At 41.7% G+C, this 487191-nt stretch overlaps 4 protein-coding genes across 20 annotated transcripts; all 4 read left to right on the top strand.

The window, feature by feature from the left end:
- The first annotated feature begins 10758 nt into the window (after nt 1-10758).
- On the top strand, nt 10759-66693 carry LOC140741149 (GTP-binding protein Rheb-like). 4 transcript variants are annotated; one of them, XM_073070976.1, is made up of 10 exons: nt 19340-19615; nt 39820-40108; nt 43401-43472; nt 45786-45853; nt 46097-46179; nt 47633-47689; nt 50321-50383; nt 53721-53768; nt 56212-56293; nt 59033-66693. In XM_073070976.1, exons 3-10 carry the CDS (start codon nt 43442-43444, stop codon nt 59117-59119), a joined length of 519 nt encoding a protein of 172 aa, XP_072927077.1. In that variant the 5' UTR covers nt 19340-19615; nt 39820-40108; nt 43401-43441; the 3' UTR covers nt 59120-66693. The 4 variants fall into 4 exon arrangements, with proteins under 4 accessions (XP_072927079.1, XP_072927077.1, XP_072927076.1 ...); XM_073070978.1 differs by lacking the exons at nt 19340-19615; nt 39820-40108 and adding an exon at nt 10759-10781; XM_073070975.1 differs by lacking the exon at nt 39820-40108.
- Nucleotides 66694-74143: 7450 nt separating this feature from the next.
- On the top strand, nt 74144-309482 carry kmt2d (lysine (K)-specific methyltransferase 2D). 14 transcript variants are annotated; one of them, XM_073070982.1, is made up of 58 exons: nt 74144-74333; nt 76142-76226; nt 81727-81809; nt 109236-109326; nt 122613-122748; nt 123474-123715; nt 127754-127863; nt 128838-129000; nt 141645-141816; nt 142134-142248; nt 146691-146878; nt 147495-147646; nt 153560-153667; nt 154461-155545; nt 158633-158743; nt 159021-159128; nt 161746-161850; nt 162874-163055; nt 164668-164832; nt 165430-165539; nt 166455-166505; nt 166593-166805; nt 168560-168703; nt 169236-169355; nt 170200-170333; nt 176482-176653; nt 179010-179108; nt 198278-198415; nt 200401-200589; nt 204371-204482; nt 206128-206378; nt 206724-206797; nt 216469-216519; nt 217096-219036; nt 220682-220861; nt 221364-221521; nt 227774-230139; nt 245472-245595; nt 245795-245882; nt 248635-248701; nt 253469-253701; nt 254597-258943; nt 261014-261166; nt 261568-261732; nt 262727-262868; nt 266900-266981; nt 268087-268265; nt 269374-269516; nt 269738-269879; nt 272368-272498; nt 276712-277807; nt 278630-278766; nt 287438-287568; nt 288330-288498; nt 293323-293439; nt 301983-302056; nt 302640-302748; nt 306679-309482. In XM_073070982.1, exons 4-58 carry the CDS (start codon nt 109278-109280, stop codon nt 306769-306771), a joined length of 17616 nt encoding a protein of 5871 aa, XP_072927083.1. In that variant the 5' UTR covers nt 74144-74333; nt 76142-76226; nt 81727-81809; nt 109236-109277; the 3' UTR covers nt 306772-309482. The 14 variants fall into 14 exon arrangements, with proteins under 14 accessions (XP_072927083.1, XP_072927094.1, XP_072927096.1 ...); XM_073070986.1 differs by lacking the exon at nt 74144-74333 and adding an exon at nt 74602-74693; XM_073070988.1 differs by lacking the exon at nt 74144-74333 and adding an exon at nt 74746-75002.
- Nucleotides 309483-334695: 25213 nt separating this feature from the next.
- LOC140741144 (5'-AMP-activated protein kinase subunit gamma-1-like) lies at nt 334696-407472 on the top strand. The gene is made up of 13 exons (XM_073070967.1): nt 334696-334882; nt 354926-354974; nt 364541-364647; nt 371733-371814; nt 374770-374828; nt 375784-375829; nt 379868-379922; nt 382920-383046; nt 384039-384204; nt 395083-395120; nt 395201-395347; nt 397737-397830; nt 398116-407472. The coding sequence occupies exons 1-13, from the start codon at nt 334874-334876 to the stop codon at nt 398142-398144; spliced, it is 1008 nt and encodes a 335-aa protein (XP_072927068.1). The 5' UTR covers nt 334696-334873; the 3' UTR covers nt 398145-407472.
- An 8075-nt stretch (nt 407473-415547) lies between these two features.
- On the top strand, nt 415548-430360 carry LOC140741143 (uncharacterized). The gene is made up of 3 exons (XM_073070966.1): nt 415548-415668; nt 418016-418098; nt 425982-430360. Exons 2-3 carry the CDS (start codon nt 418031-418033, stop codon nt 429121-429123), a joined length of 3210 nt encoding a protein of 1069 aa, XP_072927067.1. The 5' UTR covers nt 415548-415668; nt 418016-418030; the 3' UTR covers nt 429124-430360.
- Nucleotides 430361-487191: the final 56831 nt, after the last annotated feature.

The raw sequence follows: 487191 nt of genomic DNA, 5'->3' as shown, positions 1-487191 counted from the left end.
TTTGAGGTGAACACATGAGATCAGATTGATTTGAATTCTGACCATTTAATCATCTATTTCATTGGAAGCATTGGTTCTATGCAAAATGTATCAATCCATTTTCCAGGAATAGCAGGAATAATATCTAACTTGTAAGTTAATAACATTTTAGTGAATTCAGTAGACCCAAACACAATTTTTCTTGTACAAATTTGATTGTTTTATTGACTTATAAAATTGCAATTTGAAGGAATCATGAAATAATTCGGAAGAACTATACTTTACTTGAATGCTATCATTGTACTGTCAACTAATATCTATAAACCAAATCCTTCAAGTGCATAAAGTGCAAGTGTTCCCTGCTGGGGCCTCTTTGAATCACAAAGTTCAAACAAATGTCTATCTTTTCTGAATCACCAAACCATCCGTCCTCTGATTTCCCTCTAAAATGGTTACAAACTCAAACAAGATTTTCCTTTCATAAATCTATTATTTTCTAAGTGCCCTGTTAGGACTTTCTTAACAATAGTTTCCAACATTTATTTACTAATGTCAGCCTTACTGGCCTGTGGCTCCCTGTATTCTCTCCCTCCCGACTTAAATAGTGCAGTTACAGTTGTTGCCTCCCAAGCCTGGAGATTTATAAAATCCCTTGAAGTTTGGAAGTTGACTATCTCCTTTGGCACTCCATTCACCCTTGAGACATGGATCATCAGACCCTGAAGATTTATCATATTTTAATCCTATTAATCATTCTAATGTTTATTATTTACTAAGGCTAATTTCTTTCACTCTGGACCTGTTGTTTTCCTTGATTTCCAGGAGGTGTTTTGTACCATCCTCCAGGCACACAGTATTTGTTAAATTTCTCTGTCATTTCCTATTCCCCAAAATACGTTCTCTCCTTTCAGTTATCCAAATTAACTATTGCTAATATTTTACTTTTAACCCATCTTATAGATAGTATATATATATATATATAGTTTGTTTCTTGCTAAGTTACTCTTATATTGCTTTTCTTATCAGTTTCATAATCCTCCTTCTAAATGTTCACAGTCCTCAGGTTTCACTGTCACTTTTAGCAACATTACAAGCCTTTTTCTTTTATCTAACAAACCTGATGCCAGATTCAGTTTCTCAATAACCTCGTTTGCACCACTATAATGGTTAGGGTACTTTAATTGGCTTTGATATCCTTATAACGAGGGGGGGCAAACTAGTCAGTTTGAGATGACCTAATTTTCTTAGACCACTCCTTTGATTCCACTGGTCAACTTTTCACAGTGTACGAAGGCCCACAGTGTTGCCAACAGATTGCCAAGTGTAACATTTGGTGCAATATTCACACTAAATATTCTGGATGAGGGTTGACTTTACATCGAAATTCCAGTGCAAACAAATGGTTATCCTGATGACTTTGCAACAGGGCACAGATGGCCTGCTTAAAAATGTTATTAGCAATCAAGGGCCAAGACATTGGATGTCCAAAAGGAGAGTCACTTTGGGAAGGGCTTGACCAAATTTTGGGAGTGTCACAAAGCAACCTGATCATGGTCATTATTGTATTTAATTCTGGGTAAAGTCCACTTTCAATCAGAATCCTGGGGGGAAAAAGCAGCATTTTATAATTAAAATTCTGTGAAATTCAAGTTTCAATATGAGGGATGATTGATAAGTTCGTGGCCTAAGGTAGGAGGAGTCGATTTTAGAAAACCTAGCACATTTATTTTTCAACATAGTCCCTTCCTACATTTACACCCTTAGTCCAGCAGTCATGGAGCATACAGATCTTGGACCTCCAGAAAGTGTCCACAGCAGGGGTAATTGATAAGTTTGTGGCCTAAGGTAGAAGGAGATGAGTTATACAGCTCTCGTTACATGCACATGTAGTTCAACTCTTTGAGTGATCATGCAGAAAGTTTGAAGTTAATAACTCATCTCCTTCTACCTTAGTTTCTAGAAGATAAAACATACATCCACAGCTTACAAGCATAGGAAATGCTTTTTTACATTACATTGTGCAATCTCATCCTTATTATAAAAACACCACATAAGCTGTGTCCCCTGACACATCTTGTCTGATGGGAGAGGCATTACACAGTGGCATCTGCCATAGATGATCTTCATGTAGGTTCTACCTTGCTTGAGTGCATCTGAGACAAATATCAAAGCATCTCTCTCTGTACCTTCCATATAAAGGGGGACCCGGAAGAAGAGGGAGAATGATCTTTTTTTCTTGCCATAACCTCAGAAGTTGCTCATGGTGACAGAAAGGAATGCCTAGAAGGGTTTTCTCACTGCCTTACAAGCTGCATTCTGTTGCCTGTCAGTCAGTCCCTGGTGAAGCATTTTTTGCCAAACTGACATCTACTGTGTGGTGAGACCTAATTGGGAATTAGAATTCTAAGCACATTCCAGGCTGAGTATCATCTAATAAAATGGATCACAAACTCTGCCACCTGGGAGAGATCACTGAAGCGTCCTGTGTCTGCTCAGTCACTGTGATCACACCCAAACTTCACAGAGCAGAAAACAGGCAGAATCACCTGGTGATTGGACACGGAGGCTCTATAAACTTTTGCTGCACACAAGATTAGTGGGTGCTGGGAATGCTCTTCCACTCTCTTTTCATGGGACATTAAGCATTGGTCTCACTGGTGGTTCTAGCCCAAAATGTTGAGAGAAAAAAAAATTTTTCTTTCCAATCTGCTATTTGTATGAGAGAAATTTGGACAATCTCATATGTTAATTAAAATTACTAAAATGGAAAAACACAGGCTGGGCATATGCTATTTTAATCTATATATGCCTGGCACATACCAAATGAAAATGAAGATGTTAAGCTCTAGTTCCTGGTAATCACAGAATCCCAGCAATGCCCAAATTTAACTTTTTGGTTCAGCAATGAAAAATGTCAGATTGAAAACTAAGCCCCTTTGAGGCTGGGGCTGAGGTGTAATAACAACAGAGAATAGAGGAGCTTTACTCTATGTCTAATCTACACATCACCTGACCTGGGAATAAAGGAGTTCTCTTTGGTACTGCTGCCTTTCACCTTGATGAGTGTAAAATTAAATTTATATTTTTATATATCTGATTTGTAGGAAATAATTGGCCTTTTGGGATGATGTATGGAGTCTTTAGTGCTGAAATGATGCAAAATTATGCCTGATAAACAGCTTGACTAGTGCTTACCCATCTGTTATTTCTAATGAGCATGCTCTCAATCAATCCGATGCTTGTAGTTCATTTTCCCCTTAGATTGGTCTGAACTGAATTAATCACCATGGTCCAGTGCCCTGTTGCAAGGTGGGTAGGTCTGAGAATTGTAGCTACAATGTCGCAACCTACAATAACATTGTTCTCTTGAGTGCTATTTAATCGTGGGATTAAATAGCACTCAATATTACTCATGAATATTTAATTTACTCTTAAAACTCAAAGAACGTGCAGTGTATTTTTCACTTCTGGTCCCATATTTAGAACTGTAGAACCATAGAACATTACAGCACAGAAACAGGCCTTTTGGCCCTTCTTGGCTGTGCCGAACCATTTTTCTGCCTAGTCCCGCTGATCTGTATGGACCATATCCCTCCATACACCTCTCATCCATGTACCTGTCCAAGTTTTTCTTAAACATTAAAAGTGAGCCTGCATTTAGCACTTCATCTGGCAGCTCATTCCACACTCCCACAACTCTCTGTGTGAAGAAACACCCCCCAATGTTCCCTTTAAACTTTTCCCCCTTCACCCTTAACCCATGACCTCTAGTTTTTTTCTCCCCTAGCCTCAGTGGAAAAAGCCTGCTTGCATTCACTCTATCTATACCCATCATAATTTTATATACCTCTATCAAATCACCCCTCATTCTCCAAAGCTCCAGGGAATAAAGTCCTAACCTATTCAACCTTTCTCTGTAACTCAGTTTCTCAAGTCCCGGCAACATCCTTGTAAACCTTCTCTGCACTCTTTCAACCTTATTAATATCCTTCCTGTAATTAGGTGACCAAAACTGCACACAATACTCCAAATTCGGTCTCACCAATGCCTTATACAACCTCACCATTACATTCCAACTCTTATACTCAATACTTTGATTTATAAAGGCCAATGTACCAAAAGCTCTCTTTACGACCCTATCCACCTGTGACGCCACTTATAGGGAATTATGTACCTGTACTCCCAGATCCCTCTGTTCTTCTGCACTCCTCAGTGTCCTACCATTTACCTTGTATGTTCTACCTTCCGAAGTGCAATACCTCACACTTGTCTGCATTAAACTCCATCTGCCATTTTTCTGCCCATTCCCCAACTGGTCCAAATCCCTCTGCAAGCTTTGAAAACCTTCCTCACTGTCCACTACACCTCCAATCTTCATATCATCAGCAAATTTGCTGATCCAATTTGCCACATTATCATCCAGATCATTGATATAGATGACAAATGACAATGGATCCAGCACTGATCCCTGTGGCACACCACTAGTCACAGGCCTCCACTCAGAGTAGTAATCCTCCACTACCACTCTCTGGCTTCTTCCATTGAGCCAATGTCTAATCCAATTTACTACCTCTCCATATATACCTAGTGACTGAATCTTCCTAACTAACCTCCCATGCGGGCCCTTGTCAAAGGCCTTACTGAAGTCCATGTAGACAACATCCACTACCTTCCCTTCATCCACTTTCCTGGTAACCTCCTCGAAAAACTCTAATAGATTGGTTAAACATGAACTACCACGCACAGAGCCGTGTTGATTCTCCCTGATAAGTCCTTGTCCATCCAAATACTTGTAGATCCTACCTCTTAGTACTCCTTCGAATAATTTACCTACTACAGAAGTCAAACTTACCGGCCTACAATTTCCTGGTTTACTTTTTGAGCTTTTTTTAAACAACGGAACTACATGAGCTATCCTCCAATCCTCCGGCACCTGACCCGTGGATATCGACATTTTAAATATTTCTGCCAGGGCCCCTGCAATTTCAACACTAGTCTCCCTCAAGGTCCGAGGGAATACCCTGTCAGGTCCTGGGGATTTATCTACTCTGATTTGCCTCAAGACAGCAAGCACCTCCTCCTCTTTAATCTGTATAAGTTCCATGACCTCCCTACTTGTTTGCCTTGTTTCCATAGACTCCATTCCAGTTTCCTTAATAAATACAGATGCAAACAACCCATTTAATATCTCTCCCATTTCTTTTGGTTCCATACATAGCCGACCACTCTGATCTTCAAGAGGACCAATTTTATCCCTTACTATCCTTTTGCTCTTAACATTTGTTCTGGATGTGCATGGCATGCGGTAGATGTCTTACCTAATCTAGCCTTTCTTCATGGCATGGTAGCATAGTGGTTAATAAGACACTTTACAGTGCCAGTGATCGTGGTTTAATTCCCACCACTGTCTATAAGGAGTTTGTACATTCACCCCTTGACCTCAGGGGTTTTGTCTGGGTGCTCTGGTTTCCTGCCAAAGACATACAGTTAGTTGTGGGCATGCTGTGTTGGCACTGGAAGCATGACGACAATTGCGGGCTGCCCCAGCACATCCCCAGACTGTGTTGATCATTGATGCAAAAGAACACATTTCACTGTATGTTTCAATGTACAGGTAACAAATAAAGTTAACCTCTGTAAAAGTGCTCTCTCTCTATAGGAGTAGAAAGTCCAATGGCAATTTGCTACTCTTTGGCAGGTGCTCTTTGCCATATGGCACGTTGAGCTGGGTCATGATATGGGCCTCCATCTTTGCCAGCCAATCAGTCAGCTGGCTGTGCTGTTTACCCGCTACTTCTTTCACCTTCTGACGGGCAGCTGGGCTGTGTGCATGTGAAATGGACCTCATCCTTCTAGTCCTTGGATGCCTAGCATTCTACAGATGAACTGGGAGTTAACAAATTGTGCCTGATTTAGTTTGAAGTCTACCATCCAGTCTCATTTAAGCTGAGCTCCTAGTTTCTCAGAGTGAGAGACTCTGTAAGATGGAGCCTTAAGCTTCAGTAGTATTCAACATCTGTGTTGCTCTGTTTTGGACCAGGGTCTGCAAGGATCCCACTTTTAGAAGACAGACCTGGAAACACCAGTGGCTATGCTGGAATACTCTTGACTATTTCCTTTTCTGTGCCTCAGTACAGCCTAAAAAAGGAAATAGTCAAGAGTACTTGACTATTTCTATGTTGTTCTCACATTCTCAGCATCTCAAAGGAATTTTTTTCCCAGTTCATTAATAGAAACATACAAAACCTACAGCACAATACAGGCCCTTCAGCCCACAAAGCTGTGCCAAACATGTCCCAACCTTAGAAATTACCTGTAAATTTGATTTTGCCTGGCCATACTTCCACTGATATTTACCTTCGGGTCCAATCCTTCACTTACTGACCTGGTGTTCCAATTCCCAGCCCCCTGCAAAACTAATTTAAACCCTCTGAGTAGCATTTACAAAACTCCCTTTATGGGCAATCCTGATAAGGTAAGAATTCCTGCAGCAGAGAAACATCTAAACTTGGGCCTTCAGGGTCTTCTGCCAATTCCACTTTCATCTCCTGGTGTCTCCCCAGGATCTTTCTTCTGGTCCTCTCTGTCTCACCTCTCAAGATCTGCCCTGTCCAGTTGGCTTTCTGCAACGGAAAGTGCTGTGGTGCTGTCCAGAGCCTTCCTTAACATGAGAAACATTGTCCAAAAAGTTTTGTTGCTCTGAGGTGATCTAATACCATGGGTGTGCAGTAGCAGGCTGTTGGGGAAGGCAGTAGGGAATACCTGGTGGGGCTGAGAAGTAGAGATTAGATGAATATTCCAGAGCCTTAGAACCAGAAAGGCAAAGGATGGATTAATTTAGGCAACCTTCTGAAAAAGGGAACCAACCCTCAATGCATGAATAGTCTGAGCAATCCTTATATTAACATTGACACCACTTTTACATTGAAAAGCAAAAATCTGCAGGTGCTGGAAATCCACAACTAAAGTATTGATTATATAGTCCCATGTACCAAGAAACAGTGAAAAGCTTGGCTTGCATACTGTTCATACAGATCGAATCATTACTCAGTGAATTGAGGTTTTGTATCTTCTGCCTGATGGAAGAGGGGAGAAGGGAGAATGTCTGGGATGGGTGGCATCTTTGAAAATGTTGGCTGCTTTACTGGGGCAGTGAGAAGAATAGACAGAGTCCATGGATAGGAGCCTGGTTTCAGTGATGTGCTGGGCTGTGTTCCAGGAACCAGTCTCCCCTCTTTGAACTCTGTCTATACTTCTTGCTGCCTCAGAAAAGGTAAAGAAAGCAGAGAATGCTAGAAATCCTCAGCAGGCCAGGCAGCAGCTGCAGTGAGAGAAATATGGTTAATGTTTCAGATCAATAAGAAGTGAGAAATTTTATGTCAATGGCTAATATGCCATACAAACTCATGGATCAGTTCTGTGTGATCACGGTCTCATTGTCCACCCAAACACAATCATTAAAGAACTTCTGCTCATTTTGCTCATTTCAGTGAAATGCTTCCCTGAAACTTAGACAGACATGGTCATAGGCTGACATAGATCATGTTTGGACCCTCCAACCAGTGACCCCGGGAGCTTGAAGTCCTGAGGTCCTGACTCAGCTGTTGTTGGAACTATTTGTCCCAACCAGCCAGCTTTCAGGTATGCCTTTCAATCATTTTAATGAGGTCCAACTATTACAATTAGCTGCCGATAGCTTAACCACACTACATACCCTCTGCACTCTCTACCCCAGTTGTGGGGATCTCTTAAAAATTCCCTCTACTATTGTAGTAACAAATCTTGGTCATGAACCTTTAGTGCCCTTGCAAATTCTAAACTTACTTCTGCATATGTGACAACCATCTGCCAAAATATCAGATGACAATCAATATTTAAGTTAAATGAATTATATCTAACTATTTAGACAATGTTATTTAAGAGATCAGATTATAATTTCTTGTCGGTATTGAAGATACTTAATACTAACGCCAAGTGCCAAAGGCAGGACATGACAATGTGAATGTCATTAGTAGAAAATAATGTCAAGAGTTCATTCCCCTCCACAGATGCTGCCTGGCTTGTTCAGTTCCTCCAGATTTCCAGCATCGCTAGTCTCTTGTGTTTAGATTATAGAATATATCACTTTATGTCAAACTAGGAGGTCTTCAGCCACTTCAAAAATTGGAGGGGCAATTGTTATTCTGAGTATTATTTAGATGGGTGGGTCGTACGTACATGGTGGTTGCCTTAAGGGCAAAGTGTAGGTGGCGGTTCGTCATTGTAAAGTTCCTGCCAACTGTGCCCTCCAATAAACAGCTCAGGGAATGCCAAAGTGTTAAACTCAAAGAAGAGTTACTCTCACTGTGAGGTCAGATATCTTTTAGTGTTGGCAAATGGGCTTGTGACTGTGTCTTTAAAATAAATGTAAAATCACATGGAATGAAGTAAAACAGCAATTGAGAGCAGGAAGGAATGTTTGCGGAGACATTTTTTAATTAATTATTGGAATATGAGTGTTGCCAGCAAGGCTTCTGTCCCTAACTCTGGTTGCCAATTCTTATTTAGTGCAAAGGTTCCATCGATAGGTTCATGAGGTTATAGAGTCACACTGTAAAGAAACAGACCCTTTGGCCCATCAAATCCAGGCTGGCCATCGAGCCACATTTTTTACAACAATCCTATTTCTTTTATTCTTCCCACATTCCTATCAACTCCCCCTCCACACATTCTACTGCTCAGCCACAAACCCGGGCAACTTACAGTGGCCAATCAACTTACCAACCAATCAACATGTCTTTAAGATGTGGGAGGAGACCTGAGCACCAGATGAAACCCATGCAGTTCACAGGGAGAATGTGCAAACTCCACACTGACAGCACTGGAGCTTTGTGCTGGAGAGTCTTCCACTTCATTGGCTGCTGTAAATTACTCCTAGGGAAGGTGGGTGGCCAAAGAAACTGGTTGGGGTAGATGGGCATGTGAGAGAGTGAACCAGTTACAGGGAAATGTGTGGAAAGGGGAGAGCCAGCGTAAACTCAGTGAGCTGAATGGCCTCCTTCAGTGTCATAAGAAAAGTACATTATATGAGGAAATGCACAGTACACATGAGCAGCTAGCAGTGACTGGTGGAGCTCTTTCTCTGAGTTCTACATAATAGGAAAGGGATATAGATCCCCAAAGCAGTCATGAAACACATAAACCAAACAGCATATAAAACGATAGCAACAATAAAATGGGAAGTTGGCCTTTCAAAGATCTTTAAAACCATTTCTGAGAAATGGAGGAGTCCCTTTCATTGAGTGTTGGAATCTCTGTTCTGGGAGCTACTTTGAACCAAGTGGCCATCTCAAGTTTTTTGTTCCCAATGGGCTCAACGCTGCAAATACACTGAACAAAGAACCTTTGCAATTCAAAGACCATAATCAGCTGTCATTGCAGAATGTCTCCCAGCTTTCACCAGCTGCTCTTAAGGACTTATATTTGTAAACTTTATCCTTGAGGTATGGGCATTATTGGCAAGGTTGATGTTTATTCCCTTCAGGTGTTTTGGATGGTGTGAGAGATGGAGGCAATGATGTTCCCATGAGACTGGTGCGCTTTGGAATGGAACACATGGTTTTGTGAGCGTTATCTGTGAAGCATAGGTGAGTAATAGTAGTGAACATTTGTTGGCGGCAATATTAAAGAGCTGCTTTGAAAATCCTTTTAACTATTGCTGGAAATGGTCACCTCCTGATTTATACCGCCTGTGGTTGGTTGGTGAAGTGACCATTGAGGTACATATGTTCAGTTCGAGCTCAGGTCACCAGAGCGAAGATGTGCTCAGAAATTAGAATGAATGGCAATATCATGGTGAGTTAATATTTTCACCTTTTGTGCAGTCTTACTCCTGATATAATGCTGGCTGAACGTGGAGACGAGTAAGGACTGAACCAAACTAATTCTTATTTTTTTTGCTGAGTAATCTTTTAAAATATTTCAATTCAGCCAGCCAAAATAATTTGCATATTTTTATCAAAGCATTTCCATTGACATTTGACCTGTGTTGAATATGCCACACAGTGTGCTTCCTGCTTGTTAAATAAATTGATCCACTAAGGGAAGGGTTAAAAAGGTCATGTTCCTCATTTGTTGAACCAGTAACTTGATATAATAAAAAATAAATTGAGGTTGCTACTTATGTAACTTCATAATTCTCATTTGTTTGTCACTACAAAATGTCAAAGTAACATCAAGATGTAAATTAAATTAGTAAAGGATTGATGTACTGCTTCAGAGAAGCATTTGTTTTACCAAGAGGTATCAAATGTCTCGTTCTCTCTCTACTGATTTCAGATTAAATACAATTGTAGCTCTAACATCTTGAATCAATGCAGAGGCTTCCCTCTGCTGGTTGAACTATGAATTACCAATACTTGGTAACCTATCCCAATCTGATTTTAAAGTACGTACTAATGTATAGGGCACAATTTTTCCAGTTACCATACAACCTATGATGTTGCACTACCTTCTCTGAGGGTTCCAGCTGTAAAAAAAAGGGAAGGTAGAAAGCTGACATGATTGACCCTTGGACTCCAAAGAGACTACAGAATGTCGACCATGACACACTTTGTCCAGCCCAGTGGAAACAAAGGGCTCAAAACTAATCTGCCAACACAGTATTTCATTGAACAAGTGACCATTCTCGTCAGACCACCCTGGGGAGACAGTGGACACAGAATGTGTTGGGGAGTCATACAACTGCAAACTTGGATGATTTCTTCCTGAAATAATTTCTTTCAGCACTTAAGAGACTTAGGAGGAGACACAAGAAGGCCTCGGTGAGTAAAATTAAAAACCCCAAAGTGTTCTACACATATGTGGAGACAGGAGGATGACTAGAGTGAGGGTAGGATAGAACAGAGGTAAAAGAGGAAACATGTATCTGGGGTTGAAAAAGGTAGGGAGTTTAATGACAAACTCAAGACAGTCTGCAGATGCTGGAAATCCAAGGCAACACACAAAATGCTGGAGGAACTCAGCAGGCCAGGCAGTGTCTATGGAAATGAATAAACAGTTGATGTTTTGGGTTGAGACCCTTCATCAGGATCTCACGTTAGTGAGGACAGCGTAAAACATGATGATATGCTAGAACATGTTGCTGTTAAAAAAGAGAATGTGCTCGAACTTTTGAAAAACATTCGGATAGATAATCTCCAAGGCCTGTTGTGACTGACCAAAACTGAGCCACACAGAAGTAGTAACTGGGAAACATAAAAGTCTTTAATCATCCAGTGAACCTTCAGGAGAGAGACCAAGAGAAACCAAGAGAATCTCACTCTCCTGACCCAATGTTTTAAATTTCAAGTTTCTAGATTCAGATTTATTCATCATGTACATGTCATTGCATTATCATGTCAGGATGCTGTTCATCGACTATAGCTCAGCATTTAATACCATCATTCTCACAATCCTGATTGAGAAGTTGCAGAATCTAGGCCTCTGTACCTCCCTCTGCAATTGGATCCTCAACTTCCTAACCGGAAGACCACAGTCTGTGTGGATTGGTGATAACATCTCCTCCTCGCTGACGATCAACACTGGCGCACCTCAGGGGTGTGTGCTTACCCCACTGCTCTACTCTCTCTATACCCATGACTGCGTGGCTAGGCATAGCTCAAATACCATCTATAAATTTGCTGATGATACAACCATTGTTGGTAGAATCTCAGGTAATGATGAAGGGGCGTGAGATATGCCAACTAGTGGAGTGGTGTCGCAGAAACAACTTGGCACTCAACGTCAGTAAGATGAAAGAGCTGATTGTGGACTTCAGGAAGGGTAAGACGAAGGAGCACATACCAATCCTCATAGAGGGATCAGAAGTGGAGAGAGTGAGCAGTTTCAAGTTCCTGGGTGTCAAGATCTCTGAGGATCTAACCTGGTCCCAACATATCGATGTACTTATAAAGAAGGCAAGACGGCGACTATACTTCATTAGGAGTTTGAAAAGATTTGGTATTTCAACGAATATACTCAAAAACTTTTATAGTTGTACCATAGAGAGCATTCTGACAGGCTGTATCACTGTCTGGTATGGAGGGACTACTGCACAGGACCAAAAGAAGCTGTAAATCTAGTCAGCTCCATCTTGGACACTAGCCTACAAAGTACCCAAGACATCTTTAGAGAGTGGTGTCTCAGAAAGGCAGCGTCCATTATTAAGGACCCCCAGCACCCAGGACATGCCCTTTTCTCACTGTTACCATCAGGTAGGAGGTACAGAAGCCTGAAGGCACACACTCAGCGATTCAGGAACAGCTTCTTCCTCTCTGCCATCCGATCCCTAAATGGACATTGAATCCGTGGACACTACCTCACTTTTTTTAATATACAGTATTTCTGTTTTTTGCACATTTTTAAAAATCTATTCAATATATGTATACGGTAATTTATTTATTTTCTGCTAGATTATGTATTGCCTTGAACTGCTGCTGCTAAGTTAACAAATTTCACGTCACGTGCCGGTGATAATAAACCTGATTCTTTCCATCAAAACATACAGTGAAATGCGTCATTTGCATTAACAACCAAGGAGGTATAAGGAGGTGTTGGAGGCAGCCTGCAAGTGTCACCACACATTCCAGTGCTGACACAACATACCCACAATGCTCAGCAGAACAACACAATACACAAGGAACAAAACAACAACAGCAAAAACAAGCCTTGTACTTCCCTCCTAACCATGCACACACCATCTTCTTCTGCTTCCAGCGGACTCGGACACTTTGACTACCTCAGTGGACTCACAGAGATTCGCAAGCCCAGCTCTGGCAGCCAGCCTCGATGACTGAACTTCAAACTTGACCCTTGGGCCCGAACACTAGCTCTTAAGCTCCAGTCTTACTGATTCGCAAACCCAAGAGGGTCATCAGGCCTCATTCCTCCTGCCCACATGGAACTCCAGCTCCGGTACCCACCAGCAACTTGCTAAACCTGGGGAGCCACTAGCCTTTACCCACACTGGTCTGCCAGCCTGACATCCAGCCAATGTCCATGTCACTGGACTTTGAACATGGAATAGAGACTTAAGACTCCAGTCTGTCCTCTAATTCCCCCACATTAAATCATAGGTGAAGCCTTTTTAACCATTGAGCACATCTACATGGAACACTGTCACAGGAAAGCAGCATCATCCATCATCAGGGACTCCCACCACCCAGGCGATGCTCTCTTCTCACTGCTGCCATCAGGAAGAAGGTAAAGAAGCCTCAGGACTCACACCACCAGGTTCAGGAACAGTTATTACCCCTCAACCATCAGGGTCTTGAAACAAAGGGGATAACTTCATACAACCTCACTTGCCCCATCATTGAAATATTCCCACAACCCATGGACTCACTTTCAAGGACTTGTTATCTCATGTTTTCAATATTTATTGCTTATTGATTGATTATTATTTCTTATTTTTGTACTTGCACAGTTTTGTTGTCTTCTGCACTCTGGCTGAATGTACGTTTGTACTAGTTGTGCAGTCTTTCATTGATTCTATATTGGTTATTATTCCACAGATTTGTTGAGTATGCCCACAAGAAAATTAATCTCAGGGTTGTATATGCTGACATATATGTACTTTCATAATAATATTTACTTTGAACTTTTTAAGACCATACAACATAGGAGCAGAATTAAGCCATTTGGCCCTCCAAATGGCTTCATCACTCCATCATGGCTGATTTATTATCCCCCCTCAACCCCATTCACCTTCTCCCTATAACCTTTGACACCCTTACTAATAAAGAACCTATCAACCTCTTTAAATATGCCTAATGACTTTACCTCCACAGCCGTCTGTGGGAATGAATTCCACAGATTCACCACCCTCTGACTAAAGAAATTCCTCCTCATGTCTGTTCTGAAGGGACACCCCTCTATTCTGAGATTGTGCCCTTTGGATTTAGATTCCCCCTCTATAAGAAACATCAGCTCCACATCTGCTCTATCTAGGCCTTTGAATATTTGATAATGATATTCCCCTTATTCTTTTAAAGTCCAGTGAGTACAGGCCCACAGCCATCAAACACTTCTTATAAGTTATGCCTTTCACTCCCTGAATCAATCTTGTGAACCTTCTCTGGACTCTCTCCAATGCCAGCACATCTTTTCTTAGATAAGGCACCCAAGCTGCTCACAATACTCTAAGTGCAGTCTGATCAATACCTTATAAAGCCCCAGCGTCATATGCTTGCTATAATATTATAGTCCTCTTGAAATGAAGGCTAACATTGCATTTGACTCAACCTGCAAAGTGCCTCCAAGGACCTCAAAACTTTATCCATAATAATGGCCTCCAACAACTGAAGTCAGGCTAACTTCCTGCCTTTTGTCTCCCTCCTTTCTTCAAGAGTGGAGTGGGTCCTTAAACCCTGACCTGATCCCTAACTCTCCTCTCTGTCCCCAAGCATACCCACTAAACAACTAAAGCAGGAGCACAACCTCAATGGAGTCCACAGCTTGGTGCCATCTTCAACCTTTCAATGATGCCAAGTCCATGGGTATATTTAAGACGGATGTTGATTGTTTCCTGATTGGTCAGGGCATTAAAGGATATGGTGAGAAGGCAGGTGTATGAGGCTGAGTGGGATCTGGGGTCAGCCATGCGGGAATGGCGGACTAGACTTGATTGGCTGAATGGCCTAATTCTGCTCCTATGTCTTCTGGCCTAATACAAAGATAAGAATAAAAAATTAAATACCATTTCAATTGCTATAATCACCTACTTAACTTTAACAATCTGACTATAGTTGCATTCACAGATTTACAGTGGCAGCACATTCCATCTAGCAGAACCACTTTGAATATTCAACACTGGTTTCTGCTCCAAAAGCTTCTGTGTACAAAGTCCAGACACCCTTTTGTTACACTGTTGAGCAATGGCACCATGAATATACAACTAACCAGAAGGATAAGAGGCAAAACAGATCTGTCCTTAAAGCAGCAGGAATTCACCTTTAACAATGTGCTAATAGCAAGAACATTCACCTTTTGTCTTTCAATGGGACAGAATCAGAATCCACTCACTGGGCACAAAATACCAGTTGGAAGTTAAATTGTTTACATGTTTTACTTCCTGAAGACTGGTCCTCATTTTAGTTAATTTATTATTATGCTATCCATAACTCCAGAATGATACCAAACAGGGCCAAACGGGATATGCACTGGGTCCTATGGGTAACTAAATCAGAATCAGGTTTAACATCGCTGGCACATGTTATGAACTTTGTTGTTATGCACCAGCAGTACATTGCAATACATAATAATAAAAACTGTAAATTACAGTAAAAAGTATGTATATATTAAAAAAGATAAATTAAATAAGTAGTTCAAAAAGAAAGAAAAAATGTAGTGAGGTTCATGGGTTCAATGTTGATTCAGAAATCATATGGCAGAGGGAAATAAGCTATTCCTGAATCACTGAGTGTGTTCCTTCAGGCTCCAGGAAATAGGGAAATACAGCCACTATTGTGTCTTCTTTGTAACTGCATTGATGTGTTAGGCCCAGCATTGATCCTTAGTGATATTGACACCCTAGAACTTGAAACTAGTCACACTTTCCACTTCTGATCCCTGATGAAATTCCCTTGGGCTTTTCCTTCCTGACAGTCAAAATCAATTCTTTGGTCTTACTGTAGTTGAGCTAACATAGAAACATAGAAAACCTACAGCACAATACAGGCCCTTCGGCCCACAAAGTTGTGCCGAACATGTCTCTACCTTAGAAATTACTAGGCTTACCCATAGCCCTCTATTTTTCTAAGCTCCATGTACCTATCCAAAAGTCTCTTAAAAGACCCTATCGTATCCGCCTCCACCACCGTTGTCGGCAGCCATTCCACGCCCATCACAGCTGATCTATCTTGCTCTTGTACACCCTCTCATCACCATTGATATTCTGCCAACAATAGTTGTATCATTAGCAAATTTATAGATGGTATTTGAGCTGTGCCTAGCCACACGATCATGGGTATAGAGAGAGTAGAGCAGTGGGCTAAGCACACACCCCTGAGGTGCGCCAATGCTGATTATCAGTGAGGTAGAGATATTATTTCCAATAACAATGTTATTTTCAATGAATGAAAGAAGAGATTGTTCTGCAATTCTGAATCTGAATCTGCTCCTTTGGCAACCTCACTGGCCACAGGTCTAGTACCGGATGATGTTATTCCTTTGTCCAAGGTGGCAGATGGAGTTTCATCTGGAAAAGTGTGAAGTGATTCACTTTGGAAGTTCGAACTTGAAGGCAGAGTACAGGGTTAATGGCAGGACCCTTAACAGTGTGGAGGATCAGAGGGATCTTGGGGTCCACATCCATAGAATCAGAATCAGGTTTATTATCACCGGCATGTGATGTGAGATTTGTTAACTTAGCAGCAGCAGTTCAATGCAATACATAATCTAGCAGAGAGAAAAATTAATAACAATAAATAAAATAAAACATAATAAACAAGTAAATCAATTATGTATATTGAATAGATTTAAATTTTTTTTTGCATTTTCTACAACACTACAAATTTTTAAAAACCCAAACCAGAATAAAAAAATACAGTACAAAAATAAACATACAATAATAATATAATACAAAAAAGATAATTGAGAAAGCACCCAAATTGAAGTCATGTAAAGTTAGTATCCTCCCCAAGCCCCACAACAAAAAAAACTCCAGACCAACCACGACACAATATAGAGAATATAAATCAGGACATTCAAACCCCCAAAACTGTAAATACACTTGAAAACAGAAGATAATAATGCCTACTACCAAAAAAAAGAGCTGAAAGTAAGGGACTGGAAAAAAAACCTTAATTAAGAGGAAGGTTATGAAAGTACTCAATAAAAGGTCCCCAGACCTTATGAAACTTTATATCCGAATTAAGAATTGAATAATGAATTTTTTCAAGGTCTAAACAGGACATAATATCATTAAGCCATTGAGCATGCGTGGGCGGGGCAACATCTCTCCATCTAAGGAGGATTAGACATCTAGCCAGGAAAGAAGCAAAAGATAATATTCGACACTTAGTCGAACTCAAACATATATCTGTCTCACCCAAAAAACCAAACAGAGCAATTAAAGGGTTAGGTTCTAAGTGGTGATTCAGAATACAGGATAAAGTTATAAAAGCATCTTTCCAAAATTTCTCTAAGCTAGGACAGGACCAATACATATGAATAAGAGAAGCCTCGCCCCTTTTGCATTTATCACAAAGAGGACTAATATTAGGGTAAAATCGAGATAATTTAGATTTAGACATATGGGCTCTGTGAACAATCTTAAACTGTAAAAGGCAATGGCGAGCACAAAGAGAGGTTGAATTAACCGATTTGAGAATCGAGTCCCAAATCCCATCAGATAAAGAGATATTTAAATCATGCTCCCAAGCCATTCTAATTTTATCCACAGGGGCACGCCGTAAGAATGCTAATTTATCACAAATAAGTGATATTAAACCTTTACCCAGTGGATTAATAGAAAGAAAGAAATTTTTTAAATAGATTTTTAAAATGTTGAAAAACAAAAATACTGTATATTAAAAAAAAGTGAGGTAGTGTCCAAGGGTTCAATGTCCATTTAGGAATTGGATGGCAGAGGGGAAGAAGCTGTTCCTGAATCGCTGAGTGTGTGCCTTCAGGCTTCTGTACCTCCTACTTGATGGTAACAGTGAGAAAAGGGCATGCTCTGGGTGCTGGGGGTCCTTAATAATGGACACTGCCTTTCTGAGACACCACTCCCTGAAGATGGAACACACACAAAATGCTGGTGGAACGCAGCAGGCCAGGCAGCATCTATAGGGAGAAGCGCCGTCGACGTTTCGGGCCGAGACCCTTCGTCAGGACTAACTGAAAGAAAAGATAGTAAGAGATTTGAAAGTAGGAGGGGGACGGGGAAATGCGAAATGATAGGGGAAGACCAGAGGGGATGGGGTGAAGCTGAGAGCTGGAAAAGTGATTGGCAAAAGTGATACGGAGCTGGAGAAGGGAAAGGATCATGGGACGGGAGGCCGAGGGAGAAAGAAAGGGGGAGGGGAGCTCCAGAGGAAGATAGAGAACAGGCAAAGAGTGATGGGCAGAGAGAGGGGAAAAAAAGGAGGGGGAAAATAAATAAATCAGGATGGGGTAAGAAGGGGAGGAGGGGCATTAACGGAAGTTAGAGAAGTCAATGTTCATGCCATCAGTTTGGAGGCTACCCAGATGGTATATAAGGTGTTGTTCCTCCAACCTGAGTGTGTATAAGGTGTTATTCCTTCAACCTGAGTGTGCTGCGTTCCACCAGCATTTTGTGTGTGTTGCTTGAGTTTCCAGCATCTGCAGATTTGCTCGTGTTTGCTCCCTAAAGATGTCCTGGGTACTTTGTAGGCTAGTACCCAAGATGGAGCTGACTAGATTTACAATCCTCTGCAGCTTCTTTCAGTCCTGTGTAGTAACCCCTCCATACCAGACAGTGATGCAGCCTGTCAGAATGCTCTCCACGGTACAACTATAGAAGTTCCCTGTGCAAGTTGATAGCATGGGTAAGAAGACGTATAGTGTGTTGGCCTTCATTTTTTGGGGGGATTGAGTTCAATAGCCGTAGTTCAATATAAAACTCTGGCCAGACCACACTTGGGAGTATTGTGTTCTGTTCCGGTGGTCACCTCATTATAGGAAGGGTGTGGAAGCTTTAGAGAGGGTGCACAGGAGATTTACCAGAATGCTGCCTGGAATAGAGAGCATGCCTTGTGAGGATAGGTTGAGCAAGCTAGGGCTTTTCTCTTTGGAGTGAAGGAGGATAAGAGATGACTTCATCAAAGTGTATAAGATGATAAGAGGCATCGATAGAGTGGACAGCCAGTGCCTTTTTCCCAGGGCAGAAATGGCTAATATGAAAGTAATGGGTGTGTAAAGCATATTGTCAATGGTAGTGATAAAGGTAGATACATTAAGGACACTTAAGAGACTGTTAGAGAGGCACGTAGATGGCAGAAAAATTGAAAGCTATGCATGAAAGGTTAAATTGATCTCAGAGAAGGATAAAAGGTTGGTAAACATCATGGGCTGGAGAGCCTGTACTTTGCTGTATTGTTCTATGTTCTATAATTTCCTGGGACACAGTCTGTGATGAGTTTAATTTGTGACGTGATAAATGCAAAATTTTAAAAAGGTTTGAAAAGAGCAGGTGACTTGGATCTGTGATTTCCTGAGGTGTCCATCTCTCGGTGTTTGCCTTTGTCAAATGTGCTTTAGTTGCAGATGAACGGAGAAAGACAGATTGCAATGATTAGTCAACAGCTCAATTAATGTTAGACCGTGTGACCTCAGGAGGAGAACTGGACGGACTTTGATCTTTTTCTGTCTGCTGATCTTTATGTTCCTATTTCTCTGACTGGACATTACTAAGAGCTTATTTTTTGCTCTTATTCAAGACCAGATATCTCAACAGTTCACTTTCTGACATGGGTCATTACTACACAACCTTAAGCAACAAGGTTTTCCTTTCCTTCCTCACCAAGTGACACAAAAGATAACTCTGGCTGTGATAACAAACTTGTACAGACCAGATATCGAACCTGTGATCTCCCTGGTTTGTGTTTGTCAACCGGATCATCAGATCTGCTTTTCAAAGGCTTCCTTTTTTAAGGTAATGTGAAATTTATAAGCTTTCTTGCATTTAAGACCAGCAAGTTCAGATTTATTCATTTATTTAGAGATACAGTGTGGAGCAGGCCCTTCCACCCATTAACCAACCGATTTAACCCTAGTGCAATTACAGGACAATTTACAATGGCAAAATAACCTATTAACCAGTAAGTCTTTGGACAGTTGGAGGAAACACACAAATGGGAAGGAACGTACAATCTTGCTTACAGAGGATGCCAGAATTGAACTCCAATGCCTGAGTTGAGATAGCGTTGCACTAACCACTACACTATCATGGTGGCCATGATGGTTTGTACTGTGACCTCTGGCCTTAGCATACCCAGACTCAGAACCCTCTAGATGTGAGTTATCTTGTCATCATGTTAGATATTATTTGAGGACAGGAGAACATATGGTGGAGATATAAATACTGTCCCTGGAGACAAAGACAGAGCCTTCTATTTATTGTGGACTGAGTATTCTTCCCACCATTGTGCATCCCTCCCTATTACCAACAAGGGCTGGTAACTAGCAAACAAAGTTGAGAGCAGAAGCTTTAACAATTGTTTGCCTGTTGTCCTGGAATTTGCCCTGTAACGTAAACAGGGCAGATTCCATAGTAGTGGGACCCTTGGGGTGTATTACAGCAATATAAAAGCAGCATTAGGAACCGTGACCTTGTCCTGACCTCAACCTCACCCAGTCATTTTTGACTGAGATATTACTAAAGTTGCCACTTTCATGCTTTGAGGGTGATTTTCATGGTAAAATTGTTACATTGCATAGAAATAATGAGTCATTTGTAAATGTTTAAAGTGAATTTTGAGAATTCCATTGACTATGTGAATTGAACTCCCCACAAACACAGAAAATGATTGTGACTTTCCTCTCTAAAGTCCTGTGAAGTATTTTCTGTAAGTCTGTAAAATATTCTTGTTTTGATGGTAGTAGCGCTGAGAGCAATGTCTGAGGAACTGGTTTAAGGGAGCTACTGACCTCCAGAGTGCGATGAATTTATTTCACAATTACAAATTAACTGATAAAACCATTAATATCCTTTGAGTACCTCTGCTTTTTCTCCTCTTGGCTTGCCCCTCAACTGTCCTTTCTGATTCAGTTTTTTTTATTTATCACATGCACATTGAAACATACAGTGAAATGTATTGTTTGCATTAACAACCAGCACACCCAAGTGGCAGCCCACAAGTGTCGCCAAATATTCTGGCACCAACATAGCATGCCCACAATAAAATCACTTCTGACTATGGTACACCCTCATAAGGTGCTTTCCCTGAGAACTCATCAGTTCCATACAGACAGTCAGTAACAATAGACTAGTTGGCATCAAAAGTTTAAAAAATCCAATGGTTATAATGCAGACAGTGTTGGCATGGCCAGCGTGCATTGCCCATCCCTAATTACCCTTGACAATGAGGTGGTGAATTGTCTTCTTGAACATCCTTCTGGTGAAGTATTGTTGGGAAGGAAGTTCTAGGAATTAGACAATGAAGGATTAGCAACATATTTCCAATTCAGAATTATGTGAAAGTGGTGGCAGTCCTTGTCCTTGGTGAGAGACATTGTAGTAGGCTTGGGAGGCGTTGCTGGAGTAGCCGCAATCTAACTGAGCGGTCAAATCTGTTCAGGGACATATTAATGAATCCTCCTCCTCGTCCTAAACTTAGTTGAGTAATAGCATTGAATTCTGTGAATTCTGCAGCCACGGAGCGACCACTCTCCACTGAACATCGACGGCTCCTCAGTAGAGATTGTTAAGAGCACCAAATTTCTTGGTGTTCACCTGGCGGAGAATCTCACCTGATCCCTCAACACCAGCCCCGTAGCAAAGAAAGCCCAGCAGCGTCTCTATTTTCTGCGAAGGCTGCGGAAAGTCCGTCTCCCACCCCCCATCCTCATCACATTCTACAGGGGTTGTATTGAGAGCATCCCGAGCAGCTGCATCACTGCCTGGTTCGGAAATTGCACCATCTCAGATCGCAAGACCCTGCAGCGGATAGTGAGGTCAGCTGAGAAGATCATCGGGGTCTCTCTTCCCACCATCATGGACATTTACACTACACGCTGCATCCGCAAAGGAAATAGCATTATGAAGGACCACATGCACCCCTCATAAAACTCTTATCCCTCCTGCCATCTGGGAAAAGGCTCCGAAGCATTCGGGCTCTCACCACCAGACTATGTAACAGTTTCTTCCCCCAAGCTATCAGACTCCTCAATACCCGAAGCCTGGACTGACACCTTGCCCTATTGACCTGTTTATTACTTATTGTAATGCCTGCACTGTTTTTGTGCACTTTACGCAGTCCTGGGTAGGTCTGTAGTCTAGTGTAGTTTTTTCTGTGTTTTTTTTTACGTAGTTCTGTCTAGTTTTTGTACTGTGTCATGTAGCACCATGGTCCTGAAAAACATCTCGTTTTTACTGTGTACTGTACCAGCAGTTATGGTTGAAATGACAATAAAAGTGACTTGACTTGACTTGACATTCCATCCACCCTGCTGGGGAGGGGATGAACATTAAAATGGTGAGTGGGTGCCAATCAAGCAGCTGCTTTGTCCTGGTTGGTGTTGAGCCTCTTGCTGCACTCACCCAGGTACGTGGAGAGAAAGTGCTCCACTGCACGCCTTTCATCCTTTGTACATGGAGGGAAGGCAGTTGTGAATGGAATTGAACATGGTGCAGTCATTAACAAACCTCCTCAGACTATAGATCAAGCAGCTGAAGATGGTTGGACTCAGGACATTACCCTGTGGCATTTCTTGGGGCTGAAACGAGAAATCCTCTCAATCTTCACACTCTTGCTCTCTGCAACGGTCAGTGAAAATACTGTATGTTATCGAAAAAGGGGATTAAGAATGAAACAAGATTGCAACACACACAGAACGCTGGAGAAACTCAGCAACATCTATGGAAAAGAGTGCACAGTCCTGATGAAGGGTCTCGGCCTGAAACATTGACTGCTTACACTTTTCCATAGACACTGCCTGACCTGCTGAGTGTGTGTTGCTTCGATTTCCAGCATATGCAAATTTTCTCTTGTTCAAAATTGCAATTGGCTGCTTCAATAACATTCCTTGATTATCAATAAAAATATCAGCAAAGTAGAATTTAAGAGAACTGTAGTCTCCTTTTGGCATCTACCTTATTCGCTTTCCAGCCTCAGTTCCATCTAGCCCAATGGGAAAGCAAGGGCTAATAATTCTGTTTAAAAACACTAGAATCTTCCTTCTAAGCAAGCTTCATTTATAGATTGAGATGTAAGAGCAGTTTGCATGATGCATATAAATGTAATTTTACAATTTGCTGTCAGATCTCTGGAGGTTGAGTCATTTACTCAACAAGTGGCTAACAACAGTAATTGTACTATGTACTTGCTGTCAAAAGGACTTCATGGGTTCACCAGCTTTGAGGACAAATTCAAAAGGCAATGCCTCAAAAAGGCTGCATCCATCATTAGGGACCCCCACCCCTCCTATTAACTAGGACATGCCCTCTTCTCATTGCTATTATCAAGGAGGAGATGCAGGAGCCTGAAGACACACACTCAACATTTCAGGAAAAGCATCTTCCCCTCCGCTATCAGATTTATGATGGACAATGAACCCATGTACACAACCTCACATTCCCCCCCCCTTTTTTGTACTATTTATTTATTTAATTTACATACAGTATTGTGCAAAAGTCTTAGGCACATACAGTATATATAGCTAGAGTGCCTTTGAGTTTTGCACAATACTGTATTTGTCAACATGAAGCAGAGACCGAGTTTGTAAATCTGGCAGGAGCAAAGGATGTTGGGAATGGCGAGGACTGAGTATCACGGGAGGGGTGTGAGACAGGTAGCCGAGGAGTGCTAGGCAGGGGATGGCGTGGGTACAGACACATCCCAGCCCTGAGACACCAGGGAAATTCATTTGATTCCAAACAATTGGTTTATTGATCATTACAGAATGTCTCTCTGGTGCTTTCTGCTCCCTCCCCTCTCCCTTCCCCTTTTCCTAACCACGATTCCTTCTCCCTGCCCCCTTCCCACTCTCGGTCCACAATAGAGACCCGGATCAGAATCAGGTTTATCACCTCTCACATGTGTCATGAAATCTGTTTTTTGTTGCGGTAGCAGTACATAAAATTACTACAGTACTATGCACAAGTCTTAGGTACCCTAGGTTTAAGTGCCTAAAATTTTTGCACAGTAGTGTATGCATTTTCATTATGTGCTTATTTAATTTAATTATATATACTTACTGTAATTCAGTTTTCTCTCTTTTATTATATATTTCAATGTACTGCTGCCACAAAGCAACAAATCTCACGACATATGCCAGTGATATTAAACCTGAGCAACACACACAAAATGCTGCAGGAACTCAGCAGGACATGCAGCATCTATGAAAAGAGTAAACAGTCGATGTTTCGGGCCGAAACCCCTTGGGCAGGACTGGAGAAAAAAAGCTGAGGAGTAGAATTAAAAGGTTGGGGGGGGGGGGGGGGAGTGGAGAGAGAAACACAAGGTGATAGGTGAACAGAAAATACTCTGCAGATGCTGGGGTCAAAGCAACACGCACAACATGCTGGATGAACTCAGCAGGTCGGGCAGCATCTGTGGAAACGAGCAGTCAACGTTTCGGGCGTCTCCAGCCCCTTGGCATGAACATTGAATACTCCAACTTCCGGTAATTCCCTCCCTGTCCCTTCCACCATCCCACTTTCACTCTGCCTCCTCCTCCAGCTGCCTATCACCTCCCTCATGGACATAGGTGAAACCTGAAGGGGAGGAGATGAAGTTCAGAGATGGGAAGTAAATTGGTGAAATAGACAGAAGGCTATGGAAGAAAGAAAAAGGGGCGGAGAAGCACCAGAAGGAGGCAATGGGTAGGCAGGAGATAAAGTGACAGAGGGAAAAGGGGATTTAAAATGGGGAAGGGGGGCATTACCAGAAGTTTGAGAAATCAATGTTCATGCCATCGGGTTGGAGGCTACCCAAACGGAATATAAGGTGTTGTTCCTCCAGTCTAAGTGTGGCCTCATCACGACAGTGGAGGAGGTCATGGATAGACGTGTCGGAATGGGAATGGGAAGTGGAATTAAAATGGGTGGCCACTGGGAGATCCCATTTCTTCTGGTGGACATGCTTGGCGAAGCGGTCTCCCAATCTACGATGGGTCTCACCAATATACAGGAGGCCACACTGGGAGCACCAAACACAGTATAAACCTGATTCTGATTTAGCTTTCAATGATCACGGATGCCTCATTCTGTAATAGCAGATCAAGCATCACACACTGTCTCTTGTTGGGACTTCTATGTATTAAATAAACTTTCCTGAGCACATTTGATAAACTCTATCCCACCTAGTCCTTTCATAGTATGAGAGTCACAGCCAATATGTGAAAAGTTAATATCACCTACCATCACAACCTGATGTTTCTTGCAACACTCTGCGATCTCTCCGCAAATTATTTCTTCTAAATCCTGTGGACTGCTGGGTGGTCTATAATATAATCCCATTAATGTGGTCATACCTTTCTTATTCCTCAGTTTCCCCAATAGAGCTTCACTAGATGAGCTCTCCAGTCTGTCCTGACTGAGCACTATCATGACATTTTCCCTGACTAGTAATGCCATCCCTCCCCCTTTAATGCCTCCCACTCTATCATGCCTAAAACAACAAAACCCCGGAATATTGAGCTGCCAGTGCTGCTCCTCCTGCAACCAAGTTTTGCTAATGGCTACAACATCATAATTCCATGTGCTGATCCATGTCTGAGCTCATCTGCCTTTCCTATGATATTTAATCAAATATAGGCAGCTCAGGACACTCGCCACACCGTGTTCAACCTTTTGATTCCTGACTTTGTCTGAGGTCTTAACAATATCTATCTCCACAACCTCTTCTCCATCTGTTCTGGCATTCTGGTTCCCATCCCCCTGCAACTCTAGATTAAACACCTCCCCCCCCCCCCCCCCAACCCATGCAGTACTAGCAAACCTTCCCACTAGGATATTAGTATATTAGTTCCCTTCCAGTTTAGGCTGAAACCATCACTTCTGTACAGGTCCCACCTTCCCTGAAAGAGAGTCCAATGATCCAAAACTCTGACACCCTCCCTCCAAAACCAACTCCTTTGACATGTGTTAAACTGTATGATCTTCCTATTTCTGGGCTCACTAGCACGTGGCACGGGTAGAAATCCTGAGATCACAACTCTGGAAATCCTGCCCTTTAACTTAGCAGCTAACTCCCTGAACTCAGTTTGCAGAACCTCATCCATCTTCCAGCCTAAGTCATTGTTACCGATGTGGACCATGACCTTTGGCTGTTTACCCTCCTGCTTAAGAATGCTGAGGACTCGATCCGAGATGTTCCTGACCCTGGCACCTGGAAGGCAACATTCCATCTGGGAACCTCGTTCTTGTCCACAGAACCTCCTTTCTGTTCCCCTAACTAACGAATGCCCTGTTACCACAGTGTGCCTCTTCTCCCCCCTTCTGTTCTGAGTCACAGAGCCAGACTCAGTGGCAGACCTGACCTCTGTGACTTTACCTGCTTGGTCATCCCTAAAACAGTATCCCATACCTGTTGCTGAGGGGGGGTACTCTGCACTAGCTGTTTAACCCCTTTCCCCTTCTAGTCTGTCATCCAACTTCCTGTGTCCTGCATCTTGGGTGTAACTACAGTACCTCTCCTTATATCCTATCTATCAACCTCTCAGTCTCTGGAATGATCCAAAGTTCATCCAGTTCTAGCTCCGACTCTTTAACCTGGCGTGTTAGAAGCTGCAGCTGAATGCACTTCTTGCAGATGTAGTCGTCAGGGACACTGGATGTTTCACTGTCTTCCCAAATCCCACAAGGTGAGCATTCAAAATCCTTCCTGGCATCCCTACTGCTTTAACCATACAATTATAAAGAAAGAAACAATAAATAAACTGGAAAAAAAAACTCCTGACAGCTCTTCACTTTTTCTCACTCAAGCTTTTCCTTGCTGAAGTCTTGAAGAGGAAAACTATCAAAACCCCACTCTAACACTGTCCATTCTAACAAAGGCCACTCCGCTTGCACCTGTCTTGTTTTTATTTGCCCTTGCTAATTAACCCCAATCTCTGATTGGCTGCTGTTCAAACACCAAAACTCCCGCAAAGTGCTGCTTTTTGAAGTACACTTGCAGACTTGTATGAGTCACCGCTTCTCTCGCTCACGATCTTTGATTAGATGCTGTTCAAATAGATGTAGTTTAAGTTTTAAGATTAAACATAAAGTTTAATTAATTGGATGATGGAATGCAGAATTTTTAATTTCAAACATAAACTTCATTCTTAAAAATATACACATGAAGTACAATACAATCACCACATGTATTTATTTAGATTCATTGTACAAAGCACCAATGGCAATTATGTAGCCTCTGAACAAGACACCCTATAAATGTTAGCAGGGCTGTTATGCAGTTACAACCACTCAGTGTCCACTTACAGCAGGACCGTAGAAACATAGAAAACCTACAGCACAATACAGGCCCTAGACCCACAATGCTGTGCCAAACATGTACTTACTTTAGAAATTACCCAGGGTTACCCATAGCCCTCTATTTTTCTAGGCTCCATGTACCTATCCAGGAGTCTCTTAAAAGACCCTATCGTATCTGCCTCCACCATTCCATGCACTCGCCACTCTCTGCATAAAAAACTTACCTGACATCTCTGTATCTAGATCCAAGCACCTTAAAACTGTGTCCTTTCATATTAGCCATAAACTTTATTCAGACTGTAGCCTGCAGTCCTTCCCATTGAAGACTCTGCATTGGCTTCATGGAGCTTCAGTGTATCCCTCAGCATGTTCTCCTGCATCTTGGAATATGCCACTTGGTAGCATTCCATTATGGACACTTACTTATATGGGAAGAGCAACAAGCTTCGGGCAGACTAAAGTGTGTCTTTCACTAAGTTGACGACCTTCCAGCAGTACCTGATGTCTGTCTCTGCGTGTAACCCCAGGAACAGCCCAGGATCAGAGAGCTGCTCTGGATGAAACCTGATGAAAACCTTTGCTTTATTTTCCAGACCTTCTTTGCAAATGAACAGTCCACAAATAGATGGGCAATTTTTTTAACAAAATATACTTCATTCAAAAATAAAATTATGTACAATAAACCATTCAATGATTCTCAATCCTATACAGACATTTCCACTATATTTTATACATTTCCACACTTTCAGCCACTCAGGTGGTACTCTGTTGTTTCATCTTTACACACCATTGTTGAGGGGTATACTCCCCACCACCCGACCCCTCCCACTCCCATGGGAGAAGAACCCTAGAGTGTGGTCCTTCCCCACCGGGCCCTTGCGGTGACTGCACCAAGTTTCAGTGTGTCCCTCAGCACGTACTCCTGCAGCTGAGAGTGTGCCAGTCGGCAGCGTTCCCCCACGGACATCTCCATGTGCTGGTAGACCATCAAGTTTTGGGCCGACCAAAGAGCGTCTTTGACCGAGTTGATGATCTGCCAGCAGTCCCCGGGAACAGCCCGTAGATCAGAGAGTCCTCTGTTACGCAGATGCTGGGGATGAATCTCGACACAGCCCCTTCCATCCTCCTCCACACCTTCTCCGCGAACCCGCAGGGTGCAAAGAGGTGGGTCACCGACTCTGCCTCATTGCAGTCCTCCCGTGGGCAGAGGGGTGTGGAGACGACGTTCCGGGCGTACAGGAGGGATCGGACTGGGAGGGCCCCTCTCACCGCCAGCCAGGCGAGGTCTTGATGCCTGTTGGTGAGGTCTAGCAATGAGGCATTCTGCCAGATGAACTGGACAGTCTGCTCAGGCAACCACCCCACTGTGTCCATCACGTCCTTCTCCTGCAGTGCCTGCAGGACCTTATGTGCTGACCACTGCCTGATGGCCCTGTGGTCAAAGGCGTTGACCTGGAAGAACTTTCCTACGAAGGACAAGTATGGCGGCAACGACCCGCTGACAGGGGTGTTGCGCGGGAAAGGGGCCAGACCCATCCTTCGTAGCCAGGGCAACAGGTAGAACCTGGGCACATAGTGGTACTTGGTGCCCACGTACCTGGGATCCACACACAACCTGATGCAGCCACACACAAAGCTGGCCATCAGGGTGAGGGATCAATGGGCAATTGTTTCAGATCAATTAATTCACGGGTTCTTTGAGGTCGTTCCACTCAACAAGCTGGGTGGTTAGGAGCAACTGCAGCACTTTGAGGCGAGCCCAGATAGGGAAATTAGAAGCAATGAATTTTGCTGACAAGAAGTGGAAAGGTTCTGCAATGCATTTTGCACTACTCATTAATTTTGGTCCAAAATCAACATCAAATGGAAATTGGGCATTGCCAATTCATGCTCATTCTTTTTTTGAATTAGCAAATGGACAAAAACTGGCCTCTCGAGAGTACTGAGTGTGATGGAATCAATAAATTAACTTAATGAGTGAGATATTTAGCCACAGAAGATCAATGTTAGCTGGTTCGAAGGTGGTAAACAACAGCAACAGCAGAACATCGAAAAGAATGACTTCTATTATCTACAGCACTTTTCACAGTCTCAGGAGATAGCAAGCATTTACAGTTTATGATGTACTTTGGAATTGTGGTCACTGATGTTCATGTACTTTCAATAGATTGCAAAATGAAAAATATGACATAAAGAAAAAGAAGAGGGAGAAATCAGAGTAGTCAGGTCGAACTTAAACTTGGTTTTCAGCAAAGTCAGGATTCATGGAGCTCCAATAAATGTGCCTAAAACCAAGAAACTGGTGAATAGGATAACTAACAAGAGAAAATCTGCAGATGCTGGAAATCTGAGCAACACACACAAAATGCTGGAGGAACTGCTGAAGGGTTTTGGCCCGAAGCATCGATTGTACTCTTTTCCTAGATGCTGCCTGGTCTGCTGAGTTCCTCCAGCATTTTGTGTGTGCTGGTTGAATAGGATAACTGCAAAAATTGGAAAATGTGTAGATCACGTTAAGTTGTGATTCTTTTATATTCCTTCTGATACTGAGGGAGAGAGGAATATATAAGGCACTCTCACATTTAACTGCAGTTATCGTTATACAATCATGATTAGGCAGTGCAGCCATGTTAGGATTTTCACATGCAAGTCATAAAGCATTAAGCTTTATGGGCAAGAGTGCAGAGCAGATTTATGAGGATGTTGCTGGAACTTGGGGGGGACTGAGATATTGAGAAAGGTTAAGCAGGTTGGCTTTATTCACTGGAGCGTGAGAGAAAGAGGAGTGATCTGAAAGAGGTGTATAAGATTATGAGGAGCATAGCTAGGGTAAATGCTTGGTCATTTTCCCTGGATTAGGGAATCAAGAACTAGAGGGGGAGACAGGAGAGACTTAATAACAACCTGAGGGGCAAAACTTTTACCCAGAGGGTAGTCAGTATAAGGAATGACCTGCCAGAAGGAGTGGTTGAGGTGGGTACATTAGCAACATTTAAAAAGTACTTTGACAGGTATATGGAAAGAAAATGCAGGCAAACTAGTCTAGATGGGAACCTTGGTCAGCATGGACCAGTTGAGTGAAAATGCCTGTTTCCATGGCATATGACTCCATGACTTAGGCTACATCCACACTAGACTGGATAATTTTGAAAACGCCAGTTTCATGTAAAAACGATAGGCATCCACACCAAGCGTTTTTGAAAATACCTCTGTCCACATTAAAACGGGTATTTGGGTGAATCTCCTCCTACTGGGCATGCGCAGGACACATCTACAGAAAACAAGCGACATGTTTGGTGTCGAATCTCACTGTGAAAGTGCGCGTTTGTGCAGTTACAGACTAGAAAAGCTTAAAAGGAAATTGCCAAACAACGGACAGCTGTTGGCTCTCATGTAGGAGGACTTAAAACTGAAAAAAACAAATACTGGAGCGTATGGAGGTAACCGACAGGGAATTCACAGACAGTATGACCCGGCTGACGACGAACATTGAAAAACTGACTAACTCTGTTGCATTAATAAAGCCCCTTGTTAAATGTATAAAACATGTCTGCATCAGTGTTATCTTGTATTTCCATACAATGTTACATTAGGCTGTTACACATCTATTGTCAGAGAAGTACTTGCATAAATAGGTAAACCACCTTCATACGAGCAAGGACAGAAAACAGAGCAAAGTGAGTATACTTATTTATTCAGTAAGTTATGGGTCAAAGTATTTTTTGAGTACTTTTCTAACTTTTCTGATTTCAGTCTCATTGCCGTCTGTTCTGAAATTGTTAGGTTGTGTGTGTGTGTGTGTGTGGGGGGGGGGGGGGTTGTGTTCAAGAAAACAATGAAATGCCGCCATCTGTTCCGGCACATCATGACAGCCTTTTTAGATTTCTCCGGTTACCCCGTCCACACTGCTCTGCCCAAGCAGCGTTTCCAAGAGGGACGCCTCACGTCTTAATAAGCTGGTAAGGAAGGCAGGCTCTGTCGTGGGCAAAGTACTGGAGAGTTTAACATCGGTAGCTGAGCGAAGGGCGCTGAGTAGGCTACGGTCAATTATGGATAACTCTGAACATCCTCTACATAGCACCATCCAGAGACAGAGAAGCAGTTTCAGCGACAGGTTACTATCGATGCAATGCTCCTCAGACAGGATGAAGAGGTCAATACTCCCCAATGCCATTAGGCTTTACAATTCTACCGCCAGGACTTAAGAACTTTTTAAAAGCTATTATTAATGCTTTTTGAGACGGTGATTTAGATGCATATCATATTTTTTTACTGAGTTAAGTATTGTATGTAATTAGTTTTGCTACAACAAGTGTATGGGACATTGGAAAAAAAGTTGAATTTCCCCATGGGGATGAATAAAGTATCTATCTATCTATCTATCACTCGAGGGTGTTTTAGAAAAGCTCCATTTTCAGGGGAGGAAAATGCCATTTCAGTGTGGACAGAGGGTCAAAACGAAGAGAAAAGGCTTCGGTTACGGATTCATCCGGTCTAGTGTGGACGTAGCATTAATGATATTTCAATATTGTATGGAGAATAGTGAGACAATGCTGTCTGATGGTTTGATAAGTTAATTCAATGAGCATAAGAGAGGAGAAACTTTTCAAATTCAATACACAGACAGGATAACTGGGCTATTGCTCCTTCTCTCAATTCAGCACTCCTGATGAGGAAAAAAATTGCATATAGTTAACACGTTTTAAATTTCTTTCAGAATGCCCAAAAGTAGTTTGCAGTGAATTAAGTACATTATGTAGATAAATGCTAGGCAAAGACAGAATCTGGTTTGGCTTTCACACCACTGGTGGTTGCTCATTTTGCTCCCAAATTTGCAGATATTTGCACACTGTAGTGGGCCATATTACATATAGTGAGTTGGAGTACGGGAAGGAGATAAGAGAGCCTAGTAACATGACAACAATCTTTCCTTCAGTGTCATCAAATGAGTTAGTCATTGATTTCAGGAAAGGGGAGGCAGTGCAAATGTTCCTGTTTATGTCAACAGTGCTGAGGTCAAAAAGGTTGAGAGTTTCAAGTTCTTTGGAGTGAACATCATCGATAGCCTGCCCTGTTGCAACTCATCGACCAAGAAAGCTCACCAATGCCTCTACTAAAGACTAAGGGAGGCTAAAGACATTTGGCATGTACCCTTTGACCTCACCAATTTTAATCGATGTACCATAGAAAGCATCTTATCCGAATGCATCACAGCTTGGTATGGCATCTGCTCTGCCTATGACCACAGGAAACTGCAGTGAGTTGTAGACACAGAAACTAGCCTCCCCTCTATGGACTGTTTCTACCTCTCACTGCCTTGGTAAACCAGCCAGCATAATCAAAGGTCCCACCCACCTGGCAAAAGCTTGAAAGCATGTACCACTGGGCTCAAGGGCAGCTTCTACCCCACTGTCATAAGACTATTTAATATTTCCCTAGTATGATAAGATGGACTCTTGACCTCACAATCTACCTTGCACCTTACTGTTTGCCTGTCTTGCACCTTCTCTATAACTGATCTGCATTGTTATTGTCCTCAATGCACCATTGTAATGAATCGATATGTATAAACAGTATGCAAGACCGGTTTTTCACTCTATCTTGATACACATGACAATAATAAAGCAATTTACCACTGTCAAAGCTCATAAGTGAAAAGTGGACACTTGGCAATCTATTGGAGGACTAGTTCCCAAAATAATACTGATTAGATTTTATTATTTTGCAAGCGCAACTATTGTTGAAATACAAAGAAAGTGTAACTCTTAAGTCCAAACCCAACATCCACAATCTACAAAAACATGTCTGATATCCTCATCAGATTCAACACTTTCTCGCTTTATAACTGTATTCAACCAACTCCATGTCATGTTTGACTTAATTATGGCTGAGAGGCCTTTTGTTCAAGATTCACAATTCAGAGATCCAAAGTGCATTTATTACACTGGACAACAAATTTTTTCAAAAGTGTTGCTTCCTCAGAATTTTTTTTGTTTATGATAGACTGCTTGAAGATGAACACAAATATAATTTCAGACTACTTGTATCACGTAGGAATTTGGAGAAACAACAAATTAACTTTTATTGAATATAATGTGCTTAATTGCATAATGGTGCTGATGCTTTGCAATTGTTCAACTAAGTTAAAAATATTTTGTTAATGGATTTTCATTTGTACTCAGTGTCTGAGACTTCTCACTTAAGTGTCCAACAATAATTCGCCAGCATTGATGGATTCCAGTTGCCCTAGTATCTTTTCTCCATGACTGCAATATCCTGCTAAAACCTTTCACCATGCTTGTCACTAACAGCACCAAGATTTGCAGGGAAGAAGTCTAAATGGGAATGCAGAAAATGAATCTTTAGTGGCATAAAAAACACAAAATGCTGGCAGAACTCAGCAGGCCAGACAGCATCTATGGGAGGAGGTAGTGATGACGTTTCAGGCCGAAACCCTTCATCAGGAGTTGTCGGAGAGAAGATCTGAACTTCTTCAGTGTAGGCATCACTGGAAGAGGCTTCGCAGTAGTGAATTCAAAGGCAACACGAGTGAATCTGCAGATGCTAGAAATAAATAAAAAACACAAAATGCTGGCAGAACTCAGCAGGCCAGACAGCAACTATGGGAGGAGGTAGTGACGATGTTTCGGGCATTATTTCCAGCATCTGCAGGTTCACTCGTGTTGCCTTTAGTGGCATACTGCATTTCATGGTTTTATATGCTTAAAGCATGCTTTCAATCAGCTGCATGTAGCTTAGTGCTCTGTAGATGCCGAGAAAAATTTCAACAACTTCCTTGAATGCCTTCCATGTGATTTTCTCCGGTCCCACTAGAAATTCTTCAAATTGTCTGTCATTGATGACCTGTTTGATTTGTGGACCAACAAAAATGCTTTCCTTAATCTTGGCATCAGTTATTCTGGGAAGCATCTGTCTCAGATATCAAAATCCTTCATAGAAATTCCATCCTTACAGTCCTGAACCCAGTAATTATTACCAAATCCTGCCCTGCCATGCAGCAGTCGCGCCGCCTAAGCATGCCCAAGCATTCCTGGACAAGATAGGAAATTTTCCAGCTTACATTGCAGGCAACATTTTAACTGACTTGAATTATAAATTGAAATAATAAACATAAGTTTATTTTAAAAATGGTGCGTGATAGGGAAATTTCATGGTGATTTTCATGATCAGTAGCCCAAAATTCATAAGATACACCTAAAAGTATTCAGGAAGCAAAATCTTTGTTGTCCAGTGTATGTATCCCATATACAACCCTGAGTATACAACCACAGACAGCCAGGAAACAAAGGAAACCATTTGTTCAAGAACAACGTCAAACACCTCCCCACGTGCAGAAAAAACAATTTGTGCAAACCCCAACAAAAAAGAGAGCGAAAAACACAATATAAAACACAAAATTGAAAGGTATATTTCAGTTTAGCTCACCCCAATTCAAAGTCACCCAAAATAGCAACAAAAAAAGGAGAAACCAGATACACATCATAACGTGAACTACAAAGTCTAATCCACAAACCACGTCAATTAAACCTTGCCCAAGACCCAGAAATAAAACTCCGGCACCATTCTCTAACAGCATTGTGGGAGAGAGAGACAGACCATCACACAGAGACACCTTCCTCCACCAGCAGTAAGCAAGAGGCTGGTAGATGGTGCTGGACACCCACTCACCTTCCGCTCTCGCCTCTATGATTTCAATTTTTCACGATTGCTTTGATTGGTGAGATTGGCGAGAAATGGAGTTAATCATGGGCTTACGCCCCATCTCCAGACTTCTTAGCCTCAAGGCCGCACATTTCACTCAAAGCCTCACGCAACCCTCTTGGAGACAGTAAAGTGCCAGATTGCTCAATTGGCCCAAAAATACACCACCAAAATGGAAATCACAGGTTCCAACAGTAGCAGAACTACTTTTAAAAGATAAAGAAGAAGGAAAAGAAGTGAATTAAATAGTTTTGTGAACTGTCTGGAGGTAAACAAAGATGCTGCTAGTGAACAATGCAAGCAAGGGTGACATCTTTGACATCCTCCTCCTCCAGATTCAAGATTCAAAGCACATTATTATCAATTACCAGTTTTTCTCAAAATTTTATAATGCAATGATAAACTCTTTTCAACACAATGGACTGGAAATTTCCCAGGATCTTAAAGAAGCATACATTTGACTCCAGGTTATAGCAGATCATTTGCAGAGTTAAGGAAGTGATATTTTTATGAGTTTATGTGATGAGTAGGAAAGTGAGTACTGCTGAGGACAAAAGGAGCCTACAAAAGTTAAATGAGTGGGTGAAGACCTGGTAAATAAATTGGAAAAATATGAAGTTGTTCATTTTACAAGAAGAAAAACATGATCTAAATGGTGAGAGGTTACTGAGTTCTAAGACACAGATGGGATTTGTGTGTACTAGTGCATGATCTGTGCAAGGCTGGCATACAGGTGATTAGGAAAGCTAACAGAATGTTATTTATTCTTGTAACGGAAATGAATACAAAGGTAATGAGGCAATCACTGTTTAATCCACTCTAGTATCTCCATCAACAAGGCCCAAAGATATCAGTGTCAGCAGAAACATTACCAACAGATCAATGTTGAAATTATTAACGATTGCACAAAGTATAATTTTCTCAGACAGTACCTGATGGACTAAGGCTTTATCCACACTACACTGGATAAATCTGTAACCGAAGCTTTTCTCTTCGTTTTTACCCTCCATCCACACTAAAACGGTGTTTTCGTCCCCCGAAACCGGAGATTTTCAGAACACTCTTCAGGGTGTGTAATTTTGAAAACGCCGTTTGGCCGGAGCAGTGTGGACGGGGTAACCGGAGAAATCTGAAAACACTGTCATGACGTGCCAGAACAGAATGTGACGGCAGCGTGCCACCTCATTGTTTTCTTGAACGCAACCTAACAATTTCAGAACAGACGGCAATGAGACTGAAGCCAGAAGAATTAGTAATGTGCTCACCAAATACTTTGACCCATAACTTACTGAATAAATAAGTATACTCACTTTGCCCTGTTTTCTGTCCTTGCTCGTATGAAGGTGGTTTACCTACTTATGCAAGTACTTCTCTGACAATAGACGTGTAACAGCCTAATGTAACATTGTATGGAAGTACAAGATAATACTGATGTAGACATGTTTTATACATTTAACAAGGGGCTTTATTAATGCAACAGAGTTCATCAGTTTTTCAATGTTTGCCGTCAGCCGGGTCATACTGTCCGTGAACTCCCTGTCGTTTGCCTCCATATGCTCCAATTTTTTTTACTTTTAAGTCCTCCTGCGCGAGACCCAACAGCTGTCTGTCGTTTACGTTTTTCTAGTCTGTAACTGCACAAATGCGCACTTTCACAGTGAGATTCGACACCAAACATGTCGCTTGTTTTCTGTAGATGTGTCCTGCGCATGCCCAGTAGGAGGAGATTCACCCAAATACCCGTTTTAATGTGGACAGAGGTATTTTCAAAAACGCTTGGTGTGGATGCCTATCGTTTTTACATGAAACCGGCGTTTTCAAAATTATCCAGTCTAGTGTGGATGTAGCCTAAGTCATGGAGTCATATGCCATGGAAACAGGCATTTTCACTCAACTGGTCTCTTCATCTGTCCTCAGTTCAAAATTTCGACTGTTTATTCTCGTCTACAGATGCTACGTGCCTTGCTGAATTCCTCCAGCATGTTGTGTGCATTGCTCAAAATTTCCAACATCTGCAGAATCTCTTGTGTTTGTGATACAGTCATTACCTGCTCAACTGGTTTCTTATCTAAAAACCAGCCCAAACCATTTTGAACGAAGAAAAGCAAACCGTGTGCTCACGTACCCTTGTTACAGTCAGTTATCAGCAGATCAGGATTGAAGCCAGTCACATTACAGCCAGGTGCAGCCACCTACAGTTTATTTTTTTTATTTAGACAGACAGTGCAGAATAGGTCCTTCCGGCCCTTTGAGCCACACTGCCCAGCAACTCCTGATTTAACCCTAGCCTAATACGGGACAATTTACAATGACCAATTAACCTACTGACCAATACGTCTTTGGACTGTGGGGAAAAAACTGGAGCACCTGGAGGAAACCCACTGGTTCTCTGGGAGAACGTACAAACTTTTTACAGACAGCACCTGAATTGAACTCTGAACTCTGAAACACCCCAAGTTGTTATCATGACATTGACAATTTATTTCCCTCCATAGATGATTGCCTGGTCTGCTGAGTCCCTCTGCATTTTGTGCGTGTTGAGCAGCATCAGGGTCCTTCCTCAAGGCAACACCCTCAGCACTGATGTCCTGGCTACACACTATCAGCTCTGTTGGGCACGCCACATTGTTTAAGTATCCAACATCAGACTCCCAAACCAGACACTCTATTCTGGACTTCTATCACATGTCGAGATCACCAGTGGACAGAGGAAAACATTTAAGGATGTGTTCAAAATCTCTGTGAAGAAATGCAATGTTCCTTAGTCTCCAGGTAGATAGGTGGATTTGAGATAGTATTGAGAATCTCGAGTCCATGCATTGGGAGCACACAGCAGCCCTGGATAAATGTTGGAAGGAGCGCATCACTTCACAAACTACCTACCTACTTATCCCAGTAGGTACTTCCTGACCCACACTTTGGAGGAGTGTGTGTTTCCTGCATTAGTTACCTCAGAGCCCACAAAAACAGCGTAGAGGCAAGCCTTCATCAGTCCCAAAGGGCAGCACAAGAAGAGAAAATTACTTATTGTTAAGGGAAATTAATGTAAAACATTATGGTTCAGTTATATAAGGCATTGATGAGATCACATCTGGACCACTGTGTAACATTATTGGCTTCCTTATATATGACCATAGTTCAGAGGAGGTTTACTAAGCTAATACCTGAAATAGACAGGTTGTCCTTTGAGGAAAAGTTGGAAGGTTAGGCTTGTATTCACTGTAGGATTAGAAACGTAAGACTTGATTGAGACATATAAAATCCCAGAGGTCTTGAAGGACTCTTGTGGGAATTTAATACAGAGATGAAATGATTTTTTTTCTCCCAAAGGTTCATTGAAGCTTTCTTTCTTAAAGGGTGGTGGAAACACTGTCTTTGAGCATGTTTAAGGCAGATTTAGAAAGATATTTGATAAGCCAGCAAGTGTAAAGGCTACCATGGGTGGATAGTCACATCAGCCATGATATTATTAAACGGTGGAGCAGATTTGAAGGGTACAAAGGCCAACTTCTGTTGCAGATTTGTATGTCCTATTATGAATGAGATAGAAAGAACAAAGGAGTATGACTTAGAAGGGATGTTTAACAATATGGAGGAGTGTGTAGTCTGATAGAATCTATAGAATGAATTGCTTTCACTGATAAATGGGTCTGATTCTGGAACAAGAGATTTAGGACAGAGACACAAAACTTCCTTTTGAAAGGATGCACTTAACTCCGACTAAGCGTCGTACACTGTCTTTCGCCTGTCCTTTGGCCAGACGTGCAGTCCTTCTTAGGTGGAGAGATGCTGCCCCACCCACTCATGCTCACTGGCTCAGAGACATTATGTCCTGCTTAGACCTAGAAAAAATTCATTATTCACTTCTTAATTCAGATATAAAGTTCCAAAAGGTGTAGGGACCCTTTTGAATATTTTCATAATTCCCATTTAGATTAAGGGTTCATCCCTCATTTTGTTCTTTTGTATTTAAATCCCTTACTTTCAGCTTCTTACTGTTAAGCTTTATGGTTTTTTTATGTGTAAACATATTATTGTTCAGGTAGTAGGCAATATACCTTTTTATAAATACAGCTCTGTGGTGATATAGTTCTGATTAACTTTTTTATACATCGTGAGGTTGGCTTGGAGTTGTGTAGTGGGAGGGTTGGGTGGTAATTAACTTTATACAATTCTACTATGTGTGCTTTTTCTTAACTGTTATGAACTGTACATTGGTATTTTGTTTTGCACTGTATAAACTCTTTTATTGGTTTTGTACGTTTTGTTGCATTGTAAAAACTCATAAAAAATTTAAAAAAGAAAGGATATGGAATGTGGAAACAGTGATAGGGCAGTGCATCAAATTAGGGATACTGCTCGTGCCTGTGGCCATCAAACTTTACAACTCCTCCCTCGGAGTGTCAGGCAGTCTGAGCCAATAGGCTGGTCCTGGACTTATTTCCACTTGGCATGATTAATTTATTATTATTTAATTATTTATGGTTTTATATTGCTATATTTCTTCACTATTCTTGGTTTGGTATGGCTGTAACGAAACTCAATTTCCCTCGGATCAATAAAGTATGTCCGTCGGTCTGTCAACAACAACACACACAAAATGCTGGTGGAACACAGCAGGTCAGGCAGCATCCGTGGAGGGAAATGGACAGTCAATGTTACAGTGGATGTTTTTAGTGGAGAACTTTCAGGGATCTGAACCTGAAAGTCAACTGTCCATTTCACAAGTTCTTTTTACTCTCAAAAAAGTCAAGAACTGTATTTTCTGAAAATCTGAACTAAAACCTGCCAATGCTGGGCCTGAAACATTGACTCTGTTCCCCTTTCCACAGTTGCTACTACTTAGGGTTTTTTTTTTTGCGCATTTTCTGTTTTTTATTTCACATTTCCACCATTTGCAGTTACTTCATAAATTTTCACTTGCGGGAGTATTACAATATCCTGTTTTTGTATCAACGTTCACATTATTTTGGCAATATCATCATTCTCATTCACAGCATCCCACCTCCACATGTCCAAATGGCAGATCAACAGACGCTATACGGTCCGGTGCACATTAACAGTTTAAATCTCGGGATGAACTCGCTGAACTGCTCTTGACCCAGTTGGAAGGGGGTCGGATTAGATTCTAACCATTAGAGCCTTCACCGTGATTCCGCTGTCTCCAACGCCACGCCCGCTACTTCCACAGGTGCGGGGCGGACTGTTACCAAGGCACACTCACTGTGATCAGCCCAAGAGGTGGCGCGCAAGAAGGAGGTGGGACTTGATGTTGAGCGACTGCAGGTACTTCTTTGCGTCTTGCTCCGCCCCAACCATTTTGCCGTAAATGGTGTGAACCATTTGTTGTTCTGTGTTGAGAGGAAAACAAATAATATACTAATAAAAAATGACACCTTCGTTGGCGAATAAGGGGTAGTGGGTGGTTTCATAGCTTGGAGTAGAAAAGGGGGACCACAGTAAGAGCATCTCACTTATATTCGTGGTCTCCCGGGTGTAAACACGCGTTTTAAAGCATTGCGGTCACGTGGCTGGGTGCAAGCCCGGGTTGTTCAAATTTACACATCCTCCTGCTCAGCAAACCTTCATTAGATGGCTCCAGTAAAGTTTCGGAAGATTGCAGTGTTGGGGTATAGATCAGTTGGTGAGTGGCTTTACTTTCCGTACATTTGTCTTCACAGTCAACGCCACACGGTTAAATCTCACCTCATTCTCTTTGCTGGTTTTCCCGTTCTTTTGAGATGGTTTGTGTGAAGTCTTGTAAATCCTCACATGGGGATTAGTATCAGCTCAGTTATCCGCTATAATATTCAAACCTTTCCTATGTGTTCTTGATACCTTCTTATTTGCTTTTCCCCCCACCCCCAGGTAAGGGAAGAGAAGTCGAAGTTGTTTTTAGCAGAGGAATGTCTTTCATTTGGTTTTATTAGGATTGATTTGTTTCCTCTTATTCCTGTTAGTGAGAGCTTATAGAGGGTAGATTGACTGCTCTAATTTCCTATAATAACACTTCGAAGTGTACCATTTACACGAAAACGTTTTATGATATCGCGAAAGGGGCGTGAGATGTAACACATAAGCGCAGTTAATTCTGTTAGGTGGCTTTTCCTTCCCCGTTAACCCGCTGCTTGATTATATATGTAGCCTCAGTGAGTCGGGTTTTCTTCAGAGTTTAAACTAAAACTAGCCCCTGCCTCTTCTTCCTCCCCCCCCCCCCGAAGGGTGTTGGGGTGACGGAAATAATGGGACATGACGATCTCCTTGTTTTTAAATGATAGCGAGTTGTTTGCAAACATAGCCTTATTTGTTTTATATTAGCCATACTATGTCCTGATAGATTTGCTATGTTGGTTCCTATTGCTTATCTCTTGCTGGAGTAACTTTTAAAGGGAGTCCATTTTAACTAGCTGATATTTTGCTGGCCAAAAAAATTTTGTACGTCAATCGAGCTAAAAATTCTCGGTAATTTGAACGTAAGTGGTCTTTTGGGTTTCGGTGTTTGATGGAGGGGGAGGAGTTATTACAAAAAGTAATTGGACTTTTAAAGCTTTACAATGCAAGCAGAAGCCTATTTGCTTTCCTTTTTTGGAAAGCGTTATTATGTGATGCAAGGAATAACTCAGATATTCACGTGTTACATTTGCCTAAAATGATTGGATTGGTCAGTTACTGCAGTCATTGTGGAGAGCGATAGCCCACGATAGTGATACTAGTTCATTACTTTGGGTCGGCATACTGCTTTTCTTCCAGCAATGATCTGAATTCAGCATTGTAAATCAGTGGTGTAGGCAGACAAAATCTTCATTTTTAACATCACGCTCCTCGGTACTGTACTGGAGGGTTAGTATAGATGATTGCTGTCACTCTGGAAACGGCCATAGGTTCAAAGCTTTCTGACCCAAAGTGAGAATGGTATCAACTTTATTGCAGCTGGTACTTGGAATTTTTTAAAGCCACTGGTATCCATTAAGAAAAATCTTGGTTTTGGTCACGTGAGAATTATGTATGTAATTGTTTAAAGTGAGAGAACAAAAGTTGAGCCATTATTTTGTTTTTAGTTAGTGATTGTCAATCTTCTCAGTTGGTACTTTCTGTGAATATTGTATTCCTGACTTTATTTTGGTAAGTTGACAAATGGGTTATCACTACCTTTTGGGAGTTCATTATTAACCTCAAGGCTCTGTGCATTTTATAAAACTCTAGATATAAAATCCATAAGTAATGTGGTTTATCTTTTTAAATCCAATGATCAGATAGGTCTGAATTTGTTCCTGTTTCTTGAATACTGAACCACTGATAGTGGTTTGGGTAACAATGTGCAAGGGGTTCTGAATAGTTCTGGATCTTTTGTTTATATTTGAATGACTTTTTTTTTGTGGTACTCTGTCCTTCAGAACTGGAGTTCTGGATCCCATCCATCGGTTCTGGAAGGTCAGCAGCATTCTGGTTGGATCAAGATTCCCAAGATGGGAAAAGTGAGAGGAGAGCAAAAGTGGAGCCTTTGTTTTGCCCTTTTGATCATTTCTGCTAGCTCTGGGGGTTTTACATTTTGCTTCCTGCTGACTTTTGCAAGTTACCATTATTAAAAGTAAATATCACTTTTCTGCAACTTTGTCTGTCTTGTCTCCAACTGGGATGCAAATTTTTGAAGATAACAGTTAATTAGATTAAAAGCAGACAATGTTGGAAATTCATAAGCCAGGTGGCACCTGTTTAGATGGAAACCAAGATGGATATTAACCAATTTGGGTTAATATTTTTTCAATATTGGGAAAGATCAGTAAACTGCCATGTTTTAAATTGCAGGAATGGAAAGGTGTGATGGGGTAGAAACCAAGAGTGATGCAAATAGACAATAAGACACAGGAGCAGAATTAGGTCTTCTGGCCCATCGAGTCTGCTCCGCCATTCAATCATGACAGATCTTTTTTTTAAATCTCCTCTCCTCCTCAACCCCAGTTCCTGGCCTCTCCCTGTCACCTTTGATGCCATGTCCCAATCAAGAACCAATCAATCTCTGCCTTAAATACACCCAATGACCTGACCTCCACAGCTACATGTGGCAATAAATTCACCACCCTTTGGCTAAAGAAATTTCTCTGCATCTGTTTTTGAAAGGGCGCCCCCTCTATATCCTGAGGTTGTGCCCTTTTATCCTCGACTCTACAACCATGGGAAAACATCCTTTCCACATTGACTCTGTCTAGGCCTTCCAACATTCAAAAGGTTTCAATGAGATCCCCCCCCCCCCCCCCCCCCCATCCTTCTGAATTCCTTCCAGTCCTGGAATCATCATTGTGGAATAAATAGCAGTGGTGAAAGCTTAAAAATCTTGAGATTTAAAAATAATGAGATGAAGGAGTGCAAGGGATGGGTAGGGGCCTAAAGAGCTAGAGCTTCAAGCAGGGCAGGTGCTGCAAATCCAAGGTTAAATGAAAAAAATGCTGCAAGTGCTTTGGTGATATTGATTTTAATATTTTAGCAGAAATAATTAAGGCAAGTACAGTTTGCCTTCAGTTGCTGAAAAAACAAAATTCTTCAATAATGACTTGTTCTGGCTTTGAATTTGCTTTTGTAGGAAAGTCATCACTGGCGGTCCAGTTTGTGGATGGACACTTCATGGAATGCTATGACCCTACAATTGAGAATAGTGAGTATGGTCTTTAAGATGTAGTTATCATAAGCCCATAAACACATGGGAGCAGAATTGGGTCATTTGGCCCATTGATTCTGCTCCACCATTCCATCATGGCTAGTTTATTATGCCACTCAACCTATTCTCCTGTCCTCTCCCCATAATCTTTGACACCCTAACTAATCAGAACCTATCAACCTCCACTTTAAATATACCGAATGACTTGACCTCCCCAGCTGTCCGTGGCAGTGAATTCCACAGATACACCTGTCTTGTATCATCCATAGTGTCCCAACTGAGCAGATTTGAAGTCAACTCCAGGAGTGAATCAACAGGTTTTTGAACATTCTTCACTCTTTGTGATCATGATATGCTGGGCACCAGATTTATTCTCACGGGTAAATTAAAGTTTTGCGGATTTGGGTTTTTGTGTCTCGGGGAACTGAATGATAGTTTACTGCACGTGGAAAGCGTCTCAACCATTCCTTCTGGGAACTGCTTCCATATACCTACCACCTGCTGTGTGCCCCTCAGGTTCTTATCTAGCCTTGCAGCTCCTAATCTTAAACTACTTATTTAGTTTAATTTTCCAACCCTGGAAGAAAAACTGCTCACTAGCTTTGTCCCTCATGTTTATGTAATGTTTACTTGTTTTTAAAAAAAAGTGTGTAAGTGGAGCTTAATTTGTTTTTCTTGTTAATGCTGCTTATTTGAAGCTGTGCCTGTGATGCAGCTGCAAGTTTTTCTTTACGCCTGTGTGTACGTGTATTTGTGCACATGACAATAAACTGTTTCATTTAGTAAGGGAGCAGTTGGTTCAACCTCTCCCTATAAGTAAGCCCCTTGAGTCTTGACAACATCCTTGTAAATCTTTATTGCACTCTTTCCAGTTCAATCACATCCTTTCTTTAATAGGGTGACCAAAGCTGAGCACAATACTTATCAATGTCTTGTGTCATGGCAATATAACTCAACTTTTGTATTGTATGCACTTACTGAAGGCCAGATGTTAAAAGGTGTCTTCACTGCCCTGTCTACCTGTGAACCCATTTTAAGGAACTATGTGCCTGCAACAGTGCCCAGGGACCTTTGTTCAATGTAAAATGTCCTACCTTGATTTGTCCTTCCAAAATGTGACACTTTGCATTTATCTGAATTAAATTCCATTTGCCCTTCTGCAGCCCACCTACTCAACCAATCAAGATTCTGCTGCAATTCTTCATTATTTGACATCACCTATTTTAGTATAAGTGCAAACTTGCCATTTCTGCTATACAGTATTTGTGATCTAGTCATCAACTTGTGGCCCTTTGTTATTGCTAGGATATTATGGGACTGAGTTTTTTCCAAAATACTCTTGAGAGCGGAGGTAGAGGATGCAGAAATAACAATTTTGTTTAACCGTTCACTGTGTGGTAGGAAAGTATCCAGTACCCCTAAGAACAAAGGGATGTTTCAAAGGTGTTCAATGGCTGTGAAGTTCTTTTGAAATTAATTTGCTTTTGTTGGACTTGGTGCCCTGTGCCCATTTTGTGTACAAAAATTGCTAATGACCAGGTGATTTGCTTTACATTATGACTAAGGAATGAGCATTAGCAGCAGTGTAACAGCAAAATTCCTTATTCCAGCTCTGTGGTCTTTGCAATTTGAGAAGCATATTGCCTGTGATTTGATTTTTTTTTTCTTCTTCTTCCAAAAGATGGCATCCCTCACAGTGCAGCGCACACTTTGTATTGTAATGGAAACTGATCAGAGTTTATGCTTGACTTCTGAGTAAGGCTGCATTTGATTTGGGTGAGAGTGCTACCAGTTGATATCTAGTGAACAATGACACCAAATGATGGGTTCATAATTCACTCTGGTAAATACTTGTGGACATGGCAAAGGATGTGGTGTTGCAAGTCTATGACATCCTAACCTAATATCAGGCAATTTTCAAACAGATCAGATAAATGTGTACTGTACTTGGCTTCCTTCACTCTTAAGTTGATGTATGCTGGTTTCCCTAGAAACAGCTGCTTCTGATTTTGCTTGTGCATTTGATTGCTTCTTGAGGTAAAACACTACACATTATAAGATTATTGAGATTTTTAGTTTGGTAGTTATTTGCTGTAGGGCTATTGATGGAACAATTTGTAGCTTAAATACTGTATCTTAGGATTCTTTTGGCGGTTGAGGGTGAAATGTGCAGGTAGAACATAGCACCTGTAGAACTGAGATTGCATCAGCTGAAATACTGCACCTTGGGTTATTGATTAGATTGTGCAGAAATCACCTGCAATATTGAATGCATGCTGTTCATGTGAATTTTTTTTTTTTTTTTTGCAGCATTTAATAAAACCGTAAACTTCAATGGACAAGATTTCTACCTCCAGCTGGTGGATACTGCTGGGCAGGTGAGAGTTTTGGGTGTATAACCTTGTAGAAGGGAGGTTTACAATCTGATGGGCAGCACAAATTTTGGAAAATGCAATGTGATTTACTGTGAATATTTTTTGTTTATTTATATATATATATATGAAATAAAATCCTACCTAGCAAAAACTTACTTGTTTATAGCCTTCAGTTTCTAGCTTGGTGATTATTAATCACTTTCCTACTTTTGTAACACTTTTTTTATCCCCCTACTCAACCTTTAGGACGAGTATTCAATTTTCAGCCTTTCCCACACAGTGAACATTCATGGGTATATTTTGGTTTACTCAGTAACATCAATGAAGAGGTGAGTAATCCATGGTAAATAATTCAGAACAAGATACAATAACTTTAATATCAGATGTAACTGGCAGCAACTATAAGCTGAAATGCATAAAGGTTTATCTTTATGGTGGGATCCTTGGGAATATTGATGTTGGGATTCAAATCCATTGCACTCAAAGTGGCAACATGAGCCAATAAGGTGGTATACTTAATCAGTCAGGGTGTTGAGCATAATAATCAGTCATGTTTGGGTATTTGATCCTCCACAATATTCCGCGTGGGAATTTAAACTGGAGGTGGGTATTTTTTTTTTTTTTTTACGAGGTTGCGAGCTTGACATCAACCCAGCACGGATAGAGAGCGAGTTCGGGAGCGGTCCGTCACTGGATTGAACTTGGGAACCTCCGTTCTCGAGCCCAGCACTGATCTCACTGCCACCAGCCCAACATGATTTTGTAGTTGTATGTAACTATTGTTACATGGTGATCAGAACTGGAGGCTTTGGCAAGAGTGCAGAAGAGGTTGGAAGATGGAAGCCTACAGCACATTACAGGCCCTTTGGCCCACAATGTTGTGCCGACCATGTAACCTACTCTAGAAACTGCCTAGAATTTCCCTACAGCATAGCCCTCTATTTTACTGGAGAGTTGACTGGATTAGAGTATTTATAAAGGAATGATTGGATAACTAGATTTTCTCGAGCATTGGTGGCTGAAGTGAAACCAGATAGTGTATAAAATTCAGAAGCATAGATGGGGTCACTTTTATTTCCCCAGAGTTGGAATGTTAAATAGTAGTGGGTTTAGCTTTGGGTTAAGAGTAAAGTTTAAAGGAGATTTATGAAGCTTTTTTTTTGTGGTAGTTGCCTGGAATGCATTGTAAAGTGATAGAGGTGGATATGATTAGAATGGAATGGGAGGTATCATTTACCAGTAGATGGGATTAATTTGGATAGACATGGTTGCCATGGACATGAACTGAAGAGCTGGAAATGCTATTCTATTCTATGCACTTGCTGCTTTGAACTGGGAGCAAGTGATTTCCGGTCATGTATCCAAAAGCAAAAATTTGTTGCTTTTAAGTCTTAGTATGCATGCCTCTTCACCTAAAATTGGGTGCATAATGAGGCTTTTCTACCATTTGAGATTTAGCTAGACATCTTCAGAGCCAGAGACACGGGCTTATGACATTAATTCAGGCTTTCAATGCATTGGGCTGCTTTCTTTGAAATTGATGGAAGACATTATGGCTTGGAACCACATGTGGATGAGTTGAATCACTGCACCAGAATAGGATCGCTTCTACCACCATCACTTGTCTGTCACTGGTGTTTTGATGCAAGTTGGTAACTTGCTGTGGAAGATGTTTTTATATAGTCAGAGGGTTGTGTGTCTTAGTCAGAAAGGACAGAAGTTTTTGCAGATAAGAGTAACTGTTTTAACTTTGTTGATGTCTGTCCTTTGGTGTTCTTGCAGTTTTGAAATGATTAAGACCATTCGCAGTAAACTACTGGATGTGGTGGGAAAAGTACAGTAAGTATTAACTTGGTGGGGGGGGGGGGAAGCATTGTTTATTTTCCTAGTTGATTTGAATAGTGTTTAATCATGACACTACCAAACCTATGTTGGAATACATGCATGACTCTTGATCTGTTAGTACTATAGTGACTAGTGCACAGCTAGTGGAATTGGCAATGGATGTGGTGGAAGTTTTGAATTGTACTTGCTTTCCTCCTTGCAGCCTAGAGGTTTGAGCTCTCCTAATAAACCTAACAAAATAAAGTTTTGGATGTTAACAATACACTTACTGAAATTTGTTCTGATGATTGTTTCTATCCCACCAAACTCAATGTCATAGTTACAATTTGGCAAAATTTAACCTTGTTTGGGCTAAGTTAATAACTTTAATAAAAGTAACAAAAAATTAAAAATTGTACCCTCTAAGTAGGTCAAACAGCAATGACTAAAACCAGGTTGAAACCCCTTCATTAGAACTGGGAAACATTAGTTCTAAATTGCAGAAATTGAGGGATGGATAGGATAAAGGAAATGCCTCTAGGGCATATATGTCAAACTCAAGGTCCGCGGGCCAAATCCGGCCCGCGGTGGGATTATCTTTGGCCCGCGAGATAATATCTAATTACTATTAAAGCTGGCCCCAGTAATCGAAGCGCCTATGGCGTATGATATGGCTAATGCTGAGTTTATTCAGGTACCAGGTTTTCAGGGTTTTTAGTGTTTATTCGGCAGTCTTCTTCATAAGAAACGGAATTTGTAAAGTGAAACACTTTGTAGTTATAGCAGAGACTGAGACACGTGAGAGCAGGCTGAAAAAACGGAGGCAACGAAAGCTGCGTTTGCACGCGTCCGACTGATCCGGCCCGCATGAAGCTGCATTTTGCTCAATCCGGCCCGTGACCTAAAATGAGTTTGACACCCCTGCTCTATGGCAAGGCAGGGATGCTGAGATAATCCCATTGACAGCTAATTCTCAAATTGGTAGTTAGTGAACAAAGACGACAAACTCTGACATGCAAGTTAGGCTCTGAGATCTGAAACCACTGGTGCCCTTGTCCACCTTCCATCTTTGCCCATTGCCCTTTTCTTGCTATACTTTCTCATGAGACTGCAGGAGATGTAACATCATTTTTCATTCAAATCCTGATCTAACCTCAATCTTCGGCCTCTTGCATTATTCTAAATAAACCAATGCAAGGTTTGAGGAATAGCATCTAATCTATCTGGGCACATTGCAGCCTTCAGGACTTAATGAAAATAGTTGAATGTAACTAACATCAAGTTCGTCAGAACTTCTGTTGTCCTCTTCTAACAAGTAAATATTGTTTCACTGAAAAGAAAATGGTTAACTTTCAATAAATGTTAAGGAAGTATCTAATAAAGGTGAGGAAATGATGCTAGAGAAATTAATGACACTCATTAAATCTCCATGGCTTTTTAATTTGCATCCAGAGTACTAAAGGAGGCAGCTTGGAAATAGATGTTTTGAGAATTCTATAGATCATGGAATAGTTCCCAATGATTGGAGAGTGGCAAATATAACTTTGTAAATAAAAGCAGGGATAGAAAATGAAAACCTGTGGGCCAGTTAACATCAGTTGTAGGGCAAATACTTGAAGCTATTTTAAAGGATACTGAATATCAATGTGCATTGCTAAAAGGGAAATTTGACAACCTTGCTACAATTTGAGCACGTAACTGGTAGAGTAGATGCGGTGTATTTAGACTTGAAGGTTTTCTGAAACTCCCACAAAGTTGGTGTTAAATTAAAATGCATGGTATTGGGCTAAAAGTTGGTAGATTTTGAGGGGTGGTGTTCTAGAAAGAGTAGGATTAAATAGTTTGGAAGTAAATTTGTTATCAAAGTACACGTACTACCCCAAGATTCATTTTCTTGAGCATTCACAGTAAATACAAAGAAACAAATTGGAATGCATGAAAAACACAACAAAAGGACAGACAAACAACCAATGTGTAAAATGCAACAAATAGTGTGCACATACAAGAGTGAATAAATAATACTGAGAACATCCTTAAAGTCCAAAAAAGGTCCATAAGTTGTGGAATCACAGTTCAGTGTTGGAGTGAGTGAGATTATCCCCCTCCAGTTCAAGAGCTTGATGCCTGAGTGATAATTCTTCCTGAACCTGATGGTGAGAGTCCTGAGGTTCCTGTACTTCCTGATGGCAGTAGCGAGAGGAGAGCATGGCCTGGTTGGTGGGAATCCCTGATGATGGGATGCTGCTTTCCTGTGACAGTGCTCCTTGTAGCTGTGCTCAATGATGGTGTGGTGAACTACATATACCTGTCTGGACACACCCCTCCTGCTGACTGCTCCTGTGGCTCCTCCCACAGACCCCGGTATAAAGGCGATTGGAGCCACAGACCCTTCCTCAGTCTCCAGGATGTTGTGTGATGGTCACTTGCTGCTTGTGCTTTCTTCCAGCCAATAAAAGCCTACCTTAACCTACGTCTCAGAGTTATTGATGGTGTATCAATGGGGAGGGTTTTACCCATGGACAAATGATTTCCCTGATTGGCAAGATTTGGTTACAGCTTGGACAAATCTGAATTGCTTGCAGCACAGGCAACTGCTGGTTAAACCCTTCTAACAGTTAAATCTTTCATATTTATTTAACCCCACAGCCGACCATCTTCTCCACATTATGCTCCACCTTTTGAACCTCCATGTTTTTGCCAAATGTGCAGGTGAGTAGCAAGCGCATACATGCAGGTATTTTCTCATGTTCACTACCTTTTGTGCATGGAAATACTTAGAAGATTTGATTGCTGTTGACTAATGTTCAGTTGTCACTACTGAATCAAACCCTTCACTCCCATTGGATGATTTTGGGGTAGTGATGGTGGATTAGATATGTGGGAAGATGTGTAATTTTCAGTAGTTAATCGATCTTTGTGATCCAACCAAGTCCACTTTGCAACTTCAGATTTTTTGATGAGCTATTTATACTGTTCTTTAGACTGTAATGGTGCAAAGATGCTGACTGTTAACTCTTCTTCCATGGATGCTTCCTGATGGTGTTGCAGTTTGATTTTTTTGCTGAGAGTCTTGAACTCTAAACAGACATAGAAACTTGAGGCTGAAAACATTCTTGGGTTTGTCACAGCTTCTATTAAGTGCACTTTTCAGTATGCTGTTTAAATTATAATATGTAAAGCTATCAGTGACTCCTGGTGTTCCTTTGGGGTTAATGATAGTGTTTTCTAGTTGGTGTACATCTTGCCAGCAGTTTAAAATAAATGAATAATCAATGCTGAATAAATAATTTAAACACTTGTAGTTTCTGTTTTGCACTGGAGTTCAGAAATTTGAAGGATTGCTTTATTGACACAAAGCCTGGACCGTAATACTGGACCATTACTTCGTGTTTTGATTTTTTTTTTAAATGTATAACTTCTGTATTACAACACAGCATGGTCATTGTTGAAAGCTTAACTGCTACACACAATAGTCTCAGATTGAACTCATGGCACGAAAATAGTAAATGCCATATTGCTACAAATATCTTAATGTTAATGTCTTTTTGTGTTGGCGTGTGGCTGAGTGGTTAAGGCGTTGGTCTGGTGATCTGAAGGTCACTAGTTGGAGCCTCAGCTAAGGCAGCATGTGTCCTTGAGCAAGGAACTTAACCACATATTGTTCTGTGACGACACCAGTGCCAAGCTGTATCGGTCCTTGGAGTGGAGAGGGGAAACTTGCAGCATGGGCAACTGCCGATCTCCCATACAACCCTGCCCAGGTCTGCGCCCTGGAAACTTTCCAAGGCGCAAATCCATGGTCTCTCGAGACTAACGGATGCCTTATATAATGTCCTTCTGAGTAGAGTTCTAGATTGCTTCTACATTTGCCAAATGTGGATGATTGCAAAGTTGTTACTGGTCCAGTAAGCCATAGGATTCAAATCTCATCATGGTAACTGTGAATTCTTTAAAGTATGGTTCATTGAATAAATTTGGAGTAAAGTATCCAGTAATGGTGATTGGGGGAAATCTACTAGATTGCCATTAAAATACTATATTGATTACTTGAGATGAAACCCAATTCCCCCCAAAACTCTTAGCAAATCAGAGCAGTTGTGGGAAGAAGTGATTAGTGTTTTGGGTTGAATCTGCCTTCAATGTTAAGTTTCTTCTATAGATATTGCACACTTGGCTAAATCCAATATCACCTACATTAGAAGATTGGCATGAAATTATTTTGGAAATATTTAAAATGGAAAAGATGACCTACTCTTTGAGAATTCAAAAAGAAAAATTTAATCAAATTTGGAATAAATGGATTGAATTTATAACCCCAAAGCGAGCAGACTCTGATTGACTCTCCTAATGATTTATACTGCTTTTCTCATCAACACAGTAATATCGCTAATGTAAGCACCCTTGGTTCAATTGTTTACTGTTTTTTTTGAAAATAGGGAATTAATACAAGTAAAGGAAAAGATTTGGGAAAGGGAAAAAATATGGAAAAATTAAGTAAATAAGTACATAGGGATTGGATAATTATGTTTGGGGGTGGAGCAAACATGAACGAGTTAGGACATAAAATCCTACAATGGTAGTTACGTAGGATTACATATAATATTTTGGACCAGAAGTAATGGTTCAGAAGAGATACATGGAAATTATTATTAATTCACTATTATTACTATTTTTCTTAACAATTATTGTCATTGCTTAGTCTAATAGGGTGGAATTACAACTGCACATAATTCTCTATTTAAGTGCCTTATTACTTATATTATCTCAATGTGTACTTGTGAATGTATAACAAAAATTATAGATTAAAATCTTTTTTTAAAAAAAGATTGCGCACTTGGTATTTCCAACATTTTGTGTTCCTTAAAGAATAATTCTCAGTATCTACAGCATTTGATTTGAAACCCACTGAGCTTACCTAGTCTAATTTAAATGACCTACAGCCCTGCTTAATTGCCACCTGCTTGTCAAAAGGCCGCTCTGCTAGAGCAAGCCATTGCAGCTATCCTTGGCACTGAATCTAACATAACAGCAATATGTTCCCAGCTGTCCACCATGCAAAGCCACCTTGAAGTTGTCATATAAACCGAATGATCCCAGTGCCCTACCAATTTCCAAATGTAACATTCCACTCATTTTGGCAACCCACCCCTGTAGCAGACATAGTGGTATACATTAAAGAGAAAGTGGTCCTGGGACTTTTCTGCACCCCATGAGGATGGGTAATATCAAGACACAAATGCACATGAAGTCTCCTGTTTTCCATCCCTCAGCTGATGAATTGGCAATCTTCAAAGCTGAACACCAGTGTGTAGATAGCAAGAACACAGAATGTAACCTCTGTTCATTACATTTGGATCCATAGTACTGATAGAGCTGAGTTCTAAAATGAGAAAGTAATGAGGAAAAACAAATCAGAAAAATTTTCTTAGTCCATTTACCCACTGTGCAGAATGCTAACTACGAAAGCCAAATCCCATTGGTGTTGCCCCACTATTAGGCTGTGTGGTACTACCATTCTGCTAAATGAGAAGTCTAGAACTATACATTGTGGAGATAATGGTCTAGATTTGAAGTATAATTGCATTTGCCCTCCCCAACCCCCAAAACCTTTGAGTAGTCTGGGGACTGCAGAAAAATGTGCAGAAGGTAGAGCAAAGTCTCTAAACACAAGTGTTTGTGACGCTAAAAAATGGTTGAGCATGCTGAATACAGTAAAGATCATGTACTAAGTCCATATGGTACAGACTAGTACGTTTGGCCAAGGCCACAATATTGAAAGTTGCCCAAGTATATCTTATCCACACAAGTCAAGCCAATTCAGACAAGTGCTGCTTCTTGAATCATAATGAATCCCAGTGAAATAACACTTGTCAGTACCCTGCTGACTAGTGATGCTGTCTGGTTACTTCAGGACTAGTAGACACTAAGGCTTAATTTAAAGCTGTGCTCTGAATGTGAACAGAAGCTGAACTGCTAGGGTGAGGTGTCAATTTCTGGCCTTGACAGTTGTAACTAATGTGACTTTTTTTTCCACTCAATCATTTAGAATACCAACAGTCCTGGTTGCAAATAAGAGAGACCTTTCTAAACAAAGGTATGTAGTTATTAGCGAAGTTAATTATAAATGTATGAAGTAAGGCTATAACAAAAGGTGATTGTATATTTTTTAAAAAACCTTTTACTTCTGAGTGAAGTGGCAGGAAAGGGGATTGGTTTCTACACTTCAGAAATTGGGGATTTAAGTCTAACAAATTCTCTGGATTTAATGCAAATGAATGGGGAGTGGTATGTGAGGAAACTTTAGGGAAATTCTGGAATCTTCATGAGGACCTAAAACAGCTTGAATAGAAGAGAATGCAATAGTCATGGCTCTACACACAGTCCTTGCACATCTGGAGAAGAGGGATGCTTATGGGGGAATGCTGTTCTTGGACTACAGTTCAGCATTCAACACCGTAGTTCCATCCAGGCTCGACAGGAAGCTCAGAGACCTCGGCCTTGACCCTGCCTTGTGTAGCTGGATCCCGAACTTCCTGTCAGATTTCAGGCAGGTGGTAAGAGTGGACTCCCTCACCTCTGCCCCTCAACATGGGTGCCCCTTGGCTGTGTCCTAAATCCCCTCCTTTACTCGATGTATACCCATGACTGTGTTGCCACCCACAGCTCCAATTTCCTAATTAAATTTATTGATGATACATTGATTGGCCTTATCTCAAATAATTAGTCAGCCTACAGAGGAAAAAGTCATCACCCTGACACAGTGGTGTCAAAAAAAAACCTTTCCCTCAATGTAGCAAAAACAAAGGAGCTGGTTGTGGATTACAGGAGGAATGGAGATGGGCTAACCCCTATTGACATCAATGGATCTGGGGTTGAGATGGTGAACAGCTTTAAGTTCCTCGGCATCCACATCACCGAGGATCTCACGCGGTCTGTACACACCAGCTATGTGGTGAAAAAGACACAACAGCACCTCTTTCACCTCAGACAGTTGAAGTTTGGTATTCCACCCCCCCCCCCCCCCACCCCCCAACCAATTCTAAGAAATTTCTAGAGGGGCAGATTGAGAGCATCCTGACTGGCTGCATCACTGCCTGGTATGGGAACTGTACCTTCCTCAATCGCAGGACTCTTAAGAGAGCGGTGTATACAGCCCAGTGCATCTGCAGGTGTGAACTTGCCACTATTCAGCACATTTACAAAGATGGGTGTAAAAAGGGCCTGAAGGATCACTGGGAGGGACCTGAGTCACCCCAACCACAAACTAATCTAGCTGCTACCAGCTGGGAAATGGTACCGCAGCATAATAGCCAGGACCAACAGGCTCCAGGACAGCTTCTTCCACCAGGCCATCAGACTGATTAATTCATGCTGATACAACTGTGTTTCTGTTATATTGACTATCCTGTTTTACATAAATTTATTATAAATTAATATAATTGCACATTTAGATAGATGTAATGTAAAGATCGTTACTCCTAGTGTATGAAGGATGTAAGTAATCAATTGAATAATAATTTTGTTAGTGTCAAGAGCCAATGGGTATCATTGTAGTATCTTCTATATTATGGAGCTACTTTGGTTCAGCCACACATGGTTGAGCAGATCAAAACTGGGGTATTCTGTGCTGAACCACTTGTGTCTTGGCTTACCAGAAAATTTTTCATGAGTGGGGGAAAATGTGTGAAGCATTCTTTTATTTTCCCAGATGAGTACAACATTAGTCCTTGAAACTTGGCCCTCACTCAGGGTAAAGCTGTTAGCTTGACAATCCATGGGGTCACCAGAGCATGGGAACAGGCATCAAATACCTCTTCATGCCAATTTGTTTTGGTGTTTTCTTTCCCATTCCTTCTCTCTTCCCCCCCCCCCCCCCACTCCCTCCCACCTCCCAGTCTAATTCATATAGTAGTTTGATAATTTGATACCCCACTGATTAGCATGTCTTTGGGGTATTGGAGGAAACTAGAGTATCTGTAAGAAAGCCACATTGTCCCAGGGAGAATGTGCAAACTCCACATAGACAATTTTGAAGGTCAGGAGTGAACATGGGTGAGGTAGCAGCTCTACTAGCTGTCATTATACTCCAATCATATTGTCTGTTTACCTATTCCAATCCCCATTAATTTTTTGCAAGATGTAGGCCAGTGTTTCTATATTACCAAACCTGCAATATCCATCATTGACAAATGAGGGTACCATTTTCCAAGCTGCAAGCAAACCTGAATTGAGCACTTATTGTGCATTGACATAAGGTCAAAATCCTGGAACACTATCTAACAGCACTCTACAATACCTCCACAACATTGAGTATTATATTGAGAAAGAGAACTTGCCCATAACTGCATGACTATGATTTGGTATTCTTGACAATAACATGCAGAAAACAAGAACTAGTAGACCATCACCAGTTTAAAAAAATAAATAAAATAAAATAAAATTTAAAAAAAAATTAAAAAAATTGTAGAATATCCAGAAATGATAGATGTTTGAAGATGCCTTCAATAGTGTGGTTTTATCTTTGCTTGTTTCCATAGAGTTGTGCAACCTGAAGAAGGGAAGAAACTTGCTGATTCTTGGGGGGCTGCATTCTTGGAATCCTCAGCTAAACAGAATGATGTAAGTGATTGGAAAGAAGTTCATTGCCTGCCAATTTTAATCTCTCAAAGGAAGCAATGTATTAAATTAGTGAGGGCTTGTGCTGCTCACACTGCCATGAGATTGTTCTTCCCATGTGTCACAAAATTTTAATCAAACATTCATGGAAGAGTGTGGCGCATGGCCAAGTGTTTAAGGTGTTGGACTAGCGATCTGAAGGTCGTGAGTTCGAGCCCCAGCCGAGGCAACGTGTTGTGTCCTTGAGCAAGGTACTTAACCACACACTGCTCCAGTCCACCCAGCTGAAAATGGGTACCGGTAAAATGCTGGGGGCTAACCTTGCGATAGACTGGGGTCCTATCCGGGGTGGGGGGAGTCTCGTACTCTCAGTTGCTTCATGCCACAAAAACAGGCATAAGCATCGGCCTGATGAGCCTATAAGTCTCGGGACAGACTTTAACTTTCAAGCTTAATTCATGGAAGAGGCCATTTTCTTCCTCTTCTTCACCCTCCCCCATGTTCTGCAAATTGTGGAAGGGTTCTGAAGATGTCCTGGCTCATCTTTCCCCTTTAATCCTGCCAATTATTTAAAGCTATTCTCTGCTCCTCACCACCCTTCCCCCTTGGCTTTTGAGTTCTCTGCTAATGGAAATTGTATTTTTTAAAATTTGCTCTTTCCTCATAACTAAGATTTTCCAGTCCTGGTGGCATCTCCCTAAATCTGTACACATTCAAGTGAAATTGCACCTTTCCCACAATCCAGAGACAAGTGTATTTGTGACCCAAGGTATGGCCTCATGTTCTATGCAGTTCGTGCAAGATGTCCTTGCTCTTGTATTATGTACCTTGCTTAATAAAGGAAAATGTCTCGTATGACTGTATATGCAATCCAAGGTCCCTCCATACTATTTAATATCCTTCCATTTATAATATGCACTCAGTGGCCACTTTATTAATAAACACCTCATTAATGTAAATATCTAATCAGCCTGTGAGGCAGCAACTCAGTGCATAAAAGCACAATACATGATCAAGAGGTTCAGTTGTTCAGGCCATGAGAATGGGAAGAAATGTGATCAGAGTGACTTTGTGGAATGATTGTTAGTGCCGGAGGGGGTGGTTTGAGTATCAGAAAAATTGATCTAGGATTTTTGAGTTTACCAAGAATGATGCAAAAAAAAAGCCAAACATCCCATGCATGCCAGTTCTGTGGGTGAAAACACCTTGTTAATGTGAGGCCAGAGGAGGATGGTCAGACTGGTTCAAGCTGACACAAAGGCAACTAACTCAAATAACCAGGAGTTACAACAATGTTGTGCAGAAGAACACATTGAACCTTGAAGTAGATGGGCTACAGCAACAGAAGACCATAAACATACAGAGTGGGCACTTTATGTACATGAGATGCCTAATAAAATTAGCCACTGAATGTATTTTCTTGCCTTGTCTGTCCATCTAATTAAACCATCTACATCTCTGAAATTGAAAGCTTTAATCCTCCCTGTCCCCGGATGGCCAATCTTTTGTCTCATTTGCAAACTTGTCATCTTATCAGACTAAATATAGATGCAACAAAAATGAGGGAGTATGGACTGAGCCTTGTGGAATCCTTTTAATCACAGCACTTGTCATTTGTTTACCCTTTGGATTCAATTTTCCATTGTCCATGGTATTCAATGGCTATTCAGGCTGAGTGATCCTTTCAAAAAGAAGTTAAGACTCCTTTGAATTTGTTTTTCTTAACCCATATAATATTTCTTGCACTTCCCTTAATTAAACATCAATATTGCCCCCTCATTTGTAAAGTCAGCAATAAGTATTCTAAGAACTATACCTAATCATTTGCCTCAATACAAAGTTACTCTTTTTGTTCCATTATACATTCTGACTTGTTTATGTCCACTAGTGTATTTTTTGTACTTATTTGCTGTTCGGGAGTAAACGGAGGACAAATGGGGAGCTGGAGTCCCTAAGGCAGTCCGACGTTGCCTTCAACCTCACTCTGGCAACTCCTGCGACGACACTGGTGCCAAGTTGTATCGGCCCTTGCCCTTCCCTTGGACAACATCAGTGTCGTGGAGAGGGGAGACTTGCTGCTTGGGCAACTGCTGGTCTTCCATACAACCTTGCCCAGGCCTGTGCCCTGGAGAGAGACATTCCAGGTTCAGATCCATGGTCTTGCAAGACTAATGAATGCCATCACATGCTGTTCCCAATTTTTTAATATGCTTACAAATAGAGAGAAATTGTGCAAAGTTCTTGATTTCTGACAAAGTTTTATTTGCCTTTTCCATCCCTGCATGGACCATGTCATTAACAGAGCACAAGATTTGGTAGCCCTACTCCTTTCCTAGGGAGCATGCTTGCCTATGACCTCTGAATATATCCCATTACTTCCAGTGAATTACTATGGAATACCAGGTTGCAGTTGTTGTTTTGCAGTGTGGCATCTCAACCCAAACTTTATTCCCATTTTTTTTTTTTGTTTTTTTTTCCCCAGAGCAACGGTTAAGTACCTTTTTCATATTGACTAGACAACACAAAATAAACTATCCCAGAACAAATGGTAGTTGTGGGTAGTTTACTGTGAAAATTCAGTACAACAGGATTAGAAACTGACCCTGACTTCCCTCTATTGTAACTGCTATCGTGTATAAGGATAGGGTGAAAGTAATTGCTATCTCTGGCATAGTACTTGCATTGTAGACATTGAGCAGGAAATATTAAAATTGTGTATGTCACTGAATTGTTCTTTTACAGAGTACAGTGCAAATATTTGAAACAATGATCCAAGAAATTGAAAAACCCGTTGGGTTTGTCCAGACCAAGAAATGTCGCATGATGTAGTGAGCTTTGTGGCCATGATACTCCTCTGTTTGCTGAAGAATGAAGGCAGTTACAAGACCTGATTGTTTTGTTACTTGTACCTAAAGTACCACAACTGCTGCATACTAGTTGACTTGATTTTCTAGATCATTGTACATGTGGTGTTTGATGTGTAAGTCTTTGCTTGGAATACAAGTTTTTAGAGAATCTCATTTAAAAATAAAGTATTCGTTAAGCAATCAGAAACCTGCCTATTTGCACCATCACTTAAAATCAATTGGTGGCCTTAGTTAATGAGCAATCTACTAAATACATTTTGGTGTCTACTAGGACTGGCACTTTATCATAGCCTTTTTAGTTTGAAGATTGTTTACATAGTGGGGATGAATGCAATTGTTTCAAATGTATTTCTTATTGTGGTAGACATTTAAGTCTGTTTATTAGAGACTATAGCAAATTGAAATTGTTCAAAGTCTTGATTGTAATAATGGAGTCCTGAACTGCTGCAATTCTTGTCCAAGCAAGAATATTTTTAAAATCTTTATTATTGAAGATCAACAAAAAATACATTACCGGTAAGTCAATGTGTCATTATGTACAATGAAGAATTAAATTAGCAAATAACTGATTAACAAAGCTAAGCAATATATCAATAAGAAAAAATAAAGTGTTAAGAATTTTTTTTGAAAGAAAAAAATCCCTACTAAGAGGAAAAAACCCTACTAACTTAAAAAAAAACACATTGGGAGCACAAACCTGGAGCTATACATCATACAAGCTTCCATAAAAGAAAAACATCAACCTGCCAACTCAAATCCATTTAAAGAAAAATCAGAAGGAAACCATATTAACTCAAATCAGATGATAGTAGTGGATGAATGAGCCCCACCTTTTCTCAAAATCATATTGAGGATCAAAAGTTCGACTTCTGATTTTCTCCAACCTAAGACATAGTATCACCTGAGAAAACCATTGTATCAAAGTAGGAGCAGAATGAATCTTTCTATTTCAACAAAGTAGCCCTTCTGTTCAATAATGTAACAGATGCAATTACACATTGGTCTGATGGAGAAATACCATGAATATTGAGAGATTATACCAAATAAAACTGTCAATTTATTAGGTTGTAAATTAATTTTTAAGACTTCAGAAATTGTAGAGAAAACAGACTTCCAAAAATGTTTCAATACAGAACACTACTAAGACACATGTGTCAATGTGGCTGTCTCGATTTTATATCTATCACACTGACTATCAACATTAGGAAACATTTTAGACAGTCTCTCCTTTGTCAAATAGTAACAATGTACAATTTTAAATTGAATTAAAGAGTGACTGGCACAGATCAAAGAAGAGTTAACCATCAAAATTTGCAACCATTCTTCTGTTATCAAGGTCATGTTAAGTGCTCTCTCTCCCAATCTTGCTTAATCTTAAGTGGTAATTGTGCTGTTGTAACAATAAATTATAAATTTTCCCAATAAAACCCTTCACTAAAGGATTCATTTTTAAAATTATATCTAACAGGTCAGAATCCTGTATATATGGAAAATTAAATATTCTTGTAAGAAGTGTCTGACCTGAAGATATTGCAGGAAATGTGAATATGAGAGAGAGTATTTAGTTACTAATTTCTCAAAAGACATTAATCGGCTATCTTCGAACAGATCCATGAAGGAATTTATTCCTCCAAAGAAGAAAGATAGGATCACTTAATGAAGGTTTAAATAAATAACTTTGATAAATTAAACTAAAAAGCTTAAATTTTTTGAGATTAAAAAAGTTACGAAACTGGAACCAAATTTGTAAAGACTGCTTAATCACAGGGTATAAATTTAAATTAGTAATTTTGGCCAGTTGTACAGCTAGAGAAGCTCCTAATAATGAGGTTAAGTGAAACTGTTTCACAGCATTCAATTCCAAATCAGCCCGATATAACAAAAGACACATATAATGTATATTAACAGCCCAATAATACATTCTTAAATTAGGCAGAGCAAGATCTTTTTTAAATTTTTGTAAACGATACTTACCAATTCCTTGTCTTTTATTATTCCAAACAAAAGATGAAATAATAGTCAACCTGATCAAAAAACTTCATAGTTAAAAAAAAAGGGATATTTTGAAATGCATATAAAAATTTTGGTAAAATCATCATTTTAACTGCATGAATAGAACCGGCTAACGAAAGTGTAAATGGATTCCATCTACAAAATAATTACTTAATAAAATCCACTAAAGGAACCAAATTAGCTTTATAAAGGTCTTATGATTTTTAGTAATAATAATACCTAAATATTTAAATGAGTCCGCAACTCTAAAAGGAATGTCATCATATATAGAAGCAGAATCATTTAGGGGAAATAATTCACATTTATGAAGGTTTAGTTTATATCCTGAAAACTTTCCAAAATTGTTTAATAGTTTCAATAAACTAGGAATGGATTTTTCAGAATTTGAAATATAAACATCAGCATAAAGAGATCTTATGAACAGTCCTATTTATGAGAATTCCATGAATATCTTTAGCTTCACAAAGTACAATAGCCAAGAGTTCCAGCACCAAATTAAATAACAAAGGACTTAACGGACATCCTTGTCTCGTGCCCTGCGAAAGCCGAAAAAAAGATCTGCAATTATTAGTAATAACAGTAGCAACAGGGCTTTTATATATCATTCTGAACCACTTATTAAAATTAATATCAAAGCATCTCTAAAACATTAAAAAAGTATTTCCATTCAACTCTGTCAAATGCCTTTTCAGCATCGTGAGAGACAACACATTGGGGAGTCTTAGAAAAGGATGAATATATAACATTTAACAGTCTCTGGACATTAGAGAAGGAATAACAGCCCTTTACAAAACCTGTTTGGTCTTGAGAGATAATTTTAGCTAGAAAGTCCATTATTTTTTGAAAGAATTTTAGCATCCACATTTAATAATGAAACAGGTCTATATGAAGCAGTCAGTAGGGTCTTTATCTTTCTTTAGAATTAAAGAAATAGAAGCTTCATTTAACGTGGGAGGTAACTCTCCTATCAAAAAAGAATCTTTAAGCATTTCCAACATATATGAAGAGAGCAATTTTTCAAATTTTTTATAAAATCCCACAGAATAACCATCTAGTCAGGAGCTTTACCAAATTGCATTGAAAAAATAGCTTTCTGAATTTTGTTTTCAGTAATCGGATCTTCAACAGAAATTTGAGGGAAAATTGATCTTTTGTAAAAAGGCATTTATTTTAGAAGAATCAACTAGAAACTGAGATTTATAAAGTTCAATGTAAAAGTCTTGAAAAATGTTATTACTATCTTCATAATTACATGCTAAACTACCATCTCCCTTACAAATTTTTAAAATTTGTCTTTTAGCTCTAGCTGCTTTTAATTGAGTTGCTAATAGCTTATTATTTTTATCTCCAAACACATAAACTTGACTTTTCAATTTAAGCAAATTTCTTTCAATAGGATAAGCTAATAATAAGTTATATTGTGATTGGAGTTCAACTCTTTGTTTGAATAAATCAGTGTTAGGAGAGATTGCATAAAAGTTATTCAAGTCTAATTTGTTTGGAAATCTTATCTAACTCTGTTTTTGTCTGTTTCTTAACCTTAGCTAAATAGCAGATTATCTGACCGCGCAAATATGCTTTAAGTGTATTCCATATAATCAATTTTGTTACATCTCCCGTATTATTAAAAAGGAAAAAATCTTTTATCTGAGTCTCAATAAATTTAACAAAGTCTGAACTTTGTAATAAATTTTCTGGAAAACGCCAAGGCAAATTTGCAATAACGACATCATTCAACAATTCAAAAGCTAAGATTAAAGGTGCATGATCCAAGAACTATAGCATCATATTCACACTTCTGGACTTTGGACAAAAATCGGGGATCAGTTATAAATAATCGATTCTCGAATATTTTTTGTGAACATGTGAAAAAAAGAATAATCTCTATCGTTAGGATGTAAATGTCTCCAAATTTCAACCAGACCAAAATTAGTTTAAAAAGAGTTAATAAGTGATGCAGAACAACTCAGAAGCCAATGATTGGTTGAACTCTTGTCAATCAAAGGATTTAAACAACAGTTGAAATCACCACCCATTAACAACATATATTCATTTAAATCTGGCAGTAAAGCAAATACATTTTAAAAAAAGGATCATCTATATTAGATCCATATAGGTTAACCAGAACAATTTTTCTATTACAAATTGTTCTTTTAGCAATTAAAAATCTACCATTAATATCTGACATAATGTCTTCTTGGATTAATGAAATATTAGATTTAATAAAAATAGATACTCCCTTTGTTTTATTTTGACAAGTAGCGTGAAATTGAAGGCCCACATTTTAAAAAATCTATTTTGATCGCCCGTTTTGATATGTTTCTTGAGCAAAAATTATTTTGGGTTGGAATCGATTAATGATTTTAAAAGTCTTTCTTTTGCTTAATAGGATGATTCCAACCACGTACATTCCAACTTATAATGTTTATCTGTTTAGTTACCATTAAAACATCTTATTTTATTTAACACATAAATACACACATACCAGTGCGGGTTAATCAAAATTGGCAGTGATAAGTATAACCATATATAAAACATGCATGCTCTGGAACTCCGTAATGGGAAAAAAATACAAAAAAGAAAACTAAAATTAATCCTATAGTTAATCCTATAACTCAAAACTAACCCCAATCCTCCCACCACCCCGAAAAGCCCGAAATTCGGCAAAAAAAGCCAAAATGCGTCCCCATAGAGTAAAAAACAGACTCCGTGAGCTGCCCATTTTATAATAGTGGTTTTAAAAAGCTTTCCTTAATCCCTACCCCCAGTTACAAAAAAAACATACAGCCCTAAAATAGAAAAGCCCTTCAGAGGGAAAAAAAATGTTATGCTAAATATAAAAAGCCAAACACTACAGAGCAACACATCACCATATCAAGTCATGTTAACAGGTTCTTCTGCCCACTTACAGGCCTTGCTTCTAACTAATATATATGCAATTTAAATATCAATTTACTTTGATGCCTTCCATTGCTTTACAGAGTATTATTGTGCTGGAACAATGGACACTGGTGAGGCTGAGTAATCATTAATACATGGAATGGATTCCCAGCAAAAATGGCTAATACAAGAGGGCACAGTTTTAAGGTGATTAGAGAAAAGTATAGGGATCTTAGAGATTTTTTTTAGTCATAGACCAGTGGGTGTGTGGAAAGATCTGCCATGGGTAGTCATAGAGGCAGACACAGTAAGGACATTTGAGAGACTCCTAGATAGGCTCATGATGAAAGACAAAGGGAATTCTCTACAGGCCGGAAGCATTAGATTGATCATGGAGTAGGTTGAAGGGTGAGCAGAACATCAAGGGCCAAAGAGCCTGTACTGTGTAGTATTTCTCTACAACATCTGGCTCCCCACATCCAGCATAAAAGTTCAGAGAAAAAAAATGTTTATACTTAATCCTTAAAAACAAGCTGGGGAATGCAGAAACAATCTCCAAAAATGCCAAAACAATAAAATTAAACAAAGAGAAGAATGCCTATGTAATCTCCAGTTAAGAAAAATCAGCACCATTTTCCATTTAACTAACACACCCAATTAAAAAAAACAGTTTTTAGAAAAAAAACTAAGTATCTATCTACTAAACACTTACAACTATGTATATATAAGAAAAAGTCCTTATGAACTATGAAAACTATCACTTAATTAATGGAAAAAAGGAGGATAGAAACAAATAATCAAACAATCTGTCCGTTGTGTTAATTCGCTCAGTAGAGCAAAACTGACCTTGGTTTATTCGGATCCTGAGATTTTGAAGTGAAAATTCTATGCACTTAAACAGATTGAAACAAGTTAGCAAAATAGTCCAATAAATCCCCACTCTCAGATCCTTCCTTCAGTCCAACAATTCGAACATTATTCCAACGAGATCTTGCTTCCAAATCAATAATCTTATTTTGAGACTTTTCCAAGCGGGATGAGATAGTCACTATCTGACGCTTCATCTCTTTAAGTTCAGAATTCAGGGAAATAATATTTTCCTGCACAAATTGAAAACTGTTTTGTAACGACTTCATCTCAGAAGAGGTAGCATCAAGTTTTACCGTGTTGTTGTCTATTTTCCTGTCGAGAACCATCAGTGAACGTTCTAGATGCTCAGCCCAAACCGGCATATCCTCTAATTTTTTTCCCTTTTCTATTGCTGGATTCAGGAAGCTGCTTTCCACTTCTTAGAGATTGTGACATAATAACATCTATTCCCTTCTAAGATCCAACAAATAAAAGTTAAAAATTCAAAGTTTAAACTGGGGAAAAGGAAGAATTAATTGCAGCCACACAAACTGTGTCACTCCATTAAACAGTAGGTGGAGTCTTCAAGAATATTGTTTGTAATGGGTTATTTAAGCTGAATAACTGGGTTTGTGAATACAAAGTGTAACTTGTTGCCAAATCTACTGGTTCAGTGACCAATCATTAGTTTACTATGATTTGGTATGATGTCAAGAATGCTTTATGGAATGGGTCTTGGCTGATTCTTAAGAAGCAACTCATGCTTAAATCCCTTTCCTATCTTTCTAGCGTGTGTGTTTTTTTTTGTTTGAATGTGACACCAAATATTGCTGATGGATAGAAAGTTGATTTGGGCTAGGCTGTGCAGCAATATGAATTTTTTTGGTAAGGGATAGCTAAGTTTTTGCAAAATCATTTTGATAGTTGACTTGGATCAACTGATTTGTTTTGTTGATAAATAACTGATTTGTTTTGTTGATAAATATTCAAATATGCTAGTTAAAAAACTCGGTCACACAGGGTATTTGTACTTTAATGACCATTGTACTGCAATGTTTGTAACTATTGATACAGAATTTTGGCTTACAAGTTGCCTGTTAAGCTTGTTTTCAATTTAATCAAATTTGTGTAATTGTTATGTAACAAAATGTCATGTTGTAGCCAGGCTTATCATGAGAGAGCCCTGCTAACTCTAAATTAAACATGTTCCTAGTGTTAATGATAGGACTTGTGCAATACTCTTTTGGGATAAAAATACTTTTGTCAAATTTGGTCAGAAAAAAAGCTGCTATTTAGTCAGAAATTGCTGCTATTTGGAGAGAACTAGTCTGAACATTTTTGCGCTCAACTGGAGTAATTAGCAGTACCTTTAAGTGATGTTTGAAGTGCACTTTCAGTCATGGAAATTTGTACTGTAAATTGAGATTAATTTTGATGTTTCTGACCATTCAAGTATTTGTATTCTGATAAAGTTGGCCTTTTCTGATTTTTCTCACACCCTTGGGATTAAAAAAGGTCAACTGTTTCCACATTGCCTTTGAAACAGTGCCTTGAATTCTTTGTTTTTTTTCTTGTGTGATCTAAAGATGTAATTGGGTCTTAACTTTAAGCTACTAAATACAACAGTTAATTGTTGGCTAATGTGTAATTATCTTGTCTGAGTAATACATTTCTGTAGTGCATTACCCACACTATTTGGGTTTTGACAACTTAATGATTTTTTGTTGTTTATTATGTGAGACTGATTTGTAGGACTTCTGCTTAATAAAATACTACAGAATTACTTGACTCTGATCTTATTTTCCTGATTGTTTATGAGCAAAGCAATGAAATTAAACTTTAGATCTCAATGCTTCAACTATTGGGATCCAGCACAGAAATAGGCCCTTAAATCCATTGGCCATCTGACTATAAACAACTCACTTGCACTAATCCCTCTTCTCACATTCTCAAAACCCAGATTATCAGTGACCCACTAAGAGCAATGTGCAGTGGCCAAATGGCCCACAAGCCTTCAAATGTTTGAAAGATGGAAGGAAACCAGAGCATCTACAGGAGATGTGTACACTAACAGGGACAACATGTAAATTCCAGACTGCATTTGTACAGACATGGGCACATGTGATTCTCTCACTGTAGGTGTTTTAGCCGCTTTTTAAAATTGCTTAACTGAGCAGTATTTTTTGAGAAATATTTGCTGCTTTGCATTCTTTTCTGACCTGTAAAGGTAATCACATTTCCCATGATGACTTCAGCTATCAACTTGTAATGAGACAGCTTAAACTTGGTTATGTGATATTTAGTCTGAGCAGAATGCATATTGATCTTTTAAACCCAATCTGATTTTTGAACTGGCATTAACCTATACAGCTATGTGCTGTACTGTACAAATTCAATAAATTATCATAATTCTGAACTTTGATATACAAACACTATTGCATTTTTTGTATTACTCCTTTCCTCTATCTGAAAATAAAAACAGTACTGGAAATGTTCATGAGCTCAAACAGCAGCTCCGGAGAGATTTCAGCTTGAGAGTTGAAATACTTCTTTCATCGATTTGAATAAACTCCCAATATTTTGAGAAACTGGTACCCTATTGACTTGAATGTTTTCCTCCCTTAAGTAATGGGATGACATTTGCAATCAAATAAGAATTTCTGAACTTTTTAAAAGGCATCTCAGAATAGAATACTGACTAGTATGTTTGAAATATTTATTTAGGAAAACAAGCCACCTGGCCTTTTTGATCGATATTTTCATAGCTATAGTGAACAAAGTGGTAATCATAGTTGATGGATATGAATGTGGCCAGTGAAGTGGCAGACACTTGGAACTAAGAATTATTACAGAGCAGTTGCTACAAAGCTCAAACAAGAGCTGAAAATATCTAGCAGATTAAGTAGTGTCTGAAAGAGAAACTGACTTGCATGTTGATTCAGTATTAGAACTGGGAAATTCAGGCTGTTATCAGAAATTGAATTGCAATGCTGAGGACTATGATGTGCCCAGGTGGAATGGCAACACATCTTGCATGAACTATTAGGAGAAAGACAAGTAGAGTTGGGAGTGGGATGGAGAATTAAAGTGATTTGTAACTGGAAGGTCAAGGCTATGCTTGCATATGGATGGGAGTGTCCTTTGGAACAGTCACTCAATTTGCATTAGTTTTGCCCAATGTAGGGGCCTAATAGTGACCATCAAGTGGTATACTAAATTGGAAGAAGTGTATTCCTGCTGCTTCTGGAGTGCTTCCATCCCTGGAGATGGGAGGATGTCAAAAGAGCAGGCAATGCATCTGTGGTTCCATGGTTGAAGATGACAAGCAATGGAAGTTGCCTTATGGCTGAGTTTATCCAATGAGCTTTATGTTCTATGAAAAGCACAAAACCTTGTTCTGAATTACCTGTTGTTGCATGTGGTGGCTTAGGCAGTAGATATGTCAATGTTGGGTGAGTGAGGTCCTGGTTCTTATTTGTCATTGAGTCATGGGTTTGATGCCAAAGATCAAAGTCTGAAGGTTGATCGGAAGTAGAGGCCAAATAACAGAACCACGAGTCTGCAGTCCACTGGATAAGTTGAAGCCCAAGTTGGAATCTGAGGCCAGGGACATCCTGTCCTGAGGTTGGAGAACTGAATGTCTGTTGGTGCTTTGTTGGTTGTGTATTGTGAGCACATTATGTTGGCCCAGCATGTGTAGTGATACTTGCAAGCTTCCTCCAGCACTTCCTTGGGTTGTGTTGGTTGTTAACACAAGTGATGCATTTCACTATTTTGATGTACATGTGAAAAATGAATGAGTCTGAATCTGACTACATTTAAGTTGTGATGTCTTTTTATTGTAAAGTAAGCTACTTAACACTAATTTAAGGATTTGCTATAGGGTGGTGAAGTTATTTTGTCTTGAAGGAAGAAACGGTAAAGAAAGTGGCCTAGCAATTTTGAATATTTTAGATTTGCTGTAGCAAATGTCACTTCCCCCATGCATATAAGTTGTAATTATTGGTTAAAATATAGTTGCCGACTGTTTTTCTGGATAATACTCATGAGAATATTTTATAAAATACACAGCATTTGTTCATCAAGCTTTTTGATAACAGCTCAGTTTCTTCACTTAGAAGGTTGAGAGCTACAGGCATTTGGATATGCTGCTACCTGAATGTTCCCCTCCAAGTCGCAGACAGTCCTGGCTTTATTTGTGTTCCTTTGCCTCTCCTGGAACTTCCTACCTAATAACTCCACTGGATGTACTACCATAAGGATTGCAGTGGTTAAAGAAATGATGAAAGATCACTGACCTTTTTAAACTATTTGTCCCTCCACAATTAAATGGCTGAGTATTGTGTCTCACCACCATTCAGCTCTAGATTCATTCATAGTTGAAATGGTCAAACCAAGTTTTTGGCTTTGTAAATGAAATGCTTAAAACATTTCCTTATTGATGCTTTATAGATTTTTAATCTTTCACCTTTTAAGAGATTCTTAGTGTAGACTATTATCTTACAATGTATTATGTACAAATCTATACCTTGATCTGCTATTATCCATTAGTAGTTGCCCTTTTACCTAATTTAAACAAGCATTTTCTGGTGTTTAGGTTTGCTATGTAATGATAAATATGCTTATGCAATGTAAGGATGTTTTGGAATTGTTGAAAGCTGTAAATTAACTAAAAAGTTGGGTTGGGGTTCAATCAATTTAGTATTTTGAAGAAATGAAAAAGCATATGGTGCTTGATTTGAAGTAACACCAAAGTAGTTCCAGCTATAGTAGATCTTCCCAGCCACCAGCTTGAAGCCAAAGTGTTCCTGCCATGGGCACTTAATGGCAGCACTAGGACAGCAGTGAAAGTCAAAAGTTTTGACCAAATGTTTTTATTGGGCTGATACTCCTGAATGTACAGCAGAAGGACTTCATTTCATGTGCAGGATCTGGGGTAAGGTAAGGTGTGTGGTCCAAAGAACAAACAGTTGAACAAGGAAGTCTCCATTGTGTGCTAATCTGTTGAGCAGTCTAAAGGGACAGGGCCTGCTTGGCATACCGCTGCTGTAATCTATTATGTGCAATCAAAGTCCTTGCTTTCAACTCTGGCATTGATATGATATCTGGGACAAACCCAATACCTCAGTTAATTCCTTTCAAACGTGAGTTGGTATTGATCTGTGGTATTTATGATTTAAAGCATTATTCACAACTAACAAAATTTAGTTATATAATAGTTTAATTATGCCTAGGCTATAAGTGCCAGTTCCTGCCAATGTGTCCTAGCTTCATCAACATTGTAACTTGCCCCCGTCCTTTGAATAATCACAAGACACTTGTTTTCTAAGCTATATTGTAAGAAACTTTTTATTGCATTGCTGCATTAACACTTATGGTTGGAACTGCTAGATTAACTGCTGATTTATGCCCCTTTGTGGTTCAACGTGCTTAAACATGGTGTTTTTGACTTTTAATTCCTATCCCCATTTCTGTTCTGACATGCCAGTTCATGGCCACCTCTTTTGCTATGATGAGACCACCCTTAGGATGGAGGAGCAAAACTTTGTATTCTGTCTGGGTACCCTCCAAACTGATGGCATGAACATCGATTTCTCGTGATGACTTTTTATTTTTGCCTCCTTTCAATCTATTCTCCACTCCGGCCTCTTACCTCTTCTCACTTCCCCAGTGCTCCTCCTCCCCTTTCTCCCATGGTCCACTCTCCTCTCCTATCAGATTCTTCCCTCTCCAGCTCTTTACCTTTCCTACCCACCTGGCTTTGGCTATCTTCCTTCCCCTCACCCCCACCTTTTGATTTTGGCATCTTCCCCCTTCCTTCCCAGTCCTGAAGAAGGGTCTCTGCCTGAAACATTGACTGTTTGTTCATTTCCATAGATGCAGTCTTGCTTGGTGAGTTCCTCCAGCATTTTGTTATTCTGCATGAATAATCAACCTGCTCATTGGAAATTTCCAAGCAAGAAAATTGGGCTTTGGTGCATAGTGTCAGTTTCCTTGAGGTTCACGGCAAAACTGAGATCTGCCCACTATTAAAAGGTGTACAATTTTGTTTTTGAACAGAAGATAAACTTTTATAAAAAAAATAATCCATCCCGATGGATTAGTGAAAGTTTTGGTTCCAATTTCAAGTGTTCAGTAAGAAATGCTGGAAAACTTTTTCTGGAGGCTAGCTATGGAAGTCCCGTTACATGCAAGTCAGGGTGATGTGCTATTTCCAAGTAGACTGCAAGGAGCAGGGCCACAAGTGAAGATGTGCACTCTCAACTGGTAAGATCACTCAATAGTACTGTCATTTCTGTGACTTGGTCGACAATAGTAATAGGTCTTTAAGATTCCCTGTGGCAGGCTCATTCAAAAGGTCAAGAGGCATGGGATCCAGTGAAACTTGGTTGTGTGAATTCAGATCTAGTTTGCTCATAAGTGTATTTTGCTTGGAGACTGGTGGTGTTCCACTGAGACCTGTTCTGGGACCTCTGCTCGGTGATTGTGAAGTTTGCAGATGACATGAAGTTTGGTTGTGTTGTGGATAGTGTAGAAGTTCATCATGGGTTACAATAAGCAATAGACAGTAGGTGCAGGGGTAGGCCATTTGGCCCTTCTAGCCAGCACCACCATTCACTGTGATCATGGCTGATCATACACAATCAGTACCCCGTTCCTGCCCTCTCGCCATATCCCTTGACCCCGCTATCTATAAGAGCTCTATCTAACTCTCTCTTGAATGCATCCAGAGACTTGGCCTCCACTGCCTTCTGGGGCAGAGCATTCCACATATCCACCACTCTGTTTTTCCGCATCTCTGTTCTAAATGGCCTACCCCTTATTCTTAAACTGTGGCCTCTAGTTCTGGACTCGCCCATTAGCGGGAACATGCTTCCTGCCTCCAGTGTGTCCAATCCCGTAATAATCTTATATGTTTCAATCAGATCCCCTCTCACCCTTCTAAATTCCAGTGTATACAAGCCCAGTCGCACCAATCTTTCAACATATGACAGTCCCCCCATTCTGGGAATTAACCTTGTGAACCTATGCTGCACTCCCTCAATAGCAAGAATGTCCTTCCTCAAATTTGGAGACCAAAACTGCACACAATACTCCAGGTGTGGTCTCACCAGGGCCCTGTACAGCTGCAGAAGGACCTCTTTACTCCTATACTCAATTCCTCTTGTTATAAAGGCCAGCATGCCATTAGCTTTCTTCACTGCCTGCTGTACCTGCATGCTTGCTTTCATTGACTGATGTACAAGAACACCTAGATCTCGTTGTTACAACAGGATGTTGATAGGATGCAGAGTTGGGCTGAGAAATAGCAGATGAAGTTCAACCTAGAATAGAAAACTGAAGTGATTGTTTTGGAATGCTGAATTTGAAGGCAGTAAAGATTGCAAGATTCTTGTGTGGAGGAACAGGGGGTCTTGGGGTCCATGTCCGTAGATCCCTCGAGTTGCTGCACAAGTTAATAGGGTGGTTAAGAAGGTGTGTTGGCCTTCATAGTCCATAGTCAGGGGATTGAGTTCAAGAGCTGCCAGTAATGTTGCAGTTCTATTAAAACCATGGTTAGACCACACTTGGAGTATTGTGCTCATTTTGGGTTGTTTCCTTTATAGGAATGATGAGGAGGCCTTATAGAGGATGCAGAGGGGATTTACCAGGTTGCTGCTTGGATTAGAGCATTTCTGAAGAAATGTTGAGCAAGCCAGGGCTTTTCTCTTAAAAATGGAAGATGTGAGGTGTATAAGATGACGAGAGGTATTGATAGTGGACAGGCAGCACCTTTTTCTCCCCCCTAGGGTGAAAAATGGTTCATGAGGTCCTAATTGTAAGGTGATCTAAGGAAAGTATAGGGGAATGTCAGAAGCAGGATTTTTTTTACACGGGCTGTGTGTGTGTGGTAGTAGAGGTTTAACAATAGGGGCATTAAGACGCTCCTAGGTAGACACATGGAGGATAGGAAAATGGACGGCTGCGTGTGTGTGTGTGTGTGTGTGGGGGGGGGGGGTTGACTTAAATTAATCTTAGTAGGTTAAAAGGTCGGTACAACATTGTGGGCCTGTATTATTCGATGTTCTAAATAGTGAGCTACATCAAGCGCGAACTCGTATATTCCTGCTATCCACTTTAAGGGTCACCAATTCTCTTTGTTGCAGGTTGGTTAGTGTTGAAGCTGAGGGAGCTGTAGTAGGACCTGTGAATCTTGGTATTGCGTTCAGAGCAAACATTGCAAGCGAATAGCTGAACTCAGAAGGGTGATGTTAACAAGATGAGCGGAGTTTGGGGGGTGGTCTGAAACTGTAGATTTCCAGATGTGGGAGAGTAAATAAGCGACAGAAGGGATGCCTCGGGTGAAAAAAGATGTAAATGGCTTTTCTAGCTATATTCAAACTACCGAAAGACATTTTTGTGGTGCATTGGCAATGAGGGGACACAACTTAGCATACGGCACGAAGTACATTTTGTGGTGTAGACTTGGGACGGTGCTGTAAACAGAATTGACGAAGTCGACTCCTATTTGTAAAATGTGATGAACTCAAAGTGAAGGGAGATCATTCAGCAAGGCAGAACAGTTAAATTGTATCCAATGACTTCTTTATCCGCTGAAACAACTGATTACATTTTGTGTGCGTGTTGCTTGGATTTCCAGCATCTACAGATTTACTCTCGGTTGTAATTTAACGACCTGGGCAATTCACAGTTGAACTATATCTTAGCGCCCAGTGACTTCCAACAGATGAAAAGAGAAATAAAGAAAATTTGCATTCAATGTTGTAATCACGTGAAATTCCTCCCACTTTTCACCATGGTGCTGGGTCCGATAGCCAAACAGTTTAGTCAGCTAAGAAAACATTCAGCACGTAATACATTACAGACTTCATTGTCCAGTCTTTTAAAGGTCTCACCATATTTAAAAGATGAAGAGCAATAACAACTTTTCCCATTAAATCTTTCAGAAAGTACTTTTAAAAATTATTGTAACACCGAACTACATGTTTTAACATAAATACTTCGCGAACGGACGGTCTGATGTTCCGCTTTAAATATGAGATTTTAAACTCTGCGGATGATTATACGTCAGAGCGCTGCTGCAAAGAGATTAGACTGCTCTCAGCCCTAAAATAATATCTTTCCGCAGAATCAAATATTAAAAAAATCAATCCAATTAAAAAGAAAAAATGCCAAAATAGTTCACATTGACTTTTTTCTGATTTAAATCCAGCTTCATGCGGAAGGAGAAGTGAAATCAAGTCCGCGGGATTATTTTCCTTTCTCAGGGCTTCCAAGATGGCCGTTCGCTTCAAGTATTTCTGCTTCCCGACAGGGATTTTATAGATTTGAAATTGTATTAGAAATTTAACCCTCTGCTTCGGAAACAAAGCAAAATAATTCCCAACAAGCTGATTGAATATTGAAGCGGAGTGAGCGAGGATGGAGTGAAAGTGAGTGTATTAGCAGTTAATTGGAAGGTTGTTTTTTTTGGAAATATTTTTAAATGGTGCCCTGAAGGAAGTAATGAGAGCTAATCGAAATGTGTTTTCGATGATGAAATAAAGTACATCTAAAGACCATTAGAAGCATTTTCGATGCGTAAAATAAATTATTTTGTCTCCTTTCTGGGCTTTGCCAGCCTTGGGGCGTGCGGGGAGGGGAGGGGGTGGTGCTGTTGTGGGGCGTTTACGGAGAACCCGATAATTTAAAATTTATAAACACATCCCGGGAGTCAGCTATCGAGCAGACATGTTTGAGAACAGCTTTGGACGGGTATAGTTTATCTGTAGAAAAACTGGATTAATTTTGAGGTAAATGACGAGTGAGCGAGTGCGCGCGCGCGCCTGTTTGAGAGTTTCTAATGGAAATGGGGGAGGGAAGTTTATCCGGTGTGAGTGCACGTTCTTCGTTCTTGGGGTAAAAGAACGCCTTAAACCACTGTATTAAGGTTGTCCGGGAGTATTTTACTCGACAAATTCCATCTCCACCCCTCTAATCCCCAAATCATGCGCGGTTTCCTTGGGATAGGGCTCTTATAAATATGAAAATTTAAATCAATGTATTGTGAAGGTGGCTGAACATCTGACTCCCGTCTTCAAGTCGTTTGGAAAAACATTTAGGTCCGTATGATGTATTTTAGCTATTTTAAAAACGTTTCTTAGAGGCGAATTTATTAACTAGATTTCTAAAGTTCCGGCACAATTTAAAAACTAGTGAACTGTTTATTAATCGCCGTTTTAAATAACGATTATTTTAATAATATGTTGAAACAATTGATAAGTATCTATTGGTTTTTAAACCTTTATTGCATTGTCTTTTTTAAGTTGCTCTATTTTATAGCATCGCGGTTAAATGTTAAAAGTGGAAAACTTGAGGATATCTGCCTCGTATGCAATTTAAATAATTCCTTTATTTGGAGTTATATTTGATCCAAAATTTGTGACGGAACTCCGTCGGTGTAAAAAAAACTAAGTAAATAACTGGTAGATAAGTTGCAACGGTGTGATTTCTAAAAGTCATGAAAGTTTCTAGTTGTATTTTGTTTCCAAGTCGGAAGTGGGTTTGGGGGTGTGTCGTTTGGCCCTGGAGTTGGAGAGGCGCTACGTGGTTCACAATTGGAGACGAACAAAAGGTTCTCTTGAATAGATTGATTTAATCCATTCGGATTAAACATAAAATAAATAATTTTAGATTGTTTATTTCAGTCATTTTGTTTCCTACTGCCTCGATAATCGAGTAAAGAACTCAGAAGCGAATGAATTTGTTCCTGACGAAAATCAGGAACTGGTTTTGAATAAAGGGGCTGGGTTTGTTAACGGGCTCCATTTAATTAAAATCTATGTAGTCCATCTCTTGACCGATTTAAATTGGGCATTGTCGATAACATCAATTTAATTAACCTTACTACTAAATTTTTTTTTGTTCCTTTTATTATAGAAACACTCCTAACTACTTAAGAAATTATCAATGGGGACCATTTTAAATGTAGAAATTGTATTTGTTAGGCCTATGAAATTTGAGAATAAAATGCCAATAGTCTGAATGTACTGTTATTGAAATGTTCTCATTTCGTCGAAAAAATGTGTACTTATTAGCTCTGTGACTTATATAAAATACTACTTTTTAAAAAATGCTTACACTAATCCTCAAATTCAAATATGTTTAGAGACGATGTTGTAGGTTTAGTATTAATTAAATGGGTTATGTATGAACTCAGTAGTTAAATAACTGCTAATTCATTGAACTTTTTCTTTCCCAGCACCCCTCCCCCTTCCTCATGCTTCCCTGTAATAAACAGTACCTGTCATGTGGTGGTGCCCTGTAAACTCAGATTGACATTCTTGGTAAGATTTGTTGCTCTTTTATTGTTATATTAGGATTGTGCATTTAAATCTAGGGTGTCTGCTGTATAATGGTCAGAAAAATAAAACAATTGTATATGTATAATTAAGTGATCTTGGAAAAATGTTTAATGAGTGGTGCCTAACTAAAAGCTGATTAATCTAGTGATGATAAATTATTCTTGGTCCACAATCAACTTTGAGTTTTACTTTTGTGGATTATTAGCTTTTAATTGTAGTTTATTGTTATATTAAAATATATTTTTGTGGAGTAAAACTTTTGTTGGTAGATGGAGTCAAAACATGCATCTCCTACCATCCAGTGTTGAAAGCATTTCATGATCTAATGAGATAAAAGATTTTGCCCTAAGCTCTAGCTGTCTTTGTATCACAAAATCTGATTTCAGCCTTATTTTTGAAATAAGCATCTTGAGAGTCAGTATTGGTAGGTAGTTGTATTACTGACCCAAATATCTATCTAATGGAGTTCATTGGGAGGCAGATTTTAAAACTGAAACACTATTAATTTATATGCTTACCTGCTAACTATACACTTGAAGTTGTTAATTGTGAAATTATTTTCTATTTTTAAGATACGAGGATGCCATTTGGCTTTTCAAGTGTTGGTTCTGAGTAAAACCAGCTTTCCCCCATTTCTCTGTAGTATTCTGTCTCTTTCATGCCCAATAACTCAATCCTGACTTTCCTACTCATAATCATTATGTACTGTGTCGTAAGACAGGGGTGATCATGGTCTTTTCATGACTATGATTGTTCTTGGCAAGTTTTCTACAGAAGTGATTTGCCATTGCCGCCTCCTGGACTGTGTCTTTACAAGATGGGTGGCCCTGGCCTTTATCAATACTCTTCAGAGATTGTCTGCCTGGCGTCAGTGGTTGCATAACCAGGACTTGTGATATGCATCAGCTGCTCATACACCTGCTCCAATGGCTTCACATGACCCTTATCGAGGGTGGAGGGTGCATAAACAGATGCTACACCTTGCCCAAGGGTGACCTGCAGGCTAGTGGAGGGAAGGAGCGCCTTGCATCTCCTTTGGTTTTCCTGATTTTCCTACTACACACTTCAAAACAAGGTTAATTTTCAGTAGCTGATTAGTCTGACAGCCAGACTTTTTCAGATGTGGGAGGATACTGGAGCACCTGTGGAACACCCACACAGTCACAGGGAGGACAAGGAAGTTAGGATCCAAACCAGGTTTCTGGATCTGTGAGATGGTGCTCTGTTTTCCACATAAAGTGCAAGATATTATGCCTCCCAAGTTTTTAAAACTCCAACGTGCAATTGTTTATGTTGAAGTGAATAGCCAGAAGTTGTTACCAATGGGACTCCATTGGTTGTGCAGACAGCAGAGCTGCTGCCTTCTAGTGACCTGGGCTAGACCCTGTTTTTATTTTCCCTGTCTAGGCTTTCTCTAGGGGTTCTGGTTTTCTCCCACAGTCCAAAGACATACTAGTTGAGTTGTTTGGTTAGTGTAAATTACACCAAGTGTAGATGAATGGCAGGAGAATCAGGGTATTTTAGAATAGGCTGTGGGGAATGGAACTGATGGGCTGTATTGCAAACTGGCTTAGACTCAATGGGTTGAGGAGAAATGTGAAATAAATATAAAAATAGTCCCAATGAGCTCCTTTGGCTTAGTTCCCAAACAAACTAATGTAGCTCTATGCTCAACCGCTTCCCATCATGTTCGTCTTCTTATAGCTTGGTCCTCATTTAATTTTTATAATTTATTCTAGTCTGTAACTCTATTAAGAAATTCTGTCCCCTTGCATTCCTCCATTCTACCATCACCCTTCCAAGTTCTGTTTTATGGGCAGCCCCCACAAATGAGCGCTCATAATATTGAATTCAAAGATCTGATGTATGTACGTGCATTTATTCTATCAACAACAGAACTCCACTTTTAGCAATTGTTCATTCATTACAGTTCTGTGGAACAATGTTACCAAATAGTATTTTCTATATATTTTCCTCCTTCCGGACAAAATTGACTTGTACAAATCTGTAAAAATGGAGGGCATTTGTTACCCAGGCTTGGCCTGTGATAGTCTTCAGGTGGTTCTTTTATAAATTATGGGAAATGGAGCTTGGTGTGTACAAATGTGATGTAATCCATGTTGGATCTATGGAAAAATAAATCAGAATATTTTCTAAATGATGAGATTAGGGAGGAATGAAAGGTTTTTAACATAAGTTTTGTGGGCTGGGAGAAAATAAAATTTAAAAAAAGGTGACCTCAGTTTGAGGAAGCTGGAATGCAAGGGGGTGGAGTTATATTTTAGTTTAGAGTGGCATGGTGGTGTAGAGGTTGGCTGAAAGCTATTACAGGTCAGCTGTGAGATCAGAGTTGGAATTCTGCTGCTGTCTGAAATGAGTTTACACGGTCCTCCTGTGACCATGTGAGTTTCCTTTGGGTGCTCCTGCTTCCTTCCACTTTTGAAAGATTTGCTGATTAGGGTGAGTGAGTTACGGGCATGTTATGTTGGCACTGGAAGCACAGTGACATTTGCGGGCAGCCCAGCTCAATCCTCAATAATTTGATTTGACACAACTGACACATTTTGCTGTGTTTTTATGTACATGTGATAAATAAAGCTAAACTAATCTTTAAGCTTTAGTTAGTCTTGGGTCAGATTTTTAAATGGAACATGAAACCTCTGGGAAGTTTGACATGAAAGAGTCAGGACATATAAGAATTTGGGACATTATTGATGAACATAATTCAATAGGGTAGATAGAACCTTCTTCCTCAGTTGGGAATGTAAAACAATAGGGCACAGTCAAAATTAAGCCATTTTTAGGAGTGAAATGGCAATTTTCTGAAATCAGGAACTTGGCCTTCAAAAGATTGTAGATATTGAGTTAATTTGAAACTTGAGACTTGATAGCAATTTGGTAGGGCAAGGTATCAAGGGACATGTATTTCTGAATAATATATTCATGATATAGTACATTTCCTAATGTATTGAATTCCCTTTTTTAAAAATCTGTCTCACTACTTGTAAAAGGACTTGTTTGACCTTTAACTCTGTTTTTATGTGTTAGCTTTCAATTTTCTTTGGGAGATTACAATTCTGTCTAGTGACTGTTGACATTTTTTCTATATTAAATACATTATATAAAGTTTATTACAGTAGAGTATCTGGTTAATTCCCATTTTATGCTGATTTGGATTGAAACTGAGGCAAAAAAAGGGTGTATCACAAGTAAAAAAAAAACTGAAAATCTGAAAAGCTCTGGAGGTCAAGCAGACCTGTGGAGGGGGAAATTGATTAACATTTCAGAACATTAACCTGTTTCTGTCTCCAGAAGCTACCTGACCTGAGAATTTCTATGATTTAGTGTTTTTTAAATCTCAGGCTTCCAATCTCTGCAGTTGCATGCTTTTTGGTTGAAGTTTTGGCTGAAGTTGCGGTTTTTAAAATAAATAAATAAATAAGTAGAATTTGGCCATACTGTTGCCTTGCTAGAAAGTTTGCAAGTATAGATTTTGGGTGAGAATACAATTAAATTCTGTTGTAGCACCCTCCATAATGGAATGATTTTTCTAGCTATTGCCTATTTTGTGCCACCACCCACTACAAATTCCATCCCAGTCGAGAGGAAAAGAATAATGCTATTAATAGAAAATCTGGGTATCCATTGAACTAGGGTGCCAGTTATTTCCATGCAGGACTGTTTGTTGTGAAGGCCCACCATAAATTTTGCAATTTGTACAAAGCATTTATTAGCAATTTGGGGGACCGCTCTGTCGAGCACTTCTGCTCCATCTGCTAAAAGCAGAACTTTCCAGTGGCCAAACATTTTAATTCCGATTCCCATTCTGACATTTCAGTTCACGTCCTCCTCGTGTGCCACGGTGAGGCCACTCTCAGGGTGGAGGAGTAACACCTTGTATTTTGTTTGGGTAGCCTCCAACCTGATAGTATGCATATCAATTTTCTTTCTGGGAAATCTCCCCCCCCCCCCCCCCCCCCCCTTCCCCTTTCCTTCCTCTCCTATTCCTACTCAGGCAGGCGAGAAGTGGTATGAGGCCAATCATCTCTCCCTGGTGATTTCCCCCCCCCCCCGCCATTTCTCCTATGGTCTTCTATCACATTTCTTCCTTTCCAGCCCTTTACCTTTCCTACGCACCTGGCTTCATCTATCACCTAGCTATCCTCCTTTCCCTCCCCAAACTATTTTATCCTGGTGTTTTACCCTTTCCTTTCCAGTCCTGATGAAGGGTCTTGGTCTGAAACATTGACTATTTCTTCATTTCTATGGATGCTGCCTGACCTGTTGAGTTCCTTCAGTATCTTGTGTGTGTTGCTTATTAGCAAATTTTTTTTTGTCAAATGGATTTTGTGCAATTTATCTTGTAAAAGGAAGCCATATTTGGGGAGCCTTAGAGCCTGTGTAAGTGGCAAGTCTGGTAAAAGTAAATTCATAATTGGGAAAATAAATCTTGTTATACGGTTTTTTAAAACTATATAGTTGCTTTTTACAGAGAAGGATGCCATTACTTAGTAATTGCTATTACTCAGAAATAAACCAAATAATACAAAGTGATGGCATGCCAAAAGGAACGAGCTTTCTACTTTTCTCCTGCAACCAATTTTAATGTTGTTACAAATAATCATTCATCGTGTTAAAGCCAGGTTGGGTTCTGAGCCTTCTGCTTCCACCTACACTTGGCAGTTATTTGGAAGTGTGGGGTCAAGCTGAATTTTTCCTCCCCTATTGTTGATACTTGGTACACCAGCAGATGTCAAGTAACGGCATACTTGGAATGATCTTGGGATCTTTTTCATTTTGAGAGCTAGAACAACTGCTGGAAGTGTATTTGCTGAAGTGCTTTTTGTGCTGTTAGTATGTAGGTTTAGTGGAAGCTTTAAGGCCCAATTATAAATAATCCCTCATTTATAGAAGCAAGTGCAGCTGATTCATCTGTCAAAAATTCAAATCTTGTTTATACTATTGAAAGTCCAAAGCTAGGTCAGTGTAACATAGCAGACTGCATGACTCTATAAACCTATGAAAAAGTGGCCACAGGACGAGACCATTTAGTGGGATGTTCACATAAGGAAGTTGACTCCATTTTTAATACTGTAACAAGATCACTTGTCTCCAGCATATTTACAGGAAGCTTTCCTTAGTGAGATTTTAAAACAAGGATAGGATGGTTTGGATATGAATAGTTTCTCTTTGTGCCTCAAGTTCATTTATCTGTTTTTGTTTCTTGGTCAGTGTCCTTGTCTAACATAAATCGAAACTGAAATCTACAGATTTTTAGTTCATCTCACATCAGCACTTTTTCTGCGGGGGGGGGGGGGGGTTCCAGATTTCCATAACTCTGTGGGGGGGGGGGAAGAGAGGTGCTTACTGGCATCACTCTTGAATAGCCTTTCTTTTAACTAAAGTTATGTCATTTGCTTTGAACATCTCTGGGAGGATTTTAAAGTATCCAATCAATTTATTTAATTCTTATTTTATTTAGAGATACAGTGCGGAACAGGCCTGTCCGGCCCACGGAGCAGCGCTGCCCAGCAACCAGTCAATTTAACCCTAGCCTATTCACAGGTAGCTTAATCACAAGACAATTTACAATGACCAATTAACCTACTAACCTTTGTCTTTGGACTGTGGGAGGAAATTGAAGTACCTGGAGGAAACCCGCACGCACATGGGAAGAGTGTGGAAGCTTTCTTAGAGGACATCGGAATTGAACTCCAAACTCCAACTCCCAGAGCTGTTATAGTGTTACACTAACTGCTATGCTACGGTGGAGTCCAGATTAATTAGATCTCTCCTTAATATTCTTAACTCAAAGGAATGTAGTAAATCATGTCTTTGAAACGAATCCTCATAAACTAACCCTTTCACCTAGAGATTTTAGCTTAAATCTGTACTGAGTCCTCAAGGCAAATACATGTTTCTCAAGATGAGATGCTACAACTATATACAGCACTCTTGTTGCATTCTAGCCAGAGCTTCAGGCAAACATAATATAGCTGCCACCCCATTGTATTCAAGTGTCCTTGAAATAAAGACTAGCGTTCATTGATAATCTTTTCTGGTGATTCTTCTATATGGACCTCTGCTTCAGTTTCTAGTTTTTATCAATTAGAAAGTACTTTTGCAATTCCCTCTAAATTTGGAACATAATTTGCCTACTTGTTTAATGTACCAATGTTTCCACATTTGTACTCTGTGACACTAATTACTTTACCACTAAACATTGGATATATGCAACACACACAAAATGCTGGTGGAACACAGCAGGCCAGGCAGCATCTATAGGGAGAAGTTCAGTCAACGTTTTGGGCTGAGACCGTTCGTCAGGACTAAGTGAAAGAAAAGATAGTAAGAGATTTGGGAGGGGGAGGGGGAAGATCTGTATTGATAGGAGAAGACAGGAGGGGGAGGGATGAAGCTAAGAGCTGGAAAGGTGATTGGCAAAAGGGATACAGAGCTGGAGAAGGGAAAGGATCATGGGACGGGAGGCCTAAGGAGAAAGAAAGGGGGAGGGGAGCACCAGAGGGATATGGAGAGCAGGCAAGGAGTGATTGAGAGGGACAGAGAGAGAGAGGGGAAAAATTATAAATTTAAAAAAAGGGATGGAGTAAGAAGGGGATGAGGGGCATTAACAGAAGTTAGAGAAATCAATGTTCATGCCATCAGGTTGGAGGCTACCCAGGTGGAATATAAGGTGTTCTTCTTCCAACTTGAGTGTGGCTTCATCTTGACAGTAGAGGAGGCCATGGATAGACATATCAGAATGGGAATGGGATGTAGAATTAAAATGTGTGGCCACTGGGAGATCCTGCTTTCTCTGGCGGACAGAGTGTAGGTGTTCAGCAAAACAGTCTCCCAGTCTGCGTCGGGTCTTACCAATATATAGAAGGCCGCACCGGGAGTACCGGACACAGTATATCACACCAGCCACCAATATATAGAAGGCCTCAGATTGGGAGACCTCCAACCTGATGGCATGAATATTGACTTCTCTAACTTCTGTCAATGCCCCTCCTCCCCTTCTTACCCCATCCCTTATTTTTTATTTATCATTTTCCCCCCTTTCTTCCCTCTCTGTCCCTCTCACAATCACTCCTTGCCTGCTCTCCATCTTCCTCTGGTGCTCCCCTCCCCCTTTCTTTCTCTCTAGGCCTCCTGTCCCATGATCCTCTCCCTTCTCCAGCTCTGTCTCCCTTTTGCCAATCAACTTTACAGCTCTTAGCTTCATCCCTCTCCCCCCCCCCCCCCCCATCTTCTCCTATCATTTCGGATCTCCCTCCCCTCTCACTTTCAAATCTCTTACTATCTCTTCTTTCAATTAGTCCTGACGAAGGGTCTTGGCCTGAAACGTCAACTGTACTTCCCATAGATGCTGCCTGCATTCCACCAGCATTTTGTGTGTGTTGCTTGAATTTCCAGCATCTGCAGATTTCCTCGTGATTGGATATATGCCTTCCTCTTCCTCATAATTTATAGATAAGTGTCAAAAAATTGAGGCAGATTCTGATTGAATTGGGTGTTAGGAAAGGTGTATGGAGTAGAGGCCGTACCAGCTACATCCTGCTTTTTGGGATAGGTACACATTAACCCGAATATGGTTTGTTTTGTCTCCCAGTCAATTAGCTATTTATGTCCAGAATATATTTTCAATTCTAGCTCTGTTTTGCTCATTGGCCCTTGTGCAAACTTTGTCAATGGTTTCTGCAAGTCCATATAGTAACGGACAGTGAATTACTTGTGTACCATGTTTGTGTTCTCTACGTAAAAGTTACTTGGAGCTGACTTGTCCTTTACAAATCCATGGTGGCTCCCTGATTAATTCTAATTTATCCAAGTACTTAGTCACTGTTTCTAATAACAGATGCTAATAAGATGTAAACATTATGATCTGAAGTAGGGCAAGAATAATAAAAGTTGATATAGTGCGGGATTATAATGAAGAACATCAAGGAATATTTCCACAAAGGCCATAAAATATAGGAGCAGAACTAGGCCATTCAGCCCATCAAGTCTGCTACACCATTTGATTCATGGCTGATCCATTTTCCCCCCTCTCCCCTATGTTGATGCCTTCTCTCCATAGCCTTGCATGCCCAGACTGATCAAGAACCTATCAACCTCCGAGTTAAGTACACCCACTGACCTGGCCTCCACAACTGTCTGTGGCAGTGAATTTCACATTCACCATCCGCTGGCTAAGTAAATTCCTCCTCATCTCCATTCTAAATAGATTGCCCTCTATTCTGAGGCCGTGTCCTCTGATCATAGACAACCCCACTATAGGAAACATCCTCTACACGTCCACTGTATCTAGGCATTTCAACATTCTATAGGTTTCAATGAGGTCACCCCTTATTATGAATTCCAGCGAATACAGGCCCAGAGCCATCAAATGCTCCTCATACAATAATCCTTTCATTTCCGGAATCATTCCTGTGAACCTCCTCTGAATTCTCTCCAATGTCAGCATATCCTTTCTTAAATAAGGGCCCCAAACCTGCTCTCAACACCAAGTGAGGCCTCACCAGTGCCTTATAAAGCCTCAACATTACTACTTCATTTTTATATTCTATATTTTTTTATTTCTGTGGTTTTGATGTTCTATTGGTGTGGGAAATATGATGATCTTGATAGATTTCACTTGATAATAAAGGCCCTGTAAAACCTGTTCATAATCTATACCAAAAGGTCAAAAGTTAATTTCTTGATTTGCTTTGTATCTAAATTGTGAACCTGAGCTGGGTAAGCAGTTAAGGTATTAAAATTGGTGTGTGAATTACACACTAGGGATAATTAGCTGTGGTTGATGTTCATCTCAAACTATTAAATCTATACATGCAACTGTCTGCAGAGGACAAGATTGGGCTTGTTTGTGTTGAATAGTTGAATCTCATATCAATGGTAATTTTTCAAGTTCAAAAAACATTAGCTTTAAAATATATAGTTTTAATGTATAAACTATTATGTTGCCAATGCATAATTGGACAAATGTTTTAAGGAATTTGAGTTTAGAGCAAGATAATTGATGACATTTTACTGGGGATGGGATAAATATAGAGAGGTGCACAACCATCTGTAGTTTTTGGAGAGTTGTGTGGCAAGACAATTTTGGATGTTTGGAGTCCTGAGACCATGAAGAGAATTGAACATGATAATAGGATGATTAGACCGTATAAGCCATCTTCATGGATTATGCATGGGCGCGAATTTGTGCTATTAAGATATGTCAGCATAAGTACAGGATGAGAGGTTGGCCAGGAGAGCATGGGAATTGTTGATTTTAAAGATGAAAAGGATGGATTAAGGTTGTGGCAGAAGGGGATCTGAAGGAGAGATGAGATTGGAATCATTAGAGATGAAAATACAGTCGGCCATCCTTATCCATGGGGGATCGGTTCTGGGACCCCTCCCCCCCGGCCCCCTGCAGATACCAAAAAACGCGGGTGCTCAAGTCCCTTATTTAACCTGTCTCAGTGTGGTGGACTTTAGGACCCGGCGGAGCTCGGGACCCGCCGCCCATGGCTGCTGCTGAATCCGCAGTGTTTCTGTTCCGTTGACGGGAAACGATCACGATTGAAAATAAAGTGGAAATAATAAAGTGATCGGAAAGAGGTGAAACACTATTAGTCATTGGAAAAGTGTTAGGCTACAGTCGGTGAATGATTGGAACAATTTTAAAGGATAAAGTGAGAATAATGGAGCATGTGAAAGGCCCTGCCCCGATGAAAGCTACAATTATTACTAAGCAATGTGGTGGTTTAATTATTGAAATACATATGTTTAAGTGTTTTATATGCATAGAAAGGTAAAATATGTACTATATACTAAGACCAATGTTTGACTAACTGATGCTAAATAATTCCGGATGTACCTGTTCCGACTTACTTATAATACCTAATATGAAGAAAATGCTGTGTAAATAGTTGTTATATTGTATTGTTTAGGGAATAATGACAAGAAAAAAAAGTCTGTACATGCTCGCAAACGAGTGCTGGAGAGAGAACTTCAGGATTTTCCCAATCCGCGGTCAGTTGCATCCACGTATGTAGAACCCGTGGATAAGGAGGGCCGACTGTAAGAGGTCTTTGTAATAGAGGGATTACTTATGTTAGAAAGTTGCCCTGGTATTAATGAGGTAGATTTCTAACAATCACTTCCCACTCCCAAGAAACATTGAACATGCTCCTGGAATCTGTGATTGACACTTACTGTATTCTGCCACTGAGTAATATCAAAGAGATGAGATTAAGTTCCACTGTCTTGCTGCCCATACTCTGGAAATAAGGGGAGCTGATTTGCAGTTGGTGTCTTTAAATGCACATGTAAAACAAGTGGATGAATATTGAGATTTTTATAACATTTTAAGTTCAAAATGCAAAGTTTAAGTTCGGAGTACCCAATTAGCAAAGCAGTGTAGAGGTTAGAACTATGGTGGCTTTTTATTTTAAGTTTCTTGTACGAAAAACTGGTGTGTAATGTAAATGACAGTTTCTTGAGTTGGCACATGGGTAATCTGGATATCCAGATTAGGTTATGGATACCACTCTTTAAGTAAAATAATAATTTGAACTCTGTCATAGTACGGTTCACAAACAAACAAATTAGGCAAATAGCAGCTCTTAATGATAATCAAATACCCGAACTCAATTGGTCTTGATTGTATTGAATGCTGTTTAAATCTAACAAGTCTAATCCAGGTCGGTCTATGGCATGGATGACTTGCATTTTGTGAGCACACACAGATTAACTTTTATAATTTTATTCTTGATGAGTTGTTGAAAGTTCTGGCAAGAAAGTTTTTATGATGGAATTCAGTTTGTTAAGGCTATCCCATTGCTTATCAAAGATCTATCTACCTTAAAGCATTCAGAGACTCTCCTTCCATTACTCTTTGAAGAATCACCCTTTATTTTTATACAGTGCTTGTTGTATATGTGTGATATCTCCCACAAAGAAATGTGGCTACCTCTGATAGTAATTTCACAATTAGGAATAGGGGGGAGCATGAAATTGAATTGTAAAAGAAATGATGTAGTTGTTTCTCCACCCCAGTTACTCTGAGCAAGATTTTATTACCATTTAATGTTTGAACAGATGAATAATTTTTCATAATTGTTCAATGCCAAAGTTAAAACATTTCACATGGAGGGTAATCAGGATTAATAACTTTTTTTTAAAAAGGGAAGAAAGCAAGCAGGTAGATATGAGGACTAATTTTACAATTAGTGGAAGAATGTTTATGCAATACCATAAGAGAAATTACTCTTGAACTACAACAAATCAGTCCTATTCATCCTTTTATTTCTTTTATACTAGTATGCTGTGTTTAATTCATTGAGCCTGGAGACTTGGAGAAGGTCATTATTAGCATTATTGCCTCATTAATACAATTTTGAATTGGAGCACTGAGTTCATTTAGTACCCTCAATTTATTATATGTGAAAATCATTGGGAAAGTGTACTTAAATTTTACTTGTGGCCTGGCTTGAGCTTTCCAAGTGCACTACTGTGGTTCAAAGGTCTGAATTGTGTGTAAATACAAGTATAATTTGGTAGTTTGGACTTGGACATTTGGGACAGCAACTTTTCCAATCTTCAATCCTGAGATGAATTGGCATGTTATGTTGCTATCTGATAATTGACCCAAGCATCTGAAATTGTATTGGGTCCTGAAATTTTATCTAATAAAAATGTCAATCTCAATTTTGAAATGTGCAATTGACTTTCACCTCCCTCCCCACCTCAACAATTAACAACTGTTTGGGGCAGAGTATACCAGATTTTCACAACTGTATCAGTGAAGAAATGCTGCTTAACGTCACCAGTGAAATGGCATAACCCCCTTGTGAGATTCCCACTAAAGGTTATTGTTTCTCTCTCACACACCTTTTAATCATTGTAAACACCAGTTAGATCATTCTGTAGACCTGAGGGAATATAGGCCATATATGTATAATCTGTACTTGTAACTTTAGTCTTTGGTCCTGGCATCGTTTGGGTGAATCTGAATTATAACCTCTCCAATCAGTTTTTCCTGAAGTATAGTCCCAGAAAACAGCAATTCAGTTGCTGTCTTTCAAATGTTTTATAACTTTAGTATAACTTAAAAACACTTAGGGCTAAATTTTATCTTCAAGGGATTAGAACCTCTATCTATCCAGTTTTTAATATCTGTGCATTAGCTTCTTAACCTCATCCTACCTATTATAAATAATACTTAACATATTCAATTTTCAGCACCTTTAACTATTACTTTGGGTATTTCTTTTTCTGTGGATCTACCGAAGTTCCATTTTGTGCAAATTTCACCAAAGCCAGCACCCTACAAACCTCATTCCTCCAATAATGCAGTATTAACTAAGTTTCATGTGCTGTTCTTTCAAATGAACTGATGAGTTGATTTTACTGATTCAAGATTCAGAAACAGATTGCCATATTTTCTTGCATATGTCATTGTATTTCAAAATAATTAATTTCTGTGGAATTCTGGGATATTTGCATAATGCACATCTTTTAATACTATTAGTAATTGCAGGATCACAAATATTACAGTACAGAGGAAGTCTACTTTGCTTATTGAGTTAGTCCTAGCTGTTGTAAGAGCAATTCAGCTAGTTCCACTCTCCCATTGGTCTGATTAATTCTTTTAAATTTTTACCGTTCTCTTTTGAACCCACATTATCTTGGTTTACTCCTGACACCCACGCTATCCCAGCCAGTTCTCAGCCAGTTTGATTCACTTAGTAATTCAGAAACGTCTGAAAGCACAGTTGGCCCTCCTTATCCGCGGATTCCATATGTGCGGATTCAACCAACTGTGGATCGGGAAAACCCGGAAGTTTTCTCTCTAGCACTCGTTGCTTGAGCATGTATAGACTATTTTTTTTCTTGCCATTATTCCCTAAACAATACAGTATAACAACTATTTACATAGCATTTACATTGTATTAGGTATTATAAGTAATCTAGAAATGACTTTAAAGTACGGGCAGTCCCCAGGTTATGAATGAGTCCCATTCCTGAGTCCGTCTTTAAGTCAGATGTGAAGTTGGAACAGGTACATCTGGTATTATTTAGCGTCAGTTAGTCAAAACGTTTTTCTTAGTATATAGTACATATTTTACCTTTCTATGCATATAAAATACTTAAACATACATATTTCAATAATTTAACCACTGCGTTGCTTTGTAATAATTGTAGCTTTCATCGGGGCAGAGCCTTTCACATTCTCCATTAAAATTGTTCCGATCGTTGACCGACTGTAGCCTAACACTTTTCCAATGACCGATGGCATTTCACCTCTTTCCGATCGCTTTATTACTTCCACATTATTTTCAATCGCGATTGTGATTATTTTCATGAACAGAAACACTGCGGATTCACAGCTGCGCTGCCAGGTCCTAATGTCCACTGCACGGAGATGTTAAATAAAGTCTGGGGTTCCGCTGGGTCCTAAAGACCACCGCTCTGATAAATGTTAAATAAGGGACTTGAGCATCCGCGAATTTTGGTATCCGTGGGGGGTCCTGGAACCAATCCCGCATGGATAAGGAGGGCCGACTGTACTACATACACCAGTGGCAATAGGACCAGACAACATACAAGCCATGGTATTGAAGACTTGTGTTCCAAAATTGGCTAATAAAAAACACAAAATGCTGGCAGAACTCAGCAGGCCAGACAGCATCTATGGGAGGAGGTAGTGATGATGTTTCAGGCCGAAACCCTTCATCCTGCTAAGTTCTGCCAGCATTTTGTGTTTTAAAAAAAAAAAATTATTTCCAGCATCTGCAGATTCACTCATGTTTCCAAAATTGACTGCATGTCTAGCTAAGCTGTTATGATGCTTTACATTTGGAATCTTCCTGATAATATGAAAAAAATTCTTGTGAATTATGTCCCATTTGCAAGAAGCAGAACAATCCAGTCTGACTAATTGTCACCCAATCAGTCCACTAAGTCAGAAGCAAAGTGATGTCATCAACAGTCCTGTCAAATATCACTTACCAATAATCTACTCATTGATGCCTGGTTTGGGTCTAGCCATGGCTACTTGGCTGTGAACCACATTAAAGCCATGGTGAAAAATGGACCAAAAGGCTTAAGTTCATAGGTGAGGTGAGAGCAACTGCCCTTGATAATGAAAGCAATATTTAACCAAATATGGCTGCAAGAAGGCCTGGTAATATTGAAGTCAATGAGCATCAAAGGGAATATATTCAATTTGTCACCCTAACGTCAGAGTATCGATGTGGGAGTTCTTCAGGACAGTCTTAGCTGAGCCACTTTTGGTTATTGCTTTACACCATGAAGTCAGAAGTGGTATTTTTTTCTAATGATTGCATAATGCTCAATTCCATTTGAGAACTTTGAGGCTTGGCTGGTAAGTAGCAAGTAAATTTGCAACATCAAAATGGCAGACAATGGTAATTTCCTAGGAGAGAGTTGAACCCCTTATCCGTAATGTTTAGTGACATTACCATTGCCATGTCCCCCACCATCAAATTCCTATGGATTATATTGCAGAAACTGAACTATGTTGGTCACATGAATATCCTGTTGGTCAGAGTATCCTACAGCAAGTGACTTGCCTTCTATTCCCTAATGTCTTTCCATTATCTACAAAGTGCAATCAGGAATGCGATGGAATACTTCCCTGGATACAAAATCAAGGCCAAATAAGCCTACTTTATTGCTTAATGAAAATAGCAAAACCGCAGGTCTGTGAAATTTGCAATAAAAAAAAACAGGAAATGCTGGAAACACTCAGCAGGTTAAGTAGTATGAGGAAAACAAAACCCCATCTGCCACCCTAAATGTTCACTCCCTCTCTATTGCAGTGAAATTGTGGCTGCACTGTGTACCTGCATGTACTTGCCCTGCATCTACTTTGCACAAAAGATTCAAAGTATATTTATTATCAAAGTATGGATGCAGTATACAACCCTAAAATTTGCATTCCCCACAGACAGTCATGAAACAAAGAACAACCATGGAACCAACTCATTCAAAAAAAACATCAGCCTCCCTCCCATGCACAAAACAAGTTGCACAAACAGCACCAAAAATTGTGAGCAAAAACACAGAATATAAAACAAAATCAAAAGGCATATTTCAGTCCAGTTTGTTAGTGTTCATTAGCTGCAGGCTGCCACAATTCAAAAATCACCCAAAAGTAGTAACAAAAAAGAGCAACTAGAACACATCATAAACCTGAATTTGAGTCCAAATCTACAATCCCTGTTATTTAAATCTTGCTGTGGCACTATCTGTGGACAGCAATGAGGGAGAGGGAGATCACTCAAATGGACCTCTGCCACCTGGGATCACCACTACTTACGGGTTTTTCTTCAAGTTGCCCATCATTCTGACCTGTGGGAATTATTAGCATCTTTTTGGCAGAGTGTACTGTAATCCATGAAGCTTTCCCCTCAACAATATTGTGTAAAATCTTCAGAAGAATTATAAGGTCACATTTTATAAAGATCGCCTGACAGCAGTAGTAAGGCAATCTGCACTAAGTGGCCACTTTATTAGGTACACCTGTACATCTTGTTAAAGCAAGTATTTAATCAACCAATCGTGTGTTAGCAGTTCAATGCTGAAATAGTCCTGCCGAAGAGTTTCAGCCCAAAACGTCGACTGTACTCTTTTCCTGGATGCTGCCTGGCTTGCTGAGTTCCTCCAGCATTTTGTGTGTGTTGTAAAAGGTTCACTTGTTCAGACCAAACATCAGAATGTGGAAGAAATATGATCTAAGTGACTTTGATTGTGGAATGATTGTTGGTGCAAGACCAGAGTGGTTTGAGCATCTGAAGAAAAAGCTGATCTGAGATTTTCACGCACAGCAGTGTCTAGAGTTTACAGAGAATTGTGCAAAAAAAATGATAGCATCCAGTAAGTGGCAGTTAATGAGTGAGACTAGAGGAGGATTAACACCTTGTTAATGAGTGAGACTAGAGGAGGATGGCCAGACTGGTTCAAGCTGACAAGAAGGCAACAGTAACTCAAGTAAGCAGGTGTTATATCAGTGGTGTGTAGAAGAGCATATCTGAATGTACTACTATGTCGAACCTTGAAGTGGATGGGCTACAGCAACAGAAGACCACAGTGGGTTCCACTCCTGTACCTGGTAAAGGTGCAGCTGAGTGTATTATTCAGAAAGTAGTAATAGGACATTTACAAAATGGCAATGGGTTTGGGCAGAGCAAGCAGCTTTATGAAAGGGAAATCATTTATAATAAATCTGCTGGAGATTTTTGAGGTTTTAACTCGCAGAAAAGGGCAAACTAGTTGACATGCATTTGGACTTTCAGAAAGAGTTCCATAAGGGACTATATAAGATTACTAAACAAAATTAGAGCATGCGATATTGAGAATAATATGCTATTGTGGATTGATTAACAGATAGAAAACCTGAGTAGGAATAAATGGGTCAATTTTAGGTTGGGAGGCTATGAGTAATTAAGTGCTGCAGTGATCTGCTCGGGCCTCTTCTGTTCACAGTTTGCACTAACGACAGTACACAGCTAAGTGGCAATGTGGATTGTAATGAGGATGCAAAGAGGTTCCAGGAGAATACTGGTTAACTGAATAGCATGACTATGGCAGATAGAATATAAGATGGAACATGTTTGGTAGCAAAAGCAGATGGCGGAGTATGTTTTTTAATGGGGAGTGATTAAATATCTTTTAATATTCAGGGGGACCTGAATCACTGGAAGTTAGAGGTACAGCAGTGGATTTAAAAGCCAATTTACACTGGCCTTTATTGCAAGAGTATTTGAGTATAAGAGTTGAGATGTCTTGCCCATTTGTGTGGGGCCCTGGTTACATTGCATCTGGAAAATTGTATACAGGTCTGGTTTCATTCAATGAAGGCTTGTCAGATTGATTTCTCAGCTTAATTAAGTAGACAGGCCTATAGTCCTGTGTTCAGAAGAATAAGGTGTGCAACTTAGAAATTTCTTGTGGGTCTTAACAGGGTAGCTACAGAGTTGACGTTTCCCCGGCTGGGAAGTTTAGATATTAAGGGAATCAAATATGGAGTTCGTACAGGAACATGAAACTGAGGTAGGTCAACTATTATCACATTGAATGGTAGAAGAGGAGTGATGGGCTGATTGGCTTTCTTCTACTTGTATTTCATAATGCCTAAAGGAAGTCTTACAACAGTGATTAGCATTAGTTCAAAGAATACTGTTAATAGGGAATAGAGGAGCTGATGGCAGGTTTCAAGATGGAATTGAGGGTGAGAAAGTTGAAATTGTGTCCTGTTGTCAGGATTGAGAATTGATAGGTTAAGATGAACAATTGTATCATCTCAGAGACTAAGGCATATGAACTTATTATTTTATTCTTCCATTCGTGAGGGTCAATGGATTCAAGGAATGGATTTTTGAACATGATCAAACAAAATTTGTTTAAGCACAGTGGCATGCAACACTGTGCTTACTGGCCATAATGATTCTAAAGTAGTAAAACTTGGCAACAGAGAAAGGCAAGTATTGGTTTTTGAGATGCTAAGGCCAGTTTAAATGATTGAAGACCAGACTAATAGTGTTCCAAGTGTCCTTTAGCCTTTGGTCTCAGTATTTGAAAACAAAAAAATCTACAGATGCTAAAAATCTGAAACAAAAATGAAGAATACTAGAAGTGCTCAGCAAGTTAAAAGCCATCAATGGGGAAAGAAACAGAGCATTGACTCTGAGAGCTTCCAGCATTTTCTGTATTATCTCATGTTTGTGGTACTAAACTGAAGAAATGGTAAGAATTGGAAGTTGAGAAATTTGATAGGAGTAAAGATTTCAAAAGTGCACACAACAAGGTATATATATAATAATTGGCAGAGGGCTGAGAAATACATGCTCTGAAACAACTCATTGTCGTTTGTGTCGCCTTTTCAGAGTATAAGAGGACCAAAGGAATAAGTGCCAAATCCATCATTTACAGATCCATCACTGATGTGATAGGGAGCTGATGAAATGTGAAGCTGGTTAGAGAAGCCTAATTGGATGTGGTAAATAATTACCCTTGGTTTCAGCCAGGTTGAATTTAATGTATTAATGTGTAAATGAGGTGAGCCTTTTTAACGTGTAAAAGTGCATAATGTGGCATGTGAACCTCGAGCAGTGGTAGGAAAAGGAGTTATTAATGTGGAGATGATGGAGAAGTGGGAGTAGAGAAAGTTGTGATGAAATAAAGTGGGAGAGAATTAGGAAGTAATCTGGTTTTTGTCACTGCCAGTGAAAAATAGTACACAACAAAAAAAATCAACTGGGTCTGGAGATAATCTTTGTATGCAGATTACCTGATTGCCTCACTATAGAAAGCTTTATAGAAGATTTACTAAGATGCTGCCTGGATTAGATAACATGTTATATGAGGAAAGGTTGAGTCAGCTCAGGCTTTTTTACTTGGAGTGAAGGAGGATGAGAGGTGATTTGATAGAGGTGTATAAGATTATGAAAGACACAGGTAGAGTGGAGAGGCAGTGCCTTTTTCCCGGGGCAGTAATGCCCAATACCAGAGGACATCTGTTTTAAGTTTGTAGAGGAAAGTTTAGGGGGGATGTCAGATGTAGGTTTTTTAAAACAGTGGTGGGTGACTGGAACACCCTACTGGGATTGGCGGCAGAGGCAGATATGATAGAGGAATTTTAAGAGACACTTAGCACATGGATGGAAAAAAAGTGAGGGTTATAGGCTGTGTAGAACGGAAGGGTTAGGTGGATTGTGGAGAAGGTTTATATAGGTTGGCACAACATCGTGGGCGTACTGTGCTGTCTATGTTTTATGTTCAGTTGAACATGAATTATGAGTTAACAAATGAGGTTTTAAAGAATAACCAAGAGTATTTACTGAGGGTCAACTGAGAGGAAATGCATTGTGGGAGGAAGGGCAAGGCTGTAGATAAACTAAGATAAGGATGTTAATTTGGGTGTTTTGGGGGAAATGAGCTATTACAGGTTGATATTGGTGGTTGACTAACATTTAATGAAAGACAAAATGTCTGGAGGGAGGAATCTGGAAGATGGATGCTTATAGATTGGATTAATCAATTCTGAAGGTGGCCAGTTTGTTTTGGTCATAGAAATTCCTATTCACCCCAGAAAAGTGATCAGAGTAGAGCCTTATAAACACAGTTAAATATCAGACTTGCATCAGTATGCAGTATTCAGTATGCTTTATAAAGAATACTGAACAATGGGTCATGGAGTTGCATTCTGAGGACAGATAACTTGCAGACAATTTATTATTTTGGAACTACTTTCTGTTACTTGGTTGAGCCTGTTCATTCAACCTCTAAAATGGCAGGTTTCAAGTCTCCTGAGCTCTGCCTTGCTAGAAAACCTTCAAATATTTTGTCAGCCATTGTTAGGTAAAATAACTGTAAAGGTTGTTTTTCAATTTTTTAAACTGCTTTCTAGGATTACTGAAGAGATATTCAAAGTTTTGCATATTTAAAATAAAGTTTTGAGTGATTTTTCCCTTGGTTCTTTCATTCCTTTCTCTCTCAGCTTTGCTTGGTGCATTCTCTAGATAAGTTGTAAAACCTGAAATGTGCAGTTTACATGAAGTGTGTTTGTAATCTACATTCAAAAAATATACAGAAATATACAGTGGATTCTGGTTAATTGGGACTAGTACATTTTGGCCCAATTAAGTGGCTGTACCAATTAGCCATAGTTTAATGGAAATAGTTAAATAGGTATAAAAAAGACAAACTATCATTTAATGGAGTAACAATTTATGTATTTGAATAAAATACAGAACAAATTAAAACACTACCAATACCTCTACAGGACTATAAAACTGCATATTAGTTCCTAATTATCGATGGAGGAATTCATCTGCCATGTTCTTGTGTAAATGGATTGCCTTCACACAATGTTTTAGATGATTGCATCCTTCAAATTTTAATTTTCATTGTAACATTCAAGATTATTATTGATACCTTAATTCTTTGTAATTCCTAACTTGTTGAAGTAGTGAAATTGTTTCACTTTCACTCCCAGGCTTCTCTGGCATCTTTAAACCTGAATGCTTGAAACCACAGTGAGCAAAACAGTTCCGAAATGTCTTGCTGCTTATTTGTCCATATTTAAAAACTGATCACTTTAAGCACAGTGAGTGTGTAATGGCCACACAAGTTCATACAAAATGATGTTAATTAGAAACTGTTCAGCAACAGTCTCCTGTCCCAATAAAACGGCGTAGTGTCCTAAATAGACAAACGGAAAATGTAGCTTTGCAGTGAGTAACCCGGTTTTAGTGCTCATGAATGTGATCAATGTTGGGAGAATTATGGTCTTGCCATTAAGTTTTTGTTGGCATTGAAAAATCTATAATATGGCAATGTATTTGGACTAATAAAGCAAACTTTGCAATCAAGTCTTCTAAATGTTCTAGCACCTACAGATAGTTACAGCTGGCTGTGGACTCAATACTGATATTGCAAATACCAAAGGATTTTAATAGTTTCAGGGATAATACATGCACTTGGGCATTGTTGGTTAGAAAATACAGTCACTCTTGTATGTTTCTAATATATTGTTTGCTTTATTTGCTTGATTTTTTTAACTTTGTATTTCTATTTTCTTTTGTTGTGAAGAAGAGTCACAAACAGCTATATACTATATTTGAAAAAGGGATTGTGGGTTTAAAAAGTTACCCTGGGGCCTTTTGTCCCCTCCAAATTCCTACATTGTCACAAAATTGTTTTTTCTTTCTTGTTTGCTATTCTTTCACTTTCTACTACTATTTCTAATAACCCACTTCCTTGCACTGCTGCTTCAAGCCTTTTAAATTGCTCATTCGAACCCTGGACCATTTGCTCTCCTGGTTTTAGTATCTTTCACCAAGAAGAACTTGCACACACTTCACATGCTCAGGGGGCCCTAAAATATTTTGCTACCAGTCAAGTAATTTGTGTTTACCAAAGTTCTACATACAGCAGTGAGATAAATGAGGGATATACTGTATGTTAGGTAGGGAACCATGCGGGAAAATTAGGTATACAGTATCTGCTTAGATTTTATAATACAAATTTAAATCACGCAAACACTTTGCCATTGAGACCTTGAGCTTTAAATTCTTACTTTTGAAATTAGAAACATTAGTTACAGAGGGGAAACTGGCAAAATATTCTTAAAATAGTTCAGTTTGCAAACAGTTACTATTTTACACACTCACCCAAAAATAAATGTGGACATGGGCATTTATAACGACATTAGTTGACACAGAGCATGCTGCCATGACTAGACGAAAACATGTCATGGAGATGAGAAGTGTGCCATATTACTGATGTTACAAACTTCATTAAAATGTTAAATTTTTTGGCATTGAGTGACTGACAATGATTGTTGAAACAAGTTTGTAGTATATTGATGTTTTGTTGCTGACAGCTGACGGTAAGTTTAATTGCATATACAGTGGATTCCAGTTAATTGGGACACATTGGGAGCAGCACATCTTGGCCTAATTAAGCCTAATTAAATAAGCAATTAGCTGCAGTTTCATGGAAATAGTTAAAAAAATATTAAAAAGACAAACTACTGTTTAACTGAGTAACAAATTATTTAAATGAAAAACAGAATAAATTAGAACATTCAATACTAATGCAGTACGATAAAACTGTATTAGTGCCTAATAGCTATCGATGGAGGAATTCATTCAGTGTATGTTGCCACGCTCTTTTGACTGTAAATCAACAAATTCAGCATAGACACCTAGTGCAGTTAATGGACTTCCTTCGTACAATGCTCTTGACAGTTGATCCTCCAAATATTCATTTCATTGTAACATGCAACATGATTGTCAATACTTTCAAATTCTTTGTAGGTCCTAACTTGTTGAAGTCGTGAAATTGTTTCATTTTCACTCCTGGCTGTTTCAGGCATCTCCAAGCCTGGATGCTTGAAATCGCAGTGAGCAAAGCGCTTCTAAATGGTCTTCCTGCCTATTTCTCACCAACAGTCAGCGTAAACAAACACTGCTTTTTGAACACAAACATATGCGACTGACACTATTTAAAAACTGTTCGCTCTGAGCACAATGTAGTGTCTAATGGCCATGCAAGTGTACGCAACTAATGCTAGTTAAAAACAGTTTGGTAACAGTCTCCTGCCCCAATTAGTATAGTGTCCCAAATAAACAAAGGGAATCCCACTTACTGTCTCGATTAGTTTCTGTTTTTTTATGTAAGAATAAGCAGCTGTCCTGATTAACCAATGGCCCAAATAACCAGAATCCACTGTAATTGTATTTACTTTTTATTTTTTTCTAGTTTTTTGAAAATGAATTATGGGACAGTCAAATACTTCTCAATTGTAATGTCCCAAATCTGCATGAAATGGGGCATACTTTTAAATACAATAATCTGTGGTATTACCTATGTCTAGGTTTGCAGCTTAGAGCACCTTCAATCTTCTAGTGCAAAAATTGCCTACCCATTTTAAGATTGCTGCTTGGGATATGCTGAAAACAGTGGGGCCATAGGGCCATAACCATAAGCCCAGTGAAGGTGAATTATCACATTCCATTTTTACACTTGGCTTAGCTTATAACTTTCAAGAACCTCCCATCCATTATTTGGTTGCCTCTTAAATTTGACTCTTCAATTGAACTTGCACCGTCTCGCTTCATTTGCTTGTAAGCATCCTCTCTTAATTTTAGAAAAACACTTCAGTTTAGCAGCCTGTATCTCATCCTCATGTTATGTTCCTCCCCCACTCCCCAGGGTGAAACTTTCAAATATTGGAGGAAATGGTTTTAGGCTCTTAAGTGAGAGGGGTTAAGCTTAAAGGAGATTCAAGTTGTTTTACACAGTGGTATGGTCTGGAATATGCTGCCAGTGGTGGTTCGAGAGCAGATATGATGGTAATGTTTGAGGTACCTGAACACGAGATATGCCACAGCCAGCACAGAAATTGTGGACTGAAAGGCTTGCCCCTGTGCTGTACTTTTCCATGTTCTGTGCTTCCCCTCTTCCCCTCACTCTGAAGTCCCCTATTTTCTTGCATTTATTGCAATAGTAGGATAGTTTTGGGCTACAAATTGTTCACCAATATATTGTGTTAGGCTTAAGAATATTTTATTTTAAGTATTAGCTTATAGTTGCTTCCCCTTTTGCCCTAGTGTGCTGATTATGGCACCACTGGCATTGGTTGTTTTCATAGCCTCACTCAGACAGTTGGGATTTGAATATTGAGCTGATGATCCAACCCTTGTGCCATGTGCACATACTATGTATAATTATCTGTTGTGGGCTTCTCATTGATGTTTGTGCTGCCCTAAATTTGGCTCGAAACTAACTTCTACCTGCTCAAGGGACAATATTAAATAAAGTCTCAGTGATGTCAGTACACGGTTCCAATGGCATAATATTTGGTAGTTCCAGTCTCCAGGAAGTTAGCTTATTATTGGTGGCTTAGGTTAAGTTTTATTCATTTCCAAGTTATGTGTTTTAAGCATTCTCTGGCATCTATTTTATTTAGCAATACAGCGTGGAGTAGGCCCGTCCAGCCCTTTGAGCCACACCACCCCAGACACCCCTGATTAACCCTAACCTCATCACAGGACAGTTTACAATGACCAGTTAATCTACCCGGTACATCTTTGGACTGTGGGAAGAAACTGGAGCACCCGGAGAAAACCCAGACATTCCACAGGGAGGACATGCAGAGACTCCTCACAGAACAGCACCAGAATTGACCTCTGAACTAAAGAATGCTTTGAACTGTAATAATGTTAGCTGTTACGCTTCCATGGTGTCACAGCATTTTAATCATGATATTTTATGAACTTTACCAAGGTTATGGGTACATTCAAATCAAAGCTGCTTTAGTTTTCAGATTAATAGTGTTGTGTTGAAATGCAGTCAGTGCCTCTGAGATAAAACTTTATTTAATTGCACCCTTCCAATTTGTGTTCTAGCCACTTGGTTTTAATATTGAAATTCCACCATGATTATCATGTTAGTTTTCTAAAAAAATCTGTTAATTTTTAGCTTGTGGGCTGATAACAGTTCCCGGTTCTTTGTTCTCATTTCTTACCCTTGTTGTTGGCTGTTTTCATCATTCTGTTAACTTGTAATGGCTGTTAACTTGTAAGTGTATGTTTTGTTAATGAAATTTTCATTCAGTTGTAAACTTGGAACTTTAGCTGTGGCTTATATGGATGATTGTTTTGAAATCTATCTGATGTTAAAAGGGAACACTAAATTTACTCCTTGATTTTAGTGTATAAGCCTTGGTTTAAATAAAATAACTTTTGCAGCTGTTGCTTCAGTTTCTGAGCAGGCATCTTTTTATGGCCAGACAAGATCTAGGCTTGGGAAGATCTGATCCAGTGAACATTTAAAAAGTATTCACCCCCCCCCCAACCGAAGTTTTAATCTTTTATTGTTTTACAAAATTGAATCACAGTGGATTTAATTTAGCTTGCTTGACACTGATCAACAGAAAAAGACTCTTTTGTGTCAAAGTGGAAAAAGATCTCTACACAGTGATCTAAGTTAATTACAAATATAAAACACAATGATAGATTGCATAAGTATTCACCCCCTTCAAGTCTGTATTTAATAGATGCACCTTTCACAGCCTGAAGTCTGTGTGGATAGGTCTCTATCAGCTTTGCACATCTGGACACTGCAATTTTCCCTCATTCTTCTTACAAAACTCCTCAAGCTCTGTCAGATTGCATGGGGTTCGTGAGTGAACAGTCCTTTTCAAGTCCAGCCACAAATTCTCAATTGGATTGAGGTCCGGACCCTGACTTGACCACTCCAGGACATTAACTTTATTACTTTTAAGCCAATCCTGTGCAGCTTTGGCTTTATGCTTGGGGTCATTGTCTTGCTGGAAAACAAATCTTCTCCAAAGTCGCAGTTCTCTTGCAGACTGCATCAGGTTTTCCTCCATGATTTCCCTGTATTTATCCTCTACCGTCACAAGCCTTCCAGTGAAGCATCCCCACAGCATTATGGTAGGGATGGTGTGTTTTTGATGATGTGCGGTACTTGGCTCTCACCAAATATAGAGATTAGTCTGATGGCTGAAAAACTCAATTTTGGTTTCATCAGACCATAGAACCTTCTTCCAGCTGACTTCACAGTCTCCCACATGCCTCTGGCAAACTCAAGCTGAGATTTCATGCGAGTTTTTTTTCAACAGTGGCTTTCTCTTTGCTACTCTCCCATAAAGCTGTGACTGGTGAAGCACCCGGGCAACAGTTGTTGTATGTGCAGTCTCTCTCATCTCAGCCACTGAAGCTTGTAACTCCTCCAGAGTTGCCATAGGTCTCTTGGTGGCCTCCCTCACTAGTCCCCTCCTTGCACGGCCACTCAGTTTTGGAGGACAGCCTGCTCGTGGCAGATTTACAGCTGTGCCATATTCTTTCCATTTCTTGATGATTGACTTAACTATACTCCAAGGGATATTCAGTGACTTGGAAATTTTCTTATATCCATCTCCTGACTTGTGCTTTTCAATAAGCTTTTTACGGAGTTGCTTAGTGTTTTTTTTGTCTCCAGACTGGCCAGTAGTTGGACCTTCCAGATACAGGTGTATTTTACTATATTCAATTGATAAACCTTGACTGCACACAGGTCTCCAAAATTTTGTAATTAATTTGGATCACTTTGTAGAGATCTGTTTTCACTTGCACACGGAAGAGTCTTTTTCTGTTGATCAGTGTCTAAAAAGCCAAATTAAATCCATTGTGATTTAATGTTGTGAAACAATAAAACATGAAAACTTCCAAGGGGGTATGAATACTTTTTATAAGCGCTGTATCTTTTTACTGGCAGTTGGAGGAATTTCCCTACAAAACCCACAATGTTGAAGAAAAGGAAGCAGCTTAGAGCAATATTTAATACCACATTAAGTCATGGTTTGAAGTGCAGCATTTTGAAAACTAACTTACGTTCATGATATTTTACAGTCCAAGTTTGAAAGAATGCAAAATTAAGTAGTAGTTTAGAGATTTTTTTCATTTTCCTTTCTGTATATACCCCTCGTCCCCCCTCGTCCCTCGTCCAATCTGACTAGCAAGGCGCTGTACTTGGGGCTTTTGCCCTCTATTGTTCTTGTAGCCCTAAATGGAAAATCATCTCAGATTAATTTTATTTTTAAACATCTGGATTTGTATAATAAAATTAAGATGTCAACAAACTCTTATTAGTTATATACATTAACTTAGAAAATATGCCAAATTGTTTGAGTTTAGCTGAACACAATTCAAAACGGAACCAGAAAGAAATACTTGGACAGATGACCAAAAGCTAGGTCAGAAAGCCCTATTTTAAGGGAGATTTTCAAAGGATGAGAGAGAAGAGAGAGAGGATCAGAGGAGGGGATTTGAGTCTGCAGTCCAGAAGGGTGAAGACTTAGTCAACATTGATGGGGCAAAAGAGGTGTGGGAAACACAAGAGGTCAGAGTTGAATATACACAGGAGATCTGAACTCTGAAGGTGTCAGACTAGAAGAGGTTATAGAAGTGGAAAGCCTCATGGAGGAACTTGAACATAAGGATGAGGTTTTTGTAGTTATGTTACTGGTCTGGACGTCAATGTATGTTGATAAGCTTGGTGATGCCAGATGAGTATACTTGGTCTGAACATTACATTCAGCAGAGGTTTGGATGAGCTTCTGTTTATGCAAAGTGGAACATGGGAGATAAACTAGAAGAACAGTGAAAAAGTAGAGTCTGGAGGTAACAAAATTAGTAGGCAAAACCGTAGGCACAGAAGAACGATTGGGTTAAATTGGAAACTGTTTATTAAAACCTGGATGCAGGGGTTGCAACATGGCATATGCATTGACTGAGCTGTGTTGGAATTTGTAGCAATTTCACATCAACACAAGTTATTTATGCTGTTGAGATGGCCTTGAGCAAACGTTTAATTTTAACAGAAGTTGCGCGCGTGTGTGTGTGTTGGGGGAGGAGACCGTTGAGGATACTGCTTGCAATGTGACCACTATTTACGCCGCGATTTTCGTGGCAGATAGAAAATATCCTTTAATTAAAAGTAAAGTGATAGTTCGATATTAAATTAGGAGTTGGTTAATATTATCGTAAGTATGATTTAGGTTTCATTGCCACTAAATCATATGTTTTTATTTGATTTTAGAAATAGATACTTTGTGTTTGAAAATGCGATTTACGGTTGAATTTCAAATTTGAGACACCGTTTCTAACCCGTCCTTTTGTTCGGCTGGTACGCGATGCTTTGTGTTGCCTGGATTTTAGTTCACTAACATGTGTTCCGCCGTTAATTTCAGTTTTTAGTAATGCAGTTTTGGTGTTGTGTGTCATCTGCTACTTTAAATATTATTGAAACAGCTCGAAGAATAGAGTTTAGTCAGATATGTTTAAATAATTTTTGAGATCCGTTTTGGAAACTGAGAACCTTCTCAGTTTTTACTTCGAAACGGATGGGATAGGGTTTTCTGTCGGAACTAAACATTTTATTGCATTGACCCGCTGCTGTTCCTGCCTGCAGTTTTTCCTACTCAGTTGCATATTTAACATACCTATCAGATACGTCCCTATTTCCTTGGTGATATTTTAAAATAATTATCTGTTTTTTTTCCCCAAAAAAATTTACCCAAGCTGGAACGAGCGTTTGGAAGCTACTGTTTCTAACCGGAACGGAAGTGATGACGTTTCCGTCGCTCCTCTGGATGTTTTTGGTTCTGTTCACTTTTCATTTTCTCGGGTTTTTTTTGTCTTTGTAGGTTTAAGTCAAGTCGGATTTTTCTTTTAATTTTGCCTTTGCTCTCGAGTTTTGTTGAATGTTTTTGATTACTTAGTGACAGGAAATAGTGAAGCCGAACCCGGAGAAAGTGAGGAGTGGCCGCGGCCCAAGCTGGAGCCTCCTGCCCGAGGCCAATGTCGATCATAAAGCTTTCTATACAAGGAATAGGATCAGCCATGCAGTGGGGAATTTCCATCAGTATTTATGGAGTGTAGGGGTATAAGAATAGGGCAAGCAATAAGGTAAATTGTTTTTCGTCGGTATCGATTACTGATTTGGCGGTTTCAAATTTGTTGAATTGAAGTGCTGCAGATTACTTTTAAAATTTCAGGAATCTAATGATGGATGGTCAAGTTTATAAAAGTAATATTCATATATTGTTATTTACATAATTATGAATTTTGTCAGAAGGGAAATGCATTAGAAATGGGTTGAAAAATTGAGTTTAATTCCTATTGGCCTTCATAAAGCCATATAAGGTCAGGTCAATTACTCAGTGTGACCTTTTGTTTTTGCTGTTTGAATTATGAACAGTCCTGAAATGTTTGCACTTGTATATTTGAAGGTGGTTTCACCTGAAATAAAAAATCCATCAAAGTGCAGGAGTTTATTGTGTGGGTGACCTATAGAGCGGACATTTTTATTTTGTGGCAGGGAAAGCCGTGTTGGAACAGTCTAAGTGTTGTTTTTACATCCCCATTGTGTTAATTTAATTTTAGAGCTGGAGTTTGACTTAATACAGGTGATAATTATAAACTTGTGTTAAGGTTCTTGAAATGTTACTTTAAGAGTTTTTTCCCCCAAAACAATATGGAGTAAAATAGTTTTCTTCTGCAGAAAATATATGCACATTTAACAGCAATTTTTAGTTTAATCTGTTTACATTCCAGCAATAAACAACTAATCTCTTGTTTTTTTTTGTTGCCTCTTTCAAAAAATTGTTATCCTATCCTTGTGTTTGGATTTCATTTTCAAAATATAATGTGATTAGATGTTCTCCAGTGTGCTTTCACTTTCTATTTAATAGACTATGTATATTTCTGAAGCTGAATACATTTTAATACATTTATATGCAAATATACAAGAGTTAGAAGTTTTGTTTTGTAATTAGGTATATTGTAGTTATTCAGTATGTGGATTTTGCTTTGATGCCCTTGATTTGCGAGTAGCTTTGATAATAATTTTGGCTGTACTTTAGCTGTATATAGTATTGCTGGTGTATTTGGGATGTTATGTTGAAATTGTGCAAGATGTCAGTGAGGTTTAATTTAGAGTATTTTGCCCAGTTTTGGTCACTTAGGGTAAATGCAAGCCGGTTTTTTCCACTGAGGTTGGGTGAGACTAGAACTAGAGGTCATGGGTTAATGGTGAAAGGTGATTTGTTTAAGGGGAACATGAGGGGAAACTTCATTCAGAGGATGGTGAGAGTGTGGAACGAGCTGCCAGAGCAAGTGGTGGATGTGGAGTTGATGTGAACATTTAAGAGAAATTTGTATAGGTACATGGATTGGAGGGGTATTGAGAGCTATGGTCTAGGTACAGGTCAATGGGAGTAGGTTAATGCTTTGACACAGACTAGATGGGCCAAAGGACCTGTTTCTGTTCTGTAGTGTTCTATGACTGTATTGTATTTCTCAGTACTTTTTCTCTGAATGTTAGATTTAAGTTGCATCAGTTTGCATTTCTTGTAGACCAATGTAAACATAATAGACATATCAAAGACAGAACTGAAATAGACATCCATATTGCCTAGGCACTGTGCATTTTTTGCTTTCTTCAGAAGTTGGAGCATGCATAGTGATGAAGGTTTACATTTGCAACAATACACTGTAATTTCATGTTTATTATTCAGTTCTAGTTCCCCACTGGACAGCATAGAGATACACTGTGTTATGAAATGAAATGCTACCTATTTTAAGATTGCATATCTTTTCAAACCTTGATTCAAGAGGAGCAAAGAAATTAAATTTACAGTCAGTTTGATCCATGTCTTTTTGAGTAAATGGTGTAGGCAAAGAATGAGAGAACAAACTAACTCAATTCTTTTTGTCCCCTCTTGCAATAATTGTTCTTAAAAGGCTTGAATATTTAGTAATTGAAATTGTTATATGTTTTGTAACGCCTCCAAAACTACTACTGTTTACTCAGTTTTAGTGGACTATTAGTGTTATTGAAGAGAATTATGTCAGTTTATACCTCATGAAAGTTTTTGTATAGCTCTGTTGGAATAGTCTCTTGCCTTCTCTTTGTGTACCTAGCATCTCTTTTAAATTAATTAAGGGTATTGAATTGATCTAGGCTATTAGCTTCAGTTACTCCATGAATGAGCATGCTTCATGTTTTAACGTTTCCATGTGCAATAAAGCTCTTTAATTTTTTTTATTGGATTTATTAGTGACTAAGAATTTTAACTGAGTCTCTACCATCAGTAGAAACATTCATATTGTGTCTCACGCTTTGTTTCAGTGAAGGACAGTTGTACAATTGGCAAGGCAGCATTTATAGCCAATAACCTATTGTCTTGAGAAGGTGGTGTGAGCAACGTTGAAGCGCTGAAGCCCGTTTTAGTGAAGGTATTTGGATAACATTGATGAGCTGAGTTTCATGATTTAGACCCAACAGTAGTGAAGGAACAGTGATTATGTTTAAGTTGGTTGGTATTTTGGTCCCAAGTGTCTGCTGCCCTTGTCGAGCTAAGAAGCATTTCCCAATAGTTTCCTTTTGGCCTTTATAAGGATTTGGAATATGATAATTTGTATGATGTTCTTGGGTCTATGTATATTGTTTGTGTGTTGGTGAGTATTGGAAGTGTGGCTTTTTTATTATTATTTCACTCTTGTGCATCTGGTGTTAGCGACATGTAATCCCACAAGTTGGTTTGTCTTAATTGTACTGATAATTCTTGTGGCCTTTGGATATGACTGAAAGTTGATATTAGATAAAAACAATTTTTGTTGCATGGACTTGTGCATTGATTAATTATGCCCAAAGAGAGTGGATTTTCATCTTGGGTTGAATTCAACTTGAGATCTGTAGTGAAAGATTTCTCCAAACTTTCTGTCCAAGCTAAGTTTCTTGGGTGCATAATACACTTGGGCAAAATATGTTTGTTATAAATATTCTTCATATTTGCTAGATATGAGATCAACAGGAGGTTGAATGGAGGAGGGTTAATAGGCTTTATAAATTTGCAACTAAGAAATAACCATTTATTAGCAGACAATTTTTAGTAATGGGCAAAGAGCAGTGTACATTTTGAACAGTTATGCTGATTTACATCAGTTTCAGAGGAAATAACATTCTGTGTTCAGAGTAGCAATTGATGTGCTTTATTTTTATCTATAATTATTGTTAAGCAGTCTGTGCATCACAATATTATCTAAATGACTTATAAGCAAGTGCAATAAGAGGATCAGTTTGTAGCTGCACTTTATGAGCATTTTAAATATGGATATACATGTATGTTTTTTATTACCTGAATTGTTTAGATGATTTTTCCAACAAATATAAACATTTCTACTTTCTTGGTCAGTGTCTGCCCATCAGAATTTGTGTTTAACAGATTTATTCTGAAGAAGGCAATTCATTTAGTGTCACAAGTGAAGATTCTGCTTGCTATTCCTCATGTATAACTTGGGCATTTAAAAAAATTTATAACCTTGACGCTTGAGGCAATGCAATGTACACAAATGCAGCTTGTATAGCATTGTTTCAAACTTATGTATCTTTTGAAGTAATCTTGATAAACTGAATATCTCTGGATCTTGGTGGGATTATTTGTACGAGTCAGCCTTGTGGAAAATACAGCTGGGAAAAATAGAAGCCTGTGGAAACTGCATCAATTTTTTGATTAGGGTGAAGTGACAATAATTTTGGTTAAAGTGTAATTATGGACCAGTGAACATGAATTAATGATTTGAAATCTGTACCAAGATCTTGAACTGTGGCATTGGTGTCAGTAATTTTTTCAGATTTTTAAAAAATCTATTTGAAATCTAATGTATTTTTAATGAGTTGTCCTTAACTTAAGTTTAATCCATCTTTCTTGGAATTCCATGTTGAATCCCTCCCTTCCCAATTATTTTTTGTACTTGCTGCAGTCCTGAAATTACAGAGTTAAATGACATCCTATGTTATGTCACAAAAGTAAACTCTGCACCCTCCTTCTCAACCTTTTGATGTTTGAACATAATATTCTCCAACACATTTCCAGTGTTGCATAACTGAATGGTTCTTCAGTTGCTTGGTTCCATTCTTATCCACCTGATCACAGCCAGTGAATCGCCTACAGTGGCTACTTTCACACATGTCTCTCCAGTATCCTTGAGGATTTATCCTTGACCTCTTCTGTTTGTCCCCTAACTACCATATCTCATTGACTCCTAAAGCAAAGAGTCCCAAAGAATCAAAAGGGAGTTGATGAGCACATGAGTGAAAGAACAAGCTGCAAGAGTAGAGGGAAAGGAAGAGAACAGGGAATGAAACTGATGGGATGCTTCCCTGAAAGCTGGCATAGCCTGTATGAGCCAAACAGTGTCACACATATGCATGGAACATTTAGCTCTCAATTATCAAAATGCTTGTCCAACATGTAGCACAAAATGAGTAGAAATTTCATCTCGTCAAATTGTTCTTTGGTCTCACTATTACCTTGCACTGTGCTTGATTTCATTCCCTGTTCAATGATTTAGTTGGGGGTAAGTTAGCTGATCACTTGGTTGGGAGTGTGTTATGTTACTGCACAAGCAAGATGGCAAAGAAATCTGTGTGTGCAATTGATGGACTTACTGCCTGACATTTATTACTGCTCATTTACTTTTAAATAATGTAGCTTATTTGTTGTTAAGTTTTTACACCCCTCACGATTGCATTAACTCTAGCCTGTGGCAGTAATTTTGTCTTGAAACTTGATGGATAGATGAGATGTATCATGATCTAATTGAATGTAGTAAGAAGATAAAGGGGCTGAATGCCTTTGTCCCTGTTCCTGTGTGCTGATGTTGAATTTGTGTAAAATTGCTGGATAAGGTTATTGTATCATAGTATTTGACAACTTCCACTTTTGTTGAAATTACTTCATGTTGAGTACTCAATTAGGAAAGCTAATATGGCATTTATACATTGAGCTCTGAATCTTCTAATACAGAAATTGCACTGCTATTCACGTTACCTTTATGTTTTTATATAATTGGGTGCAGTTTTTAAGAATACTGTTCCCAATATATTTTTCAGGTGTTTCAGCAAGTGGTGTCGGATCTGGGAAAAAGGTTCAGTATGGATGGAATGGAATCGAGCAATGAGGACAATTGCTCAAGTGCCACAGGTATGCTTCTTGGTATGTGTAGCTTGGTTTCATGGGCTTGTACTATATCTGATTTTGTTTTTAGTGTGGCCAGAAACACTAGCCTATTGCTTATTAACTGCTTGGCAAGTTAATCTAATGTCACCTATATGGATGCTTCCATCTTAAGTAATTTCTGTTGTTTGATGCTCAATACATATTCCTTGGTTGTTTACACCATATTGTCCCTTATTCAGAGATGCAGATCATGCCATTCCATCCCATCTTTCCTCCAACAATCCTATTGCTTAGAAAACTCCAACTTGGATTGTGACTTGGCTGAAATCGAAGGTGGTTTAAGGATGAAACTGAGAATCATTGTTTCATCTTACTCTGCCATTTGCATGTTGGCAAATGGGTTCAAAAGGGTTGATGAATGAAAATTCTTGAACCAGGGATTATGATATATAAGATAAGTTAGATTGATTGAACAATAACTAGAAAGGTAAACAATTGAGTATAGTGGTTAAAGACTATCCAACAAAAGCAAATAAGACTACAAGATAAAAGGAATGGAATTGGGCTACTTGCCCCATTGAGTCTGCTCTTCATCATGGCTGATCTTTTTCCTTCGCAGCCCAATCTCCTACCTTTTCCCCATAACCCTTCATACTGTGACTAATAAAAAACCTACCAACCTCTGCCTTAAATATACCCAATGACTTGGCCTCCACAGCTATCTGTGGCAATGAGTTCCACAGATTCACCACTCTGGCTAAAGAAATTTGTCTTGTTCTCCGTTCGAAATGGATGCCCCTCTTTTCTGAGGCTGTGCCCTCTGGTCCTAAACTCTCCCGCCAAAGGAATCATCCTCTCCACATCCACTCTATCGAGGCCTTTTAACATTCGATAGGTTTCAATGAGGTCACCTCTCTTTGTTCTGAATTTCGGTGAGTACGGGCCAAGAACCATCAATTGGTTTTCATGTGGTAAGTCTTTCATTCCCAAAATCATGCTTGAGCTCTCAAAACCCTCTCTGATGTCAGCATATCCTTTCTTTGATAAGGGGCCCAAACTCATAATACTCCAAGTGAGGCCTTACCAGTGCCTTGTAAAGTTCAACATTACAATCTTGCTTTTATATTCTAGTCCTCTCAAAATGAATGCTAGCATTGCATTTGCTTTCCTCACCACCGACTCAACCAGCAAATTAACATTTAAGGAGTCCTGCATGAAGAGTCCCAAGTATCTCTGCACCTTGGATTTTTGAATATTCACTCCATCTAGAAAATAATTTTAGCTTTCATTTCTTCAAAGTGCATGACCATATGCTTCCTGACACTGTATTCCATCTGCCATTTCTTTGTCCATTCTCCTAATCTGTCTAAGCCCTTCTGTAACCTCTCTGCTTCCTCATTGTTACCTGCCCCTCCACCTATCCTTGTATCATCTGCAAACTTGGCCACAAAGCTATCAATTCCATCATCCAAATCATTGACCTATCACAATTTAAAAACAAAAGTGGTCCCAACACCAACTCCTGTGGAATACCACTAGTCAATGGCAGCCAACCAGAAAAGGCTCCCTTGATTCCCACTCTTTGCCTCCTGTCAATACTCTTATCAATCCACAAACAAGAGAAAATCTGTAAATGCTGGAAATCCAAGCAACACACACACAGAATGCTGGAGAAACTCAGCAGGTCAGGCAACATCAATGGAAAAGAGTAAACAGTCAACGTTTCGGGCCAAGACCCTTCATCAGGACTGGTGAAAGGTCTCAGCCTGGAATCTTGACTGTTTACTCTTTTCTATAGATGCTGCCTGACCTGCTGAGTTCCTCCAGCATTTTGTGTGTGAATGCTCTATTTATGCTAATATTTTTCCTGTAATGCCACGGACTCTTGTTAAGCAGCCTCATGTGTGGCATCTTGTCGAAGGCCTTCTGAAAATCCAAGTACACAACATTCACCGATTCTCCTTTGTCTCTCCTGCTTGCTGATTCCTCAAACATTTACAACAGATTTATCAAGCAAGACTTTCCCTTGATGAAACTGACTTCGGCCAGTTTTATCATGTACCTCCAATAAGGTGAATGCATGACACTAAACTACTCAATAAATACAGTTTGTTACTACTATTGCATTTGGTCAGTGGAGTTTTCAGCCTGCCTAATTACTGTTCAAGTTTGTGATTACTTGACTGAGAAGAAGTCAGACATGGAAATCTGACTGCATATCTGGCAATTATAGAAACATTATGGTCAGTTGTTCATATGATTGTGTAAAGGTACTTTATGATCCCCGTTCAAGAATCACTTATAATTGGTTTCACAACTCTTTCTTAGTTTAAATTTTACTGAACTGTCAAGCTTACTAAATTGAACTGATCAACGTCTGAACAAACTTAAATAGAGCAGATATCACTTGGGATTACTGTTGAACTGATTGTTTGCATATGGGGTCATAAGTGCTCTCTGTAGTTATTGCTTGTATTTTCAGATTTGTGCATCTATAAACTATACAAACTAAATGTCTTTTAATGAGGTAATGAACTACTGTTTATTCTTACTGAAAAATGCACTGATGAAATTTACTGCTTTGCAACATAACTTATGGTAAATGTTGATCATGAGCTTTCAATTCAAATGTAAATATGTCTTGTTTTCTAATGGAACCACCTACCAACACTTGACCATTTCTATTTGAAGAATATTTCAACTTTCTACTTTATCTGCCATTTTTCCATATTACTTTCCATCTGCCATATACTTTACCATACACTTAAATCGTAAATGTTGCCTGATGTTCCTCTGTGTCTTTCTCTTAGGCTACACTGATACCTAGCTTTGATTCATCAGTAAATTTGGATATGTTACACTTGACGCCCTTATTCAAGTCCTGGATATAGATTATAAACTGTTGGGTTCAAGCACAATCCTGTGACACCTCACTTAACACAATCTACCAACCTAAGAATGACGCATTTGTTTTCTTTCCATTAACTAAATTTCAGTCCGATACTGTTGCAATGTAATCTTCTTCATAATCTCCTCTGTGCCATTTTATCAATAACCTTCCAAAAGTTCAAATTCTTGATGTTAATTAGTTCTCCCTTATTTTGCTGGTTGCAACTTCAAAAAAAAAACTTCTAACATATTATTCAAATGTAACTTTACTGTCAGTAGATCTACGTTTACTCTGTCCTGTTTTTTCAAATTCCTTTTACCACTTCCTGAATAATACATTCCAGCATTTTCCCTGTTACTGATATCAGGCCATCTGGTTTATGGTTCCTGTCATTCTTATCTGCAACACTAGGGTTATGTTTTCTACCTTTCAACCTGCAGGAACCACTTAAGAATCTATGGAATTTTGGGCAATGACAGTACATCTATTATCTCTGTAACTACCACCCTCAGAACCCCATGATGCAAATCATCATGTCCTGAGTAATCGTTGGATTTCAAGCCTATTAATTTCTCCAAAATTAGTTTTCTACTAATGCTAGTTGTAAACATTTCTTATTGTTGTTGAGGTGCCCTTGAACCACAAGTGATTGATACCACTCTCAAATTTGTACCTCAACATCACAAAGAGAATCTCTCCATTGAGCCCTCAACTATTCAAGATGCAAGATGTGCTAGTTATTGGGTCAAGATCAATAGAATTGGAGGATCACATAGGATACTGGTTGGGATGAAGGGTAGTGATTGAGGGACTTGACTAAAGTTCTTTGATCTATATATTCAAGAATGATATTAAGTAAAATCTAAAGAACTTAAGAAACATCAGCCTCATTTATTAACTTTTAAAGGTGGTCAGGTCAGTGTGTGAAAGTTATCGTAGTATTACCTTCCTTTCCACAGTAAGGAACATTCACATGTATTCTTCAAAGGTTCAAAGGTCCAATTTAATGTCAGAAATGTGTACAACATACATCCTGAAATGCTTTTTCTTCGCAAACATCTGCGAAAACAGAAGTGCCCCAAAGAACAAACGACAGTTAAATGTAAGAACCCCAAAGACCCCCCCAGCACCCCTCCCTCCCCGCACATTAGTGGCAGTGAGCAGCAATCCCCCCTCCCCCCCACCAGCAAAAAAAAAACAAGTATTGGCACTGCCAACAAGGACTCAAGCGTGAGCAAAGCAATAGCAAAGAAACAGACTTGCAGTTACCCCAAAGACTTTGCGTTTCACCCAGCATTCGACATCCCACAGGTTTTCTCTTTCTCCCTGATAAGGGAGAAGGAGGTGTCTCCATTTTCCGGCGAGTGGGGAGACATAACAAACAACTCGTTGGTTTACAATGTTAAAAGTCCGCTTTTTTCGAGCTCTGTGCCTGAAGATTGCAAAGATCCCGGGTCTTCGGGCCCACAGCAGATATCCTGATGACACACGGGTCTCATGCCTGACCCTCGATCCGCCCATCTCCAGAGCCTCAAGATCTTAGGCCTCCAAATCCGAGCTGGACTCTCAGGCCGAACCCTTGGCGTGCCAAACAACGGCCAGTCCTGAAACCCCGAGAGCGGGTCCCACTCCCGCAAAGAATCAAAGTCAGCGTGTAACTCCAGGTCAGGGTCTTCAAAAGAACCCTGAAACAGAAAAATAGAGATATTAAAGATGGAAATAGAGCTGTTTTCTTCAGACTGTTTTCTTCCAGTTGCAGCAACAAAGTGGACTTTGTTCATTTCGCTGGACATGTGACATGATTTTCATTTGTCAGTAGAGCAAGGGAAGGCTTTGGTTACTGTATCAAAGCTATGCATGGTTTTAATTGACATGAAGGCTTGTGACTAAATCACTGAGCTTTAGAGTGGGTGCTGGATAACTTCGGCTGCTGTAGAAAAAATATCAAATTTACTAGACTTCTTTTTCAGCTGAATGGTAGCATTCCCTATAGTGTTTTGAAGATGGAGTCAGCAAAGATGCAGCATTCTTGAAGCTTTCTTTACTTTTTTAATAGTCGTCCTTATCCTGACCAAAAGCCATCTTCCTGCTGGAAATGACATTGAATATATTTGAACAGAGGACTTTTTATCTTTGACGTTTTTATTAGAGACTGATTAGCTTCTCAGGCATCTGTCACTGATCTCTGATACGACATTTCTTACACACCCCAGACCTTGAGCTTGTGCTAGATCTCCTTGAAAGTTTATTGAAGCCTGGAACTTAAGTTGAAGACTATGAAGAGTTTTCAATTTGTTTGAGGTTTTGCAGTTTCCCACTATGGGGACTGCTCCAGAGACCGTCAAGCAATTTCCTCACTCTACAAATGAGGTTCATTGTCTTTTTTGCCTTGGGAAATTGTTTTAGTAAATTTTCATTGAACATAATGTGTGACACTAGATCCAGGCAGTTATTCCCTTTCCTTTTATTAGCTATTTCCAACCTATTGTGTATATGAAAGCTGGGTGGAGTTACTAAGATCACTTAATGAGCTTCACAAAGGGCCAATAATAATGCATCTCTAAAATTCTACATGTTAACTGGGAAGACCAGTGTGTTAATAGCTCTGTTCTCAGCAGTGGTAATGTCACCTGCATTTGAGACAGCTATCCTCATATACCAATTCTATTGGATTGGTCACTAAATGTCCAATTTTAGGTGACCTAAACAAATGTTATGCTCTTGGCTCAGTCTCAGCCAGAGATCATGTGGAGGTGAAAGGACAAATGTAAGGCCAATCTTGAGGAAACCGAATGTGCTGGGAAGAGAAGGGTGACAACTGGTCTTAATGGCTGAAACTTTTTTTGTGAAATGTTGTGATTTCAAAGCTGAAAAGGAAGAACAAAAAGGGAAAGAAATCTTAATCAGCTTTTCCATGTAGAAGCATTTGCAGTTTCTGTGAATTGATCTGTGGGCCTGCAGTTGGACTTCTGAATTGCTCTTGGACCTTTTGGTGAATACCATTCTTGCAATGAGGGATTAACAGTTTAAAGTATCTCTAATTGCCACATGAGCAGCCCAACTCATTGTGTCTCCACCATTGCTTGATTTCAGAAGAAACCATCTTTGATTTTGAGGTCTCTGTCATTCACAATCCCTACTGGTCCTGGGGAAAATGATTTATCTAGTTATTACTTAGTCATTATTTATACTAAGAAACTACCTTTATATTTATTGTCATGTTACTGCTGCTATTGGTCTGCCCAACGACTCCCTCTCTATCTTTGACCCTAGTTAATACCTTGCTCTTATTTTGGTCATGCCCCTGAGATGTAAACTTGTTTGTTATCTGCAGTTCAGTAGTGAAGCAGAATTGGCTTTATTATCACTGAAATATGTTGTTTTATTTTTTGTGGCAGCAGTACAGTGCAAGGCATAGAAATTGCTATGAGTTAGAAAATAAATAAATTGTTCAAAAGGATAAATCTGATGGTGGAGGGGAAGAAGCTGTTCCTAAATCATTAAGTGTGGATCTTCAGGCTCCTGTACCTTCTCCCTGCTGGTTATAATGAGAGGAAGGCATGTTGTGGAGCTGAGAGTCTTTAATGATGGATTCTGCCTTGAGGCACAACCTCTTGAAGATGTCCTCGATGGCGGGGTGGGTTGGGCCCATGATAGAACTGGCTGAGTTTACAACCCTCTACAGCAGGGTTTCCCAATCTGGGTCCACATACCCCTCAGTTAATGGTAGGGGTCCATGGCATAACAGCTTGGGAATCCTGATCTATATAGCCTGTAGCGATTCTGAGCATTAGAGCCTCCATACCATCCTGTGATGCAGCTATAGAATTTTGCAAGAGTCTTCAGTGACATGTACCAACTCTCCTCAAACTCTTAATGAAGCCCCTGGCATTCCTTCTTTGTGAATGCATCAGTATGTGGGGCCCAGGATAGATCCTCTGAGATGTTGGTGATCAGGAACTTGAAGCTGCTCACCCTTTCCACCATTGACACCTGAATGAAGACTGGTGAGTGTTCTCCCGAATTCCGATTCCTGAAGCCCACAATCAGTTGCTTGGTCTTGCTGACATTGAGTGCGAGTTTGTTGTTGTAACACCATGCAACCAGCCTATCTATCTCACTTCTCTATTTCTCTTTGTCAGCATCTGAGAGTCTGCCCACAACAGTGGTGTCATTGGCGAATTTATAGATAACATTTGAGCTGTACCTGTCCACATAGCCATGAATGTAGAGAGAGTAGAGGAATGGGCTAAGGACGCATTCTTAAGGTGCACCTATGTTGGTTATCAGTGAGGAGAAGATGTTATTAACAGCAGTCTGTTGATGGAGGAAGATAAGGATCCAGTTGGAGAGGGAGGTATAGAGGTTCAGGTTTTAATGCTCGTTATTTAGTAGTGTGCACTTTGACCTTGCTCACTACTAAAGCCGTCAGTTTCTCTGTGATGCTCTTGCAGAAGAATTATTATTAGCTGCTTTTCTTCCCTATCGACTGCATATTAAGCCTGTGTTTGCCATCTCTTTCCACGAGGAAAAAAAACGATCATTAACATCTCTATGGTTGTCATCTTCCATTCTTTTGGCATCCCTTGCCTGCTAAACCAAGCCTTTCCCTTCTCTAGCCTTGACTCTATATCGTATTCTGGTTTCCCTCTTATTTCTCCCAGTGCCTTCTACAAACTCATCTTGTCCATGGGTTGTTGACTTGAAGTCTTGATTATTTCTCTCCACAGATGCTGCATAACTTGCTGAGTACATTTGCCTCTTTTTTTTGGTTTTTGTTTATTTTAGACTTTTAGTATCTGCAGTTTATTTATTTTTTGCTTCAAAATCTACATTTTGTTGTCATGACCCTATTTGAATAATCTACTATCCACTTGAGCTCACATTGTATGTGGTGGCCTCTTCTTGTTTTGTGTGTTCCCTGTACTTTTCAGAGCCATATCACTACCCTTATCAAAAATTACATGTTTTTGTTTTACTTTGTCCTTGCTGTCAATTTTTTTTCCCTCCTAGTTTCCGTTCCCTCTCTTGCTGGCTCCCAAATCTGTACAATTTTATCTGCAAATCTCTTTACCTCTCCAGTTGGGTTTTTGCCTCACTGAAAGCTCTGGAGCATAGGAGAATGGCGGGGAGATTTGATAGAGGGTATACAAACTTATGAGGGATACAGATAGCAGGCCTTTGAGTGAGAATTGAACTAGCAGTCATGGGTTAAGGGTAAAAGGTGAACTTGAGGGGGAGTTTCTTCACTTGGCGGTGAATGTGTGGAACAAGCTATCAGCAGAAGTGAGATTTGATTTGAATACTTAAGAGAAATTTGGATAGGTACATGGATAGGAGGGGTATGGAGAGGCAATGGTCTGGGTGCAGGTCATTTGGACTAGGCAGATTAATAGTTCCGAATGGATTTGATGGGCCAAAGTGCCTGTTTGTCCTGTAGTGTTCTATGACTCTATGACTTGTCACATACTTCATCCTCTGAAAATGTGACTTTTACCCCCTCCCCTTCCTGATTCTCTGGTATTTCTGTAACCTTTGAGATGATTTACCTCACCTTCCACCTCCAAGGCTCTGCAGCATCATGTCCATAGCTGGACATTGAATTTTCTAGTTTTTATTTTCGATTCGGTTTGGGTCCAGAAACATTGGTTTGTTTAAATAAAGTTTTAGTAGGGGGCATCAGCTATGCCTGTCTTTGGTCTCTATAAGCATAATCAAACGAAAATAAAAGTCTGCATCATTATTCTGAAAGCTGCATGAAGCCTTTCTGTTATTTGAAATCTGCTTATCCTGTGGAATGCACATTTTTGATTCCTGCCATTTGTTAATCTCAGTAATAAATTTGGCCGTAACACTGTTTTAAAAGAGGAATTCTTTGTTTGTGCTGGTGGTTTATTCAGCTATGTAGGGAATTGAAGCAAGCCAATTTTGTGATCTGCCAGGAACTCAATCAAGCAGTCAGTGATTCTGTCAGTTAGTGTCTTGTTAGTTTTTGTTAACGAAATCTGTCAGTTGCTTGGTTGAATGTTGGAAGTTGATTATATTTTCATTAAGGTTCACAGTCTCAGAAGAGAAATTGGTCACATTGATTTTGACGAAGTTGTTCAATTTCCTTTGAATAATCATGTTCTTGTCTCCATTTTCAGCTATCCCTTTACTCTTGCAATTGTTTTTGTTACTACTGTATGCTATTTTAAAAATCCAGTGCAGCATTTTAAAAGTAAAGTTTAAATTCGGTATGTTTGCCATTTTTGTTGGTGCTGTTTTGTCAGTGGAACAACCCATTTCCTCCAAGTGGACTTTTTTTGCCTATTGCTTAAAATTATGAAATATTTAACCCTAATTATATTATTGGTTCTCTGTCATTGTATGAGTCCACAAAGTCCAGCTTTAATATGCCACAAGAAGGATGTTAGCCCTGGTAATGTGCTCTAAAGCCAAGAGTCACAGCCTTTGATTAGATGGAAAGCTATTTAGCACCAAGATGAGGAAAAACTCCTTCACTCAGACAGTGATGAATCTTTGGCACCCTCTACTTCAGTGGGGTATAGAGGCTCAGTCACTGAGTTCATTTTTTGGATGCTCCATCAGATTTGAATGTTAAATGCTGGGGGTTCAGAACTGCTGGCATTTACTCATTAAAATGGAAGCAGGTTGGGACTTCTGTGCATGTGTAATTAAACATGCAAGTTCTAAATGCTAAATCTGTCTGTTCTCTAGTTTTTGAAGGCTCATTCAGTGACCTTCACCTGTGTTTAGTTACATATATTGACAAAGTAATGTTTGTACAAACTATTTGTGTGCAATAGCTCATCTTTAGTGCTGCTAGGCTTCAAATTGCTTCTGCTGTAACTGCTCTTTCCTGTGTCATATTGGCACAGGATGAAGTTTATCCCCTAGGTTTTTCTTCCTCTCCTAAAGCAATGTTTAGTGAGATTCATAGTCATAGAACACTACAGCAGAGAAACAGGCCCTTCGGCTCATCCTGGCCATCACAAACCATTAATCTGCTTAGTTCCATTGACCTGCACCCTGACCATAGCCCTCAGTACCCCTCTCATCCATGTTCCTATCCAAATTTCTCTTAAATGTTGAAATTGAACCTACATCCATCACTTGTGCTGGCAGTTTGTTCCACACTCTCTCAACCCTGAGTGAAGAAGTTCCCCCTCTGTTCCCCTTACACATTTCGCCTTTTATCCTTAACCCATGACCTCGAGTTGTCGTCTCACACAACATCAGTGGAAAAAGCCTGCTTGCATTTACCCTATCTATACTCCTCATAATTTTGTATACCTCTATCAAACTTCTATGTTCTATCATTCTTCTATGTACTAGGGAATGAAGTCCTAACCTATTCAACCTTTCCCTATAACTCGGATCCTCAAGTCCCAGCTATTTTTTCTCTGTGCTCTTTCAATCTTATTTGCATCTTTCCTGTAGGTTGGTGACCAAAGCTGGGCACAATACTCAAAATTAGGCCTCACCAACACATTGTACAATTTCAACATAACATTCCAACTCCTGTATTCAATACATTGATTTATGAAGGCCATAATTTTTCTTTATGACCCTATATAACTGTGACACCATGTTCAAGGAATCATGGGCCTGTATTCCCGGGCCACTCTGTTCTAGCACACTCCGCAGTCCCCTACAATTTACCATGTAAGGCCTACCTGGTTGGTCCTCCCTTGGCTGGCTTCAGTGGAACCTTGCAAATACTCAATACCTTTAAATACTCAAGTTGGCATTCTCCATGTAATTAAATGTTAGGAGGATATTTATTTTCAGCACATTGCATTGAGAGGCTAAGGGAAGCTGAAATCTTGGGTAATTTCCCTTCCCTATTTCCTATCTTGGGTTATTGAGACATTTTGTTTCTTGTACTGCAATTGAGTCAAAGATCAACCAATTTGGGCCAGAAATTGGACGATGTTTCTTTACATTATGAATTATCTGAGCCGCTGGTTTATAGTCTATTATTATATAAAAGTGCAACACTGATAAGAATACTGAATCTATTGCCTAGTTTATGTTCATTTTCTTAGTATCTCTTGTTCACTTTCTCTCCCTACTACCACCACTGCACACAGAATTGTGTACACACGTTAGTTCTTAATTTAATCAAGGATACAGTTTTGGTTTCCTGTTTGTGTTTAAGTTGAGATTCATTATTGCGATGTTCAAGATGATATGGGGGATGATTCCAGATTTGGGCTTCCATACATAATCCTGTGGCTGTGCAGATTATAACTAGCCTAATTTAAAGAAAAAAAAGGCCATATTTTTTCTTTTTTATTCAGAGAAAGGGGAAACAAAATAATGTACATTAATTGGGCTGAGGTTTAACCTTTCAGCAAGGCACATGAATAAGTAACACACACAAAATGCTGGAGGAATTCAGCAGGTCAGGCAGCATTTATGGAAATGAATAAACAGTGGATGTTTTGGGCCAAGATCCTTTTTCAGGATTGAGAAGGAAGGGGAAAGATGCCAGAATAAAAAGGTAGAGGGAGGGGAAAGAGGTCAGGTGGGTAGGGAAGTTAAAGGGGTGGAGAAGAGAATTTTATAGGAAAGGAGAGTAGACCATAGGAGAAAGGGAAGGAGGACTGGACCCCAGGGGAATTGATGGCAGGTCAGAGTGGGGTGAGAGAGATTTATTTTCACTGGAAAGAGAAATCAATAGTCATGCCATCAAATTGGAGGCTACCCTGATAGAATATTAGGTGTTGCTTCTCCACCCTGAGGGTGGCCTCATCCTGGTACAAGAGGAAGCCATGGAACTACATATCAGAGTGGGAATTGGAATTAAAATGCTGGCCCACTGGAAAGTTCCGCTTGTGGCGGATGGAGTGGAGGTGCTTAATGAAGCAGTCCCCCAATTTACGATGGGTTTCACCAATGCAGAGGTGGCCGTATTGGGAGCATTGGACACAATAGATGACTCCAGCAGATTCACAGGTGAAGTGTTGCCTCAGCTGGAAGGACTGTTTGGGGCTCTGAATAGAGGTGAGGGAGGTGTATGGGCAGGTGTAGCACTCAGGCCACTTGCAGGGATAAGTGCCGGAAGGGAGATAAGTGGGGAGGGATGAATGGACAAGGGAATTGCAGAGGGAGCAATCCCCGTGGAAAACGGGGAGGTAAAGATATGTTTAGTGGTGGGATCCCTTTGGAGGTGGCAGATGTTGCAGAGGTTGATGTGTTGGATGCAGAGGCTGATGGGGTGGTAAGTAGGGACAAGAGAGACTCTATCACTGATAAGGTGGCGGGAAGATAGCACGGAAGTTTGGAAATAAATGGAGGAGATGCAGGTGAGGGCAGCATCAATGGTGGAGGAAGGGAAACCCCATTCTTTTAAGGAGGAGAACATCTCTGATGTCCTGGAATGGAGAGCCATGTCCTGGGAACAAATATGGTGGAGGTGAAAGGACTGAGAAAATGGAATAGCATTTTTACAGGAGATAGGGTGGGAAGAGGTGTGGTCAAGGTAACTGTGGGAATCAATGGGTTTATGAAAGATGTCAATTGACAGTTTGTCTCTGGAGATGGAGGCAAATCGAGAAAGGGGAGGGAGGTGTCAGAGATGGACCAAGTGAATTTAAGGGCAGGGTGGATGAGGCAAAGTTGATGAAATTGAGCTTAGCATGAATGTGGCAACATTGCATCTGTGATTCTTTTGGGGCCATCTATTGTGTCCGGTGCTCCTGATGCAGCCTCCTCTACATTGGTGGGACCCATCGTAAACTGGGGAACAATTTCGTTGAGCACCTCCGCCACAAATGGAACTTTCCGGTGGCCAATCATTTTAATTCCGATTCCTGTTCCAACATGTCAGTCCATGGCTGTCTCTTGTGCCAAGATGAGGCCATCCTCAGAGTGGAGGAGAAACACCTTGTATTCTATCTTGGTAGCCTCCAATCTGATGGCATGAATATCGAATTCTCTTGCCAGTTAAAAAAAAAAATTTCCCCCATTCCCCACTCTGACCTTTTACCTCTTCTCATTTGCCTATCACTTCCCCTGGGTCTCCTCCTCCTACTCTTTCTCCTATGGTCCATTCTCCTCTCCTATTAGATTCCTTCCTCACCAGCACTTTACCTTTCCCACCCACCTGGCTTCACCAATCACCTTCTAGCCATCTTCCTTCCCCTCCTCCACCTTTTTATTCTTGTGTCTTCCCCCTTCCTTACCAGTCCTGAAGAAGGGTCTTGGCCTGAAACATTGACTGTTTATTCATTTCCATAGGTGCTACCTGACCTGCTGAATTCATCCAGCATTTTGTATGCGTTGCTATGGATTTCAGCATCTGCAAAATTTCTTGTGTACATGAATAAGTTGGTGCTTTTACAAAAGATTTCTGAAACAAATACATGATGTTCATAGGAAATGGTTGGAAAAGTTTCATTTTCTATTGCAGCTATGAATGTTGACTCCACTGAAACAAGTTGTTTAGCAGAAGAAGATGAAGGTGATCCGTCTGAATCTCATGACTGTTCAAATCAAGAAGGGGCATTAGAGCCTGTCTTGAAAGAGCAACACAAGGACAAGTGCAGGTGAGAGGGGAAATGTACAGAAGCTGTTCAGAAATTGGAGATTTCTCACCGCCTTGCTGTGGATGACACAGCTGATGCAATTTTACATACAGTTTGGGAAACACGTGAATCAAAAACAGTGGTCTCTGAAATACCTCAAATTGCAGGAGCTTCAGTGATGTTTTGAATTACCTGCTGTATCTTTTGACAACACAATTCACATCTCTATCAATTTTTGTTTCATCTGCAGACTTGCTAATCAGACCACTTACACTTTCATCCAAATCTTTTGTGTGTACGTATATGTTTGCACGTGTGTGTGTGAATACCAGCTCACCATGGACACTATCTGCCTTAATTTTCTGGACCAACCTACCATGAAGGGCTTTGTCAGATAATTTCCTAAAATCCCTGTAGACAATGTCCACTGCTCTACCCTCATAAATCTTCTTGTTCATTTCCTCAAATGAGTTTCATGAGTCATGTTTTTCAGATTTTAATTAATTTTACTTCTACAGCTGTTTTGCTCAAGATTTTATTTGAGTTGTCAAGAGCTTCACACATATCAATTTAATTATGGGGAAACAGTTTAAAAAATAAAACATTTTTGTGAATTTGTTACAGGTCAAGGGACAGCTGTATTTAAATTTATTTTTTTTGTAAATAAGATAAAAGCTATTAATGTAGATAATGATTTTAAAAATACTGTCATGAGAACTAATCTGTTGAGTCTTCCTTTTGACCAGCCTGGAGCAGAAGCTGTGCGTATTTTGTAACTGTGGAGAGCAGAGCTTACACGGACAAAGAGAACTGAAGCAGTTTGATCCATCAGTTGTGTTGACGGAACTTGGAAACGGAGGGACTAACAGAACTGAGAGGGATTCGTTGAGGCATGCGAGTGTTTTGGGGGTGGAGGGGCTCTCGGATGAGCTCACACGAGTTGGCTTTGAGCAAAGTGCAACAACAGTGGCTCTCTTTGAGTCAACAGGTGAAAAATTATAACTACTTTATTGTTTAGAGTCCAGCTTTGTCCCAAGTTGTTCTCAAAGCATTTTAGTATTAATATTTCTGTATTAAATGTGTTGAATGTTGTACTTTTATAAAACTGTTCCTAATCCTCTTTTCCCCAATAAATTCATGTTGAAAGATTAGAGTTTTGATTCATTAAAACTTAGTTATTTTAATGTTGTTAATTTGTTACATCTTAATAACCTGAACAATAAGAGTCTAGGCAGCTTGGTGGTAGGAGGGTAGTGGAAGAAGGATGTATTTTGATTGAAAGTCTGTCTCTGCTGTGCCATGCAGGGATCAGTGCTGAAGCCCTTGTTGCTCATTAATGACTTAAATGTGACTGTTGGAGATGAGATTAATAGGTATGTAGATGTTTCACAAGTTGGTGGTGTTGTGGATAGCAAGAAAAATTGTCTAAGAATAGAACAGGATGCAAATCAGATGAAAAGTTTGGCAGAGTGCTGACAGATAGAATTTAATTCTGCCAACTACAAAGTGATGTATTTTGGGAAGTGAAATAGGGGTAGAACATGCACCGTAAGTGGTAGGACTCTAAGAAATATTAATGAACAAGGGACCTTGGGGCTTGAGTATGGCGTTCCCTTAAAGTAGCAACACAGGCAGGTAGTGTTGGTATAGTCAGGGCTTAGAATATAAGAATTGGGACATTGTTTTTCAGCTTTACAAAACACTGGTTGGATTGTATTTGAAATACTGTGCTGAGGTCTGGTCCCCGCACTATAGAAAGATCATGATTTTGCAGGACAGAATGCAGAGGAAATTCACCAGAATGTTGCCTGGACTGGAGGAATTAAGTTATCATGAGAGATTGGATCGAGTGGATTTGTTTTCTCTGAACTGAAGGAAGCTGAGGGATGTGCTGATTGAGGTATATAAAATTATAAGTCATAGGATAGGTATTAAGAATTTTTAACCCAAGGTGGGCTTAGCAAAAACAGGAGGGCATGGTTTTAAGGTGTGAGGAAGGAATTTTAAATGTTTTTTTTTACATGAAGCATGATTGATATCTGGAACTTACTGCCTCTAAACTGTGTAGTTAAACATTATGGAGTTAAACATTATGGAGTTAAACATTAGTTAAACATTAGTTAAACATTAGTTAAACATTATGTAGTCTTTGTGAAATATGTTGCAACAGTTCCATGAGTTAACTTTGCTGATAAGACAAGTTTATCCTCCCTTGCATTCATGTGACAATAATAAACCAATTTACACACAATTTGGGGGCATCGAGGACAATGAGATAATCAGACTGGGGGAATGAGATTAATGGAGTTGTTCCCCAAAAAACTGACATGGCCCCAAATGGGTGAATAGACTCCTTGTTCTGTGTAAGACAAGTATAAAGTAGAACTGGACTTCAAGGAGATGTAGAGGGGCGAATGAAATTTAATACTGAGCTTTGCAGTGATATATTTTAGCTTTAAGAATGAAAAGATTAGTGGGTATAAACCCAATAGAGGTGCAGCAACAGGACTGGGAAATACTGTGCATGTATTTTTTTTTTGAAAGTGGATGAGCATTTTGTCAAAGTGGTTGAATGCATGCAAGTTGCTGAATGTTATAAATAGCATAGAGTCCCAGGGCATGATGAGCATGAGTGTCAGCCACAACTGGGTATGATATGCAATCATGGGTACTATGCTTCACAAAAGATTTAGAGAAAGTGCAGAGGAGACTGACAAAATAATTCCTGGGATGATCAACTTTAATCATGTAGATAGGATGGAGAAGCTGGAACAATGGAGACTCTGATGTGACCTGACAGGTGTTTGAAGTTAAAATTGTTCATAGAATAATTAGATTTTTTTGAATGGGCAGAATGGTTACGAATTAGGGAATATAGAATAAAGGTAATTTTGTTGCTTGTTGCTTAAAAATAATATAGGGGAAAAACCTCTACATAGAGTCAGTGGAGGCATATCCATTTGTAACAAGCCAAAGCAAACTGGATGTTTATTGGAAAGGAAGGAATTTGCAGAGGTTTGTGTGTGAGGTGGGAGGATAGCAGAGGAGTGAGTCTGGCTGGTTTGCTCTTACATAGAGCCATTATGGATTTGGCAGGCCAAATAGCTGCTTCATGTGCTATAACCTTTCTGTGACTTCTATCTCAATTGCCCGATGATGATCAGGATCCAACAATCTGGTTGATTATGATTTCCTTCTTGGTCTTCTCCCTCCCCCACACCACAAATCTCTTATAAGGGATTCTTTTACACAGTATTGCTTTCTTCACATCTTTTTTTGTTATCCTGACTACTTCCACTTTGGCTGCATTTGGTTTTCATTTTTGCAGACATGCTATCAAGTCAGAGAGACTCTCTTAGTCTCCATGTGATGCATTAACCTAGTTTGGCATTGTGGCATCTTCTAGTGTGTGATGATTGAACAGTGCACTTCTGTGTAGCATATGATATTACATTTATTTTGGCTCAGTTGATAATTAATTGTTTCCTGAGTCTTAAGCTTGTTGGCTCAAAGCTCACTGCAGAACTTGAAACTCTTAGGAGTAACACATTAGAAGTGTTGCATTGTCCTTTAGACAAGATCTTGTTTGAAAGTCTGACCTGCCTGTTTGAATTGATCAGTCTAAAGATCACATGAGATAATTCGAAAAGCAGTGGACCTTTTCAGATTTTTGGCCACAGTCTTCCTTCAGCAGCACAACTAAAAGTCATTTAACTGGCCTATTCTGAGGATTTTGCTGCGCGCAAAATAGCTGTCGCATTTGCTAATGATTTGCTGCACTTCAAATAATGTAACATTAATTGAAGCACTAAGATGCTTGAGTTCAGGCGCTAAATGCATTTCTTTTTACTCTTTGTCAGGGGTGACTGCTATCAGCTGCTAAAAATAGTAATCATATAAACATTTTTTTTTGCATACAGACATCTTCCACTGTGATACTCTTGAATTCTGCTTGCTTAATTGGTTTTCTACTATTTAAATGTAACTAGTGTCACTGTGTAGGATGTGATAGTTTATATTGGGTTAATAAAATGTTTGCAAATATGTGCAGAAATGCATTTTTTAGGCATACAGCTTGGTGCTGTTTCCTACTCATTTGCTTACTAGGCCTGAGTTTTAAGTCAGCTTAGATGTGATAGAAACCTCATCTTTCCTTGAGGCCCTCATTCACTCGCCCACTGTTCTGCTGCTCATTTACACACATTGAAGGCAGATGTTGATTTTTGGGCACAAAATGATTTGAGAGACATGGGGATTTGGCAGGAAAGTAGACTTGTAATTCAAAATCCACAGGCTTAAGGGACTGTAAGGCTGACTTCTCCTCTTAGGTACTTTCTATTGGTCTGACAATAATTCCAAGTGGACATTGTTTCATAAGGTCTATCAGTCTGAGCTAGATGGAAAAATAAAATGACATGCTAACTTGAGCATGCATCTGAGAATAAACTCCTAGGGCCTAGACAAATGCTTTCCATTTGTTTTGCTGAGTATTCCACACTGTCATCAGCACTGAGTCAGGTTTCAAATCGATACCTGAAAATCACCCTTCCATCACTAGTCAAGCCTCTTGCCTCCTCCCTAGCCAAATATCCAGCTATCATAGCTGATATTGCTAACATTGAGCCAAGCTGAAAACTAACCTAGATAAAGCCCTGAGCCAGGTTGGCATTTTATAGTCTGACCCAAATCTGAATGATCTAGCAGAACGTAGGTCCAACTGACACACGTTTAGATCCTAGTGGGTTTGGTTAGGTTGCCTGGCACAAACTAGTAGTGCAGCCTATGCTTCTAACCATCTAATGTAATTGGCTGAACTAGCTTGCAATTGATTATTCTCTCTTAAACTGCAGTAGTGTCTTCAAATTAGGAGATCTCTCAAAGTGCTTTAATTCATTTAATATGTTTGAATATTAATTTAATAACTTGCCAACAAATAAATATTCTGGATATTTATTTTGTTCTTGAATAAAGGAAAGCAAGTTTGCTCTCTACTGAGTTTTTTTTAATTCTGGGCATCTTTCCACAGGGCATTTTTGGGCTCATCATTGGTGTGCAGCCTGGTCACATGATGTTGTGCAGGGTGAGGGGCAAAGACTGGTCAATGTGGATAAGGCTGTAATCTCAGGTATCTCACAGGTAAGAGGTTAAATCTTGAAGTTCTTCATGTTGAAAGATTCTAAACTTTGAGAGGACCGAATAATTGTCTTATGACTATTACAGGTTTTGTGGGTTGCAATCTCAGCTTGTAGTATCACTAAATGCAACAGTGTAGCATGGTGTGTTTCTGCTTTTACCTACTATGTTACTAACCACCATTGACTGGTGAAGGCAGAAACCAGTGCCAGTAGTTCTACTTCAATAGATGTGTGAAAACTCAGGTGACCCCATTTCTTAAAAGGGAAGAAATGCATCCTTGTAATGAAATAAATGAGGAGGGCAGTGGGAATTGTGATGATGGAGCTAAGACAAGAAGATGGGGCCAAAAGCAATTGTAGCAGTTAAGAGCATCTCTTTTTCTGTAAGATGCAAATATAGATTGGATCCTCTGACTTGGAAATTAATGAAATAACTGTTGGTGTACTTTTATTTCTAGTTGGAAAGTGGCTGATATCTCAAGTAAAATATTCTTATTTTACTTGATTGTTGAGGTGCAGTCGTGTCTACTGCTTGGTTGTATACTGCAGCAACCCACGGTTATTTGACTCATCTTTCAAGTAGCAAATGATGGATTTTTTTTTCTCATTTGGCATCTGTAATTGTGTCACAAGACAGAATGGGCCCAATGAGTCCACACTGACCATCAGGCACTCAATTTACAGTGGCCAGTACAACTACCAACTCACACATCTTTGGGATGGGCTATAAACCCATGCAGCCACAGAGAGAACATGCAAGCTCCACCTTGATAGGCTCCCAAATTCAGGATTGAACCCAGGTCATTGGAACTGTGAGGCTGTGACTATTAGTGTAAATGTTCCCAACTTGATGCTCTGTTTGTAATAGTTATCTGTTGCAATGAGTGTTTGCTTGATACTGTTTATGGCATAGTGTTGTACTACAGATAACTAATAACATTTTAAAAGTAATATTGTTTTTATTTGCTTTCATAGAAATGCGAATATTGTAAACGGTTGGGTGCTACCATTCGATGCCAGATGGAAGGATGCTTAAGATCATACCACTTTCCCTGTGCAGCAGCATCTGGATCTTTCCAGTCAATGAAAACCTTGACTCTTCTTTGTCCAGACCATGCAGATAAAGCAGTGCAAATAGGTAACAGAATATGCTTTTATAGAAACTTGTACGTTTGTGGCATTATTCACATTGTGTGAGAAGTTGAATATTGCTAAATCTAGTACAAGAGAAAAAAGAGCTATTTCATGTGAATGTAACTTGTTTGTGTATTTAAAGTGGGAATTTTTTTTAAGGTGCTTGCCTTAACCCCAGCATCAATTTTACTGATCTTGGAAGTTCATGGAAAATGGTCTGCCATTGGTTTAAGCAATCTTGGGTAAAAAGCTCTGTTGCTTTGTTCCCATTAGTGCATATTTGCAAATGGAAAGAATGGCAAAAGGTTTTGTTTTGTCTGGGTTTTCTTTCTTCTTTGCTCCTTTTAATCTCAATTGTCTCTGGTTTCTTTTCCTTGCCTTCTATGTTCAATTACCCTAGTCATTAAGTGTTAAAATCAGGCTGACTACCAGCCACAATCTTCAATAACCTCACTTGCTCAAAGGACTAAAGTTTATTGTGATCTTTTTGCCATGAATATAGCTTCACCATTTATCAGTAATTTAAAAAAAAATTATCTGGTTAGCAACAGAGAGCACAATTCAGTGAAAATTTTAAAGCTGAGAAATATATTTTTACAATGTATCATGGAGTTCCACAATTAGTTGAGTGCTACCATAGTATTACCTTTAGGACTAGCTACATCATCATTAGAATAACATGACTTATTGTTTGCCTCCATTATATTAGAGTAAATAATGATATTTATTTTGAGCTGGGTAAGAGTGAAATGATATTTGAAAATGGGTGTGGGGAGTTGGAGGGAGAAGTGAGTTCTCTTCAGTGGACATAGTATCTGCCTTGGCAATATTCTGTGCAACGGTAGGGGGTTGCTGATTTGTATTTTATTGTTTACACTTTGCATGTGATGTTACATTCAGTGTCAGTTTTTTCTTTGGGATAATCAAAGGAGCCATTGGAATTCAGATATTTCTAGGTAAGTAAGTTTTCAGACTTTAGCAGACTTAAGTATGGGATAAATACGGAGCTCCACACGGAATTCAGCAGCAGAGCTTGGTCATGCTGGAGTTCCTCAGTATATTGCTACAGATGCAACTGTCTGATCCTAAGCTAGTCAGACTTAAGTTAGTCAGGTACTATGTATGTAATTCCATGTGTTTGAATGGCAATTCCTAGCCCTGAAGATAAGTAGCTGATTTTATTTTTTAAACATGGTTTTAATTTTTGACAAAAGCACTCTTTACAGTTCTTAAATGTGTGTGTCTCTGCATAATACAGTGTCTTGAAAAAGTATTCAACCTTCAACCCTTTGTTCATATAAATGAATATTACAACCAGGGATTTTGATCAATTTAACTGAGATTTTTTTATTTGTAACTACATGCTCTTTTTTTTCCCCACAGTGGAGCTCCCCCCCCCAAAAAAAAACAGGGAAAATTATAAAGCATGAAAAACTTAAAAATTCAAAAACTGGAATGTCAGCAGTTCAAAAATATTTATACCACCCCCACCCTGTCTTTTGCTCAGCACTTGGTTGAACCACCTCTTGCAGCTATTACAGCCAGTTGTCTTTTTGGATAAGTATTAGCTTTGCACAATGTGATGAGTCTTCTAAGTGCCACTTTGCGAAGTCTTTATAGGCAAGGATATGCTTTTTTCTGCATTACATGTGGAGTAAATCTAATATTATGCATCAACCAGGTAACACAATTGCCCATCTATCGTCCAGTAGCACTTACATCCACAGTTATAAAGTGTTTTGAGAGGTTGGTGATGAAACATATCAACTCCTGCCTGAGAAGTGACTTGGATCTGCTCCAATTTGCCTACTGGAGTAACAGGTCTAAAGCAAATGGCATCTTATTAGTTCTTTTAACCCTGGAGCATCTGGACAGCAAAGATGCACACATCAGGATGCTCTTTATCGAATACAGCTCGGTATTCAACACCACTATCCCCTCAAAACTAATTAGTAAGCTTCAAGACCTTGGCCTCAATACCTGCTTGTGCAGTTGGATCCTCGATTTCTTCAGTTGCAGTCCGCAGTCAGTTCGGATTGGCAAAAACGTGCTCCACAATGTCCATCAGCACAGATGCACCCACAAGGCTGTGTGCTTAGTAACTCTGCTCTGCTCGCTTTATACTTAAGACTCTACGGCTAAACACAACTTAAATGCAATACTCAAATTTGCTGATGACATCATTGTTGTAGGCTGAATCAAAGGTGATGAATCAGCATGTAGGAGGGAGATTGAAAATCTGGCTGAATGGTGCCACAACAACAACCTCTCATTGTCAGCAAAACCAAGGAGCTGATTATTAACTTCAGGAGGAGGAAACCGGAGGTCCAAGAGTCAGTCCTCATCAGGGTATCAGAGGTGGAGAGGGTCAGCAAATCTAAATTCCTTGGTGTTATTATTTCATCCTGGGCCCAGCTTGTAAGTGCAATTATGAAGAAAGCAAGGAAGCGCCTCTACTTCCTTGGGAGTTTGGAAAGATTCGGCATGACATTTAAAACTTTGGTAAACTTATATAGATGTGTCGAGGAGAGTATATTGACTGGCTGCATCACAGTCTGGTACAGAAACACCAATGCCCTTGAACAGAAAATCCTACAAAACACAAAGTACGCTGCAGATGCTGTGGTCAAATCAACACGTACAAAAGCTGGATGAACTCATCGGGTCAGGCAGCATCCGTGGAAATGAGCAGTCAACGTTTCGGGCTGAGACCCTTCGTCAGGACTGAAGGAGGAGGGGGCAGGGGCCCTATAAAGAAGGTGGGGGAGGGTGGAAGGTGCCAGGTGAAAAACCAATCAGAGGAAAGATCAAGGGGTGGGGGAGGGGAAGCAGGGAGGGGATAGGCAGGAGATGTGAAGAAGGAATGTAAGGGGAAAGCACTATGGATAGTAGAAGAAGACAGAATCATGAGAGAGGTGATAGGCAGCTGGAAGAGGAGGCAGAGTGAAAGTGGGATGGTGGAAGGGAGAGGGAAGGAATTACCGGAAGTTGGAGAATTCGATGTTCATACCAAGGGGCTGGAGACTACCCAGACGATATGAGGTGCCAGACGATATATGAGGTGTTGCTCCTCCAACCTGAGTTTGGCCTCATCATGGCAGTAGAGGAGGCCAAGTATGGACATATCCGAATGGGAACGTGAAGCAGAGTTGAAGTGGATGGCAACTGGGAGATCCTGTCTGTTGTGGCGGACGGAACAGAGGTGCTCGACGAAGTGGTCCCCCAATCTGCGTCGGGTCTTACCGATGTAGAGGAGGCCGCACCAGATGCAATAGATTATCCCAACAGACTCACAAGTGAAGTGTTGCCTCACCTGGAAGGACTGTTTGGGGCCCTGAATGGTGGTAAGAGAAGAGGTGCAGGGACTGGTGTAGCACTTGCGCTTGCAGGGATAAGTACCAGGTGGGAGATCTGTGGGGAGGGACTTGTGGACCAGGCAGTCGCAGAGGGAACGATTCCTGCGGAAAGCGGCGAGGGGTAGAGAGGGAAAGATGTGCTTAGTGGTGGGGTCCTGTTGAAGGTGGTGGGAGTTGCGGAGGATCATATGCTGGATCCGGAGGCTGGTGGCGTGGTAGGTGAGGACAAGGGGAACACGCTCCCTGTTGTGGTGACGGGAGGATGGGGTGAGGGCCGAAGTGCGGGAAATGGAGGAGATACTTTCACTCTGCCTCATCTTCTAGCTGCCTATCACCTCTCTCATGATTCTGCCGCCTTCTACTATCCATAGTACTTTCCCCTTACATTTCTTCTTCACATCTCCTGCCTATCCCCTCTCTGCTTCCCCTCCCCCACCCCTTGATCTTTCCTCTGATTGGTTTCTCACCTGGCACCTTCCACCCTCCCCCCACCTTCTTTATAGGGCCCCTGCCCCCTCCTTCTTCAGTCCTGACGAAGGGTTTCGGCCCAAAACATTGACTGCTCAAATCCTACAAAAACTAGTAAATACAGCCCAGACTATGGTGTCATGGGTAAAGCCCTTCCCACCACTGAGCACATCTACACAGAGCAGTGTCTCAGGAAAGCAGCATCCATCATCAGGGACCCCCACCATCCAGGCCATGCTCTCTTCTCACTGCTGCTATCAGGAAGAAGGTACAGGAGCCTCAGGGCTCACACCACCAGGTTCAGGAACAGTTATTACCCCTCAGCCATCAGGCTCTTGAACCAAAGGGGATAACTTCACTTGCCCCATCATTGAACTGTTCCCACAATCTGCGGATTCACTTTAAGGACCTTTCATTAATGTTCTTGATAATTATTGCTTAATTATTATTTCCTTTTTTCCCCTCTCTTAGTATTTACATAGTTTGTCGTCCTTTGCACACTTGTTGAATGCCCAAGTTCTTTCATTGATTCTATTAAGGATTTACTAAATCCACAAGAAAATGTATCTCAGGGCTGTATATGGTGACATGTTTGTATTTTGATAATAAATTTACTTTGAACTTTGAACATCTTTGACAAGATGTCAAGATTGCTGTCCACTGCCCCTTCCCAGCTAACCTGGCACAGCTTGAACAGTTTTGGAAGGAGGAAAGGGCAATGTTGTGCGTCATGTTGTGCAAAGCTATTAGAGACTTGTCCAAAGACACTACTGGCTATAATAGTTGTGAGAGATGGTTTAACTGAGAACTGAGCAAGGGGGTGGGGGAGGGGGAGGGGGGGATGAATACTTTCTGAGCTGCTGGCATTTCAACTTCTGATTTTTTTTCATGCGTTACAATTTTCTTTGTTTTAATGGGCTATACTGTGAGAGAAAAGGAGCATGTGATTCACAAATAAAACTTATCAGTTAAATTGATCAAATTCTTTGGTTGTAATACTCATTTATGTGAACAAAGGGTTGGGGGCTGAATACTTTTTCAAAGCACTGTCGATGCAATTAAACATTGTGTCAAGCAAACTCTTTGTCTTGACAGGAAGTAAGGTTTCTCTTCCAGCTTTGCCCTTTGTTAGGATGTTCTATGATAGTGGTCGCCAATCCTTCGATTGCGATTGACTGGTTGATCTTTGAGACTTTCCCAGTAGATCCCGAAAATAATGAAAAATAAATACACAAATACTGTTGAGAGATTGTTTCCGGGTTGTGGGGTTTTAGTTCCGTTCTTTCTGCCCAGTGTGCATGTGTGTAGCTCCCCCGCCACGCAGTACACAGTGTACTTCAGTGGTCCCCAACCACTGGGCCGCGAGGAAAAGATATGATTTGGCGATATGAAAAGATATGAGTCAACTGCACCTTTTCTCATTCCCTGTCACGCCCACGGTTAAACTTGAACGCACATGAGGTCATCAGTCGCCTAAACGCAGTGACACCCTCGTGCCAGGGATCACTGGTTGGCCTCAGGTAACCGGCCGCCTCGCACGGCTGGCGGGAAGTGCTGTTGCTACTGTCCTGGAGTGCGGACAGAAGGGTGCCACCTCTGAACTTGTTTACCACACCGAAGGTTCGTGGGGAACCCGGTGCTAAAATATTCGTAGACCTAATTCGGGCTCAGGGTTTCATAAGTAACAGGGCAGCTACCTTGCTGCGATCTACTGAAAGTCATCCCTCGAGCCAAACTTTTGCCGGCCGATAGATCCTACAAGGGGGGCTGGTGCACGCCCTGTCGCACTCTCACTTGGTTGGTCACTTTCTCCGGACTGTGACCGCCGCGGCCCCGGTATGGGGACCTCCGGCCCTGACCGTGTCCTCTCACCCCACCCACAACCAGCCGCACCTGGCAAAGGTGTCTGGTGGCGAGCGGGTGGGAAGCTGGAGTTCGGGCCCGAAGTCTGTCTAATGAGGCAATGAAGCACTCAAAACTGTTTCGGTACCCCGAGTCCAAGCACCCAGCACTTAAAGACAAACCCGTTGAGTGTTTTCAGCAGAAAAAACATGAGCAAGTGGGACAGAAGCAAGTGCTGAGAGCCACGTAAACTAAATTGCGGAATAGACTGGACATAAATATGGAACCTGCTTCAAGTATTGCTGTATTCCAGTCGTGATTAACACCAACCTCCTCCCCCCCTTCCCCCCCACTCCCCCCGTCAGCCGGTCCGCAAGAATATTGTCAATATTAAACTGGTCCACGGTGCAAAAAAGGGTGGGTACCCCTGGTGTACACACATTATTTCTACTTCTGGGTTGCAGGGTTTTACTTTCGGTCTTTTCTGCCCAGTGCGCATATGTGTGACTGAATGATTTAGTAGGTCGATCTTGCCTTTCACTAAGGCCGAGGTAGGGGATCTTGAGCTTAAAAAGGTTGGTGACTATTCTAGGAGCAAGGTCTTTGTCATTTGCTGCCTGAGGTCAACTCGTGGCTTAGGCCAACTCGTTGTCCTTGCTAGTTCAGGCTTATTCTAATAGACATACATACCCAGCGTATAAATGCCATGAAAATTATTTTGGACCCGGAGAGTCTCAATGAGGAAATAAGACGATTGCGCACTATGTTCCTACAGAATGTCACAATGTGAAGGAAATCAATTAAGCCCTTAAAAGGGCCGACAGAAAAACCAGGAAGCCTAATAACAAGGAGGACCCCATCGCTACTGCCTGCTTCCCTGTATTTCCATGATTTGTGGAAGGATCACCAGAATCCTGAAAAATACCAGATTAATTCCATCCATAACCCCGTAAGGAAGCTCAAATCGCAGCAAATGCTGGTCAAAGATGACCTGGGACTCAGGTTGGCTGGCATTTACAGGATTCCCTGCGAATGCGGAGCAGCATTAATCAGCACAGTGGAAACCCATGTCAAGGAGCACAGGAGGTGTATTGTTTAGGTTGCCTGAAGAACTAGGCAGTAGCAGAACATTGCATTCGCCATGGCCATAGGATTGACTTTGGCACAAAACTACTGTGCCGTGCCAATTGTTTTTGGGACCGCCTGGTGAAGAAAAACTAGAGAAAAAGAATTTTAAGAAAGATGAAGGTCTTGCTCTAAGAACTGGAATTCTATTGTAAACAAAACGGGACAATGGAAACCTGATTGATTAGTCCTCATCCAATCAGGAAGGGGGATGGATAGCGGGTATGTATGTGTATTTATATATACACATGCACACACATACACACACACACACGCACCCCCCCCCCCCCCCCCCCACCCCATGCCTAGGTGTTACCCTGATGAAGATTGCAGTGTTTGTCGTTAAAATCGAGACCTGTACCTGGCTGGAAGCCCAAGAAGAATTTATTCATCATATATGCCGGAAAAACACAAGATCCTTCTTTGCCATGAAAATTACTTTTGTTTACAGTAGGTGTACAGTACATGACAAACATAAGTTAATGTAAATTTAAATTAACTTAAGTTACAAATAACTTGCACAACTAAATAATCATTATGACATTTGTGAGAGTTGGGAGGGGGTCTATAGTCCAACGCAGTGTTAGGGTTTATCAGGTTGGTCAAAAACCTGATGGCAGTGGAAAGCAGCTGTTGAACCTTGAGGTGTGGATGTTCAGGCTCCTGTACCTCTTGCTTCATGGCAGCATCAAGAAGAGGGTGTGGTCTGAATGGTGGCATTCCCTGATAATGGATGTCACCTTCCTGAGATGTCGCCTTTTGTTGATGAACTTGATGGTGTGGAGAGCTGTACTTGTGATGGAACTGGCTGAGTCCACCACCCTCTGATGGCTCTTGCGTTTCTGTTCATTGGAGATTCCGTATTAGGTCATGATACAATCAGTCAATGCATTTTACTTTATTCTTGGGGAAATTTGTCAGAGTCCTCTGACATTCTGAATCTCTTTCAGCTTCTAAGAAAATGGAGGTTCACCTGAACCTCTTGGGTTTGAAGGAGGTGGCTTGGCCTGGATCTGGACTGTGGGCAAATAGTCTTGTATATTATGCCTCAGTTATATTATTGATGTAATCCCATGATACTTTACTATTGTTTATGCATTACAGTAACAGTAGGGCAGATTTTGCAGTGGTTAACTTAATTGCAAAGATTGGCAATCCTCCCTGTGAGACTGCGACATTTTCCATACTGAGTTGTAGTAGTCCATTGATTCGGAAGAAGGAATTGCATTTATTCAGTGACTTTTATAATCTTGGGACATGGCAAAGTGCTATACAGCCAGTGAAGTAAATGAAGCATACAGCAGTGACAGAATGTGGACTTCAGAAAAGGGAAGTTGGGAAAACACACACCATTCCTCATTGAGGGGTCAGTGGTGGAAAGGGTGAGCAGCTTCATATCTTGGAGGTTCTATCCTGGGCACAACACATTGATGCAATCGCAGAAAAGGCAAGTTAGCTGCACTGCTTCATTAGGAGTTTAAGGAGATTTGGTATGTCACCAAAGACTCATGCAAATTCCTGTAGATGTACAGTGGAGAGTGTTCTGACTAGTTGCTTCATAGCCTGATATGGAGCCTCCAGTATACAGGGTTGCAAGAGGCTGCAGAGGATTGTAGACTTGGCCAGTTCCAACACGGGCACAACTTAATGGAGAATGTGTGGAGCAGGTTAAGACCTACAAGTATCTGGGAGTACAGTTAGACGAGAAGCTTGACTGGACTGCCAACACAGATGCCTTGTGCAGGAAGGCACAGAGTCGACTGTACTTCCTTAGAAGGTTGGCGTCTTTCAATGTCTGTAGTGAGATGCTGAAGATGTTCTATAGGTCAGTTGTGGAGAGCGCCCTCTTCTTTGTGGTGGCGTGTTGGGGAGGAAGCATTAAGAAGAGGGACGCCTCACGTCTTAATAAGCTGGTAAGGAAGGCGGGCTCTGTCGTGGGCAAAGTACTGGAGAGTTTAACATCGGTAGCTGAGCGAAGGGCGCTGAGTAGGCTACGGTCAATTATGGAAAACTCTGAACATCCTCTACATAGCACCATCCAGAGACAGAGAAGCAGTTTCAGCGACAGGTTGCTATCGATGCAGTGCTCCTCAGACAGGGTGAAGAGGTCAATACTCCCCAATGCCATTAGGCTTTACAATTCAACCGCCAGGACTTAAGAACTTTTTAAAAGCTATTATTAATGCTTTTTGAGATAGTGATTTAGATGCATATCATATTTTTTACTGAGTTAAGTATTGTATGTAATTAGTTTTGCTACAACAAGTGTATGGGACATTGGAAAAAAAAGTTGAATTTCCCCATGGGGATGAATAAAGTATCTATCTATCTATCTATCTAACTCTCCCCTCCATCAAGGACACCTTCAAAAGGCAGTGCCCCGAGAAGGTGACATTTATCATTTAAAGCCCTCACCATTGAAGACATGCCCTCTTGCTGCTACCATTATGGAGAAGGTACAGGAAACGAAAGACCCCCATTGCCATCAGATTTCTAATTGGTCCATGAACACTTTTTTATTGCTCTTTTTTTTTTGCACTCTCGTGATTTGCAACCCCATGTCTCTCACTTTCCCCTGTCCCCTTTTGGGTCCTCAGAGCCTCCATCTTCCTTCCACCCTACCTTCCCTGAACTTCCCAACCCTCCACCCTCCCCAACGCCACCACTTTCCTCCCTGGCCCGTCTGATCCCAGCTGTAATCCCTACCGTATCTTCACCATTCCTTCTGACATTCTCCTCTGTGCGTTGCAATGTTCTGTCCTCAGTGAGGGCCTCACCTTTGTCTCCGTTCACCTACACTTCAGGGAGTTCTGTGCTCGCCATGACACCAAGCTCTTTTTCCACCACCTCCATCTCCGAGCCCACTTTTTTGGTGAGAATTCCCCATCCTGCATTAATGACCCCTTCTTCCATCTCCAACCCTCCTCCTCTTCTTGGACACCCACTCTGATTCTTTGCCTGTTCTGGATCTTTTTATCTCAAATTGCTGATGAGATCCAACCAGCTCAACTTCAGCATTCCTCTCTCCTCAAACCTTACCCCTTCTGAATACACTGATCTCCACTTTCTCCACCCAAATCCCAACTTTACCATTAAACTCAAGAAAAAGAGGGGTGGTACTCTATTGCTGAGGCCAGGCAGCATCTCTCAGACTCCACCTCTTGCTTACCCCTTGAAAGGGAACCTGCTCTGGACCATCAGCGCACTATCACCTGCACCATTACTAACTCATGAACTCTAGAGAATTCCCATCCACTGCCACCAGACTCATAGTTCCCTTACCCCGCACTGCTCGTTCTACCTCCTACCCAAGATCCACAAATCTGAGTGTCTGGGTAGGCCCATTGTCTATACCTCCTCCTGCCCTGCTGAACTTGTGTCCACATACCTTGAAACCATTCTATCCCTCTTGGTTTAGTCCCTTCCCATCTATATCCGCGACACTTCACATGCTCTCGATCTCAACAACAATCAACTCCTTGGCCCTGATTGCCACATTTCCACTTTCACCATGGGTGTCCAGTCCCTGTGCACTTCTATCCCCCATCAAGAAAGCTTTAAGGCTATCAGCTTCTTTCTCAACAAAAGACCACTTATTTCCCCTCCACCACTACCCTCCTCCATCTCCCAGAACTGGTCCTCATCCTCAATGATTTCTCCTTTGGCTCCTCCCATTTTCTCCAAACTCAAGGGGTAGCCATGGGCATCTGCATGGGCTCCAGTTATGTCTACCCTTTTGTTGCCTACGTCAAACAGTCTATGTTCCAAATCTTTCTTGGTCGTGCTCCCCAACTTTTCCTGTGTCACATTGAGAACTACATTAGTGCTGCTTCGTGCACCCATGCTGAGCTCTTCAATTTCATCAACCTTACCTCTAACTTCCACACTGCCCTTAAATCCACTTAGTCCATTTCTGACACCTCTTTCCCCTTTTTCGATATTCTATCTCCATCTCTGGAGACAAACTACCTACCGACATCTTTTGTAAACCTACTGATTCCCACAGCTATCTTTCCACCCTGTCTTCTGTAAAAATGCTATTCCCTTTTAGTTCCTTCATCTCCACCACATTGGTTCCCAGGATGGAGCTTTCCTTTCCAGGACATCAGAGACGTCCACCTTCAAAGAATGGGGTTTCCTTTCCTCCCCTATTGATGCTGCCCTCACCCACATCTCCGATTCCTGAACATCTGTGCTCACTCCATCTTTATGCTGGTTTAACGAGGATAGAGTTCCTTTTGTCCTTACCTACCACACAATGAGCATTTGCATTCAGCACATCACTCTCTGCAACTTCATGGTCTCCCACTGCTCTCTGCTTTCTGCAGGGATTGCTCCCTCCTTGATGCCTTGTCCATTTGTCCCTCCTCTTTAATATCTCTCTTGGCATATATGCATGCAAGCGAGAGAACTACTACACCTGTCCATTCACCACCTCCCTCACCTTCATTCTGGGCCAAAGATGATGATGATGACATCGACTCAGGCCTGAGAGGCCAGTGTGGGGCATTTTCATGCTTTACAATGCGCAGAACGAAAGACTGTGTGACACGCCACTCCTCACACAGACATTTTGCAGTATTTTTCTTTATTTTACGAGGTCGAGTTGTGAGCTCAACACTCAACATGACACGGATGGAAAGCATACTCGGGAACAGCCCGACTGGATTCGAACCTGGGAACCTCCGTTCCAGAGTCCGGCGCTGATGTCACTGTGCCACCAGCTGACCAAAAAGACAGTCCTTTTAGATGATGCAACAATTCACCTGTAAATCTTTTTGGGTTGTCTATTGTATCCAGTGCGCCCAATGCAGCCTCCTCTACATTGGTGGGACCCAATATAAATTGTGGGACTGCTTTGTCGAGCACCTCTGATCCATCTGCCAAATGCGGAATTTCCCGGTGGCCAACTATGTTAATTCATATCCACATTCCTATTCCAATGTGTTGGTCCGTGGCCTCCTCATTTGCCACGATGAGGCCACTCTCGGGGTGGAGGAACAACACATCATATTCCGGATAGGTGGTTTCCAACCTGATTTCATGAACATCAATTTCTCCTTCTGGTAATTTTTCCCCCTTCCCTTTCCCTCTTCTGTTCCCCACTCTGGTCTCTTACCTTCTCACCTGCCTATCATCTCCCCCTGCATCCCCCACTCCTTCCCTTTCTGCCTTGGTCCATCGTCCTCTCCTATCAGATTCCTTTCCTATCCACCTGGCTTCACCTTTCACCTTCTAGCTGTCCTCCTTCTCTTTCCCCCCACCTTTTTATTCTGGCATCTTCCCTCTTCCTTTCCAGTCCTGTTGAGAGGTCTCGGCCTGAAACGTTGACGGTTTATTCATTTTCATGGATACTGCTTGATATGCTGAGTTCCTCTAGCATTTCTTGTGTGTTGCTCTGGATTTCCAGCATCTGCAGAATATCTTGTGTTTGTGTATTGCACTACATTAATTGTGTACTTTATAGCAGTTTTATGCTTTGCACTGTACTGCGATTTTTATGTCAAACAAGATGGTGGTAATAAACCCGGTTCTGATTTTGAAGTACTTTTTGAACTGCCACCACTATTGTAGAATATGATGGTGAATTTGCACACAACAAGCAATATGATGTGTGGATTGGTTTGCTTAGTGGTTAGTGTCTGTGAAAGGCTTGGGATATTTTTTTCCTTAGCAGCCAGGAAGACTTCCCAAGAGGCTAATGTAGGACTAGCTTGGTTTACAATTTAAAAAGATCAAACAATGAAATAAATGTGCTGGAAGACTATCTGTTCGAGTTCCCAATTTATGTGAATTTGGTCACTGGCAGCAAATCGTTAAAACCCCAGTCATAATGTATTTTCATTTTTTTTTAAAGCAAAAGATGAAGCAAATTGTGGTGTGTGTGATGCTCCAGGGGATCTCCTAGATCTTCTCTTCTGTACCAGTTGTGGACTGCACTATCATGGTGCATGCCTGGAAATTGTAGTGACACCAGTTAAGCGTGCTGGTTGGCAATGTCCTGAGTGCAAAGTGTGCCAGACTTGCAGGTATGTAACTGTTTCAAGTAGACACAGTTTGCATCAGTGATGCACTATTGTTAAGTAAAGATGAATGAAAATTTAAGAAAATATATTTATGCAATTAGAGTATTAAAGGCTACAAGAAGAAAAATCTGACCATATTGGATAATCAGATTTATTTATATAGTTTTACTATAGTCAGACAATTTTCTTTTGGACTGGTTTTATGTGATGATGCTCATTAAGTAGTATCATATTTTACGGTATGTCAACAAAGTGTAGTAATATTACAGATTTATGTAGATAAAGATGAGGTTGTAACATCTCCTATTGCCTCCATGTAGGCAGCCTGGTGCGGACACAATGATGCTGGTGTGTGATGCGTGTGACAAGGGCTATCATACGTTTTGTTTGAAACCAGCAATGGAGTCACTGCCTACAGATAGCTGGAAATGCAAGGTGGGTCTGTACACGTGTTCTTTTACAAGCAGATATACACTCAGTGCCACTTTATTAGGTAGAGGAGTGGAACCTGGTGTGGTCTTCTGCTGTTGTAGCCCATCCACTTCAAGGTTTGACGTGTTGTGCATTCAGAGATGTTTCTCTGCACACCAGTGTTGGTTATTTGAGTTACGTGTGATTATTTAAGTTAATGTCTCCTTTCTTTCAGCATGAACCAGTCTGGGCATTCTCCTCTGATCTCTCTTGTTAACAAGGCATTTTCGCCCACAGATCTGCCACTCAGTGGATATCTTTTTTGTTTTTTGCACCGTTCTCTTTAAACTTTTGCACGTGAAAATCCCAGGAGATCAGTAGTTTCTGAGAGAAAGCACCCCGATTAGCACCAACAATTATTCCATGGTCAAAGTCACTTGGATCACATTCCTTGCCTAATTTGATGTTGGACCTGAACCCAACATTTAATGCTCTAATCCTCATGACCATGTCTGCATACTTTTATGCATTGGGTTGCTGCCACGTGATTGGCTGATTAGATATTTGGCATTAATGAGAAGATGTACAAATGTACCTATTAAAGGGGCCACTGAATGTAGATGACAGTGCAGTCATGTACAGGAGTTGGGATGTTGTGTTGAAGCTGTACAAGATGTTGGTGAGGCTGAATTTAGAGTATCATGCATAGTTCTGGTCACCTGCCTACAGGAAAAATATGAGCGAGTGCAGAGAAAATTTACAAAGTTGTTGCTGGGACTTGACCTGAGCTATAGGGAATGATTGAATAGGTTAGGACTTTATTCACTGAATCACAGGAGAATGATGGAAAATCTTTTAGAGATATACAAAATTATGAGGGGTACAGAAAGGTGCATGCATGTAGGCTTCTTGCCCTTCAATTTGAGTAAGACTAGAACTAGAGGTTGTAGGATTAGGATGAAAAGTGAAATATTTAAGGGAATCTGAGAAGAAAGTGGTAAACATCAGTTCAGTTGTAATATTTAAGAGAATTTTGGTAGGTCGATGGATGGGAAGGATTTAGAGGAGCATAGTCAGGGTGCAGTTAGAAGGGACTAAGCAAAAGGTCAGGTTCGCATGGGCTAGTGGGGCCAAAGGACCTGTTTCAGCACTTTAGTACTCTTACTATGTGCATAGAATGGTTTGCATGGTGTTTTCTGTCTGCTCTGTTTGCATAATTCACAGCTAGGCTGGTTTTCCTTTAAAGATACATTGTCTAAATCTTTCCATGTCCAGCGAATCCCACCATGGTGTTTGAGAAATTGTAAAACACTTTGCTAAGCTCACTTGCTTTTGGTGGTCATGAATTTTGGGATATATTGCTTTACTTACTTGGGTGACAAAAATAATAAACAGAATCAGGAGTAGGCTGATTGAACCCTGTCCTACAGTTCTATTCAGTAAGTTTGTGGTTTTAACCTAACCATCACATTCCTGCACTAATGTCATTTACCTTGATTCCCACAATATTGAAACATTTATCGATTTTTGTCTAAAAATGTCAGTGACTGAACCTCTACAAACTTTGTGAGTAGGGAATTTGAAAGGTGCTGGTAAAGAAAATATCTTTCATGTTAGTTCTAAATACTCATGCTTTTATTCTGAGACCCTAACACCCTGATTTTGGATACCCCAGCCAGAGGAAATAGCATCCCTAAATGTGACTTTTCAACTCCATGATAATTTTGTACATTTTATCAATAGCACTTCTCATTCTCAGAAGTTCAAAGGCTGCACTTAATCTCTTTTCTGAGGACAAATCCAATCCCACACTCTTCCCTGCCCCAGGAACCATCAGGGAAGCCTTCCTTGAATTTTCTTTATTGAAAATATTTCCTTTCTTAGTTATACCTGTATCTGGAATATTACTGGTGCAGTGTCATTAGGGACCTATAGTTCCAGTAAGATATCTTCTCATCCTCTTGCAGGAAAGGCCATCTTACCAAATTGCTTGCTCTACCTGCAGATTTACCTACAGTGATTTGTTTACAGGTACCCAGATCATTGATTTCTCTTGTGTGGCAGTCCCTTTCAACCTGTCTCCAAAATTTGTATTTTCTATTTTTTCTAACAAAGTACATAACCCTACATTCTTCCACATTACGCTTAATTTGTCATGTCCTTGTCCAATCATTTAGACTATTCCCAAAGTCCCTCCATATCTTCCTTACAACTTACTCTGTCACTTAGTTTTATCAGTAGCAAATGCATATATTGTGCTCCTCACCCAAATCATAGCAACTATGAACAGCTAGGGCTCCAGCATTAATCCCAGTAGTCACAGTTTTCAAACCCAAAAATGACCGGTTTATTCCTATTCTGTTTTCCATTTTTTATTCCACACCTATTTATTACTTGCAATGCTGTGTACACAAATTTTTAAAAATTCTTGTATAGAACTTAGGGAAGGCCTGAAATTCCAAGTACATCACATCCACTGATTCACTTACTATTTTGCTAGTTACAATAAAAAAAAACTCATAATAAATTTGTAAAATATAATTTCTTTTTAATGGAATTCATGTTGATACTTCCCTATCATATTAATATTTTCTAAGCACCCTGTTGCTATTAATAATTTGAGCACTCTTCCTTCCACTGACTGTCTGTAGTTCCTTGTTTTCTTTCTTTGCTTCATTCATAAATGCTAAAGTTTTCTAAAAACAAATCCCAATCTGTCTGAAGTCTTCTAGAATATATGGAATTTTGCAATGTGATAACTAGTTTGTCTACAACACAACCACTTCTTTCAAAACATTTTTATAAAGGTATTATGAATGTAAAATAAAAATGAGATCTTTACCTGTTCATTTTTTTTCATCTGTTCTTCCACCTAAAAATTTTATTTGCAGTCTGTCTATTAAACTTTATTCGGAATCACCTTTGTTATTGCTGGCATATGTCATGAAATTTGCTTGTGATAGCAATACAGTGCAAGACATTAAAACAAATGTTAGAAGTTGCAATAAAAAATAAACGGTGCAAAAGACAAATAATGAGGTCATGCTTATGGATTCATTGGCTATTCAGAAATCGAATGGCAGAGGGGAAGAAGCTGTTCCTAAAGTGTTGAGTGTGGGTCTTCAGGCTCCTATATTTCTACCCTGGTGATAGGAATGAGAAGAGGGCATGTTCCAGGTGGTGTGGCTCCTTAATGATAGATGCTGTCATCTTTCCAGTATTCTTACTAGAAAATAAGCCAAAGTGCCTATTTCATACAGTATGACAGTGGGAATCTTTGAAATTTATGCTCTGAATGTCCATTCAGAGCATTGTGTCCATGCAGGCCAAAAGAGGAGGTATTTTATAAATCCTTGTGGCATTTAAAATATTATTTTAAAAAGTTTGTGTTTCCTCCTTATGGGACCCATGGGTTGCCATTATTTTCCTGTTCTTTCATTTATAAAGCATTGCTTTGATGTGGCAGCTCAAGCTGAGAAACGAGCCAGCTGACCTCAAAATTGTCTCACAACTTTGTCAGTGTTTTCTTTTGCTGTTGCATGGTTCATTAATGTGCCTAGATTGAATGTATCTCAGAGAAATTGGATTGTCTAGTTGTAGTGACTGAAACTTAGAACTTTTATATAAAAACCATACTACCTCCTTATCTGGAATTTTGATACAGCACATATGTACTATGTGCACCATTTAAATTTTGCAGCCACCTTCCATTAAAAAAATAACTAAATATGAGGGCAGAATATTTTGAGGAATCTTGTTAATGGAGGTCCCCCCCCCCACTTTGTTACTATATAGCTGGAGACTATTAAATCCAGAGAGTCACTCCAGATACTTAGTGATCCCATTAGTCCCATTTTCCCACTTAGTTCCCTGTAAATATTCTTTCTAACATGCCCATCATAGTTTTCTTTCTGCCTGTTAACACTGGGGGTTATTTACAACAGCCAGTTAATGACTAGCACATCTTTGACATGTAGGTATGCAGTCATGGGTCAAATTTGCAAACTTCATGTAGCATGCACCAAAAGTCAAGATTGAACCTGGGTTTTATTGGAACTGTGCGGCAGCAGCGCCACCTGCTGTACTACTGTGATGCCCTAGTTGCCATTAACAGGAGAAAAAACCTGTTTGGATACGAGCTCTTTAATTTAATGTCAAATAATGCACCCTTTATAGGTGGCTTGATGCGGAAGGGACTTAAAGCGATGCTCATTAATTTGAAACTTTGTCTTAGGAATCAACTCCCCTGAATTCTAAGTGACTTGCTCCATTCTGTGCATGTGGAGAGTGAGCAGGCAGTTTTGTGGCTGGGTACTTTGGGTTGATTTGTTTCCTTTTCAAAATGAGGATTGTGAGAGACTGAATGTCCTGTAATTGTAGATTGTAGAACTCTTCCAACTTTATTTTTCCTAATTAGAGAAACTGCTGTTAAGCCAAATCATTAAAAGACTTGTTCTTTTCTGCAGAACTGTCGTGTATGCAGTGATTGTGGTTCAAGATCTGCAGGGAAACATGCTAATACACAGTGGCATCTGAACTACTCAATTTGTGAGAAATGTTATTGGCAAAAGAACAGGAATAGTGCCGTGTGTACGATATGTGGTAAAACAAATGGTCAAACAGGTGACACTTTAAGCTGCCATATATGCCAAAAGTAAGTGGCTTCTGATAATGATTATTAATTTAGTCTGGAAAAACTGCAGCCATCATTGTCAATTGCTCCATAATAAATCATATCATTGTGATTTCTCTGTAACAACTTAAAAAATTCATCCTCTTATTTAGTGGTAATGTATTTGGATTCCAAGCAAATGTTGGTGGAATTTCATTTTTCAACCAAAAGCAGAGATGAAGTCTTGTATGCAATTTTCATTGCAGTAAACATTTTATTTAACCCAACTATTCGGTTGTAATGGTCATGCTCCACGTGAATCTACTTCCACTTCAAATTAACTTTTTTAATACTTGCATTAACCGCTCTTGCGCTCATTCTCTTTCAATTAGTTTTGGGGGACATCCTGCTTTCTATTATTTTCATGTCCTTCAGCTTTTAAGCTAGGATTCTTATATGGAGTGAGAGATCAGCCTGTGGTGTCAGTGATGCTTGTGCATAACTTCTCTAGTAGAAGAGTGTTTCGTATTTTTATTATTCCAATTTGATACCAAGGATTCAAATGATAATAGTGACTGTGAATAGGATTGAGTAGAATAATAATCCAACCACTATTTTATTAACGTCCACTTTAAAGTTCTATATTTTAAATTCTCAGGTGGATCCATGCAAACTGTGGCCCTTCATCTCTCAACTTGCCAGGGCACCCATACACATGTTCAGTGTGTAAAAACCCACTGCAAAATACAGGGCTTTCATCTCCTAAGCCTGTTGATGAAAGGCAATTGAAACTTGAGTCAGCGGCATCAGGTATGATTTAATAGATTTAATTGTTTGTTTTGAAAAGTTTAATTCTACTGGCATGACAACGGTGAAAATGTTTTTTTGCAAAGAATGAAGATATTTTTACTACTCTGGTTCAAAAGATTTACTTGAAATCATGACATCGGAAACCATAGGTGAACATCTTGGTCAAGAAACTGTACTTCCCACTTCCATTTACTGAATCACGACATTTGGTCTGTTGGATGGGACTGTCCAGGTTATGAACATTTACCATCCTTTTTGCCCTTAGAAGTTTCCTGTCCTATCTGTCTGCTCACTATGCTAGTTGCCCTTGCCAAAGGCTTGCCAACAATTATTGGAAATCTGCAGGACAAACCCAGTCTCTTAAAAGGATCACATTTTGGCGTCATCTGGCAGAAGCACATTTGACAAGGAGGATGTTGCGATTTGGAACCTGATGCCAGGTCTGGGAAGAGAATCATGTTGGGTTCAGTCACATCTTCTGGACCTGAACCAGGTTGGGTACCTATTTGGCTATAGATGTAGGTATACTATACTGGTAGACATGTGTCTGCCACTGTACAACATTGGGGTACAGTATGGTGGTGACAGGTCTCTTGATGGCATGAATTTCAGTTTTAGTGAACTCTTCAAAGAGCTGGTACAGACGGATGTAATTGTATGTAAGATTCCTTGAATGACCATCCATTATCGTGGTCTCCCTGCCAGATTTTACTTTTATTAGCAAGTTAATTCAAAGTACAATAATTAATGCAGGAGGACAGGGAGGAAACGTGTTTAGCTTTTTGACTTATGAGACCAAGAAATCGTTATCCTCTACCCTCTAGGAGGAAGATAAACAGCTATGTTTATTAAAATTTTTTGCTTTTTTTGTTTTTTTTTGAATGATTGTTGGGGAAGGAGTGAAATGGAAAAGAAAATTTTTTCTTATTAGTAGGCTTTGGAAGTGGTCTAGATTGAAAATCTTGTTAGAGACTCCTAGCTGAAGTGAGCTGCCACTCAGCCAAATCCTGGGATGAGCAGCCACTCCAACTGGAAATTGTGCAATATTTGGAACTCCTTGTCTTTGGCTACTTAGGTCCTTTGTCCACATGAATAATAGCAGTTCATTGCTAGAATAGTTGGTGCTGAGTTTTTCATAATTTTATTTAGGCCTTAACAAGCCAATCCTTGTTTACAGTACACTGTTCAACTGCTCCCATGTCATGATTTTGTGTAACCCTTGTACCAGCAGAAGACTTGTAAGTATCTAGATTTTGTGGTGGTAATTCAATCTATAAATGGATAGTTTTATAAGACCATAAGATATAGGAGCAGAATTAGGCCATTTGGATCATTGAGTCTGCTCCAGCATTTCATCATGACTGATCCAATTTTCCTCTCAACCCCAATCTCCTGCCTCTCCCGTATCCCTTCATGCCCTGACCATCAAGAATCTATCAACCTCTGCCTTAAATATACATAAAGACTTGGCCTCCACAGCTGCCTGTGGATTCCACAGGTTCACCACTCTCTGGCTAAAGAAATTCCTCCTCATCTTCGTTCTAAAAGGGGTGCCCTTCTATTCTGAGGCTGTGTTCTGGTGTTGGACTCTTCCACCATAGGAAACATCTTCTCTACATCCTAGGCCTTTCACCGTTTGACAGGTTTCAGTTAGGTCACCCTTCAACCTTCTGAATTCCAGTAAATATAAGTCCAGAGCTATCAAACACTCTTCATATGACAAGCCATTCAATCCTGGAATCATTTTTGTGAACCTCCTTTGAACCCTCTCCAGCTTCAGCACATCCTTTCTAAGATAGGGGGCCCAAAACTGCTCACAATACTCCAAGTGAGGCCTCATTAGTGCTTTATAAAGTCTCAACATTACATCCTTGCTTTTATATTCTAGTCCTCTTGTAATGAATGCTAACATTGTAATTGCCTTCCTTACCACAGACTTAACCTGCAAATTAACCTTTAGTGAATCCTTCACAAGCACTTCCAAGTCCCTTTGCATTTCAGTTATATGTATCTTCTCTCTGTCCAGTTGGAAAATAGTCAACCCTTTCATTTCTTCTATCAAAGTGCATGACCATACACTTCCTGACACTATTCTGCCTGCCATTTCTTTGCCCATTCTCCTAATCTGTCTGGGTCCTTCTGTAGCCTCTCTACTTCCTCAAAACTACGTGCCCCTCCAGCTATCTTCATATTGTCTGCAAACTTTGCAACAAAGTCATCAATTCCATCATCCAAATCATTGACATATGACATAAAAAGTATTGGTCCCAACACAGACCCCTGTGGAACACCACTAGTCACCAGCAGCCAACAAGAAAATGCTCCCTTTATTCCCACTCTTTGTCTCCTGCCAATCAGCCACTGCTTTATCCATGCTAGAATCTTTCCTGTAATATCATGGGCTTGTAGCTTGCTAAGTAGTTTCATGTGTGCCACCTTGTCAAAGGCCTTCTGAAAATCCAAGTACACAACATCAACCAATTCTCCTTTGTCTATATTGCTTGTTACTACTTCAAAGAATTCCAACAGATTTGTCAGGCAAGATTTTCCCTTGAGGAAACCATGCTGACTGTGGCCTATAATCATGTGCCTCCAAGTACCCTGAGACGCTCATTCTTGATAATCGATTCCACCATCTTCCCAACCACTGAAGTCAGACTAACTGGCCTATAGTTTCCTTTCTTCTTTTTCTCTCCCTTCTTGAAGAGTGGTGTGACATTTGCAATTTTCCTGTCTTCCGGAACCATTCCAGAATTTAGTGATTCTTGAAAGATCATTACAGTCTCTTCGGCTACCTCTTTCAGAACTTTGGGGTGTAGTCCATCTGGTCCAGGTGGCTTATCTACCTTCAGACCTTTTAGTTTCCCAAGAGCCTTCTCTCTAGTTATGGTAACTTCACAAAACTTCATTCCCCTGACACCTGTAACTTCCACTATGCTGCTAGTCTCTTCCACAGTGAAGACTAATGCAAAATACTTATTCAGTTCATCTGCGATTTCCAACAAGGAAAGGGTTAGAGAAGATTCATGAGAATGATTCCAGGAATAAAACGGTTACCATATGAGGAACGTCTGGCAGCTCTTGGGCTGTATTCCCTGGAGTTCAGGAGAATGAGGAGGGATCTCATAGAAGCATTCCGAATGTTAAAGGGCCTGAACAGATTAGATATGGCAAAGTTATTTCCCTTGGCAGGGGATTCTAGGACAAGAGGGCACGACTTCAGGATTGAAGGACGTCCATTTAGAATAGAGATGCAGAGAAATTAATTTAGTCAGAGGGTGGTAAATCTGTGGAATTTGTTGCCAAAAGCAGCTGTAGAGGCCAAGCCATTGGGTGCATTTAAGGCAGAGATAGATAGGTTCTTGATTAGCCAGGGCATCAAAGGGTATGGGGAGAAGGCAGGGGAGTGGGGATGACTGGAAGAATTGGAGCAGCCTATGATTGGTGGAGCAGACTTGATGGGCTGAATGGCCCTACTTCTGCTCCTATATCTTATAGTCTTATTTTTCACCATTACTAACTCTACAGCATTGTTTTCAAGTGGTCCGATATCTACTCTTGCCTCTCTTTTACACTTATGTATCTGAAGAAACTTCTGATATCCTCTAGTATTATTGGCTAGCTTACTTTCTTATTCCATCTTTACCTTAATGACTTTTTTAGTTACCGTCTGTTGTCTTTAAAAGCTTCCTGATCCTCTAATTTTCCACTAACTTTTGCCCTGTTATATATCCTCACTTTGACTTTTATGCTGGCTTTGACTTCTCTTGTTGGCCACGGTGTATATATATATATATATACACTGATCACCTCGTGGGCTCAACCATGAGCTGCTCTGAAAAGCCATCTTGTAGGCATTCTATAAATTCCCCAACCTGGAATCCAACACCAACCTGATTTTCCCAATCTACCTGCATATTGACATCCCCCATGACTATATTGCCCTTTTGCCATGTATTTACTATCTCCTGTTGTAACTTGTAGACCACATCCTTGCTGCTTTTTGGGGGTCTGTATACAACTCCCATTAGGGTCTTTTTACCCTTGCATTTCCGTAGCTCTATCCATACAGATTCAACAACTTCTGACCCTATGCCCTCTCTTTCTAATGATTTAATTTCATTTTTTACCAACAGAGCAAAGCCGCCCCTTCTGCCTTGTTGCCTATCCTTTTGATACAATGTGTATCCTTGGACGTTAAGCTCCTAGCTATAATCTTCTTTCAGCCATGATTCACTGATGCCTGCAACATCATACATGCTGATCTGTAACTGTGCTACAAGTTCATCTACCTTATTTTGTATACTGTGCGCATTCAAATTTCACACCTCCAGTACTGTATTCACGCTTTCAATTTTGCCTGCCTTTTATGTTGCAACTCATTCTGTTGACTGCAATTTTGCCCCATCATCAGCCTCTCCTCAGTACATGTTGCCTCTGTTTATAAATCTGCTACCTCATCTTCAGCACTATCGTCTGCCTTTCCTATGATATTTCTTGCATTGAAATATATGCAGTGCAAGACGTTAGTCACACCATGCACAACCTTTTGATTCCTAATTTTGCCTGAGGTTTTGCGAACATCTGCCTCCATTTCATCGCTAATTGTTCTGGCACTCTGGTACCCATCCCCATAACTCTAGTTTAAACCCCACTGTGCAGCATAACAAATCTTCCTGCTGGGATATTAGTCTCCATCCAGTTCAGGTGCAAACTGTCTCTTCTTTAGAGGTCCCACCTTCCCTGGAAGAGAGCCCCATGATCCAAAAATCTGGAGCCCTCCCTCCTATACCAACTCCTTAGCCACATATTAAACTGTATAATCTAAATAATTCTGACCTCACTAGCATGTGGCACGGGTAGCAATTCTGAGATCACAACTCTGGAGGTCACTACTTTGTTACTTGTACTACCCATGTCATTGGTACCTACGTGGAACATGACTTCTGGGTGCTTACCCTGAGGATTTGATTTGAGGTATTTTAGACCCTGGTACTCAAGAGGCCACATACCATCTGGGAGTCTTGTTCTTGCCTACAGAACCTCCTGTCCCTATCACCACAGTGTGCCTCTTCTCCCCCTTTTCCTTATGAGTCACACAGGCAGACTCAATGCCAGAGATCATAGGGGCACTTTGCACTGGCTCCTTAATCCTTTTCTCATTCCTGATGGTCATCTAGTTTCCTGTGTCTTGTAACTTGGGTGTAACTACCTCTCTGTATATCCTATCTCCTACCTCCTCAGCCTCCCAAATGATCTGGAGTTCCTCCAGTTCCTGCTCCAACTCCTTAATGTGGATTGTTAGAAGCTGCATCTGGATGCACTTCTTGCAGATGTAGTCATCAGGGACACTGGAGGTCTCCCTGCGGGATGCAGGAGTGGCATTCATCTATCTTGTCTGGCATCTCTACTGTCCTAGCTGAGCAGATATAAAGAAGGGAACTGAAAAAAACATTTAACCTAGAGCTTTTCTTTTGCTTTCTGTTCACTGAAGCTTCAGAGCTGAAGCCTCAAAATGACCACTCTGACTCTGTCTACTCAGACGATGGTCATTGTACTTACCACTGCCTTCCTTTAATTTGCTCTTGCTAATCAATCCCTAATGATGATTGGTCACTGGTCAAAGCTTTCTTTGTGAATTACTGTGAAACAATGCCTTTAAAATGTCGATCGCTGTCCTGATTGAAAGGTAGCTCTCTTACCCATGTCCTGGTATGGATTGTAAAACTATGATGTGTTCCACTTGTTCGAAGATGGCACTCCGGTATTGCTTAGATCAAGAAGCGCATATTGAACTTGTCATAGCTTGCGGTATTGGAAATTCATGCTTTTAGAAGCTGCACTATTGTTACAATAATCTTTAAATTAAAAGAGATTTTAAGCAACCTGAAATGTATTATTTCTGTTGAGCAGAGAAGATAGAAGAACAAACAGAGTTGACTGGAAAGCAGCAAATGGACTTGAAACCAGAAGAAAAATTGAGTGAATGTATTGCTGAAGACTCTTTGCATGAACAGGAGGGTGAGAAGTCTGTTTTTAAATGGTCTGTTTAATTGGTTTTGACAGGTGCTTTTGGCTTGCAACTTTAATTTTTTCATGTCCCTTTGTACACGTTAATTTATTTCCATTAGAAAAGAGGAAATACTTTCAATATGTTATTGCCCAATATATCCATTCTGTCTCTGTTTTTGACTGCTGCAATTTTTTTGGTTTCACTTTCATGGTTTTAAGTATGGAAGTCCAGAATATTGACCTTGTGCAATGAAAGAATAAGATGGCACATTAGTTATGCAAGATGTAGTCTGGTTACCCTGACCCCCTGTTGTCCCCAGTACCTTGCAGATTTTCATCATTCATACCACCTGGGATGATGTTGGAATATGACCATTGCTAGGCAAAGTAGAATGAAGTTTGTAATGAGCAAAAGCTGAAAGAATTTATTGTGCACGTGGAAGACGAATAAAATCATAATTATGGGTTAAATTTATGGTCAACAGTGGTTAAATTACCATTGTTTTGTTTTTATGTTTTTAAATTTATCTGTAAGTTTTAGCCAGATGTTCTTTTTGAAATTTATTATTAGATTATGCCACCTCATAGAAGTTGTACTAAAACTTCTGAAGACAGATATAACTACATAAAACCAAATTACTCCACTACACTAGGTACTTGGACTCCAATGAATTCAAGAACTCCTCTGATCTTTGAGCTCATTTGTGTTTTGAAAGATATGAATGGAAAATTTATCAAAAATGTTGGAACTTAAATCGGTAATAAAGAGCTAACACAAATGTGCTAATTTTTGTTTTGTTAGATTCTATCAATACGGACAGTAAGGTGGAACTGGAAATTTCAAAACAACTATCAGAAATTAATACCACGGAACAGGTGGAATCTCAATCTCTTGCTTCTTTGGAGGAAAATGGAATTAGGGGCTTAACTACAGAGAAAGAATTAGAGCATGAAAAGCTTACTGAGGAATTCGATTCTGCTCATAACACAGAGATTCATCACACTTCTGAAACTGTGATGCATGGTCCACAGTCTGACAGCATTAAAAGTGCAGTGGATTCTCCGTCTGCAGAAAAAGAATTTGCAGAATCCTTTAGCTCAGATAAGACAGATCAACGAGAAACAAAAATGGAAAGAACTGTTTCTCTTTTTGACCAGGCAGAGACTTGCATTAGTGCAGATATTGATGCTAGTTCCAGTAGTTCCATTCCACAGGAGACAAAAGTCGATCATCTTCCCACAGACTCTGACCTGATGGATTCTGTCAGTATTTCTGCTGAAACACAGTTAGATGGTGCCTCTTTTGTTTTAGTCAAGCAGGAGACTGGCAAAATCCATAAAAATAAAACTGACCCCTGTGATATTCCTGCTGATTCAACTTGTGGCTCTGAGCATAGAGGTGAAGTTTCTGACATGGTCACTGATGGAATGGAGACCAAGGAAGATCCTAATGAGATGGACGTTGATGATGTGACTCCTATGGAGGTTATATCTGCAGGGAATAGGCTGAAGACTGGGCAAGATACTCAGATGGAAATCCAGGATGTTGTAAGGGCAGATTCTGCCTGTAACACGCTGATTAAATCTGAGATTGTGGAGGAAATGTCAAATCAAAGTCAAACTGACTCAACTAGCACTGGCTTGGAACCAGATTTTGCAAATACTTTGGACCGTGATGCAGGCTTGGTTTCAATGGATATTTGTATGACAGCAACAGATGATGTTTCTCCAAGGATGGAAGATGAGGCTGAAAAATTAAGTTCAGACCTGCGGATAACGGAAACAGAAGATTCTTTGCCAGCTGACCCTGGTATGATGAAAGGTGAATCTGGCAAGCCTGCAGTTATGAAGAGGCGTTTTTCACCAGGTCGGCCACGAGTCAAACAGGTGAGGATGGGGGAATACAGTTGGTTTGCCATGTGCAGTTAAAACAGAGCAATGTTGTAAATGAAGGTGATTAAATGTAGGCTTTTCTATGTACACACACTATTTTTCTCCTCTTAAAAACTTGGGCTCATTGAAGGCAATTGTAAATCAGCTAACAAGGCATGCTCGGACATTAAGCATGCATGCATTAAGCAAGTTGGCTGTCCATTTTGTGTAGTTCACAGAAGGAAATCTATTTAACCTGCTGGAGCAATTGAAACTTAATCCCAAACTGCTTGCTTCCTCCCTCTACTTCAAGTAATATAATTTTCCTTTTTAAACATAAGCATTCTTTGCCTCTCATCGGTTTTTGTGGCATTTCTAAATTAGCTTCGGTCAGATGGGGCTTGTCAGTCATAGTTAGCAACTTATCTAGGAGAAGAAAAACTCTGATCTCAAACCTCTGTTACCTTGCGGCTATACCCACTCATGGGGAAGTCTTCGGGAGTAAATCCTGAGGGGAAAAATCCAAAGATGGAGTCCCTAAGGCAGTCCTACATTGTGTTTGATGTTGACTGGCAGCTCCTGCAACGCCACTGGTGCCAAACTGTATCAGTCTCTGCTGTTCCTTTGAATTCATCAACTGAGTGGAGAGTGGGAGCCTGCTACATGAGCAACAGCTTACTCTCCATATCGTACTACCTTGGCTTGCATATCATGTAGACAGCCAGGATGAGGCATCCATGGTCAACCCCAACCAGTGGAGGGCCTCTAAATTAGCTTCTTATTGCAGAATCAGTGAATCAAGGGACGTTGTCTTTTATTGCCCTTCACAACAAAACTTTTTATTAGCCTCTAAGCTAAATTTCAGAGCCTTATCTGTTGTAATATAAATAGTGTCTGTATCTCAAGTAGCATATTTAAATGCATCCCTGCTCTCCTAAATCAGTATCTTTCACCTTTAACTTTTCCTCACACTGTCTCCAACTCATGTTATTTCTAAGGCTACATCCACACTACGCCGGATAAATCCGTAATCGAAGCTTTTTCTCTTCGTTTTTATCCTCCGTCCACACTAAAAGGGCGTTTTTGTCCCCCGAAACCGGAGCTTTTCAGAAACGCTTTCCAGGGTGGGTATTTCTGAAAACGCTGCTCGGGCAGATCAGTGTGGACGGGGTAACTGGAGACTTTTGAAAACGCTATCAGACGACAGCGTGCTATTTCATTGTTTTCTTGAACGCAACCTAACAATTTCAGAACAGACGGCAAAGAGACTGAAGCCAGAAGAGTTAGGGAAGTAGAAGATGAAGTAGCAGTTTGTTCTTCTGTGAGTGTCAATTCTAAGTACTTCTGCTCAGATTTTTGCCTTTGCTAAATGATCTTAATCAAACATATAAGCATAAGATTTCAGATGTTAAAAATTTAAAGTAATAGAAGTGTGTAAAAAGGTCATAGATATTCGAGAGCACAGGTACTGTAGGTCAAGTGGCCCCTCAGTCTGCACAGCACCTTAGTCGGGTCCTGATTGATACTATTTTAACTTTATTTCCACTTCCATTCTGCCCACGGTACCTTTCACTCCATACTTATCAAGTAGAGGGTACTTGGTAGTGTAGTGGTTAGTGCAATGCTATTATAGCTGTTGGAGTTTGGAATTCAATTCTAGTGCAGTCTGTAAGGAGTTTGTACCTGCTCCTTGTGACTGTGTGCGTTTCCTCTGGGTGCTCTGGTTTCCTCCAAAAAGATTTACTACTGGTTAGTTGGTTAATTGGTCAATTGGTCATTGTAAATTGTTCTGTGATTAGGCTAGAGTTATATAGGTGGGTTGCTGGGCGGCATGGCTCGTTGGGCCAGAAGGGCCTGTTCCACATTGTATCTCTAAATAAAAAAAATATTATCTCTGCTTCATTGATCAAAGATTTAACTTCCGCTTCTTCTTGAGGGAAAAGTGTTTCAAAGAATCATAACCCTATAAGAAAAGCTGTTAATTCATTAATCTTGTAGTTATTTGCTGTTTTATTTTCTGTCTCATCCCTTAACCTAATTTGCCATTTCACATGTGTTCATCCTAGACCACATTGATTACACACATTACTACCTGTCCTTAATTGCTAAATTATTTTAAATAATTAGTTATTTGCAAGAAAGCTGCATCTGTATGGGAAGAGAGGGGGAGTTACTTTTTGAGGTTTGCCAGTGGCTGTAATTAAAGTTACTAATGCTAATCACAGTTACTCTTGGTTATGGAAATATAGCACTTTTTACATTTTCAATGTCCCAAAGCACTTTCATCGCTTGTTTATAGCTATTTTAAAGTATGATGGCTTTTTTAATATAAGGGTCACAGGAGGTCCAAACAGTAATACAGTGATAATTCTGACACAGTCCTGACCCGAAACATCCAGATAATTTTTTTTTGTGGTATTTGATGAAGGATGGGTGTTAGCTGAGACATCAGTGAGATCTTATACATGCCTTGTCTAATTGATTGCAACTCCTAATACTCAGCATTCTTTCAGTACTGCACTTAATTGTAACTAATTTTCTTTTTGCTACTTGAGCACAATGCTGGAGCCACCTTGCTTGCCTATATGCTGACCCTTGATGATACCATTCATAAGTGTAGGATTATTTTATGTGTGTACACTGACAAAACTCAGTTCTGTATTTCCAGCATCATCTCGCAATCCTTTTCACTGCTGCAGTTACTTATACAATACCTAGCACTAGTCATTGACACTATAAATATGATTTGTCAGTTTTCAATAGTTTACTTTCCAACCAAAACAATTTAAGCAGTTGTATACACCTGCAATAAGTAACTATATTCTACATAAATGGAAGTTTTTCATTAAATTATTTGATATTGTGTACGTTGCCCTGTGTCTGTTGATTTATATGATACTAAATGAATAATTTCTTGCCGTAGGTTTCTGGTACTCAAAGCCAGAATAGCAATACAAGGGAGAATCCTCTTCCACCTATAGCTGTTTCAGCTTGTCTTCTGATTTAGCATGAAATAAACTGTGATAATATTTATCTTTAGACTCATTAGAAATGTTTTTTATTTGAAAGGGTATTTTGCAAATAATTCTTCTTTTTCAACAGGGTCGTTGTAACAGTTTTCCAGGTAAAAAGCGACCACGTGGTGGTCACGTTGGACGAGGGCGAGGACGATCACGCTTGAAGTCTGTATCGGGAATCTTGGAGTCTTTGGGGGTAAGAAAAGAATGGTTTGCATAACAGTACAGCAATGTGTGCCTTAATACCCAAAGATACCATACTTTTAACTCTTTAGGTATATAAACCAACTTGCTCATCATTTCCTACTGTAAATTGCATCTATCCTGAAGTTGATCTTGTATGAGAGAACTATCTTGTCAAATTCAGAATGTTTTCCTCAGCAATTCAGGAATCTTTAACTGTGGAAATCATCAAAATTAAATATCATTTAATGCAGATTTTCTAGTGCTGAACTCTTTGTTTCCTGTCTTAGTCCACAGGTGTAGATACGTCTCCAAGTAAAGATGACGATGATGATGATGATACAATGCACAACACAGTGGTCCTCTTCTCCACTGAGGACAAATTTATTCTCCTGCAGGTAGGATTTCTCAGAATGTTGATTAAGTTATCTAATGTGATCCAATGAGAATAAGCCTCTGAACATTGCCCCTTGATTAAATGCACCTATGATAAAGAACAAAAAATTATTGGGAAGTTGGACTTAATTTTGAAAAATTCAACTTTTTGAATTCATTTTCAGAGTCATAGAATAATACAGCTGGGAAACAGGCCCTTTGTCCTAACTGGTCCACACAGACCACAGCACCCTCCCTGCTAGTTCCATTTTCCCACATTTGGCCCCTCCCTCCAAATGCCTCTTAAATATTGCAATTGTACCTGCCTCAACCATGTCATCTGCCAGTTTATTCCAGGTACTTACTACCTTTTGATTAAAGAAGTTACCTCTCAGGTCTCCTAAATCTCTCTCCTCTTTATCTTGTATCTGTGCCCTCTAGTTTTGGACTCCCCCAACCCTGGGCAAAAGACTATAACTGTCTACCTTATCCATACCACTCATAATTTTATAAACTTCTATGGGGTTACCTCTCATTCTCCTCAACTTAAGGATGTGATGCTGAGGCTTTATAAGGCACTGGTGAGGCCTCACCATGAGTATTGTGAATAGTTTTGGGCCCCTCATCCTAGAAAAGATCCGCTGGCATTGGAGAGGATCCAGAGGGGGTTCACAAGGAAGAATCCAGGAATGAAATACGAGGAATGTTTGCTCGCTCTGGGTCTGTATTCACTGGAATTCAGAAGGATGAGGGGGATCTTATTGAAACTTTTCAAATGTTGAAAGGCCCAGACAGAGTAGATGTGGAAAGGATGCTTCCTATGGTGGGAGAGTCTAGGACAAGAGGGCACAGCCTCAGGATAGAAGGGTGCCCTTGCAAAACAGAGATGCGGAGAAATTTCTTTAGCGAGGGTGGCGAATTTGTGGAATTTGCTGCCACGTGCAGCTGTGGAGGTCAAGCCATTGGGTGTACTTAAGGCAGAGATTGATAGGTTCTTGATTGGACATGACATCAAAGGTTACGGGGAGAAGGCTGGGAACTGGGGTTGAGGAGATAGAAAAAAGGATCAGCCATGATTAAATGGCAGAGCAGACTCGATGGGCCAGATGGCCTAATTTTGCTCCTATTTCTTATGGTCTTGTGGTCTAAGGCATAAAGGTGCAGTGTAGCTAACCTCTCCCTATAACTCAGGCAATTCCTCGTTAATCTCTCTTGGTGTGTCTTTCCTACAACAAGATGACCAAAAATGTATGCAGTATTCCAAGTATGGCTTCACCAATGACTTGTATTACTGCAACATAATGTCCCAACTCCTAAGCTCAATGTCCTGATTAATAAAGGCCAGTATGCTAAATGCCACCTTCACTATCTCTTGAATTGTTTGAAGCTGGCCGGATTCGAAATCAGGACCTCTCGCCCCAAAGTCTAGTGCTGATGCCACTGTGCCACCAGCCGAGGAATGGCAAATGGATTTTGACTTAACTCCTTAACTGAACAAAATCTCTTTGCAATTCTTGTAACCTACTTTGCTATCAACAAGATCCCCTAATTTAGTATCATCACATCTTGTTCAGGATTTTTTTTAATGCATATCCCTTTAAATGTAACATGTTTTGAAATCTTTACTGACCATTTTTCTATCCGAGTACCTGACACGATTTTTCTATCCGAATACATTTGGTTTCAGCAAGGGAATTGAGGCTTCAGGGGTTGTCTCATTCATGGGCCTTCTAAGGTCTTTGTGTGCAATTATGGTAATGGATGTTCCTGAGAGGAGCATTGGAGTGTTAGAAGAGAACTCTTAAAGGTATTAAATCAACACCGCAAACAATCTATATCATAATTTTTGATTTGGACTCTTGAGGAATTTGCTGGATACCACATCAACTAGTGCACGATGTTTTGGGAATTGTGCTGAGAAAGAACAAGGAATAAAGGTAACACACACAAAGTGCTGGAGGAATGCAGCAGCCCAGGTAGCATCTATGGAAAAGAGTACAGTCACCGTTTCGAGTGAAGGGTCTCAGCCTGAAACGTCAACTGTACTCTTTTTCCATAGATGCTGTCTGGCCTGCTGAAGTTCTTCCAGCATTTTGTGTGTGTTGCTTGGATTTCTAGCATCTGTAGTTTGTGCAGGAATCAAGTTTTTTTTAAAAACCCAATGACTATGAAGTTCCAATGCACATTAAGTAAGCCCTTCATGGTTCAGAGCTCTTGGAGATTTTGTGACATCTGTATATTTACTTATCATTCTTCCTGTATTCAATTCCAAATCATGTAATGTATATGTTAAGCAATCATGCTCCCAGCACCGATTCCTGTAGTACACCACTGGTTGAGGCCTGTCAGTCACTAAAATAACCGTCCACCATCATCCTCTTGCCTTGTATCACTAAAGCAATTTTGGATCCGATTTACCCATTCTTTTAATCTTTCAGGTATTACATTTGATAATAGTATTGGAGCTGGATGCACTGCACAGGTTGAGTTTCTGCATGTTGAATGGATGCTTACCAATCTTTCACTTGTAAATGTGCAGATATGACATGAAAATTCAATATGTTGATATTATTGTAAATGTCTATGTGCTAAGAGAAAATGAAGAATGACTTGTAATACTATATTTTTGTTATTTTTCAGGATATGTGTGTTGTATGCGGGAGCTTTGGACGAGGAATGGAAGGACAGCTGTTGGCCTGTTCACAGTGTGGGCAGTGCTATCACCCATATTGTGTTAATAGTAAGGTATGGAGGAAGAGAAAGGGAGATAAAAGTCATTTTTTGTGCACTAGATGATAGACCGGTGGTTCTCTACTGATGCCAGGTATTTCTCTGCAGTAAAGGAGAAAATATCTGGCATCAGTAGAGAACTGGCATTGTAGGAGCTTACAGCTGAAATGTGTTGATTTACAGCACAAGTGCACCCTTTTTGGCAAGACAAATTTCATATTTTAATAAGTTCCAAAGGAAATGAGCAAAATTGCATTCCTTCAACAGCAGCAATGGGAATCATTTGAGTATACTAAGAATATCACTTCATCTTTTGATTCAAAGGCTTTAGTATGGAGGGCAAATACAATACATTTGTTTACTTTTTTAAATTACTACTTGAATTTTTGTATTCATTGCCATGAATTTTTTTTTTGCATCCAGAGGTAGCACACAAGAATAGGCTGAACGTAGTTCTGAGTACGTTTGCCAAAAAGAAAGGAAATCCACTATGCATTATGTCACACAATAAAACAGTGTATGTAGATTATATTTATCTTTTTGTTGAATGTAGAGTGTGGGGTAAATTTTTCCCAGCACGTTTAATAAAATTTGAAGAGATAAATGCAGTAAATTTCTGATAATCCACTATCTGACTAATCAAGAAACCCAGTGGTGCGGCACATGGCTCACAGGGGCTCTGAGTACCATGCTTCCTTCCCAGTCACTGGGACCCCAGTTCCCATGCTTCCTTTGAACTTATCAGATTTACTGGAAAATTTTATCATTCCAACATTAGAATATGTGAGGGAAAAAAGTGAATTAAAAGTGTGTTGGAGTATTAATATGAATAACATCCAAGAGTTTAGAAAATCTGCTAGTCTGGCATCATCAATCTCCTGAGCATGCCAGGTTAACAGTTTTTTTGCTGTACCATCTACATCATCAATTTCAAATTAACATTTGTGACAGAGATTACTGATTTAGAGTTAAATCTAATTTTTATCAGAATGCTGTATAAAATCTTGTGTTATTCTGATTATGCTGCTTGTCTTGCAGATCACAAAAGTTATGTTGAGCAAAGGATGGCGTTGCTTGGAATGTATTGTGTGTGAAGCATGCGGCAAAGCTTCTGATCCTGCTCGTTTATTGTTGTGTGATGATTGTGATATAAGTTATCACACATACTGCCTGGATCCACCATTACAGACTGTGCCAAAGGGTGGTTGGAAATGCAAGTGGTAAGTGTGAACTTCAATAATCTGTGACCAGATTCAAAAACAGCATTTTTTATTTTACTTAATTATAGAGCAGCGTTTGTGACCACAAATCTTGGATGTTTCCTTCCCTTCTATCCTTCAACAGAATTAGATCAGCTTTGTTTAAAGCCATTTGAACATCCTTATCAGAGTTTGGGGTAAAATATCAAAAAAAAAGTTGACTGATGTCTGTCCAAAATCTAAATACTTGTGCATGCGGGTATATTAAGAAAAAATAATAGCTTTTTTTTCCTACTTGTAACCTTGTATATTAAGGAAATATGGAAGTCCAACTTCATACAGGCAAGACAGCGGCTATACTTTATTGGGACACAAAGTACACTGCAGATGCTGTGGTCAAATCAACACGTACAAACAAGCTGGATGAACTCAGCAGGTCGGGCAGCATCTGGTGAAATGAGCAGTCAACGTTTTGGGCCGAGGCCCTTTGACAGGACTGAAGAAGGAGGGGGCAGGGGCCCTATAGAGAAGGTGGGGAGAAGGGGAAGGTGCCAGGTGAAAAACCAATTAGAGGAAAGATCAAGGGGTGGGGGTGGGGGCAGGGAAGCAGGGAGGGGATAAGCAGGAGAGGTGAAGAAGGAATGTAAGGGGAAAGCACTATGGGTAGTAGAAGAAGGCAGAATCATGAGAGAGATGATAGGCAGCTAGAAGAGGAGGCAGAGTGAAAGTGTGATAGGGGAAGGGAGAGGGAGGGAATTACCAGAAGTTGGAGAATTCGATGTTCTTACCAAGGGGCTGGAGGCTACCCAGACGGTATATGAGATGTTGCTCCTCCAACCTGAGTTTGGTCTCATCATGGCAGTAGATGTATGGACATATCTGAATGGGAATGTGAAGGAGAGTGTGCAGATTGGGGGACCGCTTCGTCGAGCACCTCCGCTCCGTCTGCCACAGCAGACAGGATCTCCCGGTTGCTACCCACTTCAACTCTGCGGATTAATTCATCCAGCTTGTTTGTACATGTTGATACTTTATAGGGAGTTTGAAGTGATTTGGCATGTCAACAAGTACACACAAAAACTTCTATAGTTGTACCGTGGAAAACATTCTAACAGGCTGCATCACTGTCTGGTATGGAGGGGTTTCTGCTCAGGATTGAAAGAAGCTGCAGAAGGTTGTAAATCTAGTCAGCTCCATCTTGGACACTAGCCTACAAAGCACCCAGGACATCTTTAGGAAGCGGTCTCAGAAAGGCAGTGTCCATTATTAAAGACCTCCAGCAACCTTGGGGATGCCCTTTTCTCACTGTTACCATCAGGTAGGAGGTACAGAAGCCTGAAGGCACACACTCAGTGATTCAGGAACAGCTTCTTCCCCTCTGCCATCCGATTCCTAAATGGACATTGAACCTGTGAACACTAACTCACTTTTAATCTACAGTATTTCTGTTTTTGCATATTTTTAAATAATCTATTCAATATATGTAATTGATTTGTTTATTATGTTTTTATTATTTTTTTCTCTTTCTGCTAGATTATGTATTGCATTGAACTGCTGCTGCTAAGTTAACAAATTTCACGTCACGTGTCGGTGGTAATAAACCTGATTCTGATTTTGATACCTTGTCTTATAGGTGTGTATGCTGTACACAGTGTGGTGCTACAACACCTGGCTTTCACTGTGAATGGCAGAATAACTACACCCACTGTGCACCATGTGGTAGCCTTGTTACTTGTCCAAGCTGTAATGAAGACTATGAAGAAGAGGACCTTCTCATACAGTGTCACCATTGTGATAGGTAGGCCAAAGATTTGTATTTGTATCTGTACGATTAGTTTTATAAAACTTGGTTTTGTATCATCCTGAAGTAAAATACCCAGATTTCATGATTTGGAGTGTGTAATTTGCTTTTGTTTATCAAGGTTTTCACATTAATATAATTGTATTAAGTAATTTGCATTGGTTTTGTTTAATGTAGAGCGGAGTTTATGCAGATAGCTGAAGTGTTCAACTGTTTTTGTTTTATTGGTGTTTTAAAAACTGCACTGTTTTGAAGAAGAGCAAGGAACTTGAATTTGAAATGAGTGTTCCCACATGGTGCAGTGGCAGAATTCATTTGTATCTCTACACTCTATTTACATGAAATGCCAGTATGCTTATACTGAGTGAGCATAGTAGCATCTACTTATTTGTAATTTAGCTGGTAGAGCCAGCTGATGCTCAAATTTTTCCCAGCACTGAGCTCACAGTGTAGAATTGTTATGGATTTTAGAATAAGCAAAATGGCTTATCAGCCCTTTAATAAAAAGAATAACGGGAAGTTTTAAAGTGATTTACTCGTATTTTGCTTGCCTGAATCATGACTTCATAAATATAATCACTTTATTTCTTGTAGGTGGGTCCATGCAATTTGTGAAAATCTCTTCACAGAAGAAGAAGTGGAGCAAGCAGCAGATGAGGGCTTTGATTGTACTGCGTGTGAGCCATTTGTTGTTCGTCCAGTTGGTAAGTGACAGTATTAGTAGTGTCCAGTACTTTGAGGAATATGGTGACATGCTTTTACTTAATTTAGATTTAAGAACTAGATTGAAGTTCCAAAATTTTTTTAATGTATATGTGCAACTTGATTAAAAAACAGATGACTATTTTTGCAGGTGCCAAAAACCTGCATTGCGGTGCGATCTATACTATTGTATTGGCTATTATTGACGCTCTGAGAGCATTCATTTTGTGTTTTAAGAGGCCATGTGTACGAATTATTATTCCCACATTCGGCCACACAATGCCACACTTATCAGCAGGGAACAGTATCGGCAAACTGTAGCTCGAAGTTACAAGGGGCTGAATTAAGCAATCCCTCCAAAGCTGTTATAGGGAACGTGAGGCTCAGTGTGAGAGCTGACAATGTAGCCGTATGTCTGGTCGGGATGAGGTATGTTCTCTTTCTTCAGAGTGACCCAGGAAAAATTAGGAGCAGGGTAGTTGAGGGGGGCAAAGAAAATGGGAATTGTGAACTGTATGGGGACCATTTATTGACTCACAGATGGCCACAGACCAACAATCCTGATCACCTGATACAGTCCCTGCACATTCAAATCAGTAATTCACAACGGAAGGCTTGGACGATGGAGCTCCAACACCATCTTCATTGAGGTTACAGATTTCATCTGGCCAGCCCATTCTGTCAGCTGATTTTGTGGATATTGAACCACAAAATTCTTCATCACAAATGGGAAGCATTGGTTGTCCTCTCGAAGCCTCTTAATTTGAGGGGCAGTTCAATGTCGTGTCAAAGTGCTTGTTTTATTGGGCAAGTCTCCAAGCTAACTGAATTACTGGCACATCTATACTATTTCAAGATTTCAGTGTTAGCTTTTGACACTTTCGCAAAAAGGTTTCCAGTTTTGTTTCTATTTACAGTTCGAAGTGAATCCCCTGTGGCTACACCTATCATCAAAATGAAGGATCCAGGTGAGTATGTAAATTGTTTTAAGGATTCATAGTCAGAATTTTTATAGAATGCTAAATTTATCCTAGATTTAATTTATTCATTTATAGAACCGCGGTTTTATAATCAGGATGGAGTATGGCTGACAGAATCTGGAATGTCACAGTTCCGAAGTATGGTACTTTCACCACCACACAAAAAAGGACCAAAGCCAAAACTAAAGAACAAACCTTCAACTCCATGCAGCGAGCCAATGTTGGGAGGAATAGATGGTTCATCTGTAGAAATAAAGAAAGAAGAAGGTGATGGCGAGGAGGATAAAGGTGAGTAAGAGATTCAATTATACTGAAAAGCATGCTGTTTTCGATCATATTTAAACCTTTTGTAATTTTTACTTATAAAATTTGTACTATAGTACAATCAAAACAAATTGAAGGAAACAAAAACCTAGCAGATTAAATTGTAATGCACAATATTTCTGTGCAGTTTGTTATTTGCAAGTATTTGATTTTTCATGATTGTTTATATCCTTGTGTAATTAATGGGATGTCATAGTACTATTACATAACTTGTAAAGTTTTATAATATTCAGAAAAGAGTCGGTGAAAAATCATGAGGGAACTGGGAAGCATTGAAACCAAATATTTGATTGTAATTCACTCAATTTTAAATTTATTGTTACTGTCCTTTTTACTTTGGTTACAAGTTACTTCGGCCTTATTTGTAATGGAAATTTGACATTATGCACCTGGATCAAAGTAAATTTATTTTTGAAGTATACATTACCATACTGTATACTATCTTGAGTTTCATTTTCTTGCAGGCATTTAGGGGGGTGGGGAATGGAGCTACGACAGAATTTGTAAAAAACTATACATAAACAGATGTAGGAACCTTATCTTCTAGTCGGAAGAGAAGCTATGTTAATTCTACAGATCTATTATACTGTATTGTAAACACAATATAGATCTGCAGAATTAAGATGTCCATAGCTGACTGTCAATAATTTTAATGTGTTTCTCTCTTTCTCTGGTATATCAATTTTAGAAATCAATATTTTTAGCAATGAGATATTTTAATTTTCAACAGAACTCCACAGAAATGCTAATCTATCTTAAAAGTCTTAAACTTTTTAAAAACAAAAATATTGAGGTGACGTTGCATGAAGAAAGCCATGTTTTCCTTTTCCCCCATTGTCTATGGAGCACAGAGTAAAGATTACAACAGATAAGTGGTTTAAAGCATTTAATTCTGTAACACAGATCCAGAGAAATGCTGAACTTTGTCTTAAAGCTTCTGAAATTTGAAGCTGTTTTTACAGTGTTTGTTTTGAACATAGATTGTCTGGACACTAATTGAAAACCTATACATGGTACGTTTCGAGAAATTGGATTCATTGAAAGTTTTCAGATGGTAAAGTGCAGAACTCGTAGCATCACACATGTAGACAAAAGTAGCGACTATAGATCCTCCCTTTACAGACTGAGTAAAGATTTAATGAAGCTATGCACAAGCAAACGAGAAATTAAGTGGATAAATGTAACCAAATTATTGTGAAATACATATTTTAAATGATTATATCAGTTGTTATTTTGAATGTTAGACATTTGAAGGACTGAGTGGGAAGAAAAGTGGTTATGATTACATTGCAAACACGAGGAAATCTGCAGATGCTGGAAATTCAAGCAACACACACAATACAACACAACACAAAAGTCCTGATGAAGGGTCTTGGCCCGAAACGTCGACAGCGCTTCTCCTTATAGATGCTGCCTGGCCTGCTGTGTTCCATCAGCATTTCGTGTGTGTTGCTATGATTACATTGTGTTTTCTGTTATAAACTTGAACATCAAAACTTATAATTAAATTATGGCTTACAGAAGTTTATAATGGAAATAAATGTGACTTACCTCTCAAAAAATTGTGGATATAGATGAGAACTTGATAATTACAGATTGAAATATTTTGTGATACTTTTGTAGAGTAAGAAGAACAATTAAAAAGGGGTATCGGTATTTTTTAAATTTTTTGAATTACACTGAATGTGATTATTTGTTGGGTTCTAATTCTTTTAAAGTTGCCATGGAGCCAGGAGAATGTGACATAAAACCTGATGCACCTATCTGCCAGGAACATGATGTGTGTGCAATAAACAATCCTGGAAAAACAAGTGAGGAAACTGAAGAAGGGAAAAAGAGGAAAAGGAAGCCATACCGACCTGGTAAGTGATGTGTTAAGTTGCCAAATTTTTTTTAGAAGCAGTTTGATTTTTCTACCTGCTGGTTGAAAAGCTATTCAAATACATTTATATCCATTTGATAGCTTACGTTATGTTTGAGGCCTCTATTTCTATCCTGGAAGGCCCAACTTACCTTTCATAGACTTCTATTCCTTATAATTTAATTAAATTCTGCAAGCAGTTTGTATAATCCAGAATAGATTTCTTTCCCTCCTTGTAAACTCAATTTTAAAGAAGCATGCAACATTTGCCTTCGGATCAGATTGCTGCATTTGATCTGATTTTTTACCATGGTGATGGAACAGGTAATAACTCGATAGGAGAAAACTGACAGTGAATACCATGAGTGCAACTTGAATAAAGTTATGCATGTAGATTGGTTGATGTTTTTTAGAATGTCTTTAGCCTGCATTCCCATATCTTGACTAATGAGGCTGAAGAATAGAGGTGAATTGTGAAAGGGAAAGAATGTTATGAATGAGATAACAAACACACTTCTGATTTTTTTTTTAAGGAATTGGTGGATTTATGGTCCGTCAGAGGCAGTCGCGGATGAAGAATTTGAATAAAATCTCTGTGGCACAGCCTGGAATGTCCATTGACTGTCCGAATATTGAGTGCAACAAAGAAGAAGGTGAGTTTACATTTCCCTAATAATATAGGCATGAAGTCGCAACATATTTATGCTATGTTTTGGTTATTTGCAGATGAAGCCAGTGACTTAGTTCATTTTTAAAATCACTTGTTCTATTTGTTCAGCCAATGGGCCAAGACTTTAGGCTACATTGTACATTGATTTATTGTGCTTCTAAGAGAAGAATGTTTTGTTATTGTGATATATCACGAATAGGCCCTTCATCTTACTATTTTTCTCTATCTAAAATTTAATGGACAGATGACCTTCAAGGGTGGGGTGGGGCCTGTCCTAAACTATATATTTTGGGAACATCTTGACTGGACCAGTGCTGGGGTTATGCAAGTTTTCTGCGGCAAGAACTATGCTTCAATCTCAGAACTATTTCTAAGCGTCTGAGATTACTGTAGGGAACTGATGCTTTAATATATTTGCCCATGGGAAATTTAGGACAAGTCATGAAAAGAGATACATTTTGAATCCAGCTCAAGATTGCACTTAACCTTTCATCCTGGGATAGAATCGCTGCTAATTGCCAGAACAGTTAATATTCCATGTTCTAAATGAACTAGGAATCATGCATCTAAAACTGTTTAGAATTGGTATAACCAGTTTCTAATTGGTGACCTTTTACACCTATTGTCAGATATTGTTCAATCCAAAATTTGAGGCACTGAACTATTAGCATGAAGGCTGGTATTAACCAAGAATTAGTGTCCATAGTAACTCTCGCTCCTGATGCTGCTCCTTTGCACTGATTGGGTGAGCTTTCCTAATTCTTATAGCTTAAGTTATTTAAAAAGGTTCCATATCAATTGAAGTTTTTAACTTCTGATTCATGTAGGTACTCAGGTGGAACTTCCAGCTGAGAATGCCAGTGATATACCTGCGGTAGGACCAGATGTAGGTGAGAAAGCAAAGAAAAGGCAGCGCCGAAAGAAAAGCAAGTTAGAGGACTCCTTTCCAGCATATCTGCAGGTACTGGCATCTTGCTATTCACATAGATGATTGTGCAACTTTGATAGCATTTGTTAAAGAAAAAGATCTTGAGTAATTTACAGTAATGCCAAGTTTGTAGTTAAGTTGTTTGTCCCTGCAGAATTGTTAATGTGTTTGGCCACTGAAACTTTTGTGAGCCACATTAGCATTTCTGTATAAAATAAATTATTCATCAATATTTCCTTAATGTTGTGAATGCGATTTTGTTTTTTTTCAGTCTTAATCAAATGTTCACAGGTAAAGATTCAAACATGGGAGACTAGGGTAATTGCAATTGTGTTTACTTCAGTTGCTACTGATCTTCGTTACTGTTGATTTATTTTCAAAGCTGTAAAATATTTGACATACTATAATCTGGGCATCATAGCCATACTCTCAGCCACTGCATCAAATGGAATTATTCTGGTAAAAGAAAAATCTCTCAACAACTTCATATCTATGGTGGTACATCTGGCTTTTGTCAAATGGTTCATTCCAATATTTTAGTTGCAACCAAGTGTGCTTGATATTTCAAAGGACGCTTACACGATCTCTCTCAAAATAGATGACATTGGACTGCAACTTCAGTGTTTGAATGTTAGTATGTCTTCTAATGATGCAGCTTACCTGAAGATTGTTTAGACTTTTGTATTCTCTGGAAGCAGAATCTCTTTTAAATAATGTCAATTTTCACATGTTGTATAGCATACACTGAACATGTATGCACACGTAAAATCTGGAGAACAGTTGGTGACCTGTTTTAGTAATGAGAATAGCTGGAAAGCAAAAAGTCAATAATATGGTTGGATCAGTGATTTGATGCTAGGTTATGTTTGTTGTAGTCTTCTACAATTGTTTAATTTTATGTAAGTGTTAATGTGTTCAGTATTTTTTTAGACTGATTCTATACATTCTGTGTGTCACTTGTAACTTCCATTATCATTATTACAGGTTAATGAGGTAAAAACATGAAGTTGTTTCTGCTTATTTTTGAAGATTCTTAACTGAAATTCTGATATGGCTGTATTTATACTGCTTGGGTAAAGGGTCAAGGTATACACTTCCAATTTCAACTTTACCCCAGTGCCTTCCCTTTTAAATCAGTCCAATAATGTAACTGTGATAATGAGATTTAAAAGTGCCATCATCTAATCTTGTGAAGTCTTTTCTAATCGGTAACTAATGGAAGTAGAAAATACCTCTTTGCATTTCATATCTGTTTGTTTCTATTGGCATAAAAGTAGGTCAGATCATTTGCATTGGCGCAGAGGAAGTTTGACAGCTTGCGTTGGTGTAGAGCGGGTAGGACCAATTACACTCGCGCAAAATCAGCCTGGATTAAATTGCATCGATGCAATATCAGACTGGAATGGTTGCATTGGCACAGCATTTTACTGAGTGGTTGGCATTGGTGCAACAGTGGGTCAGATTGTTTGCACGGGCGCGAAATAGGGCCGGGCTGGCTCGCACGGGCGCGAAATAGGGCCATGCTGGCTCGCACGGGCGCGAAATAGGGCCATGCTGGCTCGCACGGGCGCGAAATAGGGCCGGGCCGGCTCGCACGGGCACGAAATAGGGCCGGGCCGGCTCGCACGGGCGCGAAGTAGGGCCGGGCCGGCTCGCACGGGCGCGAAATAGGGCCGGGCCGGCTCGCACGGGCGCGAAATAGGGCCGGGCCGGCTCGCACGGGCGCATAAAAATAAGCTTTGTTTAGGTGCAAAATATGGTGATGAGGTCAGCTCTATTATGACACAAAAGAATTTGGATTTGCTGCTATAATTTCAGGAGCTTTTTTACCTAAATGTTTGTTTGAATAATCTTAATTGAGGGGAATTACCATGTGTCTTTAAGTGAATCGGAAAATAATGGTGAAAGAGAGAATGCACAAATCTTTGTCATTCTTTGGTGAGAATACTGGTGGTTTTACTTTTCAGTGAAAGATTACTTTATGTTAGAGTTTGAATGCTATACTCAACTTCAACACTTGTAAACCAATATGATTCCTTGCTGTAGCCCTGCAGGTTCCATGGAACGTACTCAGCTTCATAAAAGGACACTGCTCTGATTCTGCCAGATCCTCAGTTCCATCAATTCAGTCTGTGTAGCCACTGATGTCCTAAGTGTTTTATTCATATCATAAATTGATTTGGCACTTCAGTAACTTTTGTCCCTAAAGGATAAAACTCACCAGTTAAGATGATTTGTACATTTTGAATTTAGTCATGTGTGTAGTGTGTAATCTTTGAAACTTTTTTCCCCCTTCACCTTCCAAATTCAGAGACTCTTCATACTAAAGTGTTGACTAGGTTGTTACTTTATCAAGTGTCTCAAATGTCTCGAAGTACTTCACGTACATTAAATAACTGAAATATTATGACTTGTATTGCCAAATGTATTACTTTTCTCTGTGGACCAAGATCCTACAGGCAGGTTTGAGATGACTTTGACAGTTTACAAGAATAATGATGTTGAATGAACTGTTGAATTATAATTGGTGTTTAATTGCATCTTAGCAACTTCAGTACAACTTTGTATCACTATCTGCATATCTCCTGGAAATTTTTATTATTTATGTGCAGAATTGTTCTTACCAGTGAATGTAATGATTATGAGTGGAGTGTTTATCCATTTGATGAATTTCATCAAAGCATTTATTTAATGCAATGTTTTCTTACTTTAAGTTGTTTATAGCACAAAAAAATATGCTGACTTGAGACTTCATGTTGCAGCAACCATGAGACTACAGCTGGCTTATATTAGTTTAGCCAGGTTAAAGAATTATATTTTATCTGCTGCCCCTTTATTTAGGGTCTGGGTCAGATGAGTCATTCATTAAATCTACTTACTAAACTACAATGTAAAATCAAATTCCTTTTTTAAAAAAAAAAAATTTCCTCTAAACACATCAAAATTTATTTTTGTTTCCAAGTTAAATTTAAATATGGATGAGGAAATGACAATTCTAATTTTCAGAATTTAAGATGGTTTTATGTCACCCACTTTTTAAAAAATAAAACTGAGAATTGTATCAGTAAATTTACTGGACATCTTATTTGAAGGAATTCAAATAAAGGTGCTCATAGGAATGAAGGAGGTAAATGGAGTGAATGAGTTGAGGGCAAAGAATAGGTAGGTCCCATTTACGAGGTAGGTTAGAGAGTGGTTTATTCCACCTGGAAACTTGTGTTTTTAATGAAAATTTTCTCTGCTGGGTAAAAGACTCCTGATTTATTTTTATTTATTCACGATTTGAGTGTTGCTGGCAAGACTGCAATTTATTGTCCATCAAAAATTAACCTTGAGGTACTGTTGGGCTGTTTTTGAACTGCAGCAACTCTTGTGTAAAGGTACCACCTGGTGGTTGACCCCTCAACCATCAGGGCCCTGACCTGAGGGAATAACTTCATTCAACTTCACTTGCCTCATCACTGAGCTGTTCCCACAACCTGTGGACTCACTTTCAATGACTTATTTATCTCATGTTCTCGATATTTATTGCTTATTAATTTATTATTATTTTTCCTGTTTTTGTGTTTGCACAGTTTTTTGTCTTTTGCACTCTGGTTGTCTGCCCTGTTGGTGTGGTGTTTCATTGAGTCTTTAATGGTATTGGATTTATTGAGTATGCCTGCAAAGAAATGAATCTCAGGGCTGTATATGGTGCCAGATATGTACTTCAATAATAAATTTACTTTGAACTTGATGTTGCTACAAAATGGCCTAACAATCCCTCAGTATTTTCAACAACATTAAAGCTGCTGAAAATGGTGCTGAGGAACTTCAGTTTTGACGTAGGTAGGGTGTTTAGACTATGAGATGGAGATTTCAAGTTCTGTTTTGACTCAGTTTGGGGAGGAGGAGGAATCTCTGTATCACTGAATTGATAACAGAATTGTCACTTGGCATCCTGTGTCTTCCTCAAAATTGTTTTTATTTCCTGCTGACTCATGATTCTCTGTACTAAAATTAAGGACTGTTATAAGGGAGTATTTCATTGGCAGGAAATTAATAGTCCATTTAGTTTGCCTTGAAACATGATGGAAGCTGACCATGTTCTACCTAGTTATGCTACAGCTGTATCTCAGATAATTGAACTCAATGTATAGTTTGAGGTAACCATGCTGTCAGTTATGATACTTGTTGCCTTTAAATCTGGGCCAGTGTGCATTCATTTCATGTGAAGCCATAGAAATGTTAATTGTTAAGATTCTCCAGGTTATCAAATGCCTTACAATTGTGTACTAAGTAATTTAATTAGAGCTAGACAGCAACCAACTTACATGTATAGTACCCCACTGGAAGTAATCTGGTTGACATCACCACCAGTACAATACATACAGCGTTGGCCACTGTGTCCTTAGTGTTTTCAAATGGACACGTAATTTAGTTTTCTGCAGGAGCCAGCAAATGGCTGACAGCAACATCATGTTATTACTCTGGCTTCAGAAATGCATCTGGCTCAAGTTTTCCTGTATGCTTTCCCCATTGACCCATGAGTAAAGCTTGAGTAAATGTGAGCAAGAAATTTCCAGGCTTGATTGCTGGTCTGTGTTAAGCAGGATCTTGATCAAGGTAGTCTTTCTGGTGCTGCTACATTTGACGTTGCCACCACTGGTTTATGGGGAAGTAAAAACCTCTTCTCTTGATTACTGTTCAGAATCCACATTGTCATTATGCTAAGGTAGTTGGAGTGACTTGATAGCCAATGGTTAATTAGCATTCATTGTTTTGGTTTGTCAGTGGGCCCATCCCATTTTTTTTTGCTGAATTGCTTGCGTTATCCTGAGTATTTGAACTTTTGATTACTTGTTTTCAAGGAAAGCGAAGATACTTGATGCTAAAGGTAGTTGAGTTAATTGAAAATTGGTCTTACATTAGAATGCAAAAGGTGCTTAAAGAAGAGTTCTGGTTGGAAGGTAGTGATGAGGCTTCCATTGCAAATAAACATTATAGCCACTCTGAATTTCTGATGTCTGCTAGGATAATCAAACTTAAGGTAACAATTGATGAATCTCACCCTGCAAAAGAGCATGGATTGCTTGTTGGTGGCTTCTTGTTATAAAGGTAAAGGGCAATTTGTTGGACATTAAGGAAAGAATTTGTATGTGGCAGTTTTTTTAAATTTGAGGCAATCCCTATTTTGGCTGCATTCCTTTACTATTGATATTAAAGACAGCATTTTTCTCAGGATCCACAGTGAATAACTGGGAATTGTTTGGGAACATTGCATCTTATTGGCATAAGATTTTTATTTGAGCAGATATGTTTGGATTTCTTTCAATGCTTAATTTTCTGTTGCATTGAAAGGAATTGATTCCACTCAGTGTTATTTGGTGATAAAACATTATTTAAACCCTTAAACCTAACAAAACGCTAGGTTACAAGAATGTGGATTTTCCTTATTGGATACTAGCAAGAATTTTATGAACTGATTATACTTGTGATCACATATGCCAGGAGACAGTTTACTTGTGACGTGCAATGCTTTTATGAATTCTGGATAAGGCAGCTTGTGATGACTGTCCTAACACTGTAGTGTTCTAAATTGGAGTCAATGTTCAGTCTGTAATCTCTTATCAATTGCAACTTTTATGTGTGGAGTTTGAACAATGAGGAAGAATATCACATTGGCTTCCTTTTGGTATTCTTTTCCTAGTGCTATATTCTAGCTCAGCCTCCATGTGCAAAGCTTCCTCCATCTAATACGGTGCAAAGAAGCTTCCTTTAAATCTGTATTTAACTTTGATATTCAACTCTTTAAATCTGCTGCAGCCTTCTTTCAAGCTAACTGAGGTATGCTCCCAGAATGAGGCTTATATATGCAATGGAGTGGGGAATAGTCAAGGGACTACCATGTGTGGTGCCAAACTTTTAAAGGTACACAGTCCTGGTATTTTTTAACCACCTCATTTCAGCAAGGACTTATTTGTATGTGGATTTTGAACTACCTTCACAAAATAAAAATGAGGATGATAGTACTCTTAAGGTAGGTAATTTATATTGTAAATTACATCCAGTTTTAAAATTGGAGTTTGTGATATGAGACTTAATGAAAAGTAATTTTACATGTTTACACATGGAAATTTTACTTTCTGTAATGATTTGCAGGTTAGCCGAGATTTTTTTCTTAACCTTCCATATCTGACAGGAAGCGTTCTTTGGAAAGTCACTGCTGGACAGCAGTCGGAAAGTTTGCCTCAGCTCAGAGGGTTTCTCTGACAGTGAAAATACTGAGTTCCCACAAGGCAGCTCTCGATCAGACCCAGCATCTCAGCAGAAGGACCCAACGGATGAAAAGCTTGATGGACCCCAGGAGAGGGGTGAGCACTTGACAGTTAATTGTGAATATATATATTTCAATTTTTGATGAAAAAATTGTTGATAAGATTTTCCACATAGATTATTCCTTTTTTAGTAAGTAGATGAAGTTGAGTTTCTTGAGTGCAATTGTATGAATTTGAAAGTAAGGATGAACTTGAAAGTTAAATGATCGCTTGCTGGAAGTATTCTATTGCAGGGAGGTTCCCAGGTGTAGTACCCAGCAAACTTGTTTCACTTAATACACTGGAAACAGCATTGTCTATGGTCTTGATAACATGCTAGATGAAGACTTTTGAACAAGTTATTTCCCATGTTAAGCTGTTCTTGTCCATTTAGAACAGTATCGCGAAAACAAGAAAAATCTCATTCCGAGGTTACTGTTCTGTTGACCAGTAAACTGGTCTGAATTAGTGATCTCGCCAATTAATTCTGTCTTGTCAATAAATCTAGCTGTTGTTTAGATGTTACAGCCATATGGCTGCAGATGCAAATGCAAGAGCTTGAATACTGAAGGAGAGTTTAGAGTAGCTGGTCTTGTGTAAAGGTAGTATATCAGCTTCAGCAGAACTGGGTTAAAGAAAAAGTGATCAAGTAAATCACATTGCTCCAGTCCACCCAGCTGAAAATGGGTACTGGTAAAATGATGGGGGTTAACCTATCCGTGGGGGGCAGTCTTGTACTCTCAGTCGCTTCACGCCACGGAGACCGGCACAAGCACTGTCCTGATGAGCCTATAAGGCTCGGGACAGACTTTAACTTTAACTAGAACCTCCTTCAGCAGCAACAACCTTCACCAAACATTTCTTGCAGCTACCGATCAGACTTGCACAACAGCGAAGAGGAATTTTAGACCAGTCCTCCATACAAAACCTTGCATGAACAGCCCTCCACGGATAAGGCCACAGCATCTCAATTGGGTTAAGGCCATTACAAAACACTAATTTTCTTCTTTTTAAACCATTCTGTTGTTGATTTACTCTTGTGTGTCGGATCATTGTCTTGTTGCATCATCCAACTTCTATTAAACTTCAGGTGAAGGACCACTACCCTGACATTCTCCTGCAAAATGTCTTGATACAATTTTGAATTCATTGTTGCCTCAATGATTGTAAGCTGTCCAAGCCCTGAGGCTGAAAAGCAGCCCCAAACCATGATGCTCCTTCTATCATGCGTCAGTTGGGATAACATTTTGGTGTTCAGCGCCTATTTTCCTCCAAATATAACAGCATACATTTCTACTAAAAAGATCAACTTTTGCTTATCTGACCACAGAACATTCTGCCAGAAACATCCAGGTGGTATTTTGCAAACTTGAGATGTGCAGCAATGTTTTTTTAAGAGAGCACTGGTTTCCTCTGTGGTGCGCTTCCATGAACACTATTCTTGTTCAGTGTTTTTCTTAGAGTGGACACGTGAATGGAGACCTTAGCAGGCTCTAGATTTTTGCAGGTTTTTTTTGCTGTTACCCTTGGGTTCTTTTATGCCTTCTTCACCATTGTATGTTGTGTTCTCGATGTGATCTCCACTCCTAGGGAGAGTAGCAACAGTACTGAATTTCCTCCATTTGGAGAGAATTTCTCTTACTGTAGACTGATGAACGCTCAGGTCTTTAGAAATGCTTTTGTAGGCTTTTCGAGCTTCTTGCATCTCTACAATTCTTCTAAGGTCCTCTGAAGGTAGTTTTGATTGAGGCATGGTGGACATAAAAAGATTTCTCTTGAGAAGAGCAGACTCTGTCAGTAACCTGATTTTGTGTGTCTTTTTGAAAGGGTAGGGCATTTCTACAACCCATACCTCCAACCTTCTCATTGATTTGAAAACTTGACTCCAAATAGCTTTTGTAGAAGGTATTACCTCAGAGGTTCACATACTTCTTCAACTTAGACTGTGATTGTTTAAATGGTGTACTCAGTATTTAGAAGTAGTACAATTGTTTGTTATTAATTTAGGCAGATTGTATTTGTTATTGTGACTTAGATGAAAATCAGACCATATTTTATGAGTAATTAATGTGGAAAACCAGATAATGGCAAAGGGTTCACAAACTTTTTCTTGCGACTGTTGTATAAAAAGCTAAACAAGCTAAGTGACTAATTAATTGACAGAGGACATTACAGGTCCTAGTTAGAGGAGTGGTGTAAGATGATGTGCACCCAAGTGATCAGTTCTGAGATCACTGCTGTTTTTATTCTATATAATTCGTCGAGATTCATAAAAAATAATTAGGTTTGTTTACTTTGACAATACCAATGAAAATATATCAGTGAAGTACAAAATAACACTTTATTTTCCATGTTGATTTCTATTAAAGATTAATATTCTTGTATCTCTTATTGTTTCATTTAATTTTGATAGTTCCTGATGCAAAGACAATCCAAGGCCCCCTCAAACGTAATGGAGGGCCAATCCCAGATGACCCACCTAAAATGGAGGAAGCTCAGCCAGATGGAATGGGTAAGTCAAAACACAGAGAAAATATTTAATATTGTGGTTGTAATTAATTGATTTTTTTTTTGTAAGCCCTTGCAGCTCTATTTCCTCATTCAAATTTATGTAGCAGTTTGTATTAATTCCCAAAGTATGCTTTCTTCTAATAGGATTTCAAGATTAAAAATACAAAGAATCATTGCACAATGCAAAATCTTATGAATTACATTTAAAGTTAAATCCCCCCCCCCCCCCCCCCCCCCGTCTGTTCTACTATAACAGAATCCAGTCAGAATGTAGGGTGCTTGTTGATATGGGAAGGAAATTGCATTTACTAGAAGTACGTTTCTGAAGGTCCTAGTCCATATGCATTTTTTTGTTGGGTATTGAAAGGTTTTAGAAATAACTCTGAAAAGGCCATCTATTTTGCCCCTTTAAAAAAAAGATGTATAGCACAGATAAATCTGAAGAGGTCATTGACATTATTGTAACTAAAAACTGCTCAGCTAAGCAAAAACAAAAATTCCCAAGGTTCATGTAAACTGTTCCAGCAAATGAAAAGAGTTGACTTTGCCAATTGCACTTTAATCCAAGGTAATAACTTGCAATATGAAGACAATAAAAATTTAGATGAACCAGTATTTACTTAACACTTTATATTTTATAATTTTTCAAGGAGTTCAACATAATAGCAGAATAGCATGTTGTGATTTCCCGGATGGATAAGCAATGAATATACAAGTTTGTCCTATGATCAACTACACTTTCTAATTTATAATATAGTAATTCTCTGCAGTTTATAAGGTAATAATACTCTATTTAAGTGTGCAGGTTATAACGTCTTGGATCTGCCAATTTTACCCAATTTTCTGGGCTTGGGTAATTGTGATACATCTCTTTTGGGAAGTGTGTTGAGATACTGGACAAGCAAAAACAGTACAAAGTGAATGTAGAGTTTCTGTTAATTATTAGACATCAGCAGACCAAGGAAATGTATGTATTTTTTGTCCTGTTCCTGGTGGTCTCAACTACACCCTTGTGAAGTTGAGAGCAGAAGCTCGATTTTGGAGTGGTGTGGAGGGTGCTTTGTAATGTGTTCATTGTATTTTTTTCTTATGGCAGCCTATAATGTTAACAGTGGGGTGTCTGAAATAGATGTTAGTTCCATAATACTACCATTAATTGCTCTGATCACAAGATATCACTTAAATATTTTTTCCATTTGTCTGGCTCAGTTTCATATTTTGACTAAACTTTTCATGGCTTCTCATTGGATTTTCCTTTTGATTCCCATGTTTTTAGGATGTGCTTAGCACTGGCACTTCACAAATCTGTTTTCAAAATAAGTGGCACTGTCCACAGTGTGTGTGTTGAAGTGGGGAGTACTAGTCTAGTTTGCTTTCTATATCTCAAACTCCTACAACTTCATTCATTTCTTTCAAGCTTTTGACTTTTTGAGATGTGCTCAATGGGGGGTAAAGTCTTCCCCACCATTGAGGACATCTACATGGAGCCTTGTCGCAGGAAAGCAGCATTCATCATTGGGATCTTCACCACCCAGATCATGCTCTCTTCTCGCTGCTACCACCAGGTGCCATCAGGAAGAAGTTACAGGAGTCTTGACTGGCCACCAGATTCAGGAACAGTTCTACCCCTCAACCATCAGGGCCTTGACCTGAGGGAATAACTTCACTTAACTTCATTTGCCCTATCACTGAGACTCAATTTCAATGACTATTAATCTCATGTTCTCGATATTTATTGCTTATTAATTTATTATTATTTTTCCTCTTTTTGTGTTTGCACAGTTTTTTGTCTTTTGCACTCTGGTTGTCTGCCCTGTTGGTGTGGTGCTTCATTGAGTCTTTAATGGTATTGGATTTATTGAGTATGCCTGCAAAGAAATGAATCTCAGGGCTGTATATGGTGCCAGATATGTACTTCAATAATAAATTTACTTTGAACTTGATGTTGCTACAAAGTGGCCTAACAATCCCTCAGTATTTTCAACAACATTAAAGCTGCTGAAAATGGGGTTGAGGAGCTTCAGTTTTGACGTAGGTAGGGTGTTTGGACTATGAGATGGAGATTTCAAGTTCTGTTTTGACTCAGTTTGGGGAGGAGGAGGTGCTGCTGGAGACACTGGTAATGATGTCAGGATTGGTTCTTAAACAACATGCTTGTGTGGGTCTCATAACTATTTCTACTTATCCCAGGTTCACCTTGACATTCAATGTACATGACTGCTTCCTACAGCTGCTAAATGTTTCCTATGGGTTTCCATCTCACTAAACGGAACACCTGACTTTCATAGTCAACTACTGTCTCTTTCTCCCAACCCTGTTTTTCTCCCCTACATTCCCTGCCTTTCTCTTTTTAACCTGTACCATTCCGCGTGCACTCTCCCCGCCCGTGCAGTGAGCATGAAACAGAAATGCCACTGCACTCTTGCAATTGTTCTATTTAATACCTTGATTTATTTTCTATCCTTTTGCCCTTTCTCCCCTCCCTAACAACTATCTCCATCCCACTTGCTCTTGTCTCACTTTTGCAAAAGAATGGTTCAAAGTACTGCGTCCAAATAGATCTATATTTTTTATCTTGATAAATTTTTAAATGTGATCTTATTTTTTACATAATTCCTCAGTTTTTGCAGTATCAGCAACCTAGAGGTCTCATTAAATGTATTATGTAAAACAAAGACAGCTGGTGAAAGTATGATTAATAGTATTCCACAGTGAAAACATGAAAACAATTTGGTCTAATCAAGCAATGCCAATCATTGCCACCCCCATCCCAACCACTCATTTAACATTCATCAAGTCTCTGTGAGATCCATGTGGTGTGCTAATAGCTCTCCTCTGGAGTTATAGTGGGGGTAATTCTTTTATAGGATGTAACGTCTCTGAATGGTTGAATTAAAAAGAAAGTGCTAAAAAACTGTTAACAGGTGGGGTTGGATTCTGTGGTGAGAGAACTAGAGTGAACATTTCAGGTCAATAACCCTGTTTGCTTGAAAGATAGGGTTAGAGGGGGTTCATTGTGGACTTTTTCTTTTAAAGTCCTATTTATGAACTGGAAGAGGCTACCTGCAGGGATAATGGAAACTAATTCACTATAATTTTCCAGAAGAAATCAGATGTATATTTTAAAAAGCTGTTGGGAAGGGCAGTGAGGCTAACTGAATATCTCTGTTGAAAAGTCAGCACAGGCTTCTATGTTGCACCATTAGAGACCTCAGACTGAAAAAGCTGAGAATGTACTAATCTGCATATTGTACGTGGGATGTGAAAAATCAATGCCGCTATTTTTAAAGAGGTCAGTTAAGTTGCTGAGAGTCCTTTAGGCTGGCATGTTTTTCACTCAGCTATTTGACATTTTATAAATTACAATGTATTTGTATAGATTATATAAAGATTTTATAAACCATGTATAAAGTTGAATAATTGCTAAAATTGTGTTAGAAAGTTGCTGACTTTCCTGAGGCCTAAAGTCCATTTGTGGCCCAGGATTTAATTTTTATTTTGAAGCCTGTGCCCTGAAAATTTCACTCCTGGGACATCTCTCTTTTTCATATTAGCATTGAGGAGAAATACGCACTTAGTGCCTTGTGTGCATTTGCTGATCACCTGTTTCTGGTGCATTTGCTCTGACATGTCTGCTTTTAATATCAAATTATCTATTCCCATCCCATAAAATGAACCCATCACAGTGATAAATGCTCTTTCTACAAAGTTTATAGATAGACCAAAATTAAGCCAGTGACCTTACACAAATCCCAATGATATTTTGTCTTTCCTTATTTGATATTGATTTCAATGATGGAATTAATGATTGAACATAAAAGTATAAAAATAATATGAAGGAATTTTTTTTTTTAATGTGTTAGGCAGAGATTTTTATGAATACTGGACAGAGATCGAGTTTAATTCCATTCCTCAATGCAGAACATTGAACAGTACAGCACAAGTATAGGCCCTTCAGCCCACAGTGTTGTGTCGAACCAATCAAATGCCCAAATAAACGAATCCCCTCTGCCTACATAATGCTCATATCCTCGCATTTACCTCACATTCATATGCCTATCTAAACATCTCTTAAAAATCCCTAGTGTATCTGCCTCTACCACTATCCCAGGCATGCACCGTTCTTTGTTTTAAAAAAAAGCTTGCTCCTCACATTTCCTTTGAAATTAGTCCCTCATCTTATTCAACTATGAGAAAGGGATACAGTCTGTCCACTCTACCTATACCTCTGATAATCTTTTAAATCTTTATCAGATCTCCCCTGAGCCTCCACTGCTTCAGAGAAAGCAACCCAAGTTTGTCCAACCTCTTGTGATAGCACATGCCCTCTAATGCAGACAGCATCCTGGTAAACCTCTTCTGCACCCTCTCCAAAGCCTCAACATCCTTCCTATAATGGGGCAACCAGACCGTATGCAATATTCCAGATGAGGCCTAACTCGAGTTTTATAGAGCTACAGCATTTCTTCCTGACTTTTGATCTCAGTACCTCGACTAGTAAAGGCAAGCATGCCATATACCTCCCTAACCACCCTTTCAGCCTGTGCAGCCACTTTCAAGGACCTATGAACTTGGAGCCCTCTGCTTATCAAAATTAAGGGTCTTGCCCTTAACAGTGCACTCTCTCTTTACGTTTGACATGCCAAGGTGTAACACTTCACATTTATCTGGGTTAAACTCTGTCTGCCATTTTTCTGCCCATATCTGCAACTCATTTGTATCTCGCTGTATACTTTGCCAATCTTCTGCGCATTCCACAACACCACCAATCTTTGTATCATCTACAAATTTACTAACCCACCCATCTACATTTTCATCCAAGTCATTTATATGCATCACAAACAACAGAGGTCCCAGTACAGATTCCTGTGAAACACAGACTTACAGCTAGGATAAGTCCCAATGACCACTGCCCTTTTTCTTCTATGGGCAAGCCAGTTCTGAAATCAAATTGCCAATTCACCATACATCTTAATTTTCTGGATGAGCCTCCCATGAGGGACCTTATCAAACACCTTGCATCCACAGTTCTTCTGTCATCAGTCACCCTCGTCACCTAGTCAAAAAAAAAATTCCCACGTTAGTAAGACACGCCTTGCACTGCACAAAGCTATGCTGGTTTTCTCTTATTAGGCCATGGTTTTCCAAATACTCATAAATCCTATCCCTGAGAATTCTCCCCAGTAACTTCCCACCACTGACATGAGATTCACTGGTCTGTTTCCGGGATTATCCCTGGTTCCCTTCTTGATTAATGGAATACCATTAGCTACTTGACAGTCCTCCAGGACCTTGCCTGTAGCTAGAGAGGGCACAAAGATATTGGTCAAGGCCCCAGCGATCTCATCTCTTGCCTCAATAATCTGGGGTATATCCTATCAGGCCCTGGGGACTCGAATGCTCTTTAAGAGACCCAGTACGACCTCCTCTTTTACTCAAAATACCTTAGCATATTAATACACTTGGCACTGATCACCCTATCCTCTGCATCCAAACAAATGTTCCCCCTTTATCCATGAGTGGTCCTACCCACTCCCTAGTTATCCTCTTGCTCTTGATGTATATATAGAATGCCTTCAGATTCTCTTTAATCCTGTTTGCCAAGGAGTTTTCATGGCCCCTCCTGGCTTTCATAATTTGCTTCTTGAGTTCTTTTTGGCTTTATAATCCTCAAGGGCTCTGTTTGATTGTAGCTTCTGGCTTTATATACTTTACCTTTTCTTTACTAAGTTCATTACCTCCCTTGACATCCAAAGTCATCTTACATTACCATCCTTGTCTTTCCTTCTGATTGGAACATATCTGTCCTGTATTCTGCAGTTAGTCTTTAAACACCCTCCACATGTCGGATGTGGACTTGCCCAATAACAGCTCTTCCCGATCAACTCTCCCTAGTTCCTAACTAATGTTCTTGTAATTTGCACTGCTCTAATTCAATACTCTCCCGCATTGTCCATGCATATCCTTATCTATACCTATCTTAAAACTTAAGGCGTTGTGGTCACTGTTCCCTAACTGTTCACCCACTGAAAGGTCAGTCACCTGGCGAGGCTCATTACCCAACACCAGGTCCAGTACAGCCCCTTCTCTTGTTGGACAGTCTACATACAGTCGGCCCTCCGCATGCGCAGATTCAACCAACCGCGGATCAGGAAAACCCAGAAGTGCTCTCTCCAGCCCTCGTTGTTTGAGCATGTACAGACTTTTTTTCTTGTCATTATTCCATAAATAATACAGTACAACAACTATTTGCATAGCATTTACATTGTATTAGGTATTATAAGTAATCTAGAAATGACTTAAAAGTACAGGCAGTTTTGGGTTATGAATGAGTTCCATTCCTGAGTCCGTCTTTAAGTCAGATTTGAAGTCGTAACAGGTACATCCGGTATTATTTAGCGTCAGTTAGTCAAACATTTTTCTTAGTATATAGTGCATATTTTACCTTTCTATGCATATAAAACACTTAAGAAACATACGTATTTCAATAATTAAACCACTGTGTTGCTTAGTAATAATTGTAGCTTTCATTGGGGCAGGGCCTTTCACATGCTTCATTAAAATTGTTCCGATCTTTGACCGACTGTAGCCTAACGCTTTTCCAATGACCGATGGTGTTTCACCTCTTTCCAATTGCTTTATTATTTCCAACTTATTTTTGATCGTGATTATTTTCGTGAACAGAAACACTGTGGATTCAGAGCTCCTAATGTCCACCGCACGGAGACATTAAATAAAGTCCGGTGCTCTGCTGGGTCCTAAAGACCACCGCATAGAGACAGGTTAAATAAGGGACTTGAGCATCCGCGTTTTTGGGTATCCGCGGGGGGTCTCGGAACCAATCCCCCGACTAGGAGGAGGGCCGACTGTATTGTTTTAAGAAACCCTGCTGGATGCACCTAACAAATTCTGCTCTATCTATACTCTGAGCTAAGAAGATCCCAGTTGATATTTGGGAAGCTGAAGTCCCCCATGACAACTATTGTTCTTATACCTTAATCTGCCTGCGTATCTGTTGCTCAGTGTCCTGGTGGCTATGGGGGAAGGGGTCTGTAGTACAATCCCATCAGAATAGCTGCATTTTTCCTATTTTTGATTTCTACCCATATAGATTCAGTGGATGAGCCATTCATTATGTCCCCTCTGAATGCAGCTGTGATATTGTACCTGATTTATGCAACTCTCCATGCTCCTTCACCTCCCTCTCTTTTTTTTCTAAAATGTCAAACCCCTTTCCTGGTCCTCTCTCAACCAAATCTCTGTAATGGCCAGAGCATTATAGATCCACGTTTGTTACCCATAATACTCCTAACATTATAATAAACACACTTCAAACTATCCATCCTATCATATCTATTAATTTGCTCCTGCCTGTTTTTACTGGCCCTGACATATTCCTTCCTTTCCATTCCTCCACTTTCTGACTTGTTGCTCTGGTTCCCATGCCCCTGCCAAACTAGTTTATACCTTCTCGAGTAGGACTAGCGAACTTCCTGGCCAGGATATTGGTTCCCCTCCAAATTAAGTGTAGCTCTTCCCTCTTGTATAGGTCACCCCTGCCCCAGAAGATATTCCAATGATCCAAGCACCTGAGTCCCTGCCCCCACATCAGTTCCTCAGCCACTCATTCATCTGTGCTATCATCCTATTCCTGCCCTGACTACCATGTGGCACTGGAGATTACTGCCTTGGAGGTCCTGCTCTTCAGCCTCTTTTCTTAACTCCCTATAATCACTGTGCATGACCTCTTCCCCCTGTGTCATTGATGCCACTATGCACCACAACCTTTGGCAGCTCACTCCTCACACCACACCCCCTTGCGAACATTCTGCAGTTGCTCTGACATCCTGAACCCTAGCACCTGGGAAGTAACACACCATTTTGGCATCACCTTTGAATCCACAGAATCTCCTGTCCATCCCCCAACAAGTTTCCTATCACTATTGCTCTGCCTGACTTTACCCTTCCTCGTTGAGCCCCTGAGCTGACCACAGTGCCACTGGTTTGGCTACTGATACTGTGCCCTGACAGATCATCCTCCCTGCAGTATCCAAAGGGGTATGCTGAGGAGAATGGTCACGGGAACCTTGCACTCATTGCTTACTCCTCTTCCTTCTGCTGATGGTCACCCATCTACTATCTGAAGCCTGCACTCTGTGTGTGACCACCTCAGTCAAAGTTTCATCTTTGAGGTTTTCATCCTCCCAGATGGCCCTGAGTACGTCCAGCTCCAGCTCCAGCTCCAGTTCCAGTTCCTTAACCTTGTCAGTTAACTGTACTTCCTGCAGATGTAGTCATCATGGAGACTGTTAAGAACCCTGAGCTCCCATTTCTTACAGGAGGAGCATTCCACTGCTTTAGCTACTATCCTATTTACATTGAGTTTGTGACTAAGGATTTACAGACAACATAAAAGAAAGTTTGTTCTGATTTGTTACAATGAGGTTATTCAATTCTTTATTGAAAATTTTAAAAATTACAAAAATTCATTCTAACCAACACTTCAAAATTTCTCAAGAATGGCCACCAAATCAGTAAACATTAAATCAGCCAATGAGAGTGCTTTACATCTGCTCTGAGCCACTCATGGCAATCACATATTAGTTCACACTCTGCCTCCCCCGTGTACGTAAATGTTCTTGTTCCATTGCCATTTTATTCCATTTTTTTCACTCATAATGTCTGGAAAAACACCTGCAACTTCCAATGAGGGTAGTACATCTATGATATCTAGGAAAAGCATTAGCATGGATGTGAAATTGTAAGTGATATGGCGTTTGGAAACTGATGAGCATCAGGTTAATGTTGATACCTCTTTGAAATTGGCCACATCAACATCAGAACAATGATAAAAATTGCAGGCAAGATAAAAGCTTCTGCAATGACAACCTCAGAAGTTATCATCAACCAAGGTGACTCATTCAAGGAGACTTTTGCTTGAAAAAATGGAAAAGAGACTAAATATATGGGTGAGTGACCAAACACAATGTAACATGCCCCTAAGCCAGTTGATAATAATGGAAAAGGCATCTTCAATCATACTCAAGAAGAAGATACATCGGTAACATTCACAGCGAGCAGAGGTTGGTTTGATAGATTTAAACAGTGCAGTAACCTCCATAGCATATGTACCTCTGCTGAAGAGGCTTGTGCAGACAGCAAGGCAGCCCAGGATTTTCCTACAACACTGAAGGCCACAATGGAAAAGGATAATTATCCCCCTGAACTTGTCTTCAATGTGGATGAATCAGGCCTATTTTGGAAAAGAATGTGTTTTCTTACTTTCATCTCCCAAAAAGAGAAACGTGAATCTGGGTTCAAGGTTGCAGAGGACCAGTTAACTCTCTTGCTAGGAGGCAATGCCAAAGGTGACTTTAAGTTAAAGCCAATGATTGTGTACCACTCTGAAACACCACGAGCAATGAAAGGCATTTTAAAGTCAAGTCTACCAGTGATTTGGAAATCAAACAAGAAAGCCTGGGTGACAATTGATGTTTTTCAGAATTGGCTTGTTTCACATTTTTGTCCAACAGCGAAGCAATATTGTGAGGAGCATGACCTTGAACCTAAAACATTGGTGCTTGATAATGCCCCAGGTTACCCTGAGGATCTTGACATGCTTCGGATCTGCATTCCTGTAGAAGTGGTTTACTGTACATGCACCACCACTTCATTACTCTAACCAGTGGATCATGGAGTAATATTGAATTTTAAAGCCTGTTACCTTCGCCACATATTCAACAACTTGTCGAGGAAACACAAGGTCAAGGCAAACAATCCATTAGGCAATTTTGGGAAAAACTACAATGTCATGAAAGCTGTATACAACATCAGAGCAGCCCGGGATGAAGTAACTTCAAACTGGATGAATGGAGTGTGGAAGAAGCTATGGCCAGAAGCATGCAACAATATGCTAGGATTTCAGGTGGGCCCAGTCATCCAGAAAATCATTGAACTGGCCAATGCAGTGAGATTAGAGGATGTTAATGATGGCAATGTTGAGGAGTTGCTGCATTCTCATGGTGTGAACCTTAATAATGAAGAGCTTCAAGAATAGGCAGAGCAATGTATCCTGGGTGAATCTGAGGATGTGGATGGAGAAGAGGAAACACCAGCAAGAAACCTCACCACAAAGTTTCTCAGCACTAGCATCACCACAGCCGCACAAATCATGGACCTGATTGATTGTGAAGCAATAAGGCAGAGAGGTATTCTCGACATGGTTTCCTGATACAGAGAACTGCTTCATGAGAGGAAACTTAAGAAAAGGCAGTCAAATCTTGACACCTACTTAAAGAGGAAACCAAAGTTAGAGGAGGACCCACAGCCTGGTCCCTCCTCTAAGATGTAACCACCACCCACTTTCCTCTGCTGCTACTCCGATGTGTTGCTGCTCCACTGATTTACAGGTTTGGCGTACTTGCATGTTCATTACTCCACAAATTAATGCATATACATAAAATAATATACATCTTGGGTTTGATTCTTTCTTTTAAATTCAGCCGCACATCTATTTACGTAATGTTATATTGACCCTGCATAGCGTTGATTTACATAGCACTTCACCTTCAAGCATTAAACATTGATGCAGCATTAAGTGGGGTCTGAGTGTAGTTGTATTATTTGAGAATATGGAAATTAGGTTCTAATCTAATTTTACACGATTATTTATTTTTACCAAAGCAGCCTAAAAATTGTAATAAAAATAAAATACTGAAAACAGCACAGCAGGCAGTCTTTTGGAATAAGAAATGGTTAATATTTCAGGTTAAAGATGATTTGTCAGAACTGGAATAAAAAGAAAACGAGATAAGTTGCAGAGAGGATGGGGATTAGTTTAGAAATGGATAAGACAAAAGGAAAATCTCTAATAGGGTAGGGCCAGGGTTATAGTACCAAAAAACTGCAGATGAATTTGTCCACTTGACAGAGAGTGCACATAAACAAAGGAACATAAAGCAGTGAAATAAAGGCAGTTAGGGAGAGCACAATAAAAGAATGTAAAAGCTGTGAAATTCAAAGCTGCGTGCAATGTTTAGCAGGTTAACTGGTGCTAATGGATAGAGAAAAACTCGGGAATGTTACAGATGAACTTAAAACAGAACTAAGCAGTTCTGATGCAAACAGTAATTTGAAGTTGTAGAACTTGGTAAGAGTCTAAGAAGCTGCACCATGCCTAGATGAAAGATGAGGTGCTATTCTTCAAGTCTTGTAACAATGCAGGAGATCAGAGTGGCAATGGAAAATTGACACGGGCTTCATCTTAAATTGTTTTGGTTTCTTTCAATTTTTAATTTTTCAGGCTTATTTTCCTTCCTGGCATTCTATGGTACACAGTCATTTCTGGCTTACAGGAACTGATTTAATTGACCATGTCTTATCACATACTCTAGTATCTGTCTACTTTGTTGAAATGGTGCATGTACCCATGGATAGACAGGACATAATGAAGTCCTGTATGTATTATTCCTGGAGAATAGTTTGAAGGCAGTGTTGAAGTAGTAAAGTTATGCTGTTTTTTCATAGAACCATAGAACACTACAGCACAGAAACAGGCCTTTTGGCCCTTCTTGGCTGTGCCGAACTATATTTCTGCCTAGTCCCACAGATCTGCACCTGGACCATATCCCTCCATACACCTCTCATCCATGTACCTGTCCAAGTTTTTCTTAAATGTTAAAAGTGAGCCCACATTTACAACTTCATCTGGCAGCTCATTCCACACTCCCACCACTCTCTGTGTGAAGAAGCCCTCCCCAATGTTCCCTTTAAACTTTTCCCCTTTCACCCTTAACCCATGTTCTCCGGTTTTTTTTCTCTCCCCTAGCCTCGGTGGAAAAAGCCCGCTTGCATTCACTCTATCTATACCCATCATAATTTTGTATACCTCTATCAAATTTCCACTCACTCTTCTACGCTTCAGGGAACAAAGTCCTAACCTATTCAACCTTTCTCTGTAACTCAGTTTTTCAAGTCCCGGCAACATCCTTGTAAACGTTATCTGCGCTCTTTCAACCTTATTAATATCCTTCCTGTAATTCGGTGACCAAAACTGCACAGAATACTCCAAATTCGGCCTCACCAATGCCTTATACAACCTCACCATAACATTCCAACTCTTATACTCAGTACTTTGATTTATAAAGGCCAGTGTACCAAAAGCTCTCTTTACGACCCTATCTACCTGTGACACCACTTTCAGGGAATTTTGTATCTGTATTCCCAGATTCCTCTGTTCTGCTGCACTCCTCAGTGTCCTACCATTTACCTTGTATGTTCTACCTTGGTTTGTCCTTCCAAAGTGCAATACCTCACACTTGTCTGTATTAAACTCCATCTGCCATTTTTCAGCCCATTTTTCCAGTTGGTCCAGATCCCTCTGCAAGCTTTGAAAACCTTCTTCACTGTCCACTACACCTCCAATCTTTGTATCATCAGCAAATTTGCTGATCCAATTTGCCACGTTATCATCCAGATCATTGATATAGATGACAAATAACAATGGATCTAGCACTGTTCCCTGTGGCACACCACTAGTCACAGGCCTCCACTCAGAGTAGTAATCCTCCACTACCACTCTCTGGCTTCTTCCATTGAGCCAATGTCTAATCCAATTTACTACCTCTCCATATATACCTAGTGACTGAATCTTCCTAACCAACCTCCCATGCGGGACCTTGTCAAAGGCCTTACTGAAGTCCATGTGGACAACATCCACTGCCTTCCTTTCATCCACTTTCCTGGTAACCTCCTCAAAAAACTCTTAATAGATTGGTTAAGCATGACCTACCACGCACAAAGCCGTGTTGACTCTCCCTAATAAGTCCCTGTCTATCTAAATACTTGTAGATCCTACCTCTTAGTACTCCTTCGAATAATTTACCTACTACAGACATCAAATTTACTGGCCTATAATTTCCCGGATTACTTTTTGAGCCTTTTTTAAACAATGGAACAACATGAGCTATTCTCCAATCCTCCGGCACCTCACCCATAGATACTGACATTTTAAATATATCTGCCAGGGCCCGTGCAATTTCAACACTAGTCTCCTTCAAGGTCCAAGGGAATACCCTGTCAGGTCCTGGGGGTTTATCTACTCTGATTTGCCTCAAGATAGCAAGCACCTCCTCTTCTTCAATCTGTTTAGGTTCCATGATCTCACTACTTGTTTGCCTCATTTCCATTGACTCCATGCCAGTTTCCTTAGTAAATACCGACGCAAAAAAACGTATTTAATATCTCTCCCATTTCCTTTGGTTCCATACATAGCCGACCACTCTGATCTTCAAGAGGACCAATTTTATCCCTTACTATCCTTTTGCTCTTAACATACCTGTAGAAGCTCTTTGGATTATCCTTCACCTTGACTGCCAAAGGTACCTCATGTCTTTTACCCCTCCTGAGTTCTTTCTTAAGTGTTTTTTTTTGCACTTTTTATACTCCTCAACTACCTTATTTGCTCCCTGTTTCCTATACATGTCATACATCTCTCTCTTCTTCTTTATCAGAATTCCAGTATCCGTAGAGAACCAAGGTTCCTTATTCTTATTCACTTTGCCTTTAATCCTGACAGGAACATACAATTGACATGTCGGTTTATTGTTTCATTTATGAGCTTATTAGACTTTGCAATTTGATTGGTTTACCACATTGACCGGAAGATCATTCCTAGAATGTAAGTTTTCTGGCTAACATGCTGATAGTGGTAGAGATTATGGAACACTCCATGGCACTTTGATGTTTGTCATGAAACTTATGTGGTTTAGGCTGTATACAGTGGGCTGTGTCATTGTATAAGGATGGTTGTGGACTCTTTTGGTTGTAAAGAGTAAATGGCTTTTCTTGCTACTGTTCATTTTTATCCTTTTGTTTTATTGTACTTTTGGGTTTTTAGGTTTCGATCTCAGTCCTTTCCACGCAGACAGCTCCCTCTCTCCCTTTGGTAAGCAGTCAGACCCTCTCGCCACTATTTGAGTGTTCACGTGTTAACATCAGTAGTTTGTACCTGGATGCTTGTATGTCTGCTTGCATTTTCATAGAGGATATTCACGTGACATCAGCAGTCTTTTCAGCGAGTTACTGGTCAAGTGCTAAAAAAAGTTTTTTTTTAGCATACGTGAACATAATTTTTGTGTTTGCTTTCCTGCCTTAAATCTTAAAAGTTTGTCTATAAAATGCATGTCAAAATCAGTTTTCATTCACACAATATCTCAGAAGTAACAGTTGTGATTGTAAATTGTTCTGCGTCATAGTTTATACATATGTAATCAAAATATTTGTATTGTAAAAGTGTAGTGAGTTGAATATAAAAACTGTTGAGGCATGGGAGTATCTTGGCAATTATTGGTAGAATGAGCATGTATATGTCACTGATTATTGGTGCAAAATTCATTTGAGATTAAATATCTAGGTTTACAAAAAAACAAATTTTGTTTGCACCATAGTGTTTAAAAGCTGATTCTGCAGTTTGTTCAAAGCTTTCCCAGTCTCGTATATAAAATTTTTATGATGGTTCTTGGTCTGCAAGTCAATCGTACAAAGTGTGGTGACTCCTTAGCATTAAAGACCAGAGGATACCTTAGTGTTGACTTATTTCATCTGGGTTGCTGTTGTGTCCCATTCTTTTCTCCACTGATCTCCATCAATAATCCTGGATACCGATGGAAAGTGTGCATCTGAGAATTTGGCCGAGTTCAGTATCTGACTTGGCTGTGATATATTCTAATATTGGCCTGCTTAGGTAAGAACCACTGAGAATGCATGAAGGTAAAGTTGTCAGCATCCTTTGATTGCTTCACAGAAGTGTTAAGTACATGCAACAAAAGAAGAGTCAGGACATTTTTTGATATAAAGAGAGATTGTGATCAGTATTTTTTGTGCACAGAATCAACTATTATTGATGGATTTGGGAAGTTGAAACTGTTATATCCTTACTAATCTATGTGCAAGCAGTTGAGTTGACTACTGTTAATTGATATTGTTAAATTCTATTTTATTTTGCTACTTGTCCTGCAGTGTTGAACAATGAAAAGATGACAAAGTTGTAGGTGTAAATCTGAAATTACGAATTGTGACTTAATGCCTTTGATGGAATGTGTGCTGTCCTATGCATGGTTTCTAAAGACAGTGGCACAATACATAAATCCTGTGTAGTTCCTAATACAGTTCCTATAAAAAGTACTCACATGTTCCCTCCTCCTCCCCCCCCCCCCCCCCCCCCCCCCCCCGGTAGTGTTCGTGTTTTATTGTTTTACAACATTGAATCTCAGTGGATTTAATTTGGCTTTTTTGACACTGGTCAACAGAAAAAGACTCTTTCGTGTGAAAGTGAAAACAGAATACAAAGTGATCTAAATTAATTACAAATATAAAACACAAAATAATTGATTGCGTAAGTATTTACCCCCTCCTTAATATGACACAATAAATCATCACTGGTACAGCCAATTGTTTTCAGAAATCACATAATTGGCTAAATGGAGATCTGTGTTTGGAGACCTGTGGGTAGTCAAGGTGTCTCAATTGATTGTAGTAAAAATACACCTGCATCTGGAAGGTCCAACTGCTGGCAAGTCAGTATCCTGGCAAAAACAACACCATGGAAACAAAAAAAACACTAAGCAACTCCATGAAAAGCTTATTGAAAAGCACAAGTCAGGAGATGGATATAAGAAAATTTCCAAGTCACTGAATATCCCTTGGAGTATAGTTAAGTCAATCATCAAAAAATGGAAAGAATATGGCACAGCTGTAATCTGCCCAGGGCAAGCTGTCCTCAAAAGCTGAGTGACTATGCAAGAAGGAGAACTAGTGAGGGAGGAAACCAAGAGATCTATGACAACTCTGGAGGAGTTACAAGCTTCAGTGGCTGAGATGGGAGAGACTGCACATACAACAACTGTTGCCCGGGTGCTTCACCAGTCGCAGCTTTAAGGGAGAGTGCCAAAGAAAAAGCCACTGTTGAAAAAACCTCACATGAAATCTCAGCTTGAGTTTGCCAGAGGCATGTGGGAGACTGTGAAGTCAGCTGGAAGAAGGTTCAATGGTCTGATGAAACCAAAATTGAGCTTTTTGGCCAAGCACCACGCATCATTAAAAACACACCATCCCTACCATGAAGCATGGTGGTGGCTGCATCATGCTGTGGGGATGTTTCACTGCAGCAGGTCCTGGAAGGCTTGTGAAGGTAGAGGGTAAAATGAATGCAGCAAAATACAGGGAAATCCTGGAGGAAAACCTGATGCAATCTGCAAGAGAACTGTGACTTGGGAGAAGATTTGTTTTCCAGTGAGACAATGACACCAAGCATAAAACCAAAGCTACACAGGAATGACTTAAAAATCAACACAGTTACTGTCCTGAAGTGGCCAAGTCAGAGTCCAGAACTCAATCCAACTGAGAATTTGTGGCTGGACTTGAAAAGGGCTGTTTGCTAACGATCCCCATGCAATCTGGCAGAGCTTGAGCAGTTTTGTAAAGAAGAATGGGGAAAAATTGCAGTGTCCAGATGTGCAACGCTGATAGAGACCTATCCCCACAGGCTCAAGGGTATAATTGCTGCCAAAGGTCCATCTACTGAATACTGACTTGAAGGGTGAATACTTAAGCTATCACGTGAAGGCAAGAAGATTGCCTGTATGAAGATCTATGCTCAATTGGGATACCAGTATATCGAATTGGAGTAACGATTTGGGAAATGAGAATTTGTCAGTAACCAAACTGAAGTATTAAGAAGGTAGTACCTGCATAAGGAATTGAGCTTATTGTCCCATCATTAATTTTAATACGAGCTTTTTTTAGCAAAGGCAAATTTTTAACAAGTAACAATTTGTAAATACAAAGGAGGTAATAGTTTGATTATCAGGCAAGCTAGGATTTTCAGGGGAACCCCATGCCTCTGAGGTCTGGTCATTTCAATTGGAAATGGCTCATAAACTCAGTGATGTATTCTGTGAAACATGAATTCAGCTAGCTCTGACCAAGAGACTGGCCTGAGATTTGAACTGAAATCAGAAGGTGACCATCAGAAGGTTTAAATTAGGGGACAAAATATGGGAACTATTCCAAAGTTTTAAGGTGGTTATTTGTTTTCCTTGGTTTTTGTTACCTGGGTTCTTAACATGTATCCAATGTAAAACTTTCTTTATACACTTTTCCTTGTTTGGCAATTGGCTTTGGGCCTATTTTTTTTGCATTGTAACCAAGGGTAGTTCAGTTGCAATGGTGATATTTCAGTTTTGTTCATGTTTCAAATATTGGTAGCTAATCCAGTATTTAAATTTGAACATGAAAAGCACAATTTCAGAATAATGCCACAAGCTGGAACTGAGTTCCATTGGCAAATGACAGTGTTTACATCTGTAGACATTTGAATTAAATTCAGAATGTTGGTGTAATTCAACATGTTGAGGTGCACCTGTAGTGGTGCTTGTATTTGCCAGGAACACCGCTCATAGCCTTGGAGAAATGCTGTCTTCTTGATCTGTATGCATCTCTTGCTTCACTCAAATTCCAAGGTATCCATGTTGACCAAAAAATAGAAAAGCAATTCAGCCTTTCACCTCTTGAGCTGTAACCTTTATAGACTATAACACAAAGTACTTTTAAAATGGAATTTAATATTTATGCTGGCATCACCTTTTCAGTGAGTGTGTTTTAGAACTCCTCCACTGTCTGCTGTAATTTTTTCACCAATTATCTGTAATCTGTATCCCCAAGTTATTGATTTTGTACACCCCCCCCCCCCACCTCAATCTGTCCCCAACCTCAGCTGTTCCAAGGAAAGCAGCCGCAGTCTGTCTAATCTCTTCTTACACCTGAACTTTTCCAGCCCTGGCAAAATTCTTGTCTTTCTCCTCCTGAACCAATGCTAGCACTACCACATCTTCCTTATTACCACAAGCATTGTCCCCATTACACAAGCTGCAGCCAGACTAATATTTTGTGCAATTCAAGCACGACCTCCTGTCTTTGTATTCTGTATCAGCCTGTAAAGTAAAAGTGTGTTTTCTTAATCATCATCTTTAGCACCATCATCTTTAGCTATCCTGCTTCCTTTAGGAATCTTTGGAGCATGTGCTCCAAGCTCCTTGGTTTTCCTTTGCGCTCCTGTAATTTACCATTTATTCTGTGCTAGATTTTTTTGCCCTCCCCAAATGTGTTGCATTTCTCGGGATTTAATTCCAGTCAGCCCTTTGCTTGTGTTTATTGCAATTATCTTGTGAAATACTACCCACTTATGATTACTTGCAGTTGGTTTGCCTGGACAGGTTATCATTGAGGAGCTGAACATGGTATTAGTGTAGCCTTATGAATATTTCATACATTTTGTTGATTCTTTAGGAACCTGTTGGCCTGTAGCTTTATAACTATTTAGGAAATGTAGATTTGTTTTTGAAATCTAAATTGTGTGCATGTTTTCATTTCTAATACTGAAATCTCACTTAAAGTTACCTCAAAGTAAATCCTTGGCTTTTTCTTCGGAGTCTTTTTAGGATTTTTGAAAAATTACTTTTTGACAATGGTCTCAGAGGACAATTATTACAGTCCAACTGTTAAGCCAGCAATAATGCATGAGGTCTCTGGTTTGGATAGGTGTTAGACAGTGACTTTACCAACTGAACCACTGATGGAGTTTTTGTCCGCTTCTTAGAAAAACCGTCTACATTACAAATGCCAATCATTAGTGAGTTCTGTGACCTTCGTTTGTGAGCTGAAGATGACATTCCCAAGTAATAAAGCTATTAAATTTCAGTGGTGTACATAATAAGAAGCACTATTTGTAGTATGTTGTGCATATAGTCTGTTTCCACAGCCATAAATAAAGTGTCTCAGTGTGTTGTGCTCCACGTTGTATTCTGAGTGAAAATAGGACTTAATGAATTTAATAAACAGGCTTAAGGCCGCTGACATTACGCTGTTGTGAATGTTAACAGTCACATCATATTTTGGGTTTGTATTTGTTATTTGACTAATTCTCCACAAATTTATCATAATTTAAAAAACTTTTTGTCATTTCCTTTGGAAGTAAAGAAAGCTATTCATATCAGATCTTATATTTGAGGAGCCAACCTACATTTTTTCCCCCGTTTCACTTCTAAATATTATTGTCTATATATCTGCCAAAGAATTGGTTCAGTAACTTATCATGGTACTCCTTTCTTTAAGCTGGGATTGACGTCTCATCCATAACGGATGAGCTTTCATCCAGTCATCCTGATGAGAACTCAAAGCGAAATCAAGCTTTTAATGATGTTCCAGTGGAGGGTGCCCTCAGCTCAGATCTTGACAAGATCGTAACAGAGGGTAGGTATTAATGCATTTTTTAAAAAACACTCTGAGGTTGGGGTAGGGGTGGAATTGCTTTTGAGATTTGTTGAAGCTGCATTTTACAAGATAAAGATGTATAAAGTTACAGTTCAATGTTTAGTGTATGTTTTTATTTTTGCCCATCTGACCTTCAGAATACTGATATGCAGGATGAAAGATTAAAAGTGACAGCAAGTCACCTGGAGTTGGACTTTCAAACTTACTGATGTGCTTGGTAGTTTCCTGAACTCTTATCTCTCCCTTTCTCCCTAATAAAACATTCACTTTACTCATCTTGTTTTCTGTAGTTTCGGCCCAACTTTGTTTCCAATATCACAACCTGACATACCTGAACATTTTTAGTACAGACTGTTTTATTCATTTATCAGCAAAATTACTTAGACAACATCAGATGAAACATCGCTGTGCACATCTCAAATTATTCATTGCTTTCAGGTTATTCTGAAGAGAAAGTTTAACTCTTGGCTGATTTTCTTGATCATGAAAGATTTTCAAAAACCTCATTCCCCTTTTTCCTTGGCCTTAATATGTGTCAGGAGCTGAATAGATAGATAGACTTTTGCCTTCATTACGTTTCCTCCTCCCCTTTCATACCTATTCCTGGACCTGTGCCCTACTTTATGATCTATTGTGCCTCCCAATTTTTCCTTCTCCAAACCATTGTCCATGAAGTCCACATTCTCCTCCTTGGAATTGCATTTTCACTAAATGCTCATTATTCAACTCCTGTTCCAGAATTGTATACTAGCTGATCTAAATGGCTTTGTTTCCCCAGATGTTGGTCTTGCTTCTCTTCAAAAAGGCCAGTGTCTGCCTTTCTAAAATCTTACTCTTAACTCCTTTGCCCTTGAAAACTACTGTTCCATATGTTATCTCCCATTCTTTAGTCTTTGGTGGTTTTGTTCCCCCAATCTATTCATCTTTCTCACATTTGAATCTTTTCCATCAATATTCTGGCTCTGGAATAGCATGAAAATGGCCCTACTGGAATTGCTAATGTCTCTAATGCATTATCATTTCATTTCCTACTTTCTTTTAGCTATGAGTAGGGTGAACCAAGGTTGATGCTTTTGGCTGAAGGTACATGCAACTATACCTTTTTTTTTTACAAGTTCTGCTCCTTCCCTAACCTTGGTCTGCATCTTGACCAGACTGTATTTGGCTTCACTGTACACTTTGGTCCTCAGCCAAACAACTTTCCTTTGTTGTCCTCCACAAAGATGGATGTCTTCCATCTCCATCACTTCACTTGACAAAATCTCTGCTTCAGTCCAGCTGTGATTGGATGTTTAGGGTATTGATATCTTGTTCCATTTTACACAACCCTCTGCTACTCTCACATCCCAAAATAACATTTCCTTTTGACTCTGCTTTTAGTTGTTCTGAAAATTAATTCTATTACCTAACCACCAATCTGAAAATACATGTCTTTATATTTTCTTCCTTTTAAGTCCTTGCTTTAAACCACATCTTTACCAACACACTTTCTTGTGGTATTTGGTATACACGTGGCAGTTATGTGAAGTGCCTTGGAATGTTTTTATTTGATATAAACCAATATTGTTCTTGGCAATTAAGTTGTCAATGGAACTCTTGAGCATTTTTGGTCAATTTCAGAGCACATCTACCTCCCTCTCTCCATGTCATATTTCAAAAAGGTACTGACTTTTGGTGCTATATTCTAAGATATAATTTCTAAGCTGTTGACAGAAGGAAGTGTAGCATTGTTTTGCCTTTGCTAATCATCCAAAAGCAGATTGTGAATGCCCACTTGAAAACTAGTTGATCCAGAAAGGAGGCATTGGACCCACAAGGAGCTGGCTATAAAGGAATGCATTTGTTTTTATCTTTTAAATCTGGTTTAAGCTTCTAGCATGTTGATGTTTAGAATTTGTTTAATAATTTAATTGATATAATAGCTTCACTGTTACATCTCCAGAATAAATTCTTTCTTCATTCAGAACTGGCACAAATGGAGAGTAAAGATGTACAGCAGCTCTTCACTGATGTTCTGGGATCACAGGGAAATCATCCACTTCCAGAATCAACACTGAGTAGTGTCAAAACAGTATCTGAAAGCCATCTTCTCACTTCCCATGGGTTAGGAGAACTCATCAGACCTTCATTAAGCCAGCAATCTCTACTTCCTGGTAAAGGGAATACATATTTTTCATAGTTTTTTTTAGCTATTACATATCAGCTGTATTAGACCATTCAATAGATTACTTGGCTGTGCTTGAACCTATTGGTTTGAGCATCACTGTTTTTTAAAAAAAAAATTCTTGTGCATATTATTTATTTCATTCCAATTCATCTACAATTCATTTCAGCCATGGAAAGCTCATACTCTTATTATCTCATCCTTTCCCTTGTGATGTTCTGCAAGCATGAGTTTAACTGTCCTGTCCAGGGTTCTTGTAGTCTGTCTCACATCAGATTGTATTCGTGATTAAATATGTAGCTGGTGTGCTAGTGCTAAATGTGGCTATATTTGGGTAGAATACCCCAGTTTTGGAAGAACTTTGGTTGGTTAATGCAACGAGAAACTTGGGAAAGCTTGATCAGGTTGCCAAGTTTTCCTGTTGTGCTTCTTTGTCTATTTAACTGCCTGTTTGCCTGTTCTGTATCTGATTGTGTACTGTTTCTCCAAGCACTTGCTATTCACTCTGTTTGAATGTTTCATAATTTGCCAAGATGCAAAAGAGGACAGCAAGAGAATTGCTGGCGATAGTGAAAGAAATCCTGAACATTTAATAAGTTCTATGTACCAAGGAGTTTGTGTTTGGCTTGAACAATATAGGCTGCATTTGCTAGAATAAATCAGGAGGTTTTTATTTAATGTTTAAGATCAGATATATTGTCAAAAATACATAACTTCCATTAGATGGGGGCACCATTAAAGGTACTCCTTTCTATCTGAGTCTCTTGCTAGCATCCTTTGAAAATATTTTCTGTAGTAAGTGAGAAGCAACGCCATTAGGTCACTCTGCCCTTTCCGTCCCTGATTGTTTGTTATTCTAGGACTTGGGTTTTACTCTTGAGGCATGACAGATTCAAGACATCTTAAGTACTCTTGACAATTTTATTTCTACACCCAGCTGCCCTTGTTGGAGCACCAGCACCTTCCTCACTGTATAACATTTTAATTCTCTTTAGATTCTCTCTTATGGCTATTTGCGACCTAAATACTTAAAAGCACCAGCTCTTATCTTTTTTGCTGACATCTTACCCAGCAAGAACTGATATGAGTATTTCCCTAGTAGGTTTTTCTAGAAATTCGGCATGACCTAAATGCTTCTTTAGTACTCAATGTTTTTTTATGTCTGGTTCTCCATGTGCCACACACACTACTCTGGATATTGCCCTTCCTGATGGTTACACATGACATTTGAGTTAACTGATAATTTAAATTAAGAAAAAAAACAGAAGAGATAAATTAACATTAAACATTCAGGGATTACTTTACACAAGATCAAAGAGACTTCAGGTATTGGCTTTAATCATAAGATATTAGTGTAGTTACTAAAAGGCTTGCAGCATGGGCAACTGCCCGTCTCCCATACAACCCTGCCCAGGCCTACGCCCTGGAAACTTTCCAAGGCACAAATCCATAGTCTCTCGAGACTAACAGATGCCTATATAAACTAAAAGGGATACAGTACAATATAAGTTGTAAGTCCAGAATCCTGGATTGGTCCATTAGCAAGTTCAAGCCCCGCAATGTACAGAGAGGCTTTTTGAATTATGTTGTGGAATAGAAGGTGAATAATATTAATGATCCTGAAATTACTGCGTTGGAGTAGGTTTTCTGCCATCATTAGTTCCTCTGGCCTGTGTGTGACTCCAAACCCAAAGTGATGGTTTGAAACTTAACTGCCCTTTGAAACAACCACTCAAGCTGACCACTCAATTTAAGGGTTGGATGTTAAATGTTGGGCTTGCCAGGGATACCAAAGTTCAAGGTAAAATTTATTATCAGAGTACATACAGCCCTGAGATTCTTTTTCCTGTGGGCATACTCAACAAGTCAGTAAACAGTGAACTGTAAACAGGATCAATGAACAGCAAACAGTGTAAACAAATACAAATAAATTGCAATAAATAATGAGTATGAAATAGCATGAAATAACAAGATCAAGGGTTATTAAAGTGACACCATTGGTTGTGAGAACACCTGAAATGGAATGAGTGTAGTTATCCTCTTTTATTCAAGAGCCTGATAGTTGAAGGGTAGTAACTGTTGAACCTGGCGGTGCGAGTCCTGAGACTCTTGTACCTTCGACCTGATGGAAGCAGCGAGAAAAGAGCATGGCCTGGGTGGTGAAGATCTCTGATGATGGATGCTGCTTTTCCATGGCAACATTTCATATAGATGGTACCCATGATGTATGGCTAAATCCACTACCTTTTGTAGGATTTTCCGCTCAAAGTCATTAGAAGATCTTGCAAAATAAAGTTTAATGCATTGGAGGTTCAATCTTAAGGATGTGCTAGCCTTAGAGAAAATCACATGACAGGCTCTGAGTTATTAAGAGCCCAGGCAAGCATAGGTAGCATACTTCGGAGACAAAGTGTTGATGGGATGATTTGATTAAACTGTTTCAAATTAATAAATAATTGAATATGAATAGGAAAGAATTCCTGGTAGTACAGAAACCTAAAGTTCAAAGTAAAATTTATTGCCAGGGTACATACGTGTCACCGTGTACAACCCTGAGATTCTTTGTCCTGCGGCCATACTTCGCAAATCTATAGAATAGTAACTGTAAACAGGATCAATGAACAACAAACTTGAAATACAGCTATAAATAAATAGCAGTAAATAACGAGCGTGAAATAACAAGATAGAGTCCTTAAAGTGAGATCATTCGTTGTGGGAACATCTCAATAGAAGAATGTAGTTATCTTCTTTTGTTCAAGAGCCTGGTGGTTGAGAGGTAGTAACTGTTCTTGAACTTGGTGGTGTGAATCCTGAGGCACTGTACCTTCTGCCTGATGGTAGCAGCGAGAAAACAGCATGGCCTGGGTGATGGGGTTCTCTGATGATGGATGCTGCTTTCCTGCAACAGTGTTTCATGTTGATGCACTCAATGGTTGGGAGGGTTTTACCCATTCTGTACTGGACTGAATCCACTACTATTTGTAGGATTTTCTGCTCAAGGGCATTGGTGTTCACGTACCAGGCCGTAATGCAGCCAGCCAATACCCATTCCACCACACAAATATAGAAGTTTGTCATTTGTTTTGTGTGTCATGCTAAATTTCCGCAGCCTTCTAAGGAAGTAGAAGTGCTATTGTGCTTTCTTTGCAATTGTATTTATATGATGGGTCCAGGACAGGTCCTCTGAGATAGTGACACCCAGAAATTAAAGTTACTGACCCTTTCCACCTCTGATCCTCTGATCAGTACCAGCTCATGGACCTCTGGTCAATAGTTCTCCTGAAGTCAATAGTCATCACTGGAGTCCTTGGTCTTGCTGACATTGAATGAAAGATTGTTGTTATGACACCACTCAGCCAAATTTTCAATCTATCTTCTATATACTGATTCATCACCACCTTTGATACGGCCCACGATGGTGGTGACATCAGCAAACTCAAATATGGTGTAAAGCGAGCAGTGCAAGAGGCTAAGCACACAATCCTGTCTGTGGTGCACCTGCACTGATGGTGATTGTGGAGGAGATGTTTTGGCCAGCCCGAACTGACTGATAGAATTTAAATGTGTGAAATGTTAATTGAAGGAGATGATCATAGGTGGTCATGTCAAACAAAAGTTATTACTATGATTGACTTCACCTTTATTTTTATTAACTTAAAGGACTGGGTAATGCAAACCGTATTCTAATCAAGATAACCACCTATTTTCTGTGTGTTTCTTGTGCATCTTGGAACTGAGTAGGGTTTCTATTTTCCTTTTGTATTCCACAGGAGGGGCAGTGGCTGTTGGGCAACTTTCTCTTGGTGGTTCTCTGGCACAGACCTCATCTTCAGCAGGGGAGTCTTTTCCTAATGTCTGTCAGTCACCATTTCTTGAAAGCAGGTAATCTTTTTATTTTTATTTTTTGGTTTAATTAGAAATAATGCTGGTGATGATTTACAGATTTGAAGCTGTTATGAAAACTCAATTTTCCCTCTCCAGTCTTGGTGCCAATATGTGCTGCAGGAAGAGCATCAGTAAAAGCAAAGCTTGCAATTTGAATATTGTGTTATGTTAAATGTGAAACACACCTTCTTCGTGACGGTAACAAAGTTTATTTCCATAGTGTTGGAATTGTCAACTAAATGGAAAAGTCAAGTTTCTGTTTGCCCAGTTGTAAAGTATCCAGTCCAATGAAGAAAAGTGTAAGTTATAACATATTATAACTTACACTTTTCTTCATTGGACTGGATGAAGAAAAGTGTAAGTTCATACAGCCCAGACACAATTGTCATAAAGAAAGTGCAGGAGTACTGCTAGTAATTAACTAAAAGGTTAGCCTTTTAGCCCAAGGTGGTGATCATTTCCTGCTGTATCAGTAAGCAGCCGTCCACTCCAGGGGATCATGGGTTTGCGTCTCTGGTGGACTCTCCAGGGCAGGAGCCTGGGCGGGAAGGTTTGAAGAACCAGTTGCTGCCCGTGCGGCGGGCTCCCCCTCTCCACGTCACTGATGTAGTCCAAGGGAAGGGCAAGCACTGATACAGCTTGGCACCAGTGTCGTCGCAGAGGTCGCCAGAGTGAAGTTGTAAACAACATCAAACTGCCTTAGGGAACCCGGCTCTGGATTTCTTCCTCGGGGTTTACTCCCAAAGCCTTTCCCATGGGTGGGTCTGGCTGCAAAGCAGTAGAGGTTTAAAATCAGAGTTTTCCTCCTCCCAGGTGGGCTGCCACCCAAGGCTGATGAGCCCCACCTGTCCAATGCAACTGGTTTTGAGACACCAATGGTCCACCTTTGCCCCTTCTCTTGTCAGTAGCAACAGTTCCACCATGCCTAGTAGCTAAGCTGTGTGTGAAGGTCAAGAGTTGGACTCAGTTGTGAGAGGCTGTTAGAGTCACACACCATTTGGAGCACTTTATAGGCAGTGGCTGCTTATCCCCATTACCATCCCCAGCTATGACAACCTTAGGAACCTCTGCTGTATCAGTAACCGACAAAACCCTAGTTGCACTTGAAATGTTGATGGAAGATGAGTGGGGAAAGTACCAAATATCTAAGCATCAGATTTCAAACATGATGCAAACTCCCTAGCTTAGAATCCATCATTAGGTTATAAGTTTGATACTCGGCATTCTTAACCGATGTTACTTTGGAGCTACATTACCCCAAACGGCCTGTGCATCTCAGCTTCCTCGAAAAAGATAGTGGTCAATCATTAATTCTGTTATCTGTTGAGAACATAACATTATCAGGAACTCAATATGAGTGATAAGTTGAGAATTATGATTGAACATATAACTGCTAAAATCTTCTTTACCACCTTAAAGATGTATCATATCGCTTGTTGCAATTATTTTATCAGATACTGGTGCAAAGCTACATTGATGCCACTGTACATCAGTGGCAGCTACTAAATCCAGGAAACAAATGTGTTCTTCAGTCTCCTAACACCTGTCATTCTCAAACCTTTTTTTTTTGCAGAATAAGTTTATTTTGGAAAGGCACATTATAGGTATTTTGTACATAATAATGTTTTTCATTAATGTACAGGGAAAGGAGTATCCCTTTCAGCCCGGATAGTGGAGAGCAACAGAGCCCATGGACAACTCCAGCTACACCAGCTACTCCAACCACCCCAACTACCCCCACCACTCCTACAGAGGGAGAAGGGGATGGACTTTCCTATAACCAGCGAAGTATATTGAGATGGGAAAAAGATGAAGCTTTGGGAGAATTATCAACCATATCACCTGTTCTCTACGCAAATATCAACTTCCCTAACTTGAGGCAGGATTACCCAGGTATGCTATCTCCTGTTTACAGTTTAAGATTAATTGAACAAAAAACTTAATATTTTAGGTGGGGGGAAAATCCCTTTGTATATTCTGACCAAAGGTCAACAACCACAAATGTTATGCATGTTTCTGTTTCCATAGAGGCCACTTGACCCCTAATTGTTTCCAGTGTACTCTGTTTATTTTATTTTAGACTTCCTGTGTTTGTAGATTTTTAATTTTCTTTGTAAGGTTAGTTAAGATTTTCACACCAGTTTTATTTGTAAAATACATAAAAATATTTAACTTATAATTGCTGGTAATCTCAAGCAAGTAGAAATTCCTTGATTTTTGTTTTCATGATTTCTTCAGATTGGGCAAGTCGTTGTAAACAGATCACTAAGATTTGGAGGAAGGTCCCAGCAGCTGATAAAGCACCATTTCTGGTAAGTGCTCATCACCTCTTGACACAATCTTGAGATCTCATCATGGTAAAAATTGTTGGTACAAACTGATAGAAACTTGGGTATATCACTCTGCATGGCAAATGAACAAGACAACCATAGGAAGTTTATTTCCATCAGGTGGTTTTGTTTTAGGAACTAGAGTGGGGTTTTGTGTTCATTTTCTGAAATGAATTTGAGAACTTGGAATAGTACACCACAGTATGGGTCTTTCTGTCCTAATGTTGTGCCTACCTACTGTGTATAAACCTCCTCCACTATTAATCTAATCCTTCCCTCATACACATCTGATAACCTTGCTTTGCTTATATTCATTTGCTTATCAGAGTCTCTTAAATGTCTCTGTTGTACCAGCCTCTATCACCACTCCTGGCAGTGCGTTTTGGGGACCTACCACTCTGTGTATTTTTAAAAAAAATTTAAAAAATCCTCTGACATCTCTCCTACACTTTCCTCCACATACCTTAAATGGATGTCCTCTGGTATTGGCCGTTGCCAACCTGGGGAATAGGTACTGGCTGACCTGTCACTCTGTGCCTCTCATAATCTTATACACGTCTTTCAAGTTGCCTGTCATCCTCCTTTGCTCCAAAGAGAAAAATCTCCTTGCTCAATCTATCTTCATAAGACCTGTTTTCTAATCCAGGCAGCATCCTGGTAAATCTCCTCTGTACACTCTAAAGCTTCCATATTCTTCCTATAATGAGGTGACTAGAACTGAATATAATACTCCAAATGTGGTCTAATCAGAGTTTTGTAAAGTTGCAACAGTACCTCATGGCTTTTAAACTCAGTCCTCCAATTAATGAAGCCCAACGCACCATGAGCCTTCTTAACCACCCTATCAACTTGCACGGGAGCTTTGAGGGATCTGTGGACATGGACCCCAAGATCTCTCTGTTCGTACACTCTGCTAAGAATCCTGCCATTAACCCTGTACCCTACGTTCAAGTTCAATCTTCCAATATGCATCACTTCACAATTTTCCGGATTGAATTCCATCTGTCACTTCTCTGCCCAGCACTGCATCCTGTCTATACGCCATTGTAACCTACAACAACCTTCTACACTATCCAAAACACCACCTACCTTCATGTAATCTGTACACTTACTAACCCACCCTTCTACTTTCTCATCCAAGTCATTCAACAAATTCACAAAGAGCAGGAATCCCAGAACAGATCCTTGTGAAACACAAGTCACCGTCCTCCAAGTAAGGTACACTCCATCTACTACCACTCTCTACTTTCTGTGGGCTAACCAATTTTGAATCCACGTCCACCACTCTTTGTTTTGTTACCACCTCAAAAAAAAATTGATTCTTGAAGCAAGACCTGCCCTTTCACAAAGCCATGCTGACTGTCCCTAATAGAGTGCGCTTCTCCAAATGCTCATACATATTGTCTCTTAAGAATCGTCTCCATTAGTTTGCTCATCACTGATGGAAGACTCACTGGTTATAATTGCACAGGATTATCCCTGTTACCTTTCTTGAACAGCAGAGCAACTTTTGCCACCCTCTAATATTCTGGTACTACTCCGGTGGCCAGGGAGGATGTAAAAGCACCCCAGCATTCTATTCTAGATTCCCATAGTAACCTTGGGGTCTATCCTATCCAGGGCCCAGGACTTGCAGGTGAACTGGGAGAATCAGGTTGGTGCTGGACCCCAGGATAGGGAGTTTGTAGAGTGCCAGCGGGATGCATTCTTGGAACAGCTTGTACGAGAGCCGACCAGGGACAAGGCTATTCTGGATTTAGTGTTGTGTAATGAACAGAATTTGATAAGCGATCTTGAAGTAAAGGAGCCATTAGGAGGTAGTGACCATAATATGATAAGTTTTCATCTGCAATTTGAGAAGGATAAGGGCAGATCGGAGGTGTCAGTGTTGCAGTTGAACAAAGGAGACTATGGAGCCATGAGGGAGGAGCTGGCCAAAGTTAAATGGACGGATATCCTAGCAGAAAAGACAGTGGAACAGCAATGGCAGGTATTCTTGGGAATAATGCACAAGGTGCAAAATCAGTTCATCCTCCGGAGAAGGAAGGATTCAAAGGGGGGAAAGGGGCCACAGTGGTTGACAAAGGAAGTCAGAGATTGCATAGCATTAAAAAAAAGGAAATATGACAGAGCTAAGGTGAGTGGGAGGACAGATGATTGGGAAATTTTTAAGGAACAACAGAACTTAACTAAAAAGGCAATACGGGGAGAAAAAATGAGGTACGAATGCAAGCTAGCCAGGAATATAAAGCAGGATAGCAAAAGCTTTTTTAGGTACGTGAAGAGAAAGAAGATAGTTAAGAACAATGTTGGGTACAATTTGAAGAATGAATTGGGTGAAATTGTTATGGGGAATAGAGAAATGGCAGAAGAATTTAGTAAGTACTTTAGATCTGTCTTCACTAGGGAAGACACAAGCAATCTCCCAGATGTATGGATGGGCCAAGGACATAGGGTAACAGAGGAAATGAAACAGATTGACATTAGGAAGGAAATGGTGATGAGTAGACTGATGGGACTGAGGGCTAACAAATCCCCAGGTCCAGATGGTCTGCATCCTAGGGTACTAAAGGAGGTGGCCCTGGAAATTGCGGATGCATTGGTAATCATTTTCCAATGTTCCTTAGATTCAGGATCAGTTCCTGAGGATTGGAGAATGGCTAATGTTATCCCACTTTTTAAGAAAGGAGGGAGGGAGAAAACAGAGAACTATCGACCTGTCAGCCTGACATCGGTGGTGGGGAAGATGCTAGAGTCCATTATTAAAGATGAAATAGTGGCATATCTAGATAGCAGTGATAGGATTGGGCTGAGCCAGCATGGATTTACCAAGGGCAAATCATGCTTGACTAATCTATTGGAGTTTTTTGAGGATGTAACCAGGAAGTTAGACAAGGGAAATCCAGTGGATGTAGTGTACCTCGATTTTCAGAAGGCATTTGATAAGGTCCCACATAGGAGATTGGTGGGTAAAATTAGAGCTCATGGCATTGGGGGGAAGATATTGACATGAATAGAAAACTGGTTGGCAGATGGAAAGCAAAGGGTAGCGGTGAATGGGTGTTTCTCGGAATGGCAGGTGGTGACTAGTGGGGTGCCACAGGGCTCGGTATTGGGGCCACAGCTGTTTACGATTTACATCAACGATTTAGATGAAGGCGTTGAGAATAACATCAGCAAGTTTGCTGATGATACTAAGCTGGGTGGCAGTGTGACATGTGATGAGGATGTTAGGAGAATTCAGGGTGACTTGGATAGGTTGGGTGAGTGGGCAGATACTTGACAGATGACGTTTAATGTGAATAAGTGTGAGGTTATCCACTTTGGGAGTAAGAACAGGAAGGCAGATTATTATCTGAATGGTGTAGAGTTAGGTAAGGGAGAAATACAAAGAGATCTAGGAGTCCTTGTTCTTTAGTCACTGAAGGTGAATGAGCAAGTGCAGCAGGCAGTGAAGAAGGCTAATGGAATGTTGGCCTTTATTACAAAGGGAATTGAATACAAGAGCAAGGAAATCCTTTTGCATTTGTACAGGGCCCTGGTGAGACCACACCTGGAGTATTGTGTACAGTTTTGGTCTCCAGGGTTAAGGAAGGACATCCTGGCTGTAGAGGAAGTGCAGCGTAGATTCACAAGGTTAATTCCTGGGATGTCCGGACTGTCTTATGCAGAGAGGTTAGAGAGACTGGGCTTGTACACGCTAGAATTAAGGAGATTGAGAGGGGATCTGATTGCAACATATAAGATTATTAAGGGATTGGACAAGATAGAGGCAGGAAATATGTTCCAGATGCTGGGAGAGTCCAGTACCAGAGGGCATGGTTTGAGAATAAGGGGTAGGTCATTTAGGACAGAGTTATAGGTCATTTAGGACAGAGTTAAGGAAAAACTTCTCCCAGAGAGTTGTGGGGGTCTGGAATGCACTGCCTCAGAAGGCAGTGGAGGCCAATTCTCTGGATGCTTTCAAGAAGGAGCTAGATAGGTATCTTATGGATAGGGGAATCAAGGGATATGGGGACAAGGCAGGAACCGGGTATTGATAGTAGATGATCAGCCATGATCTCAGAATGGTGGTGCAGGCTCGAAGGGCCGAATGGTCTACTTCTGCACCTATTGTCTATTGACGTCTATCTATCCTCATGCTTTTCTTAAGAAGCTCCAAGCTTCTTGTTTTTTTAACCTTGATGTGTTTCAGCATAATAGGTTGATTCCACACTGATCTCATTAGTCAAATTCCCTTTCCCTGTAGAACACTGAGACAAAGTCTTCACTGAGGATCTCCCCCTATCTCCTCCACTTCAGGCTCATTTTCCCACCATTATTCTTGACCAGTCTGAACCTCACTCTAGTCACCCTCCTGTTCTTCACATGTGCATAGAATGCCTTGGGTTTTCCTTAATTCTACTTCTCTCCTAAGTTCCTCTGTAAGCTATTTCCTGGCTACTTTATAACACTCGAGTCCTGTCTGATTTTTGCTTCTGAAACCGTAAGAATGTTTCCTCCTTCCTCTTGAGTGAATATTACACCTTTTAAACCATGATTCCTTCACCCTACCATCTTACGGGATAAACTTATCCAGATCCCCATGCGAGTGTCCCAGAGAGCCCCCACCTTTCCATTGTACATTTCCTTGAGAACATGATCCTAATTTATGCTCCCTAGTTCCTGCCTAGTACCATTTTAATTAACTCAACCTATTTAAATACTTTAACATATTGTATTCTTCTATTCTTGTTCAAAGCTGGAGTTGTGGTAACTGTTTCTAAAATGCTCACCTGACCAGTTTTGTTGCCAAGTGCTAGATCTATTATAGCCTCTCCTTCAGTCGGCCTATCTACATACTGTGTCAGGAATCCTTCCTGGACACGTCTTACAAATTCTGGCCCATCTAAAGTTTTTGCACTAAAGAAGTGTCAATCAGTATTAGGGAAGTTGAAGTCTCCCATGACGACAACCCTGTTAATTTTGCACCTTGCCAAAGTATTATGCCTACCCATCTGCTCTGTTTCCCAGTGGCAATTTTTGGTGCTCGTATAAAGCTCCTAACAGAGTGGTGCACCCGTCCTATTTCTGACTTTTATCTACACAGTAGACTCAGTAGGTGTCCCCACTCCTGCCTTTTCCCTCCTTCCCTGTTCCTTCTAACAACGTTTAAGCCCTGAAACATCAAGCAGGCGCTCCTGTGCCAGACAAATCTCCATAAAGGCCACAACATCGTAATTCAGAGGTTCTATTGTTTTAGAAGCAACAGAGTGGGAAGATTAGAGGAGTAGAGGTGTTACTAGTCAGGGAAAATTTCACAGCAGTGCTCAGTCAGGACAGACTGAAGAACTCATCTAGTGAAGCTTTATGGGTGGAACCGAGTAATAAGAAAGGTATGACCATATTAATCAGGCTGTTTGGCAGACCACCCAACAGACAGAGAGATTTAGAGGAACAAATTTGTAGAGAGATTGCAGACTGTAGCAAGGAACATAAGGTTGTTATAGCAGGTGATCTTAATTTGCCACATTGACTGGGAATCCCATACTGTAAAAGGACTAGATGGGATAGAGTTTGTCAAAGCCAACAATCTGTCTCTGAATGTGAACAAAACAAAAGAGATGGTTGTTGACTTCAGGAGGGCACAGAGCGATCACTCCCCACTGAACATTGACGGCTCCTCGGTAGAGATTGTTAAGAGCACAAAATTTCTTGGTTTTCACCTGGCGGAGAATCTCACCTGGTCCCTCAACACCAGCTCCATAGCAAAGAAGGCCCAACAGCGTCTCTACTTTCTGCGAAGCCTGAGGAAAGTCCATCTCCCACCCCCCATCCTCATCACATTCTACAGGGGTTGTATTGAGAGTATCCTGAGCAGCTGCATCACTGCCTGGTTCAGAAATTGCACCACCTCGGATCGCAAGACCCTGCAGCGGATAGTGAGGTCAGCTGAGAAGATCATCGGGGTCTCTCTTTCCGCCATTATGGACATTTACAATACACGCTGCATCCGCAAAGCAAACAGCATTATGAAGGACCCATGCACCCCTCATACAAACTCTTCTCCCTCCTGCCATCTGGGAAAAGGCACCGAAGCATTCGGGCTCTCACAACCAGACTATGTAACAGTTTCTTCCCCCAAGCTATCAGACTCCTCGATACCCAGAGCCTGGACTGACACCTTACTGCCCTATTGTCTTGTTTATTATTTATTGTAATGCCTGCACTGTTTTGTGCACTTTATGCAGTACTGGGTAGGTCTGTAGTCTAGTGTAGTTTTTTTTCTGTGTTGTTTTTTACGTTGTTCAGTCTAGTTTTTGTACTGTGTCATGGTCCTGAAAAAACGTTGTCTCACTTTTACTGTGTACTGTACCAGCAGTTATGGTGGAAATGACAATAAAAAGTGACTTGACTTGAAATCTATTCAGGAAAGTTTCCTTACTCAGTACATAGAATATCTCAATGAGAGAGTGTGTAATAATTAATCTGCTATTAGGGAATGAGACAGGGTAGGTGATAGTAGTTTGTGTAGGTGAATGCTTGCATCTAGTGACCACAGTGCCATTAGGTTCAAAGTAAGTATGGAAAAAGGTGGGGTCTGATCAATGAGTTGAGGTTCTAAATTGGAGAAAGGCAGATTTTGATGGTATCAGAAATGATCTGGCAAGTGTGGATTGGGACGGGCTATTTTCTGGCAAAGGTGTACTTGGTAAATGGGATGCCTTCAAGAGTAATATTTCGAGCAAAGGAAGCTTGAATGTGCCTGTCAAAATAAAATGTAAAGAGAACTTTGGTTTTCAAGAGATAAAGAGATATTGAGGCCCTGGTTAAGGGGGAAAAGAAAGCAGGTGTGTATCAGGTATAGGCAAGTAGAATCAACTGAGGTGCTTATGGAATAAGAAATGCAAGAGAACATTTAGGAAAGAAATCAGAAAGACTAAAAGAAGCCATTCTAACAGACAAGATGAAGGAGAATCCTAAGGGATTCTACAGATAAGAAGCAAAAGGTTGTAAGGGACAAAGTTGGTCCTCTGGAAGATCAGAATGGTAATCCATGTGTGGAGCCAAAAGAGATGGAGGAGATCTTAAAATTTTTTTTGCATCTGTATTTACTTAGAAGATGGACACAGTGTCTGTAGAGGTGAGGCAAAGAAGGATCAACTACTTTGACCCTATATCGATTAGAGAGGAGGAGGAGGTGTTTGCTGTCGTGAGGCAAATTAGGGTGGATAAATCCTCAGGGATTGACAAGGTGTTCCCTCAGACACTGTCGGTGGCAAGTGCAGAAATTGCAGGGGCCCCAGCAAACATATTTAAATCATCCTTAGTGACAGAGAAGGTACCAGAGGATTGGAGGATAGGCAATGTTGTTCTGCTGTTTAAAAAAAAACCAAAAAAAAAATGCTCTTAAAAATTGGTAAGTTGATGGAGAAGATCCTGAGAGGCAGGATTTATGAACATTCGGAGAGGCAAAAAATTGATCAGGAACAGGCAGCATGACTTTGTCAAAGGCAGGTCGTGCCTTACAAGCCTGATTGAATTTTTTGAGGATGTGACTAAACACATTGATGATGGTAGAGCAATAGATGTAGTGTATATGAAGTTCAGCAAGGCATTTGATAAGGCACCGTATGCAAGGCTTATTGAGAAAGTAAGGAGGCATGGGATCCAAGGAGACTTTGCTTTGTGGATCCAGAACTGGCTTGCCCACAGAAGCCAGAGAGTGGTTGCAGATGCGTCATATTCTGCTTGGAGGTCAGTGACCAGTGGTGTGCCTCAGGGATCTGTTCTGAGACCACCTTCTCTTTGTGATGTTTATAAATGACCTGGATGAGGAAGTGGAGGGATGGGTTAGTAAGTTTGCTGATGACACAAAGGTTGAGGGTGTTGTGGATAGAGTGGAGGGCTGTCAGAGGCTACAGGTTATGGCTTGACAAATAGAGGCATGTTATGTGTCTCTCAAAAGGAATTTTTGTTCTGTCAAATTCACACACAACTAGAGTCACCCTGCTCTTACTTTGCATAGTATACTACATGTGAAGACTATCATTGACCAGTCTCAGCCAGACTTGTGGCTTCTGTTTGTTCTCAGAGTCACAGACTCAGCATCTTCCATGGCAAGTGTTATCATGGTTTCCCTGTGATCCCAGTTTCCTGTGTTTTTCCAGGGTTCAGTAAATAATTGAATCCTGTTTACAAGACCTAACTTCAACCTATTAGTTTTCTTCTGTTCCAATGAGACAGTACCTCATTTGGGCATAGAATATAAGTGCAACAATATTATAAAACATTCGTTAGGCCACTGCTAAAATGAGAGTAAGCGTTCGGCACGGACTAGAAGGGTCGAGATGGCCTGTTTCCGTGCTGTACTGGTTACATGGGTATTATTGTGTGCAGTTCCAGTCATTGTAGATTGTGATCGCACTTGAGAAAGTACAAAGGAGGTTCATTCAGATGTTGACTGGGGAAGAATATTTCAGATAAGGAGAGAGATGGGATAGGCTAGGTTTGTTTTCCTTGGAGCCGAAGAGGCTGATGGTAGACCTGATTTAAGTGTGCAAAATTATGAAAGGCCTAGATTGGGTAGTTGATAAGGAAGTTTTCCCCATGGCAGTGATGTCTTTAACACCAGAGGACATAGGTTTAATTGAGGTGAAAGTTAAGAGGGGAATCTTGAGAGAACCTTATCATCCAGATGCAGTCTACAAAGCATTTCCTGATGGGTGGTAAAGGCAGGTGGTTGGGGTATCAGGGTTAGCAGTTGGATCACTGAGACATCGTAAACTATGGACCAAGTACTGATAAATGGGATTAATGTTGATGGGTATCTTATGGCTGGAATAGACGGTCTGATTTCTGTGATAGTCCATTTTGTGTTGACCCATTTCCCCCCCCCCATTTTTTCCTGTTGCAGCTCAACAAACTACTGCAAAGTATGATCTTCATTTTCCGCTAAACCCGTAATTGAGTATCCTTGTTATTGGTACTGAGCCAATCAGAGGATTGTGGAATTGTTTGCTTCCAATAGTTATATAAAGACCTCATTCACTAAGTGATCTCATCAGCAAGTCACATTACTTGGGAATTTCGCTGTCTCAACATGAGCTTCAAGATACTCTGTTATTACCATAGTAACAAGCCAGCTCCTCTGCCAATTTGGTTTGAAATTCCATCAAAATTAGAATATACATTTCATAACTAGCTTTATCCATTACCTAATCTCATTTTTATCAGTGCATTGATAATTTTTTATACAGATTTACTACACTGGCACTGAAAACTGCTTTGATAAAACAAAGTAGTTGTTATTTTATAGGAATCGGATTCCTTGCAAGAAATGTAGTTTAAAAAAATCTGTATTGAAATAAAATGTGTTGTTACATTGAATATTCAATGGGCATTTTATTTAAAGGAAGACTTGAAAGTGTGGCAATTGTCCTTGATTTGTTGGGTCATAACCTTGATTGGTTGGATTGGAAATTTAGTTATTGCCATGCATAATTTTAGAGACCAATTGTCATTGGCATTGACATTTTCATTGCACAGATCAGAATCCTATGGCTGGTATGAACTGCAAGATACCTTTTCCACACAGGTTTCATTTTATAAATATTTTTCATATCCTCAAAATACTATGTTGTAATTAATTCAGAACCTATTTTGCTTTTCAGCAAAAGGCCAAAGACAACAGGGCAGCTCAACGAATCAACAAAGCACAGAAGGTAAATAAATGGATATTATTGAAATACTTAGCTTGTGGCCTTGGGCTTTTTTCATTTCACTAAAAATTCCTTTATTCAACAGTTCATGAAGTGTGCTCTCCATTTTTTTTTCTTACATAAAGGTTCAACAGGTTCAATTTAATGTCAGAGAAATGTATACAATTTACATCCTGAAATTCTTTTTCTTTGCAAACGTCCACGAGAACAGAGGAGTGCCCCAAAGAATGAATGACAGTTAAATGTTCGATCCCAAAGCTCCATCTGCTCCCCTCTCTCATGCACAAGCAGCAGCAAAGTGATGCCTCACTCCCCCGCCCAGCAAAAAAAAATCTGCACCCTCCATCGAGCACTCAAGCGTGCAGCAAAGCACAGATTTGCAGTACTCCAAAGACTACTCGTTCACCTGGTAATTTGACATACCACAGGTTCTCTCTCTCTCCCTAATAAAGGAAAAAGAGGTGTCCCTGTTTCACAGCGAGAGGGGAGACATAACAAAACGACTTGCCGATTTATGGTGTTTAACAACTCGCTGATTTATGGTGTTAAAATATGACCTGTTCTCCTTTGTTTTCACAGCAGGTTGATATGCAAGGTACCAAGCAGCCGAAAATTGAGAGACAAGAGGTAAAGCAGGATCGTAAGCCACCCCGTCATCCACATTCCGTGACTCAGAGTCCTGCAGTGACCAGTCTTATTCCAGCAACATTAGTTGTGGGGAATTCTGGCTCCCCAGCAGAAATGAGGATTGACAGTTTAGGCCAGAATGCTTCATTACATGGTAATAAATCATTTACTACCTCGACTAATGAATTTGTCAAGCTGCAGGCAACAAGCCCATCCCCAAAGGACTCCAGCAGTGACTTGTTCCCAAAACTGCATTTGCAGTCTCCGACTGGAGTTGTGGCCCAAGATCCTTTTGGGCATTCGCTAACATCGTATCCTCAGGAACCCAATGTAAAGTCTTCCAGTAATCCAAGTCAAGCACCGGCATGGAACAGCTCTCATGACCAGTCAAGTGTACCTCGCCCTGTTGTTCCAGGCCGACCACAGCTGCTTGCCTCTTCAGAGCTGCATGCTGCCACACCAGGGTTGTCACATCAGCAACATCCGGTAGCCCCAGACCCATTCCTCCGATCTAGAGTGCTTGGTGAATCACATGATACCCATACCATTGACCAACCTTTAGGAAGTCCAGGGTTTCGATCATCACAGTCAACAGACTGTTACACAAAACCACTGGAAGCTTTAACGCTGCCATCGCCAACTGGAGACCAGATAAGGCGACTTCCTGATACGGAAATTGGAGCACAGCATCCAAGAAATGAACAGTTTGCAGGAGTTATGAGACAAGATTTAAGTACAAATTCCTTGGCTTCCCTTTACAGAGCTGCAATGTTGGATCCAAATATGAATGTACGGTCACTTTCAGATGGGAGGGATAGAGATATCTTCAAAGCACCTTTAACTCCCAGAACATCATATGTGGACCAAACGCCTACAATGCCTACTCAGCGTTCTCAGGAACTACACCCTCAGTCTCAGGGTGTCTCACCACAGGCTCAAACTGATTTGTACCGCCAGTCTCCTTCCACACCATTTTCTGATCCATATCATCAATCTTCCTTAACACCGAGACCATCTTCTAGTGAGAGCTGCTCTCCATTACCTCCTAAATCACTTCCTGCTGATTCTCTGTCCAGGGTACCAATGAGTCCACAATCTCAATGCAGTTCACCATTGACACCCAGGCCACATTCCAATGAGGCATTTCCTCAATCTCCCATTGCTTCTAGATTCCAATCACCAGACCCTTACTCAAGGCCACCTTCAAGAGATCCTTATGCTCAGCTTCACAAACCACAAAGATCCCAAATGGTTGACACTGGATTTAAATCGTCGCCAGTGCCTCATGGGCAACCCAGTGGCAGCATTCAACATTCAGCAATGTTTTCTCAGCACAATGACCCACATCCAAAAGCAGCTTATGTAATACAACCTCAATCTCCAAGGCCTCTCAGTTTTGAGTCATGTGCCAAGACATTTGCCACTGGTCAACCACAAAGTCAATTTCCTTTCACTTCATCACCAGGAGATATGGTTAAAGAATCCCATTCTCAACCATCAGTATCTCAGATGCCTCGAACAAATAATTTTCCATCAAGTCATCTACTGGGGAATCAGCTCAACGTAGCTGATGCTCATTGCTCTCAACTCAGTGCTAGTAATCAATCAGGACCTCCAGATGCAGTAGCTGTAACAAGAGATGAGGCTTTCACCAATATGCCTTTAAGGCCATCGTTGATCAAGCAAGACACACTACCTTTACAACAAGATTGCCCATACCAGACTTCTAATAATCGATCAGTAAGCGATTCATCTCCATCAGAGAGAAGCAGTGAGACTTCCACACAGATCCACACACCAGCATCTCCCAGCAGAGAGTTAAGTGAGCTTCCATTCAACAGGGGAGCACAAACTGGAAATTTGAGTCAGACAGAACTTGAGAAACAGAGACAGGTAATAAAATGTATTACTTGAGTAAGTTTGTGGGTGCATGTACTTCACTATCATGGTATTTTAAGTTTTAACTGATGTTATTCCAGTAGATGACAAAGTATAAAATTTTAAATATTATAAGGCCGGTTAGGAGTGTTACTGTTGCATGCTGGGTAACAAGTTCATTCCCAGTAGGAGAGAATTGCTACACCATTTGAGCTGGTGTATTTTTAAATAAAATATTAAAGTGAGCCTTTTTCTGCCCCTTCTGGTGGATTTAAAAGAACTTATGGCACTATTTTGAAGCAGAACAGGCAAGATCTCAGGCTACGTCCACACTAGACAGGATAATTTTGAAAACACTGGTTTCGCGTAAAAACGATAGGCATCCACACCAAGCGTTTTTGAAAATACCTCCGTCCACATTAAAATGGGTATTTGGACGAATCTCCTCTTGGGCATGCGCAGGACACATCTACAGAAAACAAGTGACATGTTTGGTGTCGAATCTCGCCGTGAACGTGCGTGTTTGTGCAGTTACAGACTAGAAAAAACTTAAACGACAGACAGCTGTTGGCCCTCGTGCAGGAGGACTTAAAAGTAAAAAAAATACTGGAGCGTATGGAGGCAACCGACAGGGAGTTCACGGACAGTATGACCCGGCTGATGACGAACATTGAAAAACTGACTAACTCTGTTGCATTAATAAAGCACCTTGTTAAATGTATAAAACATGTCTGCATCAGTGTTATCTTGTATTTCCATACAATGTTACATTAGGCTGTTACACATCTATTGTCAGAGAAGTACTTTCATAAATAGGTAAACCACCTTCATACGAGCAAGGACAGAAAACAGGGCAAAGTGAGTATACTTATTTATTCAGTAAGTTATGGGTCAAAGTATTTGGCAAGTACATTTCTAACTCTTCTGGCTTCAGTCTCATTGTCGTTTGTTCTGAAATTGTTAGGTTGTTCTGGCATGCCATGACAGTGTTTTTAAAAATCTCCGGTTACCCCATCCACATTACTTTGCCCAATCAGCGTTTTCAAATTTACACACTCTGGAGGGCGTTTTAGAAAAGCTCCGTTTTCAGGGGAGGAAAACGCCATTTCAGTGTGGATGGAGAGTCAAAACGAAGAGAAAAAGCTTCGGTTACGAATTTATCCGGTCTAGTGTGGACGTAGCCTCAGTTTTGGGTCAATAAATTATCTGTCAACGAGATTATCTGGTCATTATTGCATGACTGTTGTGAGCATGCTGTGCAAAACTTAGCTGTCTATCTTTCAACAATATAGCAGGGACGACACTTGTTAAGTAAAAGTTCATTAGCTGTAAATTGCTTTGAGAAGTCCTGGGGTAACAAACAGCAATACATAGATGAATCCTTCCCCAATGAAAGAGAAGGGAAGCTACATAATTATGCAAATTATGTTGGATCGTTATTTGCAAAATTCTCAGTGTACTCTGAAGTAATGTGTAGACCAAAGAGATTCAACCAACTGATTTGGAACATTGACCAATCTTAGATCTGACTTTTGTAACCTGAAAGCTAACAAACAAATGATATTATTGCTGGAGTTTCAACCCTTGGTAATGGAACTGTTTACTAGTCTTGTGTGAAAGAAGGAACTTTGAAATTCAATTACTTTTCATTTGTTTTCAGCGTCAGAGGTTGCGTCAGCTGTTGATACGTCAGCAAATTCAACGGAATAACTTACGACAGGAGAAAGAGCAGGCGGCTGTGTGTGGTAGTGGCACTACTGCAGCCAGTTGGTCAAAAGAAAATTCAATTCAGCCCCATGAGCTACAGGCAAGAGCACCACCTCCATACCCCGTCTCTCAGGTACCTATGGATGCTGGGTATCTGATATTTTAAACAGGTTTCCAAATAAAAGTAGATCTTCTCATCAGCTGGTATGATTAGGAAGGGTTGAATCTTTCTTGTATAGAAATGGTTAGCATAAGTTCTTATTCATACTTTTTGTCCCTAACTTTGTCGATCTGTATGTGCTTGATACACTTAATCTCCAGAATGAATAAATGCACTATTCCTGTTGACTGGTATTAAATTTACTGGGTGGCTCAAGCTCAAAGACGATTTGAAAGTAAACATTACAGGAAGTGAGCTTGATATTTATATGGCAAATTATATCTCTGATGTTCCAAAGCACTTTGGATGCTGGAAATTATTTGGAAGTGCAGTGACGATTTTGAGATGTTGATTGAAGAGCAGATGTTAACTAGGTCCCAATCTACCTTTTTGAATGGCGTTTTCAAAAATTGTAGTAAGGAGTGAGGTTTTTAATATTTGCAATTTAAGTACTAAAAGTTCTTTAAATTTGCAGGAGCGGTCTGGCCTGCGAGGGCTGATCCCTAGCTCTGGAAATGGAAGGTCAATGAATCCATTGGTCCTAGAAAAACAGCGCTTGTTTCCTCAAGAGGAGAGTCTCTGTCGACCTCCACAACCAGGCATTGCTCCTACTGAGGATGTGAATGTGCCCAGGTATGTGCAATTTAACACAAATCTGTATGCATTAAAATTCATGCTGGTTGGTTCAATAGTGTAGTTTATCAAAACGTGTGATATCTCTATATCTCTATCTCTCTCGTGTCTCCCTCCCTCTCGCGTGCCCCCTCTCCCTCCTGTCCCCCCACAGCTCTCGTGCCCATCCCTTCTCCCGCCCATCCACCCCCCTTTTTCACCCATCCCCTCCCCCTCTCTGTTGCATCCCCTCTCTCCCCCTTTCTCGTGCCTCCTCTCGCCCCACCTCTCTCTCCCCCTCGCGCACCCTCTCTCACCTGTCTCCTTCTCTCCCCTTCTCTCGCTCCCCCCTCTCGCGCACCCTCTCACTCTCTCTCGCGTGTCACGCCCCCTCCCCCTCTGTCGTCCCCCCTTCCCTCTCGCCCGTTGCCCCCCTCTCTCTGTCTCTCTCTTTCTCTCTCCCCCCCTCTTCCTGCCCCATCTTTAGTGCCTATAAAACATATTCACCCCTCCTGGAAGTTTTCATGTTTTTTTGTTTTACAACATTGAGTCACAGTGGATTTAATTTGATATTTTTAACACCTATCAATAGAAAAAGACTCAAAATGATCGCAATTACTTAGGACACTCCAACCAATTCTGCGAAATAGTTATTGAGAAGCACAAGTTGAGAGATACAGAAAATTCTCCAAGTCATTGAATATCCCTTGGAGTATAGTTAAGTCAGTCAGCAAGAAATGTAAAGAATAAGGCACAGCTGTAAATCTGCCTAGGGCAGGTCTTCCTCAAAATCTGAGAGACCGTGCAATAAAGGAACCAGTGAGGGAGGCCACCAAGAGACCAATAATAACTCTGGAAGAATTACAAGCTTCAGTGACTGAGACAGTAGAGACCGCATGTACAACAACTGTTTCCCGGGTGCCTCACCAGTGGCAGTTTTATGGGAGAGCAGCGAAGAGAAAACCACTGTTGGGAAAAAAAAATCACATGAAGTCTTGGCTTGAGTTTACCAGAAGACGTGAGAGACTCTGAAGTCAGCTGGAAGAAGGTTCTATGGTCTGATGAAAACAAAATTGAGCTTTTTTGGCCATTTGACTGAACACTATGTTTGGTGAAAGCCAAAGACAGTACATCATCATAAACACACGTCCTTACCATGAAGCAGGACACGGGATGCTTCACTGCAGCAGGGCCTGGAATGCTTGTGAAGGTAGAGGGTAAAATTAATGCAGCAAAATACAGGGAAATCCTGGAGGGAAGTCTGATGCAGTCTTCAGGAAAACTGTGACTTGGGAGAAGATTTGTTTCCCAGCAAGACGATGACCCCAAACATAAAGCCAAAGCTGCACAGGAATGGTTTAAAAACAACAAAGTTAATGTCCTAGAGTGGCTAAATCAGAGTCCAGAACTCAATCCAATTGAGAATTTGTGGCTGGACTCCAAAGGGATGTTCACTTACGAGCCCCATACAATCTGACAGAGCTTGAGCAGTTTTGTTCAGATGTGCAAAGCTGATAAGAGACCTATCCACACAGACTCGAGGCTGTAATTGCTGCCAAAGGTGCATCTACTAATAGTGACTTGAAGGGAGTGAATACTTACGCTATCAATTATTTTGTGTTTTATATTTGTACCTAATTTAGATCACTTTGTAGAGATCTGCTTTCACTTTGACATGAGAAAGTCTTTTTTCTGTTGATCAGTGTCAAAAAAGCCAAATTAAATCCACTGTGATTCAGTATTGTAAAACAATAAAACATGAAATCTTCTTTGGGGGGGGGGAGGATGTTGAATACTTTTATAGGCACTGTACAAGTAATGAACAACAGATATCTGCACTACTTTACAACAAGGAGTGTTTCTGCCTTGTAGACACATGGGATAAGAGGGAGAAGGGCCATTACAACAACACCTTTAATTACCAGGAAATAGCAAATTCTAATTTATCATAGTATTCTGCGATATTAAAATGGAACCTTGAATGGTCAGCTCCCAAGCATTCAATTTTCTTATGAATATAAATTAAATATATCCTTTTCCTTATATTTTTAACTTTAATCTTACATTGTTCTTAAAAGTGAAGAATGCAGAGAAAAATAGTGCATGATGCATGCAGGAGGCAGTTGATAATCCAGGCAAGTATCTGTAGATTCATGGAGTTGTGCAGCATGGGCCAACTTGTCCATGCCATCAAGATGCCTACCTAAGTGGATGCCTGCATTTTGCCCATATCCTTAAATCTTCCTTATCCATGTACTATACAATTCCTTTTAAACATTGTAATTGTACCTACCTCTGTTTCCTTTGGCAGCTTGCTCAATATGCATGGCTGTGAGGTTTCAGAATTTCCTGAAATTTTGCAAAGAATTTCAGGTGGATTGGAATAACGCAAATGGGACATTTCCTATCACTGTAACTTTCTAAGAAAGACAGAGAGAAAGACAAGACCCTTGTGGGTGGATGGTAGCAGAATCAGGCGAGGAGAATTTAATGGGCGTGTGAAAAAAATTAGGTTGCAGGCAAGTAAGTGGGGGAATGTGATTGATGGAAATGCTGGCATGCACTTTATAGATTAAATGACCACCTCCTATGTAAAGAGATGTAAGAAGTATCAAAGAGTAAAACGTGAGATCAGAAGAGCAGAAAAGCAGAATATTATTAAAGTAGTGTGAGGTTATTAAACTCAGATCTGGGTACAATTGCAGGAGTCTTAGCATGTGGTTAGAAAGTCTGATGGTATACAAAAGCAGGAAGTTCTTACTGCAGTCATGCAGGGCTTTGATAAGACTCCACCTGGAAATCTTTATGTGGCTTTGGTTTCTTTACTAAAGATGTACTTGGAAGACATGCAAAGGTCACTCACTAGGGTTGTTTTAAGATAAAAGATTAAGCAGTTTAGATCTATACACTTTGGAGTTTAGAAGATTGAGAAATTATCTTACTACTGTGAAGATGGATAGTGAGAAAGTAGTGAACTAAAGAGTATAGTCTCAGGATAAATATTGAGATGCAGAGAAATTTCTTTTCTCTGAATGTTATATATTTGGAATTATCTATCCCAGAGAGTTGTGGATACTGAATCATGAAGTGTGTTCAGGGCTGAGAGTTTGGAATTGAGGCCAATAGTTACTTCAGCCATGATCTCATTGAGTGGTAGAACATATTTGAGAGTCCAAATGGCATATTCTTGTTTTTCTTTCTTGTGTTTTTATGTTATATAATGTTCAAGCATCCCATATTTCTCCTTGTCTCACTTTCTTGCAGGCATACAGCTCGTTTGACTGTAATACCCCTTTTGCGAGCTGTTTTTTTTAGTGTTTTCAGGTCTTTGAATTCCTCTGTACAGTGTTCAAATTTGATTTGCAGTTGAATGCTGCAAACAAGCAATGTTGCCTCTATCCACTCTCTGTCATAGAAGAAACATGCGTAAATTTAGTTTTTCTTTCTCCATTCCATTTCCTAATGGCTACAACGTAACCTCTAACTCAAGAACAACAGGAGACATATTAGAGCATTGCAGTAGCTTTTTTGTTGCAGAATTTCCATGGCTGAATGTTAGTTATACAGTACAGAAACAACCAAGATTCCCATCTAAGCTAGTCCCTTTGTCTGCATTTGGCCCCTATCCTTCCAATTTTTTCCTATTCATGTACCTGTCCAGGTACTTTTTGAATGTTATTAATGTACCTACCTTAATCATTTCCTGTGACAGCTCATCCATACATTGACCACCCTCTGAGTGGGGAAAAAGTTGCCTCCATGTTCTTTCTACATTTCTCCCCTCTCACTTTAAACCTATATGCTGTCTAGTTCTTGACTTCCCCATCCATGAAAAGAAGACTGTACACATGTATCCTTTCTATGTTCTTTATAATTTTATACACTACAAGATTACCCTCTGTCTCCTATACTCCAAAAATTTCCAACTTGCTCAACCACTCTCCATAACTCAGTCCCTCAAGTCCCATTAACATTTTCATAAATCTCTTCTGCACTCTTAATGTCATCTTTCCTATAGCAGCATGACCCAAACTGAACAAAATATTCCAAATATAGCCTCGTCATCATCTTGTGCAACTGCAACATCATGTCCCAACTTCTATACTCAGTGTCCTGACTGATGAAGGCCAGCATGCCAAAAGCCTTGTTCAGCACTCTGTCAGCTTGTGACACCACTTTCAGGGAACCATGTACTTGTGCTCTTGGGTGTCTCTGTTTTACAACACTCTCTAGGGTCCTACCCTTCTCAGAAGTGCTACTCTCATTTGTCTTTTTAAAATGTAACATCTCACACTTAATTAAGCTGCACTTGGCATTCCTCAGCCCACTGATCCAGGTGGTCAAGCTCCCTCTGTAAATCCTGGTAACCATCTTTACTGTCAATGACACCACCTATTTTAATGTAATCTGTAAGGTGACTAACCGTGCCTCATGCATTCTCATCCAAGTGATTGACATAGATGAGAAATAGCAGTGGGCCTAGCACTGTCCCCACTAGTCACAGGCTTCCATTCCTCCACCTTCCACCATCATCCTCTGCTTCCTACCATCAAGCCAATTCTGTATATTCTTGGATTCCATGAGATCCAACTTCTCCTAGCAGCCTACTTTGTTTTTTGTTGTCTGGGTCCCATCATAAAATAATAGCAACATATATTGAGATTCAGTTTCCTGTACAGCATTGTGCTCAGCATTTCTGATTTTTTTTATCCTAATAATTTTGGTATATGTTTTACACCCAGCAAGGAGGTAGGGTCTTGTTTTTGATCTTGAAAGGAATTGTGGAACACTTTCTGATTATGATGATATTACTGAATTCAGCTGATCTCTAGCTACTAATTTTTGCAGATATCTCGTTTTTTTCATTGACTGGCAGAGGAGACTTGGAATATAGAACATAGAGCAATATGGCACAGGAACAGGCCCTTTGATACACAATATCTGTGCCAATCATACCATTCTAAACTAATCCCATCCTCTTGCATGTGGTCGATTTCTCTCCATTCCTGTCTAAGTGCCTCATAAATGTTGCTATTGTACCTTTCCACCATTTTCCTGGCAGCATGTTCCAGGTACTTACTACTGTGTTTTACTAAAAGAAACCTTACATCATAAATCTTTTAAAGTCCCCTCCCCCCCCGCTCACCTTAAAGCTATGTTTGACATTCCACCATGCGAAAATGGCTTTATCTAACCTATCTATAACTTCTGTACAATTTTATATGCTTTTTATCATGTTGCACTTAGCCTCCAATAATCCAAAGAAAGCAATCCAAGTTTGTCCAATCTCTCCTTTGACTTATTACTGTCTAATCCAGGAAACGACTGGGACAACCCACTCCAAAGCCTCCACTTCCTTTTGAACTGCACACAATACTAAAATGTGGCTAACTAAAGTTTTATACAGCTGCAACATGTTTTCCAAGCTTTTAAACTCAATGACCGACTGATTAAAGCAAGTACCTGCCTAGCACTTGGCTGACCACTTTTAGGGAGTTATGCACTTGCCCCCCCAAGATCTCTTCTTCAATACTCCTAAAGGTCATGCTATTTACTCTATGGGTCCTCTTGCATTTAACCTCCCAAAGGGCAACACCTCATACATGTGTGGGTTAAACTCCATCTGCTGGTTCTCTGCCTACTCATCCAACTGGTTTATATTCCGCAATATCCTTTGACAAACTTCATCACTAATCTCATACATAGCAATTTTCATGTCATTTGCAAACTGATTGATCAGAGCACCTTCAATTTCTTCCAAATTATTTATATAAATTGCCAAAAAAGAGGCACGGTAGTGATCTCTGTGGAACACTAGTGGACACAGACTTCCAGTCAGAATAACACACATCCAGCACTATCCTCTGCCTTCTATGGCCAAGACAATTTTGAGTCCAATCTACTGAGTCTCCATGGATCTCATGTGCTTTAATATTTTGGATCAGCCTACCTTATTGAAAGCTTTATTAAAGTTCATGTATACAACATCCATGATGGTGTACTTTGTTATCTCGTCAATGAGGGACATGAGGGAAAAATGTATTGGTGATCTTGGGAGCTACAATACTAAGGAGCAGGTAATTTTATCTGCAATATTAAATCAGGGAAGTTCATTTTATGAGAACAAGCCTGTTGTGTATACATTTTGAGCTAGTGGTCACTTATACTTTTTAATATACTTAAAGTATATTTGATTTACTCGATTTGAAGAGAGGACACTAAATTCTGCTGCTTTGCATTGCTTATATCGTCATTTAATATTTTATTTTCTAGACCACCAGTGGTTGGTAACCCACAAGGATTCCACCCAAGAGGCAAGCCAGCTAATCAACAGCAGCAGTGGCAACCACAGTTAATACAAAGGCTTCCTGGGCAGACTCGGTTCCACCAACCTGAATCTTTGCATAGGCCTGGAATGACAATGCAAATGAACAGCACAGCTGGGCTTAACCCTAGGATTGCCACTCAAATCACTTTTCAAAATGCGCAACAACAAATTGTAGCTTCACCGATCCCTGTGAGTCCTCAGTATATAGAATTGAGGCACAATTCCCAACGACTGCCCATAACCACCCAATTGATACAGCGTGCTCCTCAGCCAAGACCACGCCTTCCATTAGCAAATCAAGAAATCAGTTCATTTGTGCACCAAATGCAAGGATGTAAGGTCATATCAAGAGGTCCAGGTACACCTTTACCACAGTCACCAGTTGGGATTACGCTTTTGCCCCAACAAAATATTTCTACTCCATTGCAATCTTCACCTCATTCAGTGGAAGTATCAAGTTCCCATCAGCATATACAGACAAAAGATCCATTGGAATCTACAGTACAAGTTGAAGCACAACAGCCCTTTCAGACTAATTCATCGACTACACCAGCCACTTCAAGTTGCAGTACTGATGGCTTGAAGGACAACACGGTATCTTTTCCACTTAACTCTGTCCCATCCATCTCAAATGTAGTTAGAGAGCACACAGAGTTGGATCCTAGGAAAATCTCTTGTGATGATTCAGTTGAAAAATCTCTAGATGAAGAACTCAATTCACCCAAAGAGCTAGATGAAGAAGATGACCTTGCCAATTTGAGTCTTGACCCAGATAGTAAGACAGATGATGAACTTGGTAACCTTGATAACCTGGAAACCAATGATCCTCACCTTGATGATCTTCTCAAATGTGAGGAATTTGATCTATTAGCTTATACTGACCCTGAGCTAGACACTGGTGACAAAAAGGACATATTTACAGAGCAGTTGCGTTTAGTTGAATCTGCAAATGAGAAGGCAGAAGAAAATCAGGATATTCTAGCTGATCAGGATGCTATAAACACAGCTGATGAATGTACTAATGATAATATCAGTAGCTCTGATTTAGAAAAGACTGAGAAAGAAGAGGAGAGTGGAAAGGCAAAAACTAAATCTGATATTATTGCAGATGCTCTGAGCACTTCTGATAGGGTTACTTGTGAGTCAGTGAATAATGTCAATACAGAAACAAGCACTAACAGTCAAAGCAGTAACCCAGTCACTAGTGCCCCATTGACTGCTAATTCTCCTAAGCCTACTCTTGACCTAGTATTGAAGGTTGAAGAGAATGTTCCTCAAAGTTCAGCTTGCCAGTTTGTAGCAAATACTTACACGGCTCAGACAGTACTGATAAAATCAGAAAGCCCATCAAAGAGGGATGATGAGAGAGGAGCAGTGTCAATGCTGCTCAATCTGGGTACTGGACTTAATGTCCATACAAGTGTAGCACTATGTCAGAGTTCTGCATGTACTACTAGTGGAACACAGACAACTACTCAAAGTGGTACCATTGCTTTGGGTAGTCATGAGACTGCACAGATCCCCAACAGTGAACATTCTACTGTGGACTTGGAAACTATGCCATGCACATCTTCAGCACAGATAATATCCAAGTTGCCTCTGGTTGTCCAGCCTAGGCCATCATTAGGTAAATTTGGACTTGATGAAATGTGCCAGCATGTGCCCAGTATGGAGCCGAAACGCCAGTCTGTGGATGACCTTGTCAAAGTGGAGAGCTCTTTGGAGGCAAGTGAGCTTCCACTACTACTCCATGATTTACTTGAACAAGAGAAAATGGAACTGCAGCAACAGCAGTTGGGAGGATCACAGTGTATATCTGCTCAACAGCAGCAGCATTCAGGATCAAAGGCCCATCTTCCCGTTCTGCAACAGCAACAGCTTGAGGTTTCACATCAACAGACTCATCCAGGGCTTCCCCAACACCTTCCAACAACACAGCCGTCTCAGCACCTTGAAGGGTCACAGCAAAATTTAAACTTGCCACAACCACATATCTTGGGGGTGATACAACATCATCAGTTGGGGATCCCAAGATCTCTTCCATCTTCACAGCAGCAACAATTGACAGCATCGCAGCAACAACTTGGAGCCTCACCACATGTAGTCATGTCCCAACAGCAGCAGCATATGGCAACAGGGCAACATCCAACTCAGCAGATAGTGGCTTCTCAACAGAGTCAACATCTGACCTCACCGCATTTATTGCCATCTCAGCAGTTAGCTGTATCGCAAATGGGCATCATGCAGCAGACTCAGCAAGTTGTGATGCAACAGCAGCAACAGTTAGCCAATGCTTTCTTCCCAGACACAGGTACAGTAGATAATTGGCAAGCTTACAGATAATGTAGCTTTCGTTTTCATTGTGGCCATTAATGGACACTGCACTGAATTAGAAATAGAATTGTCAAGTTCTGGCTTCAATATTCTGTTGTAAGGTTGGTCAGTAAAAATCCCTGGGGGGAAATCTAAGGGAAATGTTGGTGTCTTGGCTGACGCTCCCCTTGCAAGCGGAAATGACAGTAGAATGTAAATTATAGATCTCATCGCTGTTTTTGGGATCTTGTGCGCAAAAGGCTTTTGCAATCACCATCACTGTGCTTCAAAGTAATGTACGTGAAGTGCTTTGAGACATTTCTGAGAGACCTGATAATGCACTATGTAAAAGCAAGTAACTCTGTGTACTTATTTACTTTCAATTGCTATTGCGTAGAAAGTGAGCTAGGGTAGTGTTTTGTGTTACTTTTTAAAACCTGTTTTGTTAAACTACCAGTTATTCAAATTTAATCCCATTTCACATTCTTTGTGAATGAAAATTATACCATTCAAATCATCGGAATAAATTACCATTAGCAAATGGAGGTGGCATTTTCCTTTGGCATGATTAACTGTTGAAAACCTACAGGCTAAGTTGTGTTTGTGTGTATTCTGGATTTATTGCAGTTCATTTGCAGTAATTCATTTTGTTCAATGCAGTTTATTTTCATTATTCTTCCTCCACATACTATAGGAGAATTGCCTATTTTTGTATGCTCTCAGGAAACCATGTCATGTTTGCTCACAGAAAAAGTTATCAAGATGTTGCAGAAAGGTGATGCTTTGAATGATTGCCCTTGCAACACATGAATTTCTAGGATCTTTTATCATTGTGCTACTTTAGTTTTTGTTTTCAACTGAAGATTCTGTGCTTTTCATATCATGTGCATATATATCGAAATGTTAGTAAGCCTCTCAGGTTTGGATTTGTTGAGAGATTGTTAAACTTTAGCTCAAGTTCTTGTAGTTTTCTTTTTTCTTAGAAAACTGAGTGGACTGGCACTGACAGACAAAACACAATGTCCCCTTGAGGTACAGTGTATATAAGAAGGCATGCTCTTTAGGCTTTCTTGGCATGATAAAGTTAGTCTGCGGTTTGGCCATCTTTGGAATCTGAAGACTGCCTCATGGCTTTGTCTGTTGATAGGGCAGCTGGTCCTATACATTGGGAGGTTTTTTAAAATTGGATTCTTGTAATTCATGATGAGGGGCAGGTACTTCCTTCCCTCTGATATTTGGTATCCTACAAAATGTCGACCTAAAATGGTACTGTCTGAAATGTGGCCTGAACCTTGACCTTTGATTTTCAGACAGGAATGCTGCCACTAAGTTTAAAGCATGATACTTAAGATTATGTGACAACATCATTGACTAATCAAATGCTTCCTAGACTGCTGATTGCTCACAAAGTGGTCAGAAATCATAACAGTAAATGCACAAGAGCTAAATGATGACTTTTAATCTTTATGCTCTGTGTACTGTGTTCAAAGTGACTCTTGGTGGTTGCCTTGGCATTGCCTGTGACAATGGAATGTGTCCATCAAAGCAAAGTAAGCTAAACTGTTTCACAAATTTCTACAGCAGGCTAACCACATTTGCTGTAGATCTTTCTCATTTGCAGACTTCTGTGATCATGGCATTAATACTTGTTTCTTGAACATGCAGCAGTTACAATAAAATGTTTATGGGTTTCGGAGACTGCTTAATGGCTATGCAGTCCATTGTTTTTGATTAAGGAGCAGGTGCTGACTACTTCATTAGCAATTAATCCTCGTGGTATTAGGAAATCCATGGTTTTCAAATTATTTGTCCACAGACTGAATTTTCTGCATTTAATGCCTTTTACTTTTATGACAGATGTAGCTTCCTTTTGACAGTACAGGTGTAGATTTTGGCAAATTTTAATGAAAGCAGAAGTTGTCAACATGAATGTTTTTGCAGGGATGGACAGGAAAAGACAGGATCCTTTTTGACCTTCAATCCCTCAATTGAGCAACTATGAAAAAAGCCATTCTTTATAACTTTTTATGTCATGTCCAGGTTTGCTGACTGGCTTTTGAATTATTCTTTCCAAAATATTGCTGAATATTGCATAACCATTGAAACCAGCTACAAGAATTTTCAGCTGTATTGATGTTATTCACCATTTCTCAAACGCATCATCAGGATGCCATAGGATATTGTAGCATTCAGGGTACTATCATGCTAGCAGGACTATCAGGCATAAAATAAAAATATTGTGGACATGAATGAATGAATGCCCCATTTGGGAGGGAGAAGGCATCTTGCATGTCATTTTGGTTTAAAAAAACCAAATGCGCTGTACTAAACTTCAAAAGTGCAAGATGTGACAAGTGACAAACTTAGTGTAAGTTATGTCTGATAACATGTCCATGATTGTAATAGAACTCGGTGCTTTGGGTTATTAGCTTATCAAGACCATTAGATGTCCCACGTTGTCAACTTTGTTATGTGTAAGTTTAACCAGCTACAACTTAATCAGGAGGAAAGTATTTTTAGAATTGGAATCTGGCACATATTGTGAAATACGTTGTTTTGTGGCAGCAGTACATTGCAACAATAAATTACAGTAATAAGCACAATGTGAAAGAGGACAAAAAAAAAATAGGTAGTACGTGGGTTCATTGTCCATTCAGAAAACTGATGGTGGTGTGGAAGAATCTGCCCCTTAAAGCATTGTGAATGTGTGTCTTCAGGGTCCTGTACCACCACCTTAGTGGTAGCAGTGAGAAGAGGGCATGTTGTTGGTGATGGCATCCTTAATGATGGATGCCGCCTTTTTGAGGCATCATGTTTGAAGATGTCCTTGATGCTCCTCTTGGGCACTGGTATAATTGTCACCCTTTTGAAGCAGGTGGGATCCTCTTACTGCAGCAATGAAAGAGCGAAGCTGTCCTTGAATGCTCCAGCCAGTTAGTTGGCACTGGTTTTCAGTGTCCTACCAGGTACATCAGCGCCTGATGCCTTGCGAGGGCTCACCCTCATGAAAGCTTTTCTGACATTGGGTCAAACAATTCAACAGGATCAATGTTCGCAACAACTCGAACAGATATATAGTATACAGAGGCCTGATGGTCCTCTTTTTAAGAATGATGTGGCTGCTAGTAAAATGCTACTTAATAAGTTTTGAGTATTAGCAAAGTTGTTATTGTAGTTTCCAAAGTGCAGTTTCAGTTGCACCTCCAGATAGCATTGGACACCAGTCTTGCAGAGAAACTGGCACTTAAAGCATTGATTACAAGAGCAGTCAACTTGACATAATTAATCAGTTGGTTGATTGAAGTTTAGTCCTGCGATTCCAAGTCATATTACAATGCAAACAGTGTGTGGAAGTATCTGGGCATAATGATGATACTTTATGATTATTCATAACAAATAATAGGGAGTGTTGTTCAGTTAATTTAAATTAACTGAATGGAATTGTTAAAAGAAATGTTGCTCTAACTGATGTGATGGAAAACTATTGATTGTCATATTCAGCAATCATTTTTTGATTTATTTTTTCAGAACCTGGGCATCACTGTAAGGCCTATATCTATTACTAATTATTAACTTCCTTTCAACTAAGTAGTTTACTAAGTGATTTAAGAGTCAACTACGCTGGTGGGTCATACACAGATTCGACTGGATGACAGCAGATTTCTACCGGTCTTTAACCTGAAATGTTAACTCTGCTTTTTTATTTCAGCACGTTTATTACCTTGAAGGATGTTAATGAGCCAGATAATACTTTATGGCAAAGTAGTAGTTTCACATTATTAAGACTAGATGTTTTTCCATTACTGTTACAGGTCAATGAGTTTAGAATAGGTCCGTTCTAATACAGGGTAGAAAGGCTGATAACTGAAATTGTTGATAAGGTCAAAGACATGGAGGTCACAGTGACATGGAAAATTAAAATATCAAGCATCTGGAAGCTCAGAATCACCCTTGCAGACAAATTGGCAATGTTCTCCAGGCAGCCATTCAATCTGCATTATAAGCGATTGCATCAAGAGCACTGTTTGAAATATAATAACTTAATCTCAACAATAGATAGTTAAAAAGATAAGTCTGGACTGTGGGTTGAGATTCTAAACTGGAGAAAGGCCACTTATGATATTAGAAAAGATCTGGCATGTGTGGAGTGGGACAGGCTGTTTTCTGGCAAAGATGTACTTAGTAAGTGGGAGGCCTTCAAAAATGAAATTTTGAGAGTACAAAGTTTGTATGTGCCTGTCAGAATAATAGGTAAAGATAACAGCTTTGGGGGGGGGGGGGAGAGGGAAGGAAGTGTATAGTAGGTATAAACAGTTAGGAACAAATGAGGTACTTATGGTGCATAAGAAATGCAAGAGAATACTTAAAGAAATCAGGAGGGCTAAAAGGAGGCATGAGGTTGCCTTAGCAGACAAGGTGAAGGAGATTCCTAAGGGATTCTACAGACATGTTAAGAACAAAAGGATTGCAAGGGACAAAATTGATTCTCTGGAAGATCAGAATAGTAATCTATGCATGGAGCCAAAAGAGATGGAGATATTAAATGATTTTTTTGCATCTGTATTTACTCAGGAGATGGACACAGAGTCTATAGAAGTGAGACAAAGCAACATTGACTTTATGGACCCTACACAGATTACAGAGAAGGAGATGTTTGCTGTCTTGAGGCTCATTAAGGTGGATAATTGCCAGCGATTGACAAGGTGTTCCCTTGGACCCTGTGGGAGGCAAGTGTTGTAATTGCAGGGGCCCTAGCAGAGATATTTAAATCATATCCTTGGAGACAGGTGAAGTATTTGATGGAGGATTGGAAGATAGCTAATGTTGTTCTGGTGTTTAAGAAAGGCACTAAAAAATAAACCATGATTTATGCTTCTGCAAAATCTACAGAAGAGTCCACATTGATCTCATCATTTACCTTGGAACCCACAAAACCAAACCAGTAGCAAATCATCTTCATCCAGAAATAACATCCTGTGAAAAATATTTGACAGGGCTCTCAATTCCACCTATTCCATTTCTTGCATATCTCTTGTCCCTGATTCCTCTTGCCTTGACCTAAATAAAATGAAAAGGAGATCAGAACTGGAATTAGAAATATATCAAAAATTGCAATTGGCAATAAAGTCAATACAGTGTCAAAATATGACAATGTTAATAAGCTTGCAGGTGGATTTGTAAATGAGAACTATTTTGAGGTATTTTTGAGCATAATAAGACAGTTCTTTGAAAGTAATAGGGTTCTGCTGTACGGTGATAATATAGAGATCCACAAGTAACCAAATATGACAACACAGATTATCGAAAACAATAAAACACAAAACCACTGGGGTTCATTTGCTAAATAGGAAACTCAGAGAAATGGGGTTTGAGTTTATGGTGTTGTGCACTCCTCTGCACGCTACTCTGGGCTTCATAGTGCAATATAGATACATGAGTAATGAAGGAAATGCAATTAACATTTTCAAGGATGCTGCTGAAGCAGAAAAGGTACACATATCAGAAAAGGCTTGAAAGACTAGGGCTCTCTTCTAAACTGGGATGCTTTTAAAATTTGAAGAAGTTCAATTGGTTGATACTGAGATGATTCCACTTGAGAGTCCAAATCACGACCATGAACATGATGGTTGCCAATAACTCCATTAAGAAATTCTGGAGCAGGTTTTCTTTATCTTTGAATGTGGAACTTTCTGCCAAAGAATGGTTGAACCAACTACCATAGATGCAGTTAAATAGCTTTGTTAAATAGAAGTTCAATAATTTTTAAGAAGTGAGAAAGAATAGAATGATGAGCAGAGGTTGTGACATGAAATTGAGTGAGAAGAGATGTGTGACGTGTTCATTGGTGGGTTGAATAGCTTGTTTCTGTGTTATTTAGTTCAATGTAACTGGAAGCATGCAGTGTTAATGGCATGTTTAGTAGCAGACATTTTAAGTTTTGGCATTTTTTTTAGACATCGTGATAATCTTGAAAAATTGTTACTGTCATTAAGTTGTTTGACAATTGAGACAACTTTGGGGTAACCAACCTTTCCATGGAAGCACTCTTTTGCTGAATTATAAAGCTTAGTAACATTGCTAAATGCTAAACATCACTATAATTCACATTACAAACATTGGTGTCAATTGCAGCTGGGAGCTGGACAATGCCAAGCAACTAGTCTCCTTATCTTAATCTATGGCTTCTGGAAGAATATTTGAGAGTTTGAGCCATGGTTGAAGCAGAATAGTTCATCCTGCTGTTGAAAACAGACTAATACTACAACCCGATGTTTTACCTTTTTTAATGCATGGCTAAAAGTTTTGTTGCTTTGTGAACTTAGGATTTCCTTCCAGTATCTCCTTTGCAGAAGTAAGTGGGGATTGTTGGAAAACTCTCATACTTAAATATCTTGGCTTCCATCTGATCCAGTTTTTTAATTACACATGCATATTTTTTATTTTGTGGAAGAGATATATTGACAATCTGAAATAGTTTTAAGGGCCACTCTTCAAAGTGTTGAAGTTTTGAACTTCCTGAGAGCTTCTATCCATTGCTTTTCTGCTGTTGGAATGCCAAATTCCTGCATATTTCCAGGAGTTACAGTGGGAATTCTTTCCACAGTATCTGTACCAGGTTATTGACCTCATCTTTAGGCCCAAGGGTCTTTGGTAAGTTTCAGATAACTTGCCTTTCGTTGAATTAATTTGGTTAAATATATTTGTATTTTCTAATATATCTAATTGTTTTGCGTTTTCTAGTTTAATCATTTGAAATGATTTAAATTTCTTTTGTATTGCCAGTTACTATTTTTGAATGTCAAAAGACATTGAACGTCTTTGAGTCTTTCAATGGTCTGCAGTCCAAGGAAGGTGGGCCTTGCCAATCTAATGTTGGCTTTAGACAGGGGTTCCCAATCGCTTTTGCACCGCGGACCAGTTTAATATTGACAATATTCTTGCGGACCGGCCGATTATAGTTTCATATCGCCAAATCATATGGTTTCCTCGTGGCCTGATAGCACATGCTTTGCGGCCCAGTACTGGTCCACGGCCCGGTGGTTGGGGACCACTGGCTTTAGAGACCCAGTTGCCACTAGAATCAAATGCAGGTACAAAGCACGAGCGTCAGAAAATAATAGGAGGAGTAGATAATCAGGTGCTTCGAGCCTACCTCACCATTTAATGTGATCTTAGCTGATTGGCGTTGGCCTGAACTACTTTTTGCCTTTTCTCCAATCCTCGTTCTATCATATATTTATACACCTCTGCTTTAAATACTACTTTATCCTAGCAGATGGTGGAAGACTGACCATTAAAATTCCAGAGATTTGCCACCATCTGCAAGGAGAAATTTCTACATACCTCAGTTTTAAATAACAGACTCCCTGTAGTTATGTCCCTTTGTTCAAGATTGCCCCAGTGGTCCAGTAGATGTCCCAACTAAGTCCCTTTAGGATCTTGTGTGTGTAAATAAGGTCTCCCCTCATTCTTCTAAATTCCAAGGAATACACACCCAAACTTTTTGGTCTCTTGGGAGGGTAGCCCTCATATCCCAAGCATTCGCATGGTGAATCTCCTTTGTACTGCTTCCAATGTTACTCTGTCTTGTTTAGGTAAGGGACCAGAACTGTATACAGGTGTGACCCCAGCAACATCCTGTACATTTGCAACAAATATTCCTTGTTTTTAACCTCCAATCCTTTTGCAATGAAAGCAATGTTCACCTTCTCAACTACTTGTTGCACCTGCCTGCTACCTTCGTGTGATTGATGCACTGGAATATTTAGATCCCTCTGGATTTCACCCACTTTCAGCCTCTTTCCATGTAGATAATCAGCCTTTTGATTTCTATTTACCGAAGTACACAATCTCAGTCTTCCCCACATTGAACTCCATTTGGCAGTCTTTTTCTCACTCATTCAGTCTATCTATATCATTGCAGAATCATAACATTCTTCCATCTATTTTTTGTGTCATTGACAAATTTGCATACCATTTTTTTTGTTCTCCAGGTCAGTAATGTATAGAACTAATTCCTACAGTACTCCACTGCTTGTCTCCTTCCAGTCTGAAAAGGCCCATTTATTCAAATTTTTCACTTTGAAATCCATTCTACACAGTTTATCCAATACTATGACTTTTCATTTGTGCACCTGGTAGTAGACTTATCAAATTCAGGTGACTTATTGCTTGAAGAAGCAAGTCAGACAAATTGATCATATGATAAGCATTGCAGATATATTATATCTCTGTTCAATTACTTTTTGAATACACTGTAAAATTTTTGGCTTAATATTTTATCTCATTTTTTTCTTTAAGTGCAACTCATACTGGAATTGCTTTTGATGGTAGTATTCTGTTTTTCCCCATGGGTTAAGACTTTTCTGCAAATTGGCAGCTTGTACAATGTAACTAAACAGGTATTTAAATATCTCTTCATTGTCGTGAACCACACTCATTCAAATGTCAAGAAAGTGGTAGCTTGTGTAATTGTAGGCCAGTCAGCATAACACCCTCTGAATGTATTATTGAAAATTCTAAGGAAGTCTAAGTTACTTGCAGTCAATATAGATTTATTAAAGGAAGGTCGTGCTTGCTTGACTAACAAAATTTTTTTGTGTAGTAATAGAAGTGGTTGATGCAGCTGATGTGGTATGTATGGATTATAGAAATCAGTTTGACAAAGTCCCATAGGCTGCTGAGGAAAGCAGAAAGTAGGCATTGGAGTAAAAATAGACTTGATGGCAATTGAGAGGTCTAGAAAGGATAAATAAGGATGAATTTCGCTTGGCACAGTTTAAAAAAAAAAAAGTAATTTCTTAATCCTTATTCCTGTAGTTAAGGTAGGGGGTTTAGAGAGGATCTTAGTTTTCTTTCCCTGCACAATGGTGGTGGGGCGAGTTCCCAGCTATACCATAAATTGGTTCATAAAATCGCAATTATAAAGTGCTTGGGGCTAGAAAGTGGGGCAGCACAGTGACTCAGCTAGTAGAGCCACTGACTCTCAGCTCCAGTGACCTGGGTTCAAACCTGACCTTGGACACTGTGTGAAGTTTGCATGTTCTCCCTGTAACTATGTGTTTCTCCTGGGTGTTCTGGTTTCCTCCCACACTGCAGAGGCGTGCAGGTTGGTAGGTTAATTGGCTACTATAAATTGTCCCTAGTCAGTAGGTGAGTGATAGAATCAAAGGGGAGTTGATGGGAATGTGGAGGAATGAAGTGGGATCAGGAGAGTCTTGGTTTAAGTAGGTGTTTGGTGGTTGACTTGGACTCAGTGGGCCAAAGAACCTTTTCATGCTGTATCACTCTTAAAATCTGCAGCCTAATGATGTTTATTTTTGCCTGTCATTGATGTGAAGAACTATTTGGTTTCTAGTGGTCTTAAATTTTCTTGGCTTTTTTTGCCCTCCTGGAAAAGTGGATAGTTTGCTGACAAGAAAATATTTTTGGTACCTCTTATTTATCATTGTGCTTTGTCCAGCTGAGTTTGATGAGATAAGATTTCCTTGGCATTCTGATGCTCCTTTCTTGCAACCTCAGTTTGCACTTCTTTACTCCCTTTGTCCCCCAACTTTTCATTTATATTAAATAAACAATTGTAATACCTATTTAAGTAAAATGTAACTTCTCCAACATGTCTGGGTTTAGTCTAATAGTCACCATGCATGATTACCAATTATAACATCCTGATGATCCCTTGATCAAACTAAGTTGTGATCCATTAAATGCCAGTCCTTGAATGGACCACTGTTTTTATCTTTCTGTGCTGTATACCAGTACATTGGTGATAATTAGTCTCCATTTTTAGCATATTTATTGCAGCAAAAGAAGCTACCAGAGGTGATTGTCCCAACACAAAGCCAGTTTTTGTGTCAAAATACCATACAAGGATAATTTTGATAATTCGGAGTGGCAGTTCCTCTAAAATTCATCCCTGTGTTCATCACAGGTATGATGAGATTTAGAGTTAAGTACACGAAGTCAAGTGACTTTAATGCTGCCAAGCTTTGTGCTAAATGAATAGACCCACAAAACCTTGAGCAAAACTCTCACCATGCATTTGCCCTTCCAAGTGAAGATGTATGCAGTGTCATGTATTTCATTAGAGAATCGTGACTTATTGATTAGGCAATTTTAGTGCTAGATCTGGATAGCACCTTGGCAATAAGAGTAATTCTTCTTTCAGATCTGTCCTCAACTCCATAGAATTCTAATCTCCCAGATCATGGCAGTCAAGAGTATGAACTTAATTTGATTGCTTGTATGAATGGTCTGGCTGGCTGCAGTTTTTTAGGTAAGCTATTTATAGATCTTTCTGAATCCACTGTCTGTCTGTGATGAGCAGAGAAGGTCCTGCACAGTGCTGCTAGTTTTACGTGACTTGTCAGCACAACCAGTGGCACATATTTTACATATTGAGTGATCATTGAAGACTCCTGCAAACACTTGTGCTTCTTTGTTGTTTCTTTATCCATGTCACTGGATACTGAGAAAAAGGAAAAAAAGAGCAAAGGCAATGGGAAAATGTTGGAAATGTCTTTTGTGCCCTGTTTTTGCAATAGAACCTGGTGGACAACCACAATCTTGCCTTGGATGGATTGGATACACAGAGATCCCTACTCTACAACATCCTCAAATGCTTGGGTAGTTCCTTACCCACCTCCCCTAAAAGATCTTTCCCTTTTTGCGTCTTGGAGCATTTTGTCCATGCAATCTCTGATGTCTCTTTGAAAGAATTATCCAATTCATCATGCTCCTCTACTCTTTCCCCCCCATTCTTTCGAATGTTTCATTTTAAAATGTATATTTAAATGGATTTTCATTGAATCTGTTTTCATCATATTTTCCTGTTGAATATTCCAGATCATAGAGTATCAACAGATTGTTTTTCTGCAATTCTCCATGGATGTTTTTAACCCAATGAAAGTCCAACACTATTTGCAGATGCAGCTCAAAAGTAGAAAGTCATGTAATACTTGACTAGTAATAAAAATAGTTCACCTTAAAATATAACATTTCAGACAAATGAAAGGAGTAAAGTGATTTAAGCATGCAGCTATACATGCCATTATAGATGTAGCAATTTTGATTTTAGGAAAGGAACAATTAAATACATTTTTTTGAAATTTGTGGGAATGAGTACAAAGGTAAGGTAGAATGTTGAACTGGGCAGGATCTTGAGGCAACAACTTGAAAATTGTGTGCAGTTTTGGACAGTCTGATCAAAAGTACAGTAAAACTTTACCAGGACTGCTGAGTTATGATTGAGGAGATTCTTGTGCAAAATTAGTCTTTCAGTGGGTCAGATTAAATTTATTTATCTTTGTATCCACAACTAGTGCATGAGTTTCATCCTTGTATTTAAGTTCACAATGTTAGTGATATCAATTTACAGTTGATGGACTGTAAAATCTAATACAGACATCCATAATTTACAAAAAACACACAAAAATCACTCAATATGGTAACCATTCTTCCATAGTATTGGAATGAATGGCATCAAAACTATACAAGACTGGTAAGAAAGAATAATTAATAGAAGTGGAAAGATTGGGAACTAGTTCTGTTTGTAGGAATGAATGTGTGTATTTGTTGGACTTCTGAATTTAATATTATGGGTACTTGTTCATGTATGTGGGTGGCATAAGTTGGGTGCTCATAACCCAGGGGCTGTGTGTAGCAATGAATTAAATTGAAAATACAGTTGGACTAAGATGTTAACTGTCCTGTGCTATCACCAGTGGGATCATCAGTTGATCTGCCACCTTCCTTCAGGAGTTTTGGCCCACTTATGATCAAGACACCCTCTTGATCATAATCAATTGGTGAATGACTAAACCAAACAGCAAAATGGATATTTAAGTGCATTGTTAAAACATCCAATGAATTCCTAATGAGCATTTCTTCCCGCAATACCACCAAAAAGTGAATGGAGTATAATTTATTACACTGCTTCTTGCTGTATGCAGAAGCTTAATATTGTGTTTTCATAAGTAGTTGTTTGAAAATAACTGATATGTTTGTTGAAAAAGAGAAAAATATTGTATAAATATTTTAATTTTGTATGGAAGAATCCTAGATGGCAAATCAAAGTGTTATCTTGTATTTTATGAGCATTTCTCAGTCAATACTTATAGAGCCATAGAACTTCAGTATAGAAACAGGCCCTTTGGTCCATCTAGTCCATGCTGAACTATTAATCTGTCTAGTCCCATTGACCTACACCCGGACCATAGCCCTCCATGCCCCTCCCATCCATGTACCTTTCCGCATTTCTCTTAAATGTTGAAATCATCCCTGCATCCACCACTTGCACTGGCAGCTTGTTACACACTCTTACAACCCTCTGAATGAACAAGTTACCCCTCAGATTCTGCTTAAACATTTCACCTTTCAACCTTAACCCATGACCTCTGGTTGTAGTCCCACAGAACCCAAGTGGAAAAATCCTGCTTACATTTACCCTATCTGTACCCCCTAGTAATTTTCTATACCTCTATCAAATCTCCCCTCATTATTCTACGCTGCATTGAATGAAGTTGTTACCTATTCAACCTTTTCCTATAACTTAGGTTCTCAAGTCTGAACAGCATCCTTGTAAATGCTAGTGATGGATTATAAATTATAGTAAGTGCAAAACTGCCACTTGCAGAAATTCTTCATGAGGTTTACTAAATATAACTGAGGATGTGACTCCTGATTGAATTTTACTTTTTTGAGGATGTGACTAAACACATTGATGAAGGTAGAGCAGTAGATGTAGTGTATATGGATTTTAGCAAGGCATTTGATAAGGTATCCCATCCAAAGCTTATTGAGAAAGTAAGGAGGCATGGGATCCAAGGGGACATTGCTTTGTGGATCCAGAACTGGCTTGTCCACAGAAGGCAAAGAGTGGTTGTAGATGGGTCATATTCCACATGGACGCCGGTGACCAGTGGTGTGCCTCAGGGATCTGTTCTGGGACCCCTACTCTTTGTGATTTTTATAAATGACCTGGATGAGGAAGTGGAGGGATGGGTTAGTAAATTTGCTGTTGACACAAAGGTTGGGGGTATTGTGGATAGTGTGGAGGGCTGTCAGAGGTTACAGCAGGACATTGATAGGATGTAAAACTGGGCTGAGAAGTGGCAGATGGAGTTCAACCCAGGTAAGTGTGAGGTGGTTCATTTTGGTAGGTCAAATATGATGGCAGACTATAGTATTAACTAAGACTCTTGGCAGTGTGGAGGATCAGAAGAATCTTGGGGTCCGAGTCCATAGGACACTCAAAGCTGTTATGCAGGTTGACTCTGTGGTTAAGAAGGCATACGGTGCATTGGCCTTCATCAATCATGGGATTGAGTTTAAGAGCCGAGAGGTAATGTTGCAGCTATATAGGACCCTGGTCAGACCCCACTTGCAGTACTGTGCTCAATTCTGCTTGCCTTACTACAGGAAGGATGTGGAAACCATAGAAAAGGTGCAGAGGAGATTTACAAGGATGTTGCCTGGATTGGGGAGCATCGGCCTTTTCTCCTTGGAGCAAAGGAGGATGAGAGGTGACTTGATAGAGGTGTATAAGTTGATGAGAGGCATTGATCGTGTGGATAGTCAGAGGCTTTTTCCCAGGGCTAAAATGGCTAACACGAGAGGGTACAGTTTTAAGGTGCTTGGAAGTAGGTACTGAGGAGATGTCAGGGGTAAGTATTTCACTCGGAGAGTGGTGAGTGCGTGCAATGGGCTGTCGGTGACGGTGGTGGAGGCGGATACGATAGGGTCTTTTAAGAGACTTCTGGATGGCTACATGGAGCTTAGAAAAATAGAGGGCTATGGGTAAAGCCTAGGTAGTTCTAAGGTAGGGACATGTTTGCACAGGTTTGTGGCCCGAAGGGCCTGTATTGTGCTGTGTTTTCTATGTTTCTAACTAAGTTTAGTTGGCAAGTGTGGCAGCAACTTCTGTAAATTATTATCACACCTCATTCTTTATGCAGGGACTTTCCACACCCAAAATCTTGAGACCATGGATATGATTATGAACTTTATCCTTTGTAGTAAAGTATATGTAGATGATGGTTGGCTTTGTCCAGTAGGCACTCTTCAGTATTTTTGCACGCTCGCTTCATCCATGTAGGGAAGAGAGGGTTTTTCTGGGTTATTGAAAAGCAAAAAAACCCCACAGAATTTAAATTTTTTTTACTAATGATGTACTGCAGATCAAACACTATATACAGAGAGAACAAAATGGAGTTAATACTTCAAATCAGTGACTTTATTAAAACTGAAAAGCCTGTTCTGATAAAGGATCATTGACCTGAAACATTAACTTTGGTTTTACTCCACAAATGGTGATTTATCTGGAGAGTTTCACTTTCATTTCTGTTAACAAACATTCTGATGAGCTTGTTTCAGAGAACTTAAGATTTAATTGTCTGCAGTTGTATAAGTTTTAGGATTTTATACAATGTGGAAGTAAGATAATTGCAGCATCACCTATCTGTAACACCTGGGCAACATTTTCATGTGTTTGCTCAGTATGTGGTTTCCTCAAATTATCACGTTAGGTTTTACTCCTACAGTGTCTGAAGGATGAATTCCAATTGAATAATGAAGATAATCCGACCAGGTAGGTAATTTACTTTGGCCACCTCTTTTCTCTCTTCTGTCTATCTGGTATGCCTTTGTTCTTTTCAAATGTATTTGAAATCTAATCAAATTAGCAGTGTTTTATCTCAGTTGTTAGGCAGTTACAGGTGTTTTCCGACAAGCATCAATAGGAAATAAATGAGAACCCTCCACGATGTAATATGAACATGTTGACCCATGTTTTAACTTTGTGTGTTTCACAGTTTGAAAATTTTGAATATCAGCCAGCTTGCTGGCTCTAGCATTAATGCCTAGAGAGGGAAATATGATTTGCCAAAGAAACATCTAGTGGATACATAATTTGAGCAGGTTTTCAAAAGCATACAAGTTACTTTTCACTTGCACAATTTGATAAGTGGGCAGGAGTCATCCAACCCAATCAGAATGGTTCCCTTTTTAAAGTCTAAATTATGCAAGGTACCCAAGTTTCACGAAGAAACAACTACTATCCTGCCCTTTCTCATTACCGTTATTATGTGCTGTTTGCTTGGAGAGCTTTTGACTGATAATTTATTTAGTACTGTATGTTTAAAACTGTTAGCTGCTTCTTGTGAAGGATTCAGTTTTAAAATTTTTCACATTATTAGGAATAGATTACTTATGAGTGAGGGGGATAGTGTTGTTAAAGGTGGATGAGTATTTTTGAAATTAAAATGCTTCTTAAAAATGTGTTCTAAGGAACCTACATTTTGAACAGTTTTACCAGAATCTCTTTCTTTGTAGATTTGGATAAATTTGCAGCCGATGATATCATGGATCCCATTGCCAAAGCAAAAATGGTGGCATTGAAGGGAATTAAAAAGGTCATGGCACAAGGGAACATCACTGTAGCACCTGGGATGAATAGGTAGGTTTTCATTGATTCTATTCAGAATAAGGAACAGGATTAGGCATGATTAATATAAATGAAAGTATTTATAATTACGTAATCCAGATTTGGATTAGTGTTTCAGTAAATATCAGTTTATTTAAAGAATTTTGAATTTTAACAAGTCACTTGACATGAACAGATGTTCATGATTAATCAATTTTTACGGTTGTTTTAGACAGCAGGTTTCATTACTCGCACAAAGGTTGACTGGAGCTCCAGGAGCAAATGAGGTTCAGACTAAGTTGCCACCTGGAAACAATCAGGTATGTTAGACACTCTTTAAAATTCCATTCAAGTCACTCTTCTGGTGTTTTTATAGTCTGATATTGGGTACAAAAAATAAGCAAAAGCAAAGGAGACAAAAGGAATACGAAAAATTGCTGATGTAGGCACAAGAACATGCGGTGCCTCCTATTTATGACTAAATTCACTCTTTTGCTGTTCACATTTTTTTCAACAGATCAGAACGACGAGTTATTAAATAACCATCGTCCTAAGGGTGTTTTGGGGTTGAGGTAGGAGTAAAAGACCATAAGATGTAGGAGCAGGATTAGGCCATTTGGCCCATCAAGTCTGCTCTGCTATTTCATCGTGACTGGTCCTCCCTGCCAGTGTTCTTTTCCAATCAATTTTGGCCAACTCCTCTCCTGCCTTTGTAATTCCCTTTACTCCACTGTAATACTGATACATCTGACTTTAGCTTCTCCTCAAATTTCAGTGTGAATTTGATGATATTATGATCACGTGCCCCTCAGGGCTCTTTTTCCTTAAGCTCTCTAATCAATTCTGGTTCATTGCACAACACCCAATACAGAATTGCTGATCCTCTAGTGGGCTCAACCATGAGCTGCTCTAAAAAGCCATCTGATAGGCACTGTAGAAATTCCCCCCTCTTGGAATCCGGTACCAACCTGAATTTCCCAATCTACCTGCATATTGAAATCCCCCACGACTATTGTAACATTACCCTCTTGGCATGCATTTTCTATCTCCCATTGTAGTTTGTAGACCACATCCTTACTGCTGTTTGGGGATCTGTATACAATTCCCATCAGGGTCATTTTATCCTTGCACTTCCTTAGCTCTACCCACAACAATGCAACACTTTATGACCTTATGTCACCTCTTTCTAATGATTTGATTTCAGTTTTTACCAACAGAGCCACCCCACCCCCTCTGCCTACCTGCCTGTTCTTTTTGATACAATGTGTATCCTTGGATGTTAAGCTCCCAGCTATGATCCTCTTTCAGCCACAACTCAGTGATGCCACACTGTTAAACATTACAATTTGTAACATGAGTTACAAGTTCATTTACCACCTTCTGTGTACTGCGTGCATTCAAATATAACACCTGCAGTCCTGTATTCATCACCCTTTTTGATTTTGTCCCCCTTTTATATTGCAGTTCATCCCATTGACTGCAATTTTGTTATGGCACCATAGCCAGATTTTCAGTCTCCCCCTATATGCTGATTCGTCACCGCTTTTAATTCAGCCAATGACAGTGATGTCATTAGCAAACTTGAATATGGCATTGGAGTTGTGCTTGGCCCTGCTATCATAAGTATAGAGCAAGTAGAGTAGGGGGCTAAGCACACAACCTCCTGGTGCACCTGTGCTGATGGTGATTGTGAAGGAGGTGTTGTTGCCAATCTAAGCTACCTTGGAGTTTAAGATGTGAGGAAATCTTGTGCAACTGGGTCCTCTAAAGCATTAAGGCCAAGGTTGTGGAGCTATTGATTCATTTTGAGGGATGATAGTATAGAATGAAGAGCATCCTGATATATGCATCTTCACTGTCTTTATGCTCCAGGATTGAGTGGAGAGCCAATCAAATGGTATCTACTATTGACCTGTTGTGACAGTAGCAAATTGGAGCAATGCCTTCTGATTTGTCCGATGCTTTTACTGGCTCCATTATTTTGCCATTCTCAGATGCATGGGACCCACTAGTGGGTACTGGGCAGTTTCCAGCCCTCCAGTGAGGGAAGTACAGAAGCCTGAAGACCCAAACTCAATGTTTTAAGAATGGCTTCTTCCTCTCTGTTATCAGATTTGTGAATGGTGTATAAACAAAGCTTCGCTGTTCTTGTTTTGCAATCTTTATTTACAATCATAATTTATTGTATTTTTATCTTGCATTGTACTGCTGCTGCAGAACAACAAAATTCACAGCATATGCATAATAATCTGATTCCAGTAAAATGTCCCACAATCCAGTCCATTAATAGCATCCCTTCCCTCTGTCATACTCCAGCACATTGTACTGGTTCATATACAATGTGTATTTGTGTATTTTCAGCTTGCTCAGACTATTCTCATTTGTTCTTTCGACCTTAGTCTGTCACTCTTGGGTGTTGCCAAAGCTGCAGTATTCCTAAACTCATTCTAGACTTGATTGCATTCAGGATCTCACAAAGGATTTCCAGACTCCAGTTCTCTTGAGCTATAAATCTGTTGTTCAGGTATACAGCCATTGTTTTATTACCTGTCAGGTCATGACCCATCTGTCCCTTTTCACAGTCTAATCTCCACATCTTGTTTGTCTCTAGCCATAGTGCAAGCCTGGCCCAAATTCCTTCCATCCTGATCTTTGCTTCAGTTCTTTTCTCAATAAGCTTTTTCCACACTTTCCTCCCTTTCCCATTTCTTCCTTTATTGCTTTCCATGGCCTTCCATGCCTTAGACCTCTTAATGGAAATTGAAAACCTAGTCGAAGGTATCGTACAGAGCAGAGGCCATCACCACAACTTTAGTCTCGTTCTTGCTGCTAGGGGTTGCATGATGATAAAGCATATGTATGTTACAGTCAAAGGGGGAAGAAGATTGACAAAAGATAGAGGTTGTTAAATGGACATAATTTTATTGGAAAATAACCAAATATTGTGTAAGACCAAATCTTTGGTGTAGAGATGTAATTGCAGATAGTATTTCTGAATCTAGGTTTGAAGATGTGTAAATTGGTTTTGCACTAGTCCAAATCTACTAATAGTTGGGTCTTCCATTTTCCCAGCAGGAAACCAATAGTGAACAGGTGCAGACCCGGCCAAATCCTCCAACCTTTGTCCAGGGGTTTATAAGTAAGTTTTTGGCTTTATTATTAAAATGAGCAAAGGTTTGAAATTTTGTTGCTCAGAGCTATTATAAAAATCTAAGCAGTATTAAGTGTGCTAATTTGAAAGAAAGCAACTTAAAAATAGAACAAAAAGCCAAATTTATTTAAGCAGCTGAATTGTCGTATTTTTGTACTTTCAATGGGCCAATTGTGACAAAACTGGCACAATTGTTTGAAATCTTAAAATTAGTTTTCTCTGGTTTCAGGTTTATCTTGTCAAAAAATATGTACCTTAATTTTAGCAGGATTCCAAAAGGTGTTACTTGCTAATGGGCAAGAGATGCCGTATGGAATCTGTGTGAATTGCTGTACATTCTGTACAAGATGTTTTCATTCATATGAATTTAATTCCCATCTCTGTACCTTAAAAATAACTGTAGACTTCTAAGCTGTTTCCAGTATCTTCCAGAAGGAAAAGATGTTGCACTGCTGTTCGAAGAATATTTTATCTGTCCGGAAATTCTTGTAATCATTACAACTGCAGAAGCAGAATTGGCCTGACAATTTCTGAATTGTTCGAAGCAGTTTCTTTCATCATTATATAACTTAAGTATTGTAGGAGACAAGAGGATTAGATTTTGTTCAAACACAAATATACTGTATTTGCCCAACATTTCTAATTTAAGCTGACAACCAGGTTTAAGCTCAACTGGAAATATACCTGTAGCTGCATATGTCTTAACCATATTTTCAGGTACACTGAACATTTGTATAAATCATTTTTATATGTATGTTTTCAGGGCTGGGGACAAAATGTCCAAGGAACAAGATTGTAACCAGCTATATGTAGTGCTGAGATTTAATTAGGCAGCCACCAAGTGAAAGTAGATGAATCTTAAATTTGCTGCGATGGATTCCTTCCCAAATCTGTATGAATTGTATTATTTTTTTAAATGTAGGCAAGCTACGTTGAAACTTTTAGACTTCATTCGTAAAAGTGCATTTTAACAGCCCAAAACTAGAAAGTGGAAGAGACCAGAGGTCCATGAGCTGGTCCTCATTAGGAGATCAGAGATGGAGAGGGTCAATAACTTATAAATTCCTTGGTGTTATCATTTCAAAGGATCTGGCCTGAGACCACCACTGAAGTACCATTACAACGAAGGCACTACAGCACCTCTACTTTCTCAGATGTTTGCGCAGATTTGGCATGTTATCTAAAACTTTGACCGTTTATAGGTGCACAGTGGAGAGTATCCTGACTGGCTGCATCATGGCCTGGTATGGAAACACCAATGCCTAAGAATGGAAAAGCCTACAAAAAGTGGTGGACACAGTCCAGTCAATCACAGACATAGCCCTCCTCACCATTGTAAACATCTACAAGGAACACTAATATAAGAAAGCCACATCCATCATCAAAGACCCCTGCCATCCAGGCCATGCTCTCTTCTAACTGCTACCATTGGAAAGGAGGTATAGATGCCTTAGGTCCCACCACACAGTGTTCAGGAACAGTTAGTGTACCTTACAACCATCAGCCTAATGAACGAGCATGATGTGGCGTAAATGAAGTTATCCTCTCTGGTTCAAGAGCCTGGTTGAGGGATGATAACTGTTCCTGAATCTGCTGGTGTGGGTCCTGGGGCTCCTGTACCTCCTTCCTGATGGCTGCATCAAGAAGAGAGCATGGCCTGGATGGTGGAGGTCCTTGACTGATGAATGCTGCTTTCCGTGAACTCTCAAACTCCCACAGCCCCTCAACAATTCAATGATTTCAGTCTGAGGCCAACATGAGTCCCTTCAGAAGGGTGCACCTGTGGAAAGCATCTGGCCTGGTGGAATACCTAGCTGATTACTGAAGACCTTTGCTGATTAGCTGGCTAGGATGTTCACTGATATCTTTAACTTCTTGCTTCAACAGTCTGAAGTACCCACATGCTTCAATCACTATCATCCAGTAGCACTTACATCCAGTGGTGGAGGGCTTTGAGAGGTTGGTCCAGTGGTGGAGGGCTTTGAGAGGTTGGTGATGAAACATACCAACTCCTGCCTGAGAAGTGACTTGGATCCGCTCCAATTTACCTACCTACAAGTTGATGCCATTTCATTGGTGCTTCACTCAACTTCAGAATGTCTGAACAGTGAAGGTACAGAACCATGAGAATTTTGCAGATGCTGGAAATCGAAGCAACGCGCACAAAGTGCTGGAGGAACTCAGCAGGCCAGGCAGCATCCATGGAAAAGATTAAACAGTCAATGTTTTGGAGCAAGACCTTCGCCATCAGAAGATAAATATAATAGGATGCTCTTCATTGACTACAGCTCTGCATTCAATACTATCATCCCCTCAAAATTAATCAATAAGCTCCAAGACCTTGGCCTCCATACCTCCTCGTGCAACTGGATCCTCAACTTTTCTCACTTGCAGACCCCATTCAGTTCAGATTGGCAACAACGTCTCTTTCCTAATCACCATCAACATAGGTTAGCCACAAGGCTGTGTGCTTAGCTCCCTGCTCTATGCGCTTTATCCTTATGACTGTAAATCTAAGCACAGCTCCAATGCAATATTTAAATTTGCTAACGGCACCACTGTCATAGGCCAAATCAAAGGTGGTGACAAATCAGAGATTGAAAACCTGGCTGAGTGGTGCCGTAACAACAACCTCTATTTCAATGTCAGCAAAACCAAAGAGCTGCTTATTGACTGTAGGAGGAGGAAACAGGAGGTCCAGTCCTCATCAGAGGATCAGAAGTGGACAGAGTCAGCAACTTTTAAATTCCTCAGTGTTATCATTTCAGAGGATCTGTCCTATCCTGGGTCCAGCACACAAGTGCCATAACATTGTAGGTCATCTAAAACTTTGACAAACTTCTGCAGAGAGTAAATTAACTGGTTGTGTCATGGCCTTGAACAGAGAAGTCTCCAAAAAGTAGTGGATACAGCACAGTCCATCATGAGTAAAACCCTCCCCACCACTGAGCACATCTATAAAGAATTCTGCATTAATTACTCATAAAATGTGGTCTGATCTTCATCTAAGTCACAATAATAGACAAACACAATCTGCCTAAACTAATAACACACAAGCAATTGTGCTTTATTGAACACATTGTTTAATCATTCACAGTCCAGTCTGGAAAAACTGTGAACTCTTTATATTTAATAACTGGTAGAACTTCCTTTAGCAGAAATAACCTCTACTAAACATTTCCTGTAGCCGCCATCCAGACTTGCACAACGATGAGAAGGAAATTTTAGACAATTCCTCCTTACAAGACTGTTTCAGTTCATCGATATTTTTGGGATGCCTTGCACATGTCACAACATCTCAATTGCGTTAAGATCTGAACTCTGACTTGGCCATTCCAAAACACAAATGTTCTTTTTAAATCATTCTGTTGCTGATTTATCCTTGTGTTTTAGATCATTGTCTTGTTGCATCATCCACATTCTATTAAGTTTCAGGTGATGGACTGCTACCCTGACATTTTCCTGTAAAATATCTTGATTCAATTTTGAATTCATTGCTCCCTCAACAATTGCAAGCTGTCCAGGCCCTGAGGCAGCAAAGCAGCCCCAAACCATGATGCTTCTTCCACCGTGCTTCACGTTTGGGATGTGGTTTTGGTGTTGGTGTACAGTGCCCTTTTTCCTCCAAACATAGCAGTGTGCATTTCTGCCAAGAAGTTCAACTTTTGTCTCACCTGTCCACAGAACATTGTCCCAGAAATGTTATAGAACATCCAGGTGGTCTTTTAGAAACCTGAGATGTGCAGCAATGTTTTGTTTTTAAGAGCAGTTGATTCCTCCATGGTGTCCTTCCATGAATGCCATTCTTGTTCAATGTTTTTCATATAGTGGACACATGAACAGAAATTTTAGCAGGTTTTAGAGATTTTTGCAGGTTTTTCGTTGTTACCATTGGGTTCTTTTTCGCCTCCTTCAGCATTGCACATTATGCTCTTGGTGTGATCTGTGCAGGATGCCCACTCCTAGAGAGAGTAGCAACAGTACTGAATTCCCTCCATTTGTAGGGAATTTTTCTTACTGTGGACTGATGAACACTCAGGTCTTTAGAAATGTTTTTGTAGACTTTTCCAGCTTTTTGCAGCTCTACAATTCTTCTAAGGTCCTCTGAAAGTAGCTTTGATCAAGGCGTGGTGCACGTGAACAGTTCTTTCTTGAGAAGAGCAGGCTCTGTCAGTAACCTGACTCTATGTGTCTTTTTTTTAGGGCAGGGCCCCTCTGCAACCCACAGCTCCAATCTCATCACATTGACTGGAACACTTGACTCCAAATAGTTTTTATAGAAGGCATTACCCCAGAGATTTACATACTTTTTTGAACCTAGACTGTGATTGTTTAAATGGTGTACTCAGTATTGATGAGAAATACAGGTAACTACAAAGGGTTCACAAATTTTCTTGCAACTGTATATGGTGACATATATGTACTTTGATTATAAATTTGCTCTGAACACTCACCTCAATTCTGATCTGATTGTCAGATATTTCATTTTTGACACTCAGATTTATCAAGAGCAAAATGACTCCATTTATTAATTTGCATGAAGGGACTGTTTGAGTTGGTAACAATATTTTGCCTTAATTTCAGAAACGAATCTTGGAAAAAAAAACTAACGCCATTTTTTCTATCCTTGTTAGGTGCTAAATTTATCATCTAGTGCTATTGATTAAGCAACTGTTATCAAGGAAAGTAGACAGATGTTATGTTTTGTGTGTTTGCAGTAGTTGCCTAATTATGCATTTGGTTCTTGTGCATTAGATGAGGCAGAACATCGCCAATATGAAGAATGGCTGCTTCACACTCAACAGCTACTTCAGATGCAGCTAAAGTTTTTGGAAGAGCAGATTGGTGTCCATAGGAAGTCCAGAAAAGCATTATGTGCCAAACAACGGACAGCCAAGAAAGCAGGACGTGAATTTCCTGAGGCTGATGCAGAGAAACTTAAACGAGTTACAGAACAACAAAGTAAAATCCAGAAACAACTTGATCAGGTGCAGTTTAGAATATTAGAGATTTTTGAACCATGGTTGGCTTGGCCTAATATCTTCCTTTGTTTCCTTGATTTCTTCATCGTTTCAATTAAGTAGTTGTAGCATCTAGCATTGTAATGTGTTAAAGGGTTAAGTGAAAGGGCTTTGTTGCATCTGTCTTTCCATCAAGTATGCCACCACCTTTCTTGATAAGTCAGCTATTCAGCTATACATGTGCAATGGTACATTTGGATGCTTTTGCTTTACCCATTTATTTTTTGAAATCCCTCCATGTGTGGAGCAAGCATTCATTGAAATTGTACTTCACCCCTTTGTGAAGTAAATTTCATCTCAAGCTCTTATATTTTCTGAAGCAATATACTGTATGTGGTTGAAGTTCCATATATGCAGAAATGAGTCTCTAAACTATCATTGTTTTAAAATGAAAGTCATTCTTAATAGAACCAATTTTTTTTTCCCCATCAGAAAAAAAATTGTCAGTATTTTATAGAATGAGCTTTTTTAACGTTGAAGGTAAACTTTAATATCTTCTCTCATTTCTGAGAAGTATTGCTACAATGTGATGGTTGTGTTCCTGAGAAACCTCATTATAGAAAGTCAGGTTACAGCAGAACTGACTTCTAAGCACAGACCAAAGCAGGTTTTCCCAATTCTGATCATGCTATAACCACATAATGGACATAATTCAAATGATCTTCCCCAATGCATCAATTGAATTGTATCCAATTTGTATTATGAAAACACATTATATCGGAACTACCTGTTACTTAAACTTAGTTGTAAAACCTATTGGTTTGCTGAAATTCGTGTGTGCCATTTAAGTGGTTTATTATAAAATATCCTGATTTTGTAACAGCTTTATTTAATTTGTTTTTCTTCTAACATTATGTTTTAGGTCCGTAAACAGCAAAAGGAACATACAAATCTTATGACAGAATATCGGAATAAACAACAGCAGAAATGTTCTTTATCTCCTTCAGGAGTGATGGGGACAGCCACATCCCAAAATCCTCGTGTTATGCCCAAACTTTCAGCACCTATGTTATCTGCAGCATTAGCACAGCAAGGAGGACCAATCCTTGGATCACAAGCATTAGCTCAGCAACAAAATACACTAATAGGACATGCAGGAAATATAAAACTGCCACTTCAACAAGGACCAACTTTCTTGACATCAGCTGTGACACAGCAACAAGAGTATCCATCTGCCACAGCAACTGTATCATCTTCCACTCCAACTAGCTTTTTTCCTGGGAATTCTGCTGCTCAGACACTTGCAAATGAAAATAGACTCCTGCAAGAGAGACAGCTGCAGCTACAAAGAATGCAGCTTATTCAACAGCAAGGGCTGGTAGGGCCATCTCAGCAGCAAAGCATCATGGGAAAATTACAGCAACAAAGTATAATTGGACAGCTTCAGCCAACAACTCAGCAAAGTATTGTTGGTAACAAATCAACATTGTCACAGCAAGCTATCATGGGCCAACAGCAGCAGGGCTTCATTGGACAACAGCAGGGTATTATTGTCCAGCCACAACACCAACCAAGTCAGCAGCAACAAGCTCTTGTAGGACAACAACTACCACAGCAGCACACCAGCATGGGTCAGGCTCAGCAGCAGCCAGGAGCACAGCACCAACAGAGTCTGGCCCCTCAACAACAACACTTAAGGCTGATCAGTCAACAGCATATCTCGCCAATTGGTCAACAGCAAGCCCTTCTTGGGCATCAGCAAACTCACCAACAGGGGCTTGCAAATCAACCTAAGCCTCCAAGGCCTCAGCAAGGTCTAATGGCACAGCAGTTGGCACACCAACAAGGTCTTGCAGGTCAACAGCAAGTCCTTGCTTCTCAACAGCAGCAACAAAATCTAATTTTACAGCAACAGACACCCAATGCTGCTTTGCAACAGCAGGGTCTTGTAGGACCTCAACAAGGAATTGTTTCACAGAGTCAGCAATTGGCAACAATGACACCATTGCAACAACATCATCTTCAAACAGTTTCAGGGCAGCTTCACCCACAAAGTGTTATCAGGCAAAACAGCATCCTTAGACTTTCCACACCTTTGCCAGGTCAGCAACAAAGCACAATGGGGCATCATGTTCGAATGCAGGGTATGATGCGGCAGCAGTCGCAAGATGTTTTAGGACAACACTTGGCAACACAAGGCATAATGAGTCAGCAGACTCCATTACAATTTCTGAGGCACCAGCTGCCAGGTATAATAGGACAAGGACAGCAACAACATCAATCACAAGGAATGGTTACGCAGAGCATAAGACAGCAGCATCAGACCATAGTTTCAGCAGAACAAGGACAGCAGTCCCAACCTCAGGGTACAGTGGACCAGGGTCATCAGCATCAGACTCAGAGTGCAGTTGGACAGGGCCAGGAGCATCAGCCTCTTGCTGCAGTGGCGATGGGACAGCAGTCAAATGCTCCTCCACCACCACCCCAGCCCCAGTCAACAATGGGACAACAGCCAGTGCAACCCCCCCAACTCCAGAGCTTGATAGGGCAACACTCACAACCATCATCGCAACCTCAAGAGGTAGTAGGTCAGCAAGTACAATCCCAACCACAGAGTACCGTAGGGCAAGATATAGGACAACAAATGACCCAAGGATCTGGTCAGCCACTCTTGCCCCAGGCCCCCATGGGAAAGCAGCTCCTGCCCCAGGCCTCTGTGGGTCAGCAACCGCCCACACCCCAGGCCTCCATGGGTCAGCAACCGCCCATGCCCCAGGCCACTGTGAGCCAGCAGCTCACGCCCCAAGCCTCCGTAGGCCAGCGGTCTCCTCTCCAGGCTTCCGAGGGTCAGTGGCCCTCTGCCCAGGCTTCCGAGGGTCCGCGGCCCCCTGCCCAGGCTTCCGAGGGTCCGCGGACCCCTGCCCAGGCCTCCGTGGGTCCGCGGCCCCCTGCCCAGGCCTCCGTGGGTCAGCAGCCGTCCACGCCCCAGGCCTCCGTGGGTCAGCAGCCGCCCACGCCCCAGGCCTCCGCGGGTCAGCAGCCACCCACTTCCCAGGCCTCCGTGGGTCAGCGGCCGCAATCTCAGCCTTCTGTGTCTCATCAACCCTCTCCCCAGGCCTCTGTGGCTCAGCGGCCTCAATCCCATCCCTCCGTGGGTCAGCAGCCCCAGCCCCAGGCTGCCGGGGGTCAGCAGCCCCAGCCCCAGGCTGCCGGGGGTCAGCAACCCCAGCCCCAGGCCGCCGGGAGTCAGCAGCCCCAGCCCCAGGCCGCCATGGGGCACAACATAGTGCCACAGCAACAGGCATGCCAGGCAACAGTGGGAATGGGTCTGCAGCTTCCAGGACAAGCCCTGATGGGAATTGGACAGCAACAAATGCAACCTCCGGCCATGATTGCACTGGCACAGCAGCAGCTGCACCTTCCGGGCACAATGATCTTAGGACATCAACAACCCCATGCCCCAATCGGGATGGGACAATCCCAATCTCAAAGCCAATTGGGGCAGCCAAAGCTACAGCAGCAGCCCCCAGGTTTGATTGGAATGAGGCAAGGGCAGCAACAGCAACTGTTCCAGGGCCTGATGGGACAGTGGCAGCTGCAGACACAAGTTGTAACCAAACAGGGACAAGCACAGAACCCAACAGGGCAAGGACAGCTGTCACAGACTTTGATCCAGGAGCAAGGACCACAACAACCACGTCCACTGAGCATATTAGGGCAGGGCCAAGGACAACAGCAACTGCAGGGCCTCATAGTACAGAGACAGTCTCCAGGTACTGTGGGACAAGGACAGCGAATGCAGAGTTTAGGTACAATTAGTGGACAGAGCTTGCAGGCATCTGGTATGGCAGGGCAGGAGAATCAGCACGAACAGCAACAAGAGCAGCCACCTCCAGGTACGTTGAGACAAGCCCAAATTATAATAGAGCAGGAATCTTTGCTGCCTCCACAGTGCATAATAGGGCAGAACCATAACAAGGCACCAACTCAGAACATGCCTACGAGTGCAGTAGGACTGGGACAGTCTCAGGGTATTATGTATCAGAATCTACAAACGCAGTCAGCAACTTCAGTGCAGCAAACAATGCAACAAGGTGTTGCAGGGCAGCAGAGACCAATGACTCAGCAAAGTCAATTAATGAGACGTGTACAGCCCTCTGTAGCGAATCTCCAACAGAATAATGGCCTTGGTTTACAAGGAATGCTGCGTGTCGCAACATCTCAGCAGCATGGAGCAGCAGGAGATCTGGGGCTAGGGGTACCAAACACCATGACTTCACAGTCATTTCAACAGCATCACGCAGGCTTGCGTTCAGTTCAAGTGACCAGTCAACAGATAGGTTTAGGCCATCTTCGTCCAGGTATGGTTTACGTTCAGCAGATCAAAGCTGAACATGGAGGGAATCCACAAGAGATGGCTCATTTAATTCAAAACAAACGAGCAAGGCAGAGCACTGGGTCAATAAATGAATTGGTGCCTGCCCCAGCTCATTGCAATCGTTCACAAATGCTCCCTCCAGAAGTAAATAAAAACAATTTAGGAGATGCATCAATGCAAAACAAAACCTTGGAAGCAACAATACAACCACAATCAGAATTACTCAAAAATCATGAATCTGAAGAAAGTACTGCTTGCATGGCAGACGCTATTGGAATAATGCCTCAGAAGATGACTGATTCCAAATCAGATGCATCTGCATTGAAACCACATGGCACTGTAGAAAATTCTCCCACTAAGTCACAAAGCAGAATTAATATGGAAATGCATGTACAAAACAAGTTGACAAAAACTTGCACATTTGACTTCCCAGTATCACCCCCAAATCAAGTTGCAAAGGAGGAATGTGGTGCAGAATCACCACTGTTGAATCAAACCAATGGGCAAGAGGAACGTGCACAGAAAGTCGGTGGAAGACTAGATGGTCGTTCCAACTTGCAGGAAGGTGCTGCTGAAGACACCAATACAAATGCAGGTCACTTAGTGAAACAGGAAAACATTGATGCAATTCGCTGTGGATATTCTGAAGGAAATTTAAAACATGAGTTAAATACTGACTCCTTCGATGCTTTAAATGTAGGGGACCAGTCTTTCCTTGCTCCCAGATCTGAAGCTGGACAGCTGCTTCTCCAGAAACTATTACGCACAAAGAACTTGCAGCTTGTGGCACAGCGCTCTGGAGAAGGAACGCACTTGGCTCTAAAAGGACACATTGAAAGCAAGGCTGCGATGATAGATCGGAAACTTCAAGGTGCAACTGGAAATCCAGAGGTTGGTTTATAATCTTGTCAACAAGTTTGTAAGTCAGTAAAACTACAAAAACTGGAAATCTCAAACTTAGAAAAAAGATGCATCTGTGGGAAGGGAAACAGTTACCATTTGAAGTAGAAGACTTTTTCATAACTGAAGAGTGTTCACTGTTTCTCTTCCCACAAACCTGAGTATTTCCAGCATTGTTTGTTTCTATATAGACACCAAGTTTGATCGTAATGTAGTTACACTCATCCAGTGCTGCTTTTCTACCTTTGTGTATTGAACTTCAAGCCATGTAATGAATATTTTGTGATTTTTGTCACCATTAAAATGAAATAATATCTTTTCACTTTATACATTCAAAAATATTCTATATAGTTATTTCAAATGCTGGGCTCATGAAAAGTTTTTTGTAACTCCAAACAGAAAACGTTTATAATAGAAAAAGCAGGACAGCCAATGTCTAGGAAGAATAATAGGCAATTTATCAATTCAAATCATACATTGTAACTCCACATATCCAAATGCTTCTTAAGCATTGTTATTGTACAAAAAGGTCTTTTTCTGATTAGCACTGCTGGGATCATATTTCACAGTTTATATAAATGACTTGGGTGAAGGTACCAAAATTTGTGGAAGACAGAAACCTGTAAAGAGATGCAACAAAGGCTTTATAAAGTACTGGTTAGACCACATTTGGAGTATAGTGAGCAGTTTTGGGTCCCTTTTGTAAGAGAGGATGTTCTGAGGATGCATAGCAGGTTCACGAGAATTATCCCAGGAATGAAAGGGTTAACATGTGAGGAGTGTGTAATTCATGGCTACAGGCAGCTGCGAAGGCCAAGTCATTGTGTATATTTAAAACCGAGGTTTATAGGTTCTTGATTAGTAAAAGCATTAAAGGTTATGGGGAGAGGCAGGTGAATGGGGTTAATGGTGATAATAAATCAGCCATAATTGAATGGCAGAGCAGACTCAATGGGCTGAATCATCTAACTCTGCTCCTGTGTCATTGCAGTGGAAATTTGCCTTGTGGAGAAATTGTACTAATCTGTACATAGCAGTATCTGATCTGATCACAGGCCAGCCACAATAGACATGGTGGAATTTACCACAATCTGCTATTTGATTGATGTCATATTCACATTTAAAAAATCTGAAATGAATTTATGTTACTATTGCAGATTGCAGTCAATTTGGTGTTATTTTAATCTGGTCTGTTTAGATTTTGCAACTTAAAGCCAATTCTGTAGTATTAAAGGTTGCATTGGCTTGTGTTAGGAAGTTAGAGTGAAGTGCTTGTGCATAAATAATTGAAAGCATTCAATGAAGTTCTTATAAATTTAATAAATATACAATGAAAACTAAAAATGTAACAAGCAAAAGTAATCCTTGACTAATTAGAGATGTTGAGGTTAGCATAAATTAAATAAAATTTAATTTTATTTAAAAGAGATTGAAATAGTTTGAAAAAACATCAATGAATGACCAAATTATTTGTTATGGAGCGAAGAACATAAGAGTGAGTTAGAAAAGAGTATTTTTTTTAAAAAAGCTGCTACAACAATGTAAAAGAGATAAAGCAAGATAATCTGAGTTACATAGAAACAACAACTGGCGAAGTGACTGTGGGCAAAAGAAGTTGAGGCATAAAACAAATGTTTTGTATCTGTCTTCGTGGCAGAAGACACAGCAGTACAATGCCTCAGTGTAGTAAAAATGGAAAGGACTAGTTAATTTTCACTTTATATTTCTCACCTCATATTGGGTTTATTTATTCACATATGATTGTGTGTTCCTTCCTATCTCTCTCTGGATTATCATTTTCCACATACAACAGTCACATTTTTTATACTTTAAAACTCTCCATTCAATGAAAGAAATTTTCTATAACCATTTAATATGTGAATAGAAGTAACAAATCAGAGTAGTTGCTCTTTCTGAAGCTTTGGATCACTGGACATGTGCAAACTCTTCACTTCTGCACACCACATTGAATGTGTGCATTTTGTGACACACTTTAGTGTATTTGAGTGGAAATGTTAATCTATGAAATTATTTTTTACTTTGTTTTGTGGCATATGCAAGATTAAGGAATTTCAAGAAATGAACAAGAAAAACTTGGCTCCAAAAACAAAAAGGACACAGAAAACAACCGACAGAAGCAGCAACTCGCGAAAGAAGAGTAGAAAGGATGAGGGAATAAAGAGTACAGATGTCCTCATGAAGCAGTTACAACAGGTAACAGCCAATGCTGTGAAATAACTTAATATTGCTTGAAATCTTGGAACTGAGATTCTACAGTGGAATCATATTGCTTAATTTCTGAGAATTCCCTAATATTTTTCATGTGAGCTTTACACAGTATAGTACCCCTCTAATACCAAGGTAAATGACAATGTTTGCACAATGCATTGCAGAACCAAACTAAGTATAGTTTAGAACAAAAATAAAAAGGGGAAAAAAGATAATGTGAAGCAACTGTGAGAATTGAATATCATTTAACACAACGATTAAAACTTTTTTGTAGTCATGTTAAATTGTCACATTGCTGTTCGTGTATAATGCTGTAGATTACTTATAGTGCTGTGGATGTATCTTTCTGTATTGTGGTTGTTAATTACTTTTTGTTTTATCCCCAGCAATTGTCCCTTCTCCCTTTGATGGAACCTACTGTTGAGGTGAATTTTGGCCACTTTCCTCCCTTTGGGAGCAGTCCTTTCAATAACAAGAACCAACTTAAAGGATCCTTTGGGAACGCAGTGCTAGACAGTGTTCCAGATTACTACTCTCAACTTCTATACAAGGTATATCTGACTGAAATTACACTGTGCTATGTTTAGTATAGTTTGCTGCTTTGATTTATGTAAAAGATCCATCTTTACTGACAGAAAAATGCATCTTGGTAATTTTGCTAAAACCCATTTGATTCAAAAGCAAGCATAATCTGACTGGTCTGGGTGCAGAGGGCCAGTTTTATTGGCTTTAGGTGCCCCAGGCTCAAACAATCGACTAAAACACCATTAGGCTTGAAAATGAGTCCATACTGTTTCCACAACCTATTTACTCACTTTCAGTGACTCTTTATCTCATGTTCTCAATATTTATCATTTATTTATTTATTATTTTATTTTGTTTTTCTTTTGTATTTGCTCGGTTTGTTGTCTTTTGCACATTGGTTGCTTGCCACCCTGTTGGATGCAGTGTTTCATTGGTTCTATTATGGTTCTTGGATTTGCGGAGTATGCCCACAAGAAAATGAATCTCAGGATTGTATATGTTGACATTTATGTACTTTGGTAATAAATTTACTTTGATCTTTGAATGTTAAGGAAACTGTACCTCTGGAAGTTTTAAGAGCCAGGAAATCCCTGCTCCCAGCTATAAAAGCTGAGAGATTTAAGTGTCTCTGAAATTAAATGCTAAAATGAATAAATTAGTAATAAAAATACTGTCTAGGACATAGGTGAGTGGAGTCTTACTGACAGAAATGACCTGACTTGCTGAACTCAAAAGCAATCTTAAGAATATAGTGGTAATCAAAATCAAGGACCTTTGGTAAAACATTTTGTATGCTTGTAGAATTTATGAAGATTTCAGTATTTCAAACTAAATGATTTCACAATGCAGTCTTGATTGCATTTGTTTTGTTGTGTTATGTAAATATCTGCAAGATTTTCCTCCAAACACATTTGCTGCTTTATAACTCTCAAAAGAAAGCTATACTAGCTTGGGTCTTGAATACAAGGTTGCTTTTTAATATTCTAGAATTAGGTAGATTATTTTTTCTGTCTGCCTTAGCAGAACAATCTGAGTAACCCACCAACACCACCTTCGTCGTTGCCTCCTACACCACCTCCCTCTGTCCAGCAGAAACTGGTAAATGGTTTAGCCACCTCTGAGGAGTTGACTGAAGGACATAAAGAGCACGAAGGACAAAAAGGTATGAAAATTGATCAGAGCAAAATTATTGGCACAATAGACAAGGTTTTGATTAATAACTTGTGAATGCAGTACTATTCAAATTGTTGTTTTACATGTGTAGATATTGGAGTACTTGGCCTTATAGAAACTGTAAGAAGTTATGTCATGATGCTCTGGTGAGACCAGGGCTCTGCTTTCAGTTCAGGGCTTTAAGAAGAATATATTTCCTTGGAATAAGTTGCAGTTTTGATTCTGGAGTCCAAGGACCTGAGTAGTAGAGAATGGCTGCGTTAGACTAGGCTTGTATTTTCTTTTTTAAAGTTTCATTTACGGGATGTGGGCACCGCCAGCTAAGCCGGCATTTATTACCCATTCTTAGTTGTCTTTGAGAAGGTGGTGATGAGCTGTGTAAGATGATGAGAGGCATTGATCATGTGGATAGTCAGAGGCTTTTTCCCAGGGCTGAAATGGTTGCCACAAGAGGACACACAGGTTTAAGGTGCTGGGGAGTAGGTACAGAGGAGATGTCAGGGGTAAGATTTTTACTCCGAGAGTGGTGAGTGTGCGGAATGGGCTGCTGGCGACAGTGGGGGAGGCAGATATGATAGTGTCTTTTAAGAGCCTTCTGGATAGGTACATGGAGCTTAGGAAAATAGCGGGCTAAAGGTAAGCCTAGTAATTTCTAAGGTAGGGACATGTTCAGCACAACTTTGTGGATCAAAGGGCCTTTATTGTGCTGTAGGTTTTCTATGTTTCTATGCTGCAGTCCCTGGGGTGTAGGTACACCCACAGTGCTGTTAGGGAGGGAATTCCATGATTTTGACCCACTGACAATGAAGGAGCGGCGATGTGTTTCCAAGTCAGAATGGTGGACTTGGATCGGTTTCCAAGCAGATACTTGGAAACAGGTATCTGTTGTTCTCGTCCTAGGTGGTAGTGGTCGTGGTCTGGAAGGTGCTGCCTTTGGAACTTTACAGTGAAGAAAATTAAGGTGTTTAATTGCAGTGTTTAAGATCGTTAAAGAAACTATGTGGTGGGGGGTGGGGGGAGGGGAGAGTTCCTAAAGTGAGGTAAATCCAGAATGAGGCATAGGTTGAAAATTAGGACTAGGCTATTTAAGGTGATGCTGGGAAACAATACTTCACATGAACGTTGTGGAAATCTGCAATTTAACAACGGGCTTTGGAAATTAGGCAACAATGGCAAATTTCAAAACTAAGCTGGTTACTTTTTTGATGCACAGTGATATTAAAGCAATGAACTAAGATGGGTAACTGCTGACAAAATACCAACTAGGTATGATCTAATTAATCCAACGTATAATCCTCCGTAACTTCCGCCACCTCCTGTGGGCCCACCACCAGACACATCTTCCCCTCCCCCCACTCTTGGCTTTCCGCAGGGATCGCTCCCTACGCGACTCCCTTGTCCATTCATCACCCCCATCCCTCCCCACCGACCTCCCTCCAGGCACTTATCCCTGAAAATGGAAGAAGTGCTACACCTGCCCCCACATTTCTTCCCTCACCACCATCCTAGGCCCCAGACAGTCCTTTCAGGTGAGGCACCACTTCACCTGCGAGTCAACTGGGGTGATATACTGTATCCGGTGCTCCCGATGTGGCCATTTATACATTAGGGAGACCCGCCGCAGACTGGAAGACCATTTCGCTGAACACCGGCGCTCGGTCCTCCAGCAGTGGTGGGATCTTCCTGTGGCCACACACTTCAATTCCACAGACCACTCCCACTCCAATATGTCTGTCCATGGCCTCCTCTACCGTCAAGATGAAGCCACACGCAGGTCGATGGAGCAATACCTTATCTCCCGCCTAGGTAGCCTCCTGCCTGCTGGCATGAACATTCAACTCACAGACCTCCATTGATACCCCTGCCCCCCCCACTTACCCCATCCCTATCTATAATTTTAGTCTGGTTCTCTTTCTCTCTCTCTTTCCCCCCCTCACTATAATCTCCCCCCAGCCCTACCTTTCTTTCTCTTTTATTTCCCATAATTCTCCACCTTCCCTCTAGCCCATTTCCCTTCAGCCTATCACTTCCCAGCTCTCTACTTTATCCCTCCCCCCACTTCTTATCCCCCCCTCGACCATCCCATGTTACTTCACTCCTGATGAAGGGTTTCGGCCTGAAACGTCGCCACTACCTTCTCCCATAGATGCTGTCTGGCCTGCTGAGTTCTGCCAGCATTTTGTGTTTTTATGATCTAATTAAGTTGCTCAACGTTTGGCTTGCGTTGGCTTACTTCTGTTACTCCTGGTCAGAATTCCTTGTGGCATTCACAACTATTGAGTCCGAGTGTTTGTTGGTTTCTGCTGGGTGCTCCAGTTTCTTAGCACATCCCAAAGACATGCTTCCTGGTGAATTAATTAGTTACTAATATAGGTGGGTGGCAGGGGAATGAGGAGAGGGGGAAGTAGTTGATGGTGATACAAGAGAAAAATGGATGCTGGTTAATCAATGCCAATGAGATGAGTGAAAGGCTTGTTTCTATGTTGCTTGACTCTAAATCTTCCAGGCACTGGCTGGTAAATAGGAGATTTGTCAAGTTTTAAAACTTATTCTGTACTGGGCACTTGCAAAACCTTTCTAATGTTAGCGTTTAGTGTCCTGACAATTCAAGAACAAACTAATCTTACACATATGGAGTCATAGAGAGATACAGATGGAAACATGCCCTTCGGTCCACTGAGTCCATACTGACCATCAAGCAAGTATTTTTACAGTGGTTTTGCCTATCCAATTTCATTCTCCCAACATTACCATTAACTCCTCCCTCAACTTCTCCCACTCACTCAAAACCTAGGGATAATTTACAGTGACCAATTACCTGCCAGCCTGCACATCTTTGTGTGGAAGGAAATCAGAACACGCAGAGAAATGCGATTTCAGGGAAAATGTGAAAACTCTGCACAGATGAGATTGGAGGTCAGGATTGAACCCCAATCACTGGAGTTGTAAGGCAGAAACTACTAGCTGCACCACCGTGCCACCCAAATCTTCAGTAGGTTTCAATAGGTCAATAGGTACATTTAATGCCAGAGAAATGTATACAATATACATCCTGAAAATCTTTTTCTTTGCAAATATCCACAAAAACAGAGGAGTGCCCCAAAGAATGAACAACAGTTAAATGTTAGAACCCCTAAAGCCCCCCCAGCTCCCCCCTCCCTTGCACAAGCAGCAGCAAAGCAATGACCCCCCCCCCCCACCAGCAAAAAAGCAACGGCACCCACCATCAACACTCAAGTGTGAGGCGAAGCATCAATAAAGACACAGACTTGCAGTACCCCAAAGACTACTCGTTCACCTGGTAGTTGACATAACAAAACAACTCACTGATTTATGGTGTTAAAAGTCTGTTGTGTTGCTTCTTCCGAGTTTTGTGCCTTAAGAACTCGGGTCTCTGGGCACATAGCCAGCTCGCTGCTTTCAATCGTCCGTCTCCCACGACACCAGTTTTCTGTGGCAGCACCAACCTCAAATCTGTCCGCCCCCCAGAGCCACGAAATCCCAGAAACCTGAAGATGCACTAGACTTCTGGGCCGCGTCCTTGGCATGTCAAATAGCAGCCAGTTGTGAGACCCCGAGAGCGGGTCCCATTTCCACAAGGAACCAAAGTCAGCGTGTAACTCCAGGTCAGGGTCTTCAAAAGAATCCTGAAAGGGAAAAATAGAGATAATAAAGTTGTTTCTGAAGATGCAAGCAAAGGAGTCACCATTAGGCGCCATCGTCCTCCTAAGCTCCACCCTCTGTACCAATCTTTCAAAAAAAGTGTTTAATTTTCAGTGAAATTCCAGTTCAAATTTTTTAAAATAAGGATATATTATGCATTGTTGTAAATGTGTTGTATTTAAATTAAAATGATTGTATTTGATCAGAGTTTTTATTTTGGTGTGATCCACTGTATTGTCATGTTAGTTTTAATTTCTGACATGCAAGTGACATGGTGCACAATTGAATATTATGTAACACACTTGGTTTATTCATTACAGTGCAGTGTAATGCTATTGTTATTGTACTCCATTGCAGATCTCATGACGACAGAACTGAAAAATATGGACATGTTGGCTTCCTTGCCCACACCGCCACACAATCAAAATGAAGATCTGAGGTTTTTTATTTACAGCTAATGTTTTTTTACAATTCTACTCTTTTTTTTCCTTGCAAACTCTTTGATTTACTTTCAGTCTTTAGTTTCATAAAGGGGAATAAAACTTTGCTGCCTAAAGCAGTAAGTCGCTGTACTGTTTAAACAAGTAACAGGTGGAAGTTGCAGTTCTTAATTATCATGCAATCCTCGATCATTGTGCAAAGGCGTTGCACTTTCTTCCGCCTAACAAGTCACCAAATCAGTTTTTACTGGGTAAATATAACTTTTACCAACTGTTGGGAAATTAATGTTGGATATGCTTCCTTATTATTTCAAGAAGTAATGTAGTATCTGTTGCTGGATTAGTTTCTGGAGGCCTAGGCTTTTAAACTAGAGGTGAGCTTGAATCCTGCTGTAGCAATTGGGAGTTTTAAATTCAGGTGGTTTAATAAATCTGGAATTAAAAATCTAGTCCCAGTAATGGTAACTTTGAAACTACCAGACTGTCATTTTAAAAAAAATCATGATTATCTCATACCTTTAGGTAAGAAAATCTACTTTTCATACCCAGTTTTTGTCTTTCGTGACCCCAAGAATGCAGTGATATAATTGACTCTAAACAGCTATCTAAAATGGCCTGTCAAACTTCTCGGTTAAAGGGCATTAGAGCTGAGAAATGGTGTGTTACTAGTTAAGTCCAGATCCCATAAAAGAATGGAAAGGAGGCTTCAATTACTCAACACACAAGTGTTTTTCAAAATGAGAGCAATGCTTAAGTTTACAAAAAAAATGAATTGACAAAAAGATGCCAGCAGAAATGCATCACTGTCTCGTGGGTTAAGTGAATTGTGCAATAACATGCATTTTTCTCAAGTTCCATTCCACTGCCATATCACAGAATTATCATATACAACCAAGGCTGAGTTTTTCCCCACTTCTTAAGATTTGAGATTAGCTTTAAAGGAAGCAAAGCACATAGTTCTAGAGTGAAAATGAAAAAGCTGATTAAAGGAAAGCTCTTAGATGTCTGGGAGCCCTTTGCTGAAAATCTGTTTCTACCTGCAGTCTTGGATATTGAGGTAGTTATGAATCCAAAAGACATTGAGTTATAATTTCCTCTCAACAGTAGAGCAGAGCTGGAAGATGATAGACACACACCTGACAGCATTGTGCCAGCATCCTCACCAGAGAGTGTCCTTGAGCAGGAAACATCCCGGTTTCCCTTGCTGACTGAAGTGAAGGAAGAGTCAATGGACCGTGCCCTGTCTCCTGTAATTCCCATAATCCCAGGAGCTTGTATCCCAGGTTGGTACGGGAAATTAGTCATTGCTAGTTGAGCAATGTTTTACATTTTTAAAAAAATAATCTGATGTACAGTAAGCCATTGGTCATAAAGGTTTTTATATATTTTTTAAATGTCCCCCCTGCACTTTCTGTACTGTTTTCTGAAGCATTGAGCTCTTGATATTTGTCTTACACATATCTTTTTAATGCCCTTCCTATCCTATGTTCCTTGACTTCCTGATTCATGAGTTTCCCGTATTTCATGGGAAAATATTTGACTTGAACCTTCATCCCCTTGAATGGCTTTAACTGATCTGAGACTGATTTTCCTTCATTTTTTATCAGCTCCTATCTCACTCTGGTAGATTTAGCCTTCTTTGTTTGTCCTACCTTCCTTTCTGTTGCTGTGATAAATCTAACTAAATTTTGATTCCTACCTCCAAAATGCTCTTGCCACTGCCTTTGCTATTTATTCAAGTTAATTCATTAAAACAAAGCTCTGTACTGCCCCCTCTTGGTTAGTTTGTGAAATACTACTTCATTCTTGAGTGTTTTTCAAGAATTCTGCACCTCCTCTGTTATTTACTTTGCTACTGTCCCATTAAAAATAGCTGAAAGCTCCTTGTGTCACTGCTTTATTATTTTTGCACCTCAGATAGTTGTCTACATATTTTTTTCTCTTTATCTTTGGAGGGCTGTAGCATTTTCTCAGCCATGTGATTGTCCCTTTTTTGTTCATTTTAATTTATAATTGTAAAATTTGTTGATCTTGCTCCCACGTTATCCCTTCCCACAACTGTATGTGTTGTGAATGTTTCCTTTACCCTCACTTTGTTAAAAACCACTGCTTCTGACCTTGCTTGAAAACACTGTGTAACTAGGAATGTTGATACAACAACACACACACAAAATACTGGTGGAACACAGCAGGCCAGGCAGCATCTATAGGGAGAAGCGCTGTCGACGTTTCGGGCCGAGACCCTTCGTCAGGACAGGAATGTTGATAGATGTGATTTTTAGGAAGGACAACAAATGAGCTTGACAATATCATTTAAGGTCTTTATTGGTCAATCAGCATTTATATTGTGGATTACTAATTTGTCCTTTTGAAATACTTGTTCTTCCTTAGTATTTCCTGAAACAAAGCCATTTGTAAATACAGAACCATTTGTAGAAAGTACTGTGAAGAGCACACCTGTCTCTGGCCCATGGAAAAGTAGCAAAGGAAACCAGGTTGCAGTCACACTCACTGTCTCAGGAACTGTTACTAAGGTAAATAAATAATTTAAAACTTATTCCCTGTCTTAGTCTTTGAGTTGGCTTTATGGCATGCTTACTCCTTAGAAAATTGTATAACATGATAAAATATTTAATGTAAATTCTGTGTACATTGACACTTAGCAAGAGATGACGATACAGGTGCAAAGAAACAAAATACAGAAAATGGTAGAAACTGATCTCATATTTGTTCTCAATAACTGTATTTGTTGTAGGATATAAATACAATGATGACAGTTCTTGCACAGTTGCTCCAAATGAAGATCCCAGGTTCCTACGAAGTTGCATCTGTTCCAGGTGGTTCACGTTCTTTTCCGCCAGGTGGAAAAAAGTCCACGTTGGAAGCTCCTGGTCAAGGTATGCACAACTTTGATCTTTTCAAAAGTAAGTAATTTGTACCCATCATTGCGAATTGGATATTGCCCATGGATAATAAAAAACTTCATGCTCCATAAGTAAAAAAGCAACAGCCCATAATTGATTGCAGTATTCTGGTAATTAATCATTCTAAAAAGCAAACCAACTGATTTTTTTTAAACTGACGTTGCAGTTTTTCAGTTGAAATTGGCTCTTTACATCCTGTTTTTCCACCAGATCAAATTTTGGCTTGAGATGATTTCCCTTAATAGATCAACATTCAAAGCAGATGCCTATCTACATCATTTGCTGGTGACCTCTGTATGTTAACATTTAAAGTAATTGTAGCACTTACCCAAAAGGCTGGTATATGTCTAGGGGAAAAGGAGATCCAGCCACACACCAACCCACCTCCCGTACACGCAGATGCTGTGAGAATTGAGTTTATGCCTCGCGCCGCTCACCGTATTAACTTCACACCAAATACCGTTATGAAATACACTTTATAGAATTTACTAACATAACTAAAGAAGTATTAGACAATACAATATATATATATATATATATACAAGGAAAGAAAAAAACAAAAGGCGCCAACTTATCAAAGTTCAGTCAGTGTAGTGCACATCGTAGGAGCTCAATCAACGAATCATCCGACAGCCACGTCGTCACCCCTTGGACCACCCCGGTGGTCTTACGAGCCGTCCAGCGCCAGTCGCGGTGGTCCTACGAGCCGTCCAGCACCCGTCCACCTTCCTCGTCCGTCTCTCCTCCCGACTCTCTTCACCCCCAAGCCCGCGCAACCCCTCCCCCAAGTTCCCAGCCTCACAAAACACAATAACATTCCCCATTGATTAACAAATGAATACAATTACCATATCAGCCATTCTAAAGCGAAACAACGGCGAGAGAAACATTTAACAGACAAAGAAACATTCCTATTCGTAACAAACCAAAGAAGCCCTTTTTAGTAACATACACAGGACATTGTACATAATGAAAAAAGATCGTTGGGTTCACCAAGCTATCATATCCTTCCTATCATGATTGACCCAACTTGATTAATCCTCTCAAAGCAAGGATATACAGAAAATTGCCCAAACATTTCCTATCCCAAATCCTATTTAAATATCTATTTCAACATGCGCTTTTCATTGAATCATTCAGCATTTACAATAATTAGCCCACTTTACCGAACTTTTGTTGAAGCTTGCATATGTATTTCCTCACGTTAGAGGAAGAAGATATTTCCCCCCATCGGTCTATCTGGGCTCACAGAGTAATCCAATTAATGCACCACCCCTTACGTCTTTGGGATGTGCGAAAAAAATCAGAGCACCTGGAGGAAACCCACACGGTTACAGGAAGGACATGCCAACTGCACAAACACACCCATGGTCAGGATTGAACCTAGTTACTGGCACTATGAGGCAGCAACTCTATTATCAGCAACATTGTGCTGCATCAAGGGCTTTTCCTCCATGTGAGCAGTGCTTGTATTCCCACATCACTTTCCCCGCCTCCTTTTCATCCAACCATTATTTTTCATTGGTATTTATGGTTACTTGATCTAGACCCCATAATTACTGAAAACTGCATTATAAATACACTCTTACAATCACTCAAACTTCATAACTTCAGACATTTCTATTAGTAAGACCTTAATCTCCTTATAATAAAAGAAGTCATCATTATTCAGTTTCATTCCTAATCAGTTAGTTATCTATTTCACTAACTGTCAATCAATTTTGCTTCAGATGTATTCTAAATATCCACTGAAGGATAACAGAATACTACTTTTTAAACTAGTTTGGGACATGTTAATTTTCTGCACTGATATGAGCTTTGGCTTGACAACAAGTTAAATAACCTGCTCAGGTTTGCACACCAGAGTACTTTGTGAATGTCTTCCTGTTTTTATACTGAAAAACTGTTGTGCTCTGTCTTTATAATTGGCACCTCCACATTGTTGCATGTTACTATATACCAATGTGGTCTTCACAATGATCAGTGCTTTTGAGTGAAAATTAAGATGATTATTCTTGTGCAACGAACACATCACATACCAATGTACAGTACCAGTGCATATGAGTCTGAATGAAAGCATATTGCAGAAACAGTTTGTTTCAGTTAACCAGTCCTAGAACACAAGTAGTTTAAAATCATTGTGAACTGAGCTTTCAGCATTTTTTTTATTAGGAGGTTAAATGATACAAGGAAGAATAAGTTGGCTCCAACCTACAATAGTTTTAATCTTTTAGTGAATTTCAAGGTTACACATACAAGTTTCTTTTCTGCATGGCCTTGAACCTTTTTACATCGATGTGGTGTTCATGATCTTACTTTCCAAAAGAATCAAAGTGCACTTTCAAAAACAAAATATGGGTTATCATGCTATTTTGCTTTTAGATTGTTGTCTATTTATTTGTATTTAGAGTTAAATAAAACAAAAACAATCATCATTACAGTTGGATCTTTTTTTTTTAAGTAGGTTCCAAAGAAAACCCTGTGGATTTGGAGAAACTGGCACTGGAAAAACAGTGGTACAAGCAATGTGATGTTGCAGTACCAGGTTCTGCCTTTAAGAAGCCAGGGGAAGAGATGGTAACTGCCACATTGGTATGTGCATACTTCCAGCCTAAGAATTTGTGGCTCTTGGGGTACCCTTTGATTGGGAAAGGGTTATGACTAGCAACGCTTCTGGAAGTCCATGATTCCCTGGGGCTTAAGAAATTGATGAAGAATTTCAGAACTTTACTGAAATTAATCACTCTTGCTCTTTTTTGTTTCTTTCTTCCAGGAGTTGACTTGACCATTATATATGGTTATGTCATTTGATAAAGTGATAATTGAGTCAAATGTTTCTTTCAGTCTTAATCTACTAGCATGTCTTAGATGTGGGACATCATGCCACCAAACTGCCAGATGAAATTTGGTTGGTAATTTTTTTGAGAAAAGGGAACAGTAGAAAATTGGGTGGGGTGGGGGAGAATTGAGAGTTGCCATGCTTGCAGTGACATCTGTAACTCAATTAGTGGCAGTCTTGGTGGTCAGAAAGTTTTTGTTCAATTCCAACTCCAGAGATGTGAATTGAAAAACATATATCACTTTAAAGCAGTACTGACGGTGTGCTATGCTGTGGGAGATCTTTCAGATGACATGTGAAAACTTATTTGCTATCTCATGGACTTAGACAGATTAAAGGAGTTATCCTTAATGTCCTTAATTCAACATTACTAAATCTAATTACCTCTTCAGAATCACAGTGATGTTTATGGGTACCAAATGGACCCAAAATGGCCAGTATGTTTCTTGGGGCATTGGAACCGTTTCTGGGAGAGGTGGGACCAGTATCGTACGTATGGTCTACATCTGGGCAGGGCCAGGATCAATGTCCTAGGGAGATAGTTTGCTAGTGCTGTTGGGGAGGCTTTAAAGTAATATGGCAGGGGGATGGGAACCCACTCAGAAAAGAAGACGGAAGTGATGCACAGACCAAAGTTAGAGTTAGTGAAGAAAAAAGTAAGAGTAGAGTGCATAAAAGTAAAAAGCAAAAATTGCATAGGTCACTAGATTCTAAAAGGACAATGAGTATAAGGGCACTTTATCTAAATGCCTGTAGTATTAGAACCAAGGTTAGTGAACTGGTGGCACAGATCAGTACCAAGGCATATGATTTAGTAGCCATTACAGAAACCTGGTTGCAAGTTGGAGATGACTGGGAATTAAATATCCAAGGGTATCAGGTAATACGGAAAGATAGGCAAGAAGGCAGAGGAGGTGGGATGGCGCTCTTGATTAGGGATGAGATCATGGCAATTGTGTGAGACAATATAAGATCTATGGAGCAGAATGTTGAGTCCATCTGGGTAGAGATTAAGAGTAGTAAAGGGAAAAGATCACTGGTCTATAGGCCACCTAATAAAAATATTGCAGTGGCAGAGGCTATTAACCAAAAAATTACTGAGGCTTGTAAGAACAGAACAGCAGTTGTCATGAGGGATTTTAACTTGCACATAGATTGGGTGAATCAGGTTCGTCAAGGAAATCTTGAGGAGGACTTCATAGAATGCATCCGTGATGGCTTTCTTGAGCAGCATGTTAGTGAACCTACAAGGGAAAATACTATCTTAGATCTAGTCCTGTGCAATGAGACTGGTAAGATTAGCGATCTTGTAGTCGGGGATCCTCATGGAAAGAGTGATCATAATATGATTGAATTTTGCATTCAGATGGAGGATGTAATAAGTTAGATTTAAAACTAGTGTATTCTTGAACAAGGGAGACTACAACGGGATGAGGGAGGAGTTGGCTAATGTAGATTGGGAGCACAGGCTGTTTGGTAGGACAGTTGAGGAACAGTGGAATACTTTCAAAGAGATTTTTCACAGTGCTCAACTGAAGTATATTCCAGTCAAAAGTAAGGACAGTAAGTGTGGGGAGGGCCAGCCTTGGATAACTAAGGAAATAACAGATAGTATCAAATTAAAAGCTGATGTGTGCAAAGTTGCAAAGAGTAGTGGGAGACTGGAGGATTGGGAGAACTTTAAAAAGCAACAGAGAACAACTGAACAAGAAATAAGGAAAGGGAAGATAGAGTATGAAAGTAAATTAGCACAAAATATAAAAACAGCGCAAAAGTTTTTATAAATATATAAAGCGGAAGAGGGTGGTTAAAGTCAGCGGAGGTCCCTTGGAAGAGGAGAAGGGGAAATTGATAATTGGGTGAAAAGGAAATGGCTAAGGCATTGAACAACTATTTTGTGTCGGTCTTCACGGTGGAGGACACGTCTAATATGCCAAAGAAGGATGTTATGGACGAAATGGGAGGTGAGGACCTCGATAAAATCACTGTTACTAAAGAGATAGTGATGAGCAAACTAGAGGACCTGAAAGTAGATAAGTCCTCTGGTCCTGATGGGATGCATCCCAGGGTGCTGAAGGAATTGGTAGAGGTCATAGTAGACGTGTTGGTAATCATTTATCAAAACTCTCTAGACTCTGGGCAGGTCCAAGCAGATTGCAAAACAGCAAATGTCATGCCACTTTTTAAAAAAGGATGTAGGTAAAAGGCGGGCAACTATAGGCCAGTTAGCTTAACATCTGTAGTTAGGAAAATGCTTGAAGCTGTCATTAAGGAAGAAATAGTGAAACATTTAGAAAGGAGTGGTTCCATTAGACAGACGCAGCATGGATTCAGAAAGGGCAGGTCCTGTCTGACAAACTTACTGGAGTTCTTTGAGGACATAATGATTGCAGTGGATAGAGGGGAACAGGTGGATGTCGTATACTTGGATTTCCAGAAGGCGTACAATAAGGTGCCGCACAAGAGACTTATAAATGAGATACGGATGCATGGAGTCGGAGGAAGTGCATTGGCATGGATAGTGGATTGGTTAACCGATAGAAGGCTGAGAGTTGGTATAAATGGTGTTTCTCCGGTTGGCAGTCAGTGGTAAGTGGGGTGCCGCAGGGGTTGGTGCTGGGCCCGCAGCTGTTTACCATTTACATTGATGATTTGGAAGAGGGGACTGAGTGTAGCATAGCAAAATTTGCTGATGACACTAAACTGAGTGGAAAAGCAAATTGTACAGAGGATGTGGAGAGTCTGCAGAGGGATATAGATAGGTTAAGTGAGTGGGCCAAAGTCTGGCAGATGGAATACAGCGTTGGTAAATGCGAGATCATCCACTTTGGAAGGAATAATAGAAGAGCAGATTATTATTTAAATGGTGAAAGATTGCAGCATGCTGTTGTGCAGAGGGACTTGGGAGTGCTTGTTCATGAATCGCAAAATGTTGGCTTGCAGGTACAACAGGTTATTAAGAAGGCAAATGGAATGTTGGCGTTTATTGCTAGAGGGATTGAATTCAAGAGCAGGGAGGTTGCTACAACTATACAGGGTACTGGTGAGGCTGCACCTGGAGTACTGTGTGCAGTTCTGATCTCCATACTTGAAGGATATACTGGCTTTGGAGGCAGTGCAGATGAGGTTCACCGGGTTGATTCCAGGGATGAAGGAGTTAACCTATGAGGAGAGATTGAGTCGCCTGGGACTATACTCTCTGGAGTTCAGAAGAATGAGAGGGGATCTTACAGAAACATATAAAATTTTGAAAGGGATAGATAAGATAGAAGTAGGAAAGTTGTTTCCATTGGTAGGTAAGACTAGAACTAGGGGACATTGCCTCAAGATTCAGGGGAGAAGATTTAGGACAAGATGAGAAACTGTTTTTCCCAGAGAGTGGTGAATCTGTGGAATTCTCTGCCCGGGGAAGCAGTTGAGGCTTCTTCACTAAATATATTTAAGATACAGTTAGATAGATTTTTACATAGTAAGGGTGTTAAGGGTTATGGGGAAAAGGCAGGGAGATGGAGCTGAGTTTACGGACAGATCAGCCATATGACCTTATTGAGTGGCAGGGCAGGTTCGATGGGCTGGATGGCCTACTCCTGCTCCTATTTCTTATGTTCTTATTGTAGATACTTAGTGACTGCATTTAAAAACTGATTAATTGATCTGGGGACAGGAAAGACAATGCAGTGCTGAAGGCAATTAATGTAAGCATGGCTAGATTAGGTAGAGTTAAGCTTGCAAGAAATTGTAGAAGTAGAAAAGAGCAAACCGTGAAGACACTATTAGTTAAGGCCAAGAATTTTCAAATCGATGCATTGGGAATGGAAATCGGCTGAAATGAGTTTTGCTAGGGAATCAATGTGCAGACAGATTTGAATTACGCCAGTTTTTTTTAATGGGGAAACTGTCATTTTGAATAGTTTGGTAATGAATGTTATTTCAGTATATAATGACTTTCTGTCTTTATCTTTTCAGGAAACGTCCTCAGACTGTCCAATGAAAGAAAAAAATGTGGTGCATTATTACAGTAATAATATGTCCATACTCGATGTTCACCAGCTTCCCATAATACAACCAGAGTGTTCTCCACCCTCATCCCCAAGTATCTCATCCCCTGGAACTCCAGCAGAGTCAAGTAAACCTGATCCATCAGTTGAATCACCAAAGATCAAACATCCTCTCCCTCTGGATGAAAAGCAATTTGAAGAACATCAACCGCAAATGAAGAGATGGCGAGGAATCCGTTGGAAACGTTTGGAATTTAAAGTCATATTTCATAAAGGGAAATATAAACACTTCTCACAACAGGAAATTGAAGAACTCATTCAGAAGTTAGGGACATCATTAAAACCAGACCCCATGCCCAAGGACACTAGGAGGTGCTGCTTCTGTCATGAAGATGGTGATGGATTAACAGATGGGCCAGCAAGACTTTTGAACCTGGATTTGGATTTGTGGGTCCATCTAAACTGTGCATTGTGGTCCTCTGAAGTTTATGAGACTCAAGCAGGGGCACTGATAAATGTGGAAGTGGCTTTTCACAGGGGACTCACCACAAAGTGTGCTTTTTGTCAAAAGACTGGTGCCACAACAGGTTGCCATCGAGTTCGGTGCCCAAATACCTATCATTTTGCATGTGCTATCCGTGCCCGATGTATGTTTTTTAAAGATAAGACCATGCTCTGCAGTCAACATAAATTGAAAGGAGCAAATGAGCAGGAAATTCGGTGTTTTGCTGTTTACCGCCGTGTCTACATTCAAAGAGATGAGGTGAAGCAGATTGCTAGCATTGTGCAGCGTGGCAAACGCAGCCATATGTTCAGGGTTGGTGGACTGATTTTTCATGCCATTGGTCAGTTGCTCCCCCATCAGATGCAGGAATTCCACAGTGTAACAGCTCTTTATCCAATTGGATTTGAGGCGACTCGAATTTATTGGAGTATGCGATACACTAACAAGCGTTGCTGCTACCACTGCACCATCAATGATACTAATGGGAAACCAGAGTTTGATATCCAGGTTATTGAACAAGGACACGAGGATCTGATTGTTAGTGATTGGACACCACAAGGTACTTGTTTATAATTGTCACATGTACAAAGGGACAAATCATGTTCAGCATACATAAGTTTATAGAGCTAAAATATTTCAATAGCTTCAGCAGTTTAGAAATACATGATAGCCGCATCAGTCTTCCTCATTTAAAAATATCAACAGGAAGTTGCATCTCATTTTTTACTTTGAATGCAGTACTTTGTCTTCTGTTTGTGAATTTTAGTTTCTCAAACTGTGTAGCTGTTGGCTTTCTCTCCTAAATTTATAGTATTGGGTGTATATATTCCTAATAATTTAAGCTATTTGTACTGTTCTTTAAGCACACTGGTCAGACACAATGGATCAATGGCAGCCTTCTGTTCTTTTGATTCTGATCTGCATAACTAATTATTCTGATAATGTTAAAAAATGCACTTCAGTTTCATTTTCAAATGCTTCTCATGATTTCCTTCATTGCTTGTATGGTCAGCTGACCTCTTCATAATGAGACAGATATCTGTGGTACTTTGACCATAACAGAAAAGTGTTTCTAGTTTCTCACTGCTGATCTGTTGAAGTACATCAGTGCAAACTGCCATGCTCTCTCTCCTTCTACACTGTCTTATCACCAGCTTAGAATAGCTATGGCAAGAATTAGGGAAAAGTTAATTATTTGTTCTCCAGATCAATAATTTGGTTATTTGCAAGCAACAGGAGCAAATAATTTGAAGGATGGGGCTTGGGTTGGATGGTGAAGTACTTTGAAACTTAGTATTTCTGACACAAATACTAAGATGTTGGACCATACCTAAAATATCCAACATATAATTTTCTACTTGTGCCCATCTTTTTTTTCCAGGTGTTTGGAACAGAATTCTTGAACCTATTGTGAGGCTGCGGAAAGAAGCAGACATGCTAAGACTTTTTCCTGACTATATCAAAGGAGAGGACATGTTTGGCCTGACAATCCATGCTGTCCTGAGGATTGCAGAGTCGGTAGGAAATAACTGCAGATTTAGATTGAGAAATATGTATTCTTGAAGCACTTGTACTATTATTAGTTCAGCATGTGATTTTTGCACTTCAGTCTGCTATGCACGTAATCACCCTCTACTGAAGAAACTAATAAATACCATAAGAAATGGCAAGTGATTAGGTAGAGAGAATAAATTGTATAAATCTACAAGCAAAGATTTATCACAAATTGCATCTCTGGGAAGGAAATACATGAAGAATGGCAGTGTGCCATTGTAGTGATGAAACAGGATGTCCAAAATGGACCATAGAGTGGAATGCAAAAGTTTGGGCACCCCTGGTCAAAATGTCTGTTACTGTGAATACCTAAGCGAGTAAAAGATGAACTGATTTCCAAAAGGCATAAAGTTAAAGATGACACATTTCTTTAATATTTTAAGCAAGAAAACATTTTTATTTCCATCTTTTACAGTTTGAAAATAACAGAAAAGGAAAAGGGCCCGAAGCAAAAGTTTGGGCACCCTGCATGGCAGTACTTAGTAACACCCCCTTTGGCAAGTATCACAGCTTGTAAACGCTTTTTGTAGCCAGCTAAGAGTCTTTCAATTCTTGTTTGAGGGATTTTCACCCATTCTTCCTTGCAAAAGGCTTCTAGTTATGTGAGATTCTTGGGCCGTCTTGCAAGCACGGCTCTTTTGAGGTCTATCCACAGATTTTCAATGATGTTTAGATTGGGGGACTGTGAGGACCATGGCAAAACCTTCAGCTTGCGCCTCTTGAGGTAGTCCATTGTGGATTTTGAGGTGTGTTTAGAATCATTATCCTGTTGTAGAAACCATCCTCTTTTCATATTCAGCTTCTTTACAGACAGTGTGATGTTTGCTTCCAGAATTTGCTGGTATTTAGTTGAATTCATTCTTCCCTCTACCAGTGAAATGTTCCCTCTGCCACTGGCTGCAACACAAACCCAAAGCATGATCGATCCACCCCCGTGCTCAACAGTTGGAGAGGTGTTCTTTTAATGAAATTCTGCACCCTTCTTTCTCCAAACATACCTTTGCTCATTGCGGCCAGAATGTTCTATTTTAACTTCATCAGTCCACAGGACTTGTTTCCAAAATGCATCAGGCTTGTTTAGATGTTCCTTTGAACCTTTTGAATACAAGTTTTTGGCCGCAATGAGCAAAGATATGTTTGGAGAAAAAAGGGTGCAGAATTTCATGAAAAGAACACCTCTCCAAACTGTTAAGCACAGGGGTGGATCGATCATGCTTTGGGCTTGTGTTGCAGCCAATGGCACGGGGAACATTTCACTGGTACAGGGAAGAATGAATTCAATTAAATACCAGCAAATTCTGGAAGCAAACATCACACCGTCTGAAAAAAAAAGCCGAAGATGAAAAGAGGATGGCTTCTACAACAGGATAATGAACCTAAACACACCTCAAAATCCACAATGGACTACCTCAAGAGGCGCAAGCTAAAGGTTTTGCCATGGTCCTCACTGTCCCCCGACCTAAACATCATCGAAAATCTGTGGATAGACCTCAAAAGAGCCGTGCATGCAAGACGGCTCAAGAATCTCACAGAACTAGAAGGCTTTTGCAAGGAAGAATGGGTGAAAATCCCTCAAACAAGAATTGAAAGACTCTTAGCTGGCTACAGAAAGCGTTAACAAGCTGTGATACTTGCCAAAGGGGGTGTTACTAAGTACTGCCATGCAGGGTGCCCAAACTTTTGCTTTGGGCCCTTTTCCTTTTTTATTATTTTGAAACTAAAAGATAGAAATAAAAAAGTTTTCTTGCTTAAAATATTAAAGAAATGCATCATCTTTAACTTTATGCCTTTTGGAAATCAGTTCATCTTTTACTCACTTAGGTATTCACAGTAACAGAAATTTTGACCGGGGTGCCCAAACTTTTGCATGCCACTGTATATGCACTGTGAATATATCCAGGAATCGCTTGCGCCTGGAGAGATGGCAAGGAAAATTAGGTCAGTGTGTGGGTTGCTGAGATGAGAGTTGAATGTAGAGAGGATGAGAAGCAGGCCCAAGGATAGAGAAGTCAGTTTATTTTTGGTTAAAAAAAATATTGAGATAGAAATAATTCAGGTGTTTTAAGTATGTATGTAGATACAGAGATGTACAAGATCCAGCAAAGCGAACATTGTGATTAGGCATAGATGGAATTATTCATTGAGAATGATCTGGAACTGCTCTAGGATAAGGAGAAGCTGTGCAGAAATGGTGAAGGTATTTTTAGATGGAAGATAGTAAATGATAAACACGAGATTCTGCAGCTGCTGGAAATCTAGAGCAACACATACTAGACCATAAGTCCATAAAGTATAGGAACAGAATTCGGCCCTTTGACTCATCGAGTCAAAAGTCACGGCTGATCCATTTGTCCTCTCGGCCCCGATCTCCTGTCTTCACCCATATCCCTTCTTGCCCTGACTAATCAAGAATCTGACAACATCTTCCTTAAATATACCCAATGACTTGACCTCCACAGCTGCCTGTGGCAATGAATTCCACAGATTCACCACTCCCTGGCTAAAGAAATTCCTCCTCTTCTCTGTTCTAAATGGACATCTCTCTATTCTGAGGCTGTCCACTCTGATCTTGGATTCCCCCACCAGAGGAAACATCCTCTCCACATCCATTCTATCGCCACCTTTCATCATTTGATAGGTTTAAATGAGATTCCACACCCCCCCCCCCCCCCCATTCCAGTGAGTACAGGCCCAGAACCATCAAACGCTCCTCATATGATGAGCCTTTCAATCCTGGAATCATTTTCGTGAATCACCTTTAAACAGTCTCCAATGTCAGCACATCCTTCCTAGATAAGGGGCCCAAAACTGCTCTCAATACCCCCAGTGAGGCCTCAACATTACTTTCTTGCTTTTGTATTTTAGTCCTCTCAACATAAGTGCTAACATTGCATTTGCCTACCTCACCACCAACTCAACTTGCAAATTAACTTTTAGGGAATCCTGCATAAGGACTCCCAAGTCCCTTTGCACCTTGGATATTTGAATTTTCTCTCCAACTAGAAAATAGTCAACCTTTTCATTTCTTCTACCGAAGTGCATGACCGTACACTTCCCAACAGTGTGTTCCGTCTGCCACTTCTTTGCCCATTCTCCTAATCAGTCAAGGTCCCTCTACAGCCTCTCTGCTTCCTCAAAGCTACCTGCCCCTCCACCTGCCTTTGTTATCATCTGCAAACTTGGTCACAAAGCAACCAATTCCGTCATCCAAATCATTGTCATATAATGTTAAAAAGAGCTGTTCCAGCATAGACCCCTGTGGAACATCACTAGGCACTGTCAGCTAACCAGAAAAGGCTCCCTTTATTCCCACTCTTTGCCTACTGCCAATTAACCAATGCTCAATCCATGCTAGTATCTTTCCTGTAATACCATGGGCTCTTAACTTGATAAGCAGCCTCGTGTAGCACTTTGTCAAAGGCCCTCTGAAAATCCAAGTAAACAACATCCACCAATTCTCCTTGTTTATCCTGCTTGTTATTTCCAACAGATTTGTCAGCCAAGATTTTCCCATGAGAAAACCATGCTGACTACAGCCTGTTTTATCATGTGCCTCCCAAGTACCCTGAGACCAAATCCTTTACAGTTGACTTCAACATCTTCCCAACCACTGAGGTCAGACTAGCTGGCCTATAATTTCCTTTCTTCTGCCTCTGTCCCTTCTCGAAGAGTAGAGTGACATTTGCAATTTCCAGTCCTCCAGAGCCGTGCCAGAATTCATTGATTCTTGAAAGACCATTACTAATGCCTCTACAATCTTTTCAGGCAACTCTTTCCAAACCTTGTGGTGTGGACCATCTGGTCCAGATGACTTAACTGCCTTTAGACCTTTCAGTTTCCCAAGCACTTTCTCCCTAGTAATGGCAACTTCATTCATTTCTGCTCCCTGACACTCTTGAATTTCCGGCATACTGCTAGTACCTTCCACAATGAAGACCAATACACAGTACATATTCAGTTTCCCAATTACTAACTCTCCAGCATCATTTTCCAGCAGTCTGATATCCACTCTCGCCTCTCTTTTATACTTTATATATCTGAAGAAATTTTTGATAATCTCTTTAATATTATTGGCTAGCTTTCCTTTGTATTCCATCTTTTCCTTCTTCATGACCATTTTTAGTTGCCTTCTGTTGGTTTTTAAAAGCTTCCCAATCCTCTAACTTCCCACTAATTTTTGCTCTATTATATGCCCTCTCTTTGGCTTTTATGTTGGCTTTGACTTCTCTTGTCAACCATGGTTGTGTCATCCTGCCTTTAGAATACTACTACTACTTTGGGATGTATATATCCTATGTTCCCGGAAACTCCAGCCATTGCTGCTCTGCTGTCATCCCTGCCAGTGTTCCCTTCCAATCAATTTTGGCCAGCTCCTACTCGTGGCTCTGTATAGTAATTCCCTTTCCTTCACTGTAATACTGATATATCTGACTTTAGCTGTTCCTTCTCAAATTGCAGGGTGAATTTATCATATTATGATCACTAGCTCCTTTATTGGGTTACTATACCTTTTAGCTCTCTAATCAAGTCTGGTTCATTGCATAATGCCCAATTCAGAATTGCTGATTCCCTAGTGGGCTCAACCATGAACTGCTCTAAAAATCCATCTTGTAGGTATTCTACAAATTTCACCCTCTTGGGATCCAGTACCAGCTTGATTTTCCCAATCTTTCTGCATATTGAAATCCCATATGAGCATTGTATCATTGCCCTTTGACATGCCTTTTCCATTTCCCATTGTAATTTGTAAACCACATTCTAGCTACTGTTTGGAGACCTGTATATAACTCCCATTGGGGTCTTTTTACCCCTGTTTCTTAACTCTGCCCACAATGATTCTGCACCTTCCTATCCTATGTCACTTTTTAATGATCTTGTTTCATTGTTATTTACCAACAAAGCCACCCAACCCCCTCTGCCTCCAAATTGCAGTGTCCTTTCGATACAATGTGTATCCTTGGATGTTAAGCTCCCAGCTATGATCTTCTCTCAGCCATAACTCAGTGATTACCACAACATCACACATGCCAATCTGTAACTGCTAAACGTTCATCTATCTTATTCGGTATACTGCGTGCATTCAAATATAACACCTTCAGTCCTGTATTCATCACCCTTTTCAATTTTGTCCCCCTTTTACACTGCAATTCATCCTGTTGACTGCATTTTTTTCTTTATCAACAGCCTCTTTTTGCTAGCAGTCTCACTACACACTGCCTCTGTTTGTAAACCAACTACTCCATCCTCAGCCCTATCACTCAGGTTCCCATTCCCCTGCGAAATTAGTTTTAACCCTCCCGAACAACTCCAGCAAACCTGCCTGCAAGGATATTGTAACCTGTCCCTTTTGCACAGGTCATACCTTCCCCAGAAGAGATCCCAAGATCCAGAAACCTGAAATCCAGAAACCTCCCTCCTGCACCAGTTCCTCAGCCACGCATTCATCTGCCAAATCATCCAATTCTTACCTTCACTGGCCCGTGGCACAGGCAGTTATCCAGAGAGTATGACCCTGGAGGTCCTGCTTTTCAGCTTTCTACCTAGCTCCCTAAAGCCTCTCTTTTGGACCTCCCACCTTTCCTACCTATGTCATTGGTGTCAATATGTACCAAGACTTCTGGCTGCTCACCCTCCCCCTTTAGAGTGCTGTAGACCCAATCCAAAACATTCCTGACCCTGGCACCTGGGAGGCAACAAACCGTCTGGGTGTCTGTATCCCATCTTTATTCCTCTAAATATGGAATCTCCTGTCACTACTGCTATCCTCTTCATCTCTCTTCTGAGCCACAGTGCCAGAGACCCAGTCACTGCAGTCCCCTTCAATAGTATCCAAAGTAGTATACATATTATTGAGGGGAACAACCATGGAATACTCTGTTCTGGCTGTCCTTTACCTTTCCTTCTCTTGACAGTCACCTGCCTCCTGCAATCTAAGGATGACTAGCTCCCTGTAGCTCCTATCTATAACTTCCTCAGTCTCCTGTTGGAGCCAAAGGTTATTGAGCTGCAGCTGCAGTTCCTTAATACATTCTCTGAGGAGTTACAGCTCGATGCACCTGGTGCAGATGTTGTTATCTGGGAGAATGGATGTCTTCCAGAATTCCCACATCTTTTGCACACAACAAAGCACAGCCTCTGGAGCCATTCTCATTGCACTAGCTATGCCCTAACAGGTGAGGAATGAAGAATAAAAAAGAAGAAACTTACCAGATACTTACCTCACCCAAGCCCGATGAGCCAAAGCAATGGCCCACTCACACAACGGCCACTTCGCTTTCCCCTTCCTTACTTTTATTTGCTCTTTCTAATGAATCTTATTCACTGATTGGGCACAGTCCAAGGTAGAACTGCTGTTTTAAATCTTCAGCCACCTAAATGAAATTGCTGCTGCTTCTCGTGCTCTCCTTCACTGATTGGGTGTGGTACAACTCCTGTGCGCTACAGTATCCAACTGTATACTGTACAAAAGGCTGGAGGAACTCAGCAGGTCAGGCAGCATCTTTGGAGATGAATAAACAGTTGGGTTTTGGGCTGAGACCCTTCATCAGGACTGGAAAGGAAGGAGGAAGATGCCAGACGCAGATGGTGTGGGGCATGGAAAGGAGGACAGGTTAGTAGGTGAAGCCACGTAGGTGGTGGAGGGAGATAAAGTAAAAAGCTGGGAGGTGAGGAGAAGAGGTAAGAGAACAGAGTTGGGAATTGAAAAAGGATGAAGGGGAGGGGGAAAATTTCCAGAAGTTGGAAAAAATCAATGTTCATGCCATCAGGTTAGTGGATATCTTGACAAAATATGAGGTGTTGCTGCTGCAACCTGAGTATGGCCTCATCATGGCAGTAGAGAGGCCATGTTCCAACATATGGGAATGGGAACATGGATTAAAATGGTTGGCAACTGGTTAATTCCACTTTTTGTGGATGGAGCAGAGGTGCTTGAAAAAGCAGTTCCCCCAATTTACATCAGGTCACACCAATGTAGAGGAGGCCACATTGGGAGCACAGGATACAGTAGACAACCCCAACAGATTTGAAGGTGAAGTTGTCTCACCTGATGGGACTGTTTTGGACCCTAAATGAAGGTGAGAGAGGAGGTGAATGGGCCAGTGTAACAATTCTGCCGCTTGTAGGGATATGTGCCAGGTGGGAGATTAGTGGGTATGGGCAAATGGATAAGGAAATCATGGAGGGAGCAATCCCTGTGGAAAGCAGAATGGGAGGTGGGGTGGGGGTGTGTAAAGATGTATTTGGTTGTAGGGTCCAGTTGAAGATGGCGGAAGTTGTGGAGCATGATGTGTGGATGCGGATGCGGATGCTCGCGGGGTGGTAGGTGAGGACAAGAGTATCTCTATCCCTGTTAGAGCGGCAGGAAGATGGTGTGGGCGTGGATGTCCAGGAAATGGAGGAGGTGCTGGTGAGGATAATGATGGAGGAACGGAAACCCCATTCTTTGAATGACATCTCTGATGTTCTGGAAAGGAAAGCCCCATCCTAGGAACAGATGCAGCAGAGACAAAGCAACTGTGACAAGGGAATGGCATTTTTACAGGTAGTAAATGATGCAGGATTGTCTAGTATTTTGTGAAAGCACATTGCACATTTAGACAGAGATGTAACATAAAGATTTTTACTCATGTATATGTAGGATGTAAAGTCAATTCGATTCAATTCAAATCATTTGGGGAAAGTTCATAGGTAAGCCCAGAATCAATGGGTATCTTGCAAGCAGAATTCTGGGAATGCAGATAGTCTTTGCTCATGCCATCTTTGGGTGTAACTCATTTGTACAGCAATCTTCCAAGTGGCTACTCTGCTACTGCTGCATCCATTGCTGGATGGGGAGCCAAGGATGTATGGTAAATGCGTTAGATGAAAAAGTTAAGAGCTTAGAATGGGCAGGTTGCATTGTGAGAGAAAGCTGGACAGGCTAGGCTTGTATCTGCTGAAGTTCAGAAAAGTAAGAGGGGACTTGAAGCATTCATGATCTTAAGGGATCTTGACAGGGTAGCTGTGAAGATTAAGTTTTCTCTTGTTAGGGAAATCCAGAACTGGTGGTCATTGTTTTAAATGAAGTGTTGCCCATTTAAGAGTTTAAAAAAGGATAGTTGAATTCATTATCTTTGAGCACTGTGAATCATCAGAATTCTTAAAGGGCAGTGAATTGAATTGACTTTACTTCTTACATTCTTCACATACATGAGGAGTAAACATCTTTACATTTTAAGGCAGAAGTGGATAAATACTTGATTAAGGGTATGATAGGCTATCTGTTCAGTAGGAATGCATTTTACAAATAAGGAAGTTACAATCAGCCATGATAATATTTGAATAGTGAATGTTCTGTTGCTACTGTTTCTGATTAGTATGTTGGTTTGAAAGATGATGAACTATCAATCTGAGTCTCTGGTGGAGGGCTGTAGGGAATGTTTCCATTGCACTTAGTGAGATCCTATGGATTTTGACTCGTCTATCACTCGGTCAGACGGACAGTTTCGATTGTAGTGTTTTTTAATTCAGCGATTTCTGTCTAAAATGATTGAAAGTTGGCAAAAATGGTCATTCGCTTGGCTTGCGAGTGGTTTTGTCCTTTTTTTCTAAACTGTAATGTAATTTTGTAAATTCATCTTGTGTTTACTTTTAGTTGCCAGGCGTAGAGAGTTGTCAGAACTACATATTCCGTTATGGTCGGCACCCACTCATGGAGCTCCCACTAGCTGTTAATCCAACAGGTTGTGCCCGTTCTGAACCAAAGATTATGACTCATTACAAACGGTAAGTACGGGGAAAAGAAGTTGCTGCTAATGAGGTTAACCACATGTCACAGAAAAGAGAAATTATAAAAAGTGGTGTGTTATGGAATTTAAGTTACTATGAAGTTACATTCTCATGAACACAGCAGTGTTATGTTTCTATTTATTTTGTATTTTGATCCCCTGCTGAAGAATTCTAGCCTAAAGTTACAAAATAATGCAGTTTGATTTCTTTTCTTGAAATGCTAATTGTATTTACTGCTTCTAATTCCCATTGTTGCCTTTGTCTGCTGAACTACTTGACCTAGTAGATTGGAATAGTTTGGGGGCATGATGTTCTGTGGCTACCATTTTGGTTTGCCTAACAGGAATACAAGTTTATAGTTTGTTTCTAGTCTTTACTCAATTACACAGTGTGGCATATTATTGCAATTAGTGAAGAGCACCTGGAGAAATATAGATAGCTGGCAAGTTCAAGACTAATTATTTTTAATCATTCAGTATTGTAGCTCTTATACTTGCCTCTTAGAGCTACTCCATCTCAAGAACAGTTTAAAATTATAAATAAAGTGATTTTTCATGTTGTTTTACTCGTCTGTGCAGAGCACTAATACCCCAAAATGTAAATATAGTCTTTTGATCAGATATTGTATTTAAAGATCGAAAGGCTTTGCAACTCTGAAATCACTTTATGCTATTAAACATTGATATAGTGTAGGAATTACAGGATTTAAATTGTACAACTATAAGTATTCTTGTTTTTTTTTTCTGTCTACGTGAAAGGCCACACACCTTGAACAGTACCAGCACATCAAAAGCATTTCAGAGTACTGTAACTGGAGAAATTAACACTCCCTACAGCAAACAGTTTGTCCACTCCAAATCTTCTCAGTACCGCAGACTGAAAACTGAATGGAAAAATAACGTTTACCTGGCTCGATCTCGAATACAGGTGAGTTTAACACCAGCAAGATAAACACACTGCAAAAGGCATACATTAAACAAATTGTAAATTCTGAAATCAAAGTTTGATTTCTTTAATATCTCTATGTTGGCATCTTCCAGCCAAAAACTGATCAATGAAAAGATTTTGATTGAGCAGCTAAACCATTTGAGGACAATCAGGCTCTCAGTTAACCATAATTTTTTCAATGATCTCTTAATATGTTTGTACATATTAAGTTTTTATTCAAAATTCTTGGCTGATTATTTCGCTGTCATGTGCTTTACAGTGTACATGGACACAGGAAGCTATTCACTTTGGAAGTTTTGTGTATTCTGAAGATTGATGGTGTGGTGGATAGTGTAGTACAGTGGTTCCCAAAGTGGCTGATGGGAATTTCTAAGGGGGCAATGAAGATAAAGGGGAGTGCTCAGTGGAAAGAGGGGGAGCTGAGGGATTACAGGCTTAATTTAAGAAATGAATTACTTACAAGCATTTGATCCTCAGTACCTCTTAATTAATTACAATGATCACATGATCTCCTCAAATCTTGCTAACCCACTGTTCTCTTAGACTTTGCTCAAAGCTCAGACTGAACTTGAATCAATGAACGATGCGTTACGTACACGCAACGGTTTAAATAAACCAGCAGCAATAGACCACGCCTGGGGCCTGGTTTTGATGCTAAAAGCCACTATTTATTAGTAACTACTTAATATAGTAACTTAAACCAGGTAAATCACAAGTTAGCAGTGTTATGCATATATATGTGTAAATATAATTCCCAAACTCGTTTAAGCTCAGGTGGCAAGGTTAAAAGTCTTACAATGGTACTGTAAGAAAGTTCAGTTCAATGCACGGAGTTGATGGGGGGAGAGAGAGAGGTATCTGTAAGCCAAGGTGAAATCCACAATAGGAGAAGAACGAATAAATAGGTGTCATTGGTCTTCCGTCATCGGACCCCAAATCCACTCTCGAGTTAACCAAACGTAGCTTATCGCAAAGGGTACCGTCTTCAAGGGAAAACTACCACCCAGGCAAGGGTAAACACACCGGTAGCCTCCACAGGGTCAGCCCTTCTACACACTGTGATAGCTACTGATGGATTCTCCTGATTGACCCTTGTGGGCACTCGAAAGCTGTAAGCATCTGTAAACATCAACTGTCCATCATATAACTCCACCTCTTTCCCCATAGCAACCTAGAAGCAGGCAGCAGTACTGTAGTCCGTGTCTGTCTGTCTGTTCCTCTACCCTCCCCCTCCCTCTCTCTACCCCTCTCTACACCTCTTGCTTAAGCAGACTTCAGTCATAACGGTGCCTAAGAAGAGCGTGGTAACCTGCCTCAATGACTACCATCCAGTAGCACTTACATCCACAGTACTGAAGTGTTTTGAGAGGTTGGTGATTAAGCATATCAACTCCGGCCTGAGAAGCGACTTGGATCCACTCCAATTAGCCTATCAGCACAACAGATGCAATTTCACTGGCTCTTCACTTAGCCCGGGAACATCTGGACAGCAAAGATGCATACATTACGATATTCTTTATCAATACAGCTCAGCATTCAATACTATCATCCCCTCAAAACTAATCAATAAGTTTCAAGACCTTGGCCTTTATACTTCTTTTTACAGTGTGATACTGGATTTTCTCACTTGCAGGCCCCAGTTAGTTCAGGTTGGCAACACACCACCACCATCTCCATCAGCACAGGTACACCATAAGGCTGTGTGCTTAGCTCCCTGCTCTACTTGCTTTACACTTAACTAAGTGCAGCTCCAATGCCATATTCAAGTTTGGTGATGACTCAGTTTATAAGTGGGATATTGAAAGTCTGGCTGAGTGTTGCCATAACAACAACCTCTCACTCAATGTCAGCAAGTCCAAGGAGCTGATTATTTATTTCAGGAGGAGGAAACTGGAGGTCCATGAGCCAGTCCTTATTGGGAGATCAGAGGTGGAGAGGGTCAGCAACTTTAAATTCCTTGGTGTTATCATTTCAGAGGATCTGCTCAGCACGTGAAGAGCGATCACAAAGAAAGCAGAGCAGCACCACTACTAAATTAGAATTTGCAAACATTCAGTGTGTCTTCTAAAACTTGGAGAAACTTCTATCGATGTGTAGTGAGGAGTATACTGACTGGCTGCATCACAGCCTGCTATGGAACTGCCAATGCCCTTGAATGGAATATCCTACAAAAAGTAGTGGATACAGCCCAGTCCATAACTGGTAAAGACCTTCCCACCATTGAGTGTATCTACATAGAGCATTGTTGCAGGAAAGCAGCATCCATCATCAGGGACCCCTACTATCCAGGCCATGCTCTTTTCTCACTGCTGCCACTAGCAAGAAGGTACAGCAGCCTCAGGACTCTTATCACCAGGTTCAGGATCAGTTTTTACCCCTCATCAGGCTCTTGAACTAAAGGGGATAACTTCACTTGTCCCATCACTGAACTGTTCCCACAACCTATGGACTTACTTTCAAGGACTCTTCATCTCACATTCTTGATACTTATTTCTTATTTATTATTATTATTATTTATTTTCCTTTTTTCCACTTTTTGTATTTGCATAGTTATTGAATTTATTAAGTAAGCCCACAAGAAAATGAATCCCAAGGTTGTATATTGTGACAAATATGTACTTTGATGATAAATTTGCTTTGAACTTTGATTCCAATACACTAATCACACAATTCCTTTGAATTAAGGTATGGTGTTCAATGAGGTAAAGTTCAGTATCTGCCCTTTCAAATGTCATGACCACATTCTGTAGCCCACACCCCAACCAACATATCGCTGACCCTCTTTATGTACCTTTAGGCAGAGTGTCTGGTTTCCCTGAGCTATGATGATGTCGTAACTTTCCCTTTACTGATCGCAGCACTCGAGGTTGGACTTAAAAATAGGCGATTGACTGTGGTCGTTAATCCATAACGAAAGTGGCAGAGGCGGACCAAACAAAAAAAGTGTGGACAGTATAGTGTGGAGTATCTGAAATATATGGATTTATACCAGCACCAAGCAACCAATAGCAGCCAATGTATGTTGTGTGGAAAAGATTTTTTCAAATGGGACAATGAAACTACCCAAGCCCCTTGAACATTTAAAGAGAATCCACTCTGATAAAGCAAACAAGAACTTGGTTTATTTTCAGTTACTTAGTGAAAACTTTCAGAAACAGAAAATACTTCAAAACATGTTTGCCAGCACTTCACAACCAAACAGTGATGGTTTGAGTGCTTCATACAATATTTCATTGCTCATTGCTACATCTGGAAAGCACCATACAATTGGAGAAGAACTAATTTTGCCAACAGTAAGAGAGGTTCTGAGTACGGTTTTGCATACGTCACCAGACCAATTAATTAAAACGATTGTGCACAATGACAACTCTGTTCAATATGAATAGATGAAATGGCTGAGAATATGGAAGACACATTGTGCAACATACTTAGGACAACAGAATTTGCATTGCAGTTGGATGAGTCAACTTTGCCAGGCAACGAATCTTTTCTTGATTATGTTTGCTTCATAAATGATGAAAGTATGGTTCAAGCATTGTTATTTACAAAGGGACTAGAAAGAGATATGTAGGGGGTGTCAATATTTTGGGTTGTAGAGCAATTTTTGAAAGAAGGACATTCCACTCTCAAACATTCTTGCTTGTGCAACAGATGAGGCACCATCAATGGTAGGATGCCACTGTGGGGTTATTACTTTCTTGAAAAAAAGCTATATGTAATGTAATTACCATCCACTGTGTAATTCAGAGACAACATCTTGTCACAAAAAAGTCTAAGATATCAGCTGCACAATCATTAAATACTGTTATCACAGGAGTAAATAAAAGCAAGAATATGAATCTCAAGGTAGCTTATGGTGACCTATACATACTTTGATAATAAATTTGCTTTGACTTTGATATTGATTTATTAATTGTCACATGTACCAGAGTACAGTGAAAAGCTTACCTTGCATTTTGTTCATACAGATCAAATCACAGTGCATTGTGCTAGAATAAGGTAAATCAATAACAATAAAGTGTAAAATCTACTGAAGAAGTGCAGTGTAGGTAAATGATAAAGTGAGATCTTAACGAGGTAGATTTTGAGACCAAGAGTCCACCTTATTGTACAAGAGGTCCATTCAAGAGTCTGATAACAGTGAGGTGGAAGCTGTCTGTGAGCCTGGTGGTGTGTGCTTTCAGGTTTTTGCATCTTAAGCCTGATGAGAAATGGGAGAAAGTAAAATGTTTGGAGTAGGTGAGGTCTTTGATTACGGATAGTGTCCATAAAAAGAGGCTGGTTCCTGTGATGTGCTGAGCTATGATCACAACTCTCTGCAGTTTCTTGCAATCACATGGGGAGTATTTATCATACCAAGCTGTTATGCATCCAGGCAGAATGCTGTCTGTGGTGCATCAATACAAATCGGTAAGAGCCAATGGAAAAAGGACCAACTCTTTTGTTTTGCTGACATTGAGAGAAGGGTTGTTGTCATAACTCCATATCACCAAGCTCTCTTATTTCCTTACTGTACTCTTAACTCATTGTTATTTGAGATGCAGCCCTCTATGGTGGTATCATCTGTAAACTTGTAGATGGAGTTAGAGTGGAATCTGCCTATGCAGTTGTGACTGTACAGGGAGTGGAGTAGGGGGCTGAGGATGCAACTTTGAGGAGCACCAGAGCTGAGAATAAATGTGACAGAGGTATTGCTGCCTATCCTTACTGAATATAAAATAAGATTCCTTAACTTAGTACTGCCTTAGAATTTAAAAAAAATTTATTACTTGCTATTAATTTTTTTTTTTCTCTGTTCTATAGGGTCTGGGTCTCTATGCAGCCAAAGACCTTGAGAAACACACAATGGTGATTGAATATATTGGGACAATCATTCGCAATGAGGTTGCAAATCGCAGGGAGAAATTGTATGAAACTCAGGTATGGATTAACCACGTCAATGTGCACTTGTGTTATATTCAAGCATAATTGCTCAACTAATTTATTAAAAGAGCTGATACATTTTAACACCTCTTAATATTTGGGCTATTGAGTCAAATTTAGTTAAGTTGAAAATAAAAAGATCGTTGTTGAGCATGTTATTTTTCATTCTACTGCCATCAGTTTTTATTCTATCCTGCTAAATTTTAGTATCTCAGCAATGTAATTCTCAGCCATAGCTTTGCTGGTATGGACAGTTGACTTAACATTTTGGTATTGTCCAAATCAAGATTCAAGTTTGTTTATTATCATTCTGCAATACCCAGATGTAAAGAACTAAATGATTGTTACTCTAGATCCAATGCAGCATTTAAAAAAACACAATGAGCGTAATAAACACAATAAATATAAATAGCTAAGATTAGCTTACAGTATATACATTGATTGTATGTATATAGTGACACTAGATAAGGAGTATCTGTACATAAGGTAACAGGAAATAATAAAGTGGTGAGTGGGTTAATGAATGGAGGTGGTGATCAGCTTGACAGCTTGAGGAAAATAACTTTTTTGAGTCTAGTGGTTCTGGCATGGATGCTGCATAGCTTCTTCCCTGATGGGAAGGGGCCAAAACAGTTTATGAGCAGGATTTGCGGGATCCTTTATGATATTGCTGGCCTTTTTCCAGCACCTTCCTGCATGCATGTTCTTGATGGCAGATAGGCCAGTGCCTGTGATGCGTTGGGCAGTTTTAACTACCCGTTGTAGAGCCCTCCTGTCTGCCTCAGTGCTGTTTCCAAACCATGCAGTTGATACAGCATGTTAGGATGCCCACAACTGTGCATCTGTAGAAGGTTGTGAGTTTTGACATACATAGTCCAGCTCACATCAGCCTCCTCAGAAAGTAGAGGCGTTGGTGAACTTTCTTGACTGTGGAGGATGTGTTCTGGGACCATGAGAGGTTGTGTGAAATGTGCATTCCCAGAAGTTTGAAACTGCTGCTGATATGAAAAGGGGTGTGAATGATGTAAGTTTTACTGAAGTCAATAACCATTTTGTTAGTCTTGTTAACATTGAGAAAGAGGTTATTTGCTTGGGTACCAGGCTTTGAGTTCCTCCATTACCCCTCTGTAGGCCGTTTCATTATTGTTGGCGATGATCCCCACCACTGTCGTGTCATTGGCAAACTTGACGATGCGATTGTTCAACTGAACAGTATTGGTGACTCTGGGAACAGACTATTTTTTGTTTGAAGACTTGTATTTGCCACAGGAAAATACAAGTAATGCAAGGAACTGGGGCTAAAGAGCAGGCTTATATTCTGATTTTAAGAACTTATCAACTACCTTTTCAAAAGAAACATTCAAGTATAGACGAGGAAAATTGTACGTATATAGCTCTTTCATAGTGTTGGCACAAGCAACTGAGCTAAATGCAACCCTGATGTCTATGTCACTCTTACAAAAGTGCTCCACATTTACCTATTTCCCTGTAGTGTGAATCTTTGATTCAAAATTGTAAGTTTGAAGTAAATGTAATAAGGTTAATATTAACGTAAATGTGATATAACAAGATGGTGCCGGTGAACCATGGAGACATTCTACAATATTTTTAAATATACCTGTTTTGAATTACTGTCACTACAGTCTGCAGCATGTAATTTCTCTTTAAACAATGTACTTTTAAATCGACTCAATGAAATACAGATTTCACGATCTTCTGAAGGATTCAGTGGACTTAACTTTCAAGCAAGCAGGTATGGCACCTTTAAGCAGGCAAAGGTTCATCGCCATGGCCGAAAGTGAGGCAGGAGGGGGTTTCCAAGCCAGGCTGAATCACACAGGAATGAGACCCCCTCTACCCAGCATCTTGTTAGCAAATGTGCAGTTGCTGAATAACAAAATTGAGGACCCGAGGACAAGATTGCTGTATTGGAGGGAAATGAGGGATTGTTGTTTTCTATGTGTAATCAAGATGTGGCTTTCTCCCAGCATGCCAGGTATGGTGACCAAACCTGAAGGCATCTCGATTCAAGTTTGATAACCAAGAAAGTTACAAGAGATCCAGGTATGATCTCCAGAAAGCCCTGTCACTGGGAAAATGGCAACTCCAGACTAAAGTTGATTCATTGAAGGGTGTGTGATAGCTGTGGCAGGGCTTGAATGCTGTCACCTCTTATAAAGTTCAATCAAGCAACATAGCATAGGTGACAACAGAGCTTTGCTTCCAGAGGAGCTCAATGCTTGTCAAATCATGGAGGAACCATCAGAAACTCCCACAGCTCCCGGTGATCCTGTGATTTCAGTCTCTGAGGCATCCTTCAGGAGGGTAAACCCATGCAAAGCATCTGGCCCAGACAGGGTATCTGGCCAGATACTGAAGACCTTTGCTAATCCACTGGCTGGAGTGTTCACTGAGATCTTTAACCTCTTGCTTCGGCAGTGTGTGGTACCCACCTGTTTCAAGCAGACTTCACTTATACCGGTGCCTAAGAAGATTGTGATAACCTGCCTCAATGACTATCATCCAGTAGCACTTACAACCATAGTGATGAAGTGTTTTGAGAGGTTGGTGATAAAACATTTTGGATCCACTCCAATTTGTCTAACGGCACATTAGGGTGTGCTTAGTCCCTTGCTCTACTCACTTCACACTTATGACTGTGTGACTGAGCACAGCTCCAGTGCCATATTCAAGTTTTCTGACAACACCACTGTAATGGGCCGAATCAAGGAGGGAGATTGATATTCTGGCTGAGTGGTGCCACAACAACAAATTCTCACTCAGGGTTAGCAAAACCACAGAGATGATTGTTGATTTCAAGAGGAGGAAACCAGAGGTCCATGAGCCATTCCTCATCAGAAGATCAGAGGTGGGGAAGGTCAACAACTTTAAATTCCTTGGTGTTATCATTTCGGAAGACCTGTCCTGAGACCAGCATACAAGTGTCATCATGAAGAAAGCATGGTAGCGCCAAGCTTAGGAATTTGCAAAGATTCAGCATGTCATCTAAAAGTTTGACAAACTTCTGTAGATGTGTGGTGGAGAGTATACTGACTGGCTACATCACGGCCTCTTTTGGAAACACCAATACCATTGAATGGAAAATTCTACAAAAAGTAGTGGATACATCCCATTCCATCACGGTGTCATGGGCAAAGTCCTCCCCACCATTGGGCACATTTACACTATTGTCACAGGAAAGCAGCATCCATGATCAGGGACCCCCACCATCCAGGTCATGCTCTCTTCTCGCTGCTGCCATCAGGAAGGAGGTACAGGAGTCTCAGGACTCTCACCACTAGATTCAGGGACAGTTATTACCCTTCAGCTATCAGCCTCTTGAACCAAAGGGAATAACTTCATTGAACTCCATTTGCCCCATCACTGAAATGTTTCCACAACCTATGGACTCACTTTCAAGGACTCTTCATCTCATGTTCTCGATATTTATTGCTTATTTATTTATTATTATTTATTTATTTTTATATTTGCTCAGTTTGTTGTCTTTTGCGCACTGGTTGAACATCTGAATTGTTGTGGTCTTTCATTGATTCTATTATTGATTTATTGAATATGCTCCCCCAAGAAAATGAATTTCAGGGTTGTATATGGTGAGATATATGTACTTGGATAATAAATTTACTTTGAACTTTTTGAACTTCATCTGTCTTGGCAGAATGGTGAATGATGTACATGTTGCAAAATGTAAACTGATGAGTATCTGATTATGATATAAGCATTGTGTTACCTTCTGTCTATGTTATATAGAACTGTAGGAAATTTGGTACTCATTAAATTATTCTGTCAAATAGCCTACGTCAGATAGTAAATGGGGAATTACAGGTTATGTGCTGTAACTGTTCAGGTTTCTGCAATTGAGACTCCATCCTGTATTCCATCGTATTACTGCATAATTGTCAGTGTTTTGTTGGGGGTTCTCTGGTCTGACTATGGTCACTTTACTTTAAATGTTCATTGACCCTGGAAGTGTGTTCTGTGGCATTGGTATCGGTGCGAGTGTCTGAGCCCAAAGAAACTGCAGCTAATCAGATATAATGGTAAAATAAATGTTGAAAATGAATAAAAGGTCATTCAGCATTTGTGGACAAGAAAAGCTACTTTTTTGGGGTGTAAGTGTCTACTTTGGGACCCTGATAGTGGCCAGGACCATTTGTTTTTTTCAGGTGCTGATGGAGACCTCTGCTTTTTCTTTTTATTTGTGTTCCAGAATTTTATTGTTCAATGTTACTTTTACAAGTACTCCTACAGCAATGCAGTTATGTAGATCTTAGTTTCCATGTTAAGACCAGAATATGCCATCACCTCAGTTGTGGTCTAGTGATGTTATAAAATGGCAAGGCTTATAGGAGAATTTTAAAAGTTGTTTCTCACTGAGTTTTTGGGGCAAATGTAAGGTTGCCGTATTGACCTTTTTCTGCTACAGTACCTGCAGAGCTTATAAGCAAAAGCTTAAAGTAAAACCAAGTTTATTTTAATATACAGTGCCTATAAAAAGTATTTACCTCCCTTGGAAGTATTCATGTTTTATCATTTTACAACATTGAATCGCAGTGGATTTTGTTTGGCTTTTTTTACACTGACCAACAGAAAATGTCTTTTGAGTCAAGGTGAAAATAAATTTCTACAAATTGGTCTGAATTTATTACAATTGTTAAACACAAAATAATTGCTTGCATAATTACTCGCACCCCCCCCCCCTTTCAAGTCAGTATTAGTAGATGCACCTTTGGCAGCAATTACAGCCTTGAGTCTGTGTAGATAGGTCTCTATCAGCTTTGTACATCTGGACTCTGCCATTTTCCCCATTCTTCTTTACAAAACTGCTCAAGCTCTGCCAGATGAACATCCCTTTTCAAGTCCAGCCACAAATTCTCAATTGGATTGTGGTCTGGACTCTGACGTGGCCACTCCAGGACATTAACTTTGTTATTTTTAAGCCATTTCTGTGTAGCTTTGGCTTTGCACTTGGAGTCATTGTCTTGCTGGAAAACAAATCTTCTCCCAAGTCGTGGTTCTCTTGTAGGTTTTCCTCCAGGATTTCCCTGTATTTTGCTGCATTTTACCCTCTTTCTTCAAACCTTCCAGGGCCTGCTGCAGTGAAGCATCCCCACAGCATGATGCATCCACCACCATGCTTCATGGTAGGGATGGTGTGTTTTTGATGATGTGCAGTGTTTGGCTTATGCCAAACATGGTGTTTAGTCTGATGGTCAAAAAGCTCAATTTTGATTTTATCAGACCATAGAATGTTCTTCCAGTTGACTTCAGAGTCTCCCACATGACTTCTGGCAAACTCTAGCTGAGATTTCATGTGAGTTTTTTCCACAGTGGCTTTCTCTTTGCCACTCTCCCATAAAGCTACAACTGGTGAATCACCCGGGCAACAGTTGTTGTATGTGCAGTCTCTCCCATCTCAGCCACTGAAGCTTGTAACTCCTCCAGAGTTGTCATAGGTCTCTTGGTAGCCTCCCTCACTAGTCCCAGTCACTCAGTTTTTGAGGATGGCCTGCTGTAGGCAGATTTATAGCTGTCCCATATTCTTCCATTTCCTGATGATTAACTTAACTGTACTCCAAGGGATATTGGGTGACTTAGAAATTTTCTTGTATCCATCTCCTGACGTGCTTTTCGCAAACCTTTTCGCGGAGTTGCTTGGAGTGTTCTTTTGTCTTCATGGTGTAGATTTTTTTGGCCAGGATACTGACTCGCCAGCAGTTGGACTTGATAGATACTACTGCAATCAATTATTTTGTGTTTTATATTTGTAATTAATTTAGATCACTTTGTAGAGATCTGTTTTCACTTTGACACGAAAGAATCTTTTTCTGTTGATCAGTGTCAAAAAAGACAAATCCATTGGGATTCAATATTGTAAACAGTAAAACATGAAAACTTCCGGGGGTGGGGGGGTTGAATACTTTTTATAGGCACTGTATTTCCTCCAGAATCTAATTGTTTGATTTTGTACCTGAGAGTAGAACCTTGCACTTCAAATTGAATGTAACCATCTTGTAGGGTTTCTTGTACCTGTCAGTTGAAAGTTTGACCTTGTAACAAAATTACTTTGTTTTCTTCCTTATTCTTTTCTGATTCAGCAGCAAAGATAATCAGCAATCAAAAGAGGCACTGTATATATGTCAAAGGTTATAAGAAATTACCATATTAGAGTTATATAAAGAATAAAATGCATAAAGAAAAATGGTTAAAGTAGTAAAAGGAACAAAATATTTACCAGTCAGATCACTAAGCCACGCCACATAATATAGTGCCAGAAGGAACCACGTGTCCCAACAACTTTTCCAGTCTCTCTGTCTCTCCTCTATCTCCAGCTCTTATCACTAGTTGTGACCCAGCCTAAGAAAAGATTTCCCCCCACACAAAGAAATTGCACCTTTTCATACACTTCAAGGCCCTTTACTCTAATATTTACACAAGCATATTTCTCACCATTAATCTGCGTTCAAGGCTGTAGACTGGTACTTGCACAAAGTTCTCAAAATGTGGCTGTGGATTGGTTCCCACATTCATGTTGTCTTACAGACTTCCATTTTGTGTTTTAGCATATACCAAGGAGGAATCAAATTTAACTCTTTCCCTACACTCCAGCCCTCAATTCCTCATTGGTACACTATACAAGAATAAAATATTAGATTAAATACTTTAGGTGTAATATAATAACCATAATATAGTTTATCACTGTGGTTATCATAATACAAATTCCATATAGGTAATAAATCACTCAGCACAGAAGAAGCATGACACTGCAATCACCTAACCTCTTGTTTCAGGCAATAGGCTAAAATAAACCACACTACAAGGACAATTAATAATACAATTAAGATGAGATAGGACAAGAACTCAAGGCATATATTTATATTTTCAATTTACTCCAATGCTTTCATTTTGAATAGTACCTTTTAAAAAAAACACTTTATAAAGTAGTTTGTTTAATGCTGTTAGATAAATGGGCCAGATAAAATTTACACAAAGCAAATCAGTTACTGTAGTGGATAATATCCCTGTGTTGAACCCCTTTTTATGTTCCAGTTTATCAGATTTTGTTGATAAATCAAGATGAGGCTGTTGAGGCCATCTGTTAATGTTCTTGAGAATGTGGCAGGAAATCACTTTCTTAACCTCCACGGTCCTGGTGAAGATCATCCCCCGGTGCTGTTGGAAAGGGAGTTCCAGGATTTAAAAGCAACTTGTGAAGGATTAGCTGATTCTTAGAGTTGCATTCTTTATTTTTATTCTGTAGCGGTGTGCTACACGCAGCGCTGAAATAATGACACGGAGTCAATGAACTGCAGTTACAAAAAGATTTTATTCGAACTTCGTGGCCTCGCTTTAAAGCCTTCCTGATCCCGCCCTCCCCGGGCGCGGATGCTGTAGGGGGCACATATTCACAGTCCTGTCCTGCGCGCGGATGCTGTAGGGGACACATTCACAGTCCTGTCCCGCACGCGGATGCTGTAGGGGGCACGTATTCACAGTCCTGTCCCGCGCGCAGGCTTTTCCCCTTGCTGGTGAAGCAGACTTGGCACCCTTTTGGGACTGGCCTTTATGCCGGCGCACTGGCTATTTGTGAGCCGGTTCGAGTGCGCTAGGAAGTGGGTCGCCACAATTCTAAATTTGTTATGAAGCTCTTTGGGTTGACTTATTCTTGGCCATATTCATCTCTCATCGAAGCATATACTTAAGTTTTAAACTTAATAGCATTTTGTTTGTGTGAGATCTTCTGAATATAAGACAAGTATTTCAGGTTGCATACTGTATACATTTTCTGATAATAAACAGAACCATTTGATTTGAATATATAGTCCAGTAGCTATAAGCATTGACTGAAAATGTTATCATTAATTTCTGAGTTGTTTCTCTAGATCAACTGCAGAGATCTAGAACTTGATCCATGTTTGAGACAACACACATAAAATGCTGGTGGAACATAGCAGGCCTTCTGATGAAGGGTCTCAGTCCAAAACGTCGACAGTGCTTCTCCTTATAGATGCTGCCTGGCCTGCTGTGTTCCACCAGTATTTTGTGTGTGTTGTTTGAATTTCCAGCATCTGCAGATGTCTTCGTGTTTGCTCCATGTTTGAGAGTAAGGTTAGAAAAAAATCCAAATTTAGAAGATATGGAGGATCACAAAAATATTTGGAATAACAGCCTCTAAACATAATATTCTTCTTGTCCAAGAATGTGCAAATGTCATTCTGAATAAAATTTGCATTATACCACTGTAGAGAATGCATCAGTAACGTAGTGTATAAGAAACACATCTTTGGGCTTTTTTCCTTTAATGTTGATATAGACCCAATTTCTCACTTTAACTTTTGTAACTAATGTAGCTACTTCAATTCTTAGAAACACACTACTACTATTTGAAGCATGGAATTATGTTAACAGTGGAAAACTGAACCTGCTATAGTTATTTTAAAAAAAAGAGTTGGTACGGGGGTGAAGACAAGTGACAAGGGAAATACAAGATTCAAAGCTAATTTTTTTTGTTTTTTCTTCAGAATCGAGGTGTTTATATGTTTCGGATTAATAATGAGCATGTGATTGATGCTACTTTAACTGGAGGCCCAGCCAGGTATGTAACATTTCTGTTGGGATTACATGAGCATGAATTATGAAATTTGGTGGTAATTCCAGTGATTGACAAGCAAAGAGTCTGATTTTGTTTTTGTATGGAAGTGAAATCATTATTCTCTTGGGAGTCTTAGAGTACTGTGTTTCCTTGTTATCCCCATCTATACAGCCTTTGCATCCAAGAGAACAGAGTGTCCATCTCATCAGAAAGGTGGTCTATAAAAACGTCTGATATAAAATGACAATAACATAATTTAAACTTAAGTAATATTGTCCCTTATTTCATCGTGTAGTGCGAAGGAAATTAATACCTTGTTTATAAATTGCATATTTTAGAATTAACTCTTTTATAGAAAAGCTTTTCCAGTTATTACAATAACAGAATTGTGTTGCATTCCTCAAGATGTATTCACATCTAGGCATTATGCATCAGTACTGGAAGCAACTTTACTAATTGTTGAAATTGTGGTACTTGTGCTGTTGCATAACTGTGATTACATTATAATTGGGTTTCTCTGTATATACTTTTATGATGTTGACTGGCTGCTTTTCTCTTTTTTTGGGGGGAAAACTCTACTGTGCAGATATATCAATCATTCCTGTGCCCCCAACTGTGTGGCAGAGGTTGTGACTTTTGACAAGGAGGACAAAATAATCATTATCTCAAGCAGGCGAATTCCAAAAGGTGAAGAGGTAAGTGAATCAAAACAAAAGAGGTAAAGGAAGATAAGAATCAAAACAAGAAATGCAATATCCACACTGTCTGGCAGATGGAGCGTAACGTGAGACAATGTAAAATTGTATATATTGACAATTAAAAAATGAAAGGAAATGGTGAAAGATTGCAGACCTCTGAGATGCAGAGAGACCTGGTTGTCCTGATTCACACAAAAGACTCTTATGCAGGTACTCCAAATAATTAGGGTAATTAACAATTTTATTATTTATTGTTCAGGAAATTGAATACAAAAAAGTGAATTTTTCAAATCATATAGAACATTAGTGAGACTGTCACATTTGGATTTCTGAGTTCAGTATTGGCTCCTTATTTATGGAGGTATGTTAGTTCTTAGAATAGAAACATAAAAAATAGGTGCAGGAGTAGGCCATTTAGCCCTTCGAGCCTGCACCGCCATTCAGTATGATCATGGCTGATCATCCAACTCAGAACCCTGTACCTGCTTTCTCTCCATACCCCCTGATCCCTTTAACCACAAGGGCCATATCTAACTTCCTCTTAAATATAGCCAATGAACCGGCCTCAACTGTTTCCTGTGGCAGAGAATTCCACAGATTCACCACTCTCTGTGTGAAGAAGTTTTTCCTCATCTCGGTCCTAAAAGGCTTCCCCTTTATCCTTAAGCTGTGACCCCTCGTTCTGGACTTCCCCAACATCGGAAACAATCTTCCTGCATCTAGCCTGTCCAATTCCTTTAGAATTTTATACGTTTCAATAAGATCCCCCCTCAATCTTCTGAATTCCAGTGAGTATAAGCCTAGTCGATCCAGTCTTTCTTCATATGAAAGTCCTGCCATCCCAGGAATCAATCTGGTGAACCTTCTCTGTACTCCCTCTATTGCAAGAATGTCTTTCCTCAGATTAGGGGACCAAAACTGCACACAATATTCTAGGTGCGGTCTCACCAAGGCCTTGTACAACTGCAGTAGAACCTCCCTGCTCCTGTACTCAAATCCTTTTGCTATGAATTGCCAACATATCATTTGCCTTTTTCACCGCCTGCTGTACCTGCATGCCCACCTTCAATGACTGGTGTACAATGACACCCAGGTCTCGTTGCATCTCCCCTTTTCCTAATCGGCCACCATTCAGATAATAATCTGTTTTCCTGTTCTTGCAACCAAAGTGGATAACCTCACATTTATCCACATTAAATTGCATCTGCCATGAATTTGCCCACTCACCTAACCTATCCAAGTCACCCTGCATCCTCTTGGCCTCCTCCTCACAGCTAACACCGCCGCCCAGCTTCATGTCATCCGCAAACTTGGAGATGCTGCACTTAATTCCCTTGTCTAAATCATTAATATATATTGTAAACAACTGGGGTCCCAGCACTGAGCCTTGTGGTACCCCACTAGTCACTGCCTGCCATTCTGAATAGGTCCCGTTTACTCCCACTCTTTGCTTCCTGTCTGCCAACCAATTCTCTATCCACATCATTACCATACCCCAATACCGTGTGCTTTAAGTTTGCACACTAATCTCCTGTATGGGACCTTGTCAAAAGCCTTTTGAAAATCTAAATATACCACATCCACTGGCTCTCCACTATCCACTCTACTAGTTACATCTTCAAAAAATTCTATAAGATTCGTCAGACATGATTTTCCTTTCACAAATCCATTCTGACTTTGTCCGATGATTTCACCTCTTTCCAAATGTGCTGTTATCACATCTTTGATAACCGACTCTAGCATTTTCCCCACCACCGACGTCAGACTAACCGGTCTATAATTCCCTGGTTTCTCTCTCCCTCCTTTTTTGAAAAGTGGGGTTACATTAGCCACCCTCCAATCCTCAGGAACTAATCTAGAATCTAAGGAGTTTTGAAAAATTATCACTAATGCATCCACTATTTCTTGGGCTACTTCCTTAAGCACTCTGGGATGCAGACCATCTGGCCCTGGGGATTTATCTGCCTTTAATCCCTTCAATTTACCTAACACCACTTCCCTACTAACATGTATTTCCCTCAGTTCCTCTATCTCACTAGACCATCGGTCCCTTACTATTTCCGGAAGATTATTTATGTCCTCCTTAGTGAAGACAGAACCAAAGTAGTTATTCAATTGGTCTGCCATGTCTTTGTTCCCTATGATCAATTCACCTGTTTCTGACTGTAAAGGACCTACATTTGTCTTGACCAATCTTTTGCTTTCCACGTATCTATAAAAGCTTTTACAGTCAGTTTTTATGTTCCCTGCCAGCTTTCTCTCATAATCTTTTTTCCCTTTCCTAATTAAGCCCTTTGTCCTCCTCTGCTGGTCTCTGAATTTCTCCCAGTCCTCAGGTGTGCCGCTTTTTTTTTTTGCTAATTTATATGTTTCTTCTTTGGACTTGATACTATCCCTAATTTCCCTTGTCAGCCAGGGGTGCACTACCTTCCCTGGTTTATTCTTTTGCCAAACTGGGATGAACAATTGTTGTAGTTCATCCATGCGATCTTTAAATGCTTGCCATTGCATATCCACCGTCAACCCTTTAAGTATCATTTGCCAGTCTATCTTAGTTAATTCACGTCTCATACCTTCAAAGTTACCCTTCTTTAAGTTCAGAACCTTTGTTTCTGAATTAACTATGTCACTCTCCATCTTAATGAAGAATTCCACCATATTATGGTCACTCTTACCCAAGGGGCCTCACACAACAAGATTGCTAACTAACCCTTCCTCATTGCTCAATACCCAATCTAGAATGGCCTGCTCTCTAGTTGGTTCCTCGACATGTTGGTTCAGAAAACCATCCCGCACACATTCCAAGAAATCCTCTTCCTCAGCACCCTTATCAATTTGGTTCACCCAATCTATATGTAGATTGAAGTCACCCATTATAACTACTGTTCCTTTATTGCACGCATTTCTAATTTCCTGTTTAATGCCATCCCCAACCTCTCTACTACTGTTAGGTGGCCTGTACACAACTCCCACCAGCATTTTCTGCCCCTTAGTGTTATGCAGCTCTACCCATATCGATTCCACATCCTCCAGGCTAATGTCCTTCCTTTCTATTGCGTTAATCTCCTCTCTAACCAACAATGCTACCCCACCTTCTTTTCTTTCCTGTCTATCCCTCCTGAATATTGAATATCCCTGGATGTTGAGCTCCCATCCTTGGTCACCCTGGAGCCATGTCTCTGTGATCCCAACTATATCATATTCATTAATAACTATCTGCACATTCAATTCATCCACTTTGTTACAAATGCTCCTCGCATTGACACACAAAGCCTTCAGGCTTGTTTTTACAACCCTTATACAATTATGTTGAAAAGTGGCTCTTTTTGCTTTTTGCCCTGGATTTGCTGCCTGCCACTTTTACTTTTCACCTTACTACTTTTTGCTTCTACCCTCATTTTACACCCCTCTGTCTCTCTGCACTTGGTCCCATCCCCCTGAATGTAGTTCAAGGTTTACTAGACCTAATACTTTGAATTGGTTAATTGTTTTATGAGGGTAGGCTGAACAGATTAGATTAGAAGAGTGGAGTAATTTAAACATATGATCCTGAAGTGTCTAGATGGGTAAATGTGGAGAGGATGTTTTCTCTTGAGGTTGAATCTAGAACTTGGGGGTGGGGGGTCACAGTTTACAAAAGAAGGTTCACCCATTTAATGCATAGATCAGTGATTTCATTTTTCTCTGAAGGTTCCTCAAAGGGAAATGGAAGCAGGGTCTTGGAATATTTCTAATACAGAGGGAGACAGATGCTTGATAACCTTCCACTCACTTGTTACTGCAGGTAGACAAGAATGCTTGACCAGCATTCTTAGAATGATAGAACTGGTGTGAGGGGCCATTTAGCCTACTCCTGATGTGAATTCTCAGAATGTTGACTGTTCAATAAGTATTTGTTGTATTAATAGTTTTTTTTAAAATTTTCAGCTGACTTACGACTACAAATTTGATTTTGAAGATGATCAACACAAAATTCCTTGTCATTGCGGAGCTCTCAACTGCAGAAAATGGATGAACTAAAACATTGAGCAAATTCAGCTGATACAAAATTCACAATAATTTCAGATGGTTCAAAACTTCAGACAACATCTGCTATACTCTAAATCAAACTGACAGATCATCCTATATGAAGATGAGAAGAATTCTCACTACTTCACAAAGAAGTATTTACTGTGTTGTATGTTGGGGTACATCTGTGGTTGGGAGTTAGTGTAGTGCTCAGAGGTGCAAAACCTTCTACAAAATTTAGCAATGAATTACTAAAATAAATGGACTACGCAGATGTGCAAAGATATTATACACAGCCAGTGACTGTGTTTCCTGCCAGGTCTATGGGATGCTTCTGAATGTAATCTCTGGATTTCTTCTTGTCCATAGTTCCTGCAAGAGAGAGAGAGGGGAGGGGGAGAGAATGAGAAACCCTCACCTGTGCAGACCTTTTCTGATGGGACTTAATCTAAAGGATAGATTGTATTTCTAATGAAATTCAGCCAAAGGAGGGAAGACTTGGGATTGAAAAGTCTATAGCTTTCTTTGCTGGAAGAGGTCTTTGATATAAGACAGAGCGTGGTACATCTCAAGGTCAAAGGGAATGGCATTTTCATCTGATAAGATTTTTTAGTAAAAAGATTTGAATATTGCAGGGTTCACATAAAATAAACACTTTTTTGTGGGAGTGGATTGATTTTGAAACCAAGGCAGTAATGAACTGCACTCCTAAAAACACTAGAGTTTTAAAGAGATGGTGTCCCTTGGGTGTGACAAAATTAATTGCATTAATATGTTAGATTACTCAAACTGTTTGTCCATAATTGTATTCTGGAGAGATTAGTGTGGGAGTTTTTTTTGTTTGCAAGATTTCTGATTGCTTCACAAAAAATCTTTGATTTTTTAAACAACAGACCCTTTGTCTGTTATCACCAGATTATTGTTTATTTCAAAGGAATTTAACTCCATATTTGACCAATAGTTAGAAGAAGAAAAAAAGTAATAAAAGTAGTTTGATAGAAACAGAAATGTAATTATCCATGCATCTTGGTCACTGTGTAAGTTCTGAGTGACCCTGTAAGAAATGTTGATCTTTTGCATCATCAGTAATGATAATTATACAAAAATAAATTTGCAGAAGGTATCTTTTGAAAGACAATCCACATTAGTAAGGACTCACTAGGACCAGGTTTAATGGTTCTCTGTTGGGAATTTACTGGAAATAAACTTGGAACACTGGGGCTGGCACAATAATAATACTGTTATTGTTAAGGTCTGTCTGTAATTTTCCAGTTGAAATCAAGGATCAAAATAATAAATTGACCAGCTCCCAATTCTGAATCTTGACGATCCCTTTTAAGCTGTCGATCTGACAGCATATATTTTCATGATCGATGAGGGTTTCTTCCATGCATATTATTTTGTGGCAAGAGTGGGGACCTATAACCTCAATAATAAGTCCTCAATTGCTGATCAATAATGCAAAATATAATGAAAAGAACGGTAGCACTAAGAGGACTTGGTTTGCAGCCTCCTCGATCCTGATCAGTCAGTATCAGCAGGTAAATTGTTAGGGCATTTGGTTCAACGCACAAATGGACTCTCTCTGAAATCTCTTGCAGAGGAGACTTGCACTGAAGGATTTCTCACCTACTTGATTCCACAAGTCATTTTACTGTAGTTTTGTTCCTGTAATATATATATAAAAGTGTGAATTTTATTCGGAACAGTAGGATAGGTCTGGATGGGGGAGATTTTTTTTTATTGGCGCAATTCGTGAAAGCTGCTTCCCCCACTGCATCTTCTCCACGCTGCAACTGTAAAAATGTAAATACAAAACTTGTAGAAATCTCCAAAGCAGAAACCACTGGATCAGATTCTCATTCGTACAAAAGAACGGTTGGTATTGGTGATTAAAAAAAAAATAGCTGCTGGTTGGATTGAAGCAGGGAAGACATTAGCATGCAATGAGAAGATTCTAGGTAATGTAGATCATGTTAGATAAACTTAAGCTTACAGTGTTTTACTGTTTTTATAATAAAAGCTGATTTCACCCCTCTTCAACTGGTAAGAGCCGGGGTGTCTTTTAATGGAAGATTCTAATTTAAAAATGGGGCTTTTTCATTTTAGCTGAAGATGTCCGCAGAGCCCTAATGCATTGTGAGATCCTATTTCTCCAAGCTGGGGAGGTTACAGTCAAGTAATGTATTGTTGGAACATGTTCAGTTAACAAATGAAGATGTCCTGTTTGCAGTAAAGCCTTGTTCATACTGTTTACACTCTGAGCTAGGTATTTTGTGGTGCATTTTATCCTTGCAATTGGGGCAAAATTAAAAGCAGAGATTTGAGTATTTTTTAATGACAAAATAAACTTCCAGAATATGAAAGGGTTTTTTTGTGTTGTGTGCATTCTGTACAGCAAATGTTGTCACTGGTAATGAATTAAAATTATCCTTTTTTATTGTATGTGGCATGTTTTTTTGTACTGAACATAAGTTGAATTGTATATAATTTATGTCAAAAGAGCCAAGATGTTTCTTGCTCTATGTATTAAATCTTCTGCAGGAATAAGCTTATTCTGTACATCCCTGGTACATGTAGAGACCGTTTATGATCATGTTGGCTAGATTGTACAAACCTTTTTTAAATACAAATGTAGCATCTTTGCATTACTGTATGATAAATAGGGACACTGTTCCTACAGAGGTGAATTTACTGCATTAAAATTGTTTGAAATAAAATCATCCTTGGATTACATTTATTGGTCTAAGTTGGCATAAAATGATTGCTATGATGAAGGATCCATATTAGAGAGATTTGTCTTAGCTATGTTTTTAATACTCATTTCATTTCACTTAAGTGTCTTAACCATTATCTATTGCTGATAACATTATTAAGCATCAATTCAGATATGTGAGTGCAGGGTTTTGGGGACGAACCCGTGATATTAATGTATTATCAGGATATTTTCATAGAGAAAGGATTCCTGCAACTATTCAAAGTCGAATACAGTGGATTCTGGTTAATTGGGGCACATTTTGGCCCAATTAAGTGGCTGCCTCAGCTGAAGTTTCATGAAAATAGTTAAAAGGTATTAAAAAAAAAAGTCAAACTGACTAACAATTATGTATTTAAATAAAATACAGAAATTAGAACACTGCCAGTAATACTACAGTACAGTACTATAAAACTGTTAGTTCCCAATAGTCATCAGTGGAGGAACTCATCCAGTGTATGCAATGAACAAAATCAGTGCCGACATCTAGTGCAGGTGATGGACTGTCTTCATACAGTGCTTTAAACAATTGTATCCTCAATCTTCATTTTCATTGTAACATTCAAGATTGCCTGTACCTCAAATTCTTCATAGTGCTTGACTTTTTGAAGTAGTGAAATCATTTCGTTTTCACTCCCAGCTGTTTCCGGCATCTCTGAGCCTGAATGCTTTAAACTGTAGTAAGCAAATGGGTTCTGAATTGTCTTAATGCTTATTTTTCACCAATTATTGCTGAAAAAATCATTGCTTTTTGAACACACACACACAAATGCAGCTATGTACGGTAGTATCTAAATTTGATCGAGCAGGTCATTCACAGGTGATCAAGTCTCTGAACCTCATCTTCAAATGCCAAAGATGTTTCCATTCTCAAATGTTCGAATACTAAAAGCAAAGATATTCCATCATAGTGCCTTGAAAAAGTATTCAGCCCTCACAACTAATTTCACATTTTACTTTTATTTTCTAAATTAAAAAATACATTGAAGTAGGATTTTTGAGCTAGTCTACAAAACGGTGCATCTTCTTAAATCAAAAGAAAAATTCCAAAACCAATTTACTAAAAATTAGAAAACAACATTGTGAGGCTGAAAAATTTGCCCCCTTTATATTACTAAACTAACTTTTCTCAAGTGCAATATACAGTATTACTATCTCACCCAATTTGTTAATGTAGAAAGTTGAAGGATCATTTGTTTTCCATGAACCCCCTTCTCTTCGGTAAGGTACGACAGTAGGGTCGATTTTCAACAGGCCAAACCAAAATGAAAACAAAAGAGCATTCAAGTCAAGGAAATGATGATGGAGAAACACAAATCTGGGGAAGGGTACAAGACCATCTCAAAGGCACCGAACATACTTCAGAGCTCAGAGCAGTCCATCTTGACAAAGTGGGGGGAAAAATATGAAACCACCGCCACACTACTGATGTGAAGCCACTACTCTAAACTTAGAATGGCACTTCTGAGAGTAGCTACTGTGACACCAACTACCACTCTGAGTGAGCTCCAGAAGTCAATGGCTCCACAACATAAAGGGTATTTATGGAAGAGTGGTAAGATAGAAGCCATGTCTTTAAAAAAAAACATACCCTTGCCGGTATAGACTTTGCAAGGCGTAATTTTAAAGATACTGTAAAGATGTGGAAGAAGGTCTTGTGGTCGGATGAGACTAAAGAGCAACTTATTAGCCTCAACACTAAGCGGTATGTGTAGCGTAAATCTAATACTGTGCGCCAGCCAGGTAACACTGTCCCTACTGTAAAGTATGGTGGAGGTAGTATCGAGCTATGGAGAAGCTTTTCAGCATCAGGGACTGGAAATCTAAAGATTGATGGGAAGATGAATGTTGCTCAGTAGAGAGAGGTCCTGGATAAAAACCTGCTAGCCTCTGCCAGAAAGCTTAAACTGGGGAGGAAGTTCATCTTTCAGCAGGACAATGACCCAAAGCACACTGCCATTGGAGTGGCTTCAAATAAAGAAAATTGATGTCCTTGAGGGGCCCAGTCAAACTCCTGACCTTAATCTGGTCAAAAATCTCTGGCAAGACCTCAAGATTGCTGTCCACCACCTCTCTCCAACTAACCTGGCACAGCTTGAGCAATTTTGCAAAGAGGAATGGGCAAATCCTGCTCCATCGAGTTGTGCAAAGCTAAGAGACTTATCCAAAAAGACTACTGGCAGTAATAGCTGCAAGAGGTGGTTCAAGTAAGTACTGAGCAAAGGGCGATGAATACTTTTTGAATTGCTGACATTCAGTTTTTGAATTTTTAGTTTTTCATGCTTTACAATTTTCCATTTTTTGGGCTCTGCTGTGAAAAAAGGACTATGTAATTCACAAATAAAAATTCTCACAGTTAAGTTCATCAAAATTACTGGTTGTAATACATACTCATTTATGTGAACAAATGGTTGGTAGCTGAATACTTTTACAAGGGGCTGTATGTATATTTGACTCCATTGTTGTGCACAGTAAGAATGACAACAGGACCGTCTCTGAGGAAGCCCAAGACTGTCATGTTAGCAGGTGGTTTTGCTTTACAAATGGTGTGCCATGTGGCTGACAAATGAAGTTAAAGCAACATGAAAGCAGAGGTCATACAATGTAGCAAATGTTAGTGGGAAGCTTTAAAAAAAACAACAATATAGGCAGCATGGAATAAATAAGGTGCTCGAGGAATACAAAGAATGTAAAAAGAATCTTAAGAAAGAAATTAGAGAAGCTAAAGGAAGATATGAGGTTGCTTTGGCAAGAAAGGTGAAAATAAATCCAAAGGGTTTCTACAGTTATACTAATAGCATAAGGATAGTGAGGGATAAAATTGGTCCCTTAGAGAATCAGAGTGGACAGCTATGTGTGGAGCCAAAAGAGATGGGGGAGATTTTGAACAATTTCTTTTCTTCGGTATTCACTAAGGAGAAGGATATTGAATTGTGTAAGGTAAGGGAAACAAGTAAGGAAGTTATGGAAACTATGATGATTAAAGAGGAGGAAGTACTGGCGCTTTTAAGGAATATAAAAGTGGATAAATCTCCAGGTCCTGACAGGATATTCCCTAGGACCTTGAGGGAAGTTCGTGTAGAAATAGCAGGGGCTCTGACAGAAATATTTCAAATGTCATTAGAAACGGGGATAGTGCCAGAGGATTGGCGTATTGCTCATGTGGTTCCATTGTTTAAAAAGGGTTCTAAGAGTAAACCTAGCAATTATAGGCCTGTAAGTTTGACGTCAGTGGTGGGTAAATTAATGGAAAGTATTCTTAGAGATGGTATATATAATTATCTGGATAGACAGGGTCTGATTAGGAACAGTCAACATGGATTTGTGAGTGGAAGGTCATGTTTGACAAATCTAAATTGAATTTTTTGAAGAGGTTACTAGGAAAGTTGACGAGGGTAAAGCAGTGGACGTTGTCTATATGGACTTCAGTAAGGCCTTTGACAAGGTTCCACACCGAAGGTTAGTTAGGAAGGTTCAATCTTTAGGTATTAATGTTGAAATAGTAAAATGGATTTAACAGTGGCTAGACGGGAGATGCCAGAGAGTAGTGGTGGATAACTGCTTGTCAGGTTGGAGGCCAGTGACTAGTGGTGTGCCTCAGGGATCTGTACTGGGTCCAATGTTGTTTGTCATATACATTAATGATCTGAATGATGGGGTGGTAGATTGGACTAGTAAGTATGCAGATGATACTAAGATAGGTGGCATTGTGGATAATGAAGTAGGTTTTCAAAGTTTGCAGAGAGATTTAGGCCAGTTAGAAGAGTGGGTTGAAAGATGGCAGATGGAGTTTAATGCTGATAAGTGTGAGGTGCTACATTTTGGTAGGACTAATCAAAATAGGACATACATGGTAAATGGTAGGGCATTGAAGAATGCAGTAGAACAGAGTGATCTAGGAATAATGGTGCATAGTTCCCTGAAGGTGGAATCTCATGTGGATAGGGTGGTGAAGAAAGCTTTTGGTATGCTGGCCTTTATAAATCAGAGCATTGAGTATAGGAGTTGGGATGTAATGTTAAAATTATAAAAGGCATTGGTAAGGCCAAATTTGGAGTATTGTGTACAGTTCTGGTCACTGAATTATAGGAAATATGTCAACAAAATAGAGAGTACAGAGGAGATTTACTAGAATGTTACCTGGGTTTCAGAACCTAAGTTACAGAGAAAGGTTGAACAAGTTAGGTCTTTATTCTTTGGAGCGTAGAAGGTTGAGGGGGGACTTGATAGAGGTATTTAAAATTATGAGGCGGATAGATAGAGTTGACGTGGATAGGCTTTTTCCATTGAGAGTAGGGGAGATTCAAACAAGAGGACATGAGTTGAGAGTTAAGGGGCAAAAGTTTAGGGGTAACACGAGGGGGAATTTCTTTACTCAGAGAGCGGTAGCTGTGTGGAACGAGCTTCCAGTAGAAGTGGTAGAGGCAGGTTCGATATTGTCATTTAAAGTAAAATTGGATAGGTATATGGACAGGAAAGAAATGGAGGGTTATGGGCTGAGTGCTGGTCAGTGGGACTAGGTGAGAGTAAGCGTTCGGCACGGACTAGAAGGGCCAAGATGGCCTGTTTCCATGCTGTAATTGTTATATGTTTATAAAGCAACTAATAAAGCAATAAGGAGAGAAAAGATGAAAGAGGAAGGTAAGTTAGCCAATAATATAAAAGGATACCAAAAGGTTTTCAGTTATACAGTATAAAGAGTAAAAGGTAGGCAAGAGTGGATGTTGGACTACTGGAAAATGATGACAGAGAGGTAGTAGTGAGGTTAAAAGAAATGTTGGCAAACTGAATTAATGTGGAAGACAGCCGCATGCCAGAAATTCAAGAATGTCGCGGGCAGAAGTGAGTGCAGTTACTATTAAAGAAGGTGCTTGAGAAGCTGAACGGTCTGAAGGTAGATAGGTTACCTGGACCAGATGGACTACACCCCAGGTTTCCGAAAGAGGTAGCAGAAGAAATAGTGGCATTATTAGTAATGATCTTTCAAGAATCACTAGATTCTGGCATGGTTCCAGAAGAGAGGCTGAAGAAATTATAGGCCAGTTAGCCTGACTTCAGTGGTTGGGAAGATGTTGGAGTTCACAATTAAGGATGATGTTTCAGGGTACTTGGAGGTATATAATAAATAGGCTGAAGTGAGCTTGGTTTACTTCAGGTCAAATCTTGCCTGACAAGTCCATTGAAATTCTTTGAGGAAATAACAGGCAGGATCGATAAAAGAGAGTCAGTAGATGTTTTTTTTTACTTGGATATCCTGAAGGCCTTTGACATGCTGCCACACATGAGGCTGCTAAACAAGATAAGAGCAAATAGTATTGCAAGAAATATACTATCATGGACAGAAGATTGGCTGACTGGTAGAAGTTTCTGTTGGCTGCTGCTGACTAGTGCAGTTCCACAGGAGTCAATGTTGGGTCTTCTACTTTTCATATTATACGTTGATAATCTGAATAATGGACTTGTTGATATAAAAGATGGAAATAGAGCTGTTTCTGAAGATGCAAGCAAAGGAGTCGCCGTTTAGTACCATCATCACTTCGCTCCGCCTCCAACATCAGTGTATAGAAGCAAATCTTTGGCAGTGTAATAACCAACAGGATGCTATCAGTCTCCTTGTTCTTGAATTAAGACTGATATCATGTGTTTCTCAATGTTCAGCTGTAGCAGGGATTCTTAATGCAGGTCCAGTACACAATGCCACCTTTAAAGTTTAAAATGCTTTCAGTTGTTCTTCATTAAGAGTCGCAGGGTCACCTGATCACTTCTTGTCCTTCAGCAAATTGTTGAGTGGTTGAGCAATAGTCGATTGGTCTGCCACTAGCTTGTCAATACGTTAATTAGCAATAGTTTCATCTGACATAGCTGTCAATCTTATGTTTCATCTCTGTCATTCTCACATGAGTAGCTAGGGGCCGCTGTAGAATCCCTGTCATGTCCATCCTGTAATCCCTGGGAGTTCAGATGGTGACGCTGTTTCCGGTGTAATGCGTTCGGATGGTGGCACACTGTTCGATGTGAGTTGTAATTACTTGGACGGAGCTTCAGAAGTCGGTGTTTACCTGGGAGGAACACTAACAGCAGCGTCCCGCGAAGAGTCACTGGCACTTGAAGTTGTGATGGTTCTTTTCCAATTTTTAGTTCGCTTGAAACTTCATATAATGCATCGCTCGTTCAGTTAATACAAAGATTTGCTCTTTGGATTTTTTACTGTCTCTATCATGCTGTTTTTGTAGATTATCGCATGTTTGGTGTTTCTTTCAATTAGTAAAAGATTTTACTCTCTTCGTTAATTTTCAGTCGCTTAAGCATTTAACCAAGCCTTTTTGTAATCGATCCATGCATCCTTTCTATTAAGCCTGCTTACTGGGGACGGTAGTTACAATGAAAATATTTATCAATCTGTAAGCATACTTTTATTACCTTCCCAGTAAAATGGGTACCATTGGCGTTAGACAGGAAAGATTGTGAACTTCGGGATGATTTCCTTCAATAAACATTTAGTTATTGTTACTGCATTATTTTTTCTACTAGGAAATGATTCAACCCATTGTTAAAAAGACATCATAATAACCAATACATGGTTATACATTTCACACGAAGGTAATTCTATAAAATCTATTCGTAAATACACGAACGATCTATCAGAGGTTGGTGTGTGAGATCCTTCCACCTTCCTACACCAATGATCCCCAACCACCGGGCCGCGAGGAAACGATATGATTTGTTGATATGAGTCAGCTGCACCTTTCCTCATTTCCTGCCTGTTGAACTTGAGCGCACGCGCGGTTATCAGCCGCCTAAACGCAGCGACGCTCGCGCCAGGGTTGGCCTCGTGCGGCCGGCGGGAAGCGCCGTTGGTACCGGCCCGGAGCGCGGACAGATGGGCGCCGCCTCTGAACCTGTTTACCACACCGAATGTCCGTGGGGAACTCGGTGCTAAAATGTTCACAGACGACCGGATCAGGGGTTTTGGTAAGTAGCAGCTCGCTGCGATCGAATGAAAGTCATCCCTCGGCCGATAGATCCTACAAGGAGTCGGGCGTGCGTCCTGCTGCACTCCTCGGTCGGTCGGTCGCTCTCTCCGGACTGCGACCGCCGCGGCCCCGGTACGGGTGTTCAACTGAAATTATTAACCTGCTCAGTTGAGGAAAAAATACCAGAGACACGAAATTACCTCTGAAGCGGTTTTTATTCAGAGAGGAGTTCGCAGCCACACGCACTTCGGGCGTAAGGTAGCCAACTCCCAATTTGTCGGTTCACAGAGGTCATACTTATACCCAAAAACGGGGCACCACATTCGCAAATATGGTTACTGATTCAAATTCATCAATTGATTGGCTATTGCATAGCTAAGCACGCGAAATACTCGGAATAAGTATAGACACAAGGCTAACTTTAGAAAGGCTAACTTTGAGGAGATGCGAAGGGATTTAGAGAGAGTGGATTGGGTCAAGTTGTTTTATGGGAAGGATGTAATAGAGAAATGGAGATCATCTAAAGGTGAAATTATGAGGGTACAGAATCTTTATGTTCCTGTTAGGTTGAAAGGAAAGGTTAAAGGTTTGAAAGCGCCATGGTTTTCAAGGGATATTAGAAACTTGGTTCGGAAAAAGAGGGATGTCTACAATAGATACAGGCAGCATGGAGTAAAGGAATTGCTCGAAGAATATAAAGAATGTAAAAGGAATCTTAAGAAAGAGATTAGTAAAGCTAAAAGAAGATACGAGTTTGGTTTGGCAAATAAGGTGGAAGTAAATCCGAAAGGTTTCTACAGTTATATTAAAAGCAAGAGGATAGTGAGGGATAAAATTGGTCCCTTAGAGAATCAGGGTGGTCAGCTATGTGTGGAGCCGAGGGAGATGGGAGAGATTTTGAACAATTTCTTCTCTTCGGTATTCACTAAGGAGAAGGATATTGAATGGTGTAAGGTGTGGGAAACAAGTAAGGAAGTTATGGAACCTATGACAATTAAAGAGGTGGAAGTACTGGTGCTTTTAAGAAATTTAAAAGTGGATAAATCTCCGGGTCCTGACAGGATATTCCCCAGGACCTTGAGGGAAGTTTGTGTAGAGATAGCAGGAGCTCTGACGGAGATCTTTCAGATGTCATTAGAAACAGGGATTGTGCCGGAGGATTGGCGTATTGCTCATGTGGTTCCATTGTTTAAAAAGGGTTCTAGAAGTAAGCCTGGCAATTATAGACCTGTAAGTTTGACATCAGTGGTGGGTAAATTAATGGAAAGTATTCTTAGAGATAGTATTTATAATTATCTGGATAGCCAGGATCTGATTAGGAGTAGCCAGCATGGATTTGTGCGTGGAAGGTCATGTTTGACAAACCTTATTGAATTTTTTGAAGTAGTTACGAGGAATGTTGACGAGGGTAAGGCAGTGGATGTAGTCTATATGGACTTCAGCAAGGCCTTTGACAAGGTTCCACATGGAAGGTTAGTTAGGAAGGTTCAGTCGTTAGGTATTAATGCTGGAGTAATAAAATGGATTCAACAGTGGCTAGATGGGAGATGCCAGAGAGTAGCGGTGGATAATTGTTTATCGGGATGGAGGCCGGTGATTAGCGGGGTGCCTCAGGGATCTGTTTTGGGCCCAATGTTGTTTGTAATATACATAAATGATCTGGATGATGGGGTGGTAAATTGGATTAGTAAGTATGCTGATGATACTAAAGTAGGAGGTGTTGTGGATAATGAGGTGGGTTTTCAAAGCTTGCAGGGAGATTTATGCCGGTTAGAAGAGTGGGCTGAACGTTGGCAGATGGAGTTTAATGCTGAGAAGTGTGAGGTTCTACATTTTGGCAGGAATAATCCAAATAGGACATACAGGGTAAATGGTAGGGCATTGAGGAATGCAGTAGAACAGAGAGATCTAGGAATAACAGTGCATAGTTCCCTGAAGGTGGAGTCTCATGTAGATAGGGTGGTGAAGAAGGCTTTTGGAACGCTGGCCTTTATAAATCAGAGCATTGAGTACAGAAGTTGGGATGTAATGTTAAAATTGTACAAGGCATTGGTGAGGCCAAATTTGGAATATTGTGTACAGTTCTGGTCACCGAATTATAGGAAAGATATCAATAAATTAGAGAGAGTGCAGAGACGATTTACTAGGATGTTACCTGGCTTTCAGCACTTAAGTTACAGAGAAAGGTTGAACAAGTTAGGTCTCTATTCATTGGAGCGTAGAAGGTTGAGGGGGGATTTGATCGAGGTATTTAAAATGTTGAGAGGGATAGATAGAGTTGACGTGAATAGGCTGTTTCCATTGAGAGTAGGGGAGATTCAAACGAGAGGACATGATTTGAGAGTTAGGGGGCAAAAGTTTAAGGGAAACACGAGGGGGTATTTCTTTACTCAGAGAGTGATAGCTGTGTGGAATGAGCTTCCTGTAGAAGTAGTAGAGGCCAGTTCAGTTGTGTCATTTAAGGTAAAATTGGATAGGTATATGGACAGGAAAGGAGTGGAGGGTTATGGGCTGAGTGCGGGTAGGTGGGACTAGGTGAGATTAAGAGTTCGGCACGGACTAGGAGGGCTGAGATTGTTATATGATATGATTATAAGCGAAATACTTGGAATAAGTATGGACGCAAGCAAAACACTTGAAATAGGTATATAGCTCAGATACTTTGCCAGACACATTGTCTTGCGGTGGCAAGGTTCCCCTTTCTTTGTGGTTGCCATATCCATCTGGCATTCTATTTTAGTTATCTGTTCCCTGCCCTCCTACGCTTCCCCAATTACATACTGTCTCCAGTCCTGTATGCATACTTTGCTACACCTACCCCTTGTCCCCCCCTTCTACACGTACCCCTTACCCCCTCCACATTCTCATTTCCCTCCTTTGATCATTTCAATGAGCACTCATCAATATCGTGAAAATCCTCTGGTGCAGGTTTGAGGAGTTCGATGGCCTCGACGGTTGCCTGTACTACCATCAGTGGCTTAGCTGGCAGCAGGTCCCCTAACGAGACCTAATGAGGTTCAGAACACATTTTTTGGACAATGGCGATACAGACAAAAATCCCTATAATGGCCGTCAGCGCGTAAATAGCCCCTTTAATCAACCAGGCCTTCCATGCACTTAGTCCCCAATCCACCCATCCTGCCCAACCTGTTCCTTCCTTAATGGATCCTAACTGTTCATCTATTTTGTTCATGTACCGTGTTATGTTGGCGGTAGCATCATCTAGCCCCATTATGCATTTGTTCTTTACGATAGCACAGAGCCCTCCCTCCCTGGCGAGGAGGTAATCGAGTGCATAGCGGTTTTGCATGGAGAAGAGCCGCAGTTGGTTAAGGCTGTCATTTATGAGTCTTAATGCTCCCCTGGTGGCGTTCCCAAGGCTCATGAGACCACAGGCCAGATAGTTCAGGTTGTGGGCCGCCATAGTGGCTCCTGATGCTCCCAAAGAGAAAAATCCAGCTGCCCCATATCCAGCTACCTGACCTGCAGTGAGGGTGGTCAGGACTTGGTAATCCGCACAAAATTCTTGGGAGACCTCTCTCTTGTACCTCCCGGACGGGCGGGACAGGAGACCCCAAGTCCCAGGGCAAGGGACCGCGGTGGGGAGGAAGGTGCCATAAGCCACCGAGGAAGGGTAAGGGTACTCCAGGAAGTTGGTAGCAATGCCGTTATAGAAGAAAAAATATCCCGGGAGGGTATACATGGTCTCAGTGCAACTTTTACGCTTTAGGTTTTTGTCGTTGCTCCACTGCCCCACACCGGCAGAGGGGTACATTCGTTTGGTACCCCTGCAATAGTCAGGTAGTGGGAATACATGATCATTGACCCAGAGGTGGGTGTGGTTCTCCTCCCCACAAAGGAGTTTGACCCCCTGGGTCAGGGGCTGGCACTTTGTCCCATGGCAAGAGCAAGATATCCCTAAGGGGTCCTTGGTGGGGTGGCACTCCCTTTTCCTACAGGGCTTGGAGAGGCAGGTGACGTTATTCGAGACATACACGTCTGAACATCCCCACCCTGTTCCGAAGTAGCAGTTCTCATATACTCGGTCACCCTTCGGGGGTTGGCGTTCCCCTCCCACCAGAGATCTTCTTTCATCCATGGGAGGAGTCGAATCGCTTATGATCTATATGATCTGACCGCTTAATGATGGACGGGGGAAATAGGCAGTCCGCGACAGGGGCCTTGGAAGAGTCATAGGTGAGTTCCACCCTCTTTCCCGCAGGCAGTGTTTCGCTGGCGGGGGCGCATTGGAAGGGTTGATCGGCACGATCCCAGTGCGGGAAAATGGTGAAGAGCGAGGAGACACTGGCGGGATGGGGATAGCAAACGATGGTCGTAGTTCCATACAGTCTTTTGTGCACGTTTTGGAAATAGTTCTCAATTATAAACCCCGAGGGAGGTCTTCCAAGGGTGGGGCCTTTGGGGAAACTCCAGTCCCTTTTCCGCCTTGAAATGTCCCTCTTCGATCTCTTTAGGGGGTGTGGTTCCTCGTCCAGAGCGTCCCGCAAACACATCCCCTTGTGTAACAGGCCCCTTAATCGACCCTGTGCCCAATTTCTCTTGCAAGTAAAGTCGAACCTGCAATTCCGGGCCTGACAGGGAAGGGCCCAGTAGTTCCTTTCGCCTAGGACCAGTTGACAGTCCGGTTGTGTAAGTCTCCCAGTACAATAATTAACCCTGGTTACATTCCATTTCCCCAATTGGCCTTCATCATTGTCGCAGACCAGGACATCCTGGCTGCAAAGGTGGTATACTCTACTGTTCCTCCCCGAGTGACATTGATAGACCCGTCCCTCGACCTTTACCCTATACCCCACTATCCCTAAAAGAGTATAGATAACCAACAGCATCCTACCTTCCATTACCAGAGTACAATTTCAAGGATGCGGCACCACAAAGAAAAAAGGAATTTAAACACACAACAGTTCAATCAAGTCCGTTTATCAGTCCCTTCATTTATCTGTAGTTCCTAGTGGATCCGGGGTCCAGCACTTGCAGTTGCTCAGATGAATTCAACGTTCTTGTCCTTTCACTTTGACAGCAGAGGGGGTCTGCAGGAGGACCTGGTATGGTCCTTTCCAGCGGGGTCCCAGCTTGAGTCGATCCCAGTTCCTTATTAGCACCCAATCTCCTGGTTCTGCTCCCTGCCACTCGCCTTCTCTGTCAGGGACAGGTCTTGAGGCTTCCTTCACCTGAGTGTGTAGAGACTTAAGAGACAAAGTTAAATGCTGAAGGTAATACTGCAATTCCTCACCCATCATTTGTAAATCTACTTGCACTGGCGGGGGGGTTTTGGTCACTGCCCCATGGGGTTCTATTCGGGTGTCCATAAACTATGACGCACTGGTCACCGGCCTCCATGTAGAATATGACCCATCTACAACCACTCTTTGCCTTCTGTGGGCAAGCCAGTTCTGGATCCACAAAGCAATGTCCCCTTGGATCCCATGCCCCTTACTTTCTCAATAAGCCTTACATGGGGTACCTTATCAAATACCTTGTTAAAATCCATATACACTACATCTACTGCTCTACCTTCATCATTGTGTTTAGTCGCATCGTCAGAAAAATCCAGTCAAACGCTTAAGGCACAACCTGCCTTTCATAAAGCCATGCTGACTATTCCTAATCATATTATGCCTCTCCAAATGCTCATAAATCCTGCCTCTCAGGATCTTCTCCATCAACTTACAACCACAATGTGTTGAGCCCAGGACAATTCTTCAGTGATGTTGCTAACCAAGAACTTGAAACTGCTCACCCTTTCCACTGGTGGTCACCCCTTGATGAGGACTGGTGTGTGTTCTCTCGACTTGCTCTTCCTGAAATCCACAATCCAATGCCTTGGTCTTATTGACATTGAGAGCAAGGTTGTTGTAACAACAATAGTTGAAATTCACTAGATGCACCCTAAATTTGGCTTTTTTTGACACTGATCAACAGAAAAAGACTCTTTCGTGTGAAAGTGGAAACGGATCTCTACAAAGTGATCGAAATTAATTATGAATGGCATGTCTCCAGAAGTATTTTCAATTCTGGATATTGCTAATGGATTTTGGGGCTCCCATTATTACCTGAGTCCCAAGACTGATTTACCTGGGTGGACAACAGAATACTGGGACCAGACTCCCCCGCGGATTCCACAATAGTCCAGCTATTTTTCATAGGGTCATGACGCAGGCTGTTGAAAAGCTCGATCTAACACCTTACTGGTTTACCAGTTTATGGGTCTATTCATTACTGTTGTAATTTCATACAAGGGTTCTCAGCATTTGTGGCTCTGATAGTTAAAGGAGGGAAATAAGATGAGGGCCAGATGAGGAAAAGGCCTTACAAATATCAAGAAAGCCCTGGTCTCTGCACCCACGCTAGGAATACCAGATACGGTTTGCCCCTTTCACCTATACTGCAGCAATGAGGGAGGGCATTAGTGGTGCAGGACCGTGAGGTCGCATGAAGGCCAGTGGCATATAGACACACATTGCAGTAAGACTTCTCCACTGCGTAGCAGCTTTCGACTGTGCCGCGTGGGCAGTGAACCATTTGTAATGATGAGACAACTCGTACTCCACACACTCCATACCATTGTCGAGCTCCTGAACACGGGGAGAGCAGTCATGGACAGCAGAAGGGCTGGTATCAGCACGGGCACCTTATATAACAACAGCTGGAAGCAGTGAGTCTGCCAGCAGAGGTGGTGGTAATTAAAGTAAGAGCTCACCAGAAAGGGGAGAGTGAGGATCAGAAAGGAAATGAGTGGGCAGGCATCACTGCGAAGAAGGCAGCAGAGGAACAAAAGGTAATTGAAATTGCAAGTGGGCAGCAAGAAACGACTGAAGTCGGTTTAATAAAATTATTTGAAGAGGTGGAGACAGATGAGAAGGAGAAATGGAGGAGAAAGGGAGCAAAGGAGGGACCAGACGGGTGCTGGACACACAGGAGGAAAGAGTCGTGGTGGCACCACCATTTATTAGGCAGATAAAAGAGTCGTGGTGGCACCACCATTTATTAGGCAGATACTACTGAAGTTATATCATGGGGTGATGCATCAGGGAAGGCAGAGCATGATCACAACCCTCTGGCAGGACTGGTGGTAGCCAGGGATGTTGAGAAATTCTGCTGCCATTGTATCATTTGTGCCCAGCATAACCCGGTAAGGGCAGAATGCTACAGCTGGCAAACCAGCCTCGGCTGAGGGGACCCTGAGAAAACACCCAGATAAACTTTACGGGGCCCTTGCCAAAAAGCAGGGGGAGAAGCTACTCTCTAGTAATTGTGGATCACTTCACTGGGTGGGTCGAGGCTTTTCCAGCAAGGGACTGCACTGCCAGCACCGCTGCATGGATCCTAGTTCAGGAAATCCTCCCAAGGTGGGGAACCCCAGTTCAGGTGGACTCGGATCAGGGAGCACATTTCACAGGGAATGTGATGAAGGAAATGTGCCGACTGCTAGGGATTCGACAACAGTTCCACGTACCCTACCACCCCCAGAGTTCAGGGATATAGAAAGGATGAACCGAACAATCAAGAATACCTTAGCTAAAGCTACAGCTGAGACAGGAAAGACATGGGTTGATGTATTACCAGGAATCCTGACGAAATTGCGAGCAACGCTGGGTCTCAGCCTCTAAGAATTATTGATGGGGTGAGCAATACGACTTTGTTGTGGCGTAATTATGAGTTGCCGGTGAGCCTGGGGCTTACAGAGATAGAATGACACAGTTTGTGACAGACCTTTGTAACCAACTTAAAGAGTTCAAGGACCGAGCAAAACAACAGCAGCATATTGCTGATCAGACAGAGCCAGAGGGAAAGGAGTTGGTCCTCCCATAACTGGGTAACTGTCATGGTGAGGATGCTCTCTGAAAGGGCAGGGTTTGCTCCCAGGTGGATAGGACCACTGATGGTCCTTTTAAGAAGTGACACTTGTGTCTGTGTGCAGACTCGGCGAGGCAGCCAGTGGACACTGGACGCAGGTTAAACTATACAACTCACCTTTTTGCTGCTCCCACAGACAGAGCAGGGGGATCAAGTGTACCCAGTAACCATGTAATTACAGAGAACCTAAGAGATGAACACCAGCCGGCCACTCCAGACCTGACCACAGTTGATAGAAACACACCTACTGGAAACGCGAAGGCAGAAGACACTGAGAGCATGACTGAAACCCGTGAGTAGCATGAAAAACGTGATGGTAACGGTACTCTGAATGAAGGCTGGTTGCTGAAGACAGATGGTTAGTTGAATAGCTCAGAATAGAAAAGATATTGGAAAATAGCTGGGGAGGGATTTCAGTTAAAGCAGAGACATCGGGTTGCACAATTTCGATTGCATGGCAGGTTGAGAGAGGTCACACACGGCATCTGAAGCAGTCATCACCAGCCTGAATGGGGAGTGAATACAAATGAGCTGGGCCCTTTCAGCAGTCAGGCCTGTGATCGACTGGGCAGTTTGGAAGGGGGTGCCACTGGGGAGGGGTCCTTGCAGTCATTCAAATAGAGACCACCCCAACCCTTTCCTGTGCATCGATGAGAGGGCCTGTGAGCCTCATGCACTTACCTTGCTGGTGCCCCGGAAAGAGAGTTTTAGCGACCAGAGAATGAAGGCGTGAAGACGAGGAATGCGATTAAGTTGCAGGGGAAGAGCAATGGGCATACAAACGACGATGCATTTTGAAAGACTGTTGTTCAAATTTCCAGAACGATTTCTCTGTTTAACATTTTTGTAGAGAGCGACTAGGGATGATAGCTAGATGTAGAGGCACACAAAATAATTGGGGGAAGGGAATTCCAAGGCAGGGCATTTTTGCTGCCATAATTGAGTAGATCCTCTTTTAAGATGGCCTTTCCTGGTACAAATTTATTTTTGTCCAGGACAGCCAAAAGGAGGCACATTAGAACAATTTTTGGGTTTAGCACATTTACATTTAGCGTTTCTCCAGTGGCTTCATTCACGCAAAGACAACAGTTGTGCCATCAACGAATTCAGATGGAGTACAGTGTAGGGAAGTGCATAGTCATGCACTTAAGTACAAGGAATAAAGGCATAGAGGGGAGGGGAGGGGATTTAGAAGTCAGAGGTGAACTTAGGAGTCCTAGTGCAGTATTCCCTAAAAGTTAACCTGCAGGAGAGTCAGTAGTAAGGAAGGCAAATGCAATGTTAGCATTCATTTTGAGAGAAGTAGATTACAAAAGCAAGGATGCAATATTGAGGCTTTATTAGGCATTGGTCAGACCACATTTGGAGTATTGTGAACAGTTTTGGGCCCCATGTCTAAGAAGAGATGCGCTGGCATTGGGGAAGGTCCAGAGGATGTTTCCAGGAATGATCCCGGGAATGAAAGGGTTAACAAATGAGGAGCATGTGATGTCTTTGGGCCTGTACTTGCTGGAGTTTATAAGAATGGGGAGGATCTCATTGAAGCCTATTGAATATTGAAAGGCCGAGATAGAATGGACGTGCAGGGGATGTTACCTACAGTGGGAGAGTCTAGGACCAGAGAGCACAACCTCAGAATACAAGGGTGTCACTTTAGAAAGGAGATGGTGAGGAATTTCTTTAGCCAGAGGGTGGCAAGTCTGTGGAATTTGTTGCCACGGATGGCTGTGGAGGCCAAGTCATTGGATATACTTGAAGCAGAGGTTAATTGGTTCTTGATTAGTAGGGATATCAAAGATTACAGGGGGATGGGGTTGAGAAGGAAAATAAATCAGCCACAATTTAATTGTGGAGCTCACTTAATGGGCCAAATGACCTAATTCTGCTCCTATGTGGAAAGTGGCCAGTGAGTGAGTGGGCCAGTGAAGCAGTGGAGCTTTGAGGCTTTGACTTGAGAGATTCTGGCAGTTTTGGCAGTTGGACCGTGCAATTGTCAATCAAGATTTGAATAGCTCAGACTCAGCAGAAAGCAGCTGATTGGGCAATCAAGGTCAGGTGACCAAGCAGCTTGAAAAGCTCAAGTGGAGTGGCCAATGAGTGAGTGGGCTGGCCAGTGAAGGAGTGGAGCTTTGAGGCTTTGACTTGAGAGGCACATCTGTCAGAAGTGCATGCGGTTGAGCGATATGGAAGACTGTGTAAGGAATCTGGAGCAGCAGCTGGATGACTTTCGCCTCATAAGGGAGAATGAGGCAGTCATAGATGAGAGCTACAGGGAGGTAGTCACACCTAGGCTGCCGGAAGCAGGTCGTTGGGTGACAGTCAGAGGGGGAAAAGCAAAGGTGAGTAGACAGGTAGTGTGGAGCACTCCTGTAGCCATTCCCCTGAATAATAAGTTTACCATCTTGGATACTGTTGGCAGGGACGACTGATCAGGTGTGAGCCACGGTGGCAGGGCCTCCGGCACAGAGTCTGACCCTGTGGTACAGAAGAGTGGGATGGAGAAGAGGAAGATGGAGAAGCTGTCATCATTGGGGAGCAGACAGGAGATTTTGTGGACGTGAGAAGGACACTCACATGGTTTGTTGCCTCCCAGGTGCCAGGGTCCAGGATGTTGCTGATCGGGTGCACGACATCCTAGTATGAGAGGGAAAGCAACCAGAAGTTATGATACATGTTGGTACCAATGACATAGGCAGGAGGAGGGATGAGGTCCTGAAGTGTGAGTTTCGGGAACTAGGCTGAAGAACAAGACCTCAAGGGTGGCGTTCTCAGGATTGCTGCCAGTGCTACCTGATAGTGATGGTAAGAATTGGAGGAGATGGCAGTTGAATGCGTGGCTGAGGAGTTGGTGCAGGGGGCAGGGTTTTAGATTTTTGGATCATTGGGATCTCTTCTGGGGAAGGTGGGACCTGTACAGATTGGATGGGTTGCACCTGAACTTGAGGGGGAGCAATATCCTTGCAGGTAGGTTTGCTAGCATGGTTCGGGAGGGTTTAAACTAATTTGCAAGGGGGATGGGACCCAGAGCGATAGAGCAGTGGAAGAAGTGCATGGAGAAAAGACAGATCTAAAATATGGACAACACACACAAAATGCTGGTGGAACACAGCAGGCCAGGCAGCATCTATAAGGAGAAGCACTGTCAACGTTTCGGGCCGAGACCCTTCGTCAGGACTAACTGAAATGAAAGATAGTAAGAGATTTGAAAGTAGTGGGGGGGAGGGGAAAATACGAAATGATAGGAGAAGACTGGGGGGGGTGGGATGAAGCTAAGAGCTGGAAAGATGATTGGCGAAAGTGATACAGAGCTGGAGAAGGGAAAGGATCATGGGACGGGAGGCCTCGGGAGAAAGAAAGGGGGAGGGGGGGAAGCACCGGAGGGAGATGGAGAACCGGCAAACAACTAAATATGTCAGGGATGGGGCAAGAAGGGGAGGAGGGGCATTAAAGGAAGTTAGAGAAGTCAATGTTCATGCCATCAGGTTGGAGGCTACCCAGCTGGTATATAAGGTGTTGTTCCTCCAACCTGAGTTTGGATTCATTTTGACAGTAGAGGAGGCTATGGATAGACATATCAGAATGGGAATGGGACGTGGAATTAAAATGTGTGGCCACTGGGAGATCCTGCTTTCTCTGGTGGACCAAGCATAGGTGTTCAGTGAAACGATCTCCCAGTCTGCGTTGGGTCTCACCAATATATAAAAGGCCACAGTATACCACACCAGCCGACTCACAGGTGAAGTGTCGCCTCACCTGGAAGGACTGTCTGGGGCCCTGAATGGTGGTGAGGGAGGAAGTGTAAGGGCAGGTGTAGCACTTGTTCTGCTTACAAGGATAAGTGCCAGGAGGGAGATCGGTGGGAAGGGATGGGGGGGATGAGTGGACAAGGGAGTCATGTAGGGAGCGATCCCTGCAGAAAGGGGGGGGGGGAGGGAAAGATATGCTTGGTAGTGGGATCCCGTTGGAGGTGGCGGAAGTTACGGAGAATTATACGTTGGACCTGGAGGCTGGTGGGGTGGTAGGTGAGGACAAGGGGAACCCTATCCCGAGTGGGGTGGCGGGCGGATGGGGTGAGGGCAGATGTGCGGGAAATGGGAGAGATGCATTTGAGAGCAGAGTTGATGGTGGACGAAAGGAAGCCCTTTTGTTTAAAAAAGGAATACATCTCCTTCGTCCTGGAATGAAAAGCCTCATCCTGAAAGCAGATGCGGTGGAGACGGAGGAATTGTGAGAAGGGGATAGCATTTTTGCAAGAGACAGGGTGGGAAGAGAAATAGAGTTGTGAGAAGGGGATAGCATTTTTGCAAGAAATGGTGGGAAGAGGAATAGATTGTGAGAAGGGGATAGCATTTTTTGAAATTCTTGATGTCTTCCTTTTTTAATGAGGCTTTTCATTCCAGGACGAAGGAGATGTCTTCCTCCGGTCTTCTATCATTTCGCATTTTCCCCTCCCCCCACTACTTTCAAATCTCTTACTATCTTTCCTTTCAGTTAGTCCTGACGAAGGGTCTCGGCCCGAAACGTCGACAGTGCTTCTCCTTATAGATGCTGCCTGGCCTGCTGTGTTCCACCAGCATTTTGTGTGTGTTGTTTGAATTTCCAGCATCTGCAGATTTCCTTGTGTTTGCTCTAAAATATAGAGAGGCTTTGAGGAAAGAGAAGCAGAATAAAGGGTGTTAAGGTTGAAGGGCTAAATTGCGCGTACTTCAATCCAAGAAGTATCAGGAACAAAGGTGATGAACTGAGAGCTTGCATACAGAAAAGGAATTATGATATAGTGGCCGTTACAGAGACTTGGCTGGCACCAGAGCAAGGATGGATTCTCAATATTACTGGATTTCAGTGCTTTAAAAGGGATGGGGGGGAGGGGAGGAGGGGTGGCATTACTGGTCAGGGATACTATTACAGCTACAGAAAGGGTGAGTAATGTAGCAGGATCCTCTTTTGAGTCAGTATGGGTGGAAGTCAGGAACAGGAAGGGAGCAGAAACTCTATTGGGAGTATTCTATAGGCCTCCTGGTAGCAGCAGAGATACCGAGGAGCAGATTGGGAAAGGTGCAAAAATAACAGGGTTGTTATCATGGGTGACTTTAACTTCCCAATATTGATTGGCACCTGATTAGTTCCAATTGTTTAGAAGGGGCAGAGTTTAACTGTGTCCAGAACGGATTCCTGTCACAGTATGTTGACAGGCTGACTAGGGGGAATGCCATACTAGATCTAGTATTAGGTAACGAACCAAGTCAGGTCACAGATCTCTCAGTGGGTGAGTAGCTGGGGGATAGTGACCACCGCTCCCTGGCCTTTAGCATTATCATGGAAAAGGATAGAATCAGAGAGGACAGGAACATTTTTAATTGGGGTAGGGAAAATTGAGGCTATAAGGCTAGAACTTGCGGGTGTGAATTGGGATGATGTTTTTGCAGGGAAATGTATTATGGACATGTGATCGATGTTTAGGATCTCTTGCAGGATGTTAGGGAAAAATTTGTCCTGGTGAGGAAGATAAAGAATGGAAGGGTGAAGGAACCATGGGTGACAAGTGAGGTGGAAAATCTAGTCAGGTGGAAGAAGGCAGCATACATGAGGTTTAGGAAGCAAGGGTCAGATGGGTCTATTGAGGAATACAGGGTAGCAAGAAAGGAGCTTAAGAAGGGGCTGAGGAGAGCAAGAAGGGGGCATGAGAAGGCCTTAACAAGTAGGGTAAAGGAAAACCCCAAGGCATTCTTCAATTATGTGAAGAACAAAAGGATGACAGGAGTGAAGGTAGGACCGATTAGAGATAAAGGTGGGAAGATGTGCCTGGAGGCTGTGGAAGTGAGCGAGGTCCTCAATGAATACTTTTCTTCGGTATTCACCAATGAGAGGGAACTTGATGATGGTGAGGACAATATGAGTGAGGTTGAAGTTCTGGAGCATGTTGATATTAAGGGAGAGGAGGTGTTCGAGTTGTTAAAATATGGGGCCTGACATAATATTCCCCAGGCTGCTCCATGAGACAAGGGAAGAGATTGCTGAGCCTCTGGCTAGGATCTTTTTGTCCTTGTTGTCCATGGGAATGGTACCGGAGGATTGGAGGGAGTCAAATGTTGTCCCCTTGTTCAGAAAAGGTAGTAGGGATAATACAGGTAATTATAGACCAGTGAGCCTTAACTCTGTGGTGGGAAAGCTGTTGGAAAAGATTCTTAGAGATAGGATCTATGGGCATTTAGAGAATCATGATCTGATCAGGGACAGTCAGTGTGGCTTTGTGAAGGGCAGATCGTGTCTAACAAGCCTGATAGAGTTCTTTGAGGAGGTGACCAGGCATATAGATGACGGTAGTGTAGTGGATGTGATCTATATGGATTTTAGTAAGGCATTTGGCAAGGTTCCACATGGTAGGCTTATTCAGAAAGTCAGAAGGCATGGAATCCAGGGAAGTTTGGCCAGATGGATTCAGAATTGGCTTGCCTGCAGAAAGCAGAGGGTCGTGGTGGAGGGAGTACATTCAGATTGGAGGGTTGTGACTAGTGTGTCCCACAAGGATCAGTTCTGGGACCCCTACTTTTTGTGATTTTTATTATCGACCTGGATGTGGGGGTAGAAGGGTTGGTTGGCAAGTTTGCAGACGACACAAAGGTTGGCGGTGTTGTGGATAGTGTAGAGGATTGTCTAAGATTGCAGAGAGACATTGATAGGATGCAGAAGTGGGCTGAGAAGTGGCAGATGGAGTTCAACCCGGAGAAGTGTGAGGTGTGTTACGTACCCGTGGGTATCTTGTACTTGTCATGTGACAGTGGTGTTGAGGATATGCTGGACCTGAGGTAGTGGTCTTGTGATGGTGGAGTGATGTCATTTTCCTGCCAGTAGAGGTCATGTGACAGTTTTTTTTTACAGGGTATAAAAGGAGGACCCCTCCCTGTGAGGAGGGGCAGTTCGTGGCTGGATTTGCCATTTTGACTCCATGCCACTGCGTGGTTCAATATTATGACGCAGTTTGGTTGAAAGGTGGAGTTTTATTTAATGCCTAAAGTTTAAAAGGTCATTGCCGGCAGTTTCTTTATAATACTGCCAGTTAAAAATCAGTGGAGAATGAAGATCGGAGTTCGGGAGCTAAAAGATCGAGGAAAGTCGATTTCGACGGTGAAACAGGTTCTACATTGTTTGATCCTCATTCAGAAGGAATTCGTTGGCTGTGCCTGTGTTAACCCCTGCAAATAATAGCAGGAAGGGTTGGGTACAGTTTTGTAAAGGAAAGGTCAGTGCCTTTAAGCCGTTTCATTTTCATCTTTGTAAATTCTCCGGGAAAAGTATAGTTTGACTGGGAACTGCAGCAACATGACGTGAAAGAGAATTTAAATCGTCTAAAAAGTCTCTCCTTTAATGGACTGTAAGCATTTTGAACTTTTGCAGTACTACTTTGAAGAATTGTTTTCACTTTATTCCTTAAGAACTGTTTAAGCTGCCGCACAGCAGCTGATTTCCGGTTACGTTAGTCGTTTGTTTACTTTTGGGGGTTTGTTTTTCAGTGTTTAATAAACGTTTTGTTTGTTATAAAACCCCTGCCTCACTTATATATTTATTGTTGCTGAATCCGTAACAGGTGGTACACTTTGGAGGGACAAACTCCAAGGCAGAGTACAGAGTAAATGACAGGATACTTGGTAGTGTGGAGGGGCAGAGGGATCTGGGGGTACATGTCCACAGATCCCTGAAAGTTGCCTCACAGGTAGATCGGGTAGTTAAGAAAGCTTATGGGGTGTTAGCTTTCATAAGTCGAGGGATAGAGTTTAAGAGACGCGATGTAATGATGCAGCTCTATAAAACTCTGGTTAGGCCACACTTGGAGTACTGTGTCCAGTTCTGGTCGCCTCACTGTAAGAAGGATGTGGAAGCATTGGAAAGGGTACAGAGGAGATTTACCAGGATGCTGCCTGGTTTAGAGAGTATGGATTATGATCAGAGATTAAGGGAGCTAGGGCTTTACTCTCTGGAGAGGAGGAGGATGAGAGGAGACATGATAGAGGTATACAAGATATTAAGAGGAATAGATAGAGTGAACAGCCAGCGCCTCTTCCCCCAGGGCACCACTGCTCAATACAAGAGGACATGGCTTTAAGGTAAGGGGAGGGAAGTTCAAGGAGGATATTAGAGGAAGGTTTTTTACTCAGAGTGGTTGGTACGTGGAATGCACTGCCTGAGTCAGTGGTGGAGGCAGATACACTAGTGAATTTTAAGAGACTACTAGACAGGTATATGGAGGAATTTAAGTTGGGGGGTTATATGGGAGGCAGGGTTTAAGGGTTGGCACAACATTGTGGGCTGAAGGGCCTGTATTGTGCTGTACTATTCTATGTTCTTATGGTCTTGTGGTTACAATATTTATCTCCATATGAGAGACTCTCCATACTACAATCTAGAGAGGAAGTAAATTGGTGGAGGAGCTCAGCTGGTCAAGCACCCTCTTTGGAGCAATTATTTCTTTCTGCACAATGCAAAGTTTTTTTCTTTTTCTGGTTATGCATCTTGTTGTTACTCATTGGGATTTTGTTCAAATTGCTGCAAACTTTGGAATACCTGGTGCATGTAGTAGATGCCATATCAAATAAGTACAATTAAAGAAACACACCTATATGTACTTCCTTGCAACTCTCGCTCTGTTCTAAGAAATACACACATTTTCTGTGATAAATTTCTTGAGAGGAAAATTACATAAGTGCTGAGAATTCTACCGGCCATGCAAAATTCCTGCTGTTAGTAACACTGTGAAAGATTGGGTAGCCTATATAAAAATGCTGCAATAACAGAAGTAATAATGTTGTTTTAATATTTATAAAAATTTCATACCACTCATAGTAGCACCCATTTAGTTCATTTCAATCCTTAGATTATTGGTTTACTATCTCTGCTAGAATTTTCCCTGGTTATTTTAGTGTTTCTTTTGCTGCTTGTTTACATTGTTCTCACAGTTGCTGGTTTTCTACTTGTCTTTAAACGAGTGTAAGCCTCATTTGATTTTCTATAAAGTGTGTCTCATTCCCCACTGATTGCCCAAGGATGTAAGTTTAGTATTTGTCTGGAAATTTGGAGCAACCCACACAAAATGCTGGAGGAACTCAGTGGGTCAGGTAACATCTATGGAACATGTACATCCCAGTCCTGGTGAAGGGTCTCGGTGAGAAGCATCGACAGTTTATTTTCCTCCATAGATGCTGCCTGACCTGCTGAGTTCTTCCAGCATTTTGTTGCAGTATTTGCCTTTTAGGGCTGTGTACCAACATAATTGAATACAGACAGACAGACATATTTTATTGATCCCGAGGGAAATTGGGTTTCGTTACAGCTGCACCAACCAAGAATAGTGAAGAAATATAGCGATATAAAACCATAAATAAATAATAATAAGTTAATTATGCCAAGTGGAAATAAGTCCAGGACCAGCCTATTGGCTCAGGGTGTCTGACACTCTGAGGGAGGAGTTGTAAAGTTTGATGGCCACAGGTAGGAATGACTTCCTATGACGCTCAGTGTTACATCTCGGTGGATTGAGTCTCTGGCTGAATGAACTCCTGTGCCTAACCAGTACATTACTTAGTGGATGGGAGACATTGTCCAAGATGGTATGCAACTTGGACGGCATCCTCTTTTCAGACACCACCGTCAGAGAGTCCAGTTCCACCCCCACAACATCACTGGCCTTACGAATGAGTTTGTTGATTCTGTTGGTGTCTGCTGCCCCAGCACACAACAGCACACATGATAGCACTGGCCACCACAGACTCGTAGAACATCCTCAGCATCGTCCGGCAGATGTTAAAGGACCTCATTCTCCTCAGGAAGTAGAGATGGCTCTGACCCTTCTTGTAGACAGCCTCAGTGTTCTTTGACCAGTCCAGTTTATTGTCAATTTGTATCCCCAGGTATTTGTAATCCTCCACTTCTATTGTTTGTAAATTGAAACATAACAATTGACCCCAATTTCCTATGATCATTTTACGTCTCAAAATGAGCGTCAAATCCATCTTATTGAAGTTACTATTTGCAACCTGTAACTGGCACAACACTGAGCATGAAATCAAATCTATCTCACTACCAATGATATCCCTGACTACACTCTCAAACTTCCTTTATGACTTCTGCTTCGCTCAATCTGTAAACATCGTAATCCTCTCACGTTGCTTTGATTGAATGTTGACCTGATCTTGGTATTTAGTGCAGGAGCAAGGTGAGTAAACCGCTCAGACTTCGGCTTGCCGGTGTGATTGAGCGCCGCGGCTGCGGCTTCCGCCTGGACGTTTGGGCCTACAGGTGGCGCTGCCGGGTACAGGGACTGCCCAACGCCAGCCATCTTTCCGCCTGTCTGCCGGCTCGTTGTTCATCGGGCGCGGACCGGAAGCACTGGGAGATGTGGATGGGAGACAGGACCTGAAAGTACTGAGAAGAGTTCATGATAATACTGTAGTCGGAGGGAACGGCGATTCGAGTCATCGGGGGCGTAGAGCGTCGAGTTGGCGAAGCCGCAGGGATGGAACCGGTAAGTTTGGATGGGTGGGGAGGTCCCGTCCCGAGTGCCGGAGAGCGACTCTCCCTTCCCGAGCTGTCATTGTAGACGGGCAGCCTGGCGACGTGTGCTGGGTGCGACCTTGTTTTGTCACGCAACATTCTGGCATCCGTCACCCATTTCTGTCCTGGCTAAGTGTATACAATATATTTATTTCATTGGTATTCCAAATTCTCAGCTATGCTGTTTGAGGCTAATTGTATTTTGGCGTTATAGTTTTTTAAGAGATTTTTTTTAGGATTGCGGTAGGTGCAAAAGACGTTATATCGAATATCATGGAGAAAGCTAATGAAAGTAATATAGAAGTATATACAGGAAATCCCACAAACACTCAGTTGGTTAGACAGCATCTGCGTAGAGAGGAACATTTGGCGTTTCAGACTGAAGTCTGACGAAGTTTTCATGAAGGGCCTTTGACTAGAAGTGTTAGTTGTTTCTCTTTTTGCAGATGCTTCTGACCCACAGTGTTTCTGGCATTTACTGTTTCATTTCCAGCGTTTGCAATTATTGTTATTTTGGAAGTTACATTTACGAATAATACAAGATCTAGGTCTTGATATTCTAATGAATTTCTGACTAAAGAACATAATATTATAGATTTAGTATTGTGCAATGGGTTAAGGTTAATGTATTAATCTTGTAGTAATGGTTCGGGGAATAAAAAGATTTTGTTTTCAGTTTATGACCTGATTGTCTGAAACAGAGGTCTTTTAAAATGGGTGGAACAAAATAAGTATAGTGAGTGGTTAAGATTAAACTAAATTTAAGAGGTGTGTATAGTTAAGCAATGGTAAGTATTTCAAGTATTGGTAATTTGCAGCAAATCGATATTCCCTTATTTTGTTTGGGGAAACCCCACCCCATGACTAAGAGGGTAAAAATTGTGTTAATGGATTAAAAGAGGAGGCTGTTGATGAAGCTGCCAGAAAGAATAATAAACCCAGGAAGTTATTTGAAGTCAATAGAAGATAGGCACAAAACTCTTAAGGAAAACAGAATTTGAATGCAATAATAACAGACAAAAGTTTGAGGAAAAACTTCTCTATATTGGCAAGTGCAAATGTTATGATAAAGACAAATGTGTAAGCAGCAGCAAGGCAATGACCCCCCCCCCTCCACCAGCAAAAAAGCATTGGCACCCCCACTGAGCACTCAAGCGTACAGCAAAGCATCAATAAAGACACAGACTTGCAGTACCCCAAAGACTACTCGTTCACCTGGTATCTGACATACCACAGGCTCTCTCTCTCTCTCTCTTCCCCTAATAAGGGAGAAAGAGGTGTTTCTGTTTCACAGCGAGAGTGGAGATATAACAAACAACTCGCTGATTTACGATGTTAAAAGTTCATTTGTTTTTATCGAGCTCTATGCCCAAAGAACTCGGGTCTCTGGGCAAACAGCCAGCTTGCTGCTTTCGATCTTCTGTCTCCCACAACACCCCGATTTCCTGCGGAAGCACCGACCTTGAGTCCGCCGGCCTCCGGAGCCACGAAATCCAGAACCCTGAAGGTGCGCTAGTCTTTTGGGCCGCATCCTTGGTATTTCGAATAGTGGCCAGTCATGAGGCCCCCGAGAGCGGGTCCCATTCCCACAAAGACCCGTAGTCAGTGTGCAACTCCAGGTCAGGGTCTTCAAAAGAACTCTGAAAGGAAAAAATAGAGATATTAAAGATAGAATTAGAGCTATTTTCGAAGATGCAAGCTAAGGAGTCATCGTTAGGTGCCATCGTCTCCTAAGCTCCACCCCTGTATGGGGTGAAAAGCCAAAATAAAAATCATAGATCCTCTATTATCATTGGGAATGGAAATAGTGGGTGTATTGGTTTTGAACTTCCAGTGTTTCCTAGGTTGAGGAAAATCCTCTGAAGGGAGGAACTACATATACCTGCTGTTCAAGAAAGGACAGAATGAGGAAAGTCAGAAGTATTAACCAGTTAGCTACCTTGACATTGGTGATGCAGATTGTGGGGGGAAAAAAGCTTACATTTTTACACAGATTGAATTGTAATGTATGCATATGTGACTGTTGCTTTCAAATTCATCCAAACTATGAATTTCTTGTAATACTTAAAATATTATATATTACAGTAGGAAAGGATTCCACTTGGAAATTTGTCATGCTTCATTTGTCATCCTGTAATCCAGGTCTAAACAACAACTTGAATACAGTTCCACCTTTTTTCTTGGAAAGTTGGCTCAAAACCCCAACGTGTTTTAGTAACAGTGAACAGCTAGTGTAAGGAATTAGTGAAATGAAGACCCATCAGAGTGATTAAAGAGGATATGCAAGGTCTTTGGGGTATGTGTGCATGCTTGCTTGCTCTCTAACATTCACACATCGATTTAAATGTGAGTACATGTGAATTAAGACCAGGAGGAAGCCACACAACCCCTCAAACCTGTTCTGCATCAACTCCACATTCTGCATGAATCTTAATTCCCTGAGAGGCGGGGAGGGAGAAACTTTCCTTCATCTGTATTAAATGGGCAGCCCCTTCATTTTGCATGGTGATCAGAAAACACCCTCTCACCATTCTCTGTATCAGGACCCCTCTGGGTCTTAAATGCTTCAATCAAGTTCTCTCTCACTCCTGCTAACTCCAGAAACCCTTCTATCCTGATGCAAGGCAATCCATGTATTTGTCCAGGCAGCACGGTAGCATAGAGGTTAGCACAATGCTTTACAGTGCAGGAGACCTGGGTTCAATTCCGGCTATTGCCTGTAAGGAGTTTGTACGTTCTCCCTGTCACCACGTGAGTTTCCTCCCACAGTCCAAAGACGTAGTGGTTGGTAGATTAATTGGCTAGAGTTAAATCTGGGTTTTCTGTGCAGCGCGGGAGCCTAATGTCTCTCGAAATAAAGAAAACTTCTCTGGACTCCTTGCAACACTCTCACATCTTTCCAGAAGTAAGGAAAGCAAGTACACCGGGTGTGATCTTACTAATACCCTATCTGTTAACAGACTCTTGAATAGACCTCCCGTGTGCTAAAAGATGAACTCTTGATCTGCCAATTTGCATCTTATTGTCTGCCTGTACTACACTCTCTATATATTCTGCATTGTTTTCTTTTTACTACCTCAATGCACTTGTGTATCACATAATCTATTTAGAAGGCTGGCAAACAAAAGCTTCTTGCTGTATCTTGTGACAATAATAAAATCAATACCAATATAGCAGGAGCATAACCTCCCTATTTTTCTGTTGTGTTCCCTTCACAATAAAGAGCATTCTGTAAGCTTTCCAAATTCTTGCAACACCTGCATAAGGCCCTTTCCACCCTGGGCATTCTCTCTTCTTTCCCTTCCACAGCACCCCCCCATCTCCTCCCTCTGGTTCCCCTCCTCCTTCCCTTTCTCCCATGGTCCACTCTCCTCTCTTATCAGATTCCTCCTTTAGCCCATTACCTCTTTCACCTATTACCTCCCACCTACCTTCCTCTTTGCCAGGTCAGAGGGCTGGAAAATTAGTGATAGGCAACTGGAAACTAGGGTAAGTGCTACAGACTGAACAGAGATGTTTTGCAAAGTAGTCACCCAGTCTGTGATGTGGTTTCCCTAATACAGGAAACCACATCACCAGTACCGAATGTAGTTCAAGTAACCACACTAAGTGACATTTGTTAATTGTTTAGATGGGTGTTTGGGATATCCTCTATATCCAGTTGGTAGGCATTCAGTGATATTTTAAAGATTTCAGTTTCCTTACTTAGAATTATATTTGCTTCTAAATATGAAATTTGTGTGGAGTCCAGGTCTATTGTAGAGAATTAAATTGTTTGATCCAGACTGATACTCCAGTGTATTCCTGAGGGAATGCTGCATTGTCAGATGAGGCAGTTTCAACATGTCTGTTCATTGACTTTGGATCGTATTACTCTTGAAGAGTGATGGCTTTCTCCTGGCTCCTCTTCTTTTAACCACATTTCAGGCAGATTAATTGTTTGTTATTTGCTGTTTGGGGTCTTGGTGCAAATTATCAGCCACGGTTGCTAATGGAACAGCAGAAATGCATTTTGAAAGTAATCTATTAACTGTATCCTATAAAGGTGCAATATATACAGTATTATGCAAAAGTCTAAGGCACCCTAGATTTTTTATATGGTTTCAGATGGTATGGCCTTCACAGAGCCCTGACCTCAACATCATTGAGGATGTCTGGGATTACCTGGAGAGACAGGAGCAAGTGAGACAGCCAACCTCTGCAGAAGAACTGTGGCAAGATCTCCAAGATGCTTGGCACAACCTAGCAGCTGATTTTCTTATAAAACTGCACAACAGTGTACCTAAGAGAATTGATGCAGTTTTAAAGGCAATGGGTGGTCACACTGAATATTAATTTGATTTTTGTTGTTTTTAACTGTTTACTGCTCTTTATAGTAAATTTTCTGATACTTAGAAACTTTTCATTATTTTTGAAAGCATCTTCACTTTAAGAATTTTTTTTACATGTGCCTAAGACTTTTGCGCAATACTATAAATGCTGTTTAGATGTACAAGCAGGAATGGCATTCTTTCTTTTTTTTTCTGCAAACCACTGGCTGATGTGACATGCAATAATAAGGATCTCAGACTGAAGTCATTATGCATTCCCCCACTGATGCAAACTGTGATCCCGTTAATTGGAGGAAGTGGAACTGCAGTTGACTTCTTTGTATAAGTAGTCCACTTTCAGGATATAACTTGAATAGTTTATAACCCAGCATTGCCCTTTCATCATCATTCTATTAACTACACCCATTTTCATTTTCCTCTCGCCTCATTCTCTTAAGTTTTGTTTGTATAACAATGTATGTTTATGCCGCAGCATTTGCAGCAGTGAACTTTGTACTACAGTTTACAGCCACGATCATGGTTTGATCTAGTTGGCAGTGTAATAGCTAGTTAATGATTAGCTTACTTAAATAACGATAATGTATGGATGTCTCACTTTTCAAACCCTAGCTAATCTTTCTCAAATAAGTCATGGCAACTTCACACTTGTTGTAAATATCCTGCCACCTTGCACCAGCTATTCAGCAAAGCTTTTGGGGCACAACATTCTGATCCCATACTGAACCAACAGCAGGAAGCATTGTGTCCACACCAGCCCTTGCAATGCTCTCTGCAGTGTGAAAGTTGTGTTTGGGGAAACTACTTAACATATTTTGTAAATATTAAATGTTCCCTGTGGCCAATCCATATTTTTCCCCACAGAATTGGGACTTAGAGTCATAGAGAAGTACAGCTCAGAAACAGGCCCTTTGTCCCATCTAGTCCATGCCAAAACCATTTAAACTGCCTATTCCTATCAACCTGGACTGGGACCATAGCCCTCCATACCCCTGCCATCCATATGCCTATCCAAATTTCTCTTAAACATTGAAATTGAGTTTGCATGCACCAGTTGTGCTGGCAGCTTGTTACACGCTCTCACGATCCTCTGAGTGAAGAAGTTTACCCTTGTGTTCCCCTTAAACTTTTCACCTTTCACCCTTAACCCATGACCTCTAGTTGTAGTCTCAACCAATCCCAATGGAAAAACCCTGTTTGCATTTGCCCTATCTATAACCCTCATAATTTTGTATACCTCTATCAAATCTCCCCTCAATCTTCTATGTTCTAAAGAATACAGTTCTAACTGGTAGGTCAAATTTGAAGACAGAATATATTAATAGTAAGACTCTTGGCAGTGTGGAGCATCAGAGAGATCTTGGGATCTGTGTCCATAGGACACTCAAAGCTGTTGCACAGGTTGACAGTGTTGTTAAGAAGGCAACTGGTATGTTAGCATTCATCAACAGTGGGATTGAGTTCAAGAGCCGCGAGGTAATGTTACGGCTATATAGGACCCTGGTCAGACCCCACTTGGAGTACTGTGCTCAGTTCTGGTCACCTCACTACAGGAAGGATGTGGATTCTATAGGGAGAGTGCAGAGGAGATTTAGAAGGATGTTGCCTGGATTGGGGAGCATGCCTTACGAGAATAGGTTGAGTGAACTTGGCCTTTTCTCTTTGGAATGAGAAAGGATGAGAGGTGACTTGATAGAGGTATATAAAATGACGAGGGGCATTGGTCGTGTGGATAACCAGAGGCTTTTTTCCAGGGTTGAAATGGCTAACACAAGGGGGCATAGTTTTAAGGTGCTTAGAAATAGGTACTGAGGGGATGTCAGGGGTAAGTTTTTTTTTGTTTTTTTTTATAAACAGAGTGGTGGGTGAGGGGAATGCACTGCCAGTGAAGGTACAACAGGGTCTTTTAAGAGCCTCTTAAATGGGTACAGGGAGCTTTGAAAAATAGAGGGCTATGCACTAGGGTGATTCTAGGCAGTTTTTAGAGTAAATTACATGGTCAGCTCAACGTTGTGGGCCGAAGTGCCTGTAATGTGCTGTAGATTTCTATGTTTATGTTTTAACCAATTCAATCTTTCTGTCTGACTCAGGTCTTCCAGATCCAGCAACATCCTTATACATTTTTTTCTGTACTCTTTCAACCTTATTTACTTCCTTCCTATAGGTAGGTGACCAAAACTGCACACAATACTTAGGCCTCACCAATGTCTTATGCAACTTCAACATCCCATCTTCTGTACTTGATAGATTGATTTATGATGGTCAATGTGCCAAGAGCTTTCTTTATGACCCTATCTACCTGTGATGCCACTTTCAACGAATTATGGACCTGTATTCCCAGATTTCTTTGTTCTACCGCACTCCTTAGTGCCCCACCGTTCACTGTGTAAGACCACCAGGGTCCTACTGAAGTGTGAAACACATGTATTAAATTCCACCTGCCATTTTTCAGCCCATTTTTCCAGTTGATGCAGATCCCTCTGCAAGCCATGATAGCCTTCCTTATTGTCCATTACACCCCCAGTCGTGGTGTCATCCACAAATCGATCTAGTTAACCACATTATCATCCAGACCATTGATATAGATGACAGACAACAACAGACCCAGCACCGATCTCTGTGGCACACCACCAGTCACAAGTCTCTATTCAGAGAGACAACCCTCTACTGTCTAATCCAATTTACTACCTCATCCTGAATGCTGAACGACTGAACCTTCTTGACCAGCCTCCCATGTGGGACCTTGTCAAGTGCCTTACTAAAGTCCATGTAGACAACATCCACTGTCTGGTAACTTCCTCAAAAAACTCTATAAGATTGGTTAGAAGTGACCTACTGTGTCCATGTCTCCCCAAATACTTATATATCTGGCCCCTTAGAATACCTTCCAGTAACTTCCCCACTACTGATGTCAGACTCACTGGCTATAATTTCCTGGTTTATGTTTAGAGCCTTTCTTAGACAGCGGAATAACATTGGCTATCCTCCAATCCTCTGGTACCTCCCCTGTCGCTGAGGATGATTTAAATGTCTCTGCAATTTCTGCACTTCCTTCCTGTAGGGTCTGAGGGAGCACCTTGTCGGGCCCTGGGGATTTATCTATGCTAATTTGCCTCAGAGTAGCAAACACCTCCTCTGTAATCGGTATAGGGTCCATGAAGTTGATGCCATTTTGCCTCACTGCACCTTAATAAATACAGATGCAATTAATTCGTTTAAGATGTCCCCCATCTCTTTTGGCTCCACACATGGATTATCATTCTGGTCTTCTAGAGGACCAATTTTTCCCTTGCAAACCTTTTGCTCTTAACATATCTGTAGAATCTCTTGAGAGTCTCCTTCACCTTGTCAGCTATAGCAACTTCATGCATCCTTTTGGCCTTCCCGATTTCTTAAGTGTTCTCTTGCATTTCTGGTACTCCATAAACGCCTCATTTGTTCCTACTTACCGATACCTACTATGCATCTCCTTTTCACTGAACCAGGGCCTCAATATTTCTTGAAAACTAAGGTCCTCTCCACTTGTTATCTTTGCCTTTTATTCTGACAGGCACATACAAGCTTTGTATCAAAAGTTTAGTTTTTGAAGGCATCCCCCACTTACCATGTACACCCTTGCCAGAAAGCAGCCTGTCCCAATCCACACTCGCCAGATCCTTCCTGATATCATCAAAACTGGCCTTACTCCAATTCATAATCTTAAACCCACGGACCAGACCCATCTTTTATCATACTTACTTTTGAAACTAATGGCATTGTGGTCACCAGATACAAAGTATTCCCCGACACAAACTTCTGACATCTGCCCTGTCTCATTCCCTAATTGCAGGTCACACGCTCTCTTGTTGGGACTTTTGTGTACTGATGAAGGAAATTTTCCTGAACACATTTGACAAGCTCTATCCCATCTAGTCCTTTTATAGAATTGGAGTCCCAGTCAATATGTGGAATGTTAAAATCACCTACTATAACAACCTTGTGTTTCTTGCAACAGTCTGCGATCTCTCCACAAATTTGTTCCCCTAAATCCTGTTGGGTGGTCTGTAATATGCCCCATTGCCGTGGTCATACCTAGTCAAGTTCTCCAGTCTGTCCTGACGGAGCACTGCTGTGACGTTTTCCCTGACTAGTAACACCACCCCTCCTCCTTTAATCCCTCCTGCTCTGTCACGTCTAAAACAACAGAACCCCAGAATATTGAGCTGCCAATCCTGCCCCTCCTGCAACCAAATCTCACTAATGGCTACATAATTCTAGGTGTTGATCCATACTCTGAGCTCGTCTGCCTTTCCTACGATATTTCTTGCTTGATATGCGCAGCTCAGGACACTCATCGCACCATGCTCAACCTTTCGATTCCTGACTTTGTGGTCTTGCCAACATCTGCCTTCACAGCCTCTCCACTAACTGTTCTGGCACTCTGGTTTCCATCCCCTGCAACTCTAGTTTAAACCCCACTGTGCAGCATTAACAAACCTTAGTACCCCTCCAGTTCAGGTGCAAACCGTCCCTTCTGTACAGGTTCCACCTTGTCTGGATGAGAGCCCACTGATCCAAAAATCTTGTGCCTACCTCCTACACCAACTATTTAGCCACATGTTGTTGTGGAAAAAATCTCAGGAGCAGCAGACAGAATAGATCAGGCCGACTCAGAGAATTGTTTCAGACTAAAGGGTTTTATGACATGATATCATGGAGAGCCCAGACTCCGAAAGCAGAGTTCTGAAACTCTGCTCAACAATGGATTACACTCTTATTTATACCCCAGGCGTACGTGACAAGAAGCACTTAAATCTGAAAAAGGAGGGAACTTCACCTAAAACTCGTTAGAATAGTGAAGTTGCACTATATGTCCTTGAGCAGTTATATATTTTAAGTGTTAGTTCTCAGGACAGTATATCAGGCTTTCCCAAGCGCAGACGTGATGATTCTTAGAACAAGGAAGCAGAGACAGTTATTTTCTCATCCTGTCTACAAAGCACATTTTAGTCACATAGTGTACATTAGTTGCAGATAAGTGATTACAGACTTTGAATTCAAATACTAGAAGATCATTAACCCCTTAACGTTCATCACAATGTCTTACTGTTTTTCTTCCACACATGTTAAACTATGATCTTTCTAGTTCTGGCATCACTAGCATGTGGCACGGGTAGCAATCCGGAGAATATAGCCCTGGAAGTCCTGCCCTTTAACTTAGCACCTAACTCCCTATGAAGAATCTCGTCATTCATCCTACCCATGTCATTGGTACCTACATGGATCACCACCTCTGGCTGTTCTCCCTCCCACTTAAGAATGCTGAGGGCTTGATCTGAGATGTTCCCTGGGACCTGGGAGGCAACATACCATCTGGGAATCTTTCTCGCCCACAGAACCTCCCGTTCCCCTAACAAATCCCTTGATACCACAGCATGCCTTTTCTTCCCCACTTCCCTTCTGAGTCACAGAGGCCGACTCAGTGGCAGAGACCTTAAACCCTTTCCCATTCCTGACTATCACCCAGTTTCTGTGTCCCACAGCTTGGGTGTAACTACCTCTCTATATGTCCTACCTATCACCCCTTCAGCTTCCTGAATGATCTGGAGTTCATCCTCTTCCAGCTCCAACTCCTTAAAGCAGAGTATTAGAAGCTGCAGATGTACTTCTCACAGTTGTAGTCGTCAGGGAGACTGGAGCTTCCCACATCCTGCAAGAGGAGCATCCAACTATCCTACCTAGTATCTCTACTGTCCTAACTGAGTAGATGTAAAGAAGGGAAGGAAAAAATTTACCTAGAGCTTTTCTTTTCTGCCTTTTCTGACTGAAACTTCAAAGAGCTAAAGCTTCAACACTCTAACTCTGTCCCACTCTGACTATAACCGCTGCTCTTGCACCTGCCTTCCTTTAATTTGCTTTTGCTAATCAATCCCAAATGCTGATTGATCACTGCTCAGAGCTCAAATTAACTGCCACGATCTGGCGCTGCCTTTTTCTACTTGGACAGTGGACCTACCCCTCCTCCCCTCCTATGATGTCTGGATTGGTTGCTACTCAGAGCTTTAAAAAAAATTGACTTGACGTGGCAATTGGAGTCTGTTTGCTGAGCCCATCTTTGTTTGCATACATGCCTTGTCTTGTGATTTCCCTCAGTCCAGTGTGTGTGTGTTCTTGCATTCCCACACAAAGTGCATGTGGATTTTGTTGCAGAACAGGAAAGGAAGGACTGCTGTCAGTACTTTGCATGCCTCTGATTTTCGATGGTGAAAAGAGAATGCTTCCTTTCCAGTAAAGGGTTGTCACTGTCTTATCCTCAGATTACAAGGGAGTGTGTTAGGATACAAACTTGACCCTTCACCTTCCTGACTGCTTTTCCTCTCACCCAGATCCATTTGGGGGCGAGAGATTTTATTCTTGGGGCTAATTTAGTGACCAATACTGATGGTGTTGTTCTTTTTATTAGTATTTACTCTGTTGAAAGAGTAACAGTTCTCAATGAAGCTGCACCTATTTAATCTGAAATTGCAGTATTTAAATGGGAAACTTCATTTAGGAGAACAAAATTGGACTCCTACCAAATCTCCTGTAATTAAACTGAGGAAGTTGGATTGGCCTTAGTTTGATTAATCTGCTGAAAACTTCAACTTGAAAGTCCAGGCTTAAGTTGGAATTGGTTTATTATCGTCACGTAGTGGAAAGCTTGTCTTACAGATCAGATCATTACACAGTGCATCAAGATAATACAAGGTGAAACAACAACAGAATGTGTGGGGGGGGGGAGTGCAACAGCTACAGGGATGGTGCAGGTCAGGCAAACAAAGTGTGAGGTCATAATGAGGTAGATTGTGAGGTCAAGAGTCCAATTTGTCATACCAGGGTAACATTCAGTAGTCTTATAACAGCAGGTTAGAAGCTTGTCCTTGAGCCTGGTGGTACATGTTTCCAGGCTTTTGTGTCTTCTGCTCGATTGGCGAAGGGAAAGTGATGTCTCGATTAGATGACTCCTGGAAGTTTCTATGCTGTGGTAGCTGCTATGACAATGTCAGTGTTGTAGCTGTCTCAAGGAAAGAACTTGCAAAAGTGTGGACCCTTCCTAGATTGCATCTGAGCCATTTGTATCATGTAAATCAATATTGTCTGTGTAAATTAGTTAGCAGTACATCATTTATTGGTCCACCTTCCCTTTTCCAATCTTGAATCCCTATTCCTGTGTCGAGTACATGAAGTCTTTTGACCCAGGGAGCCAGCTGACTCAGGCTGTGTGGAGGCAGGAAATCATTAAGCTACAGTCAATAATAATGTCCAAATTTAGACCTGAATACATGGGGTGCATGTGAATTGTTTGTAATACCTGTAGCATTCCTGCTTCTGGTATACTTCACTCTTTTCCCCTGTCAAGTAACAACACTGCAGAATGTGGTAGAGTGTGCACATGAGTGCATCTTCTGCAGTGCCCATCCATCCACGGTTCGATCCTGTCTCCACTCTTGAATGTGATGCAGATTGCTTGTGTTTAGTTTGTAGAAGTGTGTGCATTTGTGGCTTTTGAAAGGTGGTTTATGAAGCACCCTTTTTTTTTGTTTTTGTGATAAGGAGGAAGTTGATCTTGATTGCTGAATATTAGATGTGGTTGAAGTAGCTCCTCTACCCATGTTAAGTCAAAAGTTCATGTGCACAAGTACATGTATGCACAGGCGCAATGAAAAACTTTTAGCAGCAGCATCACAGGCACAGCATCAGATAATTAGCATTCATAAGAAACAGGAGCAGGAGTCGGCCATCTGGCCCGTCGAGCCTGCTCTGCCATTCAATAAGATCATGGCTGATTTGGCCATGGACTCATCTCTACATACATGCCTTTTTCCCATAACCCTTAATTCCCCTACTATGCAAAAATATATCCAACTTTGTCTTAAATATGTTTACTGAGGTAGTAAACTGCTTCATTGAGCAGAGAAATCCACAGATTCACCACCCTCAGGGAAAAGCAGTTCCTCCTCATCTTCATCCTAAATCTACTCCCCTAACCTTGAGGCTATGTCCCCTAGTTTTAGTTTCACCTAACAGTGGAAACAAACTTTTCTGCCTCTATCCTATCTATGCCTTTCATAATTTTATATGTTTCTGTAAGATCTCCTCTCATTCTTCTGAATTCCAGCGAGTACAGTCCCAGATGACTCGATCTCTCCATCTCTGGAATTAACCTGGTGAACCTCCTCTACACCACCTCCAAAGCCAGTATATCCTTCCTCAAGTAAGGAGACCAGAACTACACGCAGTACTCTAGGTACAACCTCACCAGTACCCTGTGCAGTTGCAGCATAACCTCCCAGCTCTTAAATTCACAATAAAAACTTAAAAATTATAGACAATTTTTACAAGGAAGAACACAGAAAAAGCAATGTGCATTTTAGTGCAAAATGGTGATACTGTTGCTGGTAGCATTGATATTGTGATTAGGGTTGTGCAAGTTGGTTCAAGAACTGAGTGATTGAAGAGAAGTAGCTGTTCTTGAACTTAGTGGTGTGGGACTTCAGGCTTCTGCCCATTGGTAGCTGCGAGAAGGGCACATGACTCATAGTGGGGATCTTTGATAAATCTTTCATTTGGTATATCTCACCAAAGCTGTCTCTCAAAAGGAGTTTAATTCATTGCCAGGCAGAAAAAAAACTAGTTACATGCAAATAATTGCAAACTTACAAAGTGAAATTCTGTTTTAATCCCCTCAAAACTAAAATACCCTTTATGATAGAACATAGAACAGTACAGGCCCTTTGGCTCAAGATGTTGTGCTGTCCTTTTAACCTAGTCTTAAGATCAATCTAACCCTTCACTCCCACATAGCCTTCCATTTTTCTTTCATCCATGTGCCTATCTAAGTCTCTCAAATGTCCCTAATGTATCTGCCTTTATCACCATCCCTGTTTCACGACCTACTGTTTTTTAAAAAAAGTTTTAAAAAATCTGACATTTCCCCCATACATTCCTCCAATCACCTTAAAATGATGCACCCTCATATTGGCCATTTCTGTCTTGAGATAAAGGTCTCTAGCTATCCACTCTATTGATGCCTCTTATCTTATACACCTCTATCAAGTCACCTCTCATCTTCCTTTGCTCAGAGAAAAAAGCCCTAGCTTGCTCAACCTATCCTCATAATGTTGTCGTCGACTCATGGCGACCCTATGGTTAGTGTAGTTGTCCATAGGGTCTTGTGGCAAGATGTGGAAGTAGATGGCCAGGCCTTTCTTCTGCACATAGTACTGCTGCCCAGGTTGGGACCCAGCCAGATTCAAACTCTGGACCATTCACCTCAAAGTCTAGTGCTGATGCCACTAAATCACTGGCCGGCCCAATCATCATAATTAATACATGCTCTCTAATCCAGGCTGCATCCTGATAAATCTCCTTTGCACCCTCTCTAAAGCTTCCACATCCTTCCTATAATAAGGTAACCAGAAATGAACACAATATTCCAAGTGAAGTACTACAAAACAAAATCAGTTGTTTAAAATAATTACTGTTTTTGGGCATGCTGTACTTTTTGAAATCCTGACTAAGATGATGTTATAATTCAAAGTATATTTATTATCAAAGTATATATGTAGTATACAACCCTAAGATTTGTCTTCCTATAGCATGAAACAAACACCATGGAACCTGTTTAAAGAAAACATCAAACACCCAACACACACACAAAAAGAACAAATTGCACAAATGTTAAAAAACGAGTTTAAAAAAAAGTGAAATTGTTCATCAGTTAATTAATGCAGTTTGCCCATTCTAAAGGCTCCATCCAAATGAATTCTTGTGCTGGAGAAGTGAAGCAGCAGGAAGCATATAGCTGATCAGCAGGAAGTTATTTTTTCATCTTGCCTAATAATGTGTAGACTGCTTAGAAGGTGCATTTTTGGAACAGTTGTGGAGAATGAATACTTCTGGGAATTGAATGTGTACTTGCACTTTAAAAAAAACAGCTGTGCCTTAGATTATTACAAAGTTTCCAGATGTCTTTAGCAAAAAAAATCTAAATGCTGCCTTCTGGCTACTTTCTCAATGTATTAGACTACTGGATACTCGTGTACTGCTGTCAGTTGCCTGGTACCCTATACCATGGTATTAATTGGGTTGAATCTTTTGGGCAGTACTTATCAGTTCAAAGGGTTTAGACAGTATTAAGTTTAATTCAGCTGTTTTTCCCCCATTTTATTATGGTACAATTACTTCAGTGATATAATTCCTAATGAAATGGTTGGGAGAAGTAGGCTAGTGAAGATTTGTGGCTTTTTGTACAAAATGTTTATTAATTGCTTTTTGTGAAAAATGGGGCAGTTACATGATGATGATGCTTCTGTCTGTGTTACATGTTGCTGATAGCAAGTGCTATTGGACATGCCAGGTAGATCATGTACTAAATGGAGAAGTACAGTCTGATTTCTGGGCATGTCCTACTACCCTACAACTAAAATCTCATACACAGGCAAAGTAGTAATTTCACCCTGCAACTGGTCTCTCATTTTGTCCTATCCGTTTCTCCTGCCGCCTTCTCTGCAACTCCGTTATCTTTTTCATCTTGCTAATGTTGTAGGACAGGGGTGTTAAACTCATTTTAGGTCATGGGCCGGATTGAGCAAAATGCAGCTTCATGCGGGCCGGATCAAGCTGTGTGAACGCAGCTTTCGTTGCCTCCGTTTTTTCAGCCTGCTCTCATGTGTCTCAGTCTCTGCTATAACTACAAAGTGTTTCACTTTACAAATTCCATTTCTTATGAACAAGACTGCCGAATAAACACTAAAAACCCTGAAAACCTGGTACCTGAATAAACTCAGCATTCGCCATATCATACGCCATAGGCGCTTCGATTACTGGGGCCAGCTTTAATAGTAATTAGATATTATCTCGCGGGCCAAAGATAATTCCACCGCGGGCCGGATTTGGCCCGCGGGCCTTGAGTTTGACATATATGTTGTAGGACAAAGGGCCCCGGCCTGAAATGTTAGCTCTGTTTCCTTCTCCCAATCAGTTGCTTGACTAGCTGAGTGATTCCATTATCTTCTGGTATTACTGGAAGTGTAACTTTGGGATATTCCTATAAAGCTGGTGCAAGTCCAACGAGCCCATTTATTTCAAACAAAAACTCGTGTGTCCGAAGGTCAAGATGTTCTCTGAATTCAATTTATTAAGGCATTTTGGGATAATAAACACCCGTAAAGCAAATTCCGATTAGTTGGATGGTCTCTAGGAAAATCAATTGTACAATTCTTGAGGGAATTCGGGAAATGTCAACTGCATGTCAAGCGTGCAACGTTTCAAGCTATGGCCTTGTGATAGTTATTAATCTATCAGTTAAATTCGCCAAATGTTTGGACATATGAGCTATTTTTAATACCATTTAAATTCTGTTTCCAAACAGAAAACCCTGAGCTTTTTGTTTGCTAAGTTTATTTCCATGGGCTCACTGCAGATTCAAATAAACTAACATTTTCAGGGATCCACAAGTCTTGTGGGAATTTATGAAAGCCTGAGTAATGGCAGCTTATGTTAGGGTGTCAGCTTCCCAGGTTCAGAGCAAGATTTAAAGAGAAAATTGTGTATAGATACAGTTTTGTAGTGTGGACTGTGCAGTATGATGTTACCTGCTGGTGCTATTCCTAACTTCCTAAGAATACACTTGAGCCTCTGAAGGTAAATATAATTTATATTGCTATTACAGTGAAGTCAGTGTAACAGGGTTACATTGGTCTGATTCAGCGGTATGGGTTCTTCCCTCTTGGTGTTTGAGTAGGAGACTCAAGTGGGACAAGGCCAAATTCTGTTCTGCAGCGATGCATCGTGTGCATCCTAGCAGGCAAGAGCCATTAAATAAGGTACAATTTATGGGAGAACTAGAGACAAAAGAGACTGCAGATGCTGCAATCTGGAGCAGCACGTGAGTTGCTGGAGGAACTTGGCAGGTCAGGCGTGAATGGTCTTGACTTGAAATACTGACTGTCCTTTTTTTTAGTAAAAAGGTTTCAAAGGCACATTTAATGCCAGAAAGATATATACGATATACATTCTGAAATGCTTTTTCTTTGCAACCATCCACGAAAAACAGAGGAGTGCTCCCAAAGAATGAATGATAGTTAAATGTTAGAACAGCAGACTCCTCAGCTCCCCCTCACACGCGTAAGCAGCAGCAAAGCTACGATCCTGCCTCCCCCACCAGCAAAAAATAAAGCATCGGCACCTACCACCGAGCACTCCAGCGTACAGCAGACACAGACTTGCAGTACCCCAAAGACTACTCGGTATTTGACATACCACAGGCTCTCTCCCTCTCTAATAAGGGAGAAAGAGATATATCCGTTTTCACAGCAACTCCTTGGTTTCTACACCCTCCCCGCCCCTTCCCATCTGAAATATCCCTTCACTTTGGTGCCTGTTCCAACCATCCATCTCCTGTCTTCTTCCAGTTATAAAGATTCATTCAATTAGCCATGAGGTCTTTGTCGATTTTTGAAGGACTTTCAAAAACTGACCCATGTGAGTTTATTATTGGTGGACATTCATGAGTGGTATGTTTGGGCTATTTCTGCAGAACCTTATGATCTGCATGTTCTCCCTGTAACTTCAGTGAGAGGTCATAGTGGCCCTGTAAGGCTCTGCTTCTCCTATGTACACTTGAACTGCAAAATAGTCTGGTTTGTGTTCAGTTGATATTCTAAGCTATCTAGCAAAGTGTGAAGTATTGACAGTGGAAATTTGCAGAACTCTTTCTGAAAGGCTGAGGTAAGACCGAATGCAAGTTTCAGGGCTAAATCTGTAACCCCAGTTTAAGAAAAAATGACTTTGGTAGATGGAACTGAATGATAGAACAGGCTTGAAAGTCCAAATGGCTGCTTCAACCATCCATTGATTAGTGAGGAGGGTGTGAATTAAGGTTGTGATTTAAGCAGCTTTTATTCTCTTAGAGTTTAGAGGAGATCTCATGGAATATTTTTCTAGAGTGCACAGCAAACTGGATACTGAAATGATATTTTCCCTGACCGAGGGGTGCCTTGGCAGCTAACCTATACCAGTAACATTATTTTTAATATGTAATTTTGTTCACTTCTATTTTATCTTAGCTGTTTGTCCAGTCTCCATGCTTCCTTTGCTCTGTGCCATGATGGTGTGAAATCCTCATTTGCTATCTGGTCTTTGTAGAATACTCACTACCAGATTTAACATTCTTGCTGTTAAGGACTCCCACCATCTGGGAAATGCCTTCTCATTACTGCCAAAAGGGAAGAGATGCAGGAGCCTAAAGACTCACTCAATGTTTTAGGAACAGCTTCTTCCATCAGATTTCTGAATGGTCCATGAACTCTACCACACTATTTTTTCCCCTGCACTTTTTGTTGATCTTAACTTTGTAATTTTGTCTTACATTGCACTGCTGCCACAAAACAACAAATTTCACGACCTATGCCAGTGACAATATACAAGCATCCCCCTCTTTATGAATGGTCGCTTTGTGCCACTTCGCTTTTATGAAAGACCTACATTAGTACCTGTTTTTGCTAACCGAACGAGAGAAACGGCGGCAGGGCCCGCTTTAAGCTTGTGTTTACCCGAGAAAGACTACCATGACTGTGAAGCCTTGCACGGGCAGGTGTGTGCGCATGCGTGTACGTGCTGTTTTTTTTCTCTCTCTACATATTGTTTTTAGCTAAATCTTCCTGATTCTGATAAGTGAAATGACACTGTACATACATTATTTCTACTTATATAAGTTGTGTATTTATCATATCATTCTCGCTATTACTGTATGTTAGTGTTTTTTAGGTTTTATGTGCTATTTGGTATGATTTGGTAGGTTATTTTTTGGGTCTGGGAACGCTCAAAAATTTTTCCCATATAAATTGATGGTAATTGGTTCCTCGCTTTACGCCATTGTGGCTTAAGAAAGCTGTCATAGGAATGCTTTACTTTCATAAAGGGGGGGAACCTGTACCTGATTCTGATATGGCAGTGTAATTGCTGACTCAATGCGAGTCATGACAGCACCCACAGAGGCTTTTGAAAGCCATGCTGCCTCTCCTTTTAATAGCTGTAATTGGACCACAAGCAGGTGCCAGGCACACAAAGACATCCAGTCTATGAGATTTGCTTTCACCTGAACATTAAAATAGTTCATTTGATCCTGGAGATAAAACTGGTGGTGGTATGAATTATTGCTATATTTAGTAAGGATGTACTTCTGATGTGTCTCAAGTAACCAACTTATCTGTTTATCTCCACCATTTTGTTTGGGTTACAGAAATGTATCTCTCGTGTTGCATTAGGGTGTAGAATTGCTATTTTTCTTGCAGTTTAACTTGTGCTTGGTTATCAGTTTCATATAATCACCTGTATGTGTTTAACTGTTCAGTGAATTTTCAGTAATTGCAGTATAGCTGTTTCTATATTTTTCTACAAGTTTCTCTGCAGTCTGTGCCATGTCACTGAGCATGTTCTTTCTTATCACTGGAATGTGCTTTATTTGTCTAGTGAATTAGTTTTTATAGTCTGAGATGACCATGACTACTTTAATCTTTTTCTTTGTTCTTGTAACATCTAATAAAGGGCCATAACCACCAAGTTTTATGCCTCATCCTTGATTTCTGAAGAACCTCTGGATCACAAAATCACCAAATACAATACCTACAATGAATTGCTTAACGTTCAGCATGATCCCAGTATCTTAGGATCTTGTCTTTCTCTTGCATCTTGAGTGTAGTGTTTTATCTCCCTTTGAGTGAAAGCCAGCTTGCTGGAAGTGTTGTTACTCTGCCTGTGTAGTCACTTGAATACTTGGATTGGTTTTCCATTCTATTTTCAGTTTCTTTGCTGTTGTTGCTGACCAGTCATTCAAGTTGGTGGGACATGATTCAAATATATGTCCCTTAGTTGCAGCAGTTTGAGGAGTTAGAGCACAAAGCACCACTTCCTTTTATCTTTCTTCACTGTTATCTGCTCTGTGCTGCCTATGTAAGTCTATTAATTTCAGGCTGGAGTGTCTTGCAGCATTGGTAAGTTAAAATATTGCCCCACAATTAGACACATTCGTGAAAAGAAGTCAGTGTACTTCATCAATTTTTAACAACTCTTGAGCCTACCCTGCTTGTAATTCTAGCATTGCAAACATTATTGAGCATGCCAATTTGTGAGCTTTGCATTCAAGACTTGTATCTTTTCAAACAGCTTTCATTCTGGTTGAAATGAATGAGGGTATTTTGTCCCTGCTTGTAATTGGCATATGGTGGCATGTGCTAAGATTGTTACTGACATATTTATAAATGCACAATTATCCCTGTAATGTATATGGCAGCATAGGGGCGCAGCTAGCAGAACTGCTGCCTCAGGGTGCCAGAGACCCAGGTTCAGTCCTGACCTTGGATGCTGTGTGGAGTTAGCATGTTTTTCTTGTGACTGCTTGCCTCCCACATCCCAAAGATGTGTTGCTAATTGGCCACTGCAAATTACATCTAGTGTGTAGGAGAGGGGTAGAATCTGGAGAGAGTTGATGGGAATGCAGAGTAAATAAAAATAGGATTAACACAGGATTAGTGTAACTAGGTGGTTGATCTCTCAGGTCTTGGTGGGCTGAAGGTCCCATTTCTGTGCTGTATCACTGTATGACTATATCATCATTGTTTAAAAATTCCTGGCAGACTTTAATTGTATTGTTTCTTTTCCCACAGACTGTTGCTGTCTTTGACGACATGGAGAAGTTGAACTCGACTGGAGACGGTATATTTTTCATTTTAAATCACTTTATTCAAAGTTGGAAACATATTTTATGTACTGAATGCCAGGCTAGCTTAGATATTTAAAAAGTATAAATGTGGCCAAATTTTATTTTATAATAGTTTAAAATAAAATGTCTAGTGTATATGAAATAGAAGGGCAGGGGGATCACTGGTTTCTTTTTTATATATTAAAAAAAAGGAAGTTAGGTGTATTGAGTGGAGTACCCAGACTTCTAGTTTAGATCACAATCCGATAGATAAGAGAGGCTATTTGATTTAATAGTTTCAAGATAGCTAACTGCCCCTTGAATGACTCCAGAGTTTTTGCATCTAAGCCCAGAGTCCAATCTAAGAATTAATCATTTTGCAAAGCAATGCCTCCTGACTTCATAGAGTCATGGTTTAACTTGAGAGAGTGCTCAGAATAAAATGTTACCTGTAGTTTATGTTCTTCAAAGCTCAGGCACTTTTACCCCAGACTACCCTCATAATTCAGTACTTAGATGCCAGTCATTTGATCGTCCTCTTCACAGTTTCCTTATGTGGAATAATAGTCCAGTGACTTTAGTGACACTATTCAAGCTAGGACCCAAGTCAAAAGCTTGCAATTTGTCATTGTACCTTGGCTTGTGTTTGCTGTGTAGATTACTGTTTTGTAGTGACTAGATGCCCTAAATCTTAAGTCACATCCTGAGGACTGCCTGCTTTTTCACTGTTTTTAAACTTGGACTATTATACAAATTACATCAAAGTTATCACACATTGTCTTGAAATCACATAATGAAGTATTAGTTAATAGTTTTATTTTCCCAGGTCATGACATATGTGATTGTTCAGACTGCTGCTACATCCATTCGTTACTTATATCACCTATTACATTTGCCATTTGCTTACTGGAGGTTAAGATACTTTTTGTTGTGCTGAGATGAGGACTTCATAAATGATGCTCAGTAGTTCAAGAATGTTAGATACTACCAGCTTGCGTAAGGTTTGTTAAAATCCCTCAATAGAATGGCATTTGTTCCCAAAATAGTATTTTGTTAATAGGTAGGTAGTTATGTTTTAGTCAATAGGCTATTCCAAGTATTTCTCTTGATCCCTTTTCTCTCTAACTGCCAATGAGTTAATTCCTAGCATTTGTGGTCCTCCATCTCATGTCCAGTGTTTGGAATTAACTGTATTTCTAAGAGCTCGCATCATGATTCTCAAATGACATAACAACCATTAAGTTTGAACACCATGTGTGTGAAAGCTTCTAACAACCTAGGTGGGTGTCTGTTTTTAACTGCATTCCTTTTTCCATTTTATAAACTTTCTTCAATTAACTTCCTTCCCTCTTTTTTTCCCCACTGTATTCTTTACCCTTAAGTTCTTGCTCACTCTCTTCTTTATCCCCTTAGTAAAGATACTAATACCGGTCTGGCTTGGATGAGACTGGTCTCATCTGAAGAGCATTCGCTGTACGTATTTTCCTTAGGCCTAGGGATCTTGAGCATTCAAATCTGTACTTGCTTTTGAGCTCCATATTAATGCATCTAACCTGTTCCTGTTTTACTGGTGCACTGCATTGCACTAAGAATAATACTGAATTTATTGAGATAGGGCTTGCATTTCATCTTGCTGTAATTTCAGGATGCCTGGAAGTGCTTTGCAATCAACAACTTGCTTTAAAAATGTAGTCACAAAATGCGCAAATGCAAAAGTCAGTTTTGTACACAGCAGTTCTCGCAAGCAGCAAATAAAGTGAATGTCCAGTTAACTTGTGCTTTTTTTTTTGTAGTGTGCTGATTGAGGGAGAAATGCTGATCTGGGGTACATGAGGGAAACTCCCCTGTTCTTTTTAATACCATGGATTTTTTTTGTATCTGCATGAGGCCATTTGGACCTCACTTTAGTTCCTTATCCAATGTAGTGATCCTTTAGTCCAAAGCTGAGGGTCTGTCTAGATTACATGCTCTGATTCAGAAATGGACCTGGACACTCAACTTTCTGACTCAAGTATAAGTTGGCTAACTCAGACAGGTTTATGACCCTTAAAGTCTTGTACTTTAGTTTAAAATTTAACTCCTTCATCTCTTTACAAGAATCCCATTCTGCATTCTTCCTTTTTTTAATCCCCTTCTTGGTGCCAATGAGCATTCAGGATTGGGCTGTCCATACTACAAATTATGCAAGTATCCACTCTGTTTCTCATAAATAGTGTCATTCATTTACCCCAGGTAAGCTCTTGATTTGCTGTCCTGTGCTGTTAATATACGTTTGCCTTTACTTGCAACCCTATTTTTTTTTCTCAGTATTTCAGAAAATGTGAGTCTATTGAAAAATTCCGATCCCTAGTTTTTTTCCCCCTTGTTGTGACGCTTCCTCATGTATTGTCCTTGCTCTGTATTCAGCCACCTTTATCCCCATCCTGCTTTAGTTTCTCTGTGTGAGGAGAAGCCTTTCCCCATAATGTAGGTCATGGGGTGTAATCTGCTAGTCCTCGTGCTCTTTTGACATTAAGTGCACCCACTGTTAAATATGCAAATACAGGTTTCCCCCTGCTATCCGAAGGTAGAGCGTTCGTATGAAACTGTTTGTAAGCCAAAATATTGTAAATCAAAGAAGCAATTACCATTAATTTATATGGGAAAAATTTTTGAGAGTTCCCAGACCCAAAAAATAACCTACTAAATCGTACCAAATAACACACAAAACCTAAAATAACACTAACATATAGTAAAAGCAGGAATGATATGATAAATATACAGCCTATATAAAGTAGAAATATTGTATGTATGGTGTAGTTTCACTTATCAAACTCGGGAAGACGGCGAGCCAAAATCGATTTGGAGAAAATAAAAAAATGGACACGTACACGCATGTGCAAACAACTGCCTGCACAAGGCTTCATGGTCATTGTAGTCTTTCTTGGGGTAAACACAGGTATAAAGCGGGCGTCTTTTTTTCATAAAAGTGAAAATCCTCTTTGATTAGTGAAAACAGATACTAATGTAGGTCTTTCATAACAGCGAGCTGTTGTAAAGCAAACGTTCAAAAAACAGGGGCCACCTGTATAGAAGTCAGTATTTTGCACAGCAATTCTCGCAAACTGCAAATACGTTGCACGTACAGGACGCCCTTTGGTTGGTGCCACGTATACCAGAGTTCACCGAAGTATCTTGGACTTGGAATTACAATGAAAGATGGTGTAATTCACAAGCTAACTAAATTAGATGAGACAAGCAGAGTCTTAACTGGCAGACAAGCTTCACGAGAATGTAGCAATACCTAAAAATGGCCTGACCTGTGTTGCCGCCTGAAAATGAGGGCTGTCAGTTACTGCTTGGCTACAGGGGTAGCACGGTAGTGTAGTGGTAGTGCAGTCACTTTGCATTGCCAACGATCAGGGTTACTATTGACCCACTGCTGTCTGTAAAGAGTTTGTACATTCTCCCTGTGACCGCATGCTCCAGTTCCCTCTCACTTTCCAGAGACGGACAAGTTAGGGTTAGTAAGGTATGTTAGCATGCTATGTTGGCACCTGAAGTGTGGCGATACTTGTGAGGTGCCCCCAGCACATCCTCGGACTATGTTGTTCATTGACACAAACAATGCATTTCGTTTTATGTTTTAGTGTACATGTGAGAAATAAACTTCACCTTCATTCATTTTAAATTTGAGATTGATATCCAGGAGCATTGAGGCATACAGTGACTAGGCACATATATGGGGTTAGGTCAGAGTTCAATCATAATCTTGCTGTGTGATTGAAGTGTCTTGAGAAACTAAATGACCCTGTTCTTGTGTTTCGGGGGTAGAAACTGAGAAGAATTTGAGTGACCATAGGCCCAACACTGATCTTCAGTAACTACACAGCACTAATCAACAGATCAAATGAAGCTGAGCTCTTCTGGCAAATCAGTAGAACAAGTCTGGAGCCATCCTGCTGCAGTTGCTTCACCTTGACTACCACAATTACTGTGTCTGTTTTCTGTCACTAGAACTGAATTATGAGCAAAGAATATAAATCTTGTACTCTTCAGAATCAATCAGGTTTATTATCACTGACGTCATGAAATTTGCTTTGTGGCAGCAGTACAGTGCAGGACTTAAATTACTATAAAGTTAAAATTTAAATAACGCATAAGAGGAAGAGCGAGGTAGTGTTTGTGGACTGTTCGCAAATCTGATGGCAGAAGGGAAGAACCTGTTCCTAAATGAGTGTGAGTCTTCAGGCTCTCTGCCACCTCCTTGATGGTAGTAACGTGAAGAGGGCAATTATAAGTGCAGAGAGAGTATAGCAATGGGCTAAGCACATATCTCTCAACCTTCAAGGAAAATGGAGAGAGGCTCTACAAAAATTAGAAATTCAGTGGACCAGAAGTTAACTCTGCACAGTATTTTAAGTTAATTGATCATAGAATAGGCAGAAGATGAATTTAGAACAAAAATGGCAGGAAAGACACTGAAAGTGAAACTAACTGGATTAGTTTCAAGGCAATGAAGGTAAAATCTCTGGAGTCATTCTAGAGGCAAGTCAGTGTTGTCAGCTTTTGACAGCATATTGAGGAAAGTGGATCTGACCTTTAGTTGTCCTTATCTTTGTAACATTTGGAATTGGAAGTTGCTGAAAGAAATTTGTACTTGTAGCAAATGAGAAATAACTGCTAAATTTTAAAATTCTTTTCAGATTCTGTTTGGCTAAAATGGAATAACCTTTAAGTCTGGCAAAAGTGTTAATTTTAGCAATTGAGAAGTGTCAAAATTATGCATCTTTGTAGCAGTCATCCAATAGAAATATGAGAGGGGGGAATTGTTCAGGTGGTCAGCATTTATAGAAACAGAAAATAGGTGCAGGAGTAGGCCATTCAGCCCTTCGAGCCTGCACTGCCATTCAGTATGATCATGGCTGATCATCCAACTCAGAACCCTGTACCTGCTTTCTCTCCATACTCCCTGATCCCTTTAGCCACAACCATATCTAACTTCCTCTTAAGTATAGCCAATGAACTGGCCTCAACTGTTTCCTGTGGCAGAGAATTCCACAGATTCACCACTCTCTGTGTGAAGAAGTTTTTCCTCATCTCAGTCCTAAAAGGCTTCCCCTTTATCTTTAAACTGTGACCCCCTCCTTCTGGACTTCCCTAACATCGGAAACAATCTTCCTGCATCTAGCCTGTCCAATCCCTTTAGAATTTTATATGTTTCAATAAGATCCCCCCTCAATCTTCTAAATTCCAGTGAGTATAAGCCTAGTCGATCCAATCTTTCTTCATATGAAAGTCCTGCCATCCCAGGAATTAATCTGGTGAACCTTCTCTGTACTCCCTCTATGGCAAGAATGTCTTTCCTCAGATTAGGGGACCAAAACTGCACACAATATTCTAGGTGCGGTCTCACCAAGGCCTTGTACAACTGCAGTAGAACCTCCCTGCTCCTGTACTCAAATCCTTTTGCTATGAATGCCAACATACCATTTGCCTTTTTCACCGCCTGCTGTACCTGCATGCCCACCTTCAATGACTGGTGTACAATGACACCCAGGTCTCGTTGCATCTCCCCTTTTCCTAATCGGCCACCGTTCAGATAATAATCTGTTTTCCTGTTCTTGCAACCAAGGTGGATAACCTCACATTTATCCACATTAAATTGCATCTGCCATGAATTTGCCCACTCACCTAACCTATCCAAGTCACCCTGCATCCTCTTAGCATCCTCCTCACAGCTAACACCGCCGCCCAGCTTCATGTCGTCCGCAAACTTGGAGATGCTACATTTAATTCCCTCGTCTAAATCATTAATATATATTGTAAACAACTGGGGTCCCAGCACTGAGCCTTGCGGTACCCCACTAGTCACTGCCTGCCATTCTGAAAAAGTCCCGTTTACTCCTACTCTTTGCTTCCTGTCTGCCAACCAATTCTCTATCCACATCAATACCATACCCCCAATACCGTGTGCTTTAAGTTTGCACACTAATCTCCTGTGTGGGACCTTGTCAAAAGCCTTTTGAAAATCTAAATATACCACATCCACTGGCTCTCCCCTATCCACTCACTAGTTACATCTTCAAAAAATTCTATAAGATTCGTCAGATAGGATTTTCCTTTCACAAATCCATGCTGACTTTGTCCGATGATTTCACCTCTTTCCAAATGTGCTGTTATCACATCTTTGATAACCGACTCTAGCATTTTCCCCACCACCGACGTCAGACTAACCGGTCTATAATTCCCCGGTTTCTCTCTCCCTCCTTTTTTTGAAAAGTGGGGTTACATTAGCCACCCTCCAATCCTCAGGAACTAATCTAGAATCTAAGGAGTTTTGAAAAATTATCACTAATGCATCCACTATTTCTTGGGCTACTTCCTTAAGCACTCTGGGATGCAGACCATCTGGCCCTGGGGATTTATCTGCCTTTAATCCCTTCAATTTACCTAACACCACTTCCCTACTAACATGTATTTCCCTCAGTTCCTCCATCTCACTAGACCCTCGGTCCCTTACTATTTCCGGAAGATTATTTATGTCCTCCTTAGTGAAGACAGAACCAAAGTAGTTATTCAATTGGTTTGCCATGTCTTTGTTCCCTATGATCAATTCACCTGTTTCTGACTGTAAAGGACCTACATTTGTCTTGACCAATCTTTTTCTTTTCACGTATCTATAAAAGCTTTTACAGTCAGTTTTTATGTTCCCTGCCAGCTTTCTCTCATAATCTTTTTTCCCTTTCCTAATTAAGCCCTTTGTCCTCCTCTGCTGGTCTCTGAATTTCTCCCAGTCCTCAGGTGTGCCACTTTTTTTTTGCTAATTTGTATGTTTCTTCTTTGGACTTGATACTATCCCTAATTTCCCTTGTCAGCCAGGGGTGCACTACCTTCCCTGGTTTATTCTTTTGCCAAACTGGGATGAACAATTGTTGTAGTTCATCCATGCGATCTTTAAATGCTTGCCATTGCATATCCACCGTCATCCCTTTAAGTATCATTTGCCAGTCTATCTTAGCTAATTCACGTCTCATACCTTCAAAGTTACCCTTCTTTAAGTTCAGAACCTTTGTTTCTGAATTAACTATGTCACTCTCCATCTTAATGAAGAATTCCACCATATTATGGTCACTCTTACCCAAGGGGCCTCACACAACAAGATTGCTAACTAACCCTTCCTCATTGCTCAATACCCAATCTAGAATGGCCTGCTCTCTAGTTGGTTCCTCGACATGTTGGTTCAGAAAACCATCCCGCACACATTCCAAGAAATCCTCTTCCTCAGCACCCTTATCAATTTGGTTCACCCAATCTATATGTAGTTTGAAGTCACCCATTATAACTACTGTTCCTTTATTGTACACATTTCTAATTTCCTGTTTAATGCCATCCCCAACCTCACTACTACTGTTAGGTGGCCTGTACACAACTCCCACCAGCGTTTTCTGCCCCTTAGTGTCATGCAGCTCTACCCATATCGATTCCACATCCTCCAGGCTAATGTCTTTCCTTTCTATTGCGTTAATCTCCTCTCTAACCAGCAATGCTACCCCACCTTCTTTTCTTTCCTGTCTATCCCTCCTGAATATTGAATATCCCTGGATGTTGAGCTCCCATCCTTAGTCACCCTGGAGCCATGTCTCTGTGATCCCAACTATATCATATTCATTAATAACTATCTCCACATTCAATTCATCCACCTTGTACGAATGCTCCGCGCATTGACACACAAAGCCTTCAGGCTTGTTTTTACAACACTCTTAGCCCTTATACAATTATGTTGAAAAGTGGCTCTTTTTGCTTTTTGCCCTGGATTTGCCTGCCTGCCACTTTTACTTTTCACCTTACTACTTTTTGCTTCTACCCTCATTTTACACCCCTCTGTCTCTCTGCACTTGTTCCCATCCCCCTGCCACACTAGTTTAAAGCCTCCTGAACAGCAGTAGCAAACGCTCCCCCTAGGACATTGGTTCCGGTCCAGCCCAGGTGTAGACCGTCCTGTTTATACCAGTCCCACCTCCCCCAGAACTGGTTCCAATGCCCCAGAAATTTGAATCCCTCCCCCTTGCACCATTTTTCAAGCCACGTATTCATCTGAAATATCCTCCTATTTCTACTCTGACTAGCACGTGGCACTGGTAGTAATCCAGAGATTATTACCTTTATGGTCCTACTTTTTAGTTTATCTCCTAACTCCCTAAATTCACCTTGTAGGACCTCATCCTGTTTTTTACCTACATCGTTGGTACCTATGTGCACCGTGACCATTGGCTGTTCACCCTCCCATTCCGGAATGTCCTGCAGCCGCTCAGAGACATCCTTGACCCTTGCACCAGGGAGGCAACATACCATCCTGGAGTCTCGTTTGCGGCCGCAGAAACACCTATCTATTCCCCTTACAATCGAATCCCCTATCACGATAGCTCTCCCACTCCTTTTCCTTCCCTCCTGTGCCGCAGAGCCACCCATGGTGCAATGAACTCGGCTGCTGCTGCCTTCCTCTGATGAGACGTCTCCCCCAACAGTATCCAATACAGTATGTCTGTTTAGGAGGGAGATGACCTCAGGGGACTCCTGCACTACCTGCCTACTGCTATGCTGTCTAGTGGCCACCTCTTCCCTTTCTGCCTGTGTAGCCTTTACCTGCGGTGTGACCAACTCACTGAACGTGCTATTCACGACTTTCTCAGCATCGCGGATGCTCCAGTATGAATCCAATCGCAGCTCCAGACACTCAGTGCGGTCTGCCAGAAGCTGCAGTTGGACACACTTCCTGCACACATAGTTGTCAGGGATACTGGAAGTATCCCTGATTTCTCACATGCTGCATGCACATCTTGTACTCTTGCGTCATTTCTATTGTAAATTACTTTTTAATACCTGGTATTAGCCAGGCCCATAAGTTAATGTTAGTGTTGTACTATTTCCACAGAATTTTGTTTTGTTAATATATCAGGTTGTGCTCATTAGTTTAATATTAAGTGCACACTGAATGGAGCTATATCATTTCCAGCAATCATAACTGAATGAAAGATTTAATTTAGTCCATTCTGATGGTTTCTTTGATACAATGACTGTCTTCACTGTCGTGAGACATTTTCTATGTTATCACTATGGACGTAGTGTTTTATCTTCATAAATTATCTGATTCTAGTTTGGTCTTACTGATCATTTCTGACTCACTCCTAGAACCTAAATATTTATACAGTATCCACAGTGAACTTTGTTACCTTCAAAAGCACTTTTTTTCATTTTTATCCCCTTTTCTGAAGAAACAAAGGGCTGAATTAGAACCCAGCTCAGTCTTACTGTTTTTATCATCAATGCACATTCCAATGGTGACTGGGAGTACAAAGTCTGTCATTATCATAACCCTGAAAACAGATTATATCTGTAACCTTTGACCAATAATAAACCAAGAGTCAGAAACTCAATCTTTCAGAGGAAACAGGAGCAAAATGTGGTTGAAGCATAAAAATAAACTTATCACTGGTTTACACTGTGCCAATGGTTGTTCTAGGCAGTCCTGCACATCATAAAAGTAAAATATTGTATCCTTAAGAATTTGGACCTGTTAACTTTTTGTGTTGAATTGCAGCGAATGAATCCAACAATGAGGTCTACACTCGCTTTATGAAGTCACACAGATGCTATGATCTTGTCCCCACCAGCTCCAAACTTGTGGTATTTGACACTTCTCTGCAGGTAATGTAAGACTGTGGAGTTAATATTTGTCCAACCATTGCTGGTGCGTGTTCACTTCAGAGATATTTAGGTTTTTATAATGCTTTCCCCGTTCTTTGAAATAGTCAAAGCAGTTTACATCACGATGAGTTACTTTGAAGTAGGCAAACTTTTTAGCCAGACTGATTAGAATCATTAATTCAAATTATGCAAGTTTGGAGTGTGGTAACAATCATTTCTTTGTGAAATTGCATGATGGACCAGGTACTTTCAATACGTTTCATAGCAAGGCCAGTGTTTACTGCTGCCAGGTGTGTCCATATGATATCGCTACTTTTGCGCAATGCTCAATTCACCTTTACTGACATGACATTGGAGCTCAAAGCTGTAATCTACATTCTTTATGGATTGGTCACAGTGGAAAGAGGAGCACATTGTGCCAATTTATCACTGATACTATTTAGAGGTACAAAGCTGAATTGTTAGACCTAACTGAGCAGCCTCAGAACTGACTGCAGACTGCTCAAACTGTTTTCTCCAGCATTTAGCTGCTGAGATTCTCACTCCATGAGTGCCTCATTGGTGAAGTTGCTGGCACTTACTGGAGACATTATGGCAAGGAGGACAGAAAGACGTGTCCATCAGACAAGTGGCTAGTCCTGAGACTCTTCAGAGGCATATTTTCTACCTGGACACTCTGAACAATGTATATGCAAGCTATGGTTTTTCAAGGCTGTTACTGAGACGTGTGACATTCTGCAGGAAGACTATGAAGCCTGCACTGCCCTCTTCTCAGTCATGGTCATATTGGCTCTCGATTTCCTCACCAAATGGCTGTACTGTATCTTTGCCATTTCATCTGCTGCTCATTACTGCATCAGAGAGCTTTTTCACACACTGCACTTGTGGAAAACTGATTTCATTTGCTTTGATTACAGTGAGGGTGAAGTGGCATCTCAGTGACTGGGATGGGCTGGGATTGCTGATTCCCCAAACTTGGCAGTCATTGAATAGACACATCTGGCCACAGGGGCTCCCCTTAATCACCTGGATATTTCCATCATCAGGAAAGGTTTCCTGTCATTCAATCATTAGTGGCTTGTGGATTCTCAGTAGCATTTCCTGATTGTAAATAGGATGTTTCTGGGTCATAAATAGAACCTTGAAGAGGAGAGGCGGATACAGTAGGGTCTTTTAAGAGACACTTAGATAGGAACATGGAGCTTAGAAAAATAGTGGGCTATGCAGTAGGGTAATTCTAGGTAGTTTCTAGAGTAGGTTACATGGTCAGCACAACATTGTGGGCCAAAGAGCCTATGTGCTGTAGATTTCTATGATGTATATGATGGCTTCAACTGTGGTAAGACCAAATTGCCAGATATTTTCAGCAGCCCAGTAGTGACAAGGCCCCTGGTGGACAAAGCATCCACCAAGTTCCCTGTCTCCTTGGATCTGTGAGCTCTCCAACCATGCTAACTGAGCATAGATAGAAGAGGAGCCACACAAGTATTGTATTTATTGTGGCAAGCATTGGTCTTCTGATAATGAGATTCCATTGCCTGCATCATCCAGGGCTGCCCTGCAGTTTATGCCAACCAGTGTGGAGACTTTGTCAAGGCAAGACCTTTAACAGTGTTGATGCTTAGATATAGGAAAAATGGACTTGGACCCTGTAAGTGGCTACACAGGTTGATAGGGCGGTAAAGGAGGCATGTAGCATGCATGCCTTTAGGTGAGGAATTGAGTTTAAGAGTCGAATTTACAGTATGTTGCAGCTTTATGGAATTCTAATTGCGCAGTATCTAGAAACCTAGAAAACCTACAGCACAATACAGGCCCTTCGGCCCACAGTGCTGTGCTGAATATGTACTTATTTAGAAATTACTTAGGGTTACCCATAGCCCTCTATTTTTCTAAGCTCCACGTAGCTATCCAGGAGTCTCTTAAAAGACCCTATCGTATCTACCTCCACCACCGTCACCAGCACCCCATTCCACGCACTCACTACTCTTTGCGTTTTTAAAGAAAACAACAACTTACCCCTGACATCTCCTCTGCACCTACTTCCAAGCACCTTAAAACTGCCCTTTTGTGTTAGTGATTTCAGCCCTGGGGAAAAATCCTCTGACTATCCACACGATCAATGCCTCTCATCATCTTGTACACCTCTATCAGGTCACCTGTCATCCTCCACCGCTCAAAGGAGAAAAGGCCGAGTTCACTCAACCTATTCTCATAAGGCATGCTCCCCAATCCAGGCAACATCCTTGTAAATCTCCTCTGCACCCTTTCTATGGCTTCCACATCCTTCCTGTAGTGAGGTGACCAGAACTGAGCACAGTACTCCCAAGTGGGGTCTGACCAGGGTCCTATATAGCTGTAATATTACCTCTTGGCTCTTAAACTCAATCCCACGGTTGATGAAGGCCAATGCATCGTATGCCTTCTTAACCACAGAGTCAACCTGCGCAGCAGCTTTGAGTGTCCTTTGGACACGGACCCCAAGATCCCTCTGATCCTCCACACTGCCAAGAGTCTTACCATTAATACTATATTCTGCCATCATATTTGACCTACCAAAATGAACCACCTCACACTTACCTGGGTTGAACTCCATCTGCCACTTCTCAGCCCAGTTTTGCATCCTATCGATGTCCTGATGTAACCTCTGACAGCCCTCCACACTATCCACAACACCTTCAACATTTGTGTCATCAGAAAATTTACTAACCCATCCCTCCACTTCCTCATCCAGGTCATTTATAAAAATCATGAAGAGAAGGGGTCCCAGAACAGATCCCTGAGGCACACCACTGGTCACCGACCTCCATGCAGAATATGAACCGTCTACAACCACTCTTTGGCTTCTGTGGGCAAGCCAGTTCTGGATCCACAAAGCAATGTCCCCTTGGATCACATGCCTTCCTACTTTCTCAATCAGCCTTGCATGGGGTACCTTATCAAATGCCTTGCTGAAATCCATACACACTACATCTACTGCTCTACCTTCAATGTGTTTAGTCACATCCTCAAAAAATTCAATCAGGCTTTAAAGGCACGACCTGTCCTTGCCAAAGCCATGCTGACTACTCCTAATCATATTATACCTCTCTAAATGCTCATAAATCCTGCCTCAGGATCTTCTCCATCAACTTACCAACCACTGAAGAACTATATTGAGTTCTGGTCGCCCCATTATAGGAAACATATGGACATTTTGGAGGGTGCAGAGGAGTTTTACTTGGATTAGAGGGTATGTACTATAAGGAGTGGTTGGACAGAGAGTTTGTTTTCTCTGGAGCAGAGGAGGCTGAGGGGAGATCTGATAATAGGTTTATGAGATTATGAGAGGCATAGGTAGAGAAGACAGCTGGTATCTTTTTCCCCAGGGTTGAACTGTCTAATACGAGAGGGTATATGTTCAGCATGAGAGAAGAAAAGTTAAGAGGATTGTGTAGATCAGGTTTTATTTGTACACAGAGTGGTGGACGCATGGCATGGTGGTGGAGGCAGATATGATAAAGGCTCTTTATATAGGAGCATGAATATACAGGAAATGGAAGGATAGGGACTGTAGGCAGAAGGATGAGTATAGTTGGTCATTTGATTACTAATGTAATAGTTCAGCACAACATTGTGGGCTGAAGGGCTGTTCTATATGTGGTGCAAATGGAAGATGACAGCAGATACTAGAGGAGAACCTGGAGCCTGGGGTCCACGAGGCAAACATTGAAGAGGAGCAGGAGGGAGAACATGGCCTCCAGATGCATGTCCCTACTCAGTAGCCACTGTTCTCAACTCCCAATTTGGCTAATTTGTCATGTTATATAAGGGGCATCCCGATGAACATGTCAGAGAATCAGCCTGCAAATTTATAGTCCCCAAGGCAATCCCAGCAAGTCTCCCTGTGGTTACCACTAACACAGGACATCAATAATCAAGCAAGGAAGCCCAGGTGGCACTTAATTCCTTACATGCTGCTGTGCAGGCTCGTCTGCTCTGATTGGAAGACGTTGATCAGTGCATCTCTGATCCATTTACTGTAAGGGCTTTCTGTTGCTGTTCTCAGTGGTCGGCAGATCTCCTTGATTTTTGTGAACATGAAATTTATTCCTGAATTGCCCTACTTGGTCTCACATCCACAGGAGGCAATTGTAGTCGTCTCCTGCTATCCACCTCTTCTGATGTCCCTGGCATGTCTGCTGGTGTGGATTTTGTTGACCAGGATTTGTGCGACCCTTGTAACGTGGGAGTTCTCTCCCTCTCCCCTGCAGCTGCACTAAAGCGAGTGTGGTGTTGTTGGGAACGTGGGTCCCATTTTGGTACACTTTGGGATGCAAGCTACCCTAGCACTTCTTCAAACACCTTTTTGATTTTTGTTGTTTTGCAAGAGCCCCCAAAGAAATGATGGTGCTACAAGCAGTGACAGTGTAGCTCACCAAAAATAGAAAAAACCCAATTTCCATGCTGTTTTATGCAATAGTGGTCCCTTGGATAGCAGTGCTGTGTTTCTGATGCTGGTGGTTAATAGTAGCTTATTATTTGGTAAGGTACTTCTCTTTGAATAATATAAAACAATTAGCAGCTACGTGAACCCAAGCAGATGGGCCTTGTTTTTAACACTGTACATTTCACTCTCTGCATTTTGCTGAAGTGTTTTCCTAAACTTGTGGTGCCAAAACATTTACAGCCATAGAGTTATACAGAGCAGGAATGGGCCCACCAGTCCAACTTTTTCCATGTTGACCAAGATGTCTATCCAGGCTAGTAATGTTTGGCTCATACCCCTCGAGGCCTTTTCTATGCACATACCTTGTCCAAATGTCTTTTCAATATTGTAATTGCATTGACTCCTACAGCTTCCAATGGCATTTGTTCCCTATACCCAACACTGTGTGTGTGCGTGCGTGCGCACACGCGCTCTGGGGGGGAATGTGCCTCCTCAGCTTTTTAAATCTTGCCCCACTCACCTTAAATCTATGCCTTCTAGTTTCAACTCCACTACTTTGGGGGAATAAAGACTGTGACCATTCACCTTATCTACAAACATATATCTCTCATGATTTTATAAATCTCTATAAGCTCACCCCTCAGCCTTCATTGCACCAGGCTCTCCTTGCATCTCAAGCCCTCCCAGTCCCAGTAACATCCTTGTGGATCTTTACTGCACCTTTTCCAGTTTATTGACATCCTTCCTATAGTTGGGCAACCAGAGCTGTACACAGTACTCGGTGTATCTTTCCAATGACGTGCACAGTTGCAACATGACTCCGCAACTCTGTACTTAGTGCCCTGACTGATGAAAGCAGGCATGCCAAACACCATCTTCGCCACTCTGTCTATCTTTCAAGCAGCAAAGATAGTGTGATGTTTATGAACCACATATGAATACTATTCAGAAGATTTACTATATATGTTTCAAACTGCTGATCCTAATCACACTAGACCAGATGTCAGTGTAGGTTCTGCAAGTGACTTTCTAAAGGAGGTTGAATGTTCTGTGTCCACGTTGTGCAATAGAGTTCTGGGATTGAACCTGCAGTCTTCAGACTGAAAGCTGTAAGAACTGTGTACGGAGTCAAACTGGCACAGAAGAGTGGACTTGTCTTACTTAACATATTTAAAGTCCCGAGTTTTCCTTCAAATATCTTTCAAAGTTACCTAATACATTCAAAGTATTACTAACCACCCCACTGGTGAATAATTTGGAAGATCATTGGCCTGGGTGGCACATAATCACATCAGTCCCTCAGTCACCAAATGTCAAACTCTATAAATTGACACTGATTCAGGAAGATCTTAAGGGAATAAAGACTTAACCAATCAAATTAAGTATTTTGAGATCAAGTTTAATGTTAACATATGGTAACATATATGTACTTTAATAAATTTACTTTGTGGAGGAAATGGCTGGATCTGATCGATCTGGATGAACTGTACTCATGGTTCATATTAATGGTTTGGAATGTCATTTAAATATATTTTCTGAGTTCCTTTTATGACTACATATATTCATAAATCTTGTTATAGTATGCATATAACCTCTTAAGGAAAATGTGCTCTTTTTGGCATGAGTTCTGATACATTGTCATACCAGCCACTGCTGGTAATTGGATCTTATTTGATGGCATCAGTAAAGGATATTTAACTAGATTCTACTTGGCTTTTTAAATAATGATTGTATAAGAAGCTGCTCATGCTCTGTTCATGAGTTTTGTTTGGGTTTAACCAATGGATGTTACTAACCCCATGTCATCCAATTGAAATTTGCTGCCTTTGTGAACCTAGATGGCGAACATTTAGCACGCTTTCAACAGTGGGGCTTTGCCTTTGCGCTCAATCCAGTTCTTACTGAGCATCAATTTAAATGTACTTTAGGCAAAGTTCATTGTTCAAAGACCAGGGTTAGGTGCCTGACATGGCTTTTATTTTCCTACTTCCCATTTCATCTTGGGAATGTTGGGGCACTGTTGGTTAATGCATTGTTACCACTGCTGAACTTGGCTGAACTATTCAGACAATTTAATCAATCTATGTATATAAGCTATCTTATGTATTTACATTTTTTTTATCTTAGTGTTTTTTAATATGTGCTGCATCAGATCCGAAGTAACAATTATTTTGTTCTGCTTAGACAATCTTGAGCCTTATCTGGATTAAACTCCATCTGTCATCACTCCACCCAACTTTCCAGCTGATCTATACCTTTGCTATGTATAACTCCCAATTTTCGTGTCATCTGCAAACATACCAATCATACCCCCCTACATTCTCCTCCAAGTCACTTGTATACATTACAAACAACAAAGGCCTCAGCACTGGCCCTTACGGCCCTCCACTTGATACAGACTTCCTTTCACTCAAATTCTGGATTCAGTTTGCGAACTCACCTCAGATCCCATGCAGGGCCCTAATGTGGCTAATCACTGCCTGATGTTAGTGCAGTAAGACAAACAACTGTGCCTATTTATGACCTAATTTATGATTGTCAATACACCTGTCACTTTTAAATCCAGATCTCATGAGAAAGGATTAGATTTTCAAGGACTAATCTTTGTGGGTATCTGAATGTGTGATCCTTGCCTTTTTACCTGTTTCTCCTTCAGGTAAAGAAGGCTTTCTTTGCCCTGGTGTCAAATGGAGTTCGTGCTGCACCTCTCTGGGATAGCAAAACACAGAGCTTTGTGGGTGAGTTTTGTTGATGCTGCACCACACCTTTCTAAAGTAATTCTGAAGAGATCATTGCTGTGGTAATATTGAAAAGTAAAACTACAGTAACATTACAAGAATAACCATTTGTTGCAGATAATAGATTGTAGTAAATGTGCTGGTTTACAATTGATGAGCCTCACATTAGCTATTGAAACATAGAAAACCTACAGCACAATACAGGCCCTTTCGGCCCACAAAATTGTGCTGAACATGTTCCTACCTTAGAAATTACTATGCTTACCTATAGCCCACTATTTTACTAAGCTCCACGTACCTATCTAAAAGCCTCTTAAAAGACCCTATTGTATCCGCCTCCACCACCGTTGCCGGCAGCCCATTCCACGCACTCACCACTCTGCGAATAAAAAAAAACTTACCCCTGACATCTTCTCTGTACCTACTCCCCAGTACCTTAAACCTGTGTCCTCTCGTGGCAACCATTTCAGCCTTCAGGAAAAGCCTCTGACTATCCACACAATCAATGCCTCTCATCATCTTATACACCTCTATCAGGTCACCTCTCATCCTCTGTCGCTCCAAGGAGGAAAGGCCGAGTTCACTCAACCTATTCTCATAAGGCATGCTCTCCAATCCAGGCAACATCCTTGTAAATCTCCTCTGCACCCATTCTATGGTTTCCACATCCTTCCTGTAGTGAGGTGACCAGAACTGAGCACAGTACTCCAAGTGGGGTCTGACCAGGGTCCTATATAGCTGCAACATCACCTCTCAGCTCCTAAATTCGATTCTTCAATTCCATGATTGATGAAGGCCAATACACTGTATGCCTTCTTAACCACAGAGTCAACCTGCGCAGCTGCTTTGAGCGTCCAATGGACTTGGACCCCAATATCCCTCTGATCCTCCACACTGCCAAGAGTCTTACCATTAATACTATGTTCTGCCATCATATTTGACCCACCAAAATGAACCACTTCACACATATCTGGTTTGAACTCCATCTGCCACTTCTTAGCCCAGTTTTGCATCCTTTCAATGTCCGTCTGTAACCTCTGACAGCCCTCCACACTATCCACAACACCTCCAACCTTTATGTCATTAGCAAACTTACTAACCCATCCCTCCACTTCCTCATCCAGGTCATTTATAAAAAATCATGAAGAGTAAGGGTCCCAGAACAGATCCTTGAGACACTCCACTGGTGACCGACCTCCATGCAGAATATGACCCGTTCACAACCACTCTTTGCCTTCTGTGGGCAAGCCAGTTCTGGATCCACAAAGCAATGTCCCCTTGGATCCCATGCCTCCTTGCTTTCTCAATAAGCCTTGCTTGGGGTACCTTATCAAATGCCTTGCTGAAATCCATATACACCTACATCTACTGCTCTTCCTTCATCAATGTGTTTAGTCACATCCTCAAAAAATTCAATCAGGCTCATAAGGCACGACCTGCCCTTTACAAAGCTATGCTGACTACTCCTTATCATATTATACCTCTCCAAATGTTCTTAAATCCTGCTACTCAGGATAACTTCCATCAATTTCCTGACCACTGAAGTAAGACTCACTGGTCTATAATTTTCAGGGCTGTCTCTACTCACTTTCTTGAATAAAGGAACAACACCTGCAACCCTACAATCCTCGGGAACCTCTCCCATCCCCATTGATGATGCAAAGATTATCGCCAGAGGCTCAGCAATCTCCTCCCTCGCCTCCCACAGTCGCCTGGGGTATATTTCGTCTGGTCCCAGCAACTTATCCAACTTGATGCTTTCCAAAAGCTCCAGCACATCCTCTTTCTTAATATCTACATGCTCAAGCTATTGACCCTGTCCTTTATCTTTCAGGGAGTCCTACTGCTGAATATCCCTCATCCAAGTAACATTGCCACCAATTTTAGCTGTAAGAATTCTTACTCTCTGGTTATGCCTAGTTCCTAAACATGGCAAAGTGTCTTTTGGAAAGATGCCAGTCAAAATTGATGATGATTGCACTTAATTTGGATATCAAGTGGTGCAAAGTATGTTCTTTCCTGGCGTACACCTGAGTAAGGGAGCCACCAGACACAGCCAGGCAATGACAAGCTAACAGTTGCTTCAAGATATCAAGAACCTATCAACCTTTTCTTTAAATGTACCCAATGACTTGGCATCCACAACTGTCTGTGGCAATGAATTCCACAGATTCACCACCCTATGGCTAAAGAAATTCCTTCTCACCTCTGTTCTAAATGTCGTTCTATTCAGAAGCTGTGCCCTCTGGTCCTAGACTCCCCCACTAAATGAAACATCCTCTCCACATCCACTCTATCTAGGGCTTCATCAAATGTTCCTCATATGTTAACCCTTTCATTCCTGGGGTCATCCTTTTAAACCTCCTCTGGACCCTCTCCAACGCCAGCAATCTGCTGATCATCCTTTTGCATTGAAAAGAGGTCAAGGTAGGCAAGTGTTTTTTCAGTCATCAGATTCACACATAAGGTATGTTTTTGCATACTCAGCAAATGCCTGCATGAAGTGTGACTAATCCCATAGCAAACTAACTCTGTATTTGAGTATTAAAAACAAGGGTTTTGTTTTGGCAGTTTTGCACTAACTGGTGCCTTCGTGAAACATTGAGTTTTTCCAGCCATTTTGCTACCAGTGTAATGATGTGCACCAACCCTTTCAAATTACCCAAATGCAGACTAATGTCAATATTAAGAGCTGGTTATACCAATGCCAAACAAAGATGCATCATTAGGGACCGAAGACAGGATTGAGGTAGTGTGAGTCATCTGAATTGTGGATTGCTTCTGTGAATCAATTAAAAAGTGGTGTTTGGTTATTTGTGTTCATTCATTGTACTCTCTAAGTCACCATACGGACATTTAGCCAGGAAGTCATGTAAATGAAAGTTACTAATTTTAGTACTAGGCAGTTAAGTGTTGGTTTGCTTTCCATTTGACTGGTCTTTTGTTCTGTTGCAGGCATGCTCACAATCACAGATTTCATTAATATTTTACACAGATACTACAAGTCACCACTGGTACGTAATGACATTGAGTTTGTGTGTGTATACATGCAGTGGTTCCAATGAGTCTTAAATACTATGGTTTTAATTATTCTAAGCACGTCCCTATGTTTAGTAAAGTGACTCTGACCTGAGTCACTAAGCACCTTTTATCATTTCACCTCAGTGAAGATGTGTTTTCAGCTGCAAATTGTCTATAGTTGCTACGCTATATATGTATAAGAATTTAAGCCCCTGGTTGTCCTCAACTCTGTTCCATCAAGTTACATTTAATTCTCCCAGCCTGTCCTGTAGGAACATAGATACACAAGTGCTAATGCCTTATCCATGTGTCAGTTCTGTTTCTTCATGGAGAGTACTGCAGCTGTCTATGCCTGCTTTCACTTTTTTTTTAAAAAAAGAGCTGTCTGAGGAAGCTGTAGAGGTAGGTACAATTATGACATTTATAAGACACTTGAATGCACAGATACGAAAGATTTAGAGGGATATGGTCCAAACACAGGGAAATGGTTCTAGCTTGGGTAGACGAGTTGGGCCAAAGGGTCTGTTTCCATGTTATATTCATGTTTCTATGACTGTCCCCTCATCATGAAACTATATCCCCTCATTTGAGATTCTCTCACTAGTTGGAAGCATCTCAGCATCTACCCTAAATTGCATGCAATGTCTGTGTGTGCCCACCAAATGTTGACCTTCACAGACTAGAAGTGAAAGGTTTGACACATTTCTTTCCCTTTCTGTTTTGCCCCTCTACCTCTCAGCTGACTTGTATCAGCCATGGCATGAAGCCGTGGGCTAATTGTAACTACTCGTTTAGCCATTGGTATTCAGTACAGATAGGCATTGTACTTGAAATTTCCTAGTCAATTGCTTAAGCCCACAGTCAAGGTTGCTTGAAGATGGAGGGGGAGGATACGGAAGGAACACCATTTGAGGGTTAAGAGTAATTTTTCTTTTTCTTTCTGCACAGGTTCAGATCTATGAACTAGAGGAACACAAAATAGAAACATGGAGAGGTAATGTTGCATAGAGAGATGTGGGTTTAAAGCAGGGGTGTCAAACTCATTTTAGGTCACGGGCCGGACTGAGCAAAATGCAGCTTCATGCGGGCCGGATCAGTCGGACGCGTGCGAACGCAGCTTTCGTTGCCTCCGTTTTTTCAGCCTGCTCTCATGTGTCTCAGTCTCTGCTATAACTACAAAGTGTTTCACTTTACAAATTCCGTTTCTTATGAAGAAGACTGCAGAATAAACACTAAAAACCCTGAAAACCTGGTACCTGAATAAACTCAGCATTAGCCATATCATACGCCATAGGCGCTTCGATTACTGGGGCCAGCTTTAATAGTAATTAGATATTATCTCGCGGGCCAAAGATAATTCCACTGCGGGCCGGATTTGGCCCGTGGGCCTTGAGTTTGACATATATGGTTTAAAGCATTTAGAAGGTATGCAGAGTAGGAAGGATGTGTTTTTATGTGGGAGAAGGTTGAATCTTTCAATTTGCTCATCATGATGAGGTTTGATTGGGGTTTAATTGTTGTAGTCTGGTGTTGGGCTTTGATATATAGTGGCATGCAAAAGTTTGGGCACCCCTGGTCAAAATTTCTGTTACTGTGAATACCTAAGCGAGTAAAAGATGAACTGATTTCCAAAAGACATAAAGTTAAAGATGACACATTTCTTTAATATTTTAAGCAAGAAAACTTTTATTTCCATCTTTTACAGTTTGAAAATAACAGAAAAGGAAAAGGGCCTGAAACAAAAGTTTGGGCACCCTGCATGGTCAGTACTTAGTAACACCCCCTTTGGCAAGTATCACAGCTTGTAAATACTTTTTGTTGCCAGCTAAGAGTATTTCAATTCTTGTTTTGGGGGATTTTCACCCATTCTTCCTTGCAAAAGGCTTCTAGTTCTGTGAGATTCTTGGGCCATCTTGCATGCACTGCTCTTTTGAGGTCTATCCACAGATTTTCAATGATGTTTAGGTTAGGCAAACTGTGACCTAAATGGTAAGGACCATGGTAAAACCTTCAGTTTGTGCCTCTTGAGGTAGTCCACTGTGGATTTTGAGGTGTGATTAGGATCATTATCTTGTAGAAGCCATTCTCTTTTCATCTTCAGTTTTTTTTTTAAACAGACAGTGTGATGTTTGCTTCCAGAATTTGCTGGTATTTAATTGAATTCATTCTTCCCTCTACCAGTAAATGTTCCCCATGCCATTGGCTGCAACACAAGCCCAAAGCATGATCGATCCACCCCTGTACTTAACAGTTTGGAGAGGTGTTCTTTTCATGAAATTCTGCACCCTTTTTTCTCCAAACGTATCTTTGCTCATTCCTGCCAAAAAGTTCTATTTTAACTTAATCAGTCCACAGGACTTGTTTCCAAAATGCTTCGGGCTTGTTTAGATGTTCCTTTGAATCTTTTGAATAGAACTTTTTTTCACTGATAGAGGGAAGAATGAATTCAATTAAATACCAGCAAATTCTGGAAGCAAACATCACACTGTCTGTACATTTAAAAAAAGCTTAAGATGAAAAGAGGATGGCTTCTACAACAGGATAATGATCCTAAACACACTCAAAATCCACAATGGAGTACCTCAAGAGGCGCAAGCTGAAGGTTTTGCCATGGTCCTCACTTAGGTCCCCTAACCTAAACATCATCGAAAATTTATGGATAGACCTCAAAAGAGCAGTGCATGAATCTCACAGAACTAGAAGCCTTTTGCAAGGAAGAATGGGTGAAAATCCCTCAAACAAGAATTGAAAGACTCTTAGCTAGCTACAAAAAGCATTTACAAGCTGTGATACTTGCCAAAGGGGGTGTTACCAAGTACTGCGATGCAGGGTGACCAAACTTTTGCTTTGGGCCCTTTTCCTTTATTGTTATTTTGAAACTCTAAAAGATGGAAATAAAAAAGTAATCTTGCTTAAAATATTAAAGAAATGTGTCATCTTTAACTTAATGCCTTTTGGAAATCAGTTCATCTCTTACCACTTAGCTGTTCATAGCAACAGAAATTTTGACCAGGAGTGCCTAAACTTTTGCATGCCACTGTAATATTGATAAATTACTTTCCAACTGATTTTTGTCTTTAGTAATATGCATAAAACTCTTTCCAGTAAGTGTTTTAAAGGATCTTTTGTGTTCTGTGGTTGTTTTTCATACTTCAGAGCTCAATCCTTTATAATTTATCTGTAGCTAGTCAAGAATAAAAATCCCAAAAAACAGATTTAAAAAGTTTAGTATACACAAGTGCTGTAAAACTGAAAAATTCACTGTTTACAAATTATCAGAATTTTTTTAGAAGGATTACAAAGTCAAGATTGTGAACAGCCATTATCTAACAGTTTTAATCTACTTAAAGACAGAAGTATTTTTAAAAATTTCCTTCTTTTCCTCACCCCTCCACACCATTAACTCTGTAACAGGATTACTATTCCCTTAGACTGTAGCAGTGCTCTCTGCCCCCTCACTCCTGACTGGGGAAAATATAACTTCCTGCTAAAATTATTTTCCAGTGGTTCAGTGGCTAATAATCACTTTACAGACTGGTGAAATTCTGGATTTCAGCCCTGGCCTTGAGATTGAAGTAATTGATGTTCTGTCTGCCCTGTTGGAGACAGCTTTTGCAGTGCTAGGTGATGTGTAGTTATGAAGTTTTGCTTTTTAAAAAATATAGTACATTTGACCAAATGATTTAATTTTGAGAGAAATGGAATTAATACTGCAATTTGATTGCTTAGTCAGAAAAGTATCCTATCTGAAGCATTATTAAAAGCAAAAAATACTGGTATTGCTCAGCATGTCGGGCACCATCTCTGGAAAGATAACAGAGTTAAGGTTTTTAGTTCAAAGGCTCTTCATTTCTCAGAATGGTTCTGCTGAGCTTTTTCATCTTCTGTTTATATTTTGTATTTCCAGCATCTGTAGTACTCTCCTTTACAACAACCGAATATTAACTTGAATTCCAGTAGAGATGGCACCAAGCTGTGGTCCTTGTCAAGGTGGTTGTTGTGATAGAAATGAGCAGGATTCTTTGGGTCTAAAGGCAAGAGCTTTGGACACAGTGTTAATGATGAGTTTATTTACAAGGGGAGAAAAAGCTTGGGAACAACACGTTGCTACCATATTCGCACAAACGTGCTTAGAATAGACGAGTGTGGGAAAATTCAGGTCGGCAGTACAATACACGGGAAAACGGTGTGGGGACAGAGTACAGGTACACATACAAGCGAGGGAAAAGTAACTACAATACCTGCCACCCCTTGACTATTGGCAGGCACGGCTCTTTGCTAAAGGGACAACAATAAATGCTCCCACAATCCTATTCAATGCACACCTTACCACGTGTCTCCAGCGTTGTATTGCAGTCTTCAGCCTGGAGTGAGGCAGGGTGGTCCCTTGAGGATGGCAAAAAGAGAGCAAGCCAAACACATGTAGCACCCTTTATAGGTCAGGGGGCTGGAGGGTCCATCCCAGGTGATTCACCGGGGGGCCAATGGCTTGGTGTTAGATGGCCAATGGTTAAGTTTGCATTGATTAGTTGGGAGAGGCGAAAGGTTGACTGGCAGGTGGTGTGGCTTCCGACCAGGTGAGGGCAGTGCTGTCATGTGACAGGCACGGCTCTCTGGACACAGTGGTGCCTCAAATTTAATAGTTTCTTGGGTTCATGGGGATCAGTTTGGGTCAGAGCTGGGAGTTAGGGGTCAGGTTAAGGACAGCGATAAGGAGGAATTGGAGGTCAGGCCAGAGTCCAGTTGAAGATGGCTTTGTGGTCGAAGATGTCGGTTTGGCAATCTCTGTGGACGAAGACCAGTGAGGATGGGAGTATAACATTATCTTGTATCTGATTTTGTTTTGGGCTCTGAAAGTGAATTTATTTCAGGTTGTTTTAATTTTTGTTTATATGGAAATATTGATGCAAGCATTTTGCTACTGCCCTAATAAGTGGTCCAGTTGAAGATTTTATAAAAGCCCCTTTTATTGTGGTCTTAACTCCTGTGATTTATTCAATATTCTTTTCCCTCCTGTTTTCTGTCTTATCAGAGGTTTACCTACAAGACTCTTTTAAACCATTGGTGAGCATCTCCCCAAATGCCAGGTAATGAAATATTCTAATCATATGCAACAATGTATGTGTTTGATTTATCAGAGTTAACTTTGCCCAATTATATGATCTAAGGGATTTAGTATTACACTGATTAGTAAAAGTACTCTGTCCTCTTGAAAAGAAAGTAAGAGGCAGACTTTTCAAATGCTAATGGCAGAATGTTCATTGAATTAATATTTTGAAGAGTGAAGAACTAAGTAAACCTTTTAGATTTTTCATTGAATGGACTTGAGAATAGGTAAAACTACAAAAAGCAGTTTTTTGTATCCCTTAAGTATCTGAAATTATATGTGGGTTGGAGGAGATAAGTTAAAAATGAAACTGGAGCTTAAGCCAAGGGTAAGGTGGCCAGTGAAGGGAACAATCCATCTTCGGCTGTTATCTACTTGGGTGAAAGAAATGACCTCAGCAGATGAATGGCAAGAGTGAAGTACACTGAACGTGGAAGGCTGATGTCCTGGGGAGGAGTACACCAAAGATGGGGAGACAAAGGTTGGAAAGCTTTAGGGTGGAGAAGGTAGGAAGTGGCTGAGGTTTTTTCAGTTCCATAGGAATGAGTGAAGAGGAAGAGAAACTAATCCTAAGTAGAAGACAAAGTAAATTTTTTTTTATATAACAAAATTAAGTGGATCCATAATCCATTACTGAGAGTTTGGATTTGTCAATTGGGATCTTGATTTATTTGGAATAATGAATATTACTTTTTGTTTACTAGCCACGTACAGTGGATTCCGGTTAATTGGGACACATCGGCACAAGTACACTTTGGCCTGATTAAGCAGCTGCCCCAATTAGCTGAAGTTTCATGGAGATAGTTTAAGAAGGTACATAATAGTTTAAAAAGGTATAAAAAAAAGACAAACTGACTAACAAATTATGTATTTAAATAAAATACTGAAATTAAAACACTGCCAGTAACACTACAGTACTATAAAACTGTGTTAGTTCCCAATAGTCATTAATGGAGGAATTCATCCAGTGTATGCAACAAACAAAATTGGCACAGACACCTAGTGTCTTCATACAATGCTTTAGATGATTGTATCCTCCAAATCTTCATTTTCATTGTAACTTCAAAGGTTTCAAAGGTACATTTAATAGCAGAGAAATGTATACAATATACACCCTGAAATGCTTTTTCTTCACAAACATCCATGAAAACAGAAGTGCCCCAAAGAATGAATGACAGTTAAATGTTAGAACCCCAAAGTCCCCCCCCAGCTCCCCTCCCTCCTGCACGTAAGCGGCAGCAAGTAACAATCCCCCCTTCCCCCACCGACCCAAAAAAAAAGCATCGGCACTCGCCAGTGAGCACTCAAGTGTGAGCAAAATAACAGCAAAGACACAGACGCAGTTACCCCAAAGACTTCGCGTTTCACCCGGTATTCGACATGCCACAGGCTCTATCTCACCCTAATAAGGGAGAAAGAGGGTCTCTGTTTCACAGTGAGAGGGGAGACATAACAAACAACTCGCTGGTTTATGATGTTAAAAGTCCATTATGTTGCTTTTATCGAGCTCTGTGCCCAAAGGTTTCAGGTCTCTGGGCACACAGCCGTAGATATTCCAACTCCCCTGACGAAACACCTTCTGCCGTGACACCGACCTTTGAACTGCCCGTCTCCAGAGTCCAGAGATCCTAGGCCTCCAAAGTCAAGCCAAACTCTTAGGCCAAGTCCTTGGTGTGTCGAATAACGGTCAGTTGTGAAATCCCAAGAGCGGGTTCCATTCCCGCAAAGAACAGTAGACAGTGTGTAACTCCAGGTCAGGGTCTTCAAAAGAACCCTGAAAGGGAAAAATAAAAATATTAAAGATGAAAATAGAGCTGTTTCCGAAGATGCAAGCAAAGGAGTCGCTGTTTAGCACCATCACTTCGCTCCGCCCCTCTAGATGATTGTCTACACCTTAATTCTTTGTAGTTCCTAATTTGTTGAACTCATGAAATCATTTGGTTTTCACTCCCGTATGTTTCTGGCATCTCTAAGCCAGAATGCTTGAAATTGCAGTGAGCAAAACAGTACTGAATTATCTTGCTGCTTATTTCTCGACAGCTATCAGTGACAACAAGCACTGCTCTTTGAACACACACACGCAACTGACGCTATTTAAAAACTGTTGACTGAGCATGTGTAGTACCTAATGGCCATGCAAGTGCACAAGACTGATGGTGGTTAGAGCCTGTTTGGCAACAATCTTGTGCCCCAGTTAAATGGCATGGTGTCCCAAATAAGTGAAAGGGATCCTGGCAATTTTCTCAATTTAGTTTTTGTTCTTTAAGAATTGTTCCAAATAACTGGCTAGCCCGATTAACTGATGGCCCAATTAACCAGACTCCACTGTATTCATCAAATTGTTTGTGGTAGCAAATAGCTGATGGACTGAACAGCTTTTCTCGGTACTTTTTGCAGTTATTTTGAGAATAGTTCACTTTCCCATAATATTTAGGTTACAGAGCCAATTCTGTAATATGTGCTAGCTTCCTTGCTGCTGGCATGCCCAGCTTATACTTCAGGATGGCCTTGGTGTTTCTGATTGTGAAACTTGTACACTTGATCCAGAATTAATATTCTGTACGCACCACAGCCTGATTAACTTGTCAAAGGTGTTCTTCTGCAAAGAGGAGGTGAAATAGAACATTATTTTCAAACAGGGCCAGAGACCCAAGCTTTGCAACATCAGGAACAGGTAGAACTTCATTAAGGTGACCCATAGTGTTTACACACTCGAGGTCTATGTGCACAACTTGATGGAGCTGCACACAATGGTAGCCATCAGGATGAAGGCTGTATTGAGTACATTCTTCCCTCCTGTTTCTCTGAGGATTTGTACATGTCTTTGCAGACATGATCTATTTTCAATGAAGTGGAATACGAAACTCAATTCCAGCCCAGGAATTGGAGATGGACCAGACCCACAACACTGAGAACATCTTCTGCCAAGTGTAAATGACTTTCAATTTGTGGCTCACTGTCTTTTCCATCACTGCAGCTTATACGATGCAGTTTCATCGCTGATCAAGAACAAAATTCATCGTCTTCCAGTCGTTGATCCTTTAACAGGGAATACACTCTATATTCTTACACACAAGCGCATTTTGAAGTTTCTCAAACTCTTTGTAAGTATCCCAGACCACAAATTAGACAAAGATAAAAGATAGTGAAAATCAGAGAAACTGCAGATGCTTGAAATATAAATTTAAACTGCAAACAGAAAACACTGGTCATGCCACAGCTGTGGGAAGGGGAAAAGGTGGTAATATTTCTGGTGAAAGATACAAGTTAGGCCTAGATATTCTTGTAAGTGCACAGTACACTTTGACTAGTCTCTGTTTTTACATCGTCATTCCTCTAGAGTGACTAGTTATTAAGAGACCTGATCCATTCACTCCTGGTGTCTTTAAAATTCAGTGGCACAGAGTTGAAATTAGAGTAATGCAGCACAGAAACTGACCCTTTGAACCATGCCAACCAAGGTTCCTATCTAAGCTACTCTCATTTGCCCGTGTTTGGCCTATATCCTTGTAAACCTTTCCTATCTACATACCTGTCCAAGCAACTGTTAAATGTTGTTAATGTACCCGTTTCAGCCACTTCTTCTGGCAGCTCACATTTTGCCACAGTTTTGGTGTTCTCCACTATTCACTTGTTGAGAGGAGTGTCTAGAGATGAGCACTAAGTGTTGGCCTTGTCCATTAATGAATAAAAATTATACCCGTTGAATAGAATTTCCTTGTTCTGAAGTCGTGGGATTGTGTATCAGTAAATGTCCTAATGTAGGATTTGTACTGCAGTAGAAGCAGAGCTTCTGACAGTTTTGTTTGAAATAGAAATATTTATGTTTAATTTTTGTGGTGCTTTTGGATAAAATATATTAATTAGCTTTAATTAGATTCTGGTGAATTTGGGGGATTCTTTACTGTGTCAGGCTGAAGATCCAACAACAATATTCTTGAACAAAGAGTTTAAAAATGTGTATCAATCTGATATTACTTCAGAAATATACTCTTTAATCTTTACTTCTGAACTATCTGAAAAATCTTGTGGATTTTTTTACATTTACTTCTGTATTTCTTTTATTTCTGAAGATAGTTTTATTCTCTTATTGCAGATTTCAGAGATGCCCAAACCAGATTTTATGTCCAAAACATTGGAAGAGTTGAACATTGGAACATACAATAACATTGCAGTGGTGAAGAAAAATACTCCCATTTATGTGGCCTTGGGGATCTTTGTGGAAAAAAGAGTGTCTGCATTGCCAGTTGTGGATGAATCTGGTAAATAAAAGTTCTTATTTTTAACTGTCATTGCATTGCAAAATGCATTTCAACACATGATCAAAGTCATATCCTACAAATTAACATGCCATAACTTCTCTAATTTCTCTGAACACTTCTTTTATTGTAAAATCATTTGTTTCAATTCTCTTTCAACATGCTTTCTTCAGGTACTGTATGTATTCTGGTGACAGTAAAGTTAATCTCCTTGTAGATTAGTTTCAGATGAAAGATGGAAATATGAGGGGAAAGTTGGGAGGGGGAGAAACAAGATGGGTGTTGGAGAGGTAGTAAACAAAATTAATTGGCAGTGGAAACCAAGATGAGCAACAAATGGGAATCAAGTACAGAAAAATGTTAAAAGGCCAAATTTAAAGACACTGTGTAAACGTTCCCAACTAGGATGAATTAATTGCATAAACACCTGTACATGGGTGTGATCTCATTGCTATTGCAAAACAGGGTGACCAAAGACGGGATCTTAGTATTTCCAGGATATTTGACATTTTGGAAGGATAAGCAACATTGAAAAGGTAGGGTAGTGCTGTTAATAGGAGATGGCATCAGTTTGTTAGGAACAATCTTGACTTGGCAGATTGTTGTATAGAATTGGAATTGGCTTTAGGGGAGCTAAGAAGCAGCGGGAGGCAGAAAGCATTGTAGGAGAGGTTGACAGGTCTCTGAATGGAAGTGGTGATGTAGGGAGTGGTGTAATTAGAAGTGCGTATAACAGGACTGATATAGTGATCATACAGGACAATTTGCCTTGTCTATCTGTCATGTAAAGGATGAATTTCTGGAATGTGTATATGAGATGGACTGTTCTAGATCAGTACTTTGAGGCACTGACAAAGGGACAGTAACTTTAGATTTGGTGCTGTGCAGTAGGGGAAGGTTAAATCATAACCTTGGCATAAAGGTGCCCTAGAAAAGAGTGGCCATAAAATTGAAATGGGCGAGGCAAGGTAGGTTTAGGTTTCAGTTTTTCCTGTTATTTGAGGAAATGGGAAGTATGAGTGTGAGGGCAGCTTGTTGTTCTCTGTGTCGGATGTGGGAGGTCCTGGAGTCTCCTAGCCTCCCAGATTGTCCACATCTGCGCCAGGTGCGCCGAGCTGCAGCTCCTAAGGAACTGTGTTAGGGAACTGGAGCTGCAGCTCGATGACCTTCGTCTGGTCAGGGAGAGTGAGGAGTTGATAGAGAGGAGTTACAGGCAGGTGGTCACACCGGGGCCACGGGAGGCAGACAGGTGGGTCACGGTTAGGAGAGGAAAGGGGAAGAGTCAGATACTAGGGAGTACCCCAGTGGCTGTACCCCTTGACAATAAGTACTCCTGTTTGAGTACTGTTGGGGGGGGGGGGGGGGAACACAGCCTGCCTGGGGGAAGCAACAGTGGCCATACCTCCAGCACAGAGTCTGGCCCTGTAGCTCAGAAGGGTAGGGAAAGGAAGAGGAAGGCAGTAGTAATAGGGGACTTGAATTAGGGGGTCAGATAGGTGATTCCGTGGATGCAGTCAGGAGACCTGGATGGTAGTTTGCCTCCCTGATGCCAGGGTCCGGGATGTTTTTGATCGCATCCAAGATATCCTGATGTGGGAGGGTGAGGAGCCAGAGGTTGTGGTACATACAGGTACCAATGACATAGGTAGGAGAAAGGGAAGAGGTCCTGAAAGGAGAATATAGGGAGTTGAGAAGAAGGACCGCAAAGGTAGTAATCTCGGGATTACTGCCTGTGCCACGCGACAGTGAGAGTAAGAATGGAATGAGGTGGAGGATAAATGCATGGCTGAGGGATTGGAGCAAGGGGCAGGGATTCAAAGTTTCTTGATCATTGAGACCTCTTTTGGGGCAGGTGTGACCTGTACGAAAAGGATGGGTTGCACTTGAATCCTAGGGAGAGCAATATCCTGGCGGGGAGATTTGCTAAGGCTTCTGGGGAGACTTTAAACTAGAATGGTTGGGGGTGGGAATCAAATTGAAGAGACTAGGAGAGAGGAGGTTAGTTCACAAATAGAGAAAGCTTGTAGACAGTGTGTGCGGGAGGATAGGCAGGTGATAGAGAAGGGGAGGGTTTAGACCAAAGATGTAGGGGAGAAGGAAGAAAAAGAAGATAGAAAAGTTGCTTGCACCGTTAGGGATAAACAGAGTAAGAGGTGGAGAGTTTCTTAAATGCATGTATTTTAATGCTAGGAGCATTGTAAGAAAGGTGGATGAGCTTAGAGCATGGATTGATAACTGGAAATATGATGTTGTAGCTACTAGTGAAACATGGTTGCAGGAGGGGTGTGATTGGCAACTAGATATTCCTGGATTTCGTTGCTTCAGGTGTGATAGAATCGGAGGAGGAAGAGGGGGAGGTGTTGCATTGCTTGTCAGAGAAAATATTACAGCGGTGCTTTGGCAGGATAGACTAGAGGGCTCGTCTAGGGAGGCTATTTGGGTGGAATTGAGGAATGGGAAAGGTGTAGTAACACTTATAGGGGTGTGTTATAGACCACCTAATGGGGAGTGAGAATTGGAGGAGCAAATTTGTAAGGAGATAGCAGATATTTGTAGTAAGCACAAGGTTGTGATTGTGGGAGATTTTAATTTTCCACACGTAGACTGGGAAGCCCATTCTGTAAATGGGCTGGATGGTTTGGAGTTTGTAAAATGTGTGCAGGATAGTTTTTTGCAGCAATACATAGAGGTACCAACTAGAGAAGGGGCAGTGTTGGATCTCCTGTTAGGGAATAAGATAGGTCAGGTGATAGAGGTATGTGTTGGGGAGCACTTCGGGTTCAGTGATCACAATACCATTAGTTTCAATATAATTATGGAGAAGGTTAGGTCTGGGCCCAGGGTTGAGATTTTTGATTGAGGAAAGGCTAACTTTGAGGAGATGCGAAAGGATTTAGAGTGGGTTGGGACAATTTGTTTTATGGGAAGGATGTAATAGAGAAATGGAGATCACATAAAGGTGAAATTTTAAGGGTACAGAATCTTTATGTTCCTGTTAGGTTGAAAGGAAAGGTTAAAAGTTTGAGAGAGCCATGGTTTTCAAGGGATATTGGAAACTTGGTTTGGAAAAAGAGAGAGATCTACAATAAATTTAGGCACCATGGAGAAAATGAGGTGCTCGAGGAATGTAAGGAATGTAAAAAGAATCTTAAGAAATTAGAAAAGCTTAAAGAAGATATGAGGTTGCTTTGGTAAGTAAGGTGAAAATAAATCCAAAGGGTTTCTACAGTTATATTAATAGCAAAAGGATAGTGAGGGATAAAATTGGTCCCTTAGAGAATAAGAGTGGACAGCTAGGTGTAGAGCCAAAAGAGATGAGGGAGATTTTGAACAATTTCTTTTCTTCGGTATTCACTGAGGAGAAGGATATTGAATTGTGTAAGGTAAGGGAAACAAGTAGGGTAGTTATGGAAACTAGGATGATTAAAGAAGAGCAAGTACTGGCACTTTTAAAGAATATAAAAGTGGAAAGTCTCCAGGTCCTGACAGGATATTCCCTAGGACCTTGAGGGAAGTTAGTGTAGAAATAGCAGGGGCTCTGACAGAACTACTTCAAATGTCATTAGATACGGGGATGATGCCGGAGGATTGGCTTATTGCTCATGTGGTTCCATTGTTTAAAAAGGGTTCTAAGAGTAAACCTAGCAATTATAGGCCTGTAAGTTTGACATCAGTGGTGGGTAAATTAATGGAAAGTATTCTTAGAGATGGTATATATAATTATCTGGATAGACAGGGTCTGATTAGTAACAGTCAACATGGATTTGTGCGTGGAAGGTCATGTTTGACAAATCTTATTGAATTTTTTGAAGAGGTTACTAGGAAAGTTGATGAGGGTAAAACATTAGTTAGGAAGGTTCAATCGTTAGGTATTAATATTGAAGTAGTAAAATGGATTCAACAGCGGCTGGATGGGAGATGCCAGAGAGTAGTGGTGGATAACTGTTTGTCAGATTGGAGGCCGGTGACTAGTGGTGTGCCTCAGGGATCTGTACTGGGTCCAATGTTGTTTGTCATATACATTAATGATTGGATTAGTAAGTATGCAGTTAATACTACGATAGGTGGTGTTGTGGATAATGAATTAGGTTTTCAAAGCTTTCAGAGAGCTTTAGGCCAGTTAGAAGAGTGGGCTGAAAGATGGCAGATGGAGTTTAATGCTGATAAGTGTGAGGTGCTACATTTTGGTAGAAATAGTTACAAAAGTTTAGGGGTAACACGAGTGGGAATTGCTTTACTCAGAGAGTGGTAGCTGTGTGAAACGAGCTTCCAGTAGAAGTGGTAGAGGCAGGTTCGATATTGTCATTTAAAAAAAAAAAAAAATTGGATAGGTATATGGACAGGAAAGGAATGAGGGTTTATGGGCTGAGTGCAGGTAGGTGGGACTAGGTGAGAGTAAGCATTCGGCACGGACTAGAAGGGCCGAGATGGCCTGTTTCTGTGCTGTAATTGTTATGAGGGATGAGTTAACTGGGGTAGATTGGGAAAACTGCTTTAAAGAGTATTAGAGTGACAAGGCGTTGATTAACATTTAACAAAGAATACACAATTTGCAGCAATTGTTTGGTTACTTAAGACTCACAAGAAAAGTGGAAAATTAAGGAAAAGGCTTGTAAAGTTGTTACCCTGAGAATTGGGAGTGCTTTTCATTTCAGTGAAGGAAGATGAAGATGCTGATAAGGGAAAAAAAGAATACGACACTAACTATTGGGAAACACAAAGAAGACTATAGGGGAATGTATGGGTCTGACCAAATGTCAGTTCTTTACAGATAGGAGAAGTCTATGATGGGAGAAACAAGGAAGTAGCAGAATAAATGCTTTGTCTTCATCAAAGAAGCTATATTTAGTGGGAGAGAAAACTTCAGTTGGAGAAATTAATGAGGCTGAAAACTATTGAATCTCAGAGCTTTTTGTTTAAGACTTTTTGAAAGTGGTGGTGGTGGAGAAAGTAAGACCATAAGATAGGAGCAGAAGTAAGCCAATCAGCTCACCGAGTCTGCTCTGCCATTCAATCATGGGCCGATCCAATTCTTCCAGTCATCCCCACTCCCCTGCCTTCTCCCCATACCCTTTGATGCCCTGGCTAATCAAGAACCTATCTATCTCTGCCTTAAATACACCCAATGGCTTGGCCTCCACAGTCGCTTGTGGCAGCAAATTCCTCAGATTTACCACCCTCTGACTAAAGTAATTTTTCCGCATCTCAGTTCTAAATGGACGTCCTTCAATCCTGGAGTCATGCCCTCTTGTCCTAGACTCAACTACCATGAGAAATAACTTTGCCATATCTAATCTGTTCAGGCCTTTTAACATTTGGAATGTTTCTATGAGATCCCCCACCCCCAATTCTCTTGAATTCCAGGGACTGAAGCTCAAGAGCTGCCCGATGTTCCTCATACGGTAACCCTTTCATTCCTGGAATCATTCTTATGAATCTACTCTGAACCCTCTCCAGTGTCAGTATATCCTTTTTAAAAATATGGAGCCCAAATCTGCACATAATACTCCCAAGTGTGGTCTCTCGAGTGCCTTAAAGAGCCATGCTGGCTTTGGCCAATCTTGCCATGTGCCTCTAAGTGCTCCATAATCTCATCCTTAACAATCGATTCCAATAGCTTCCCAACCACTGATGTCAGGCTAACAGGTCTATAGCTTCCTTTCTGCTGCCTCCCACCCTTCTTAAATGACGGAGTAACATTTGTAATTTTCCAGTCATCCGATACAATACCAGAATCTATCGATTCTTGAAAGATCATTGTTAAAGCCTCTGCAATCTCTCCAGCTACTTCTATCAGAACACGAAGGTGCATTCCATCAGGTCCAGGAGATTTATCTACTCTCAGACCATTAAGCCTCCTGAGCACCTTAGTCGTAATTTTCATTGCACGTACTTCACTTCCCTGACACTTAAATGTCCGGTATACTGCAGATGTCTTCCACTGTGAAGACTGATGCAAAATACGCATTCAGTTTCTCTGCCATCTCTGCATCTCTCATTACAATATCTCCAGTGTCATTTTCTATTGGTCCTATATCTACCTTCAACTCTCTTTTACCCTTGATATACTTAAAATAAGCTTTTAGTATCTTCTTTGATACTAGTCGCCAGCTTCCTTTCATAATTCATCTTTTCCTTCCTAATGACCTTCTTAGTTTTGTTTTGCAAGTTTTTAAAAGCTTCCCAGTCCTCTGTCTTCCCACTAGCTTTGGTTTCCTTGTATGTTCTCTCTTTTGCTTTTACTTTGGCTCCGATTTCACTTGTCAGCCACGGTAGTGTCCTTCTTCCATTCGAAAATGTCTTCTTATTTACAATACATCTATCTTGCACTTCCCTCATTTCTCGCAGAAACTCCAGCCATTGCTGCTCTGCTGTCCTTCCTGCTAGTGTCTCTTTCCAGTCAACCTTGGCCAGTTCCCCTCTCATGCCATTGTAATTTCCTTTATTCCATGGAAATAGGTGTCTGGTTATCATCTTCTTCCAAATTTCCATAAATTCTGGAATAGTTCCTGCAGATTAGAGGGTGGCAAATGTAATACCACTATTTCTGAGGTGGAGAGAGAAAATGGGGAAGAACCAACCTATTTAGCTTGGTATCAGTAGTAAGAAAAGTGCTGAAATCTATAATAACAAATGTGACACCAAGGTGTTTTAGAAAATGAAGCAGATTTGGCATGGATTTATGAAAAAGAGGTAATGTTTGTCTGATCTATTAATGTTCTTTGAGGATGTATCTAGGAGAGTATATGAGGGGAAACCTGTGGCTGTGGTGTATTTGGATTTTCAGACAATAAGGTCCCACAAGTGAAGTTGGCAAACAAGGTTAGAATACATGGATTGATAATGGTTGAAAGTTAGAGAATGTAAAGTTGACATATACAGGTTCTTCTCAGAGTGGCAGGCTGTAGTTACTGGAGCACTGCAGGGATCCTAACTACTCCCCCTCTCTATCAATGACGTAGCTGAGGAGACTAACAGTTGCATTTCCAAGTTTGTTAGTCATATGAAACTAAGTGGGAACTTGAATAGTGATGATCATGCAAAAAGGCTTCAAGTGGATCTAGACAAGTTGAGCAAGTGAGTAGCAGAAGACAAATGGAGTAAATGTGAAGCAATAAATGTAAGGGTATCCAGTTTGGTAGCAGGGGAAAAAGAAATACCATAAGACATAGGAGCAGAATTAGGCCATCAAGGCTGTTCCTCCATTCCATCATGGCTGATTTATTATCCTGCTTTCTCCCTGTAACCTTTGACACCCTTACTATCAACCTGTACTTTAAATATATCCAATCACTTGGCCTCCACAACCATCTGTGGCAATGAATTCCACAGATTCACCATCCTCTGGATAAAGAAGTTTCTCCTGACCTCTGTTCTAAAAAGACATTCTTATATTCTAGGGCTGTACATTCTGGTCCTAGACTCCCCCACTATTGCTACTTTTATATTCTAATTTTCTCAAAATGAATGTTAACATTATATTTGCCTTCCTTACCACAGACTCAACTTACAACTTAACCTTTATGAATCCTGCATGAGGACTACCAAGTCTCTTTGCACCTCTGGTTTCTGAATTTGCTTCCCATTTAGAAAATAGTTTATGCTTCTATTCCTGTGCCAAGTACATGATCATGTACTTCCCTACAATGTATTCCATCTGCCACTTATTTGCCCATTTTCCTAATCTGTCTAAGTCCCTCTGCAGTCTCCCTGCCTCCTTAACACTACCTGCCCCTCCACCTCTCTTCGTATCATCCACAAACTTGGCCACAAAGCCATCAATTCTATCATCCAGGTCATTGACATATAACATGGAAAGAAGTGATCCCAATACTGACCCCTACAGAATACCGCTAGTCACCGGTAGCCAACCAGAAAATTCTCCCTTTATTCCCATTCTTCCTGTCAATCAGAACTATTCTATCCATGCTAGTATCTCTTCTATTATACCATGGGTTTGTTCAAGTTGTGTGTCATTTCAACTATATTCATATATACCACCAAATGAAACAACATTCCTCCAGACCAAGGTTCACAACAGAGTACATAATAACACACACAACACATAAAGTAGTATTACCACAAATAAACTAACAAATAACAAGGTGCATTTAAGACACTAGTTTAAAAAGTAAACAGCATAACACTACTGGTGCTTCATAAGTGATGAGGCCTGGGAGGTGGCAGGGAGTTCATTAGTCCCACAACCTGGGGGAAGATGCTGTTTCCCATCCTAACAGTCCTTGGCCTGATGCTACGGGACCTCCTGCCTGATGGTAGGGGGTCAAAGAGATTGTTGAATGGATGGGAGGGATCATTGATAATGTTAAATGCCCTGCGTGCCTGATAAATATCTCGGATAGGTGGAGGAGAGATGCCGATGATCCTCTCAGCAGTCCTCGCAATCCTTTGTAGGCTCTTGCAGTCAGATGCCTTGTAATTTACTCCAGTCTTCAAGGAGCGAGAGAGAGGCAGAAGAAAGGAAACAGTAGGCCAGTTAGTCTGACCTCAGTGGGTGGGCAGATGTTGGAGTTGATTATCAAGGATGAGGTCTCAGGGTACTTGGAGGCACATGATAAAATAGGCTATAGTCAGCATGGTTTCTTCAGAAAAACTCTTTCCTGACGAATCTGTTGAAATTCTTTGAAGAAATAACACACAGGATAGACAAAGGAGAATTGCTTGATGTTGTGTACTTTGATTTTCAGAAGGCCTTTGACAAGGTGCCACGCATGAAGCTGCTTAGCAAGCTCTGAGCCCATGGAAAGATTTAGCATGGATAAAGCAGTGGTTGATTGGCAGGAGACAAAGAGTGGGAATAAAAGGAGCCTTTTCTAGCTGACTGCTGGTGACTAGTGGTGTTCCACAGGGGTCTGTGTTGGGACTGTTTCTTTTTGCATTATATGCCAATGATTTGGATGATGGAATTGATGGCTTTGTTTCAAAGTTTGCAGACGAGAAAAAGATGGGTGGAGGGGAAGTAGTTTTGAGGAAGTAGACTACAGAAGGACTTAGATTAGGAGAATGGACAAAAATGGCAGACGGAACACACTGCTGGGAAGTGTATGGTCAATCACTTTGGTAGAAGAAATGGAAGGGTTGACTATTTTTTAAATGGAAAGAAAATTCAAAAAACTGAGATGCAAGGGGACTTGGGAGTCCTTGTGCAGGATTCCCTAAAGGTTAATTTGCACGTTGAGTCTGTGGTGAGGAAGGCAAACACAATGTTAGCATTCATTTCAAGACTAGGATATAAATGGATGTAATGTTGAGATTTTATAAAGCACTGGTGAGGCCTCACTTGGAGTATTGTGAGCAGTTTTGCCCCTTATCTTAGAAAGGATGTGCTGAAACTGGAGAGGGTTAAAAGGAGGTTCATGAAACTGATTCCAGGATTGAATGGCTTGTCATATGAAGAGTGTTTGATGGCTCTGTGTCTGTACTCATTAGATTTCCGAAGACTGAGGGGGATTTTATTGAAACATTTCAAATGGTGAAAGGCCTTGATAGAGTGGATGTGATGGGAGAGTCTAAGACCAGAGGGGACAGCCTCAGAATAGAGGGGTGTCCTTTTAAAACTGAGATGAGGAGGAATTTCAGTGCTGAATCTTTGGAATTCGTTGCCGCAGGCAGTTGTGGAGGCTCTCTATATGTATATTTAAGGCAGAGGTTGATTGATTCTTGATTGGTCAGGGCATATAGGGATAGAGGGAGAAGGCAGGAGATTGGGGCTGAGAGGAAAATTAGATCAGCCATTATGAAATGGTGGTGCAGGCATGGGCCAAATGGCTTAATTCTGCTCCTATATATTATGGTCTAATCCCCATAATCAGATGGTGATGCTGACACTGCTGATCAGGACACTAAATGATGCTCTTGTAAAAATTAGTTAGAATGGAGTGGGGGTGGGGGGGCTCACTTGCCATAATCTCCTCGGGACATGGAGACACGACTGTCCTTTCTTGACTAAAGAAGTGGTGTTGAGGGAATAGGTGAGATCATCTATTATGCACACTCCCTTTATTACAAGAGGATTGGAGTTTAAGGATAGGAATGCAGAGGACATTGGTGAGAACATGTGGAGTATTGTGTACAATTTTGTTCTCTTCACCTAGAGAAAGGCATATTTACTAAAGTGGGAATGTGCTGCCAATTCACCACACTGGCGGGTGTGCTGTTGGAGGAGAGGTTGAGTCAACAGTTCCACTATTTTGTTCAGAGGAATAAGAGGTGATCTCATTGAAGTGTTGAGGGCTTGACTAAATAGTAGAAATGGAGAAGATGTTTCCCCTGGCTGAGGAATTTAGAGCCAGGAGCCACAGCTTTTAAACAAGCAAAGTAGGACTGAATTGAAAGTGTAGTAAGGCTTTGGAATTCTCTACCCTGGGGAGCTGTGGTAACTCAGTCATTGATTGCATTTGAAACAGATAGATATTGGTTGTTAAGGGAATTGGGGGATCTGGATAGTCCAGGAGAATTACGTTAAGATAGATCAACCATGTTCTTGTTGACTGACAAAAACGCTTGAGGAGAACAGACATCTGGCATTTCTTGTATTATTGTGGAAATAGATGATTAAACCTGATTCCTTTGATGATTTTTCCACATGACTTGTCCTGTATTCCTTTATGAAATCCAGTCTTGTGGGCCAGCGCTTCTTGGTCACAATGAGAAAGCATCTCTTAATGAAATAATGAAGGCAACTTAAGTGTGAGAGATTCACTTGTTAATGGGTATACCAGTGAGTAGGGAGGTTCAGATAGGTTCATTATTCAAATACGTCAACTTAATCAGTAACAGTTGAATTATTAGTCCCAATGTTTTTTTTCAACCTGCAGTGTGCCTATTAATGTTAATTACTCCTGAATTTTTCCTCTACAGGGCGAGTAGGGGATATCTATTCTAAGTTTGATGTCATTGTAAGTACATTGCAGCAAAACATTTATTCACTGTTTTTGTGCCTCCCTGGCAATTCCTTAACCAACACTTTGTGCTTTAGAACCTAGCTGCAGAGAAGACGTATAACAATCTGGATATTACTGTAACCAAAGCATTGTTGCATCGCTCCCAGTACTTCGAGGGTGTGCTGAAGTGTTACAAACATGAAACTCTTGAGACAATTATCAACCGACTTGTGGAAGCAGAGGTATAGAACAGCAATGTTTCATGTAATAAATCATTGGGATTTTACCCACTTTGTAACTTTTTTGTTGTTCTCCCCTCTTTTCTGGGGAAATATGACCTTATTGCTTCTCAATCACTTGGTACCCTCTAGTCCATACACATATTCCAGATTTCACACTGGAACAAGCACTCTGCAACTGAGCCATGAAAAATCCTTGTCTTTGAATGCCATAGAAATTTTAGTCAGCACAAACTATATTCTTTGGAGTCTTACTATCTGCAACATTTTGACATTAATAGGTCTGAATTGCAAGACTGCATTTGTTTTAGAGAAATTGATCATGCATGAGTTGGCTATGCAGTTGTTGCTGTGTGTTTAATCATCTCTTGCCAGGTTTTACCAGAGAAATTGTCTCCAGTATGATTTAAAATGGAGACACTAGATAGATAGAGATATCTTTGTGTGTGTGTGTGTATCAATAAATCTTGAGTATTTAATTGCCAGTTAGTGTTGCAAGTAAAGGATGTTGGTACTCTAGTGAACAGGAGAAATATTGATAGGATATTAATGGAAGTAAAGCAACAACGATAAAAAAAATGCACAGATCCTTCAGTATCTATCAAGATATAACGCAAACGTTTTGCTCCAACTGTTTGCTTTAGTCTGAACTGAATTGATGGATTTACACCCAAACATGCTGACTTTTATTTTTCAATTGCTCATTTTCCTGTGTATTTCTGGCATTTATTTGGCCCTTTTTTTCCTGGTATTTGCAATTTTGTCTTGCTTTTCTTCAGATAGATTTAAAAAGAGAGTAAAAAATAAACTGTTTCACTTAGATTTTTCAACAATGTTCAAAATTGGATTTGTGCAAAATTCCAACATTATTTTGTTTTAGACAATAGACAGTAGGTGCAGGAGTAGGCCATTTGGCCCCTCTAGCCAGCACCGCCATTCACTGTGATCATGGCTGATCATATACAATCAGTACCCAGTTCCTGCCCTCTCCCCATATCCCTTGACCCCACTATCTATAAGAGCTCTATCTAACACTCTCTTGAATGCATCCAGAGACTTGGCCTCCACTGCCTTCTGGGGCAGAGCATTCCACATATCCACCACTCTCTGGGTGAAAAAGTTTTTCCGCATCTGTTCTAAATGGCCTACCCCTTATTCTTAAACTGTGGCCTCTAGTTCTGGACTCACCCATCAGCGGGAACATGCTTCCTGCCTCCAGTGTGTCCAATCCCTTAATAATCTTATATGTTTCAATCAGATTTAGCTTTTCCCAGTATAACATTTTGCTTTGTCATTTTTGTATAAGCAACAGACAGCATATTTTTAATTGGGGCAAGTGTCTCATTCATCCTCCCTCACCCCTGATCCCTGATCAAAGAAATCGTTAATCTGTCTAGATCTTATTGATAGCTGCTGATGGAGGGTATGCCATGGCACCAGATGTAGGATGGGCAGATTGACTTTACTCATTTAAAACAGCTGATTTAAATGTACTCCACATGTCCTGAAATTTGGCACAAATATTTTAAACTTTTTTTCTTTCAGCAAAATGTAGCGTTAAACTAATGAGTTTCTCAGGGTTTAGTACATCAATAGGTGTTGTTGATATCGTTGGAGACACAAACGGAACACACACATTCCAGCAAATCCCATGGGGACTTGACAGACCCAGTACCACATTATTAGCTTTTCTTAAGACCCCCTGCATTATTGAACAGTAACTAGTAAAACCTCAAATTGCAAGGTTTCAGTATAGCAAATTAATGTTTTATTTCTACATTTTGTGAAATTGTCTTTTATAAAAGTATCAACGTTTTGTGTCAAAATAGATCACAGGAAGCACTTCACACAAAATGCTGGAGGAACTCAGCAGGCCAAGCAGCATCTATGGAAAAGAGTACAGTTGACATTTCGGGCTGAGACCCTTCAGCAGAACTTTGTACTCTTTTCCATAGATGCTGCCTGGCCTGCTGAGTTCATCCAGCATTTTGTGTGTGTTGCTTCGATTTCCAGCATCTGCAGATTTTCTCTTGTTTGTGAGCAGATCTTCTCTTGTTTGTCACAGGAAGCACTTCCTTTCTTAAACAGATTAGATGAAATTACAAAAAGACTCCACAGTTCTTGAACTCATCTTTGATTTTCTCATTTCCAATCCTGTTCTTTTCTCCTTCAAAATACCAGGATGGGAAAACCTAGCTATTATTGTAAAGCACTGGAATTAGGGACTGTTGTTAAAGGAGATGGTGAAAGAGCTGGAATCAAGATGTATTACAACTAAATTTAAAGAAAAATGGATTCTTTTGGTCAAATACCGAGGTCTCCAACTTTTAATTTTCACATCATTAGCCACTACACAGCCTTCTTACTTCCCATGTATTTTCCCCCTCTGTAGGTTCATCGGTTAGTTGTGGTCGACGACAATGATGTAGTGAAGGGGATTGTCTCACTTTCTGATATTCTACAGGCACTCGTGCTAACTGGAGGAGGCAAGTATACAGAGTTCACCATTTTAGCTCTTCAGCTCTATTTCCAACACCCCCCCCCCCCCCCCATGCACACGATACAGTATCATCTTCAACCAGTATAAGTTAAACGAACCTGATCCCAAAACAAGTAGCCTAGCCGATAAACTACAATCATAGGAGAGTTTTTTTGCCGCCTTAATTTCCATAATTAGTGCTTGTTGATTTCAGCATATACTCTGAGTTTGTCATGCTACAGCGCACGTGCACTGTTGGTGCATGAAGTAAAAATTCTTACTTTATCTTTAGGTGATATATCATCGGACCTCGAACAGTAGGAGATGTGTGGACAAAGTGTACCATCGGCATTTTCCCCTCGTAGAGGTCTCAGCAGCCTGAAAATCTTTTATCTACGGACACACACCCACGATGGCATAACCTCTTTCACCAGTAGTGTGCTGAGCCATTATGAGGAAGATTCTTACTCCTGCTCACTGTTCCCATTTTGATTTCACTTTGAAATGTTTCTGCACCTCCCTGCTGAAGACGTTGACTTTCTTTACCCACTGAAATGATACTGCAGGTCAGGTCAAAGGAACCGAGTCTTTTGTTACTTTATTTAATTCATCCTGCTGTTAGGAGTGTTTTTGCTGGCTGATTATTTCATTATCTGAATGTACTTTGTTTTATATGTGATTGTATGCTTGACTATCTGTGCTCAGTTTAATCTAGTTTGATGCAGTGACGTCACTCCTTTATTCTTCTTGACTAATAGACATGCTGTAATCTGACCAATACAGCCAATTTTATTAATGACCGAACATATGAATACTGTTATAACACTTTTCGATTAAGATATTGAGCTAGTCCACTACCTGAATTATTAGACTTCATTTTCCAATAGAATATATTTTTTGATGTATCATTTCCCACATATGGTAACTATATGTGGTGTTACGAGTACCAAAAAATTGCAAGTAAGCTTGCATTATTTTTGCACTCTAGGCAGGAATATGTTACAAATTACATGAAAGCACCTGCCTGTTTCTGTCACCTCCAAGCCCAAACCAAAAAAAAAAGTTAAGATGAAGTGCCCCTTCCTTTGTTTGAAAAAACATGGAACTCTTGAACTTGGGTGAGCATTTCACTTGTTAAAATCACTTTGATGTGGTCACATTCAATGTGGTCATATAGTTTTGGGTGGTTGTGTCCCTAAAAATTCCTGATTTGAAAAGTTGGCTAAGGTTGAATTTAACTTTACAAAAGCTTTGAACAAAAATGAAATATGACCAACCCAGCAACAAGTTAATTCTGATGGTATTTAAACACCAAATTGTGTGTGTGTTTTTTTTTCAAATTCAGTGGAAGGTGATTGCAGGCAGTTGAATTCTAAGACATAGGGGCAGAATTAGGCCTCTTGGCCCATCGAGTCTGCTCCGCCATTTATTCATGGGTGATTTATTATTCCTCGCAACCTCGTTCTGATACTTTTTACCCATAACCTTTGACACCCTAACTAATCAAGAACCTATCAACCTCCATTTTAAACATACTCACTGTCTTGGCCTCTACAGCCGTCCATGGTAATGAATTCCACATATTGACCACCCTCTGGCTAAAGAAATTCCTCCTCTTTTCTGCACTAAGAGGACATCCCTCTATTCTGAAACTGTGCCCTCTGGACCTAGACACCCTATAGGAAACATCCCCTCTACATCCACTCCATCTGGACCTTTCAATATTTGATAGGTTTCAGTGAGATCCCTGCCCCCCTCCCATTCTTCTAAATTCAAGTGAGTACAGGCCCAGAGCCATTAAAGCACTCCTCCCATACATTAACCCTTTCATTCCTGGAATCATTCTCATGAACCTCCTCTGGGCCTTCTCCAATGCCAGCACATATTTTCTTAGATAAAGGACCCAAAACTGCTCACAATACTCCAAGTGTGGTCTGATCAACGTCTTGTAAAGCCTCAGCATAACATCCTTGCTCTTGAATTCTAGTCCCCTCAAAATGAATGCTAACATTGTATTTGCTTTTCTTACCACCAACTCAACCTGCAAGTTAACCTTTAGGGAATCCTGCACAAGGACCCCAAGTCCCTTTGCACCTCTGATTTCTGAATTTACTTCTTATTTAGAAGATAGTCTATGCTTTTATTTTTTTTACCAAAGTACATGACCATGCACTTCCTGACTCTGTATTTTATCTGTCACTTCTTTGCCCATCCTCCTGATCTGTCTAAGTCCTTCTGCAGACCACCCTTCTTCAACACTACCTGGCCCTCTCCCTATCTTTGTATCATCTGCAAACCTGGCCACAAAGCCATCAATTCTGTCTTCCAAATTGTTGACGTATAATGTGTAAAGAAGTGGTCCCAATATCAACCTCTGCGGAACACCACTAGTCACCAGCAGCCAACCAGAAAAAGCCCCCTTTATTTCCACTCTTTGTCTCCTGCCAGTCAGCAGTGCTCTATCCATGCTAGTATCTTTCCTGTAATACCATGGGCTCTTAAATTGTTAAGCAGCCTCATGTGCAGCTCCTTTTCAAAGGCCTTCTCAAAATCCAAGTACAGGTTTCCCCCTCTATTCAAAGGTAGAGCGTTCCTATGAAATAGTTCGTAAGCCGGAATATCGTAAAGTGAAGAAGCAATTACCATTTATTTATATGGGAAAAGTTTGTGAGCGTTCACAGACCCAAAAAATAACCTACCAAATCATGCCAAATAACACATAAAACCTAAAATAATAGTAACATATAGTAAAAGCAGGAATGATCTGATAAATACACAGCCTATATAAAGTAGGAATACTTTTCTGCAATTATTGCAGCACTGTCCACCGTAGCGAAAATCTCGTGCAAGCGCTCTTGGCAGCACTCGCGGCAAAAACACACGACGTAAGCACTCTTGGCAGAAACACGTGGCGCAAGCGCTCTCGGCAGAAGCACTCTTTCCAGTAACCTTTAAGCCGTGAAGCTGCCAAACCATACCAAATAACACATAAAAATATACAATCTGTATAAAGTAGAAATAATGTACATCCAGTGTAGTTTCACTTACCGGAATCGAGAAGACAGTGAGCACACTGATGATGGTGTGTTAGGCTGAGTTGTCGGAGGTTGGTGTGGTGGGAGGTAGAGGAGACTGGGGTGTCATCTCATCATCGTCTTTTCATCAGGGCAGGCAGGTTACCTTCTTTTATGTCTCCCTGCCTCGATGTTGAAGGTCGAGGTTTGTCGTCTGCTGTGGCTGATGCGGAAGGCTTGAAAAACGACAGTATGCTTGACTGCTTAGCTGCGCACATTTTTCTATCATACAGTTCTTTGTAAGCACTCAAACCATCCTGCAAATATGCCCTAAACCTACGTACCCTTTCAAAATTAAAGTCATACTTTTCTGCAATCATTGCAGCATTGTCAATCGCAGCGAAAAATCTCACACAGTTGCTTCACGTTCAGTTCCTGGACTTTCGGGCCGTTCGCTCCTGCGTTTGGCTTCAATTGTTATCATTTCCTCTTCATCTGTCAGTTCTTGGTCATGGGATGCCAAAACCTCTTCAACATTATCTTCGTCAACTTCTTTGCCTGGTGCCCTGCTGTGAGCAAGTGAGTCGATGGCCTTGCTGAGTTCTTCCTCTGTTGGGGGTAGGTTCAACTCTTTCATCTGCTTGGCACGGTCTCTGATGACTTAATCGTACTTCGCCCTCAGAACATTGATGTCGCTAGTGATGGGCCCGAGGGCTTTCTTCATCCCCTCATACATGCCTTGCTGAGTTCTTCCTCTGTTGGGGGTAGGTCCAGTTTTTTCATGACAAGTAGGGCAGGGATACTGGCAAGGGCTGACTCAGTGACCATGTTCTTAGTGGAGTACAGGATCTCCAAATTAAACCGGAAACAGGATTTCTGTCCTTTTAAATCTTCCGCGCTTCACTGCCCGACGTCACACGCCTGCGCAGTCCTGCGTCTCTTAACCCTGATGCGAAGAAAAGATCAAAATGGCTCCCGCAGCACTCCCATTCTGATTCTCAGACTTCCTTCTCCAAATTAAACCGGAAACAGGATTTCTGTCCTTTTAAATCTTCCGTGCTTCACTGCCCGATGTCACACGCCAGTGCAGTGCCGCCTCTCTTAACCCCGATGAGAAGAAAAGATCAAAATGGCTCCCGCAGCACTCCCGTTCTGATTCTCAGACTTCCTTCTCCCATTATGCCTCTGTGATTATTACAATCGTTGTGGTCTCCCTTATTCTTGAACAAAGTGATGATGTTTGCGTCTTGCATGTCTTGGGGAACTGATTCCTCCTCCCAGCACTGGCAGAGCAGCTCGCGGAGAAGGCTTAGGAGCACTGGTTTCCCATACTGGATGACTTCTGCAGGGATGCCATCTTTGCCTGGTGCCCTGCTGTGAGCAAGTGAGTCGATGGACTTGCTGAGTTTTTCCTCTGTTGGGGGTAGGTCCAGCTCTTTCATCTGCTTGGCAAGGTCTCTGATGACTTAATCGTACTTCGCCCTCAGAACATCGATGTCACTAGTGATGGACCCGAAGGCTTTCTTCATCCCCTCATACATGCCTTGCACATTGCCACTGTTAGCGCAGGTCTGGATGTACTGGCACAGGTTCTGCCGGTAGTCGATTGTGCATTGTCTAGCCGTCCTTCGAGCGTTGTTTCTTGCCATTCTCAGTGCAGTGAGATTCTTTTCTGACAAGTCTCTTTTGTAGTTGATCTCTTGGCATTGATGACAGGTTCCATCTCAGACAGGTGAGAGTCAAACCAGTCTTGGTTTTTCCTCTCCTTCTTCCCGAGGGATGACATGGTGCTGTTGTAGATGGTGTCCTTCTTCACGAGGGATGACATGGTGCTGTTGTAGACGGTGTCCTTCTTCACGAGGGATGACATGGTGCTGTTGTAGACGGTGTCCTTCTTCACGAGGGATGACATGGTGCTGTTGTAGACGGTGTCCTTCTTCACGAGGGATGACATGGTGCTGTTGTAGACGGTGTCCTTCTTCACGAGGGATGACATGGTGCTGTTGTAGACGGTGTCCTTCACGAGGGATGACATGGTGCTGTTGTAGATGGTGTCACGAATGACTTGCCACCTCTCCTCCATGGCTGTGGCTGTATTTGCTTTGAAACCTTGTTCCATTTGGTCATTGAGTTTCGTGCGAAGTTCTGGGTTCGCTGCCTTAGCGGTGTTGATGCGTGGGCATCCTTTCTGCTTGGTGTGGTGGATCTTCTTTGGTTTCAGTCGGACTTTGCTGCACACCATGGAATGGTCCATGTTGCAGACTGCACTGTGTAAGCTGCATGTTAGAAGCACACTGTTGAGGGCAGCTCTTCTGGTGATGATCGTGTCCAGTTGATGCCAGACCTTGGGTGCCTCCATGAGAGGTTATGGTGAGGTTTTGTCTTGAAGAACGTGTTGATGACGCACAGCTTGCGATAGGAGCAAAGCTCCAGCAGTCTCTGGCCATTGTCATTCATCTTGCCAACGCCAAAGTGTCCGAGGCAGTCTGGTTATGAGCTGCGGTCAGATCCGACTCTAGCATTGAAATCACCAAGCAGAATGATGTGTTTAGATTCTGGTATTTTGCTCGTAAAACTGATCTTTTGTTTCTTGAGGTGAGTCCAGCGTTGGCGCATAGACACTCAGGATGTTCACTTTACCGGATGACATCGAAAGGCTGAGGGAAAGGATGTGTTCTGCCCCACTGGTGGGAGGAACTATCATGGACAGCAGGCTGTTCTTGACAGTAAGGCCGACGTCATGCAGTCGGGGTTCCTCAGGTGGTCTGCCCTGCCAAAAGAAGGTATAACCCTCTCCCACAGCACGCCGTCTGCAGCAAGCCTGGTCTCTTGCAGTGCTGCTATGTCGATGTCCAGCCTCCTCAGCTCCAAGTCAATGAATGCTGCTTTACTACTGTCTGAGAGGCCAGGGCATATGGTCCTAATGTTCCAGGTGGCCAGTCGCATGACTGGTGGTTTCTTCTTTCTTCTCTGTGGTTTGCCTGGTACAGTGATAGCTGTCTGCTTTTCAATGCAAATCTAAGCTCCAAGCACCCATTGAAGCAGGCAGACAGTGACGGATCAGCACCCAATTGTCCGGGGGCTGCCCGGATTCAGGCGAGCGGTAGCTGATCAGTGAGATGCAATGATCTCTCCCACCATCAGAGACAACCCGTAGCGCCCATACCTTACGCCAATCATGTTGGACTTATAACTCATAACTGCTGCCTCCCGTGTTGGTTTTGCTGCTTTGCAGCAGCACCGGAGTGACCTCTCCAGGGCGCAGGCCTGGGCGATGAATATGGAGATCCTGGGCTGCCCAGACATCAAGATCCCCCTCTCGTCCTTGCAGATGTGGTCCAAAGGAATGCGAAGCTGTACATTTGGCATCAGCTTGGCTGCAGGAGCAGCCGGGAGGTGATGTGATACATCATCCAACCGCCTTAGGGGGCTCCACTCTGGATTTGTGTAGGGTTTACTGCTTAGCCTTCTCATCTCCCGAAGATACCCACAGGGCAGTGGGATCCGTAACCCTGGATAGGGGTCCATACCGGGTACTGTCAGCTGGAGCCAGCTGAGCCCAGGACTCGTGTAAGGCAGGGTTGTCACGCCCTGTAGTAGTGACATATGGAGCCACTACCCGTCTAATTATCTGGTTGCTTGCAAATTGGTGGTTACTAGCTAGGACCTGAACTTTCTGGCATGATAATTCCAGTGTTTCAGCACAGTTCAAAGTACATTATTATTAAAGCATGTATACCAGATACAGACTTGAGAATTGTCTTCTTGCAGGCAACCCAAAACAATGAAACACAATAGAATCCACAAACATCCAATGAGCAAAAAATCATGCAAACAATAAAAAAGTAAGGAAATGGTACACAGAACTTGAGTCCACAGCCACAGAGCCAGTTCAGTGCTGAGGCGAGTGCAGCTGGTCAGGATTCCTGCACTCAGTGGTGGTAGCGAGAAGAGAGGGCTGGTCTGTCAAGGGAAAGTGGGACCTTGGCTGACACAGTAATGAGCTGAACACTGGTTTGTCCTCTGCCATCGACCTCAGTGATAAAATTTAGCATGTTCCTGAGGTCAAAACAGATAGTTTTTTTTAAAAAAGTGCCAAAAATTTGAGAACCTAACATTTGCAAAGAAAATGAGCTTTGTGTTGAACCCCAATTCGTAGCAACTAGTTCAGTTTCTGCTGCACTGTCTGATTGTCAGGCAAAGAGCCTTGAAGTGGAATTGGATGAAGGTAACTTCAGGACTACAAGTGTATTCATGGAATACAGGCAAAATGTCTCCAGATATTCCATGAAAGTGGTAAATTACTGTAAACATGAACATTGGATTGAAATTTTAGTGAGATTATTGGCTAAACAAAAAGTCAGAGGTGAAGTAGACCAACAATGAACGTAAAAAAACATACAGATGCAGGAAATCTGAAGTAGAAACAGAAAATGCTGGAAACACTCAGCAAGCAAGGCATCATCTGTGGAGAGAGAATCAAGTTTAATGTTTTGCATCCATTTTGCTTTGACAGAACTGGAAAAGAGCAAAGAACAGTGGAATAAGTTTACTGTTTCTTTGAGGGCTTTCGCCATTTAAAACAATCGCTCCTGTTCAACTCCTGAGGGGATTTCTTTTCCTGTTCCCCTACCCCCTCTCTGTGCTGGTGCAGAGTGCTTGAGGTCCTTCAAACTTCAGCCAGATAGCCTTTTTCCATGCATAAAGCATCAAGGTGAAGCGAATTCTGTACCTGATTAACATTCACCTATGAACGCACTCACCTGTGGGCCTGAACGGTGATCAGAGTTGAAAGCATTGTGTTTTTGCCATGTTCCCCAGGTTAATGATAGGCTTAACTAAGTGAGACAGGTTTTGATTAATGAGGTTTTAAAAAAAAAAAATTGTCATATTTGTAAAGTTGTCATTGAAATGTTTTTGAGCAAGATTACTCAGCCATGATCAAATGGCTGAGGAGACTTGATGGACCGAATGGTCTGATTTTGCTCCTATGTCTTATTACATTCCCTTGCTTGTAAACCCCATGCAGATAGTGTATAATCCACACCATTGTTCTGACTGTTTAGCTGTACGCTCAGAAACCTAATTGCTCAGGTTTCTTCCTGCTGAAGTCACACTGGGCATTCACCAGCAGCATTTCTCTGGGCATTGCTGTGATGATGTTTATGTATCGGTTTGTTCAGTTGAAGGATGAGATACCGTGTAAACCTTGGTGCAAAACTGCAAAGAATTTTAAGTAGAAAATGATCGAAATAAGCCTGCCAGTGGTGTAGTACCATCAGCACTGGACTTCAAAGCAAATGGTCCCGGGTTCGAATCTGGCCAGCTCCTTGCAGGCTTTCCATCTGTGCTGGGTTGAACATCGAGCTAGCAACTTGGCCTTGTTTTTAAAAAAAAAACAAAGTACTACAGTAACGGCAAAAAACACTATCCAGTGTGGAACAACAACGATAGAAATAGTCAGCTAGTCAAGCAGCATCTATAGAAAGAGAAAATACTGGGTCATAGTTTCAGGTTGATGACTGTTCATAAAGTGCTTTCAGGATTTTATTGGTAACATATAATATTACATTTCATCCTGAGATCTCTGATACACAGCCACATTATTGTGTTGATGCTGGGCAGTTTATTCCTTGCAAATTAAAGGATTTAAATTTTTCTAGAATATCTTCTAGAGATTACAGTCAGGAAATGAAAAGGAAAATGACTAAGGGACAATCAGTAATTACAGACTGTTAACTTCATAAATCTGTGTTCCCTCATTCACTACTTCCATCTTGTGTTGTGGTCCCTATTGCAGATGCCTTGGAGAATTTTGTTTTGGCCTACAAATGGGATTAAATGAATGCACTTTGTTGACTGGGGTAGGGACAATGGATGGGGTTTGGGTGATGGATCAGTGGTAAACTGAGAGCTGAATTATGTATGAATGTCTTGACAGTACCAAGTATCCTATCCCCTTGACGTGAAATCAGAAAGGGCAATATTGGCCACTGAAATGTGTCAGCAAAGTTTAGAGGTAAAAGTGTAATGTAATACTTCTCCCTTGGAATAAAATTACTTTTCATAAACATAAGAATCAAGCTCCCAAAAAGGCAAAAGATTGTAGGTGCTGAAAATGCTGGAAATACCTAACATACCAGGTAGCATCCATGTAGAGAGAGCTCTGATAACCGTTCATCATGAAATGTTAACCATTTATTTCTCCGTGGATACTGCCTGACTTGCTGAGTGTTCCTGGCATTTTCTGTTTGTGTTTCTGCCTCTATTCTTGTAGAGTTGTCATGAACTACCATGTGCCGTTTATGCATTGCGTGGGAGACTGTGATTTTCTGTTTTTAAAACATTTTTTTGTGTTTTGCTAAAAGGTTTTATATGAAGTTGAATGTGTTTTGCTCATTTAATGTAATACTGATGTATTGTAATATTCAAAATGACAGTAAAATCAATGTGAATTTGAAGTGCATTGGTTATTTCCTCACAGAATCAAAATCATATTTATTCCGTGTGTAGTCCAAACCTTTCATGGAAGTGTTTATACTCCTTTGGCTTTTATCTGTGAAGATTTGAAATCTTATTGAAGAGGTATTAATTGTAATATCTTCAAACCATAATAAAATCCTTTGAGCCATGTATTTCATATTTTCAATGTTCCTTATTTAACTGATAGTTGTTTGGTTAATGATGTAATTCATTTTTGCTTGTGGTTCTAATAATAGACCAATTTAAGTGAGGTATATAAAATACCTTTCATGTGCTATCAATTGTGAGAGATCCAATAATCAATGAATAATCTTGGGCAAAACAAAGTTTAATCAATTTTGCATTTCATTTGCACTCAGATTTGTCAAGTTCTCCTTTATTGCCCCCTCATTTACATTCCTGAGTAACATTGTTCCTAAGTGTGTGAATGTCACATGCAAGAACCATATTCCAGACCTTGGGAATCAACACCTCTATCCACAACTGGATCCTTGGCTCTCTGACCAACAGATTACAATCTGTAAGGATAGGCAGTAGCACCTCTGCCACGATTATTCTCAGCACTTTCTCCCCTGATCCCCATACCTCTAACTTTATCATACAAACATCAGAAGGTTCCAAAAATTCATATACTCTCTGAAGAAATTTGTCTTTCTTGATCTGAAATAACTAATCTCTTAGTCTCTTGGCATCTACCTGTCAATCCTTCTTGAAATTTGCTCCCTATACATATTTATCCCCCATCAAGAAGGCCTCAAAGCTCTCTACTTCTTTCTGGACAACAGACCTCACCAGTTCCCCTCCACCACCATCCTCCTTCATTTGGCAGAACTTGTCCTTGCCCTCAACAATTTTTCTTTTGGCGCTTCCCACTTTCTCCAAGCCAAAGGTATAGCCATGGTCGATTGCATGGGCCCCAGCTATGCCTGCTTTTTTGTTGGCTATGTGGAACAGTCCATGTTCCAAGCCTACACTGGTGATGGTCCCAGCTTTTCCTATGCAATATTGATGACTGCATTGTTGCTGCTTCCTGCATCCAAGCTGAGCTAAATTGCAACTTTGCCTCCAACTTCACATTCTGCCCTCAAATGTACTTGATACTTCCCTCCCCTTTCTCAATCCTCCCACATTCCAAAGATGTCTGGGTTAGGGTTGGTAAAGTTGTTGACGTGGAAAGCACAGCAACACATGGGCAGCCCCAGCACATTCAGACTGTGTTGGTTGTTGATGCAAAATGACACATTTCTCTATATGTTTTGATGTACATGTGACAAGTAAAGATCTTAATCTTTAATCTCTCTGTCTCTATCCACTGATATCTTTTACAAACCTACTGACTCTCAGTTATCTTGACTATATCTCTTCCCACCATTTTGTTTGTAAAATTGCTATTCCTTTCTTCAGTTCCTCCATCTCTGCTGCATCTGTTCTCAGGATGAGGCTTTCCATTCCAGAACATCTGAGATGTCCCCCTTCAAAGATCAGGGTTTCTCTTCCACCACCTTCAGTGCTGCCCTCACCTGCACATCTGACCTTACCTCATCCTCTCACCATAGCAGGAATAGGGTTCCACTTGTCCTTGCCTACCAAGCCATGAGCCTCCATGTACAGCAAACTATTCACTGTAACTTCTGCCATCTCCAACAGAATCCTACCACTAAGTACATTTAACCACTGCCCCCCCCCCCCCCCGCATTTTCTGCAGAGATCAATCTCTATGTGACTCCCTTGTCCACACATCCCTCCCCATTGATTTCCCTTCTGGCACTTATCACTACAAGTGTGACAAGTGCTACACCTGCTCCTACACCATCTCTCTCACTGCTATTCAGGGTTCCAACAGTCCTTCCAGGTAAGGTGACACCTCACCTGAAAATCTGCCACTATATGTGGCGCTCCCGGTGCAGCCTCCTCTACATCGGGGAGAACCAATGCAGATTGGGGGACGGTTTTATGGAATGTCTTTACTCTGTCTGCCACAAAAGGCTAGATCTCCCAATGGCTACTCATTTCAATTCAACTTCCCATTCCCATTCTGACATGTCTCTCCATTGCTTCCCTCTACTGCCATCATGAGGTCGCACTCTGATTGGAGGAGCAACACTACACATTCAATCTGGATAGCTTCCAACTTGAGGGCATGAATATTGATTTCCCTAACTTCCAGTGATGCCTCTCCCTCCCTCTCTTTCCATTATGCATTCTGGTTGCCCTCTCACCCCTTCTGCTCACCCATTGATCGCTTCTGGCTTCTGCTCCCTTCCTTTCCAGTACCAATGAAGTGTCTTGGCCTGAAACATTGACTGTCTACTGCTGTCCATTAATGCAGCCTGACTTACTGAGTTCCTCCAGCATTTTGTGTGTGCTCTCAAAATTTAGTCTGCTTGCATTGCTAATCAACACTCAACTCAACCTTGCCATCAGTTTTTGTCACTCCCCCACTTTATTCAAATTGAGTTGAAATGTCCTCCAATAGATTGCTGGGAAAATTGCACCTGAACTTTTTGCTTTCTCTCCATCAGCTACCACCTTGGCCAGTTTTCTGGCAATGTAGCCTTTGTATCCAATTTGACCGTGTTATTAGTATAAGACCAAATCTCCATATCATCATTAAGACTAGAATTTTCTATCCCCATTATATTCCTCTCCCTCAGCTGATGGAAACCTACATCAATGCCTTTTGCTACTTATAACAAGGGTTGTTCCAACACTCTTCTGGCCAGTCTATCTTGTGCTGCCCTGGACTTATCTTGTGCAGTGATGCATAGTGTCTCCCAATTAAACTTTTTTCAAACCTTTCCATGACCTTACCATTCCCTGACCATAAACGTTTGGAGGTGCTTGTACTCCAATTCTGGACTCTTGGTTACTCATAATTTGCACTGCTACCAAGGCCTCAGACTCTAAATCTGTCTCTAAACCTCCCTACTTTTTGTCTATTTTCTCTAAGCTGCTTCTTAAAACTTAACTCTTTGTCAAGCTGATGGTCATCTACCTGAATACATCCTTGAGTGGCTTGGTGTTAGATTTTGTTAATATTCCTTTGTGCCAACTTGGGCCATTCTGCTGCAATAAAGGAAGTCAGTAAAGGAAGCTGTTCTTGCTCATGAACAGAAATTTCTGGTTTGCGGGCAGGGCATTCCTGATAACAATGCCAATTTAGTGCATGCTGCCTGACTTGCAAAGTTCCTCCAGCATTTTGTGTATTTTACCAATTAAATGCATCGCCTTCAGTAGCTCTTTGAAGTGCATAAATGAAATTTCACTGCAAGTCTGCAAAGTGTTGCACCTTGATGCATCTGCAGTGATTAAATATAGTTTACAAGGGTTTAGAAAAGAACTGTAATTCCATTGCAATGTAGGCATTGGTACTATTTTTGGGAGGTTCAAAAATAGTGTTGAATATTCACATGATGTTTCAAATGTTCTAAGTATTCCCAAAACAGAAATTGATTACCCCTTCCTCCTCCTATTCATATTTATATCATGTTATCAATATGATATTCTATTCATTTATGCTTCATCAAATGATTTCCCCTTAAACATAACAAGATGCACCTGCACTTTATGATCATGGACCTCTTCAGCTGATGCCAAGGGCTTGCAAGTATGGCTGTTTTTTAGCCTTTTTTATTGACCAGCAAGTTCTCCCTCAGTTCATACCCAGGTTCACTGTGATAAAATGCTGGGGAATGAATATGTGTTTTGGTCCTTGCTACAATCTCTCTTTCAGCTCCCACCTCCAAACATGCCTTGATTCTGTAGCCATTGCATGTCAGACCCAAAACATTGTTCGCAGGCTATACAGAACTGTAGATTATTAAGTGCTTTGCACATAGCAGTTCAATTATTTGTTTCTTATAGCTTTGGGATCCAAGGCAAACTAAATGAATAGTTCTATCAGAAAAGAAATACAGCAGCAAGAGGGGATTATGATCACCATTCTGTGGCTGTTTTGTAGAACACATCACTAATTAAATATTACTGGATAATTTAACGATAAAACACAAGTATCCTCTAGGCCGATTCAAATCTTCTTTTCATTGTCACGGCACCCTACAATTCCACATTGAATCAGCACTACTTTTATATGTTCCTACACTTTGATAGACCTCCTGTTTTTGCACTGGTGAGGTGTTTATATACATCGCGGGACCTCCCAACAAATACAGCTGTACTCTTGGGATGTTTGTATGGTGCAATTCATTGAAAGACAAAAGGTGACACCAGCAAGTAGATCATTCATTTGTCTTTAATATCACAAATTCTACTGTTAGTTTAGTGTCATTCTCCTGCTGTGGTTACAGAGTGAGCTATTGATTGTGGAAATAATCCCTGATCCATGCTGATAGAGTGTCTACTCTATTTGTGCTGAGCTGGTGTCTGCTAATCTCTGGAAAGCCTATTCAGTTTCGGTGGAGTTCTTGCCCAGCCAGTTTGTCTGTCTCTCATATCATTAATGCTTCTTTCAGGAATTCCATTTTACCTCTGGCTCAGATCAGTATTTTTGGTAACTAGAGCTGAATATATTTTGCTTGTAAGTAAAATGCCTCCAATTTGATGCAGCTCATTGTTTTGAAATCAAGTACCCTCTTATGAGTAGAGGACCAAAGTGACAAGGAAGACTCCTTACAGCTGACTGTTACAATATGGGGCACTAATTCCATTGTGCTGTAACATTTATGTTCAGGTACACCCATAATTATGAAATTCTAGGTCAGAGAAATAGGCATCAGAGGGTGAACTGATGGAGTGTCCCTGACTAGGGAACAGCATATGATTCACAAAAGGCTCAAATGCAAGTGATTAGGAAAGCTAACAAAATGTTTTTGTTTATTGTGAGGGAAGTAGGGAGGGTATGCTTCAGTTATGTAGGATGTTGGTGAGACCATATCTGGAGTACTGTTTACAGTGCTGGTCTCCTTTTTTAAGCAGTTCAGAGAAGGTTTACTGCACTAATACCTCGAATGGGAGGATTGTCAGAATAAGGTTTATACTCACTGACTTATTGTTACAATAGAGTGCAAAGACAAAAATGACTATAAACTACAAAATAAGCAATAACATGGTAGTGTTATTATTGGAGTTACTGGTTAAAAGTATGGGCTTACCCCATTAACAAAGATGATGTGATAATTTCCCCAGGAGCTTCCTAAGTCTTTGGAACTTTCTCCCTTGACACAGTGGAAGCATTCTTTGAAAACTTTTAAGGCAGAGGTTGGTAAATACTCGATAAGCAAGAGGCTAAAAACTTACTGTAGGGAGCAACACATGCAAAATGCTGGAGGAACTCAGCAGGCCAGGCAGCATCTAGGAAAAGAGTACAATCGACATTTTGGGCCGAAACTCTTCCAGCATCTGCAGATTTTCTTGTTTGCTTACTGTAGGGAGACAGGAATGTAGAGTTGAGATTAACCATGATCTTTCTAAATGAGTTATAGGGGCCTCCTAGTCTAACAAAATGTAGGAACATATCAAAGTGGTGCTAATTGAATGTGGGGCTGTAGGGTGCCATGACAATAACAAGCAGATTTGAATCGGCCTAAGGTTTAGTTGTGTTCTGTCGTTAAATTTATCCAGTAATGTTTAAATTGTGATGCATTCTACAAAACAGCCATAGAATGGTGATCATAATCCCTTGCTGCTGCACTTCTTTTCCAATGGAACTGCACATTTAGTTTGCCTTGGATACTGACACCATAAGAAACAAATAATGACACACCAGCCTGCCCCTAGTTTGTTTGCTCATTGCAAATTTCACTAATGAGCTAAGGGTGAAAGAAAAGAGAATGTGTTTCTAATGTGCTGTCTACAGCAGTAAGATGGCAAATGTCCAGTGAAGGGTCATTGGAGCTTGGAAGAATGAGGTGTGATCTTTGAGGTCTACAAGATCATAGATAGGGTCATGGTCTTTATCCCAGGGTTGGGGAGTCAAAGACTAGAGGGGATAGGTTTAGGGTGAGAGGGGAATGATTTACTGGGAACATGACGGGCAACTTTTTCACCCAGAGGTTGGTCAGTATTGTGGAAAGAGCCGCCAGGGAAAAGGGTTGAGGCAGGTATATTAACAACATTGGGCAGGTACATAGGTAGGACAGGTAGAGGGATATACTGTAGGTCAAATATGGGCAAGTAGGGCTAGCTTAGGTGGGAACCTCGGTTGGCAAGGACCAGTCGGGCTGAAAGGCCTGTTTCTATGCTGTGTGATTCAAAGCACTTCTGATCTGTAGTTGCAGTTGTGAGACAGCAGATGATCTATGCACAGTAAGATAACAAAGACATCAATTAAATAAATGTCCTGATTATCTCCTCCTCTTCCTCCTAATGATGCAGCTACTGTCAAAGCTAGCAAAGAGAAGGTGCAGGAATTCATTACATGTTGGGTTGTTGGCACATTACTGATTTTATTAAGGAAAACTGCTGCTTATTGTTACTGACCCAGGTGCCTCTCCACTTTGAGTAAGCACTCTGGCCCTGGGAATTGCAATGGACCAGGAGTGTGAGCACTAGCAAATACCAAAAATCGTTTCAGGGCTCCAAGCTTACCTTCTGCTCCTCCTGTCCGTACATCCTGGCGGAAGCCAGTTCTCCATGCTCTATTTCTCTCCTACTTTGAGTCCCTCTCACTCCAGAAGTTCACTTTGGTTTTTGAAAGAATGTGTTTTCTTTGAAAATTCAGAGATTTTAGCCCAGCTTTTCTAGAATGACCTGTTTTTGAAATTGCTTTCCCTGCATGAGGAGCTGTCATCCTGGGCGAAAAATTATTGCTTCATCTGGAAAGGCTCCTGTGTAGCAAGAAGGATGGAGGTAAATGGGCAGGTGTTGCAGGGGAACTTATGATAAAAGTGGAGACGCAGCAATGGGAGTCCTCCCCACTTTACACTGGGTACCTAAGGCAGAGACTATTGCACTGGGCAGGCCTGCACATCAGGTTTTTCAAATCTTGGTCACATGCTCCCAGGCCGTCTGTTGTACCTGTATTCCAGAATGTGTGAGGTTGCAGCTTGTCTTTAAATATTCCAAGTTCTGGTTGCAATATAGTCCCATACTCCTGGCCTTTAGCTCCTTGTGAAAGGAGGTCAGATTGGTCAGCAAACCTCCTTGATCAGTCTACTCCTGAGCCTGGACAAAGTGGTCTAGGTAGCAAGCAGTCAGCTGGGAGTCTATCTGCTCCTCTTGAAATTATGTTCGTGCATAGGTATCTGTGGAGATGGAACACTTGGCAATTAAACATGTGCTCTCCCTGTAAATTGTTAGTAATGCAAAATCCTGATGGGTATTATTTCTTTTTGTATTTTCCTTGGTGCAAGAGATAATTTTGTATACTGTAATTTGCAATTGCATCTCCCACTGTCTGTTTATATATCAATTTCCAACATGCTTGCAAAGAAGTGTCCTTGTTGCCCACAAGTGTCTGGGAGAAAGGCTCTGAACATTTGTAGGAATTTAAATATTTGGGAATGAATCGTACAGCTACAGTCTCAACAAATGTGAGCAGATAAACTGAGGCCAAGGTTCCATACAGAAGGAAAGTAGGACAGCTTTAAAGGTAAATTCAGTGATTTTGCCAAAATCCCATTTGATTATTTGACACTACAATTCGATCATCCATAATCCCCCCCCCCCCCCCCCCCCCACCTCACCCAGACTAAAGTAGTGCACAGTATATGTATCTCAGTTTGTGTGTTTGGGCATATATGGATATTCCCAAACATGTTCAGCTTTTGTTATCTTAATCCTTTTCATCAAATCTTGCAGGAATCGATGGGAACTTCAGATTTAAGGTGTTGAAAATTGCCTATGGTGGGTTTTGCACAGTATCTGGGGTGGAGATGTATTCATGTTCTACCTGACTTGGAATGAGCAGCCAGAGTTGGGTTACCAACTAAAAACAAGATCAGTGATCCAAGGACATTAGTATTTGAAAAAGGAGGGAGAAAGAACGAAAGAGACGGTGGTCATCACTGTTCTGCTGCCAGCACAGCCCAAATAATGTGCTGATATCAGCGCTGTTAGCAACTTGCTTTCAGACCATTATTTCCACATGAGAAGGAATATGTGCAGAATTTGGTGGGAGTAGAGAACTAGAGTGTCCTTTGGCATTAATCTGTGTTGCTTTGTAATTATCGTAGTTTAGCAGTAAATTAAAATATTGTCGATCTTGCTCAGGGAGTTAAACACAGCGGACAAGAACAAACACAGGACTTTATTAAAGTATTACTTTCCAAAATACTCACTGTTTCGTCAGAGCTCAGCAACACTGAGAACCAAACAGTACCTGGAAAAAACGAGGGGAACGTGGCTTGGCAAGAGAGGCAGAGAGGTCTGCACTATGCTTTGAACAGTTGGTGAGTTCCACAATATTACATTTGCTTTCAAAATGTTCCGGTAAATCTCCATAGGCATTTGTGTGGATTTGTCTAGGTGTGAAATGGAGTACCGTAATTACAGGCTTTAAAACAACTGCTTAAACTGTTGTTGAAACCTATCACCATACAGACATAGCATTGTGCTGGCTTGATTTTTAATGAATTAAGTGTTTTAGTATGCTCCCTTTTATCATTTATCTTCACCCAAAAGCCTCCGAGTTTCACACCACTTCTTTGCAAAGGAAGATGAGACCTAACTAAATCAAAAAAAGGGGGGGGGGGGGGGATAAAAGCTTGTATTGTCTATCACTCCATTTCAAAATGTCAAAATGCTATTCAGCTATTAGAGTTATGATGTGGATAGAGACTTGAGTTTGTTCCTAGCCATACTGCTATCTGTGTTCTTCCTGTGACCGTGTGAGTTTCCTCTGGGCACTCTGGTTTTCCTCCAACACCCCAAAGATAGTTGGATTGGTTACTTGGCCACTGTAAATGTTAATTGATAAACGGGAAGAATAAAATGGGATTATTGTAATCAAAGAGTGGCCAAAGGAAAAAAGTCTCCTTTTACTGTTTTAGCTGCAGCACTGCACCCCTGATGCTGCAGCATTGCTGCCAATATTGCACTGGAAGTGTCGGCCAGATTACCTGCTCAAGTCTTGGGAATGAGACTTGGACTCATGTGGCTGCCGTGTCTGCCCACTGAGCCACAGGAGCCAGGTTTGCGGTGCAGATCTTGAGTCGTGATCCTCAAGTCAAGTCATCTTTTATTGTCATTTCCACCATAACTGCTGGTACAGTACACAGTAAAACGAGACAACGTTTGTAATAACAACAGAAAAAAACTACACTAGACTACAGACCTACCCAGGACTGCATAAAGTGCACAAAACAATACAGGCATTACAATAAATAATAAACAAGACAATAGGCACAGTAGAGGGCAGTAAGTTGGTGCTCTGGGTATTGAGGAATCTGATGGCTTGGGGGAAGAAACTGTTACATAGTCTGGTCGTGAGAGCCTGAATGCTCTGGTGCCTTTTCCCAGATGGCAGGAGGGAGAAGAGATTGTATGAGGGGTACATGGGGTCCTTCATAATGCTGTTTCCTTTGTGGATGCAGCGTGTAGTGTAAATCTCCGTAATGGCAGGAAGAGAGACCCCAATGATCTTCTCAGCTGACCTCACTATCCGCTGCAGGGTCTTGCGATCTGAGATGGTGCAATTTCCGAACCAGGCAGTGATGTAGCTGCTCAGGATGCTCTCAATACAACCCCTGTAGAATGTGAGGATGGGGGGGGGGGGGGGGAGGTGGGAGATGGACTTTCCTCAGCCTTCGCAGAAAGTAGAGATGCTGCTGGGCTTTCTTTGCTATGGAGCTGGTGTTGAGGGACCAGGTGAGATTCTCCGCCAGGTGAACAACAAGAAATTTGGTGCTCTTAACTATCTCTACCGAGGAGCCGTCGATGTTCAGTGGGGAGTGGTCACTCCCCGCCCTCCTGAAGTCAACAACCATCTCTTTTGTTTTGTTCACATTCAGAGACAGGTTGTTGGCTCTGCACCAGTCCGTTAGCCGCTGCACCTCCTCTCTGTATGCTGACTCATGGTTCTTGCTGATGAGACCCACCACGGTGGTGTCATCGGCGAACTTGATGATGTGGTTCGAGCTGTGTGTTGCAGCACAGTCGTGGGTCAACAGAGTGAACAGCAGTGGACTGAGCACGCAGCCCTGGAGGGGGGGGGCCCGTGCTCAGTGTGATGGTGTTGGAGATGCTGCTCCCGATCCGGACTGACTGAGGTCTCCCAGTCAGGAAGTCTAGGATCCAGTTGCAGAGGGAGGTGTTCAGGCCCAGTAGGCTCAGCTTTCCAATCAGTTTCTGAGGGATGATTGTGTTGAATGCTGAACTGAAGTCTATGAATAGCATTCGAATGTACATCTTTTTTGTCCAGGTGGGTTAGGGCCAGGTGGACGGTAATGGCAATGGTGTTGTCTGTTGAACGGTTGGGACGATACGCGAACTGCAGGGGGTCCAGTGAGGGGGGCAGCAGGGTCTTGATGTTCCTCATGACGAGCCTCTCGAAACACTTCATGATGATGGATGTGAGTGCAACGGGACGGTAGTCATTGAGGCAGGACACTGAAGACTTCTTTGGCACGGGGACGATGGTGGCAGCCCTGCCTCTGGCTTCCATTTTCGAGTCCCATCCTTCTTCTTAGGGTCTGCTGCTCTGAAATAGAGCTTGCAAGAATGGGATTCACGGACAGCATGGCAATGCCTGGATGTCTCTTCCTTGTTCTTAATAATGTTTTCTTTTTCTTTTTGAAGGCAATAACTCAAAGAATGAAGAAAATGAACTCTGGCAGCTATAAACTTTTGGATAAATATGGCACCTATCCTGGGCCATCCACGTAAGTATTGGTTAACAGTTCAGTCCAGACAGCATAGTGACGCAGTGAGGAGAGCCACTATCTCATAGCTTCAGAGACCTGGGTTCAATCCTGGCCTTGGGCACTGTCTGTGTGGAGTTTGCATGTTTTCCCTGTGACTGTATGGGTTTCCTCCAGGAGCTCTGGTTTCCTCCCACATCCCAATGATGTGGAGAAGGTTAGAATCAGAATCAGGTTTATTATAATTGACATAGGTCATGAAATTTGTTGTTTTCTGGCAACAGTACAGTGCAAGATATAAAAATGTTATAAATTCCAATAAGAAATATAATAAATAAATAGTGCTAAAGAGGAATAGTGAGGCAGTGTTCATGAGTTCATGAAGTCTGATATTGAAAGGAAAGAAGCTGTTCCTAAAAGATTGAGTGTGCATTTTCAGACTCCTATACCTCCTCCCCAATGGTATGAGAAGAGGGTATGTCCTGGATGGTGAGGGTCTGTCATGATGCATGCCGCTTTCTTAAGGCACTGCCTTCTGAAGATGTCCTCAATGGTGGGGAGGCCAGTGCCCATGATGGAAATGTTTGAGTCTACAACCCTCTGAAGCCTCTTTCAATCCTGTGCATTGAAGCCTCCATACTAGACTGTGATGCAACCAGTCAGAATGCTCTCCACCGTACATCTATAGAACTTTGCTAGAGTCTTTGGTGGCATACCAGATCTCCTCACACTCCTAATGAAGTTGAGCTGGCAATGTGCCTTCTTCATGATTGCATCAATGTGTTGGGCCCAGAAGCTTGAATCTACTCCCCCTTTCCTCTGTTGACCCCTCAGTGAGGATTAGGTTAATTGGCTGCTGTACCTTGTCACTATTATGTGGGTGAGGGGTAGGTGAATTGTGGGGTTGGGGGAAGTTGGGAATGTGAGAGAAAACAGGTCACAGGGAAATCAATGAGGGAACTGGCTTTAAAGTTAAAGTGGGACAGATGATGCAGGCTAGGATTCAGTCACAACTAAAAATACATCACATGCATTATATATGGAGCTTATATTGCGTAGTGTTGTTCTGCTGAACATTGTGGACATGCTATGTTGGCACTACAGAATGTGGCAACATTTGCAGGCCACCCCCAGCACATTATTTAAGTTATGTTGGTTGTTAATGCAAATTGTGCATTTCACTGCATGTTTCATTGTACATGCAATAAATAAATCTGAAATCTGTATCTGAAAGAAATACTCTGACAGAAAGAAATACTCTAGCAGTTGGCTTAGATTCAATGGGCTTCCTTCTCTGAAATGTGAAAGTGGAATTGTCCATCTTCTAAAAGATGATATTCAGTATTATTTGTGAACATATATTACTGCTTTAAACAATGGGGTATATTTGCCATTTGCTTCATATTGCTGTTAAATTCCACTCCTGCCACTTGAATGTGTGACCAGAAATTCCCTTCAGAAGTAATTTCAATCAATCATGTGCTTGAGTCAGCTCCATATATAATGCATGTGATGTATTTTTAGTTGTGACTGAGTCCCAGCCTGCATCATCTGTCCCACTTTAATAGTTTAACCTTAAAGACAGTTACCTGCAGGACCTGCGGAGGACACACAGTGGACATTCACCAGGCAGGCTAAGTTGATACCAATGATGTTGGATCCGGTCACTGTATAAAATTTATGCCCATGGAAATGAGCAACTGCATCGATTTTTGTTTACCTTCACCTTTGCCCCAAAGAACTTTACAGGAAGTACATTGAATTACAGAATGGTTATGATACAGGGGAGGGCATTCAGCCCACTGTGTCCAGTTCCACCCACTGGCCCTTTCTATGTAGTCATGCAGATTATTCACGAGTTTCCTCAAGGACCAGAATGGACCCCGACTCCACCTCATTTGCAGCCAGTGTGCTCCAGGTTCCAGCCACATGTTGTGTAAAATGTAATCGTTTGCATGTCACTCTTCTTCTCCTCCATTTTGTTTTATACCCATGACCTCTAGTCCTGAACCCCCCACCAATGGGAACGGTCTCCAGTGTCCACTCTGTGCAAGCCCCTCATCATTTTATTTCCTCTCAGCTGTCACATCTTCAAAGAAAACTGCCCACTCTCTCTAATCTACCCTTGTATTTGTTGTCTGTCATTCTTGTTGTCTGACCTCCCTCATGCCTTCACATCCTTCCTAAAATGTGTCCAATACCCCAGATCATTGTTTTATAAATGATCAGTGTAATTCTTCTTTTGAAACCTGTGCCTCCATTGATAAAGCAGAGAATTGCATGTGCTTTAGTGACTGCTTTCCAACACAATCTGTTGCTTGTGCAACCATACCCCAGGTCCTCTGGATCTTTTGCCTTTCTCATTCACTTTGTGTTTCTCCACATTTCATCTACAAGTGTCCACCAGCCTGTTTCCACCTGGCTGAAATCTAACACAATCCTCTTCGCAGTCGACATTACTGCCAAGTTTTGTGACATCCACATATTTAGAAATTGTACTTTACATCCCAACTCTAGGTTGCTAATGCAGACTGAAGGAACAATGATCCCTGGGGAACTCTACTGTTCACCTTCTGCAGCCAGAGCAACAACTATTCACCAGCACTCTGTTGTCTGTTGCTTAACCAGTTTCATGTCCCTGCCACTGTTGTTCCTTCTGTGGCACCTGCTTTCACTTTACTGAGAAGCCTGTTGTGTGGCACCTTTTCAAAAGCCTTCCTTCAGTCACAAACACAGTATAACTGCACTACCCTCCTTTTGTTACCACATCCAGAAGCCCTCAAATTGGTTAAACATGATGAACCCTAAATAAATCCTTGTTTTAGTTAATTATTCCAGATTATCCTTGATTAACATCTCTCAAAACTCCTGTCACTGAGGTTACACTGACTGCCCTGTCGTTTCCAGGCTTATCCTTGTTTCTTTCATGAGACAATGCAGGAATATTGGCCACTCTCCAGTCCTCTGAATCCTACTCTTGTGTACAAAGAACGTGGGAAGATTATAGTTAGCGCAACCTGTGATTTCCTGTGTATCTTGATTCTACCTCTTTTCACCCTACCTCCTGTAAAAATGTTATTCCCTTCTCTGTTTCTTTGCCTCCAATGCATCTGTTCTCAGGATGTGGCTTTCCATTCCTCCTTTACAGAATGGGGTTTCTCTTCCTCCACCATTGCTACTGCCTCACCTGCATCTCCTCCATTTCTTGTATATCTGTGCTCACCCCAGAGACATAGTTCTTGTCCTTATCTACCATGCCATCAGCATCTGCATGCAACACATCCATCCTCTACAACTTCTGTCATCTCCAAAGGGTTAAAGTTAGTTAAAGTCTGTCCTGAGCCTTGTAGGCTCATCTGGCCAGTGCTTATGCCGGTTTCCGTGGCGTGAAGCGACTGAGAGTACGAGACCCACCCCCTGAAGGACGCCAGTCTATCATGAGTTTAACCCCCAGCATTTTGCTGGTACTCATTTTCAGCTGGGTGGACTGGAGCAATGTGTGGTTAAGTGTCTTGCTCAAGGACACAACACGCTGTCTCAGCTGGGGCTCGAACTCACAACCTTCAGATCGCTAGTCCAACACCTTAACCACTTGGCCACGTGCCACACATCTCCAAAGGGACGCTAAACATATCTTTACTTCCCATCCTCCCACTATCTGCACGGATTGCTCCCTCCACAATTCCCTTGTCCATTCCCCCCACTAATCTTCCTCCAGGCATTTATCCATGCAAGTGGCAGAAGTGCCACATGTGCCCCTATACCTCCTCCCTTACCTGCAATCAGAGCCCCAAACAGTCCTTATAGCTGAGGCAACTCTTCACCTGTGAATCTGCTGGGGTTGTTAATTGTGTCCGGTGCTCTCCATAAGACCACAAGTCATCGGAGTAGAATCAGGCCATTTGGCCACTCTCAATGTGGCCTCCTCTAGATTGGTGAGACACGCCGTAAATTGGGGGACTGCTTCATTGAGCACCTCCGTACCATCCACCACAAGTGGGACTTCCCAGTGGCTAAGCATTTTAATTCCCATTCCCGTTCCGATGTATCAGTCCATGGCCTCCTCTTGTGCCAAGATGAGGCCTCCCTCAGGGTGGAGAAGCAACATCTTATATTCTGTCTGGGTAGCCTCCAACCTGACATGAATTTTAAAATTTTATTGACATACAGTGTGGAACAGGCCCTTCTGGTACTTTGAGCCACACTGCCCAACAATCACCCAGTTTAACCCGAGCTTAATCATGGGACAATTTACAATGACCAATTAACCTACCAACCGGTACGTCTTTAGAATGTGGGAGGAAACCGGAGCACCCGGAGGAAATTCACAGAGTTACAGGGAGAAAGTACAAACTCCTTACAGGCAGTGGTGGGAATTGAACCTGGGTCGCTGGTACTGTAAAGTGTTGTGCTAACCACTATGCTACCATGCTGCCCCGATATTGATTTCTCCTTCTGGTGAACAAAAATCCACCCCCACCCCCATTCTCTATTCCCAACTCTGACTTTTTATTACTTCTCACCTGTCTACCTGAGTTCCCTCCTCTTTTCCTTTCTCCTATGGTCCACTCTCTTCTTCTGTCAGATTCTTTCATCTCCAGCCCTTGGCCTTTTCCACCCATCTGGCTTCACTCATCACCTTCCAGCTAGCCCTCTTCCCCTCCACCCAACTTTTAATTCAGGCCATCTTCCCCCTTCCCTCTCAGTCCTGAAGAAGGGTCTCGGCTCAAAACAGAATCAGAATCAGGTTTATTATCACCGGCATGTGACGTGAAATTTGTTAACTTTGCAGCAGCAGTTCAATGCAATACATAATCTAGAAGAAAAAATAATAAATAAATCAATCAATTACAGTATACCTAAATTGAATAGACTAACAAAAGTGCAAAACAACAGAAATACTGTATATTTAAAAATGTGAGGGAACGTCCAAGGGTTCACTGTCCATTTAGGAATTGGATGGCAGAGAGGAAGAAGCTGTTCCTGAATCGCTGAGTGTGTGCCTTCAGGCTTCTGTACCTCCTTCCTGATGGTAACAGTGAGAAAAGGGCATGCCCTGGGTGCTAGAGGTCCTTAATGATGGATGCTGCCTTTCTGAGTCACCGCTCCTTAAAGATGTCCTGGGTATTTTGTAGGCTAGTACACAAGATGGAGCTGAGTAGATTTGTGACCTTCTGCAGCTTCTTTCGGTCCTGTGCAGTTGCACCTCCATACCAGACAGTGATGCAGCCTATCAGAATGCTCTCCATGGTACATCTGTAGAAGTTTTGAGTGTATTCATTGACATGCCAAATCTCTTCAAACTCCTAATGAGCCACTGTCTTGCCTTCTTTATAACTACATCGATATGTTGGGACCAGGTTAGATCCTCAGAGATCTTGACACCCAGGAACTTGAAACTGCTCACTCTCTCCACTTCTGATCCCCCTATGAGGATTGGTATGTGTTCCTTCGTCTTACCCTTCCTGAAGTCCACAATCAGCTCTTTCATCTTACTGACGTTGAGTGCAAGGTCGTTGCTGTGACACCACTCCACTAGTTGTCATATCTCCCTCCTGTACACCCTCATGTCACCACCTGAGATTCTACCAACAATGGTTGTATCGTCAGCAAATTTATAGATGGTATTTGAGCTATGCGTGGCCACACAGTCATGGGTATATAGAGAGAGTAGAGCAGTGGGCTAAGCACACACCCCTGAGGTGCGCCAGTGTTGATCGTCAACGAGGAGGATATGTTATCACCAATCCGCACAGATTGTGGTTTTCTGATTAGGAAGATGAGGATCCAATTGCAGAGGGAGGTACAGAGGCTCAGATTCTGCAACTTCTCAATCAGGATTGTGGGAATGATGGTAAATGCTGAGCTATAGTCGATGAACAGCATCCTGACGTAGGTGTTTGTGTTGTCCAGGTGGTCTAAAGCCGTGTGGAGAGCCATTGAGATTGCGTCTGCCATTGACCTACTGTGGCGATAGGCAAATTGCAGTTGACTGTTTACTCTTTTCAGAAGATGCTGCCTGGCCTGCTGAGTTCCTCCAGCATTTTGTGTGTTGCTTTGGATTTCCAGCATCTGCAGATTTTCTCGTGGTCAAATTTTAACATATCCTTTTTGTTTGTGCAACCAGATGCAAAGTACTCATTTAGTACTTTAACACTGCCCTCTAACTATACACAAGTTCTGATTTTTGTCCTTAATAGGCCCCACTTTACTTTCTCTACCCTTTTACTCATCGCATGCCAACACAACACTCCTGAATTCCCTTTTGTCACATGTCTTCTTTCCCTCTCATTTTAGTCTTCACTTTCCCTCTGATTCCCTCAGGTAGTCAGCCTGGTTCTCACAGTTGTTTATATCCCAACGCTTTCTATATGTGGCCCTTTCTTGCTTTATTGAGTCATAATGTTCTACAGCACAGAAACATGCCTTTCAACTCGCTGAGCATGCTGACCATCAAATACCCATTTATACCAACCCTACATTATCTGGAGAAATCCTACATGGTCACGGGGAAAATGTGAAAACTCCACACAGAAAGCGCCCGAGGTCAGGATTGAACCTGTGTCTCTAGTACTATGAGGCAGCAGCTTTTCTAACTGTACCACTCACTGCATCTTCCTTTTTAAAAAATCTCTTTTGCCATTTAGGGAGCTCTGGATTTGTTTGTTCTTCCTATACTGCTCAATTGTGCCTCAATATGAATTGTCTCTTCCCTGAAGACATCTAGTGATAGTCCCGTGAACATTGGTTCCAGTTTACCTGGGCCAGACCCACTCACACCCCATTGAAATTGGCCCTCCTCCAATTAATTGGATTGCTCCTTTTCACTTTATGTACAGTAACTAAACTAACTCCTATGTTTGCTCAATGTTCCCTGCTGCAACTTGGTGCTCTTGACCTACCCCATTCCCCAGAACCAGAACCTGCAATATCCTGGACTAGAAACATAGCTCTAGAAAGTTATCCTCGACTGTTTCAGAAACTCTCCATCCTCTTTGCCCTCAACATCATAACTATTCCAGCTTACACTGGGATTATTGCAGCCCCCCATTAGGACTACCCTGTTTCTGCACAGCTCTGTAATTTCCTCAGCATATTTGGTCCTCCAAGCCTCTCCCATTTTGTGTTCCCTCTGTTTCTTAGTTCTCATCAAACAGATTCTATCTTTGTTCCATCTGGCACATTCTTTGTCTCCAGAACTCTAATACTCTCTTTCTTTTCTTATCCTTATCTTTACTGTACACTTCATATCCAGGAATATTTAATATTAGCCCTGCACCTTTTGAGCTAAATTTCTGTTATTGAAGCTAAATCAGATTTCCACGCAGCTGTCTGTGCCTGTAGTTCACATGCCTCATTTACCTCTCTCCACATGTTCACAAACTTGTAAACTGAACTAGTTATTGTTGTGTTTCCAATATAACTGTCCCAGTAAATCTTTACTCTGACCTCACTGAGTTAAAGCTTCACACTCCTCCCATCCACGTACACTTACCCAAACTTTTCTTAAAAATTGCAATCAATCCCGCATCCACCACTTCCCCCTGCAGCTTGTTCCACACTCTCAGTGAAGAAGGTACCCCTCATGTTCCCCCTCAAACATTTCACCTTTCACCCTTAACCTATGACCTCTACTTCCAGTTGTTGGGAAGCTGTAAGATCAGGGTTCAATTCCTACCCTGCACAATCCTCCCTGATTTGATTCGACACAAACGACACATCTCACTGTATACTTCCATGTACATGTGACAAATAAAGCTAGTCTCTCAATTTTCTGTGACTCTACAGAAACCCACCAATCCCGTCCCCCCACACAGGTAATCAAGCGGGTTGTGTGTTGCTCCAGGTTGCATCATCTGCAGCCTCTTGTCTCTCCAAAGATACTGATTTGTTCTGTCTTGCAGCTGTTGGGAGAAACCCCTCTCACCACGTCTGGCCCCATCGAGAAGTGTCATATCCAGGAGACTAATGGGAGAAGATCCCTCCGTTGTGCAGGATTCCTTCAATCACTGGCAAACACAGCCAAGATGTGCACCGATTGGGCCAAGTATATCAACAGCAGCCAAGGGGGTGATGATGCAGAACCTCGGCCACTGGGACTGGAGCGGACAGGAAGACTCGGGGAAGTGGACGCATCATGTGGAAAAGGTGAAGCCCAAAGCAATGGAAGACGTTACAAGCTTTGGGGCTGGCTGGGATTCCCCAGAACACTTCAAACACCGACTGATAAGGCAGCCAAGGAGACTCCATCCCTTGCGGCGTGAACCCATTCACCAGTCATGGGCACCCCAGTATCTGAGGGATATGTCTCCCGTTAACCAGGCTGTTGATTGCAGAAATTATAGAGAACCGTGGCCTGGCCCTCATCTGCCTCACAGAGGCGCCTTCCATCCATCAGAACACAGACAGTTTATTCAGCCAAGTAGTTCCGAAAGCAAAGGTTCCAAACTGCGACCAGTTAAGCCTCCAACTTACGAGATGTACCTGCAGATGAAAAGGAAAGCGGAACAGGGACAGAAAACCGAAGCAAGTCCATGGCTAAGTCAGCCCATCGTTCAGAGCAAGTCAGGCACTTCACAACTAATGGCAGGGAGCGAGAGAGGCCGGAAGCCAAACTATGATCTATCAGTACCGAACGCCAAGGCAGCAAGTGGTGCCCGAAATGACCCAACACGTTCAGCAGTACAGTTTTACAGGTGCCAGGACCACCTTTCGTATCTGACAGGTGGGAACAGTGAGAGAAGAACCCAATGTGACATATACACAGAGGCTGAACGGTCGGGGGGACTGAGAGCTCACCCCGGTTATGTTACATGCCATGCTTCGGATAAGTATCTGTGTCCCGCAGGCTCACAGCATCTAACAGGCGCTGACCTTGCAGCGTGTCGCCCATCTAAGAGAGGCGCCAAGGGATTCCATCAGGGTTCGGATCTGAAGCCTGAAGCTTTAGAAGTGCGAAGCGCGGATGTGGAGGTGGATGGTCGGGCCGGAGGAGCTGAGCGGAGGAACAAGATGAAAGGTGGACTTCTTCGGAGTAAAAAAGGTGAGGTCGTCTTCTGCTTAATATCTAGGCCTGATACGGGGCCGCCAGTCGTGGACTCGGGAGCAGAATGTGCACACGCACTCCCTGAAATTGCCAGGAATGCGCTTGTACCCAGCAAGTCATCCGATGGCCGGCAAACCCTATTGGCCAAAGATGAGAGGAAGTTTCATGAAAAATGGGGTGAAACTCAAGGATGTAAACCTTCTAACGTGGACAGCACTGGCTTCTCGATCAATCAATTTCCTTCAGATCGGACACAGTGTAGAAATACCGACAGCGATATTGAGAACTATTGGGCCAGAGGTCGACTTGACTTTTCAGATTCCGGTCACTCTTTCTGCTCTGGGAAGAAAGAAGAATTAGGAGGCAGAGTAAGGCAGCGGCCATGTTACAAAGGCGGGGAAGATGTGACAGGCTTCAGAGAGAGACGGCTGGATATCCACAAGGCGAACAACTCAAGTCAAGTGCAAACAGACGGACAGCGAGGGAAGCGAGAGGCGGGGTTCCATGTTTGGAGCTATCATTGGGGCAGAGGTCCTGTGCAAGGTGAAATGGAGGAAATTGCTTTTGTTCCCGGTGACGGCTCATCTGGAAACTCTATTGATAAAGATAGGAAACTCTCCGACTTAGAGTGGTACGGACGCGGCATGTCTCCGTCCTCTAGAAGACGCTGCTGGGATGTCCCTCTGGCGAGTGGGGGCCGAAAACTTGACGGGAATCGTAGCAGAGAGGACGGGAATAACACACAGAACTGGCACCGAGTTCGGAAACTACCGAACTGGAAGCAACCCATTCATTCTTCCGTGGGGACAGAAGGCCGGAGTAAGAGTGCTTGTACAAACCGCGCCCCTGAAAGCGACAGGGTCTTCATTATCGATGCGACCTGTGCGATAGTTAGAGCGGAATACATTTCCTCACCGAAGAAAGAACGGGTGTTATTTTCATACCCAGTTGAAGTTGTGGGCTCGAGTGAGGCCAGCGCTCGCCCCGACGGCTGGAGTGAAAGATTGCGTGAGCCAGTGCAAGACCGTGTTGAGTGTCTGGCTCCGGACAGAAAGCTTTGGCACACCGAGGCTGAACGTTATTGTGGAAAGCAGGCTGCAGAATGTAATGACATCAACCCAGAGAAAGAGCAAAGCCCATATCCACGTGCCAGAGTGAGGGATTGCACGAATGGAAAGGCAACCCGAATACTGGGCCTTCCACTTATGGATACCAACTCGGCTGAAGTGCATTTGCAGAAGACTGGAGTGACAGAAGCGGAAGATGGTACAGCGGAGAAGCGATGGGGGTCTTGGATGGGAGGCACGGTGGTCAGCCCAGGCAAATCTGGAGAAATAACGCAAGGTATTCAGCGAGAAAGTGTTGAGTCAATAACTGTCCACACATTACAGTCTCTTTACGTTGCCTGCGATCCGCTGTCCAATGGAGACACCGATTCAGCGGCAGGTGATATCCAGGAAGAAAGGGCGAGGTGCCAAGAAATCTCAGAGGAATCTTCCTTCGTCCCTGTTGAGCACAGTCCCAACACAAAAAATGCGGAAAATTCCGAATGTGACGAATTTCGGAGATTGAACCAGCACCCACATGAGGCATCGTCCCAGAACCTGCAGGACATGGTGTTCGCGTCGGTTTCACGTATCCGCCGCCACACGGCACCTGATTCGGAATCTGACGATGAGGAGGTGGAACGCCTACTGGCGAATGAAGTGTTAAAGCCAGAAGGAGATGGAGGAGGAAATGAGAGGGGATCCCGGGAGAGCGCAGACAGTAGTAGCTCGGCGGACACGGTGATCGCATGCGGCGTCGGGCAAAACCTGGCAATGGAGAGTGAAGAATATTTGGACCCAATCCATGGAGTGAACGTCTCCTGCAGTCCGTGTTTTCCCACAGGTAACGAACAGTGTGTGGAGAGGAGCCCACGAGAGGATACGGGAGGCCAGGATGAAGGGACCACAAAGAAATGGGAGGATGGTCTTCGGGAGGTGGAAAATGATGCCTGAAACAAGTCAGGAGTGCATACGGCTGGCAGCGGGAGCCTGAGCACCCCGGACGGTGAAGCTAACAAGTGATATCACAAGATCAGAAACGCCTGAGTCCACGAGTGGCCTACTCCCGCCAAAAGTCCGGTGGCTTCTGTCAGCTTACTGAAGGTGCATCAAAGCTAGCTGGCCCTTCCTCGGTCTCCATCGCAAGTGTTGCTAAATCCTTACTACTTCCCTGGACATAGGAGCAAGCCACTTGGCCCTTCAATCCTGCCCCATCATTCAACGTGACTGACCTGGGCCTCATTTGTTCTTCTGTGCCAGTTCCCCATTCCTCAATTCACAAACCCTTCCAAAAAGGAATTATCTGCACCCTCTTCAAAAAAAAACCAATGCTCTCACCCCCACACTCTCTTGGAGTAGAGAATTCTAGAGTTTCACCAACTGCTGTGGAAGGAATTCCTTCTCACCTCAGTCTTAAATGATCACCCCCAAAGTCTCAGGTTACTTCAAGTTACTTGAGAGTTAGTATTGGATAGCTTCTATTTCTATTTTATTTAGTTTCTAATTTCTGCCAGTAAGTTATTTGTGAAATGAGTTTGATGGATTCTGGCTTTTCCTTTATAGCTGTACCTGCTTTAAAAGTAGATGAGATTCCAAGTGCTGAGAGAGATGGTGTGTTTTTTCCTTCATCTCCAGTAATTATTACGATTATCATTATGTACCGTGTTGTATGATGTACGCAATCATGGTCCCATAACCATGATTGTTCTTGGCAAATTTCTCTACAGAAGTGATTTGCCATTGCATTTTTCTGGGCGGTGTCTTTAGAAGACGGGTAACCCCAGCCATTATCAATACTCTTCGGAGATTGTCTGCCTGGCGTCAGTGGTTGCATGACCAGGACTCGTGATCTGCACCGGCTGCCATCAACCAACTGCTCCCATGATTTCACGTGACCCTTATCGAGGGTGGAGGGTGCATAAACAGGTGCTACACCTGGCCCAAGGGTGACCTGCAGGCTAGTGGAGGGAAGGAGCGCCCTACACCTCCTTTGGTAGAGACGTGTCTCCACCCCACCACCCAAAACAGCGACTGTTAGCACTGTGTATTGGTCACATAGATCCAACACGTGGGGGGAGGTCACCAATAGGCAGGGAGCCATGGGGGGAAGTTGATCAAGTGCAGCATCAGAACCAGAGATGTAAAGGTGGTTTATTGAGACAATAAATAAAGAAAAAGATAAATAAATAAAGTATTGCAAGTGTAAGTGTTACCTTGTTTCAGGAAAATGCACGTTCATTTAACTTGGATGCCTTGCAAGAAGACAGGGATACCTGTCAGGGTCTGTGCAACATGATCCGTTGTGCATCAAAATTCTGTTTGAAGCACTGATGAAAACACTGGGTGAGCAGACACATGTATGTTTGAATTTCATTTATCAGACAATTAAAAGTTTATTAAACATACAGGTAGTCCCTGAGTTACGAACGTCCGACTTACAGACAACTCGCACTTACGAACTGAGGAAGGAGAAAGCCGTCCGCCATTTTAAGTCGGATCGCGACGCCTTCGGCCATTTTAAGTCATTGCCGTTGACACTGTGTTGAGTGTGTAACTTTGTATTTGGCTTAAATTTTTCTTAGCAAGATTCACCCTGAACCCCCCCCCCCCCCTTTCTGGTTGGCTGGTGGCACAGTGAGATCAGTGGGGGGCTCAAGAACAGAGGTTCCCGAGTTTGATCCAGTGACAGACCGCTCCTGAGCGTGCTGGGTTGATGTCGAGCTCGCAACTCGACCTTGTAAAAAAAAACCCTGCCACCTCCAGTTTAAATTCCCACGCAGAATATTGTGGAGGATTAAATACCCAAACCCAGCACAGCCCCCACTTGTCCCATTTAACCTGTCTCAGTGTGGTGGAGTTTAGGACCCAGGAAATTCAGTGCGGTGCTCCTTAGGAACCGGCGGAGCTCGGGAGCCAGCGCCTACAGTGTTTCTGTTTCGTTGATGGGAAGCGATCATGATTGAAAATAAAGTGGAAATAATAAAGCATTTGGAAAGAGGTGAAATGTCACCGGTCATTGGGAAAGCGTTAGGCTACAGTCGGTCAACGATCAGAACAATTTTAAAGGATAAAGTGAGAATAATGGAGCATGTGAAAGGCCCTGCCCCAATACATCTCTAAAGTGTTTTATATGCATAGAAAGGTAAAATATATACTATATACTAAGACAAACGTTTGACTAACTGACGCTAAATAATAACAGACGTACTTGTTTTGACTTACGTACAAATCCGATTTAAAGATGGACTTGGGAACGGAACTCGTTCGTAACCTAGGGACTGCCTGTACATATTTGGGCGTGTTTGGAAAAAACTCGCTGTTGAGGTCGCATATATACATTGTGTGGTGGAATGGGCACACACTGTATATTTGCCAACATCCATCAGGCTAAGTATGGTACATACAGTACTGTGCAAAAGTCAGGTATATGTATTGCTAGGATGCCTAAGACTTTTGCACAGTACTGTATTTGTCAACGTGGAATAGAGCGGGTTTGTAAATGTGATAGGTTGTTGGGAATGGCGAGGGTGGAGTGCCGCGGGATGGGTGTGAGACAGGTGGTAGAGAAGGAGTGCCGGGGTGGGGAATGGTACAGGTGCAGACACACCCAGTCCTGAGACACCAGGTAAGGTCATTTGATTCCATACAATTGGTTTATTGATCATCACAGAATGTGTCTCTGGTGGTTACCTCTCCCTCCCCCTTTTCCCAACCAACCTTTCCGTCCCCTTCCCGCTCTCAGTCCATAATAGAGACCCAGATCAGAATCAGATTTATCATCACTCACTTATCATGAAATTTGTTTTGTTTTGTGGCAGCAGTACAGTGCAATACATAAAATTACTACAGTACTGTGCAGTGATACCCGTGCTAATATAGCATGCTAGTGGATGAGCAGATCTGTTTTGGGGTTATCTCGTGTTTTTTTGTTTCTGCTCCAACACATTTTACATTATTTTTGTTAAAGAGAAAACATATTACAACACAGTAAACGTTCCATTGATACAAATAGGTTTAAAGTGAATGTGGGAAACATGACCCAAGTAAGTTTCAAGAGGGTAGGGGAACCAGATGGAAGTGAGTTTAAAGGGAATGCGCGAACCGGGTCCCTGGTAAACTAGATACTGAAATAATGGGATTTCCAGGTATTGGATTATATTTAGTCTAAAATTTTAAGAGGGCCTAATACACCAAATTTTGCAGTGAGCTTCACAAGTCGTGGATGACATTTTCCTCCAGAATTTTCTGTTTGCTGATGCCACAGTCTAACAAGGAGGCATTGGTAAAGTTTATAAAAATGAAACAAAGTCATCAACGCAATATTTCTAAGAATATGAGCGTTTTTATTAGGTGCCTTAAAGGTGCGGTATAGAATGGAAGTTGATTTAAATAATTTCCTACTGACTGAAATCCTTCATGCAAAGCGTCAACAATACTATGTAAACTTTTTATTTCTTTAGATTTTTCCTTGAAAATATCCCCTAATACACCCTATCCTTGACATATACGGGGGATACATTCCTCACAATCGACGCATAATGTGAAAATGCATAATATGAATAATTATTTAAATGGAGAAAATAGGGATGCGTTCCAGAGGGCTTCCTAAATATGTTTTATCTGTAATTTATTCACATTTTCATACCAATACGACGCAAAAGCAGTACCACAAGGCAACATTCATATTATATTTCATCAATTTAAGGTATTATTCTACATAATAAATCATAGAAAGTTAACATACTAGGGTGTAGAGTACTCACCAACAGTGGCGGGTGTGTTCGCTCCGGGAGGTGAGTGGTTGTGGTGTCGGGCAGCTTTCCATGGATGAGGTGGATTATTGTGGTCATTGGGATCATCAAGCACAACAAGGGGTGAAGGAAGACTCACAGCACTCTTAGAACTGCCGGCAGCAGGAGATGACACCGGTTTGAAGAAAGTGGTGAGGGTTGTTTGCTTGGAAGCATTTTATTTTTCAGCATAAATTTGCTTGTAGGGAAAAAGGGTTGATGGCAGGGAATGACTGAAATGCTGACTCCGTTCTAAATTTGGGTCCATGTCCATCGCCATTTGTGCCAAATGTTCCGACTTCCACCATTCCCTCACCCTTGGCAAACTCCCAGGATTTTCAAAATCTTCTGTTGCTTGCAGCATCTGAGAGATATTTCGCTGTTTAAAAAAAAAAACGCCTTGAATGTGGATCACACCTTGGTCAAGTGGTTGAATCAGCGATGTTGTGTTAGTTGGCAGGAACTCAGCCCATCTAGTCCATGCAAAACCATTTAAACTGCCTACTCTCATCAGCCTGCAGCAAGAACATAGCCCTCCATATGCCTACCATCCTTGCACCTATCTAAACTTCTCTTAAACATTGAAATTGAGCTTGCATGCACCACTTGTACTGGCAGCTCCTTTTACACTCTTACAACCCTCTCAATGAAGAAATTCCCCCTCATGTTCCCTTTAAACTTCTCACCATTCACCCTTAATCCATGACCTCTAGTTGTAGTCCAACCCAACCTCAGTGGAAAAAGCCTGCTTGCATTTACCCTATCTATACCCCTCATAATTTTGTATGCCTCTATCAAATCGCCCCTCAATCTTCTGTGTTCCAAGGAATAATGTCCTAACCTATTCAATCTTTCCTCATCACTCAGGTCCTCCAGTCCCGGCAACAGCCTTGTAAATTTTCTCTGTACTCTTTCAACCTTATTGACATCTTTTCTGTAGGTAGGTGACCAAAACTGCACACAATACTCCAAATCGGGCCTCACCAATGTCTTACACAATTTCAATATAACATCCCATCTCCTGTACTCAGTATTCAGAATTATGAAGGCCAATGTGCCAAAAACTTTCTTTATGACCCTATCTACCTGTGACACCACTTTCAATGAACTATGGACCCGTATTTCCAGATCCCTTTGTCCTACCACACTCCTCAGTGGTGTCCTGTTGTTCACTGTGTAGGACCTACCCTGGTTGGTCCTATCAAAGTGCAACAGTTCACACTTGTCTGCATTAAATTCCAATCTCCATTTTTCAGCCCATTTCTCCAGCTGGTCCAGAAGTTACCTCTGCAAGCCATGATAGCCTTCCTTACTATCCACCAAATTTGCTGATCCAGTTTAACCACATTATCAGCCAGATCATTGATATAGATGACAAATAACAAAGGACTCAGCACTGATCCCTGCGGCACACCACCAGTCGCAGGCCTTCAGTCAGAGAGGCAACCCTCCACTACCACTCTCTGCCTTCTCCCACACAGCCAATGTCTAATTCAATTTGCTACCTCATCCTGAATGCCAAGCGACTGAACCTTCTTGACAAGTCTCCCATGTGGGACCTTCTCAAATGCCTTGCATGTAGTCAATGTAGTCCATGTAGTCAACATGGCTTGCATTGCCTTGCCTTCATCCACTTTACTGGTAACTTTCTTGAAAAACTCTATAGGATTGGTTAGACAAGATCTACCATACATGAAGCCATACTGACTTTTCATAATCAGTCCATTTCTATCCAAACACTTACATATCTGGACCCTTAGAATACATTCTAATAACTTTCCACCAGCCTATAATTTCCTGGTTTATTTTTAGAGGCTTTCTTAAACACAGGAACAACATTGGCTATCCCCCAATCCTTTCATACCTCACCTGTCACTAAGGATGATTTAAATATCTCTGCAAGGGCCCCAGCAGTTTCTCACTAGCCTCCTGCAGGGTCTTGAGGGAACACCTTGTCAGGCCCTGGGTACTTATCCACCCTGATTAGCCTCAGGATAGCAAACACCTCCTCCTCTGTAATCTGAACAGGGTGCATGAAGTCGATGCCAATTTACCTCACTTCTATAGACTCTGTGTCCATCTCCCGAGTAAATACAGATGCAAACATTGATGGCTTTGTGGCCAGGTTTGCAGATGATACAAACACAGGTGGAACAGCAGTGTTGAAGGAAACAGGTATCTGCAGAAGGAGTTAGACAGATTGGGAGAATTGGCAAAGAAATGGCAAATTGGATGTAATGTAGTGAAGTTTATGATCATACATTTTAGCAGAAGGAATAAAGGGTGGACTATTTTGTAAATGAGAAGAAAATTCAAAAATTAGAGGTGCAGAGGGGCTTGGGAGTCCTTGTGCAGGATTCCCCAAAAGTTAACTTGCAGGCTGAGTCAGTGGTGAGGAAGGCAAATGCAATGTTCATTAATTTCAAGAGGACTAGAATACTAAAATAAGGATGTAATGATTAGTCAGACCACACTTAGAGTATTGTGAGCAGTTTTGCGCCCATTATCTAAGAAAAATATGCTGGCATTGGAGAGGATCCAGAGGAAGTTCAGGAGAATGATCCCAGGAATGAAAGGGTTAACATTTGAGAAGCGTTTGATGGCTCTGGGCCTGCGAGTTTAGAAGAATAAGGGGGCCTGTCGAATATTGAAAGGTCTGGATTGAGTGAATGTGGAGAGGATCTTTCCTATACTGGAGCAGTCTAGGATCAGAGGGCACAGCTTTAGAACAGAAATGAAGAGGAATTTCTTTAGACAGAGGGTGGTGAATCATTGCTACAGATGGCTGTGCAAGCCAAATCATTAAGGCGGAGGTTGATAGTTTCTTGATTAATCAGGTGGAAGAATGGGGTTGAGAGGGATAATAAATAAGCCATGATGGAATGGCGGAGCAGACTCGATGGGCCGAATGGTCTAATTCTGCTCCTTGGTCTTATGGAATTCGTCTTATCAGCTTTGCTAAGTAGGCGCTATATATCAGCAACTCGGAATATTCCACACCTGAAGTTCCATACTGACTCTGGGCCTGGGAGCAGCTGGGACAGCCAATTCCGTTGCCCTTACCTGATGATTACAATGTAAATCCAATTCCCTTTCGCATTTTACCTGAGCCAGTAAATGCTGATCGATCTCGCGCTTCCGTTTGGGATCCTTGTATTTTGTAATTTTTTAAAAAACTTAGGACTATAGAAATAGGGCGGAAGTTCTGAACACAAGGAACCCCCGGAGCAGAGACATCACTAAAGAATGAAACCTGCCAAAATGAAAGTGAATCACAAATCTGACACTGAACCGACAGACCGTGAGGGTAATGTGCTGCTTACGTGAGGGCGAAGAAGTTGATTCATTTGTTGAATCGCCGCTTTCCCCAGCAACTAATGAAAGTACAAACGGACTACACTGCCTCCGGTGGGGTTCTCTTCCCCCCTTTGTTACAGTAGAAGTCAGCTCGTTCTCTTTGAAGGAATTAAAACGTGAAATATTACATTTTGTGCTTTATCAATCCATTGATTTAACAACTCATAATATTAGGTACAGAATGTTTGAAATTAACTTGCTTGATGTTTGATATAACGATGAGAAGCTGATCTGTACCGAATTCACGTGGACGTCTGGGCTTCCTTTTTTTAGATCGGCATACTAGTGTGGTAACTGATTGATATGTTCAGAGATAAACGGCCATACAGCATTTAAACAGTCTGGAAACAAGTAGGCGTTGGCATTGATCAAAGGGTTAACGTGAGAGTGGGGAAGAGCAAGTTAATGAGATAATTGGAACACTCCCTATGAATCAACGGGCAAAGACATTTGGTGCCACAGCCACAGAGGTCGTAAAGGTCACAGATTCCAGCTCCAGCCACTGCTGACTCACTTACCCTTGAGTCAGGCTTGAAGAGATTAATAACACACTCTCTGGATTCGGAAAGCGATGAATCATTAGGGAGTCCCATATAAACTAGATTTAAGATCCAATTGAGTTGTTAAGATGACTTCCCTCAAAGCAAAGAACTCATTTATCATTCATTACTTTGATGTTCTTGTCTATCGTTAAGTCAAGACTTTATTAACTCTGTATTTAGGTGCGCCAGTTATATAGACTATAATAATGTAACAATAACATGATTCTTTCCCTGAATAACTTAACAGGGTGAATGTGTAGATAAGGTACTTCTCACTAACTGGTTAGGAGAAAGAAAGTCGATTATTTCATATTGTTTGATTTGGACTAAGAACGGAAAACACTTCCATCTGGAAACTTCTCCTCCCAGACAGTTGTCGTACTCTAACCCCACGACCCTGAGCTGCACCAAATGATGTGAACGAGAGAAATTCCAGTGCCACCCGGGCTTGTGATGAATGCGTAGATCTCACCCATAAAGCAGTAGGTATGGTGAGCCTGCAGGCCCTAAAAAGCAAATTAATTACCGCTTTCCTTCTGCAAAAGGTAGGGTGTCATTGTGTCTGGGGCGTGAACAGGCTGTTGTAACCAGCTACCATGAAACTTTTTGTACATTCAAGACTGGCCATTCCAGAAAGTAGCTCGGACCAGTGGACTCAGGTCCAGCAGGGGCCAATATCTCTGGAACAGTAACTGCTTGCACGTTCCGCTGCGTTAAAACAGTTGAGGTTTATTTATTATGAATCCAAAATGACGTTTGAACATTTCTATCCAATCTCCTTTCACCTTTCTTTGCTCTCGAGGACAGTATTAGTGTTGCATGTGGAAAGTGTCGTTGTTCTTGGAGTTGTTAAAACAGCTCTCTTAAATCTAGAGTTGAGAATAAACAATTTACTACTTCAAAAGTTGCAAAATAAGGACATTTTAATCGTACATTAAGGCAAATATCGTGTAGAGCCTGAAGAGCCTATTCAGAGGAGAAAATATCCTTATGTTTCCCTCAGGATTAAAAGTTGTACTGCTATTCAAATTCGACAGATGGCAATGTTGCACTGTTCAGACACGGGCAACAAGAGACGTGTAATCTACTGCCGCCTGCTGGTAATGTGCGAACTGCAGAAAACTGTTGCAAGCAAGTGATTATTTCCAATCGTAGAATTTCCAGGCAGTGTATACCCAAACTTCCCATCACCCTCTCACAGAAAGTGACCCACATCAGCAGTGATTGAGGATGATCGCAAATGAAACCCAATCCACATTCACACCTGCAGTTTCTGGCAGGAGGCATAAATTTAGATTGGCGTTATTTTCAAGAGCCCCTATCCCTTTCTTTGGCCTGTGGTTTGCAAATTCAAACTGATAGATTTGTCAGGCAATTGCGGTAACCGTTCAGCAATCCTCTGTCAATGGTACACCTTGATGATATGTCATAGGCAAGCGCCAAATGGTACAAACTGCTGTGTCATACAGCCGTTCTATGGTTAAGTGGTTAAGGATATTGTCGGAGGCTCAGATCAGTTCTCAGAGAATCTCTTCCACAACAGTTTTTATAAAACGTGTGAATAGATTTACTGAGGGGCAATGCAATACAGTGGGTGATTACTGCTATACATGGGTGGGTTACTCAGTAACTTTAGTTCCACTATGAGCTACTGCACATAGCTTCTATTCATAGGACTCACTTCACCATCCCTGCTGTTAGGGTCACTCCACTTGACTGATCTAATGAAAGTAAATTAAAGCCAGGGAGAAGATTTGGGCTCGCAAACGACTGTTGGGAGAAACAGACTCTTAAAAATTCCTGTCAGGTGACTTTTTTGAAAGAGCAGGATGTCCGAGACGACGGACGTAAAAGAGTGAACGTCGGTTTAGGGGTCCGATAGATTTTTTTTGCCTACGTTTGAGTGCGGGCATTTTTATGTCAGTTAAATGTTTCTTGAACATTAAGAGAGGTTTACATGGATAAAAGTTTCATAATTATCCAGGCCACAGCAGCCACGGTCATCCTTCGACCTTAAATGACGGTTTAGCGGTCCGCACAACCAGTTCGTGTGGACTTGCTGATGTTTGTGTTTAGAATTCAATTCCATCCGATCATGCATCAAAAAGCATGGTCCAAGTGGCAATTTTCAGCTCTGTCTTTTGGGAAACATGACATTCTTGTGGTTTTCTCTGTAGCTTCACTGGAGAGAACTGGAACAGCAGATATCCAGTTTCAAGTGACCCATTTCCCCATCAGCACCAGTGTGGTTGAGAGGGAGAGGCCGGGGAATGTTTACTCATATGTTAAGGCTTGTTTGGGTTGCCAAACTTGGAATCGATGCATCTCGTGCGCCACGTAATCAGCAACGTTTCAGTTTGTGGAGGATGGAGCAAGTTGTTCGAGAGCTGACTTCTCGCTAGACCGTTGAAATAAGTCTTACCTCCTACGCTGAGGGCATTGGTGTCTGGAAGAAATACTTTATTATTTTATTTTTATTTAGAAATACAGCGCAACATTGGCCTTTTGAGCTGCGCCGCCTGTCACAACCCACCAGTTGAATCCTAGCCTAATCACAGGACAATTTACGATGAGCAATTAACCTAGTAACCGGTACGTCTTTGGACTGCGGGAGGAAACCGGAGCTGCCGGGGAAAACTCACACATTCTACTGCGAGGACGTACAAACTCTTTACAGAGGATGTCAGCATTGAACTCTAAACTCCGGCGCCCCGAGCAGTAATAGCGTCCTACTAACCCCTATGTTACCGTGACGCTCTTCAACCCACCGAGTAGGCACTGATAATCAAACACCCACTTTTTATTCACACCCCCCCCCCGCCTCAATTCCACACCCCTCACTCACACACTTTACAATTTACTACGGCCAATTAACCCACCAACCGCACGTGAGGGATGAACCTGCAACACCCGGAGAAAGACTATACAAGTCACGGGGAAAACCTCCACACAGGCTACACGGGATTGAACCCGGGTCACTGGGACTCTGAAGCTGATACGCTACCGTGACGATTTCCTCGTGAGTGGAGGCTTTTGGTGAAGTAAGGGCTCAGGATGCCTCCTGGGCTAAGGGAGACGTCAGACGTACGCTGTAGGGGCTCCTTGGCCCAGTTGTTCCTTCGGTGATTCATCCTCTATGTTGAGGAAAGACCGTTGCACAGGGTTTTGATCCTCCTGTGTCAGTTTGCTGTGCCTGGTTTGAGCTGTCAATTTGAGGTAATATTTGCCCCCGCACCATACCTTTCCCAAAGTAGTGAACATCTCCAACGACCCAGACATCCTCCAACGTTCAACAACACTCCCCCAACTACCTCCAATCCAACTGGTTAACGCTCGTCAGGGCCAGCACAACCACAGCGATGCTCAAAAGATGATGCCATTCTGTTTCTCTCAGTTATTGTCATTGTAGCATTTCTTCTCGCATGACCTCAGATACAGTACAATCGTTTCACCATTCTATTGTTTTACTCTGGTTTACAGTCGCATCCCAATATCATGGGGTTTTTGGGTTCAATGGCTGTTGTAAATTCAACCCCCCCCCAGTACGATGGGGGATGTTAGTGTGCGGGGGGGGGGGGGGGGTGAGAGATGAGTTTGCAGAGAAATAAGTGTTTTCTTGGAACATAGTGTCATAGAACACTACAGTAGAGAAAATGGCCCTTTGGCCCATCTAGTCTGTGCTGAACCATTAATCTACCTAGTGCCATCGGCCTGCATGGGATCCATAACCCTTTATAACCCTCCCATCTATCTACCTACCCAAATTTCACTTAAATGTTGAAATCAACCACACATCCATCACAGCATGTTCCACAGTCACCACCCTCTGAGTAAAGAAGTTCCCTACCATGTTCCCGTGAAACATTTCACCTTTCATCCTTAACCTATGAGCTCTAGTTGTAGTCTCACTCAACCTAATAGAAACAAAGAAAATCTACAGCACAATACAGGCCCTTCGGCCCACAAAGCTGTGCCAAACATGTCCCTACCTTAGAAATAACTAGGCTTTACCCATAGCCCTCTATTTTTCTAAGCTGCATGTGGCCATCTAGGAGTCTCTTAAAAGACCCCCATCATTTCCGCCTCCACCACCGCTGGCAGCCCATTCCATGCACTCACCACTCTCTGCGTAAAAAAACTTACCCCTGACATCTCCTCTGTACCTACTCCCAAGCATCTTAAAACTGTGCCCTCTCGTTCTAGCCATTTCAGCCCTGGGGAAAAGCCTCTGACTATCCACACAATCAATGCCTCTCATCATCTTATGCACCTCTATCAGGTCACCCCTCATCCTCTGTCGCTCCAAGGAGAAAAGGCCGAGTTCACTCAACCTATTCTAATAAGGCATGCTCCCCAATCCAGGCAACATCCTTGTAAATCTCCTCTGCACCCTTTCTATGGTTTTCACATCCTTCCTGTAGTGAGATGACCAGAACTGAGCACAGTACTCCAAAGGGGGTCTGACCACGGTCCTATATAACTGCAACATTACCTCTCAGGTCTTAAACTCAATCCCACAATTGATGAAGGCCAATGCACCATATGCCTTCTTAACCACAGAGTCAACCTGTGTAGCAGCTTTGAGTGTCCTATGGACTCGGACCCCAAGATCCCTCTGATCCTCCACACTGCCAAGAGTCTTACCATTAATGCTATATTCTGCCATCATATTTGACCCACCAAAATGAAGCACCTCACACTTATCTGGGTTGAACTCCATCTGCCACTTCTTAGCCCAGGTTTACATCCTGTCAATGTCCCGATGTAACCTCTGACAGCCCTCCACACTATCCACAACACCCCCAACCTTTGTGTCATCAGCAAATTTACTAACCCATCCCTCCACTTCCTCATCCAGGTCATTTATAAAAATCACAAAGAGTAGGGGGTCCCAGAACAGATCCCTGAGGCACACCACTGGTCACCAACCTCCATGCAGAATATGACCCGTCTACAACCACTCTTTGCCTTCTGTGGGCAAGCCAGTTCTGGATCCACAAAGCAATGTCCCCTTGCATCCCATGCCTCCTTACTTTCTCAATAAGCCTTGCATGGGTACCTTATCAAATGTCTTGCTGAAATCCATATACACTGCATCTACTGCACTTCTGTCATCAATGTGTTTAGTCACATCCTCAAAAAATTCAATCAGGCTCGTAAGGCACGACCTGCCTTTGACAAAGCCATGCTGACTATTCCTAATCATATTATGCCTCTCCAAATGTTCATAAATCCTGCCTCTCAGGATCTTCTCCATCAACTTACCAACCACTGAAGTAAGACTCACTTGCCTATAATTTCTGGGCTATCCCTACTCGCTGTCTTGAATAAGTGAACAACATCTACAACCCTCCAATCCTCTGGAACCTCTCCCGTCCCCATTGATGATGCAAAGATCATCGCCAGAGGCTCAGCAATCTCCTCCCTTGCTTCCCACAGTAGCCTGGGGTACATCCCGTCCAGTCCCGGTGACTTATCCAACTTGATTCTTTCCAAAAGCTCCAGCACATCCTCATCCTTAATATCTACATGCTCAAGCTTTTCAGTCTGGTGCAAGTCAGCACTACATTCATCAAGATCCTTTTCCATAGTGAATATTGAAGTAAAGTATTCATTAAGTACCTCTGCTATTTACTCCAGTTCCATACACACTTTCCCACTGTCACACTTGATTGATCCTATTCTCTCACATCTTATCCTCTTGCTCTTCACATACTTGTAGAATGCCTTGGGGTTTTCCTTAATCCTGCCCACCAAGGCCTTCTCATGGCCCCTTCTGGCTCTCCTAATTTCATTCTTAAGCTCCTTCCTGTTAGCCTTATAATCTTCTAGATCTCTAACATTACCTAGCTCTCTAAACCTTTTGTAAGCTTTTCTTTTCTTCTTGACTAGATTTACAACAGCCTTCGAACACTACGGTTCCTGTACCCTACCATCCTTCCCATGTTTCATTGGAACGTACCTACTCAGAAACTCACGCAAATATCCCCTGAACATTTGCCACATTTCTTCCGTACATTTCCCCAAGAACATCTGTTTCCAGTGGAAAAAAGCGTGCTTGCATTTAGCCTATCTATACCACTCAATAATTTTGTATACCTCTATCAAATCTCCTCTCAATCTTCTACATTCTCGGGAATGTTCAACCTTTCCTTGTAACTCAGGTCCTCCAGACCCGGCAATATCCTTGTATATTTTCTCTGTACTTTTCAAACATTATTTACATCTTTCCTGTAGGTAAGATGTAAAACTGCACACAATACTCCAAATTAGGTCTCAGCAAAGTTTCAACATAACATCCCATCTCCTGTACTCAGTACATTGATTTATGAAGGCTGATGTGTCAAAGGTTTTCTTTATGACCCTTCTACCTGTGATGCCAGTTTCAAGGAATTATGGATCTGTATTCCCAGAACCCTCTGTTCTATTTCAGTGGTTTACCACTCACCGTGTAAGACCTACCCTGGTTGGTGTTCCCAAAGTGCAGCACCTTGCATTTGTTTGCAATAAATTCCATCTGCCATTTTTCAGCCCATTTTTCCAGTTGTTCCAGATCCCACTGCAAGCCATGATAGCCTTCCTCACTGTCCACTACACCCCCAATCTTGGTGTCATCCACCAATTTGCTGACTCAGTTAACCACATTATCATCCAGATCATTGATATAGATGACAAACCACAAAGGACCAACACTGATCCCTGCAGCAGACCACTAGTCACAGGCCTCCAGTCAGAGAAGCAATCCTCCACTACCACTCTCTGGCTTCTCCCACACAGCCAATGTCTAATGCAATTTACCACCTTATTCTGAACATTGAGTGACTGAACCTTCTTGACCAATCTCCCTTATGGATCCTTGTCAAATGCATTGCTGAAGTCCATGTAGACAACATTCCATGCCTTGCCTTCATCAAATTTCCTGGTAATCTCCTTCAAAAACTCTATAAGATTGGTTAGACTCAACTTACCGTGCACAAAACCACGTTGACTGTCGCTAATCAGTCCCTGCCTATCCAAATACTCCTACAGTATATCCGGCCCCTTAGAACACCTTCCAGTAACTTTCCCACTACTGATGTCAGGCTCACTGGCCTATCATTTCCTGGTTTATGTTTAGAGCCTTTCTAAAGTAATGGAACAACATTAGCTATCCTCCATTCCTCCAGCACTTCACCCATGGCTAAGGATGATTTAAATATCTCTGCTAGGCCAGTGCAATTTCTGCACTTACCTCTCACAGGGTCTAAGGGAACACCTTGTCAGGTCCTGGAGATTTACCCACCCTAATTTGCCTCAAGACAGCAAACACCTCATCCTCTGTAATCTATATATGTTCCAGGACCTCACTGCTATGTTGCCTCACTTCTATAGACTCTATGTCCATTTCCCAAGTAAATACAGATGCAAAAAATCCATTTAAGATCTCCCCATCTCTTTCAGCAAATGTGGTAGGCATATGTTTGGCACAACTTTGTGGGCTGAAGAGCCTGTATTGTGCTGTAGGTTTTCTATGTTTCTATAATAGCTCCACGCATGGATTACCATTCTGATCTTCCAGAGGACCAATTTTGCCCCTTGCTATCCTTTTGCTTTTAATATATCTGTAGAAACTTTTGTCTGTTAGAGTAAGCACATTCCTTCTTTTAGCACTCCTGATTTCCTTCTTAGCTGTTCTTTTGCATTTCTTATACTCCTCAAGTGCTTCATTTGTTCCTGCCTGCCTGTACCTGCCACGCACCTCCTCCTTTTTCTTAACCAAAGCCTCTTACACTGATGCTCCCTGACCCACTGACTGTTTCTCACATTTTCTGTTTTTTTTTGTTAATGTAATAATTCTTTAGAAAATAAGAGTAGAATAGACAAGGCAAATTGAAACAAAGATATTAAGACAAAATTGAAATATGACAACTTTGGTCTGCATCCTATCACAGACATTCCCTCTGATATCTCCACCACCTCCCCTTCTCTGCAAAATAACCTGCTTGTCTTTTCAGCTCTCTAGGTCCTTGACCTTTAACACAAATCAGTTTCTCTCTCCATGAATGCTATCTGACTTGCTGAACATTTCCACCACTTTCTGTTTTTGCTTTGGATATCCATTATCTGCAGTTCTTTAGATTTCAAAGAATATTCTGTGTTGTTTAAGGCCTGCAAGCATAAATATGTAAAAGGAAATTAGTATTAATGAGAAATGGTGTGTAGAAAATGTTGGCACTTTCCATTACTGTGGAAGTCCCGATGGTGTCACTTGCTCCTTGTGTTGTTCACTCACCTCTTGTGTGTGGAGGTAAATCGAATCTCCCAGACACTGGGCCCAGATGAGCAGCTTGTAACCGTCTTTAGGGCTCCTCAAGAGAGAGGGACCAGGTATGAAAGAAAAAGTTTTTGAAATTATAAGAACAGATGCTGAGGCTTTTAAGATGTTTAGAAGTGTGCTCTCTTCTGCACAGTCCTTTTTCATTCTTAAAAGCAGATTGGTTCCCCTCCTGGAATTTGCCTCCTCTCCTGCAAGCTCCAGTTCTCACTGGAGCACGGATACTCAAAGAGTCCACCTTTGCTTTCCTGTTACTTTGCCAGGTCAGTGCCAAGAGGTGGGCTGCCTGGGGTTGTGGGTTCAAGACCCACTCCACAGGCTTGAGATTGATTGTGGTAGGTGGGATCTTGCTGTGCATAAATCAGCCGCTGTGTTTCTTAAATTATAACACTTCACGGGTACTTTATTGGCCACTGAAGTGCTCCGGGATGTCCCAAGATCGTAAAAGACACTAGAGAAGTACCCAACTGTTCTTTTTCTTTGCTGAGTCTGATCTGTCCCGTGAAATGCACTTGCCTGGAGTTGGAGGGTGCAGGTTAGCCGCCAGGAGCCGATGCTTTCTGTTCCTCCTCTAGCGCAGTAGTGGGGAGGCAGTCTGACACAAACCTGCCTTGGGAGCAGTTTGGAGCAATGCCATATAACCCAAAAGTTTGCAGCTAATTGACAAGGCATTGCATTCATGATGGAGTAGGAAGGGGAAATGCATCCTTCCATTAGATTCTTTAGAGTGCACCTAGATTGTTGTAGGAAATGAGGAGAAACAGCACATGAAGAGTTCAGTAGAGTTCTGATAATAACACTTAACTTGCCACAGATTTATTAATACGGGCAGAACCATTTAACAAATGCATGTCTTTTATGATATTTATAATCTATTGTAAAGCTAGACCCTCTGCACTGGTATTTGATTAAAGACAAGGCTCAGAATTTTTTTATGGTCAGTTCCCATTTAGCTTTCTCTTATTTCTGCTGACAAATTGCTAGACAAAACGAGCTGACCTTAGTAGCAAAGGCCTTCATAGAATGTGGTGGTGGTGTTGTGAGGGGGACAAGGGAGTTGGGAAAGGCAGGATAAAGCCTGCCCACAAAGCTGCTGAAAAATCTTTGACAGCCATCTTAGCTGCTCCCTCAGCTTAGCCTGTTGTCAAAACACAATGAATGCATTTGAATGTTTCTACATCAGGAACCACAGCCATTGAGCTACTGAAGTATATGGAAGGGTTCAGGTAGTGGAGGAAAGACCCTCCTTATATTGGGGCCAGGCCCCAAGGAGAGCAATTGAAGGAGAAAGCAAGTAAAACTGGTGTCCATCTTGTTGTCCATTGTATGGTAATATGGTGCACAAACAAATTTAATTATGTTACCATATCAGGTGAAGTAACAGAATGCCATGGCCTCTAATTGAAAAATTAATTATTGTTAATGAGCAATAATTAACAAAAAATGCTATTTTTATTTTTAGCCAAAACACCAGTATCAATGCTGAGGGAACATGACAGGTTAATTGAGTCTAGCAAAAGTTAGCATCTTCAAATGACAAAGAAGTTTCAAAATGCTTTCCCTCTAGGGATATACCTTGAAGAGTTAAGTTAAAGGGGATCTCCAGATTGCAAAAGAGAACTTATTTTATACACAGTGTTCCTCGATCTGTTCTGAGCACAAATTAATGTTTATCCATTCGTCTATAAATTAATAACAAGTTTCAAATTGGGTGTTTTCCAGTTGCTGAGAGTAGCCAATATTTGTTGTGGAAATCTGTGTCTTATTTTCATTTCTTCTTTCGTCCAAGAGCAGTGTTGCCTGTAATGAGCACATAAGGACTCCATACTGCTTAATCGTGAAAAGGAATCGTTTTTCTGAATTCTGATATAAACTGTGCTGTGTTTTTTTGGTCATTTCCCAGTCTATTCTTGCCAGAAGTAGGAGTATAACATCATTAAATGACAGATTGTAAATGATTATTGAGTTGGTCAAGAGTCATTCCCAGGAGGTGGCCCAGGTTTGCTCTGTGTGATGTGGAGAAAGTTATTTAATGTCAGGGATTAAATATCAATTAATATTGGTTTGGAATCTGGCTGTTTAGTATCAATGTAGTGTCTGGAGAGAGTAAGAATTAACAATGGTTTACACACCTGGTTACTGTCTATAGTGGAAACTCACCATCTTCATTGAGGGATAGAGCTTACGTCCATGCTTATGTTTGATCGTTCATGTTGACTGGTCACTTTGATAAGACAAGGGAGCAGAATTAGGCTATTTGTCCCATCAATGCTCCACCATTCAATAGATGTTGATTTATTTTCCCTCTCAAACCCATTTTCATGCCTTCTTCCCATAATCTTCAACACTCTTACTAATCAAGAACCTGTCAACCTCCATTTTAAATATACCAAATGACTTGGCCTCCACGGCAATGAATTCCACAGATTCACCATCATTCGGCTAAAGAAATTCCTCCTCATCTCTGTTCTAAAGGGATATCCTTCTATTTTAAGCCATGTCCACTGGCCCTAGACCCTCCTATTTTTGGAAACATCCTCTGCATATCCACTCTATCCTGGCCTTTCAACATTCAATAGGTTTCAATGAGATCCCCTCTTATTCTTATAAATTCCAGTGAGTACTGGCCTAGAGTCATCAAATATTTTTAATTTGTTAGCCCTTTCACTTCTGGGATAATTCTCGTGAACCTCGTCTGGACTCTCTCCAATGTCAATACATCCTTTCTCAGTTATGGGGCCAAATATCAACTGATGAAGTATTCGAGCTCAGCAGGTCCCTAAACCACAGCATGCAGCATTACTTCTTAGAGTGACTGGCTTCCACTCAGGTTCTGTAGGTTCTGAGGTTACCGATCAGGCCAGTGTGGAACCACGGACTCTTCCACATATAGGGCAGGAGGTGGGTGACGGAGCGGATGGGTGGGTAGTTTGTGGTGGTTCACTCCTTCCACCATTTATGCAAGTCTACTGTCTGCTCCTGATCCATGGACTCAAGGTTGTCAACACCATCTCCAGTGCTCCATGGGCCAGACATTCCCAGGAATCAATGGGATGTGGATTTCCTCAAGGATGATTTGAGTGAATTCTTGAATCTTTTCCTCTGGTAACCTTGTGCTGTGATAGAGCTTGGAACAACAGATTGTCCAGTTTGGGAGTCCGGTATTGGGCATGTGAAGTGATGTACACAGGGTCTTGGAGCTTGGGATGTTGGCTTGGAACAGGACACTGATGTTGATTTACTCGCCTTTCCAGTGAATCCAGGGGAATTTGCAGTGACAGCAATGGTGGTGTTTTACCAGTGCCTTCAGAAGTTACAAGTGACATCATAAAAGGCTGTGTTACTGCCCAAAAACCTTACTTAATCCTTCTCGCTGCTGCGTTGCAACAGCCCTCCACAGGGAGGAGAGCAGCTCTAAAGAAGTAACGAGAAATTGTGCAACCTACGATGATTACAATGCATACTTCTGGCTCGATATTCAGCTTAGCCAAAAGTCAGGCCATGGGTTTCCCCCCATCCCCCCACATGTTATTCCATTGACATTTTATAGCATCCTTTGCTTCAAAGATGCTATGCTTTCAGCTAATTTTGAGCTGTGCAACAATATCACCTCAGAGCTGATTTGAATCTTTTTATTTTGTTGCTCATTCAGACTGGTAAGGACAGTGCTTATTATTACACATCTCTTATTGAGCTAAGAAGTTAGGACATGGATAATGAGATAGCCTATGGGCAATGGGCTTGCTGGCCCATTTCATCTGAGAATCACACACAGGCCAGAGCCCATGGAGGGCTTTGGGGCTTTTTCCTGTGTGGTATGACTCTATGAGAGACAGTGCTGTGGGATATTTTAGGTCCACTTGACAGGGCAGAGAACCTAGCTTCACAGTTGATCAGAATGATGATGCCCCTGGTGGTTCAGTATTCCCTCAGAACTGCACTGGAGGGTCAGCCAAGCTTTTGGGCTCTAGGGCGGGACTTGAACTTTATTACCTTCCTACCCAGATGTGATAATACTACCTACTGAAGTCTGGCTGAGGGCAGGTGTGATGTTAACTGAATGGGAAGGTAATGATGCAGCTCTATAAAATTCTGGCCAGACCACACCTGGAGTATTGTGTTCAGTTCTGGTCACCTCATTATTAGGAAGGATGTGGAAGCTTTAGAGAGGGTGCAGAGGATGATGCCTGGATTAGAGAGCATGTCTCATGAGGAAAGGTTAAGTGACCTGGGCTTTTCTCTTTTGAGGAGGATGAGAGGAGACTTGATAGAAGTGATAAGATGGTAAGAGGCATTGATAGAGTGGCTATCCAGAGACTTTTTCCCAGGCAGAAATGTCTCATACAAGGAGGCATAATGTTAAGGTGATTGGAGGAAAGTACAGAGAGGTGTCAGAAGCAGGTTCTTTACACAGAGTGTGTAAGTGCATAGAACGTGCTGCCGGGGTGGTACTAGAACCATAAAGAGTTATTTAAGATTGCAGTAGGATCTACATCAACTAGGAAAGTGGGACAAGAAATGGAAGATGGAATTTAACCTCGTGCAAGGTGATGCACTTTGGTTAGTTAAACCAGGGCAGGACTTGCACGGTAGGTGTTAGGGCCCTGGGGAGTGTTGTAAAACAAAGAGACCTAGGGGTATCTGTATGTAGTTTCCTGAAGTGGTGACGCAGGTAGACAGGGTGGTGAAGAAGGTATGTGGCATGCCTGTCACGGATTGGAATGCCATGTTACAAGTGGTTGTTGGACCACACGGAGTATTTTGTGGGGGGTGGGGGTGGGGTTGGAGGAAGTTAAAATAACTTATTATTAGCAAGGTACTAGGTAAACTAATATAGCTAAAGGCTGACAAGAACCCAGGACCTGACAACATGCATGCTACGGTCAAGCATAATGGATTCATTGATTATAATATACCAAAGTTCTCTGGAATCTGGACAGGTTCCAGAGTATTAGAAAGCCACCAATGGAGACAGAAACCAGATTATAGACCAGTTAGTCCAGGATGTAATAAGTGTAACATTTAGAAAACCATAAGGCAATCAAGCAGAGTTTATATGAAGGGCAAATCCCATCCCACAAAGCTGCTAATGTATTTTGAGGGTGGATAAAGGGGAACCAGTAGATGTAGTATACTTGGATTTCTGGAACATATTTGATAAGGTGCTACATAAAATGTAACCCTACAAGAGCATATGGTGGCTGGAGCAGGGATGAGAGACACAAGCAGGAACAAATGAGGAGCCATAGAGATCAGAGCTGTTTATAACTGTTTATAAACTATACTGAAGATTCAGATGATGGGATTGAGGATACTGTAGCCATGTTAACTGAAGATATAAAGATGGGTAGGTTATTAAATTGTGAGGAGCAAAAGACTTGGTCAAAGTGAGCAAGCTGGGGTACAGGAGTACACAGAGGGAATTGAAGGAAGATTGACAAAGCAAAGCATTGTTTAAAAGGTCATCACAACATCATGGGACAAAGGGCCTATAGTGTTCTATGTTCTATCACAGTAGGTAAAAATGACTTGCCCGACATTACATCTAAAACTTCTGTTGATGTTAATGTTTATATGGTTTAAATTGTACAAAGTCTAATACAAAATCAGTGCAGCCTATCCTCATAAAAAATGTTCTTTAATCCAGGCAGAATCCTGGTAAATCTCCTCTGCACACTCTCTATAGTTTCCACATCCTTCCTATAATGAGGGAACCAGAACTGAACATAATATTCTAAGTGTGGTCTAACCAGTGTTCTACATAGCCACAACATTACCTCATGGTTCTTGAACTCAATCCCCGCTTAACTACCCATCAACTTGCGTGGTAACTTTGAGGGATCAATGGACATGGACCCTATGATCCCCCAAGAATCCTGCCATTAACCCAGAATTGTGCCTTCAAATCCAACCTTCCAAAATAAATCACTTCACACTTTTCTGTATTGAACTCCATCTGCCACTTCTCAGCCCAGCTCTGCATCCTATCCATATCCCACTGCAACCTACAACAAACCTCCACACTATCCACAACACCACCAACCTTTGTGTCATCTGCAGACTTACTAACCCGTCCTTCCTCTTCCTCATCCAAGTCATTTTTAAAAATCATAGAGCGTGGGTGCTAGAACCTGTGAAACACCGCTGGTCACCAACCTCCAGGTTTCCGTGCTTGGTACCTGTCTGCACCCCAGCTCCTATTCTCTGATGTTTTAATATTTTAATTAACAGCATAATTACTACTCACATTCTAGATAGAGCAGAACCTTAAAGCAAAGAAATGTCAGAGCAACCTCTGAATTTCCAGCACCAAAAAATATGTTGTACGTGTAAAAATTCGAAGATCCATGACACTCAGAGGATTATCATTTTGAACTGTCTCATGGGGTTAACAGGCACCAAAAGTACTCCTTAAATATTTAGATAAGTGATAACTTAGAGCAATAACCCTTCTAACATAGAAAGTATACCACAAAGGGCTTCACAGCAGTGTTAACTAACTAAGGTGGACACTGAGGTGCATAAGAAGATTTTGGGATAGATGATTGAAAACTGGTTACAGAAGGAAGTTTTAAGGAGCTTGGTAAAGGAAGGAAGAGGACCAGAGAGGTTTAAATTCGAGCAGTGGGATTCCAGAGCCCATCACTACCAATGGTGGAGCAATAACATTTGGGGATTACTAGAGGCTAGAGATGGAGCAACGAAGAGTCCTTGGAGGATGAGATGAGATGAAAAACCAGGAAAGCATGAGACTTTTAAAAAGATTTGTAAACAGGGATAGTTTGTAAAATCTTGAGCTGTTGGCTAATCAGGAGCCGATCTCCACTGTAAAAGGTTTATTCGTAAAGAATAAATTGCTGGTCAAAATTAGTTCAGTAAATTGGTGATCTTTATCTGTGTGGCACTGAGTGAGTTCATGTGGCTCAGCCAACTGCAAAGCCACAGCAGAAAACCTATGAGATTTGGCAGCATTCTGTGCCCTGGCTTGCATTGTGTGCTGGAATGAAACCACCCTGTTAAACCTCAATAACTGGTTTTAATTTGTATCCCTGCATTTTGTTCAGTAATATAAATTATAACTTTTGCTTGTTTTCATTTCCCACCAGGCTCTGGCAAACAAAAATAATATATTTCAAAATGTGTTGGAGTTTAACAAAGCACCATTAAATATTGAAAGTCTTTGAGAACCTTCATGCAGCAGAGACCCCTTTCAATGGGACCTGGTATTTTTGACCCTATGGCAATGGTTCCCAGTAAGACTTGATGCAATTCAGGGAGTTGGTTCAATGCTCATGCTTCAGTGCACTTTTGTCCAGTTGGTTATGTGTCCCCATGTTACTTAGTTGGGGCTCTGCAGAAGTAGTTACAAAATTACTGGTTAATTCAAAGGCATCACATACTAAACACTGGAGGATCTCAGCAGGTCAGGAAGCATCTATGTAGGGGAATAAACAGTCAATATTTTGGGCTGAGACCCTTCATCAGGACCTCCAATGAAGGATCTTGTCCAGAACTGACAACTGTTTATTCCTCTCCATAGATGCTGCATGAACTGCTGAGTTCCTATAGCATTTTATGTGTGTTGCTCAAGATTTCCAGCATCTGCAGAATCTCTTGTGTGTCTGTGGTCAATTCAAAGGTAATAGATATGCCCAAAAGGGTGGTTTCTAAAAGAAGGCAACTTAGAAAAACAAGGGCTTTGAGCCCCTGCGGGTTCCTGTCCAAATCACACACCGTCCTGACTTGGTTGTTTCTCCAGTATCACTGGCTCTGTGTGATGTAACCCCATTTCCCCAACAGCAGTGTGAGAACACCTTCACCAGAAGGATCACAGAACTTCAAGAAGACAACTCATCATCATCTTCTCAGGGGCAATTAGGGATGAGCAATAAATACTGGTGTCGCCCACATGATCAAGCGTGACTATTGAAAACAAATTTTGGATTTGGGATCCTCTGTGAAAGAGGAATAAATGGATTTTTTTGATGAAAGGATTTTATTGGAATGTTAACGTAGCTCTCTCTTTCTGCGTAGTCTGTTGTGTATTTTGCTTTTAATTCCTAGTAATCACCAGTCTTTATTTTAATATCATGGTCTGAGGTTTCCTTGAAATAAAGTGACTTCCAACTAGCGTCTAGAGTTTTATTGGGAGAAGCTGAGGTAGCTCTGGTCTTTGGGTGAGTGGACGAGTTTTACTGATAACAAGTAGCAAGTCTGAGAGAAGAAGTGATCATTGTATAACTCTTAAACTGCTGTTTGTAGAGATTTGCAACTAGGAAGAAGCTATTCAGTCCTTGAACCTGTTGGACCATTCACTGGGTGATCTGTGATGTAACTCCAGAAACCTTACTTTTCCCCATTCTTTTAGTAAACAAGAGTCAAAGGCACTCAGTACAGAAGCAAGCCCTCTGACCCACTGAGTCTGTGTAGACCATCAACCAGCCATGATATTGATCCGACACTAATCCTATTTTATTCTCCCCAGATTCCACCCCTCGCCTACACACTAGGAGCAATTTTCAGCAGCCAATTAACCCACAAATTTGCACATCATTGGGATGTGGGAGGAAATCAGAGCACCTGGTAGAAAACCCACACGGTCACAGGGAGAAGCTGCAAACTCCACAGCCAATTTACCCACCAATTTGCACATCATTGGGATGTGGGAGGAAATCAGAACACCTGGTAGAAAACCCACACGGTCACAGGGAGAAGCTGCAAACTCCACAGCCAATTTACCCACCAATTTGCACATCATTGGGATGTGGGAGGAAATCAGAACACCTGGTAGAAAACCCACACGGTCACAGGGAGAAGCTGCAAACTCCACAGCCAATTTACCCACCAATTTGCACATCATTGGGATGTGGGAGGAAATCAGAACACCTGGTAGAAAACCCACACGGTCACAGGGAGAAGCTGCAAACTCCACACGGTCACAGGGAGAAGCTGCAAACTCCACACGGACCGCACTGGAGGTCAGGATTGAACTTGGGTCTCTGATGCTGTGGGATAGTGGCTCCACCCGCTGATTTGGTTTTATTTGCAAGTAAGTCGATTGTTAGCTTTAATCTTCCTGTTCTTATGTTACACTTAATCTTTTACGAGAATAATCTTGGTAATGAAAGGGCTAATGTACGAGGAGTATTTGATGGCCCTGGACTTATACTCACTAGAGCTCAGAAGAATGAGGGAGAATCTCATTGAAACCTACTGAATATTGAAAGGCCTAGATAGAATGGATGTGCAGGGGATGTTTGTAATACTGGGAGAGTGTAGAATAAGTGGGCACAGCCTCTGGCAAGAAGAATGTCCCTTTAAAACAGAGATGAGGAGGAATTTCTTTAGCCAGAGGATGGTGAATCTATGGAATTCTTTCCCACATTTGGCTGTGGAGGCCAAGTCATTGGGTATATTTGAAGTGGAGGTTGATAGGTTCTTGATTAGTAAGGGCATTAAAGGTAGGTGAATAATTAGTAAGGGAGAAAGTAGGAGAATGGGGTTGAGATGGAAAATAAGTTAGCCATGATCAAATAGCAGAGCAGAAGGGCTAATTTTTTTCTTTTGTCTTATGGTCTACTACAAGACTATATTATTCAACAAGTTCGAGATTGGCCAATAGCTGAAAGCCAACCGGTACAAACTGTTGCTCTCAAATTGCCTTCACAGGTATTTATCTCTCTCTGGATTCATTCCTTTTGCAATATCCCCTGACTCTGGCCCTGTAGTTGCAGCTAAGAACAAGTTATTCTTATTACCATCTGTCCTGCTTAGAAAGAAGAACTGTCATGGCGATGATTTGAACTGGAGGAATTTCGCCCTGAGGACTGCAGTCTTCATTCTTTTGGGGCCATTTCAGTTCCTGTCCTGTGGGGAGTTTTCCTCCTGGGTAATATTGTGAATCAAATCCATTTCTACCTTAGGGTAAACTTTTATCTTATGTTTTGAAGTGGGAGCCAAAACTGCCTACTTTGCTTCAACATGAACAGTTGCACTGACTTCATTGTTTGCCTGAATTTGTGGAGGCCAGACACACCGTGGAGACCCAAGTGTGCCATACTTTGCCCCATATTGGCCTCAGTGAGCTCATGTAGGCATTGGAAGGGCAAAGGTGCTGAGAGAATCTGCTGGAGATGTTTCAAATCTGCTTGGTGCCTGGCAGGGGTGAAAAAAACTTAAATTTTTCAGCTGTATGATGAAATCACTAACATATCCCAGTTACCTGCATGAGTGACTGTGCAGAGAGTGCAAGTCTCTACCCCCACTATCCTGTTGTTGAATATCCCACTCAGCTAATCACTGTCTAGCCTGCTGTGTGTGGGCTATGGTCATCGGAAGCTGGAGAATTCCTATGGCAGCAATACCTTAGCCTCAGTACATGCCTCCAGGGGAAGGAACTGAAAGGAGAAGGCCAGATAAGGAGCTTTTGGTAGCATTTTGGGTGAAAACCTTTAGGTAAGAGATTAGATCATCAAAGTGTACAGTGGAACAGTACAAGCAGCCATTAGGCCCATTATGCTGATGCTAGCTCCTCCCTCTGTGCTGACCTCTCCATTCAGTCCTACTCTCCTGCTCCATAGCTCCCCATTGAGTTTTATCCAATTTTGGCATGAAAGTTCACCCCTAGTTTCCTTCAACTGTCCTTGCAGGCAGTGTATTTGGATAAAGAGTGACCACATCAACAGAACGACTCCTCTTCTTCCGTCTGCTTCCTCTGGACGTTAAGATCATGTCCTCATCCCACTGACTATCTTGCCAATGGAAATAGTGTCTTACTTAATCATCAAAACTCTTCAGGAGCTATGATGCCTCGATTAAGATTCCCCTTTGCTAGAACAATGCTTCTCTTGTCTCTCTGCTTCCTTCCTCAAAACACAAAGGCAGCCATCACCGGGAGAAGCCGCTCATCTCCGTGTCCCTGCTGGTCCTCTGTTTTCAGAGGACCATGACGGTTTAAGTTTCTGAGCCAGCTTTTTGAATCTCATTTTTGAGGTTCTGGTGGAGGTTCCCAGATTAGTGCTGTAAAATGTGCTTTATACCATAAAATGTCATAATCTCTTTCTTTAATCATATTTTTTTAAATTTGTGGGATCCACAAAAAGATGTGGTTGTAATTCAAACCATGCATCCATAATGCGAGGAATCGCTCTCTCTTCAATAGACCTCCTGCTAAAGCAGGCAGACACTGCTTTTTTTGTAGGTTCTGGCTACATGGGAGAGAGATTGATAGATTTTTGAATATGAAGGGAATTAAGGGATAAAGGGTTAGTGCAGAGAAGCAATGCATAAGACCATTAAACCATAGGAGCAGAATCAGGCCATTTGGCCTATCAGGTTTGCTCAGCCATTCAATCATGGCTGATTGATTTTCCCTCTCAGCCCCATCCTCCTACCTTCTGCCCATAACCTTTGACATCCTTACTAATCAAAAACCTATCAACCATCACTTCAAATGTACCCAATGACTTGGCCTCAACAACTGTCTGTGGCAATGAATTACACAGATTCATCACCCTCTGGCTAAAGAAATTCCTTCTCATCTCTGTTCTAATGGGACGTCTTTCTATTCTGCGTCTGTGCCCTCCGGTCCTAGACTCCCATGATTGGAAACATCCTCTCTATGTCCACTATCTAGGCCTTTCAATATTCGATAGGTTTCAATGAGATCCTCCCTCATTCTTCTGAACTCCAGCAGGTACAGGTAATCAAACACTGCTCATATGTTAACCCTTTCATTCCTGGGATCATTCTTGTAAACCTCCTCTGGACCCTCTCCAATGCCGGCACTTCCTTTCTTAGATATGGGGCCAGAAACTGCTCACAATACCAGACATCCCACACTGCAAAAACTCATTTCATGGAGGTAGCACCCCACCCCCCGCAACCCCATATCCCCCCCCCCCCCCGGGTCGACCTCCAAGGGTGTATGTAGTACTTTGTTTAGTGATTTTGTCTAATCTGTAAACCAAGCTGGGTATATGCAGAAAATGTGGCATTAAAATATGTACTTATATTATCATGGAGTCGCTTTTTTATTCTATTACAACTTTAAGCAAATCTACAGGGAGTTTGGCCTCATCACGCAGGACATCAATAGAGTAGCTCCTTAGCAGCTAGCCAGCCAGTTTAAATAACATTAGCTATGCTAATGAACAAATGACACCTGTTAAACTCACCTCAACATGTCTTTTACATTTTAACCCACCAGGGGCAATAGAAAAGTCACTGTTGCAAACAGTGCAGCGAGCAACACTGATTATTTTTGAGGTCGACTGTAAAGCCCGCCCACAGAGAAAACTGATAGGTCCACTTAGCACGAAGAGAGACCTATCAGGATGTTCTCTCTCAAAAAATATCGATTTCCGGGATATTGTATGTAATTTGCGGGTGTCAGGGAGTCGCTATCAATATGCGGGAGACTCCCGGAACTTCTGGGAGAGGTGGGATGTCTGCAATGCTCAAAATGTGGTCTGACAAATGCCTTAAAAAGCCTCAACATTACATCCTTGCTCTCATAATTTAGTCCTCTCGAAATGAATGCTAATTTTACATTTAGCTTCCTTACTACCAACTGAACCTGCAAGTTAACTTTTAGGGAATCTAGCACTAGGATTCCCAAGTCCCTTTGCACTTACAATTTCTGAATTTGCTCCCTGTTTAGGAAATATTCTATGTCTTTATCCTTCTACCAAGGATGCAGAGGTAGAAGATCTTACTGAATGCAGAACAGACTTACTCTTGCTTCTATTGCTTAAGTCCTAACAATGCTGGACTAATGGGATTGTGTCAACTACAAACAGGTTTAACTTTATATGGTTCATGGAGAGGGAAATGGTGATACCATAGTCCAAACCAAGATAGCCTTACACACTAAAGGAGCACCAAAGGTCTTTGGATGAATTGGCACACCTCCATGGGCTGAATAGCCTACTTTTACGCTGTACCATTTGATAATTCCATTGCAGTCCCTGCATAGTGAGCACAATCTTTCCTGTATGCAAGGGAACAAATATGTTGAGATGCTGAAAATCTGAAATAAAAACAGAGATGCTGGAAATCCTCAACAAGTCAGGCAACATCTCAGAAGAGACTACCAGGGGGTATACTTTCATCAGAATGAAGAAGATCTAGAAAGCAGCTGCTGGAAACTGAAAATAAAAAGAAAAGCAGAAAATGCTGGCAATACTCAGCTGGTCAGACTGTATCTGGGAAGAGATGTTTCATGTTGAATATGGATGGCACAGGTTGGTGCCGGCTGAGCGAGGGTGGTAAAGGCTTGCTTGTGGCACCTGATCCATCTGGATGAGCTGTAAAGAAAGGCAAGTAGATGAGAGAAGGGAACAAACGAGATACAGAGTACGGTAGTTTCAGAAATCCAAACCAGAGAATGCTGGAGATAACCCGCAGATCGAGTCACATCTGTGGAGCGAGGAAAATGGAGTTTACACTTTCATCAGAACTGGCAAGAGGCTGAGAAGCAAAACACTGTGCATGCTGGAAATCTAAAGTAACAACAGAATGTGTTTGAAGCACTCCAGGCAGCATCAACAGAGATAACACCCCAGGGGATTGCATCCTCTCTGTTCTGAAAGCCCACCAACTTCAAACACAACCCCTGCCCCTCTGCCTAGACACTGCTCGACCACCAACTACTCCCACTGAGCCCTTTTGTGGCACCAGCACTGCCCAGTTCTGGTACAAACTGGAAAGGCTGGTTATCTGAAATTTTTGAATTCAATTTTGAGCCTAAGGGCTAACAATAATCTTGATAGAAGATTGTTGCTTCAATGCAAGGGGAATTCAAAGTTTGGGGGGGGAGATAGAGAACTAAGGAGACTGGTAGCTGAGAAAGGATGATGTGGGCCTCTATCTCACTGCTACCAGATACTTGAAGATGGACGCTCCGCCTCACTAGTTACCTTGTTACGATCTTGCACTTTCTTCGTAGCTTTTACACTTTATTCTGCATTGTTATTGTTTTGCCTAGTTCTACCTCAATGCACTGTGTAATGATCTGATCTGTACGAACTGTATGCAAAATAAACTTGTCACTGTATCTTGGTACATGTGAAAATAATAAGCCAATGCAATACCAACAATTGCAGCTACCTGTCTAAAAACAGGAGATGAATGGGAACAGAGGGAAGACAATGAAAACAATCGAATAGTGAAATACACAATATTGCTGAACAAATGCAACAGAGAATGAATGAAATACTCAGCAGGTCAGGCAGAATCTGCTTGATTCTGCTGCAAAGTGAAAAGGCTGTGAGAAACGCAAACACGAGGAAACCTGCAGATGCTGGAAATTCAAGCAACAACAACACACAAAATGCTGGTGGAACACAGCAGGCCAGGCAGCATCTCCAGGAAGAAGTACAGTCGACGTTTCGGGCCGAGACCCTACGTCAGGACTAACGAATAGTAACAGATATTATCTCTTCTTTCAGTTAGTCCTGACGAAGGGTCTCGACCCGAAACGTCGACTGTACTTCTCCCTATAGATGCTGCCTGGCCTGCTGCGTTCCACCGGCATTTTGAGGCTGTGAGAAATCTAGTCAGCAGATGCGGTGCTGTTTGTTTATTGGAGTGTGAAGGGCCGGAGTGGGACTGAAATGGAGAGTTAAGGTGATAGGCAACTGGGTGCTCATGGTGGACTGGATGATGGGGAAAACATCTTCCACACTCATGCTGCCAAGCTGTCTTCCTTTCTCTTTAACCATGGGTTCTCCTCTAGGCTCCCCCATGAGTCTACTTCATTTCCTGCACTTCTCCTCCCACCCAGAGCCAGGATTCTCCTTGTTCTCAGCTTCTACCCCACCAGACTCCACGTCTGATGCCTCATCGTCTCTAGTTTCTGGCACATTCAATCTGATTCTACCAGTACAAATGTCTTCCCTTCACCTTTCCTTCAGTATTGTAAAGAGACCGCTGGCTCCGTGACCAGCTGTTACACTCTTCCATCCCCACCAACACTGACTTGCCTTCCTGAGGAATTGCCGGAGATGCAGCCATTCTTCCTTTCCACCAACACTCCTTCCAGGTAAAGTAGTGATTCACTCTCACTAGATTCTGCACATCACCACAATCTTTGACAAACCCCTATAGATTTACAGTGGAGAGTATCCTAGCTAGTTACATCATGGCCTGGTATGGAAATGCCAATGCCCAGGAACAGAAAAGTCTACAGAAAGTAGTGGACACAGCCCAGTCCATCACAGGCAAAGCCCTCCCCACCACTGATTACATCTACATGGAGTGCTGCCACAAGAAAGCAGCCTCCATCATCAAAGATCCCATGATTCAGGCCATGTCCTCTTCTCACTACCTACATTAGGCAGGAGCCTTAGGTCCCTACAACCATCAGCCTCCTGAACTGGTATGGATAACTTCACTCATCACAACTCTGAGCTGATTTTACAACCTACAGACTCACTTTCAAGGGCTCTTTATAACTCATGTTTTCAGTGTTATTTATTTATTTGCATGGTTTATCTTCTTTTGCACATTGGTTGTTTGTCAGTCTTTGTATATAGTTTTTCATAGATTCCATTGTATTTGTTTTTCCCTGTAAATACCTGCAAGAAAATGAATCTCAACGTAGTATATGGTAACATCTGCAAATTTTGATATTAAATTTACTTTGAACTTTTAAAATATTAAAAAAAAATTTTTTTTTGCTCAGCATAACAAAACTTTCAATTTCCAGATACATTTACATTTCGTCCTCTCACAGATATCAGCTATCAGAACACTTCCATCAAAATGCAGACATCACCACAACATCCTATACAAAAGCCCTTATTAGTATAGTAGACAGGTTTACATCTACATACTGCAGAAAATGTTGCCATGTTTTATGAAAACTATTTGTTTTTGAGTGTACCATACATATCAAAATGTCCAAAGGAATGAATTCCATGATAATTTACGCCAACCAAAAAGTCCAGGGGCCTTATCGGATATCCAACAAAGTAAAATGTTCTTCCTCGCACAGAAAGTCAGGATGTTAAAAAGTTTTTTCTGATGTGCATTAATAATACAACTGCTGGGTAAGCCTAAGAGAAAAGACACTGGGTCCAGTTCAAGCTCCATCTTCAGAATCTTTTCCATTTCACCCAAAATATTACTCCAGTTCGCCTGAAGTTTGGGACAAGTCCAAAAACAGAGGGTGAAAGTTCCAGTATTTACTTTACATTTAGAACACATTGGAGAAACCCCCGTCTTAAATTTCGAGAGATGATCTGGAGTCAGATTTTGAATTTTTGAACTTCCAATCTGTAGTATGGTAGTCACTGCCAGAGAGTGTGGTCTCCGCTCCGTTGGAGAAACTGAACACAGATTGGGTGTCCGTTTTGGTAGAGCACCTCTGTCCAGTCCATAAGGGTGACACTGAACTTCCAGTTGCCTGTCTCTTTAATTCTCCATCCCACTCTTTGGGCTCTTACCGTGTTCCAACAGAGGAACAGAAAATACTCTGTTGCTTGGAGGCATTCGGCGGGTTGAGCAGCATCTGTGGGAGGAAAGGAATGGTCGACGTTTTAGCAGAGCTGGTGTGAATCTGCAGTATCTTGTGTCTCCTTACTCTGTTGGTTATCATTAGGAGGCAGTGGGAGTGGATAAACATAATTTAGAGGATTCCTAATAATCTAAAAACACACAAAACTTTATTTAGCACACTGAATGAATTGAACCTTCCACGTTGTGGAGCTGGGAATGTTCAGACGAGTTGGAATCCTCTGTGTTTTGTGGGGATTCTCGACCTGCTCCCCAGTCGCTGCTCTGCCTGTCCTTTTTAGCACCATCTTAACAGTGAACGCCTTGCCGCCTGATCCAGGGATGGTCCGACCAGTAACATCTGCTATGAGTTTTCCAGCTCCATAAAACTCATCAGAAATGTGCAGTGAAAGAATGGATTGTTTTCTTACCACTTCCTGTTTACAGCTGGGAATGACTTGCCTGCTCAGCAGTGTGATGCCGTAAGAGCTTTGAGACACATGGGATTTGATGGCATTGGAAGCCCTTTCCAAAGGGCTGTCTGAATGGTTGGCGATGAATCATCATCGGGTCTCCGGGAGTCAGGGTGTTGACACGCTGCACAGGGATACCATCTGCCTGTACCACGAGAATGAGGTTACAGTTGCAGCATATGTTAATAACCAAAGTATCTGTGCAATCGATAGGCTGACCACTTTTTCAGAATATTGTGGGTGGCTGTGTACAGGGAGGGGGCACTGTTAAATCAAGGCTACTGAAGTCCAGTGGAATCCCAGAATCCTAATACTAAAGCAAGTAAAAGTAAAAAGAAATGCTTAGATGTTCTTTGTGTCACTCGCAACTACGGTAACGTCACTGTGCGGTATTATTATTTTCCTTTCCTTTGTCACACAAGTTGATAGGTTGGTTAAGAGGAGTATGGTGTGTTGGCCTTCATTAGTCAGGGGATTGAGTTCAAGAGCCATGAGGTAACGTTGCAGCTCTATAAAACTCTGCGGAGACCACACCTGGTATTGACTTCAGTTCTGGTTGCTCCATTCTAGGAAGGATGTGGAAGCTTTAGAGAGGGTGCAGAGGAGATTCACCAGGATGCTGCCTGGATTAGAGAGGGTGCAGAGGAGATTCACCAGGATGCTGCCTGGATTGGAGTGGGTGAAGAGGAGATTCATCAGGATGCTGCCTGGATTAGAGAGGGTGCAGAGGAGTTTCACCAGTATGCTGCCTGGATTAGAGAGATTACCGAGGAGATTCTCCAGGATGCTGCCTGGATTAGAGAGGGTGCCGAGGAGATTCACCAGGATGCTGCCTGGATTAGAGAGGGTGCAGAGGAGATTCACCAGGATGCTGCCTGGATTGGAGAGGGTGCAGAGGAGATTCACCAGGTTGCTGCTTGGATTAGAGAGGGTGCAGAGGAGATTCACCAGGATGCTGCCTGGATTAGAGAGATTACCGAGGAGATTCTCCAGGATGCTGCCTGGATTAGAGAGGGTGCAGAGGAGATTCACCAGGATGCTGCCTGGATTGGAGTGGGTGCAGAGGAGATTCACCAGGATGCTGCCTGGATTAGAGAGGGTGCAGAGGAGATTCACCAGGATGCTGCCTGGATTGGAGAGGGTGCAGAGGAGATTCACCAGGATGCTGCCTGGATTAGAGAGGGTGTAGAGGAGATTCTCCAGGATGCTGCTTGGATTAGAGAGGGTGCAGAGGAGATTCACCAGCATGCTGCCTGGATTAGAGAGGGTGCCGAGGAGATTCACCGGGATGCTGCCTGGATTAGAGAGGGTGCAGAGGAGATTCACCAGGATGCTGCCTGGATTGGAGTGGGTGAAGAGGAGATTCATCAGGATGCTGCCTGGATTAGAGAGGGTGCAGAGGAGATTCACCAGGATGCTGCCTGGATTAGAGAGGGTGTAGAGGAGATTCACCAGGATGCTGCCTGGATTAGAGAGGGTGCAGAGGAGATTCACCAGGATGCTGCCTGGATTAGAGAGGGTGCAGAGGAGATTCACCAGGATGCTGCCTGGATTAGAGAGGGTGCAGAGGAGATTCACCAGGATGCTGCCTGGATTAGAGAGGGTGCAGAGGAGATTCACCGGGATGCTGCCTGGATTAGAGAGGGTGCAGAGGAGATTCACCGGGATGCTGCCTGGATTAGAGAGGGTGCAGAGGAGATTCACCGGGATGCTGCCTGGATTAGAGAGGGTGCCGAGGAGATTCACCGGGATGCTGCCTGGATTAGAGAGGGTGCCGAGGAGATTCACCGGGATGCTGCCCGGATTAGAGAGGGTGCAGAGGAGATTCACCAGGATGCTGCTTGGATTAGAGAGGGTGCAGAGGAGATTCACCAGGATGTTGCCCGGATTAGAGAGGGTGCAGAGGAGATTCACCAGGATGCTGCTTGGATTAGAGAGGGTGCCGAGGAGATTCACCGGGATGCTGCCTGGATTAGAGAGGGTGCAGAGGAGATTCACCAGGATGCTGCTTGGATTAGAGAGGGTGCCGAGGAGATTCACCGGGATGCTGCCTGGATTAGAGAGGGTGCAGAGGAGATTCACCAGGATGCTGCCTGGATTAGAGAGGGTGCCGAGGAGATTTACCAGGATGCTGCCTGGATTAGAGAGGGTGCCGAGGAGATTCACCAGGATGTTGTTTGGATTAGATAGGGTGCAGAGGAGATTCACCAGGATGCTGCTTGGATTAGAGGGGGTGCAGAGGTGATTCACCAGGATGCTGCCTGGATTAGAGAGGGTGCCGAGGAGATTCACCAGGATGTTGTTTGGATTAGATAGGGTGCAGAGGAGATTCACCAGGATGCTGCCTGGATTAGAGAGGGTGCCGAGGAGATTTACCAGGATGCTGCCTGGATTAGAGAGGGTGCCGAGGAGATTCACCAGGATGTTGTTTGGATTAGATAGGGTGCAGAGGAGATTCACCAGGATGTTGCCCGGATTAGAGAGGGTGCAGAGGTGATTCACCAGGATGCTGCCTGGATTAGAGAGGGTGCCGAGGAGATTCACCAGGATGTTGTTTGGATTAGATAGGGTGCAGAGGAGATTCACCAGGATGCTGCCTGGATTAGAGAGGGTGCCGAGGAGATTTACCAGGATGCTGCCTGGATTAGAGAGGGTGCCGAGGAGATTCACCAGGATGTTGTTTGGATTAGATAGGGTGCAGAGGAGATTCACCAGGATGTTGCCCGGATTAGAGAGGGTGCAGAGGAGATTCACCAGGATGCTGCTTGGATTAGAGAGGGTGCCGAGGAGATTCACCGGGATGCTGCCTGGATTAGAGAGGGTGCAGAGGAGATTCACCAGGATGCTGCTTGGATTAGAGAGGGTGCCGAGGAGATTCACCGGGATGCTGCCTGGATTAGAGAGGGTGCAGAGGAGATTCACCAGGATGCTGCCTGGATTAGAGAGGGTGCCGAGGAGATTTACCAGGATGCTGCCTGGATTAGAGAGGGTGCCGAGGAGATTCACCAGGATGTTGTTTGGATTAGATAGGGTGCAGAGGAGATTCACCAGGATGCTGCTTGGATTAGAGAGGGTGCAGAGGTGATTCACCAGGATGCTGCCTGGATTAGAGAGGGTGCCGAGGAGATTCACCAGGATGTTGTTTGGATTAGATAGGGTGCAGAGGAGATTCACCAGGATGCTGCCTGGATTAGAGAGGGTGCCGAGGAGATTTACCAGGATGCTGCCTGGATTAGAGAGGGTGCCGAGGAAATTCACCAGGATGTTGTTTGGATTAGATAGGGTGCAGAGGAGATTCACCAGGATGCTGCCTGGATTAGAGAGGGTGCCGAGGAGATTTACCAGGATGCTGTCTGGATTAGAGAGGGTGCAGAGGAGATTCACCAGGATGCTGCCTGGATTAGAGAGGGTGCCGAGGAGATTCACCAGGATGTTGTTTGGATTGGAGAGGGTGCAGAGGAGATTCACCAGGATGCTGCCTGGATTAGAGAGGGTGCAGAGGAGATTTACCAGGATGCTGCCTGGATTAGAGAGGGTGCAGAGGAGATTCACCAGGATGCTGCCTGGATTAGAGAGGGTGCCGAGGAGATTCACCAGGCGGTTGTTTGGATTAGATAGGGTGCAGAGGAGATTCACCAGGATGCTGCTTGGATTAGAGAGATTACCGAGGAGATTTACCAGGATGCTGCCAGGATTAGAGAGGGTGCCGAGGAGATTCACCAGGATGTTGTTTGGATTAGATAGGGTGCAGAGGAGATTCACCAGGATGCTGCCTGGATTAGAGAGGGTGCCGAGGAGATTCACCAGGATGTTGTTTGGATTAGATAGGGTGCAGAGGAGATTCACCAGGATGCTGCCTGGATTAGAGAGGGTGCCGAGGAGATTCACCAGGATGCTGCCTGGATTAGAGAGGGTGCCGAGGAGATTCACCAGGATGTTGTTTGGATTAGATAGGGTGCAGAGGAGATTCACCAGGATGCTGCCTGGATTAGAGAGGGTGCCGAGGAGATTCACCAGGATGTTGCCTGGATTAGAGAGGGTGCAGAGGAGATTCACCAGGATGCTGCCTGGATTAGAGAGATTACCGAGGAGATTCTCCAGGATGCTGCCTGGATTAGAGAGGGTGCAGAGGAGATTCACCAGGATGCTGCCTGGATTGGAGTGGGTGCAGAGGAGATTCACCAGGATGCTGCCTGGATTAGAGAGGGTGCAGAGGAGATTCACCAGGATGCTGCCTGGATTGGAGAGGGTGCAGAGGAGATTCACCAGGATGCTGCCTGGATTAGAGAGGGTGTAGAGGAGATTCTCCAGGATGCTGCTTGGATTAGAGAGGGTGCAGAGGAGATTCACCAGCATGCTGCCTGGATTAGAGAGGGTGCCGAGGAGATTCACCGGGATGCTGCCTGGATTAGAGAGGGTGCAGAGGAGATTCACCAGGATGCTGCCTGGATTGGAGTGGGTGAAGAGGAGATTCATCAGGATGCTGCCTGGATTAGAGAGGGTGCCGAGGAGATTTACCAGGATGCTGCCTGGATTAGAGAGGGTGCCGAGGAAATTCACCAGGATGTTGTTTGGATTAGATAGGGTGCAGAGGAGATTCACCAGGATGCTGCCTGGATTAGAGAGGGTGCCGAGGAGATTTACCAGGATGCTGTCTGGATTAGAGAGGGTGCAGAGGAGATTCACCAGGATGCTGCCTGGATTAGAGAGGGTGCCGAGGAGATTCACCAGGATGTTGTTTGGATTAGATAGGGTGCAGAGGAGATTCACCAGGATGCTGCCTGGATTAGAGAGGGTGCAGAGGAGATTTACCAGGATGCTGCCTGGATTAGAGAGGGTGCAGAGGAGATTCACCAGGATGCTGCCTGGATTAGAGAGGGTGCCGAGGAGATTCACCAGGCGGTTGTTTGGATTAGATAGGGTGCAGAGGAGATTCACCAGGATGCTGCTTGGATTAGAGAGATTACCGAGGAGATTTACCAGGATGCTGCCAGGATTAGAGAGGGTGCCGAGGAGATTCACCAGGATGTTGTTTGGATTAGATAGGGTGCAGAGGAGATTCACCAGGATGCTGCCTGGATTAGAGAGGGTGCCGAGGAGATTCACCAGGATGTTGTTTGGATTAGATAGGGTGCAGAGGAGATTCACCAGGATGCTGCCTGGATTAGAGAGGGTGCCGAGGAGATTCACCAGGATGCTGCCTGGATTAGAGAGGGTGCCGAGGAGATTCACCAGGATGTTGTTTGGATTAGATAGGGTGCAGAGGAGATTCACCAGGATGCTGCCTGGATTAGAGAGGGTGCCGAGGAGATTCACCAGGATGTTGCCTGGATTAGAGAGGGTGCAGAGGAGATTCACCAGGATGCTGCCTGGATTAGAGAGATTACCGAGGAGATTCTCCAGGATGCTGCCTGGATTAGAGAGGGTGCAGAGGAGATTCACCAGGATGCTGCCTGGATTGGAGTGGGTGCAGAGGAGATTCACCAGGATGCTGCCTGGATTAGAGAGGGTGCAGAGGAGATTCACCAGGATGCTGCCTGGATTGGAGAGGGTGCAGAGGAGATTCACCAGGATGCTGCCTGGATTAGAGAGGGTGTAGAGGAGATTCTCCAGGATGCTGCTTGGATTAGAGAGGGTGCAGAGGAGATTCACCAGCATGCTGCCTGGATTAGAGAGGGTGCCGAGGAGATTCACCGGGATGCTGCCTGGATTAGAGAGGGTGCAGAGGAGATTCACCAGGATGCTGCCTGGATTGGAGTGGGTGAAGAGGAGATTCATCAGGATGCTGCCTGGATTAGAGAGGGTGCAGAGGAGATTCACCAGGATGCTGCCTGGATTAGAGAGGGTGTAGAGGAGATTCACCAGGATGCTGCCTGGATTAGAGAGGGTGCAGAGGAGATTCACCAGGATGCTGCCTGGATTAGAGAGGGTGCAGAGGAGATTCACCAGGATGCTGCCTGGATTAGAGAGGGTGCAGAGGAGATTCACCAGGATGCTGCCTGGATTAGAGAGGGTGCAGAGGAGATTCACCGGGATGCTGCCTGGATTAGAGAGGGTGCAGAGGAGATTCACCGGGATGCTGCCTGGATTAGAGAGGGTGCAGAGGAGATTCACCGGGATGCTGCCTGGATTAGAGAGGGTGCCGAGGAGATTCACCGGGATGCTGCCTGGATTAGAGAGGGTGCCGAGGAGATTCACCGGGATGCTGCCCGGATTAGAGAGGGTGCAGAGGAGATTCACCAGGATGCTGCTTGGATTAGAGAGGGTGCAGAGGAGATTCACCAGGATGTTGCCCGGATTAGAGAGGGTGCAGAGGAGATTCACCAGGATGCTGCTTGGATTAGAGAGGGTGCCGAGGAGATTCACCGGGATGCTGCCTGGATTAGAGAGGGTGCAGAGGAGATTCACCAGGATGCTGCTTGGATTAGAGAGGGTGCCGAGGAGATTCACCGGGATGCTGCCTGGATTAGAGAGGGTGCAGAGGAGATTCACCAGGATGCTGCCTGGATTAGAGAGGGTGCCGAGGAGATTTACCAGGATGCTGCCTGGATTAGAGAGGGTGCCGAGGAGATTCACCAGGATGTTGTTTGGATTAGATAGGGTGCAGAGGAGATTCACCAGGATGCTGCTTGGATTAGAGAGGGTGCAGAGGTGATTCACCAGGATGCTGCCTGGATTAGAGAGGGTGCCGAGGAGATTCACCAGGATGTTGTTTGGATTAGATAGGGTGCAGAGGAGATTCACCAGGATGCTGCCTGGATTAGAGAGGGTGCCGAGGAGATTTACCAGGATGCTGCCTGGATTAGAGAGGGTGCCGAGGAGATTCACCAGGATGTTGTTTGGATTAGATAGGGTGCAGAGGAGATTCACCAGGATGTTGCCCGGATTAGAGAGGGTGCAGAGGTGATTCACCAGGATGCTGCCTGGATTAGAGAGGGTGCTGAGGAGATTCACCAGGATGTTGTTTGGATTAGATAGGGTGCAGAGGAGATTCACCAGGATGCTGCCTGGATTAGAGAGGGTGCCGAGGAGATTTACCAGGATGCTGCCTGGATTAGAGAGGGTGCCGAGGAGATTCACCAGGATGTTGTTTGGATTAGATAGGGTGCAGAGGAGATTCACCAGGATGTTGCCCGGATTAGAGAGGGTGCAGAGGAGATTCACCAGGATGCTGCTTGGATTAGAGAGGGTGCCGAGGAGATTCACCGGGATGCTGCCTGGATTAGAGAGGGTGCAGAGGAGATTCACCAGGATGCTGCTTGGATTAGAGAGGGTGCCGAGGAGATTCACCGGGATGCTGCCTGGATTAGAGAGGGTGCAGAGGAGATTCACCAGGATGCTGCCTGGATTAGAGAGGGTGCCGAGGAGATTTACCAGGATGCTGCCTGGATTAGAGAGGGTGCCGAGGAGATTCACCAGGATGTTGTTTGGATTAGATAGGGTGCAGAGGAGATTCACCAGGATGCTGCTTGGATTAGAGAGGGTGCAGAGGTGATTCACCAGGATGCTGCCTGGATTAGAGAGGGTGCCGAGGAGATTCACCAGGATGTTGTTTGGATTAGATAGGGTGCAGAGGAGGTTCACCAGGATGCTGCCTGGATTAGAGAGGGTGCCGAGGAGATTTACCAGGATGCTGCCTGGATTAGAGAGGGTGCCGAGGAAATTCACCAGGATGTTGTTTGGATTAGATAGGGTGCAGAGGAGATTCACCAGGATGCTGCCTGGATTAGAGAGGGTGCCGAGGAGATTTACCAGGATGCTGTCTGGATTAGAGAGGGTGCAGAGGAGATTCACCAGGATGCTGCCTGGATTAGAGAGGGTGCCGAGGAGATTCACCAGGATGTTGTTTGGATTAGATAGGGTGCAGAGGAGATTCACCAGGATGCTGCCTGGATTAGAGAGGGTGCAGAGGAGATTTACCAGGATGCTGCCTGGATTAGAGAGGGTGCAGAGGAGATTCACCAGGATGCTGCCTGGATTAGAGAGGGTGCCGAGGAGATTCACCAGGCGGTTGTTTGGATTAGATAGGGTGCAGAGGAGATTCACCAGGATGCTGCTTGGATTAGAGAGATTACCGAGGAGATTTACCAGGATGCTGCCAGGATTAGAGAGGGTGCCGAGGAGATTCACCAGGATGTTGTTTGGATTAGATAGGGTGCAGAGGAGATTCACCAGGATGCTGCCTGGATTAGAGAGGGTGCCGAGGAGATTCACCAGGATGTTGTTTGGATTAGATAGGGTGCAGAGGAGATTCACCAGGATGCTGCCTGGATTAGAGAGGGTGCCGAGGAGATTCACCAGGATGCTGCCTGGATTAGAGAGGGTGCCGAGGAGATTCACCAGGATGTTGTTTGGATTAGATAGGGTGCAGAGGAGATTCACCAGGATGCTGCCTGGATTAGAGAGGGTGCCGAGGAGATTCACCAGGATGTTGCCTGGATTAGAGAGGGTGCAGAGGAGATTCACCAGGATGCTGCTTGGATTAGAGAGATTACCGAGGAGATTCACCAGGATGCTGCCTGGATTAGAGAGGGTGCCGAGGAGATTCACCGGGATGCTGCCTGGATTAGAGAGGGTGCAGAGGAGATTCACCAGGATGCTGCCTGGATTAGAGAGGGTGCCGAGGAGATTCACCAGGATGCTGCTTGGATTAGAGAGGGTGCAGAGGAGATTCTCCAGGATGCTGCCTGGATATGAGAGGGTGCAGAGGAGATTCACCAGGATGCTGCCTGGATATGAGAGGGTGCAGGGGAGATTCACCAGGATGCTGCCTGGATTAGAGAGGGTGCAGAGGAGATTCACCAGGATGCTGCCTGGATTAGAGAGGGTGCCGAGGAGATTCACCGGGATGCTGCTTGGATTAGAGAGGGTGCAGAGGAGATTCACCAGGATGCTGCCTGGATTAGAGAGGGTGCAGAGGAGATTCACCAGGGTGCTGCCTGAATTAGAGAGGGTGCAGAGGAGATTCACCAGGATGCTGCCTGGATATGAGAGGGTGCAGGGGAGATTCACCAGGATGCTGCCTGGATTAGAGAGGGTGCAGAGGAGATTCACCGGGATGCTGCCTGGATTGGAGTGGGTGCTGAGGAGATTCACCGGGATGCTGCCTGGATTGGAGAGGGTGCAGAGGAGGTTCACCGGGATGCTGCCTGGTTTAGAGAGGGTGCAGAGGAGATTCACCAGCATGCTGCCTGGATTAGAGAGGGCGCAGAGGAGATTCACCAGGATGTTGTCTGGATTAGATAGGGTGCAGAGGAGATTCACCAGGATGCTGCCTGGATTAGAGAGGGTGCAGAGGAGATTCACCGGGATGCTGCCTGGATTGGAGTGGGTGCTGAGGAGATTCACCGGGATGCTGCCTGGATTGGAGAGGGTGCAGAGGAGATTCACCGGGATGCTGCCTGGATTAGAGAGGGTGCAGAGGAGATTCACCGGGATGCTGCCTGGATTAGAGAGGGCGCAGAGGAGATTCACCAGGATGCTGCCTGGATTAGAGAGGGCGCAGAGGTGATTCACCAGGATGCTGCCTGGATTAGAGAGGGCGCAGAGGAGATTCACCAGGATGCTGATGGGATTAGAAAGGGCGCAGAGGAGATTCACCAGGATGCTGCCTGGATTAGAGAGGGTGCAGAGGAGATTCACCGGGATGCTGCCTGGATTAGAGAGGGTGCAGAGGAGATTCACCGAGATGCTGCCTGGATTAGAGAGGGTGCAGAGGAGATTCACCGGGATGCTGCCTGGATTAGAGAGGGTGCCGAGGAGATTCACCGGGATGCTGCCTGGATTAGAGAGGGTGCAGAGGAGATTCACCGGGATGCTGCCTGGATTAGAGAGGGTGCAGAGGAGATTCACCGAGATGCTGCCTGGATTAGAGAGGGTGCAGAGGAGATTCACCGGGATGCTGCCTGGATTAGAGAGGGTGCCGAGGAGATTCACCGGGATGCTGCCTGGATTAGAGAGGGTGCAGAGGATATTCACCGGGATGCTGCCTGGATTAGAGAGGGTGCAGAGGAGATTCACCGAGATGCTGCCTGGATTAGAGAGGGTGCCGAGGAGATTCACCGGGATGCTGCCTGGATTAGAGAGGGTGCTGAGGAGATTCACCGGGATGCTGCCCGGATTAGAGAGGTTGCAGAGGAGATTCACCGGGATGCTGCCTGGATTAGAGAGGGTGCAGAGGAGATTCACCGGGATGCTGCCTGGATTAGAGAGGGTGCAGAGGAGATTCACCAGGATGCTGCCCGGATTGGAGAGGGTGCAGAGGAGATTCACCAGGATGCTGCCCGGATTAGAGAGGTTGTAGTGGGGATTCACCAGGATGTTGTCTGGATTAAAGAGGGTGCAGAGGAGATTCACCAGGATGCTGCCTGGATTGGAGAGGGTGCCGAGGAGATTCACCAGGATGTTGCCTGGATTAGAGAGGGTGCAGAGGCGATTCTCCAGGATGCTGCCTGGATTAGAGAGATTGCCGAGGAGATTCTCCAGGATGCTGCCTGGATTAGAGAGATTCCCGAGGAGATTCTCCAGGATGCTGCTTGGATTAGAGAGGGTGCAGAGGCGATTCTCCAGGATGCTGCCTGGATTAGAGAGATTGCCGAGGAGATTCTCCAGGATGCTGCCTGGATTAGAGAGATTCCCGAGGAGATTCAACAGGATGCTGCCTGGATTTGAGTGGGTGCTGAGCAGATTCAGCAGGATGCTGCCTGGATTAGAGAGGGTGCAGAGGAGATTCACCAGGATGCTGCCTGGATTACAGAGGGTGCAGAGGAGAGTTACCAGGATGCTGCCAGGATTAGAGAGGGTGCAGAGGAGATTCACCAGGATGTTGTTTGGATTAGATAGGGTGCAGAGGAGATTCACCAGGATGCTGCTTGGATTAGAGAGGGTGCCGAGGAGATTCTCCAGGATGCTGCCTGGATTAGAGAGGGTGCTGAGGAGATTCACCAGGATGCTGCCTGGATTAGAGAGGGTGCAGAGGAGATTCACCGGGATGCTGCCTGGATTGGAGTGGGTGCTGAGGAGATTCACCGGGATGCTGCCTGGATTGGAGAGGGTGCAGAGGAGATTCACCGGGATGCTGCCTGGTTTAGAGAGGGTGCAGAGGAGATTCACCAGCATGCTGCCTGGATTAGAGAGGGCACAGAGGAGATTCACCAGGATGTTGTCTGGATTAGATAGGGTGCAGAGGAGATTCACCAGGATGCTGCCTGGATTAGAGAGGGTGCAGAGGAGATTCACCGGGATGCTGCCTGGATTGGAGTGGGTGCTGAGGAGATTCACCGGGATGCTGCCTGGATTGGAGAGGGTGCAGAGGAGATTCACCGGGATGCTGCCTGGATTAGAGAGGGTGCAGAGGAGATTCACCGGGATGCTGCCTGGATTAGAGAGGGCGCAGAGGAGATTCACCAGGATGCTGCCTGGATTAGAGAGGGCGCAGAGGTGATTCACCAGGATGCTGCCTGGATTAGAGAGTGCGCAGAGGAGATTCACCAGGATGCTGATGGGATTAGAAAGGGCGCAGAGGAGATTCACCAGGATGCTGCCTGGATTAGAGAGGGTGCAGAGGAGATTCACCGGGATGCTGCCTGGATTAGAGAGGGTGCAGAGGAGATTCACCGAGATGCTGCCTGGATTAGAGAGGGTGCAGAGGAGATTCACCGGGATGCTGCCTGGATTAGAGAGGGTGCCGAGGAGATTCACCGCGATGCTGCCTGGATTAGAGAGGGTGCAGAGGAGATTCACCGGGATGCTGCCTGGATTAGAGAGGGTGCAGAGGAGATTCACCGAGATGCTGCCTGGATTAGAGAGGGTGCCGAGGAGATTCACCGGGATGCTGCCTGGATTGGAGATGTTGCAGAGGAGATTCACCGGGATGCTGCCCGGATTAGAGATGTTGCAGAGGAGATTCACCGGGATGTTGCCTGGATTAGAGAGGGTGCAGAGGAGATTCACCGGGATGCTGCCTGGATTAGAGAGGGTGCAGAGGAGATTCACCAGGATGCTGCCCGGATTGGAGAGGGTGCAGAGGAGATTCACCAGGATGCTGCCCGGATTAGAGAGGTTGCAGTGGAGATTCACCAGGATGTTGTCTGGATTAAAGAGGGTGCAGAGGAGATTCACCAGGATGCTGCCTGGATTGGAGAGGGTGCCGAGGAGATTCACCAGGATGTTGCCTGGATTAGAGAGTGCAGAGGAGATTCACCAGGATGTTGCCTGGATTAGAGAGGTTGCAGAGGAGATTCACCTGGATGCTGCCTGGATTAGAGAGGGTGTAGAGGAGATTCTCCAGGATGCTGCTTGGATTAGAGAGGGTGCAGAGGCGATTCTCCAGGATGCTGCCTGGATTAGAGAGATTGCCGAGGAGATTCTCCAGGATGCTGCCTGGATTAGAGAGATTCCCGAGGAGATTCTCCAGGATGCTGCTTGGATTAGAGAGGGTGCAGAGGCGATTCTCCAGGATGCTGCCTGGATTAGAGAGATTGCCGAGGAGATTCTCCAGGATGCTGACTGGATTAGAGAGATTCCCGAGGAGATTCACCAAGATGCTGCCTGGATTTGAGTGGGTGCTGAGCAGATTCACCAGGATGCTGCCTGGATTAGAGAGGGTGCAGAGGAGATTCACCAGGATGCTGCCTGGATTGGAGTGGGTGCAGAGGAGATTCACCAGGATGCTGCCTGGATTAGAGGGTGCAGAGGAGATTCTCCAGGATGCTGCCTGGATTTGAGTGGGTGCTGAGGAGATTCACCAGGATGCTGCAAGGATTAGAGAGGGTGCAGAGGAGATTCACCAGGATGCTGCCTGGATTAGAGAGGGTGCAGAGGAGATTCACCAGGATGCTGCCCGGATTAGAGAGGGTGCAGACGAGATTCACCAGGATGCTGCCCAGATTAGAGAGGGTGCCGAGGAGATTCACCAGGATGCTGCCTGGATTAGAAAGGGTGTAGAGGAGATTTACCAGGATGCTGCCTGGATTATTGAGTGTGTAGAGGAGATTCACCAGGATGCTGCCTGGATTAGAGAGGGTGCAGAGGAGATTCACCAGGATGCTGCCTGGATTAGAGAGGGTGCCGAAGAGATTCACCAGGATGCTGCCTGGATTAGAGAGGGTGCAGAGGAGATTCACCAGGATGCTGCCTGGATTTGAGTGGGTGCTGAGCAGATTCACCAGGATGCTGCCTGGATTAGAGGGGGTGCAGAGGAGTTTCACCAGGATGCTGCCTGGATTAGAGAGGGTGCCGAAGAGATTCACCAGGATGCTGCCTGGATTAGAGGGGGTGCAGAGGAGATTCACCAGGATGCTGCCTGGATTAGAGAGGGTGCAGAGGTGATTCACCAGGATGCTGCCTGGATTAGAGAGGGTGTAGAGGAGATTCACCGGGATGCTGCCTGGATTTGAGTGGGTGCTGAGCAGATTCACCAGGATGCTGCCTGGATTAGAGGGGGTGCAGAGGAGATTCACCAGGATGCTGCCTGGATTAGAGAGGGTGCCGAAGAGATTCACCAGGATGCTGCCTGGATTAGAGGGGGTGTAGAGGAGATTCACCGGGATGCTGCCTGGATTTGAGGGGGTGCAGAGGAGATTCACCAGGATGCTGCCTGGATTAGAGAGGGTGCCGAGGAGATTCACCAGGATGCTGCCTGGATTAGAGAGGGTGCAGAGGAGATTCACCGGGATGCTGCCCGGATTAGAGAGGGTGCCGAGGAGATTCACCGGGATGCTGCCTGGATTAGAGAGGGTGCAGAGGAGATTCACCAGGATGCTGCTTGGATTAGAGAGGGTGCCGAGGAGATTCACCAGGATGTTGCCTGGATTAGAGAGGTTGCAGAGGAGATTCACCAGGATGCTGCCTGGATTAAAGAGGGTATAGAGGAGATTCTCCAGGACGCTGCTTGGATTAGAGAGGGTGCAGAGGAGTTTCACCAGGATGCTGCCTGGATTAGAGAGGGTGCAGAGGAGATTCACCAGGATGCTGCCTGGATTGGAGAGGGTGCAGAGGAGATTCACCAGGTTGCTGCTTGGATTAGAGAGTGTGCAGAGGAGATTCACCAGGATGCTGCCTGGATTAGAGAGATTACCGAGGAGATTCTCCAGGATGCTGCCTGGATTAGAGAGGGTGCAGAGGAGATTCACCAGGATGCTGCCTGGATTAGAGAGGGTGCAGAGGAGATTCATCAGGATGCTGCCTGGATTGGAGAGGGTGCAGAGGAGATTCACCAGGTTGCTGCCTGGATTGGAGAGGGTGCAGAGGAGATTCACCAGAATGCAGCCTGGATTAGAGAGGGTGCCGACGAGATTCACCAGGATGCTGCCTGGAATAGAGAGGGTGCAGAGGAGATTCACCGGGATGCTGCCTGGATTAGAGAGGGTGCAGAGGAGATTCACCGGGATGCTGCCTGGATTAGAGAGGGTGCTGAGGACATTCACCGGGATGTTGCCTGGATTAGAGAGGGTGCTGAGGAGATTCACCGGGATGTTGCCTGGATTAGAGAGGGTGCTGAGGAGATTCACCGGGATGCTGCCTGGATTAGAGAGGGTGCAGAGGAGATTCAACGGGATGATGCCTGGATTAGAGAGGGTGCCGATGAGATTCACCAGGATGCTGCCAGGATTAGAGAGGGTGCCGAGGAGATTCACCAGGATGTTGTCTGGATTAGAGAGGGTGCAGAGGAGATTCACCAGGATGCTGCCTGGATTAGAGAGATTACCGAGGAGATTCGTCAGGATGCTGCCTGGATTAGAGAGGGCGCAGAGGAGATTCACCAGGATGCTGCCTGGATTGGAGTGGGTGCTGAGGAGATTCACCAGGATGCTGCCTGGATTAGAGAGGGTGCTGAGGAGATTCACCAGGATGCTGCCTGGATTGGAGAGGGTGCAGAGGAGATTCACCAGGTTGCTGCTTGGATTAGAGAGTGTGCAGAGGAGATTCACCAGGATGCTGCCTGGATTAGAGAGATTACCGAGGAGATTCTCCAGGATGCTGCCTGGATTAGAGAGGGTGCAGAGGAGATTCACCAGGATGCTGCCTGGATTAGAGAGGGTGCAGAGGAGATTCATCAGGATGCTGCCTGGATTGGAGAGGGTGCAGAGGAGATTCACCAGGTTGCTGCCTGGATTGGAGAGGGTGCAGAGGAGATTCACCAGAATGCAGCCTGGATTAGAGAGGGTGCCGACGAGATTCACCAGGATGCTGCCTGGAATAGAGAGGGTGCAGAGGAGATTCACCGGGATGCTGCCTGGATTAGAGAGGGTGCAGAGGAGATTCACCGGGATGCTGCCTGGATTAGAGAGGGTGCTGAGGACATTCACCGGGATGTTGCCTGGATTAGAGAGGGTGCTGAGGAGATTCACCGGGATGTTGTCTGGATTAGAGAGGGTGCTGAGGAGATTCACCGGGATGCTGCCTGGATTAGAGAGGGTGCAGAGGAGATTCAACGGGATGATGCCTGGATTAGAGAGGGTGCCGATGAGATTCACCAGGATGCTGCCAGGATTAGAGAGGGTGCCGAGGAGATTCACCAGGATGTTGTCTGGATTAGAGAGGGTGCAGAGGAGATTCACCAGGATGCTGCCTGGATTAGAGAGATTACCGAGGAGATTCGTCAGGATGCTGCCTGGATTAGAGAGGGCGCAGAGGAGATTCACCAGGATGCTGCCTGGATTGGAGTGGGTGCTGAGGAGATTCACCAGGATGCTGCCTGGATTAGAGAGGGTGCTGAGGAGATTCACCAGGATGCTGCCTGGATTAGAGAGGGTGCAGACTAGATTCACCAGGATGCTGCCTGGATTAGAGAGGGTGCAGAGGAGATTGACCAGGATGCTGCCTGGATTAGAGAGGGTGCAGAGGAGATTCACCAGGATGCTGCCTGGATTAGAGAGGGTGCCGAGAAGATTCACCAGGATGCTGCCTGGATTAGAGAGGGTGCAGACGAGATTCACCAGGATGCTGCCTGGATTAGAGAGGGTGCAGACGAGATTCACCAGGATGCTGCCTGGATTAGAGAGAGTACAGAGGAGATTCACCAGGATGCTGCCTGGATTAGAGAGGGTGCAGAGGAGATTCACCAGGATGCTGCCTGGATTAGAGAGGGTGCCGAGGAGATTCACCAGGATGCTGCCTGGATTAGAGAGGGTGCAGAGGAGATTCACCAGGATGCTGCCTGGATTAGAGAGGGCGCAGAGGTGATTCACCAAAATGCTGCCTGGATTAGAGAGGGCGCAGAGGAGATTCACCAGGATGCTGATGGGATTAGAGAGGGCGCAGAGGAGATTCACCAGGATGCTGCCTGGATTAGACAGGGTGCAGCGGAGATTCACCGGGATGCTGCCTGGATTAGAGAGGGTGCAGAGGAGATTCACCGGGATGCTGCCTGGATTAGAGAGGGTGCAGAGGAGATTCACCGGGATGCTGCCTGGATTAGAGAGGGTGCCGAGGAGATTCACCGGGATGCTGCCTGGATTAGAGAGGGTGCAGAGGAGATTCACCAGGATGCTGCCCGGATTGGAGAGGGTGCTGAGGAGATTCACCGGGATGCTGCCCGGATTAGAGAGGTTGCAGAGGAGATTCTCCGGGATGTTGCCTGGATTAGAGAGGGTGCAGAGGAGATTCACCGGGATGCTGCCTGGATTAGAGAGGGTGCAGAGGAGATTCACCAGGATGCTGCCCGGATTGGAGGGGGTGCAGAGGAGATTCACCAGGATGCTGCCCGGATTAGAGGGGGTGCAGAGGAGATTCACCAGGATGCTGCCTGGATTAGAGAGGGTGCCGAGGAGATTCACCAGGATGCTGCCTGGATTAGAGGGGGTGCAGAGGAGATTCACCAGGATGCTGCCTGGATTAGAGAGGGTGCCGAAGAGATTCACCAGGATGCTGCCTGGATTAGAGGGGGTGTAGAGGAGATTCACCGGGATGCTGCCTGGATTTGAGGGGGTGCAGAGGAGATTCACCAGGATGCTGCCTGGATTAGAGAGGGTGCCGAGAAGATTCACCAGGATGCTGCCTGGATTAGAGAGGGTGCAGACGAGATTCACCAGGATGCTGCCTGGATTAGAGAGGGTGCAGACGAGATTCACCAGGATGCTGCCTGGATTAGAGAGAGTACAGAGGAGATTCACTAGGATGCTGCCTGGATTAGAGAGGGTGCAGAGGAGATTCACCGGGATGCTGCCTGGATTAGAGAGGGTGCAGAGGAGATTCACCGGGATGCTGCCTGGATTAGAGAGGGTGCTGAGGACATTCACCGGGATGTTGCCTGGATTAGAGAGGGTGCTGAGGAGATTCACCGGGATGTTGCCTGGATTAGAGAGGGTGCTGAGGAGATTCACCGGGATGCTGCCTGGATTAGAGAGGGTGCAGAGGAGATTCAAAGGGATGATGCCTGGATTAGAGAGGGTGCCGATGAGATTCACCAGGATGCTGCCTGGATTAGAGAGGGCGCAGAGGAGATTCACCAGGATGCTGCCTGGATTGAAGTGGGTGCTGAGGAGATTCACCAGGATGCTGCCTGGATTAGAGAGGGTGCTAAGGAGATTCACCAGGATGCTGCCTGGATTAGAGAGGGTGCAGAGGAGATTCACCAGGATGCTGCCTGGATTAGAGAGGGTGCAGACTAGATTCACCAGGATGCTGCCTGGATTAGAGAGGGTGCAGACGAGATTCACCAGGATGTTGCCTGGATTAGAGAGGGTGCAGAGAAGATTCACCAGGATGCTGCCTGGATTAGAGAGGGTGCCGAGAAGATTCACCAGGATGCTGCCTGGATTAGAGAGGGTGCAGACGAGATTCACCAGGATGCTGCCTGGATTAGAGAGGGTGCAGACGAGATTCACCAGGATGCTGCCTGGATTAGAGAGGGTGCAGAGGAGATTCACCAGGATGCTGCCTGGATTAGAGAGGGTGCAGAGGAGATTCACCAGGATGCTGCCTGGATTAGAGAGGGTGCCGAGGAGATTCACCAGGATGCTGCCTGGATTAGAGAGGGTGCAGAGGAGATTCACCAGGATGCTGCCTGGATTAGAGAGGGCGCAGAGGTGATTCACCAAAATGCTGCCTGGATTAGAGAGGGCGCAGAGGAGATTCACCAGGATGCTGATGGGATTAGAGAGGGCGCAGAGGAGATTCACCAGGATGCTGCCTGGAATAGAGAGGGTGCAGAGGAGATTCACCGGGATGCTGCCTGGATTAGAGAGGGTGCAGAGGAGATTCACCAGGATGCTGCCTGGATTAGAGAGGGTGCAGATGAGATTCACCGGGATGCTGCCTGGATTAGAGAGGGTGCAGAGGAGATTCACCGGGATGCTGCCTGGATTAGAGAGGGTGCAGAGGAGATTCACCGGGATGCTGCCTGGATTAGAGAGGGTGCAGAGGAGATTCACCGGGATGCTGCCTGGATTAGAGAGGGTGCCGAGGAGATTCACCGGGATGCTGCCTGGATTAGAGAGGGTGCCGAGGAGATTCACCGGGATGCTGCCTGGATTAGAGAGGGTGCTGAGGAGATTCACCAGGATGTTGCCTGGATTAGAGAGGGTGCTGAGGAGATTCACCGGGATGCTGCCCGGATTAGAGAGGTTGCAGAGGAGATTCTCCGGGATGTTGCCTGGATTAGAGAGGGTGCAGAGGAGATTCACCGGGATGCTGCCTGGATTAGAGAGGGTGCAGAGGAGATTCACCAGGATGCTGCCCGGATTGGAGGGGGTGCAGAGGAGATTCACCAGGATGCTGCCTGGATTAGAGGGGGTGCAGAGGAGATTCACCAGGATGCTGCCTGGATTAGAGAGGGTGCCGAGGAGATTCACCAGGATGCTGCCTGGATTAGAGAGGGTGCAGAGGAGATTCACCGGGATGCTGCCCGGATTAGAGAGGGTGCCGAGGAGATTCACCGGGATGCTGCCTGGATTAGAGAGGGTGCAGAGGAGATTCACCAGGATGCTGCTTGGATTAGAGAGGGTGCCGAGGAGATTCACCAGGATGTTGCCTGGATTAGAGAGGTTGCAGAGGAGATTCACCAGGATGCTGCCTGGATTAGAGAGGGTGTAGAGGAGATTCTCCAGGATGCTGCTTGGATTAGAGAGGGTGCAGAGGAGTTTCACCAGTATGCTGCCTGGATTAGAGAGATTACCGAGGAGATTCTCCAGGATGCTGCCTGGATTAGAGAGGGTGCCGAGGAGATTCACCAGGATGCTGCCTGGAATAGAGAGGGTGCAGAGGAGATTCACCAGGATGCTGCTTGGATTAGAGAGGGTGCAGAGGAGATTCACCAGGATGCTGCCTGGATTAGAGAGAGTACAGAGGAGATTCACCAGGATGCTGCCTGGATTACAGAGGGTGCAGAGGACATTCACCAGGATGCTGCCTGGATTAGAGAGGGTGCCGAGGAGATTCACCAGGATGTTGCCTGGATTAGAGGGTGCAGAGGAGATTCACCAGGATGCTGACTGGATATGAGAGGGTGCAGGGGAGATTCACCAGGATGCTGCCTGGATTAGAGAGGGTGCAGAGGAGATTCACCAGGATGCTGCCTGGATTGGAGAGGGTGCCGAGGAGATTCACCGGGATGCTGCCTGGATTAGAGAGGGTGCTGAGGAGATTCACCGGGATGCTGCCTGGATTAGAGAGGGTGCAGAGGAGATTCACCGGGATGCTGCCTGGATTAGAGAGGGTGCAGAGGAGATTCACCAGGATGCTGCCCGGATTAGAGAGGGTGCAGAGGAGATTCACCGGGATGCTGCCTGGATTAGAGAGGGTGCAGAGGAGATTCACCAGGTTGCTGCCCGGATTGGAGGGGGTGCAGAGATGATTCAGCAAGATGCTGCCTGGATTAGAGGGGGTGCAGAGGAGATTCACCAGGATGCTGCCTGGATTAGAGGGGGTGCAGAGGAGATTCACCAGGATGCTGCCTGGATTAGAGAGGGTGCAGAGGAGATTCACCAGGATGCTGCCTGGATTAGAGGGTGCAGAGGAGATTCACCAGGATGCTGCCTGGATTGGAGAGGGTGCCGAGGAGATTCACCGGGATGCTGCCTGGATTAGAGAGGGTGCAGAGGAGATTCTCCAGGATGCTGCTTGGATTAGAGAGGGTGCAGAGGAGTTTCACCAGTATGCTGCCTGGATTAGAGAGATTACCGAGGAGATTCTCCAGGATGCTGCCTGGATTAGAGAGGGTGCCGAGGAGATTCACCAGGATGTTGCCTGGATTAGAGGGTGCAGAGGAGATTCACCAGGATGCTGCCTGGATATGAGAGGGTGCAGGGGAGATTCACCAGGATGCTGCCTGGATTAGAGAGGGTGCAGAGGAGATTCACCAGGATGCTGCCTGGATTAGAGAGGGTGCAGAGGAGATTCACCAGGATGCTGCCTGGATATGAGAGGGTGCAGGGGAGATTCAGCAGGATGCTGCCTGGATTAGAGAGGGTGCAGAGGAGATTCACCAGGATGCTGCCTGGATTAGAGAGGGTGCAGAGGTGATTCACCAGGATGCTGCCTGGATTAGAGAGGGTGCAGAGGAGATTGACCAGGATGCTGCCTAGATTAGAGAGGGTGCAGAGGAGATTCACCAGGATGCAGCCTGGATTAGAGAGGGTGCAGAGGAGATTCACCAGGATGCTGCCTGGATTGGAGAGGGTGCCGAGGAGATTCACCGGGATGCTGCCTGGATTAGAGAGGGTGCAGAGGAGATTCACCAGGATGCTGCCTGGATTAGAGAGGGTGCTGAGGAGATTCACCAGGATGTTGCCTGGATTAGAGAGGGTGCTGAGGAGATTCACCGGGATGCTGCCGGGATTAGAGAGGGTGCTGAGGAGATTCACCAGGACGCTGCCTGGATTAGAGAGGGTGCTGAGGAGATTCACCAGGATGTTGCCTGGATTAGAGAGGGTGCTGAGGAGATTCACCGGGATGCTGCCCGGATTAGAGAGGATGCAGAGGAGATTCACCGGGATGTTGCCTGGATTAGAGAGGGTGCAGAGGAGATTCACCGGGATGCTGCCTGGATTAGAGAGGGTGCAGAGGAGATTCACCAGGATGCTGCCCGGATTGGAGGGGGTGCAGAGATGATTCACCAGGATGCTGCCTGGATTAGAGGTGGTGCAGAGGAGATTCACCAGGATGCTGTCTGGATTAGAGAGGGTGCAGAGGAGATTCACCTGGATGTTGCCTGGATTAGAGAGGGTGCAGAGGAGATTCACCGGGATGCTGCCTGGATTAGAGAGGTTGCAGAGGAGATTCACCGGGATGTTGCCTGGATTAGAGAGGGTGCAGAGGAGATTCACCGGGATGCTGCCTGGATTAGAGAGGGTGCAGAGGAGATTCACCGGGATGCTGCCCGGATTAGAGAGGGTGCCGAGGAGATTCACCGGGATGTTGCCTGGATTAGAGAGGTTGCAGAGGAGATTCACCTGGATGCTGCCTGGATTTGAGAGGGTGTAGAGGAGATTCTCCAGGATGATGCTTGGATTAGAGAGGGTGCAGAGGAGTTTCACCAGTATGCTGCCTGGATTAGAGAGATTACCGAGGAGATTCTCCAGGATGCTGCCTGGATTAGAGAGGGTGCCGAGGAGATTCACCAGGATGCTGCCTGGATTTGAGTGGGTGCCGAGGAGATTCACCAGGATGCTGCCTGGATTAGAGAGGGTGCAGAGGAGATTCACCAGGATGCTGACTGGATTGGAGAGGGTGCAGAGGAGATTCACCAGGTTGCTGCTTGGATTAGAGAGGGTGCAGAGGAGATTCACCAGGATGCTGCCTGGATTAGAGAGATTACCGAGGAGATTCTCCAGGATGCTGCCTGGATTAGAGAGGGTGCAGAGGAGATTCACCAGGATGCTGCCTGGATTGGAGTGGGTGCAGAGGAGATTCACCAGGATGCTGCCTGGATTAGAGAGGGTGCAGATGAGATTCACCAGGATGCTGCCTAGATTGGAGAGGGTGCAGAGGAGATTCACCAGGTTGCTGCCTGGATTGGAGAGGGTGCAGAGGAGATTCACCAGGATGCAGCCTGGATTAGAGAGGGTGCCGACGAGATTCACCAGGATGCTGCCTGGAATAGAGAGGGTGCAGAGGAGATTCACCAGGATGCTGCCTGGATAGGAGATGGTGCAGAGTAGATTCACCAGGATGCTGCCTGGATTAGAGAGGGTGCCAAGGAGATTCACCAGGATGCTGCCTGGATTAGAGAGGGTGTAGAGGAGAGTTACCAGGATGCTGCCTGGATTAGAGGGCGCAGAGGAGATTCACCAGGATGCTGCCTGGATTAGAGAGAGTACAGAGGAGATTCACCAGGATGCTGCCTGGATTAGAGAGGGTGCAGAGGACACTCACCAGGATGCTGCCTGGATTAGAGGGTGCAGAGGAGATTCACCAGGATACTGCCTGGATTGGAGTGGGTGCAGAGGAGATTCACCAGGATGCTGCCTGGATATGAGAGGGTGCAGGGGAGATTCACCAGGATGCTGCCTGGATTAGAGAGGGTGCAGAGGAGATTCACCAGGATGCTGCCTGGATTAGAGAGGGTGCAGAGGAGATTCACCAGGATGCTGCCTGGATTGGAGAGGGTGCAGAGGAGATTCACCAGGTTGCTGCCTGGATTGGAGAGGGTGCAGAGGAGATTCACCAGGATGCAGCCTGGATTAGAGAGGGTGCCGACGAGATTCACCAGGATGCTGCCTGGAATAGAGAGGGTGCAGAGGAGATTCACCGGGATGCTGCCTGGATTAGAGAGGGTGCAGAGGAGATTCACCGGGATGCTGCCTGGATTGGAGTGGGTGCAGAGGAGTTTCACCGGGATGTTGCCTGGATTAGAGAGGGTGCTGAGGAGATTCACCAGGATGCAGCCTGGATTAGAGAGGGTGCAGAGGAGATTCAACGGGATGATGCCTGGATTAGAGAGGGTGCCGATGAGATTCACCAGGATGCTGCCTGGATTAGAGAGGGTGCAGACTAGATTCACCAGGATGCTGCCTGGATTAGAGAGGGTGCAGACGAGATTCACCAGGATGCTGCCTGGATTAGAGAGAGTACAGAGGAGATTCACCAGGATGCTGCCTGGATTAGAGAGGGTGTAGAGGAGATTCACCAGGATGCTGCCTGGATTAGAGAGGGTGCCGAGAAGATTCACCAGGATGCTGCCTGGATTAGAGAGGGTGCAGACGAGATTCACCAGGATGCTGCCTGGATTAGAGAGGGTGCAGACGAGATTCACCAGGATGCTGCCTGGATTAGAGAGAGTACAGAGGAGATTCACCAGGATGCTGCCTGGATTAGAGAGCGTGCAGAGGAGATTCACCAGGATGCTGCCTGGATTAGAGAGGGCGCAGAGGAGATTCACCAGGATGCTGCCTGGATTGGAGTGGGTGCTGAGGAGATTCACCAGGATGCTGCCTGGATTAGAGAGGGTGCTGAGGAGATTCACCAGGATGCTGCCTGGATTAGAGAGGGTGCAGAGGAGATTCACCAGGATGCTGCTTGGATTGGAGTGGGTGAAGAGGAGATTCACCAGGATGCTGCCTGGATTAGAGAGGGTGCAGACTAGATTCACCAAGATGCTGCCTGGATTAGAGAGGGTGCAGACGATATTCACCAGGATGCTGCCTGGATTAGAGAGAGTACAGAGGAGATTCACCAGGATGCTGCCTGGATTAGAGAGGGTGCAGAGGAGATTCACCAGGATGCTGCCTGGATTAGAGAGGGTGCCGAGAAGATTCACCAGGATGCTGCCTCGATTAGAGAGGGTGCAGACGAGATTCACCAGGATGCTGCCTGGATTAGAGAGGGTGCAGACGAGATTCACCAGGATGCTGCCTGGATTAGAGAGAGTACAGAGGAGATTCACCAGGATGCTGCCTGGATTAGAGAGGGTGCAGACTAGATTCACCAGGATGCTGCCTGGATTAGAGAGGGTGCAGACGAGATTCACCAGGATGCTGCCTGGATTAGAGAGAGTACAGAGGAGATTCACCAGGATGCTGCCTGGATTAGAGAGGGTGCAGAGGAGATTCACCAGGATGCTGCCTGGATTAGAGAGGGTGCCGAGAAGATTCACCAGGATGCTGCCTGGATTAGAGAGGGTGCAGACGAGATTCACCAGGATGCTGCCTGGATTAGAGAGGGTGCAGACGAGATTCACCAGGATGCTGCCTGGATTAGAGAGAGTACAGAGGAGATTCACCAGGATGCTGCCTGGATTAGAGAGCGTGCAGAGGAGATTCACCAGGATGCTGCCTGGATTAGAGAGGGTGCAGAGGAGATTCACCGGGATGCTGCCTGGATTAGAGAGGGTGCAGAGGAGATTCACCGGGATGCTGCCTGGATTAGAGAGGGTGCAGAGGAGATTCACCGGGATGCTGCCTGGATTAGAGAGGGTGCCGAGGAGATTCACCGGGATGCTGCCTGGATTAGAGAGGGTGCCGAGGAGATTCACCGGGATGCTGCCTGGATTAGAGAGGGTGCTGAGGAGATTCACCAGGATGTTGCCTGGATTAGAGAGGGTGTAGAGGAGATTCACCGGGATGCTGCCCGGATTAGAGAGGTTGCAGAGGAGATTCTCCGGGATGTTGCCTGGATTAGAGAGGGTGCAGAGGAGATTCACCGGGATGCTGCCTGGATTAGAGAGGGTGCAGAGGAGATTCACCAGGATGCTGCCCGGATTGGAGGGGGTGCAGAGGCGATTCACCAGGATGCTGCCTGGATTAGAGGGGGTGCAGAGGAGATTCACCAGGATGCTGCCTGGATTAGAGAGGGTGCCGAGGAGATTCACCAGGATGCTGCCTGGATTAGAGAGGGTGCAGAGGAGATTCACCGGGATGCTGCCCGGATTAGAGAGGGTGCCGAGGAGATTCACCGGGATGCTGCCCGGATTAGAGAGGGTGCCGAGGAGATTCACCGGGATGCTGCCTGGATTAGAGAGGGTGCAGAGGAGATTCACCAGGATGCTGCTTGGATTAGAGAGGGTGCCGAGGAGATTCACCAGGATGTTGCCTGGATTAGAGAGGTTGCAGAGGAGATTCACCAGGATGCTGCCTGGATTAGAGAGGGTGTAGAGGAGATTCTCCAGGATG

The sequence above is a fragment of the Hemitrygon akajei genome, chromosome 18 (assembly GCF_048418815.1).
Source record: "Hemitrygon akajei chromosome 18, sHemAka1.3, whole genome shotgun sequence".
Classification (NCBI taxonomy): Eukaryota; Metazoa; Chordata; class Chondrichthyes; order Myliobatiformes; family Dasyatidae; genus Hemitrygon; species Hemitrygon akajei.
Note: the sequence above shows the minus strand (reverse complement) of the source record. Positions and strands in the feature narration are given on the sequence as shown.

What these genes read in the sequence shown, in the direction of transcription:
- LOC140741149 (XM_073070974.1), top strand. Translation starts at nt 40,415, where the DNA reads ATGGCTCCAGTAAAGTTTCGGAAGATTGCAGTGTTGGGGTATAGATCA. An exon ending in AGAGACCTTTCTAAACAAAG is followed by an intron (nt 53,769 to 56,211) that starts GTATGTAGTTAT and finishes TTGTTTCCATAG; the next exon opens with AGTTGTGCAACCTGAAGAAG. An exon ending in CCTCAGCTAAACAGAATGAT is followed by an intron (nt 56,294 to 59,032) that starts GTAAGTGATTGG and finishes GTTCTTTTACAG; the next exon opens with AGTACAGTGCAAATATTTGA.
- kmt2d (XM_073070981.1), top strand. Translation starts at nt 109,278, where the DNA reads ATGGATGGAATGGAATCGAGCAATGAGGACAATTGCTCAAGTGCCACA. An exon ending in GGCTCTCTTTGAGTCAACAG is followed by an intron (nt 123,716 to 127,753) that starts GTGAAAAATTAT and finishes ATCTTTCCACAG; the next exon opens with GGCATTTTTGGGCTCATCAT. An exon ending in TGACAAGATCGTAACAGAGG is followed by an intron (nt 198,416 to 200,400) that starts GTAGGTATTAAT and finishes TTCTTCATTCAG; the next exon opens with AACTGGCACAAATGGAGAGT.
- LOC140741144 (XM_073070967.1), top strand. An exon ending in TATTTGACACTTCTCTGCAG is followed by an intron (nt 364,648 to 371,732) that starts GTAATGTAAGAC and finishes TTTCTCCTTCAG; the next exon opens with GTAAAGAAGGCTTTCTTTGC. An exon ending in ACTCGTGCTAACTGGAGGAG is followed by an intron (nt 397,831 to 398,115) that starts GCAAGTATACAG and finishes CTTTATCTTTAG; the next exon opens with GTGATATATCATCGGACCTC.
- LOC140741143 (XM_073070966.1), top strand. Translation starts at nt 418,031, where the DNA reads ATGAAGAAAATGAACTCTGGCAGCTATAAACTTTTGGATAAATATGGC. An exon ending in ACCTATCCTGGGCCATCCAC is followed by an intron (nt 418,099 to 425,981) that starts GTAAGTATTGGT and finishes TCTGTCTTGCAG; the next exon opens with CTGTTGGGAGAAACCCCTCT.